At 44.0% G+C, this 576716-nt stretch overlaps 1 protein-coding gene across 2 annotated transcripts; it reads right to left on the bottom strand.

Moving 5' to 3' along the window:
* Window positions 1-146252: 146252 nt before the first annotated feature.
* On the bottom strand, window positions 146253-510344 carry CYYR1 (cysteine and tyrosine rich 1). Of its 2 annotated transcripts, none has more exons than XM_069636375.1 (4): window positions 509904-510344; window positions 435967-436069; window positions 189300-189457; window positions 146253-147872 (listed from the first exon to the last, which is right to left on the bottom strand). In XM_069636375.1, exons 1-4 carry the CDS (start codon window positions 509974-509976, stop codon window positions 147751-147753), a joined length of 456 nt encoding a protein of 151 aa, XP_069492476.1. In that variant the 5' UTR covers window positions 509977-510344; the 3' UTR covers window positions 146253-147750. The 2 variants fall into 2 exon arrangements, with proteins under 2 accessions (XP_069492476.1, XP_069492477.1); XM_069636376.1 differs by having other exon boundaries at window positions 435967-436066.
* Window positions 510345-576716: the final 66372 nt, after the last annotated feature.

Below are 576716 nucleotides of genomic sequence, written 5' to 3'. Positions count from 1 at the left end.
GCCAAAAGCAGCAAAGACCTGTTAAGGCTGGAAAGGGCCTAGGGCCTGAACCCCTACTCAAGCAACCAAGCTCAACCTTTACCTGGCTTTTGATTCCATAGATGGGGATCCTTCCACCCTTTGACAAGACATTCACAGCAGAGATTCAGTTACCTCAGAGGACCAAGGAACATTGCTTTTTTGGGTCTGTAAACTGTCAGTTGGTTACCCATAGCCCCATTCTAGCCCAACACATTACTTACACTTACCTGCTTCTTCTCAGCCAACCGTCTAACCCTTCCCTTTCTGCTCATCTACATACCCTCCCTTTCTTGGGCTGCACCCTTTCTTCATTGACTTTACTTGCCTACCTCTTCTATCCTCTATCATGCATCTTGATTTCTCTCAATTTCTCCTTTTACATATTTTCTCATTTTGATATGCTATTATTCAACTCCTCCCTCCTACTCCTCCCACTTTGCTGGCTCTGCATTGATCCCCTGGTCCTCTGAACCACTTCTTACCTTACCCAACCCTTCTCCTTGAGTCACTTCTTGCCAACATCCTGGTGGATTTTAACCTTCCCAGGACATCTACAGCACCTGCCTTAAACATAAATCCCTCCCATATGACCACTCCCTCGACTCCCTCCATGAACAGCCTACCCACTCTGGCGGGAACTCTTTCGACGTTGTCTGTCTTTATATAATTCACTCTCCTCATCCGACCTCTCCACTGACCCCTTTCCATCTGATCACTCCATTGTTTACTTTAACAATTTAGTCCCTTCACGTTCTACTTCTCATCCCGCCTCTTCAAAGAGAAATGTCTTACAGGACACTCTTGCCCGTTACCTTGATGATGTGAGAACCCATCTCCTGCCTTTTTACCCTATCGATTCATGACTCTTCCATTAACCATGGCTTCTTTGAATTTCGCTATGCACTATGATTCCATTTGACCAACACTATCCTGCTTGCACATATACAGGCTCTCATCACCCTCCTCTGACTTGGATTACCTCTGAAAGTCATGTACCAGGACCTACAACTCTGGTGCAAATTACGGACTCCTAGCCTACAAAAATTCCCCTGCTGTCCTAACCTCTTCACGAACTTGCACACACACCTAATCGTCTCCCTTTTTTTAATCACCCCTGCAAACATGTATCTACCCTCCAATCTTTGCTCACACCTCCCATGCCAATAACTGTCACGTCCTCCCTTTCTGCAAATTACTTTGCACACTATGTTTTTTCTCTAAAATGTCTAGAATATGTGACTCTCACAGCCCTCCCCTCTCCAATTCTCCTTCTGTCCACCACTTCTCCCCCTACCTCTTCTACGATCAAGTACATCTCTCCTATGGACTTACTACCCATTCTTCGCATTGGCAGCCCATCTTATACTCCTCTCAACCATTTTGCTCCCCAAATGGCCTAAGACTTAGTCTTAATCACTTGCCCATATCTGTGAGCTCTTTACTTCCTTTTTCTCCCTCCTGCCTCCTTCAAATCTGCAACTGCCTTACCCCAATTGAAGAAACCCTCAGCTGACCCAAATGTGCCAGCAAACTATCGCCCAGTTTCTCCCCTTGCCGATTATTCAAAAGTCCTTCAGCGGGTGGTCTTCGACCCAATCATTAAGTACCTTGAGGATAGTGGCCTTGGCGATCCTCTTCAATTTTGATTCCGTAGTAAACTCTCCACTGAGACTGCCCTCTTGTATGTCACCAACTTTCCCTCTAATGCTCACTTCTCCAAACTCTCTTCTACACTCATCCATTTGGCCTGTTTTGACACTTTTGACCTTGTCGACCACTTCTCTCTCCTCACTTTCCATGACCATGGGTTTTGCCAATGTGCTCTTGTCTGAACCGCCTCCTACCTGGAAGGCCTGTCCTTACAATCTTGGGGAGGTCGTAATCCAATGACCCCACCCCTCTCGTAATGGGAATTGGACCTTTAACCTCTCCTCTTCACCCTCTATATCCCTGCCCTAGGAAAACCTATCTCATCCTCTGACTTTCACTGTCACCTTTTTCCAGATGACACGCAATATTTTTCTCCTTTCCGTCCTTCACCCGAACCATCTTGAAAACGATTACAAACTGTTTCTCTGCAATACATCACTGTATTGCTCTCAGCTGCCTCATGCTCAACTCAAAAATGGAAGTCATCTTTCTCCCAGCTTCCAATGCATTCCTTTTCTCCCCTCTCCAATCCCCCCTGACCTTCTTACTTCCTCACCCATAGCTCGCAATCTTTGATTATGACCTACGACTACAACAATTCATCACTACCACTGCCTCTGCTTCTCTTGTCAATCTCCTCAACATTCAGAAAATGTGCCCTTTTCTTACTAACTACTTTACAAAAACTCTAATGTCCACTCTTGTGCTCAGCAAACTGGACTACTGCTTAAGCCTACTCCTTGACCTTCCTCTCTACTCCTTCTTCCCTCTAGACAAAGTCCTCAAATTTGCTACCCACACTTTCTACAACCTATCCAGATCCTCCCTGACTTCAACCTACCAACAACATGGTCGTTGGCTCTACATGCACTGCACACTTTCCAAACAAAACGTAGTATTTTCACTGTTTCAATATGATTGTTATATCTGGATGTCAAAAAATGTTTTCACTGCAGTCAGAATTCACAAAAACCAATTGCAGAAATTCAATCAATATGTTCAAATTGTTTTACTGGTGGTGATTTTGAATATTTCACAAAATAATTAGAATAAACTTATTTTCATTGTTTACATGAGTTTTATTTTCACTCAGTAAATAAATTCAGTGTAACAGTTCAACATAACACTCTTAGAGAATTCAAAAACAATATATTTACTAATGAGCTCGACGCGCTTCGAGAGATTATACTCTCTTCTTCAGGAGCAACAAATAATTTTTGAATGATATAGCACTAAATATTTTCAACAATTCTTCATTACAAGATTGCAAAATTAAACAATTAAATGTACACAAAAGAAGTTCCTACTGGTAATAGGAACTCCCATCCCCTGCACGCGTTATCAAATGGAAAAAATTCCAATCAAATTTCTAAATAATATTGTCTTTAGATTGATGATTTCAATGTTATTTTAAGAGAAATAAAGACACATTTACAAACCAGTACATCTAAACTTTGTATAGTAATAATAAAGTATTTCACACAGTCTATACACAAATGAGTTCAATTTACTCAAAGTCGTTATAATTCAAAAGAAAGAAAGAATAATGCTTTTTTATACAAACGCGTGTTTCAATAAACATCACAATATTGAATGTCATCTTTCGAGCTCTACGAGTTTCGAGAGTCCACTTGTGGGATGTATCAACCCACTCATCCAAGCCCTGCAACATCACTGTGCATTGCTGTCAGCAGAAACATCATAATGGCCACTGGAAAGCATGCTGCTCGCCAGAAATCACCAGAAAATGCACAGTGAGAACCTGAAAAATAGACTGCCATCCACTTTTGCCTATCTTAGTGAGCACAGGAAATCACTGCCTAAAACCACCAGTGGGCTACCCACAAAGTAGCCTGAAACCACTTGGAAATAGCAATGCTGATTGCAAAAGAAACAGAGCTAGTTTCAAAAATCAGTTTTCTTGGGAGTCAAAGTGCTAAAATCATGGCTCACAAACCACCCTAAAAGATCCAACCTCTTTGTTGGATGTTCCACATCATTTACTGCAAGAATCCACACAAATACAATGTCAGAAAAAAATCATATGTTCTCAGAACAAAATCCTATTTTAAGGATACTGACGGAAAGACAGCTGTCAAAAATGGGTGTTGTACCGTTGCTCACCTCTACCAGAAAGCCGGCATTTTAAAACTATTTTGGCTAAAGTTGAACATGGGACCCCAAACTATGCCAAAGAAGAGAATTCCATCAAAATGCCATATAGAGTGCCACACAGTGATTTCATTGTTGAAAAAGACTTGATTTAAAGATATGTTGCTTATTGTAAGTTTATAAATGTATTTTTTTTACAAGGAACCATATTGCAATTGACTAGAAGGTAATCTGATTTAGTTAAAACTTCAAGAGGCCTTCTTTGCATGAGAACCCTTCACACCTTGGGCCTTCCCACCAACAGGAGAGGATATCGCATTGACATGTAAATCAGGAGAGGAGGAGATTTTCTCTGCAGCCCGGAGCAAGGAACAATGGGGGCTTTGGGATAAATAGGAATATGCTGATTTGGGTGTAACTGGTCAACAACTGCTCTGGGAGAGGCAGGACATGTGACCTCTGAGGCAGCCAGATCCTGGAGGCGAAGACAAACCATTGTGGATTCAGAAAGCCCAGCAAATATATGTTTTATAAAATTGCTTATAACAAAGTGTACCAAGCTGACAAAAATGTAAAACTTTGAGACGGTTAAAATGAAAAATTCACTCACAATTTAAGACTAAGCTGGACTCTGTGCGATGTTCTGAGACTAAACCCCAGGATTTATTCATATTGTAGATACAGTGTTTATGCTAGAAACATAAAAACTTACAGTAATATGCTCAGAGAAGGCGTGTATGCCTGTGTAAAATTTGGTGCAGAACCAATATTGGGAAACCCACCAAAAACCCAAATAAGTGGTCATTTCTGAACCCAAGCTTGTAGGAACATGGGACTTGAACAGAGACATGCCTTAATTAATCTGTGATGTGTATATGTATTATGAACACCTTGTGTATCTCGGAAATATGTTTTTGGGGAAAAATAGATTTTCTATGGAAAAGCAAAGGGGAGGGATTTCAGTTAAGCCATCCACACAGCATCACTCTGACTCATTCTGACACCCTGATCCTTTCTCCAGTCAGGGAATTCTCTAACCTATCAAATCCTTAGAGGGTTGAGCATAGAGAATAAGCCTACCCACCCACTTTGGAAACACATAAATAAGGACTGCTAGGACAGATGAAAAAACACAATCTTTTCCACTACTCACCGATTCCTGTGAAGCACCCTGCCAGACCAGATCCAGACAATATCCAGACAGAGATTTCAGACTCCAGATCTAGATCCAGAGACCAGAACTTAGAATCCAGACTCCAGAACTTTGAAGCAGAAAAGCCCAATACCAAAAGCTGAGCTACTCTCAGCAGGCCTGCAGAATCTAGCAACCTGATTCTCACCTTCAACAGCCGGGCTGTGCTGTTTGCTTCTAGCTAAGAACCCTGTGCTAGAACCCAGATCCAGACCCAGAAAGCAGAGCTGTGTCCGGAACTCATCAAATCCAGTCCGAGGGACCGAGTAGACCAGAGGCCGTGCTGTGAGCAGAACCCAGTGACTAAGACCTGTCCGGTGGCGAGTGAAGTCAAACCCTTGACCAGATCTTTGACGAGGCGCATTCCATTCCAAAGCCTAGGAGTGAGTATCTAGTCTAGAACTGTCCTTAACAAAGCTCTTATTTTAAAGTAATCCTCTTCCATCCATTTATCCATTTCAACCTGTTCAGAACTGCATTATAGAATCTTTTGTCCATCCGGTTGATTTCAAACCTGTAAAGCGCATCTGTCGTTTCTGAAATCTTGATTCTATTTCTGAAAAATCTACCTTCACTAGAAGCAAACTTTAACTGTCATTTTAAAGCTAATATCCTCAGCTTTCCAACAAACCCAAAAGGATATTCCAATTCATTATAGTTTTTCCGTAATCGCGATTTACGCACGAGGAAAAAGTGCCGCGAATTGCAATTTAGCTCAATTTCAACACATGTCAGAATAGCTGTTTCTTGTTTGCAACTGCTGAATTTCGTTTTCAATTTGATAATCATTCATGAATCATTGCTAGTGTTGACCTGAACCAATCTAAAGTAATTCTCACTAGTGCTGAATCTCCTTTAGTGAATTAAAATCAATTGAGCATATTTTCACTTTCACTGCAATCACATTCAAAAGTATTTTTGCCTGTTTTAAAATCATACCTGTTTCTCTAAGCTTGCTGGGGGAACTGGAATTGAACTGCCTTCTTGATTGTATTCCAGAAACCTGTGTGCCCTCATTTCCATCTCTTCATATTGCACAGGGGGGGAGTGAGTAGTCACAGGGGAAAAAGTGACCATATTATCTTTTGATTGAAATCATATCGAGTCTATTTCTGTGTTGCCTTCGTTCCCATTATTGCATTTCCTTGAATCATATAAAGTATTCTCTGCTACAGTATCCTTCCTATTCATACTCCTAAGTGTGCTATTTAGATATTATTTTGTTCATAAAAGTGTGATATATATATATATATATATATATATATATATATATATATATATATATATATATATATAGTTCAATTCCTCAAATAAACCTTTTAATTTGCAAAACAAACCTACTCCTTGGCTCAGTGAGGTTGGGGGGATCCAAAGAGAGGGGCATTATATAAGGGTTCATCATCCAGATTTAAAGAACTTTGACATAAAAATATATAAATAAGGGCTTCTATTGGGCATCCCAGACTAGGCATTGACTTAGTTGGAGTGCTGCATTGAAGTCACTTACACACTACTCTCTTCTTCAGGAGCAAAGTTCATTAAAAAAATGTTCCAAAATTAATTACATCAAGTAACTTTTTACAAATAAATTGAATCAACCAATTGAATAAAAAAAAAACACTCCTAGTGAGAGTTGCAATTTTGTTATGAGTTCATGGGGCATCTGGGTTCCTTTGTGTTCTATCTGTGTGATGATTGCATCATCTCTCAAGTGTACGGAAAGATCTTCTCCACATTTTTCCATTTGATAAGGTGTGCAGGGGACGGGAGTTCCTATTACCAATAGGAACTTTTTTTGTGTACATTTAATTGTTTAATTTTGCAATGTTGTAATGAAAAATTGTTGAAAATATTTAGTGCTGTATCATTCAAAAATGATTTGTTGCGCCTGAAGAAGAGAGTATAATCTCTCAAAACGTGTTGAGCTCATTAGTAAATATATTGTTTTTGAATTCTCTAAGAGTGTTAAGTTGAACTGTTACACTGAATTTATTTACTGAGTGAAAAAACTCATGTAAACAATGAAAATAAGTTCATTCTAATTATTTTGTGAAATATTCAAAATCACCACCAGTAAAACAATTTGAACATATTGATTGAATTCCTGCAATTGGTTTTTGTGAATTCTGACTGCAGTGAAAACATTTTTTGACATCTAGGTATAACAATCATATTGAAACAGTGAAAATACTAAGTTTTGTTTGGAAAGTTAGCTTTCCACTATTGAATGGTATGCAGGGGACGGGAGTTCCTATTACCAATAGGAACTTCGTATCTCCTATATTTTAGTTGACTTATTGATACCAGAGTCAGTTCTTTTTCTCCCCGGCACCCTAGAAAATCTGATCAGTATAAAAGCCAGTGGAGCTGTGAATTCAGTAACGTATTGACTTTATACACAGAACATATATAAGAAAGGGTGTGCTTTCTCTCCTTATTCTTTTTTTGGCTCTACATGCACAACGTCTCTCTTTTCAAGTTACTTCTCCTAGTCTACAAAGCTATTGACATTCTTGCTCCTCATTACCTGTCTGATTGTATCGCCATTTAATCACCATTTAATTCCCTCCGATCCTCCTCTGCACTCAACCTCACCAGCCCACACCCTCCCTGTGCCGCCTCCCACTTCGGATCTTTCTCCCCACTCGCCCCGCTCCACTGGAACCCAGTGCCCATAACAATTAATGCCAGCCAAACTGTGGATCTCATCAAAGCTCAGCTTAAACTTCACTTATTTTCTAAAGAGGGAGCTCCTCATGCCCTCGCTCCATCCTCGCTCCCTGACCTCACCACTGCCTCCAGTGATGCTTAATAATGTAATTGTGTATATTTAACCAGTACTTTTCTTTAGTTTGAAGCGCCTGCTCCCTTAGGTTAATATTAACTTTGTAAGTCACCTGTTTTCTTACATCCATTTTGTTTCTGCTTATTTTGCCCCTGCTGTATGTCTTACCTTTTTTTTTACACCATCATAAGCTGCTTCACTCCTTGTTCTCCTCTTTATGCTATTGCACAGGCCCCCTTCCTGGGGATGCTTCTGCCATTTGTAAACATGTTATTGTAAGTCATTTCTGATCGAAAATGACATCCATGCTCTTTAAATAAATACAAATACATAGGTATACTTTTTGTGAAATGCAGGAGATATTCCTTTTGAAGAAAGATTCTGTAACTCTGGTTTCTGTAGAAAATAAAAAGACTTAGGTTTGTGAAAATAGTAACAAATGTATAATAGATACATGCATTTGTATGCATTTGTATGCCTCTAATTTCTTTCTTTGATTGTTAGGGGGCATTCCTGCACATTACAACGCATATGTTCAATGCATAAATGAGAAGCACCTTGTAATGTACAGGATTGACAAAGTGTAGAATGCCATATTGCCCTTTAGAGCAGCCACCCACATTTGTGCTTGAATATGGTTGTTTGTTGCCTTATTACGTCTTGCTTCCATCCTTTCTCCCTGAAATGCATAAGGAACTACTAGCAGTTGGTGTCTTCATGTTTTATGGGGCCACTTATTTTTTCCACTTTTTAGGATCATGTGAAACTATGATTACATTATTTTTGAACTTTAAAAAAGGTATTGGAGCACTTAATGTATCTTAGGTGCAAATAAGTATAGGTTAGTTTCTGGGGCCGCATTACTGGTCAAGTAATGGGTCTGGGGCCTTTATTAATGCTGTTGCCTCACTTAAGTGCGCAACATGGGTACTAGGTCATTGTCCGAGTGGTAATGTGCCCTCATTATGGGGTGTATTCCTTAAATAGCAAGAGGGTTGATAATATAATGTTATAGAAATTTATTATGCAAAGTTCTTAAATAGTTTTAAAATTAAATATTGAATAAAGCACTCATCATATGTTATTAGGCTATTTATGAGTTGTTTGATGACCAAGAGGAGTGAGGCTAAAGGCTGAATTGGTGTATAAAGTCACAGAAGTGGCGAATTGAAATACTTGTTTTATGAATGGTACGGGGCATTTCAATAGTTAGAGTCAAACACTGTCATGACTGTTATTCGCATCTGAGGCAATGCCAATCATGATGTCTTCTTTGCAGGCAGAATCTCACAATCCAAGCTTATGTTCTGAGCAAGCTGATGTCATTTCTACCCGTCCCCTTTGTTTCCCAAACCTGCTCCCCAATCTCCCTGTCCATGATTTTCCTCCCCTACTCACTAATGGTTGAGGTGGCGAAGCTGGACTGCTCCCCACAAGACCCGCAGGACACATTAGAAATGGAAGTGGGGTTTGGCACAGTGCTCTGACTTACCCAACATGACCACCATAGAAATCTGGGTGTTTGGAAGAACAGGTTGTGGTGAGCAGGCAAATCATTCTTTAAACAAACTGGTCTCAGTACCCTGAGATGTAAACCCATGGTTGTACTAGCAATAATCACCTGTCCTGCAGGCTTCTATGGCTGTTAATGGTGCTGGGACCCAGAGTTATGATCCTCACTGTGCTGGGGCCTGTAACTTGGGCACTCGGCCATTACCAGGAAGTGAAGCCCATAGGACAAGTGATCATTGCTTTGATACCGGATTTATAGGTTAATGTAATGCAAGAACTGTTAGACTTGATGGCATCTAAGAATTGGTATTCACTTTATAAAGCATTTCTACAAAATGTTATGTGCAGATGGCTTCTTACGCTAATGTGCTGAGTATCAATAGTGTACAAAATAATCATTCTCTGTAAAGATGGGCTCTATGAAATATTGAGACAGATTTTTTTTTCTTTTTTGGAGGAGCTTATATTATATTTCATGGTGACATTTGTGGAAAGTGGCGTGCAGAGAACTGTTATATTAAGGGTAGGAAGTGGCTTCAGGAGGATTCTAGCACTGGGGTTGCTAGGGGACTTGGTATAAGCAGCTGGCAGCTTGCCTTTGAATTTATGGTTAGGTGGAGGCGGGATGTGGAGTACGTCGATAGACTGTGTCCATTGAGCGTGCTGAAGAGTGTAATTGATTGGTTATACATAACAAGGAGAAGGAGAAAATATAAGTGAAATGCAGTCTGTAACTGAAGTGAGGCAGTAGGGTAGAATATGAAATTGTGTTAATAGTGAGGGAATGGACGTAGTAGATAAATTGTCTGATTAGTGAGGTAGTTTAATGAGAGAACATGTGTGGGTAATCAGGACTGGGAGAAGTAAGGTCCAATGCATTCCTTTTCTCCCCTCTCCAATCCCCCCTGACCTTCTTACTTCCTCACCCATAGCTCGCAATCTTTGATTATGACCTACGACTACAACAATTCATCACTACCACTGCCTCTGCTTCTCTTGTCAATCTCCTCAACATTCAGAAAATGTGCCCTTTTCTTACTAACTACTTTACAAAAACTCTAATGTCCACTCTTGTGCTCAGCAAACTGGACTACTGCTTAAGCCTACTCCTTGACCTTCCTCTCTACTCCTTCTTCCCTCTAGACAAAGTCCTCAAATTTGCTACCCACACTTTCTACAACCTATCCAGATCCTCCCTGACTTCAACCTACCAACAACATGGTGGTTGGCTCTACATGCACTGCACACTTTCCAAACAAAACATAGTATTTTCACTGTTTCAATATGATTGTTATATCTGGATGTCAAAAAATGTTTTCACTGCAGTCAGAATTCACAAAAACCAATTGCAGAAATTCAATCAATATGTTCAAATTGTTTTACTGGTGGTGATTTTGAATATTTCACAAAATAATTAGAATAAACTTATTTTCATTGTTTACATGAGTTTTATTTTCACTCAGTAAATAAATTCAGTGTAACAGTTCAACATAACACTCTTAGAGAATTCAAAAACAATATATTTACTAATGAGCTCGACGCGCTTCGAGAGATTATACTCTCTTCTTCAGGAGCAACAAATAATTTTTGAATGATATAGCACTAAATATTTTCAACAATTCTTCATTACAAGATTGCAAAATTAAACAATTAAATGTACACAAAAGAAGTTCCTACTGGTAATAGGAACTCCCATCCCCTGCACGCGTTATCAAATGGAAAAAATTCCAATCAAATTTCTAAATAATATTGTCTTTAGATTGATGATTTCAATGTTATTTTAAGAGAAATAAAGACACATTTACAAACCAGTACATCTAAACTTTGTATAGTAATAATAAAGTATTTCACACAGTCTATACACAAATGAGTTCAATTTACTCAAAGTCGTTATAATTCAAAAGAAAGAAAGAATAATGCTTTTTTATACAAACGCGTGTTTCAATAAACATCACAATATTGAATGTCATCTTTCGAGCTCTACGAGTTTCGAGAGTCCACTTGTGGGATGTATCAACCCACTCATCCAAGCCCTGCAACATCACTGTGCATTGCTGTCAGCAGAAACATCATAATGGCCACTGGAAAGCATGCTGCTCGCCAAAAATCACCAGAAAATGCACAGTGAGAACCTGAAAAATAGACTGCCATCCACTTTTGCCTATCTTAGTGAGCACAGGAAATCACTGCCTAAAACCACCAGTGGGCTACCCACAAAGTAGCCTGAAACCACTTGGAAATAGCAATGCTGATTGCAAAAGAAACAGAGCTAGTTTCAAAAATCAGTTTTCTTGGGAGTCAAAGTGCTAAAATCATGGCTCACAAACCACCCTAAAAGATCCAACCTCTTTGTTGGATGTTCCACATCATTTACTGCAAGAATCCACACAAATACAATGTCAGAAAAAAATCATATGTTCTCAGAACAAAATCCTATTTTAAGGATACTGACGGAAAGACTGCTGTCAAAAATGGGTGTTGTACCGTTGCTCACCTCTACCAGAAAGCCGGAATTTTAAAACTATTTTGGCTAAAGTTGAACATGGGACCCCAAACTATGCCAAAGAAGAGAATTCCATCAAAATGCCATATAGAGTGCCACACAGTGATTTCATTGTTGAAAAAGACTTGATTTAAAGATATGTTGCTTATTGTAAGTTTATAAATGTATTTTTTTTACAAGGAACCATATTGCAATTGACTAGAAGGTAATCTGATTTAGTTAAAACTTCAAGAGGCCTTCTTTGCATGAGAACCCTTCACACCTTGGGCCTTCCCACCAACAGGAGAGGATATCGCATTGACATGTAAATCAGGAGAGGAGGAGATTTTCTCTGCAGCCCGGAGCAAGGAACAATGGGGGCTTTGGGATAAATAGGAATATGCTGATTTGGGTGTAACTGGTCAACAACTGCTCTGGGAGAGGCAGGACATGTGACCTCTGAGGCAGCCAGATCCTGGAGGCGAAGACAAACCATTGTGGATTCAGAAAGCCCAGCAAATATATGTTTTATAAAATTGCTTATAACAAAGTGTACCAAGCTGACAAAAATGTAAAACTTTGAGACGGTTAAAATGAAAAATTCACTCACAATTTAAGACTAAGCTGGACTCTGTGCGATGTTCTGAGACTAAACCCCAGGATTTATTCATATTGTAGATACAGTGTTTATGCTAGAAACATAAAAACTTACAGTAATATGCTCAGAGAAGGCGTGTATGCCTGTGTAAAATTTGGTGCAGAACCAATATTGGGAAACCCACCAAAAACCCAAATAAGTGGTCATTTCTGAACCCAAGCTTGTAGGAACATGGGACTTGAACAGAGACATGCCTTAATTAATCTGTGATGTGTATATGTATTATGAACACCTTGTGTATCTCGGAAATATGTTTTTGGGGAAAAATAGATTTTCTATGGAAAAGCAAAGGGGAGGGATTTCAGTTAAGCCATCCACACAGCATCACTCTGACTCATTCTGACACCCTGATCCTTTCTCCAGTCAGGGAATTCTCTAACCTATTAAATCCTTAGAGGGTTGAGCATAGAGAATAAGCCTACCCACCCACTTTGGAAACACATAAATAAGGACTGCTAGGACAGATGAAAAAACACAATCTTTTCCACTACTCACCGATTCCTGTGAAGCACCCTGCCAGACCAGATCCAGACAATATCCAGACAGAGATTTCAGACTCCAGATCTAGATCCAGAGACCAGAACTTAGAATCCAGACTCCAGAACTTTGAAGCAGAAAAGCCCAATACCAAAAGCTGAGCTACTCTCAGCAGGCCTGCAGAATCTAGCAACCTGATTCTCACCTTCAACAGCCGGGCTGTGCTGTTTGCTTCTAGCTAAGAACCCTGTGCTAGAACCCAGATCCAGACCCAGAAAGCAGAGTTGTGTCCGGAACCCATCAGATCCAGTCCGAGGGACCGAGTAGACCAGAGGCCGTGCTGTGAGCAGAACCCAGTGACTAAGACCTGTCCGGTGGCGAGTGAAGTCAAACCCTTGACCAGATCTTTGACGAGGCGCATTCCATTCCAAAGCCTAGGAGTGAGTATCTAGTCTAGAACTGTCCTTAACCAAGCTCTTATTTTAAAGTAATCCTCTTCCATCCATTTATCCATTTCAACCTGTTCAGAACTGCATTATAGAATCTTTTGTCCATCCGGTTGATTTCAAACCTGTAAAGCGCATCTGTCGTTTCTGAAATCTTGATTCTATTTCTGAAAAATCTACCTTCACTAGAAGCAAACTTTAACTGTCACTTTAAAGCTAATATCCTCAGCTTTCCAACAAACCCAAAAGGATATTCCAATTCATTATAGTTTTTCCGTAATCGCGATTTACGCACGAGGAAAAAGTGCCGCGAATTGCAATTTAGCTCAATTTCAACACATGTCAGAATAGCTGTTTCTTGTTTGCAACTGCTGAATTTCGTTTTCAATTTGATAATCATTCATGAATCATTGCTAGTGTTGACCTGAACCAATCTAAAGTAATTCTCACTAGTGCTGAATCTCCTTTAGTGAATTAAAATCAATTGAGCATATTTTCACTTTCACTGCAATCACATTCAAAAGTATTTTTGCCTGTTTTAAAATCATACCTGTTTCTCTAAGCTTGCTGGGGGAACTGGAATTGAACTGCCTTCTTGATTGTATTCCAGAAACCTGTGTGCCCTCATTTCCATCTCTTCATATTGCACAGGGGGGGGGAGTGAGTAGTCACAGGGGAAAAAGTGACCATATTATCTTTTGATTGAAATCATATCGAGTCTATTTCTGTGTTGCCTTCGTTCCCATTATTGCATTTCCTTGAATCATATAAAGTATTCTCTGCTACAGTATCCTTCCTATTCATACTCCTAAGTGTGCTATTTAGATATTATTTTGTTCATAAAAGTGTGATATATATATATATATATATATATATATATATATATATATATATATATATATATATATATATATATATATAGTTCAATTCCTCAAATAAACCTTTTAATTTGCAAAACAAACCTACTCCTTGGCTCAGTGAGGTTGGGGGGATCCAAAGAGAGGGGCATTATATAAGGGTTCATCATCCAGATTTAAAGAACTTTGACATAAAAATATATAAATAAGGGCTTCTATTGGGCATCCCAGACTAGGCATTGACTTAGTTGGAGTGCTGCATTGAAGTCACTTACACACTACTCTCTTCTTCAGGAGCAAAGTTCATTAAAAAAATGTTCCAAAATTAATTACATCAAGTAACTTTTTACAAATAAATTGAATCAACCAATTGAATAAAAAAAAAACACTCCTAGTGAGAGTTGCAATTTTGTTATGAGTTCATGGGGCATCTGGGTTCCTTTGTGTTCTATCTGTGTGATGATTGCATCATCTCTCAAGTGTACGGAAAGATCTTCTCCACATTTTTCCATTTGATAAGGTGTGCAGGGGACGGGAGTTCCTATTACCAATAGGAACTTTTTTTGTGTACATTTAATTGTTTAATTTTGCAATGTTGTAATGAAAAATTGTTGAAAATATTTAGTGCTGTATCATTCAAAAATGATTTGTTGCGCCTGAAGAAGAGAGTATAATCTCTCAAAACGTGTTGAGCTCATTAGTAAATATATTGTTTTTGAATTCTCTAAGAGTGTTAAGTTGAACTGTTACACTGAATTTATTTACTGAGTGAAAAAACTCATGTAAACAATGAAAATAAGTTCATTCTAATTATTTTGTGAAATATTCAAAATCACCACCAGTAAAACAATTTGAACATATTGATTGAATTCCTGCAATTGGTTTTTGTGAATTCTGACTGCAGTGAAAACATTTTTTGACATCTAGGTATAACAATCATATTGAAACAGTGAAAATACTAAGTTTTGTTTGGAAAGTTAGCTTTCCACTATTGAATGGTATGCAGGGGACGGGAGTTCCTATTACCAATAGGAACTTCGTATCTCCTATATTTTAGTTGACTTATTGATACCAGAGTCAGTTCTTTTTCTCCCCGGCACCCTAGAAAATCTGATCAGTATAAAAGCCAGTGGAGCTGTGAATTCAGTAACGTATTGACTTTATACACAGAACATATATAAGAAAGGGTGTGCTTTCTCTCCTTATTCTTTTTTTGGCTCTACATGCACAACGTCTCTCTTTTCAAGTTACTTCTCCTAGTCTACAAAGCTATTGACATTCTTGCTCCTCATTACCTGTCTGATTGTATCGCCATTTAATCACCATTTAATTCCCTCCGATCCTCCTCTGCACTCAACCTCACCAGCCCACACCCTCCCTGTGCCGCCTCCCACTTCGGATCTTTCTCCCCACTCGCCCCGCTCCACTGGAACCCAGTGCCCATAACAATTAATGCCAGCCAAACTGTGGATCTCATCAAAGCTCAGCTTAAACTTCACTTATTTTCTAAAGAGGGAGCTCCTCATGCCCTCGCTCCATCCTCGCTCCCTGACCTCACCACTGCCTCCAGTGATGCTTAATAATGTAATTGTGTATATTTAACCAGTACTTTTCTTTAGTTTGAAGCGCCTGCTCCCTTAGGTTAATATTAACTTTGTAAGTCACCTGTTTTCTTACATCCATTTTGTTTCTGCTTATTTTGCCCCTGCTGTATGTCTTACCTTTTTTTTTACACCATCATAAGCTGCTTCACTCCTTGTTCTCCTCTTTATGCTATTGCACAGGCCCCCTTCCTGGGGATGCTTCTGCCATTTGTAAACATGTTATTGTAAGTCATTTCTGATCGAAAATGACATCCATGCTCTTTAAATAAATACAAATACATAGGTATACTTTTTGTGAAATGCAGGAGATATTCCTTTTGAAGAAAGATTCTGTAACTCTGGTTTCTGTAGAAAATAAAAAGACTTAGGTTTGTGAAAATAGTAACAAATGTATAATAGATACATGCATTTGTATGCATTTGTATGCCTCTAATTTCTTTCTTTGATTGTTAGGGGGCATTCCTGCACATTACAACGCATATGTTCAATGCATAAATGAGAAGCACCTTGTAATGTACAGGATTGACAAAGTGTAGAATGCCATATTGCCCTTTAGAGCAGCCACCCACATTTGTGCTTGAATATGGTTGTTTGTTGCCTTATTACGTCTTGCTTCCATCCTTTCTCCCTGAAATGCATAAGGAACTACTAGCAGTTGGTGTCTTCATGTTTTATGGGGCCACTTATTTTTTCCACTTTTTAGGATCATGTGAAACTATGATTACATTATTTTTGAACTTTAAAAAAGGTATTGGAGCACTTAATGTATCTTAGGTGCAAATAAGTATAGGTTAGTTTCTGGGGCCGCATTACTGGTCAAGTAATGGGTCTGGGGCCTTTATTAATGCTGTTGCCTCACTTAAGTGCGCAACATGGGTACTAGGTCATTGTCCGAGTGGTAATGTGCCCTCATTATGGGGTGTATTCCTTAAATAGCAAGAGGGTTGATAATATAATGTTATAGAAATTTATTATGCAAAGTTCTTAAATAGTTTTAAAATTAAATATTGAATAAAGCACTCATCATATGTTATTAGGCTATTTATGAGTTGTTTGATGACCAAGAGGAGTGAGGCTAAAGGCTGAATTGGTGTATAAAGTCACAGAAGTGGCGAATTGAAATACTTGTTTTATGAATGGTACGGGGCATTTCAATAGTTAGAGTCAAACACTGTCATGACTGTTATTCGCATCTGAGGCAATGCCAATCATGATGTCTTCTTTGCAGGCAGAATCTCACAATCCAAGCTTATGTTCTGAGCAAGCTGATGTCATTTCTACCCGTCCCCTTTGTTTCCCAAACCTGCTCCCCAATCTCCCTGTCCATGATTTTCCTCCCCTACTCACTAACGGTTGAGGTGGCGAAGCTGGACTGCTCCCCACAAGACCCGCAGGACACATTAGAAATGGAAGTGGGGTTTGGACAGTGCTCTGACTTACCCAACATGACCACCATAGAAATCTGGGTGTTTGGAAGAACAGGTTGTGGTGAGCAGGCAAATCATTCTTTAAACAAACTGGTCTCAGTACCCTGAGATGTAAACCCATGGTTGTACTAGCAATAATCACCTGTCCTGCAGGCTTCTATGGCTGTTAATGGTGCTGGGACCCAGAGTTATGATCCTCACTGTGCTGGGGCCTGTAACTTGGGCACTCGGCCATTACCAGGAAGTGAAGCCCATAGGACAAGTGATCATTGCTTTGATACCGGATTTATAGGTTAATGTAATGCAAGAACTGTTAGACTTGATGGCATCTAAGAATTGGTATTCACTTTATAAAGCATTTCTACAAAATGTTATGTGCAGATGGCTTCTTACGCTAATGTGCTGAGTATCAATAGTGTACAAAATAATCATTCTCTGTAAAGATGGGCTCTATGAAATATTGAGACAGATTTTTTTTTCTTTTTTGGAGGAGCTTATATTATATTTCATGGTGACATTTGTGGAAAGTGGCGTGCAGAGAACTGTTATATTAAGGGTAGGAAGTGGCTTCAGGAGGATTCTAGCACTGGGGTTGCTAGGGGACTTGGTATAAGCAGCTGGCAGCTTGCCTTTGAATTTATGGTTAGGTGGAGGCGGGATGTGGAGTACGTCGATAGACTGTGTCCATTGAGCGTGCTGAAGAGTGTAATTGATTGGTTATACATAACAAGGAGAAGGAGAAAATATAAGTGAAATGCAGTGTGTAACTGAAGTGAGGCAGTAGGGTAGAATATGAAATTGTGTTAATAGTGAGGGAATGGACGTAGTAGATAAATTGTCTGATTAGTGAGGTAGTTTAATGAGAGAACATGTGTGGGTAATCAGGACTGGGAGAAGTAGGGTGCTCGCAAGTTGAATGGTGGCTTCATAGGAGCAAGTAAAGCTATGTTATGAAGATTGCACGAGAATACACATTACACAGATTTACTTTCTGAAGAAAGATTATTCTGTGATATTGGTTTAAGTGGAAATTAAAAAGACATGTTATTAAGTTTGTAAAAATTGTAACGATTGTTACAATAGATGCATGCTTTTTTAGCTCAGTTTTCTGTTGAATATTAGGGGCATTTCTGCACATTAAAAAAAATGTAATATGTACAAATGAGATGCAATGTAGAATGTACAGAAATTACATATATTCTTTGGTCTTGATTTGCATAGTTGTGTTAGGATGTGCAAAAGTATGACTTAGTTTGACTATCAATGTTCTAACTGTAGCAGTAGCAAGTTACAAAAATGCTATTGTTGCTATTCTATTGCATTTTCAAAGAGATTGAAGGGTTGGGATGCACGTATGTTCTATGTTCAGATTGTTCTGTTTATATCATTAGCAAATATTGAAATTGCTAGTTCGTGGTTGAAATAATGCCAACATATGTAAACCATCTTCGCATTGTATAGTTTACAAATGATTGACATTGGGCCTCATTATAAGGATGCCAGTACTGTAGTTCCCAGACCGCCATACTACGAGCTGTGCTCGCAGGCTCCTGTCAGCCCGCCAGGTCTGGCCTGGCAGGCAGAGCGGCACTCGTGAGTGCAGCATGTCGGATGCACCGGCACGGGCAATGTCGGAATTACCCGGTAATTCCTCATTGACGGGTGCCGAACAAAATGCAACTCCGGCGGCAGCCGTGCATGTTTTACAGGCACGGCGACCGCTAGGGTTATAATGAGGCCCATTGTATTAGAATTTCAGGTGGGTGAGGTTTTGAATGTGAAAATGTAGTCTGTACTATAATTTCTTTTTGTATTTATTCGACAGTGCAACACATATGTGCAAAACATATGTTTATTTTTGCACTGTATATTGTTAATTGCATTATCTGAACATTTCTTTACATAGGTAGGGTATTCCCTTTAGTCACAGGGAGAGGTAGGTCTTATATAGTACACAAATGTGTCCGACTCCTTCTTCAGACCCACCACACTGCATTGAAACATTCCCAGAGACATCTACCAATCACATCCACAAACCCTCCACCTAACCTTTGCACCTCAGCTCAACAGTTCAGATGTACTTTTCAACTCAGACAGGCTCTGAATCACAGTATAAATGCACTCTATCACTAGCTTGTTTTAAAACTTTTGCAGATTCCTCCTTCAAAATCTACAGCCGATCACGTCTAAGACATCCTTCAACAAAGTAAAGACATATGATAAAACAATATAGTAAATACACTTAAAATAATATTGTAAAACTGTACATTTTTATTGTATGCATAATTCATCTTTCAAACTATACATTGTGATTCCAAAACAGCACTTTCTTAAAAGTACAAATAAAAGACAATTAGTGAATTAGTAATATCTAATAGAGCATTTAAAACCTCTTATGCTTACTTTGTGTGACTGCTACATGTGTTATTATAGGGCAGCAATAGCCGCCCTATTGTTAAGGTGAGTCAGACTCACATAGGAACCCCTCAAGATTCTATCATTAATAACTTTTGATTCGAGTAACAGATTTAACTGAAATTTTGAATGTGATTTAAAGCCTCCCCCGTCACCCTCCTATACTGCAAAGTTCCATAAAGATCTGCTAAGAAATAAGAATGTTATTAAGCGCAAAAAGAAATGTTGCATCAAAGTGCGGCCTTATCATCATTCATTTTACTATAGACAAACAAAGTTAATTTTTGCCAAACTGCACAGCCCAAACTGCTGGACGGATTTGGACCAGGTCCGAAACAACTTGGGCACGAAGCATTAACTCTCGAACGAATATGTGATTTGGGGTTATTCCATGCAGAAATTATTTAAATATTTGATGGAGAAGGGTGCCCCTTCTCAAAAATAGATAGCTATATCTTGGGAAATTACCCAAAACCAAGTGTTTTCAGATTTGAAATGACCACCATCTTGTTTTTCTCTCAATGCGAGAGATATCCGTGGTTATAGCCGAGGATATAGGAAAATGAAACGCAGGATTAAAGCTGTTTGTAGGTCAAAAATCATGCAAATGCCATCATGCTAGAGGTGGGAGGTTGGGAAGTGGTTATAGGGCAGTGAGTGAAATTTGGGAGTTGAATGGGATCTAGGGGCTGAATTTGCAACACACAGCTTTTTGTAGCCTCGGCTTTAGCCTCAAATAGCCGACATCTCATAGCAAACTGTGACACAGAAACAGCGTGTGTTGTGTGGGGAAGGGAGAGGGCAGGGGAGGATTCGGAGGCCACCTCGGGAGTTTGGGGACTTGGCACAGATGAGGGGGGCACTTGGTGATTTCCTGGGGACAGGAAAGCATTTTTTTCAACCGTATTGCCGATATTCACGGCTATATCCTGGGCTATGAAGAACTACTTATACTGGCAAGTAAGAGTAGTATGCCCGTGAGACTCTGCCGCCTGATTATACGCAGCCCCGAACATATGCAGAGGCCCGGCTGAGCCAAGAGGCTGCAGTGGCTACAGATGTCACAGTTGAAGCTCCCTTCCACCATTGCTCATTTTTTTCAGAGTGCTACCCCTCCCCGTCCCCAGTGTTGTTCTGTTTTCTTTTACCTTGGAACAACACACCCCACTTCTACCGCCCTACTCCCCCCCTAGCCTATCCTTTGTTCTATGATTCAAATAAAAACCATAATGTCCTAAGCCATTTTGGGATATATCCTCAGCTCGTAGCCTCCACCTATCCTATCACTATACGGTGCTGTCACCCCTGTATCCAGGGGTTGTGCATCATGTCCGTGCCAACCTACCTATATTGACTCTGCATTGTACTATGTTGCCAACCTTAAGATGGGTTTGTCTTTCATGTCTGTGCCACTTAACCTAAACTGACTCAGCTTTGAATAACGTTGCAAACCTTTATTATGGGCTGTGTATCATGTCTGTGCTACTCAACCGATAATGACTGCACTGCATAATGTTGTCACCCTTTAATATTGGTTGTGTATCATGCCTGTGCCACCAAACCTAGAATGACCATGCATTGGATAATGTTGTCACCCTTTAAGATGGGGTTATGTATGATGTCTGTGCCACCTACACTGTCCCTAGGCATTGTATGCTACCGCCACCCCTCCTACTGGATCAGGCATATTGTATATCTCTGCCAGCACTTATTGTCACTAAGTCTGTTTCTCACAAGCTCTTATGTGACCTAGTAAGCCTTCTTAACAGCGCCACGATGCCCGAGGGCAGTTGTGCGCTTTACAAATGAAAATAAATAAAAAAATATATATACATTTTGGGTGTGTCTGTGTTTTATTTCTTTTTGAAAGTTAATTTTATAGGCATAGAGACTTCAGTTGTAAAAAATCACTGGCACAGTAGGTATTTGGGAGTCTTATCTATTGTTGCTGTGTGTTTTCAGACTTAAGTACATGTGAGAGTGTGGAGAAAAACAGAAGAAAATAGTTTTAAAAAATGTTTACAAAAAGTAACCACCCTGCCCGAGTTTTAGATGCCACATACACTGTAGTTTAGTCTGTGTATTATAACTCATACTATTATATCTTGTGCCTAATAAATTATTCCTTACCTAGTTTACTGTCATGCATTATTCTCTGCTTTGTTTAACTTCAAATCTACTTTACATTACTACATGAGCTGTGTTTTACTGTTTTGACTTTTTGGTTCTATTGTATTTTAAAATCTGAAGTGAGCCCAACCCCCCATTTAACTTGCAATTTATAACCCCAGTTATAATAAAAGTCAATGGGCCTCATTATAAGTTTGCCAGTCCGGGAACTACAGTACCGGTAAGCTTGCCAGTACCGTAGTTCCCGGACCGGCAAACTACGAGTTGTGCTTGCGTGTACCTTTCTGCCCGCCAGGTCGGACCTGGCAGGCAGAGCAGCACCCGTAAGCACAGATGTCAGATGCACCGGCATTGTTTATAACTGTGCCGGTGCATCCCGCTTCCCCATTCCCATTGAGCCCTATGGGGCTCAAATGGGAATGGGGAAGAATATTTTCCGGCGGCCAGGAATGGGCAAATAACGGGTTCGGCAATGTCGTAACGTGCCAGTTATTGCCCATTCCTGGGTGCCGTAAAATAAATAATACCGGCGGCAGCTGTGCCTGTATTAAAGGCACGGCTACCGCCAGACTCCTAACAAGGCCCAATGAACTGTAGCCGCGGGTATAATACAATCATTTGTTTTAATTCTTTTATCGTATTTGTGTGATAAGGACTGAACAATTTTGAAAAAACGTGTAACCAACACAATCCCCGCAATCCAAACCATTTATTTGTAAAATCAATTAAACCAAGGTCCATTTTAATATTTAGTTTCTCAGAAAAAGCCAGTAACCAAAACAGCCACCATCTCTGATCAGACACACAGTTTTCAAACCAGCCATGATATCTGCAGTCTTTCTCTGTTTTCAGGAAAATGTATCCTAGTTTGAATTTCTAGTAGTTTGTATGAGCAGGGTATGTATGATGTGTGTGTTTTGGAGTTTGTAATTGGTTGATGGTACTGCTTTAATTATCCGTGGCTATTCAGCAGCCAATCAGTGTGCAGCATTGATACCCACGGGTAGATGTGGACCTCTGTGCAGCCGCGGCTAAATTAGGGTAAATGGAACGTGTGTTCGTGGACTTGTGGTAGCCACAGCTTTATGACATTTTGGGTGGAGTAGCACCATAGATGCATTGAGTTTTTTGGGGATTGGGAGAGACCAGGGGAGTGGAGGAGGAGCATAGGGAGTGGAGGGGTCTGATATGTGTGTTAGGACACTTGTTTGGAGCTTGGGGGAGTGGAAATACTTTTTTTTAATTTGTAAATTTTGCATATAGCCGTGGGTAACAGCAAATGTCTGCAAAGGACTTTTATATTACTGCGTCTGTAAAAAGCACATGCGTTGGTGCATCAACAATTTCCATAATCTTATTGGTTGTACCCGAAGGCTTGGTTATATTTACAGCCGGGTCTATAAATATACATTATCGGTTCAATAATCATATTGTTATGTGGATAATACAGCTCAGAAATGCATTTGTGTGTGTAATGTGATGTGCTTAGGTGTTCTCTCATTTCATTTGAACTTTTGAAGGCCGGTTTATTTTGATTTTGGGCTTGCCTAAAAATGTACGTCTGGTCACGAATACAAAGCAAGATCTGCACCCGTGTCTAATAGCCTCGGCTATAAACGATGCTGGGTGCGAAAAAAATTGATTTATGTGAGTTTTATTGTTTGTTATTGGTTGTTGTTTTTTTTTTATTAAAATGATTTAGTTTGATAACAAACCTTTCATTATTCATTATTTACATATTGCACTCTTTGTCATTTAGAGAATAAAAGGAAACAAAAAAGAAAACAAAAAAGAAAAAAAGACAAAATAAGAAATAACACATCAAATCACAGTAAAACAAGAAAAGTCATCTAATACTATTTAAATTTCAGAGGATCACAGGAGGTAAACCTAAGTCTGTGTATCAAGTCTTTGAGGTCATTTGTGTATAGTTCCAGCCATTTAAGATGCAATGTTCAGTTTCATTATAGTTTCCCAATATTGTATAACTCTGATGGTGATGATCTTATTTGTCCCTAATAAAATATATGTCCATTGTTCTGTTGCTTCCATTTCTCTTTCTTCTTGTGGTAGTATATTTGCAAATGTATCTCGTATTTCTTTCAACGCTTCACATTCCATAATTACATGTCTAAGAGTTTCTTTCGTCTCTTGCTGTTTACAGTATCGGCATCCAGCATCTTCTGGGCCTATTTGTTTAGTATGTAGGAGATATTCTCTAGTGGGCAGGACATTTAATCGCAGCCTTAAGAACATGTCTCTGCTGTATCGATCTGGGACTAGGGCTAGGTATAAGGGAAGTTTGTTTATCGCCCTTGTTTCTGTCTCAGGATGTATGTTCAAGTGATATTACTTGATGTTCGTATCCAATCATTTTGTTGGAGCTTCAGTTTAGCCTTGGTTGGTCATTTAACTAGTAGTTCTGTAGTCATTTCTATGCTCTTCATTAATTGATAACCTCCTTTTACCCATATAGTTGTTGTAGTATCATTTAAGAAGAATGTTTTTTTCGCACAGGATGTCAATTGCTGGTATTTTGTCCATTCGTAAGGTTTTTCTATATATATTTAGCTTTTTCCAAGTAACTGTTGTTTCCAATGATATTAGTGCTAATTCATATCTTATTTGCTGCATAGGATATATCGCCGGTAAAGATAACGTTTTTCACCATAAAACAGCTTCTAATTGGATCCAAATTTTTGAAGAGATGTTCAGTATGTTCAGTAGTGTCTCACTTCCATATGTCAAAATTGGAACAACCTTTTGTCCATAAAAGGTAATCAGTGGTCTAATTGAAAATTTTCCATATTTCTGTGAATTATGCATCCCTGACGTGCTAATGATATTGCTTTTATTTTTAGATATTCTACATACTTTGTTTCTCTTTCCGATTGGTTGATCCATATCCCCAAATATTTTACTGTGTTTATAGAAGTGATCTTTTCTCCTTTTATGGTTATCGCCAGAGTTCTTTTCTTTTTAGAGGGTGGCTGATATGTTAATGACATTACTTCTGTTTTTTTGTGTTCATTCTAAGAGAATTTGATTCTCTGTATGATACAAACGCTGAAACTCGTTTTGTCTAATAAAACAATATCATCTGCAAATATCATACATGGAATTTTTGTAAGATTCAATCTTGGTGGGTCACCTATCGTAGCAACAACTGTCATTTTGAAATCTGATATATATAGTATAAATAGTGTGGCTGCAATTGGGCATCCTTGTTTTAAACCATTGTATGTTTTTATTTTCATTGACGTAGCTCCCTGTTTTGATAAGCGCACTTTTACATACGTCTGAGAATATATCGATATTATGGGGTTTAGTATATCTTTTGGGCATTGCCATTGTTTCAGTTTAGACCATCATTTCTGTCGGTTAACTGAATCAAAGGCTTGTTGGAGATCCACAAATATTGCGAAAGCTGAGTTCGTGGTCTGTATGCTTCATGTTTTAACATATTCAGCAATGTCAAATTTATAGTTGTCGCAACGTGTCTTGTAAATCCTGTTTGTCGATAGTGAAATAGTTCATCGCAGATGCCCACCTGGTCAAGTTCTTTTATAGTGTTGCTGCAATTAATTTGCCCAACGGGTCCAATAATACAATGGGCCGGTAATTAGCAGGAACAGTTCTATTTCCTTGTTTGTAAATATGAATTATTGTTCCTGTTTTCCAAGTCTTAGGGACTTTCACATACTTGCTTGCTATTTTAAATAGAGTCAAAGAAATGTTTGTCCACTGTTCTGGATTTCTTTTTTTTTAAATTGTTTATTTATTTATAGAGAGTCACATCGGAGCAGAGCTCAGAGCAGTTGGTGCATCGGAGTAACAGACATTGTATAGATACTTATTTACACATTTTACAATAAACATAGCCAGTTAGGGTGGTGTCAAGTGAGTAGTATCGTCTTCAGGTAGCAAGTTACATAGATAGAGTCGGAACAGGGCCCATATGTCTTTGGGTCGGCCGGCCGATTACACTGTTATGACAAATTGTTCCTCGCATTCATTTACCATCGATAAGTCCTTGAGGAAGTCTTCCCTTTTGGGTGCCCCAGTGGACTACCAGCATTTCAGAATACACTGTTTTGCAATGACGCATGCAATGTTAAACAATCGTCTGGTGGTTTCAGCCACCTTACCAATGTCCCCAAACAAGTATTTTAGTGGAGAGGGTGTCCCCGGGATCATAGTAATGTCTTCCAAAATTTCCGCTACCTCCCCCCAGAATTTTGCTACCAAGGGACATGCCCAGTACATGTGGTATGCAGCTGCATTTGGTGCGTCACACTTTAGGCATTTCCCCGTGCAGCAGTCCACAAATTTGGCTAGTTTGAAGGGGTATAGTGGAGTTGGTTGAGCACCTTGAATTGAATTAATCTCAAACCAGAATTCATGATACATTTCTAGTGAGCTAACAACATCGGCGCCAAATAGTTTCACCCAGCTCAACTCCCAGGACCCGTTCCCAGACATCTTTGATGGTATTACGTGACTCTGAATGTGACTGGACCAGGTTGTACAATAATGAAACCCCTTTTCTTTGTCCTCCAATTGCCATCATGGCACTTATATACTCGTGAGTAGGAGGCTTCAGAGGGAATGTCAGTCATTTGGAGGCAAATGCGGTCTTCATTCGGTGGAACTGCTATCGTTTGAGGTGTCCCCCACCCACTGTCTCAACGAAATCTCCCAGTTCGCAGAATGTACCCCCCCGGAAACATATCACGCATTTTGAATTGTTTGTTCGGGTCCCATGCCCTCTGCAATGCCTTGTCAAATGTGGGTGTAATGGCGGGGAAATTCCATGACAGTATTTCCGTGTCGTAGGGGGTTGTCAGCACAATTCTGTTGTATATCTGAACCATGCACGTGTGGTGGTGCTTATGGGATCAAATTCGCAGGAGTCTTTGTGTCTAGGATCAAAGATGACAGACCGCATATCAAACGGGGAGGCTGCATATTTCTCCAGAGGGATATGTGTGGCCGTATCGGTGGGGTCAAAGCAATGTTTTGCGAATTGTGCCTGTGACGCTAAATAATATAACTCAAAGTTGGGCGCTGAGATCCCACCTTTCGAGAATGGCTCCACCATTTTGGACCATTTCAGCCTGGCTGCTTTACCACCCCATACAAAGGAAGTGGCTAATGTCTGAAGTTTCACAAAAAAAGGCTCTTCCAGGCCAGACTGGAATGTTGCAAAAGCAATACAATAGTTTGGGGGAGAACCACCATCTTGAGAAGGGCTAACCGTCCGTAAAAAGAGATAGGAAGCTTAGACCACAGTTGTAATTTGATGGAGAGAGTCTAGTAGTTCCCCATAGTTTTTGGAGTACAATGAATTTTTATCCCTAGATGTCATTATTCCTAAATAACGTACGTGTGTAGGGGACCATTTAAACCCATTTACGCCGGATAAGTCTCAGGTGTTGAGGGTAAATGGGAACAGTTTGGATTTCAAAACATTAATCTTGTACCCATAATACTCGGAAAATACATTTATGTCTACCATGATAGGCCCAAGATTTTCTTTCGGGTTCCGGATATATAACAAGGTGTCATCAGCGTAGAGGGAAATTATCTGCGGGGCTCCAGTCATCCCGAGCCCTATATGCGTATGTCTTTTTTGCACGAATTCCGCCATCGGCTCTATAGTGAGTGCAAACAGAATATGGGAGAATGGACATCCTTGCTGGGTGCCCCTGTTTAATAGGAAAGGAGACGACATAGTATGGTTAGTTAGAACTCTCCCTCCTGGGTTTGTATAGAGTAAGCAGACACATTTCTGCATATAGCGCCGCTATGGCCGCAGTTGCCTTCGGGTTTATTTGTGCCATTACTCCAAAGAGACGTTGTAGGTTTAAGGCTGTGGACCTTTTGGAACGAAGCCAGCCTGGTCAGGGTGTACCAAGATGGGCATGTGTGGCAGGAGTCTGGTCGCAAGGATTTTCGCAAATATTTCTGCATCTTTGTTGATAAGGGAAAGGGGTCTGTAAGAGGCCATATCCTGTGCAGGGTGACAAGGCTTGAGGAGAATCGTTCTCACTGCCTTGCGCATAGATTCGGGTAATATTCCCCGATCTATAGCTTCCTCCCAAACTCTCAATAACACTGGGGCTAGTTTGTCTTGAACTTCCTTGTATAGTTCGGCTCCCAGACCATCCAATCCTGGGGCCCTGCCAGAGGTTAGAGCTTTAATTGCATTGACGATTTACTCCAATATGATGGGAGTATCTAGTGCCATGCGTGTGTCGGGAGTAATGGTCGGGAGGTCCAGTTCATGTAGGTAATTAGTTATCTCCTCTTTTGACTTACTGTCACGGTTGGAATAGCAGGATTTATAAAATTCAGCGAATGTGTCATTAATGTCTTGATCTCGGTTCACCATCACCCCACTAAGTGTCTGGATATTTGTGATGGGGTTATGGTGGCTTTCAGCTTTAAGCATCTGAGCCAAAAACTTACCAGCTTTATTTCTTTCCCCATATCTACGAGCCCGGGTTGGGGTGGCCATGAACTGGATTTCTTGATTGGCGAGTTTGTTGAAGTCACTCAGTGTTGCGTGTATATCGGAGAGGGACTCTTTACTGTGTGTAGTGCTGTATTCGATTTCAAGCAATTCCAGCTTTGCTTTCGCTATACGCAGCTCCCTCCTTACAGATTTCAACAACCCGGTAGATTTGGTCATAATGGCACCCCGCACCCATACCTTGAACAACACCCATAGCGTGGCATGGTTGTCAACTGAACCCTCATTTAATTTAAAGAATTCATCTATTTCAATGTAAAGTGTTTGGCATTTAAGGGGGTCCCTAAGTATGGTGGGGGCATCCTCCAATGTTTAGATTGTGGTGCAGCATTTCTTAAGGTTAAGGTTACTGATATTGTGGAGTGATCTGAAAGACACAGGGGATACATCTCGCAGTTAGACACTGCATCTGAAAGGGCCGAGCTAATGAGCAAGTAGTCAATACATGACTCTGAATCGTGTACAGTGAGTAGTAAGTAAACTTTTATTCCTGTGGGTGTAGTTACCGCCATATATCACTTATAGACATTTGTTGCATTATCTGTTGTAGGGTGATTGCAGCTCTTGGGGGAGTGCAGGGGGGAGCCGAGGATAGGTCAACGGACAAGTCGAGGATCGTATTGAAGTCCTCCACCCATATCACTAACGCATCATCGGCTATGATCAGCATGTCATGTATAGCACTATAAAATTCAGGGTTGTCTATGTTAGGTCCATAGGTATTGACTATCACAGTGTGTTGTCCCGCCACCTCCCTCCAGACCAATGCACCTTGGGCATCCATCTTACTGTCCCGGAACCAGAATCCAGTTTTGGGTGGATCAATGTGAGCACTCCCCTAGACTGGGTCGAGTACTCTGTGTAGTACCTTAGTGGTCCCCATCGTGAAAGAAAACTAGTGCAAACCTGTCTAAGAGCATGTGTCTCCTGTAAAAGGAGAATCTTGGGATTGTGTCTAGCTACATAAGCAGTGGTTTTCCGGGCCTTAATAGGTTTATTAAGGCCTGGACATTCCAGGAGAGGAGCTTGATAATCATTCCTCCATCAACCTGCGTCATAATCTTCTGTTATCTCCGGTCTGTTCTCCGAGCACCAGAGCATGTTTGCTATATCAGCTGTGTCATATGCAACATAACTCTCTGATTTTAAACATTTAACATTCCCAACAGTTCTCGGGCCAGTGTTGAGGGCAACCTTGCTTCGTACCCTATCCCCACCCGCACCATCAAACCCAACATGATGATGAACCCTTCTCATTAACTCGTGGAACTTTCCAGAGGTGTGTGCGTTGCGGCTGGGACCAACGATACCGAACCCCGCTCATCCAGCAACTACCAATAAACATGAGTCGGTGCCACCCAGACACCCATAGTAAGCTTGTCAAAGGATATTGTAGTACTTTCATTCAGTTGTCTGGACCTCTCCTGTCCTCGACCGGGTGCAGGAGGTCATTCTGGTCAGGTTTCCTATCTATGGCGGAAGTGGAATAGAGGCTTCTATATAGTCCATGACCGTTGTTGGATGTTCAAAAAAATCTGCGCAACCACCATGCTGTATACGCAGTTTTGTCGGGAATATCAGAGGAGACCGGGTCATACGATCTCCTTTGCATCTGCATTCCTACAGTGAAGTCAGGTATATGTAAATGTTGTCAGCGCCATGGCGGACTGTGTTCCCATCTCTCTTGCCAGACGAAGAGCCGTATCTCTGTCCCTGTAGTTTAGTAGTTTGGCGATAATGGTGTGAGAGGGGCCCCTTTTTAGGCATGGGGCCAATGTGCGGTGCGCTCTCTCTACCAAAAAGTGTTACAAGAAGGAGTTTTCACCAAACAGAGCTTTCAGCAGCAATTCGACATGCGGTTCCATGGGACCCTTACAGAAGGATTTGGCAAGTCCCACTATGCGGATGTTGTTGCGGCGGGACCTGGATTCCAAGTTGTCACACTTGCCACATAGTTTGGTCATTTCGCCCTTCAGGAGAGTTATATCATGAGTGTTCTGGTCAATGGAATCTTCGTTGGTACCAATTCTGTTCTCCGCCTCTGTGATCCTTGCGCTTTCGTTATGTACTTGAGCGAGCAAGTGGTAGCAACGATATCATTCAATTTGACCTTGACTGCCATAAAGCCATTTTGAACTGTGGTAAGGAGGTGGTCAAATTTGGTGTTGTCGGGTGAAATCGCGGAGGATTCGGCCACTGGCATTGGCATACTGGCCGGGGTTTGGGTGCTTGTGTAGGAATCCATCGGTCCGGTTTTCTTCGTCTCCCCTTTAGCATCGCCCAGAGATACGTTATCTTCACCAGGGTTGAGTCTAAGCGTGTGTACTCAGCGTGGCCTCGGATGAATTAGATGGACCTATATGTCAGTAGATTTCGCTTAAGTAGTGGTGTATGTGGCCTCTGTCTTTGCAAGTTCAGGACTTCTGTATGATCAATTCAAAGGTTGCTTTGCTTCGCTCATATACTAGGAGCTTCTCGCTTAGGATTGTGTTGAATGTTCCGATTAGTTTGAGTTCGCTTGCTGACGTGACTTCCAAGCAGTTTGAAACATGAAGAGCCCTCTGGTCCTGTACAATGGACTGTATTCTCCCACGTATTTCTACATTTTTTTCTTCCTCGTGGGAAAAAAACACCTTCCACCACGGGCGCAGGCACCTGACACCAGAGCAATGGCCGCCTAATTTGCGGAGCATACAGCAGGCCAGACTATTAGGATTAAGTGAGTTGAGTGTTTTAATGACCCATATGTTTCCGTAGCGATCACCGCTGTTAGCAGGATTCAGGGAAGGGGGCAAGTTCAGGTCGCTGCAGAGGGGAACATCAGGATTAGGCTGGTTACAGGGGCTACGTTATTTGCTGGGGTGAGCCACTCCAGACTGGACAGCCCCCCTCGAATGTCGCCCGGTGTCGGGGACCGTCAATCCGGCCTGGTGGGATTTGCGCCTATTAGTCACCCAAGCGCTGCCTCCTCGTTTGGGTCGGGCCGGGGGGTGATGTTAAATATTGTGGTGGGGGCAGTGAGTGAGCTGGCCAGTGAGAAGGGCACTATCTCGTTAGTTGTTGCCGGTGCAGCTAATGGCATCTGGTTATCGCAAGCCCCGAAGTGTGGTTCGTGCTCCAAGTGCGTTGCCCGTACCTCCGACCCTCTGCCCGTCATCCTCAATCTGTCGCGGGTCTTCTCTTCGGATTAATGTTCAGCGCCGTCCCACAGGGCCAGTGTTCAGATGTAGCAGATTCCAGAGCGGGGTTTCAGGATACGGACATCGCAGGCCTGAGGCAGCCCCACCGCAGCCCTCAGCAGATGCTCCGATTTGGCCCCGCATCGAGACCAGTGTTTAGGCCCACTGCGTGTCCGCTGTCCGTCCTCCTCCATGTCTGCCCAAGGCGCTCAGGGCACTCCTCAGGTTGCAGTGCACGCCCCAGTGCCAGCAAGTGTCAGGCAGTCAAGACGCCCGCGGGATAGTGGACAATGCCCCCGATGTGCACCAGGTGGGAAGGCTGGCGCCACCCCCTCCGCGGCCCAGCTGAGTCACTGAGGCAGCAGCCGCCCGTGGCCACAGCATGGATCTCGTCCTCAGGCCTCCTCCTGGTCTTGGTACGCTGTACATTATCTGCTCGTTATTACGGGAAAGCTGCTCCGATTTTGGTTGAGATTTTTCCAGGAGGTCCTCTAAGGTTTGGACGACACACACATGTTGCGTGGGTGTCTTGGGTAGCTCCGAAGAAGGATATTAGGTAAACAGGATTTTCGCCAGAGAGGAGCTCTGCAATTAGGTGGCCATCTTGCGCGCATGCAACAGCTCCCCCGTTCTGGGTTTCTTTTAAGTATTGCGTTGCTTACTCCATCAGGACCCGGAGTCTTTGAGCCGTTTAGACGATTTATTTGTTCCAATATGTGATTCTTTTCCCAATGTAAGTCCCAGTGCTCCGTTGATATTCTTTCGATGTTTTCTGTATAAATGGTCTGATTTAGACTACATATTTGAAAAATGCTCAATCAATGCGTGTTCCATTACTCCGGATATCATATTGGTTTCAGATTCTTCATTCCGATTAAGTAATATGCACAAATCTCTGGTGTTCCTTTGATTTAATGCCATAAGCATTTTCTCAGCGTCAGTTTGTATAGTTTGAGCTCGATTGTTTCTTACCCAATTTCTATAGTATTGTTTTAGTTGCCGTATTTTCTTAAATCGTTGTTCTGATTTCAAATTATTCACAATTTTAAAGTTCTTTCTTAATTCCTTTTTCTTCTCTACAATCTGTGGATTATATGCATGGTAATGTCGCTTTTTTCCTTCTTGTATGTCTTTTTTCTTGTTTCTGTATGGTATCACTAGCCATGGATACTCTAGTTATTCTTTATTAGTTATGTTTGTGTCAAGCAATGTTGACTTTAGCTCTTCGATTTGGGAATCTAAGATCCGAAGTCTATGAGAGGCATTCACCAGGGCTAATGGTTGCAGTTGTATTTGTGTTAGTTTGTGCGTCAACTTCCATTGCATGGTCACTTTATAATGATCACTTCGTATCATTGGTATTATGTCTATTTTTTCATTTTTTTACGACATTGACTCTGGGATACATATGTAATCAAAGAGAGCAGTTTTCCCATTTCCTACCCATGTTGATTTAATTTCTTTATTGTGTGTGTATGGGATGTTTGCCTCTGTCATCTTCCGATTTATCATTTCTGGATTCCAAATTTTCACTTTCAGAGTGAGTTTTCCATCTTCAATTATTGGTTGTTGTTACTTTTCTATTTCTGTAGCTGTCTGTAATAGGTTGTGGTGAAAATGTGTCATTCATTTCATTTTAGTAGTTTTATTTGTATATAGTCCTCTTTTTTTGGTATTCATTTTGGAAAGTATAAAAGCCACCATTTTCTGCCATTTCATCCTTTTGGTTGCAGAACTCTCCCTGTGTACATGGCAGGAGTGTGGGTGATGTGAAAGTAAGTGTTATTAAAGATTTGCAGGTTTGAAGGTTTATTTTCAGTGTTGTGTGTGTTAGTTATATTAATTACTGCTATCAGATGGAGTTTATTATAATTGTTTTCATCTCCTACGATTCTGTGGCAAGCATTTTTTAATGTATTTTTTAACGTTCACTAACATGGACCCACAAAATTGGATTTGTCAATCAATGGCACTTATATGTTGGCATTTCGTTTTTGTATTGAGGTTAGTGAGGTTGAAGGTCTATTTGATTGTATTTTTTGTAATTTTAATGCAGTTTCAGCTATGCAGTACCTTTAGCTGTTTTGAGTTTTTTGTGAGGTAGTACAATTGATGTTGTTTTTAAGTTCATTTTAGTCATTTTTTTATTCTTGTAATGTGTTGTAGCTGTATCGCTCTCATCATCCCAATGGATTTGCACCAGATGTTGGACAGTTACCTTCCATGAAAGATCAACCTATTTCAAAACATAGTGGCACTGCTTGAGATGGGAGCAGCACATTTGTAAACAGTTTTGGAAAAGCGTTGTTTTTGAACCTCTGTGGCATTTTTGATGATTCTTGAAATTTAGTGCTGCAGGTGTTGCATGTCCCTGGTTGTTAGTGGCAGCACTTTTAATGTGTGGATTTTGATTCTGCACAACTACTGCTCACACCTAGCTTTTTTATTTTTTGTAATACAAGTTGGATTTTTTTTCCATTGATTACTATGTGGGAAGAGAACAACAGTGTTGTATGCACAATGTTGTATCTTACATAGTGCATGTGATGCACTGCATACAAGATAAGAGGGTAATAAAATATGTGTATTTAATTGTGTTTCTTAAAGTATGTGTGTTGTTTAACTGATTATGTTTTCTTTTCTTCAGATAGAAGGATATATATATTTTTTAAACATAGATGGATAACCGCAGCTACAGTGCAGCCCAATGGACCGTTGCATATTGGAGACGCGGTTAACAGCAGCAACGACTGGGGAGGGTGGTAGCTGTGGTTCGTTGGTCCATACCCGCAGCTATAAGCCGCAATGTGGAAAAAAGTAAGCTGTGTGTACCCAAAAGAGTCCTTTCTAGGAACGATTTATTATGTATATATTTATACAAAATCTATGTGACTTGCCCCCCAAGGTTTCATGTTGTAACCGCGGCTGGAAAAGTCAATGACCTCTAGACGCAGCTATGAGTGAGGAGTTATTATGCACTTTACATAAGTCTTTTTACGTACTCTTTTCACTGTCTCCTTTGTTATTCATATTCTACGCTCAATCACAGTAAGAAAAGCATACAATCCTATAACCGCGGCTATATAACCGCGGCTACTGAAAATGGAGCAGCATTGGTATGTTTATGATCGTGTTTAGGAGTAGCAATGACTGGGGGGTGTTTGTTCGCGGCCATACCAGACCCACCCAAAGGTAGCCACGGTTATGGAAATATTTTGGATTTTGGGAAAAATAATTAAATGTGGGCGGTGTTGAGTGTAGTGTTTGTAAGCGGTTATTGTAATATTGAAATACTTTTTATTCATTAATACATATAACTGTACATACTTGAAAAAGGTCAATTTGTAACCAAAGTTTGTTAAAAACACGTTTATTTGGCGGGGGTGTGGTTGTGGGTTTTCTTTTTTTTAGTTGGAACACATGATACATCTTCTTTAGCACAAATGTCTGGATTTTTACTGTCCATGATTTGTCTTATATTTTCAATGTGCTTTCTGATTGATCATACTTTTTTTGAAAATAATAGTTGTTTTAATTCTTTTAATGAATCCATGATTCGTTTCATAGGTAGTTCCTGTGGTGCTTCTTGTTTTATTCTTTGTGATACTTGGATAAATTCTTCATCTGTTTGAAAATATTTGAAATATTTTGAAACATTTGAAGATAGAATACACTTTAAAAACATTTGTTTTGGTAGTATAGACACTTGATAGTAAGTAGATAAAGTGCATTTGTTTGGTGATTGATATTTGTTCCTTAAAATATTGTTGGTCTCATTTTACATAAATAAAAAGAATGAACTTACAAAATCTTCTGATTGTTTTTCTTCAGTGTGTTCCTTTTTAATTTCTTCCTCTGTAGGATAATTGTCCTCCAGCCATTGTATGTAGTTTACCATTTTAGTTGAGTACAGAGAAATACTACTTGTCACTTCAGAATTTGGAATAAGCAATGGAGGAAGAGTACATGAGGAGAGAAGGTGCAATGTTTGTATTTACATTCTTATTGGTTGTTCATTGTCTGTGGGGTGGGTGACTGCCAATTGGATGTCACGTACCTTAGATGCTGTTGAATTGTTGAACCTATCAGAGAATGTATTTTTTGAGTGATGTTTTATATGCCAATAAAACTGTAGATTATATTGTATTGAGAGTTTTTCTACATAGAACATTTTTGTTGCTTGAGAGTAAGGTATAGTTGTAGGCGATTGTGCTATTGTTGGTGTTATATGTATTGTTTGATTGGATATTTCAAACATGAAGCCAATTTCAGAAGGAGAAGATCTTCATTGTTCAGAAGACTCTGGGAATTTGAGAATTTTGAGAATGGGGTTAATAGTGATGGTGCGGACATAGGTGATGGGTTGTCAAAGCATTGGCTTACACAGTTTTTTTGGTTCTATAATATTGTTAACATGGAGTGTTTGAAATGAAAGGTTTATGTTGAAATTGTGGAGAACTATTTTTAACAGGTGGATAGGTTTCTTTTCTCTTCGGGAAAAGAAAATGAATTAATCATCTGAAGAGAGCACAGAGAAATGTTCCAAGATTTTTGTGAAGTGCAATAGAGGTAAAGAATATTTCTCTAATTAAAAATATATTTTTGGGATATATATTGGTAAAAGAACCCAAAGGCTCTTTTAAGAGCCACCCAGAGAACTTTTTAAGTATATTGGAAAAGGAAAATACCTTTGATGCCTTATTAATAAAAAATATCTGTGGTTACAACAGCATCCAATGAATCATCATGCCCTGTGAGACGGATTATAGTCACAGGTACCCATAAACCAATGTGACATGTATTTTTGGTGGGTATCGGCGCGTCTATGACTATCACCTTATCCACAGGTAAAACGGTACCAATTCTTGTGCATTGATCATGATAGTTCATGAATTTTACAGTACACAATTCTATGGGCCTCATTCCGAGTATGGCGGTAAGGGATACCGGTCACCGTTAACGAGACCGGTGCCGGTAATCCCTTACCGCCACATTCCGAGTTCCCTTTGCGCCCTCGTCCCTAACGCCTGCTTTTAGCAGGCGTTAGGAACGAGGGCGCAAAGGGGCTTTTAAGCCAATAACGGTGACCGTAAAGTACGGTCACCGTTATTTGCAATTTCCCCATTCCCATTGAGCCCTATGGGGGCTCATTTGGGAATGGGGAAGAGCCCTGGGGAATGGGAAATTACCGCCCTGGTCAACTCGGAATAGGACGGTAATTTCCCATTCCACCAGGGCGGTGCCGGTACGGGTCCGGCGCCGACAAAGGCGCTAATAGCGCCATTGGTTAGCGCCAGACTCGGAATGAGGCCCTATGTGTGTTCCTGATTCTATGCCCTCATGTGTGCCTTTATGGTGTTTTAATTGTTACACATTGTCAATATGTCTTTTTGAATCAGTATAAATGTTACAGGTAGCCGCGGCTACTGGTGGTTGACTCAATCAGCAGCTATGAATGCTCTAATTGTACGTTTTAATTTCCCGGTGGGCTTTGGTAGCCGCAGGTATGAAGCCACTCATTGTACCCACGCTTATACCTGTATTTTGGTGCAGTGATCCTATTATTTTATGGATGTTTTAGCACAGATTTTTACATCTGTTTCTGTGTGGATGTTCTCTTCTCAAGGCATGTGTGATTTAAATTTGAAACCTTTGCAATATGTGATTTCCAGCACAATATGCACGTGTACCCGCGTCTATAGGGGGGACCTCGATGTGTAACCGGTGTTATAGCCGCGGCTATGTAATTTGCAAAATTAAGAAAAAAATGTGATTTAGTTGCTGTTGATGATGTTCTACACAGTATTCTTCAGAAAGATTGTGTTGGGGTTTATTGACTGTTATAGGCTGCAATAAAAATGTTTTGAGCATTTTACTTGTTTGTTTTCTACAGTCCTCTTTTTGTGATATTGATTTCTGAAAGTTATGAAAGTGACCTTTTTGTGAACCTTTGGCATTTTGATTCCAGAACTCAGAGTTTGCACATGTTCTGTGTTTGGCTATTGTGAAGACCTATTCATTATTTGGAGCAGCTGAAGGTGAGTGATTGATTGTTTTTCTATATTTTATATATGCTATGAATTATTGTATTTTTAATATAAATTCAGTATGTTTAGGTGTAAGTTCATATGTATTGATTGGAAGGTAGCGTTTCCATATTTGAGTTCAGTATTTTTAGGAGAGTAATGAAGCAGTCTCACATGTTATTCTATGGTTATGTGTGACAAAAAATATATCTGCAATTAAAGGTTGTTTCTCACTGCCATTGGAAGATGTGATATGAATGGGGTTGCATCAGAAATCTTAGTGTGAACCAAGCAGCATAACTGTATGACAAATATTGCCGCTGTGTATGTGCTTTGTAGTTAGATATTAAGTTGTTTTCTGTGTACCTATATTGATGATTTACTACTGTGTTAGTATTGAATGTGTCTTTAAATTTGAGAAGTTTTATGAGGCAGTGCACCTGGTTTGACAATTTTCTTTTGCTTATTTGTGGAGATTTGTGGATTCTGCTAGCTTATTGTGAAAGTTCATTTGAAAAGTTAAGTTTGGAGTTAACATTTCTTCTCTTGAGAAGTGGTATGGGAATTGTACTGTGATGTTATGGCTAGAGTATGCCAGGTATCATTAACATTTTTTGGTATTTACCAGGTAAATAGTTTGTGAGAAATTATGAAGCAAATGAAGAAGAGGAATTCATAGTGGCCAAGTGAGAAGGGTCTTAGAGTTTCCATTTAAGCTTTTATGCAATAATGTTTAAAATGTGTTTGTCTGTTTCTATATAGGTATGAGCTTGTAAATGACATGGTTTATGCATACATTTCTCTTAATACATTTATGCTTTATGATGAATTGTTAGGTTAACAAAGAAATTGCTACTGTGGTGTATACAATCAACTCACTATTAATTTAGGTTTATCATTCAAAAAATGTACTGTGCCAAACACAGACATATCACAACCCGAGAAACTTGCCCACCTAGTGAAACTCTACTTTTCTAAACTTAATTATGCTCTATGAGTTGCTGAATATCATCCCACATTACTCAAGCACTTTAGAGGAGAGATCTCCATGGGGCATTTTTTATACTGCAGTATTTCCACTCCCATTTAATTGTTGGTAGTAATTTAGCAATAGTAATTAGCAACCACACTTGGCAGTTTCACAATTTACTTGGAAATGGTGTACTTTGGAAGGGTGGAAACATATTTGGGTTTCATGCTATGTAATCTCATATGTTGTTATGCAATGCACTGACATAGCGAGATGTAAAACGAATAGGGGTGCATAGTAACTTGTATAATTAAATAAGCTGCATACATCTAACCTTGATGCAGTGTTTGTGCTTTGAAGTTGGATAGCAAGCTCTTCACTATGATCCCATATTTGTAACTACTTTTGTGTTAGATTTGTGGACTATTTTGAATGTGGCTTTAAATATGAAAAGTGTTATGATGGACGGCAGCTGATAAATGCTAACTTGGTTTTGATGTTCATTTATTTGTGGTAATTTAGGAATTCTGCCATGTTACAGGGAAACTTCATTTCAATTGATAAGTTTCCAGTGAACATTTCTTCTCTTTAGAAGTGGTTTGGGAATTGTACTCTGAAGTATTGGTTACAGTATATCCGGTATTACTGAAGAAATGTTCAGTGGGGTGGGGGCAAATTGATGTGGTTCGCTAGGGTAGCTTTCTGGGGCTGCCCAAGGTACTTGGTCATTCAAGCCCTAGTGAGAGTGGGGACGGGCAGTGGAGGGAGGACATACATGCTGATATTTTGTTGAGTAGCAGTAGTTGTGATTAGTTTGTAGGTGAAATTCAGGATAGCGGTTTAGGCTATTGGGTCTATAAGGTTTGAATAGGTGCAAACAGGTGCGGTGCTTGACTTTGCATGCTCTTTGATGAAGATGCCTATGGAGGACTGATTAAATGGGTGGTGGGAGAAGCAAGGGTGTCGGAGGGCCCACTTATGTGACTAGCTGTATGCTCAATGCTGTGTGCATGAAGTTGGCCTACTGTTCTTAAGTAGAGGCTTGTAAGGCATAAAAACTGGAGCTGGGTGGAACAACTAGGTGGCAGTGCATTATCCTGCAGCTCTCTTCTTTTCTCATCTTCCTCATGAATTGAGGATATAGCATAGAATGTTTTTTTACTGTTTGTTTGTATATATGTATGAGCTTGCAAATGGAATATTTTATGCATACATTTCTCTTAATATGTGCATGCTTTATCATTAATTGTTAGGTTAAGAAAGAAATGTGCACTGTGGGGTATAAGATTAGCTCATTTTTCATTTCAACTTATTATTCAAATAATGTACTGTGCCAACCACAAATATATCACAACCCGACCAAGTTAATGTCCACCTAGTGAAACTCTACTTTTCTCATCTTATGTACACTATATGGGTTGATGAATAAGATCCCACATTACTCAAGCACTTAGAGGAGAGGTCTACATGGGGCATTATTTTATACTGCAGTATTTCCACTCCATTCTAATTGTTGGTAATAGTTTAGCAATAATAATCAGCAAAAATATCTGGCAGTTTCACAATTTGTTTGGAAATGATGAACTTTGGAAGGGCAGGAATGTATTTGGGTTTCATGCTATGTAATGTTGTATGTTGTTACATAATGCACTGACACAGGGAGGTGTAAAATGAATAGGGGTGTGTAGTAATTTGCATAATTAAACAAGCATCATACCTCCACCTTTGTAAAGTATTGCTGCTGTGCTTGGATAGCAAGCACTATGATCCCATATTTGCAAGTACTATTGTCTTAGATTTGTGTATGATTTCAAATGTGGCCTTAAATATGACAAATCGTGTGATGTGTGTAGCTGATAAATGCTAACTTGGTTTTGATGTTTGCAAATGTTATTTTTTTACCCCAGGTAATTAATGGATTTCGTCATGTTACAGGGAAAGTTAATTTCAATTGGTAAGTTTCCAGTGAACATTTCTTCTCTTTAGAAGTGGTTTGGGATTTGTACACTGAAGTTATGGTTACAGTATGTCAGTTATTACTGAAGAAATGTTTAGTGGGATGGGGGCAAGGGTATTATAGATGTGGTTTGCTAGGGCAGGTTTTTGGTGCTGTCCAGGGTACTTGGCCATTCAAACTGTAGTGAGAGTGGGAATGGGTAGTGGCGGGAGGATATAGAGGCTGATATATTTTGTTGAGTAGCAGTAATAGTGATTAGTTTTTATGTGAAATAAAGGATAGTGGGTCAGGCCATGGGCCCTATGATGCTTGAATAGGTGCAAACAGGTGAAGTGCTTGCCTTTGATGTTCTTTGATGAGGATGCCTAAGGAGGAGTGATTAAATGGGTGGTGGGAGGAACAAGGGTGTGGCAGGGCCCAGTTATGTTACCAGCAGTATACTGAATGCTGTCTGCATGGAGTTGAGCTACAGTTAAATAGAGGTGTGACAACTAGTTGGGTAGAGTAACTAAGTGACATTGCATTATCTTGCAGCTCTTCTCGTACCACCTGCTTCATGAATTAAGGACACATTAGAGATGCATGAATGGTAGGTTGGTACATCAAAGCAAAGATGTGTAACAGATTATCGTGCAACACTTTTATCAACGTGAATTAAGACATTATGTTTATTTATGACATGTTTACTGTGCTTAGGTCTAAGATGCCCAGTTTGCACATTTAGTTTATAGTGGTCAATTAATGCAAAGAGAGAAGAGCATGTGCCCTTCTTTCAAATTTCTCATGAAGGAATGGGTTTTGTTTAGTAGGCGGACATATTTTTTGTACATTAGCCTCACACGATTGGAGAAAGTGTGTGAAAGATTGCATGTAGTGTAAATAAAACGAGCAAAGTAGAGTTTGAATGGATGGTAACTGCGTTTCCCAGTTCATGATGCATTTGTGGTTGGAACAGTCCATTATCAAGATGGTAAGACTGCGTGACACCTGAGGTAATTGTATAAGTGAGTGACCATTTGTTGAAGAGCCGTAGAAATCATGATAAGGGATGCATAACTATAGCATAACACATGCTACTGTTTGAACCCTCTCAAGAAAGCAATGAAATTAAATATGGAAACCCCTACTTTACAAGTAATACCTATAAAGTTTATTCAATTACAAACCTAAATATAATGAATACATGTTATATAAAGAAGAATTCATGTTATGCACTGAAATTATAAAAAACACGACTGACCGTCGCCATCCTAATTCTTTTTTTACAGCTTTTTGAGATGCCCTCAAGAAAGTAACAAAACATGCCATAAGAAAGATACGTGTGCAGGGAAGTGAATTTTTGAAGTATAACATTTTTAAAAGTGTTCTTAAATCTGTAGATACAAATAATGTAGATAATACAACAGTACCTGTTATTGATGGCAACTTTTGTGACGTGTTTGGTGGAGAGTGGAAACACACTTCTCATACAGAAATACTGTTTAATGAGGAAAGTTGCATTCAAGGAAATAATGATACCCTAGCTACTGATGAGAGTGGACGTAGCTATGAAGTCTGAAATGGTGCGATTTCTGAAAAGGAAGAAATCCTAAGGTCTGATAATACCAACATGGAAAGTGTAGGTCGGTCTAGAATAAAACCTAAAAAGCATTGGGAGGTATGGATGTGCAATTTTTTTTAGCAATATTGATACATGCTCTTGTAAAGTTTTAAAGACATTTTTGCAAGTTGTGCACAAAAATGATAATGTTCAAAGACAGATCAAGATGCGACAGAGAATAGATGACTGTACAGTTGATGAAAAAACAGGACTTCTGGGTCACTCTCTAGCTTGACTTGATAAAAGTATATGTAAGAGTCGGTTTCATCATATACAGATGCTGGATGCACATCATACTAAAATGAGATACATTCTAATCAAACTATATGAGTGCAAAACATCAAGTATGTCTCATGCACTTTTCAATCAAACACTTCTGACTGGAACTGTGGAAAGTTTAGTTTCTTCAATGTAAATAATAAATATGCATTTAAAAGAGTATGTACATAGGTGAAACACTTACACAAAGTGAAAATGATGATCTATACTTTCAAAGGATCTGATTATTCAACAGTATAAAAGAACATTGCAATGTTTGAGTTGTCTTCTACTAAAAGACCTGACATTGTTTTTATATCTTGTCAACACACTTTTTTATAAGTCTCAAGTGCAACTTGTGTACATTGAGGAGAACATTAAACACAGTGTACAAGATGTTTGGAAATAACTTTATTTGTATTTGTTTGTAGAAGAACAATTTGACACAAGTGAGGCACTTTATGTTTGTAGATACTGTTGGGTTTTATAATTAAAGAAGTATTCCTTCTAGAAGTGTCTTGAATGACATGGTGGTGGCCGATAACCCTGTTGTGCTTCAGAAATAAAAAATGTTTTAGTGATAACATTGCAAACTGTTCATCCTTTCCAGGTTGGTAGATTGCAAACAAATATGTCAAATATGCCTAAATAACATTAGTGCAAGTTGTGAGAGGCAAAGTTGTGTATTTACCTCTCAATTTGGAAGAAAATGTGACTACACTAGGAGTGAAGCATGACATTGCAGATTCTTTGTTTGTTTTATTAAATGGTGTTGCCACTAAATAGAATATTAGTTGGCAATAGCTCATAGATATTGGAAAGGTGAAAAATGCATTGGTGTTTCTATTGGAGCACAATGATTTATACAAAGGCAGTCTGAATGTACCAGAATTGTCTATGCTTGATGTTGAGTCAAGAGAAAAAAGCAGTGAAGGTCAGTTCCAATGTCTATCTTTTGGAGAAGGTTTGTATGGACATTACACTATTCAACCTCTACACTCACCTGATGTCATGGGTGACAGTTTAGAATTGTATCAAATGAAAGCAACAAAAGGTGAACCAATCAGTGTCTGGGAAAAGACATTAGAAGTTTGTTGTTTCCCTATGCTTTTTCCTATTGGTACAGGATGTAGATTGGGTGATCAGAAGCATGAAATCTCTTCTTCAGAATAACGTTGTACAAGAATGTATTCTGAAGATTTCAGATTACGCACCAATGTTGAATATATTTTTCACTTATTGTATGAAAGTGAATTTTCAACATTATGTTATGCTGTTGCTCATACACTTCAGACCAGAACTAGATTTCAAAATCTTTCTGCATGTGAGATGCTGCAACAGTTGAAAGAAAAAAATAGAGGATAAACTTACCAATATTCTTGCTACAATGAGAGTAACCAAGAAATATTGGTATGGTAGATGCTCCAAGGTTAGATGCATGATCAGAAACTTGGGGCCCCCCAACTTGGTTTGTGACTAAGTTGGCGGAGTAGGGTTGCGATGATCCTGCAGAGTGGATCTGTGAAAGTAATCCAATGAAAGAAGACATAGAACACATGACACAAGGGGAATTGTGTTCCATGGACCCTACGCAGTTCTTTAATTCATCGCAGATTGTTAGCTACGTTACACTTTACATGTAACAAAGAAAATGGTCCATTGAGGATTGATGATTTCTTTTGGAAGAAAGCGTACCAAGCACGTGGGGCTCCACAAATACATATGCTGTTGTGGATTAAAGTTGATCCTCAGTTTGGTAAAGAAAGTCATGGCTGTGTGATGGAGTTCATAGAAAAATATGTGAATGTTGATCTATGGAACAAAGTGGAACGGTTTCAAAGGTACTCATGTAGAAAGTACTGTCAGGGAAAATACACAAGCAAAGACAAGTACTACACAGTGCATATCTGGCTTTCCAAGGCATGTGACACCAGTTGGTTCTGTAAATAGTTTGATGTCATCTGTTTGACACCATGTTATGGGTAAATCACCAAGAAATACATAGTTAAAAAGAAATAAGGACTGCCAATTCATTAATGGTTAGAATCTTGTCCTTGATTAGCTTTGGGGTAATGTGTAATTGGGTACTTCGCTATTTTTGTTTTCGGGGGACCAGTACAGTTGCGGGAAGAGTGCAAAACATGTACAAAAATGGAGATGAACTGGTTACCCCGCCCTGCATCCACTTGATTGGGTTGTTCACCACCAAATAACGTGTGTTGTGGATTTTTTAATTTCTCACTGTATATCAACAAACAGATTCCTTACAGAAATAGTTTATTCAATACTTGGAAAACAAATAAAAACAACACCTTGTAGTAATAATATATATGTATAGAATGTTCAACTTCTTATCATCCAATTAAAGGTTTTTCTGAGAGGTGTTAGTACGTGACTTGAGTTCTTATATAACATGTCCAATGGTTTGTGAAATTCTTCATACAGAACAAAAATCAGGCTATACAGTCATGTTCTTCACAAAACACTTATTTTTAGATAGTGATATTGGGAAACAAAATAATGTACAATTCACAGAGTCAATTTTTTACACAACAAGGAGCACCTTAAACTATGGTCTCCAGGTAGATGAGGCTCTTTAGTTAGGCCTCATAGATGGTCTACATATGTTTCGCCCTTATGTCTATTAGGCGTTATCTCTAACGCTTTTTGTCTATATTTTGTTGGGCCTTCTTCAGTACAAAAGAATTACCATTACACCTTGAAGTAAACAAACAGATCACTGTAATTAAAACCGATGAAGATTGATATAGATCATCTTTGTTTTTTCAGATTTATCTCATGGTGGAGAACACCAACCTGATTTTCAATACATTCGGGTACGGGCTCATGTATCAAGCTAACTTCTTCTGTCTTGACTGAGCAGATATCTTGAAGCAGATATCTTACTATTATCTGCCAATTAAAAACATATTTTTTCTGCCTCATATGTTCAGAAGCTTTTTGTTCTGTACTAACCTGATTTTGCAGGTTGTATTCTAGCCAGAATCTGTGTTCTCATTCTTCACCAGTGTTTTTCTTTTTTCTTTTTATCCCCTTGTATCATATGTCTGAAAACAAAAATGCGCGTTTGTTAGACATGTCTCTATATGTTTTATTTACAGACTGTGTGTTGCTCTTTTATATCTTTATGGTAGCACATTTCTCAGCACGTGTGGTTCAGCTGTTCAGTAAATTGATCTAGGGACTGATATTTCTCCTCAGTATCTCTATATTTTTTTGACCTGGACGCACAACGGGTATGGAAGATATTGCTTCCAGGTTTGACATGTTTCCATTCTTTCCTTAACACGGCCTCTATTTGCTCGAGCTATATTCTTTTTTTAACTTTGTTTATTGAATAGTCATGTTAACAATCACATTTCACATTAGTATAAGTTTACAGTGTGCATTGTTTACTATTTTTAATCATATCTAGGTACATTTTGATGTCATGGCATCTAGAATCAGGAGCGGTCAACATCAGATGTCATGTTACATAGATTCCCTCTGAACCGGGCCCACATATCTTTTGGACGGCAGGTTTCAGGTACAGACAGTATAAATTGTTCTTTACATTCATTCACATATGTTAACTCTCGGAGGAAATCGTCTATTTTTGGTGCATTCTTCGATTTCCAGTACTTCAAAATACATTTCTTGGCTACAATGCATGCAACATTAATGAGTCTTCTTGTGGTCTATGCTTCTTTGCTAATATCTCTGGATGTTTAAGGGGGGACAGAGAAGATGGGATGAGTGTTATATCTTTCAGCCACGGTGCCCCGGAAAGAAACGATCAGGGGACACATCTAGTACACATGAAAAGCATCTGCTTGAAGGCTGCCACATTTCACACATTCACCCCTACATCCTTCCATAAATGTGGAGATTCGGCAGGGGTATAGTGCAACTGATTTAGGATTTTAAACTGTATTAGGCGTAATCCGCCATTTAGGGATACAGTTTTTGTCAATTGGCAGTATTTCCGCCATTGTACATCCCGTATAGTCGTTCCCACATTTATTTCCTAAGTTTCTTTAATCAAGTTTTTAGAAGGGACACATGATTGTTTCAGCCCTTATAGTCTGGATACTCCCATCCTCATGTCGTCTTTGGACAAAATGGCTTGTATACATTTGTGCGTATCTAGATCCTTCGGGAATGTCGGCCATTTCTTACTAAATGCAGCCCTCAAGCAATGGTATTGTAGCAGTTTTAACTGTCCCCCTCCAATAGTGCCTACAAAACCAGCTTGGGTAACAGATTCCCATCAGGGTACATGTCTCCTATTTTTAGGTGCTTCTCAGGATCCCAAGTTTTCTGCAGTGTCTCATCATATGTGGGAGAAATACCGGGAAAGCACCATAATGGGGCTTCTCGATCATAGGGTGTCTCTAGAAAGATTTTCCCAAAATTGTTTGACCATGCATTAACAGTGGTGGTAACCGGATCATAGGCACGGGTGTCTTTGTGTCGTGTATCGAATATGACAGATTGTAGCTCAGTAGAGGATGCAGCCGATCTCTCTAACGGAGCATATGTGGCTGTGTCCTCCGGGTCATACCAATGTTTAGCAAATTGGGCCTGCAATGCTAGGTAATAGAGCTCAAAGTCGGGTGCAGAGAGACCTCCGCTCGTGTGCGGCTCTGTCAGTTTATGCCACTTCATCCTTGCCACCCCGGGTCCCCACACGAACGCTGTGACCAAAGAATGGAGTTTGGTCAAAAAGGGTCTACCTGGCCAAAGGCGTATATTGCAGAAAAAGTATAATAGTTCCGGGAGGACTACCATTTTCAGGATTGCCATTCGTCGCTAGAGGGAGATTGGGAGTTTTGCCCACATCTGTAATGTCGCTGTTACGAGCTGCATATAGTTTTCGTAGTTATCTGCGTATAATGTTTGTCATTCTCTTGACACAAAAATGCCCAGATAGCGAACTCGGACATGTGCCCATTTGAACTTACTGATATTTGATGGGCCTACGGTGGTCTGAGACCCTAGATGTTGCTCCGGGTCTCAGACGTACAGAGAAGTGTCGTCAGCATAGAGTGATATTGTCAATGGAGACCCTCTTATACTAATCCCTCTATGTCGATGTATCAGTCGGACAAAGGCAGCCATGGTCTATGGTAAGGGCGAAGAATATTGCGGAAAAAGGACATCCTTGCCTGGTACCTCTGCCAAGGAGAAATACTGCTGATAAGGTTCAGTTTGTGAGGACACTTGCTCCCGGGGTATTGTATAGGAGTCGGACACAGCTTAGGAAGGGCCTACCCCAAAGCAGCGTAGAACCGAGAATAGATATTTCCAGGATACCGAGTCAAATGCCTTTTTGGGGACTAGGGCTGCTAAAACTGCTTTCGCCTCTGGGTTTACCTGAGCCATCGCTTCGCACAAACGGCAGAGGTTTAGGGCAGTGGATCGCATGGGGATAACCCATACTTGTCTGGGTGCACTAAGTGGGGCATGTTGGGGAGGAGTCTAGTTGCAAGGATCTTAGCGAATATTTTTGCATCCGTATTGATTAGGGATAGGGGTCTATAGGAGGCCATAGCATATGGGGGGACGGTGAGGTTTTAATAAGACTGTGATAATAGTTTCCTGCATCATCTCTGGGAGAGTGCCCAGCTCCAGAGCTTCCTCTCCTACCCCCAGTAGGATCGGGACCAATTGCTGATGGTATTCTTTGTATAGTTCAATACGCAGGCCATCGGATTGGATCTAGGCGCCTTCCCAGATGCCAGTGCTTTGATGGCACTAACAATTTCTTCCTGAGTAATGGGTTGTTTTAGAGTGAGTTTGACCTCAGGCGATATCACAGGGAGACCCAGTTTATTCAGATAGTTCATCTGTCATGACTTCATCCTGTTTAGAGTATAATGCAGAGTAGAATTGTGTAAACCCTTTAGTCATGTCTTTCTCTTGGGTCACCATGGCACCGTTTATAGCTTTTATCCCAGCAATGGGATTGTGATAATTTTCGGCTTTTAACATGTTGGCTAACGACATGCCCACTTTATCCCCTTCATCATATCTACGTGCCCTTACTGGGGTAGTCATGTATAACACCTCCCTTTCTGCCATTTTGTGGAATTCGCCCATTAATTTGTTAATGTGTGCTAGGGTCTCCTTCTCTTGTGTAGTACTATAGTAGTTTTCTTGGTATCTGAGCTGGGATTCAACTTCACTAAATTCTTTTCTAACGTTCTTGAGTAGTCCTGTGGTTTTGTCCATAAGGATATCTCTAATCCAGACCTCAAAGGTCTCTCAGTGTACTGATTGGGTACCCACTATTGATGGCAATGAACTCCACATTTCTATGTATAGGGCTTCGGTCACATTGGGGTCTCTAAGGATCGCAAAGGACATCCTCCATCTTTGTGCGGTTAAGGCGGAGTCTTGCAATTCAAGGCTTAAAACGATTGGGGAGTGATCAGATAATGTGTGTGGAAGGATAACACAGCTCTGTTTCATGTTGTCAATAATCTATACCGGATTCCTAATCGCGTACTATAGAGTAATACGTATATTCCTTGTCATGTGGATGGAGGTTCCTCCATACATTTATTAGGGGCAGTTGTGACAGTATCTGGTGTAATGTAATCGCTGATTCCATGAGTAACCGGGCGGCATCAGAGGATCTGTCCATAACTGTGTCCAGTAAAGTATCCCATCCCCAGATCACCCCGATCTCATCCAGTGGAAGAAGTATGTCTAGAATCGCTTGGTAAAACTCTGGGTCATCGATAGTGGGCCCATAGGTGTTCACCAGTACCACTTGGTGTCCCGCTATGTCACCCCATACCAGTACATATCGTCCCAGGGGGTCAATCTTGCTTTTCCTATAGCGGAAGCCTAGTGAGGAATGAACAAGTGTGAGTGGCCTGCGTAGAGTATTCAGTGTAGTACCGTAGTCGACCCCAACCAGCTAGAAAGTCAGCATTAACTTTCTTTAGAACATCGGTTTCCTGTAGTATGAGTACCTGTGGACCATGTCGTGACACATATGCCCCCACCTTCTTGGCTTTGCTCAGGTTGTTAAGTCCCCGGACATTCCAGGTTAGTGATCTGACCTTTAGCCCTTTGCCCATTGGACTGTTGATTGCCATTTACATTTACCGTGTCTACTGATTATAGCAAGTGTACACATGTTTTCCATACCATTCACTGTAACATGACCATTATTTTCAAAACTTCCCCAACTTCCCTTACCCCCCTCCTCTTCCCTTCCCGTCCCTTGCATTTATCAAGTATTAGTTTCTTAACCCTTATGACACTCCCCCGCAGACGATAAACCCAAGCTAGATAATGTTTCCCCCATAACTTTTGGAACGTTCCCGAGGTGCGTATGCTGCAGCATCTATGTCTGCCACAAATGATAGCCACTGCCCGGGTTTAAACTGGCACTTTCTGTATCGGTGCCACCTTATCCACCTATTTCCGTAAACACAAAGGATATAGCAGCACAAGTCATTCAGTCTGCAGGATCTCTTCTATCATCGTTGTTACGTGGACTCCTGTTCTGGTAATCCTTGCGGTCGCGATGTGGTAGTGGAATAGAGGATTCAACATAATCCTTAGCTCCTGAGGGGTTTTCAAAAAAATGTGCTCTGCCTCCATGCTGTATGGGCAATTTAGCTGGGAAGATCAGCGCATATGGGATATGGCGCAAGCAAAGCTGTCTCTTCACCTGTTCGTAGGATCTCCTCTGGGCCTGGACCCCCGCAGCAAAGTCAGGATATATGTGGATGTTGCTCTCCTTGTTGTTCAGAGTTTCCATCTCTCTGGTCAATTTCAGGATCAAGTCTCTGTCCCTGTAGTTCAGGAGCCTGGCTATGATGGTGCGGGGGGAGCCCCTGGTTTGGGTGCCATGGTGCGATAGGCTCTTTCCGCCATGAAATGATCCAAAAAGGAGGTTGTACCAAACATGGATTTTAGGAGTGTTTCAACAAAGGTTTCCATTCGGCCTTTGAATGCGAAGTCCCGATTTCGACTATAGTATGTTGTTCCTTCTGGATCTGGATTCTAGATCCTTGCATTTGCCCCGCATCTTGGAGCATTCTTCCTTTAAGTAAATTATGTCTCGACATTACTGGCCTACTGTATCTTCAGTCCCGCTTATTCTGGCTTCAGTTTCTGTGCTCCAGCCACTTTCCTTGTCTAAATTTGCCTTGAGTGACCCAATGGTGGTCACTATATCGTCCAATTTGACATTCACGGATAAAAATCCTGTCTGTATAGTTGTTAGTAGATGGTCTTCTCTGGGATCCCCCTTAGTTGTGGATGGGGCTTCACCAGCCTGGGGTGTCACTGTATTTGCAGTCGAAGTCTGGGAATTTGTAAACAAATATATTGGACCCTTTTTCTTTCCACCTGCACCATTTGTCATTGTTGTCGAGATAATCCGGGATTAGCTCCCTGTGGAGGGTCTGGTGTGGGTAGCAGGATTTGAAGGGGTCTAGTGTGGTTCGAGAGACCCAGGTGTCCGACAGGTAGGATATTGGTACTCTGGATCTGGTTGTGCAATGATCGCAACAGTGTGCAAGTTACACTCTCACCCCAGATCTGGTGTCACGTGGACTGGCTAGTAGCCAGGATGCTCAGCTCCACTCAGCGTGAATAATTCCAGTCACATTTGGAAATGCTCTCCACGCTATAGATTAGCCTCCTTTAGGATCCACTGGGATCAGTATTTGTCTTGGCAGGGAGACTTGCTTTGAGTTTCAGACCAGGTTGTGTTTTTGCCCCTAAGCACCAGTGTTTGCTTTTAGTTCCAGAATTTGTTGTATAGATCTGCTTTGGCTGAGATTTCCAATGTTGGTATCTCAGGGGGGGTCTATTCACAGGCACCTCGCGATGCGAAGCAGGCGTGCAGAGCACCGGGCCGGTTGGACTGGTTTTGTGAGGAAGCGAGGACCCAGTTTTGTGTGGCTTTGGCAGTGTTAATTATGCTGTTATTCGTTTAGGCTGTATAAGGTGTTTTCATAATGCCTGCCTGCCAGACCGCTGCGTATTATTTGCTGTGTACGTTAGAGTGGATTGTGTTCTCCCACGTGGAGAAGGAGCTGCTTTGAATACGTTAGTTCCAATATTCACATTTTTGAAACGTTACATGCCAGGATGCCGATCTGGTGGGCTCATGGGCCTGTCCCAGCATTTTACTGCACGTGCCGGGGCCACCTGGGTTCGCACGGTTGCCAAACATCTTCCTGGTCTGACTGTGTCTTTTCCACTTCTTCCCCTAGCCGCCATGATGTTTGTACTGGTCACACTCATGGTCTTCTCTGGGATCCCCCTTAGTTGTGGATGGGGCTTCACCAGCCTGGGGTGTCACTGTATTTGCAGTCGAAGTCTGGGAATTTGTAAACAAATATATTGGACCCTTTTTCTTTCCACCTGCACCATTTGTCATTGTTGTCGAGATAATCCGGGATTAGCTCCCTGTGGAGGGTCTGGTGTGGGTAGCAGGATTTGAAGGGGTCTAGTGTGGTTCGAGAGACCCAGGTGTCCGACAGGTAGGATATTGGTACTCTGGATCTGGTTGTGCAATGATCGCAACAGTGTGCAAGTTACACTCTCACCCCAGATCTGGTGTCACGTGGACTGGCTAGTAGCCAGGATGCTCAGCTCCACTCAGCGTGAATAATTCCAGTCACATTTGGAAATGCTCTCCACGCTATAGATTAGCCTCCTTTAGGATCCACTGGGATCAGTATTTGTCTTGGCAGGGAGACTTGCTTTGAGTTTCAGACCAGGTTGTGTTTTTGCCCCTAAGCACCAGTGTTTGCTTTTAGTTCCAGAATTTGTTGTATAGATCTGCTTCGGCTGAGATTTCCAATGTTGGTATCTCAGGGGGGGTCTATTCACAGGCACCTCGCGATGCGAAGCAGGCGTGCAGAGCACCGGGCCGGTTGGACTGGTTTTGTGAGGAAGCGAGGACCCAGTTTTGTGTGGCTTTGGCAGTGTTAATTATGCTGTTATTCGTTTAGGCTGTATAAGGTGTTTTCATAATGCCTGCCTGCCAGACCGCTGCGTATTATTTGCTGTGTACGTTAGAGTGGATTGTGTTCTCCCACGTGGAGAAGGAGCTGCTTTGAATACGTTAGTTCCAATATTCACATTTTTGAAACGTTACATGCCAGGATGCCGATCTGGTGGGCTCATGGGCCTGTCCCAGCATTTTACTGCACGTGCCGGGGCCACCTGGGTTCGCACGGTTGCCAAACATCTTCCTGGTCTGACTGTGTCTTTTCCACTTCTTCCCCTAGCCGCCATGATGTTTGTACTGGTCACACTCAAATGGGCCTGTCAAATGTCTCTGGCTCAAATCGCTGTGAGCGTGCAGGGCACTAGGTCCACTCGAATGACCTCATGAGAGAATGAGGGACCAGCTCTGCGTAGCTTTGGCAGTGCCTATGTTGTTGCTTTTATTCAGGCCTTATATGGTGATCTTGCCGTATTTGCTCACCAGTGCGTTGCATATTCTTTGCTGCTTGTATTAGGGTGGAATGTGTTCTCCCGTGTTAAGAGGGTGCTGCCTCCAATATGTAGGTGCCACTATGTATCCTTACACTCCTCAGTCCTGTTAACTAGTTTGTTTGCAGTTTTTGTGGCCTTGTAGGCAAGGATGCAGCACAGGCAGGTTTGCGGTCTTGCACAGCGCATTACAGCACATGCTGGGGCTACCCTGGACGAGGCGGTCACCAAGCATCCCTCTTATCTATCCGTGCCTCCTTCACTTTCCCCCCCAGCAGTCAGGAGGATTGTATTGGTCGTGTTCAGATGGGACTGCTAAATGTTTCCGATTACGGTCTGGTAATCCTGGCAGCCAATTCAGATATCCTAGATCAATTGTGTTTTATCCCTCTGCCATCGCAGTAGAAATGTTCGTGTCCGGCCCTAAGTGCCTACCGCAACTCCGGCACTACGTGTTCAGCAGGGGTGCAAGTGAAAGGGCTGTGCTGTGATCATGGACCCAAATGGAGCCGTACCAGGCGATCCAGTCTCTCCCCTGCAGGTCTGTTCAGTACTTACTACGATTTAGGCCGAAACCGAGTGTGGAGGAGCCACTCAAGGAGGCGGGCACTGAGGATCTGCAGGACTCCCTGCCGGTCCAGCAAATGTAGTGTGGGCCTCAGTGTAGTCCTCTGTAAGCGCGGCTCCTCGGGCCGCCCCTTCGTGCCCTCTCTCTACTGCGGATGCTCAGAGCAGTGTCCCAGTATGTCCGTTCCACGGGCCGCGCTCCTCCGTGTGTGGGCAGTGGGGGTTGCTGCTCTGATGTATCTACTGGTCAGGATCACTTCACTGCGGCTCTTCAGTCTTAGGTGTCCGGCTGTCCTACTGCAGTGTTAGGGTTTCAAACGACCGTATCATCGCGTGTATCAGCTCTGTGAAGGGGGAAGGCAAATAGAAGGTAAGTCTTGGAGCTGGCGAGTCGCCGCAGTTAGCCTCTCCCTCTCTGTGGTCTCTCCTCAGGCAGTATGTCCCATCACATGGATGTCATGGGTGGACCGTCTGTTCTGTAGTTGCGGCCTATCTTGTGTTGCGAATTTCTCCAGAGAATCCTTGTGGTTTTCCCTCAAAGTAAGGCAGATTGGGCCCCAGTTCTTCCTGCACAAGTATTTTTGCTTGCTGAAGTGGAGGGCGGTTCTGATGCGGATGAGTTATTGTTCAGGATTTAGTCTCAGGTAGAGCTAGTCAATCAGGCAGCCATTTCACAGCTGCGCACCAGAGCCCCCCGCTCAATCTATATTCTAAAAGCTGCAATGGAAATATGCATTTTTATGATAACGTTCTCTATTGAAGTTAAGGCTTACCTCAAACGGTTTTCAAATGTCGCCCAACTTCAGATGTATAACAACAATGCCATTTCTCTTATAAAATATTAGATCGAGCTGCCTATGTCTAAATTCAAAAACACTTGGAAGATAATGACCTACTAGGCCTTCCGCGGTCCGGTTTCAGACCAAGACATGGCACCGAAACTGCTCTCCTAGACCTAAAAATCCAGATGGATGAAACCAAAGACAAGGGCATGTTGGCCATCCCCCTTCTATTAGACTTATCAGCAGTGTTTGATCTTGTCAACCATCAGATTGTGAAACGAAGTGTGTACCTTTACTATTTTATAGTAACCACAAAATTTCAGGAGAAATAGATCAATACAACTACTTGGCCTATCCTCTTGAGTTGTTTAGAAAAAGCGAAACATGTGTTGCCTAATTTTATCAATCACTAAATGAATCAACCACTAGGTATATATTACCGCAAACTCAAACAAAGCATTTAGACAATTTGTAGAGAAATGAAAAAATGCAAGCAATACATAAAATATGTTTATGTATAAAGTGAACAGCTAGAACATGTAAGTACAAAAAATGCAAAATATAAAGCTGTTGTGAATGGTTATTTACATTCAAAAAAAGGGACAGTCTACATATTGTGAAACAAGTTGAAAACAATTAACATGTGCAGTCAACATCTTGTGAAATGATCAAGACCGATATCTCTAAAGAGATGATGCTTCAGATTTGATACGAAGTTGGGAAAAAAATTATAGGTGCATGTGTAGTTTTGCTAGTAAATTCTTTGCATCATGCGTTCCCGTATTTAGTGCTAAAAGAGTTATTTAGCTGAAAGTTATTTCATTAGAAAGTCAATGAATGATGCAGGGTCTTTTGATGCAAGATATCCGATCTTAGCCATCAGATTGTGACCAAACACCTTACCTCAGCTGCAGCCTTCTCACCGAATGCCACCAGCTGGATCCAATCTTTTCTATCAAATAAAACAATGGGGGTCTTTGCACCTGCAGCATCCGCTCCCTAGTACCTATCCACAGTGGAGTCCCGCAGGGATCATGCGTATCGCCTATGCTTTATAACATTTTTACTAACCTACTCTTTGATCGTCTTGATAACATGGGTGTCATCTACACTAACTATGCTGATGACATCCAGGTCCTCATCACACTCTCTGGATGCTATGATAAAAGACTCCAACATGATAAACGGTATCTCCCTAGAGATTCAAGCCTGGATGACCACCCACTGCCTTTGTCTAAACAACGGTAAAACAGCTCTTCTGATCATCGGCTCACAAGCTCATCTTAACAATTTAGATAAATGCTACAAGGCTTTTAACATTGATGGGAATACCATCAAATTTGCTAGCGAGGTCAAAACGCTAGCGGTATATCTAGATTCTACTCTATCTCTCAAAATACAAGTCAACTCCACAGCTTCAACCACAGCCTATACCAACAAACTTAAACATTCTTGCAAACCCTTCTTATCAACTAACAGTCGCATCACGTTAGCCAGAGCACTGATCCTCTCAAAGATGGATTATTGCAACACCCTATTGCTTGGCTCCTCGGCACAGAACTTAAATAGACTACAAGTAATCCAGAAGTAGATCGGCACTGAATATCCCATGCTCTACCCATATCTCGTCCATCAGACGGGGCGCACTCTGGCTACCCGTACGTGACAGAATCACACTCTGTTCAATAGTCATCACACATAAATGCCTCCCAAATACGGCCCCAAAATACCTAATAGACAAATTCTCAAGAAATCAGTCAGATAGACCCACTAGATCCTTCTATCTCACCCCCTCAACATCCCGAAACACAATCTGAAAACTGCATGTTGGAACTCACTCCCTCCAGCCATTAGAGCCTAACCTTCCTTCTGGGCCTTCAGGGCCAAAGTAAAAGACTGGCTCTTCACTCAGCACTCAATCTAACACAGCTGTCAGCAATGTTCCCACCTTCGCCTACTTAGTTCATTGTAAATATCTGTATAGAATCGTCTCTCACTGTCTGACTATGCTTATCCTGACTTCTACTGTAACCAAAGTCGGCTGCCCATAAGAGTCCTATAATTTCTCTTGGCGAATATTCTGTTGCTAGATTGTGCACCTAGAATAATGATTGTACTGTAAACATGACACACTGTAATATTATATACTGTCATTATATAACATGATGTATATTGTAATTATGTAATTCCTTGCACTGTAACTTGGTAAAAGGTTCTGTACTCAAGCAAAAGTGCCCAGATACTCTTGGGTTAGGTGCGCTATACAAGTAAATAAACTAAACTAATTCTTGCGACATCCAATCGGGTGTTTATTTTCTCAGTGTATTACTTAAGCAGCTCGATTTGTGCATTCACTGTTTTTTTAAAAACAGGCCACGTTCATACCAAGACGTGTGCTATGTCTTATTCGTTTTAGCAGCTATACAGTGCTTTTCATTGCTCACTACATATAATAGGGTGTATGCAGGCGTGCGTCATGTTGTGGGAGGATGTTTTTGTTGGTCTTTTCTTTCAATGAGGATCTTCACTAGTTTAAAAACACAATCAAGTGCTTAGTATGTTTGGTCAATGCCATGCACATATTTGGAAACCTAATGCTCTTACAGAGTGCAGTGCTTGAGAATGTTTCATGATTTTTATATAACTGATGTCCAATCGTCACATATTTTGCGGGCACATATTTCAACTTGTAATTTGCATTGTAGATCTGATGCCGAAGTGGTATCATAATTTACATTGGTTACATGAACAGGCCCCACTCTACAGAGGAGTTCAGTTCGTTCTTCACTGTATCTAAATTACAGATCCAGTGTTGTTCACATTTTCTGAGGGAAAGATCTCAGTTACAACCTCTTTTTGGTAGTTTCATTACCTGAATAGTGAACCAAAAGATGTCCATAGGTTTGTGGTGTTATTGTGTAAAGTGTGCTACTAGATGTTTATTTTCCACTTTATTTTTGACACACGCTCTGTGTTCACAGATACATTATCTGACCCGCCGTTTTGTTTTGCCAATGTAAATCAAGTTACATGGGCACTTGATACCGTAGATTGCCCATTAGGTCATACGGCTTCTGAAGCTATTTAGTTGCCACTATTTTCCTTTCAATTCTATAGATTTTATATCTTTTGTTAGAGGGCAAACTGAGCACTTACTGCACCTGAAGTGACCTATAGCCGGTCACTTGAGCTGCTCAAGTAAAACATGGAGAAAATAAACACCTGATCGGACGGCGCAAGAATTAGGGCAACATCCAAAAACCATTTGAGGTAAAACTTAACTCAATGGAGAACAATACCATAAAAATGCATATTTCCATTGCAGCTTTTAGAATATAGTTCAGGCAAATATAGGCCTTGTTAAGGAAAGAATGTAAACATGTAAAATCTGGAAGCATCTTCTTCCATATGTGTTGTGCATCCAGGTCAACAAAATATAGAGATACCGAGGAGAAATATCAGTCAGTAGATCAATTTAAGATTAACTAAACAGTTGAACCAGAAGTGCTGGGAAATGTGTCACGATAATGACATAAAGGAACAACACGCGGTCTGTAAAACAAACATATAGAAACATGGCTAACAAACGCATATTTTTGTTTTCAGACGTATGGCACAGGGGGATAAAAAGAAAAAAGACAAACGCTGGTGAAGATGAGAACAAAGATTCTGGCTAGAATACAACCTGTAAAACCAGTTTAGTACCTAAATTAAATACACAATTAGAGAACAAAAAGCTTCTGAACATACGAGGCAGTAAAAAATATGTTTTTTAATTGGCATATAATAGTAAGAAGACATCTGCAGAGTCAAGACAGAAGAAGTTAGCCTTGACACATGAGTCCGAATCTGAATGTATTGAAAATCAGGTGAGTGTTCACTACCATGAGCTAACACTCAAAAACAAGGATAATATATATCAAACTTTATCAGTTTTAATTACAGTGATCTGTTTGTTTACTTTATAGTGTAAAGGTACAGAGAAATCCAAGGGGGTCCAGTGATTGAGTCACAAATAAAAATAAATGATTTCGTCAAGAAGAAGGCCCAACAAATTATAGTCAAAAAGCGTTAGAGATAACGCCTAATAGACATAAGGGCTCATTTACCTGGAGACCATAGTTTAAGGTGCTCCTTGTTGTGTATAAAATCAACTCTGTGACTTGTACATGATTTTGTTTCCCAATATCACTATCTAATAATAAGAAGTGATTTGTGAAGAACATGACTGTATAGCCTGTTTTTTGTTCTGTATGATGAATTTCACAAACCATTGGACACGTTATATAAGATCTCAAGCCACGTACTCAGAAAAACCTTTAATTGGATAAGAAGTTGAACATTTTATATATTTTATAACTACAAGTTGCTGTTTCTATTTGTTTTCTAAGTAGTGATTAAACTACTTTTGTAAGGAATCTGTTTGCAGATATATAGTGAGACATTAAAAAATCCACATCATTAATTGGTGGTGAACAACCCAATGAAGTGGATGCAGGAAGGGGTAACCAGTCCATCTTCATTTTTGTACATTGCTCAGCTTTGGAATGCAAATACTGATGTACAGTATATTTCTGATGATACAACAGCTGTTGCTCGTTATGTTACATCATACATGACAAAAGCTGAAGAGAGCAATGCAGCTGAGGTACGGGCAGATTTATTAGCAGAAAAAAGTCTTAGTCAAAAACGTGTAAGCTTTGGTCTGAAGATGCTCTCACGAAGAGAGTGTGGTAGCTACAAAGTTGCAGATCAGCTAACTAGTTTGCCTCTGTATGGATCAGTAGCATTATAGGATCTCGGTTTATATGAAGTAGCAGAACGCTACTCATATGGAAATATTGAAGCTAACAGTGACAGAGGACTGTTTAAAGTACATAGATTGACTGGTTGTCCAGTGAGACATGAGGGGGCAAACTGCAGAGAAAAAGGAATTATTTCATGTTTGTCTTTTGTAGTTGTTCTTACCATAGTGTGAAGAGAGCGATTTGCTTTGAAGTTTTGAAACTTTTGAAGAATCATTTTTTGCTAAAAAAGCTTAATTACGTATCCAAAAGTTGAGCAGCACTTGGAGTTACTTCAGAAAGAACCACGGCAAGAAGAACATTTGCCAGCTGAATTGGCAAAAGAGACTCCTTAGGGAAGTAAATATTCTGTAGCAGGAAGTCAAACTGTGCTTGGTGAGCCAATTATTAAAACTGATGTTGAATTTACCATGGATGAAGTAGAATGTGAAATGCAATAAACTAAAGTTGCAGATGTGAATTGTGATGAAATAGTTAGTAAACCTAATGTAGAGCAAAAAGAAGTTTATGATGAAATAAAGATAGCTCCTTACATGGTATGCAGCATGACAAGCATACATGTTCTCGTGTGCAATACAAACCTGTATTGTTGTATGTTAGTGGATAAGCAGGAACAGGTAAATCTTTTTGAATTCATGCAATAAGAGCTATGATCCAAAATGTAATGGATTGCACTTTGTCATGTATTGTAACTGCTCAAACCGGTTTAGCAGCATTCACTGTAGGAGGTGTTCCTTTACATCGACTGTTGATGCTACCAGTGGAGCATGAAAACAAACTAGAGTTACAAAAACCTGTATCAAGTTCAGCACAAGAAGTAGGAAAAGAGCTTAGAAAATTAAATACCTTAATTGTAGATGAAGTATGTTGTCTAACTTGATCCTAGCTTTCATTCACTTGCAAATGCAAGCGGTTTTGAAGACTGACTACGATGTTTTGTTTGGAGTTAAACATGTGCATGTTTTTGGAGACTTGTTACAATGAACTCCTGTGAAAGGTCATCCAGTTTTCAAAAGTCTGCAAACTAAGGATAGTCAAAAAAGTATATGAAGTATTGGTCATTTTAACCTTTGGAATTGTTTTGAATTCCAGGAACTTACCATTAGTATGAGGCAATCTTCAGACTTAGAGTATGCAGAAATGCTTAATGAGATTTGTATAGGTGTTCTTGAGGAGAATGTGAAAGCAGTCTGTCTGATGTCATGTTGACTCTTAAGGAAAGAAGCATTTATTGTGTTGCTTTGATGTGCACACTTGCAGAGTATAACAAGTTTAACTCTACAATGCTACTGTTAGAGAAGCATAATATGAGTAATGTTAAAGAGGAATTTGCATGTAGGAATTGGTCTAGTCAATGGAGCGATGGGAGCATGATTGCATTTCACACTTTTACTCACAGTACAAATTTTGAACATGTTGAAGTGAAGTTTGAACGTGTACCAGAAACCCATTTGATTTCTCTGACCTCGGCATGTTTCATGCTTTTTAAGGATACCTTTGTGAAAAAGAGTGCAGTTTCCATTGTGCTCTGCATATGCAATAACTGTTCATAAATCACAAGGGTTGAGCTTAGAAGCAGCATTTACTGACATTGGTCATACAGTGTTTAAAGAAGTAATGTCATGTGTAGCTTTGTCACATGTGAAAAATATAAAAGTTTTATTTTTCATAAACTTTGATTGAAGAAAAGTGACAGCTGACATTCCTTGCATTGAAGAATATAATAGGCTACGTGTACTGTATGCTCCTCACCTGAACCTTATACCTGTACCTGCTAAGTTCTTAGCCAGGAAACATAAGGAGTCAGTGAAACTACATTCAAATCAAATCATTCCTATTAACACTAAAATACAACAGAGACTACCAGAGTTGGAGAGTTGTTCAAGTATAACATACTCTCATTGCAGATTTAGTAATGAAACAGCAGTTGAATCCTATTGTAATATAGCTTTGGGTATGTTATTTCAAATGACTCCATTGAGGCAAGAAGTAGTTTCCACAGCAGACAAACAGCTATGTGTGGAACTTTCATTTCTTAAAATATCTAAAATGTCAATGCGAAATGCAGTAGCTTTCACAAGTGGAAATCAACAATGTTCTCAAAATATACAGGAAGATGTCAAGAATTTTTAAAGACTGTCTTTGATTTATTAGTGCAGGAAAGTGTTAATGTACATAGGTTTATAGGAATTAGTTAAAAGTGGAATCGTATATGTCCACAATGTAAGAAAGATTACACTACTCAAGATCTTTCTGAAAGATTTGTTATATGTTCCTTTCCCTGATCCAAAAAGTGTAAATTTGTCTTGGGTGATCCATCTAAAGCATTCCATGACATGCAATGCAGTGACTGTGGTTTTAATTTCCAATCAACACTGCAAAATCTAGTTTTTAATATGTATGTATTGATTATGTTTTAAAGATACATGTAAATGGTAGGAAAATGATTGCCAGAGCCTTGAGATCATACCAATGATACATAAGACGCTATATAAATGCAAAATAACATAACATAACATCAGTAATGAATTGTGTAAATAATAGAATATACAGTTGGCACAGCCAAAGGCTATAGCCACTGGCTAGTATTGCGTTGAAGACCATGGTTAGTTTATATAATATAAAGTGGGCACAGCCAAAGGCTGGTTAATGTTGTATAATACACAGTGGGCATGTCCAAAGTCATCGCTTATGGCATGTTAGAATTTTAAAATATACAATGGACATGGCCAAAACATGTACAAAATGCTTGTGGTCAAAGGCCATTGCTAGGGAGGCCCATTTATATATTCCAATATATTGTGGGCACAGCCAAAGATTGTGGCCACTGGCCAGTATTGTGCCAAAGCCCATGGCTGATTAGTGTATATAATATACAATGAACACAACTGAAAGCTGTAGCCACTGGTGAAGGCCAAAGTCCATGGTTGGTGGACCTTTAGTGTTTTAAAATATACAGTGCACATGGGTGAAGACTGGCCAGTGTCCATGACTGAAGGCCACGATTAATACCGATGAATGTGTTAAAATATATTTGTCCATGCACACTGACCATGGCTGAAGGTCATCCTTTATGCCAGTTACTATTGTAATGCAATTAGTGATGTGATCAGTGATGTCATCATTGTGGTCATAGGTTGCGCCACAGAGGGTGCTTAGTTAAGGTAGCTTTGGCTAAATTTCAGGGGTTTTGTTGCATTAGGTTATCACCTTAATGTCCCTGAAACTAAAGTTGTTTCCTTGAATTACAATTCTTTTAAATAATATTTTTATTTATTTATAGTTTTGTTAAATTAAACTCTTACAATTTACATCATGAAATTCACATCTCTATTAAATGTTTATACAAATACATACAATCACTAAAATCTATCAACAAAGAAACGTAATATTAAAATATAAAAAATATATTAAAATATTTAAAATATTCATCTTTTCGTTTTTTCATTTCATTGTACTATTTAATTTAATAATTTCACCACATTTCAAAAAAGCATTATGCCATTTTTCCAGAATGTATAAAGTGCGATGTGCAATGCTACTGAGTCAGTATTCAAACAATATTGCCAAAATTCAACAATATTAATCATCTTGTGGTGATGAACAAATCAAGCATATCATGACATATATATGGAACCCAGACTAGGACACTCGGTAAGGACATGTTATTTCATGTTTCTACATTGCAGTTACTTTTGCACATGCAACAGAATCATCTTTCTCTAGATAATTTCCATTTTGCTCCCCATAATGCTCTTACAGGGAGTGGATTCATTTGTAAAAGTAAGCGAAATCTGCAGACAACTGGATCAGGGCACTTTAGTAAATAAGTTTGAACACAGAAGTAGGTATGTAAAATTCCTTCTATTTATGTGTAATTCTGAAGGTTACTCATATGTTTAAAATATTTTACCCAATTCCACTTCTGCAGTCTTCTTTTAAATGCACCTTTCAGAGTGCTGTAGTTCCAACAACGGGCCATATCAATCGATCAACATATTTCAATGTATAATTAATTTACTATACCTTTATATGGGTCAGTATATATGTTATTATGCAGGGAGGTGACAATACTTGGAGCATCTGGCATTTAGGATGGGTAAATGCTTTCAATGATCGTAGTCCCCTCTGCATTCATTGTGTGGCTTTGAGTGAAAGCAGCCACAGTTCAACCCTTACATATTGGATCAAGCAAGTTAGAGGGAGCTGTAATATAGTACGCCAAAATAAACCTTCAATTCTATCTAGCCATCTTAGATCTCTAATAGCTAGTGCTTCGAGGCCATATGATATTACTGGAATAAACCATTGTCTCTAGAGCATTACTATCCCCATGAAGGTGTATGCCGCAAAACTTGATGCAAATATATGCACTAACATGGTAATTTGTTTAGCACGACCGATCATAAATTCAATGAATTGTTGACAATTCACGTTACAATGCATTTCGATGCCCAGGTATTTGTAATTATCGATATAATTGATCGTGCCCCAACTGGTCTCCATTTTATGTGTGGGCGTTTTCTTAGCAGAAACTAGTATTATTTAATTTATCTTAAGTATGTGTTCATTTACAAACTCACCCAATTCTTCTAATGTTTCTTTCATTCCTCTAGAAGTATGATAATGACCAAATCATCTGCATATAGCATAGCAGTTTGTAGGAATTGTATTGGGGGCTCTGAATAGCTGGGGGGCTTTGAATTACAGGGGTTTATTAGTTTAGCATGCACAAGTAGCTGATGTGGCTGTAGTGTAAGTCGAAGACATAAGCAAGGCATATACTGCCAATGCAACAGGCACACGCATGATGAAAACGGCACAGGTTTCAGAAATGCAAAGCACATGTTTAAAATTGTTTTATTTCAGGATATTTCAATTGACTGAATTGCAATCAACCTAATAACTAATAAACATTAACATACTAATCCAGTCCCAGTAACAGGTAACATGTCCCTTAACAACATTTAGTGCAAATTAGTCCAAGTGGAAAGCCCTGGAAAGTTTTGGAAAATGCATAATGCAGTTTAGAATGGTGTTTTTAAACATGCAGTATGAGCTTGTGTGGCAAGCTGAACTATGTGAAGATCCGTTACTGAAGACAAGCTATTGTGCCAGCAGGAAATGCAGGAAGATATGATCTTCTTGCTCTGCAACAATAAATCACGTGGGTTTCAGTGGTATGATCTGGTCAAGGGGGAGGATTTCCCTTGAGTGGTAGGAAGAAGTAATAAAAAGGCTTGGAGTGGGTGTAGCTAGGTCAGACATCCTCGAGTGCTGGGATGAGACAAGCTGGCAGGCAGACAGACTCCACTGCTGAGGGCCGTTTGATGTGCTTATCTACGCGAGTGCTTATTTACGTGACCACAGAGCAGACCAGGTGAGCAGACTGAGGGGGGGATTCCCATGTCCAGCTGAGCCAGGAATATCGCCAGCATATGTGGGTAAATAAATGTCAAAAGTGAGGGGGTTGGCTTGCCTGTCGGTCCGTTAGTCAGAGAAATAGGTCATGTCATTTAGGTGCTGTCAATGTTAAAAGTGCATGCAATTTTGAATTCACATGAATGCCTTTGCGGTTTTGTTCTCTTTTTTCTCAAAGTAGAATTCTTGCCAAGTTCTTTGCTTTCAAGGTCGGATTGGTACGACTCGTCACAGCTCATTCTATTTTTGAAACGTGCCATTGCTCATTACATTACATTTGCACTGAAAATTCTGTCCTATGCATAACTGTTGCCATGTGTAAATTGTAAGTTTATCTGTTACGATAAAACAAAACATTCTAAAATCACTTGGCATTCTGGTACATTTTTGCAGAAGTTAGTCATTTTATTTGATCTGCACACAGACAAGTGCACGATAATAAATGTTTCCAAGTGAAGTATCTGCTGTGAACTCACTAGCTAGAAAGTGAATGAGTGTGCAGTATTTCAATTTGCCCGTTTACAATTGTGAAGATCAGCCAAAAGGGTATATTGGTGGCATCGTACAGAAGATCCCACAAGGAAATCCAAACAATGAACTCAATACCATAGAGTCCATCAGTGAGTCCAGTCTGCCCTGCTTACCTGCTGTGGATGAGCCTTGTGTACACTGTCTCTTTAACTTGCAAGGACATCTTACAAAAAGAACGTGTGGTGCGCAGCGCCGGCGCGTATAATATGTCAGTGAGTCCAGTCTGCCCCAGTCAGCCCCGCGCAGTCATGCAGAAGGACTTGTCAGCCGAAGCCCTGTCAACTGTTATCATGATCGCTGGCTGCTGTGAAGCGAAAGTAATGCCCGATGAAGCCGGACCGCTTACTCAGCAGAAATTGCTGCGCCGTCACTTGGATTCTGAAATACGTGGGGGTGAGTTGCTTGCGGGGGTCAGTGATGTGACAGAACACAAGTTGGTGCTGGCTAGTCAAGGTTGTGGTCTCTCGACTGCTGTGGACCCCCCTTCAGTACCTCTACTTTCCTCACTGTTTGCTTTATCTCCTCTTAACCTGCCAGTCCCTCCTGCCCCTCTAAAAGTGAGAGCATTGGACACAGTGCAGCCTCTCCGACATGAAAATGGCAATGTATCACAAACTGCCGATGTGAACTTGAAATTTGACATTACTGATATGGAACATTTGGAACTAGGTGACCTGAATGTGGGTAACGAGTGCAATGAGGGCAATAAGGGAACAACAAACTGCAACGTCGAACTGAAGGATAACGTTTTGTCAACAAGGAATGTTTTCAAAGACGATGGGGAAGACGGCATCACTGATGGGGGCTGCCACAATGGAGCACACATGAACGACTTACCGAAAGCAGACACCATGACAGCAAAGATCGCTCCAACGTCCTCAATGAGCGAGTCACAAGATGTCGATACTGATCATAATGACCAAGGTCATGAGACTGCTGAAACCATTCAAATTAAAGGCAGTGTAAAAGATAGATTTGGGTCATCGCTCGAGGAAAGTAGATGCGAGGTGGAGCCTTAAAAGAGCAATACATTGACGAGTGTTAACGATGTTGCTGACACATCGTGGCCCAATAACAGGCAATTCACTCAAGCAGCATTCCAGAGGGGGAAAGATGGATTGCACTTAATGCCCCCCCTCTCGTTAATACCTTGACCTGGCCTTGAGAGATGCACGCTTGGCTGAGCACCTGACGATGGACTTCTTACATTTAAGAGAGAGGTTAAAAGCCAGTTGCAAAATCCCTGCAGCTGCCGAAGGTTGCGCCCCCTCTGGCTGCCCCTCGCTATTAATGGGTGCGACTAGTTCAGAGCCACTAGTGACTAATGGAAGGAGGCTAGAGACAACCAGGCATTATAAGGACTGAGGAGCACCCCGCAATATGAGAAAATAACCCAGTCATCAAAAACTGGCAGATGCATGCCGCTACAATCCAAATGCACCAATGATCATTCAAGCGTAATAACAAAGAAGATTTCCACTGTAAAATCTCATTAGAGACAAAAAGCAAAGGTAAGCTTGCTGCTAAGTCACAACATACGAAAGACCCCTCCACTAACTCAAACTGTTTAGTGACCCTGGTGACAGAGTCTTCAAAAAAACCTGTGGAAGTTGCGTTAAATGCTAAGAATGTTGCTACTCCATCAAAAAATCTTAACGATGACATTGCAAGTCTTTTCTCCTTTTGCAGCAAGACATCTAATCAAGCAGCATTGTGTGGTTCTAAACATGGTGATAAGGGACACCCTCAAATTCTACCTCTGTTAGAGGCAACAAATAAAACCGCTACTTTTGAAATGTGTTCAACATTGAATACGCTTGCATCTACCCAAGTTGTAAATAAGAGGACGTTTGCTCAAAATAATGTTGCAGCTAATGAAATAAAGGGAAAGAAAGATGTGGGAACGAAAAACAAATTCAACGGCTCGAAAATCTTCATTAGAAATTTAACATCCCCCCCACCGTTAGCATTATTCGAGCGGGAACGTCCAAAAAATAAACACGAAAATAGTAAGCTGCTTCAGAGAACGTGACTTTACAACATACCAGAAGTGACTCACAATGTCAAAAAAAGGCTGCGAGTGGATTTTGAGGATTTGGAAGGAAGCCAGACAAATACATCAGTCAATCTGGCAAACCTTTCAATTTATTCAATAGATGATGAAGAATGGAATAACTCTGTTGAAGAGATAGCACAGGGTGCAGAGCACACTGGTGCGATCAAGGAGGGGATCTCCAAGTGAATTAAGGATGAGGTGGCAAACCCTACTTCCATAAAGAATGGTCAGGATATCGCAATCATACAGTGGGAATATTCAATGGCCAGACCTCGCCAGTAAAACAAAGGAAAGTTCTGAGGGAACACAATGAAGCTTTGGAGATTGATCCCACCCTGAAATTGAATCCAAAATTTACTGTGGCTCAAGTCCAAAGGCAAGGAGTGAAGTAAGACCTGAAGATCAGATAAACAACAATCACCCAGAAAACTACAATTAGAGATTGTATTATGGGAAAGAATGAGGTGAATCTGAAAAGATGAAACATAATGAAACTCCTCCACTTTGTGCCTTGATTAAGAACTATAACATCTGAAGATATCGACATAGTGGAGTATGTGACGGAATCTTGATCTGATTGGGTAATCTTACATGTGCACTCACAATTGATTGAAAATAATTTAGAAACTATTAGTAATGAACTATTAACTTTTGGATATGAGTTAACTAGTCATAATGAGTTTGATACCATGCAAGTTGCGAAAGAACTGACCCCATGTTGATAAATGGTGGAGGATTGACTGCAAATGAAGAAAGGAGAGTTAATCTCAAGTAAAGGCACGAAGGAAGAGTGGGCAGTTGCAATGCCCACGGACACCATAACGACAAATTTCAAAGAGGGATGGACTTGAAGGGAAAACGATAGGGGCAATACTAGCAAACAGCCCCCACACAAAAGAAGAACAAGTTACTGTCTTACTTGGTAACGTTCTTTCGATGGGATGTTCCGACGACGTATTCCACATCTATGACAGGTAATCACCACAGCTGTGCTGCTTCAGCAAATTTTCGGTGTGTACGTCCTGTGTCAATGACGTCAATACGCTGTCCTCGAGGGCCTCCGTCGAGCCAACGTCACCGGATGTTATAAGTAGGACGCACGACGCCCATGGCCTCAGTTGCAGTTTTTTCCCCAGAAAGTGTGGCACCAATCTTCTGCCAGTATGACTACACAAAGCCTTGCGGAAACATAAGCTGCAATGCATAAGAAATTTTGTAGAGGGGAAGGCTGGGAGGGTACGATGTGGAATATGTCGTTGGAACATCCCATCGAAAGAACGTTACCAGGTAAGTAAGTAACTCGTTCTTCGAGGGGAATGGTTCCTCCTACGTATTCCACATCTATGACAGACTTCCAAAGCAGTACCAACGTATGGAGGTGGGAAAAGAATTTAGAATTTAGAATTTAAGAATGTCCAATTAAATTGCAGAATAAAGGACCGCCTTGCCAAAGGTCAAATCTTGCTCATGGATAGAAACCAGGGAGCAGTGCTGTACAAAAATATGGACAGAGGCCCATGTGGCTGCTTCACAAATGTTACGAATGGGAACACCCCTCTGCAGAGCAGGAGAGGCAGCCACACATCTGGTAGAATGGGCCCGTAAACCCACTTGAGGGTCCTTACCCGCCAGGTGGTAACATTCAGAAATTGTCAAGATAATCCATCTAGACAAAGTCTGCTTAGTACCAGCTTGACCCAAACGCCTTCCAGCGTATCCTACAAAGAGCTGGTCGTCCACTCTGACCCGGGACATGCGTGAGATATAGAAACTTAAAGCTCTCCTAGGATCCAACCTATGGAGCCTCTCCTCTTCCTTACCAGGATGTGGAGGAGGATAGAACGCCGGAGGAATGACCTTCTGGCTTAAATGAAATTCTGACACAACCTTTGGAAGAAAAGAAGGACAAACCCTAAGGACAACCCTGTCCTTTTCAAACACTGTGAAGGGTGGCTTAGCAGATAGTGCCTGCAACTCACTCACTCTGCGAGCAGAAGCAACCGCAACTAAAAATACAGTTTTAAAGGTCAACAGTCTCAAAGGACAAGAATGTAAAGGCTCAAATGGAGCACCCATTCGGAATTTTAAAACCAGGTTCAAATCCCAACCGGGCACCTGGAAAGGTGACGGTGGGAACACATTAGTGAGCCCTTTCAGAAACTGAGAAGTTAAAGGAATCTTAAAATAAGAACACTCCTCAGTCGAGCGCTTAAATATGGACAGTGCCGCCAGGTAACCTTTAATGGTACCCACTTGCAGGCCCTTGTGGGCTAATGAAAGCAAAAAAGACAGAACCACAGGAATGGCACATGAAAAAGGATCCACATTCTGAACCCTGCACTAGTCGCAGAACTTTCTCCAATGGCAACGGTACAGGGACATTGTTGCAGGCCTTCTGGCCGAAAGCAACACCTCCATCATGTCTTCAGGGAGGTCCCAATCCTTAAACCTCAACCTTTCAGAAGCCAAGCATGAAGGTTGAGAGACTTGACCTCTGGATGGAGATCCTGACCCCCCCCCCTCCCGTGAGAGCAGATTGGCTCTCTAGGGAAGACGGCATGGAGGGCAGATGGACATGTCGAGAAGGTCCGGGTACCACGGTCTCTGTGCCCATGCCGGAGCAATGAGGATCATTCGGGAACCGAACCTCCGTAACCTCCTCAGCATTTGCGTAATGACGGGGACGGGAGGAAACGCGTACAGCAGTGGGAAGGACCACTCCACTACGAACGCATCCCCTAAGGCTCCTCTTGGAGGAAATTCCCACAAGCAGAATCTTTTGCACTTCCAGTTGACACTGGTGGCAAAGAGAACCACTTGTGGGGTCCCCCAAAGGGCAAAGATCTCCAGGAGACTCTCCTGAGCCAGCTCCTGCCTCATTTTCGTCTCCGGCCACATGAACTGTGGAGATCAAAATGTCCTGCTGGATGGCCCAGAACCAGAGCTGTATCGCCTCTCTGCACAGAGGGAGAGACCCTGCCCACCCCTTTTTGTTGATGTAGTGCATGGCCACTGTATTGTCCATCAGAATCAGGACATTCTTCCCTCGCACAGATGGCAGAAAGCCTTCAGAACTAGCCTGATGGCCCTCAGCTCCAACAGATTGATTTGGAGTCTGGACTCCGACAGAGACCAACGACCGCCGACTGTCAACTCGTTGGCATGAGCTCCCCATCCCGTGAGGGATGCATCCGTCACGATAGTCACCTCCGGCCAGGGTAGCCAAAATGGAGCCCCCTTCATCAGATTGCCTTTGACGGCCCACCACAAAAGATCCTGGGTGACCGAGGGTGGCACCTTAACGGGATCTGACATCCTGCTGGACATCCTGCTGGAGGACTGCGACCACTGCATCTTGAGAGCCCACTGCAGAGATCTCATCCGCAGCCTGGCCTCTGGCACCAGTAGAATCCAGGATGCCATGAGGCCTAGCAACCTCAAGAACTCGAACGCCGGGAGACTCTGGGCATGTTGAAACTTGTGCACCATCTGCAGAATGTGATGAGCCCTCACCTGGGGAGGCGAACACTGCACCAGGGATGTGTCGAGCACTACTCCGATGTACTGGAGCCGCTGGGTTGGTGTCAAGTGGGTCTTCTTTAAATTGAGGGGGAAGCCCAGCTTGTGAAGGGAGTGGCAAGTGACAGATAGATGATCCAGAGTTTTCTCGGGAGAACGCGTCCTGATCAACCAATCGTCCAGGTAGGGGTAGACGTGAATCTCCCCCCCCCCCCATTTCCTGAGATACGCTGCCACCACCACCAACATCAGCTTGGTGAAGACCCTCGGGGCAGAGGTCAATTCGAATGACAGGACCCGAAACTGAAAATGCGAGTCGCCAACCGTGAACCTCAAGTACTTCCTGTGCTTTGGATGAATTGGCACATGAAAGTAAGCGTCCCTGAGGTCGAGAGACACCAACCAGTCCTGAAGTTGAAGGGCCTGGAGGACTTGGGAGAGAGTAACCATCTTGAACTTGTCCTTCCTGAGGAGCTTGTTCAAACCACGCAAGTCCATGATGGGTCAAAATCCCCTGGTTTTTTTTCGGGATCAAAAAATATGGGGAATACCATCCCTTGTTCCTCTCCGCTACAGGCACCAGTTCTATGGCGCCTTTCTCCAGCAGGGATTTGATTTCCTGCGCAAGGAGCAGATCCAGACTCTTCAAAGAGAGATTGCCTGGTGGATTGTCAGGAGGCCTCTGCCGGAAAGGAAGACAGTAGCCGTGGGCTATGATCTCCAGAACCCACACATCTCAAGTAATGGCACGCCACTCTACAAGATGCTGCGCCAGCCTTCCCCCAACCGGCGAACCATGGGACATGGCCTCATGACTGAGCTGAAGCGGCTGCGGCAGTGCCTGAGGGCAAAGAGGCAACTGCTCGAGCGGCCTTGGCACCTCGAGTACCTTGTTTTCCACCTCTGGTACTCCTACGTTGGTCCCTTTGACTTGCAGCTCCCCTCGATCTACCAAAGGTAGAGTAGTATCGAATGGAACCTCCCCTCCATAGCTGTCCCCTAGGACAAAAAGGCAGAGGTTGGCAGACTACAGTGCTCAATGACTTCGCTGCAGCCTTCGAGGTCTGCAACCTCTCAAGGCTCTTGTCAGCCTTGCTGCCAAAAAGATGGTCACCATCAAAGGGCATGTTGAGAAGCCAGGCTTGTACATCTGGAGAAAACCCCGATTTCCGCAACCATGCAAATCTGCGCATCACAGTGCTCGCCGCCATGGACCGGCTGACAGTCTGCAACGTCCAGACCCGACTGAATGGATTCACACATGGCATTCTTGACATCCTGTACAAGGGCAAGAAAGCCATCCCGTTCCTCCCTTCGGGAATATGTTGAGCCGCCAAAGAAACACAATTCCACAGAGTGTGAGTGAAATGTGCTGAGGCACACACGGAGTTGGCTGCCTTCAAAGCCATACCACCTGAAGAAAAGACTTTCTTCGCCCAACCATCAAAATGTTTGTCGTCCCTATCAGGAGTGATGGTAGGGTACGACGCCTGCTTTGCTGGGGCCGTAGCCGCCTGCACCACCAAACTCTCTGGAGTAGGGTGCATGGACAAGTAGCCGGGGCCGCCACTGGCTAGGCGATACTTTTTTGCCAACGACTTATCTACTGCCAGGAGACTCTCCAGAGCAGTCCAAGCCGCCGCCACCATTCTTTGTAAGGCCATATGGAATAGCAGTACCGGGTCAGTTGGTGGACCTTGGTCCACGATATCCATCAAGTCATCCTGCAGAAAATGCACTGGTGGTGCAGACCACCCCAAGTACTCCGTCAACCTCGACATGAGCCGCCGGTATGAAGACTCAGCGTGCGTGCCAGGCTTAGGCCTACCGAACTCAACCTCCGGAGAGGTGTCCAGACCACTGGCGTCATGCAAAGACTGACGCAGGTCTTCCATCTGGCTATGACCAGACAAGAGGTGGTCAGGAACATCATCAGGAACCAAACCTTCCTCAGACCCTTCCTCCACCTCAGAAATATAATCCAGAGGCTGGAACAAATCCCTGGAAGAGGGCACAGAAAAAGGCTCGGATACAGGCCTCACTGACGTCTTCAGGGCCTTCCACCGATGCATGGGGTACCTCCGGTAAAGCCTCCACAAAAGGCGTCGACGGAATCGGCATCGACGTCGAGCGTGGTGCCCATGGCTTCGACACAGGCCTCAAGGGCGGTGCCCCGAGCGTGTCCTTCGACGGCCTCGGCACCAATGGCATCGACGTCTTCTTATAAGACCTCACAGGTTCCGCTGTTCTCGAGGGCGTCGAGGACCGGGACCTGAAGCGGCCATGGCTAGTGTGATCCACCTTGTCCAATCGGGACCTCGAAGGCTCCCAAAGATCACGCCGACCACCCAAGCCCAAAGGTCTGAGAGCGGTGGCCCTAGCACGTTCCCTGTCGGCTTCTTTCGAAGACGCAAATGGAACGGAGCCCTGCGATTGGAAAATCGCCATCATCTCCGTATGAAATGCATCCCATTCCAGAGGAGAAGAATACTTGTTGGGACAAGCAACCCGCCAACGGGCGGAGGAATGGCGGGAACCACTCAGGGACCAAGACCCCTGGACTTACGCCGACGACGCGGAGAGTCGCCTCTCGAATCATCGGTCGAAAGCCCAGCGGATTTTGACTTTCGGGGTTTGGAACCTACAGATAGTTTCTTCTTCTGCTCCCGCAAGGCCTCCAACGTTAACGACTGGCAATCGTCACAGTCATCCGTGGCGTGGTCCTCACCGAGGCACGAGAGGCAAACGTTGTGTGGGTCCGTAAGCGACATCTTGGAACCGCAGTCCCGATACTTCTTGAATCCCAACCGCGGGGTAGAAGAAGATGAAGACATATCTTCACAAAAACCAAGTTCGTAGAACCGATAGTAATTATCACAAGAACCGAGAAACGAGGCACGCCGAGATCTCTCTCCGAAGCGAACACGTTCGCGGAAAAAACGGAACTGAGGCTACTGACGTCGTGCGTCCTACTTATAACATCCGGTGACGTCGGCTCGACGGAGGCCCTCGAGAACAGCGTATCGACGTCATCGACGCAGATGCCGAAAATGTTCCAAAAGCAGCACAGCTGTGGTGATTACCCGTCATAGTTGTAGAATACGTCGGAGGAACCATTCCCCTCAAATGAATGTTCCTTAATATCCTGGACACGAGGTTTTATGCACTTATTTCATGAGGAAGGGTTAAAAAAAAGAAAAATCACTCAATAATATGCCTTCAAGAGACCTGGCTATGTGAGATTCGCGTGTGTAATGGCTACACAATTCTCCTTAATGCAGGTGGGAAGAATAAGACCGGTCGTCCCTTCTCAGGCCTTCTAACCATGATAAAAAAACAGTGTGAATCGGAAAATAATTAAAATATCAAATCCAAATGTATTTGTTCAGGGAACGATAATACAGACTGTCTACCAAAATAACATCAAAATAGAACATCTCTTGATAGTCAACACCTATTGGAACCCTGCAATTATATCATCTGGGAGGTTTATCTCATCAGTAATGATGTGATGGATGACTGTATCCTGGAATGTAACAATCCTTATTTCATTGTGTGTGGAAATTTGATACAAATGGGTTAATAAAGAGATGAAGGTTAATCATATTTATCAAATAAATTAGCGTGGCAAACATTGGGCGCAGGAACTGGCCATTAGGAATTGCGAAATGCTAAATGGCCAGACTAGAGGAGACATTCCAGCAGGCCACACATGGCACAGAAATGGGAGTCATAAAACGCTTGATTATATCTGGTCATCTAGAAACCTCACACACATAATTAAGAACTTAAAAATAATCAAGATGGAAAATAACGATTGTGATGCTGTAAATTTGATTTAGATGACAGAAATGAAACTAGTTGGAGAACGCTATGTGTGTGACGTTGGAATCAAACAAGGCTTAATCACCTGAGAATAAACCAGAAAGAGATTGTGGATTTGACAAGGAAATTCATATCCTTTAATCAACCAGAACTGGGATTCCTAAATTATGTTCCGCTATTATCACAGTTTAAAACAACAAAAACTGGTTTTAGAATTACCACAAGAGATACTACTACCATAAAATACCACTCATTACCACCATAATAAAATAACACAAAGTTAGATTAGAACCCCAAAATAGATCACATATTTGGTGCGTTGGCCACTGGGAAACTTTAAAACAGTTACTGGGCGTGGCAGTGCATTATAGGCATAGCCATTCTGTGCAATTATTTGAATTAGTGATGTGAAGTGGTGCAGTACTGTGTGCTCATTTGACTCACGTAATAGTATCACCATGTCCCAAATTGAGGCTGATTTTCTGAACTGGCAAACTATCTTGAGGCAACGCTTTTTGCCCATGCAGTTTGGTCTTCAGAAAATGTGACTATATGGACAGGTATGGACAGAAATAGAGAAATAGGCAGTTGATGATATCTTGGAGGAAGGGAGCATTGTGCAAGTATGCCTCATGAATCTGTTCAGAGCATCAGACCACCAGGAGAAAAATTGCATCATCAGATTATGTGCAAAGTTATGGTTTTTATTACAAAGATCTTTAAAAATGCAGGGAAATGACAATGAAGTTATTAGCAAGTTACAGTGCAGCTTGGATTATGCATGTGATCAAGTGCAACAGCAAAAAGCAGAACTAGAACAGAGGGGGGATAGACACAGAATTGTAATCTAAATGCAGCAATATGGCTATTCAATTGGCTTAGAAAGAGAAACAATTTAATGAGAGTGAGCAAGAATGAATGCACTTAAAAGGATTTTAGATGTAATAAGACAAGACAAAGATGCTGACATTTTGGATATACAAACCCTTTGAGAGCATAACATGGAAAAAGACAAAGAATTTCATGCTGTAGAACAGGAGATTCTCAAATTGATGGAAGGATAATGCGGTTGACCGGTATCAAGCGTAAATAAGTGAGTTGAAAACAATAGTCAATAAGATCAGGGATGAGAATTCTGATCTCTGTCATGAGGCAGAATTACTTCATGGACAGTGCAAGGATCTAGAATAGGAAATATTTAGTATAAAATCTCAGGAAAGGGGACAAGGGACTGTATTCAATGGAATTGAAATTAATCACAGCTCTGTCCAAGGGAACAATGCACCAACAGATGTTCCTGTTGCCCGATCTGGCTATAGCCCAGTGGTGGGGTATGAATGACCAACAAATCATTATAATCATTCCTGCCCACAAGAGAATAGAAATGAGCGACAAAAGGATGCACACCAGAATGTACCATGTAGTCCTAGCAAAATCATGAAGTCTATCAATACTTTGATTAAACCATTAAAAAAGGAGATGATTGTTGCATAGAAGACCCTTTACGATATATTTAAAACCCTCCAGATGCCTAGGGAACAATATAGACAGTACTTTCAGTTAACGCTTGATTCAGTAGCTGCTAGTGTCATTCAGGGTCTCAATGAACTGGAGCATATGTCATGGGCGTACTTTGAGAAAGAGTTTAGACATCAGTTTTCACCTTATCAGTTCCTGCAAGATTTAAAAAGAGCCTTTTCATGCTTTGATGTGGCCTTTAACCCCAACTCTGTAGAATTTAAGACTATACTTTTATGGGCTCCAAAAAGAAATTAGTTAATTCATGAATTTGACAGGGAAAAACACTAGAATGATAATATAACAGGGGAGCAAACTATATGAAGTGAGAGGAAGGGCCTAAGAGTAAGGAAACAAAACCAAAATCTAAAGAACCCGTGCCAGTAATAATGGAGGTAAAATCTGTAAAAATGCTGCTTGAATCAGCTCAAACCCATGCGAGAAACAACATGACACCTAATCAAAGGGGTATGCCTCCACAAAGACATCACCCCAAACTCCTATGTTCTAATCAGTTGATCCCAGCATTAAGTAGTCTTACATTAGCCCTAGATATCTGGGTTATTCCCCCACCCAAGTGGGATTTCGCCCCAATATATCAGGTCTAAATAGTAATCAAAATCAAATGTACAATGGCCCATACCAGACTCTAGGGACTCAGAGTAGATTTGATTCTAATACAATGGTGTGGGCCAACAAGAAAGACCAAGATATGTGGATAGATTAATTGAAAATGGAAATCAGCATAGGGTACAATTCCCACCCAATGAAAGACAAAACATGAGCTATGTCCCTCGCAATTCAATCAAGCGCCACCACCAGTCGACCATGGCCAAAGGATGGGCACTCCGTGATCTCCATCTCCTATGTTCAGAGGTAACAAATAGAAATCAATCTCCCGAGAGGTACCAGAATAGGCCTAACCAGGGTGAATGCAACCAGTACTGGCCCAGGCCACAAAGAGAGCAATCCAGAGACATGGACAGATTTCAATGCTTACAGGCCCAAGTCAAAATGTTATCTGAACAGATAGGAAAGTTATGCGCAGTTCAAAAACAACAGACAAGAAGGTGCGTTCTGACAGTGACTATTTAATATGATAAACACACAGAAGCCCATGAATCACCTTTGAATAACAGTTCTGAATTGCCTACTGATTCAAAAATAAGAAAACAAAAGAATAAAGTGAAACAGAGCAAATACACACATGCAAAAAGGTAGTGTGGTTCAATTTAGAGTTGAACCAGGCTATTGAAGTGAGTGAAAATGAACAACAAAGAGGAAAATGAACAGGAAAAACCAAAAGAACATAGAAACAAATTTAAAAAGAGCATCCAATGTGAAAATAAAACACAAGACTAAGGGCCTCATTACACGGAAGGCAGTAAGGGTTAACCCTTACCGCATGATTACGAGGTCCCTTTGCGGATTGGTACTTTAACGCCTGCTTTTTTGCAGGCGTTAAAAACCAGCCCGCAAAGGGACCAGGGTGCTAATTACGGTACCGCAATTAGCACCTTCCCCATTCCCAGTATGCCCTATGGGGCAAAAATGGGAATGGGGAAGGGCAATGGGGGAAGGGGGAATTACCATCCTGCCAACCTTGGAATAGGGCGGTAATTCCCCTTTCCTCCAAGGCGGTGCTGCTATTTTACCGGCATGGACCAAGGTGCTAATAGCACCTTGGTCCACCGCCTACCGTGTAATGAGGCCCTAAGAGTTAGGATCAACAGTTAGATATCCTCATTTTATAACCAGAATACTGTTGAGCTCAATACAGAGAAAACAGTAGCTCAAAAGGAGGCCGCAGGTCAGTCGCCTGAGGAGTATTTTGAAGCACAAACATTCCAAGAGACAGAAAGGACATGCACCATGCAAAACACAATCAAGTGTCGTGTGCAAGAAGTTGACAGGCTGCCATGTGACATTTGTGAAAATGTTCAGTCATGTCAAAAAGTTGCAGTGTGAAAACTAGTGGTCCCAAGACAGAGGGGCAGTCAGCGGCTACACTCCATATGGGTTCTGAGCACAGGAGAGTAGACAAAGAAATTCAAAAAACAAGTGGGCAATAAGGAGGGAAAAATGTCATTTCATATGCCCATTTGTCTAGTAAAGAGTAGAAAAGAGCTAACAGAAATTGAGTCCTGAAATCAGCAAGAATTCACAATTTTTATGTGTGCTAGAGGAGGTTGAAGACAGATACTATTGTAGAGGTGGCGCCAAGTACCCGCACCCATGCCGCCCATATGTTGGGAGCCAGAGTGTAAGACACGTGCAGTACCGGTGAAGATACCTATACCAACAATAATCTTGGAAGTAAGATTCCCATTGAGGAAGCCATACAAGCATTCATGACAATATGATGGCCATTTGAATGAAATACCGGAGAAAGTGTGAAAACAGAGCAAAAGAGAAGCCTGGTGACGTCATACAGAGCAGAACTGAGGCACTCAGAAGATGAGGCTGAAGAGTATAGACATTCGATAGAAACAAAGGAGGCAGTGTTAAAGAAGAGCAACATTTCGGGCTCGAGATGAAGATGCTCATGCTACAGAAATAATGAAGAAGATATCAAGTGATTTTACAAGTGTACCGAAGCAGTAACGCAAGTTGACAAAGTATTCTTAAAGGCTTGCTATGTAGTGAATAGTTTGCAGTGATGCGCCAAACGTATATTCATAGGAAACATATGAACTATGGATGATTCCACAACGCACTTTAGCAGAGCTAGATCCTGTGAAAAGGAAGGTTTTCACTATGTCACAGTTAGAAATTTGAAAACATAACCATGCAGGTGAACCAAGCAAGGGCTTGGCTGGCTCAACACCAAGAAGTCAAGGTCACCTTGAGCCTCAATGTTTGCACAGTGGTTACAGAACGTGTGAAAAGAACAAAACTCCTGTCTTAGGTGAGGAGTGAGAACATTGAAGACGTCAGAGGTTCATCATTTAATAGTATTTTAAATGCAAAAAGACTCTAAAACATGGTCTACCGTCACGTGGTTGGATGAAAATAGATACTGAGTTGAGCTGTATCGAAACCAAGAGACAGAGTATGCCTATACTCCCTCTTATTCTCAGGCGCAAAGAACATTTCCAAGGCCAATGTTCAAAGGGCTAATTGACAGGCAGACTGCAAGAGTGATGATTGAGGACAGGCTAATTGGTGGGAAGCTATGCTTATGACTAGCCCCACAAGCACGTGGATGTTAGCCTGCATGCTGCTTTATAGTTTGTATAACCAATGGGATGTTGTGTATTTGATGACGTTCGTAGTGACCTGCACTAGAGGAGGGATTAGTTGCCCCACCTGATGATAAAGACCCAACCACCTTACCCGACAAGTATGGAACGCATACCTAGATGTTCCCTTTAATCCTATGACATCCCAAGTAGGTTTTTGTATTTTGCAACGTAGATTGACGTCAATGATGATGAGTTTTTAGTATATAAGCTATGTTTTTTATGAAATGCATTGAGTCCTTACTGTTCACATACGCTGTCCCAGACTAGACGGATTGTAAAGGTCAGTAAGGAGAAACATCAGATACTTCTGAACTTCAGCCAATTATGTAGGCATCATGATCCTCCATGACTCCATCAAGCCATGAAAACGGAAATGCTCCGAATGAGGCCTCATTTTTGAAGTACTCAACAATTCATAAACTGCCTTGGTCTCCCGCGTGAAGTACCACCAACCGGAAGGTTTTATTTTTGTTGCACAGGGCTCTGTGCATGGCACTGCTTATACACCGTACCTCCATAGATATAGCGTCCTGAAGACAGGGTTCGGTAACCCACTGAGCACATGAGTAATCCATCTACAGTGTTGTTGCAGTCTCCCAGAAACACATCAGAGTGTTGACGCCTTATGTGAAACCATTGTGTTACATCTGATTCAGTTTGTGTATATGAAAGTTTCATGCCATATCTGTCTCAAGCGAGCTGATCTCCCACATTATAAACATTGCTCTATTTGTGGTTGAAATAAAATCAGTCACCTCTGCTACTAACCCTTCACTGGTGTTTCAATGAAATGTACCTTCATCTATAAAGCCATAAATAGTGGAGCTTTTTGTCTTCTCTAAACGCAACAGAGAATCAAACCTACTGTTCCTGTGTTGACAGGCTTTTTAATATTGCTGTGATATTAATTAAAATATGTGTTCTACATTGGTTCTGGTCAGTGATTTACACAAATGGAATATACTGAACCGTTTTGTGGCTTACGTGTAAAGCTACTTATATAAAAGTGGTGCAGGAGGAGACTGGGTAGCTAGTGGTGGAAGTGTCCGTTTTGTTCGGATATTACTCCGCTTACACACTTGTGTAGACAGCTGCCAAAACATGCACCCAAGCTCAAGCAGTACAGTGCAGAATAGGTTAAGGGCACGGCAGATAAGATGTTCATGCCATGGCCACAAGGGGGATCAGTGTCTAAAGCAGTTTTGCAACACACAACAACATACTTGCATGCAGCATACACAGGGAAAAAGTAAGAAAAAAGGTTAGCTAGTTTAGAGCTTTGGAAGATGTACCAGGAGGAACGGGAAGACCCACCTCCTGAAGACTGAATGCTTAACTAGTGTAAAGAGGGGGGTGTTGAGCCTTCTGCTCCCTCTACCACGCCTGAAGTAAATGGCGATAGTCCGAAGGATGGAGGATTATATCCCTTACGAGAGCTTAAGGCAGCGACAGGGTATAGTAACCCGACATATAAGTTGCCTGCATGTAGCAGTGATGAGGGTCGTTAAGAGACTCCAGAAACAGATGTGATCCCAAAAGTGCCATGGGAAAAGGAGAGAAGTGACCAACCAGGTATGTCTCTAGATATAGAGAGAAATAAAGAGATGGAAAGGAGAGAAAGACAAAGCTGACGAGGTAGCACTCATACAGAACGAATGGATGAGTGGTCAGATATTGCTCAAACTTGATGGAAAGAGCCTTGAGGCAGTATGACAAAAGAAAGCTCAGGACGTACAAAATAAAAAAGATAAAGAGAGAAACGACTGAAAGAAAATGAGGCCAAAAGAAAGAGTAGACAAAGACGAGAACAACTGTATCAAGGTGAACAGTTAAGAAAAGAGGAAAGAGCAGAAGAGCAAAGAAAGTATGATAACAGGCAGACAGCAATCGAAGAACGGGATAAGTTAGAAAAGAAAAGAGGAAGAGGAGGAACAGAAATTAAAAGATAAAAGAATGCAAAGACACAGAGATGAAGAAGTGCGTAGGGCAAATGAGAGAAGAGAGGTGAAAAGACAGGATGAGGAAAGTGTCAGGAAGGAAGCAACAAAACACATTGAGAAAGAGTTTATGGAACCAAGTCCAGTAGTAGCATGTTAGGACATAGAAGAATTTTTCCCGACACATGAACCAATGCCTGGATCATCTATAGCAGTTCTAGAGAATAATTTTGATATAAGAAGCATTGGAGAAAAAAAAAGAAGGTTTATCATGAAATGAGAACGAAACGTGAATAAAAAAAATTAAAGGAAATAACTATTGATTTGAAGGTGCTCAGACACGAGGCAAGGAGGTAGGTTTGTTTAGCCTTCAGCACAGAGCCTTGTCTTTGGACAAACAAACGTTAAACAGAGATGAGAAAGAGTGAAGCCACACTAGTTGGGGACAAGATATGTCGGACAAAGACCTTCTATGGGGAGGAGGAAGTTAATGCATGTGGTCCTGAGTGATTTTCTCTGACAGACAGTGAAGTAAGATGGTTAGATCTGGACCTACCTAAACTGAGGATGCCAGATCCCATGGTGCCGCCAGATCGACCTAAAGGGCGATCCCATAGTGTGAGGGAGAATCGCCACCTTATGTGCAGACTAGATCAATGCCGAGGAAGAAGGATGCAGAGACTGTCCAGTAGACAGATAAATAGTACATTGGACTGTGGTTCTTTCAAAGCACTCTTTGTAACTGCTAAGCAAGGAGTGAAAAAGCTATTGTTTTGCACCACATGAGTTTGCTTAACATTGGACTGTGAAGCAGTGAGGTCCAGAAGGAGAAAAATGGCAAATCTTGAGTTCATCTTCGACGACTGGAAAAGGGAGAAGTTCCCAGATTCCTTTATCACAGAGTTTCTCTTTGGATGCACCCATGGTAGTGCCTAATGGCAACATTCATCGGATCATTCTTGCTGTTTTCCTCTTCATTCTTCGTGCATATCCTGCACAGGTTGGGAGAACTGTTGACATTCACGTGTTCCTGAAAGATCCTAAAAATCGTCCAATCGTGAGGAGACTGCTCAAAGCTATAATTGAGCAAATCCTCCAGTTACCCGAGTATAGTACAGAAAGTACAGATGGTCAAATCTGACGAAGATGCGCACAAACTGCTTGGAATGGTCTTTTATTTCTTGATTTAAGAGCATCCTTATCTTGTTGGATGATAAACCAATACTTGTGTATTTCTGAGGGATCCCAGGAATTGACCCGTGATAAATTGGCTGATAAGTAAAACTTGTGAGTAGATTTGCTTGCTGCCTGAATATCGCATTGAAAGTACGGATGGTGCTGTCGAGTGATGACATTCACAATCTACTGGCTTTGATATTTTACTATTTGCTTGAAAATCATTCTCATCTTGTTTGGCGCAAAGATAACACTTTTGTATTCATTTGTAATCCTGTCAATCGTCCTGCAATCAGCCAGCTGCTTGTGGATCAGATTAAACTGTTGCCAGAATATTTTGTGATATATTGTAATAGTTTTTTTCCTTCCTTAAAAGTAGTCACAGGCAATATGGGCAACATTCATAGTAACAACAATGTAGCAAACAACGAGAGAGCACCATGACATGCAAGAAGCTATTTCTGTATAGAATTGACATACTGGTACATAATATATACATGTTTCTTGTTCATTGTTATTCTTATCTCACTCACGATACAAACTGTCTATTATGTTGATCCAAAGAGAGCAGTAGTTCCTGTATATCTTCCTATGCAGCAGGAAGTTACAGTTATGGCGATTTTAAGACCGCCAAGGCCATATGTGATTGTTCCTACACCCGTAGCACATGTAACAACACCGATTTCAATGGCAAGTGTCCCTATGATTCCCCCAGTAAGAAGGAATTATGCTGATATACTTCATGAGATGATCATAAGAGCACATGAGGCAAGGAAGAGACCCAAACGAAGTGCTAGGGAGTGTGATTACAATTTGAACGACTACCTAGATAGTACAGCACAATTGGGTAACAATATGTGGTACCAGCATATGCAAGAAGTGGGCAAACAAACCTCTGAGGAGGCATGCTATGTATGTTCACTCCTGCCTTATAGTACGGGAAAGTCTAAGATATTCATAGCCATTGAAATAGATGTGCAGACAGCAGACTGTCTATCCCACATTGCACTTTGCCTAACAAGAGGTCAGTTCATGGGCCGAACGGCTTCTTTAGTATGGGCAACAGAACGGACAGATCCAGATGAAGATGATTATGTTCAACACACAATGACAAGAGCAAGAACCCACACTAGAAATCATTTGATAAGATACGAACAGCCTGGAGTAAAAGGGGCTGGTATCAGATGGGAAGTGAACAGAAGACTTGAGAGTCCAGGAAAATCTGCAGAAGAAATTTGAAGATGGAATAACAGAGGGAATCAGTACTTTCTCCATATGGAGGGGAATGAGTGGTTATCTGCAGAGCATGGGTAGTAATTGGCTGCTACAAACCAACCATTGACATTGTGGAATATGGATGCAAACCTTTATGGCCTAGACTTACTAAACTACTGACATGGGTCGAAGACAAAGGAGGTCCATTGCAGATAGTGCCTCTGGATAATGCAAAGCTGCGTTTCAGAAGCAATGGCACAAGAAAACTTTGAGATAATCAGAATTGTGGTCGAATCTTTGACTTGCCAGGAATGAGCATTAGAAGAGCAGTGATAATGGATAACTACTGGGCTTGTGGATCCACAGAGCTTATATGAAGCTGCCCAGAGATTGAGGACTATGTTCTATAATGAATGTCCATGTTGCAGCATTGGTGATTCCTAAAAGTGACCTGAACATTGGCGAGTTTCCAAAAGCAGACGCTCAACTCAGAAAAAGGAGATCTGCTGAGCTACTGAATCGAATGATGAGAGAGAACTATTTCTCAGGAAAGTCAATAAAAACCTTTGATTCTATCCCATATGAGCACAGATTATTTAGTAAGACATCATCGATATTCACGATAATCTTCATTCCCCGGATCCAGATGGATACAACTACTAAGTTGTTACAAGTAACCAGATGGGAATTTTTGCAGACGATTACCACGACGAAAGGGATTCAATGCTATCAAGGAGGAGCTGAGAGCCATACAATACATCCTGGACATGATCACAGCTATGGATGGAGGTGTTTGTGCCAAAATTGGAGAATCATGTTGCACATTTATACATTCTCATGACGAGAATGGCACCTCGACTGAGGCCATAACAATGCTGACGAAGTTACACGTCCAGATGATATACGAAGTGGAAGACATTGCTGATGACAGTGGTTTGGATCAATCTTCTCGTGGGTTCCACAATGGATGGCAGATATGTTCAAATTCCTTGGAGCCCTGATATTAATGGTATTGCTTGGATTTTGTGTGATCATGATCATCATCACACAATGCAAGAAGACTGAAAATAAGGCAGTAGGAATGAAGATCATGATGGATTTCGAATCCGGATGGACGACTAAAGAGTTAACAGATGAAGAAACCAGAGACTATCAGAAGGCCAGTATTCATGCACCTGAGGGAACGAAGTTCCTGTACCCAAAGAACCACAAAAAGTATGTGGGGAAAGGGATCTACTGCAGTCCAAGTGGACACTGCATGCTTATATCCTGGAATAAAGATGAGCATGTGAAAACAGCAGGATGTCTGAAAGGAGTCATAAAAATATGGGTCCCAAAGAAGCATTTCTTCAGACGAGGATGTCTAGATGTGAAGATTGATGAGTGTGGTTGATTAAATCGCCCAGAGGTGGCAGTGTAGAGGTGGAGCCAAGTACCCCTACCCAAAGCTCACCCCCCATGAGTGTGAGACACATGCAGTACCGGAGAAAATACCTATACCAAAAAGAATCTTGGAAGTAAGATTCCCATTAAGGAAGCCATATATGCAATCATGACAATATGATGGCCATTTGAATGAAATCCCAGAGGAAGTGTGAAAACAGAGCAAAAGAGAAGCCTGGTGATGTCATACAGAGCAAAGCTGACACACTCAGAAAAAGAGGCTGAAGAGTATGGACATTCTATAGAAACAAAGGAAGAGGTGTTAAAGATGAGCAACATTTTGGGCTCAAGATGAAGATGCTCATGCTACAGAAATAATGAAGAAGATATAAGTCATTTTACAAGTGTACAGATGCAGTAACGCAAGTAGACAAAGTATTCTTAAAGGCTAGCTATGTAGTGAATAGATTGCGGCAATGCGCCAAACGTATGTGAATAGAAATGTATGGATTATGAATGATTCCAAAATGCATTTTAGCAGAGCTAGATCCAGTTAAAAGAAAGGCTTTCAGTGTGTTGCAGTTGGAAAAGCAATCAACATTCAGAGGTGAATTGAAGAAAGGCTTGGTTGGCCCAGCACCAGGAAGTCAATGCTACTGTGAACCTGAATGTTCGTGCAGGAGCTACAGAACATGTGAAAAGAAAAAAAAGACTCCTGTCTTAGATGATGCGTGAAAACGTCAGAGATTCATCATTTATTAGTATTTTAAATGCAGAAAGACTCTAAAACATGGTCTACAGTCATGTGGTTGGATGAAAACAGATACTGAGTTGAACTTTATCGAAACCAAGAGACAGAGTATGCCTATACTCCCTCTTCTCAGGCGCAGAGAACTTTTTCAAGGACAATGTTCAAAGGGCTAATTGACTGGCAGACTGCAAGAGTGATGATTGACGACAGGCTAATTGGAGGGAAGCTATGGTTATGACCAGCCCACCAGCACCTGGATGTTAGCCTGCAAGCTGCTTGCGTAGGTGGGATATTACAGAGGGGTTCAAGGGTACCAACCAATTATAGAGGTACACCTAGTAGAGAGCCCTATAATATGTATAACCAATGGGACGTCGTGTATTTGAGGATGTTCGTAGTGACCTGCACTAGAGGAGGGCTTAGTTGCCCCACCTGATGAGACCCAATCACCTTCCCTGACAAGTATCTAACGTATACCTAGATGTTCCCTGTAATTCTATCACATCCCCAAATAGGTTTTTGTAGTTTGCAACGCAGATTGACGTCAATGATGACAAGTTTTTAGTATATAAGCTATGTTTTTTATGTAATGCATTGAGTGAGAAGATCGAGCATGTTCGTTGATGTTCGTATTACTCCCCATTTTAGATAATTGATATTACAACAGACGCACTTTCCCAACTTCCTGAGTCAGCTTGATTATTGATGTTTGAGTATATTCTGCATCCCCATCTATCTCAAAGTATTGTTACCTCGTCTTAAAAGGCTTGTGTAGGCACTCACATTCACTATGCTCTTATTTCTATTGAAGAAAAATGCAATGCATTTGCAATGATTGATATGGGTGCCCAAGCCACGATAATGTCAAAAGAACTAGTGAAAAGTATCAATGAAGGGAGATCCCCACAAAACCACATAAAGGTAAGACAAAACAACGGACATGCGCACAATTTTAATGAAGATGAAATACATATCGAAGGTGTCACTGAGGTTGACAAAGATAGGGGAGCATTGGATGAGACAGGATGTGTTGATCACATCTGTCAATGAAATAACCTTTTTCATAGGCACAAATTGCCCAAAGAGTTTGCCGCCCCTCATTGATGGGGTAAATGGAGCATTGTGGTCCTTAGCCAAAAAACCATTGAGGCCTAAGAAAATAATGGCAACAAACAGAATGCTATGCCGTTGCTAAATCAGAAAGTGCGGTGGAAGTATATCTTCAGAATGGCTGTGTGCCTAGCATCACTGTCATTCTCATGTGTCAGGATGAAATGCAGGGAGAAAAAGAGAAACAGTATTTTGGAGATTTATTTGGACCCCAAGAAAAATGGCAGTAAAGAAAAGCACATTTCAACCCTTTCAGAAATACACATGGGAGATGGGCAGCCATGGATTCCTATCCATGTGAATGGGCATCCTGGAATGATAGAAGACACGTTAGCACTTGAACATGAAAGAAGTTTCATTAATGAAAGGGTACTCCAGAAATAATTGACAGGGGGGGAGGGGGAGTCCTAACATTCAGAATAAAGAATCAACACATATTTGGCCTAGATGATCCAGAGTTGGGGCAAATAATTGTTTGAAAATGCATGTTAAAGATTACAATTGGTCCTAAGAGTATTCATCACAATGTGTGAATCGTGAGCTGGACACAAAACACATTTTATTTGGGGGATGACATAATGCACAGGCTGTGTATGCTATTAGATTTTCTAAATCACACGGTTTGGTCCAGGTTAGGTGGGGCCGCGCCAGATTGAAGATAAAAGACAAGCTTACCATTGCATGCAGATGGATGAAAAAGGATGTTACTATTCCCACATTCACCATACAAGTTACAATAGCGTTAAAGTACAGAAAGGGACAACAGATAAAAGATTGACGCATTTGTATGCCTAAATGAATCCACGAGGCAGCAAGGGCTAGAATGCAAATATACACCACTGATGGAGATTGGGATGGACCCATTCAAATCCTGGTGGACAATAAAGGGTGCCAAGACATTAATTTAGAATAGAATTCAGCAATAGAAATCGCAATACAAAAATCTTACTACACTGCAGATTTCAGTAATACAGTGATTGGGAACATCCCTGAAAGCTATGTGATTGCACAGGGTGAGTTGCCAGAATTCTAAGTCTAAAGAAATCTTTAAAGTTCAGTCTGTGTACCCTTATGAGCCGAGTGAAATAGTGTGCTGTCATCAAGATAATTGCATTCTATTCGAATTAGGTGAATCTTAAAGAGAAAAGCAGCATGTTGAAATGGAGGTCAATATTCCAAAATATTTAAGTGTGTCGACTCTCCAAAGAGATACAGCCACATGGTTAGAGGAAAGTACAGAGGTTCCTCCTTTAGAGGACTTCCAAGAGTGCTCTAAAATAGTAGAGGAGCAAATTCTAGCTGCAGATGCATGCACAAATGAAGAAAAAGACCAATTCAGAAAAATAATTATGGAAGTCAAACAGGTTTTTGCCTAACATGCATATGATTGTGGGTTAACAGATTTGCATGTTGCCACATTACCAGAAGGACATAGCAGGGATCCAGTATTTGTTCTACAATATAGGTTACTGCTGGCATGTTTGGAATCACTAGCTGAGATAATCAAAACTTTAGAATCCATAGGAATCATTAGGCCTATTTATAGCACACTGAATACCCCTATATTGAGTGTGTTTAAAACCAAATGGCCAATGGCGTTTGTGTGCAGATCACGAGAATTAAAAAAAATGGTGCCTGTTTCAAGGTGGCCCCTTCCATTTATTGATCAGGGTCTCGCACAGGTTCACAGGTCAAAAGGTATTTACCACATTAGACCTCACAGCTTGATAATGGTGTATACCACTGGCTCAAGATACTCAAAATGGGTTTGCATTTTCTTTTAACAAATCACAATATGCGTGTTCGCTGACACCTTTTGGGTATGTCAATAGTGGGAGTGAGTTTGGGATGTTCCTGAGCAAGGCACTTCCGGATGCAGCTGAAATGGCCACAATAGTTTATATGGATGATGTGCTTAAAAATTAAATTCTGAAAAGCCATTTCAATGAGATCAGATATGTGCTTAGTCAGCCACAGAAGGCTGGGGCAAAAGTATCACTACAGAAAGCACAATGGTGTTAAAAAAAAGGTGAACTTCCTAGGCCATGAAGGGACCAAGAATGGGTTAAACACAGAAAAGAAGAAAGTGAAGGCTATACATAAACTGAAAGATCCCACTAATCTGAAAGGGTTAAAGGATTTATATAGGATGACAGGTTACAACAGGAAATATATTGAGAATGATGCAGAAATTACACAACCTTTAACGAGATTACTGAAGCAAGGTATTATTGATCAGGCACTTAACATGACAACCCAGGCTGATAGCCTGGTGTCAGCATCAGCCTACTATATAGAGCTGCTCTCACAAATTGATTATTGTAGCTCCCTTTTGGCAGGAGTAGGAAAAAGAGAACTTTGTAAACGTCAAATACTACAAAAAAGCACTATCATAGCAATTATCGGCATGCAGAAATATGGGCATGTTTCGGAGGTACGCAGAAGTCTTTATTGGCTTCCTGTTGCTGCCAGGTTACTTATTACTTATAAAGCCTTGGTTGGGCTGTACCCTGCATACATAGCTTGCAGACTAAAAAACAAACCTGAAGTTAGGTCCCTTCATTCTAATAATGCAAAAATGCTGCAGATACTGAAGGTTTCTCTTGAACTGGTAAACAGGGAGGCATTGTGGGTTACTGCACCCACTAAATGGAATGCTTTGCCTTTAGAGCTAAAAAAAAAAGTCCTTCCTTGGAGTGTTTTAAGAAACAGCTTAAGACACATCTTTTCACATTACGTCCAGATTTAGGCCGCCTTTGCGCTTCTTCTGTCTTCTTCTTTCTGTCGGTGGCTGTATGCCTCTCGGCCACTCTGGCTGTGCCTTACAAATAAGTAAAGTAACGGGTGTACCCTGGAAATGGGAAAAGGAACAAAGTGAGGAGTGGCCAGGATAAAAGAGGGTCTATGAAGGCACTATGTTTGGCATATCCAATAAAGAACCAGGATCACTTTGTAGTAATAGGATTCACTGATCAATGCATGTCAGCTGTGTTATACCAAAAAACATGATATGAATAATAAAACTATTGCATATGACAGCAAAGCATTGTCAGAAGTAGAGACCAAATTTAGTGATTGCAAGCAAGCACTTCTGACCACTGTCTGTGCATTGCAACATTTCCGCCCCGTAATTCAGGGGGAAAGGGTAATTATTGAAACAAATCACAAACCTCTGCAGTTTCTGCAAAGTAAGGGAATCAGATCAGGGAATTTGGCCCAGTCAAAAATTACTTCCTGGTCATTAGCGCTTCAGAGATTTCCTGTGGAAGTGAAATATGGACAAAATAAAAACAGCCTAGTTGCCCAAGGACTAGCAGACTTGCATGAGTGTGCAGCCGTGTGTGCAACTGATGATACAGAGCTAGAAAAAAGTTTGGCTGAATTTGAGCAATCCCCACACAAAGCATTCAATGAAGAAATATGTAGGGATTTACCAACTGTGTATGTAGATGGATGCACATACCATTTAGAAAATAATGCAGAAAAGGAGCTTGTAACTTGAACAGGAAATCTATGGTTCAAAGGTAACAACATTCCAAGGGTAAGCATGAGGATAGGTCCCAGAAGTATTCAAGTGGCAGAATTGGCCGCTATTTACAAGGCAATCTGTAGAGCAGTAGAAAATAAACTCAAATAAATAGCTCTAGTAACTGACTCTGATTATGCGCAACATAGCTTTGTAGAATATTTACCTGGCTGAAAGTGAAAAGGCATGCTCACCTATAACAAAAAAACACTTAAACATGTCCAGATGATTCAAGGCACAGATACCCTGGTGTCAGAAAATGATTTGATAATACATTGGAGGAAAATACATGGTCATTGGAAAACGCAAGGTGAGGACAAAGAGGAGAATGACAAGGCAGATCAATTAGCCTAGATTGGAGTTGTAATGGGGGTGTTTCCTATTGAACACCTTCTTGGTGAAATATAGGTAGATGCAATAATGCGCTCCAAAAGCAGTTGAGCAGCCTGTGGCGCAAAAGGAATATCTTATTCTAGGCCTATTTTATAACCATTTGTTAAATGCAGTACAAAATCCTTTGACTGAAGAGGACTGAAAGGGAAAGAGGAGTTGAGAGTATTACTAAAAAACAAAAAAAGAGAATTAGGTTACAAGACAGGCTGATGATTAGAGAATTTGTTAAAGGTCAAATACAATGGGTAGTGCCCTTGTCATTTTGGGGTTGAAGTTGCATCACGCCCAACATGCCATAACTGCAGGACACAGAGGTTCACAAAAAACTTTGGACATTTTAAAAGATTATGCTTATTGGCCACACATGTCCCAAGATATTGAACTCTACACCAGAGGGTGTTTAGTATGTGCAAAGTTTCAACCTGCATCATGTACTCAGAGCACCATTGATGAAAAGGGGTTGACCCTCCCATGATCTGCTTTGCAAATCGACTATATCGGGCCTGTAAGAAGGTCCGCAAGGGAAAACAGGTACATGCTGACAGTAACTTGACTGATGTCCAAATAGATGGGGTGCATTCCAGCTCTGGATTGCAGTGCGCAAAACAGCATCCCCTTTACATGTGAATCACATTTTTTCAAGATTTGGTTTACCTCAACTAATAGAGCCAGGCAAGTAATTTCACTAGTGCATTAATGAACAAGATGCAGCAAATTTTGGGTGTGAAGAGAAAACTACATTTCTTACCGGCCCTCCTTTTCAGGGGGAGTGTAAAAGGTCAATAGTTGACATGTTTAAAAAAATGTGTAGCTGAAGCAGGGTCTAGTTGGGATTTGAGGCTTCCATTGGTACTAATGGCTAACAGGTCGACGTCCGCTAAATCAACAAATTTCATCCCCCATGAAATATTGACAGGAAGGAAAATGGTTTTGACACAACACTTACTTTACAAAACAAATGAACAAGTCCTTGTGAATGCATCCACAATTCATGAGTATGTGGAAGAGTTGACGAAACTTACAACATGCGTTTTCATTTGTGCATTGAAATTTGGAAAAGACTGCTGACCGTGCAAAAACATTAACTGTGAAAGAATATGAAATAGGAGATCACTCATTTAAATTCAACGTCGGGAAGGGGAAACACAAACACTCTAAATACCTTGCAGCGTGGCAAGGGCCATATAAAATGACAGATAAGGTTTCACCTGTGGTCTACAGAATTGCTAAAAAGGAGGGTGAAATGACAGTGGAACAGTTTGTCCATGTCAGATTAAGCCTTTTCACCCAAAACATTAAGTGAAGAGGCTTGAGCAAATTGAAACTAACAGAGTAAAAAAAAAAGAATATATAGAGTTGCAATAGCAAATTATTAGGTGTAAATAGTGCTAGTGCACAAAAGTGCAAAGGGGGTCTTATCTGAAAATGCCTTGTGCGTGTTGTTATGTTGTATATTTATTGTAAAAAAATTCTTGGTTGCATGGCATGTTATTTCTATAATGTGTATTTGTGTACATAATCAAATATGATTTCAGATGCTCCAGTGGAAAAGGAAATAAAAGGTTTATTGTTCTTGGTACTTAATGTGTCTTTTCTTTTTAATTTAGAAAAATAATTGTTTTCCTCGTCAGCACCGGATCTTTGGAGAGCTGGACCCTTGGAGGATACCCCTGGATTGGAGTCCCATGGAAACCCCCCTGGACCAAAGAAGGGGGTAAAGATGATCACAAAAGAAATGTGAAGATGAGGACCTAAAAGACACAGAGGACGACCCCCAAGGAGGTCCCATGGAGTTCTGGAATGGAGGAGTTGCACCAACAACGGTTTCCTGTGTGATTGTATAACCAACTCTTACTTCTTCATGAACTGATTTTATTTTTTATTTTCTAGTTTTTGCATTTGATTGAATGACACAGTCGTATGTTGTCTGAAATGTTAGTGATTTCATTTTTGCTTAAATTCTTTTTTGGGGGGAATCACCAATTAAAAAAAATATTGAGACCCAAAGGTGATTGAGTAAAAAAAAGATAAGGTCTCATTCAAAAGATTTGAACGGGTCACCATTATAAAAAAAAAAGTGATAAAAGATCCGGATAAAGGTGACCAAGATGAAAAAATTAAACAACGATTTTTTGTTTGTTTATTCCTTTTCAAAGATATTGTTGTTTATTCTTCCGATTAAGAGTTGTAATTATTTTATTCAAGAATGGAAATATGTTCAGAATGTTCTCATACCTGGATTTCAGTGTATGTATTGATTATTTTGAAGTATAGTAGAAAATTTGATTGAAAGCAGCACATCCGCTTTAGAACATTTTACTTTCATTTTAGTGTTTTCCTACAGTGATTTCAGGTTGTATCCCAGCAGTAAAAAAAAAAAAGGAGGGAGTGTAGGAGTTGTAGCTATTGGCTCTGAATAGCTGTGGGGCTTTGAATTACAGGGGTTTATTAATTTAGCATGCACATGTCGTCTAAGTCTCAAACAGAAATTCAGATATATACAAGGCATATGTTGCCAATGCAACACGTGGGCGCATGATGGAAATTGCAGAGTTCAGAAATGCAAAGTGCATGCTTAAAATTGTTTTATTTCAGGATATTTCGATTGACTGAATTGTACTCAACCTAATAAGTAATATACATTAGCATACTAATCCAATCCCAGTACCAGGCAACCTGTCCCGTAACAAAATTAAGGGCAAATTAGTCTATGTGGAAATGGCCTGGAAAGTGTTGGAAAATGCATAATGCCGTTTAGAATGGTGTTTTTAAACGAGCAGCATATGCTTGTGTGGCAAGCTGGAATATGCGAAAATCTACTACTGAAGACAAGCTACTGTGTCAGCAGGAAATGCAGGAACATATGTATCTTTTAGCTCTCCAACAATATATCACATGGGTTTCAGTGGTATGATCTGGTCAATGCGAAGGATTTCCCTCGAGTGGCAGGAAGAAGTAATAAAAAGGATTGGAGTGGGTGTAGCTAGGTCCGACATCCTCGAGTGCTGGGCTGAGATGAGCTGGCAGGGAGGCCGAGTCCAGTGCGGAGAGCCGTTTGATGTGCTTATCTACGCAAGTGCTCATCTATTCAACCACAGAGCAGACCAGGCGAGCAAACTGAAGGGGATTCCCATGTCCAGCTGAGCCAGGAATATTGCCAGCATTTATGGGTAAATATATGTCAAAAGTGAGGGGGTTTGATTGCCTGTCAGTCAGAGAAATAGGTCATGTCATTTTAGGTGCTGTCAGTGTTAAAAGTGCATTCAATTTTGAATTTACATGAATGCCTGCGTTTTGTTCTCTTTTTATCTCAAAGTATAATTATTGCCAAGTTCTTTGCTTTCAGTGTCAGATTGGTAAGACTCGTCACAGATCATTCTATTTTTTAAATGTGCTATTGATCATTGTAATACACTCGCACTGAAAAATCTGTCCTATGCCTAACTGTTGCCATGTGTAAATTGCAAGTATATCTGTTACGATAAAAACAAAACATTCTAAAATCACTTGGTATTCTGGTAAATCTTTGCGGCAGTCGGTCATTTTATCTGATCTGCACACACAGACAAGTGTGCAATAATAAATGTTTCCAAGTGAAGTATCTGCTGTGAACTCTCTAGCTAGAAAGTGAATGAGCGTGCAGTATTTCAATTTGCCTTTTTACAATTGTGAAGATCAGCCAAAAGGGCATATTGGTGGCATCGTACATAAAATCCCACAAGGAAATCCAAACAGTTGGCCTACAGTGTATCAAGTCCAGTAACCTGTTGTGGTAAGTGGCCCTGGTCAGAATATTGCCTAACAACTGTTTTTAAGTGAGTCTTACCACTGTAAAAAGAGATACCCCAATGAATTACCACAAGAGATACTACCACCAAAAAATACCACTCTTTACCACCATAATAAAATACCACAAAGTTAGATATAACCCCAAAATGTATCCCACAAGTTACACACATTACCTCAAATTTGGGCAGCAATTAGCTTTCATTTCAAACCTAGTGAGAAGGTCTGCTAAATATAGCTTGAACAGGAGGGCCGCTAAAAGGCATCCCTGTTTCACTCCTTTTTTTAAGTTAATAGGTCTAGTTAGAAGTCCTTCATTGTCCAAGCGAATTTAATCCACAGGATATGCCTGTCAATGTTGTCAAAAACGGCACTGAAATATACATAGCTAACACATATAGAAGGTTTATTTTTTGTTTGTACTCTCAATATTATGGCATCTAGCAGTCCAATGTCATAGATGGTACAGGGGCCTGACCCAAATCCTGTTTGAAAGGGATGGAGTAAGTTATTTTGTTTTGTCCAGCTTTGAAGGTGGTCCAGTACTATAGCTGAGAAACTTTTTCCTGTGGCATCCAGTAATGACAGGAGGCGGTAGCTTTCCGGAAGAAGTCTATCGCCGGTTTTATACACTGGAACCAAGAAAGAGGTTTTCCATGACAGTGGTATGTTTCTTTCCTTGCACACCTTCATAAATAGCACATGTAATATAACTGCCCAGGTGTCTGGATCTTGTTTAATCACAATGGTTGCAAGACCATTTGGCCCAGGAGCGCGAGCATTTTTGGCTTTAGTTATAATACTCCTGATAATATTCACAGAGAATTTCAAAGGCCATTCTGTTTGTTTAACCTCAAATTGGGCTGTAATGTATCTTCATGCATCTTCGATTCAATGTGGTTCACTTCTCCTCACCAATCAGATGTATTATTGGGTGAGAAGTTCCACAGGCTCTATTTGAGAGTTTCCAGATGGAGATTGTATTGTTTTCCTTAAGGGCTCCCATCATATCTTGCCACTTGGCATTTATATTCTGACTCTGCCTTCTTTTGGACCAATTTCTATATTGATTGGTTACTTTTTTCCATTCTTTTATGTATTCATCAGGGGAACAGACATAACGCTTTATTTCCCGCAACCTTTTGCGAAGCAGTCTCTTGGCATGAAGGATTTCAATATCAAAGCCATCATTTTTCTTTTTGCCTGTAACGGTGAAGGGGGCTGATTTTGACTCAACTATATGTGAAGTTAATTTACAGATTAATGTTTCTATGTCATCACTTTTTAGTAGTTGAAACACAGAGTCATCTGCCAATTGTCGCATTTCATGGCACATTTTTTTTATGCTGATAGTTGACCATTTAATGCGGGACCAACTGCTATTAGGAGTCACATTAATCGGGCCTCCATCGTTCACCAGGCACATTGGTAGATTCAGGTGGATATGACCTAAAGAATGATCACTATATGGGGTAGACATGACTTTAAAGTCGGTTTTATGTTGTAATAGCGGCAAGTTACCACATATAAAGTCCAACGTTGCTACCGTCATACAGTTGGACCATGTGGGTTTGCCGGGGGTATTACTAATTGTCCTACCATTTAATGACCATAAGCCCAGGTGATAATGATCCAAGGTCTATAAAACGATTAGCAGATGGAGTTGTGTAACAAAAAAGGAAAGTATTTTTATTAGGAATAAAGGAGCACGCACAAGCTACTTGTTATGGTCATTTAATGGTCATGAAACTAGTAACAATAAACTTTGGAACTGTGTGTGTCGGAAGTGGCCTCAGTAGGAATCACAAGCGAGAGGAGAGAGGAGCGGCTTGACACTCTTACCCGCGTTGACCCACGTAGGTGAGGTCCTTTCCTCTGACGTTGGTCCTGGGAGCCCTGCGAGTCCTGCGAGTGAGGCGAGATGAGGCGAGAAGCGGACGAGAAGCCGTGAGAAAGCCGAGGGAAAGCCGACTCACGGCACTGTACTCTGGTACCGCGGCACTGCGGCTTTACTACACGGCGGTGGTATGGCAATGCTACCCCCCCTGCCGCCTACCCGGTCGCGCTGTGTGTACCGTCTGCCATCCGCGGTGCCTCCCGTGAGAGGAATCTCCCCCAGGAACGGACATCCGACCGCAGAGGCAGAGCAGCTCCGGTCAGGGTAAGCTTGCATACGTGTAATTAGCACTCCCTCGGTTCCCGCTTCTCTGTGGGTGGTATCCCCAAGCAGGAGGCAGGCGAGCAGGGTGCGGTTGGGGGCAATTGCCTTGGAGTGCCATGGAAGTGAGGCAATTGAGCTCAGGAGGAGTGTAACACTCCCCAGCCTGGCTTATTGAGTTGATGGTGGCCCCACTTGTACGGCGCATAGCAACTGATTTGATCCTGAGCAGACCCTGTGGAAAAGGGGGTATCCCTGCTATACGTGAGCCCTTGAACCCGTGAGCACATCCCGGAGACTGTGGGCTTTGGCCTTTGATCTGGGTCTGTAGCTCACCGGACACATATATTTGTGTTTGGGGGTGCTGGAAAAACGGTGGCACATGGGAATAACTATTTTGCCCTACTAATCCTTGCATCCAATAATATGTTGGCTTTGGTTGCCCCTCACTATCTGGATTAAGAAATTATTGAACGAAAGTGAGCTCCATCGTAGACATGCAGCGAGGGAGAAGAGCTCCCCTCTCCAATTATAATCTACGAAAAACCAAGCTGCAACCTGTAAAGGAAACTAAGGAGACCTATAAGAAAGGGGGCAAATCCAATAAGAAATCTAAATATGCTCAACCGGTGGCGCAGGGGGCGATCACTGAATTCTTCCCCGTAAATCCCCCTCCCGATACTAATTCCACAATAATCGAGGAAACTGCAGTACCGGTACATAGTGATGGTATGTACTTAAATACTACCAATTTCGATGATATAGATAACAATTCCCTTCTGGACCTCTGTCTAATCATACAGAGAGGGATGCAGACACAAACACCCCAGACGATTTCCAGTGGCATAACGCCTCTGAAGGAAAATAACAAACATTGATGTGTGGGTGCTTAATGTGGTGGGGAGCAGTGGCCGCTTATCTGCCTCCCCTAATCTTGCGATGGCGTTGGAGGATGAGCCGGACAATGAGATGGAAGAAAACATTGGAGCACAGCCAAGCTCTACTCAGATAACTGAGCTTCAATCGTCGGTGGCTGCCCTCCAATTTGCCCTTAAGATACTCCTACAGATGTCGGGGCGTATCCTGGCAAACACCAATTCCATAACTATGGCCTTAGATCTGAAGGATCTCTCTCAAGAAGAAGCAGAAGTTAATCTATCCAATGCATTACAAGTAGCTGAGGAGACGGAAGAGCAGGAAACCGCGGTGGAGGGGGGCGCAGCGCAATCCATATGCAACAGTACCATTGTAACTGAGGAAGCCCCCGTGGAGGCAGACGAACAAGAGCTGGAGCAAAGCCCTCGGGCCCCCCTTTCACAGAAACAACGCAGATTGGCAAAGAAGGCACATAAAAATAAACTAGCTGCAACGTGTGCCCAACCTCCTACAGCAGGGCCCACATTGGCACCGGAAACTCGATCAAAAAAAGCCAGGAAAAGAATGATGAGAGCAGCCTCACGAGCGGCAATGACAAAAGGCCCTCTGACAGACTGGCTGATATCTGAAGAGAAGTCCAATGAAATGGACTTAGATGAAGCCTTAGAGATGGACCCAGAGCCTGAACTGGAATCCTGTATGCTAGTGCAGCCTGAGCAGCCTCCCGGGATACGGGAGACGGAAGAACCCGCTGAGTACATACCGCCTGAGCAGATGAATATAGCAAGCGACATAAATATGAATCGCATTTGTTTCATCAAGAATTTGTACCCTAGTAATAAAAATCCCTGGTTGTCACATTCTGAGCTACTAGCAAGACTATCATATACCGCAACTCCGAGTTTGAAAATCTGAGGATTTCTTATTCATTGAACCCTTATCATTGTTGCAGCGTTCCTGTCTTGACTGGTCCCTTGTTCCTGGTTCCTAGTTTTTGTGCCCAGTTTCTAAGACAGCGCGTCCTGCAACAGGCGAACGTGGACATCAAGAGCTAGTGGAGGGCTCGTTTCGGCATATCCACGCTTCCTGGAGGAGGCAGAGCCGGGAGTGTCACGTGACCTTGCACGTGACTCAGCTGAGTGCAGAAAACAGCGAGCCCACCACCCTTGTGGCGCTAAGCCCGACAGGTGCAAAGTGCGCATACTGTTTTGTGGCTGTTTGGTGTGCTGGGACCCACCATTAAGGCTGATTCTGTGGAGGGAGGCAGGAGAGTGTCGCCCGTGTTCCCTGGGAGCCTTAGGAGAGGGTGTAAGATGATGCCAGGAAGACCTTGAATCCCGCAGACCCGAGCGCAACTAAGGAAAGCCGAGCGAGATGAAATCACGATGGCCGGAAGAAAGACGCCGCAAGCCCACGGGAGAGCGGTAAGTGTGTTGGCTGACAGCGCAGCAAAGCCTTGCCATGATCTTAAGGGTCTGAGTTTGTCACCATCCAAACCTTTTGAGCAGAGAGTTAATGGCGTCAATATCACAAACACTACGACCATATTAGGATCTTTAGACCCAGCACCAAAAACAGCTGAGTGTGTGATTGACTGCCTAGAGGCAACCCAGCGCCCTCCATGCCCTAGCCCCTGCGATATATTGGAGCAACTGGACGTGCAACAGGACATGCAGTTCCGAGAAAGAGAAGCGGCCAAAGGGGGGGAGTTTGCGATATGCCCAATTAGAGAAAGAGAGGAGCAGTCTGAGTATCAGACCCCAAGCGAGGTCCTGGAGGTGCAAAGTAGCACAAGAGATAGCCTCTGTGACCTCGCCCGAGTCAACGTGAGTGCCCGTGACATGGAGAAAAAGGGGAATCCCCCATTGACAGAGAGGGCTAACAACTTAAATAGAGTGGTCACACACTCTAATGGCCCCCTAATTAAAGAGAAAAGCATGTCAAATCCAAATCCTGACCGAGCGAATCCGCGCAGAGAAATCTGCTCGTTGAAGATACTAGCATGGAAGAATGTCGAGGAGATAATTAAAAAAGATATGGAGAAAGTAAAAAGCATCTCAGTGTTAAATAGGTCAGGCCCTCCTAATCTGGCATCAATGAGGCTCCAAAAGCGATGGGAAACTTCTAAAGAAAGCCCCATAAAGGAACTACCACCTGCTAAAAGTAAATTGGTCAAAAATCTGGAGACGAGAGACAAACCGTGGCAACCCGTAATGAGGACCAGTCAACAAGAACAAGAGCAATGGTTACCAGACAAAATGAGTGACGTAATGTCGGAGGACGAGGAAGGCATGATAAGTCGGAGACCGAGCGATTCAATCAAAGAGAGAAACCCACACGAAGAAGAAATCTGGAAGCCAGCAGTGGAAGTCTCCTTCATGGTCAATCAAGAGAAAGACCCCCGACAACAGCCCCGACGAAGCTCCATAGCCATAGCAGATCAGTTGATCAGAGATTTAACCCGATTAAATGCTAAAATGGCGGTCCCAAGTGTGAGCCGCCAACAAAATATCCAACAGCAAAGAAACACCTCTAACCAAACAGCTCTTGAAGAGTGCGGTAAGGATACCGGAAGAATGGAGGACTCAAATTTGCGTCTAGGACAGACAGAGAAACGAAGGACTGAAGTACATTCAAGGCATTATTCCCATATATATAGCTCGGACTCCGACCTCCATCAATCGCAAAAACATAAAAAGGGAAAAAGAGACATAGAAAATCACAACGTAAATGCTTCAGCAAATACATTAAGGAATATCAGAAGGTCCGGGTCGGGGTCGTCCATTACATCTACAAGAAACACTGAGACCGAAACAGAAAAAGAGGAAGTCGAACAGATCAAACATAACAAGACCAAACTATCGCAAAGGAAAACAAGGGCCAAGACTCTAACATCGAAAGCCATGATCGAAAAAGTGGTGAATGAATTACGACCAACTATGATGTCGGCAACGACAATAGCAACACCGCCGCTAATAAAGCTCTATGAGCAATTAAATGAAACGTGCAAAGATCAGAACACACTGATCGCGCTGTTAAATACGAAAATAATAAAAATGGAAGGTGACATTTTGGAAATGACCCTACAAAATAAAATGTCATCTCGTGGATACGAATACGCGACAAACACACTGAAAGATGCCCTGCAAAATAACGCAGAGGATAAGCGGTTATTTGCAGAGGTAGCCAAACATGCGATACTAACCTTGAACAAAGAGCAGGTGAAAATGCACGTACAATTCAAAAGATCCGATCAGTGCCCGGATCATTACGAAACGATACTGGTAGAACAAGAGCCCCAAACCCAGCTAGCCGCACCGAAAGAGTCCCCCCCAATAAAGCAATTGAGAGTGGAGGATAGAAATGAGGTTGGAGCAAATAAAAAATCAATCCCAAGGAATCACGACGTGATTAACACAGAGCAAGAAGGGAAAGAACAAGATGACCAGCACAAAGACAAAGTGCAAGAGCCAAAGTCCACACGACCCGGAACCAAAGAGGAGGAGAACAGAGGGTCATCTGTTGTAGTCTCTGGTAAAGATAAAAAAAGTGAGGAGACACGATTAAGCGAGCCGGAGGAAATAGTTGCCCCTTCAACTTCCGAAAATACCAGTAATGTGAGCGATAGAATGGACGACAAAACTGAGGATACACGAACAAGGAAGTTAGTGGCACAGGAGGCTCCACTATCCACTGAAAATATCAATAATGAGTGTGAAGACAATAGGATGAAAGACGTGATACCAACACAGACAACACTTGGAAATAAGAGCCCAGATAAAGATTGGTATGAGATATTTGAAAAACAACCAGCAACCAATCCAAAGAATAGCGGAAATGGGATAATAAATGGCAATAATAAACAAGGGAAATGTAAAAGGAAAACAAAAAACCTGTCAGCCCCTAAGAACAAAAATGACAAAAACACAGCAAACTTTTTTAGAAATATTAAGGCCCTAAACGTGACAATAAATAAAACAGAGTTGATTAAAGAGGATGCTAAAAAACACGCGGTTAGTGATCCAAATACTGGACAAAATCAAAATAAGCAACAAGAAATGCCTCAGCAAAACGGTACTGACTTAATAGAACTTGATCAAGTTGAGGACGATGAAGATCTGATGAACGTGTCAGTATATAGCACTCATGATGACACAGAAGATGAGTCGAGAAGTGTGATAGAGGTGTCCCACAAAAAGAAGGATGGGGGCAGACATAAGGATCCTACGAGAGAGAGGGTGCCAGAGAGGACAAACGATGAACCGAAGAACAGGAGAGTGATACGCCTGATCTGTCCATCGGAAAAGATGGAGGGCGCGCTGGTTGGAACAAGTGTGGATGATACCTTGGCAAAAAAGCCATTTTACACCATGGAAGAAAAATTAAAAATCAGTTTACTGAAAAACAAACTAGCCCAGGAGAAACATAGGAAGCAGATTAATTTAGAAGTAAAAGCTGGCTCAAATCAACCAGAAGTGGAACCATCAACAGATAGAATGCCAAAGCTCACTAAAATAGTGAAAGAAAAGAGTGAAACAAGTGAGAGATTCAAAGAGGATTCGAGAATCCAAAATAATCAGGAGAAGTATAAGCCAAAGGAGGGCCAACCAAAATTCAGGGTCTTGATTGAAAAGATTGAACAAAATAAGAATGATAAGTCGCCAAATAGGAATACAATACTACAACTGTTCCAATCAATACCGGTATTGCGAGCTATCCGAAGCATCGAATTAAGCAGAGTCGAAATGATAAAAGAATATGGTCGAGTAAGTACCTTGGTACACATCGACTCAAGGAAGATCACTGTTTTGATTATGATGTGTGAAAGACAAATAATGGATGCAGGATACCAAATCTATGAGGTAGATAATCTACTAGCACCAAATCAGTGCTCACAGAAGGAAAATCAACAGCAGCTGGCTGATCAGCACGAAAGAAAGGGGAGTGTGGATAAAGGCACTGAAGCCGGTGAAGAGTGCAGAGAAACGAGGGAGAAGATAGACGACCCAAAAGGCCTAAAAATCGAAATAACAGTGCAGAACATACCTGCCACGGATGATCTAAACCAGCAAGCTCCGAATGGAAATAGCCCGAAACCGGAAAAAGAAGCAAATGAATGGGCATGGATAGCTAAAGCCATAAATAACCAACCACGAAGTTAATGCCAAAGGGACAAAAACACCATAACATGGGCAACTTGGAATACCAGAGGATTCGCACATCTTGCCAACAGTTCCAATGAAATGCTGAGGAATTGCGATATCGTATGTCTCCAAGAGACATGGCTAGCCAGTTGCCCGTGTATAGAAGGTTTTGAGGTGGCAATGAATCCGGCCATAATAAAAAAAAAGGGAAGACCCATGTCTGGTCAACTAATCTTGGTGAGTCACAAGAGCGGGTTTGTGATAAAGGAGTCCATGAATTTGTCAAACTACATACAATATGCAAAGATCGAGGCCAAAGAGTTTGAGGATCCACAAAAAAACATAAGAATACATATTTTCAACATCTATTGGAACAATCAAGAGGCTAAACAAGAGAATTTAATGGACGACCTGTTGGATGCCATTGATCACTTGAAATCAATAGAGAGGGATGCCAAGATGGTGATATGCGGAGACTTGAATTTGAAATTAATAGAAATTGTTAACAAACCCAAATTGGAAAAAGAACGATCAGTAAAGGAAAGGAGGAAAGAAAAAATGTGGCTCGAAGAGATGGAAGATCGCGCTATGATAATGATGAATGGGAACACATTGGGCGATGTACCGGCAGTAGAGACATGGGAGAGAGGTACTCAGAGATCAATCATAGATTATTTTTTCGTGACAGAAAACATCGCTGCAGAAATGTCCTCCATGAAAGTGATAAAATCGACACAGAGTGACCACAACCTTGTCTCAGTGATGTGGAGCCAACCCACACATAAGAAAATCCTACAGAAGCATCAACAATATGAAGTGGAACCCGGAAGAACAAGGCTGAGAATGACGGCTACCGATATAGAATCACTGGTAGAGGTCATAAACCCTGATTCATGCCATCTGAAGACACCAACAACAGAGTACAGTGAATTTATGGAAATCTATAGGGTGAAAGTTAAAGGTCAGGGGAAACTACAGTATAAAAAGCATGCACACGACAAAGAAATAGCTGAAAAAAAAAGAACCCTAAGGAAAAACTGTAGAAAGCTAAAGCAAACAAATGACACGAAATACAAGCAAAAGATAAGTCTGTTAAAAAACAACTACAGGTCATGGGTGAGGTTGCATAGGGCCAAATTAGAGCAAAATGACGCGGAAGCCATGCTGAAGTCGCTGAGGCAGCGAAATTCCAGAGGATTCTGGTCTTTGCTAAATGAAGTAGAAAATCCCCAGAAAGCAATAATGAAGAACATGGTGACGGAAAGTGAATGGGAGAAGCACTACACATCCCTGTTCGAGAAACAACTTAAAACAGAAACACCGGTTTTCCCGAAAATACAACCATGGGATCTAAGCTTCAAACGCATAGATATATCAACCTGTATTAAAAAATGTAGTGATTCAAGAGCAACAGGGCCAGATGGCCTATCAAACCTGATGCTGAAACAAAACATCGATGAATGGTCCGCGTTTTGCGAAAGACTATTTCAAAACATCATACAAGAGGTTAGAATCCCTGCATCATGGAAAGAAGGCATCATAGTGCCGATATTTAAGAAAGGATGTCGCCTGAAACCAACAAACTACAGGCCAATTGCCCTGCTAGACGTACTTGGGAAGATCTTTGCAACTATGCTCTTACAGAAACTGAATACATGGCTAAAAGAAAGTAAGTCAATTGACGTCCGACAAGCAGGCTTTGTTAAAGGCGTGGGATGTAACCTAAATCTGCTAATATTGAACCTAGTAAAAATGGAAGCAATTAGATCGGGCCAGAAAGTGTATCTAGCTCTGATTGATCTGGCTCATGCGTTCGATGGGGTAGACAGAGAAACGCTATGGCAAAACCTGAAAGATCGTGGCTGCCCATTGAGCCTTATCCTGGCTATAAAAGAATTATATTCGCAAACATCTGTAAAAATTCGATTGGACGACCAGGGAAATCACTCAAAATCAATACCAACGGCCAGAGGGATCAAACAGGGCTGTCCACTGGGCGCTACCCTATTTAACTTCTACATATCAGAAGTGGGTAGGGTGTTTGAGGAAGTGCGAAGCACGCCCCCCACGATAAACGGAAATAAAGTTAGTTGGCTCCTGTATGCAGATGATATGGTAATTTTAGATCTTACACCAATAGGCCTTCAACGCAAATTAACAGCACTTAAAGAATATACAATAAAAATGGGCTTGGAGGTCAATGCAGAGAAATCAGAGATCCTGACCCTAGAAAATCTAAAGGGTACCTCATCAAGAAAACGTCAATTCCAATGGTCACTCGGAAATGGAAAACTCAAAAAAGTAAAATGCAGCAGATACCTAGGGGTGTATATAAACTCAAGCCTGCGAGATGAACCTATGGTAGTTAAGACCCTGAGTAAATGTAAACAGCTGACAGCACAAGCCCGGGCAATCCATAACAAATATGGAAAATTCTCATATAAGCCAGTGATCAATTTCTATAAAAGCAAGGTAATCCCAGCACTAATATTCGGAGCGGAATGTTTGTTCGGATGTTCCAGTGAGATCTGGGCAAGATGTGAGGGGCACTTTTGGAAAAAGATTCTGCAAATACCCCAAAGTTACCCGACCGCTTGTGTAATCTATGAAGTTGGTGTAGCAACGTTAGATGCGAAGATCACATGGAACATGCTAAACCTGTATAGGAAAACAATTGAAAATTGTGTCCCCCAATTCGAAATCTTGGCAGAACGGAACAGTATACAGCCCCACTCGATCCTCCAGCAATGGAGAGTAAACTGTAAAAGGATTCTGAAAGAGATAGAAGTAGACGTGAAACAGCTGGTCAACAACCCAAATGGAGTGAAAAAAAAACTAATGGATCTTGACTGGATTAAAACAATAGAAAAAAGAAATTCACACAAACGTATGAAGAACCATCCTGGAGAAGCAAAAGGGAGAATGCAGCTAACCCAATACCTTGAATTGTTCCCATGTAAAGTCCTAAGGAGGGCATATCTGCGATTCAGATTGAATCTATATGAAACTAAAGAAGCACAAATCTATAACAGGAAATGGCCAAACGAAGATACAACATGCCGTTTCTGTCGAATAGAGTCAGAATCACTAAAACATCTGATACTTTATTGCAGCGAACTTGGAATTAAGAACAAAATACCTGGCAACGGAAAGAAAATTAGTCTCCACGTATAGTGAGGAAGAATGGTGGGGAAGGCTACACTGCAGTAACAACAAAAAACTGGCGGTGGCACTCACATTGTTCTTGAAACAAATAGAAATCATGTGGGGAAAAATGGAGGAACAAACACAGACATAATTCGTATACAAAAGAACCACTGAGTAGGGATTCTCCAAGAGACTGAGGCGCCGATCAAATGTTTGATAAACGAGACATTGAGAAATGAGGACGAGGTATTATAAATAGAGGAATTCTAAGGGAAAAATGTGAGCCTTGGACAGAGCCGAGGAGGCAATTGGACATTGTATATTCTATAGTGTATAAGTTTTGATATAAAAAGATTTTCTAAAGTTTGTATAAACTAAATGAAAATAAAAAAAAAAAAAAAGAACCCTTATCAGGCCCTAACCCCAATGTCTCTGCCCTACACTGCACCTTTCTGACGACGGCACACCTGATCAGAAAATATAAAGAAGAACTGAGAAAAGTGGACATAGAAATTGATGTGGATCCGCAGGAGAAGGACCTCTCTGATGATTCAGAGGGCACTGTTACACCTATTCCTCCGGCAAATGAGTCTAAATCTGGGATAGGGGAAAATCCCGCCTTGGCCGAAATACAGCAAATACTTAAGACATTGGTGGAATCCCTCCCGCAACCGTTACAGAAACATTGATGCTTCTCATTACTTACCTGGAACTGCAGAGGCTTCGCCCATCTTCTGAGGTCGGAGGGCTCTGCAGATTTATTGTCTCAACATAGTTGCATATGTCTCCAAGAGACATGGTCACTGGATCCCCTATTGCTAGATGGTTTTGTCATACATCAATCATTTGCTAAACGGGGTAGTAAGGGCCACCCTTATGGTGGCTTACTTACGGGGGTAGTTAATACGACTAAGTCTTGAAAAATTCAGTGTAAAGCTGAGGATCAGCTCTTGGCAGTAGAGGTTGAATATCATGATGAAAGTGGCCTAGGTAGACTTCTTGTAGTTAATCTCTACAACCCTCCAGGAGCAGTGGCAAGAGACACATTACAGGAGGCAATACAGGATCTACTGTCTTCCTGGTTGCTCAGACCAGGTAACAGTGCTGTTGCTGTTATGGGGGATTTTAATTGCCATATGACAGATGAGGCACGTATATCCTCCAATCCTGATTTTAGCGCAAGCTGTATTATGACACATGGAAAGAGGGAAAAAGAAGGATTAGGTTGGCTGCAACTATTTGAATCTTGGGATCTTGCGATGGTCAATGGTCGTACAGTGGGAGATAGGCCAGGGAAATACACCTGGTCTAACGAATCATCATTTAGCACACTAGATTATTTCTTCTTGTGCCCCGAGATGCAGACTAGAGTAGTTGATATGTCTGTTAAGCCCAACGTATGGAGCGACCATGCGTCGCTGCAGTGTACACTCCGCTTTCCGATCCTTCCTACTCCTTCTTTGAATATAGGCAGTATTCAACCCAACCGCACAGGATCAAGAATAGTGTGGTCTGAGAAACACATAAGATTAGCCACTGATGTGATTTTAATCGTATGACGGTAGATGAAATAGAAGACTGGATATTGGGATTCTCAGGTCAGCATGCCACGGCCAAAAAGGGACATATGCTAAAAAACTGGGGGCACCACACTCCCCTACAATAGGGAAATTAGGGATACTAAGAAGACTAAGACCTGAGATCCGAGGCCTGAAATCTCAGAACCTACACGGAGCCCTTTACTGTGAGAAATTAAGAAAAATCAAAAATCGACAGAGCTGATATCAAGAATTTGAAAAATAATAGAAACAACAGAAATCAGCGGCTTGTACAAACTGTCTGCTCTAGAAATTCCCGCAGCATATGGACACTCTCTAATGAGAACAGAGACAAGGTCAAAGGTCCACTAATGAACCCAATAAGTGAGGAGATATGGGCAAAATTCCTACTGGACTGAAACTCAGGGGAGGGAGAGATTAGGAGTAGTTTTGCGGAGAAGGCACCTATCCATCCGCCTTTCGATGTCTCAGCAGAGGCAATTTTGAACAAAATAGTTGCCCTTAAGTCATCCAGAGCTCCTGGCCCTAATGGGTTGGCTAATGTAGTGATAAAGCACCAACCGTTATTTTGGGCCGACCTGTTCTCCCTACTGTTCCAAAAGATCCTAGCTCAGGGGATAATCCCTCACTCCTGGCAAACTGCCATTCTTATCCCTGTATTTGAAAAAGGCAGTCGCACTGATCCCAATAATTATAGGCTTTTATCCATGCTTGACATCACAGGAAAACTTTTTGCCTCGCTACTACTCAGTGAGATGCAAAAATGGGTAGAAAACACCAAAATTCTTAGTAGATTCCAATGTGGTTTTAGGTGAGATTTTTCACTTCACATAACCTATTGGTCATGGACATCTTACGCACACGGGCGCTTAGTAGGGGGCAGCCTCCACTGTATGCCCTTTATATCGACTTTAAGGCTGCCTTCGACTCCATCCCTCGAACGAGGTTATGGACTAAGCTCAAAATATTGGGATGCCCTTCAGGGCTACTATACTACCTTAGACTGCTCCACCAAAATACCTCGGCATGCCTCCGATTAAACCAGGAAGGCATTAGGACCAGAAGCGTGATCAAAATAGGGGGGTAAAGCAGGGTTGCGTCACAGCACCTCTTATCTACAATCTGTATGTGTACGACATCCCTGCAGTATTAGCCGAGGCCGATAATTGCCCTCCCAAAACTGGTGAAGCCCCATGTGTGGTATTAGCGTACGTGGATGATCTGGTTGTGTTTGATAACACCATAGGCAGCCTTAGGCGTTCTGCTTCTATTTTATGGGACTATGCCAGGATTAATGGTCTGACCATTAATCCAGTAAGACAAAGGTGCTCAGATTCACCAGAAAAAGAGTATCCCGAGTGAATCGGATAGTGCATAAAAACCTCATACTGTATGCGCCATCCTATCGTTATCTAGGAGTGGAAATTGAGCCTCAGGGCAATTATCTGCTCTGTAGACAGGACCGCATTACTAGGGTAATGCAAGTCATTGCATTAATTTCCTCTTTCACCAATAAGCAGGGTGGCTTCACTCTTTGGGGTACCCGCCATTTGTATACTCATGTCCTTGCCCCCATGATCATCTATGGTCTTGAGTCGCTGCTTACATTGGACCTAGCGTGGCTTCAAGTGATGGAGGGCAAGACTTGAATTGGGCCTTCCGTCATTGAAAGTGATGGTACTGAAAAGAAGAGCAGGGTTGTTCCTTAAGATGTTAAATGGCTCTTCCAATTCCTTATTGACCGTGATCTATCAGGAATTGACTAAAAATTGTACCACCTAGCCCCTACATAAAGATATGACTACATTTCTGACAGACATTGGTTGGACACACAGAGGGACTACTGTCACTAAGGAAACCCTAAATGCACTTGAAAAAAAAGTGGACCTTTGGGATTGGCTTGAGAATTTTGCTCACCTAAGCAGCCTTAAGACCTATCATTTTGTGAAATACAGACTGTATAATTACATGAAACCTCAAGCCTACCTATACCTCTCTCCCACTAGAAGGCTTAGACGCTTCATCATCTTGTTCCGATTGGAACAATTGCCTACCCTATATTTGACAGGAGCCTGGGAGAACATCCCTGGGGAAGAACTAACATGCCACCTCTGTAAATCACTAGAATGTCTAGAGACAGCCAGACATCTTCTCACAGAATGCCAAACATTGAATGATACAATCCTACATTATATGGATGAATTTGTGCATGATCCTCCAACTATATCTGAAATGTCATTCTGGTGTACTGCACCAACACCTGCAACATGCACCTATTCATTGCATTATATAATGTATGACAACAAGTGGAACTAGGCCTGGCTCTCAGACTAGATCCATCTTAATACTGGGGATGCTAAGACTCTGATTGAGCACTCCATGTGCTATAGGAAGGTGCTTTTGATTAATTATACTCATTTTTACTCAGGTTACAAATTGTTTTAGGCAAAAACTTTTACATATGACTATGTGTAAATATTATAAGGAAAGTTGTGTAATTCTTCCTTCCTTTTAATTGTGTTTCTTTTTTTTTCCTTTCTCTTTTAGTACTTAATGTTGATGTATACTTTTGAATATTCATGATTTGATATTACTGTTTATAAATTGTAATATGTGTAAAGTTTGAATTTTTTATTCAATCTATATCACATTAAAGAATAAATAAATAAATGACCATAAGTCCCATTCAGTCGTGAATTCTTTCCATTCAATTCCCTTATAATTAATTTTAGGATTTGTCAATGTGTTAGGAGGACACTATCTAAATATTGCCTTTACTATTAGTGAGACACTAAATAATGCACTTTGGAGTAAAGGGCTATATAAATTAAATAAAACACAAATACAAATTAAGATCTCCTCCCAATAAGATCATATTATTATTGGGGTTCATGGCCCAATTAGTAACTGTTGTATCTATGAAGTTAAATATCTAGCTGGTCCAATTTCTGTTGGGATGGTCATATATATTGAAGATTAAGAAGTTTGGGGTGTCAAGTGAATGTTCGGTTTTGATCTCTATTGCTAGTACATTGTCATTAATATGTGCTGACTTTATTGGTTTAAATTGGAATTCATGGCTTACCCCTATGACCAATCTGCCATATGGATGGTCTTTCAAACCTTTTTTTGCTTTTACTTGATGTACGACATGGCTATCATCATCAATCAACCAGGTCTCTTGCAACATAAAGACTGGATATTTCACTAGTGATTCAAGGGATGGGCCTTTTTTTAATAAAACGTGAATGGCCTCTTGTGTTCCAAGATGCTATTATGAATTCTCCTTTTTGGTTTGCTTCCTTTTGTTGCACTAAGTTCTTCAACCACTGCCCTCCCATTTGATCATGAAGGCCTTCAGTTTTCGACTTACCATTAATAATTGGTTCCTTCTTCTTTATTACGCAGCAGTGTTCACAGCAAGTAGTTGGTGTAGGTTCTTTCTATTTCTTTATCTAAGTCGTAGCCCAAGAAATCCAATGATTCGCCTTAATTCCTAATCAGGTTGGCAGTAGATGGTAATACACAATGAATGTGAGAAATTGCTTCAAACGCTCTCTTCGTTGGTTCAATGAATTAAAAGTCACAGGATTTCAAAATACATAGTGATGGTATTTTCGGAAATAGATATACTAAAGTAGTTCTATTTATGTATTTTTGGGATCAGGTTTCAACCTTTTCACTGATAACTACTACGTGGGCATCTAAAATGCGTTCCAGGTCTTTTTTAGGCTATGAAATGGCATTTATAACACGCCTATACACAAGTGTTTCAAGGGACGACAAGGCAAGTGAAGGGGAACAGAGGAAGGCAGAGACAACGATCTTACTAGGTCAGGTGACATTGAGATTGTGCAAGTGCAGGGGAAGGGGGAAAGGGGAAGAGTGCAGGGGGAACGGGGAGGGGGCAATGCAGTACATGGGATTGACAGTAAAAATAAATAGAATAAATGAAAGCAATATGTAAAAAGTGCGGCCAGCTGGTGGCAAGTGCTGGTAGGGGACTGTAGGGATACAAAAACCAGTCACCAGGTTCAGGGGTTGCCAGGGAGGCAGTGCAGGTGTGCAAATGGCAGGGGAAGGGACCTGGGCCTGAGATCATAGGGTGGCCAGGTGACCAGTGCAGGTTAACTTTCAGCCAGGATCTCAGCAGGGGAAGAGGAGGAGAGAAAGCAGAAAAAAAGAGGAATGTTTTGAGGTTCTTCTGGAACCAGAGATGGTTCTCCTCAAGTTTCAGGGAGGCAGTTCCAGAGGGAGGCCACAGCCGAAGAAAGATCTACCACCAACTCGTTGCTTGGATAAGCGACTGACCCTGAGGGGGTTGGAGGCGGATGAACAAAGAGCTTGAGAAGGGAGATATTTAGGAAGCTAGAGTTGAAGGCCCCAGGCCCCAGAAGGCCTTGTGGACAATGCAGAGGGTTTTGAGCGTAATTCTCGCAGTCATATCATTCCCACCATCTGAGATGGCTTTGGGGATGGCATTGGGCTGAGTGCAAGGTTTCACCGAATATCGAGTTGGGGCTTGATTCGTTCATAGATGCTTTAGATTGGTTTACTTGTTGTGGGAGCGATTCTTGGGAACATTGTTGCTGGTTTTGCTCTCTTGCGTTAGCCAGCTGATTAATGTTCCCATCTTCTGCTGTCTGCATTTCTTTTTTCGGTTCTCTTTTTTTCCTTAATCTTTTGGTTTTTCTGTGGGAGTAGGAGGCAGAAACAATAGTGGAGTTTAACGGTAGGATCTGCTAATCTAAATCTGAGTCAGCAGGGGTTTGTTTCTCTTTGCGGTGTTCTTGAAAGTTACGTAATTTCTCATATCTCCTTTGATTGTGAGTCGGATATGTGAGGGGGGAGCCTGTTTGATTGTGAATACTTATTGGCTATTCAGCTTTATCTTGGGTATTGATTATAATTAGTCTCAAATCTGCTATTAATGGGCCATCGCCTGATTTCCTTAAAACTTTGCTACTGTTGATATTGCATTTAAGTTGATCACGGAGACTCTCAAGTAGCTCTCCATGTTTCTGGGTATCCATGTAGATGCGATCACAGAGCTTTAGCAGAATTTCGATGGCAAAGTTGAGAAGACCATTTGGTGGTTGTGACCCCGTTGTTGTGGAGGTTTCTTCTCTAAAATGGTGAATATTTGTGAGGGATGTCTTGCACACCACTTTCTCTTGATTCAATGCCTGCCATTTCAGCATGGGAGTGGTGGATAATTGTTGGCGGCTGTCAACCGTGCCAGTTTCATTTATTTGGGGAGCAGAAAATACTGACACTGGTTCTTTTACCATGCTTTTCTCATAGGTCATTCTTGACGAGCCGTAAAGGCGGCAGCCCAGATCAAGAAGAGAGCTTTCATTGATCTCTCTGAGGGAAGCAGCCAATAATAAGCTTATGTTATTTCTCAGATGAATTTCAGCTACCAGTCAATTTTTCATCTGATTGAGCATTCACTGCTTTTGGTTTGCTTCCTTTTTTCAAGTATGCTGTGATGTGGCGAGTGGATGAATGCTCTTGGGGAGTTTTAATAACAGGGGGTGGGGGGCAATGAGGGTACTTTTCCTGGCATCGTCTAAAAGTCAGAGAGACTTACATTTGTCCCGCTATGCCCTCTCTCGCCGGGGACTGCTGCAGACCGCTTTAACACTGCTTCACACGTGGTGAATTATATATATCCGTGTACAATTGCCAAATTGCTCGATTAGCAAGCCACATGAGAAAAATAAAGCTCCTTTTTCCTGATCTACAGTGCACTGTCACAGAACTACAAAAGACCCAAACTACAAAATATCTTCCTTCTCAAGCTCTTTGCTCATCCGCCTCCAACTCCCTCAGGGTCAGTTGCTTCTCCAAGCAATGAGTTGGTGGTAGATCTCTTTCTACAGCTGGTGCCTCCCTCTGGAACAGCCTCCCTGCCTCCCTTAAACTTGAGGAGAACCATCTCTGGTTCCAGTAGCACCTCAAAACCTCTCTCTTTGCTTCTGTTTTTTCTCTGCTACTTTGCTGACCTCCTGGCAGGTCTTTCCCCCGCCAGTGTCACACACGTGCACTGCCCACCTGGCAACCCCCACACTTGGGGACGGTTTCTGTAACCCTACAGTCCCCCTACCAGCCCCTGACACCTAATTCCCATACTTACCCATGCACTTGCCACATGCTGGCCGTTTACTTAGTTATTGTAATCTCTCTTCCCCATGTACTGCACTGTCCCTGCCCCCTTCCCTCTCACTTGCGCGATGTGAGTGACACCTGGCCTAGTAGGATCGTTGTCCGTCCTCCCTGTGTTCCCCTCCCTTGCCTCGTTGCGCCTTGAAACACTTGGATATAGGCGCGTTATAAATGCCATATCATACCCTCATACTACCATATAATTTATCAGTTTGCTTACAATAGGAGTTGAAATATTTTAAAAAGGCTGCACTCCAAAACATGATTCACTGAAGCACACACCCGAACTATACAAAAAACACGTATTATACACTTATTTCAAATCTGTATTTTAAATTTCCGAGAAACAGAGTACAGAATATATATACCCAACAAGGGAACTTCCTTTATTTCTTACTATTTATTTTATTTTTATTTATTGATAAAGTGCCATAGCCCGCAGGCATCAGGGCGCTATCCAAAGGGGAACGCAAAAACCATGAAACAGAAACAGCAACAATGAATTAAAAATTAAGGTTCCTTCTAAATATAGTGAGATTTTCTTCCTGGTTGAGTGGCTCCGGAAAGGGCGTTCCAAGGCATAGATGCTTTAACAGAGAAGGAGATGACATTCCCTCTTGCTCTTCTCGCCCGAGGAACCACAAGAAGGTTTTCTGTTCTAGGGCGCAATGATCTGGTCGGCACATGCCTAGCTAGCATTTATGTACGGTATGTTGGGGCTTTGCCACAGGCATTTATGAGTTAGTTTGAGGATCTTAAACTGGATTCTTTCTGAGACGGGCAGCAGTGGAGTTCTCTCCTACAGCTGGAGACATGTTCTTTCCTGGGGATGATACAAATTATTCTAACCGCATTGTTTTGAATGATCTGAAGTCTGTGTATACTCTCCTTGCTTGTCCCCCCCGATTCCCCAAGGAGGCCATTACAGTAATACTCTGCTTAATTCAAGGAATGTTCAATGAGAGATTTGAATCTGCTCGTGCACGACAAAGCCAAACTCATAATGAGCCATGCCTCTGTCCGGAATACAATAGCCGAACAGTAGCCCATACAGAAGTTCTTTGCAAGCTCGTTTCTTCAGGGTTGTTGAATTGAACCACAAAACACTGGCAACCCACACAGAATATCACTTTATACCCCTGATGAAGACGTGGTCAAACAATACTATTACGTCAAAACCGGTTGGTCGTGTTAGAGTCTTGGTAATGCAACAATATTGGATAACAACTCAGAGGCACTCCAAGACAGAATACATGTGGAAAAAAAGAAATACACATTTATTGTGGATTATGGATTTTAGTAGATTAAATGTTTTGAGGACATATCTTGAAACTGTACATTGTGTCATCATGTTTGTGGAATCGTTCTGGCTGAGTGTAGTAGAGTAGTTCACATGCTGAATGAGTGGTCACTTTTCCTTTTCTTGTCCTTCATCTTTGTGTGTGGTCATTGTGTATTTTTTACTTGTAATTAATTGTGTTTTTCTAGATTAATTGATGATTATCTTTTCATTCCATGATTTTGTATCAATTTAAATAAATATTTTTGATACCTTTGTAATAATAATTATGTCCTCTGGTGCCTCCTCTCAGTAATTCAATAAATGTTGATTCTCCACTCCAGAGAGTTGAGATCCCCTGCCTTTTCAGTATAAGAGCCCCCAACAAACACCAGATATGGAAATCGTACATTCTAATGTTAATTTAGTCACAATAGAAAATGCCCAAAAATCAATCTTGCAAAAACAATTCCCTCGTAGATTCCTCAAACGGAAGTCCCGTTCCTCACTTGTGACTTAACAATGAAAATCGGTTTTCAGAGCAATAATTTACAGCACATTGAAAATAAAATGAAAACAATGTCGATAGTTTATGCAACTTTTGTGCCACTGAATGGTGTCACACTACTGGCACAGAACCATAACATATGGCCAAGAACAAACAAATCCAATTACGATAAATCCATATGGTTGAGGCTATGAAATAGTAGGAGAAACTGTTAGCAAAAAGAAATGAACCCCCCAAATCTTGTCAAATATTCCACAAATTCTTCCTCATGTCCAGACAGTTCACTCAGTCTACAAATGGTAGAGCAGGTGAACATTGAATGTGAGTGAACAGTCATTTCAATTGTAAAAGAAAAAAGAACAATCAAAACTCTACAAAACATGGACTCCTGTCCAGTGCACACCTACAACGGACTACAATGACATTCTTTATGCTGCATTTGAGGAGCATCCTGTCAAAGCACTTTCCATTGCATAAAAATGTTAGCAACACACCATTCTACAACGCACACTTGTTCATAAAATGTACAGTGGAAAACATCCAGCTCTAGAATTACAACAACTCAATGCCATTCTACTAACTGGAACACCACAAGTAGTCCTGCAACAAATAAATGAAATACAAAATAAATATTTTGGTACTGAACAGGAACTAGAAACACACAACTAACTTGGGAGGTTGCGATCAAAGGTACTTAACCAGTACCCTTCTTTCCAACACAACACATAAAAAGAAAGAGCAAAGTTTCAAACTACATGTGTGTGCTGAAATTCCAGACGAAGTATCTGTCAGTTGCTGTAGACCATTCTACAAGCAAAGTACAAATAGAATAGCTATGTAGAATCACAGTGGTTCCAACTGGTCTTTTATTTAACAGCAGAATAAAATCCACCACATAACAGGCCGCCTATTAAACATATATTGCAGTCATAAGCTTGATGACAACCAAATGCCATATTGAGCTATGACATTTTTTTAACTTCTAAATACTTTCCTATAAATCAATCTACATGAGATTATTAGAATTGAAACCTTATACATACTCCATGTTATTATTCAATTACAGCCCATAACTGCCAAATTGCCTCCATCAGAATTGCTTAAAGGCATTTGTTGCAAGGTAGTATATTTGCCATTAGACTTGTAGGATGTTTTAAATGGATATTAATTCACTGGAACATTACACCCATCCCAAATCAGGCACACACAACTTTGATAAAGTTATTTCTGTGACCTCAGGTCCTCCAATTTAACAGTATTGATTCCCTACAGTCTCCCTTCTTTTTCAGGATAAGAAACGCACAGGGTTGCACAGATGGTCTTTTTATAAATACAATAGAAATAATGTAATCAGTTTAAAGATAAACAAGTTATGCATTCATGAAATTCTAGTGCCAATGATGAAAAATGATCAATACACTAGCCATTTCAGTTTTCAATGCTACAGTTATAGAAAGACTTTTGTAATACACACATCACCATATATATCTATACATTTAATGCACCCTAAGCATACATGCCCCGTGGAAAAATGCACACGAGTCCAAGATGAATCTTTCTCTTGGTAAAAAGCTAAATAATTCCAAACATCCCAGGATACCTAATTCTCTCCATTTCCCCCTTTGATAGAAAATAGATAGTCATCTTGCTCAATAGACCTGTCAGAATTTCAGTATTCTAGAAAACTCAATTGCAACAAGCTACTGTACCCTTTTGCATGCACATTGCGTGAAGAAGGGAAATTGTATGTTCAACATGTATGTGGGCTAAATTCCCTTCAGTGGTTTAATTGCAGTGTAAAATTGTATTTTTCTCACTTTCAATGAGCAATTTAAAATGCAGGAAAATGTGTAGTGAATAATCACCCACTCCCTTTGTCTTGAGCAACTCTGCATTAGTAAGAGCATTCAGCTTGATGGCGTAACCAGGAAGTGACTTCAATTACTTGATTTCTCTAGGTATAAACACAGCAAGATGTCCTTTGCTTTACTATGCTTCTACATTGCACAGACAAGAAGTCAAGGGATCTCACCACATACAGACCATATTTCATCAAATCTATAATGCCAGAAGCACATACACTTCTGAAAATGTACTTTATTTTAAGGGGTCATGATATAATATATTCCCCTTTTAGAGTACCACCAGGACTATTTCCCCTTTCTATTATACACACACAAGAATTTCTTTTCACGGTCTCAGACAGGTGGGGATCCTCTTAAGGACTGATTCAATTCTCCCACTTCTGGGAACAGCAAGATGGGATCAGCTTTCCTCCACAGCAGGTCTGCTGTCCCTTTCACTGAAGGTGGCCTAGGACTTCAATATCTGGTAGGCCTCCCTGCCAGTGCTCTGCTATATTCCATCAATGGGTTCAAAAGGAGAGCAATCTATTCTATCTCCTTCCTGTTATCAATTCTTTATCTCCTTCTTCCTTGCCATCAGCCAGTGAATGAGCAAGCATCTGTCCAGAATCTTAAGGGTTTGGACTTTTATAGAGCAGAAACCACTCCCATTTGAGGTGTTTATAATTTCTCTAATCTAATTGGTAAATGTATGTGATTGGACAGTTTGTTTGTTTGTTTGTTTTTATTATTTATAATGCACGAGCGTACCCGAGGGTATCAGGCGCAGCCTTTACAAGGAATTTCTAAGCTTGGTTACAGTACAAAGAATATGCAAATACAGGAATAACGTACGTACAGCAAGGTTATATACAAGTCAGCAGTGGGGCCAGTAGGCCAATATGCATAATACAAGAATAGAGTACAACAAAATTATAGACAAATGGGCAGTAGGCCAGCAGACCGTTATAGAAGGGTAAGCAGAAGGTACACGTGGTTACAGTTTGTGCGAGTAGCGCTGGGCACATCATAGTCTTAGTGGGTCTCCGATTTCAACCAGGGGATTACCAGGGAGCGGATGTTCTGATAGGTCATGTCTGCTCTGAGGTTTGGAGGCAAAGAGTTCCACAGCTTGGCAGCTTTTACCGGGAAGCTATTGCCCCCTATGGTGGCCCGTTTATAGTAGGGAACAGAAAGACAGTTTTTGTATGCAATTCTGGTGGGTCTTAATGAGGACTGTCTGTGGAATCTGTTAATCAGGTAGATTGGGCCGGCATTATTAAGGGACTTATATGTATGTGATGTCGTGTTTAATAGAATTTTGTCTCTAGTGGAGAGCCAATTGTTCTGTTGGCTGAGGCCTGTAATGTGTTCTCTTCTGGAGATGCCCAGTGCTGCTCTAAGGGCATTATTCTGTAGGGTTTGCAGTTTACTAGTGGTGGCCTTGGTAGAACCCAGGTAGAGGGCATTGCAGTAGTCAAGGCGAGACAATATGAGAGCTCTGACGAGTGTCAAGCAGCTAGAGTCCGACAGGAAGGGTTTGGCTGTACGGATTAATTTGCATGTATAGGCAGTGGAGGATGCAAGGGATCTCACTTGTCTTTTAAGGGAAAAATTGGAGTCTAGATAGAATCCCAAAGTTATGACCTCTTGTCCCACTTTGATGTTGTTTCCGTCAATCATGAAGGAATTGTAAGCCGGGCCAAGTTTCTTTATGCTGAGTGTAGTGCCTAAGATGATGAGTTCTGTTTTATCATCTTTCAGGCATAGTCCATGAGTGGCCATCCATGCCTGGATGATGATATACACCCTATTTAACAAGGCCAAATCCTTTCCATAATCTCCAGAAAGCGGAAGGAGGATCCGAGTATCATCTGCATAGTTGGTGTAGGTGATACCGAGATGATCCAAATCATCGAAAAGGGGCTTGGTAAATATGTTGTATAGTGTGGGGGAGAAACAAGAGCCCTGAGTTACACCGCATGTGATGGGTATATGGTCAGCTGCAGCCGTAGGAGAGAAGACCCTCATGGTCCTGCTGTTAAGGAAAGATGTGATCCACGTGATGGCCTCTGTGGAAAAGTGAGCTGAAGTGTGGAGGTGTGAACATAGGACAAAGTGATCGACCAGATCGAATGCTGCAGATAAGTCTAGGAGAAGAAGTAGGGCAGCTTGCCCATTATCTCCGAGTGTATCGATCTGCGCTTTCAAGTCAATGAGAGCGGTTTCGGTCCCGTGTTGGGGACGGAACCCAGATTGTCTAGACCCTAGGAGGTTGTATTCCTCCAAGTGCTTCTGTATTTGTACATAGGCAACCTTGTCTAAAATTATTTGTAGAAAGGGAACAGTTGTTATGGGTCGGTAGTTTGTGGGTATGGCTGGGTCGAGAGTGGGTTTTTTCAGTAATGGGAGTACCCAAGATTGTTTTAGGTTGGTAGGGCTAGATCCAGTGGCGAAGGAGGCATTAATCAATTTTGTAATGAAAGGGGAGAGGTCACGGGCAGCATCTTTAATGATCTGTGCTTGGCACAGATCTCCCTTGCAATTGGACGGTTTCAGAGATAAAATAATTTTTTCAACTTCCAATGTGTTGACTTTAGAGAACTGGAAGCGGGCTAAGTCAGTGGGCATAGGCTTATCAGGGATTTTTGAGTTGAGGGTGTCATTCAATGAGGCTCTTTTGCTGGAGATTTTATTTTGAAGAGTCACAATCTTATTTGCTGAGGCACTTTGAATTTCTGAGCACCAGTTTTTATCTTTAGTGCAAGAGTCAGGAGGTGCTATGGGGGTTTCTATTTCTTTGATGATTGAAAAGAGTTCTTTCATGTTGGATTTAGCTTGGGATATGCGAGAGTCAAATGAGGCTTGTTCGGCCAGGTAGATTTCTTTTTTGTATAGTGCAGCTAGTTTGGAAAGTTTAAGTTTGTTTGAGACTGAGGGGGACTTTTTCCAAATGGCCTCACAGTTTCTTTTTTTCTGTCTTAAGTTTTTAAGGAATGGTGTGTACCATTTATTGAGGTGCATTTTCGGTTTACTGGATCTCAGTTTAAGGGGGGCGATACGGTCCAGTGAGGTGGCCATAATCTTGTTATATTCTGCAACCAGGGACTCAGGCTCCAAGTTGTCAGGCAGTGTGTTGAGAGTTGGGAGTAGGTTAGGGATGAGTCTTTCTGCTGTCATGTTTTTATTGTTTCTGGTCAGAGTGGGTGGGGCCTTAATGCTAGGAGGGGCTGGAGGTCTGTCAGTAGAGAGCGTGAATGATACCAGGTAGTGGTCCGTCCTAGCTAGAGGTGGGATATTTGTAATATTCTCTAGGCAGTTGTAGTCGGCCACCCAGTCAAGAGTTCTGCCTTTCGCGTGTGTTGGCGACGTGCATCTTTGCACGAATCCTAGTTCAGTGAGAGTATTAGCTATGTTGCTAGCGGGATAGTCTTTCAAGTCGTTGTAGCCCAAGTTAAAGTCTCCTAGGGTAAGTACTTGGGTGGAAGTTTTAAGGTTGCTCGATAGAATAGCGTTAAGGTCTTCATCGAATGTGCCGATGGGGCCTGGCGGGCAGTAGATCAGGTAGATGTTAAGCGTTTGAGTGTTAGTGAGTGGTAATTTGACTGCTAATGTTTCACAGGCGAGGGTGTCGATAGAGGTAGCTAGTCTCATGGTAAGACTGCACTTGTGGATGATGGCGACGTCACCTCCTCTAGAATTAGGGCGGTCTTGTCTCAAAAATAGAATAGTCATCTGGGACTGCCAGCATGAGCATGGGGCCTGCTGCTGGGTGTAACCATGTCTCGGTGATGGCGAGGAAGTCGAGGTCTTCGGTAAGGATTAGGTCTGCAATTTCTGTAGCATGGGCTACTAATGATCTGGCGTTAATCAGGGCTCCCTTAATTTTAGGACTGACTAAGTTTTTAGGGGTAATGGCTGAGTTTTTTGAAGAAGTAGTGTGGCGCTTGTCCTGTGTGGGTGCAGGAATGCCCGGATTGAGGGAGTTATGAGGGGATGTGGAGTGGGGTTTTTGTAATGGGTTACTAATTTGTATGGGAGGATTGAGTCGGGGTGTTGACGTTCTAGAATTTTGTGTAACGGGCAGTGAGCGGGCAAGTGGCTCATAGATTTTGGCTAGTCGGGCTCTAAGTCCTAAGTTCCTTTCTATGGTAGAGCGCAGGTGACTAGAAGGTAGCAATATCTGAGGGACGTTTACATCTAGGTATGGTGCTAGGTCATTAAGCCTAAGTAGGGCTGGCATATTGGGTAGTTGTGGCGCCATCTTGGTCAGGGGTACAGTGATGAGGCTGTGCAGGAAATAGGCCAACATGATGGTAGGAAGCTAAATGGTGCGGTCAAGGGTGTTATGACGCCCTAGAGTAGTACCTGAATTTAGGTGACCACAAGTGGTTATGATAGACTACATGTCACCTAGGTGAGGGTAGTTGATAAGGCTCAGAAGCCGGAAGTAGCCTAGGTTTGAAATGTAGGGACGGACTTACTTAAAGTGCAATGAGTAACACCTAGGCGGTAGGGTAGGTGAGGCCGGGTGGACACAGTGCCTGGATGAGCAACTAGGTAAAAATGTGGTGGGTTGGCTAAGGATACATTAAGTGACACCTAGATTAGGTAGGTGGATCGGTGAGTTTCGAAAACAACTAGTTTCGAAATATAATTATTAGTCTAAGATGCAAGGGTAAGCAGCTAAATTCAGGATCAAAAGTGCATGGATAAAGCAGCTAAAATCAAGATGAGGTAGTTTGGCAAAATACAAGGGTGAGCACCTAACTTTGAAGTAAAAAATGCATGGATAAAGCAGCTACAATCAAGATGAGGTAGTTTGGCAGAATACAAGGGTGAGCACCTAACTTTGTAGCTGCTTTATCCATGCATTTTTTACTTCAATCAAGATGAGGTAGTTTGGCAGAATACATGGGTGAGCACCTAACTTCGAAATCAAAAATGCATGGATGAGCAACTAGATTACATTTACACCTGGTATGAGTGAGGTGTGCTTTTTAGACCTGATAGGTGTGTAAAGCCGCAGTTTACATGTAAAAGGTAAACTAATCCGTAGCAGGATGCTGTGGCAGAACGTAACGCGCTATAGTAATTTGCAGGTTACATAAGGCGGCAATCGTACACAGCTGTAGGATAGCTTCGAGTGGAGAGACGGTTGCGATCATGCGGCTGAGCAACGATGTAATGCTTGTGCCTAATGTTGGGCAAAGTGGCAGCATAACATAAAAGGGCGTATGTGTTACAATACTTAGGAAGATTGACGCTTAGCAGGAGCAACGACAACACAAGGTGGATTGCAAATGTTACCTTGATAAGAAGCCGGGGGAAACAGACGGCAGCCACGACACAAACAGGTGTTATCCTTGTCCTGTGGTCCTTGGTGCTGGTGGGCCGGCTTCGCCTGCCGGTGGCCAATGGGTGGCCTAATATGCACGGTGGCCAATCAGGGGATCGGAGCTGGTATTATGCCTTTGTTAGGCTCTGGTGGCAAGCATCATGGATCGGGCGGCCATGTTTGAGCGCCTAAGATACCGCGTGTATGTTAATGGTGATTGTAGGTTAAATTCGAAAATTCGGATGAATGCAAGCCGTGGAACAGTGTTCCGAAAGTGACATCACATTACACCTACCCATCCCTGGCCATTGGGCATGTTAAGGGGAAAGTCTGATGGGAGTAACTTCTAAACCTAATTTTCATCCCATTTGATCTTAGATATTTCTTGCATTATATATTGTACTTTCTGAAACAGTATATGCCACACATGACCATTTCACTAATCGGCTCACTCAATTTGTCCATCTCAAAGTAACAGGCTTGCCAATATGAACGCAAGAATATATGAAATGCTGGCGTGTGCTGGTTATGCAACACAAAATTCTTATTCAGCTAATTCACAATGAAAATGACATCAGGACGAATTTGTTTTTGGTCCGATGATAAATATTTTCAAGCTGAACGTTTAAAAAAAATTAGCTCTGTGATTATTTTGTTTCAAAGTTATCACCAGAAATATGAATCCAGTGCGTTTTCCCCACACTTTCTTTCTTTATACCATATACAATACAATATTACATAGCAGTCTTTGGTTTTACTGCCTGGTAACCAAAACATCTTGTGCAAGTTTATTTTGTAGTTAAGCTGGCAGGGCTTTTTATTTCCTTTAGTCCCGCCCCCTGAGAGTGATCCCAGGACCTAGCTGGTCTTTCCAGGAATCAGACTCCATCCTTCAGGAAAGGCCTCAGTGATTGAAATATCAGATTGGATGAGAAAGAGCCACTGGTCGACCTGAATTCCTTGTAATTAAGATTTCAAGCCTAAAACACAAACAGATGCAAGCTGTAAAGTTAACACTCAGACTTAATTGTAGGAAGTGCCTTCCATGGACCTAGTTCAAAAGAGAATCATTATCCTTATTGCTCAGCTTCAAACGAATTTAATTTCCTTGATAATGCAAGGCATCTCAGTTACCATCTTGTTGTTTTGTTGGGGGTTGTTGATGGAAATGCCATATTGTCTCTAGGCCCACAGCTGGTGTTTGATTCAGACATGTAGCATTTACAAGTATTGCAATGCAAAACAAAACGGAACACTATAACATTGTATTTGCTGATCAAAGTTGCAAGATGTCCTTAAGATTGGATATGAAGAATTGTTTGGAGAAAAATGGTGTTTTGTGATCTCCTACAGTTAACACCAGTCAAAGGCCAACCCAAATTAAAAACATTATGTTACAAAGAATTATGTACCAAACTCGGAGGAATATGGAATGTTAATTCATGGCATCACTTTCACTACAGAGAACTTGTACCAAATATGTTTCATTCAGCAGACACAACATATGCTCAAATTCTAAATAGCATAAGAATTTCTACTTTCCAATTGTTCTCCCGAATACTCATTTGACTCTTATTTGTTGCATCCAACCAACACTGCCCACTCATTTTGGACACACTTTGTATGTCCTGGAAACCTCCAGGACATATACGAACATTGCTCAACCGCTTCAAGGCACAATGATGGGTTTCTGTCACTAAAATACTGAACCAGCTTCATGATTATATCGAAAGGCACCTTAAGAGAGTGGGGGTCAAATTGACCTTGAAATCTCAGTTAACAAAAGGAGTCGTTGAAGTGACATTAGACTGGAAACATTAATGTTCTGGAGGATCACAGCAGGAAAATTGTAAAGTGTGTCCAAAATGAGTGGGCAGTGTTGGTTGGATGCAACAAATAAGAGTCAAATGAGTATTAGGGAGAACAATTGGAAAGTAGACATTGTTATGCTATTTAGAATTTGAGCATATGTTGTGTCTGCTGAATGAAACATATTTGGTACAAGTTCTCTGTAGTGAAAGTGATGCCATGAATTAACATTCCATATTCCTCCGAGTTTGGTACATAATTCTTTGTAACATAATGTTTTTAATATAGTGAACATACCATATAATTTAATAAAGTGAACGTACCATCCACCCAAACTTGTGCAATCATCTGAGATCATAAGCCCTTTCGTGTGCGTTTTTCCTTTTTTTTTTCTTTCTTTGTGAGACTCTGTAGCGGGGCATAGTCTAGGACTGTATTCCGCAGATCTTGAGTTATTTTGGGCTGGCACCCTATAATGCATATAGCAGATATTGCTTACCACTAATAGCCTATGTGGCTTGCATCTGCTTAGAATCACAGGCTTTGCGCAAGCTGCCATCTAGAAGTTGGTGTAACCATTACATATTTGTTTGGGAATTTGAAAAAGTGGATGTCGACAGGGACATACCTGTAACACTATGCCTTTCCTATGTGCATGGGCACCCTCCTACATGTACGGTTACCCATGATCCTTCACATGTAGACGCCCTCAAATTTATTGTTTTCTGACATGTGAAATATGTGGTCTCGCTGTACTTCATGTATTTTTTTATTTTCTCCATTTGCTCCCGTGACGAGAGGATGGGTGGGCACATGTGATACTAAGAAGATACAAGTCACAAAAAACAATTACTAGTAATTAATACGGGCCTTCTGGGGCTTTTGAAGCTGCTTAGAGTTGCATGCTTTGCATAGATTAATACAGCTGTCTGGGGCCGGGGACCACACTATCTGCAACTCTCACATACTAAATTCCCCCCTCTAAGCCCCTGCACTCCTCTGGCACCAACTCTGTGTGTAAAGCATTTTGCTAAACAGAGGGCAGGAGGTCGATTGCTTTCCTCTGTGGGCTCCCTTCTTTGGAACAGCCTCCCCTCCCTCTTCGTCTTGATCAAAGATCGGGGTTGAAAGCCAGCGATCCAAATGTTCGAGGGAGAAAAGACAGAAGATTATTTTTCTGAAATAATCTTCAGTCTTTTCTCCTTTGAAAAATTACAACTTGGCCCCGCCCCCACCCACACCCTAACACTCATACTCTCCGTGTGTCCCTGCGACAATGGTTTCCTTTCACTTCCGTGATCGGGAACCGCTTTTTTTGTTTTTGGGATGGCTCTTATTTTTTTGGGGCTTTTTCGGGATTGGCTGCATGGGACACCCCTGCAACCTCTGCTCAAAATATAGCGAGCAAGGGTGCAGGGCACACCCCTGCAGCTCCCAGCACCGAATGCGTGATCTGGTCGACCTTTTTCAGCCGTTCGGAACTTTCAAATGGACGAAATTCGGCCATATATATTTTCAAACATTTTGGATGTTTCCTTGAACAGGACTTTCTTGACTTTACTCTTTACCTTCTCCTCCTCCCCCACCTCCCCAATCGCCTCTGCTAATCTCACAGTTGCTTGTTTGGTATGCAGGGCCCTTATGCATCCTCGGGGCCCTGACCTCCCACACCGATTCGCCCCAGCTTCTATCTATCCTCCGCACTTGTCTCTGCTCATCCTCTTCCCTGGAGGCTCGCATTTACCCTACATTGCACTTCACCTGTTGCTCATCCATGAGCACTACAGCATGTATTCAATATTTCTTTATGTATTTAACTGTATTGTTGAATTGTTTCACATCCCCTTGTCCCCTCCGTTGCCCGTTGGGCGCTTTGAAACAGTATTTACTTTCTAGATAAGCACCTAACAATCAAACGATGAATAAATAAAACATTCTGTGAAGGCAGAGGTTAAGCTGAAGGAGTATATGTAAATTAATGTCTTAAATTGCTTGACCTACTTGAGGGTCTGCTCTTATGTTTCCAAACAATGTTGTGTGAAAGTATGTTCTGAACTCTATGCATCTGCCTTGCAAATGTTATGCTATGATATGAGGATGTATACCACACACTGCTGCCTTTTGCATGGTCTCCAGGTGCTGGCATAGCTCTGTAAGACAAGTGGGTGGGGTAGGTTAGTAAGGGAAAGAGCGATACAAGTTGCACTCTACTGTTGATGCTTGCAGAACCAGGAGAAACTGCCATCTGGTTGTGTCCGCTTTCTGGGTGTGTTTTAATGTGTGTACTGGGCTTGTTGTGTCCCAAGTGCAGTGTCTGGCTTGTGTGTAACCGTTTGGTCTTTTGGCTTGGTTAACGGTGGGTGTGTGGTTTGTGGTGTTTTTTGTGTGTCATTTTGCTGGCCCCTTTTGGTCATGAGAGGTATGCGGGTGTGAAAAAGAGGGTGGTTAGCTGGTTTCTGTTTGGCTCTGTGTGTGTGTGGTTGCTTTATTGTTGGTTCTTCGATCCATATTGTCTCATGTTTGCTTTGGTCCCAAAGTATAGTTTGTGGGGGTGCACATTTTTTATTTTGTTCCAGTGAGTTGAATAGCCAGGTTTTCAGTCATTTTCTGAAAAGTTAGGTGGTCTTGAATCGTTCCTATTTCATTTGATACAGAGTTATATAGTTTGGCTATCAACTAGGAGAGTGCAGTTTATCTGAATGTCCTTTTCTCATAGTGTTTTGTTTCTATTTGGATGTCATTGCTCGATTTTATTTTTCTTCCTGGTTGTTAGCAGTTGATTTTAGCTTGGAGAAATTTGACTGATTGTCTATGCAATGATTTGTGGGCAATGCAGAGGGCTTTAAAGTTAATGTTTTTTTAAACTGGTAGCCACTCTAGCCTCCTCAGGGCTGGGGTGATGTGGTCTCTTCTATTTAGACTCTGGACTAGTCTTGCTGCAGTATTTGGGATGCATTGCAGTTTTTTTGAGAGGCGTTCTGGCATTCCAAGGTAGAGTTTGTTTGCACAGTCTAGTCTCAATAGTACCAAGGAAATGATTACAAGGGTTCTGTGTGGGAAGTTTAGGTAGGGGAGTATCCCTCTTTTTAGTTGAGGTAGAAGCATTTCTTTTGAAATTGAAATGACTTGTGGTTCTAGAGAAAGTCTGCAGTCCATGACGATTGCCATTTCTTTTTATTTATTTTTTATCACTGACAAGGTCTATGTTTTGGTTCCCATGCAGAGTGGCCAGCTCAGGTATGTCTGTTGCATGGTCTTCTGGAGGGGAGATCATTATTTCTGTTTTGGTCAGATTTAGCTTGAGATTGTTTGGGTCTTGGGCACAGGTTATCTTGAAGATGAGTTTGGTATTGTCAGTGTAGTTGTAGGAGGTCAGTCCATGGGTTTGAATGAGTTTCATTAGGGGGAGACATGTAGATGTTGAAGAGGAGCAAGGAGATGCTTGATACTTGTGGTACGCCACAGGTGATGTGTTTTTAGTGTGATGTGTTTTATTTGGGAGGAAAGATTTCAACCATTGCAGTTCAGAGTCTTTTATGCCGCATTCCTCCAGTTTCTGTATTAGTGTTGTGTGTCTGATTGTGTCGAAGGTGGCTGATATGTCTAGTAGTATGAGGGCTGATTGGGTGCTGTTGTATTCGGTTATTTTTAGGTCATCTCATATGGAGAGAAGTGTAGATTTTTGTTCCTCTCATAGGTCTGAAGCCGACTTTCAAGTGGTTGAGTATTCCTTTGCTTTCTACATGGTTGAGTAGTACTTTGTAGATGTTGGTTCTCAAGGACCTTCGCTGGATAAGGTAAATTTGATATAGGCCTGTAGTTGGTAGGGTCTTACATTTCCTATTTTGTTTTTTTTAGGAGGGGCTTGATGTATGCAGATTTGAACATTTTAGGTACTATTCCCATGTTTAGGAATAGGTTCATTAGTAGTCAGAAGTATGAGGCTGGAGTTCTGTGGTTGTGGAGTTTTTTGAAGATGCACAGTGAGCATGGGTCACTGGGGGATCTGGTGCGGTTGGAGACTTTTATTAGTTTGTTGTAAATGTCTTCACTTATAGGTTCTAAATGATCGAGTGTTGTGGTGGCACTTGTTTTCTGGTGATATGTTTTTGTTAGGGCGGCTTGCATCGATTCGTTTTATTGCTTCTATTTTTGTTCTTAGATGGGTTGAGATGTTACAAAGGGATTCTGATGGTACGACGCATTTGTTGCACAAGGTTAGGGTTTTTAATTTCCTTGATTTTGAATAATTCTTTTTGTGGGTTTGTTGCCGATTGGATTCTGGTAGTGTAATATGCTTTTTGGCTTTCACGACTGCTAATTTGTAAATTCGGATTTGTCATTGTATTTGTTTTTGTCCAATTGGTTTTTGTGATTATTTGTCCAGTTTTTGTTTTTTTAGTTCCCTCAGTTCTTCCGTGAACCATCTTGCCACACTTTTGTTTGGGGTGAGTTTGAAGAGTTTAAGGTGTTAATTGGTCTAGGGCGCCTGCGATCCAGGTTTCAAGTTTCTCTTCTACTGAGTTCAGAGTTGTTCTGTTTAGCTGGAAGGTGATTGGTTTGGTTCATTCAACCCGCTCTGTTAGCGTTTCCAGGTCAATACTCTTCCAGTTTCTTTTGTCTGTCACAGGGTGTTTTACGTGTGTGGGCATCATGCAGTTTGGGATTTTGACAGTGAATGGGATCATATGGTGATCGCTCCATATGAGTGGTACCGGTGGGACAGTGGTCGAGAGTCCATCTCTGCAGAAGATTAAATCTAAGGTGTGTCCAGCACTGTGGGTGGGGCTGTTTACTATTTGTTTGAAGTGGAATGTTTTCAGTAGGGCACTAAGGGAGTTTGCTGTGGTTTAATTTCCTGTTTCGAACCAAATGTTGAAGTCCCCCAGAACAATTATGTGGTTATAAGTGGAGAGGTTGCCAATGGTGGCAAAGTTGGGATTGTAGGATGATGGTCTGTAGATCAGGAGGAACAGTGGGCTAGATTGGTTGTTGAGCTTGATTAGGAGTGATTTGCAATCTTATACGTCGGTTGAGGAAAGGGGTGTGGAGTAGATGTGGTTTTTGTGAGGAAAAGCACGTCAGTGCTTAGGCTGTCGTACATTTCTGTTTTGTCCTTGGACATGGATCTTACATTGAGTAGACTGCTGTACCGAGTGTGCATTTTTCCTTGTTCTTTTCGAGACTTGGTTGGGGTGGTGCATATTGGATTTTTGGTTCTCTTGGGTAAGGCGGTTATTTGCCAATTGTGTAGTTGGGGCCTCTATCCCTTCGTTGAGGTGTTCAATTAATTTGAGTGATGGGTTTCTTTGTTCTGGTTCATAGTAGTCGGGTGCATGGGTGTTGCTACGTCTGGAAAAGATCCAGGGCTACACTATTGTTGGGGATGTCGGGACCCGGGACTAGCAGGCCTTTTGGTTGTAACCCCTCTGCTTTTATTTGGGGCTACAACCAAGAGACCTGGGGCTATAGCCACCTTAGGCCCACCTAGCAACGCCTCTGGCCGGGTGTTTGGTTGTCCATGTGGTCTTTTTACGAGTCTCCGGTTATGTAAGGGGAGTGGCAGGTTAGGGATTCTAGTTTAGCTCCAATTCTTGTTGGGGTTTTTCCAAAAATGTCTTTGGAGTTGCTGGGTTCTGTGTGTTGTGGTGTGCAGTTTAGTAGTCTGATTGGGTCCACGCTAACATTCATTGGGTCCCTAGTTGTGGGTTTTGTTTTCTGTTGTGGTAAGATTGTAGGTGGAGAGGTAGCGGGAGATGTAATTAGGCTGTTGGCTGATATGGAGGTTGCAGGATACCAAAACCCTAGCCCTTGCAGACCAAAGTCACTGGTCTCCCTTAATGTGGAGATAGCGGAGAGGGATATCTTAATTATTTGCTACATTTAATTTCAACATCGGTCACATTTACATTACCATTCTAGGATTTTTGTGAGACCTATTAATTTACAGAAAATGTGCTTTCACGATTTGTTGGTAGAAACTACAGTTCTGAAAGGGTGATTCTTAAGTCTGTGGTTAGTGCCAGATGTAGCATGAGGCCTTCTATGTTCGTTCCCATCCATCGTACAGCTGGAACCCCTTATGCACCCTTATTTATTCCATGTTTTAAAGGACAAACTCCTTAGCCTCAGATTTGTGAACTTGTTTGGCAGGGACTATAGGCATGACCCAAATGGCTGCGGCAGAAGTGGCTTGATCACTTGAGGGTTGGATCACTGAGGACTAAGTAGGATGTGTCAAAGCATTAACAGTACCTGCGTTGGAAGATCCAGATATTGCTGAGGCATTTGCAGCTTTGTAAGAGGCGTTGTACTGTCCCCCACAGGAGTTGTCCCTAGTGGATGGGCCGGGAATCCTTGATTCTGTGGTTTCCCCCAGTCTTACAGCACAGCAGGCACTAGGGGTTGGAACCAGACATCACAGAAGACAAAACTGCTGCATCGCTCTCGCAGTTGCAGTCTGGCAAAACCCCCAGTACAATGGTATCCCGGTGCAGGTATGGAAGCGGAGAGACCTGGTTATCGGACCCATGCATCGCCTCTTCGCACAATGCAAGCAGGAAGGCATCTCTATTCAGACCTCAGGAAAGCCTGCATAGTGATCCTCCCCAAACCCAGGAAGCCAACTAAATACTGTGCTTCTTACAGGTTATCACTGATTAACAGAGGCGCCAAGGTCCTGGCGCGAGCCCTGGGGTAATAGACTCTTAATACACCCAGAACAGTGCAAGTAAATGCCCTCCAGATCAACATACATGAATCTCTGCAGTTTTCTCTAAACCAGGCCTCGCTAATACCGGATCTGCTGGCACTCGTGGCTGTGGACTTTGAGAAGGCCTTTGATTCGATCTGCGGGGCTGCCCTCTAGGAGATTATGGGCCTCATTACACGTTGTGCGGTAAGGGATTAACGTTACCGGTAAGGGAATACCTGTATCATTAAATACCCATGCCAATTATGACCCGGGTTACCACTATTAGCGGCACCACTAAGTACGGTGCCACTAATAGCGGCTAGTTTGCGGGGGCGCGACCCTTCATCCCGTAAATAGCGGCATGGCGCTAATAGCACACCATCACAAGCCATGCGGACATGTGAACAACAGCATGCTAAAGCCCCAAAAACCCCTTACCGGCATGGCGCTAATACCGGCATTGCGAACCACCCGTTAAGAGAACTGAGCAGTGTTCCCACCTGCCACAGGTGGACACAATCAGCAGAGGTGGAGGAAATGGCGACTGTGGCAGCACAAAAGGAGCACACCACACCCCTTCACACACCCCTTCCCACACCAAAATGGTTCCAATACTAGCAGCATTACATGGGCTGGAGGACATGATTGCAGTGCAGCAGCAACAACAGGCAGCACAGAGGAGATGCAGGAGGAGGAGGAGGGCAAGACAGGCACAGCATGCACCACCAGGGCACCTAGTAATACCACAGAGGCTGCCACCAATCCCCAGGATCCGAGCCAATCCATTTAACCTAAACCCTGAGCAGATACACACCCTGTACCGTCTGGACCGAGATACCATCACCAGCATTGTGGACATGATACATGACGACATTGTGAGCCTCATAGACATCAGAACTGCCATCCTCCCCTCTACTGAAGGTGGTGTCTGAGCTCCACTTCCTGGCCACAGGCACCTACCAGCATACAGTGGGGCAGATGCATGGCATCTCACAACCAGTGTTCTCACACACGCTGAACCAGGTTCTCGATGCCCTCCTGAAGCATGCACGTGAACACATATTCCTGCCACGGACTGCCCAGGAGATCGCAAACACCAAAGTTGGCTTCTATTCACTGGCAGGCATCCCAAGTTGCATCGGGGCCATCGACTGTACCCATGTAGAATTGGTGGTCCCACATCACAATTAAGTAGTCTACCGAAACAGAAAGCAATTCCACTCTATCAATGTCCAAATGGTATGTGACGCAAACAAGATAATCACACATTGTTGTGCCCGATTTCCCGGATCAACCCATGATTCAATGGTCCTGCGGAACTCAACCATACCACGCTACATGGAGTGACAAGCCGGACAATGTTTGTGGCTACTTGTTGAGTAGCAGGGCAAGCACATGGCAGTGTGATTGGGGCCGGGGGGAGAGATACATACTACAACTGGGTGTGATTGGGGAGGGGGAGAGATGCATACTACAACTGGGTGTTGACAGTCGTCCGTACAACAAATGGACATACAGATGTACGCCAGTGTCCATCAGGGAAGGCCACAATGTACTTGAGAAGTACCCACATGCAATTTGAAGCTGCACAACATTGAGAACAATCCAGGTTTCCAAATATTACACATCCATCCACATTGCACATCATGCCACACGACATAATACACAAATCAGCAACATGGCATCAAGATAGTAATACAGACTTAGCGCAGCACAACATCAATAAAGCAATGCGCCCTTGAATGCATGAAAAGGGATCACCCCTAGCCATAGCACTGAACCACACACCTATGGCACCACTGAAGTGATGCCTCACAGCATGGCATCATCGATGTCAGAATGGCAGTTGACTAGCAGTGTGGTACCAAATTTGCCTGGCCCCAGGGACACCTAAAACCTGGCCTCACCCAGGACATGTCAATTACTGTCAGAGGCATGAATCGGGCATGTCCACTTGCAGGGTCGAGCTCACCTTTGCACATTGCAGCCACACAGATCGTCTGCATGCATGCTGGTAATCGTGGATTTCAATCACAATGCAAAGTCGATTTGTGTGATATGTACAGGCCGCACTTGAGGTGAACAGTAACAGGTCCCCATTCTTCCCCCATACAGGTGATGCTGGCTATTCCCTGAAGAGGTGGCTCCTTACCCCTGTACGGAACCCACAGTACAGGCACGAAGAAGACTACAATTGTGCACATACCCGTACCCGCGTCGTGATTGAGCAGACATTTGGCCTTTTGAAGACACGGTCCAGGTGCTTAAGCAGGTCAGGTGGGGCTCTCCTATACAGCCATGAGAAGGTGGCCAAGATCACCATGGCATGTATCATGCTGCACAATATGTGCATCAGACGGAATGTGCCACTGCCCCATGACGTTGAAATGCAACCACCTGATGAGGAGGATGATGGTGATGAGGACAGAGGTGACGGGGATGCTGGTCATGCAAGAGGCGATGCCCAGGAGGGACGCGATGTGCGACAGCATCTGATCAACCAAATATTCTGAGACACATGGTTTAACTCTGTAGGATGGATATGGGTATTAGTGCACTGGTGTCTGTGGTGAAGCGCACAATGGACCCTGTCACCAATAAAGTACACATACACAATGACGAAGTCCAAGCCTGTGTTTTAACTAGTCACCAGTGTATTGAGGTATAATGAGATGAAAAAGTGCATGTCCCCAACTATCCCACCACCCTTTCCCCCACCCCCCCCCCACAACACTCCCGAAATACCCTTTCCCCCCTCCCCCACAACACTCCCGAAACTGCCTTTCCCCTCTCCCCCCCACAACAACCCCATGTGTGCCTTGCTCAATGTTGGTGTCCTGCTGCACACGTGCCAGCTAGACCCTGCTGTCCCCAATGCCTATTGCCACCACCACCATTGGGAGGTTGGGATGATGTGCGCCTCATGGTGCGGATGGAGCGGCGGAGGGGGCTTGTCTGCCTTGAACTCGCAGATGAGGAGGCTGGCTGTCCCTGTGGTGGTGGTGGTGGGAACTGGCGGTCCATTGCGTCCGCTATGCGCGCGAGTACCGGCCTCAGTTGGCCAATCTCCATGCACAGCCTGTTGGTACAGGCTTCCATCGACCTCCCTCGACTGCCTAGCAGTCTCCGTGATGTCACCCCTGAGACGGGGGTGTGCATTTGCATGGTGTACTCTATAGGGTCCTCCACATCTGACCGCGGCGCTGTGGCTGCTGCCTCACCAGTAGAACTTGTGGCAGCAGAGGGTGCGCCCTCCGTGGGTGTAACCTGTGGTGGGGGGGTTAACATCAGTGGGTGTGGTGATTGTTGCTGGCGTAGACTGCGGTATTGTTGCAGTGGCGCTCTTGAGGGGTTTACCCCTCTGCAGGGGCTCACTCCTCCCTGTGCCCCTTGATGTGGTGGGGGTGTCCCCTGTCTCCTGTGCCCTGGGTTTTTTCTTGGCAGGGGGGAGCCCCCGAGTCGCAGTGGCAGGTTCTTCGCTGTCTGTATGTGAGCCTGTGGGGGACAAAGAGGGGGATGGCATTGGTGATGGTTCAACGTGCTTCATGCAGATTCAGTTGATCATGCTGTTCTGTGCATTGGGACTTCATTGGTGGGAATTCAGGTGATGGGGCTGTTGAGTGGGTCATCCATGCATGGGTCTTTGTGGAACTTGTCTGTGGTGATGCGTGCATGTGTGTGTGTGTGTGTGTGTGTGTGTGTGTTGTGTGACACGCACATGGGCAGGGTGGTGTGCATTTATGATTGTGGCCGCATCCATGAGGTGAATCTGGGCTCACATTTGGGGGGTGCCTCAACATTCAAAGTGCATGCACTGTACCAGGGCACTAATCAGGGTAACCTAGACAAGCTCCAGATCATACAAAATAACGCCATCAGGGCAGCCCTCAACATCCCCAGATCCGCACACATTTCGGATACCAGGAAGAGCCTTCATTGGTTGTCAGTCACCCAAAGGATCTCACTAAAATCGCTCGCCCTAACATACAAATGTATGAATAACCTGGCCCCCACTTATCTCTCCTCTCGATTCTCGCTGTACACCCCAGCTCGCTCACTTAGATCTACTCTTAACCAGAGCTTACTGATACCGAGATACAAGCTCCAAACAGCTGGTGGATCTAGCTTCCCAGTCCTGGCAGCTAAAGTGTGGAACACTGTCCCCTTGACTATCAGAAACCTCCCCTCCCTCAACCTATTCAAACACAGAGCCAAATGTTGGCTAGTCTCCTCCAATGCCAGAGCTACACTCTGAAATGTGACGCGATAACCTTTGTCTGGTTGTAATCAACAAATCATGTATCGTTGTACTACCTACCTATGCCTTCTTTGCTATATTTATTAATTGTCATGTAATCACTGTATGCAACTTATGTAACCATTGCTTTCAAGATATGCGCCGGGTAGCCTCCGGGCCTGGTTTGCGCTATACAAATAAAACAAATACAAATACAAATGCATTGTTTCATGTGTACACTCACCTCCATCTGATGTAGTGGCCACACCATGCCCCCGACTCCCTCGATTGATTCGACGCCAATCGTGCTGGCGCAGGTCTCCTCCCACTCCTTCAATTTAATTGGTGAATTAGCGCCACCTCCTGTGGCCATGGCCAGCTGGTGGTTCGCAGACAATATGCTGCGGACCCAGAGGCGGAGATCATCCCACTGCTTCCTGCACTCCCCGACGGTGCGCGTGGTGGTGCCCACCGCACTCACTTTCAGGGCGACCTCTGCCCAGGTGGCCTTTTTCTGGATCAGAGTCTCCCGCCGCATGTCGTTGGCAAATACCACATCAGAGTTTTCTGGAAGGGTCTATGTCAGCATTATGAGTTCCTTGTTAGTAAACCTCTTTGCGCTGGCGGTCGGTGTTTTTTTTTTTTATGACCTTTGCCATGGTGAGGGGACCCTTGTGGCTTTGGGATGGCACAGTTGTCGAAACAGGTCCAGGGGGCATAGGATGGCAATGGATTGTGTTTTTAAATATGGCCGCCGTGCTCTTTCCCATTCCTGTGCGATGACGCGATTTCCGCCATTTAACGGTGACCACTAATAGCGGTGACCTCTATTTGCGTGCTGCAGGAGGTCGGAAAGGGCCATCAGCGCTTTCGTCGGTGCCGCTAAGGTTTTTTTGGGGTCTTTAACGGCATGGCGGTAGGGTCATTACCGGCATGGCGCTATGCTGCGTCCACGTACTTGTAATGGGACGCAATTAGTGGCCTTTTGCCTAGGCGGACACGTGATTAGCGCCATGCCAGTAATTGCCGTTTTTTAACGCGTACCGTGTAATGAGGCCATATGTGCCTTATGGTGTTTGGGGAAAATGTTCTGTCCTCTGTTTTCTTGCGCTACAGTTCTCCTGAGGCAGTTGTTAGGGTCAATGGAATACCTCCCAAGACGACCTCCCTTGGGTAGGGGACAAGGCGGGTTGCCCTCTTTCTCCACTGCTGTTTCCTCTGTCTGGCCATAGAGCCACTTGAGATTAGATACAGGACGGATCCGGACTGGGCAGGTTTTAAATGGCCTTTGGGAGGGAGTGGGGTGGGACCAGGTTTTGCTGTATGTGTATAATCTCTTGATTTACATAAGTAACCCTGCAATTCCCTGTCCCGCCTTGTCCAGAATACTGGAGGAGTACCAAGGGTTAAGCAGGCTCAAAGTAAACTTGCAACATTCTGTTCTTTTTCCACTAGACGGGGGGAATGGAGCTGCCCCCCAGGAAAGCCCTTTTCCAATCGGGGTTGCTGGTTTCACACATCTGGGCATTCATGCAAGTCTGAACCCCTCAATTTCTTCTGGCTTAATCCTCACCTGGTGATGGACAAATTTGCTGCAGACCCAGTACATTGGCAATCTTTCCCGCTGGCTCTGCTTGGTAAGGCGGCTCTTTCCAAAATGTTGACACTCAAAGTTTCTCTATGTGCCAACACCCCCCTCCCTGTTCACAAGGCAGTCTTTACCACGATTGAAGGTAAACTGCATGGGTTGTTGTGTTGGGGGTGGTGGGGTGGGGAAAGCCATGCTTTGCTCCCAAAACTCTCAACCCTCGATTTGGGAAGTGGCTATAGGCCTGCCCATTCTTCAACGATACTACTGGACTGCACAACTGGATGCGAGAGTCGCCACCCAAGAAAATGCTATATAGGGGCAGGAAAGGGATATCCTTACCATCGATGCTGCGACACACTGGACAGATATGGTTCCGACGCACACCGATATTTAGGATGGGGAGGGCGACCAACCCTTACGGAATAACTTTGCATTTCTATAATACTTCTGGGTATTTCTTACCAATAGGATCTTTCATGCATTTGTGGAGTACAGTAATGTAGGAGAATACAGTCTTTAAGGGGCTGCATGGTATCTCCCTGCTTCCGGAGGGCACTAAGTAGGTTGGCTCAGTACAGTGCCTGTTAGTGATGACAACTACTTCTCAACCAAAACAAAATCATTTTCGATTTTATGGAAACCCTCATATGATCCTTGAACACGTGACTCCCTTTTCATATTCGAATCAAAATAATGTGCTTTTAGTTTTCCCTAAGGTATTCAATGCCCCACTACCAAGGCACCTTTTGAGAATGGATATGCTTTAAATTAATATTTTTGATAGATTACAGTTTAAGATGTGCAAAAATCGAAATCTGCAGCTGTAGCGAACTTCATAGCAGCACAAAAAAACGTGTGATGTCCTGCCTACACAACCATACTTAAACATGGTGAGGGCATTTCAAGTGGGGGGGGGAACCCTGCTTGGATGATTTCTATTACAATGAGCAGATGACAGTCTTCCATAAACAGAAAAGCAAGCATGCATTTTCAGATATATGCCCAAAATGGAGAGCACGAGGACATTTGTTGTAACAAACTTTTTTTTTTTTTATTGTAAAAGGAAGTCGCAAAACATAAAAACATAACATCTGGTTGAATAACTCCATTATTTCTTCATTTATATAGCGTTAAAAGGCTGCTAAAAAAAAAAATGCCACAAGCTGTGCTTTACGACCAGAACAATACATTACCATTTGTGTTTGAAACCTAATCTCTGGCCGTCGTGACAGTCGGCAGAGAGTGCAGTCGATCGCCAGGTAAAAGACAAGTATCAATTAAACATTTCCACATGACAATTTAAAAAAAGCTATCCTTCAACAACCCTACACTTTCTTTAGTAAAATAAATAGATAATTAATTTCGTATACCAACTTTTCTTTGCACACACGAGAATCCACGGTGGTCAATCAGACAAATAATCTTTAACAAAACCAATAGCAGTAATACATGGAACGTTTACAGCACAATAAAAACAATGTTTCAATTACACTTTCCTGTTTAGTCCAAGATGATTGTAAAACACTGGCGGAAAAATAGCATCTCACTGCTGGTCTTCATATTGTCTAACAGTTTTCAGTGCCAAGTAGAAGCATTTTATTTCTTAACTCCATTTGAATTTGTGAGGGATTTGCGAATTTTGAATGCATCTTCTTCAATAAAATCCTCTTCCAGAGTTGTCATTTTCAGAACAAAGGAAGAGCTACAAAAACAAAAATACTGGAATAATATGACATCTGAATTTCAGAGATACCAGCACAGGCTTTCCCCCCTTAGTCACACACAGAAAAAGGATGAAAAAAGAACAATGGGCCATGAAACCGGATTTCCAGCTCTTACATGCCAGCGGTGTTGAAGGGCACTTTACTGTGGATGTGATCAAGGCGTTGCAAATTCTGAGCATTCAAAGGGACTTGGAAAATCCCCTTTATGTTTTCACTAGATTGCTTCAAAGTGGGCTGAACAAGCATGCCAGGTTCAAGACATCTGCTCTTCCATGTGAAGGGAATCGCAGGGCAGCAACAGTCTTATAGGAAAGCATGCAGAAAAATGCAAGAATGTCACTAGGGATGTTACTAAAGCTACTTAAAGGAAGTGTGAAGGCAAAGCACATGACAGTTTAAAAACATATGGAAGGGTTTCAAAAATATACAATAGAGGGGTGCGGTCGATGCAGCGATTGCATCGATGCAGGAGGGTCTTCATGACAGTTCTCTTTAGCACTTGTTCTCCGATACACACATACATTCCTGTGGCAATGTGTGAAAAGCCACCCACAACACCCCCTGCCATTTGTTGGGATTCTGGAATTTGTCGTTTTTTCTTTCCCATTTTGAATTGAATTTAGAAATTTTTGAAAATCACAGAATTCCAAGCAAAAACAGGAGTAAATGGATGGCATGGCCACAAGATATTCGAGAGCTCTGGACATATTGTATAGCCCACACAGATGAGAAAAAAAAGTAACTGGCCCCAGTGAAAGGAAGAGCAGAACCAATGGTCAAATCCAAAGGCCATCCGAGTTGAGTGAACGGGGTGCTGGTCGAGCGCACATCTCCCCCAGCTTCACATTGAGACTGCAATTGATTTTTAAAAAGCTCCAGTCTCATAGCTAGAAGGTACAACATCCCTCCTGTAAAGAAGAAAGGAGCCACAAGAGAGGTACATTTCCTCTGCATCGCTACATAATGCGGTCGTCAAAGAAACCTACACATTTTCTCAATTGGTCCACGAACCTCTTAAGCATCTAATTTATCTCATAGCTCCAACAGGGAAAGCTGAAATTCCTAGGGACCGAGCAAATACATCCAAGGTAAGCTAGCAGGAGAAACTGCTGTAGCCAGGGGCGAGGAAGGGGTGGGCGGGGGGAGGGCAGTACAGTTTGTGCATAGAACATGGTTAACAGTGCACGTTTCTTTTAAGATACAAATTGTGCTTGTGGGGTGTGGCTGCATACATGGTCACATTAGAATGGGATATTCTCGCTTAACCCTATTGGAAAATATAAAAGAAATCTGGGTTATCCGACTCAATCAGCCATGACATAAAAATATATAGTTTAAATGAACTTTATATTAACAAATACCACAACACTGAATCCGTTTTTCATTTATTTGTGTAAAGGTTTTTGTGTTGCAAGCTACGCATCTAGTTTAGCCCTGCTCTGTATCCAAATATAGGTGTGCAGCATGTTTCTCTCCCGAGTTTCAAAACGTTGCAGCTTAAATCCGGCGTCAGTGTAGATCGTGAACTATCATTGGTAAACAATGGTTTCAAAAGGAGGCTTCAAACAGCTGGAATTTCCACGAGAATGTCCTCATGGCCCTTGGCCTGTATGAAGTGAGCAGGACTTTGAGCTGAATTTCACGTTTCGGAACTTAAAATGGATACAATTGAGGTATTGGTGGACTCGGGCGATATGCCCCGAGGTGGCGGGCTGACCCTGTAGGTAACGGCCTGCTGCACAAGTTAAGGGACGAGGGCAGCGAGGATCCCTTAACGAGAGTGGCAGGCCGTTAGCTACAGGGTCGGCCTGCCACAGAGGGGCATCTCGCCATTGGCACCGATGTATATCACTACACGGGTGCTAATGGCGTCTTTTTTGTTTTTGAAAGAAAATAAACTGTCCTTGCTTGCACGTCCCGGTGCCGGCAATGCTGCTGTTCCTGAAGTCCGTTTTTTATGTTGATGACTGTCATCAACATGAAGACTGACTTTGCAGATAGCAGTACTGAGCAGCACCAGGCTGCACAACAAAAGTAGGTTGATTTTTTTTCTATTAAAAAATAAATAAAATTAAATTTAAAAAAAGACACCATTAGCATGTGTAGGGAGCTACGCAGGTGCTAAGGTGAAGGTGGGGAAGGGAAGCCCCCCGATCCCAATGAAAATGCTCAGAACGCAGGCTTTCCGTGTTCTGAGCATTCTCATTGGTTGACGGCTCCTCACACGGTGCCAATGAAAAATATATTCACTGCCATTTGGCATTGTATTCTATAGAGTGGATTTAAAAATGGTATTGTTACGGCACAGACTGCTAAGTTGGATAGACCAAACATGTTGAACTTTAGGTACCTAAATGATATACAAATATTGTAATATACTAATGAATTAATAGTTCATACTGCATGCTTTAGCTAACAGGATCGAGTATCTGTCTGCAAGGCTATCTTGGCAATGTCTTACGATAGCAGCCTCAGAGAACAAGCTAGGACTCAGAGTCGCCAATCAGAACTAGAGAACAAAATTAACCTTTATCAGTACGAAGGAAGGCGACAGTATGACTGCAACACGCATAAAACAAATATTACATGGGATCTAGACAATGGGTAGAAGAAAGTGAAGGTCCACACATTTAAAAATCTGTCTGTGCTCTTGTGGTCGAAGGCCCGGTTTACCCTGGCAGGGATTATGGTCTCCAAGCGGTGGCAGTGGTTATGAAAGACGTGTAAGGAGGTTAACACAGAAAAGCAAGTTTTCAGAAAATCCTAAGTGAAGGTAGCCGCAGCATGCTAAGATACAATTGCAATAAGGGTTTAAAAAGCATCTAGCCGATGGAAAGGAGGCATTGAAGTCTACAAGCCGCATTGAGATAAATTAGGACACATCCCGCGGTCCCAGATCTGCAATCCTTTCAAATATGGGCCAATATGCATTGGTGAGTTTACCTTCACAGTGATCTATATCCATTAGCACATGTGCAGTCATGATGGGCATCAACTAAGTAGGGCTAAAAAAAGAAAACCGCAAATTTGTGAATCCAGGACACTAGACCAATCAGAGATGAGAACGAGAATTCACATTCCCAAGAGATTTATCCTTTGTGCACGGATTGTATAGACGTTTCAGTGGATCCATGTGCAGAGCCACTGTGACCCTCTGTTTTTCAGCAAGCAAAAGGAATGACTTCCATGCTCTCCCTTGCATCATGGAGCATACACTCGCAGCATTCCATCTCATGTGTATCTTTTCCTAATGAATCCGGAGACCCACAGCATAGAATGTTTGGAAGCACATGCGTGAAAGATGAATACCAAAGGGGCAGGTTATTCTGTGATGTGGCAATTGCTGCGGTTGAATACATTTGGCACTGCGTCCTACGGTCTGTGCACTTCATTGGTCACCAATTAATACATGAGTGGACTTCAAGACCCTCTGTGCTCTTCTAAGATAGACCCTGATAGACTACAAGAAACAGATTAAACATATGCACAAGCAGTTTACATCATCCAGCAAACAACGTGTTGCTCGTAGTCCCAAGATTTACTGTACTAAAAAATACTTTGTAAAAAAGTAGAAAAGACGGATGTGCATTAATAGATAACCAGTAGTTAAGAAAAGAAGAAAAAGAGATCCTATACGTTTTCCTTGATTTCTAATGTGTATACAAATTATTACTGCAACGATATAAAACCAAAATGCATCTAACCAGTTAGCAATAATTCACCAAGAAGTGCCATGAGCCAGCTGCAAGCCTGTAAGGTTACGCAGCCTACAAGGCATTAAGTCTCCCAATGTGCCTGAAGTGTGCGGTTATTTTATTGCAGTGGTTTTTTATTGGAATAGCAGTGCAGTTTTAAACTTTACGTTTTCACTCATGGATCCCTGTGTGGCTAGATGAAAAATTCTGGACTTATTTCAGTAAAAGTGGGTATATGTATGGTGATTGGGCAAACTGTAGGACGAATTTACAATGAAATTCACAAATTCTGGTGTCTTACTTGGCTACCCTCCGAGCATGGAGTTACCGATTTACTGTATCCATTCGAACCATGGATGCATAATATCAGCACAAACCAATCTACAAAAAGGCAGAGCAGGAGTTACAGAATTAACAACCAGAGCAATGACAAGTAGTTGGTCAGCAGTTAGCGCCAACGAAAAGATGCAAAACAGTGCAAATGACAGAGTGAAAGGAGAAAAACACACACGTGATTATAAGAGATAAGGAAACCCAAGGTGGTGCCATGGGCATACAAATCACAGAAAAGGAAGTGGAAAGTGAAATTAGGTCAAATGATATCAAGCACCTTAATTTGCCTCATAAGAGAGAATCCAGTGTCAAGAGCTGGACATCTTAAATGGGTGTGGCCTGTTCTGGCTGATTCGAGCACAGATACACAGCAACTGGTTGTGCATCACAGATTCTCAGCTGCATGTAGAGATCACAGGGATGGGTCCCTTTCCAGGTTCTCCTTCCCAAGTGTCTTTGCAGCAAATCCTAGTGGTCGCTCAGTGGTGCATTCCACCTGCACAGCAGAGAGAAATGTAAAGACAACACCTTCTTTAAATTCCCTTGCTTGTGGGTAAAGCTATGCCCCACACCCACAAAGCCAAGCCCGAAAACCATTTGAGAGGCCAAATAAAGCCTCACAAATGGATTTGGATGGGGGCAGAGTCCGGTTTCTGGTGGTGTAGTCTCTCCTCGGAAACAGAGAATTAGGACCGTTCATCGCTTAGCAGAATTGTACCAGTTCTATAGTCATTTGGGGCTGGAAGGTGGCGTGTCCACGGCTCAGCATGTAGGCTGCTGATAACATATGTTGACTCCCATGATGTGACTGTTTTCTCTGCATCCATCCACGTAAGTCAAAATACTGACCAAGATCTGTGTGATTCAAGTAGGGCACCAAAAACTGATGAACTCAGGGGCCTCCACTTTTCATAAAAGACCTGTTCACTGCTTAGCGCAAATGAGCCACTGTGATATATTTTGGCAGTCAGATATGAGACATTTGAATCAATGCAGGATTTACCAGCACACGAACCAAGCAGAAAGTGAACCACTAACCTTTTTCAAAGACTAACAAATTACACAAATAGGACTCTGAAAAACAGACATGAATTACAAAGCAAATGAAGTCTCCTCCGAATCTCACCACGCCATAGTTTTGGCTTGAGGGATTTGCCTTGGAAACAAAATAGTAAGATGAAAGGAAGAGCTGCTACATATCAGATGTTTGTGAACATCCATTACTCTTCAATTTAGTTCCATTTGATTCAAATTTCCCCCGGACTCCAGGCTTCTGAATATCCACCATCAATTGTGTTTTTTGCATAACTAACCACTACAATTCAGCATTACGACTGAATAAGTATCCACTGGCTTAGTAGGAAGGCAGCCAGGACAAGCCACCGCTGTGTGATGTCCCGCATCTAATGGGTCCCAGGTGAATTACTATATGTGGTAGTCATGCGGAACCATCGCTTCTGAAACAGCCAGTCTTGGCACACAAGGCTTCCACCAAAGAAGGAGGCAGTTAACTTCCATTGAGCTCCATTGACTTGTGGTTGAGCAGTATGAGAAATTGGCATGGAGCAGTGCGTTTTTACATCAACCTGCCAACACAGCAAGGTAATTGGCAGCCGATCTGAAAGCTGGGAAAAACGCACATCAAACCTCACACAGCATCATCTTTTTCCAAATAGCAACCCCACCTGTTTGCCAAGCACATCTTTATGCAATCATTTGGATTATCTTGTATTGACTTTTTCTCTGTAAATGAAACCACGATCTCTTTATCGTATGCAATCTAAAGAAGTTAATAAAACATCAGACAAATAAAATTAATTTAGAAATAGCTTTGCGGGCGAGGGTTTCTGTGGTAGGTACTGCACATTAAGTTATGCAAAAAACCTAAACAAATTGATCCATTGGATCCTTTTTGTCCTCTTTAGTTAAATTTCATTAGTCAATTTTCAGAAGCACAGATTGCAGGGAAACATCCTATGGCGGTGCTTCAGAAAGGCCTAGATCCATTCGGACACTTAAGCATGGTTGCGTTTCAAATTCAAGAACCCTTTTTTAAAGTACATGGCAGTGCTGCTACCAATTTAGCACCGTTTTCTATAATACGTTAAACCTAATTCACATTTTGCAACGGTTTAAAAAAGCTAAAAAGAAATATAACAAATTCCTAATTACTCCATTTTGGGCTTCAATTCATTAAGAGATTTAAATCTTTTGAAAGTTAAAATGATGTTGAAGAAAAGATCCTATCCAGGTTAAAAATAAGGAAAAATATGTATTTCTCAACCTCGTTTAAACTACTTTTGATGTAACCCACCTGGGTCTTTGGCGTGCACATGCATGGCACTTGCCTGCACGACTATATTATTCTAGGACAAATCAGTTACTTCTGAAATTAACTGAGACAGGCCCGTGTACCTCTTATTTCTAAATCCCACAATACTAAATCAAAGGATACCCTTTCTCCTCCTTTTACCTTCACCAAACAGAATATACAGCTACACCATGGACTTCATTGGAGACTGCAGCACACACAAACAGGGAAGATCATTAGCCTTTTAGCTCAGATGGAAGTTGCAGGATACCCGAAAGTAATGTTTAATAACAAGACCCTGGCCCTCGCAGATCGCAATCACTGTTCGCTTTAATGTGGAGGTAGCAGAGAATTAGATCTTACACGGGCCACATTTACATTACCCTTCCAGGATTTTTGTGAGACACGTTTAATTTACAGAAGATGTGTTTTCACACTTTGTCGGTAGAAACTATAACTCTTAGGTCTGTGGTCAGTGCCAGATCTAGCATGAACCCTTTTATGTTTGTTCCTATCCATTGTACAGCTGGATCCTCTTATGCACGCTTATTTATTCCATGTTTTAAGAGGCCAAACTCCCTTAGCCTCGGATTTGTAAACTTCTTTGGTTGGGACTATTGGCATGAGCAAAATTGCTGCTGCAGAAGTACCTTGAGCACTTGAGGTTTGGTTCCCAGAGGATCACTGTGGACTAAGTAGGAGGATGTGTGAAAGCGTCAACAGTACCTGCCTTGCTGCACTGGATTACTCTTCCAGTCTCACTCAAACCTAAGTTGCAAAGGAGAGGTCTCTCCTTCCCCATATATACCCATTCTTCTTGAATGGGTATATATGGGGAAAAGTCATCTGTACAGTATTACAAATCAAGAAGCTGAAATAGAAGATGCATGGGAAGCTTTGTGCAGTGACACTGCAAACCGAATGCCCTGCAGGTGTTTGTGTACCATATTCATCGGATGGCACAGACAAGGGCCAAACTGAAGCATTCCACAGAGCGTTGCTCTGTTGTACAACAGTGTGAGTAAACAGTCTCATACACATCAAGCTTCAGAACTTCTAAGGAGGGTAAAGTCATCTGTTAGGAAGTGTGACTCGATTAAAGCAAAGGATGTGAGCTACTTTGGAAGGGTGAAGTCAATTCAATGCAGTGGGAATTGAAGAGTGTGTATGCTACCGGTATGCCAACCTTTATGCAGAGCTAGCCAACAAGAGTAACTGTCACAGCATATTAGGATTCTTCTTGGTAAATGGGTAATAAGGGTAAATGGGCACCTGCCTAGTGACAGGAGATCACAAACAACTCAACATGAGTGCAGCAAAGCAAACACACACTTGACAAATAATTCGCATAAAAAGTAGACCAGGGTTGAATTTGACTTCTGCTCTTTGAGGTAAACGTTACTGTGTCGTGGCGCCAGAGCATTCCGATGGGGGTAGAGATTGTGAATAACCAAACAAACGTTAGCACATGAATTAGTACAGATACAAACTTGGGAATAAGGAATTGTGGGAGCAAAGAAGATTTAAGGGTAGGGCTATCAGACCTCTCCCATCAATACCAGAGCACTTAAGGAAGATTTATTTGCATCTTTCTACAACATGGATACTAATGTAGCGGACCCCTTCTTAAAAAATGGCTCCTTCACGAATATACTATTGCTGACAATTCCAGGAAGTGCTTAGAGCTCCTAAACTCTGACATTCTACTGCTTTTGGACTGCAAACAAATATAATATATAAAAGATCTAGGGGAAGGGAAGAGGAAACCTCAAACGAGCAAACCCCCTCTTCCCCCCCCAACAGCATCATTTCACTAAATCAGCCTCTTAAAGGTTGCCAAAGAAAGGAAGTTCCAACATGGGCAGCATTTTTCCTAGCGATGGAATGTCCTTTTTAAAAGGGAGAAAAAATAATGTACAGCCCATTCAGAGTACATATAGATTTGCCAAAGAAAGAAAAACACTAATGGGTTAAATAGCTTTGTAAAAGTAGCTACGAAAAGCAGGCTAAAAACTCCTTCACATTAAAACAATTCATTGCAATAATGAAAGGTATGGTGATGGGCATATGTGTTTGTATAACTTTACACAGTATGCGTCTTGGAGAGATTTTTTCAAAAACATTTCACAGGTGCAATCGGTATCAAGAGAACGTGCAATCGTTTTTCATATGTTGACATTTATACCTATCGAAAGAAAATGGTTAAACTGGCATTTGGAGCATGTGACAACACTGCTCTGGGCATCAGCAGACCATCGTTATTACTTTGCTTGTGAAAAAGGGATAATCCCTTTCAAATATACGCTCCAAGCAAAGTCTGACAAAAGTCAACAAACACCTCATAGAAGAAGCAGGACACAATCAAATATAATCTTTAAAGTAATGAGAGTGGAGCGAAATGAGTAGACAAAGAAAACCAGCTAGGACGACATTGGCAAATTGAGCGCGATTCCTATTTTTGCATCAGAAACTATTGCTTTGGTCAACTGAAAGAACATATAAAAATGGATTTAGAAAATGGCTGAGAGTTAAAATTATATTTACACTGCATTTGTTGAAGCTGTGCCATTAGATGGTGGAGTATGTTCTTTTCACATACAGGCATAACAAGAAAAACAACCAGCATCTTTAAACACCGTAAATTCAAGACCTTCAAATGATTTGCCTCTTTTATGACCAAGGCAAGATTCTAGTCGTCAAGTGGTCCCCAGTTCAGGTTCTAGAGAATTTCAAAAAGAACGTTCTTTGAAAAAAGCTGAAGTCATTGCAGGTTGCTGGGCCAACTTACACAAAGTGATGGCCAAATCATGTAGTCTATTGATTGAAATGTTTCTTGTAGAACACGGCACGTTGTGGAGAATCAACTTCATGGGGTACCAATCTACCTGAGAAAATCAGCTGAATCCAGTTGTAAACAGAAGCACCTGTAATGTATTTTTCAAGTTTCAAGAATACTAGCGCGTGCACCTCCTTGCACTAGTCCACTGGCGAACTGATTGCCAAATTCAAAGGCACATTGTTTATTTTCTTGAATACCCCGGGTATGGAGGGGGTGGAGAATAGTGCACAGCTGTTTGTGGCGTTGGTGTGTAAGGTGGGGGTAGGTCCATCTCATACTCATAGCTGTATGGTGGGGGAGACCCTGTAAAAACAAATTCAAAAACATGTAACTGTTAGCATCTTATTTTTTCCAGATTGGCTCAAATACATTAAAATCACTATTATGATGATGTGAGTGCAGAGTTATAACTGAAGAATGAGAACCTAAGATTTAGTAGTAGAAAAATCACCAATTCCAAATATACAAGAATTGTAAGTAAATTACAATCCATGGGATATGCATGCTACCAATGAGTGGTGAATTCCTTCTGGCCTCTAAAAAACCATTCACAAAAGGTGGTTAGAATTGGCATCTTCAGTAAACATGTAGCGTTTTTGACACGAAGAAAGGGGACGAACACTGCAGTGACCGCAGTGGAGCATGCTGGTAGGATCAAGAACAAAGGCGTGAGCCCTTAAGACAAACTGTACTATAATCAAGAAACTACTATGAAAGTCTCAAGGACAAAGTACCCCAGCAACACATCTTCAAACTCGAGCACGTAGACAACACATGTGAATACATGTCCAACAAACAAAGAAGAACAACGCTTCATTCAGCATTAGCATAACAATAAATAACAATACATTCATTCCATAAAAAATAATTCTACAGTTTTAAAATCAATCACGATCAAAATGCATCAACATGTTTTTAAAGGTCTAACATACCTTCTAAAACCCTTTCTTACAAATGTTCAAACATCTAATATAAAACTCAAATCATTAAAATTCAGAAATAAGCACATGCCATTCTTGGTATCCCCGATACCGTTTATAAAAATGTTTTCTGAGAAGATGCCTTCTAAGTAAATCCATCAAGGGGCAAATCAGCAAAAAAGTGAAAGGTTCTATTCATTCCCTAACCCACAGAAGCACTCTTTATGACCCCTGAGCCAATTCATTCATGCTGTCAAAGGTAAACTGTTGAAACAAATCATTAAAATTATCCTCTTGTGCAATGGTGATCTAAACATACTTATTAGACTGTTCTCCATAATGTTTTTGCAGGCAGCTCGGAAGAATGACATTGAAGGTAGGGTACATATCCGCTTCGACTGCAAATATGATCAAGAACAATGCCCCATTTCCTTAGCAGCCAAACAAGAGTGAAACCTTCTATTAGATGCAGCATGTTCACTTTTTTGTGAGGACCAATTCCCAATTACAGAGTAATCATCATGGAGTCAGGAAAATAGACACAAGAAACAAACAGTATTTTCAGCATCTACTTTCTTGGATTGGTCAGTGACCGCACACTAGAAGGCATAGCACAAACAATGGGGGACTTTGAAGGAAGGTCCTTCCTGATTCGTACTATTGATACAGTGTGCCACACACACACACACACACCTTTCCCCTCGTCCAACAACCTTAGACAATATGGCATACTTCAATTTCAAAACTTTACCCAAAGATGCAGAATTCGCTCCACCAGCAACCTCATCTCTCTGAAACAATTACACCTCCAACTCCGGACAGCCAGGCAGAAAACCAGATCCCACAAAACGGCAATTCTCTAAAAACCATTAGATCTCTAATCGCAAAGCCCCCTTCATGGCCACAAAAATTATAAAAACAGCCAGATACAAGAAAAAACAAACTTTTCCAGACTGCCATGCATCTCCTATCGCATCATAACATCAAGGAATCTTTGCAATACAATAGCGGCATCATGAACGTTTTACAAGCAGCATGATGTTACAACTCAGATTACCAACAACCCTTCCATCCCAACTCTAAACATTCCCCACAGAATCCATCACAGACTCTGTTCCACGGTCTGCACCCATCCTAATCTCCAGACAACTCCAATCCAGTGGTTCATTTCAAGGAAAACAAGGTTTCCTACTTCTCATTCAATGTGATGATGCAGCTCTTGCAAGGGCAGGCCCCATTCACATTGTGACTCAGATTCCAGTGGGGAACCTCAAAACTCCATGTGCCAAAAACACGTTTTAAATACAGGAACATAGCCTCAAGGGAGCTGGAAGCAATGCATAGCCAGACCAACTTTCACACTGACAAAAAGCAAGGTTTGTTTCGCATGCACACGTGAAACATTCTAACTTAGACAATGGGTTTGTAACTTTGTATCATTTGGCAGCATTGCTAGAGGAAGTAGAGGATGGTGAGTGAATGCCCTGTAAAAGCAATGTATCAAACTCATTGTCAGGAGAAGGAATGGAAACAATAGCATGTTGCTCATGCAAAAGGAAAATCTGCTAAAGATTCTTTACCTACTTTGGTGAGCATAACAGGTGATACAATATTATAGGTTGTGCGCTACAAACACCTGATCGACGATAAAAGTATAGTTTACCATCCCCCAGCTTACCAGAAGGTTTATACATAAACCACATGCTGGGCTCAGAGAGGGATCCATAGGCAGGCAGGGACAGGTGAGGGCAGTGAAAGCATATATGCAGCAAAAGTTATTCTGAAAAGAAAAAATGATGGCCGACAATGATACAACCTTAAACCAGCCTCCTGAGAAATCACGTACCTTGAGTACATGGACCAATCAGGAAAACGCCTGTCTCACACAACCTTGTTACTGGCTATTACCCTGAAATACACTAGAACGGAGGAGAAGCCACCAGATAAAAGGCTGCCAGCTCAGTCATACTTCGTCAAACTCTGGAAGAGCCTTAATGACCAGGTCTATAAAGAGTCAAGAAAAAAATACAACTACAGTGGAGCGCTTCGAGGAGCAGGCCTGGGTTACGGCAAGTAAAAAGCATGGAAGAGTGAGAAGCCATATATCCGGTAAAAAGATTTAGAGAAAGTGCCAACTTGGAGAGTGTCAAGGGGTACCATCTGAGAAGTGGAAGGAGTGAAACAGATGGAAGTTTCAAAGTCTTCAGAAAGGGGAGTAAACAGGGTATCACCTTGGACAAAGTAAAGGGTACTATAGGGAAAACCAGATAGCGTGAGATTACACTAGAGACTAACAGTATTGGGAAAGCGCAAGAAGAAGATTGTGTGAGGCAAAGGAGGAAAAGCGATCACTGATGAGACTTGGATTGAGGGACTTTTCAAGAGAGGGACAATAAGGAGCATCATTAAGGCTTCTGGAAAACCCTTCCTCGAAATACACATGCTTGAAAACTACTGTATTATTACGGACTTCTGTTGACTGCCAGGATCCAGAGTAAGAGCCATCTTGGAGGGTGAAACAAGAGGTAGAGGGTTGAAGAATAGGAGACAATCTTCCAAGGGAGTACTGAAAAAAACAGAGCTAGGATTGGGGAGCAAGAAAGGTTGGAGTAGAACAGAGGGAGAAGAGTAGCACAACAGAATAAGAAGTGAGGTATTTCCACTTGGAGGGGTGACCCAGTGAGGAGAGACAGAAAATACTGACTAGTGAGAATATTGAGAAAGTGGCAGTAGAGGATAATGTAGCTTTGAAGGATAAGGAAGAAGGGGGAAATCATTGGAGAGGCTTACTTAAAGAGGGCATGCATCAACAAAAGGGGAAGAGCTGTGGTGAACAGAAGACAAAAGGATGATATTAAGTGCTAAAGTATATGAATTGCGTGGATCCTATATTTTGGAATTTGGCTAACCAAAGGACTGTTCTAAGGGGAATGTACAGGTACACCTGGTCTGGAATGTTGAAGTTCTAGAGAAAGGCGGTTGTAGGTGGATGCGAAGAGATGAAGGCTACTTTTTGGGGCCACTTACCCACGTACTTATCCTGACATGCTTTAAATAAATCCAGAAGAAAATGACCTGGCTGGTGTGGGCTCTATCATTTTAAACTGGCGACGATCACCCTGGGCCCGTGGTGAGCAGATATAGGGAGAATTTCTTAAACTGTCTTCTGGATACACACAGACTCCTGTGGTGGTGTGATTGGCTAGGATTGGGGCCAATGCGGACACCTCATGTCTGCATGGCAGGGACACTAGCAAGCAGAAAGGGTACACACAGGAAGAGGGTACTCGTGCACGGCCGCGTTCTCCTAGCTCTGCAGTGATGGCAGATTGTGTGAAAAGGGATGGTGGCCTAATAACCGGAGATGAGGGCTTCCCAATCATACAACCGTGTTAAGCAATCTGTCACTTCACAGCAATATAAGGGTGTTTCCTCGCCGGTGTGGCTAGAGGAGTAGTTTTCCCAAATGAAGGAGCCTCAGTGAGTAGTGACTATGCTCTGTAAAGGAGCCTAAAATCTGTTGTAGGACTTTTGTAAGGAACCCGGGGCAGTCATTTTAAGAACAGTTTTCCTTGCAACATTGAAAAACGATGCAACAGTAGTATTTCCAATATTTTTTATATAACACTCTGTCGAAGAGCTGAACCCGCTACTCCAGATAACCTAATTTGTAGCTGGATTTTATTTTTAGGTAGTTTAATAATTTTCCTGTAGATGGTTTGCAGATCCATTGCTTAAAAAACCAGAAGTCAAAAACGTCCTCCAGTACCCTGGTATTATCTGGTGTTCTACATGCTGGGTTAACCTAGAACTCCGAGATCCATAACATTGAACATATTCTTACCCCTTGGAACAAACCTTCAGGCAAATCGGAATATCATTTTGGACTTACTGTTAATGCGGAGGCATTCCATAACCGAACACTGCTTAAGAGCTTTGAGATGGATTATTCTATTCCCATGTACCGTAGTTCTAGAAAGATAATAGTAGGAGCCCTCTGTGGTAACATCAGTAATCTTTTAGCAATTTATTTTCTTATCTTGATCTGTTGTCGGAAAAGTCAATTTTTTAGATCCATGCAGGCACTCAGGAATTGCTTGAGCATGTTTGTCATAGTAGGACACATGGATTTCCCGCCAAACCTTTCTGCAAAAGAGCTTCTAGCTCCGGCTTGCATGGCCTTTGTTAATGTACTTTTCTTTAGCTGTGCACCTCACTACTAGAACTAACACCTAAAATGTCAAACTGGTTTACTTGGTCCAAAGGCACTCTGTTGCACCTTATGTATATGCTAGGGGCTTTTCCAACACTGCCTGACATGACTTTTGTCTTCTTCTATTCAAGAAGCCTTTACTGCATTATAGTGTCAAAATCTGATCTACCACGGAGACTCCCTTTCTAAAGCCTTTGTGAAGGGTCAGAAATGAGAGGTAGACTCAAAGTGGTAATATTCTCAACATCAGACATCATAATTCAAACAAAAGGGTTTGATGAAGGCATCTCTGTCCATCCCTTATCCTAAAGAGCGTTTCCCTACCTAGGAAACTAACCTAAACATCAGTCTGTGTCAAGTCGTCAACACCTATAAACTGTCCTTGTGTCCAAAACATACTAATCTGACCCGCACACTAGAAATGATCACCAAAGGGTGCAAGAACACATCTTAAACTTTTAATTGTATTGATTATGAACACTTTTTGCCAAGTATATCAATCCAACAGAAGAACTCCTTGATCCAGGTGGTGGTGGTGGTGGTTTCCCTTCCCCTGGATTTAGGGAGGATGGCAAATGTGTTTCTTCCAAACAACAATGAGGATAGCAAAAGTGTCTCTTTCAAACAATAATTCCTTCAGGATGGCAGAAGTGTCTTTGGTATATTCCTTTACCATGTGCTTTGTAAAATAAGTAAGTTTCCTTATACAACTTTGATGCACCTCCTTGTATAGTCCCCTGCCAGGTATCTTACTACCAAATGTTCAGTGCCTGATGTATTGCTTTTACCAGAACTTCAATGTCTTAATATAACACAGTTGTATCACTTCACTGTGTTTGTATTTGCTTGAGGTATGACTTGTTTCAACTTTCCACTCATTGATATCCCATATATGGGGACTTGTTCAAGTTCTGCCGCTGTGCTCATTTCTTTAACATTTGTTTGCTTAGGGTTATACTTGCTCCAACATTCCCCATATTGACATCTCATATATGGAGACTTGTTCAAGTTCAGCTTTTATACTTCCTTTGCTCAGTTTTCAAATATTCTTAGCTGATTGGTTGGCTTGCATGCCTGTCTGTATGCCCCGGAGTCCCCTATGGCTTTGGGTGGACTCAACAGTGTTCCATAGCATTCCCAACCCATGACACATCGTTGGTATGAAGATTCCTCCCTGGGACAGTCTGTTGCTCTGCAGACCATCCTTTGGCTCTTACCGCAGCTTCCAGCTCACTCGCCAGCTTCTCTCCGCGACCAAAGACTGCTGCCTTTCAGTGTGATCACGTCTCTGGTAGCGCAGTTCCTGTTGCTAGTGTTCAGACGGTCCTTCAGCGATACCTGCAGTGTCTCTCCTGGTCTCGCACCACGTCAGTAAGTAGCTTGGATAATTGTGAGCCGCTTTCTGGACTTGTCTGCCTTCTCGGTCTCCTCCGGTGCGGTCCTTTCACATACCCTTTCCCTATCCTGCTCTCTCTGCAGTTCAAGTGCAGACAGCATTTTTAAATGTCCCACGCATTCATGATCCTTCAAAATGGTTAGTTCACGCATTCCGATTTGAGTTTCCCTCGATCTGCATCAAATCCTCACTCCTCTTCCTCATCCTCATCTCAGTACTTGGCGGCCTTAAGGGAGTTCACATAAGGTCTAGGATTTCAACAGTGATATATTGTTCAGAAATTTCACTTAAGAAAACATAAGAAACAGTTAATGTTAGGTTTGTGTTATATGTGTGTGAAGTATGAATGGTAGAGTTGAATAGTCATAGTATGCCATCAGAATTCTTTAGGCATCACAGGTGTTTCTTCATATGAGAGGGGGAAATACTGTGTCTTTTTCAATGGAGTGATCACTTCCGGCGGTCATCCCCTCTCACATGATCCTCCCAGGGTCTACACAGGGTCTGATCTACACAAGTGAATCCAGATCAGTCCTCTCTAGTAGCATCCCTGGGTCGGGTAACAGGCAATGAAGCTTGGTGAATCTTACCCAAGATTTCAGGTCTATAGTGTTTTAGTAATCCATGCACTCAAGATATCTGTATCCATGAACGCAACCTCAGCACAATATTAAAGAACACACTTAACAAGATAAACTACTAATGCAATGAACAAAAAAATAAAAATCTATTTACTTGATTTCTATTGCCTGTGGGCCCTGCTGCTGTTCAATGTGTCTTCCAGTCAGCTGTGAGATTGCCGAGAGGCACAATCCACCATGCCATCCGCAAGCGATTATCGTCAGACCTAGGTCTTTTTTTCAAATCCCCAATATGCTGTCGGACGGAAGTCACAAACTGGCATCAACTTCATCATGACAACATTTAAGTATGGATTGAGGGCTCAGCAAGACCACAGAAATTCAAAGGATTGCAATCTACGTTTGTTTTCTCATACCGTTTGCCAGATCCCTACTATCCTTATGGTTCCGTTTGAGCAAAGCCTTACAATGAGTGCACAGGTATTTCGTTGGGGATTTGTATGTAAAGGATTGCATTATTATGTCATGAATTGACCTGGAATCACTGCTCAAATGCCATTGTCTCGACATGCTTAGAGTACAGTAATGTGCTATATGCAGTGCTGCAACTATGCTTACCTCTACAATGCTGCAGATAGTACAGACCACGGATGCTAGAAAGCTGCTCAGTGGTTTCTACTTCTAGCATACTTCCCGTCGCTCACCTTTACCAGGCCAAGCATCCTGGCCTTCTGGAGTCTTCTATATGAAGTACAAGCTGACAATGAGGACTTTTAAAGCTTTGTAGTACACAGAGCCAATCTACAGATGGGAATGGTGTGCAGAGGGCAATTGGTATTTTACCAAAGCCTAGGGACCTTGAGAGGCCTGGAAAACTCTAGGCCCAGCAACGAGAGCCACAAAGAAGCTGCTCTAGCACCACAAGCAATTTCCTTTGACAAAATAGATCATATTGTTAACAGGATTATTATACCCATCGAAGCTAGAGAGCAATGGGAGGAAGAGAGAGGACCACAACAGCCCAGCAGGGAGTTGCAAGGGATACGGAGAATACAGACATGGGCTGACGAGCAAGAAACAGTTGCATTAGAATTGGGGGTCAATAGAGACAGAGGAAGGATAAAAGCAGTTGCGAGGCTACAGGGAGCATCTTAAGAGGTCAGTGGAAAAAGAAAATGGGGCAGTTAACATATTGATGGATGAGCATATAACGCTGCCTTTAAGCTGAGAGATCTTGAGGAGGACAGAGATGACAGTCATACCAGCTGGGTAGAGAGGGATGCAAGACAAAAAGAGGGAGGAGAATGAGAAAGCGTGAACAGAAGGCACATGCAGATTTTCAATAGAACCGGACATGGAGAGGGGTTAAATGGTCAGATCTAGAAGACCAGAAGAAGAAAATGCTGCCAGAACTGATACCATATTCTCAACGGCCACCAGTATGGTTGTGCAGTGCAGGGGATATATCCTTGCCTTATACTGCCAGGTAGAAGATGAACTTGAGACCAGCCCCACCTGGAAGACGCAAAGTGTAGGGGGGGGGGGGTATGATTTTGGGCCAGAGTTTAAACAATTCCTGCTATTAGAGAAAGGGGGAGGACAACCACAATATATTCTGTGGCTACAGATGGACAAGGAACATTTAAAAAATAAATGACCTAGTTTGAGAACGGGTGCAGGAAAATAGATTCATGAGAGAAAGAATGACGGCAGGAATGACATTAGCAGTAGGTGACATTAAAGGCCTATTGGCAGCTATTCTAGGAGAGAGAGCTGATGACATTTGGAGACGAGCAGGGTATACGAGTGTAATCACACAGAACATGACACATGATAGAGCACCATTTAATAATTGCAAGGCTGACATATGGAGAGCACTTCGAGTACAGTACCCCAAATCATCAGATATGGGTGCGATTAGGACTAGGAAAATGGGTGAGGACGAAGATCCTGTTGCCTTTATTCAAGAACGTTGGTGTCTTGAGACGAGAGAACCGTGGGATAAAACAGTGAAATTATTTTGCCATATTTTATGTCAGGGACTGCCTGAGCCAGTGCAATTGCAGATGAAGAAACGGGTATGGATGGAAGCAAAGCCATTGCCAGAAATACAGTTGACGATTGTACATCATTGTCGACTGTTACACGAGAAAAATCAGAAGCTCAGAATATAAAGCAGGAGGAAGCAAAGTTAGTTAAGAATGAATTGTCAAAATTCTCCATAGAGGCAACAGTATTGACAAGTGGTGAAAGTGTGCATACAATGGATCAGACTGTGTATAACATTTGGTCAAGAGTTAGAGGGAATGCACCCAGAGGGTGAGGAGTATTTAATGGAAGTCAGCCACAATAATTCTGGAATTGGCAGAAAATGGGACATATAGTCCAAACATATAGTCCAAACATGTAGTAGCAGAGGAGGAAACATGGAACAAATCTGGCAAGGTCCAAGAAGGAGGGATGAGTTATTCTCCGCAATACAATACAGAATCACAGGAATATTATGCCTAAGATCACACGCAGTATCAAGCAAGTGCTCCACAAATACAGCAAGCGCATCCGTTCCCACAGCAAATTCAGTCACCACAATGGCAACCACAGCAAGCACTCATGCAGATACAACAGGCACAACAGGCACAACAATCACAGTATACACCAGTGTAACAAGCAATGGTGCCACAATGGAAGCCAAATGCAGGAGCTCCACAGACTTCCACACCCAGGATAGTGAGTGTGACAGTAATGGAGGGAATCATTTTATGTTCACAGGGATGAATTTATATCCACAATAGGAATGCCCACAGACCAACGTGATGTGTTCAGTACTATCTGTGAGACCAGACCCACAAGAGGAACCAAGGGTCAGTGTGACGATATTAGGCAAGACATTTTTGTGCCTTGTGGACACGGGAGCAACTTGTTCCTGTGTTTGAGAGGGAATAAGGTGTGTTCTGGTTGCAGCTAGCCTCTGCTCTGGGTCCACCCCCCCCCCCCACAATGAACCTGTAGTGGTCTCTCTGAGGCTTGCTGCTGAAGGTGTTGAGCTTGGGAACTAGGGAGCAGAGATCGTCACACTGCCCAACTCAGGGTTTGGCGGGTGCCAACTAAACTGCTGCCGGCAGCTGTGTCCAGCAATAGTTTGCCCTCCTTGGGAGCATCTGGCTTCAACGTCCAGGCCCCATCCTGAGCTTCACTCTCTTCCAGCTTCATGCTCCACCAAAAGACCATTAAACAAGTGTTCCAGATATCATGTTAATTTTTCAAAGCCCTTTCAATGCTGCTCTTCCTCATCTCCGGAGCTTTCGCTATCATGTCTGCTACACTCTTGACTTCAATTATATACATTCCAAATATACATACAAATAGATTTTTTAAAAAAATCACTGTTCCAATTATTTATCCATTCTATTAAAAGACGCATTTACAAAATCTAATTAATCCTGTGTGGGCATGGATCTGGTAGTCACAATAATGTAATTGACCAGGTTGACATACTGATGAGTGCAATCCAAGATCATCATCATACCACACTAGTTCTAGGCCACATGGATACTTTTTTTGTGCCAACTACTTACAACTCTCAATGAACGAATTTGTGATCTCGTTTTTGAAAAACCTGAAGCAGGCAGACTCCTTGGTTCCAAATACACACCCACTTCAAAGATGCTCCAGAGCCAAATCGACCACACCAAGATCACCAACAGGTGCGAATGGCCACAAAATTACTGCCAGGTTATTGGAATTAACCGGTTGCACTGCTGCCATTTTGAGGGCAGCTACAGACCGTGCAATTAGCGCATACAAACATTTCAGAAGAGGAACTGAACCACATGGGTTTCAACCCTCCTAGAAAAGTGCTCTATCACGCTAGCAGTCTAGTGGATTTTGAGAGGCCTGCTACATAAAATCAGTGGCTGGAATGTTTTCAAACCACCACCAGCTCTGCACGGCTTCACAGTCGACTCAATCACAGATCCTTGGTGCCAAAGAGACGGAAGTGATTTCACTGCAATGTACATATAGTCGCAAGCACCATTTTCACAAAACGAAGTAAAGAAATAGCCAATTACCTTGGGAGGTCTTACTTTACAGAGAAATGCAAGAGTCTGATCAATCTGTGAGACTAATCATTGTTACCATAAGAAAGAACATTAGTGAGGGGAGGTACTTTGTTATTCAGGTGCTTAGATGATAATCAAGAGATTGTGGAACTCTAAGCAGACTGTCGATTCAAAGGAAGACTACACTGCAGAGAACAGAAATGGATGCAATTCTGTTTTTCTCCCTTCTGAATGACCCTATCATCATCTATGGAGGAAGTTATACATGGACCAACTTCTAGAACTGCTACAAAACGGGTTTGATTGTGTCCCAGCTCAACGTGAGTTCTAGTTCTTGAATTTCAGTATGCCATTCTCCACAGATTCCTCACAGTTTTGCATTAGGGACACTCACCATGGAAGATGGTCCCAGAAATGTGAGATTTTAAACAGGCTCAGTTCATCTCCCTTTCTCTTCCAAGAAAAAGACAACATGAGCACAGAAGGCGATGGGTCTCATTTACTGTATAATGAATAAGGGCAGTCTTCTCCCGAGTGGACTTAGTTGGTTCATATGTTATTTTCAAGATGGTCTTTTAAACAATAACGCATATATAATTAATGATTACTTTTACATGGCATCACATTCTATGAATACTTTTACTGCCAAATTTCAACCTTTTGTTCCTTCATGAATTGAGAACTAAAGAGAACTGTACATGCTAAACATTAAAGAAGATGAATCACAATTTCCCCCAAATAAGTAAGCTTCATGAAACTTGCGTGTGTAATTAGATAGAAAGTTGAAAGTCAAATGAGTATGTAAGCGATATTCAATCAACACTACAGCTAAGTCAATGCCTAGTCTGGGATGCTGAGGAAAACCCTTATTGATGTATTTTTATATCCAGTTCAGTACTCTGGATGACAACCCTTGTATAACACCCCCCTCTTAGAATCCCCCTGACCCCACTGAGCCAAGAAGTAGGTTTGTTTTGCAAATTAAAAGGTTTATTTGGACAATTCAACAATATATATCAATCACACTTTATAAATCAATTGATAACTGATATCACACTTCAGAATATGAGCAGTAGTCCGCAAGAGGTAACTTATGAATAGGAACAGAAGAATAAGGTGGGAAAGAATGCTTTATATGGTTCAAGGAAACGCAAGGTGGAATAAAATGCAGTACAGAAATAACTTGTTATGATTTTAGCAAAAGGTAATATGATCACTTTTTCTTTCGACAATTCACTCCCCCCCCTATGCAATACAAGAAATGGAAGGAGAGCACACAGTCTTCAAGAATCCCAACAAATCACACTTTCTAATGCAATACACAGTTCCAGTTCTCCCAGCAAGCTTAGAGAAAACAGGGATGAGTTTTAAACACAGGCAAATTCCTTTAATGTGGTTTGCAAGGAAGTGAAAAGGTGCTAAAATTGCTTTTAATTACCTCTAGAGGTTCAGGATAGGTGATGGCTACTTTATATTAGTTCAGGCTCACTTTAACAATACTCTATGAATGATTAGCAGATTGCAAACAATTTTTAGCAAAGAGAAGCAAAAAGCTGCCGATTTCTACAGATGAAGAAATCGGGCCAAATCGCGGTAAATTTAGCGAGTGCGTGTCTCGTGATTACGGGAAAAGTATCGGAGTAGGAAGTCGGTTCTAGGTCCGTTGGTAAGCCTAGATTCTAAGCTTTCAGATGAAAGTTCCTAGCCCAAACGGTTCCAGAGATACGGACGATTACATAAAGGTAGTTTTTCGGATTTAAAGTAAACTCAAAATGACAGGTGACAGCTTGCAGCTGCAGAATTGACAGGTGACAGTTCTGCAGCTTTAAAAATGACAGATGACACGATTTCTAGGAGGCAGTTCTATTTAGGTTAAAATAGTTTGGATTAGATTATTTTAACTAAGATTTTGGTTCTGCACAGTTCTGCTAGGTACTCACAATATAAATTTGAACTAGGCCTCATCACGGATCTGGTCAACACGTCCGGCTGCGGTTCTGTCTGCTCGGCGGATCAATCAGGCACCGGTTCTGCTCACAGCGATCTGGGTCAGTTCTGCTCTGCTGGTCTAGCCTCTCTGGATTCTGGATGTAACACTGCTTTCTGGGTACTGCTACAGGTTCTTGCAAAAATTCTCAGCAAAACGTCAAACAGCTCGCCCGGCTGTTGAATAGTTTGGTTAGTTTTGAGGCCTGCTGAAGAGGATTCAGCTGTGGATTCAGGCCTCTCTGCTACAAATTCTGGAGTTAATTTCTGCTACAGGTTCTGGAGATTGATGGATTTGAAGTCTGGATCTCTGGATGTGAATTCGTTGGTCAGCATGCTCCGTAGCAAATGGAATTGAATGTCTCTACCTGTCCCAGCAGTCTCTTTTTGTGTGTTTTGGAAAGTGGGTGTGTGCGTTGTGTGCGTTGGTCATAACTAAAACTGCCCCTCTCACTTATCATTGGCCAATTCCTCCTCTCTCCCTTGATTGGGGGAAGGAAATGGGAGTCAGAGTAATGCTGTAGGTTTTATGGTCAGAGGAACCTCCCCTTGTCAGATTGCACACAAATCTATTTCTGACCCAAATACATATTTATCTATGTTCCATTTTTCTAATATTATAGGTCCAGTTAACATATTTTCTGTAGCACCAAACCATCCGATCCCTGTCTTTGTACGATGTCGTGTCCACTGATGACAGAATTCTCCCCTTTTCATCCAGATAACGACCTCTAAACCTTTCCAGATTTTACACAAATGTGCACCAGGGATATGGGCTACAGATGATAAAGTGTCAGATTTTTAACATGCATACATTTGGAGTGAGACCCTATTTTCTGCTAGCAACCCCCCAGAATACACCACAGGGTCCTAACACCTCTTAAAATGTTCACAGAAAAATCACAAAAATAATGATATTACTTATATAATTCTGACAAGTCCGCACTATGAGTTATCCATCTTTTTAAATGTATGCTCTGGTCAAAAAGGGGTGTGGCTTCCCACATCACAGGGTGGAATAACTGGTTTATCCACTTCCCCCAAGCAAGCTTGTTCACAGAGGCACAGCTGCCCCCCAGTTTCTCCCAAGATGAAGCTATTTTACGATGCCCCCAATACAACATTTTCCCGAGTCAAGGGAGTTGCATTGTTCTGTCCCTTCCAGTTCCCAGGTGCTCCACCCCTAATCTAATCAGAGAGGTGTCAATTCCTTTTGGCAAGGGGAAGAGTGGCTGTTGATCCAGTTTCAACTCCTGTCGGGGGTAGTTGTCAGGCAGAACTCAGTTTCATTAAGCCAGGTTTCAGCTAAATGTCACTTTTTGTTCCCAGTTTTCTACATTCAAATCAACTGACAATTTTTACCTATACATTAAATAATTACTTCAAGTCATTTCAGAATATAGTTTTACATTGTATCCACCTCTTAGCAAGTCTTTCCTTGGTCTGGTTTTGTTTCATTTGTTCAGTTTTACACAAAAGTCTGGTGGTTTTAAAACGCCGGCTTTCTGATAGTGGCGAGTACTGGTACTGCAACCATTTTTGGGATTAAGAAAATGAATTCCCCACAGTTCTGAGTTGCTTTTTGGCAATCAGCATTGCCATTCCCAATGGTTTCAGGCTACTGTGTGTGTAGCCCAATGGTGGTTTTAGGCAGTGCCCTCCTGTGCTCACAACATAGGCAAAAATGGGTGGCAGCCTATTCTTCATGTTTTCCCTGTGCACTCTCTGGGGAGTTCTGGCCATCATGATGTTTTCCATGCCAGTACTGCACAGTTTTATGGTAGGGCTTGGATGCATGGGTAAAAACATCCCACAAGCAGTACTTTTATTTAGAATATAGTTTTTTAAAATAATAACAAGACTCTTCGGTTTCACTTATTTTGGGGTGATCTGGAGAAATTCTTCTTAGTTCATGGGGGCTTCAAGACTATTAAGCATCAACTGTGTGACAGCATCCAGCTCATGGATGAAAGCAAACAGCTTTCTTTTGACAACGTTAAACTTAAACCTACTAGGCTGTGGAACTGTTCCCACTAGCTGGCCTGATGGGCAGGGCCACACCCACAATACATAACAAATCTATGCCTCGTTGCTGCCCTTTCCTATTAATTTTGTCATCAAGGAATGCCAGTGAATTCCTACATAATATGCTTTCCCTATTGCAATGCAGCATACTCTGGAAGACCAGGGTATTCAATCAGCTGCCGTCAATGTCTCCAACTCTTAGCTACTTGGCTATTAAATCTATGTAAACAAGCGCATACAAACGGCACCAATTCAATTGAACTGGCTTTTGTTTTGGAAAAGAATCAGAGATGTACCCTGGGAAACACAAAGTTGACATTAACTGTAGCAGGCATGAGGAAAACACTTAATTAGGAATTATCTGTATATGTACAGTGATTAGGGATATGGCTGGGATGAACCACAGCTTCTGAGGGCTTGTGGGCTTTAGAAGAATCAAAAAAGAAATCCCTTCCCTCATTCAATCCATTGAATCATCCATCGCCCAGAGCCTGGGTAAATGTGGAGCTAAGATGGACTGTACGCCTAGCATTCCAGAGGTCAGCTCCCCTGAATCTGCACGATAGCTTCTCTATGGCTCTTTCCCCATGGCCTCACTTGTGATGAGGGAGCACAGGAGTTGCAGCACGTCTTCCACATTACTTAATTGGACCTCCTTCACATGGTTAATATTTTAGTGGAAGATCCATTGTCCTGAGTGGCATATAAGGTAGTGTACTACTCTTGGAAAGCAGTGTTTATGACTGCATCCAGTGTACACCATCTACACCTGTGGAAATTGATATAATATTGTGACCCCAATAGCATTGTTTAAATGTATGTTGGCCTACGCCAAGCTGTCTAAAGAATATTATGAACATAGGTTCCGCGGCAAGGTCTTGACCTTAATGTATTGTGTAAGCCGCCATCTTGGATCTAGCCGCCATTTTAGGTATTCTTGCAGTGTGGAAATCACCCTGAATCACAAAATGGAGGCCGAATGACATTTCGAGTAAGACTTCGGCTATGGTGACCTCCGCACACGTGAATGAATAACATGTCCGCAGGCTGTTAGGGTCATGAACTAAGACCCTGTCCTCTGTTTAACCTAGGTGTAAATATGTAACTGTATCAGCGGAACCGATCTAATATATGGAGATTGCATGTTCGACCTGGCTACGAACCCTAGCCATGGTTCCAGAAATGGTTAACTTGTAAGAGGGCTGGCCAATGCAGTACTAAATGTATAAAAACCCAAGCATCCCGATGATCGGTCTCTCCCACTTTCAGTGCGAACCTAACGTTGAAGGTTCGCATGTTAGTCAGAGGGCCGAATAGCTATTCGCATGTCAATTGACTTTGGTAACTTTGTAACTTTGAAATAAAGCGCTTTGTATGTCCTTTGTAACCTGTGTTGGTGTGTTTCCTTTTGGGCTTCCCGGCCTCATATCAATTTCTCTGTTTCCACAGTTGGCGCCCGAATAGGGACCCTCAAGATTGATGCCGGATCATTGAAGGTTGACGCAGACTATCGAACTGGGATCGGACGGTGTGATTTTGCGGGCCCGACCGATCGAGACGCGATACCTCGGCAGCGCTGCACGATCCGATCCTTGGACGATAGTCGTGTGGTCTGACACGGCATCTTGACGAGGGTCCAATTCCGAGGCGGGCAGATTTGCCGAAACCACCGAACGCAGGTAAAATTTGTTAGTTGAAGTCCTTTGTAAACCGTACGGTCCTCCTTAGGTTTGGTCAGGTGTAGTCGTGACCCGGCTCTTAATTTAACCCTGACAATTTGAATTTGGCGTATTGTATCTGCAGACACAATTATTGGACCAGGTAACACCAATTATTTGAGAAATGCCTGGGAAATTGTCTAGCTGTTTTAGGGCTCTATTCCGCAGCGATCGACAATCTTTGGAATTTAGCCGTCCGGCACCACAGGAGGGGTCGCCGGCGTGTACTATGTACTGTAAGTATGGCATTGGTAGTATTGTATTTAATGACATTTGGCACAGACAGACCAGAAATGCCTCCGAATTTCAGTGGCCAATCAATGGTAGTTTTTAGATCCCCCGTATCGAATACTTAGAGTCGATTTTGCTTAAGAAAAAGGCTAGGCCAGCAGCCTTTGATGTGTTACAAAACTGGAAAAAGGAAGCATTACAGCAGCTTAAAAGTAGGGATAAACATGCACGACGTCATAAAACGAATGCCGAAAAGGCATTGTTATATGACAAGGAAAAACGATTAGATGAAACCCAGAAAATGGACAGAGCTTTTTCGCTCGGAGTCCAGAAAATTTACCCTTCTAAAGATTTCCATGTTTCCGAGGAGTTTATTGAGAAAATATTAAACGAACGGAGGCCTGATTCTTCAGCGCCACCTCCGTATGCTCCTGTTGTGGGCGCTCTTCCCATTCCTGCTATTGCTCCTATCGTTATTCCTACTCCTCTTACACAGCCTACTACCCCTAGTTCCTTAGTTGTCGCTCCTCCGTCTATTTCGTCTGTTACATTACCTCTTTCCCCTGCACCCATGTTAGGTTCACCTACACTTTCGATTTCGGGGAGTCCTGTGTTTATTAAATCAGATCCTGGTGCAGGGTCGAGGATAGTGACTCGTAGTACTGTTCCTGCAGGCAGGAAACAGGAACTATTTGCTTGGGCTAAACATTGCATGGAAAAAGGTGATCAAACTGATGTATTTTCAACATTATCTAATTTGCGCGATTTTCCCGAGAAAAACGTTTTTATTGAAGGACTGGGGATTCAATTATGTATAATGTGGGGTAGATTGCAGACTTCGGATCTCCCACAAGGGGTGAGAGATCTGAATGCCTTGGCACTCTCGAGGGATACAGAGCAGAAAGTATATGGGCATGTCGATAGGTTGTTTGAGTTTAGAAGGGATTTTGAAAGGTTACAAAACGAGGATGATGAGGACAATAGGATATATGTGCAGAAACGGTTCCTTTCGTGCCGAAGATCAGCACCTGAGGAAGTACGGATTTGTACCAGAGATGCGATTCGGTGGATCTCGGATCCATCGATACCGCCAGATGAGGTATATGACACATATAGTCAATACACGGTAGAGATGCAAAGGAAGGTGATCCAAATGATGGTACAGCATTTACAGGAGGAATGTATAAGGAAAAAGGTTGGTTGCCCCACAGAGTTATTAGGTATTTGTAAAAGAGCTTTTTCGCCCGACACTTCTACAGCTGCTTTAGCGCTCGATTTGGCCTTATTACTTAGTAAGCGGTCGGAGGTCCCTATATCTCAGTTGCCTATGAGAGAGGTCCCTCCGACCCTTGTCCCAAAAGTAGAAATCCCCGCCAACGCGGCGGCTGGTACTCCCGCGGTGGATATCCCTGCACATTACGTATCACAGTTTGTTCATGTCCCGTTCTCTCGACAGGAAGTGAACACGATTAGACAATCAGTCCCTGATATCAGGAAGAACCCGACAGGGTTTTACAAAGAAATAGAATCCGTTTTGCAGTCTTCTGTGTTCACCTTAAGTGACATGGATTTATTGTTTCCAGTGCTTTTACCTGTTGATGTATGGAAACAGGTACGAACAATAGATGATGTGCCGGGGTTAGGGGATACATGGGTAAATTTGACTAGAATAGATGGGGAACGACCAGCTGGTGAGAAACCACCCCAGGTTATACTCACTTTACCCGATAGAATAGTTGCCAAATTAAAAACTATAATCCCAGAAAAAAGGATTATTTGGGACAAGCTTACGGCCTGCGTCCAAGGGAAAACTGAAGGTACTACCGAATTCTTTAATAGATTCGAACAGGTGTTCTCCGACTTCAGTGGACAGGATTTAGGTACAGAGTCGGGGAAGAGGTTGTTTGTGGACAAATTTGTGCGTGGATTGTTGCCCGACATCCAGTCACAAATTATGTCCTTAGAGAGCGCTTGGCAGGCAAAATCTCAGTCAGAGGTTTTGCATATGGCTCAGTGTTATGAGAATCGGGTTAATAACGAAAAAGAGAAAATCGAAAAAAGAAGGGGTGACCTAAAGACTAAGGTATTGTTGCAGCAAATTGTCAGGCACCCCAGAGGAGGTACGACACAAACTAGAGGTCAGTACATTCCAAGAGGAAATACTCCTCTAAATTCTATACCGTGGGTAATAATAAGCAGCGCTCAGATACCTGAGGGTTCGTAGCGCTATATAAATGCCAAATTATTATTATTATTATTATTATAAATATTAATCAGTGTGCTTATTGCCGCCAGGAAGGTCACTGGCGAGCACAGTGCCCTGCCCTCCGTCAGAGGTCAGGAGGCACATTCGGAGGTATGGGTAGGCGACCACGGGGCCGCCCTGGAGCAGGGGGCCCTGATAGGGGTCAGCTTTTACAAGATCCACAGCAACCTTTTTCACGGGAAAATCAGACCCCGAGTATGGACTCGAGAAATATATTTGATCACCCTTCCGCCGCCTATCTTTCTGAGGAACTTCCCTTTGATGAAGTTCTGCCTTATTAGGATTGCCCGAAGCAGCGTTTGGAACCTTTACCTATTCCCGTCATTCAGAAGGGCCCCTATGTTGAATTATTGGTGGGGAATAGGAAACATCAGTTCTTGATCGACACTGGAGCACAGAAGTGCTCCATCGACCATTCTCGGGTTCCAAACATCCCCCTGTCAGGGCAAACGAATGTTTCTATAGGGTTCTCTGGTATACCAACTGTTTGTCCGGTCTCTGCACCGGTACCCATTTCTTTGGGCCCTTTTACAGACCAGTGCCCTTTTCTTCTTACTTCAAACTGTGGAGAAAATTTGCTGGGGTTAAATTTGTTGAAGAAATTGAACGCAGTGATTCATTGTTCCCCTGACGGAATAAGATTAACAGTTTCACCACAGCAACCTTTTAACTCCCAATACTTGACCCGACCTCTACCTCCCGAATTTGACATTGTCCCAGAATATTTGTGGGCAATAGACGACAATGATGTCGGGATATTGCACATTGACCCTGTTAAGATAGTATTGCAACATGGGGTTAAACTACCGCGCATTCCGCAATATAAAATTTCAGTTGAGGGCGAGCGCGCTTTGAAATGCATTGTCTCCGATTTTGTACATCGTGGAGTGATCGAAGAGATTACAGGTAGCTTATGTAATAGTCCGATCTTGCCGGTATATAAGAAAGGCGACAATGCAATTCCGTACCGGTTTATAATAGATCTTCGTGCTATTAACCGGGTAGTGGCCCCATAATTTCCAATCGTGCCGGATGTAACAACAATCTTAACAATGATCCCTGCTACGGCTACGCACTTTAGTGTCGTAGATTTGAAAAACGCCTTCTTTAGTATTCCGATACACAAGGAGAGCAGGTATTTGTTTGCGTTCACCTTGGGGGGACGCTCATTTACATTCACAAGGGCACCTCAAGGGTATACTGAAAGTCCTAGTATCTATAGTAGAGCCTTAAAAGAGCAGCTCGACACCCTTGAACTGCCACCTACTTGCACGCTGCTTCAATATGTAGACGATTTGCTCCTAGCTGCAGACTCTGAGAAAGCTTGTAAAGAAGGCACTATATTGTTGCTTGTTCATTTAGCTGAACATGGACACAAAGCTTCACTTAAGAAATTTCAATATTGTTGCCAGGAGGTTGCCTATTTAGGCTACCTCCTGTCAAAGGAGGGGAGAAGATTGACACCTGAACGAATAAAACACATTTCTGGCATGTCTGTCCCAAAAACACAGAAGGAAGTCAGAGCCCTGATAGGGATGGCGTCCTACTGTAGACTGTGGATCCCGAACTTTGCCCTAGTGGTAAAACCGATGTTGGCTTTGACGAAGAAGGGCATTTCTCTGCCACTGCCATGGGAATCGGAACATCAACGATCATTTGAGCTTCTCAAAGCCGCGCTGTGTTCAGCACCGGTTCTGGGTACACCAAATTATGATAAGGCCTTTGTGTTGTTTGTGCATGAATGTAATGGATGTGCTTTGTCTGTGTTAACGCAGGAACATGGAGGGAAGAATAGGCCGTGCGGCTATTATTCCTCCGCCCTCGATCCTGTCGCATGCGCTTTGCCGCGATGTCTGCACGCTGTTGCTGCTGCTGCTGCGTCTGTAAAACAGAGTGAGGGGATGGTCCTAGGCCACGATTTGATTCTGATGGTACCTCACTCTGTTGATATTCTATTGAATAAAACTCAAACACAACACCTTACTTCTGCCCGGTTGACCAGGTATGAATTAGTTCTATTTGCTCCTCATATCCAAATTAAAAGGTGTCGTGTTCTCAATCCGGCTGAACTTTTGCCTCTCCCGCAAACTTCTGCTTGCGGCGATGATGGATCACATGACTGCCTGTACGCCACCGAACAAGAAACAAAGGGCAGAATAGACCTTTCAGATACTCCTTTGGAGAATGCGGAAGGGGAGCTGTTTTGTGATGGCTCCTGCTTTAAACTTCCGAATGGCACATCTACAGCTGCTTATGCAGTTACTACTTTGAATAAGATTGTAGAAACTAAAAGGATTCCGCATAACTCCGCGCAGGCCGCAGAGATTATAGCGTTGACCCGTGCTTGTGAACTCTCCCAAGGGCATAGAGTTAACATTTATACGGATAGTCAGTACGCCTTTGGGGTGGCTCACAACTTCGGAAAACTGTGGTCGGAAAGAGGGTTTCTGACCTCACATGGGACCAAGATTCAGCATGGCCCCTTAATAGTACAACTACTCTCAGCACTCTCACTCCCTGAACAACTAGCAATCATGAAATGTGCAGCACATCGGAAGGTCATAGACGATGTGGGCAAGGGAAATGCTTTTGCAGATTTGATAGCTAGACAAACAGCCACAGACCTTAGCACAGACATGTATACCTCGAGGGAAGTGAGAGATGGTTGTATAATAGATGAAGGCATTGGGTCTGTGCGAGATATTCAGACTGATGCCTCTGTTGAAGAATCTAGGAAATGGGCTGAAGGCATGGGGAAATTGGATGACGAAGGGTGTTGGGTGGACGCATCTGACGGGAAATGGTTGCTTCCTGATTCTTATGTATTAGCAATGGTCACAATGGCACATGGCCCGACACATGTGTGTGCCCAGCAAATTGCGAAGATATTACAGCAGGTTTGGGTGAATGACAAAATTCTGGAAACTGCAAAAAGACATGTTAGAAATTGTATGATTTGCCTACAACACAATGTGGGTAAAGGGACAGTGACTCCAAGGGGAAGTTTCGGGCCCCCCTCTGTCCCCTTTGAAACCATTCACCTTGATTTCATTGAAATGGAACGTTGTAATAACTTGAAATATGTTCTTGTTATCATTTGTGCTTTTAGCAAATGGGTCGAGGCTTTCCCTGCCAAAGATGCTACCGCCATGACCACCGCAAAGATCTTGGTGAAAGAATATTTTCCTCGATTTGGGCTCCCGAGGATAATCTGGTCGGATAACGGCCCGCATTTCATCGCAGCTGTAATATTGCAAATATGTGTTGCCTTAGGGATTGAGAAACGTTTTCATTCAGCTAGGCACCCTCAAAGTGCGGGGTTGGTAGAAAGACACAACGGTATTTTGAAAAACAAACTTGCGAAAACATGTGCCGACACTAAATTAAAATGGCCAGATGCTTTACCCATTGTATTGTTAGCTATGCGCACCACACCCCAGACTAGAACTGGGCTTTCTCCATTCGAGGTAGTAATGGGAAGGCCTGCTAATATTTGGGGCCTCCCTAAACCTAAAGCCCTGAGGGATGTGGAGAATGTATTGCTTGTAGATTATTGTAATCAATTGACTAAAAACCTGTATTTCATCTACCACCAGGTGAATGCCGCCTTACCTGTACGGTTTACGGGCCCAGGACACGATATATTGCCCGGCAGCTGGATCCTGGTAAAGGCCTACGAAAGGTCTTCCTGTCTCGCGCCTCGCTGGCGGGGACCCTACCAGGTTTTATTGGTCACCAGGACGGCAGTGCGGGTGGCAGGAAAGAAGAACTGGGTACATGCAACGCATGTGAAGAAGATCCCTCACCCGACGCCACACGTTACAGAAGAAACAGAACCCCTTGCTGATGCTACGATCTCTGATCTCAGAGTAGCAGGCAGCGCTGTGAGTGCGTCAGAGAAGTTCTCTGAGCCCGAGGAGCTCGGGGAGCCGTCCATCTCGTCTCCACACTCTCTTGATCGATCACTTCCGGAAACTCTTGTTTCAAGTTCTGCGACTTCCGTCGCCACCGACGTGACGCTCCCCTCAGGGAGCGACGATACTTTGCTTTTGGATTCAGCAAACCTGGGTACCATCAGGTACAACCTTCGACCACGCGCTGCACGAGTATAGTGCATTTGAAAGGAAGAAGGAGTGATCGAAATACTATTGTCTTTCCTTTTTGGAACAAAGGGAAATAAGGGTTCTGTTGGCTAGGGTTGGGAAGGACTAAGAAGTCGCGCGGCCGAAGTGCCGCCAGCAACGAACATTGGGGCCGACGATCGGGATAACCATGATGCCTGCCGCCTTCACCGCTGCTCCTCGTATCGAACTATTAGATAAGGGGGTGACCAAATCGAACAATGGACAATGTGCCTGGGCCCTGAAAACGTACTGTTGTGTTCTTGTTTTGATTACTGTTAGTTTTGCAACTGCTGCCGTGGGACTTTGGTACTTTGAAGAAATTTATCCTTTGAAGCCTCTGTTACCGACCGAAATTGTACCAACTGTTTTGACTCCCTCTGTACACCTTCATACTCTGTCCCCTAGGGACTCTCGGGATAGACAGAAATATCATAATAACACTTTGATGATAGTAATGAATGCTACACATGCTATTCTTAATAGGAGTAATTGTTGGATTTGCACTCACTTACCACAGCATGGGAACAAGGGACTGGGATGGTATATACATCCCCTACCTTTAACGACTTCCTGCTATGCCTCTCTTAGAGCACTCTTCTTTGGCCGGTGGAATGATAGCATCTCAGGGAACTTCGATGGCACTAATTTGAAAAACGTGAATTGACTCCCCTGGGATGCTCGCTTTTCGCAAATAGGAGTAGACCTAATATCGCTTCTATTAGGCCGTCTGATAAACTTTCTTTTCCTTTTCAAAATCTAGTTTCTTTCAAGATGGCTCCGATAGGCAATAAGGATGTCATGCCTCCTTCTTATTCTGTAAATCACAATCCTGATTCTGTCCCTTTCTGTGTACAAAGAAATGGCACTAGGCCAATGGGAGATTTTGAGCCTTGTGTACATATTGTAAATTTGACTGGGGAAAATAGGCCTTTGTATGTAGGGGGACCCGTTTATTTTGTTTGTGGTAGTTTAGCTTTTCCCTGGTTGCCCAAGGATTGGCAGGGGACTTGTTATTTGGGGATATTGTTACCAGGTGTGTTTATAGCCAGTACCTTAGAGGTATCTAAGGCTCGCCCGCGACGGGATAAGGATGGAGATACCCCTGGACAAGTATTCGGGGATATAGCCAAATCAGTAGTCCCCTTCTGGGGACAAATAGCAAATTCAGAAAACATTAGGGGATTGGCGAGGGTATTGGAGAAAACGATCAACCGGACCACGGACATACTTTACAATATGACCTTAGAGCAAAAGGCGATAAGATTGGTAGCACTTCAAAATCGAATGGCATTAGATGTCATTTTAGCTGAACGAGGCGGAGTATGTAAATTAGTGGGGTCCGCTTGCTGTGTTTTCGTACCAGATTCTTCATCAACAATATTTAAAGCAATTCAGAATTTACACACTCTTAGTTCTGAAGTCCATATCCCTGTAGGAGACTGGAGCCTTAGTACTTGGTTTTGGGATTCTCTACGATCTTGGGGGTGGAAGGTGCTTTCTGTTATTTTAGGTATTTTAGGGACTCTGTTATTTCTTTGCTGCTGTTTTCAATGCCTCCCGAGTATATGCGGAATGATAGGGGGATGTTGTGCCCAAGTTATGAGCGCAATAGGGCGTAGAATATATACCCCGAAGACAGCATCTAAAGAATTCATGTTGCGATAAGTTCTTATGAACAACTTTATGGCTATTGATATTTCAGACAATGATGCGGAACCTATGAATGATAATGCCTTCAAGTATTTTCAAAAGTATTAGGAAATAATGTTTTAGCACTTGGCATAGGCCAAAAGGAGGGTCTGTGGAAATTGATATAATATTGTGACCCCAATCGCATTGTTTAAATGTATGTTGGCCTACGCCAAGCTGTCTAAAGAATATTATGAACATAGGTTCCGCGGCAAGGTCTTGACCTTAATGTATTGTGTAAGCCGCCATCTTGGATCTAGCCGCCATTTTAGGTATTCTTGCAGTGTGGAAGTCACCCTGAATCACAAAATGGAGGCCGAATGACATTTCGAGTAAGACTTCGGCTATGGTGACCTCCGCACACGTGAATGAATAATATGTCCGCAGGCTACCTGTTAGGGTCATGAACTAAGACCCTGTCCTCTGTTTAACCTAGGTGTAAATATGTAACTGTATCAGCGGAACCGAATATATGGAGATTGCATGTTCGACCTGGCTACGAACCCTAGCCATGGTTCCAGAAATGGTTAACTTGTAAGAGGGCTGGCCAATGCAGTACTAAATGTATAAAAACCCAAGCATCCCGATGATCGGTCTCTCCCACTTTCAGTGCGAACCTAACGTTGAAGGTTCGCATGTTAGTCAGAGGGCCGAATAGCTATTCGCATGTCAATTGACTTTGGTAACTTTGTAACTTTGAAATAAAGCGCTTTGTATGTCCTTTGTAACCAGTGTTGGTGTGTTTCCTTTTGGGCTTCCCGGCCTCATATCAATTTCTCTGTTTCCACACACCCTTGTTCAACCACACAGCATATGCTTTCTTGGCCCAAAATCTCTCTAACCATTCATGCATCACTTGTGTGACCATATAAATACCCCCATCAACAGCCTGTCAAAATGTGCAAACCTTAGTCTGAATGCCATACAGCATCTTCCCATTCTTCCCATTTGGTGAAGCATCATAATTTGTCTCTGGTGCCTTGATCTAATGCTCCGACTTCGTAAAGTCAAATTGCAATGTTTTAAGGACACCTGTAACCCATAGATATGGAGTTAGACATAAACCCCCCACAATATTTAATGGAACAAATTCCACAATTAATTGAAATAAAAGGAAGTGACATGAAGTGTGGTTGAAACTGCAGCAGCTCCTGCACAACTGTAGCTTAATGTCTGCATCCCTCAAATGAATTCCCAAACCTCCAGTGACATGGTCAGGCAGGGTGCAACGGAGTATAAAAATAGCCCACAATTTCTCCAAGGTCAATCCTGTGGGTGGGAGAGGGAGGTGGTGAAGTATCATTCAGACCCGGGGAAGGGCACTCAGCCAATCAGGTGGCTAGAACAGCAGGCGAGAATATACATTTTCCGCCCGCTGTTTCCGGCCACCTGAGGCCCTTGCCCTGGTTTCCCCATATTGTTTTATGGAGGATGTCATCAGCGATCTGCACTACCCAGGCATGAAGCCAGCAGCAGCAAAAAAGACTATGAATAAAAGGTGCGCTCCTTTAAATCAGGAGAGGGCTCTTCTGATGGCTATCCTGACCACTACAGCACAGCAGTGATTTCGACCCAGGAGAGGATTCTCTGACTGAAGAAAAGACGGGCTGGTTGATTTCGCCCCCCCAGGCTCAAGGGAAGAAGACTCCTGACTGGATCTTCTCTTAGTCGTTGAAGGGGTAGATAGCTCAGGACTGCAGCAGGGCTTCACCGGGACTCGGGGTTGCAGCAGCCGTCTTCTCCGTTTCTCTTTGGTTCCTTGTAGTTCCAGAGGCGACTGCCTTCTAGCTCAAGAGTCCTGCCTTTTATGCCAAAATCCCCCATTCACACAGCCTGGCTGTCAATCACTCTGCAGGGGTGTTGTACAGCCCAGACAACCACCTCAGCCAATAAATACAAAGTGCGACTTGGGTCTCCAAGGAGACCCTGTGCAGGGGGTGACTACACCCCCTCCCTCACATTCAGCCCACCATCCAGACGCCAAAGGAGGGCTTCTGGTCAGAAGCCTGCCGAAGGTCGGTGAACAAAGGAGGCAAACCTTGTTTGCCGCGCAAAGAAAGACCCAAGAAGGATGTTAAAAAAAAGAAATGGCGATTAAACCCAACCGGAGCCGAAATAAAAAGTATTTGGGCTAGCGGGTTTAAAGTTCTAGGCTACTAAAATAGCCTAAGAAAATACCACGATATGTAATAGAAGGACGGTAGGAAAATAAGCTAGATACCACTACCACCAGCCAAGTCTTAATGTTAAGGGAGTGAAACAATGTTCCAAGATGTACAGATAAAAAGGGCTAAGAATTAACCCTTTCCAATACTCCATATAAGATGGGGTGTACTGGATCTGTTGTTAAATGACTATGTAAAGTTAATGGCAACTTTACCCTTTTCTGGGGGACAGTAGTCAGCCCCAGAAATGGATTCGGTGGGAAGTCGAGACGACAACCCTGTGTCACTGCACTGAAGGTGCTGTGTAACACACCAAGTGTGGGGCTACTGAAGTGGTGTACTCCAGAGTCCACAATCGCAAAAACAGATGAAATACACAAGGCAAAACACAGGTAAGAGCGGGGGAAAAGCTCACACTCTTACCAAGTGGAAAAAATAAACTCCAGAAATCCAGCAAAGCTGCTGAGGGACTCACTAGGTAAGGGAAATTAGCCATAGAATGCAAATTCTCCCTAACAGGTGTGAATGGCTTTCACCCTGTTGTGGGGGGCGGACATGACTGCTATCGGCCCCCAGCCCTACCCAGGTTCAGGCTGGCGGCAGGAACTGGCCATGTCTGCCCCCCTCCCCCACAGTGGGGGCGATAGCCATATGAAACGATGAGCAATAGGTAAACTCACTATCAGATCAGTTTGCCTCCACTTATCAAGCAGACCTTTTGGAATTTGGATCATCATTTGTGCAGTTTGTTTTTGAACTGTCAAGACCATGATTACACATCTAATTAAAGCCTCCTGGCATTGGGATAACCAGAGGGCTATTGCCGTCAAAGTATTTATGTAAGCCTGCATAGAAGGTCAGGTTTATCAATGTTGGGTTCACAAGAATTAATCAGAACTACCTTCTGCTACAAAAGCATATCTGCAACAATGACATATCAACCCAATGCGTCAGCTAATGACCAGTCATGATGGAATTTAAGTTATTGGTGGATCATTTTAACATCCGTTTTCAACTGAGAAGTTTGTCAAATATCTATATTTCCCACAGTTAACAATATTTCTGTGTACATTCGATAAAACATGAACCAATTCAGGCATAATATTTGTTGTACCATGTCAATTTAGTTTTGTACAGCTTTCTAGCTTTGAAACATTTATACCCTTCACATTCCCACAGACATGGGTAAGTCCAACCCACAATTTACCACCACCCTTTGGCTGCAACCTAAAATTTCTTAAGAAGTACAAATGAGCTGCAGATATAACTTTTCACAATTAATTGTAAACCATTTAGAACTTTATTATCATATGTTACGACCCCCCTTCACCATGGTACCCAAAGTTCCACTGCAGGAACTCTTTAAATCCAATGAAAATTCCCAACTCAAACACTTTGGCAACACAACCAGAGTGCCATCCAGTAGCCCAGGGCTTGGCACAACCTGAATGCTACCACCTTTTCACAGATTGAATTTTGACATCTTGGGCTACATGCCCTACGCATAAAAGTACAGTCTCATCCCAGTCTTGTTCACTTTTGTCACGGGCCTGCCTGCGTGCCATATTCTGTTCCCAACTCGGGTTCAATCAGTCTTGGGTATTTGCTGAATTGCTGGCATTGACCCAGTAATCCATAAGCTCTTGGAGAAAACGTGGAGTAGTCCAATAAATCTTTCAAGAGGCCTCTAACAGAGTAGGCAATATTGCTCTGAGGCATCCTCCGAAACACCCCCAATGCAAATATTTTGTCTGGAGAGCGACTCAAGATCTTCCCATTTCTGTTCCTTAGCCATGTTGGTCACTCTGCCCATTAATGTTGAGACCTCATATTCCACTGCACTCTTGTCTCAACCTTGGTTATTGTGTCCAACGTGGTCTTCAGTAAACTCACACTGGCTGTACGGTAATCCGGTGAAGCAAAACCCTCCTTCATCCTGGTTGATTGGTTGAAGATCTGCATCTTGGCTGTTTATGTTACAAGTCACCGCTGTAGAGATTGCAGATCTTGCTTCCTCCGTGCCCACCACGCTTCCATTTAGGCATGTTCTTGGCAAAGTCATTCAGAAATCCTCGGTTTCTCCCCCCATTTGTCACGGTGGGGACTCTAGGTATTACAAACCAAAACTGCGTGGAGGTCAAAAGGATTTGTGGAGGTCTCAGTCAATGCCCACACAAAGATGTCAGTCTGGTACTAGGGATGCATGCTCAGGCTTCAGAAGACCGGTTGCTGGAATGACCCCAGCAGGGGAGTCAGATTTTCAGCCCGTTACCCTTGGTAGATCTACTGTATCCATGAGTGGAGAAAATCTTGGTACAGGCGAAAGGTGATGCTTGTACCATACATAAACAGCAGGGGGCTTTGGGAGGGGGGGGGGCAGTAGGCTGCGGGGAGGGTGGTCAACAGTTCACAAGGCTGTTTGGCAGCAGAATTCTTGGGGCATCCACCAACACGTCCCCCAGGCGTACAGAGAGTCTAATCCATGTTCAACTCCACCAGTGCGAATCCAGCTACAGCAAGCCCCACCACTCACTCAGGTCCCTCCAAGTAACGTCTGGAGAAAAAGACTATTCCAGTGCAATCACCTCCCAGCTGCAGAATATTGCTCTCACACTACTGCCATACTCCAGGTGCACATCTACATAGCTTTCCAGTGTTGGGCATACTGACTGATGTCTATAACAGGCACCCACTTTCAATTCAGTACATCACTTCACGCAACAGATCTTCAGTCAGCGGGAGGGTACGGACAGAATGGGTCCAAGGGAAAGAAGCTACAAAATAGTGCAATCCTTCATAGCTGAGGTGGGCATAAGTTTGGAAATAGCTTCTGCCAACTCCAGCACTATTCTGCTGTCTGCATCAAACTCAGCAGTGAAGAATGAGATTCTAAAATCCAAGAAATTAAAGAATTCATTCTAACTCTTGCAAGCTCACTTAGTAGGCTTCATCTTGAGAAATGGTGCTGCAGTGAAATTCTGAGGGTAATGCTGGGGTTCATGAAGCCTTAAATGGGTACCAGCAAAGTTTCCTTCAGCCAATGCTGGCTGGGTTAACCGCTTTTTTACGTGGCTCTGCCAGTAGCCATAGAAGTGCATACAAGATATAGATTGTCTTGTTTGTTTATTTATGCATTTATAAAGCGCTCAAAGCCCAAAGGCAACTAGGCAACTTGGTATTGAGCATGGGAAATCTGCAGTATTATTTCACTCATTTCTTTCTTTTCTTTAAATGTAGGAGGGGGGGAGACACTTTAGAAAGCTACAATTCACAGAGTTTGATGGTTTTGCCACAAGTTAGAAATAAGAATCCTAGTATTTTTGCAGAGTATTTTGGATGCCAAATCGCATGGGGCTGATTGACAAGAGTAAAGGTCAGATTAAGAGATGGTATAATCTCAACATTTATGCTAAAATGAGAGCTATTCGAGTACTGAGGAGCCACTAACATGCTCTTTCTTTTTGTGAACACATTTGCAGCTTCCCAATTTTGTGGAGACCAGCACATTGGCATGGCAAAGGATCTACTCTTTTGATAAACAGAAGACTGTCTCAAGGCATCCTTACCAGTACTGGAATTCTGAAGTGAGCACTGCTATCATACCAGATGCCAAACTGATCTTATTCCTGAAATCCCGAATTAGAGGTGCTGGAGTCAGTTTCAACACGATGCAATAACGGAAATATATATGACCATTAAAATAAAGCAGAGACAGAATACAAGCATAGGATTCTTGGCGCTCTCAATGGTTACATTAAACAACAATGGTTTATATATAACGTCATACCCTAATCTTGGTTACCAAAACCTATGGGGGCTGGGGATTGGTTAAGGGGATTGACTACATATACATTCTATAGGGGTTACATTTCTAATTGGGTAAAACTTGTCTGATGGCCCCACCCGAGACAACCTCTAAAATCGATGAAGGTAAAAAGACAATCTCTATGAGCTATTGGTTGGCATAATATGTAATGGGCGGCCTAACATCAGGGGTTTCGATTGTCTGGCTTTCTGCTGACCAACCTCGGGCAATTGACAGGTCGTCAAGACACAAGCCAGACAGAGATAGGGGAAGAGGTCCACGGCTGCTTTCCTTTCAATTAAAGAAGATACCATCCCTCATTTCTAAGCCAGAGTGATCTCTTTGCATCTGACCTTGTGTGGCGGCTGTTGTCTGGGGGTATGTGTAGAGAGTAAGGCAGGTGTCCCATCTGTGTTTGTTGCTTATGAATAGACAGTTTTCTTCAATTATAGGTCACGTGTGATGGGACTGTGTTTGGAATTATTTGACCCTGCATTTATTAGGATTTTAACTAATATTAATGCAGAGTTATGGTTTCCTTTACCACTGGGGACACCATTGAGTTATTCTTCATGGAGTCTTTTGGCTTATAGTTGTCCTGCAACTGGCAAACAAAGACTTGTTGTATTCTTAAATAATCTGAGAATAAATGGCTTGCATCTTGGGAATCGTTATCTCGTGTTTTCTCTTGGCCGTTCCTGTCCTCCCTTATTCATGGTAACCTTGGCTTGGGTTGCTAGCTACTGTATGAGCTCTTCACGGATCTGTATTTCTGTAGTTTCAGCATTTTGTGTTCTCTTGAAGCCTTGAGGCTTTTGTCTATCTGAAAGCGTGATGCAGTTTCCATTTTGGAAAAGATAGCTGCTCATTCCTCTTGCCTTTCTACGTTAGTGAGCTATTTTAGCATTGTATAAACTGAAAGACACGCATATGTTGGTATTCTTCATGTCTTGTGGTTGCTATGTTAGTATTCTTCATATATAAGTGCATTTTTTAGCTAGCGTGTGTGCTCATCATATTAAGTGCACATTTGCTTTGTGTTTAATGCATGCACATGCATTGTTGCAGCGTTAGTTTTATTACTCTTGCCATTTTTAGCTTCGATTGTCCATATCTTGCTCAACCTGCCTGGGATGTGTGAGATACGGTTGCCTAAGTGAGTAATGTTTCTCACCTGTGTTGTATTGGGCCGGGGGAGGGGCAGTAGCTGTGGATGACATATTTGTGTGTCTTCCAACAGCACTGCGAGTCTGGGACCTGCACCCATATGAGAGCCAGAGAATCGGAGGGTCTGGGATCCTGTGAGAAAGAGGCAGTCCAGAAGGAAATATATGCTCAGGAGAGTAAACCACGCTATTGTGATACAGGATTGCAAGTCCAGGACTCACCCATATGAAGGTCTAAGAATATGGTGACACACATGCAAGAGAGTATGGGGTCAGAGACCGAACGAGATAAAAGCAGGTCGTGAACAGTGACTATCCGTTATAACTTCCTGGGGTGTGTTTGGCAGGGGAGTGAGCCAGACATAACCTCTGAGCAGAGAAGGGGCGTTCAGGGATTTGTTTCAAGTAGAACCAGAAAGAAACCAAGTTAAATGAGCTAATCCATAAATCACTGGAATAATACATTAGGAGAGAAGAACAAGTTACTCTCTTACCTGGTAACGTTCTTTCGATGGGATGGTCCGACGACGTATTCCATATCTATGACAGGTAATCACCACATCTGTGCTGCTTCGGAAAATTTTCGGCGTCTGCATCCGTAGCCTCAGTTGTAATTTTTTCCCAGAACGTGTGGCACTAATCTTCTGCCAGTATGACCACAGAAAGCCTTGCGGAAACGTAAGCTGCAATAGCATAAGAAATTCTGTAGCGGGGCAGGCAGGGAGGGAGCGATATGGAATACGTAGTAGGACCATCCCATCGAAAGAACGTTACCAGGTAAGAGAGTAACTTGTTTTTCGAGGGGATTGGGTCCTCCGACGTATTCCATATCTATGACAGACTCCCAAAGCAGTACCAACGTAAGGAGGAGGGAAAAAGAATTTAGAATATAGAAATTTAGAATGCCCAATCAAATTGCAGAGTAAAGGACCGCCTTGCCAAAGGCCAGATCCTGCCCATGGATAGAATCCAGTGGCTGCTTCACAGATGTTATGAATAGGAACACCCCTCTGCAGGGCAGTAGTGGCAGCCATACCCCTAGTAGAATTGGCCCGTAAACCTACTGGAGGATCCTTACCCGCCAGGCGGTAACATTCAGAAATTGCCAAGATAATCCATCTAGGCAAAGTCTGCTTAGTAACAGCTTGTCCCAAAAGCCGTAACCAATAAAGAGCTGATCGTCCACTCTGACCCGGGACATGCGTGAAATGTAGAAACTTAAAGCTCTCCTAGGATCCCGCCAATGGAGCCTCTCCTCTTCGTTACCAGGATGTGGAGGAGAATAAAATGCTGGAAGAATAACCTTCTGGCTTAAATGAAATTCCAACATGACCTTCGGAAGAAAGGAAGGACGAACTCTAAGGACAACTCTGTCCTTATGAAACACAGTGAAGGGTGGCTTAACTGAAAGTACCTGTAACTCACACACTCTGCGAGCGGAAGTGACCGCAACTAAAAATACAGTTTTAAGGGTTAACAGTCTCAAACGACAAGAATGTAAAGGCTGAAATGGAGCACCCATTAGAAATTTGAGAACAACCGGGCACCTGGAAAGGTGACAGGTGACAGAGGGAACACATTAGTGAGCCCTTTCAGAAACTGAGAAATTAAAGGAATTTGAAAGTAAGAACACTCTTCAGACGAGCACTTAAAGATAGACAGCGCCGCCAGGTAACTTTTAATGGTACCCACTTGCAGGCCCTTGTGGGCCAAGGAAAGCAAAAAAGACAGAACCACAGGAATGTCACATGAAAAAGGAACAACATTCTTTACCCTGCACCAGTCCCAGAACTTTCTCCAGCGGTAAAGGGACGTTGTTGCAGGCCGCCTGGCTGAAAGCAACACCTCCATCACGTCTTCAGGAAGGTCCCATCCTTATACCTCAACCGTTCAGAAGCCAAGCATGAAGGGTGAGGGATTTGACCTCTGGATGGAGAACCTGACCCCGTCCCGTGGGGGCAGATCGTCTCGGTAGGGAAGACGGCATGGAGGGCAGATGGACAAGTCGAGAAGGTCCGGGTACCACGTCCTCCGGGACCAAGCTGGAGCAATGAGGATCATCCGGGAAACAAATCTCCGTAGCCTCCGCAACACTTGCGTAATGACGGGGACTGGAGGAAACGCACACAGCAGTGGGAAGGACCACTCCACTTTGAACGCGTCCCCTAAGGCTCCTCTTGGAGGAAATTCCCGCGAGCAGAACCTTTCGCACTTCCGGTTGACACTGGTGGCGAAGAGATCCACTTGTGGGGTCCCCCAAAGGTCGAAGATCTCCAGGAGAATCTCCTCAGCCAGCTCCCACTTGTGAGAGATCGTGCTCTGCCTGCTCAGAGCGTCCGCCATCTTGTTTTGATCTCCAGCCAGATGAACTGCCGAGATCGAAATTTCCTGCTGGATGGCCCAGAACCAGAGCTGCATCGCCTCTCTGCACAGAGGAAGTAACCCTGCCCCCACCCCCTTTTTGTTGAGGTAGTGCATGGCCACTGTGTTGTCCGTCAGAATCAGGACATTCTTTCCTCGCACAATCGGCAGAAAAGCCTTCAGGGCTAGCCTGACGGCCCTCAGCTCCAACAAATTGATATGGAGTCTGGACTCCGACAGAGACCAACCACTGACTGTCCGCTCGTTGGCATGAGCTCCCCATCCCGTGAGGGATGCGTCCGTCACGATAGTCACCACCGTCCAGGGAAGCCAAAATGGAGCCCCTTTCATCAGATTGCCTTCCACGGCCCACCACAGAAGATCCTGGGCGACCGAGGGCAGCACCTGAACAGGGTCCGACATCCTGCCGGAGGACTGTGACCATTGCATCTTGAAAGCCCACTGCAAAGATCTCCTCCGCAGTCGAGCCTCTGGCACCAGAAGAATGCAGGAAGCCATGAGGCCGAGCAACCTCAAGAACTCGAATGCCGGGAGCGTCTGGACAAGTTGAAACCTGTGCACCATCTGCTGAATGTGAAGAGCCCTCACCTGGGGAGGGAAACACTGCCCCAGGGATGTGTCGAGCACTGCTCCGATGTACTGGAGCCGCTGTGTTGGCGTCAAGTGGGACTAGTTGAGGAGAAGCCCAGCTTGTGAAGGGAGTGGCAGGTGAAGGACAGATGATCCAGGACCTGCTCGGGTGACCGCGCCCTGATCAACCAATCGTCCAAGTAGGGGTAGACGTGAATCCCCCCTTTCCTGAGATACGCTGCCACCACCACCATGAGCTTGGTAAAGACCCTCGGGGCAGAGGTCAATCCGAACGGCAGGACCCAAAACTGAAAGTGCAAGTTGCCAACCGCAAACCTCAGGAATTTCTTGTGCTTTGGATGGATTGGCACTTGAAAATAAGGGTCCTTGAGGTCAAGAGACACCAACCAGTCCTGAAGTTGCTGAGGAGTTTGTTCAAACCGCGCAAGTCCATGATGGGTCTCAATCCCCATTCTTTCTTCGAAATCAAAAAATAAGGGGAACACCATCCCTTGTTCCTCTCCGCTACAGGTACCAGTTCTATGGCGCCTTTCTCCAGCAAGGATTGAAGTTCCTGTACAAGGAGCGGATCCGGACTCTTCAAAGAGATTCCCTGGTGGATTGTCGGGAGGCCTCTGCCAGAAAGGAAGACAGTAGCCATAGGCTATGATCTCCAGGACCCACACATCTGAAGTAATTGCATGCCATTTTACAAGATGCTGTGCCAGCCTTCCCCCAACAGGCGAACCATGGGACATGGCCTCATGACTGAGCTGAAGCGGCTGCGGCATTGCCTGAGGGTAAAGAGGCAACTGCCCGATCGGCCTTGGCACCTCGAGTACCTTGTTTTCCACCTCTGGCACTCCTACGGTGGCCCCTTTGACTTGCAGCTCCTCTCGATATACACGAAAAGGCGGAGGTTGGCGAACTGCAGCGCTCAACGACTTCGCTGCAGCTTTTGAGGTCTGCAAACTCTCAAGGCTCTCGTCAACCTTGCTGCCAAAAAGATGTTCACCATCAAAGGGCATGTTGAGGAGCCGGGCTTGCACATCAGGAGCAAACCCCGACTTCCGCAACCACACAAACCTGCGTATTACGGTGCTCGCCGCCATGGACCGGCTGACACAATCCGCCATGTCCAGACCCGACTGAACAGACTCACACTTGGCATCCTTGCCATCCTGCACCATGGCAAAAAAACCATCCCGTTCCTCCCCTTCGGGAATATGATCAGCCGCTAACGAAATACAGTTCCACAGAATGTGCGTGAAACGCGACAAGGCACACATGGAGTTTCTTCTCCCAGCCATCAAAACGCTTGTCGTCCCTATCAGGAGGGACGGTAGGATACGCCGCCTGCTTCGCTGGGGCCGTAGCTGCCTGCACCACCAAACTCTCCGGAGTGGGGTGCGTGGTCAAGTAGCAGGAGTCGCTACTGGCTGGACAGTATTTTCAGCGCAAAGACTTGCTCACTGCCGGGAGACTCTAATGGGCAGTCCAAGCCGCTGCCACCCTTCTGTGCAAGGCCATATGGAATGGCAGTACCGGGTCAGTTGGTGGACCTTGGTCGAGGATATCCGTCAGGTCATCCTGCAGAAAATCCACTAGTGGCGCAGACCACCCCAAGTATTCCGTGACCCTCGACATAAGGCGCCGATATGAGGACTCGGCATGGGTGCCAGGCTCAGGCCTACAGAACTTCACCTCCGGAGAGGTGTGCAGACCACTGGCGTCGTGCAACGACTGACTGAGTTCTTCCATCTGGCTATGACCAGAGAAAAGCTTGTTTGGTACTGTATCAGGAACCAACCCTTCCTCAGAATCCTCATCCACCTCAGAAATATAATCCAGAGGCTGGCATGTGGGCAGAGAATAAGGGATAAAGACATTCTTAGCCTTGGCCAGAGCCTTTCTACGGGGTTCCACCGTGCTATGGGGTACCTCCGACAAAACAGCCTCGAAAGGTGTCGAGGGCATCGATAGAATCGCGTCGAGTGTGGTGCCGACAGCTTCGACACAGTCCTCATGGCCGGAGCCCCAAGCATGTCCTTCATCAGCCTGGGCGCTGACGACTTCCTCGGAGGCAGAGCCTCGGGAGAGTCCCTCGACGACCTCGGCGCCAAAGGCGTCGATGTCTTCTACTTCGAAGACTTCACAGGCTCCGACGGTCTCGAGGGCGTCGAGGACCGGGACCTGGAGCGGGCATGACTAGAACGATTCCCCTTGTCCGAGCGGGACCTCTCCCGCAAATCGTGCCGATCACCCCAGCCCGAAGGCGTCCGAGTGGCGTTTCTAGCACGGTCACGGCTGGCTCCCCTCGGAGGCATGGACGACCGGAGCCCTGCAATTCAAAAATAAACATCTTACGTAAGGAAGCCCAGTCCTCAGGGGTCGAATGCTTGGTGGGACAAGCAACCCGCCGACGGGCGGCGTCCTCAGACGAGGACCGGGGAGGCGACCGATGACTGCGCTTCTGCGAGTGCCTTGAAGAGGCAGAGGAATGGCGCGACCTACTCTGGGACCGAGACCTGATGGACCGACGACGACAATGCAGAGAGTCGCCCCTCGAATCGTCAGTCGAAATCCCAGAGTACCTCAGTTTACGAGGCTTGGTCACCTTACCAACAGAAAGCTTCTTCTTATGCTCCCGCAAGGCCTTCGATGTAATCGACTGGCAGTCTACACAATCATCCGTGTCGTGGTCCTCACCGAGGCACCAGAGGCAGGCGTCGTGCGAGTGTCAACGACATCTTGGACCCGCAGACCCGACACTTCTTAAAACCCGGCCGCGGGGTGGAAGAAGACGAAGACATCATGAAATCTTCACAAACAAACAGGTTCGAAGAACCAAAAGAACAGTAACTCAGAAGAACCGAGGCGCGCCGAGATCTCCGAAGTGAACACGTTCGCAGAACAAAATGGAACTGAGGCTACGGGCGTCGTGTGTCCTACTTATAACATCCGGTGACGTCGGCTTGACAGAGGCAGGTTATTTTGCCAACCCTTTTACTGGTTAATACAAGTTTATAACCAACACCATGCTTTGTGTCCGAGCCTTACTTCTGCACCCTTACAATAGGTAATCTCTGTCTAACTACATCTAGACTCCAATGTGATCACAAGACCACTTCACGTAATCCAGCACTAGGCTCTATTGTTGCCCTTGCTGCTGATGTCATACTTCCTTGTGGCTTCTCGCCCCCTCCAACTCCGCCTGCCCCCAACCACTGGCTCCCACAAACATCACACTCACAATAGCTCTGAAGTAAGTAGACACTCTGGCTGCAAGAAGCGATTTCCTTCAACTCACTAGGCCTCTTCCAGGACCCCACACTAGCAGACTCCACCAATGTTGCTCTAACATGAGTCTCCAACCCCTTCCTGTTGTGGGGATAATCACTGTCCAGCCAAATCTTGGCTCTGCTGGAATAACTAACCATGCAGTTCATATTTCATCACAATATTAGGTCACTCCCCAAAGGTTCTTTTCACCAGGAGTCTTAAATTAAGGGTAGGATAAGACAAAGTGGGGTACTGTTTAACAGTGCTAGGGCCTGGTAAAAGCAAAACACCCTGCTTTCCTTGCCCCAGACATGCATGTACATCGCACGTTAATACACACACACCATCTCCAATGCACAAGTCCTCAAAAATCACACTCACAGCTCCAGCACCCAAACACTCATGAAGGCTCATCCTAATTGACACATTCTGCAGAACTCCATGCTAAGGACGATCTCATCACCACAGAACCTGGATTCACCCTTCATAACAAACACCCCCTCCCTCCACATAGTTGATGTCCTTTGGCCCCCCCAGCAACAGCATCCAGCACATTAATCACATAAAGAAGTCCGAAGGAGGTCTCAAAGTCATTCACAGGACAACATGTATATGTACCCTCAAGGATCATTCATCAATCAAAACAACCCACGCACTGAAAACTAAAATACAAGTCATCTGACCCCAGGTGTTCAAAAAATAATGGTCATGAAACAAGTCATCTGACTGAAAGAAAAGATAGAGAAAACCCAATTGACAGGAAGAGGTCTCAACCCTGTAAACCCTTAGCTAAGTCCACAGGATGCTCCATACAACAACCAAAGAACGTAACTCTACAGCACAAATAGAAGCTTCTAAGACGAGGAGTCTGCTTAAGGCTGTCCAACACTGCATCGGTACCATCACCTGGCAGTACACAAATTAAATTCCATCAACTAGTTCTTGACAGACAATAACAACAAGTTAATTTGCCATCCAATGGACTACTGTCTACTCTGCCATGCATGAAAACTGCTAGAATTCAGGTCCATAACACTGGAAGAACTCACAAACATCCCCTCAGTCATCAAGGCCATCTCCAATGAAGACTACCTTGTTCAAGCCTCAATTTTGAAGATCGTAGGATCTGCAACATTATCAATATCAAACTCACTCAGGTGATCTTACCTGAGGCGCTGAAAACTGGCCACATCGTACACTTGCTAAAGACATGCAATAAACTATAATGACCCAGAAAACTACTGCCTCTCTACCCTTCATTGGAACCATCAGGAAGGAAGCCACCCCGATTCTAAATAAAACGATAATTCAACCCAATGCACTTCCAGATTAGCAGTCTGTTTTTTCTAATTCCAGGCAGACCACAGCAACACTCCTTGTTGGATCTCTCTGATCCATGTGTCACGGGTGACTACACACCACTGCTCAGCACCTTTTCCACTCTAAAGGAAATCAAGGTCTACGTTTGCTGGTTTGAGTCATACACCATTAATAAAAACCATCTCATCTATTTGGAAACCAGCATATCCAACAACATTGAGATTACCATCAAGTGCCACAAGGATTCATACGATCGTCAGTGATCTTTAGCCTCTACATGAGTCACTTGGGGCACTCCTTGGTGACGTGGCCACCAGAATCCAATACTATTCTTCTGATACACAGCTTTACCTGACTGATAATAGGGGGTCATCTCAATTCCCCCAAACACCATCAGTCCCCCCTCTTCCTAGCCTGGATGACCAGGGCTTGCCTGAAAATCAAACCCAAGGAAAACTGAGTTTGGCCTTCTTGCAGGCACTAGCAAATGTACCCATGTCCAGAAATGACTAATAAAGATGCAAATCTATAGATGCATCCTTCAACTAAAACCCAGCACAAAGTCCTTCATGAATGACCACTTCCTATAAACAGATAGAAAAGACAGACATTGTTGTACCAGTTCTTTCCTCTGCAGAATAAAGCCCTTCATTCATTCACCCCACTCTAATTTAGAATTGTCGTCTAAGCCCTGGGGCTCTCCCACCTGGATGGTGGTAGCATCCCACTTGCAGGTCTTTCGGCCAAAAACATGGCCCTGCTGAAAGCTGTCCAGCGTACCACCCCCCATCACAGAACTGAACACTTTTGACCACAGCACCCAAAGAATTTCACCGTTTGCCGCTCCAAGCCTACATCTCCTTCAAGATGGCCTGCAAAACGTACAAAGCGCAAAATCTACTACCCGCTCATATTGGTGAGGAGATCATGAAGGGCGAGTACAAAACTACCTTGCTAGTGAGTAAGAGGATGTTTGAAACCTTTACTCGTGATTTACTGCAACCGAGCATTGTTTGCAGTAAACAGCAAATACAAATTTCACTGTGCATGGCTGGCCTTTGGATGAGATAATAGCATCAAAAATTAAGTGCGCTTATGGTGACATGCACCACTTCATAGAAAGCACTGATGGAAAATATTTAGTCAGCCGTCACCATGGAGCAAGTGCATTTTTTCTTAGGCAGAGTATGTCATCTAAGGAACTCACCCAGCAGGTCGAGTGGGATTTTTAAGAATTTGCAAGGCCACTTCATCTTACCTCACTATCTCAGGATACCAAAACTACAAAGAGCCAAGAAATACCCAAACTGGAATCCAAGAAGTGCAAGAAGACTAGAAAGCAAGCTTTTTCCTGCTACACTGCCAAACTCTGGAACAAACGCCAGGCTGGCTCCCATATGCCTGCACTTCAGGAAAGAGCTGCTGACCTTACTCTTCACGGAATACCAAACCAAGGAATTCGGATAGTACACCTAGGACACTTGCTTCCCTAACTCACATTCCTCCTTATCTTCTATGCATCCCTACTACTCAAAGTGCTCCAATGCTTACTTTCTAGGTTGGCGCTATATGAATGACAAACATTCATTCTTACAATCTTAAAATTAATCTGCTTGCAATTGAATACTGGTGAACGTCTACCAATCATTCCAAATTGTAAACAAGAAAGGAATGCAAGACTAAACTAGTAACAGAATACTTCAACTTGATGCATTTTATTGAGAAACTCTGGCAACATGCAGTTTCATACTTTCACTGCAATACGTATATTATGGATTTTCAAAGACATGCTATGATCCTCCGAGCATGGTAGATGCTTATTTTCCTCACCAGGGTACCCACTAATGGCATTTATGTGCGTTGTTCGGATGACCCCCACTCTGGTGCCACGCGGGTTTTTCATGCACATGCAAATGCAGATTGCGAGTCCTGCAATCACTCCCATGATGAACACGATTCCAAACACAATGCCAGCTATCGCCGTCCCCCTGGAACACATGAAAAAACAGACATTGATTACCAGCAGAGAAACACCAGGTCAGTGTGCGCTAATTCATCTCAACATTCTCCAACACTGAGAACTCTCAATTACATTGCGTGTGAGATTATGCAAAAACATGGTAGAGCGCAGTAAGCATTCAGCAAGCAACAATCGAGGTAGACTGAGTCTCATGCAATTACTAATCGGAATAGTAAAACCTGTCTAATTATACCTCTAACAAAATTGATGTCACAGGGCAAAAAACAAGGCTGCAGGGATTCTGCTCACAGGATCGCGCAATTACCTAAATCGGACAGGGGTGATTTTCCACGTGATCATTCTTCTTGGCAAACCTAATACAACACTCATACTTTTTTCCCAATAAACACACTACACTACTCATGCTGCAGAGATTGCGACGTACAGAACAGTTAGATAATTATAGGTTTTTATTTCTATCCCTCCGCACAGAAAATAATACTCTTAATATGTGCAAATAATCATGTTTATTTTGTTTAATCTTCCTCCATTTTACTTGCAGTTGTTAGCTCTTTATGGAGTTTCAAAAGGGAGATGAAGAATTTGGACTAGCCGTAAGAGAGACAAAGCCATAATACCGAACAGTAGCACAGAGAAAGGACACAGAATGCTGGCCATCAACACAAAGTTACATTCTAGTCTGGGCGACACCTGGCCTCACTCTATAGCTTCAGTCTTTTGAGGTGGTTTCCGTGTACGCCTTCAGCCCCTGAGGGGCACACGGGCAGAGATTGGAAAAGCGAAAGCTCAGGTTTTGAATGAGAGGGAGGAAGAGGCGCAAGTACACGGATTGTGGAAGTTGTGGCATGGTTGAAAGGTAGGGAGCACTTGGAGGTGAAGACCAAGACAATGGGAAGAAGGTGGGTTACAAGAGGAACAGATTGAGAGATCCAGGATAGCATTGCAATTACCACGTGGGGAGGTAGGGCAAACATCTTTAAACAGATTCCTGTGGTAGTTAGTAAAAAGATCAGATATAGGGTTGGACTTTTTTTTGGGATGCAAAGAGTGAATAGATTTAAAATTCCCAATAACTGGAGAGCTACAGGAATCACTACTTTGATTTGCAATGCTTGGTTTCTAGGTTTGAGCAGAATGCAGCAGAACAGAACCTTTGACCTTAATGTTCATACTAGTTCTCCTTTTAGTTGCAGTCACTGCAACATTAAACCGTGCACAATTGTACTTTTGAAAGCAAAGGCGACTGCTATCAGGGTGCCCAAAATCTCTTGCATGGCCCGATTCGATTGGGCCAGCCCTCATCTGCTCTTAAAGTCAATACTTTTAGGCTGTGTGTTACCTAGGTCAACTGGTCAAATCCGTGGCTAGTTAATGTTCCCATCAATTGAACATCGTGAAGAAGACATGTTTCCTCACCGGAAGCACAGTTAATTCCATTATAACATCTTGGCAGCGAGTTCTATCCTGGTATGCTATGCTCAGGCTGTAAAGGATCAAGAATATGGAGGCTCCGAAGATCTTTCAATTTGGTCCACAAGAGCATATCATTAGTCACGCAATCCTTTGATGGCCAACATGTAGCTGGAGAATGATGCAAGCTAAGGTTATACTCCTTTATGTCCAAAAGTATTGTGGGACGAGAACAGAAGAGCCTTTTAGATTTGGGCTCCAGCTCTCTGGGCCACTACTCTTCCCAATTAGGTTTACAGAGGGTTTCATCTTCCTTCCATATTTCTGCGGAACCGGTTCACACTCTGGTTGTATGGTTAGATTCCACCGCATCTTTTTACAGGTCAACCCTGTGTTAAAGGATGTATCCAAGTAATTAGGAATACACCCTCCCCCCGACCCTTGCTCTCTGAACCTGCCAATGTGTTGGTCCTGAAAAGGCACCTTGCCATTGCCAGCGTTCACTACCAAATTGTGGTTAACCATTTCCACAACCCCTTTCCCCCACACCTATTGAGCCCATTTCACTGTCTGAATTTCTTCCCCCCTTGTTCTACTTCTTTCCCTTCCATTTAACTATCCTCCTTCACAAGCCCTCCACCCACCACTCCACTTTGGTACTTCCCTCCATTTTTTCATTGTCTTTCTTTTAATGGGGAAGAGTCAATTCCATCTCAGGGGAGGAGTTAATTCCATCATGATCCCCCTCCTGTTTTACCCTTTGCGCCTCTAACCCTTACTTAATTTTGATGTTTTTTTCCCCCATCTGCCTTCTGTGGGTGGTTTTTAACACTTTTTCTTGTGACCAACTTTACTGTTCAAGTAAGAACATTCTTGAACAATGAAGTTTTGGCCAGTGAAGAAATCATGTGCACTTGTTCTCAGAGGACAGGGCTGCGGTGAGTGGAGTGTCAAAGCAGAGATGATCCAGGATAACTGAATACCATCAACTTTGACTCATCTCAAGAACATGCCCCTAGCACAGCATTGTTTATTTTGGCCGTTCTCTTCCAGGCTCCGACACTATTGCAGCAGTGTAGATCGAACTGCCTGCCCATTTGCTGGCCAAAATGGAGACAGACCAAAATGTAGCCATCGGCTGGATTTACATTCAATTGACAGACCACACACGTCCTTTGGCTGAGCCATAGCCAACAAACCTGAGATTACAAGGACACTGGAGTGGAGCTCCATTTTTTGCAAAGCTTACAAACTGCCTGGACCAAAGAATCTTGCTTTCTTAGCCATCACTTACAGCCAGTAGAGGAAATGCACTCTGGATACTGGCACCTGCCATTCGCCTTGAATAAAAAAAGATTGAAGCAAAGCACCACAAGCTTTTGGTATCTCAGCCTGGCATGCCCTTGCTGTGGATATGACTCGCCTCTTCCTAAAGAATTTAATTTGGTACGGATATGAACATGCCAACATGTTAAATAATATTTTACTTTGCTTTTACATGACTATGTACATGGAATGGCTATCATTTAATAACATATTAGATAGTATGTACTTTGCAAGGTTTGTGCCTGCTCGTTTTATCTTCTGCACGTAGGAGATCTGATCTGCACATTGAAGATGTTCAGAATAAGCTCGGAATACAGTCTTTATAACTAACATTTTACAGAGACATGCACATATACCGAAACTTTTCCAACAAAACATTACGAAAAGGTATCTGGGGGTGGGGTAAAGAGTTCAATCTTGTGAGGAAACGGCTGGGGTGAGTTTTTAGGGGTGGGAAAATGAGGGATTGGCGGGGGACAGCCACCCCAAATAAAAACATGTTTATCGTTGTAAAATGTTCGGTATAAGTGCATTCTACATAAAATGTGTTGTTATAAAGACATGCAACCAATGAGCTCCACGTAATTCATTTCAATGAATCAAACTTCTTTAGAAAGCTTCTAAAAACCTGTGTAACACATCCAAATACATGTCTGCGGCTACCGACTCAATTACCTGTACCATGAGACCCTGCAAAGAAAATGCTTGGTTTTCAATGCCACGTAAAGAAATGCAATTATCCAAAACTGGTGAAAGGTCCCACTGTCTGACCTTCTTTCGGAGATGCATCCTATTCAGTTATGTATTATACAACAGCCTTGCAGTTTCACAATGTGGATATCAAGACGGGGGAAAGGAATGGGTCTCTCCTGTGCCTGAACATTAAGCCAGACAGCTTACACTTCAATCTTCCTGGGGGCTATATTCTTCCAACAGTGACATTTCATGGATATTAATATCAGCAACATACATATATTGATGCTGCTTTCTTTACACAAAGTAATAAGCACAGATGGATTAAGGGGCCACCATGGAACTCCCATCTCCCGATTAAAACGAAAGACACACCTAGACATCCACGCAGTGCTTTGCAGAGTAAATAATTCATGAATAATAAACAGAAAACGTGCCAGCTTTACTGCAGGTTAAAAAGGATCATGCAAAAAGAAAGTGCATGAGGAATTCTTTAAAAAGGACTTCAATTTCACTTTCATGCATTTTATTGGCGATAATAGAGGCATTCTGGGTAATATATTGGGGGTGGGGTGACTACCGATTTAAAAACGGCAGGGGTGGAGGACAGGGTGGGTTATATTAAACTGCGGGAGTGGGCAGAGCCTACAATGACTTCTTATGACGTCCTTAGCACTTAATTGTGGAGGAGACAGTTGAATAATGTTTAAATCTAGTTTGAAAAAAGAGCGATTCCAGTTCCTGGCTGGAAATCATTCCCGAGTGGTATCATTCCCCCTGTGCCAAATATGAGCCAAGAACCAGGCAGGGGTATAGACAGAATTTATTTATTTAAAGTATATGTTAAATTAGTAATTTTCTCGACTGGATACACAGCCACCTTCTCTGTGGCACCAAACAGAACTTCAACATTAAACAGGTAAATAGTGCTTGATAAAATTGAACAACAAAGCCCTTTTTTGATTTTTTAAAAACAAGTCATACATTACATGTACAATGTTTGACACATGGGGTTTCTCTGCACACTTGCAAAATGCTTGCAGTTTTGAAAACACATTTTGTAAAAATGCATGTGGCAAATAGTACTCTTCTGTTTAAAGGCCAGGTCTAGGCAGTGGGGACGGTTTAGGAATTTCATTTGGGGCCAAGGGCACACCTTTGTTTGAATACAACGTTTAAGGAGTGGTGACAGCTCAGAGTGTTTTGTGGTAAAGCACCTTTTAAAAGCAAGTTTAGGCAAGGGGTATTGGTTGGGAATTTCTCTTTAGAGACGAGGACCTTTTTGTTTTAAAGGCAAGATTTGGGAAAGGTGACTATTACAAATTTTGTTTTTGTGGCCAGGACACCCCAATTACTATGTGACTATAACAGTATTCCCACTAGGAGAAAGGGTGGAAGTTTCAAACTCTTTAAAGCCCCCTGCCCTTGCGTCAATCTATTTGGGAGTTAAATAAATTAATATAGAGTCAAATATGCTAAGGGTCTATACAATTTGGCCTCCACACACTATTAATGGAAGAATATTAAGGCAAGCAGATTACACCCACTCTCAGACTTAATTTTGTTTTGGGCTTGTTACTTACATGGGATTTCTCTGCTGGGTTTGGTGCACAGGAAAGAGCCAGGTTACAGGACCCTCTGGGATCTGGTCCTTATGCTTTGGTCAAAAGTAGGCACCGGCTTCTCTCTTTTTAGCTCCCCTCAGCTTTAGGCTTCTCCACTGGCGGTCATCCCAGGCAAGGTTAAATCTCCAGTCAGCTTTCTTTCAGATAATTTTTAGGCAGCCGTCCTGACAAGGTTTAGTTGAGCCCCCTTCCCTCAGTTTTCTCCACCAGGTGATATTAGGCAAGTGTCCCTGGAAGATTCTAGCTCCAGTCTTCTGATGGGTTTTTTAGGTAGCTCCACTGATGGCCAAGTTCTGCTGTCCTCATCACCCTTTCTCCATAGAGCAAGTCCTTTTTAAAATGTCTAAGCCACACCTCCAATTATTACAATTAGAAGGTGCCAGTTTATTGGTGCCAACTTTCTCATTGGAGGATCATTCTCTATTCTTCATCCCAAGAGCCCACCCCTCCCTGCGGATAGGCTAGGGGAGTTCTGCGATTGAAGTGAAGTGGAGAGGAACACCTCTTTGTCATTTACACATTATTTTTTAGTGGTTAGCTTTTTACCAAAAAACTCCCTACATGGCAACATTTTGTAATCTACCAATAAATGCCATGATATACAGATATTAATATTTCCCTCCTCATGACAGATCAGTAGAGGTTATTTTTATTTCGACACGCTATAACACTGGCGTGCTATGGTTTTTGGCCCTTTACACATAATATAAAATGTAATATCTGATACCTTATTTAACTATTCTACTTTAACAAGCCAATAGCTCTCCAAGTTTCAAGTTGCCAACATTTTCGGGGCAGTTAGAAGCACTTTTTTTGATGTAACTAAAAAAACTTAAAATTGCATCAGAATAAAAGTCACTTTAATACCATTGCCTGAAAAGTGGATTTAAAATGAGATCTGTCACAACTCTGTGAATCTCTCGGCCGCAAAATTATTAAATAAGCTAATATTTGCAATTAAAGTGAATGACCAAATTATTAAGATATATAATACTAGCAGATGTGCCCCTGCTTTGCATGGTAATTCCTACTTCAGTCTTAGTTTGAAGTATATTCAATGAACAAATATAGATTATGTTGCATGGTTGTTTGCATTACCCGAATAACAACGCATGGAGGTGGCCAGGAGTCATTTCTTATGGGGATTTTGATTTGTCATTGCAGGCCATTCCGACTACAACAGTGTTTGAGAATTGTATTGTATGGAGAGTTTCATTCGTACTGTCTGGCCCCCTTTGCCTACTGCCATCATTGATATACTATTATCCCGAAACCAATGCTTTGTAGTCATTATTGCTAATCTTACCTGTAGAAGCTAGGGTGAACAAATTGTCTTTGTTTTGAACTCTGGAGCAAGCCACATAAAGCAGACCATGGGAAAAGCATGAATCCCGCAAACCGACTCCAGCTACTTTTGAGTTGGAGCGTTGAGATTGCACAGCAACATCATTGGTGTCCCAATCTACAGCCAAGGCAGTAGCAACCTCAATATAAGTGCCATACATGTAGAGCTGAAGCATGCAAGCTTTGGGTGCCGATACCATATGTTTACAGCTGAAACATGTAAGCTTTGTACTGTTGAGATGGCATACATTCATCAGCTTCCATGGGAAATGTTTTTGTAATAATCGTGAGAGATTTGCCACGATGTGGCGGACAACATCATTGTGGACACTATTGAAGAGATGTGCACCGTTTTCTTTCACCAACATTACTACAAAAGCACTGTTTACTGCCACCCACATGACTTTGAAAGTGAGTGCCACTAATGTCAGCTAGAAAGCGGATAGTGTGGGAAGTTTAGGAAAAATGAAATGCTGAAGTTTACATAGAACTAAAGCAGACATAGGGTGCAAAGAGCCATATGGCATGGCTAAGCATTGCAGACCGCTTATATAAAAAAAGTCGACATTTTTTATTTTATACTTTTTTACATGGTTGACACAATGAAACCTACCCATGAAACCGACCCAGATGCAAATTTCAGGTTTGTAGCATGTTGGGAAGTATGTGGAATATTTCGAATAGACACAAATATATCCACAAATTTCCCTTTTATTTAGATTTAGTTTCACATCAGAGTTCCCATTTGTTGGTTTCATTACTTTTGAAATGCTCCCCCAAGCTCTGCGACCTAATTGTTGGTTCAGACTGCAATAAACCCACCAGCCTTTCTTCTCTTGAGGGTTGATGGACTGAGGAGATTTGTATCATGCACCAGAGGGTCTCTGACATCAGGAGGCCGTGCTGGCATCTCACATTTTGTTCCTGTAATCTTAAATTGACCACAATTTTGATTTAAGACTTTGCATTTTCAAGCATGTTCACCCACCCCTGGCATGTCTGTGTTAAGCTGGTCTGTCATACATACTTGGTGTGCCTCAGCCTCACAGAGATTTCCCTTTCAGATAAGGAGCCAGGCAGGCACTTGAGAATCTGCCCAACAACAAGAAGCATTTGTCTGTTTTAAGGAGATCCACGTGTTGCATCTGAAACAAAATAGCCTGTTTTTACTATGGCTTCTTTCCTGCAGCTCTTTTTATCATATATGTGGCGAACTGAAAGTAAAAGGGCTGCTGTTCATTTTGATCACTCACAAATGCATTTTTTATTTCCAGGATGGTCACCTGAAATGCAAGATTCTAACAGTTTTGTATGTTCCAAGCGAGGCCCATTTGAAATCAGAGGCCTTTCAGTTATGTCATTCTGGTGGTCATTAAACCACACACATGAGGGAGGGTGAGCAGCTGTTAACGGAGAGTCTTAAGAACAAGGATTGCAGAGGGAAGAACATTTGCCTATGGCAATATATTCCCACTACAGGCACATTGTCATTTGGTGGATGACTTCTGCGGTGGGTTTCTAAGTGTAGCTTGGTATTGTTGGCTCACTGAAGTATGGCTAGTTCCATTTCATGTAGATTTTGCCGCCATAGGGTCCATGTACAAAATTAAAAACACAGGAGGATGGGTGGGCTCCCTGGTATGCTCTGAATTGGATAGACAGGGAAGCAAACTAGGATCAGTATCTGGACAATGTGGCAAATGTGCTTCCTTCAGGTCATTGCAGGAAGAGAATAAGGACCTTCGATTGGATCAATCACGTCAGGACAAACCTGGGAGTGGAGTCTTTCTAGAACCAGAATTCTACAGTTATACATAAATTCCCTTATCACTATAAAAAAAGGCAGCAGGCGAAAATGAATCTAACACCATCATCCTGCTTGGCATGATGTAATTTACAATGACAAATAGACATCACTGCTATTCCTTGCCCCTTTTAGTAGCATTACAAATACTCTACAGGGAAGTGAAGATAAAGTGTAAAATAGCAATAATAAGCAGTTAAGGCACACTGCCTTTATTGTAAATGCCTGTGAATTGCCTGCTACATAGAATAATGTTATGACTAGTCTGCCATGGAGTAAGATTGAGTTCCTTGAAAACAAAGCCTCAAAGTCTTTAGTTCTCAACAAGAGGCACCAAGTTCTAATTTCTCGATCGCTAATAGAGTAACGTCTAACTTATCATCCACTCAATGTGTGGGCTGCATGACAAGTTGATGCTTCAAAAAAGGGAAAGTATCGGTTTGGTAAGTATTTTCTATAAGAAACTCAAGATGTTGATTGTACTTTGCGCTGGCCGCATGCACCAGCCTTATGGCTAACCCTGCACACATCATCGAAGTTTAGCCAGCAGAGATTAGGCATGGTTAATTTTCTTCCATTGTCAAACGAGCCACAAACTTCTGGGTGATTTGCAGGCATGCCAACGCTGTTGTTGCAAAACTAACAGGCACTGGATTCAAGAACAGGCAACACTAGGTCATGAGTGCCTACTTTAGCATTTTCTAATGTGTAACATTAACAATATATTAAATACCATTGACATCGTATGGTCAGCATTAATCTATTCTTCTTCATGAACAGGGTGTTTTCCTTCAATGCCACGAAAAACATTTTTTTTTGCTCAAAACTGGCCTTTGCCAACAAACTCTCAAACTAATGCCCATACTGTTATTCTATTCTGGCTGACTGTCAACCTACCAGTACAAAGTGAAGTAAAGCATGTAATGCAAAACATTTACCGGAAAACTATGATGAAATGAGCATTCACACAATCACTGAGGTCAAAAACATAATTGCAATGCATTAATCACACAACTGTCACAAAAAAAAAAACAAAAAAAAAAAAAAGAGTTGGGTTGAGAGAGAAAAAAAAATAATTGTCAGACTAAGTCAAGACTTGAAAAAAAGAACATTTGGTACCCAAAAGACATTTATTTCAGAACCCACAACAATGGTCCCTTATTCTGTTTGGTTTTGGGGGCCAACTTACATATTTAAAAGTAGTTCATTGCTATTATTCAAGGTGCCCCTGAGGACTATTTCAAATGTCTTCTTATGACACAACTCCTTTAGGTGGGAGCCTTTACGTTTTTCTTACTGATGCAGTGCTTTTAAAGTTTCTTATGCATTGCACCGGTCAGGTCGTCCTACCCGGATCAATTTGCCACAAAGCTTCTTCTGGATCCAAGGTCCTGCCCTGGGTGTAGTGAGGAGCCAACTTCTGACCTTTGTGGTCAGGCGATCCGTCAAACATGCCAACTCTTTGCAAAGAAGGATAAAATCTTTAGTCAAAATGGGGGGAGGTAGCAGTGGGTGCTGAAGAACCCACATTTAAAAAAAAGGGGGGTAATTGGAGGAAGAAGGAACACATTGTCAAGAAAGACCCATTTCAGGCCATTCGTCATTCTGACTTCCAATTTAAACATACTGATTGCAATACATTTTAATGCATTTACCAGCGTTCGATTTAATCTTGCCTACTGTTTTTTGTCCATGTACCCAACTGCACTGAAACAGAAGCAATATTGTTTTGAATTACAAGACATTACAAAATCATTTCTTGCCACCATGCCGAGCTCCCCAAGCCTGGTCATGGAGTGCACTGGTTGCCGCTTCTAATGAATTCTGCCTCTGGCAGTGGTGTGCTAGACAGATAACCTAACAGATGAGAATCCCTGGAAATGATCGCAGAAATATTAACACTGACCCCCGAGGCAGCATTCGTTACGCTGAAAAGAAAGACTATAAAACATTTAAGAACACGAGGGACGCGCTTTGCAATATGCAGATCCAGGAGACACAGCACACTGCTTTTATCAGCTTGTACCAGAGGCCAGAGACAATGCTGCCTAAATTTTCTTCAAAGGGAAAATGTGGCGAACATTAGAAGATACAACAGCTTTGCTCAGAAATGCTATTTTCGAAGGATAGTAGAAAATGGCATTTTTCTCTTTTGCATTCAAACTATTTTTAGACCCAATATATTTGTACATTCTTGATGCACTTGGCTTTTGACAACCGATGGTTAGATAGCCCTTCAGATCTTTATTTCCAGTGTTTAATATAGTCCAAGTTCAACATGCAGCTGGGTAGGAGCCGAAATCCAGTTTAAGGTTACATTTTACATTGGAAGAGGTTTAGCTCGAATTATCATCAACACCCACCAAAAGCATTACAATGACGCACATGCAGGCATGTTATGTGCACTGGTTCGGATGATAGTACCATAAAGCTTTTTGGTTGGGGGTAGGGTGTTAAAAGAAATCCAACATGCACCCAAGATTGTTTTTTCTATATTGAACGGGCAGCCAGGGGGCGAGGGTGCAGGCTGAGAGGGATTGAGGCACTTGAGGAGAAGGTCAACGGGTGGCACGGAGCACCTGGGCTGAACCAAGTGAAGAGGGTGTTTCGGATGAACTGCAGCGATTGTGGAACAGGCAGCAATTATTGAAATCACTGAGTTGAGGGTAGTGGCAGAGACGTACCGTGTGGGTCTGCCTGAGCCATTTAATCTTCCGAGGGCTGTAAAAGGAGAACACATGAAGTAGGCAATATTGTATAGGACAATTTAGTATTGGGAACTAGCGCCTGGCACACACACTCCTGGCTGCGTCTTACTTACCCTCTGATGTAAGAAGTTTATTTTACTTATTGGATATTTCTAAGGCGCCTATACAACAAATGGTGTTTCAAGGTGCCACAAGACAAATAAGAGGTGAGGAGGGGTGGGGGACAAGGTAGAGAGATAACAATAACGGTCATACTAGGCCTTGATGCATTCGGTTTGTGCAAGTTCAGTAACAAGAAGTGCGAGGGGGGCAGGGAGTGCAGGTTTGCATGCATGTGAAGAGCTAGGGTGGGAAGGGGAAGTGCAGGTTAAAGAGGAGAGAGTGCAAGTGAAAGAGGGGTGGAGGAGGGGGGGAAAAGAGGGCCACTTGGGCTAGGCAAGTGCAAGGGAAGCATGGGGTGGGCCCACATGCTAAGTGTGAAGGGGGGGCTGGTACTCAGTAGAACTCAAAGAGAACCAGGCAGCTAGTCACTGAAGCAGATAGGGGTGTTAGCAAGATAGGAGGAGAGGGAAGGAGGAAGAGAAAAGGAGGGTCTTCAGGAGCTTCCGGAACTTGCGTAGATCTGGCTCGAGCCTGAAAGGGGCTGAGAGATGGTTCCAGAGGGAGGCTCTTGCAGAGGGGAGAGAGATCTACACCCCCCCCAGCCACCTCCCCCCAGCTTCAAGAAGTGTCTGATATGCAGAGTTAGGACTAGAAAAACAAATGGCTCTAGTAGGGAGTTATGTAAGGAGAGGGAGTTGGATGTAGCAGGGTCCCAGGCCCCAGAAAGCCTTGTGGATGATGCAGAGGGTCTTCAACTTGATTGTAGCAGAAACCGGGACCCAGTGGAGATATTTTAGGGCTGGAGAGATGCTGTACCTGGGCTTGAGATGAAGGATATGTCTTGCAGTCCTGTTCTGCATTAGTTGAAGGGGCGAAGGGAGGACATAGGAAGATTGAGAAGGAGGCTGTTGCAGCAGTCCAGCCTGGAGAGGACAAGAGCTCTGGAGACATTGAGTTGCTGGGGGAAGGTGAGGAAAGGCGGCTGAGAGTGGGCCTTCTTGGCAAGCCTGTGATGTGAGGAGCGAAGAAGAGCAGCCAAAAGGTGACACCAAGGTTTTTTGCCTTCCTAGAGGGAGAGGGAAGGGGACCCATTGAGGGTGGCTAGAGCGAAGGAGAGTGCTGTTCTACCAATGAGAAGGATCTCATTCTTACTGGCATTAAGGCAAAGATGTTTTTGTTTTTTAAACAATTTTTATTGGTTTTTATTTTGTAACATAGTAAGTTACAGACTTACATATCCATTTACATTATACTCTGCATCAAATTGTGTCTGCCTGTTCCCCTTACCCCCCCCCCCATATCATCTGTTTCCAAGATCCAACTCTATATTACTCTGTTACTGGTCTCGACAGGCTGCCTCTTGCCAAACTACTGGTCTCTGCGTTCATCCATTTCTGGAGGTCAGCCCACCATACCCGTATTTCTGGCCCCTTGAGTGCTTTCCACCCCAGCGCTATTCGGCGATTTGCCAGTATGTATGCCAAATCCTTTAACTTACTCACATGTCTCGCCCTCTTTGGACTTGCAAAGCCCACCAGCAGACAGGCCCTGGGAGATCCAGTAACTAGGGTGATGCCCGCCCGTGCTAACGCTTGTGCTATCTCATCCCAGTATTGTCTAATCTTTGTGCAGGCCCACAACATATGAAACATATCTGCATTAATTAATCCACATTTTGAACAGGATTGTACTGCTGCTTTACTGAACTTGGCTATTTTGTTCTGGGTCAGATATGCCCTGTGGGTCACGTACAATTTAATCAACTGTAATCTTGCATTTCTTTTTTATGATAAGCCATTGCCCTTCCCCACATTTCATCTGTTAATTGTTCCTGCAATTCTGCTTCCCAACTGCACCTGGTCTGCTCTAGCACGTTTCCCAGCCTTGACATCAATAACTGGTATATTCGTAACACTTCATGTCCTCCCTCTGAAATATCATAAAGCGTCTCTATCGTCTCATCAACCTGTAAATCAGCCTTAGCATCCGGCTATCTCTGCCAAAGATTAATAAGGAGGCTTGTGTGTGTAAGGTGTTGTCCCTGATGTATCCTCCGCCAGTTCCATGACATTTTTGGGTATGCCTTCACTTACCACATCTCCCACCATCACCACTCCCATAGGATCCCAATGCTTTCTCACATTTAGTCTCAATTGTCTGTCTTCTTCCCTCAGTGTGACAAGTGAAATCTGGGAGCGTGGGGGGTGGGGGGGAATACGGTGTTGTCTTCCCCAGCAGCTTGCAAGCCCTATGCCACATTACCCTCCAGAGCCTCAGCAACAAAGGCAGGCGGAAGTCTCGAGTTTCGATTGTCCATATCACCCCTTTCATAAAGAATGGGGTGCTCGCTTTCTGTAGCAACTGTGACTCCTATGTCTGCTTGTCGGACAGCCATTTGGTCAAGAACTGCAGCTGGCTAGAGACAGAATATACTTCGAAATTGGGCACTTAATTTCTGAAGCTTCCTCAGTGCAACCTGCGCCTCGAATTATGCCACAGGAAGCTCCAACATATCCCATCCAGTCTCTTGAAAAAGGCTTTCGGGATGTTAGACAGGACATTAGAAAGCAACGGAGGAGTCTCGGGAGCACCACCATCTTCAACAATGCTGCCCACCCCATTAATGACAACGGCAACCTGGCCCAGAAAGACAGAGTTCTCAATTCTGTATACCACCTTCACCGTGTTCCATGTGCGCTCTATCTTAGGATCATGGAAAATGTCAACACCCAAGTAAATAAACGTGTCTACTGCCCACCAAATCACTAGAACCGGCGTGTGCTTGAGTTTCCCAAAATATCCCCTCAGGGGGAACAAACTCATTATGCCTAATAGGGCCTCATAGCGCTCCAACACATCCAGGATGTATTGCAGATTGGTGTTGGGATGCTGCAAGTACATGAACATGTCATCCACGTACAGTGAGATCAGATGCTGCCCCCCCCCCCCCTGGTGTAGCTATACCAGCCTCTAAATATTCCTCCCAAAGATAGACTGCCAATAGCTCCAATGCCAATATGAAAAGCATAAGGACCATGGACAACCCTGCCTTGAGCCCTTGCTTAACTGCCATTGTTCCAAAATCAGTGAACCTGTTTTGACCCTCGCTATTGGTTCGTTATATAGTAGCCTCACCCATTTGATATATGTGGGTCCCATACCAAACCTTTCCAACACTGCTATCAGCCAAGACCATCTGACAGAGTCTAATGCCTTGACTGCATCGAGTGAAGCCACTGCCAATTGCTGTGCGTTTCCTTGGGTATAATGTATTATGTGGTGTAACCTCCTTAGGGTGTTTGTGATATTTCTATGTGGAACATATTGTCATTATTACAAGACAACATCCCAGCTCTAAATAAGAAAACAGACATGCCTTTTTTAACCAAACGCCTTGCACCATTTTGCTGGGGACAGAAAACTTTACAATTGTCCCATACTGCCCTAGGTAGCATATCAGAAAAAAAAAAAAACTTTGCACTTGGAAGAACTACCATCACTTCCTGAACCAATTTTTCAAGAGCACTCAAAGTAGGAGCACTGATGTATCCCAAATGGACAGCACCCCAATGCAGTACCACTACATCTGGACTGTTCCACAAGGAGAAACTCTTACAAACTCTAACCATAGCCTGCATATTGGAACCAGACAGAGTTTACCACAAAACCTCCACTTCTTCAAAACCAACATTGGCAGCCATATCATACCTCTCTAAAACATTTACAAACAGATCTCCAACTACCAACACCCTCTCTTTCTTCACCTCTGCTATCTTCACTACACACAGCCACTCTTTCTACAAAGAACAACTTCAACACCTGATTTCCACAGTCCCCCTTCCATGCCAGGCATGCCGAGAAGCCCGATTCCTTCTTTTCAAAGACATGCTTTTACACAGAGAACAATTTTCTCTATCTCTAGCATACACAATCACCATTCATAAATCACAAGGTCTTACCCTAGATCAAGCAGTGATAGCTATTGGCAGCACAGTGTTTCAAGAAGGCATGAGCTATGTAGCACTGTCATGCCTATGTACACTTGAAGGACTATTTCTAGTCAATTTTGATGCAAGTAAAGTAAACGCTGATATTCCTTGCATTGTAGAATACAATAGACTAAGTGCACCCCATCTCAAAACCTACCCAGTTCCTCAAAAAGCAAAACTTTGTAAAAGAAAACTAGTTCACATTCAAATTATACAGGATCTCAAAACAATACCACCAAAGAAAGCAGCTGGTAAGTCATCAATTACCACAACCAAAGAAGGATACACTGCACAAACAAAAACAACTACCTCTTAAAAGAAAAAACATGCACTTCCACCAAAAGACTCAGACACTGAACTGTCTGGTCCATTCAAGTGTTCCAATACATTTACTTAAATGGGACAGACCAATTATGTTTGCAAATGTTAGTCCTTCACAGAAATGCAACCTCCAAGCCTGACAACACTTAGTGTTTCTGGAATAAGACAGGAATTGGACTACGGTGCTGGAATGGTCAGATTCACTATAAACACACAAGATCCACAAGAATTTCTAATGTACTTACTACAAGTACTGGAAAACAAAAACATACCTATATATGAAATCTTCCAGATTTCATACATGTGGAAACATACATGCACTCTCTGCAGCCATGTGGCACAGGAGAAAGTCCCTAATGAATGTGTTGTGTATGTATCCATATCAAACTGTGAATCCATTCCATTTCAGCAGCTTGTGCAAAATGCAAACCATGGCATATTATGTACTACTTGCAATTCCGATAATTGTTCCACCTTACAAATACAATCACATAGTGAACACGTAATAGTAATTCTTTTGCGTTACAATGCAGATGGTACCAAAAAGAACTGCAAACTGACTGGGTTCACACATGGACAATATCACTTGGCAAGAAAATCTTCACAACAGTAGGCATAATCTACCATGCAGGAGCCACAACCAATGCAGGTCACTACACTGCATACATAAAAAATAAATGTGGATGGTTCGAATTTAATGATACATCCATTACTCTAAACAGAGATTACCAGCAAATCTTGTAAACGCTTACTCAATGAGCATCTACAAAATGTCCTCCATAACTATTAAATCCATAAACTAATAGAATAAAGCAACAGCTATCCAACAGTGAAAGTATACATTCATCAACAAGAGAAAACCTGCTTGAAAACATACCCTTCAGAAGTGAAAAACTGAACAGTTGAATATGCCAACTGGTATCCAACAACAATATACATTTTTCTAAGGAAACCCTGCAACACTTATTACGTATAAAAAGACCCTCAACAACTTCAAAACTATCATCAGTTAGAGTATGCCAACAGGTATCGAACTGCCCCAAAATTCTGGAACAACCAAACAGATCTATGAAAACTGCTAAAATGCAACAAGAATTAAACAATTAGTAATAATAAATTGTGATTTAGTCCAAATATTAGAACTTTACACAAAACATTACAGTGTTCCAGAAAAGGTAATAAAACAGAATAAAAACACATCTTTCATAATTATACAAAGTTACAAAAGTACAAAACTTCATATTTCTTCACACTGAAGAATACATGTAAAATATTACATATATAAAATAGGAATCTCTAATATCTCTAATACAATTACACTGGTGTACACATCTAAAAAGCACATCAGTGCGTCCCATGTAAATCAATTTCAACAACAGTAAAACAGGTCTAGTCGATTCAGCCAAACTAAATTAAGTTGGTGCCAATAATTTTCTAACCTGAATCCACACTCTGTACAGGGCAAGTTGGGAAGATATTGTATACGAGTTAAGACAGTAGACCCAAAAGGAATCTCCAACGATATTCTCATAACTATGGACAAGTTTTCCCAATAAATTCATATATAGTGGACCCAATTTGGGGCAAGAGGTAAGAACATGTCTGGCAGTTTCCAGGGTGCTTGGATTCTTACAGATACGGCAGGTCCTATCATTTAAAACTAAGCCCTGTAGGGCACCCGTAATAGCGAGGACCTGAAGTTGGTTTGTTCGAAGCCTTAGCAGGAAATCTCTTACTGCCGGATCAGGGCATAGTAATAGATAGGGCTGCGTTCTCCTGTACCTGTGTATTGCATTAACCACAGCGTCATACCCTTTCAATCTTTGAAGGTGAGAGTAGTTTTCACACCAGTCCCAGTGATTTAGTTTACGCATAAAAGAAGTTTTCAAATGAATAAATGGTCGCATTTTCTTTTCTGCGTGAATCCAACCAATCAAGGAAAAGTGATTCATTCAACGTTATCTCCCCGCTTAACCTTCTCGACATCATAGTTATTTCCCACTATCGCAAGCAGTTTATATTTCGGTGCAGAAACAGGAGTTAGACCTAGCTCAAGTCTCGGGTATTGCATGGAGCATGATGGCCCCAGACCTAACACTGCTCCCCAATATTGACCTAGGATATTGAGCCAGTTTAAACTGGCTCAGTAAACAATTAGAATATACCAACTGGTATCTAACTGCAACAATAGTACCACCACTTTCAAACCAAAAACCATACAAGTATTCAATTCCTCCTACTGAAATCAACCACCGATAAAGATTGTACCATAACGTAGAATGTTTTTTTTTTTTTAAATCCTGCATGGATTTTCTTTCCACAAACACAAAGATTATACGAACAAACACAGGAACTGAGCAAATTACAAGTACAAACGAGTGAACAAAGTACAGAAATGTCTACTATGCAATGCAATAACTCATTACAAACTAACTACCCTAACATGTGATCTTTTCTTTTATCACGGAGAATGAAAAATCAATGTCTGCTACACTTTCCCATACCATGCAAAAAACTGCATACAGCCTCAAAAATGCAAACAGTAAGTATACAGTAATGGACCTAGGAATCATGCAGGACTAAGGGCCCAACAGGAGCCAAGATTGTCCACTGGACAGCACCTAAAGCAGGACCAGGGCCCCACAGGGGGCTAGAGACTTTTGACAATTGCCTTGATAAAGATCCACGGGTCGAAACACGTGTCGACTGACAAACAAGGCACACAATTGCCTTTAAGTGTAAACAACGCATATCAATTAAATGTGCAAAACAGCTCCTGTGATCTTGCAACACCAGAACAATTTATTAGTCTTCAAAAACAGAGCCCAGCACAGGCTGTTTCCACACCTAGAGCCAACCACGATTCTATCAGTAAGTTTGGGTCACAACCACCGCAACATAACACACCCATGCAAGCAAACACCTGCCCACTGACCACAACCCAAAATGTTTGCTTGCATGGGTGCGTTATGCTGCAGTGGTTGTGGCCAGGCCCTAGAGTCTTGGATGCATGGCCTAGTCTTGGGTGCATGGATTTTGGCTCTAGGCCCTGACCACAACCACTGCAGCATAACACACCCTTGCAAGCAAACTCCTGCCCACTGACCACAACCCAAAAACGTAACAACCACCTCAAGACCTATCCACTTCACATACTAAAACAGTAATTACAGCCAATGCATAAACTCTTTAATACATGCCCTCTTCACCCAATACTCTACTAAATACCCAAACCAATTCATCATAGCATAATAAAATACACAACAGTCTGGTCAGTGTTTAGTATGCTGTATTGACCGCGGACACCACGATCACAGCACAGCCTTCTTCCACTTAAACAAATACAGCATTTGACCCATCTATCACTCCCCCACCCTCTCCAGCCACTCTTCCACACCAACACACGCCCCAAAATTAGATATCTGCTCTGTTCCACACCGCTCTGTCGGCGGATATCCGTGGATCCAACATGGCGGGTGCATCAAGAAAATGAGACGCACCTCATGTTTCACCCAACCAATCAGCGAACATGTGTGTCCGCAGACATGACAGCGCCTTCCTAGTCAATCGGAGTCATCTCTGCAGAGCGAACATGGAACGAGTCCACGGACCGGACCCAGATATCACTTTTTTTTTAACCTACTTTTTGGTCTTTTTAAAAATACCTACTGGATGGATTTCCACCAAATTTTAAAAAGCACGCTTTCGGGAGCAAGCGACCGTTCCTGCCACAATTGTGGTGAAAATCCCTCCAGCGGTTTGGGCTGTAGGCATGAGCACATTTTTTATCCATTCAGTCTATGAAAAAAAAAATAATTGGGACCCCTGCTATAACTTTGCCCCCCCCTAGAAGAAACCTCACCAAACTTGGCAAAAAGATTCAGAGCGGGCCATATACTTTTTTTTTGCAATGTTTGGTGAGCATTCGTCCAGGGGGACCAAAGTTATTAGCCGCCCAAAAAAGTGCTCTTCCTATGGGTTTAGCAACTTATCCATAACTACACTGCCGCAAGCGCGGGCCGTGTAATAAAAAAAACAGCCATACCACAGAGATAGTTTTGTTAAGTTAGGCTCCTGTCTAATGTGATAGATGCAAAGATCGGAGCCTGCAGTTAAAGGATTATAATCTAGGCAGTGATAATTGCTTTTTTAATCTTTCCAAAAGGTGCCCAATGAATACCTGAGGTTGGGTAATATCGCCATGGATAGATAAGGTGTTACCTGAAAGTTCTACACATTACTGAACTATGGCCCTGACACTTCTGACCTTTATTGAGAGCAATGACTGATGGCTTTTCCCAGCTGAAAGATATAAAGCCACCGCTACAGTTTTATAGAATAGAAGTAATGCTCCAGGTTTCTGGGTATTTATTTTTGCACCATTTCCGTCGGTATTTATCAATATTTATTTGTTGCTCATTTTAGCTGTATTTTATCCTCATTTATTTTTTGATATCTAATAGTATTTTCCACATTTACATGAAATAAAACACATTAGCACTTGAATGCCTGTAATGGTAGGCTGCTAGAGCTGGACTCTTGCACAAGTCAAAGGCCGACTATCTGCATCCATTTAAATAAATTAAAAAGGAATGAAATCTCTTTTTCAACCACTCGATGTTAGTTTACACGGCCATTGACCAGCAATGCACCACTGAAAAAGACCCAACCAAGAGAAATGCATTTCTGTTTTACAAATAAATACTGAAAGGAAAGTGAGTGATTTCCGTCTGTATTTATTTATGTGAAAAAACAAATATATTTAAGGGAACTGCCTCTATATGCAAATTATCCGATACCTAAAAGGTTGTACATTAAATTTCTCTAACAAAGACATTATTTCAGAGAAGAGCAGCTTGTTCCCTGCAATGACGGACCGTCAGTGTTCAGAGCACTTGTTTCAGTAGCTCGACTTCACAATGAATGATTGCTGGACTACTCAGCAACTGGAGGTCAAGGAAGATCATTTCCCCTAAATATCCCTCATTAAAGATTCCCAGCGTTAGCCTACATCACAGAAGGTATGCTATGCCATGACATTGTGGTATTTTAACAGAATCACTTCCAGGTGCACACAAAGTTTCGCGCCTTGAAACAGTTGTGTATAGGCGCATTATAAATGCCATATTATAAAGTTTTCATATAATGGAAAATAAGGTACAGTGGACATAAAAAGATGTGCCCATGATCACACCATTTGCTCAAGTGCTGAAGCCGGGATTTGAGCCCAGCATTTCTTGGTGGTCGTAGCAATAGTATCACAATCTCTGCTATAGATCTACGTACTACACATTTTGCATAACTACAAAAACGCTACAAAACATTAGGTGGTTTAGTTCAACAAAGTTGACTTGTAAAGTTCTGAATTTGTATAAGAACTCCTTATAGTGAACTTGGTCCGGCCAACCAAGTATTGTACAATTAAGGATCTCTGGAGGGGGCAAAAGTATATGATGAAGGAGAAAGTAGCGCTAAAATTGTTCAACAATCGCTTAAAAAAAGAAAAGGAACAGTGGGGGAAGGAGCCACGAGAGAGGAGCCATGGGGTAGTGAGAGGAGCCGTGGGGTTAGCGAGAGGGTCAGTTTCTAGGCAGTGCATTGCAGTAGGTACAGTAAATTTAGGTGAGGGCAGGAATGGGGGTCAGCTATCATTAATCACAATACTTGGAGGCAGGTTCCTAGAAGGAAACATTAACAGTGCTTTGCAGTAAAGCAAAATGAAAGGAGATCACCACGAAAATTGTTGAACTTGGGTTGGCTTCTGCATAAGCGCAAGAACATGCAGAAATACAACGTATTTTAAGGAGATCTGCAGCAAATGAGAGCCAGGCACTGAAACAACAAAGCCTGTTCTCCAAGATGCCCGATGCTTCCAGGAAAGAGATCTATGTACAGGAGTGACAATGTCCACAAGTATGCAATGCAGTTTAAGTGCATGGATTTAAAACACATTGGTGTCACCCTTGGCATAAATATAAAAGTCGATGGTGGGGGGGGGTGGGCTAATAGCAATTCTATGTTGATATCTAAAATTAGAGATGTTTTTGTTTAACAAGCTGGCAAACTTCGTGGAAGTGGTCTATTCCAAAAGGAGGAGGTGGTAAATTGAATTAGCAACACAGTGCACTCAGAGGTAGAAGGCAGGCACAGTGTCCATTCAGTGGCAGGTTTGAAAACACAAGGTTAATTAGGGAGTACAGAGCTTATTGGCATGCTGCTGTTAAAATGTGGTTTTCAGATGTGTGTAGGTAAATCACTTGTTCATGAGTGGTGCCGCCGAAAATGACGAAATACTGAAGGATTCCATTTTGACACCATATGCACTCTTCGATCTCTCTGAGCCTGTCCATACATCTCCCTACCCTCGTTCTGCCAACCTATTCTGCTGCCCAGTTGACCGCATAGTCCAAACTTCCGAGCCATTCTCTTGCTGACCCCCTCCAGTATGGATTCTGGTCCAAGCACTCCACTGTGTTAACAATTTTCTTACCACCTCGCACTACTTTCATTTTCCTCGATATCTTTCTTCTAGAATTCCCCTGCCATTGACACCGGATCACCCCTCCCAAACACTATCCTGGGCTTCAAGGACACGGTACTGTCCTTGAAGTGTTGTCTCATCTTTCCATCTCATGGCACTCTGGCACCTCTTCCCCTCCTCCCTGATACCAGTTCATGTGAGCATTAAATGCCCATCCTAGCCCCACTCCTCCTCACGCTATATCGCTCATCCCTAGACAAACTCACTTTCCCTTCAACCATCACCTCCCTGCTGACGGTACTCTGGCGTATGGGAAGGAATGGAACATCAATCGCCGAACACATAACCGACCGCATAGTCACCCACCCACTGCAGGTTGGTTCTTTGCTGCCTGAAGCTCAACTCTTCAATAACCAAAGCCATTTTTCCTCCTTTCCTCCAACTCTAATCTCACCCTCCCATCACCCGGCTCTCCCCGCGACCACCGCACCAATGGCATGCAACCCTGGAGTTCTTTTTGACAGCAACCCGAAACTCTTTCAGTTTATCAGAGCCATTGCGTCCCTAGCCAGACAAATATTAGAAAAATCAGTCGACAACGCTCACATCTAACACCCCTGCATCTGTAAATAATATTGACAGGCAGCATTCAAATATACCTCAGCACCTTGAACAGTAGAGAAAACAGTGCAGAGCAGTGACTGCATTCTAGATGTACTTGCAAAGCTGGTCACATGTGCATGTAGTTGTAAAAGCAAGCAGGTGACAAGTGCAGACTAATAGTTTGGCTTGCTTTGTAAACCCGTTCACTTCCCTCCTTAGATAGAATATACATGAAAGGTCATGTTTGATGGCATGATTGAGACACAATAAATAGATGCAATGTAAGACAGCTGCACAGGGGGTTTGGCGGTATAAATAATGTGCCCACAGTGATCAAAAAAAAATTGTTATTCATTTTATCGATACACCAACACAGAGCCCCGAGACAGGCAGTGCTTCACCATATACAGACAGGAAGAAGAAAGAGGAGAGAACATAAGGCAAGACATCTTACAGCGCCAATAAGGGACACAGTGAGAGAAACTGCAGCTTTCCAGAACATGCTTATTGCAGTCAACAAGTACTGTACATATGGGGCCCACACGTCAGGGCATCGAGCGATAGAGCGTGCAGCGGCACAGTGAGCACATAAGCTGACTCCGTATCGTGACAATACACCACCTCCCGCAAACACACTTGCATACTGAGTGGGGGGGTGGGGGTCCCCTTCACCAGGACAAGACTACCTTCTTATGGGCCACCACCAGAACCAGTTCGGCTACACGCCTAATCATGTGCGGCAGCCCCCTTGTACACGCAAGGAGCGACAAAGGATCGGGATCGATTTGCTCCCCCAACAATAAGTGAAATCTTGGCCAACATATCCCCCCCACCCCCCCAATACCGGCACACCTCTGGTAACTCCCATGCCAAATGAAGGAACCTGGCCGAGCCAAGGCCGCATCTGGCAATGGTGTCTGGGGCAGTAGCAAAGTGCCTGTGGAGTTTAGCGGAGGTATGATAAACCTGGTGCAAAAAATGTAAATGAATCGGCTTGAATTTAGAGTTCAAGGACACTTTCCGAGTTTGTCTCAATACATATTCCCAATCCTCGCCACGGGCAATGTCCCTGCCCACAGGCCTCTTCCAGCACATATTCGACGCTGTCCCATCGATACCAAGCGGCCCTCCACTGTGACCGTATTAGCCCATGTAAGGTTGCCCACATGGGGGGCTGTCTGGGAAATGAGGGGAACGCCCCTTTAAAGACATTCCGTGCCCGGAAATATAAAAAGATAACCAGAAAGGAGGTCCCACCCCTGTCTCTCACCTGTTGCATAGACATGAATGTACCATCTACAAAAAAGGTCACCGAAGGAGGCGAGCCCCAGTTTATCCACCCATTTTAGGTAGACTCCTCCCGGGTGATCGCCATGCTGGCAACATGCCTGACTGGAAGCAGCAGTGAGTACAAAGCGCCAATCCCCAACCTATAAGCCACCTTCTGCAGGTTGCAGGAGCCACTTTCACAATGTTTGAGAACCCACCCAACCCCCAACCCCGCCCCCCAAGGATCCAGAAACATTGAAGATGAGGGCGGCCAATGCCCTCTCCACTTGGACATGAGGGCAGACAAGGTGAGTAGAATACCAGTGTGACAAATAGGGAGCCTTTGCTGCCCGTGTAGTAGCGCTCCAGGTCCGGTAATGCCTAGACCCCCCTTCTCATAAGGTTGAGTGAGTGTGGAGAAAGCCACTCAGGCCCGCTCCCCCACCGAGAGCAAGTTCGAAATGATGCCCCGCAACCATAGGAAAAAGCCAGAGGGCAGAAACAGTGGAACATTGAGAAACAGGGAGAGGAACTTTGGGAGAATTATCATTTTGACAATATAGATTTGCACCAACAGCGTAAGAGGGAGCCCCTGCCACTGCGTCATAAGCTCCTGTAGGGAGCCGATAGCCCTGCCAGAGGTATCACGAAACAGAGTCTGGGTTATGCAAGATCTCTAAATATTGAGCGCCAGTCGGCTCCGACGCGAGCCCAAACTGATCCTCAAACACTGCCGTCCCGTCCGTTTACAGTGGTTGATTTTCAGTCCAGAGAAAACTCTACGGGGACAAATTCTGCATGGGTCCCCCAGGAACAATGCCAAGTCATCCAATCTATGAGGGCCCAGCTTCAGCACCCGTTGGAGATTCCTTTCATGCAGACCGGCCGCCAGAGGTTCCATGGGAAGCGCAAAAAGGAGTGGAGACAACAGGCACCCCTCGCCCCGCAATTCAAAACAATACTCTTGGACCGATGGCACTGAACCACTATCCTAGCCGTCAGTCCTGTGTATAGCAGTAACACCATGCAAACAAAACGAGGCCCGAGTCCGAGCTTCCAGAGAACAGCAAAGAGATGGGGCGGTTCGACAGAGTTGAATGACTTCACAGCATCCAACAGCACCGCAATCACCTGCAACTACAGCGCAATTGCAGACATGATCCTGAAGAAACAGCTCAGTCCGAAATGTGCCAAAGGTGATTAATGTCACAGTAGCACACTAGAGTCTATGGAAAACAATGGTACAACAAACCCAATGTCAATGTGCCCAATTGTGACCAGTGGAACATTAAATGGGCACTGTGATGGGCATTGTGGTGCTCAATGGCAAACTGGAGTCAGATTTGATGGGAGGGCAGATACTCAATAGTACCATATAGAAATCCTAAAGGCCCAAGTTAATTAATGCTGGTGTGTTCAATTTTCAGGGATAATAGATCTGCATTTGATGGGCAGGGCTGGTTTTAAAGTGTATTATAACCCTTTTTAGAATGTTCCGTGCTGCACAGACAACCGGGATGGAAATATTCCCGGTACTAATATCTGGCAGTGTCTAGAATGTCTACCTCGGTTTGGTGGTTGCAGCGAACATTCTCAGTTTCTGCTCCTCCGTTGCTCAACCTTGTCCTCTAAAGCATTCTCTGCACAGCTCTACCCATGGACTCATCAGCCGATGTCTTGCTTTAAGTCTGGAGGCCATGTTGCAGTTTTCAGCTTTCAGCATGCCCTTCTCTCTGGCCTCTCCTTCCCGCTGATAGGTAATCTGGGTCAGTCTCCACTTGCAGCTCAACCTCCTCTTGCAAACAACTCTGTTCTCTATTCCTCTGCCTCCCGGCTTGCCACCATCTCTCCGGTCCTCCCCTTGCATACACCTGCTGCTGGCACATATCATGGCTGTAGTCACATACTTAACAGTTGCCACCATGCAAGGTGAAATGGAAGCAACCCAAAATCTGCCTGTAAAAATAGTCCAAGGAGGCCAAATAAGCACTGCACCTCTTTGCAAGGGAAAACAAGGTTTATTACATGTAAAAACATTCTCAGACGTTCCGTAGAACCGAACTGACACGAAGCTGGTCACATTCGACAAGGTGACATCTTTTATAGCGGGAAACCGCAGTGTCTCTTCCTGGAGCCGGTCTCATCTTGTGGACTACCTTTCTACAGAGCCCTGTAATTCATCCTGGTAGAAGTATCTACCTACATTTTTGTGGATCGTTTGTCTTGACGTTTTTCCTGAAGGATTATTTTACTCTAACATTTACGTTCTTGCCCTTTGGATCTTTGGATTTATTTGGATTGTGGAAGTTGCTCGCTTTATTTCTGCTTGTCCCTGGATATTTGGGATTTCTCTTCAGTCACACAACACTGCAGTTGGTGGTTTAGTTTATTGGTGCCCTTTTCTAAATTAATATTGTTTTGTTGTCTGCAGATTCCTGGGGACGGTGCAGAGGCAAAACTATCCCAAGCCCCCACCACCTAAGAGGACCCAAAGTAGTCCAAAGATTGTTTTTGAATCTTTTGGTCTTCCGTGGTCAATTGAGGTTTGTGGGGAAAGGGGCGGCCCTTCATCATTCTTGACAAGAGTAGAGGCAAGGGCAGTGTTAGGAGTGCAGAATTCAGAGAACAGAGACCAGGAGAGATCAGTTGGAGGGTGGAAACAGGAGAAGGGAGAGAGGGAGAGAGAACATTAAGGCCAGGGGACAGTGTGGCAAGTGGGAGAGACTGGTGATCGAGAAGTTAAAGAGGCTGCCATCAAGAGAAGGGCACCAGGTCAACCAGACTACCTGCTAGGCCCCATAGGAAGTGCCTGAATGAGCCTGATAAGGCTATGGCCCTTAGGCTACCGTAGGGATAGGGAGATAATCAATATTAGAACAAGAGGTAGTGGAATAGGGAGCGTTTGCCCCTATTTCTTATAATAAAAGTTTAAACTTATTGGTGGCTGTCGGGGGATTCATTAAGCAGCTTGCCACAAGAGGGAGAAGAATAACATACACATCAGGACACAGCCCACCCGGAGATCACCGGGCAGGGCAGACAGAACAAGCACCACAGCAGAGCCGCCGAGCGAGCTAGACGATGGGAATGAAGCAGAAGAATGGACATTGGGAACAAGCACTGGACAACCGGAACCTGGAGCAGAGTAGATCGAGAAAAGAATAGTCTCAGCACCCATGCAAGGCGAGGTTATGATACGCCGCGCGGCTGCTAGTGTAATGACGGATTGTAATGACGGATTAGGATCACTGCTATGGAAGCAAGCAATTCCAATTCTTTGTGCGCAGCATGCCATATCCAACAGATGGGTTGTTCCACTCTTGACCCCTTGCAATACTTTGATCAGAGGCACGTTTGGAAGGGCTGGTGCTGGGTTACGTTACAAAATGGAAAAAGGGCAAATTGAACTCCACTGGAACAGGAAGCGAGAAACCCAAGACATTTACAAGCAATCATTCGTGTCGAGACAACATCAGGAACTGAAAAAAAAACATGCAGTGTGAACAGAAGCCACATATTGTGCCTTATGAGACGATCCAAGTATCAGATGTTAGGTTTACAACACCGCAGAGCGAGGCATGGCAACTGCCTGAAAGCGGCAATTTCATTAAATGGCTTATTTCTGAAACAGCAGGACTGAAAAACAGGATAGGAAGCAATGGTAGGGGAGCAGTGTAAATACCCTTCATTATTGTGTTACTTTCCCTAAAATGCTAATGGTGCATTAGCAAATCTATTCCAGCAATGCTGCCTTTGCATTGCATTGAGCCTGATCAACATCATAATAAGAATTAAGTATTCATGGCTGATTACCAAGGTAATGTCCCAGCATTGCAATAACACATTGAACAGTTACCAAAAGCATAATCTTTCCTGGCATTCTGAAACCTGAATAATCACATGGCACATTTCTAGAAATGCGCATACATTACAGCCTGGCGGTACTTTGCTCCAGTCAAATAATGGTCACGCTCCATGGGTGCCGCTCAGCATACCTAGGGCCTGATCACATCCCGCAGTATGCATTAATTATGTCCCTACTCAAGCAAAGGAACAAGGTTACATTCTGAAATTGTTTATCATTTCCCGTGGAACACGAGCCGGCACCTCCAGAAACTGCTTATGCACTCCACTCCACATAAAGCTTTGGTTCTCAAACTTGTAATAAAGGCAATATGAATATATGCTATATATTACCAAAACCCATCCAATTGGCCGGTTGAGGAAAGTGCGGATCCCCTCACCCTGTAGATATCACCCCTGATGTGAGTTGTATCTCTTTGTTGAACACTGCTGTGACCTCATGCATGTGCTCTTGTAAAGGGGGGGCTCACACTTAAGATTGTCATCACTTCCTGCACCTGCTGAATTTCATGGGGTTTGTTTTCATAAATTAGTTTATATGTGGCCAATCAGCCCCTTACTACAAAATACCTGTGCCCCGCCGGCCACGGCCAGCTCCTCACTAGTAAATATCTAGGTGACACAGACAATGGCCTAAACAAATTCGGGGCTGTGGGCCATAATCTTGTAGCCGGTCTCTTCCAGTTGTAAATGACCTATGTCCCACTGCACCGGGCCAATCCCCACTCTCCCCCTTTTATTCCATGCAGTATTTTATCCCAGAGAATTGTCATGGATATTTTACCCATTTTACTGCACATGTGCAACCCTCTATCTTTCTAGGTATACATACCTCCCCCAACTCACTGTAAAATCCTTGCTCTTTCCCGTGGCGCACGCTTTATTCCTATTGCATCTTGATGTTCCTGAAAGATTCCCGTGGTCATACAAAAACGGTCAGCCTCAAAACGGGCTCTCCAACCCTTCCCAAAGTGCCCACCTACATTTGGTCCTGTTTCACCCTCTGCACTCCTAACCCTGAAGTGACGCCACGTAAACAATGGCGACTTTTCAGCGCAAAAATGCAATGCATCATGGTAGATATATAGACACCATTTTTTTAACTCTTCTTCAATTCTTTTTTTAAACTACTAGACGGTTCTACACCAATATAAAAATCGGCGAAAATTTGTGCCCGACTTTTCTTATTTGGTGCAAATCCATCCAGCGGTTTTTGGTGTATGTGTGTTCTATGGGTAAATGAATATTATCAGGCCCAAAACAACTTCTTTTCTTAATACTTTTGAAAGCATTTCATGATTTTCCCCTCATATTTTCCAATTTGGATGTGCCTGTGTCAGACTTTTTGAATGTGATCCAGATAAGTTCAGCGAATTAAAAGTTATTAGCAAAAGAATGTGCAAAAGTCAATGCAATTGGGTTCATCTTAATTTAAAGGCAGCAACTACTGATATATGCGCATGCACGCACACTATATAAAGAGTAACAAAGTTTTGTGGAGAAAAAGTCTTGAAAAAACCCTTTCACCTGAAATGTGAACGTAGCTCAATGTGTTTGAGCAAAGTCTCACAGCACAGCGCCACCCAGTAGCCATTGCTGGAAGTGCAACTCAAGTTCAGAGCCTGATGAGCAATGCACTGTGGGTAGACAAACAGCTCAACCGCCAATATACACACACACACACACACTAATTACGTGGCATCAATATCACTTTTTGTGTGCTTTGGAATTGTTTTGTGGCAGGGCAGGTCCCAGTGCAGTCGTGCACACCTGACCTTATTTGACATGTGCAGATTTACCTGAACTTCTATTTTCCGTTTGTTTTTCTCTTTATTAGTACGGGTATAAACGCTGCTCAAATTAAAAACGTTGATATAGATAATAAAGTAGCACCAGGAGATATATTTCTGACTCAGCATCAAGTTGGTACACGTTTTCCAATTGAATGCAGACAGGAAAGAGGAAATGGCGCACAATGCTAAGGGAACGATCATTCAGAGCTTAGGGAATCATCAGAACCTGGACAGGCAATCACTACGAAGCTGTGGTAGTTTCTGAGAGCAGGAAAACTCAGTCTGTAGGAAGCATCGTCGACCAGGAACCCCGACTCGTCGCCACCATTGACAGAGCAAGAAACCCACACTTCAAGCCAATACATTTGACATCTGCCTAGTGAAGAATATGGCACATTTAGTGACAATGGGACGGGATCCCGGTGGAAAGAACATAGAGTGCCATAAAAGAAAATCCCAAGGAAGCACAAAGGAGGGGAGGGGGGGGGGCAACGGTATGGCTCTAGACTCTAGAGGGAGAGGAACAGAAATGGAGGGAAACAGGGAGGAGGACACGGGATGGGCATAAGGGAGAAGGAGCACACGTGAAGGAAACAGTGGAAGCATAGCAGGGGGCATGGCAAGGGGGTGGCATGGGGACACAGGAAAGGAGAAGAGGCACAGGAGGCAAGGTGCATATGTACCGTACCCAGTAGCGTCACCAGGAATCAAATTTAGGAGGGGCACAGAGGGGGCCAAAGACAAAAGTAGGTGGGGCACAGACAAATGTAGAGGGAGAACATGGCCACTGCTCATTTTAGGTGGGGGGGCGCAAGGGGGTGACACAGGGATTCACAGGGGGGGCCCCCGACCCCTTCACCCCCCCCTAGCGACACCACTGAGTCCGTACCAGGTTACCTGCTACCATGATCACATGCCAAGATGTGGGCTTGTAGGGTATGGTACTGGCATCATGCCATGCTACAGCAATCAAAGGTCCATGTGTGGCCTCATATGTACGATCATTATATTCTTGTGGGGGAGACCTCATGCTTATCATGAGCCTTCGTAGGTAATCAGCAAAGGTTCAGCAGCATATGCCAACTGCATACCCAATTACAGCTACCATAGACCTAGAGGCATAATGGGGCCGTGTCCTGCCATTACATATGGGTTTAGCCTCATGCTCAAGTATAGCCGTTACAGGTACAGTTATGGGCTCCTAAGGTCATGGTCTGGAATCCTGCCCTGCCTTTAAATACACCGGAGAGACTTCATGTCCTGCCAAAGCTTGCTGTCCTTTCACATGCCCGTCCCCAGGGCTGGGCTCTCTCAAGGATATATCCCAAATCTAACAGATGACCATCCACAGGCACAGAGTAACAGAAACCCATGCCTCACTAGGCTTTCACTGGATCACCCACATAGCAAACAAACCGCATCCAGCAAGACATTCATATTCATTCACATTTAAATGGTCACCCTCAAAGAACATGCAAACTGCCACCAGGGCAGATGGGCACATAACCATCCTCACCCCGGACCAAGAGACATGTTCATTAGGGCAACCTGAAATCAATTGTGAAAAACAGGAGTGGGATAAGTTCCTGAGAAATCACAACAACCGTTAGCATGGGGCAGACATACTAAAGTATATCGCCCCCGAGTGGACGAAGAATGTCAGTTTACCATTTACAAAAAAAAAAAAAAACACAACAAAGATGACATTTGAAATCTCAAAGATGATTTCCATTTGCAACACGAATCATTACACAATTCAATAAATGCAGTACAACAAGAATCCTCCATAAATAGATACGTGACAGCATGTAGTTATCCAAATGAACAGTACACCACTCAACACTGTACTCCACTTATAGCTTCATAACTCATTCTAGGTTACTGGTATTCCCCACTAGTTTTTTTCTTAACAACTTTATTTATATTTGTACACAGGTTATGCACGCACATTTATACCATTCGATTAATCAAGCATAAATACATATACAGGTCAATTCTCTTCAGTGTTCAGGTTTTCGAGGTGTGCCAGTTCCGGCAGATATTGTTTATATCGGGACCAAATGTTTCTTGGTCTACATGGGGCCATAACTGAGTCTATGTAAAGTTCTTCAGTATCGTTAACCCACACCATATCTCTGTTCCAGTCTTCTAATGTGGGTGATTGCGCAATCTTCCATCTCATTAAAATGACCCTTTTCGCTATTAGCAGGCTTAGATTCAATAGTTTCCGTCACGTCGGGTTCATTTTCCCTTCTGCCCCCAACATGCAGATCCGTGGTGTCTATTTCACCGGTTGGTCTGCCATCTTATCCAGTGCTCCACAAACCTCTGACCAGTATGGTCTCAACTTAGAACAGTCCCATAGCATGTGAAATATGTTTGCGTTCTCAGAGTTACATCTCGGACCAGCCGAGGTGGGATATATTTGCTTGAGCCTGTACGGTGTGTAATGTGTCCTATATTCCCCACTCTAGTTACCTTCACCTACGAAAGTGCAGGCAATGGGCTGGATGAAACAATGCAAGTGACCCATGGGGAAGCGGGGAGGCTCCAAGTGGTGTGAGGGTACCCTTAGTATTGCATCAGCATAGCCATTAGTTTTAGCTCAGGTGGGTTGGGTTAGTGGCAGTTTTAATTTTGACACTGTTACTTTAGCACTATTAGTTTTGACTCAGGTGTTGCTTTACCTCCATTATTAGTTTTAGCTAGTTTAGCACCAACAACAAGATGTAGCAAAGGATATTGGCACAGATATTTGGGATGTACATTTTTATTTTTAAAGTATTTTATTGGCATTTATAGAATACAGCAACAATTTGCTTCTCAATTTGCGTATTCTATCAGGATACATGGCTGTAGTTAAACAATAGTACCTTGAAACCAAAGTAAACAAAACAAACAGACTTACATCATGGTATTGTAGTGTAGAGAACACCTCTGTTCGTATAAAGGAGTAAAGCTGTGTTTGGAAACCGTGTTGCCTTCTGGGGTCAGGGGTATGGCTGGCTAGGATTCCCTGTCAGATCAACTTAGGTCTCTGCAGTTTGGGCTTCTCGAGTGCAGGCATGGTTTTTTCATGGGGGCTTGTCGTCCGAGGGGTGGAACATGGCCCATGCGAGTGCTTCGCGGGCCCCGCTTCATATCCAGCACTGGCCACCCCATCGCCCCATACCTTTGTTTCTGCATTAGACCAATGTTACAGTTCGCTGTGCCATCTGGAGTATTGTGGACCTCCTGCTTTCTTCCACACCATAGTAATAGATTGTTGGGCTAATACATATACCATATCCATGAATTTAATTATGTGCCTGACTTTGCTGATTCTTGGGTAGACCCCCAGCAGGCATTCTTCAGGTGTCCATTCGTACCTGATCACCCCAGCTTTCCTACAGGCCAGCTCTATTTTAGCCCAGAATTGCTGCACTTTCGGACACTACCAGAACATATGCATTATTCCTGCTCCCTCTGACCCACACCAAGGGCAGCTTGGTTTGCCTTAGTGTTGAATTTGGCTTTTCTAACTGGGGTCATGTAGGTTCTGTACAGGACATTTAGTTGTATTAATCTATACCAGGCATTTCTTGATACCTCTCGGGGAAATGCTAGCATTTCTTGATACCTCTCGGGGAAACACTAGAATTCTTTCCCATTCCTTCTCAATAATGGCAACTCCTATATCCGATTCCCACCATTGCTTTAGTTTATTACTCTTGGGGTTGGGTCTTTCTGCCAGCGAACTGTAGAGTCTAGACATTGGTCCACATCCGTCACCCAGGTTATGCAACAGCGCTAACAGTGGGTCCTCCTCTGGTTCCCTGGGCCATTCCTTCCAGTGCCTCTTTGCCATCCTCCTAATCCTTTGGTACCATAGGAACTGTCCCTTGGGTAGTCCTTCCTTTTCTCCCATGGATTCAAACTCTCTGAAGACCCCTTCCTCGTATGTGTCCCCCCAGGTGTAAATACCATATTCCTGCCATAATCTTACTGTTGTCAGGTTTGCCTTGGTTACACAGACCATAGCTGTGATTGGGGTCTCAGGTGAGTAGGGGTGTTCACACCCAGTTAAACTTCGAGCCCTGACCTAGACCCTCCTCCCTAATGATACTATCATTGGAGTGTTACTTGGGCATTTGAGCGGGACCCAGAATATTTCCTTTAAGCGTATAGGTGATACAATCGGCTTAGTCAGTCTCGTTTCCAAGGTAGCCTCATCTGCCAGCCACTTGGCCACGAAACGGTGTGGTGCTGCTAGGTAGTATCTCTCCAGGTCGGGTAGTTGGACTCCACCTTCCTTACAGGTTAGTGTGAGTAGTCAGAGTTAGTTTATGTCTGGTGGGGCCCCAAAGGAGTTCTCTTAGCAATTTCTCCAATAGGCGGAAAAAGGAGGTTGGAACATAACAGTGTACATTGTGGAAAAAATATAAAAACCATGTAAAGACCATCATCTTTATAATAGCGACCCTGTCCATCACTGATCGTGGAAGCCTTGCCCAAAACTTAATGGACTTTGAGTCTCTATCGCCCACACAGTGTTCCCTTCATGTGTTAATGCAGGTGTGTGCCAGTCACTGACCCCAAGGTACCTGAACGAGTGTAGTTGCCATTGGATTGCCACAACCGGGAGTTCACTTTCCGTTTAGTTCCGTAGCCCTGCTAGTGGAAATATGCTGGACTTTCCCTGCTAAAGGAGATCCCTGACACCTTTCCGCAATTCTCCAGTATATCTAAGATCGTTGGCACATTAAGATGAGGGTCCCGCAGGTATAGCAGCATGTCATCTCCGTATAAGGACACAATATGCTGCATTCCGCCCTCATCGATACCCGCGTCAAAGTATTGTTTCTGTAAGTATATGGCTATAGCTTCCATCCCCAGTATATAGAGCATTGGGGACAGTGGGCAGCCTTGTCTGGTGCTCCTCTGGATATCCCAGGTGCCGATACTATCCTGCCAGTTTTTACTCTCACAACTGGTGATTCATATAATATCTTGATCCAGGAATAAAATATTTGGCCAGCCCAAAATGCTTCAGGGTGGCTATCAGCCATTCCCAATAGATGGAATCAAACGCCTTTATGGCATCTAAGGATACCACAACATAGTGTTCTTGTGAATCTAATGTTTGTGCGATTATATGTTGCCGTCTGCGCAAGTTTATCGCTGTGTTCCGCCATGGTATAAACCCGGCTTGATCCTCATGCACTATGGAATCAATAACTTTCGATAATCATTTGGCCAGAATGGTTGTTAGTATCTTTATATCGTAATTTAGCATTGTCAGCTGCCTGTACGAGCCAGAGTCATCTGTGGGTTTCGCAGGTTTGGGTAGTGTTTCTCTCATGCTCCTGGGTAGTACTTTTGTATCATATGCTTCCTTAAAGACCTCGTGCAGGATCGGGGACAACTCAGAGGAGTATGCCTTGTAAAACTCTGGGGGTAGCCCATCGCTCCCAGGGGTCTTGTAAGTGAAGCGATCACATCGCTAGCCACTTGCATCTTCCATGTTAACTCCTCATTGAGCATTTCCCATTGGGCATTGTCCAGGCGTGGCAGACCAATTTCGTCTAGTGTGTCCGAGATATCTTCTTGGGGTGTTATCGTGTCATGGCGATGCAATCGAGAGTAGAAATCGCTAAAAACATAATTCATTGACGATTGCATTGTGTGTACCAAGCCAGAAACATCTTTTATTTCGGTAATTGAGTGCCTAGGACTCTTTTTTGCACAGCCACGAAATAACCTACTGGGTTTGTCTCCCTTTGAGTGTTCCCTAGTGGTTTTAGCTATCTAGTCAAACTTTGACAGTCTGGACCAGGCATTTTGGCACTCATTTCACACTGCTGCTAGCTCTAATTCTGACTCTTTGGATTTGCAGGCTGTAGCATCCATCAGTTTGATCTTCCTCTCACCTTCTAGTTCATTGAGCAGTGTCTTCCTAATGCCCCCTGCTTTAGCAATAGCTTGCCCTCGGATGACAACTTTCAGAGCTTCCCAGACTGTGTCCCATCCTTTCACACTCCCTACGTTGTTGTCCCGGTACTTCTCCATACTGGTCTGAAGGACCTCCCATCGGTCAATGCATCAGCTGGCATGCGCCATAGGGTTATGGGCGGCCTGGGGCCCCTCATTTTCCATTCCATTAAAAAGGGGCGAGTGATCGGATATCGACCTGCCCAGGTATGAGGCGGACTCCACCTGTGGAACGTGCGCCCTATTTATTAGCAGATAATCTATCCTTGTCTATAGCCCATGGGGGGACGAGAAGTATGAGTACTCTCTGCTCTCTTGGTGTCACTCCCTCTACACTTCCGCTAAATCTAAGTTTCCTATCACCTCATTGAGCGATGAGGCGACCAGCCTCGCTCCCTGTGCTGGGGGGGGGGGCTGGATCTGTCTAGGGCTATGTCGCAGACACAATTGAAGTCACCTCCCCAGATAAAGAGGCAGTCACGGTACAGAGACAGCTTGGCTCCTAGTGTAGATAGATATGCTGAGGTTCCACAGTTCAGGAGATAGGAGTTGACTATGCAGACCTCCAACTATTCGATGTTCCCTCCAAATTTCAGGTACCTCCCCTCTGCATCTATCTCCATATTTGTCAACCGGAACGGCACTGCATCGTTGATCCGTGTGTATACTCCTCTAGTGTATTTAGAGTATGCCGAGCCATATCCCTGCCCGCCCCAGTATTCTGAGATTTTGTTGGTGCTATCAATGGTTTATAGTGACTTTTCCGAACGTCACATTTTTCGAAATGCCATTTTTTCGCCACCAAAATGCCGGACAATATTTTTTTGAAATATTTTTTTTTTTTTTTTTAAATGGGGGTAGCTGCCCAACTCCCCGTTTTTTTATTGACACTTTTTAATAACGAAACTAAAATAAAACATAAAATTTAAAAAAACATTCTGAATTTGACTGGATACCGCTATCAATAGTGAGGTGTGTATCTTGTAACAAGGCAATAGAGATTTGTTTCCTTTTAAGGAAGGATTTGACCCTGTTCCTGCGCATGTAGGTGCCCAGCCCTCTGACATTCCAAGTCAGCACTTTTATATCAGCAGCCATTTTTATCCAGCTCAACTCCCTCCGCTGCCCATTCTTCGTTTCAAGGTGCACATCATCCTCATGTAGTGCCAGCCCCCGGCCCTCGTATTGAGTTGTTTAGATGTGTTACTCCCCCCACCCCCCTATGTGTGCTTTGTGTAAACTTACAACAGACAGCCGTTGGATTTATGCTGATTGATTCATCTAACCCAACACACCCCCATCTTCTTCTGGGGACAGCAAGACCCAAAGATAATAGGAGTCTGCCGTAGTTTCAGAACGGCTTTTGGCGCCCTTTAAGGTTGCCTCACAACCAACAGCATGGAAATACATCAGCAAGCAGCAGTGGCTTTTGGATGCTGCTGCTATTTTCAAGCCCAAAAGCCTGTAACAGTGGTTCTTGTTTTGTCTTTATCAGAGGACATACAGCTGGAGCAGTGCCACAGCTATCAAGGTACCAAACATGAAGCATTGTAGGTAATGGCTCTGACCCCAATAACCACCACTACAGATTGTGATGGTGGCTGCAACAGTTTAAGTGTGAAGTATTGTCTTGCAAGTAACCGTGGGGTGGGGCAGCCATATGTTGGATGATTTATTATAACATCTAAAAGGTATGTGTATCATATACAGTGAATGTGTATTATATAGTTTAAATGCCATATTGTTGAAGAAAATATGGAAAAACTATCACGTTTTAATTCCCCGTTTCTAGGTAAGGTAGAGAAGACCATGCATTTCATTTGTAGGTTTTCACGTGGCATTTAAGCGCCTAATATACACATTCAAATACAGCAGTGTTTGTTTCACCAAGCCCTAGAAGGTTGAAAGGCTAACCACCTGCTGTGATTTAACCTACCTGGGGATCGTTCGCATTCTGATAGCTGTAGATGGTCTGTTAGTGCTCAAGCATTTGTGATGATAGATACCAGGCTAAAGCATCCATTCAAGGGTTTGCTGGCATGGCCTTCCAGCTGCGGCAGGAGTTATTTTGTCAGAAAACTTTAAGAAAAATGCCTACAAAGCAATGACACTCCTTCTCAATAATAAAGTCTGGTTCTACAGCTGCTGGCAACCTCTTTATACCACCTTGCAACAGCAGTTTATGCACCTTCGGTTTGTAGAGGGCATGCTTGACAGTCAATGACGATCCTTTACTTCCACCGAGCACAGTGAACATAAACATTGTGGACAATTTGATGGCCGAGGGGGGCCAGAATGCAGAGGTTGAAAAAGCCTTTACTCAAAACTCCCACCACTGCAATCTAAGCATTTGCTACATCGTGCAGAACTTGTTCAAAAAGGGCAAGAGTAACATATCTATAATGCTAATTATATAGTGTTATTTAACCACCCCCCTGGGATAAATAACCATGCCCGCCAGATGTATCCATCCAAAACTAGTTTCTGTATAGAGGCTTTTGAAGACGCGACCAGTAAGCCCTACGGATATCTCCTGGTTGATTTAAAAACAACCACTGTAGAGGATTAGAGATTGGGCACCAATATATTCCTGCCGGGGTTACCCGCTGTGTATATTCCTAAAAAGACATTGAAAAGTCAATATTAAATCAAATTACAGCGTCAGTAGCTGGTTGGGCTTTCACCACGTCGACACTCATATGGAGAAACATTGAGCTGCTCAAAATGCTTGTATACGCCACCCCACAACAACACAAGGTCATTTTAGCCACGGCCTGGTGGCTGCTATTTCAGAGATTACTCAAAACACTTTAAAGGGGTACGTACACCCAACACACTGTCAAATAAGTGTGTTGAAAAAGAAGAACGTCAAGAAGCTCATCAATAAGCGAATATCGCTAAGGGCTCAAAGAAAAGCCTTCTCACAGGCTGGCAGATTTATAGGATCTTTGATAGGCATAGCCCTACCGCTATTTACCAGCTTGCCCGAGGCGCAGTGATGGAGCACTCCCATTAAATATATTTGGTGGACAAGCAGCAGTTAGACAGTCAGATGACCCCCCCCCCACACCCTTGCCGGATTGGCATATAGGGAAGGTTGCCACTATGTGTCTCGACTCAAAATGAAGGATGTTTTAAACAGACCCGATTTACCGGCACATTATAAAGCGGCTTTATATATGGATATTTTGCATAAATATTTAAACCACACCCCCGGCACAGCGATGCAGAGGAAAACATGCCACCTGAGCAGTGTGAAGGCTCCACCAGGGCCAGATCCGGTAGTGGCGTACGTGGTGAATACTCTATAAACCTAACACAAAACTATTGATACATAAGATGGAACTTGCAAAGGATGTGGCTGGCAGGAGCGATGGGGAAGAGTCTAGTTACAGAGGCAGGGTTGTAAGAGGTTCAAACCTGCATGATTTAGTATGGGTTGTTACAGTTTATGGTCGCTGATTTTAAATATCTGACAGCCATTGTTGGCAACATCACCCAACGCCTTCTGGAGGGGCTAAGAACTGGTGCCCCTGTTTCTCCTAGTCAACACAGCCCTCTAGACACCCCTATGAACAGCCATGGTTCCCCCAGTCCCAAAGAGGCATGGAATAGTAGCTGGTATAAGGAATCTTTACTCACCCCCTCACAAATCTACAACACCCCCATAAGCCATACCGCTGAATCGTCTAGGCATCACCAGAGACGCAACCCCACCCTATATGGTTATCCAATTAAAGCACTTCCCCCATCATGGTCTGAATGTATACGTTTCTTTTTTCTGTACTGGCATGTTTGTTGTATAACTTTAATTCTCTCTGTATTAAGTAGGTCTTATTTTTGCAAATATAAAATGTTTATTTTCAAATCGTAAAACCGTCTGGTTGTTTATTACGTTGCATAATCTATTATGTATAATGACACACAACGCTTGGTGAATTTGACATTTTTTTTTATTATTGATACATGTATCACTAGATCAACGACCCACATTTACATTTTTGACACACTGAACATTTTGGGAGATCTATACACATTAGGTAACATCTTGTTATCGAATCTAGCCACCATTTGATCATTTTGTTTGCAGCTGTTCGAATACATTTTCAAAAACAGCCGACAAGGACCTCCACTCAGACATTTGACTGATAAATATATAGTGGTGACACAGGTCATGGCTTTAGAGTCTTGAATTGGCAAAGTGGCATAACGGAAATACTTTGCAAAGCTTTTCGCAAAGTCCTTTAAAACTATTGGGTGTTGCAGGATTCCTGGGTAGGTGCTTGGGACATGTATCACTGGCAAACTCCCTGTGAAATGGTTTTCCACTGTGTACTTTTGCGCAAAAGTCCTTTTACCTGTAGAGTATCCATTAATTATCCAAAAGTATGTTTCTTTGTGGGTTGATCTCTTGAACGATATCGAAAATGCTCTACACTATCAGCAAGTGCGTGGCAGTTAGGTTTCTTTCAAACTTTATTTCAGCGCATAGATTTCTGCTCCACAGCAGGTTGAAATGACCGCTGATGTACTGTCGGGTCTTAAATCAAAGGCTGGCGCATCACGCATGTGCTTCTCCATGACAGTCACGAGGCCCAAGTATTCCCTGATTATGTTTGTAACTCCAAAGTGAAGAGTGCATGCTTTGGCAGGGGTCAGGACACTGTCCTAATGCAGAACTGCATAATTCATGTTGCAGTGTTTGAAGTCAAAGGGACATGTTGATCAATAGTTTATCCTGGAAGAAAGGGTCAGCGTGTAGACAGCCTAGTAAATCGAATACTCTACTGGTTCTGGTGTGAAGGGTTCTCTTCGCGAACTCCTTGTTATCACCGCCCAGAGCGCTGTTGTCGAAATGTCCCGCATTATCGCGATACAAGAGGCCTGCCAAGAGCATCTTATCCAGGACATTGTGGCCATAATTTAGTAGGCTCTTTATATAGGTAATGTAGGTGTACATATCATTTGATCACCCAACGTCACGTCCCCTTGGTTGAACATGTTGGCTATCGGGTAGGCGATCGTGGCCACTCGTGTTGTAGCCGCAATGTCGGTCCCATCCGCCATTGTTATTTTACAGGTTAGATGCAGCAGTGTGTCGTTCAAATCTTATTTATTTATTTTGTTTGTAAAGCGCACATACAACCCGTAGGCATTGAGGCGCTGTTGCAGGTACAAAGTACTAGAGAAGCTAGTGTGGAGCAGGCATAGTCACATACAGATACAAAGTGAAGTTGGTATGGCCTAATGGCAGGTATAATGTAAACATTCAGAATCATGACCACTGCCAATACTCCTACAGCATAAAACCTTAGGCTAGTATTGAACAGGCATACTTGCATACAGATAAGACAGGTGTAAGATGATGGCAGTTATCAAACAAACATATAAAAACGTGATCGCCTGGCCTTTGGTGGGGAGTTCATGTTTAGGTGAAGAGCTGAGTTTCTAATTCTTTGCGTAATATCCAGTAGGATTTCTCAGCCCTCAAGGTGGGTGGGAGGTCATTCCAGAGCTTAGCAGCAAGGTAAGGGAAGCTGGAACCTCCGGCTTTGCAGCTTTTCACTTTGGGAACTCTAAGCTTGTCGGTGTAAGGGGTACTAGTGGGTCTTGAAGAGTGTGCTTTGGCAATCCTTTTGGAAAGGTATGGTAGTGCAGTGTTGGACAGGCACTTGTGGGAAATAGATAGTGTTTTGAAAATGATCCATTTCTGAATGGGGAGCCAGTGTTGGTCTCTTCTAGCACTCGAAATTTGTTCACTTTTCTGGTTGTTCAGGGCTGCTCTGAGGAGGTTATTCTGGATGACGAAGTTTAGAAATGTTTTTGGAAGATGTGGGATTGAATAGGACATTGCAATGGTGTAACTTCGAGTCAATGATAGCACAGGCAATTGTTAGGCAGTTATTTTTAGAAAGGAAGGGTATGGCGGTTCCCAGTCAATTGGTCGAAAACATTTGGTCGACAGGACAACTGGTCGACACCATTTGGTCGAATGCCAAATGGTCGAATTTTTTTTTTTACCCCTTTTTTGGGGGGGCCCCCCCAACCCCCTTTTTTTTCTTTTTTATTTTTTTTCCCCCACACGAAAACCCACAAAACACATATATAAAAAAAAAAAAATTCGACCATTTGGCATTCGACCAAATGGTGTCGACCAAATTGCAGTCGACCAGTTTGCTGTCGACCAGTTTGCTGTGGACCAGTTTGCTGTCGACCAGTTTGCTGTCGACCAATTGACTGGACACCGGGTATGGCTGCATCAAGGACCTTCGTAGCATATGCTGCCAAGGAGGCAATGGCATTAACTTATCTGGTCATGGTGAGTGACGCGTCGAAGTAGACCCCTAAGGTCTTTACAGTGTTAGACAGGAATTCAGCAACTGTCTATCATGAAGGCAGAATATTGATTGCACAGGTTCTGTAGGGCACTTGGTGGGCCAAGAATCAGGATTTCTGATTTGTCACTGTTGAGACAGAGGTGGTTGGCAGCCATCCAAGTCTGAATTGTGGAGATAGAGTTCAAGGTGTAGGAATCATCTCAGTATTTACCCGAGAGTGGGATCAAGATTTGCGTGTCCTCGACATAGTTAGTGTATGCTATGCTGAGAGAATCTAGGATGTGGAAAAGGGGCCGGGTGAAGATGCTGTAAAGCGTAGGGACGATGCAGGATCCTTGTGGCACCCCACAGGTGATGGGCGAGGGAGAGGCATTGGCGATCTCAGAGAAAACCCTTACATTCAAGAAAGATGCTATCCAGGCAGTGGCTGACCGTGAGAAATGAGCACGAGTGGTGAGGTGTTGGCAGAGGATCTGGTGGTTGACCTGGTCAAAAGCCGCAGATAGGTCAAGGAGGAGGAGCAGGGCCAACATGCCTTTGCCCCTGATCTCATCTAATTGATTTTTTAAATTGTGCAGGGCAGATTATGTGCCATGCCTAGGATGGAAACCGGATTGATGCATCCCTAGGATGTGCTTGTCCTCCAAGAACTGCTGAACTTTTAGGTAGGTAGCTCGGTCCATTTCTCCTAAAAATTCTGGGACAGTGGTGATTGGCCTGTAGTTTGAGGCAATGGCTGGGTCCAGGGAGGTTTTTTTCAGAAGAAGGAGTACCCAAGCTTCCTTGAGGCTGGCTGGAACAGTACTCTGAGTGAAGAAAATGTTTGATGGCGGCGATGATGGGGGTTAGTATGTCTGCGCAGTCATTGACAAGGGGTGCAGGGCATGAATTGCCTTTGCATTTCGAGAGTTTTAGGCTATTAATGAGTTTGGTGACACTGGTTTGGAATAGGTCTCTAAAGACGGACTGAATGGTGGTGGGGGGTCAGTTGTTGCTAGCGGTCATGGTTACAATATTGAATGTCGCTTGTTGAGATAGGATTGTCTTATTCAGGGTGTCAATTTTGCCTAGGAGTGCCTCTTGGATAGTAGAGCACCAAGTATTGTCTTCAGTGATGGCTGAGGGGGGTAGGTGGGGAATGCAGGGGATTCAAATTCTCTGTACATGGAGAAAATGTCTTTTGCATCTGACTTGGCATTGCTGATTCTAGTGTTGAAGGAGTTGCTTACCTGCAATTAAGGCTAGTTTGTATTCTTTGTAGGCGTTGATGAAATTCTGGTTTGAAGAGACAGTGGGTTCTTTTAGCCAAGTTAACTGTGCTTGTCTTGTCAGGGTGCGTAGATCTAGCAGGTATGGGGTAAACCAAGAATTTGAATGTCTGTCCAGCTTTGCTTTGTGAAGTACTAGAGGGGTTAGGGTGTTAACTGCTTTAGATAGGATAGAGGTGTAGGTATCCACTAGTGCGATAGTGTCAGTGGTGAAGGGAGCCTGAAGGCGGGCAGTATTGATCAGGGGTAGGATGTCTGGTGAGCTTCTGTGAGCTTCTTGTGAGATCCGGAGGAAGTGGGTTAGGTGGTGCTATAGGCTTGTTTGGCTGTGTGAGAGAGAAATGAATGATATGGTGGTTGGACCATGGACATGGTGTATTGGCGCTTGTGGAGATGTGGCAGTTGTGGTCTGAGGTCCAGTGTTCGGCCTTTGTGTGTGGGATTGGTGATGCACTGGGTGAGACCCAGTGTGTTGAGTGCATTTAGATCATTAGGTTGTTGGAGGCCCAGGTTGAAGTATCCCAGCAGGATATTTGATGAGGCTTTGAGGTTAATCTGGAGAATATGCAGTATGTTTTGCTCAAAGTTTGGAGATGGGCCAGGAAGGCGACAGATGAGGTGCATGGTGATCATGCATGTAGGGGATGGTGAGATTTTGACAGAGAGAAGATCAGTATTCCCATCAATCGATGTGTGAACTTGTCTAGAGGAATGGATTCTCTTGCAATCTTAGCGACTCCACCTCTCCTAGAGATTGGTCTGTCATTCCTTAGGATGATCTATCCTGTGTTGACGGTTAAGGCTAGAGCAGGGCCAGATGCTTTGTGAAGCCAGCTCTCTGTGATGGCTAGTGTATCAAGGTTGTTGTTGGTGATGAGGTCATGTATATTGAGTGCATGGGCAGGAAGGGATAGAGCGTCGATCAAGGCGCATGTTAGGAAGGGCTGGGGGTCTCTGTGCATGGTGGCCCATGGTTGATCAGGTGTAGGGGATTGATTCTAGGTAGGGCGATAGAGCCACCAGGGGCAAGACTTCCAGTTAGAAACTGTTATCGATGCTTGTCTGGGTTAGGGGTACGGTAAAGAGATTAAGCTCAGATTTCACACATCAGTGACCTTGTAAAGCACACTTCTTCTTAGTCGGCTGTCTGCGTCAGGTTTTTTAACTGTTTTTGTTGGTCGGTTTCGGGGGCCACGCAGCAGGGATGTTGACCTCTTCCTCTTAACGCTCCTGCATGGTTCATAAAGGAGTCCTGATCCGTACTGACCCTCCTTTTTCTGTTTGGCGAGACGCTCAGTAACCACCATTGTCACGCTTCCCATGTAATCTTTTGCAATATTGGTGGCAGCCATTTTCATGTGCCGTTTAGCCATTGCAAAGCCACAACAAGGCAAGGGCATTTGCATCTAAAAAGAATTTTAAAGATACTGCTGAGCCCTGCACCATACATTATGGCGTTTCTGCGAAAATAGTCTGATCGTGGCAACTGGCCTGGTTCATGTAAAATTCCATATAGACCCAAGGGTCTCCATAGTTCTTCACCACAGCGATTATGCAAGCGCAGCTAGACTTTTCTGTTTTTAAATGATCCAAGATGCCCAGAGTCGTCTCTTATCTGTATGTTGATGGCGACAATCTTATCTGTATGTTGATGCTGTCGAAAGGTTTTTACACACGTGGACGTAATCGGCCTGGTTGTATTTAATGTTCACAATATTGTTTTTGTTCACTTTAGTTCTAAGCAGCTGAGTGTAGCTATCACCCACCCTTTGATACTCCATGATCACACTGTAAAGCAGAAAGCTATCAAAAACCTGGTAGTATGGGTGCAGGTATTGTCCCACGGTTCTTTGCTTCCAATGTGTTGCATGCTTCCCAATATGTTACACAGTCTTCTCATTGTTGAAGACCCAACAGATGCATCCGGCCCCAGTAAAAAAACATTTTCTAAAAGTTACACTGGTGTGGGTCCAGGTGTAGCATTGTATCGCTGTACTCCGGCATGATCGATACCGTTTTGTTGATGACTGACAAGTTCCTGTCTATTTGGATAATGCCCCTGGGGGAACCCGCCTGACCAGAGCCTGGGAGGATTTGTTGGTTGTATGATAAACGTGGCTTCCCCTGGGGCTAAAGTATACCACGATTGGATGTATTGAACTTCAGTGAGCGCAACCGTCAAATGGCCCCTGCAAATTCACAGTTTTGACCAGCTTCACCGTGAAGTTGGGTATTTTGTTCCCCGGGAATGTCTTAGCTGAATCGTTGCTGAGGTGCACAATATAAAAGGGTGCCGACTACATGCCCCCCTGGTACACACACGTGGCGTGGCCTCTAGGGATCCGGCGGCCCGTCAACTGTTACATTTGTCCGGCTACCAGAGCCATTTGCCTAGATATTGTTTCCTGGCTCAAAAACCTTCTCTTTAGGACTTTTTCGATTATATCAACTCGCTGTTGGTCTTTAATGACTTTCTGGATCTTCTTCCTGTAAAAAACACCTTGAACACCCTCCCCCAAATTATCAATTAATGTGTATATACTCCTCCCTTTGAGTCACTCCATCTATGATAAAGACCTTGTCGCTGTAGTTCTGCTCATATATCTTGCGTTCACAGATCCGTACAAGATTTCCACCCCCCCCTTTATATGGGGCATAAGTGTTGTCTTTTTAAAAAGTATTTTGCTGTACAGTTTTTTCCAGACCTCCAGGGAATTCTGCTGCATTACACCAGCAGGGGTGCTTTTAATAGATTTATGAAACACCTCCACATATCTACGGGTGTTTTTAGCCATAAGAAATTGGTAGGGCCACGTTTTAAATGTTCCTATAAAACATTCTACAATAGAGGCTTCAACTTCGAAGTGTGTTACAAAGTGATGCACCCTGTGTTGCTTTACACGATTCTGTAGCGGCTTATTTAAAAAAATCCTTACCACCGTCAGTCTCTTTTTTAGCAGGGACTCCTCCTTTGTTAAATATGCATTTCAAGGCGGTCACCACGCTGTGACCCATCTTTTTCTTTAAAGTCTCAACACAGTCGTATTTTCATAGAACATCGATGACAGCTAGAATATAGCGGAAACCATCATTGTCTTCGTAGAACTGGCTCAAATCCATAATACTGCTTACCATGGTTGTCAAATGACCGTGTATCTGACGTTGACTGTTTAAAATGTTTTCAGACTGGCTTGTGTAGCGTATAGGTGTCCTCCCCTGAACACCACGCCTTGACCGCTCCCCGTGACAAATTCTCACCACTGGTTCGCAGTTTATGGCACAGGCTGTCAACATTTAACACATGTATTTTTATTCAAAATGTATTTGCATTAAAATACTATAACAATTGGTCCTGCTACAGGCTCTGTAGTACATGCGATTACTGACAAGACACGTTGCATGCCACCGAAGCAAACATATCGACATTCCATTAGGCGTTCAATTAGATCTACTTTACCCCCATCCACTTGGGAACTGTTTTCTCAACTATGTTTCTACCAACCATCGGACACATGCGTCTAAACTGCTTCGTTTTCAAAAGGGGGAGTATTCATCGATATTACTCATAATGTTGTAGACATGCATTGTTTAGCCCCTACGCCAATCCTCATCTGTGACAGCAGCTGCGTCAACCGCAGAAGATCTGCTTGTCAATTAGGGCTCAACACGCAACATAGGTTTTTACACAGCGATTTATCCATGCAAGATATTTCCAAACATTTGTGAGCATCCTGCCGGGGATCATCAGTTTTATGTAAATAGCACCATCAGTAAAAGTGTTGTTTTAAACACGCCCCAACAACCATCTCTCGGGAGGATAGCTCAGGGTCAACATGCTAGTCTTGGAAGCAAGACGAGGTGGAGCAACACAGGTTCGATCCCAGGGTCCGCACTTCGAAACCTCTGGGTATTAAGAGTGTCATAAATATCCAAATATAACAACTAAGTGTAAACCCCTGGGTAGCCCGAATATCAACGTGGGAGAGAGCCGTCTTGTCTGCATCGGTCTCCATTAGCAAGATACAATCCTTACACAGACTTTTATTCCCCCAGGCTTTCAATTAATTTTGAACAGCATGCACAATGAATAATAACATTGTCTTTAACGCCATCATACTCCTTTAGCAAAACGCTGTCAATACATAGGCTGTGTTAACAGGATCCACCGGGTTTTCAAGTTGGTTTGAACAGCAAACACATTAACTATTGATAGTCTCTGGTACAGCTTGGCGCTCATCACCACTGCACACATGACCCTGTTTTTCATCACGTCCCCAGGGTGCGGGATGCAGAACCCTATATTCACAGTCCATGTCTTTGGAGCCCACATTGGTAGTGGCTGGTTGCTCCAAAACCACATTGTTGTCCCAAAACTCTTTGGGTTCATAGTCGGCCATTAAATCCTGACCATCTTCCATCCCATTATACATCATAAAACAATCATAATAACTATCATCATAACCCCCAGTGGTTCCAGTGGATGTTTTTCCCCTCGTCATAACTTTAGCTGTTCATATTCATGGTTTCCTGAATAGCCCCTCTAAAGCTGGAAAAGCGCACAAAGGCTATAAATCCGGGTTGTAAGCCCCTCACTCCGCACCATCATAGCCCTAGGGATGTCGGCTTGGATCAAAATTTATATCAAATATTTTTGGGATTTTTAAAATATAAACATTGGGGCGGGGGGCTTATGAAATGTACACCAACTTTATATCAAAATATAAAATGTATATAAAGTTTATATAAAAATTATTGGGGTTCAATAAAACTTTGGGGGCTTTTTCAATTTGATATCAAATTTATATCCACTTCCCATCACCCACGGGTGGAACCCCTCTGCGACATCACTGCATCACTCGAAAAAAACCTAGATTCACAGTCCCAGTCTACATAGCTCACTTCGCTCTTGGCTCTCGAACAAGCAACATCGTAGACCGCTGCAAACATCTTTATACAGATTTTATATCAAATGTATATTCACTAATATAAAATGTATACCCACTTCATATCAAATATACATTTGATATAAAATAGAACCAACAAAAAGTTTATATTTTTGCAAACAATGACTCTGTTCCTTGGCTAGTATACTGATCTTATATTGTGGTATCCTTGTCGCTTGATTAGAGATTCACTGGTGCGTTTGCCCAACAGTAATCGTATATACAAATTTGATCTCTAGATTTCATGCGCCAAAGAATAAATAAAGGATATTTTTGTTTAGATTTCTATGTTCTTTTTTTAAAACTTAGTCCATTCTGTTCATACAAAAACTTCAAACCTTAGTTTATTCTGTTCATCCAAGAACCTCTACATGTGTTTCACCACTGAATGTGGATCTTCAGGAGGTAAAAGGTACTCTATTTATTGATCAATTGTTTTATGGCTATGGCTGCGTTTTCTAAGGGATCACCAGCAGAATTACATTTTTGAACCCGCTTTAAAATGTGGCATATTTTCTAATTCTTTTTGCCAGGAGAAGGCGGCGATACGTCTTTTACGCTGGGGCCGTGAGCCTCCTGAAGATCCACATGCAGTGGTAAAACACATGTAGGGGTTTTTGGATGAACATATTGCATTAAGGTTTTTAGAATAGAAGAAAATAAAGAAGTCTAAACAAAAATATATCCTTTATTCTTTGGCATATGGAATCTAGAAATCAAATTTGTATATATACGATTACTGTTGGGAAAACATTTTCTCAACATTTTAAGATGGCTTATAATTTTATTGCCATTTGATAAATGTGGACAAAAGTTTTAAGAACGATTATAGACCCAACCTTCAATGTTTGTGTAAAGACTGAATGGATTTTGTCAAGGGGGGCTAAGTTATATGACTATTATATTATAGTTGTATTATATTATATGACTATGTATATTTTGACACTTTTGAAAAAATAAAACATGGGTGGATTTCAAGCAAACTCATGAAAGGAGAATTGGCAAGGACCTTACAGCATGGTTTTGCAAATGTGCCTGCGTTTTATTTTTTGACAAGTGTCATAATGTAGGTAGAAAAAGAGTGAAATACCTTTGGTGACTGAGGTATAGCCTATGGCCATGGGCAGTGGCCAGATTGTCCGGGTCCTGGTATAAGGTCATGATGCAGACAATCTGGCTAGTGGCCATGACTGCGGGGGACAAAAATTGGTGTTAAAGTGGCCATGTCCACCTGGGACCGGCTATGTGGTAACGTTATTTGAAAGTAGGATAGGTTTGAAAGGGAAATAGAATGTGCTCATGGTGAGCACATTCTGCAGAACCCTATGGTAATATGATCATAGGGTTCTGCAGGCTGCCATGGAAAGGGTAGAGGGGGTCTGTACGGAACCCCGCCTTCTATTTCCATGGTGGCCATCTTGGAAAAGGACTTTCCTTCCTACAGCGGGATGCTACACGCATCCCGCTGTAGGAAGAAAAATCTATTTCTTTAGCACCCCAGGTTCCAGCTTTTGGAACCACGGGTGCTAATGACCTTTATTCCCCATTACAGGGGCTGCAATGGAGGATAATGGTCCGGAACTCTTGTTAGTTATTTATTTAGAACGCACCGAAGCTCGCAGTCATCAAGGAGCACACAGACGCACTTCACTTGTGCCGATAACTTGGGCTGACGGGCCGTTATCCCCTATTCCAGTCCCTGGAATGGGGGGATGAATGTAGCATTATTGCCATTAGCATAACACAAAATGCTAATGTAAATGTTGGAAAAACATATTGAGTCTATGTACTTTACTGAAAAATTTAGAGTAGATGGAGTCTATAAGATTTTCTTTTGTTTTATTTTTTTACTGTGAAAGGTAGTTCCTAAAGGAACCTTTGTTTTGTTGCTTTAAAAAAAAAACAAAAAAAAAAAAGAAAAATTCGCAGGAGAGGTTAGAACGTAAGGTGTGGAGGGAAATTAGGGAAGAGGCACCAACGACTAATAAGGAGGGTTATGTGGACAGGGGAAGACGTTGCACGTGTGTTACTTTTAAGGTAGTGGGCAGTGCTTCTCATGCTCCTTGATTACACCTTCAAACGCACATCGAAATTGCTTCCCTGTGCAGAGTGGTGTGTTGAAGTATATACAGAGGACTGTTGTCTTCCAAAGATATAGATCAACTGCCTCTTTTATTGCTTGCAAGGTAGCTGGTGGGATTTTGTGTCCCAGAAAAGTAGGCTGTGTGGTTACAGTATTGGTTGAGGAAGATGATGTTGAGGAAGACCGCCTACTACTTGCTAAGAAAGGAACAATCTTTCTGAGAGCATTGCAGTAGTTGGATTTGGTGTGGCGGCGCATGGAGGGGTCCCGTAGGAGTAATGTCCAGGTAGTCTGCGACCGCCTACAAAGTTGCACTCAGTGCATTTTTATTTTGTAGCTTTAGCCTTTGGTACATTCCCAACAGTGGTAAAGAACTGCCACACCCTTGATTCTCTCTGGTGCTAGAGGTAGGCACTTCCTCTACCTCATCTTCTCAGTCCTCTTCAATGTCTTTAGAAATACTGTGCCTTTCTTGTTGTGTGGGCCCTCCAGCTGGTGGTGGTGGTGGCTCTTGGGGAGGAGGGATGGCAATAGCTGATGCCATTTTTAAGATAAATAGCAGTTTTGCTAATATTCTTCCAGGTATGTGCTTTGTACTAGATTGTTAATGGATAATGAGTAAGACTAGGTGTAGGAGCTGTGCAAGGGTACATCCTGAGCTTGAAAGTTCCTAGATCAGTAGAAAATGCAATTCCAAACTGTCCTCGAAGCAAGGACCCGAACGCAAAGTGGAAACGCGTTAATGGACACATCATGCCGTGCATCAGCGCATGGTCATGTGGCACTGTCTGGTATATCCACAATGACATCAGATGTTCGCAGACGTCGACGTAAGCAAAAACAGTGGAAAAAATATGGAAGTGTTAAAAATTACACTAGAAGGTGGGAAACTGCAGAGTTTTAAGGTGAAACGTAAATTGGACAAAAATGTTACTATATTGGGGTAAGTATGATATTAGTATGTTGGAGAAAATAGCATGCACTTGTAAAATCCCATGGAGTTCTCCGAGGAAAACTTTGTTAAACAGACGTTATGGTTAAGTTGCACCAATAAAAACCTATACAATTCATTGAAAGAAATGTGTAAAAGGGACTTTATGGTTAAGTTGTAGTAATAAAAACCTATGAAATTCATTGAAAAAAACTTAGGGACATCATGGTTAATTTTTTTTTAAAAAGAAAGCAGCCGCCCCTCTCCAGAAAGAACATTGCACGATAACCTGTTCTGTGGTTTTTTCCCGCAGCCATTGCTTTTTGCTCACTGTACCTTTCACAGATGGGGAATACCCATTTGCATATCAGTCTTTGTCCCGACCACATGGGCAGTCCAGTACCATAATGCTATGGCAATTCTCTTTTGAACAAGAGTACCTACAGCAACCCCATACACGTGTCAATGACATTTGTGATGTCATCTTTGATGTCCTGAGTGTTAGTCTTAGCAGTGCACGCTGGTGGGGCGAGTTATGGTTGCCTAGCTTAACATAACTGGTGAATTTGAGGTTTTTTGGTTTTACTTGTAACCATAACGTCCCTTTAACAAGGTTTTTTCATTGAATTTCATAGGTTTTTATTAGTGCAACCTAACCATAACTATATATATATATATATATATATATATATATATATATATATATATATATATATATATATATATTTGTGAAATAGCAACTCTAGTTAAGATTACATTGACAATCCTATCCAATATATCTTAGTCCGAACATATGTCCCCACTGCTAAGTTTCAAGGCAAAAACAGTTTTCGGTGTCACACTCGCAAACAGTTATGTCCACAGTCAAGACTGTGCCAGTGCTTATCGCCAACACTACAAAACAATAATTCACTGAATTTCTGCAGACATTCCGAGACTTCATCAGAATCTGCAGCTCTCACGGGACCACATCAAGGTAGGAACCTTTGATCATGTGGTAATGTTGCATTTTATTTGAGAAATATTCCAAACAGGAAGCATCTGTAGGATATAGAATACACATTTTACTAGTAACATCCCAAATAAGTAGGCACACCCTGCTCAAAATAAGATCCAAACACAAGGTGTCCATAGTTTCACAGTAAACGGTGTTGGAGGATGTAAAATTGGCCTTTTCGATAGCAACACCACCTTGGAAGTGCTTGGGATTTATGAACCATGGCAACATCCTAGCGAAAAGGATTGTAGCAGAAAAGGAAGAATCAACATATCAGGGCAGGGGAAGTAACCCAGGGCGATGGTTACCGCATGTAGTTCACAGTCAGCCCCCCCCCTCTCCCCCACTCTTATGAAATCACTAAATTCGTACAGTGTCCGCTCTGTGTGTGGTGCTTTGTGCCCATCACAGGTCCAACAAAAGATCTTAGCTACACTTTGTTGGTAGCTGAGGGCATGAAACGTGGACGGAAGACTGTGTACAGTCTCTTCATTACGCAGATTTAGCACACATAGACGGCCCAATTAGAGACGCCAAACCACTGGTGAATCCCATTAAGCTGGGAAAACGGCACTGCTTAATAGAGCATGAACCAATGAAAGCCTCAGGCTCCTTTGCAAGAATGAAACTAAACTCAGAAAAAGCATTGCTTGCATATGCGTACCAATAGAGCAAAATGGTAAGATGCACTGAAAGCTGGTTTCTGGCTAAGGGATCCATTTATTTGGTGTACAACCCAAAATCCATTAAATCAACATTGGTGGGAAATTCTAAGTCTCGCTAATAGGAAGCTACCGTTTCAGTTATTTTGGTCCATCAAGGCAGACCGCAAATTGGTTGCCACCATAGAAATGTCAATGGTTGCAGTTCTCCGGTAGTGGCACAACTATTCAACACAGTTTTCCTCCCTACCAATATATTTCATATGCTCGCAGCTCAGTGCCACCCAGAACACGCCAAATGTGTCCAAGGTTATAACTGATGCAATATGGCTTTGCAGTAGTAACGTGAGGTCTTCATCTGGACATCTTTTTGTAATTAATACTTAGTAGTCCACTAGGTGTCTACAAGCATTTTCCAGCTTTGCTCACAAAAGGCCAGGAAGCATGGGCAGTGGCGGCACGCCAGCAAGCATGGGCAGTGGCGGCACGCATTTGCAACGAAACATGGCAAACTAATATTGCAACAGAAAGCAATGATGAGAGAACACAGGGCCATAAAAACAGACATGGCCACAGTCTTGGCCCACTACCCATGTGAAACAAAGGGCAAACGCCTCAGCAATACACTCCTTCCAAGAACGTATCAAATGATTCCCAAACCCTGAAATACACCAAGAGGCGTTACGTGCTGTAGAGATATCGCAAGACTTCCGAGTCTCGCAAGATCTCGCTACGGAGGCGAGAGCGGCTCCCGCGTGCGAGCGCCAGAAGTGGCAGCAGAGGGCACGGAGCAATATCAGCTCCCGTGTGTTCCTCTTATGAACTGACCACCATTTACCTTTCAAGCCCAAAAGACTTATGAGGCAGAGTGCAGAGTTGTGGGGCCTGCTGCCCCAGTTACATTGCAGAGTTATTGTTGCCTGAAAGAAGCTGATGTTAAGTACAGAATAAAGAAGTGTCGTCAGCAAACCTTCAGTCTACTGTGCCTTATTATACAACACGTGCCCAAAGTTGCACCCATCACATAGGACATCGATGGTGTTGGGGCTGCTGCATACAACGGAAAATGCAGGTTACAAGCAGGTTTCGGATGCAGAGAGCATAGACATGGGCCATGACCTTTTTGAAGTATGCAACAGGTATGTTACTGTGGTTGGTGTGTACAGTCCGCCAAGGGGACTGGATGCACCATGCTCTGAGGGATACATGGGGAAGGGAACTGCATTTGGGGAATGGATATGTTTCAGGTGCCTTTGCAGCCTTCTCTCTTACTCTGAACACCCAAAGGTGGTGAGCATGCAACCGCTAAAGGGATGCTAAACAAATGGTGCAACCTCTGATGCATCTGGAGAGAGGGCACTCCAAAAGTACCAGAGTTCTTAAAGTGTAAACAAAGCCCACGAAATAACAATGTGTAAAGGTGTCATAGGTGTCATACAAAGGTGTAAAGGTTACCCAATTCAAGTGTGTGCATCTTCCTCCCAAACCAATAAGGTTATGATCAATGATATCTCATTATCAATTTTGAGGAAGACTCGATGTGTTAAGCTTTATAATAACATAATGAGAGCAGCTGAATATGAACGTCTTTTTGGTATTATTGCCAATGCCATTCATTTGGGACACAAGAATTGTTTGATGGGAATATTGCAGTTGACTGGGAATTCGTTCCTTCAATCCATTGATTTGGATGCTCCCGTTTATAACGAGTACTCTTGTTTTAACTCTAAAGTGAAAAGAAAAGCTGCTGCATGGGATATGAAACCTATTGAATTATCCAAGTACAAAAAAAAAATATCTTTTATATGCCAGGCACAGTTTTAACATAGGAAAACCATGTGACTACATATTGAAGTATGGAAACTATGATGTCAAGATTTATGATGTTTCTCAGTTTTAACATTTTTCCCTGTAATAGTGCATACAGGGGGTTGGAAGTCTATATCGTATGAATTTAGGAAATGTCGCTTCTGTGAGAAGGAGGTAGAAACAGTGAGGCATTTATTCACTAAGTGCCCTAAACTTAGCAGCTACTAATATAGGGGTATTTTGGTATAGATTGGTGCAACCTATTTTATATGGCAGAAAATATCTTTTAGCAATATTTTGATATGATAATGTAAGCATTTGTATGGTTTATAGGATATATGATAGGTCATTTATAACGCACCTGTACTAGAGTAATTCGTGACAACACAAGGTGGGGGGTGGTGGGCGATGAAGAGTCAGAGGGAAGACAAGACAAACAATCTTACTAGGCCTTGTGTTATTCAGATCGTGAAAGTGCGAAAACGACAAGGGGAAGGGAGTGTGGAGGGTAGAAGTGCAAGGGAGAGGGACAGGGGAACAGGGCAGCAGGGCAGCATGCTCTGAGTAAGTGCCGCACATGGCAGCGCGGCTCTAGGTAAGGGGATGGAGGCAAGGGACTGTAGAGGTTACAGTCCCTAAGTGCTTAGATGCCTGGAGGCAGTGCTGGGGCGATCAGGTGCAAGCCTGGTACCCAGTGTGATGGAGGATAGCCAAGCAACCAGTCGGTGCGGCATACAGGTATGTCAGGTAAGGTCAGCAGGGGAGGGAGACCGAGAAAGCAGAGAAGAGGAACGTTTGACGCTGCTTCCGGAAATTCAGGTGGTCCAGCTCAAGTTTGAGAGGGGCCGGAAAGCCATTCCAGGGAGGAACCTGCAGAGGAGAGAGAGATCTATACCCCACTCTCCGACTGGATAAACGTCTGACCCTTAGAGTGTTGGAGGTAGCTGAACGAAAGGCTTGAGAAGGAAGGTATTTGGGAAGAGTGTTGGATGTAGTGTGGGCCCCGGCACCAGAAAGCCTTGTGCACAATACAAAGGGTCTTAAACTGGATCCTCGCAGCCACCGGTAGCCAGTGGAGAGAGTTCAGGGCTTGAGAGATATGGTCCCTGGGCTTGAGGCCAAGCATAAATCTTGCAGTCCTGTTCTGGATTTGTTGCAGAGGGCAGAGAGTAGCGGAAGGCAGAAAGAGATTGTTGCAGCAGTCCAGCTTAGAGAGGAAGGTGAGAAAGGCAACAGTACCTTTGAGGAGGTGCAGCTGCTAGTGGCACTTCTTGGCAACGTCCGAGATGTGAGGAGAGAGAGTGGAGTTGAAGAGGACACCAAGGTTTTTTGCCTCACAGGAAGGCAAAGGAAGAGGGCCCAAGGAGGGCGGCCAGAGTGAGAGGGGGAAAGCGGGAGCATGAGTCCCAATGAGAAGGATCTCCGTCTTACTGGCACTAGGGCAGAGATCGTTGGCGGCGCACCAATCCTGAATCGCGGATAGACAGGAATGAGCGAGAGAGGGGGAAGCGGCTGAGGGGCACATGAAGGAGAGCTGAGTGTCATCCGCATAACACTGAAAGTTAGAGAAGTTAGAGATCATGTGGCCCAAAGGGGAAAATTAGAGGTTGAAAACCCAGGGTGAGGATAGAGCCTTGGGGAACACCACGGGTGGAGAGAGAGAGAGGTGGCAGAGAGAAAGGAACCAAGTTGGACCTGGGATTGGCAGTCTGAGAGGAAGGCGGTCACCTACTCCAGGGCCCGATCTGTGATGCCCAGGTTCTCACGGGGTAGATTGATCAGGATGGTGTGATTGAACATGTCTAATGGCAGAGGAAAGATCAAGGAGGACGAGGACAGAAGGAATGCTGGAATCAAGGTTAGAGGGTAGATTATCATGGGTGTTTAGGAGAGCCGTTTCCATGTCTCTGGAAGCTCTGCAGCCAGGCTGATGGTAATGGAGACAACCAATAGATTCATTCAGTGTGGAGAGTAAGCCTGGAGATGGCCAGCTTTTCCAGGAGTTAGTCCAGGTAAGGGGTGATCGAAATCGGGCGATAGTTTGCCCGACAGGAAGGATCTACAGACTGCTTCTTGAGGGGGGAGTGCATAAGGGAGTGCTTTAGGACAGAGGGGGAAGTTGCAGTGCTGAAGGAGTGATAACAAATCAGCCAAGGACCGAATGAGGGTGTCAATATGGTCCTTAATGGTTCTGGAGGAGCAAGGGAGCACCTGTTTGGACGACATCTTCATACATCTGACTTGTCTAGAAACCTTATCAGGTGTCAGAGAGAAAGAGGAAAAAGGAGGAGAGGGAAAGTTGCCCAAAGGGGACGGGGGGGGGGGGTCGAGAGAGGAAGAGGAGATAAAGGACAGGATATCCTGAGTCTTAGTGGTGAAGTGAGATGCTAGAGCTCTACAGAGGGCATGGGAGGGAACAGGAGAGGTAGAGACTGCAGCAGGATTGACTAATTCCTTGCATACTTTAAAGAGTTTGGCCATGCTGTTTGAAGCCGCAGAGATGCAGGCTTGAATGTGGGCCCTCTTCTTGGACAGGACAGAGTGTCTGTATTGCCTTTGGAGTAGGCAGCAGGCCAGTTTGTCAGAGGATGCGCCCAAAGCCCTCCACTTCCTCTCAGTCACCTTGTACTTGCATTTCAGGAAGATGAGGGTGGAGTCACACCAAGAGTTGCACTTGGAGGTAGGCTTCAGCGGGGTTATCATGCGAGGGGCAATGATGTCCAGAGTGTTGGAGATAAGCTCTGACACAGCCCTCTCGAATAGGCATCTTTTGAGTCAGCCGCAGGAGATGGAGAAGCAGAGAAAGTCCAGGCAAAGGCATCCACACGCTTCATGGGCCGAATGACAGCAAAGGTCGTTGACAGTGCTGGGGTGGGCTTTGCCAGAGGGATAGAGAGTTTAAGGTGAGAGGAAAGTGGTCAGTCCAAGAGAGGAGTGGTGAGAGGGTTATGTCTGAGGAGATGAGAACATCCAGAGTACGTCCAGCAAAGTGTGTCGGACCAGAGGGAAGAATGAAGAAAGAGCGTGTCGCAGAGGTTGCGGAAAAGCCCAAAGGAGGGGATGCTTCTATGGATGCTTTTAAAGGATTAGAAGCATCCTTGTGGCTGTTGAGGTCTCTGAGGAGGAGACGGTGAGATGTACAGGAAGGAGAGATGATGAGATGTCAATACACTCCGAGAGGAAGAGGGCAACCTGGCCAGGTGGCCTGTAGATAGTGGCCACAGTCAGAGAGAAGACAGGAGAGATAGAGAGCCTGCAGACTAGGTATTCAAAGGAGCAGCAAGTCTACCAGTCAGTTGTTTCTGGGCTAGGAGAGTATCTTGTAGCTTCTAGGGAGGAAAGTGTCAAACCTTGCGACAGAGCTGACCGTGAACCATGTCTCGGTAAGAGAGGCCAACCAGGTCAAGTTCTTTGAAGAAGTGGCAGATGTCAGAGGAGTGTTTGGCAGCAGAGCGAGAGAAGCGATGTGAAGCAGGTTACCACATTTGAATGACTTCTGGGGGCGGGGTACAGGCTTGAGGCACACCTCGCGGAAATGGAAGAGGGGCCAGAGAGTATGGAGAGTTGGAAGCAGAAGGTGGGAGAAGAGCCAGCAGGGTGCTAGTAGGAGTTTTGGGAGAAGGAAGGCACTTAACTTGAAAGTTGTTAAATTTTATTGTAGTGGTGATTGTGATATGATGTATTAATGTAGAACACTGTTTTTGCTTTGAGGACTTCCATGAGGAAGGATATGGCAGGAGAAACCAGTGTGGAAGCACCTTTAGGGGCTGGTTGATTCCGAGTGAGTAGTTTTACAATGATTGTAATCCGTTTTTGGCGGGCTTTATGCACTCTTTTGGAGTGGTGTGAGTGTTTCTTCTTATATATATATATATATATATATATATATTTTTTTTTTTTTAAATAATTTAATCATTTATGTATCTATATTTTTGGGTGAGCATTGTGTGCTAATGTGGTGCCTGTCTAGTGTTTCTTTTGGCTTCTGAGCCCGTTTCTGTTACTAGGCTAAATCCAAAGGGTGCAGTCCTTTGTTTATGTCTGGCCTTTTCACAGACTCACCCTCCCCTCAAACCCGTCCACCTCCCCTGATTGGTGCGTCCACCTGGTCATAACAGACCTTCCCAGGGCAGCCCCCTGCCCGGCAGCCCCCTCGGCTAAGGGCCCTGAGGCAAAGGGCGGCTCCTAGAGTAGCGGCTCCAAGGCGTGTCTACAGGTGTCCGCAGGGGAAGCAAAGTAAGCCAGCAGCCAACAGACAGCAACAAAACTAATTGTGGCATGGGTGGGGTGTAGAGCAATTACTCTACTCCAGAAAGCCCTCACCACTCTACCTCACCTCTCCATAACGTAACTGCCATAGAATTACGCCATGCATTCAGAGAGATTTGTGACCACAAGCCTAATTCCATTCTTGGCCTGACTGTAAATGTTGCATTGCATTACGCACTAACACACTAGTCAATGTTAACTAGTGCCACACCTATACAGAAATTAGCCTGCGTCATCTTTAGACAGGGTTAACAATGTTAGTTTGCGCCACTTAGATGAAATTCTTAACTTTAGCTTGAGTCACATCTAGACGGGATTATGAATATTAGCATGTGCCACAACTGGATGAAACTGTGAATGATGGTAAGTGCGACACTTGATTGGAATCGTGATCACTAGCCTGCCTCACATCTAGACAGAATATTGAAAATTAGCAACGATGGAATAGTGAATGATCGCAAACATCAGACAGACATAACTGCAAGGACAGCAATGCCAACTAACCAATCAACTAACAATTTCATCCCTCTGCATGCACTTCTCAAACTCTAACCAAACACAACCACAAGCCTAATACGCAGCATTCCACACTAACTTCACTACACTGCAACAACAAAACAAAGCCCACATAGACTTGCACAACAGCACACGACGACTACCGACCGTAAAACACCCCAAGCCCAGCCGACGGACCCACCAGGCTGAGGCTGCCATCAGCACATCACTGCTCTCTCTCTTTCCAGCTTATTCCCACTAACTCACCCCCCTCCCTCTTTCAGAGCTGCCAAAGCGCCAGGGGGCCACTCCTGTGGTGATAGTGCGTGGTACAAATATCCTTTAACATTAACATTAGGTTTTAACCAAGGCACAATAAGAAAATAGAAAGTTAAAAAGTGATATTTATAAAGTGCATGCACAATCAAAAATAGGATATCTTTGCAAAGGCATAAAGTCTATAAAGCCAAGCAGCATTATATGAATCAGGAAAAGCATATGACGACAAGGGGCCTGCGCTCCATTTTCAGAATTCACCCATTTACTACCATTCATTGTGTGTGGGGGATGTGCAATGGATTTAATGGTGTTGCTTCCCCCCCCCCTGCCCTCCTCCCCATTCACCCTACTGCCTCTCCGGTGGACACCACCAAATCCCTTGCCCATATTCCCCCTGCTAACATTATCCATGGTACACCCCTGGAATCCCACACTAATTACAACTTGCTGATGGGCCTTTATTATAAACGCCTGACAAAGAACCTTGAATTGTATGATTAACAGGAGGCCTGTGTAGGTTGTCAAAAACAGGAGTGATATGATATATGATAGTTTATTTATATAGCGCCTATACACAATGTTTCAAAATACTTCACGACAAGGGAGGGAACAAGTGAAAATGCAAACCATTCTTACAGGCGATGAACAACAAGAAAGTGAAATTAACTACCATACTCGGCATAGCAAAATTTCAGAGCAAGTGCTAAAACAGACAGGAAGGAAATTGGAACAGACAGGCGACTACCGTACTAGGCCTGACGACATTTCTGGTAGAGCCGGAGAATTACACGAGGTGAGGGAGAGAGGCACAAAAACAAGCGACTATCATACTAGGCCCGATGACATTTCAGATAGTGCTGGAGGGGGCAGGGGGATAAGTAAAGGGTGGGGACAAACATTTGTTACCATTATACTGGATCCAGGGACAATTCTGATAGAGTACATGCACAGAAAAAGTAGGGGGGTAGAGGGGGAAGTGAGAGGAGAAGACAAACAGTGAAAAGAGTAGAGAAGCAGAGGGGATGGCAAAAAAACATTAAAACTGCAATGTTCAAGCAGTGGGTCTGCATCACTGTTTGTATCTGAGGCTGGTCCTGGTATGGGCATTGTGGAAGAAGTGCATACATTCAATTGAGCATGGAGGTGAATAGCAGTATTTTCAATGAGCTGGAGTTGCCTCGAGCTATATTCAGGAAGGTCAATAGAGTGTAAATCACTGAGGTTGAGCTTGGAGTAAACACCAGCATTGATAGCAGAAAGGCAACAAGCCCAAGAAAAAGACAAATATTTACTAAATTAGTCGAAGTCAGAAAAATTAAGAAGATGCCATCTGTTATAATTGCAGGGTAAAAGAAAGAGTAGGATCCAATTTGGCCACTCCTCCCCCCACGTTACTGACCAGATTGACAGGTTTCAGCAAGCACCATTTAGTGAAGGCCAAAATGTGTGGGCGCTTAAGACTTCAATCTTGTCACTGTTAAGCTTGATACAGTTTTGCCTCATCTAGGTTGCAATGGGTGCCATGCAACTGGAATTTCCTCGCGACGTCTTCTCGCTCCCTATTTAGGTGGTGGAGGAGTTGTGTGACGTCAGCGTAGGTGAAAAATACTGAAGTCAAATGCTTAAATAATCTCAGCAAGAGGGATTACATACTGAAAAGAAGGTTAGGAAAGAAGAACGAGTGGATCAACAAAAAGAAGGGATGAAAGTAAGAGAAATAGGGTGTCAATGAGCTTACCAAGTCAAGTGCACAGTCATTAATTTCAAAGAGGTGGAAGCAGTCAATGAAGATGGTAGACACATGACAATACGTGCTCCAATAACACCGTCCATAATTGGGGAGAACAATAGGGGTTCAATACCACGGACAACCATACATATTCTGAATCTTGTGAAAGAGGATGAGAGTTTATCACAGAGTGACAGTGGCTGGGGTGGCTACTTTTGAAACAGAGGCTGGTACATTTTTTTTTACAGAAGTGGAAACATTCATTTCGCTTATTTGGAACATGATTTATACAGGAGGAAATATAATAAGCTTTTGTGGTTTTCAAAACATACTAGTAAATGCACAATTGAGCTTCGTATCTGCATTTGACTTCCTAGTCAGAGTGCCATTTATGCTTCATGTTTGTTGTGGTAGATTTGATGCTTTGAAGCTCAGGCGTAAAATAATTTTGCTAGTGCATTTTGGTTATCAATTGCGTGTTGAACAGGGATAATTTGGTGAAGGGCTACGCTATCCAATCATCAACCGTCATAGGAAATATTCCTCCTCTTCAAGTGTCATGCTAGTTATCAGTACTCCTCACAAGTTCAGATCTAAAGCTTTCTGCATTTGTATGTTGTGAAGCGACCTCTCCTCGGCTAAAGGGTGGGTGCCCCAAAAGGTTAGCAAATGAAACTCCTAGGCCTAGGCCATTTGGACTGATGCCCGTTAAAAGCACCTTAAGCAAGGTTGGCCCATTCATCAGTCCTGACAAGGAAGTAACAGAATGTGAGGGAGCATTAGAACTAAAGGAAAAAATAAAAATCGCTGTGGAGTGGACTAGTTGCACCCGGGGAAGGGAGCTCAGCCAATCAGGTGGCTGGAACAGTGGGCAAGAATACACATTCTCTGCACGCAGTTTCCAGTCACCCGAGGCCCTTTCCAGGGTGGCACCATCTTTTTTTACTTTTAATGTAGGGAGGCAACATGAATCATGTGGTGAGCCAACTGGGAGACCCTCCCTGTTGCCTCCCCAACCCCCCAAACAAACCATCCCAGATGGAAAAAACATCCCAGATATACCCCAGGTGTGTGAATGTCTTTCACCCCCGTGTTGGTGTCCGGACATGGCTGGTAAATGGCCCCCAGCCCTCACTTCCCTAGGGCCTACCTAGGCTCAGGCTGGCGGGCAGTTACTAGCCATGTCCCCCCGCTGAGGTGGGGGTATAAGCCATATACGAACAAGGTTTCAGGAGTGTCAGTTGCTGGTTGATGAACTTGTGGGAGGCTGATACATGGGTATTCCCTCAAATGAGCTTGAATAATCTACTTCAAAAGGCACTTGCGGTGGTCGACTTACTTTACAATATTGGCAACGTGTACCCATGCCACCCAAGCCTGTGATAATACCCTTTCTGATGTCTGAGGAATACCCCTGCCACTCTGCCTTGAAGGAGGTGCCTCTACCCACAGTGGGAGAACTCAGTGCCGGAGTACTTTGTCAGTGAGCAGTCCAAGTGAAGGGGAGGGAGGCTGCAGGTGCAAAATTGAACAGACTTCAATGCTCCTTGAGCCTGCACTTACAAGTATAATGTCAACAATCCGACTGAGCAAGGATTACCAGGGTGCTGCCCTAAAGAGGCATTTTCACTTTAGAGAAGAGGACCCAAAAGGCATCCGGAACTTGTTTTTACCTAGCTCCCCCACACCTCCATGGCAGAAAAAGACGACCATGGAAAAAAGCAAGTCGGTAAACTGCTGTTAGATTGCCTATGCCCCGAGATCTCTGGGTACCCTGTTTGTCTGAAGAAATAGCTTGTGGATACTGTATGGGAGGAAAGGTCCTTGAGACCCCCCTCCCCTCCATTCAACCCACGTGCAGATTATGGTTTGTCCACCGGCCACCCATGCGCCGCTGGCCAGGCATGTGGGATGGCTGCGGGACGACCCATATATATGCACACATAGATCAGAATGCTGATCCCAGACTCCATTTTGTACCACAACCAGACTCCATTTTGTATATGGTACCACAGGGCTCAGACAAAGGTTGCATGCAAAGCTGCAGCTCTCCCCTCGAGATCGCGCACAGCGAGCCAGTCATCTCCTCACCCTCCTCCCCTCTGCATCCCTGCAGAAGGCCTGTTCCCACGGGAGACTAGGCGCGAACAAGCTGCATGACAAACACTATCTTTCACCTTCCACAGTTCATCACTGACCTTTGAATGACCAGGCAAAGGCCTGGGTTTGAGGAAAACAATTCGTCTCCACAAACATGTCCCGTCCCTCCCGGCAGAGCCCACATTTATGGCATTTATTGAGATTAACACCTCAACCTTGCTCACCTTTTTGAAGCAACAGATATAGATCCTACACCTGTATGCCACCCTGGTTCACCCATACTGCTAATCCCTCTGTGAAGGTTATAAATCATCTCAAGTAGTGTGTGTCTAGTAAGGGGCTAAATTCAGAAAACTAAACAAGAAGGTCCTCACCTATTTTTACTGCACACAAAGCTATTGGTTATATGTCTAGACCCCATATTGTTGAAAGAATCTTGTTCTTCGCAAAACACTCACTAATGTATGATATGCCAATTTACTTGGTCGATGTAATGCAAGGTACACAATCCACATGCTCACTAGTCTTCCAAATATGCTTATGTTCACAAATATGCTCAACTTGCATATTGCTCCAAATGTCTATAATACAAGGTGGTGAAACCACAAGACTGTCGTAGATAGAATTTACTGTGTAACATGGTGCTCATGATAAACGTAAACGTGTGACCTATATTGTGATCATAGCTCGTATATTATTTGATGTACCTGTAACCACACTGGCCTAATCCTACCTCATGTTTTAAAGATTTGTATTTAACCCCACAAAGTAAACCAGCTAGAGGCCACAGCACCCTCTCTCCCTTCTTCTGCAGCGTTGCATACTCAGCCCCTGCTATCCCCCCCACCCCCTCAGGCTGGGCTGACTGCTAAAGGACCTCGTTTTACTAATGCTGTTAAGTTACAAATGTACCCCCTCACCCTTCTGCTGAGCCCGCACCAAGTATCCACCGCCCCCTAAGCCTCCCGACACACAATGCCACAATAAAACTTGCTCTGTATCTCCATACTCCAGTTAAAGAAATATGGGCAGTAAGCGCCTCATCCTACTGCCTTTTTGATGTACCAGCTATGTGCCCTCTGACCAGATAGTATCCCAGTTCACCCCAAACCCGACTGACCATGGTGGTAGTATATTTACTCTTGCACCAATATACTATAAAAATGTCCCCCACTAGATCTAACAAAACAGAATGATAGAGGTATCCCTGCCATGTGCCCCCCTGATAAGGCACCTGAACCCATGAAGCAATAATGTATAGTGTTTTTTATGAGATAAGAGCACCTAGAGTGTTGTGTTATTTTTCTTGTGATGTTAGCTTAACAACTTGTAGGATTTACAGGGCATTATGAAGTATAGTTGACACTGAATGAGCATGTGTGGCCACAAGGGCAATTTTAGTGCAGCCAAGATGTATTAATTCAGACTTCTCCTGATCCGATACCCCCCCCCCCGATGAGCCCAGCTGACCTCCAAGCATCACTGTGACACCACGCGGAGCCTCGCCAATCCTGAAGCTTCAACCCTATACATTCTATACTGCTTTTCCCCCTTTGCCAATCTCATCGATTCATCTAATCTCCATCTCCCACGTTATCAGTGACGTGGTTTTGTAACAAAATGTAGATGTTTTCTGATGTTTGGCAGAGCGCCATCAGAGTTTGCAGAGTTCTCGGCTTGCCCTATTTTGGTTTTGGATATACTTACTTTTTATCTTCACCCGCACTTGGTCTTGGTCTCATTCCCTCCTGGAGGTGTGTCCATTATTAACTCTCATTGGGGAGTTTGGTGTTGTACTTTTGGGGGCGCTCACTTTCAAGACTATAAAAACAACCTCAAGACCCAGGCACAAAAGAATTGGGATTCTTTCTAGGCATGGTGGAGTTTTACTAAGAATGTGTAAAAATGCTTGCAGATAAGGTAAGAGGAGAGAGAGTTGATTGTCTGGGTCAAGAAACGTGCAAAAGAATTTGAGGCCCTTAGGGAAGAGATCGATTTGTCCATTCCCTTAGCACAGTTTAATATGACATGTACATAACAGCAGACACCAGCAAAAAAGGCACGGGCCATGCTAGCTCAGTTTCAAAAGGGGTTATAGCTGTAGAAATTGTGTACACTGGAGTGTTAAAGGGTCACTTGAAAGGTTCTGAACATGTGTGGGAGGGCGTGCTTCATCCAGAGGAAGACTCTCAAACCTTCCATAGCGGAATTCGATTAGAAGAGATATGGAAGTGTTTCTAGGCACACAGCAAGTAGGGATGCCCAAAAGCAATGCCATGATTCAAAGTTGACCACCTCCCGGAAAGAGAATCGTTTGCACGACTGTCAATATTGCCTACTCATTGCACTGCTCATTAAGCAAGACGCAGACAACAGATTTAAAGTTCAAACAAAAAGTCTTTATTAACTCAATGTCAGGAGGGTGTAAAAAATAACTTGCCCTATACTAAGGTGGGATTTCCCTACCTAAATAAACTCAGGATAGTCTGAGTCAGTAAATTCAACAAAAGCGTCTCCAAAACATATACTTGTCCTCACAACTAAAGCTAAACAATGTGTATGGATGTCAGCAACCAACATAATAGTGTTCAAACTAAATAAAGTTCTGAGCTTCTCCCAGCTCCAGCTTCTTCTTAGCTCCTTTCCCCCCAGCTGAAACAGTTCAAACAAAATTGTCTTGGGGTTCATCACCTCTACCCCCACCCCCTGAACGTTCAACACAGTTCCACAAGCTGGTCTCGGGGTTAACTTCCCAAAGTTCAACACAGGTCTGTAAGGTTTCAAATTCACAGTTAAATCCACTTGTTTGGTTTGCCCTTTATTTCGATCACTTGAACATCTCTTAAGCCACCAACCTCAGTCTCTTGACTCCTCTTGGTTCACTCCAAGGAAGGGTTCTTCTGTCTAGGTGCAGTTGTCGGACCACACGGCCAACCCATTACAGGTCGCGCAACCAATAACCCTTGGCACTTGACAACAGTTCATACTTTCTCATAGGAAACCTCTGTTGTCAAGGAAGTCCTGTCTGCAACTGTGTTAGAAGTCCACTTATTCTTCTGATGCACTTTAATGGCCTCTTGCCTTTATCAACATGTGACTCTCACATACTTTCCTTTGTGATATTTCTTCAGGTTACCACCTTGCTTTCACACTATCCAATAGTGTTTTACTTTGAGCACTTGGTTTGCAAATGCTGTTTCTTTAACTTTGTTTCATTCACGAATGCTCTTCACATTGCTTCATTCATCCGATATTCTCATATCTTTTCTATAATTCAGCATTCAAATGTTTTCATGCTTATCACATTGTTTGGTATTCAATAGTTCATCTTTGGTCTTTTGACCCATACATTATTATTTAGAATTTATTTCATGCTTGGCAAATTGTTCAGTATGCAATAGTTTACTTTTACAGTCTCCAGAACCATTTATCTTGTATTTGATTGTTCGGCCTTCGCAGTCACCCACACCATGCCCCTGGAGTGCCGCGGCCAGAGTGAACCATCCCAGTCATTCACTGGTCCCTGGCCACTCCTCTAGGACATTGGTCTTGTTCGCTAGTTCTCTCTCGCTCCTGCGGGTGCACTGGTGTTTTTCATGGGTTCTCGCTCTCTCCTCTTTTACTCCTGAGGGGGCTTCGGCGAGCGTGTGTCTCTGCGTGTCTCTCTGCGTGTCTCTCTGCGTGTCTCTCTGCGTGTCTCTCTGCGTGTCTCTCTGCGTGTCTCTCTGCGTGTCTCTCTGCGTCTCTCTCTCTCTCTCTCTCTCTCTCTCTCTCTCTCTCTCTCTCTCTCTCTCTCTCTCTCTCTCTCTCTTCTTTAATGCAGCAGTCGGCGGCGTCTCAGTGTTCTCCATCTCTTTTTCTTATTTCTGTATCTAGGAGTTATTCTGGTATTATCCCTGGAAGAGGGCAAAGGGTAGCAATATCCATAAATGCTGCTAGGATTGATGGTTCATCATGGAATGGAAATTGGGGATACCGGGTCTCACTGGTCACTTTCTCATTTCACTCCAAGGACCCTCCACCCAGGTGATCCTCCCTCGCAAATCCACCCAGAGGTTGGAATCCAAAAGAGATTGCCCTTCCTGGCCACCTGAGAGGAAGCCCCATGGGGAGTAGCTTGGAGGACGCCCTTGGGTTCTAGAGTAATCAAATATTGCTGGAAGCCAATTCTGAGAATCCCCCAGTGCTTCATGTTAAAAGCTGTAAACTACTCCTCGCCACAGATCAATACCTCACTTGAGGGAAGGCAATTAAAAAGAACCTTGAGTTGCAAGTTAATGTTCCTGGAGATTTGGTTAGAGGTAGGGGAGGTTCCTTCTTTGGTTGGAATTTGATTAGTTAGTACATTTGGGTTTTGATGGCAGACTCTTACTGAAATTCTTAGGTGGATAGTGGAGATTTCTAAATGTTTGGAAGAGGCATGTCGATAGCTGGTCTAGCTTCTACTTTTGGAGGGGCGTAATGGAACAAGTTACTTATCTGTAACTGCTTTTCTCCAGGATGGGTTTGGCATGGATTAACATTCTCACGAATATTCCCAGTCAGGCTGGGAATCCTCGGTAAAGAAAAACTCAGTTTCGTTTCTGAACTGTCTTTCTACTCATAACCACTCACTGGTTTCTGGGTCATATTGCCCCCAGCCAATGACTGCCCTCAACCTAAGCCCCTCCTCTGGCAGCCATCTTCAGATTTGGTAGCACGCAAAGTGGCAGTAGGACCAAGAGAAGAGCCGCAGAGGGGTTGGCGGGAGGGCTTGCATGTGAAACCGTGCCAGACCCATGCTGGAGAACAACAGTTACAGGTAAGTAACTTGTTCCTTCTCCAGCATGGGGTCTGGCATGGATTCACATGCTCGTGAATACAAGAACACATAGCAGTACACACATGCACAACCACAAGAGGTGGTAAGCCTCAACATTAAGCATCTCTTACCTCCTCACCAGGCTCACCTTCAAGCAAACAGGTTGCGCAGCACTGCCTGGCCGACTCTAGACTCCGCCCTGGAATCTCGGTCAACGCAGGAGAATCTCGTGAAGGTGTGTGTCGACCCAGACAGGAACGCTGTGGTAGCAGCAATCGCTCTGGTTGAATGGGCTCTTGGACAGTCGGGCAACGGTCGGTTTGCCAACCGGTGACAGTGCATGATGCAGCCGGAGAGCCTTCTGGAAATGGAAGCCTTTGAGAGGGCCGTCCCTTGGTTCACAGGTCCAAAGTTCAGAAACAGCTGTGATGTCTTCCGAAGACTCTTCGTGCAGTCCACGTAGAACTTCAGCGCTCTAGCCACATCCAGCGAGTGCAAAGTCCTCTCAGCCGGTGACTAAGGCGATGGGAAGAAAACTGGTAACACCAAGGGCTCGTTGAGGTGGAAGTCCGACGGCACCTTGGGCATAAAGGAGGGGTGGGTCCTCAGCACTACCCTCGTCTCGTGGAATGTCAGATATGGAGGTTTACAGGAGAGGCCCTGGATCTCTCCCAAACATCGTGCGGAGGTGATGGCCACAAGAAACGCTGTCTTCCACGATAGGAACTTCAACGGTGCCGAAAGCAGAGACTCGAATGGCGGACCCATGAGTCTGGTCAGAACCACGTTGAGCTCCCACGCCGGGGGCGGAGGCTTGATCGGCAGGAATGAGCTGAAAAGTCCTTTCATGAACTCCTTCACCAGGCGATGAGACCACAGAGATGACCACCGCAGAGTTCTGGTGTAGCGGGAGATCACCGCCAGATGGATTTTGATGGAGGCGTGCGCCAGCCCTGCCTTGGCCAGCAACAAGTACAGCAGAACTTGGGGGCCGTAATCCGCAGAGGGTTGATCTTCTGTGCACGGCACCAGACAGAGAACCTCTTCCATTTGTGTCCATAGCACTTAAGAGCCGAGGATGCCCTGGCCTTTGAAAGAATCTTCTTGCAGTTCACCGGGATATCGTACCCCCCAAACTCTAGTGCTGCAGGAGCCAGGCCTGCAGGTTCAGCGATCCCGGGTCGTGGTGGAGGATGGCACCTCTTTCCCTGGTGAAAAGATCTGCATGCGTCGGCAGTTTTACTTGGGGGGGGGGGGGGGGGGGGTACGGGGGGGGAGAAGCTGACATGTCCAGAAGGTCCAGGAACCAGATCTGCCTCGGCCACGCCGGTTCAACGAGGATTATCCTGCACCGGGACCTTCTGAGTTGACTGATGAGTCGCAGCAGCAATGTCAACGGCGGGAACGCATACAGAACAGGCCGTCCCAGGGGAATGAATGCGTCGTCCATGCTCCCCGGCTGAGGAAACTTGCTGGCGAACCTCTGGCACTTGGTGTTCATCGCCGTCGTGAATAGTTTGATCTGGGGATTGCCCCATCGTCGGAACAGGAGATCCACTTGATCCTGCCGAAGCTCCCACTCGTGGCAAGAGCACAGCTCCCTGCTGAGTGAATCAGTGATGGTGTTCTTTATTCCTGCCAGATGGAAGGGTACCAGGAATATCCTGTGGGCAACGGCCCAGTGCCACAGATTCTGTGCTTCCTTGGATAGGGCTGGGGATCTTGTGCCTCCCTGCTTCCCGATGTAGAACCTTGTGGTGGTGTTGTCAGTGAAGACCCTCACCACCTTGCCCTTGAGGGACGGGAGGAACGACCTAAGGGCCCAGAACACAGCTCAGAGCTCCACGACATTGATGTGTAATGACCTCTCCTCCGGGAGCCAAAGGCCCCTTGCATGGAGATCTCTGGTGTGCGCTCCCCATCCTTCCAGGGAGGTGTCTGTCATCACAGTTTCCTGGTGTGCCGAGGTCTGAAAGTCCATACCCACCTATAGATGCGTGCGGTTGCCACACCACTGGATCGCTTGGCAGAAAGTCTAATTGAGGGAGATATTGTCTTTGAAGCTGCCCACTGCTTGCATCCAACGGGCGTCGAGGAACTCCTGCAGTGGCTGCATCCGCAGCCTGCACAGACACACGAGGTAGATGCACGATGACATCATGCCTAGCAGGGACTTGATGGACCTCACCCTGGCCACTTCCAGGGTCAACAGCCGTTGTACATTGCCCAGGATGGCTTTCGTCCTCTCCTCTGACGGTGAAGCAAGCTGTGCCACTGTGTCGGGTCTGGCTCCCAGGAACAGGGCATCCTGCAACGGTACCAAGTGGGACTTTGCGAAGTTGATCAAGAATCCCAGTTCTGTGAGCAGGTGGACTGTCTTCGCTGTGTGATCGATGGTGAGTTCTCTTGACTTTGCTCGGATGAGCCAATCGTACAGATAGGTGTATACGTGGATCCCCTGCAGGTGCAGCCACACGGCCACCGGTGCCAGGCACTTGGTGAAGAACCTTGGAGCCGACTTCAACCTGAAGGGTAGGGCCTTGAACTGGTAGTGCCGCCCTGGGACCACAAACCATAAGAACGTTCACTGTCCTTTTCATATGGTGATGTGGAAGTAAGCATTCTCCAAGTCCAGCGACAACAGGATTTGTCCCAGAGCGTGTTGAAGGGTGACCATCCGGAACTTCTGGGACTTGATGCATTTGTTGAGGTGGTGAAGGTCTAGAACGGGCCACCAGCCGCCGGTCTTCTTTCGGACAAGGAAGTACCACGAGTATACTCCAGAGCCCCAGAGCCTCTTTGGGATGGGTTCTATCGCGCCCTTTCTCAGCATTGCTAGTACCTCCAGAAGCAGCTGTGGCACGTGGTTTTCCTTCCTGGCCACAGGTGGGAAACAGGGACACTTTCTTTGGAACTCCAGCGAGTGCCTGTTGGCCAGGGCGTCCAGCACCCAGAGGTCAGTGGAGATGGCCTCCCATACGCTGATGAATTTCGCCAGCCTGCCTCCCACCGGGGTGCTTGGGTGGCGGCCCAACTTCACGACCGGTTCAGTCTTGTTTTGCAGAGGCGTTGCCACCTTGGCCTCCCTGGCGGCGACAATGAGGTCCTCCTGTCTTGTTGTGGCCTCTGTAGGCTTCCTGCGACGAGGAGCGGGCTGCCTGGTGGTACGACGAGGCACTGCCGCCAAATCCTTTGGAGGCACCTTGTGACTTGCCTCCGCAGGTCCGAAAGGACAGCCGTCGCTGATGGAGAGAACCCAAGGCATGGGCCGTCTCAGAGTCTGCCTTGATGGCCTGCAGTGACTCGTCCACTGCCTTGCCGAACAGGTTGTTCCCATCGACATACGTCCTGACGGAAATCAGTGGCCCTGAGCCAACTGCGCCAGCAAACGCCATTGCCCATCTGGCGAAAACCGGTGTTGGTGAAGTCCGTGGCCACCGTGATGGCGTGGTCCGATGTCACCGCACCTTCCTGCAGGATTTCAAGGGCTTCTGCCCTCTTGTCATCTGGGAGGAAGTCCAGGATGGGAGCGATCTTGTGATGGTCGTCGCTGCTGACGAGATGACCCGTCGTCCCATGGCATCCAGCTTCTTCCCTTCGCCGTCCAGTGGGGAGGTGGAAGTTGATGCCGTTGCCCCTGCCGATTTCTTCTTGGCTGCCGCAGAGACCACCGAATCCGGTGGACGGCTGTGCCCTGAGGCACATAGGAGCGGAGTCCGGGACCCGGTACTTCTTCTCGTACCAGTCCCTCTTCGCTGGAGCCATGGACAGGTTCTTCAGAAGGGCCAGTCCTTCGTCCCAGATGTCGTCCAGTAAGGGGACTGAGAGGACAGTGTTCCTCTTGGCCTCTCGTCGTTGGTAGAGGAACCCTTCCTTCTGCTCTTCGGGGCATAGCTGGTATAGCTCTGATGCCCTGGCGATCATGGTGTGAAAGAATTTCATCAGAGGTGTGGGGGGCGGGAGGCCCGGGCAGGGTGTGATGGGAGATCTGTCACATCATCACCACCGTCGTCGTCCGTCCCAGTCGTCGCTGTCTCCATCCCAGTCTTGTCCCTCGGAGGAGGGGATGGGGTGAAGGCTGGAAGGGACGTAGAGGATGCACTCGCCTCCGCTTGTTCGGTGGGCTCCCCGACAGTCCAGGCGCCGCTGTATCGTCCGCTGGTGGTAAGGGCAACCTTGTCCTCATCTCCGTACACAGGGTCTCCAAAGCTATCAAGATTGCCCCCGAATTGTCTTGTGGCATCGGTTGCGACCGGAGCGGAGGCTGGGGCGCGGGTTCCTCCGCTTCCTCGACGGTCCAGAGTTCCTCGTCTGCCCCACCGTTGCTCTCTGCATCCACCTCGTTGGGATCCCTCCCGTAGGCTCTGGCCTCCTCCTCGAACTTCTTGTCTAGGATCTTTTTGACGCCAGCCAGCTCATCCTCGGAGGTGGTAACTGTGTCAGTTACGGCGACTGTGCCCCTCCTCTTTCTTATGCTGGGGGTTTCACAGAGGTCTTATCGATAGACTGGAAAGACGTTTCCCTCCTGGGTGGCAGGGAAACTCTAGGCCCTTAGAAGACTGCTTGCACTTCCTCTCACCTGCTGCTGGGCTCTTCTCCTCCAGCCAGTTAGTGAGCCGAATACGCACAGTCCTTCTCCACGTGCGATTTGTCATCGTGAAGGCAGTAGATGCACTAGGAATGCTCATCTTCCTTGAAGACATTCTGTAATCCACATCCAGGGTAGATCCTAAACAGCTTTGATCCAACAGGCGTTGTGTCTCCTTTGTCCTGGGCCAGGACCACGCGGGGTAGGCCTCAAAGATCTTCCGGAATCCTCCAAGAAGTGAAAATTCAATGAAAATTCACCCTTGAGGGGCGTAGAAAATTCCAAATCGTGTCCCCGTTGCTCGGAAGTAGAATCGGTGGAGCTTGAGGCTCGATTGGCCGAACAAAAATAAGAGTAAACTCTTCGAAAAAACGCAATACGCAGTAAAAGCTCGAGAGCTACAGCACGAGGACAACCAACAATTTAACGTGCGGTACAAATCTGAAGATGGCTGCCAGAGGAGGGGCTTAGGTTGAGGGCAGTCATTAGCTTGGGGCAGTATGACCCAGAGACCAGTGATTGGTTAGGAGTAGAAAGACAATTCAGAAACAAAACTTTAACTGATTTTTTCTTCACCGAGGATTCCCAGCCTGACAACGGGGAATATTCATGAGCATGTGAATCCATGCCAGACCCCATGCTGGAGAACTAGCTTGCACTGCTATAAGAACTCTGGCATCGCAGAAAAAAGCAGAGACTTGACTCAAATAAAATATTAGGCTTAATGTTCTTTGCAGATTAAACAAGAAAAGCATAGCTAAACATATGAGCCATGCAGAGACTATGGGCACAACTCAAGAGACGTTGCCTGCATGGTCTATGGATAAGCAGAGGTTCTTCAGCTGGTTAATTGGATTCTTGAAGCATGGGGAAGGGGGTTTACACATGTGTCCCATCTGATTCCCACACTGCACCCAAGCAGGAAAACCCAATTGGTATAAGGTCTTTCTTTCCTCTGTATACTGAACCTCTCCATCGATCTCCACTGGATGCATTTTTGGGGGAGCATGACCTTTAACTCTTCTGTAGATTGAGGTATTCCCCCCACTTCAAGAAAAACTACTCAAAGGAAGTGATTTAGCTCACATTCTAAACCTTCCACCATGAATTCAGAGGGTTCTACAGCACCCCCACTGCCTCTAGTTCCATCGCCACTGACTCTGCAAGTGTAATGCGGATGTTTATTGCACTGCACTTGCATCATGTAAAGAACCACTCAGAGGGGAGTAGTGCAGGGAGCATTGTCCAGGAGGCAGGGGGAGGGGGAGCAGATGGGTGGGGGGTGGATAAGGAACGGGGCAATGTAAGGAACAGAATGACGTGGAGTGGAAACACTTGGGATGGGTGGGATAAAACCACACGGTAAATACAGCCAGAGTAAAGATCTGGACCATAATATCTCAATTTGTGACTCAGTCATCAAGTTGGTTCCACTTTTTCCATACATACGAGTATGGGAATTAACTAGGTTGTGTATCTGGGACATGGTGGGATCATGTGCCAGCAGCATTTCATTTGTCTTCTATCTTTATTTATTCGTGGTATATATCCCGGGCCTGTTAGGTTAACATGTGTTGGGACATTTGACTTTTCACTGGCTGCTGGAGTAGAACTGTCGGTCTTCACAGTGGACCAAAGATGTGTTTCTTGCGGTAGACCTGCTCCACATAAAGGTGGAGCTAAACTGTATTATACTTGCTGCGATACTCTGACCATGGATTATATTAGTGTTGTTTCTGGCCTGCCGAGAAGCCAGCATCAGGGGCGACCATTTGAAGAGGACGGGACTGAGTGCTGGGCAATATTGCAGCAGTTAAACATCCTTCGTCACATGAGACCATGTATTTGATTTTAAATCGCATCACATGAAATATAGACTCAAGCAGAGTTCTATGTCAAATAAGTGTGACTTGGAGGTTATGTGGGGGCAGGGACGTGTTTATTATAGTACCAAGCCACCACCACATCATTAATGATATTGTGAGGCTGTCTTCTTATAAAAGCTTTAATGGCTATGTTCCATAATTAATTTCTGAAAATTCTTAATTTCCCTTTTCATTTTAATTTCAGTTACATTTTCGCTTATTTAAAAGGGGAGCACCACAGAAATACTAACTATGCCCCCACACCTCCCTCCAGTTTCCCCAGTCGTATGCATCACCAAGATTACCCCTCTGCAACCTCCCCACTCTAGGTCTTGGTTAGCACACTTCAGCCTCTCACCCCCTTACATGTGGCATGTGTTTCGCCTTGCTCATTGCCTCGCCATCAGTGGTTCTCTATCCTCTTTACTTCCCCACCCCCAAACCTTATAATTCGTCTTTTTTCCCTCCCTGTTCAGTGGCACCGTTCACCTAACCTCTCATACTCCTCTTCCATCACCACTTCTCGTTTTGCAACTCCCCACCCAGTTTATCCCCAGTTTTTGCCCCTTCCTCTTGTGTGGTGTCCCGTCTGCTCTGCACCAGGGTGTTGGCTCTTTTGCCAGCGAGTCAAATCCAGGGACGTCATTTAGGGGTTGCCAGAGGTCACAACTGCGACCTCCGAGGTCTCCCTTCTGACCTCTGTGGTCTGCCATGCGACCTTAAAAAGAAATTTTTTTTTTTTTTTTGGTAATGCAAGCTCGTGGGCTGTGGCCAGCACCATGTGGCTCTTTACTTCTGGAGTGGCTGGATTTCTTGTTCAGGCCCCTTAAAAAAAAAAAAAGAAAAATAAGAACAGGAGTGCCAGAAGTCTAATACTTTCAGCACTGACCCTAAATAAGAAATAATAGGAATACCAAATGTGTCTTTCTGGAATTCTACACAAAAATAGCTGGACTCATTAAAGGTTTATTTCAGGCACACTTCAGGGGGTGAGTCACTGATTTAGTCTATTCTTAAACGCCTCAGCTCAGCCTTTCATCCTTCTGAGGTCGATAAATGAGTACCACCACAGGTTGGGTGATATTGGGTGTATATTATTTCTATATAAATCGCTTACGCGTAAGTGCCATTTAATAACATCATTATCATTTGGTCATTCACAGTAATTTGGTAATATGTGCCTATACACACTGATCTTAACGATACATATGGCGATCCATTGTTGTATGAAATGTACATCACATTATAATGATATCGCAACCTTATTTTTCGTAGTGTACAATGCTATGTGATGCCACTTCCTGTTTTGTCAACGGTGAAAGGTAGTGTTCCATTGCTTCCCACGTTATCACTTTGGGGTGGGGACAAATGACATTTCCTGTGATGTCATCAGGGGTCAAGGGTTGTGTGAGGTCACTTCCGATAACCCTGGCATTTTTGTGAAATGACGTCGCTGGTCAAATCCTTAAATTAATAAGAAATGGACATAGTGGGAAGAGAGGGAATGGACCTCAGATTAGCGCGTTTTTTCTTTATTGGATTGTTTTTCTTAACATTATGAAATATTCGGTTTCGAAAAATAGCAAAACAAATAATGAAAAATAGGGAAAGTGCACAATAATTCACTCGAAATTTTCATATTACCAGTGTGAGTGTTTGACTAAACTACAGCTTGTGAAAACCTAATAGCTGTCATCCTTAACCCTTCCAAGTTTATGTTCCATTGACCAAAGCAGCTTCTATTTGCTTTCTTAAAAAAATAATTTAAAAAGGACACACAAATGTCCTTAATTGGTTGCATACTATGCACAGATGCCCGGGTGGTGCAGTGCTTGGGCTACTCCCACTTCATCTATAACCATCAAGCTAAAAATGGGGCTGCTATTGCAGTGTAACCCCCCTTCCTCTAGGGTGTATCCTTTTCAAATATCACACCTTTAGTTAAAAACCTCTCAGACTTGCAGTGAGCTTTTCCCCACGCAGGGCTGGTAAGTGGGGCAAACATAAACGGAGGACAATTGCAGGTGAGCAAGGTGCTGAACAATATTACCGAATTTGAAATACACAGACACAAACTAAGTTATTGACTGTGATTACTTAAATGCGATCTCATGTTGCAGGTGTACCTTGGACACGCATATTTGGCAATGCCAATACGGCTGCAGGAGCTGCAACATTAGCTTCTTTTTATAGGTTTGTGGAGGAGTTGTTTGGTGCCAAGGTGTTGTGTGTCAGAGATGGAAATAGGTGTGACTAATGTGTGTGTGCTGTAAAAAGAATGATTTCATGTCTGATGTTGAATACAAAAGTCATGAAAGCGCTCAATGCATCCCATTCAATCAAAACAGGCATTAACAAAGCCCATAGTTTGTGTGAACATACACAACATTTTAAGTGCCAAACAGGCACAAGTAGGTTTTAGAGGAGGGGGAGGGGAGTTGAGGGTGTATGAAAAGTGGACAATGGCACTGCATTACTGGGCCGATAGGAGGAGGTGGGTGAAGGGAGGTGAGGTTGAATAACTATTCTAACTAAGGATATTTTTGCTCATTAGTATTCTCGTCTGTGCAAAAAAAGATTGGCCAACCCGCAGGCCTTACCTAGATATGTGTCTCCAAGTTGTCAGGTTTCCTATGGCTTTGGTCTTCTCTGGTACACCAACACTATGCTCCCACGACAACTGCCCTCTCACCTCCCATCGTATTACCAGACATCTGACCAATCCAGGGCCTACTCCACTTATCACTGCTCTGACCCCTTCTTCCAGCTTCCGGTAATGCCCACTCCCAACATCGCTGCGTAGTCTTCCTAGAGTGTAGCGTCCCCACCGTCATAGCCTACCATCTGACCTATGGTACTCTGACCTATCACTTCTCTGCCATGTGCGAGTCTCGCTCTCTGGGTCTCTCCAGCCCCTTCACTTTAGGTGCATTTCTCACACAAGACAGCTCACCTCTCCTAATTAGTACAACAGGAATGCAGCACTGCATGCTGATTTTCCTGGGGTACTACTGGCTAAAAACCCCTCAGTGGGGGATTCACTTTGAAGGTTACACACCAGCAAAGCCCCCAGTCTCTGGGTTTAATTATCAGTATGTGGGGTTTTGTAAAAAGCCAGTACCCTTGAGCAGTAAAGCTGGGGGTATAGGCAGTAATGTCGGGTGTGCCTATTTCAGCCAGTCATCCCGTTGATGGTGGTAAAAGTAGGTGAGGTGTACAATAATGCACAGGAACATTTAATAATGCATACTGACGAACACACAGATACAAATTAAATTAGGAGATTTCATGGGAAACCCCTTAATGACAGGCAGTACATCCAAAAGGCTTGCAGATCTTGAGGAAGAGTATCATATGCCAGCCATGTGTCATGTATACACTGCTCAGACTTTCATCTTCTGAGCACAATAACAGCAGTAATGAGAAATTATGTGGGTAATGACTGAGAATACTTTATTTGGTTTAAAAACCATAAAGTAACAATATATAAAACCAAACATACAAAAATCCCATTTCAAAACAAAATTAAGAAAAAGAATAAAAGATTCATGTTTTCCAATAAAAAAAAAATAATTTCAGCAAATTCATTCCCATTTAAAGGGGAAGCGCGCTCAGAAATGTTATTGTCTCAATCGATCGGGCATGTATTTTTAAGCATACTGTAATCAATGTAAAAAAAAGAAAATCCTATGCATCTTAACTTAGTTTTCCTCACATTTACACATGCGAAAACAACGGGTTGGACGCCGGCATCTTGTGCTAATCTTAAACGTTGACACATCGCCCTAAATTCAAGTGCCCTCGCGGCAAGAATATAGATCTCCCCGCCCCTCAAACTCACATCACTAGATGCTTACGCCCCTTTTCACTACACCAATGCACTTCTCATGTCAACGTCCTATGTGCGCAATTTATTGACGTGTCTCCATGGAAATGCCAAAGACGCCTCATTCCTCGAAAATACTGTAAACAAAACTTTTCTGATCACACAACATTGGAGTTTTTTTCCTTCGTGTCAGTGTATTGTGTTTCGAGCCTTTGTGACTTGATTCTGCTCTGTTCAGCTTTCTTCCTAATTAAACACCCTGTGAACAGGTACTTACAATATCTGAACTGACTGAACTCAGTTGCTTTTTATTTAAACATTTCTTATATTATGTGCAAATGTCTTTGCCAAACCATATTTAAATTGTACTTTTACAAGGCTTATTTTTTACATGTGTGAATGCGGAATTTCATAATGTGTGCCTATTGTTCATGTGTTTGCACTATGGGTTACTTGTATACCAACAAACATTCTTATTTTTCTGACTTGATTTTGTAGTTATTCAATAATCAGGAACTATGGCAAACATACAGCCATAGCAGTACAAGCCCAAATATTCAGAAGAGGAATTAATTAAAAGCAAAAGAAACAGAAACAATGTGGAATCAGATGAGAGTCGATATGATCAATCACCAGAGCCTGAACCCAGCCGCATCGAAGACGTTTCCACCTATTGTACCTGCAATGTTTGCAAGGTTATGCCAATCGAGGTGGCTAACTGCTGCTGCCGAGAAAACTCTGTATGCTTGGCCTAAATAGCCGGAGAAAACACACCTTAGCTATGCTTTACCGAGCTGCATGAACTCAGGGAAGCCAGCCACACAATACCAGGGATGCGGATGATGGTCCTTATGCACGAACCTCGAGCAAAAAATGTGCCCTCGTAATCCAAGTAACGAGTATGTTTACTCTAGATCTGATGTATGTTTGACAACTGAGACAGCTACCATTTGATGCTGTTTTCCTACATCATTGCAACTTCCATCGATCACTGACAAAGGTTCTTTTTCTATAATTTGAATACATCTCAAATACCAATGTAAAACCAGAGTATTCATCACTAGATAACGTCTGAATAATTACATTTCTTTCACTTTGAACTAAAAACAATATTTCCTTAGGTCCCAAGTTGTTCTTGCTTCAATTCGCGTTCACTAATATTTTGATATTTCAAATCACAAGTAATTTTTTCTGAAAGCTAGTTTAAGGGTAACAATGCCATCGAATATATGGGGCATTTCAAACTAAATGAGTACAGTTATGTGATTCATTCTAGTAAAATACTTCTGTTTCTCTTTCACAGGTGGTACATGCTTGTGGCCTATTGTCGTTTACATGGTGGATTCATGGAAGGCTTGGATTCCACATTCGTCAAGTAATACCTGCCTTTGTCGTTCGAGTCATTCGAGATAAATTCCCCAGTGACAACGGAGAGTACAAGGGATCTTTACATACAGTACCGCAACAATACAAGTTTGTTCCATTTACATTACCAAAATAAATTAAAAAAAATAGTTAATATGAATAGTTGTTTGAATATTTCAGTAAGTCAACAACACGTTCAACCACCTAGGAGGTTCATGAAAGAAGTTTGGTGGCGTTTTGCGATCGTCTCACGCCCATCCATCCCCCTTGAGTATCAATGGCAGTTCGCATCTATGAACGTGTGCTCCTGAGGGGGCTGGGTGGATGGAGACGCTCAAGGTGCCAAACACCATGCACACCTCAAAGGGGTCTACCGCACTGCGACCATTGTACACATGGCCTCCCCAGACCCAGTGTCTCCAGATTCCTCTTTGAAGACCTAGCAATCAACATATGTATCTATCCCTTGAACATTGTTCCGGGCCTATTGCGCTCGCCTCACGCCCATCCATCCATCCAGTATTAAATGGCAGTTTGTACCTATGACCGTGCGCTCCCAAGGGGGCTGGGTGAATGGGTATGAGGATGTCAAACATTTGTCATCGAGGCTTCGTGGGTGTCAACGAAAACATCACACATTCACATACGCACCCACTGTTCTAAGCCTTTATTAACACCTTGATAGTTCACTAGGGAACAGCTCTGCAATCCACAAGGTATATTGCCATCAATGTACTTGTTACCACACTCCAAAACTACCCTCAAATGCTCCCTCATAAATGCTCGCTCCCTAGGAGCTCATACTATTGAAGTACATGACCTCATCGTAGAATCAAAACTGGATATTCCAGTCATCACCGAAACATGGCTTCATCAAGCCTCTGGCCCACACCTCACCATAGCCATTCCCCCCGACTATACCATTCTTAGAATGGATAGGACCCACTCACATGGAGGTGGAGTGGCCATCATTGCAAAGTCTAAACTCCATCAAAGATCATGCCAAATTGAAAGCCTAAAAGGATACAAACTTCTGCTAGCCAAACTCCCCATAAATGGAAAAACAATGATCAATGTAATAGTCATCTACAGAGCCCCCGACTCCCATAATCAGCCAGAGACAGACATCCCACTATTATTGGCACCTCTCATCAAACTTAACACCAAATGTATCCTCTTGGGAGACTTGAACTTGTGATTCAATGATAGCCAGGATCATAAAGCGGAAGCTTTACACACCTCCATGAAGGACATGAGTTTCACCCAGCTAGTGAACTCCCCCACCCACTCAAAAGGAAGAACCCTGGATTGGATTATTTTGCTCAACACAGATATCTCCAACTTTATAACCCCGTAGACTGGTCAGACCATCATAATATGTTCACCAACTCTGTTGCTCCCCTTGCAACCAATTCAATACTCCCTAATACCTATGAAGCCAGAAACCTCCGCAAACTTACTCCTGAAACCCTAGAAACACTGCTTTCCGAAGCACTAAATACACTCTCCATCCCCGATGACAAACCCAACTCACTAGGAGACGCATACCACAACTGCCTCACGTCAACCATTAATGTTGTAGCCCTACTCATTACTAAAACCAAGCACTCAGAAAAACGTTTGTGCTTCTGGTTCATTGAGGAAATGGTCGCTCAAGAGAATCAAACGGGCCCATGAACATATTTTTAGAAAACTTCCATCGCCAGAAACTGAAACAGCCTACCAGGAAGCTAACAGAAATTACAAAAAAGCCATCATCACACACAAAGCAAACACCTTTAGCACTGGGATCAGTAATGCTGCATCCAACTCAAAAGAACTCTTCACAAGACTAAAAGAATTGGAAAATCCAACACCAATTATTAACTGCACCAACTCTAGTAAAGATTGGTGTACCACTATCCAAGACACTCTTGCTGCCAAGATCAACCTCCTTCAAAACAAAATCCAAACTAAAAAACTCCTCCTAGCAGATACATATGCCTCTGACACTCGCCCTCCTACCATTAATGGCAACACCAAACCAACCTTCCAGTTCACCCCAGATTCACAAGATCTAGTGTTCAACACCATCTCCAAGCTTAAAGCATCCAATTGCAAGGGAGACTCCGTCACGGCTAAAGTAGTCAAATCTTGCGCCCCTGCACTGACACTTGTCATAACGAAATTTGTAAATGCCTCCTTTGATAAAAACATGGTGCCAGCTAGCATCAAGTAAGCCTGGGTTACCCCCTTGCTCAAAAAGCCCAACCTTGACCCCACTGTGCCCACAAACTATAGACCTATAACAATGGTCCCATTCTTATGTTAATGTTAAAGGATATTTGTACCGCGCACTATCACCACCGAAGTGGTCCCCTGGCCCTCTGGCGACTCCGAAAAAGGGAATGGGGTGCGAGTTAGTGGGAATAAGCTGGAAAAGTGCAAGAGAGCAGTGACGTGCTGTTGGCAGCCTCAGCCCGGTGGATCTGTTGACTGGGCTTGGGGTGTTTTACGGTCGGGTAGTCGTGTGTTGTTGTGCGAGTCTATGTGTGGTTTGTTTTGTTGTTGCAGTGTAGTGAAGTTTGTGTGGATTGTTGTCTTGTAGGCTTGTGGTTGTGTTTGGTTAGAGTTTGAGCGGTGTATGCAGAGGGGTGAAATTGTTAGTGGGTCGGTTAATTAGCATTGCTGTCCTTGCAGTTATGTCTAGGTGTGATGCTTGCTATCATTCACTGTTCCATCTGAGTGTGGCACTTGCATCTAGATGAGATATTGAAGAATAGCGAGGCAGGCTAGTGATCACAATGCCCTCTAAGTATGGCACTTGGTAACATTCACAGTTTCATTTAAGTGTGGCACATGCTAACATTCACAACCCTATCTAGATGTGACACAGGCCAATCTTCACAGTTCTCTCTAGGTGTGGCACTAGTTAACACCATGAATAGATTTATGCTGGTGGTCACAGATCGCTCTAAGTATGCATGGTGTAAGTCTATAGCAGTCTATGTTATGGAAAGGTAAGGTAGAGTGGCAGGGGCTTTCTGGAGTAGATTAATTAATCTACACCCCACCCATGCCACACTTACAGTTTTTGTTGGTGTCTGTTGACTGGTGGCTTCACTGGCTTCCCCTGCAGACATGTCTTGGAGCTGCCAATGTAGGAGCCGCCCTTTGCCATGGGGTCCTTAGCCACAGGGTTGCCAGGCAGAGGGCTGCCCTGGGAAGGTCAGTTATGACCAGGTGGACGCACCAATCAGGAGAGGTGGGTAGGTTGGAGGGGGGAGGGTGGGACTGGGAAAAGGCCAGGCTCAAACAAAGGACTACAGCCCACAGACTGCACCCTTTGGATGCAGCCCAGCACAGAAAAAACAGGTTTAGAAGCCAAAAGAAACACTGGACTGATACAAGATTAGAACATAGTGCTCACCCAAAAAATGATTAATTAAATAATAATAAAAAAATGTTTGGGGAAAAAACACACACACACACCACTCCGAAAGAGTGCATAAAGCAGGCCAAAAACGGATCACAATCATTGTGAAACTACTCACTCAGAATCAACCAGCCCCTAAAGGTGCTTCCACAATGGTTTTCCTGCCACATCCTTCCACATGGCAGTCCACAAAGCAAATTATTATTAAAATTCCTTGATAAAATAGCCTACAATCAAGTCCAATCATTCTTGGAACAGAACCAACTCCTTGGCACCAGACAATCTGACATCCGCACTAACCATAGCATGGAAACAGCTCTTTTGGACCTCAAAATCCAAATGGACGCCATCAGAGATTCAGGACAGCTCTGTATCCTCCAACTTCTCCAAGGACGCCACCACATGGATCAAATCATTCTTGGCAGAGCAAACCTCCAGAGTCTGCACAGGCAAAGAAGCTGCAGACCCCATTTCAGTCCCCATAGGTGTCCCACAAGGATCCTTTCCATCTCCCACTCTCTACAACACATACAGGAAGCTCCTCTTCTCAGCATTGAACGATATGGTCATCTACACCAACTTTGTAGATGACATCCAGATCCTCATCACACTCACAGGGAACTACACACAAGACACATCCACCATAACCAAAATCTAGTCCATAATCCAAAACTGGATGGCCCTAAACAGCCTCTGTCTTAATGACAACAAGACAGGTTCTCATTGTGGGCTCACAAGCCACAATAAATGCCCTTCAGCCAGACTATGCCACCATCAACATAGATGGCACCATCATCCCAGTATTCAAACATGTAAAAACACTAGGAGTATATCTAGACTCAAACCTCTCCTTGACCAAACACATCAGCACACTCTCTTCCTCCACGTCCTACACTTCTAAGCTTATCTCACTTAGCCGCCGATTCCTGACCCCCTCCAACTGCATCACGCTAGCCAGGGCCTGGATTCACTCGACTACTGCAACATACTATTTCTAGGCACTACGGCCACCAACCTCAAACTGCAGCTGATACAAAACAAAGCCCTCAGGGATGCCCTTGGAATAAGAAAATCTGATCACATCTAAAACCAGAATAGAACACCATTGGCTCCCTATCAAAGACAGAATCTTATTCAAACCGTTGTGCACCACTTTCAAATGCCTACATGAAAATGCTCCCATCTACTTAAACTACGTAATAACAAAAAAAGCTAGCACGAGATCCCGAAGATCTAATAACCACTCACTACTCGTAATACCCCACTTTAAAAAGACTAGAGCAGGAGGCACTAGTTTTCAGTACTTGTCCCCCACACACTGGAACACTTTGCCGCTCCCCATCAAAAATGGGACAACCCTTAATGGGTTAAAAAAACGGCTATTAATAACATAGCCATCACAACCTGATGTAAATATATCTTCCCTCTGTATATATGCTTGTGTCATGAACATATGTCTTCTGTACTATTTTATGTATTTGTCTTGCCAATCTCTATTGGCCGATGTAATGTATGCATTTTCAAGCTGTCTGTAACCTCACTGTGATACCCGAGGGTCTGGGCGAGCAACAAATGCAATAAAATAAATACCGGGCTTGCTCAATCCGCTCATCTGTGCGTCCAAGTAAGGGTTGGTCAACTATTTCGTTCTGTGGTTTCATCGATCGCTGCTCAGAAAGTTTGTATTGCTTTATGTACACCGTATTCTCATTTTAATTAATCTCAAAGAGTTCACCATTATGGAACGTTTTATGTATTTATCATCTCTGGAATTCGCACATTTCATTGAAGAGCATTGTATCAGAATGTAATGTTTCATAGTCCATGTTTTCAAAGCATGTTTTCTTTTGGTGGCTCTAAGTTTATTGAATGGACTAGTAATATGTTACAATTTGTGGTATAACAATGAGTTCTAACTAATTTGATCGTGGTGATAATTAGACAAGGTTACAGAAGTTATTTTTAAAATTGAAAACAAAGTTTACAAACAAAGCTATGTGATCGTTGCTTTGCTCACAGTGATACTTTATTAATTTTAATAATGATTTACATTCCTTTAACAGATTTTACGGACATTTCAAGACGGTCTTCATGTGTCATTTTAATTGCCCTACTTACTGCAAGCCATGCCAAAACTACTGGCATAGTACTGCATGTATTCCCAAATGATGTCTTTGAAGATGTGAGGGGTAATCAATTCTGCGCCTGCAGCATGCACTTCAGACGATATGTATGAAGCATCCCACTACACTAAGAAGCGTCATCCCAGACGCCTTTGCAAATTACTTCCCAATGCAGCTCCAAATAAATTTCAGCACACGCTGGCTACGGTGAGTAGTGGAAGAAGAATTTGTTATGTTAGTTGGTATATAAAAAGAGTGCTCTCTATACATATGTCTTCTAAATGATCTCGCAATCTAATGAATTAGTGTGGGGAAAAGGTAATATAATGACCGTTTCACTTTTTGTGGAATATTTACGTTGATGTTATATTACACAAGTTACGCTCATGACTCAAAAGCACTGTACTTAAAATGTTCACTTTAGACTACTTTGTCTATCCCCACTTTCGCTTAATTTTTTAAAATGTGTTGGTTAACATGTCTTTCTTTTTGTAGATCTCAGCGATGTAAGTACAGACCTCCAGCAATGAGGAAACCACAGACACTTCGATTATCCCAATGGTGAGGCCAAGCCACATGCACGTAGTAATGTTTTTGAGCGTTGGATGTGGTCAAATGTAGAATACTAATATAGCTTTTCAATTGGACTCTTTTCTGATTATATACATAAAATAAAAAGGACCAAGATTCATCATCTATCACTATTCAGGAGTCAACAGCAACATCACTCGCCTATCAAGTAATTATTTTTATACTAATCCTTTATATGTGACTGAACAATGCCTACATGTGGCCTACTCTGAAATTAAACATTGAAGATTATGTATAATATTAGTTATTGACACAAAGTGTGTATGAGTGTCTCTCAATATGCTCCATCGTCTGCATTTGATGTTTTCTTTTTAATTTTGCTTTTACATCTGTATTAAAACAATTACTATGTTATAGGGGGATGCTGGAATTTCAACGACAATCCCCTCCTCATTCGAAACTGGTCCGGAGTACGAGGCATGTGTAGTTAGAATTTGCATCAACAAACAGGAGTTACAGGGGATACCAGGCTTATCGCTACGCTATGATCTGGCCTGTACAAAACCAATACATATACTTTAACCTGGAAGATCATAGAGTTAGTGATTCTGTGTTGGTGAGCTCACGTGTGCATCTGCCTATAAAGCATTTATATCATACCTGCACATCAAGGAGGGCTATATGTCCATATGTATGTGAGGTGAAAAAAATCAATTCAACTCACTGGACACAATGAAATATTTAGCATTTTATTCATATGTAGAAAAGATATAAAAATCATTTAATCTATACTAAAATTCAACAGCAGTGCCAATCACGATACATTTCCAAATTGAATAGGTGAATAAATAACCTGTCTGATTGGACACAGCGGAATCATAACATCCCAAAACACATACTCCAGCCATACTACATTCATACTCTGTCAAACAACCTCACATCTCAAATTAATATTCTAATTTTAACATTTGTATCCAAAAAGGTAAAACAAATATCTAAAATACAATCCCTAATCTTCATCAATAAGAATAGCGAAATATTAACAAATCAGCAACCGCAAGATTTATAATTCAATATTGCTATTGCGATATATTCTAATCAACAATGTCATAAACAGCATTGGATTCCCCAACCCAACATGTTTCTTTCTGTACTCTAATCACTGTGCAGAAATTCTTCAGGGGCAAATAGGTCCAGCATATTCAACGGGATGTATGTAGCAATATAGACCTGTAGCCAACAGGACCTCACAGCTCGTGAACGGTTCCAGTAGACAGCGGTACGTCTCTCTTTCATATGGGAAAATGGCACGCAACCCAATAGGTTTCACATTTGGACGGTCACTGTCGGACCCCACATGCTAAAAGGCCAAGTCTGCCAGGCTGATATGTGTCGGCCCACCGCCTAAATAGCGGACATCATCAATATGGGTCGGATACCTCCGTGTCTCAAATGCGGGAAGTAAATGTTGCGCTCGATGTCCAGCAATGGTACTCGCAAGGGGGCTGGTCTCACTGTGTGCAGCGCATCGCGTTCCTCGTCGAAGGCAATGTTCGTGTCAGCCCAGAATTACATTGGTAGTTGTGGATCTACTTTGTTTGGTTTGAAATGAACATAAGTGTTATATTTTTCAAACAATGTACCATACGGTTAGAAAAGTGCAAATAATTATATCAAGATCCTTGTATTTATCACCCATAGCATGCAACAATGAAAGTAAAGCCTCCCCAAAGACATACTATGAAACTGAAATGCATGTAACCTTTCACTGTATCAAAGTTTCCTGTTTTTGTTAACAAGAGTAATCTTCCTACCCAAAGCAGAATACATTAAAAAGAAAACATAGCACAAACTAAATGGGGAGGTGACATTTTAATCACTATAATCACTATGTTTTGCAGGATGATATCACATCAACTCCATGTGACATCTCGGAAGGTTATCAGGTGAAATGTAAACCATATAAGTTGAAAGTCACATATTTCAAGTGTTCGACCTTATTACCGGTGGACAATTATTTAGAACAACGTTGTCGAGAAGTACTTTGTGAGATCAAAGATTGTACAATTAAATGTGCTTGACATTTTGTTTTTCAATGAATGTTATGTCCAAAGAATGTACCACTGAAGCGGTGAAATTGAAGATACACATAGACCAGAGGTATGCATAACAATCTGAAATATAATGTATCCACATATTTAATTGGCATTGTAATTTTTAATATGTGGAAATGTTTTACATACGCAAAGTAAGTTCTATTTGTAGATATGTACATAGGCTTCTTATAGTGGAAAAGAAAAAGAAATTTGCTGAATTTATACATTGTAAAAATGCTTTTTTCAGCTTGGTCTTGTGCTCTGCACATCGAAGTCCACCGTTTTAAAGCAAACAAAGAACAAGGGAAAAGAACAAACTGTTTATTTTTTTTTAGAAGTTTTTTAGCAGATATTTTGCTGATATTACATTTTTAGTTGGTAAATCGTATATCCTGTATGTGTGCTATAAATTGAGCATGTCTTTTTTTCAATCTGTAAGAGGCCCTGGAGGAAGAGGATCATAACGACTCAGACAACTAAAGAAACTAATGATGTTGCTTGCCAAACGGATATCACTATTGAGCAACGACGTTTTGAAGCACAGCATGGTCCAGTCAAGATTCAGAGTCATGATGCAGATGTCCAGTGGCCAAAATATGAATGTAATGTGACCAGCGAGCCATGGAAAGTAACCACCGATCACTGTTACATTGCAAAATGTCACCTGGATGAAACTGAAGACAGAAGATTTATCGGAATTGATTGTAGACTCGTTAACTCAATCTACATCCTCTAAAAAAATTTAGACTAAACATTCAATTACCCCCATTTCTCCAATACATGCAGCGATATCACAGCTGAATAATTAAGCATGTTCGCAGTTCATTGACGAATCTGCTCATGATCTCGACTTCGGTATTCCTACTTTGGGGGATCTGTCCACCACCATCGAATCGCAAACCACAGTACTGCAGGACGATTAGCTAATAAAGTAGCATAAATACATTGTATTTGTCTGCTGCCTGCTAGAGATTATACACATGATTAAATGTGATCATAAATTACATAGGAGGATATGTGGGGAGCCATTGATGAACTTTATTTGTGTAGTCAAAGGCACCAACCTGAAAAGCCAAGCCAGATATGTCCATCACCAACACATTTTCATGGTCGGCACAATCTATGCTTGAAAAAGTGCCTGCTGGAAATGCACTTTGTTCATCTACTTTTCTGTTCATTGGATCAGTATTTAGACACATTTCAAGTATCTGTCATTTGTGGGACTCTAGTTCCTTGCTAAAACACAGTACTACAACTATCTGAAGGTTTTCTTGTTCCCAGCTATTAGCCAGGCCTGGAAACACAGACAAATATCAATGGACAATACACTCGCTAGAAAAACGGTCATGAATGCTTGCGACGGTGACTGTCCAGGATTTCCCACTAAATACTGTCCTTACAAAATTCAAGACATGGAAAGTAAAAAGAAAATAATGAGTTTGGTCATCAAGCAGGTGTCTGGATGTACATTGTCTGTTGCCATGGATACATATGGTTTCTTTAAATCAAATGAACTTCTGTAATCCAAGGGAATGCAAATAGATCCGATAGCCACTGACAGGCAAGTTGGAATAGCAAAGGCCATGCAAGAGCAGTTCCCACACAGCATCAATTTGATGCATGACACATTGCAAAATCAATTTCTAAAACATTACAGCTGCTGGTAGAAAAAAGGGCTCAGGAAACATTTTAAAGTGGTCCTTTGGTGGAGCTGAAAAACTTGTAATGGATCTGTAGAAATTCTACTTGAAAAGTGGCGTTCGTTGATGCACCATTGTTCCAACATACACTCTTGGAGAGAAAACAAACATTTCCACAAATGTGGACATGGACCTTTGACGAAGGAGCAGGAGCGTAAGAAGAAGTGGTTGGTATCAGGTTCCCCTCACACAGCACTGGAGAAAATTGTGTACGACAACCGCTTTCAAGAGACCTGAAAGGACACACCTAATTCTGCCACACTGGAGATTTGGAGGGGTTACATAATATGTGCCTAAAGTACATGCCAAAAAGGTTGCATTTTGGCATAGACGCTATGGAGGTCAGAACAAGACTTGCTGTACTTGTGCACAACGAGAACGTTGGGCGGGAACAAGCAAGAACTGCAGGACGATTCGGGATGCTTTGCTTCGTTCTGTAAATGCCATGTGGAAACAAACAGTGGAAACAAAATTTTGAATTTGTGAAAGATTTGACATGGACTGTGGTGGCCATGCATACGCATGGAATGGCTCCAGATTTTGTTTCCAGGTCCCAGAATATGCCACGCAAAAAAAGTGGCTTGTCCTCCAAAACGTGAACTTTTTGAGAGATTGACTTCCAGATTTAAATGATTTGTAGCTGTCTTCTTACATTTTTCACAAGCAAGTTTCAATATGCTACCCAATGTTTGGCCACCTTCGATTATAAAGAAATAATGTAATGGTACAACACTTGCACTGTTAATGTTCAATAATGTATTTTTATCGATGTAATTGTGTTGAATTTGCATAAATGGTTTCAATACACCTTTCCTTTCTTTATATTGCTTCCCCTCTGTCCTTGTATATATATTAAAACCAAACAAAGTCAATGTGATTATTTGAAGTACGTGCCTTTATTTCAAAATCATGGCAAAGTCTTTTGGGATTGAAATTCTGGATACCTATGTTTTTCGAGTCTCTAAATATTTTTAAAAAGTCTCTGTACATTTTTCATGACAACAAACCCAAAAATCATCTGTAAAATATGTGATCACATCTTTGAATATTTACAATACAACAGAAGCAAAATGTAATATTGACATTGATCTAATTTATCGTGAATACAGAATAATTGCTGCCCGGCCTGCCCCTCGCTGACACAAACAATGCTGCTTCCAGGCAGACTGTCACAGAAATCCTCTTTTTCGCTCCCTCTCTGGACTTCTGGACCTCCCACATGGCCTCTGTCCTCTCCTGTTTCTCTTCGACACCCATTAATATTAGCAGCAGGTGGAAAGTACTCTGCTTTATTAGAATGGGCCCCTCTGGTTGACCCTCACCCCCTGCAGCCCATGTAATCCCTGGCACTTGTGCTCATGGCCTTCTGTTAACAGTTGCCTAGTCCCTGTTGCAGTCTCCCCGGTCTCCACCCTCCCTTCACCTGCACACTTCTCTTTACACTGCACTTTCCGTCCAACACTAGCACTCTGCATTTAACCAACTGGCACCGACACCTACATCTCTTCCTCACACTTCTTAATGCACTTGCACGATCTAAATTTCAAATGACCTAGTAGGTAGGACCACTATTGTTATCTTTCTCCCTTGTTCCAAACTGCCCCCCAACCCTGTCAGTCTTGTGGCGCCTTGAAACACCATCTTGCCCCGGTTCAGTTCACATGTACATGGTAGATCACTTTTATTTACCATTCATATTATGCAATACATGAGAAGATGTTGTGGTCATGCACTTTATGGTAATTGTATCTATGGGGACCACCCACGAACAACTGAGCTAAAGACACTCCGTGCACTTGACAATTATTGTACAGACATATGGCCCAGTGCTCTAAACTTTGATGCATATTTCCAATCAGGGAAGCATAGGTAACCGCGTGGAATATTATCCGTGGATATGGCAAATCAGAGGGAATAAAATATATGTTTTTTTTTTAAATAATCTGTATGAAGTGGAGGTGCCTTCCTCTTAGAGTAAACGTTTTCTGAATGGGCCATGGAAAGTGGTGAAAAGGATGGCATCCCAGATGCGCCCATTCCTTTACTTTACTCTCCCTTCACCCCCTCCAGCTAATCCAGATTAGGTCTGCAAGAATTCGCCTTGCCCTCAAGCCCAGGTACTGCATCTGTCCAACCTTAAAATCTCTGCACTGCTGCCTGTTGGCTGCAAGGGTTGAATTCAAGACCCTCTTCATCATCCACAAGGTCCTCTTCCGCTATCTCATCAGCCATCTTTCGCTTCAATGCTAATCACCACACTGCCACTGTGACCAGTCGCCTGGTCATATACCAGGACCTCTCCACGCCACTTCACTGCCCTGCCCTGCAGTCCCCTGCTTGATGGCTCACATACCACCCCTGAGAGTCACCTGTTCTAGCAGTGAGCCCGAGGTTCTCTTCCTTGGCTCCCCCTTAGCACTTCCCTCCCGGTCCCTCCTCTAGCACTTGTCCACTCCCTCTGCTATTCCTTCTATCCCCTTCACCAGCACTTCTCCACAATGAACTGGCAAATGCCACAAGGTCCAATAGGACGACAGCATATCATTGTTTTGCCATTGTTATTATTTTCCATGTTTTGTTCCCATCTAGCATTGTGGTGCTTTGAAACACAATCCTGTTTAAAGCCCCTTACAAATGCTCAAAATGAAATACAAATTAGAAATATACCACATTGAATTCCTGGCTGGCAGAAATAGTCACTTGAAGTGCACCAAAAGGCTAGAGACACAATAGGTATGAGTATATACAGTTTTAAAGCCTCACCTCGTGGTGCGTGTGGATACTTGACCTGAGGATAAATACATGGGCGACCTACGTAGTGTGAGCAAGCAATCTCACCCAGTATCGCCCGATGGTACGCAGGCATGCTTCACGTGCGCAAGTGAGCATGACCAGACATGCAGGAGTACAATTTATGGCAGAAATATAGGTATCAAACAAACAAATCAAGGGTGGAACAGGGACTTAGTAGTAATGAAGGTTGGTAGGTCTATAGGCGACTAGGCATATGGGTATGCTTTGGGCCATGAAAGCGTGCGGGACGGGCGAGAAGGGGGTATGGATCTCCTATTCTTACAGCACAGAGATGCCCCAGAGGTAACCGCAATACATAATGTTCTGGTGTGTTATTGCTCTCCTGTTGAGGCACATATTGTAAATCGCGGTTTTTAACTGTGCTAGTTTTCTAAATCACACGTCAGTAGCAAGGTCTTATGCTGTCCATCTTTTTTTGTGGTACTCTTTCTCCAAACCTTAACCTACCCCACTCTGGCTTAGATCGCTGAATACAGCAATGCATTGTTATTTGTACTTGAATGAATAGCACTAACTGTTCGAAGGACAATATGTTGAATAGTCACAAAGAATTGATAACATTGACTATATTGAAAGTGGACATACGAAACTTCAGTTTCTATTTCTGGGATCTGTTGTCCGGAGCAGCTTTTCTGCTTGACATCAAGTGAATCGAACACCCTGAGGTTATGTAAGCGTACTTTTACATAATATTTGAACGATTGAAAATGGCATGCGTGCTGTGCGCTTGATGACTAAATATGTGACGGAATAATGTACTTTTTGATGAAAAGAATGCACAAGAATATTTATACCAAATGATATAACTGCGTGAGTGTTGCACTTGCAATTTGTTGCGCCTTTCGCAATCATATATTCTGTGCAGAGTTGTGGGTTGTTAGGTGGCCTATATTTTGGTGATGACTCCTCCAACACCTGCACCCACAACCTGTGTTCAGGCTAATGATGTCTACTCCGCTTTGTCCAGTGGCATATCCCGGTATGCAGCCACCATTGCATCCCTGTGCCCCATTAAGGCAGGGGCAGAACCTTTTCCCTGCGCCCTTGGGCTCCCTGGGCCCCAGGGGTTATCTGTTCGCCCACTACCCTTTCTACTTGAATTATAATGCCCTCTGTCTGTGGTTCAATCTAAGATGTTCCCATCTCCGCCCTTAGTTTCAGGCAGGGACCGCTATGGCAAACTGGTGCACCTGGGTCTCCCTCCCATTCGGTAGTCAGACTACTTTTGTGCACTTCACTGCACGTTGTGGTGCGACCTACTCCCCCGGCTTGATATCTATTTGTTCATTCCATGTGGTGTGGCTGTTGCTCATTCGTTTTCGTCCGGTACTTAATTATAACATAACGTGTTAGCCAACATATTTTAATGTGTATATTCGATTATACAATGGCTGCTGAAATATATTCTTTTATTCTCTCAATTACATAGCTATAGTCTACCGTTCTGCGCATTACATAGATTCCAGCTCCTGTCTGATGGATTCTTCAATCAACATTGGAAGATAATCATCAACGGTGCTTCTTTGATAACCATTATGTGGGACTATCGCCAGGGACCAATCTGTCCTTCAGTGGTAGCAGCAATAAGGAGCAACCTGTCAACGTTTATAATGTGAAAACATGCTGATGTCAAGGTGTTGTGTTTGAAAGTGAAATGGCTTCTCGTCTTCTGACTAATGGAACACCATGTGGGTTCAACGGAGATTGGCGATTTAACATAAGGAACGTAGAAGAAAGGAAACACGGATTAAATCGATGGATGAATGCAATCAGCGCTTCATGAAGAACTTCTATAAAACATTTGAACCATGCGATGTTCGCTAGCTGATAACTTTTACTGGCTAAAAAAATATACATGTATTCATGGACAATCTTCTATTTTGAGTGGTATGTGAAAAATAAATACTTGTTACATTGCAGTCTATTGTTTTCTTCAAAATAAATGTTTTCTTCTCCTATTTGTGAAAAGAAAGAACTGTTTCACACTGTGAAAGGATATGTGTGTTCATCTTCCTGGTTCTGCGTTAGGTAACGTCATGGCGTGCGTGAGGACATGGTACGTTTTGCTAAGCTGGCCACAAATTTCATGAAAATAGGTGCAGCATATCGTTTGAACAAGAGAGGTCAGTTTCAGGGGCAGGCAATCTATATTCTTGCCGCAAGGGCACTTGAAGTTAAGGCGATGTATCAACAGATAAGATTGCCACAAGATGGCAGCGCCCAACCCGTTGGTTTCGCATGTGTAAATGTGAGGAAAACGAAGGTAAGATAGAGGGATTTTTTTTTTTTTTTTTAAATCGATTACGGTATGCTTAAAAATACATGCCGGATAGATTGGGACAACAACATTTCTGAGCAAACTTCCCCTTTAAGAATATTCTTAAAAAAAGACAAAAAAATACAAATCTTCATATTTCATAAAAAGGAGATCTTGCTCACAAGCCTCAATAAAACCCCCATGTACTAGGCAGCCATTCCACCTTGCAATGTGCTCACTATGTAGAGACCTTTTTACTACCATGGTCCTTAGCCTTTTCTAATAATTTCAATCTGAGCAACCAGGCCCTGTGACGGTAGTGGTCTACTGCAGATACTATATGGTGCTCAGCGGAAATTCTACATTTCAAGGCTTCAATAGTAGATCATAGACTGGCAACTCTAAACAATGGTTTTAGGCATCTACTTCTCAAGACCTTTAGTTGAACACAAATAAACAGAAAATGAGTAATAGTTAAAATACCTATGCCACAAAGGACATGTGCCCGGCACCACGTTTTGGTAATGAGCGCTAAATGTAGCGTTCCCATCCTAAACCGGGTACGCAGGGATCTCTTGATATGGCGGTTATATATAGTCTAGATAACATTCATAGCCAAAATCTGATTTTCCCTACAAATAATCTGGGCCCAGATTAAAGGGGTCTTGCTGCCTTTTTATAGTCATTTTATTTTTCCTTCTAATCACTGCATTCTTAAGTCTAAGTGGAGCCGATTTATCTAGTATATCAGGTGTGTCTCACAGTGCAACTTCGTTTAGCCATATTAGCTGCTTCTTGACATGAGCTACTGTGAAGAATCCTACGGATCACTTACTGAAACCCTGCCGAAAGTCTTCTCCCAGGTGGCCAGGGGAAGACAGACGCTTCCTGATCCCAACCCTTGGGGTGGTGTACTATGGGAGAATCACCTGGGAGGAGACTGGGTCCAGGGCGTGAGGAGATTCTGTGGGATGAGACAGTATTTTTCCTCTGGCAGGAAGACTCTTCGTGTACCTAAAGGGGTAATGGCTTATTGTCATTTAAATGTTTCTAAACCTTACATTAAATCTAAGGTTGTGAACCCTAAGGTTATACAATGTGAGCACATTTTATTAAAACAAAGATCGGTCTGGTATCCCAAACTAAAACACCTTCCTCAATCCCAAGGGTGCAATGTAAAGGAGAATTGAAATGGTGTCTTCACTAAACCATCGTCCTCTGCAATAGTTAGTTCTCATAGCCACTCTATTAAAAACGTTAAGGGAATTACATCTAACCTCGTAAGTAATGCAGAAGTGGAAAAACTTAACTTTATTGAAAGAAACTACAAGTCCCAGAATACTGAGATGAGGAAGAGGGCTGAAAAGGCATACAAATATAGAAGTCTGGCAATTAGGTCTAGTAGTCATTGCAGCAGTCAGGCAATCAATGCTCATGGCCCACACCAGAAACCATTACTGAACTTGGGAGGCATAAAAGGCACCCTCAGGAAGGAAGGAATAGAAGGAGCTGTAACGTGAACTGGAGTGCAGGCTGTAGCAGTAGAAGCAAACAGAAGTCACAAGTCTGGCAAACCACACAGAAGTGGGAGAAAAAGAGGAATGTGGAAACAACAGATTTCACTTGCAAGTTCTGAGAGAGTATTTTCCTCCCAAACTCTGAAGTGCACAGGTTATTCAGCGGAAGACGTGCAGGAGAATCAGTTTTCCCCATATGAGCCTGATTGCAGTGGTCGCTGAGCTGCAGGCGTACAGGAGACAAAGGCAAGAAGCAAGAGGCAATCTGAGGGTCTCGGGAGCAGAAGGAACTCCCAGTACGAGTGCTCTGATCGGAGACACCTGTTCAAGAGAAAGGTGTGGGTCCCCAGCTAACCAGAAGCAGTAGAAGTGACGTGGAAGTCTGGAAAGCAGTGCAACCCACAAAGCAAGTGTCCAAGAACCTGGCGTGTGAAGCACAGCATTCTAACACTTTGCGCGAGCCTTGTCGGCTTTATGAGAGTGGAAGTTGTTTGTTGCATTGACAATATTATTAACAATGGAAAAATAGCACTTGAGAAGCTAAAGTTGCTTAAATCCATTTTTGAATGATTTAAAGACTTTTGGTATTTAACAGAGTGGTTGCGTGTCCCCAATTAAGACGAGGGAATGTTCTCTAAGCCATTACTGAATACTTAATCTTGACAATATTCGAGTTACAAGTTACAAAGTGTGAAAACTCCATCAAAAAGGGGTCATGTGTGCCTAATTGCGATTCCCAACGGAGGTCAGAGTTCTATCCTTTGCTCTTACACGTGAATAAAATTCTCTATTAATCTTTAAACCTACTATAAAGAGGTTGCGTGTGCCTAATTATGTTTTCACCTGAAAGACTGAATCTTGTACTGTATCTAGACTTGATATTCTTTTCATTTCTACGAAGGGAGTCTGAACTATTGAAGAGAAGAAAAAGCATTACCCGAGCCATAGTGAAACCAACCTTTCCAAGAATTAAAGAGCCATCCAACTGCACTGTGAAGTTCTTATCACTCAAGTGGCAGCATTACCTGAAGTAGGGAGAGTGACACCAAGGCTTCTGGGTAATTTGTTGGGCTGTTAACTGGCACAAAGGTGTGAGTAACGCTGGGGAGGGGGATGAATTACTTCTGAAGAATATTCTGAAGTAGACACAACCTATGGTACCAAAGACTGCAGAAATCAGAGACAAGTGTGTCTTGTGGGCAGAACCAGGTTGTTATTGTGGCAGACAGACAGGAGAGGCAAAGAGGCTACCCTTTTTGTGAAAGCGCTACAAAGGAAGAATGCCTTGCATACCAGAAGAGGTTGAAGTGCATCTTGTTGAAGCCTGTCTAACAATTCAAAGTACTGAGCTGTGGTAGTAGTACTCAACTGTGGTGGTATACTAAGTTGTCAGAAGGTATAACATTGAAGTGGTCTGAACCAGTAATGTACTGAAGTGTGGTTGTTAAAGTGGAAGCAGCAGCACAAAGAAAACATCCTGACAAATATACCAATGTAAATTTGTAAGTAAAGAAGTCCTAAAGAATTGTGCATTGTTGACATTGGGGAATATTACACCTTCTTTTGAACTGTAGCAAAAAGAGACAATTTATCATCAGGATTACCATTGGTGTCATTTATTTTCCGGAAGTTGGAAGCAGTGGTTTCATCCAGGAACAAAGATTTGTTAAGAGTCGATTTTTGTTTGATGAACATTTTCTTTGACTTGGAAATATCAAGAACTTATTCAAAACCTCTTTTCTTTTGCTTAACATTTTGAGTCGACTCTGATTCTTGGGGAAGGGACATTACCCAGGACAGGAGGTGGTCATTCAGATATTGTGTTAGAATTGTTTATTATATTGAGTTGCCATATATTTTCTTTGTAGGTTTGTCATTTATTTTGAGGGCCAGTTATCCAATGCTAGAGAATGTACCCTTAGCTTATAGACTAGGCAGGGAATTCCTCAGTAGAGTAGGGCAAGCAAGGCTTTGTTTTCTTAAGCACAATGGCATATTTTGATTAAACCCACAAGCAGTTGTCCGCCTCGCATTACTGACCCCTCACACTACCCATGGGATACATTTATCCCCTCCAGGTTCAGGATATGTTTTAATGTATCTCAATACTTTCCCAAGCTGTCGATAATCCACAATCTAACCCAATAGCAAACTGGCTTTAAGGCAAGTAAGCCACCTATTGGGGGAGATGTCAAACTCCAGGTGTAATAATGGTTGGCGAGCATTGGTAAGAGTACATTTAAATTAAAAAGATTTTTTTCAATTGTACCAAAAAAGGAGGCTGGAATTAAATGCTTTATATATAACTCAAGGGCAGGGGAAATATCCCCACTCCCAGTCATTGAAAGAAAGGTGGCAAACAGGCCATCTATCTGGAGTAGGCTATCCAGAGGTAGAGGAGCATAGCTGCCAAGGAGTCTTAAAGAGCTAATGTGGTTCCTCGTTTCCCTGCATCCTGTTTAAAGTTTTATGCTAAAGAAGTTTAAGAAAGTTGTTATTCTCAGTTGGAAGTTACCACTGAAGCACTTTTCTGTTCTATTTGATGAAGTAGACAGGTAGGCGAGTATAGCCATATGGCAAAAAGTCATTGGGCCTCATTATGAGGTCCGAGGTAGCCATGCCGTTTATACCGGCATGACTACCCCCAAGCTCGGGTCAAGCTCCGGGTCCCACGAAAGGGGAATTACTGGGCCATTCCGACATCAGCGGGTCCAGTAATTCCCCTTGCGCAGGACCTGGAGCCGGTACGTCCCCATTCCCATTTGAGCCCCTGTAGGGCTCAAATGGGGAAGATGGTAGCAGCGGTACCGTTCATAACGGTACCGTTGCTACCATCATCTTCTGCTTGCGGGTGCCGCTCTGCACGCCTGGTCAGACCAGGCGTGCAGAACGGCACCCGCGAGCAGTACTTGTAATGTGGCAGCATGGTAAAAACGGCACCGGTAGCACTACCGGATCCGTTGTTGCCTTACCGCCTGGTAAAGGAATAAACCAGGTAGTAGTTGATGCAAATGCTGAACTGTGATTCTAACAGAAACAACTCATGTTAATTTGTGACCATCAAAGAAAATTTGTCAAAGCTTGTCGAGGAAGCGTGAGAATTCTTTTTGAAACCAAAGTTGTGGTAAACCATCCTGACATTTGTTATTTATCTAAATTAATGTAAAGGCAAAATATGTTCTTATTTCAGTGGGAGTTGGAATGGACCATTTCTTTGAGAGACCAAAAGTTGTGACAAATTATCCTGGCTAAGACTATTATGGTGGTTATCTTGGAGAAGAGAAATGTGAGAGAGTTTTTACTCCAGGAGGAGTTGGAATTTACTATTACTTGTGATACCTCACTGAAGCAACAGCAACAGAGCTTTATGTGATCCAGTACAAATCCATAAGAACTGTATTGCAACTTAGTTTCAAACCAGATTTATTTGTTTCTTTTGAACTTTCGAGAAAACCCTTGTTCAGATCTGGGCAAGGGAAACTCAACCAGGTTATTAGAAGAGACATTGATAATATTGTAAATCCGATCATATATGTTATATATTATTGTTGAATTGCCATATATAATGAAATCTGACCAACCCCAGCCATTTGGCCTGCAAAAAAAATAATTAAATAAATCAGTATAGGCGATTTTGGCAGATTGACAATTTTGTGATTTTTCAAAAATAGGAAGTTATAACACAATAAAACACACACAAGGATATAGTAGATGCCCACATGCATGTCATCTACAAACCCAGGCAACACCGGGTGTACATCAATAAACCCGAGTGATGAAACAAAAAACTCATCCCCTGCATCTGACTCCGATTGGGGCACTAAACCGACTAGATAAAAAACAATCGTATACTGAACGTCCTCACTACAACATATAGTAAACTAGCAGTACCACCCGGCGTTGCCTGCGTCTGTAGCTGACATGCACATTGGGTCCAGCTAGAGCCTTGTGTAGGTTGTGTGTCATAGCTTCCTATTATTGATAAATGGCAAAATCAGCATTCTCCCGAAATCACCTTTACTGAGAAAGGGCCAGACCCAGCTCCAACCCTGTGCAGGGCTAATGGGTGGCGTTGGTCAGATCTCACTATTGCCAGTACACCCCAGACTGGTATGCTGACCTTGGGCCAAGGTTTGCACCCACCAACTGTTATGGGGTTGGAGCCAACCCCAAACGGCTTTCCTGAAGATTGCTGAGGCATGAAAGAGCTCTAGGAGGAGAGCATCTTTGAACTGCTTGAGTTTACCACAGCTGGGAGCCAGAGTAGCGCCTCTACCACCCCTCTTGTTTTGTTTGAACATCTACCTGGAGACTGGGGCTCCAGCGGGGCTGCACCTGGGCTACTCCTGCCTAACCTTGGAGGACCATACTGATGGTAACTCCCTCCCCCTCCCCACTTAGGGCTAACATTGACCACCATTGGTAACTACAGTTACCAGAATTCCCTGCAGCCACTGCCTGGTACATCCCAGAGGGACTCAACCCTGCACACCTGCATTCAATCAGCCTCCCTGAAGATTGCTGAGGCATGAAATCGCACTAGGAGGAGAACATCTTCAGACTGTTTGAGCTTACTGCAGCTGGGACAGAGTAGCGCCCCTACCACCCCTCTTGTTTTGTTTGTATTACACGGCCCGCAGTAGCGGCCATGTATTTATGGTTAAGTTGCTAAATCCATAGGAAGACTTTTTTTTGGGTGGCTTATAACTTCACTCCCCCCTGGACGAATCCTCACCAAACTTTGTATATGGCCCGTTCTGGATGTTTTTGCAAAGTTTAGTGAGGTTCCGTCAAAGGGGGTCCCAAACATTTTTTTTTTATTTTTTTTATTTTTACATAGAGTGAATGGAGAAAATCTTTGCTCATACCTACAGCCCAAATAGCTGGACAGATTTTCACCAAATTTATGGCAGGAGAGGCAGCTTGGTCCTGAAAGTGTGCTTTTGTATATTTGGTGGAAATCCGCCCAGTAGCTCTTTTAAAACGACCAAAAAGTAGGTAAAAAAAAAAACAAAAACAAAAAAAGGTGCGATATCTGGGTTTCCCTGTTCGGTCTGTGGACAGGGCTCCGATTGGCTTAGAAGGCAACGTTGTGTCCGCGTACATCGGACACGCCCACTGATTGGATGGTGAAAAGCGTGAAGTGCGTCAGATTTTTGGAAACGCTCGCCATCTTTGATTCACAGCCAGCAGGTGTCCGCGGACATCGCAGTAAAAACACTAAAAAACACAACATTGCACTTGACAAACTTATCAAATCTCTGGGAAAGTGAGGAGTGATGAGGACGGGATAGGATCTGGCTGCAAGAAGCAAAAACAGGTGGTTTTCACCGTAAAAGTCTGCAAATATTCCTGTGAAATTTGCGGGAACCTCTGCATTTCAGGGTTGGTGAAAAGCAGTTCTTGGATGGCTTATAACTTTGGCGCCACTTAATGCAACTGCATGAGATTTTGCAATTATATTCCTGACCTGAACCCGAATGAGTTTGCAAAGTTTGGTGGGATTCTGTCAAGAGGGGGCAAAATTAGAGGGGGGTCCCAAAATAATGTGCCATTTGACAAATCTACACAAAGGTTTGCACAAAGGCTCTAGATATAAATATTTTTGCAAAGTCTCGTGGGATTCGGTCAAGAGGGGGCAAAATTAGAAGGGGGAATCCAAAAATATTGTAAAGGCTTATAAATGTGGTGCAATTTGACGAATCTACACAAACGTTTGTAAAAAGATTTTAGATATAGATATAAATGTTTTTGTAAAGTCTGAATGGATTTTGTCAAGTGGGGGCTAAGTTATGACTATTGTATGAGCATACATTTGACACTTTTGAAAAAATAAAACATGGGTGGATTTCAAGCAAACTCATGTAAGGAGAATTGGCAAGGATCTGAAAGCATGCTTTTGCAAATGTGCCTGTGTTTTATTTTTTGACAAGTGTCATAATGTAGGTACAAAAAAAATAGTGATTTACCTCTGGTGACTGAGGTAAAGCCTGTGGCCATGGGCAATGGCCACATTGTCTGGGTCATGGAATAAGGTAATGATTCGGACAATCTGGCTACTGGCCAGGACCACGAGGGACAACACATGGGGTTAGTATGTTCTCCTGGGACCGGCTTTGTGGTAAAGTTATTCGAAAGTGGGGTAGCTTTGAAAGAGAAGAAAAATGTGCTTGTGGTAATATGGTCATAGGGCACTCTTCGCCTTCTGCAGGCTGCCATGGAAAGTGAAGAGGGGCACTGTATGGAACCCCACCTTCCCTTCCCATGGTGGCCATCTTGGAAAAGGATTTTCCTTCCTACACTGCTGAAAAAAAAAAATGTTATTTAGCACCCCGGGTCCTGCTTTAGGAACCTGGGGTGCTAATGGCCTTCATCCCCCATTGCAGGGGCTGGAATGGGGGGGGGGGGTAATGGTCCAGAGACCTTGTTTCCTCCCTTGCTTCGTTTGGGCTGATAACTTGGGCTGCTGGGCTGATATCCACTGTTCTAGTCCCTGGAACAGGGATGAACGCCACACTATTCCCATTAGCATAACACAACATGTTAATGGGAATGTTGGAAAATCTTATTGACTATGTTCTTTACTGAGAAATGTAAAGTAGATGGAGACTTTGTTCTATTTAACTGTGAAAGGTGGTTCCTAAAGGAACCTTTTTTGTTGTTTTTTGATGTTTTTTTTTTTTGGGCAGGAGAGCTTAGAACAAAAGGTGGGGATGAAAAAGAGTGAAGACGCACCAAGCACTAACATGGAGGGGCAGGTGGACAGGGGAAGATGTTGCACATGACACACTTCTAAGGAAGGGGGCAGTGTTTCTCATGCTCCTCAATTACCGCTTCAAAAGCACTTTGAAATTGCTTCCCTTTGCAGAATGATGTGTTGTAGTATATAGCGAGGATTGTTGTTTTAAAAAAATATGGATCAACAGCATCTTTTATTGCTTGCAAGGAAGCTGGTAGGATTTTGTCCCATAGAAGTAGGCTGTGTGGTTACAGTATTGGTTGTGGAAGATGAGGTGGAGGAAGATAACCTACTTGCAAAGAAAAGAACAACCTTTGAGAGATTGCGGTAATTGGATTTGGCATGGCAGCACATGGAGGTGGTCCCGTAGGAGTGCTGTCCGGGGAATCTGCAACTGAGTACACTCTGTGCATTTCACTTTGGAAGCTTTGGCACATTCCCAACAGTGGTAAAGAACTACCAAACCTATGATTCTCTCTGGGTGCTAGAGGTAGGCACTTCCTCTACCTCATCTTCTTGGTCCTCTTCATGGTCTTTGGAAGTACTGTGTTTTTTTTTGTTGTGAAGGTCCTCCAGCTGGTGGTGGCGGTGGTGGTGGCTCTTGGGGAGGAGGAATGGCAATAGGTGATGCCATTTTAAGATAAATAGCTAAAATTCTTCCAAGTATGTACTCTGTACTAGATTGTTAATGGATAATAAGTAAGAATAGGTGTAGGAGCTTTGCAAGAGAAATGTTTAAGTTGAAAGTTCCTAGATCAGAAGAAAATGCGTTCCGAACTGTCCGCAAAGCACGGATCTGAAGTGCAGATGCATTCTCGGACACGTCATCATGCCGCGCACCAGCGTATGATCACGTGGCACTGTCTGGAATGTCCAGGATGAAGTCAGATGTTCGTGGACGTCTACGGATGCAAAATCAGTTGAAAAAGTTGCAAAAAATATACAGAAATGTTAAAAATGATGCTAGAAGGTGGGAAATGGCAGAGTGTTAAGGTGGAACTTTGTAAATTGCACACAAATGTTGCTATATTGGCTAAGTATGATATTAGTAAGTTGTAGGAAAACAGCATGCACTGGTAAAAACCCATGAAATTCACTGAAAAAACGTTAAAAAAGTGACGTTTTGGTTAAAAGTAAAACTGAAAAACCTCAGAAACTCGTTAGTTATGGTAAACCAAGCAACCATAACTCGTGCCACCACCATGCACTTCATGACATCAATGATGACCTCACATGTGAATTTAATTTTGATGAAGTCCCTTCAAGGGGTTGTGTTTATAATGTTGATAACAAGATGTCAGGGGTGATCGGGAGACCTATAATGAACTACTTAATGTATTAAAGAATGTACTCCTCTAAACAACATTGTATTGGAGTGTCGTTAATATAGGAACCTTATCATATATAAACAGACAATGGCTTCAGCATGCACCATAGAAGTGCAATATTTATGATCTTGTAATTTGGGAAAGTACAATAATGAATGCTACCTTATGCAAGTTTTGAATACTGTTAAAAATGTAATAACCAGCTAACAATTCAAGACTTACTACACTTGTGCTAGTACATATGAAGAACCACAATGCATACAAATCAGAGGCACATACAGGGAAACTAAAGTAAGGAGGAAAGAAACAGCATCATCAGAAAATGTTTAACAATAAAGTTTATCTTCATGTATACAAATGAATTGTGTGTTTGAGGCCTGCTTATTTCCCCATGTATGTGCACCAATAGGTGTGACTAAACCCTAAGGAATGTACTTTAAGAACATATGACAAGGTTAACGTCTAGATATATAGCACCTTTTCAATTTAAATATGCTCACCGTCAGTGACTCGCCTATATACACGTCAGTGAACAAAAACAAGTGGCCCAGGTATGTGATGTCATCAATGACATTTGTGATGTCATCTTTGATGTCCTGGGTGTTAGTCTTAGCAGTGCACAGGGGTGCCGTGAGTTATGGTTGCTTAGTTTCCCTTAATTGGCAAATTGCTGAGGTTTTTCGGTTTTATTTATAACCATAACGTCACTTTAACAAAGTTTTTTCAATATATATTGTACTGCAGTAAGAAAAAGAAATCCCTCCTTTATTACATATGGCAGCATTTTATATGGGCCTTGAGAATCAAACCATAGTGAAAGCACCAAAGGGACAACTCCTAGCCTGTCATCAAGTGTATTGGAGTGTTGTGGGCTTTATAACGAGGCAAGTGGCAATACATATTTTGAAGGTAAAACTAATAAAACAGCCTCAAATTGAAAAAAATAGAATTCCTATTAATATCTCTATATTTGAATAAAGTCTGAATACCAAGATAAAAATGAGCATTTAATAACCTGAAAGAGCAAAGTGCGAAAGAGGCATAGACAGCTAATTTCCTTCACAGAACCCCCCCAAAAAGTATGCAGCCAGTTCTTTAAGAATGTACCTGAGGTCATGAAATTAATATTTTGGCATTTCATAATTTTAATATGCCTACATCATGATCGAAAATAAGATCATTTTTCTAATAAGACATCAAGCCGCTTGTTTTCAGGAGAATGTATCCATTTCCTATTTTAATTGTGGGGTTGGGTAAAACTATGTGCAAAACGAAGAGGCGGATGGTAGATACATTTGAGAATTTTATTCGGATCCTTTCAGAAAGCCATTAGACGTCTTTTCTACTGCTAGCAATCCTGCCCAGTAATGAATACTACTAGCAATAACCAGAATAAGAACAGCACAGAAACATCTGCTCCCTGGCCGTTTTCTAGCCCTTTATACATGAGGGTGCCCGCAGTAATCGTTTGTAGTGTGAAAGGTTAATTAAATAAACAGGCATTTCAAGGTTTTGCCCATTTAGTTGCCTACCAAAACGACAATCATTAATGCTCGTGCATTAACCAATATCCCATGTAATAAAACGACCTCCCAAATTTAGAAATCGATAGAACATCGAGTAAACAATTTGGAAAATCCACTGTGTAGCGACTCTAGAATAGTGTCAGACCTGGGTCCTAGAGGCAGGCCCAGCAAACGTAGGCAGCGTCCCTGTGGCACTAGCCACAAAACAAACAGCCTTTCCCGAGCGATACCACAGCGCTCGAGAAAGAGCCTGCATGCCAGTCTTGTATGCAATCAGAGGCATCCCAAGGAGGGGGCAGGGGGGCGGGGGTGGAGATATCTGTGGGGGCTATAGCCCTGGCTCTTTTGGTTGTAGCCCCGGTCCCGACAGTCCCAACATTAGCAGAGACCCCGATCTTTTCCAGACCTAGCAACACCCCTGCTGCTGAGCCTTCAGCCATAGTGTGTTAAGAGGTTAAGCAATTACAGAGTAATGATGAAGACAGCATGTTTGTTCCATTGTAGTAATGCAACCAGTTTATAATGCTGTATGTAAATAGTTCAAGTTATTAATACATTAGTTCAGGCAAAGCATATATGCAAGTCACCATTGTGACTTCATGTCATTCCAGTATGGGTTCTAGAGATGAAAGATTCTGAAGGCAGTTGGTTTTGGTTCTCCGTGGCAGAGCCTGCCACCGTATGTTTATACTTAATAAACATGTTACCTAAAGTTACGTGTGGCGGCGCTTTATCATAACATTGGCGACGAGGATGATTGATGGGCCCCGTGCGCGTCGTGTGCTGCAAACTGCGCTGTGAATCCTGGACTTTATGGGCTTTTCCCTTCGCGGCGGTGGCAGGCTTGGATAAAAGGCGGAAGGGAAAGTCAGCGCACACAGCAGAACAAAGGCAAGTGGATTACGCAGCGTTATCTGGCAGCTCTTAAACTGTTTGTTTAATGATCACGCATTCGTGATATTGTCGACAAGAAAGACGAGCTGGGAGCGTCAGCAAGGCCTAACCCTAAAGTAAACAGGCCATTGTGACGTGTGTTTCCTGGCAACCAGCGCTCGGCTGTCTCAGGAAACTAAAGCAAATGAACAGAATTCATCGCGCTGCGTCTATGAAGCGAGTTACAGGCCATCCTTAGTTTGCTTAATACATTACATAGTCGAGCCTGTTCAAGATACATTCACACAGGAAATTAAAGCCACGGCAGCACAGTTAACAGATCGCCTGCAACAAGTTGGAATTCTAAGCAAATATTGACTGGTTACAACTTGCATTTGACTGTCTCTTACATCTGGCAGTAAGACCATCATGGCCACATCAATTCCACCTCCCAGAACATTTTTGGAGGAGCCTGGTCGGCCCTTCCTCACATGGGACAAATGGAAGGACGCCTTTGAAAATTATTTAGTGTCTATAGGAGGTGACAGGTTTTCCCCAGCACGAAAAAAAGCTCTATTAATACACAACTTGGGTGTTGAGGGACGCAGAATTCTGGATGGATTAGCTGGCAGTCAAACATTGGATGATAATGATGCTGACATTTATGACCAAACAGTGAAGAAGTTACGGGATCATTTTGAACCGCGAAAAAACATAAGCTTCGAAAGGCACAAGTTTTTCCAAAGAGTGCAAGAACAGAATGAATCAGTGGAGTCATATGTAGCGTGTCTCAGGTCACTGAGTTATTCGTGCGAATTTGAACAGTTGGCGGATTCTTTAATAAGGGATGAACTACTTAGATGCACCAATAACCCGAAAATTCAAGAAAAGCTCCTAGCGAAGGACATGAAGTTGGAGGAGGCACTGGATATGGCAAGAAGTATAGAGCGAACGTCTCATTACGTGAAAGAACTTAAAGATGATAAACAAATTACCACGGCCATGTCAGTTTGCTCAGTTGACCAGAAGAAGAGAAGTAACTCCCTGACACCAAGAAGAGGGAACTGGAGTGCGAAGGGTTCCTGTTTTAGATGTGGAAATTTTAGACATAGTGCAAACTTTCCATCATGTCCGGCTAGATATGCGGAATGTTTCAGGTGTAAAGGAAAAGGACATTTCGCCAATCTTTGCAAAGCTGGCTCAGTAAACCTGATAGAATCAACGGCGGACGCAAGATCTAACCATGAAGAGGAAGTCAAGAGAAATTATAATATTCATGAGATCTCGGCTAATCAGGAACCAAACACAAAGTTTGTTTTTGAGATTTCCACCATTCAAGGTGATGGAAATGGTCCAAGTGATATATTCCGTGTGGATGGATGTGACGTAGAGATGAAGGTTGACACATGTTTTCCTTGGACAATAGTATCTAGAGACACTCTAGTAAACGTATTACAGAAAGAAGAAAAATTGATTAGATCCACGAATGTCAAAGCATGTGGATATGCAGAATCTGCCATTGACATCATGGGGGAGTTTCCAGCCAAGATCGCCTACAAAGGAAAAGTTTGTCAAGCCAACATAATTGTGTCCAGAAGAGGTTCGTCCTTATTAGGATGGGAGGAGCAAAAGAATCTTGGTGTGAGGATTCAAGCTAGTGCATCAAATCCCATATCCATAGCGGAAGTAGGAGACATTTGGTCAAGGAATTTTCCTGAAGTATTTTCGGAGGAACTTGGGAAACTAAAAAACTTTGAACACCACATCAAACTCAAAAAAGGGGCACAACCTATTCAACACAAGGTGAGGCAAGTTCCATTGAGAATGAAGAGTCAATTAACTGGAGAACTCAAGGACTTGATGAGAAAAGGTGTGATAGAACCAGTAGTTGCCACGGAGTGGTTATCACCAATTGTGTTGGTGGCCAAGTCGAATGGAAATTTAAGGCTGTGTGTCGACCTGCGCAGTCTCAACCAAAACATTGTAGTTGAGAAGCATCCCCTTCCTAACATTCCTGAGACATTGTCCACTTTAGGTGAACCAAAGTTTTTTTCCATTATAGACCTATCAGCAGCGTATCATCAAGTTCCGCTATCAGAGAGTTCGCAGCATCTTACGGCATTCATCACACCAGATGGCATTTTCCAATTCAAAAGAATGCCATTTGGATTAGCTTCTGCGGCGTCTGTGTTTCAAAGGATTATGGAAGAGGTACTTAGGGGTTTAAAAAGTGTGACAGTATTCCAGGATGATATTCTGGTGTTTGCTGATACGGAGGCAGAACATGATGATCATCTCAGAGCTGTGTTGAATAGACTCAAGAGAGCTGGTCTAACTGTACAGAGGAGTAAATGTAGAATTGCTGTTCAGGAAGTAGACTACCTGGGTCATAGAATATCAAAAGATGGTATTTCTCCTAAGAAATCGCTGGTAGATAGTATAAGTAAGGCGCCCCAACCTTGTGACAAAGATCAGCTAAGGTCGTTTATGGGATTAGCAGAATACTATCATAAGTTTGTTAACAACTTTGCCACCATTTCTACACCGTTGAGAGATTTACTTAAGAAGAATGTAAAATTTGAATGGTCAAGTGACTGTTAGGCAGCTTTTGAGAGAATCAAGGAGAGTATCATTGGAGCTCCCTCTCTAGGAGGATTTGTGGTGGGAAGGAAGACAATATTAGAAGTGGATGCAAGCAACCAAGGTTTGGGGGCGGTGTTGACACAATATGACTCTGATAAAGTAGAACACATAATTGCATTTGCATCAAGACCACTGAGGGGAGCTGAGATCAATTACTCAGTGATTGAGAGGGAGGCTTTGGCGGTGTTTTGGGCTGTGGCTCATTTTAAATTCTTCTTGTGGGGGCAAACATTTCTGGTCAAAACTGATCATAAGCCCTTAGTTCAATTACTGGGTGGTGTTGAATGGTCTAAAAGCTCGCCCAGAGTGTCAAGGTGGATGGTGGACTTGTTAGCCTATGACTTTAAGATTGTGCATGTGGCAGGCAAAAACAATATAGTTGCGGATTGCTTATCTAGACTACCAGCTGAGGAGAAAGAGGTTGAGGGAGTGCACTATGAGCAGAGGGTGGTAATTGCTGAAGTGGAAAATAATGCCATAAGCAAGGAAGAGTGGGAGTCTGCTAGCAAAGAAGACATGGTATTGCAACAGGTCAAGTTTTGGACCAAGGTAGGGTGGCCTCGCAAGACAGAGGTGGAAAAAAGTTTTGAATGCTATTATAATATAAAGGATGAACTCAGCATGTCAGAAGATGGGATTCATCTTAGAAAAGGTTTGAAGGTCATACCACCTGGTGGTATCAGGCCTACACTGGTAAATTTAGCTCATCAAGGACATTTGGGTATGGCTGGCACAAAGAGACAGATTAGAGAGTCCTATTGGTGGCCGGGAATTGATGGGGAAGTTGACAGGTGTGTTAGAGATTGTTATGATTGTATGAGGAGTGATAAAACCAAGGTTGTAAGAGTTGCACCCATGAAACCAGTAAGTGTTCCCAATGAGCCTTGGAAGAAGGTGGCGGTAGACTTAATAGGCCCTTTACAAGACTTGGGGGAGGACCTCAAATACCTAATAGTTATGGTAGATTATCACACCAAGTGGATTGAGTATAGGGCTATTAGAGAAGCTACAACCGAACAGATGATTGCATTCTTTGAAGATATCTTTTACAAGGAAGGATTTCCAACAGAATTGATATCGGACAATGGTGTCCAATTCACTTCATGTAAAATGATGGAGTTTTTCAGGAAGTATGGGATAAGACATTATAGAACGGCCCTTTATCACCCTAGGGCTAATGGACTTGTAGAAAGAGCGAACAGGTTTATAAAGGGAGGGTTACAACTGGCCATGGCTGCAAGGTTAGAAACTTCTAAGAGATATGATTTGGGGCTACTGTATCACACCGCATACTGTAACCAAGATTTCTCCCTTTATGTCCCTTAAAGGGAGGCAACCTGGCTCTCAATTGTGTCCAGGGTGGTTGAATTTGGATAAGTCAGTCAACATTGATAGAAGTAAGATTGTGACATTAATTAAGGAGGCTCAAAATGGTTATGAAAACAGGTTCAATTCTGACAAGAAATGTAAGAGGTTGGATGTGAAGGAAGGTGAGTGGGTGTATGTAAGGAATCCCAGATTGTCACCTAAGTGCACTGTTAGCAAGTTCTTAGGGCCAAAAAGAATAGCTAAGGTAAGAAACAATGTAGTGATTTTAGAAGGAGGAGAATGTTGGTCAATGTCAAGTTTAGTAAAGAGTAATTTCAACGAAGGTCTTCCAGAGTGTGAGAGTCAGGATAGTATTATAGAAAGAACACAGGATTCAGAGAACAGCAGTGTTGAGCCAGAGAATAGTGATGAAGGTACGAGGAGAACAAGGAGCAGACCTTCATGGTTAAGAGATTATGTTGAGTAAAACTTTGTGTTTGAAGGAGGGAGATGTGTTAAGAGGTTAAGCAATTACAGAGTAATGATGAAGACAGCATGTTTGTTCCATTGTAGTAATGCAACCAGTTTATAATGCTGTATGTAAATAGTTCAAGTTATTAATACATTAGTTCAGGCAAAGCATATATGCAAGTCACCATTGTGACTTCATGTCATTCCAGTATGGGTTCTAGAGATGAAAGATTCTGAAGGCAGTTGGTTTTGGTTCTCCGTGGCAGAGCCTGCCACCGTATGTTTATACTTAATAAACATGTTACCTAAAGTTACGTGTGGCGGCGCTTTATCATAACATAGTGGCAGCTGGGCTTTTCCACAATGTCATTGTTAGCCCAGATGTGCGGGTATTTCTTCAGAAGGGGGTAGGGCTGCAGACCATGCTCGGACTGGCGAATAGGGCGATGGCCTAAGAACCATTTTGGGTTGCCCAGTTTGATGAATTATTGCACTATTTTTAGTCAATACTACTAACCAAATGTGCTTTAAAATGCACTTTGCATTACATTTTTACCAACAACGTACCCTTGAGTAGTACTTGCACAATCTTTCCAAAAAGTAACACATTCCAATTCGTGATTGTGGGCCACTTTTTCCATCGGTGCCTGTGACCATTTTATGCCCCAGTCTCACCCTACTCCATACTGCCGGTTCAATTTTGTATTTGAACGCCTGCGCAAAGGTGTTCCCACTCGGGATCTGCTATGCCACTCACAAAAAACACCCTAGGGACAATAGACCAGGGCCAGATTCCCCGTGCTTTTAAGTACAACCAGGGGTGTTGCTAGGTCTGGAAAAGACCCGGGGCTAAGCTGATGTTGGAACTGTTGGGACTGGGGGCTAGCTAGTCTTTTGGCTGTAGCTCCTGAGATTCTATCCGGGGCTACAACCAAAAGATCAGGGGCTATAGCCTCCTTAGCCCCCCCTAGCAACGCCCCTGAGTACAGCCTTTGTAAGTGTGCAAGTACAAACCATGCGCACAGGCAATAAGGATTTGTTACGTTGCATCAGTCAAGGCCTGCACAGTTTGCATTAGTGGGGGCGTGTAACCACTGCGGTGTCGTGAAGTCATTGTCCAGCATCACGTGGAGCGGGAGGGAGCCAGCTGGCACAGGAAAAGGGGCAGGCGGATAGGGAAGGGTTTAGCATTACGTGGAAAAAGGCAACAAGTAAAGTCACGTTTGCGTTAACCCGTTGTGTCGACACTTATTTCATGGGAGAATAGGAAACTGGCGACGAAGGAGCAGCGGACCCACTCATGTGGGTGCTGTGACAGCGTGACGCTGAGGCCCTTATTAAAGATTCAGCACGACGAGTCAGTAAGATCGCTGGGGGGCAGTGCACACGCATAGTCATGTGTGTGGAAGCAAGGAAGGTCTGGAGCCAGGGAAGGCGGCCTGCAGACCGAAGCACACCAGCAGACATGCTGGGGAGTCCGCTGGTGGGAGCACATGCACCTCTGGAAGGGTGCTGAAGGTAAAAGAAGCAGAGTTCCTACAGCAGCAAGTTAAAATGGGGCATGGAGGATACACCTCTGCCAACAGGACATTGGGAAAGGCAAAGGGGTATCGTGGGCTGCAAGCTCAACCAGGCACTGTCCAGTCCTTGCAGAAACACCCAGCTGAAGAAATAAGCGGACACATAACCAAAGTAGAAGGCAAAGGGCACCCACTATGACAACAGCCACAGCCGGATGCTGAGACCCTCACGGTGCCCGACACACCACAAGGAAACCAGCCATTGCAACTACAGGAAAATGTAGCCATGCAGCTGCCCAGCTATCGACTTCACGCAGACCAGCAACTTGGGACCCAGATGGACCAGGTGGGCCAGTGATTTTGATGTGTACATCGGGGCCATAGGCTCATTGGATGATGACAAAACACACAGCTTACAATCGCTGGCCATAGGGCCCAACATGAGAGACATTGTGGACGAGTTCCCGACATATGCCACAGATTCATACACTGGTCTGCGGTTGGCACTCGTGGAATATTTCACCTAGCACACCAATGTGGACTATGAGCACTATGTCTTTCACACAACAAATCAGAACAAGGATGAGACCATGAACACTTTCGTGATGCGGTCACGTGTCCGCATGAAGCACTGATTTCAACAACTACTCAAACGATCGGATCCCAGATCATCCAGGGATGCGAGTACTCGATGTTTCATAACAACTGCTCCAGAAACCTTGGTCGTTGGACAAAATACTGCAACTGACCCCATCAGACACAGCGTTGGAAATGCAGGTTGAGGCTATGAACAACATTAAGTTGTCTGCACCACCATCAGAGTCCATCAACAAGGTAGTGTCATTCCCAGCGCACCACAGCAACCCTTTCTGTTCTAGACGTGGGTATGAGTTCCTGCACGAGCACACATGCCCTGCCCTGGGACAGCAATGTGCGGCATGTAGGGGTGAGAACCATTTTAAGGCTGTGTGCTGCATGTCCTGCAGTCAAGCACATGGGAAAGGAGTGAGTTCCACAATGCCATGGACAAAGGAAAGGACAAGCTTGCACCAGATGAGTGACGATATCTTATGAACAACCACAAAAATGGCGCAAAGGAAGGAAGAGCGGCGACAGTATGAGAGGACCATGCCAGAGTGGCGTTTTCGCTGCTCGTCCATTTCTCAACCTCGGAGGGGACACAAACGATATGTTCGCTACTTGGTGGAGTAATCAGCATCGAACTTCATCTACAGAGGAACCAGAAAGAAGGTGGCTCCAGGCATTCATCCACATAGGAACCAAGGAAAAAGGGGTACCTATAAGCTTTGGGAAATGCCACAGTCAACAAGCAGAGCCCCATCCGGTTCCTAAGGTGAGCATGCTGCTCGCTGAGGCCCTAGTAGATACAGGGGTGACTGTCAATGTCATCAGCAAAGAGGTCTAAAGCAAAACTGCACGCATCCCCAAACTCAAGCCGGCAGAAGTAAACATCTACCCTTTGGGTTGAAGACATCACTGCCATGCAAAGGATACTTCATGTCTCAGAGCAAAAACAAGGGACTATCCAAGACGTTACCAATTAATGTACTGGAGGAAGTGGCAGAAAGTGGCTGCATCCTGAATATCAAGGCAGCCCTGGACATGGAAGTGATCCATGACCTATATCGACTTATGGCACACAAATACATACACAAATAGACTCCACTATGAGAATGGAGTAACTTTTCCCCACACTTTTCAAAGGACTTGGGAAATTGAAGGATAGACAAATAAATCTGCACATAGATCTGGAGTTACGTTCTGTGGCACAGCATTACAGGGGAATACCTGTGAACATTTAACTGCAAGTGCAGACGTTGTCCAAATTACTTGAACAGGACTTTGAGCCGGTAAGAGGACCCACCTCATGGGTCTCTCCCATAGTCCTGGTCCCTAGGAAAGGATCAGACGACATCAGGATTGGAGCATCCAGAGACCTAATGAGGCGATCATGACAGATATCGGGCCCTGCAGATCACCGATAGGATTCATCTTCTTAATGGGGATCAAATCTTCTCCAAGCTGGACTTAAATGATGGATACCAGCTAGAGATGTGTGAAGAATCCTGATACATAACTTTTGTCACGCACCTGGGACTTTTCAGGCACAAGCACCTCAGTTTCAGGGTATCCCCAGCCACAGATCTTCCAGGCTGAGATTTATAACGTCAAACACATTCCCAACTGCCTGAACTATAGTGATGATATACTAGTGTTTGGGAAAGATCAGTACCAGCACAACAATACATTGACGAGGGTGTGCATGGCACTAGAAGCTGCCCACCTCACACTCAATAAGGAGAACTCAGAACTCGAAAAGCAACTCATATTTTTTGGGCACGTGTTCCCAGTCCAGGGTAGAACTCCAGAACTGGAAAAAGTGGCAGGGATCACCACTACTCTGCCCACCAATGTATCAGATCTATGCTCTTTCTTGGGGTTAGCAAAGTTACTGTACCCACTACATACAGAATTTTGCTTCAGTGAGCGAACCCCTCTCAGCACTCTCAAAAAAGAAAGCTCCATTTGTGTTGTCTGAGGCCTGCCAGGAGGCTTTCGAGATAATTTGTCAGTGCATATTGGCATCAGTCAACATGGCTTACTTCAACACTTCCAGAGACACCAAAGCTCACCTCTGACAGGGAGTGGGTGTCATTTTTGCCCAAATAGACCCAGAATCGCCTGACAAATGGCACATTGTTTCATACGTCAGCAGGAGTCTCTCCAAGACAGAACATGCCTACTCTCAGGCTGAGAAGATAGGGTTGGCCGTGGCCCTGTGAACACTTCCACTATTCCTCTAAGGAAAGCCGTTCGCCACTGTAAAGGACCACCAGGTCCTTTCTGTTCATTTACGGCAACCTCCAGGCCAAAATGCCCCCCAGGATTGAGCTCTGTTTACAAGACTATCATTTTCACATTATACATCGGGCCGGGAAAAGAAGAAAATCCTTCAGACTTGATATCTCACCATCCGTCACCTTGCCGGAAACGGGTCTGACAATTGCAGACCAGTACATTAACTAAGTGGTCCAGGCAGCAGCCCCAGAAGTGGTTGAAATCACCTGAAAACCCTTATGAAGGGGATGGAGAGGAGTATGGCTGTGTCATCTAGGACCCTGACCCCCTCCCCAACCCCCAGCAGGCCCCAGTCCGCAGAGGGTCCAGGGGAGTCCACATGGCCGACCCCAGAGGGCCAGGAACAGACCTCAGACTCATTGAAGAAATGGAGTAAAAGTTGGCGGGTTGTTTTAAAAGGGTTGTTGGTTTGTGAAGTCATTGTCCAGCATCACATGAAGAGGGAGGTAGCCAGATGGCATGGGAAGCAGGGCGGGCAGATAGGGAGGGGTTTCAGTGTTACGCGGAAAATGCAATGAGTTAAGTCCTGTTTCCAAGAATTTGGGAGAATAGGAAAACCATGTGCAGTTTTCATAAGGGCACATTTTGATAATGAGGACGATGAGGATTGATGGTTCGAGCATAATAGGACAGGTTTAAAACTCTTAGAAATTCTCTTACATTCCTCGGCCCAATCCGTGAATGCACAACAATGACCTTATTTCAACAAAACGGTCAGGACCAAAAATTCAGAGTTAAATTGGAGAAACCAAAACCTGCCGATATGTGGACAGATCTTTCCAGCCGATTATGGCCTCAAGTGACAAGCCATGTTCCTATCGAATTACAGAAGTTTAGAGACCCCCTTGGTAGGATATGGCTTGATGCCACTGAACCTCTGCACCATATAATAAACAAGGAATTACTTTGGCCTTATACATTTAATATCGATAGCAGTGAGACTTTCCAAATGTAGGATTCTTTTTAACTGAGATTTCGAAGTCTGGAGGAAGGGCAGGCCCCCTGCGCTGTCGCTGTGTTAATGAGCGTTTCATTTCTTCCTGCAGCCTGACACATGGTTTGCTTGGGAACCAAAACTCCAAAGTTCCCGGCGGTAAGGGTATGCTGGTGGGTAAGCAACCTTGTTAGTAGCAACACACTGAGCAGATTCTGTGCCAGGACAATGGGTTTCTTCAACCACAAATAAAAATCAAGCTGTTGTACACAACTGTGGTCATCCTTGACGTCCTACTAGCAACAGCAACCAGGGTCATTACCAATTTCTAGCGCTGCTACAAACAAGGTTACTTACCCACCAGCATTATTTTCAACTGAGTCACACAAATCAAAATGTCCACAAAGGCTTCTATCCAAGGTTTGGTTATTGATAATATTAGTTATAGCCTAGGGACTTAAACTGGTCAAAAGTCTAACTTGGAAATTAAAATCAGTCCACGTAAAAGACAAACATTTCTTTGAAGAACAGACTACCATAACACTTGTTTTAAGGATGTTCATTACCAGATTGGTTACCGACATGTAAACAGCCCAAGCAGCAAGGGACCTTTGTAACACGATGAGGGTTTGATCCAGGATGATGAGGTTCTCTGCATATGCCAACCATTGTAAAGCTACTGCACACAATTTCGGGATGAATGATTGAAATATAGTGATTAAATATAGTTGGAGCCAGGACTCCACCGTGCCTCCACCCCATCTCCACCCCTCAAAAGTAGAGACTTTCAGACATGCACCCCTTTCCAAAGTGAGGTATTGGTATACAAATTCCAAGAAGGTTATGTTCGGACTAATAGGTATGGTTCAAATGATTAAATAATGTGTGCCACAGTTTGCCTCTGCTTACGCTTCCAAAGGCCATAGACAAATGTATAAATGGGCCGGTTACCCCTCCTGGAAAGAGTATATAGCAAATATAAGATGGGAATCAAGTAAGAGGTTTTCCACAATGCTGGGAATTCTTTTAGCAGCAAGGTTCGCGTGAATATCAAATGCAGGATTTTAGCCCACATTAACAGATTTCCTTTTAAGCTTATATGGGAAAGGCCATCCGGACCAGCTGCTCTAGTTTTTTGCTTTGTTAATTATGAAATGATCTTTTCATTGGTAAATGTCAGATTCCAATGATTATTACCCTAATTCATAATAATCAATTGCATTCAATGTCATAGACATTGGTATATTTGATAATTCCCCTGTGAGGCAAGGAAGGTGAGACCGTTATGCAATATCCTTAGGGGTAGAGTCAAGTGGGACCTCACCAAGAGACACTCCACCTCCCCCAGGGGACAACTACCACCGTTCCTGTGAGGGACCTCCCTGGAGGACCATCCAAAATAACATCTTCAAACCTTTCTGGTAAAAATATTTGTGAAGAAAAAAAAAACAGTATGTGTTATTGCCAACAAGAAATAGAAGAGTTCCCTTTAAGTGCCCATATCACTGGAACGAAGAAGAGGAAGTATGGAGGAGAAGAGAATCCACAAGAGACAGTGAAGAAGGAACACAGGCATACGCAAGGGAAGCCTGATGGCTGTGCAAGTCCAAAAAGGAAAGGATCCTGGAGAAGCATAGAGCGACCCCATGCGTTTCAAAAGTGTTCAAGCATTAACACCTGGGAAGCGAAGCAGAGGGAAGATGCACCGCATTCTGAAATCGTGGGAGAGCGAGAAGTACCCGATGTGCTACAGTAAGTAGCGAGAGAGCCTGCATGGGTGGAGCTGGATGCCTCGCATCCTAGGAGAGAGAGCGGGAAAGAGCTTGGGAGTGACGCGTGACCACGGGAGGTTTGCGGTGGACCAAGAGTACTTAGAACACCACAAAACCATTCTGCCATGCCAGACAAGGGACCAGCCAGTATACTATATACCATCCAGCCATCCAAGAAAACTCAAAGGACGAGGAGCTGGTGTAAAGCCATGAGATGCAGAGTTGGAGTGAGTGCAAGTCGACCCTCAATAACCAAAAACCTTGGTGACATTAACGCTGCGAATGGACGATAATAGCAATAACAGGAGACCCGTGGAAGTGAATGAAAATCATTATTGGAATGCTCATGCGCGTCACTGTCAAGGGAAAGATACTATAAGAATATCAGAAGGGAGAGTGAATGAGAAGCAGCATTGGAATACTGATACTCATCTCGATCAAGAGAAAGGTCTTGTAAAACCAGTACAAATGTAAGAAGAAAATGAGAAGCATTGTGGGAGTGACCCAATTCGTGCCAGTCTATACTCAGAAGGCCTAATCCAAATACAGGATCAAGTTATAAAAAGGAAAACCGACAACAAGGTTAACTTAGTAAATATATATAAAGGCAAAGAGCAGCAAGAAAATAAAACCTATGAACTGTTCAAAAGAATAAGAAAGGGCCCAGAAGGAAACAATAGTTGTTGGTTAAGTTTACCAGAGAAAGAGGAAAGAATCCCTCTTGGTAGAGGAAAACAAGAGAAGAGCCAAAACCTCAAACCAACAGTGAATGAACTGTGCAAACTGATAAAAGTAGTTACAAGAGACTAAAGATCATTTTTTGAAAAGCAGTTGGGAGCAAACCAACAGATTCCAGGAGAAGGGAGATATTCTTCTGACTGAGTTAAGATAGTAGTAGGGTCAGATAGGCTTAGAATTGGACAGTTTCATTTCTAGACCTTCATTGATGATTGACAAACACCCTACCAGTGAAATGTGTAAGCATATGGTAGTCCCTCCATACAGATTCAGAGATAGAATTTTCAGACGAGGGCAACCATATAATTAATAATATGCCAAAAAAAGTGAGACTGTTTTCGCAAGACAATAGCCACATGGCTTTGCTGTTTCACTAATTCGGTTTTAACCCCTTCTGCTCAGTTCTCAGCGACATTGAGAGCAGTGTCCCCAAGATTAAAAGCCGCCTTCTTAACTCACGTTTATGACACAAAACCTCCTTAAAACACATTTTTTAACCAAGGAGGGAATCTGACTATTGGTTCCAGAACTCTGTTTTAGATCATAAAAAACTAGACTAACAGTATTGCGAAATTCCTCAGGCGAAAACAGACTGTAAAACTGACTGCTTGGAAAAATATCTAAAAAAATGCATCACTTTATCATTAAAGATTTTAGACCAAAAAAAAAAAAACACATTTCCTGCTTTAATCATAAAAATGCCAGATGGGCCAATCAACAGATCTTCGAAAGACCACTCCAGGGAAAATTAAACTGTAGCCAGACCACTTACAGTGAAGTCCACAGTAGCCATTACAATGCTTTTTTTTTATAGCGGTCAGGAAGCAAAAAAGCATTCTATGGTTGAGGAAAAATGTCCCCTATTTCATGTGGGCTTGGCAGGAATATTCCCACGAATATTCCCATTACATTTTAAACAAAGTCCAAACATCCATTAAGTTCATCCAGTTGGCTCCTCCAAGTGTTTCCCACTCACCTTACTACAAGGAACATTTGATGCAATAATGTCAAATTGACCACCAATACAACAGCAGTTCAAATCGCCCTCGATCAACAATGCTTCAGCTTGTGGGAACCATGCACTTAAAATATTCAATAGCTCCCATTAAATTCTGAAGCAAGATTCCAATACACGTTAATTAAAACTTAACACCTTCACACAGCACCAATAACCTCTTGCAAAACATTTTTAAACTAACAGCCAGTATACCAAGAAAGTCCTCAGAGAAAATTAAAGAATCACAAATATTCTTTTTTATGGCCAGAAACAGTCTGCCTGCCAGTCTATCGTTGCTTCTCGTGGCTGTACAAAAGATGTGTACCCATCCGAGAATAGGTTCTCCCTTGAACAGACCAACATAATGATGTGAAAATCATTAAACTTACAGTCTGGATTGACCTTAAATACATTGGAAGAACCAGTCTAATTCCAAGGGAACCTGAACTAGAATATCATTAAAGATTCTGTTGTACAGCTATCACTTTGGGATGATCTGATAGCAGCATGGATGGCAGCCATGACCACTCTGTATGAACAGAATTGCATAGCACATTATATTCAACGATACACACAAGTCTCTTTTTTGAGCCTCTCGAGTGAAAATAACCTTAAGAGAGTCAAGGAATTGCTGAGATTTGATACTATTCCTCCCCTCACTCAAGCAGGAACAAATAAATGGTAAAACATAGCCAAAATAATGGCTGCTTCATTCTCAACCTATCAGTGACCACTTTGGACTTCAGTAAAATCAACACTAGGTCAATTCGCTCATCATTGACAAACTGCACAAGGTCTAGATCCCTGGAGTTAATTGTCCGCAAACATAGGATAACGTGTAACAATGTAGGAATGTTTTATCTGTTCGACAGATTTTGACTTCGGATTGAAGCATAAACTCCAAAGCCAAGGTGCACGTAGGATTTGAGCATGACTGGTAATGGGCCCGCAGGCCACCAGAATTCATTTTTTGGGTGAAACTCACGATGACACGTTGGCATCATTGGATGGTCCATCCATGATCATTTGCAATTGTCATTGACAAAATCGAGACTCACTTTTGATCTCAGTCGAGACTGGGTTTGCAATAATTTCAGCCACTGGTACTTGTACATTGTCAGTAGCTTGGCTATGCACACTCCATAGGCTCAGATCCACTTCTTCAGAATCCAGTTCAACTGATAAAGAAGGCCCGATATCACCCTCCCGAGCTGAGGTACAGGTTCAGATGAACCCATTATTTTGGATTTTATATTAAGAGTTCTTCTTATTTTTCTTCACTGGACTGAGCGCTGAGTAATTTCGTAAAATAAATGTCCTTGTTTCTCTATACCCCACAGAGGGAAGATACTTTTCATTTTTAGATTATTTCCTAAATAGGAGGAGTTGTACAGTTTTCTTTTTGCAGGGTTTGACAAGACTCGGCTGTGGCATTTTCTTATCCTTAAGATTGCTCACGGGAGCCAGAAACATCTTAGTCAGTACATATTCATACAGTATTTACATTTGATGACTCCAACCCACTTTGGGACAAGGAACATTACGCAATTATCTGTGAAGTGTCTGGAACAGCAGAGGTTAAAGAGCTTTCGTAATAAGGTTCTTACTCCTTGAACTTGAAATGAGTAGGCACTCCACAAAATGGCTTTTTGATCTCAAAGCCCATCCCCGATATTATTGTAAAGTCTTACGAGGGAATTTAGAACAAAAGTAAGAGTGCCAATAGAGGTGGACACCAAATGTTATTCTAACTGAGGGGGAAGCCGAAAAAGATGGGAGATGAAAGATTGTCGTCAGATCTTCTACCCTGCTGAAAGTCTGCATAAGCTTCCATAAGATGGTCGAAAAATAAAGGCACTGTGCCCATATTAGTTGCATTGAAAAAATATCCTGTCAAGGAAGTTGTGTCATTCATCCTATGCACAACAGATGGCCCTGTAGATTACTAAAAGAACCAGGATTTATCGGGCTAGGACTTGCAGCCGCCGGCTCCACCTCTACTACCTCACTAGCAATAGTTCACCCCCTGCAAGACATTTTTTCAAAAGTCTAATTCTTTCAGATGAAATATGGTGGTTTGCCAGGTTTAGAGATGCCAAATTTTGCGACGAGGGGGGGTTAGGCAGGTGAAATTTCCTGCTCATCTTTTGAGGCTACCTGAGCACATGCAGAGCAATTCTCCACAGGAGAAGGAGGCATCAGGTGGCTCCGGAGAACAAACATAATCAGGTTTACAACATTAAAAGGGGCAGTAGCTTAGTGGGGCGGGGGACACACAAATAAAGTGCACGCAGCAACATGGTCTACTCCTTCCTGCTTCCTTCCTTCCATGATGAAGGCTAAACCCCAAAAGCTGAGTAGCCATGCCCCTCCGAAATGTAGGGGGCAAATATATGGCACGGAAACAGCACCAAAACAGAAGGTAAGAGGGGCATAATAGGAAGACTGTTACTGCCAACTCATAGGGCACTTCTCTCAAGCAGGGTTATCCTAGAATCAATACCTGCATCTTTGGAGGAAGTCCAACCATCCTAGTTACATTGTTAATGATAAAGTAATTTGGTACCTGGGAATTCAAGGACTTGTGACCAAGTGACCTGGTTCTTCAATGTCACTTCTTGCATTCATTTAGGAGAGAAGAAATAATCTCCTTAATCCCTAGTTTTAAATTCCATCATCATGTATGCACAAGCCCTAAACAGCATTAACCCTGTGCTCGCCACGGGACATTTCACTTTATGCAAAACAGTCTCTGCAGTCCAAGTGTGGTATGAGCCCTCTCCACTGACTAGGATCAATGATTGAGCCCTCAGGCCATTCTGGCACCCCGTTTTTAGAATACAGAGTTCATCGACCCAACAAATACAAATGGTGCAGACATAATGTGGTAAGGTCTGTGAGGAGCACAAACTGACTAGAATCTTCTAACACATTTCTTTCACATATCTTCCAAGACTACACTCTTATGAGTAAGAATGGCCTCTGTTAACCATAGCAGCATATCTGGTACAGAATGCTCCCAATTTATAATTGCAAACACTGGTAGCCACAAACAATTTTCTTGACAAATAGACGGTGAAAAATTGATGTCCATTTTAAAAACCTGGGATTAATGCATTAATTTCACTAAACTTCATATAATCAGTGCAAACCTGAACACTACGAAGGAATCTACTTTTAACCAACATTTTTTTCATGTAGGTTTTCATTCTCCTCCAACACTCAAAAGCCTTTTTTCCTACCTTGGTAAATGTATACAACATGCTGCATCCATGAAACAAACATTCAATCTGGAATTAAGGCCTGAATGAATCAGTTCAAATGTGGAAACCCCATGATCAAAAGTCAAGACACAAAATGAATGCGGATTTTTCAAAACGTTCCCATGCTAAGTGAACAGAGCACTTGAGAGCCTCTTCTTTCTATCTACACAGCCAACAGTTTTGCAAATATGGAAGCCATTTATTTTCACCATTTGGACAGACACAATGAAATAATGGCGTTTCAAACAGACTTCTCTGCATTAGATAATTTTACTTACAGTACTAAAACAGCATGGTTTCTATAGCATGGTAAGATTTTAATTGCTCATTTCCTTGTCCCAGATTCCAATTATTCCCCAGTGCATTAAGCTGTACGGAAATAAAATTCAAATTTTTGCTGATACATTCTTTTAAACATCAGTGGTAGCCAAAAGGGTATTATTCAAAACATTTAGCTTATTAACTTAATTTTTCAATTAGCATCCTAATGGTTAAGCACCACGCATCAATCCATTAACAAAAATGAGCAACTTTTAATGCACGAAGAGGGTATATTTTGGGCATTATCAGCATACAACACTCATTACAAGTTTGGCGGTATTTCGGTGGTAAATCCGCAGAAATACCAACAAACGTAATTACTGTTACTGCCACTTGGTCCCGTGAATTTACAAGTGGTGGTAGGCGGTGCGTTCCCCATTTGTCTGAGTCCATAGTATTTCGCCAGGTTTTTTTTGCGCCAAGGTGGAGGATTCACCTGCAGCATTTGGCTGGAGGTAAATCGTCACCCTACCACCAAAGTTGTAGTAGTGGTATGGCGGTGTGGTCATTATTATTATTTATTTCATATTACTTGCAGCTCGCCCATAGTCTCATTATGTAAAGCAGCGGTAATGCAGTAGTAACAGAGTTATCGCTGCATTACTTTCGTTTTTTTTCCTGCACCACCATAGTGATGAAGCACCAAGCTCCCTACACATGCTTGGTCGTAGTTATAAACTGAAAGATGCAAGTGATGCATGCATTTGTGGCAAACTATAGTTTTGGTCACTTAGGACTCCATTCCCACAGCCTCACCAGCTGCCCCGACTATCGTGCTCCTGCCAATCCTGCTTCCTATACTTACTGCCATTTCCCTCCTGCTCCCATGGTCTGCCTGCAGACCACACACTTCCCTCTACTTCTCTGGCAAACCTCCCAATGTCCCCCTACGAGCCTCTCGCTCTCCCCTCATGCACCACTCAGGCCGCTCCTCTCTCCAGTATCCCACCCACTCCAACCGCATCTACCCTAGCCACATCCCTGCACATACTCCAGTAAATAACTCTTCTGCTTGTGCCCCCTACATGCTGATCTCAGTCTCTGGAATGACCAATCCTTTTGCAAAAAATCCTCCTGTTTTAGTTATTTTGATTATCACCACCCCAAGTGATGGCCATCACCGTAAACAATGGATTTCCCCACAATTCCACCACCCTGGCATCACTTCACACTGACTTTGCGCCTTTCTCTTGCCCCCTTCATCTCTTAAAATAAAAATTGGTAAGCTGATGCCCATGCCACCATAATGGACCTCAACAATAGGTCTAAAGTGCAACAGCTCTACTGGACTCCACTGCGACAACTCACTAGTCAGTCTACATAACCTTTCAACACACACTGAAATCAACTCTCTGATCTCATATTCCTATCTTCCACCCTGCTCTCCTCCCAAAACTGACCAGTCCCCTCTGACCACTCTCTCATTGGAGGAGCAAGGATAGCTCAGTGGCAACACCTTTGTCTTGGAAGCAAGACAACTCAGCGCAACACAGGTTTGAATCCCGATTCTACCCTTAGAAACCACTCGCTGGTGTTAAGAGTGTAATAAATAATTTTAAAATAAATTGACTTAATCTCTGTTCCGCCACCTTTATCCTTTCCCCCTCCCTTATCACCAAACCAATTCCATCCTAAGTCCATGGACCCTTACATTGACCAATTCAGCATCTTGCTCCAAGCTCGCTCTCCTTCACTTGCTCACTCCACTAATGTTGCATTTACCAAACTCATCTCTGCACTTTCCAACCCCTAAATGATCACTAGCCTGCCCATTCATGTACTCCCCTTCTGCCTCCAATGGGGCGGATAGCACAGAGGCTACATGTTGGTCTTGGAAGCAAGACAATGCACAGCATCACAGGTTCAAAACCTGGTGCCACGCTTCAAGGCTGGTTTCTGGCATGAAGCAGAATATAAAAGCTCAATTTACTCCCCCACCTCACCCTCAACATTCTGCCTAATAAGGACCCACACAAATGAATGCTTACATAATTGTTGCAAATACCGATCCCTCCTCTCCTTGCTGCCTATTAGGACTCTCTACTGACACAGACCACTGCTCTTGACAGACAAATCCTACTACACTGATCTCCACCCATCATTCGCCCAAATTGAACCTTCTTCATTTAGGAATTTGCGCATGTCACCTCTCGCCTTATTTAACATCTCTCAACGGTTATCACAAAACAGTCTCAGTATTAGCTTTCCTAAAGAAAGCATATGCTGACTCATACACCGCTCATTCTACAGACGGGTTTCACTTTCCCAGCCACTCTAAAATCCTCAAGGGGGTGATTGCAACCACATAGTAACTTGAACATGGATACTCAACTGTTGACCACCTCCCTTCGGGATTCCGGTCCAAACACTCTACTAAGACTGTTTTTATCTACGTCGCCAATTATCCTTTAACTGCCCTCTACTCATCTCCTCCATTTTTATCCCTTTACACCTTTCCTATGTATTTGACATTGTCGATCAGCCATCCCTCATTAAACGCTTCGCGTTTTGGCTTTAAGTACACTGTATTCAACTTGGCGTCTTCCTATGGAACGGACCACATCTCCCCATCATCCTCCCGGATACCCATTGCAGTGGGAGTCCCGCAAGGATCAGTGCTAGGCCCACTTCTTTTCACCCTATACACCACACTCAGCAAACTCATTTCCTCCTTTGGCTTTAACTATCACCGCTATATTGACAATATTCTGATATTCGTCTATCCAGCAATCTCTGAATGCATAGCCAAAGTCCTAACCACAATCCACCCCTCTATGCATACCCATGCTCAAATCTGTAGACAGATTTGAACTTTTTGTCTGACACCAAAGACAACCCCACTCTTTCCCCGTCCCCATGTCTCTCACCTGACTACCTTTCCTCTCCACCCATGGCTGAAACCTGGGGGTGTTCTTTGACAGTGACTGGACTTCTTCCATTTCATCACAGACACTGCCACCGCACCCAGTTAATCTCTTATTCATCATGAAAATCCCCCCGCACCTCATACACCACTCAACTAAAACAGATCTCTACTGCTGGGGTCAGAACAATAGACTAGTGTTCAGGCCTACTTCTTGGTTTCTTGGTTTCTCCCCTAAACAAAGTCATCTAATTTACGATACAAATCCTTTTCAAAATACTCAGATCCTCATCCACCTCTACCTGCCATCGCCATGCTGGAAGGCTCCCCATGCAAAATGGACATCATTAAATTCCTGCTATGCTTCTATAAATTCATCCATGTTCTTAAACCACCATACATAACTTCACTGATTGCGTCACACTGTCCTCTCGCTATCATTTTCTATACTTCTCATTTCTTCACAACCCATCAATCCCTTGCTCCTCCTCCCACTTTTGCGTTTTTTCCCTACTTGCCACACGAACCCATAACCCCCCGCCCCCAGCCAACAAAGTAATCTCTCGAATGCAACTATTAAAACGGTATATCAGACTTCAGCAACTAGTGGTGGAAGCCCAAAACCCTTTCACCCTCCTATCCAAATGAACAACCCAACACACCCATCCTGCCCTCAGCACTGCCATGCAATTTGTGAAGGTGCATATTCTGTACTCAGGCTGTCAATTTTAGGTCTTCAATTTCCTGTTATTGGTATACGTTCCCATGTATATACGAGAAAGGGTGCCCACATAAGGCTGAAGTTGCAAAGGACCACTTGCCGAAGACTGCCCTCCGCAAGGCTGCTCTCTACCTCTCCACTGGTCTACTTTGCGGTCCTACACACCCTGTTCCCTCCCAACCTGTCAAAACTGCCCCTGAAAGCAATTAGCTGTCTCCAGTCTGCCTGGCCCTGCAAGTCTTCATCGTCTATTGACAGAAGCGCTATGCACTATTTGGTCTACAACCAGTAAACTGGGTTTATAGTGATTGCATCGAATGCCCTAGCATCTAAAAAAAAGCAACGAAAAAAAAAAAACATTGAATGCATTTTTTTTTTTAATGGGGGCCCCTCACCCCCGTTTTTTTACCCATTAAACCCTATTATAATTAAAATAAAACCTTTACCTTTGAAAAAAAATGCATTCAATGCTTTGTATTCGATGCAATGACTGGATACCGTAAACTGTTTCCACATCAGATCTTTCACCATCCGATGTATGTCGTCACTCAATGCTCCAATGTAAAGGCACATTACCCTACGATTCCCTCCGCTCCTGGTCATTGCCTACTTGACTAGTAATTCTTGTTTGAAAAGAGGGGCACCTTGTTATTCAATAAATAAATATACAAACACTCACAAATATTGTATCCAATATGGTTCATGTAGGCACCTACATTAGCACCGTTGAGTATCATCAGTTAACACTATGAAATGAAATTCACATTCATGGTCCTAGAAATTCCTAGATATAAACTTTCATAAAGTAGGGCTATTTCGACTACTGCAGCCAAAACTGACAAAACAAAACTGCTTTAGTTATTTTGTTATCTTAATTATATTTAATGTTAAAATGTTCACCTGGGGGCCTCTTGGCATTATGGCAGAGAAAACAGCAGAAACATGCGAATAAGGGGATATTAAAATAGCTACTTCTTGAAGGCATAGCTGAAGGACTAATGATTGCTAGTAAGAAACAAGGTCAGGTGTTGCAGAAGTAGGAGGGGGGGTGGTGTCAGTGGGGGAAGAGGTGGAAACCGGAAAGGGGTGCCTCCCTACCGTATGTGATAAGTCGGGACTAGCAAAAATCCAGCAGCAGCAGATCTCCGGCCCTGGGAGGTGGCAAGACTTGAGCTTCAACATCAGAAAGAACACCATGATTTTGCAAGGTCCAATGGATAAAACAAAGTACCATGAAATGTATACGCCCTAGAATCACAACCAGCGCAGTGGGCGTAGAAAACTAGAGCTAGGATCTCAACATTCCAACGATGACACTGGCAGTGTCGCTGTACACAATCTACAATAGTTTGATAAGATGGAGTGGACACCTGAAAATTTAAAAGGTTTCATTAGTCCAGCCAAGATGAGATTATACTGAAAAGAATAAGTAATGCACACACTTTACCATAAATTAGAAACAACACTTGCACTATTGTAGATAATTGGACTTTACAAAGGATGCTGGTAGTGGAATATTATATATTTTCCCAAACATCTATGCAAAACCAGTGAAACTCTGGGAGAGTTACGATTTCTTGTTGCGTGAGCATTCCAAACTAAGTGCATACATCGCAACCACGACATTCTTGAAGCACCCATCAAGGTTAATCTTCTGGCTAAGCAATTATAGGATCCTTTAAAAACCAATGAGACTGAAAGAATAAAACTGCACAACCATTCACCATGCTGGGCAAAGTATTACTGCTTTAGTCTTAGTAAAAAAAAAACACCCAAGCCCACCTGGAAAAGACAAAAAGTAACTCTTCAAAGTACATCAACATTTCTAGTCACGCCCATGATACAGTCACCTGCAGATGACACACAGAACATTTATGTCGCTTCACACACTGCTCTCCCAAAAACAGAATGAAAAAAAAAACAACTTGTGAAAGAGTAGTCCCCATCTCTGAATGGAGATTTCAGCCGCTGTTTTATACAGCGAATCTTAATATGCCTTTGTACTGCTTATGTCAAAGTATTTACTAGAACCATTATTTCTTAGATTGCGTTTTTGATCGTGTCTTTGTTGTATTTATGTGGCATCTGTATTGCATGCAAAAAGTTGGTTTACAGTTTTGAATAACCACAGGAAAGCAGGGTTGTGACTCCGAAATGAAGGTAGCCGAAGTATATACATGTTTTAATGCACCCTGCTCCACAATTGGAAAGCTTACATCTTACGGTCAACTGGATAGCGGTGCTTCAATGCCTGGGCGAGGTCATCATTTTAATAAGGGACTTTTTAATCACTGGAGCTGCAAGCTGAGGCTAGCATTTCCAGTGAGAAAAAAGAGACTATGTCTAAATGTCACTCAATAAAATTGAATCACTTTGAGCTCATGAAAGGATAGCTTTGGTCAAACAAAAGCGGTGAATGCGGTACAGATATAACTAAAACACGAGGAAGCTTTAGAGTGAACATTAAGAAAAAGAAACTTGGGTGCCTAGTAAGTTCCATTTTAGGTGGAGAAGAATCCAAGAGAAAAAAAAAATCAAACCAGCAACACTATATTGACAGTACAACAACTCACCTTGTAGGTTACCATCAGGTGGACTTGAACACCAAGTTGCTAATACAAAAGCTGGAATATTTTGTCTGGAATTCCATCACTTTCTAAATGACCCATACATAGGACAGTCTGAGGGTTTTAGAGTGGATGCCTGAAAGTCAAGAGGTATGCACTGACACAACTCTTACTTCATTTTTCCCTTCCAGGCTTCAGTTTTCTCTCCAATTGCTTGCCACCAGTTTTCACTTGGCAGCACAATTTATCAACCAGATGGGGCATCAACAGCAGTATTTTTAGGGGGCTGGTGGCATTGAACCTCAGTGTCAAACTCATGTGCCTACTGGTCATTTCTTGTGTCTTAAGCGCCAGCTCATTATCAAGGCTAGGGGGAAAAGCAGAGACTGGGGCACTATGGGAACAGAAGGCTAAAGATGAACTCTCTCGCCAGCCCTTCATTTCATCCATTCCATAAAAATGCTGACCAAAACGTGGCCATAAATATACTCAAACAATAGGAAAGCGTGGCCAAGCCTTCCCTCCCCATGCTTCTTCCTGCATAGCTCCATAGATATGTTTGCATTGTTGACACCGGCAGAGCAGTGCCACCGGGAATGCTCCATTATTATTACTGCTTGATCTGAAGAATTAAAGGTAACGACGCATCCTTTAAATTGTAGGTCAATTCTAGGTCAAAAGAAGCACGGCTCACAAAAGTGGAGTTAAAGTATCTTTTTAGCTGCCTAAAAATACCCCATTGGGAATTCAAAGGACCTTACTCCTTAAAAATCATTTTACTCCCACATCACCTGGTTACCTGGAGCCTGATCCTTCACCTTTCACCCTTAAAAGGTTCAATGACTTCATCCGAGCATATCCTGCATCATACAAACAACGGTAAACTTTATATTGGTAAATACGCACAGTTCCATGCGCCACTGTGTTTGCATGTTTGTGTAACTAGCTTGCACACAGACTGCATAGTTTACGGGGACAGTGGGGTGGCTTTTGTACCTTAATCATGAAGATTGGCAGGATCACAAGAATATGATTCAAAAGCAGATAATAGAAATCATAGTTTGCACCCCAGCAGGTTTATATTCTAGAACAGAAAAGAGTAGACATAGAAGCAAACACATCTCGGCTTTTACTCACTTTAGGAGACTCACAACAAATAAATTGGTTGAACTACCAGGGGCGAGACCCTAGAGCAACATTTGCTCCGTCACTGTAGAAGGCAAAGGATCTGGCAGTATAATGTCCTAAATGGTTTGGCGGTCGAATCCTCACAATCTACATGCTTAATTCAGATGGGCTACAGACGGAGCAGTAAAACTAGAACTTGATTTTATTACAAGGCACATTTTCTTTTTTTAAACCTATGCTTTTTATTCCCTCCGGAGTTTACAATCTCCTCTTAGACATACCTAAGCCATGCAATTGTATTACCAGATTATTTCATTAAACCGGACCTTTTCATCCCTCGTGCTCTCTACATGTTTTTTTCCTATCACTAATGTCTCTTCTTCAATCCCGGTAGCTGGGAATTTTCTTTCTGTATAGACCACCACACCTGTCCCGCTCCAATTCTATAACAGAATTTATGCTAAAAAGAGATGCAGCAGTCAGTAACAGACAAGGGGCCTCATTACAACCTTGCCGGTCTGGAAACAACGGTGCTGGTAAGCTTACAACTCTGCTGGGCTGGTGCCCTCCCGACCAGCAGGTGTGACCTGCCAGGCGAACCAGCACCCACCCACAGAGTTTCATGGAAGTACTGGTAGCGTGGTTACCGGTGCCGGTGTTTCCGTGGTCCCCATTTCCATATGGGACTCTATGGCAATGGGGAACAACATTTTACTGGCGCCTGACTTTCCGCCGCCGGGGTTGTAATACCCCAGTGTTACAAGCAAGTCAGGCGCGGGTATCTGTTTACGGGGTCCAGCTGTTACCTGCCCATTTTACCTGCACGGGGAAGCTCAGTATCATATTTTCTCCGTACATAGAGGGTCCACCTTCAGCTCCCTTATAACAGTTAAGTTTGTAAACAATGTCCAATAAATGCAGCTAAAGAAATGGCCGACACATTAAAAAGACATAGTAAACGAATTGACCAAAATGCGAAAGCTTAGTGTCCTGGCAGTAAGAATAGAGTAAAAATAAGACTGCTAATTTTACTAGGCAATGCAGTAAAGTTAGATTTGTAGCTCTTAAATTGATTCCAGTGTATTAAATATGATTGAGACATGAACATTTTAAGTGTTCAAACGCCCTGAACTTGAATATCTAACCACATTTGCTCTCAGAAGTCTCGGGAAAAGTGTGTATTGCCCAAAGGAAAGCATCTGGTCCATATGGCATCACATGTACATTTTAGATTATATTTCGGCACAAACATTCCAACTCCCGATTCGATGGTTTATAGCACATTTGCACCGATGTTTAGAGAGAATAATTTTTTGTACATGGGCTTCATCTCTCATTACCTCTCAATCTCAATCCTCATGATTTCCAACCAAGAAGATCCTCTCATCCGATTTATCTTTAGCTATCAAAAAGGGATGGCAGGGCATCCTTTGAATATTACTAAATCACTAAAGGTTACTTTGATCGATGGGCTGCATATCAGGGGTCAGCAGGTATACAGACAGTGGCTTCCCCTACACATAAAAATGGATTTCAGGTATCAAGTAGAAAAGATTTCGAAAGTTTACAAACGTTTGCACAAGAGGTCACTGCCTCCACAGCCCAGGGTAGTTAGTAAAACACAAATGTTAATTCAATGGCAAACCAAGGATTCTTCAAATGCTTCCAGCCAACTGCATCCTCTTTTTGACGGAGGCGTCCTGCTGAATGAATGAGTCAATGTGTCAAATGATTTGCATATGCTTCACCCTCTAGTTTTTTCTGTAGAAGAGCACGGTCTCCCCTGAGGTTATACAATGAACAGAAGTGTGAGGCCGAACACAAAAATACCTTACCCCACACTGGTACACAATCCATAGACATGAGGCACTTGGAAGGACACAGGCCATCATCTTTCAAAACAGATTGTTATTTGCCCGGCTTGGCAACACATTTAAGCAATACCTCCTCTACTCTCTGCCCTCTGCAACTAGTCCCCAACAGGACTGTGAGGCGTGTCCTTGGCCTCAAGCCCAGGGACCTTATCTCTCCAGCACTGAAATCTCTCCACTGGATCCCGGTGGCTGCAAGGATCAAGTTCAAGACCCTCTGCATCGTCCACAAGGCTTTCTGGGCCCAGGGCCCACACTACATCCAACTCTCTTCCAAAACACCTTCCTTCTTGTGCCGTTGGCTCAGCCACCTCAAACTCTTGGAGGGTCAGGTGCTTCTCCAGGTAGGTGTCCCTCGTCTGCAGGTGCCTCCCACTGGAATGGCCTCCCTGTCCCTCACAAACTTGAACCAGATCAAATGAAGTTCCGGATGCAAACCTTACCTTTTCGCCTCTTTCTCCCTCTCTCTGCCCTGCCGACCTCCCGTCTGCCATGCTGACTGGATACCTGGCTACCCTCAGTCTCCCTGGGACCAGGCTCCTCCAGGACCATGCGCCCCTGCACTGCCTCCGGATCTAGCGCGCTCTTAAGGGCTGTACCTGTAACCTTACATTCCCCGCCTCCTTGCACTTACCCCGAGCCGCGCTGCCCTGGCTGCATGTACTCGGAGCAATGCTGCCCTGATTGCACTTTCCCCTCCCCTCTCCCTGGCACCCCGCCCCCTTGCACTTTTGTTTTGTTCTCCTTCTGTCTTCCCTCCATTGTTTTGTCGCGCCTAGAAACTTCTGTACAGGCGCGTTATAAATGAATCATATCATAGTCTCCAGTTTAGCTTAAGGGTAGGCGAGGTTTTACTCAGACACATACTTGGCTGTGAAAATCAATTCTAATCTCTTCAATGTCTTCCGAGTCATGCTGCTATCATGTACATAAACATATCATTTCTAGGACATTAGGTTAAGGTAAGAGCATAACCTTACGATAATCAGACCTGTCCTAAAAGGTGCAGCACATGCCAAACTTCTAGACTACATATTACAAAGGATAATAAGCAACCCCGGATCAGTTTGTTCTTTGGTCATTGTTAAAGAGGTAAAGTGGAATCCCAAAAGACTTAATGCGAGACATCCACATTAGATATAGCTACTCTGAACAGGGACGAGAGCACAAAAACAAGCATTGCCAACGCCAAATGCTTCGACTTCTATATAGGCGTCAGAGTGTCATTCACTCTTTGACAGCTGTTAGTCTCCAATACTTACATGAGGTTGAAGTGGGAAGCGCAAACTGCTCCAACAGCTCTAGTGCAGGGCAACATTTTATGCTGCACAGTACTCCCTGATGGGCACTGTCTCAAACTATGCAGACTTCTGTGCTATGTAAATCTTTATGCAACTTTGTGCACACAAATGATGCACACATTAAAACGTATTGCAGACTCTCATTGGCCTAGTTGATCTCCTTATCCACCTAAACATAAAAACAATTGGCAATTGGTGGCTATATCATCAATAAGCCAAAACTAAACATGGAAAGCTTATTAAATGGAATAAAAGCAGTGGCATTAGAAAGAACACAATGATGACCAAGCATTCCCATCTCCGACCCATGTCTGCTGCACTTTTCACTTCAGACATTAAATTCCTCAATCTATGGAACGTGCTGGATTGGTAGGGTTGCATACGGTAATGGTCCTCATTGGTCATCTTGTAAGTCATCAAATTAATGTCATTTGGAAACATACTGAAGTCAACTGGAAAACCATCTCTGAACTTGCCCCTCAAAATTCGCTTGGAAGTTGGGAAATCTGAGCAAGATGCCAAATCTGCTTAAATTGATTTAGTCTGCAGAAATGTCAGCATACCTCTCTAAAATGTAAATATACTATTTATTCTGGCGGTAGGTCATATGTTCACACTTATTATGGATTGGAATGTACAACAAGCATGCCAGATACACAGTGCAAGGCTTGTTTGGCTCAGCAGCCAAGAGTACCAGCTCTTGTCGAATTCAGCAGGGCCCAACCCTGCACCCACATTGCTGTGGCAAAGCACCGCATAGTAGTGCTGGAAACGCATATGTTAACTCGAATAGACGGGGAGAACCAGTCCCCATGGCACTTGTGCTGGAAACTGTACCCCAGCCACCCTCCCCACCAAAACCCCAGTATATGTTGCTCCCCTTTGTAAATCAGGAACATTGCATTTTAATGAATCAAGCATATCCTGCCCCAAAGTCTTAATTTCTCTCCCATCTTTGTCTCGTGTTCATAACTTAATATTCGCCTAACCTCAATGACCTCAAAATCCTCAATTTCCTTTACAATCCTCAATTTCTTGCAATTCATCTTCATTTTTAACAAAGCCTCAAACAGCGGTGGAAAATGTAGGACGACAATCAACCACTAAAAAAGCACAATCGTAAGTTTAAGCAAGGTTACCTTCTGAAACATTGACGACAATCAACCACTAAAAAAGCACAATCGTAAGTTTAAGCAAGGTTACCTTCTGAAACATTGACATGCAAAGAACCGGACATCACCCTGCGATCTTACACTGCCATCTCTCACACCGTTAGGAGGTAGTGTATTCTGTGTGATAGACACACACCAGGTTTATCAGACAAGTTGCTATAAGAAACTGGGCAGGCCCAAGTAGAGCTACCAGGCCAAACCCTGGGAATTATCCAGGGAAATCTGACAGATAAAGCTTACAGCACTAGAAACCTTCATTTCACAATAACATGTAGATCTGTAACGCTCGTTACTCAGAAATCCACAAGACGCACTGCGCGGCTCTTTGTACAATACCGCACATTGAACATGCCTAGCATTTTAATGAAAAACATGAAGCTTAATCACACGAACAACCAATCCAAGGCCAGCCTGAAGGCATCTCATTACTGAAGACATACTGCTCTCCCCGAGTCCTAAGGAAATGGAAACAGAAGGAAGACAGTAATTGTACACGCGCGGTCTCTTGCTTTTGCTAGCCCAGAACAGAAAGCGTGCAGACTGCACAGGGAGCAAACAGACCAGCACATTCCAATTAAACAGAGGTCCACCCAACACAGGCAGCACGCCAACGCTATTGCATTAAGTGCCTTAACGCTGGGTCGAAAAGCATCAACTCGATTGCTGTTTGCATTCTGAAATACGCACACCACAGTATCGCTATTGTGATAGCTTTTTACGAATGCATTTCACTCCGCAATAAATATGATTTTAATACTCCAGACAGTGTGCTTCATTAGGTTATAAAAGTTAATTCTGCAAATTAAATTGTCCTTCTGCTGAAGTGGCTTAACTGTGCAGATCAGTGGAATGCCTTGTGAATTAATCATTTATGAACTGAGCCCGTAGTAGCTGCATAAGAAAAAGGTTTGAAACATCATGCCTGATGCACTTGTCTCCTTATTAAGCTCTTCTCCACAGGCATAATAATCGTGATTACTTTTCATTTTACAGGGTTTAATGTTCCCGTTAAACGCTGCATCATCACACTTTACTAATTCAGGACGAGCAGAAAAGAAAAGAAAAAAAAATCACATAAAAGCAACATTGGGGCGGTAGATAGGGAAGTCACAATTTGAAAGTATGTAGGTGAAACTAAGGATATATGGTTATTTAATTGGGGTCAAATAATGAGGGGACAGGTGTGATTGATGGAAAGAGGATTGCGAGGAAGGATTGGAGGGCTGAGGGTGAACGTTTTTATTGAGTGAGATGAGATGAGATGAGATGGCAGTGGAGTGGAAGGCCGTCAGTAAAGAAGTGGCACACTTGCTCTGCTGGATCTAGTTAGAATCAGAGGGGCAGAGCCAGTGCCAATTTAGGGTGGGCCATTGTGATGTCTCAAGTGAAGCGGTCATGGGGAACCACGTGATTAGGGAGGGAGCCTGCGGGCATGGGGTGCGGGGCGGGCGGAAAGGAAGGAGTAAGGAAGTGATGAGTTAGTGAATGGTGGAGCGATAGATTAAAAAAGGTGCCTGTTCCTGAGCTCCATGTTCGCGCCTAATTTGTGCTACATTGGGTCGCCGTGTGGGTGGACAGCAAACTGGAGAGAAAGGCGGTCGGCCCACTCCTGCCATACTGTGCTGCATGTTGTGGTCCATCATGTAACAAACCGCGAGCGCTGCACGCATGGAGAACGCCTCTCCCGGAAACACCAGCCTCGAGATCCTGCTGTTCTGCGGAGTGTGAAGTTTGGTCCTTGCGGGTTGTCAGCGAGGGTCCGCGGCTTCTGCGAGGGAGTTGGCTGTGTTACAGTGTTGCTCTGGGAAAAGAAGGTGAGCAAGCAAGGTACAATGCCGCTCAGCACAGGGAATGTTGTGAAGCGCCCGCTGCACCCAGGTGGTGAGAAGAAGGCACGTACAACAGTGCAGGAGCCCCAGCCATTTCCTAGGTGGTGAAAACAAACATTTAGTATAAAAAGGATCCCAGGACAAAAACATCCTAAAATGGTGAAGAAGTTATTATATCTCCCAAGTCACTCTGTACCACTGAATAGTAATGCGGTACACAAGCTGCCATTGCCACAAAGAAACTAGAAAAACCTCCACAAGGATAGTAAAAGTGCATGTGCAGGAAAGGCATGCGACATCCACATTCACTCAAGACCACTGAGTGCCATTGTGATATACAAGCCATCCCAGCCACAAAGAAGCTAGTGAGAGCTCCACTGCCCTCAGCTGGGCTTTGCACTAATACACCATGTCACCATGTCAGATTCAGAAAACCTGTCTGTGCCTGGCAAGCCACCTGGGGCTCTGCCCTCGAGACTTCAAGACAATCTCACCATGCAACAAACCACAAATTTTGATCTGTCCGAGACCAGCAACCTGGGGCCCAGGTGGAGAGTGGACAAGGGACTTTGTAGTATATATCAGGGCCTTAGGTCCACTTTAGGATGGAAAAAAAGCACAGCCTTCTGACAGTGGCCATTGATCCCAATGTACGTGACAGTGGATGAGTTCCCGGCAGGATAAACTGACTCCTATGCAAGGTTTAGAGCCCCCATTACAAAATATTTCATGCCACACACCAATGTGGATTACAAACATCACATACTCCACATGACCAAACAAACCAAAGGGGAAATCAATGGATGTGTTTGTAATATGCCTCTGCATTCGCATCAAACATTGTAACTTTAATAATTACTCTAACAAGGAGGCAATGCAGTCCCAAATCATTGCGGGATGTGACTGCTGATTTCATGAAATGATTGCTTCAAAAACCACATTCGCTGGAAGAAATCCTGCACCTAACAAGATTAGTTGTGGCGCTAGCCCTGCAGGTGGAGGCCATGAGCAAAATAAAATATCTCCAATGAGCAGTCGGTCATCAACACAATGGAGACTACACCACTGTATAAAAGCAAAGGAGACCCTTTGTGTTACGATTGTGGATAAGTGTTTCCCCAGTATCACAGACAAGGTCCTTTTGCTAAATGGGGCCACTGTATTTTCCAAGCTGGATTTAAATAAAGGCTACCACCAGCTGGAATTGAGTGAATAGGCCAGGTACATAACAACTTTCGTCACTCACCTAGGACTTTACAGATATAAGAGACTCAGCTTTGAGGCATGTCAGCTGCAGAAATGTTCCAAGCCACGATCCACTACATCATCAAGCATAATCCAACCTGCCACTATTACAGCAAAGATATACTGGTATTCGGGAACGATCAAGAACATAACACGCTGGCAAGGATATGCATGGTGTTGGAAGCGACCCATCACACCGTCAACAGGGAAAAATGCAAATTCAGAAAAAGCACTCTTTGATTCTTCCAACAAGTGTTCTCAGCCGAGGGCACGACCTTGGACCTGGAGAAGGTAGCGGAGATCAACAGTGCAAAACACCCGGCCAATGTGTCAAACCTGTGATCATTCTAGGGGCTTGCCAGCTACTGCACCCAATATATTCAAGACTTTGCGTCGATGAGCGAACCGATGAGTCCTCATGAAACAGCAAGTACCCTTTGTGTGGTCCGAGCCCTGCCAGCAAGCCTTTGAAACAAATCGACAGCGCATTGCATTTGCTGAGAACATGGCGTATTTCAAAAACGCAAGGGAGACAACTCGTTGTCAATGCCAGTCCCATGGGACTGGGCGCAGTCTTAACATAAATCGACTCCGCTGATTAAGGAAAATGATACATTTTCTCATACGCCAGCAGGAGCCTTTCAAGAATTGAAAAAACCTATTTCAGAGGCAGAGAAAGAGGGACTGGCCGTAGTCTAGGCCTGCAAATCACTTGTTCCTTTATGGTAAGCCGGTCACAGGTCACTGACCACCAGGCACTGTTATTCATCTATGGAAACCCACAAGCAAAAATGCCTCCCAGAATCGCCTCCCAGGATCATCCATCGACCAGGACAGGAAGAAAACCCTGCAGACTTTCTGTCCCGTCACCCGATTGCATCAGCTGCCTCGTGTCCTTCGGTTGAAGATCAATATATACACCACATTGCACAGGCGGCTGCACCAAAGGGCGTTGACCTATCACACATTGTGCAGTAGACGATTGATGAAGCCATCCAGGTCATCATCAGGTGCATCTAATCAGGGTGTTGGAAACAGGCCAAACTGGCGGGGGAAGGCACCAGGCTGAAGTAAAGCAAGACATTGGAAGTCTGACATTGGTCAAGGAGGGTATCTAGTCAATTCATCTAAACCCATTCCATCTAATACCATTCCATCGAAACGTTTCCTTCTAAAAAATGTCCATCTAATGCATTTTTTTTATTTTTTTTGGAGGGTCCCCACACCCCAAACTCTTTTTACCCTTTAACATGCACCTGAACAAGAAAAGAAGTTAAAAAAAAAGAAAAAAAATGCATTAGATGGACATTTTTTTAGATGGAAACATTTTGATGGAATGGCATTAGATGCAATGGTTTTACATAAAATGACCATAAATCGTCAAGGAGCAACTGACATGGTCAGAAGCCGGCATATTACTGAAAGGAACCAAGATTGTCATTCCCCAGACTCTACAAAGAAGGATACTAGAGTTGGCACATGCAGGCCACCGAGGGATAGTGTCCATGAAAAGAATGGATGTGCTCCTTAAGAACTGCCCCTGATGTGCTGTCATCAAACCTCACACGAGACCTGAACCTCTGCTCATGACAGACCTGTCAGAGAAAGGGTGGGACAAGATAGTCATGAACTTCTTTGATACCATTGAAGGAGGGAAATACATATCAGTAGCTATGGATGAGTACTCCCTGGACATCCAACTGGTAAGCTTGACAGCTTTGTATTACACCATACTGGCGCTGGATAGGATGGTCACCACTTATGGGGTACCGGGAGTAGTCAAATCAGATAATGGACTGCTTTTCACAGGGGAAGGACTTCAAGACATTCGCTGAATACATGGGTTTCAAGCACTGGTGGATCGCACATTTGTGGCCACAAGCCAATGGGACGGGGCAACGTTTCATGCACATCAAGCAAAACATTCAGATTGCCTATCTGACTGCAGAGCCAGTTGAGAAGATATGAACTACTGCAAGATTATCAGAACACCCCACACAGCACTACAGGGAAAGAACCATTGGAGGTATTGTTTGGCGGCAATATCCGGACAAGGCTACCCCATGTCCCGGTCCCCGAAGAAGCCTATGCAGAAGACCAGGAAATGTATGAGCAGGATACTCAGGCCAAGGAGAACATGAAGAGATGTGCTGATCCCACACGTAAGGGCTGTGAAAGTGACCTACTGCCAGGGGACTTTGTGATAGTACAACAACCCCGGACTCACAAGCACACAGCAGCTTTCGACAGTGCCCTGCTGGATGTTACCAAAGTAAAGGGGTCCCTCGTCACTGCAAAGTGCGAAAGAAGAAATGGGACTCAAAATTCTTTGCACTTCAAGAAGATGCCGGGGACCATCACGTTAAGAATCCGAAGAAGAGGAGTCTGATCCGGAGTGGTGGGATGCCTCATACGAAGGTGATGGGGAAGACTCAAGAGAAGAGTTGGTTGCCTCCCCTGGTGGACCGGGTCCCGACCGAGGCGAGCCGAGTGGCCTGGCAGGCCTCTGAGTGTGAGAAATAGACCAGACTAATTGAGGAAATGGACTGAGAAATGACTGTTTAAAAAAAAAAAAAAGGGGGAGGTTGTGATGTTGCAAGTGAAGTTTCCATGGGGAAATCACATAATTAGGGCGGTAGCCTGCAAGCAAGGGGTGCAGGGTGGGTGGAAAGGGAGGAGCAAGGAAGTGACGATTAGTGAATGGTGGAGCGATATATATTAAAGATGCAAGTTCCTGAGCTCCGTATCCATGCCCAATTTATTTTACATTGAGTTGCCACCATTTCATTTTTCGGACATCGCTTTTGTAGGGATGCACCTTCAGACCACTGCCATTCCTAGATATTTTAGACTGAAATTCGTATTCGCTTATGGAAATGAGCATGGGACGGTGTAGGGGCGAGGGGGATGGTAAGGGTGTGGAAAATTGACGGGAGTGAGGAATCATACAGGGGAAGTTATCCAGTGATGTTGCAATTGAGCTACATAGGATGGACGTAGTAAACATATAAACGCGACAGTCATAACCTGAACTAACAGTGTTTAAGAGTAGGCCTGAATCCTTGCAGGCCGTGTTTCAATATAAACATAAAACAAAGCCTTATCCTTCGCCTCACCCGTGCATCCCGATTTCCAGGCGCGGCAAAGGAACACATATGCCTCCACATCAGTTAGGCCTTTTAAATAATTAGGCAGGAATGTGTGCAGCTGAAGAGAAGAAGGGAGAGAAGGCAGACATCTTAGGATGCCAAAACATGAACCAATATTTAAAGACACTAGCGCCGCTCCCAGACCGATGGTCACTATTTGAAATACCAGATGTGCAGGCAAATGGGCTCTAAATCCTTTGTGAACTGGATTGATTAATGGGACACTAGGTTCACCCTTGGGCAGGGGAACTGATAAAGGGGAAAGCGAAGAACAACATGATCAATGTGTTGTGCCAAGAAGAGCCAAGAATGATGCCCATAAAGTGGGGAGGGCATGATGGGGGTGCTGACGTGTCCGAGATGTGAAAAGAGCTGCTTTGTCCGCAAGGACATGGCTGACTCAGAAGTTGCCCACTGAGGTCATGTTGATAACCAGGTGCATGTCACATGGTTAGGATCGGAGGCAGGATGGGGTTAGTTGATGTCCACCATGGAATGCTGAAAAGCAATTGGTTAACAAGGATGTTAGTCTCGTGTGGTGAAGAGGAGCGAGAAAACGGGAACCTACTGAGAATGGGCCATATGTAACTATTAGCATGTATGTAGGTGGCAGCCAATGAGGGTGGGGGATTAACACTATCATCGAGTGCATCATGAGTGACAATTTGTGTGTTTATAACCTGAATTTAGCATGAAAGACACCAGAGAGCTCTTTGGCAGTGGATTTGTAATACCCTAGCACATTTTTCTTTTGTACACAAAATAAAACGCTCGTCTTTCTCAAAAAAGGCTGCACCTAGCTTTTTTCCCTAGCAGGTTGCATTTTCTTCATCTGATCACTGGGAGTTGCCCTACATTTTTGGTGACCCCGATATGATCCCAGTGACCCATGCGAAGACTGAGGATTCCGGGCTACACATCCAGAGGGGCTGCGCCCAGCTGCAGCGACCAGTCACCCTTGCGCACAACCTTTGAGAGGTTTACAGGAGCCATGTTATCACAATTCCTTTATTTTCTTTGGAGCAGTGATCTGTCCCCGGATTGTGGTTGATGGGACCCCATGATGCAGGACCTTGGGTGAACACGCAGATATAAGTGCACCCATTTTGGAGAGAAATAAGTGAGGTATGAAGGGTGAATAGGAGTGTTGGGAAGTGTAGATGAGAGTGGGTATGTATGGGTGACGAAAAGAGTTTGGTTTGATGAAGTAGAGAACCACGTGGTATATACATTTTTATTACGGTTTTTATATTATGGTTTGTGGAGTGACAGGATCCTTTCCTTACCTTTGTTAATAGGAGAGAAGACAGCACTGTATAATGGAAGAAAAGAGGATATGGATGGAGGCTCCACCTATTTAGTGATCCTAGGATCTCTCTGTCCGGTATATTTGGGGGGGGGGGGGCTGAGAACAAAAAAGTGATTGTGGTACTTTAGGATCTCCTCACCCGATACAATGTGGGTGTTCACAAGAAAAAGTAGATTTTATAGTGATTTTATTGTTGGTGATTTTTTGTGTTGTGGTTAGTAGTGTTCGAGATACGATTGATGTAGGTGTGTTCGAGATACGAGTGATGGAGGTGTGAAGTAGAACGGGTGTAGGATGCATGTGTGTTTGTGTGTGGGGCAAAGAGTGGTGAGTGTGGGGTATAAGAAGGTGGTATGGGGAGGGATACGGGTTGTTGCGGCGGGACAAGGGTATTGAAATTATTGTAATAATACTGATGGGGAAGGGTTGCTATCATGGAACCAACATCCTAATTGGATTAAATGTGCAAGGCCCTTCCGCTGAATCGAGATACGATTCTTAAGTACCAGAGGGAATGTGTGCGGGAACAAAGGGATGGATGTTTAAGCAATACTTGAAGCATGTGTCACCTGTGAAATAACAATTCAGTACAGACATCTAGTTTGTCCCATGCTGCTAATAGGGACTGCTATATTATTCACTTCTGTAGATTTTGCTCAAATTGTGGACAAGTAATCAACACAATGTGGGATACGCATCACCCTGAAATGCAAAGCTGTATTGCCGCAAGTAAAATATCCTCTATCGAAGGCAGCAGAGGAGGGGATTTACTATACTTTTATGGCCCTTTTACATCAAGGCATCATAGTAGCTTCAAACTCACCCTGTAACACAGCTGTTTATCTGGTGAAGAAATCAAAAGGTGCTAGTTGGAGGATGATTACTGACATTGTACAGGAAGAGTTCCCAGTGGTTTCCAAACCCTGCTACAATACTGCACAATATACCCGTTGAAGCCACCCTGTAGTGGACTTGAGAAATACTTTTCTCAGTACCCTTGCATCCTGATTCGCAGGATCTCACCGTGTTTATGTTTAGCAGGAACCGATTTCAACATACTAGGCTTCCTCAAGGGTACTGAGAGTCAGAGCATTTTTAATAGGGTGCTACATGAAGATTTGGGTAACATTGCTGTCCCTGTCCCTAGTACCATCATTCAATATGTGGATGATTTGTTGGTATGTAGCAGTACGGAACACCAATGCACGGAGGACTCTATAGGTGGATTGAACAAAATTACAATATTGTCAACAAGAGGTTGTATTTGGGACAGTTGATTTCAGTGAATGGTAAAAGTAACTCCAGAATGTGCGGCAGCAGTGACCGCCACACCCCAGCCAGTGACAGTAAAGGATATGCAGACATTTCTCGGGTTATGTAATTACTGTAGAGCATGGATTTTTAATATAATTAATAGTATAATCTGGACAGATAAAATGATTACCAAGTTTCAGGAGCTTAAATATGTTTTTTCTACCACCCCAGTATTGGCTACTCCTGATTATATGCAACAGATTTATCTCGTTTCCAGATGACTGCCATCCTGAGACAATGCAGCACAATGGGGCATACACCTTTGGCCCATTACAGTGGCATGTTAGATTCTGTCTTGAAAGTTCCAGTGCGAAAAAGCGTTGGCTCCGGCTGCCTTCACTATTCAGATGTCTGACTATTGTCATCGGATGTTCATTAACATTGTATGTGGAACTTGCAGGTTTTGCAATACTAGAGAGGTCCAAATCTAGCCTGATTACACAAAGGGCTTCTGCATATGAAGTAGTACTCTCAAGTCCGACCAGTCACATTCATCGTTCTAAAACACTGAATCCAGCTAACTTTTTGACTGAACCCATTACTTATGATGACGAGGTGCATGACTGTCACATATGTAGGTCCAGAGGATAATATTCCTAAGGCATGTGACTATGTTTTAGATGACGTGTACTTCGTTGATGCTTCAAATATTGATCATGAGTGAGGTCATAGACATACTGGCCATATTGAGCACAAGTAGCAGAAATAATTGCCCTTATTGAAGCGCTTGAGGCAGCACAGGGGTGCCAATTAAAAATATATTTGGAGTTGGCGTACGTCATGACAACTGTTCATTCAGGGCTGTCAAGATGGATGAGACAAGGGTTTTGTAGAGCAGATGGATGCCCTGTACAGCATGGAGCTTTTTAGTCAAACTGATTGCTGCGGTTGCTGCAATAGTAACGTATGCCATTGACACAAGTGGTGAAGTCTTTGTCTCCCTCAGGAATGAAGCAGCAGACACTGGGGCAAAGCAGGCTGCTTATTTGCCAGTACCAGAGATCCCCGAGCATCAAGCGTTTGTGAACATACAGTTAAATGTTACATACACAGCCCTCCCGGTTACAGAAATTACTGAAATGCAAGGTCATGTCCTGCAAAGGGAAAAATTGGTGTGGCAAAAGAGAGGGTGTGCGCAATCGCCGACTGACATGGTGTCAAGACAGAGGAGTACAGAGAAGGTTGCAATGCCTCAAGCATTAGCTTTGGTGGTGTTCGGCCAGCTCCATTAACCCACCCATGTATCTAAATAAAATATTGCAGCACATTTTCAGCAAGATCGGTATGTGCCTAATATTCAGGAATGGTTATCCCTATTCACGTACAACTGTGTAGTGTGTCAGACCTATAGTACGGGACAGACTTTGAAGACTTTAAAAGGTACTCTTTCCCAACCAATTGAGTTGTAATTACTTTTGTTACTTAATAGTGGTTGCTTGTCCCTTCTCCCGTTGGAGTGAGGCCTGTCCGTCTGCACATCCTGATGCCAAATTGGTCGCCAAATGTTTGGTGAGAAGTGTTTCCCAATGGGGAGTCCGTAACAAGATAATTAGGACAGAAAAACAATCGGACCGACGACAAATCATATAATAGACCTACGAGGATCCATAACAACCTTATGGTATGATATATATTTTTTATATCTGAATTAGTTAATGATAATGATAGTTATGAAGATGTAATAAATCTCTTTCACCCTAAACGAGGAAGACGTGCAACGCTAAATAAGGGATTACATTTTTTTGTTATCAGGACTAACATCAGATCAAGCGCAAGAAAGGTGAGACAATACCTATCACCATTAGCCTACCAATTTGCTTTAATGAACACCCTCCTATTCTAATAGAACAGCTCTGGGCACTGTCGAACATATCTAATAAGTGACTATAAACAACTAATGGGCACACTATATGGTTACTAATAAACACACAAAATGGTGCTTCACCAAACAATGGATGCAACTTAACTTTCAAGCTACAACACACTAAATATAAGATAATCTGACATTACAATTAATCGCTATTGGCAGTGTGCAAGTGAGGTGCAATGCACAATTATATTATGTAGGAAATGTTAATCATATGTTTAAGATGCTAAACAAGTGCGTCTGTTCTGTTTCTTTCGCATCTGTGTCACGCGCTAGCAATGCATTTTTGATGGGTATGTGACAAACTCAATGCTTTCTTTCATACTATAATTGTATTCTGTAACTGTGCAAAATATACAAATATGCATTTTGTGTTACTGATCTATATTGATTGCATGTCATTGATAGTTGTCCAGATTGTATGGTTGCAGTTGCAACAAAGTAAATTTTACTAATGTTATTGCAACTCTTGTCAGCCTTGAAAACAACCATGGGTCGAAACACGTGTCAGCTGATTTCCACAAGAATAAATCACCTGTGAATCTAATTACAAGTCTACTAATTGAATGCCCAATTATACTGAACTGCTGTAAAACTAAGGAAGACAGAGCACGATTCACTATATTCCAAATGTAATTCATAGTTGGTATATGCTGTGTCGATGGAGTCAAGAATGTCAAAGAGTGGTCGGGTGATGATGTTAGAGAGTGGGGGAGATGCAGGAGCCCTGTTGGACTCCGCACAGTATGGTGGCTGGATCTGGCCATGCTTGGTCTGGAAAAACTCATGGTTCTACCTTCTAGGAAGGAGGTCATCCAGGTGGTTGCTTTGGGCGAGAAGTGGGCAGACGTGGAGAGATGGCACATAGGGTTTTATGGTGTACCGGGTCAAAAGCAGCAGATTGGTCCAAAAGGACGAGTACAGCTGGGTTGCCTGTATCTTTAATTTCATCCAACTAGTTTTTCAGATCCAGTAGGGCTGTTTCCGTTCCATGGTCCTGGACGAAATCCAGATTGGCGTAGGCCAAGGATACTGTGTGATTCAAGGAATTGTTGCACCTGTAAGTATGCTGCTTTATCATGGATTTTAGCAGGAAGGGGACAGTTATGGGCCTGTGGTTGCTGGGGGATGTCGCGACCAGAGAGTTTATTTTTTTTAAAGAAGTGGGCGCAGCCATGCTTCCTTAAGGCAAGAAGGGAGGTGCCTAGAGGCAAAGGAGGCATTTATGAGGGCAGTGAGGAATGGCGCTAGGGTGGCTGCACAGTCCTTGATGATTGGGGCCAGGCAGACATCACCTTTGCAGTTGGATGGTTTGTTATTTTTCAAGAGTGCAAGAACTAAAAGTTCAGCGATGTCCTTAAAGGTGAATGGTGGGACATCTTGCTTAGCTATGTTCAAAGTGGCTGGGTCTTTCATTGGGTGTAGAGGTGTGGTGAGGTGGTTCTGGTTGGTCAGTAAACTATAATAGGTCTATTTTGTTGAACATGGCAGTTTGTATATTAAAACACCAGGTTCCAACCTTGATGAGAGCCTGTAGGGGTGGAATTGGGGCTTCAATTTCCCTGAAAATGGTAAATATTTCTTTGGACCCTGAGCTGGCATTGGCAATCTTTTCATTGAAAGAGTTGCCTTTAGCTAGTATATTTGCTTTCTTGTATTGTTTGGCTACCCTTTTGAATTCTAGCTTTGATGACTCTTGAGAGTTTGTTTGCCATGTGGTCAGGGCAGCTCGTTTCTTGTTGCGGAGTGCTAGTAGCTCAGGGCTGAAGCAGGAATTGACGCATCTTGTGGGTTTGGCCTTCTGAGCAGCTAGCGGGGCTATGGCATCGACTACCTGTTTTACAGTGGAGTTTTAGATGTCAGCCAGTACAATAGGATTTTTTGAGGAGGGGGAGGGTGGGGGGTTAGCGCCAGGAGTGGTTTTCTTTACTTCGCTTTCTAGAACTCCTGGCAGTAGAGATGTTGCTGTGGGCTCCGTCTTAATCTGTGGGGGGATGGAGAAGAGAATGAGTTGGTGGTCCGTCCATGGACATGGGACATTGGAGTCAATTGATGGTGGGCAGTTATGGTCTGCTATCCAGACCAGGATGCAGCCTTTGATGGGTGTAGGGTTTGTGATAGATTGTCTAAAGCCCATGGTATCTAGTGCTTTGGCTTGTAGGTCATTAGGATCGTTGAACCCCAAGTTCAAGTCACCTAGTAGAATGGCCTTAGACGAGATTTTTATATTGTCGGATAGGATGTGAAGGAAATTCTGGTGGAAATCCCCTATGGGGCCTGGGTAGGAGAGCATACCTGTATGGCAAGTTGTTGTTGCAGAAGGCCTGGTAAGGGAGTAAACCAGGTAGTGGTTAATGCAAGTGCTGAATTGTAGTTCTAACAAAGACAACTCATGTTAATTGTGACATTGAAAGAAGAATTGTTTAAATCTGCTGTGGAGGAGTTTCAATTCTTCAGAAATCAAAGTTGTGGCAAATCATCCTGACAAAGACAATTGTTGTTTATTTGATGAAGACACATGAGAAACTTGTTCATGCTCCAGGAGGAGTTGGAACATGTCATTTATTTTGGTATATTATTGAGACAACAGAACTCTGTTATTGTTATAAAGTTTAACATCCTCAAAAACTGTGTTGGAACTTTGTGGCAAATCAGGATTATCTTATTTTCTTTTGAACTGTGGAGCAAAACATTGCTCAGATCTAGGGAAGGGGAATTCACCCAGGTTCCAGAAAGACGGTGATCATATTGTGAAATTGATGCTATAAATAGCATTTACTTATTGCTTTATTGAATGTACAAGTGTGAGGGCAGATATCCTTTTGTTAGAGTGTTTCCTTTAGTTTATTTTAGGCATGGAAATCCTCATCAGGGTAGGGATAGTGACGTTTATATCCAACATTTTTATTTAAAAAAAAAACACTTGTTTACAAAACTGGTCTGCCTCACATTTCAGACCCCTCACAATATAAAGACTTTTCGGTCTGAGGAAAAGGGTAGACAGGCAACAGACTCTGCAACAATTTTCCAATTCAAATTGATATGCTTCAAAATGTAAGGAGTGGGGCCTCAAATTGTCACCTAGGACCTTAACACGGGGCTAGTGGGACAGAACCATCATCAGTACCTTCATAATCTTCTTGGGTGGAACAACATCATTGCACCAGCATTCTTGATCCTTTCCATTGGGGCGAAACGGTTAAGTCGAGTGCTCACAATAGATCGGGTCAACGTGGAGATGATTCAACTCAGTCCAGCAATGCAGTGGGGTCCAATAGCAGTGAACAGCTCGAAGCAACAGAATGAACAGGTAGACTAGGAACAAATCAGCAGCTCAAGTCGGTCAATTTGGTTCAATTAGATCCAGGGGATGATCTGGGGTTCTGCAGCAGGAAACCATATTAAAGACATCTGTAGTGCAGGCAAGCAATTGTTGAGTCAGAGGCTCGAGGTGAATTGAATAAACTGAGTGTCAAAGCAAGCTCAAGGGGTCCCATGAGGTGGTTTAAAAACAACTCCAAATCAGCTGCGTCAATTCGAAAATGGATTGAGGTGGGAAACTAAGCCAAGAGCTGTTCATTAGCTTCATGGTTGCTGGGGACCATGCCAGGGTCCCGAGGACACAGCAAATTCTTTGTCTACCCTTTCAAGTCAGGAAGGTTGCCAGAGAACACTTTCAGGTATTATCTACTCAGTGGGCTGAATTGGGATTTCCAGTGTTCAGGCAGCAGCAGACCATGTCCAAATAGCAGGTCACCCCCAAACGGATGTCTGGGATGGCTGAGTGGAGGGTCTTGCTCCCTCCTTCGAGTCTTTAACTTTACCTTCATGACAAAAGACATTGGACAGACTGTATTCCAATTAAATTCCAGGGAAAAACTTCACCTAATATCAAAAGATAATTCATGTAAAATGGGGGTGGTGCAACCCCTTGTACAGTCAATTTTCCACAGAGGACTGGTCCATTTCAAGCCTTCTGTAAGGGTCCAATATTCGCTGCTGTGACAGGATTCTTTTCCTGATGACAACCCCACACTGCTTTGTGACACAAATCTGGACTATTCGTCACTTCTCCCCAGAGAGCTGCCACGCCTCGAAGGCTAGGGAGGTGAGCTCGCTTAGGAAGACCTTTGCCTGGGTTCTGGTCACGTGTAACCTCACTCTCAGTGACTCCACTTTGGGGAACAAGACTCCATTCCTACAAGGAACTCCCTGTTGAGGACACATTATCTGCCTACATGGGAATCAGGAAGACTTAACCCAGTTCTGGATTCCCCAAATAGCTATTTTTTTTATCTCGTTGTCTTCAGGTAATGCTGGATCTCATTTGAACTCCACAGTCAAATAAAAATGACACACCCCTTTTGTTTGTGATGATGTACATAAAACCATGAGGAACCCTCAATGTAAGAGAATTCTACGCAGAGGGGAGCCTGTAACGGGAAGATGTCTGGAGGGGCAGAGCCACCATAGACCACAGTGCCAGCGGTAGCGTGGAAAGCAAACTAATCAATCGCAAGACGACCAGAAGGCTAGCGTCTGGACCAGCGAAGAAGCAAATATATAGAAGAAAATGGGGACAGTAAAGCAACCATCTCACCTGGTGGTGCGACCACACAGAAGCCATGGAACAGTTAATGGACGTCGAGACCAACCTGCAGCGTAGAGACCCTTCCTGAGCTCCACATGAGAAGTGCATTAGATGCCGAGCAGCGAAAATTAAGAGCACGCCTCCAAAGAGGTAATACTGCTGAGAGGGGCGAACAGTGATATTTGAGGCTGGGAAAGCCACAAGGTTTACAGGAGCCAAGAAAACTCAAACGGGCAGACAACCCAGGAGGAAGGACTTTGGGGAGCCCAGGAAACACCAAACACAATGAACAGAAATGAAGAGTGAGTGTGAGAGACAGAGAAAACCTGGAGGGTTCCAATCCTGAGGTACAAAGCAAGAATATTGTCAAGTACCAAATCAGAAATGGTGGAATTGTATTAAGAAAACTTTTCTACCTGGAAAGAGGGAACCATATAGAAGAATTGACATACAGATCCTGCAGAAAGGATGTCAACTGTGTTAAGAGAAACTGATGAATTTTAAAAACCTATTGAAAATATCTAAGGTATTGGGCCAGGCAGAAGCCAAAGAAACAGGGTATTGCTACAGCATCCTTTTTTCTGTTAAATTTTTTCTTAATTGTTAGGAAATTGTTAACCAATAGGATTTGGACTAAGCACTATTCCTTTTTTTCGACTGACAAGCACCCTTACATTTTAGTTTGTTAGGCAGGCAACTCCCCTCATAGCAGTAGGGTTTGATAGGCATTTTATTTTTTATTTAAAATAAACATCCTTAACCCAACACATCTTAGTCCAACTCCTCCTTTTTCTGGTTTGCCACATTTGCAAGAAGTGGGGAGTGGGCACACAAAATGTAAGTGGGGTGACGATTCATGGGCTCTTGTCACTTGGTCCCTGTGAGGCTAGGGAGGTGGGCCAACTACACAACAGAAGTGTGGACCTTACAGGGGAGACTCCCCTCATGGGGACAAGGACTCCTGTTCCCTGATGGCACTCCCTAACCCAGTTGGGTTTGAGACCATGAATTCCTTGTGGTCCTCCAAGAACCAACCTGAAAGCACTACTGTTTGTTACTGCCATATTTCCTCTTATCCTTGCATCAAGACTGAATACTACCAAGATGAGAACAAAGAGTGATAATAAGTCATCTCCCAAAAGTACCAAGAAGATGAAGGTTGGAGTGATGTGAACTACTCCTTTTCCAAGTCTAGACAGTACTGACAAAGTGAAGAATACTCCATTGATACAAATTAAGAACTATGGCGCTCCACTGGGGAGGACCCAGCTACAGGGCATATAAACCAAGAAGGGACTGAATGATGAGAACCCGGCATGAAGCCTGTAAGCCCTGCAAGATTGAAACCTGGGAACGGGGAAGTGAGCAGGAGAAGCTGGTCCTCGGCCAGGAGGACAGCCTGGAACAGTTGCAGAGCACTCAGTTCGACAGAGAACCGACCTATGCAGAAGCTGGAGAGGGGCCGACTGTCGTGACCTCGTGGAGGTGGACTGTGCAGACAGACGTGAAGAGCGTTTAACAAGAGTGAGTCCAACAACCCGGGAAGAACCGGTGATGTGCCCACACCAGAAACAAGGCAACAAGTGCTACGAGATACCCAGTAGGGGTTTGGGCAAGAGTGAACAGCGCTTCAGGGGTAATCTCCCTGGTCACAGTTGTTACAAGAAAGATGCCAAGAGTGAAGAGTGCCTCAGGAGCAATTTCCCTCGTCCCAATAACTACAAGAGAGATATCCAGGATTAAGATTGCTACGGGAGTAGCCTCCCCCACCAGAGGGTTTGTGGAAACCGAGGCAAAAGACAAGGACATTATGGCAGTGATCTCCCTTGTTGCAGTAGACAAGAAGAGCAGGAAAGTCCAGGAATATATGGACCACCAAAAAAGATTAACTGTTGGACATTTAACCAAGCACCCCAGCTAGGGGCCATTTAGCGATGCCAGCACATCTGAGAGCTTCATCCAAGGGGCATTTCTCTTCCTTTCTGGGCCTATCCAGGCCAGGAAGGCCCAGGATGGCCTTCTGCTCCACCACTCAGGTTTGAGCACAGCTTTACATCTGCACAAATTATCTTCCTTATATGTAAGTAACGTGACTCCATCTTGTGAATACATACTGGTAACCGATTGTGTCTGCATTACCCTTACTCACTTACCAAGTTTCACCTAAGCTGGTAGAGAGGGCCTGTATTTGTACCTTTCCACCTTTACAACCACTTCTCATCTTTGCCCAAATCTTCTGGAACCATATCGGTTTCGTCTCTCAGTATATTGCTATACGCCTAATATGTCTGTAAAGCACTCAATATTTGCTTAGCCAATTGCTAAACCTGCAACTAGCTTTACTCTGTCTCTTTGCTTTATCATTCATGTTTGCCTGTATATTTGATGTAGCCCCCTGTACCATTAAATGAGGCTTTGCCAGTATGTGCAGGTATACTGATTTTGTCCTTTTTGCAGGTTGTACATCCTTAGTAGCCCTGCGCGGTTCATGTAACCTATCATATCTGCAAACTACCTATTTGACCTGCAGCCACGTGCTGCTTATGTAACCTATCATGTCGACATATTTCTTGTAGATCCCTGCACCATGAGGTGAGGCAGCCCGAAGTTGTATTTTACCTATTTGACCCTGCACATTTGTTGGAGCCCCTTGCACCATGAGGTGAGGCAGCCCAATGTTGCATTTTACTATTTGTCCCTGCATATTTGTGAAGCCCCCCTCACCATGAAGGGAGGCATTCCAATCTTGCATTTTACCTACTTGTACCTGCATACTTGCTGTAGCACCCCATACCAAGGGGCGCAGTTCGGTCCAAGTACGATTTCAACACCTTCCGCGTATTGCAACTGTTATGCTTTGTCTCTTACTGTTAAACTGGTAAGACAGTTACATTACCCTGTATGCGTTTGCTGAGATTTTTGCCTGTTGGGGTTTTTTTTTTTATTTTAGTGCTTAATCCCTTCCACCTTCCAGACCCCCTGCTCTTTTGCTGGACTTTAGAAGTTTTTAATTTTAATTTTAATCGTGGCGAGAACGAGACCTTTTGCTTGCTCTCTCATGTGTTTTGACCTGATCTGGATTATACGGTTCCTCTGTTTTTGGAGTCTGACAAACTCCAAAGGCATCTACTATTTGTATGGTGACGCACATCACCTTCAGTGCAGCATCACTGAGAAATCCTTTAGGATTTCTAATAAAGTTTGAATACCTTTTCTTGTGAGGACTACTGTTCCCAAGAAAAGTGAAGTGAAATCGACTTTATTTACCATTTCTCTTTGTGGGTCCATTCACACCATCATATGTGGAGTGCTGGGGGCTTACCTAGTAGCCCCTTATTCTACATTGTCATGTAAAAAATTATATATGTTACCCTCATTACTTTAAATGGCTGGTGGCAGTGGTTTAATTTTCCTACCATTGTGCATTTCTACTGCAGACTGAATCCTCAGCTGCAGTATAGCACCCATGGGGGACCATTTTGTCAAAATGGCCCCAGTCGTTTTTCGCCATTTTTTATTTGCGAGGTCTTTCTTGGGTTTTACTCTGTTTCGAGGCCGAGTTGAACCCTTTGTTCATTATGCCTTTGGCAGGCTTCAGCCCTGAAGCCCGACTCTGTCTCCAGTGTGTCTGGAAAGGCAGGATGTGAGAGGTTCCCGAAACTCCCCTGTCATTTGTCTCTAGGAGTGCATGACTGCAACCAGTCCTGATTGGCTAGCTGGCTGTCTTTTCAGTACAGACACCCTGCTGTGTGATTGACAGCCTTGGCTGTGCATGACTGGGAGAAACACCCGACGAAGAAACCCTAAACGAAGCTTGCTGCATCCTCCTGGACCTTTAAATTGCCTGGTGAAGCCCTGCTACTGTGCTAAACTTTTTTCTGATCGACAAGAGAAGCTCCGGAAGGGACGACTTCTTCCCTTGGTTTAGTGGGACCAACTAACCCCAAGACTAACTCCACTGGACCATCTTCTGTGATTGGCTGTACTACTTCGCTGATGCAAGAAGCCAGTGGCAGGGGTTGAGAAATCTGTAGTCCAGTGCAACATCTGCAATCTGGCCAGAAGCTCCAGGAGTCTCCCAAGGACCTAGAAGCAGGATGACCAGAGCTTGAGCCCCCGCACCAGAGTACAGGACCCAAGGAGTGAAGGAAGCCCAAATGGTATCCGAGATCCACAGTGGTGCAGTTTACCGAGTGCTGAAACCGCAAAGTGCTGCTGATCCGAAAAGACTCCCTAGTTGCAGACAACCTCTAAATTGCTGCCGCAGGAGCCCTCCAGACATTCTCCCTCTTGTCCCCATGACCGAGGCTCAGGAACCCAGGGTCTGCACCGCTGCAACAGGACAGAATCCAGCTGACCACTCTTCTTCCAACCAGAGGTACTGTTTAGACCTGGGGTATTTACCTCAGTGTCTTTTTGAGCTGTGCTTTTCTCAGTTGAGACTTGCAGTGACTTGCCCTTAGAGCTGATTCCAACTCTGCTTTTCACCGGCTTAACAGCTTGTAAACCTACAAGTGATTTCTACTAAACTCTCTAACTTTGTGCAAGGCTTTTTTCTTTTTATCTAAGAAGTGACTCGGCTCCATATACTGTGCTCCAATTGACTTTGGCTGTCCCGGCTCCCTGCAGACTCTTCTAGTACATTGACTTTGAAATTTCTGTCCCTCACAGGTGTTAACTTGTTTTAGACTGTTATTGCTGGGAAAGGCTTGCCTAGACTTCATTGGAAGATTTAAGTATACTCACATGCCCCGAGAACCTGTTTAACCTTTTTCTTCCTCTAACCTTTCTTTCTGCAACCTCAGAATCTGCAAAGTATATAAGTAGTGATATAGAAGTGCCATTACTGTCCTTGTAAATTAAAGTCACCTCCGGTTGTAGGAAGTGTGTGAAAAGCATATCTAAAGAGTATCCAATAACTTGTGCAGATTCCGGAAAGGTATTTTAAAGTATATTTGATGGTTACCTACCTTTCCCTTTTTAAAGAACGGTTATTTAAAAATGTATGTGAATAACTATTAATAACTGAAAACTTAAGTGTTACTTGGATACTTGTATTTAAAGATTTCATTTGTGCAGCGCTACTTTCTCACATTTACCCCTCTTGAGATAGTCTGGTTGCTCAGTCACACTACCAACTTGTGTAGTACAGACCTATACCAAAGGGTGGGTTACCTAATACCAAGCAGAAAAGTGTTGTGTAGTCTCACACAGTGTTACTACATCAATTCTTACCTAAAATTGCCGAAAATGTTTGGGCAAAAGAAAATATAGGGAGGGGATATAAGAGGTAGGTGGCTGTGGCATAGCGACTAGATAATAGCAAAGAGGGGTTTCGGGGGCAGCCTCCCAAATATATATATATATATATATATTTTTTTTTTAACTGAGTTTTTTCGGTAAGATATTTCGGCAAAAAACCTGGCAATGTAATAATCTACTTTGCACTTAATGTAACTAGCGCCATGATACCCGAGGGTCTAGGGTCCTGCTATAAATGCTAAAATAAATAAAGAAGTCCCTTGGAGGAATTACAAGGGCTTATCAGAACTGTCACAAGAGACTATCAGAAATCAGCCCTTAAGGCTGAACTGGTTGGACCAGGAGTAGGGCGTCATTCTCCTGGCTTCATCCAGTTTGCTGAATACATTTGATTAGTGGTAGGGTCAGAGTAGGATAGTTTGACAGAGGACTGATTTTTTAGTTTGACAACCACCCGATGACTGGCACTGAGTTAGAATTCAGTTAGGTATAGTAAGCCTTCTAGTTCTAGAGAAAGATAGGTCATTTTCTTATTATTTGAATAAAACCTCGAGTATGCAAAGCCACCCCTTTGTCCGACTCCTTCTTACGTACCACATAAGTCTAAGAAATCGCAACATCGTGGGACCCAGTTGCCTGCAACTACTCACAGGCTATTCTCTCCTCCCTCTCACCTGCATTGAAAGGACTCCAGCAATTTCCACCCTGGAGTGTGCTCTACATTTCCATGCAGGATTAACGTTTGAAGTACTGCTTCCTAATTGACCCCCCCCACGGGTGTATATCCTGTCCTCCTGGGAGAATAATAATTTTCAGAGAGAACAAAGGTGAGTTTTTAGGGTTGGCCCGAACTTATTTGTTTGGGTGGAAAACAGCCCCAATCACCTTACGCAGCAAAAGGACCTGATAACCGAATGAGTCCCTAGAAACCAGTAAGACAAAATGATACCAAAATGTTTTTCCAAGCATAATTGTATATTCCCATAGACCGCTATAGCAAACCAGATATGGCTTACATTTATTAAACTGCCAGCAGTGCTAGGGAATACTACATTTTACATAATTTGATTCAGGGTCGCCCACAGTTAAGGTCGCCACCTGGCTGTTGCACCCTTGATTTTCAGCAGGCTATTTGCACGAATGTATGGGTTACTCTATCTGCCATGTTGCCAAACGACAAGGCAGCTGCTGAGGGAGTCAATAGAAAGTCCCAGCAGGGATAAATATTTGCACTATACTTTTCAGCACAGATTATTAAAGTGAGGTCTGATTAGCAGATCTCACTGTCTGAGATAATTAGCAGCATCATTGTGTATGAAACATCTAAAAGTTCAGTCTAATACGCAGTCACAGATGGCATTCTGTGGCAACCTCCACGAGTGTGTGTGTGTGTGAAAAGTGAATTTCTATTTTATAGGGGGGGGCTTTTCTTGGTATTTAGTACAGCGTATGTGTGGTGAGGAATGTGGGCTGTGCCCAGTGATGGGGTGTGGTGTAGAAGGGGATAAGTACGACTAGGGGCAGTGACGGAAGGAGGGTACACAATCAGGATTAGAGTGAATGGGAGTTGTGGGGCAGGGTGACTATATGTATGTTAAGATAGAAAATCAGGGGGGTTAAGCATTGGCATAGATGCCTTTTTGAAAAACGAATGCACAGACATTAGAGCAGAGTATGCTTACAGGCCACCCTTCATTTGCTCAAGTGTCACACGCGCACACTTTTTATTTAGTCTCGTGGGACATTTGTGCAAATCTCATTTGTGCAGGCACACAGGGGCCATGTGGCAGCACATCTTTTGTGAACTTGGTCAATAATATTTTGAAATATTTATTTAAAAAAAAAAAAAATTCTAGTCAAGGAATTGTCATTTCAGTTTTGGTTCAAATGAAGCTTGACCAGCAGAAAAATCCCTTCCATACAAGAATATTTTCCCGGAAGCAAACACCACCAGCGAACAGGGAAAGGTGCTAGCAACATGTTCTATTGGATTCCCGATACATCTCGACAGTAAACGATTGATGATCCAGGAATGAATAAAGCACACACTGCAAAAGCGCTCATAATTCTAGCAAAGTGCTTTAAATCATATCCCACAAAATACCGCAAGCCATTTTACCATCACAGTAAAAATAAATTCACATTAGGTTTTCGAGATTACAAAATTTCGGGATTATGCCGTCACACATATTGCTTCACGCATCAACCTGTGTGCACAGTTAAGGAAACAGCTTTCACCTTTCCTTGTCCAGTTATAATCTCTCGCCGAAAAACTGGCTTAAAAAATAAATTGTTCCCAATTCTGTAATCGTAACAATAGTCTAGTCAGAGCATTTTCCAACAACATACTATGAGAAGGAGAGTGGAAGACTCATTAATCCGACGATATGCTTCCTTGATGGCTGCCATAGACTGATTCAAAGGGATGATGCATTCTCTGGTGCATGTCCTGGGAGACAGAGAGCCAGGATCCGGAAGTCAGATCATGTAGCCATTATTCCCCCCCCCCCCCGTGTTTCCCCTCCATCCTTGTTCACTTTTCTGTGCCATATCCCGACTTTCATACAACTTCCCTTTGCCACTAATGTTTTTCTTAAAAGGGAGCCGTCAGAACTGTGGGTTTCACAATAGATAATTCCAAGTTGTGACTGTGCAGGTTCCCACCCCCCCACAAATCCCCCCCCCCCTGCTGCGAGTAACCTTGCCTAGCTGTCTTTGATCAGCTCACCTGGATGGTGGTGTGGTTAACACTTCCCCACTCTCGGTGGGGCAATGTTGGGTAGCCTGGGAGGTGGAGGCAAGACCCACAAGATCGCTGACGTAGGACCCCTAAAGTAGTGGGAATTGACTGCCCAAAGCCCCATTTCCCTTTGAATTCCAAAAGATGCAAATATCCCAGGCTAAACTCCCAACTCCCACAAGACACCATTCTAGTGTAAAGACGACCCATAGCGGAGCTACAAGGGAAGGAAACGTCATGGTTGAAGTTGAAAAGATAAAAGGCAGCTATTAACATGCGACAAGTCCTTCCATGCGTTTATGCACTAAGTCTTCCATATGTACTAATCCGCACAAGTTCCAGATGTTGATACCTTTTATTGGACAAACTGAAAAATATATGCAGAGATGGAACAAAATAATAGTGTATGAAATCCCACAGCCATCTGCATCAGCTGGTGTAGGGTGAAATGATTTGCAAAGGGAAAAAGGAAAATGTCATTGGCTGGTGGAACAAAATGAATGGAATGTGGGCCTGGAATTGCTTTCTTATCTAAAAGACTGTAAACACTCCTGGAAGTAGGAGACACATGGTATTGAAAAAAGTACACATTCCAAGAGTTGTATTTAACAGAAAAAGGGAGAAAAAAAATACTTTTCACGTGACCATAAAGTTGGGGGCAAGCAGAAGGCCTGCTAGTTTCTTAAAATGACTGATGTTATTTTAAAAGGCGTACTGAAGTGAGTTTTGCAAAATGGGGCGAGTTTGTATTTTAATCACAGAGTCTAAAAAAGTGTTTTGCAGCCTCCAAGTAGCTTTGAGCGGTTTAGTGATTCCAATGTAGGCTTCCTGGCGTTTATACAATTTGGCTTTACAAAAATGTGCTTTAAGGTTTAACTCATGCAGTCTCCAATGTTACCTCACTAAACTTGAAACTTCACAATGGTTCCTGGCTTGAATGCGGTGTGGAAAATTAAAAGAAAGTTAACATTTTTTTGGACGGTGTAGTGTCCGCTGTCCTCTCAGCTTGTCTTATGCTCAGTGAGGCTTTCCAAACATTTGAGATTAGATGCCCAAGATTTCCTTTGTCAGTGCCCTGTGCCCCTCACACATTAGGGATCTAGAGCAGTATGGCAGCTGTTGGTGAGAAACGGTGCTTGAGGGTAGTCTTGACTTTCTGGATGTGATTGCATTGCTGGACCTGGGCTCAAAGTTGGCCAAAGTGTGTCAAGAGTCCAATATCGATGCTATCATAAGTTAAGCATCTTCAGGTTTAATTCAGTTTTTTTTATTTGTAGAGCGCACCAAGCCCAGGGGCATCTGGGCGCTTAATCTTGCAGGTTACAAAATATTACATACATTTAATATTCTTTTTACAGAGGGTACATAACAGCAGTTAGGCTACATACAGTGAGTTTACGTATTTACAAGAAATTAGACAGTAGAAGGTTAATTACAACAATAAGTTAGTGTCAATGTGAAGTGGTTAAATGCGGAATCATTGGGGTGCTACAGTCTTGATCCTGTAGCCATAGCTTTGCATTCTTTCTAAACTGATAGCAGGGTTCAGATCTTAATAATATGGGGAAGAGCGTTCCAGCTTTTGGCAGCCAACACTGGGAACCCAACTCCTCCTGCTCTTTGTAGATTGAACCTGGGCATTTTGAGGCACTGAGTCAGAGCGGTTCTGGTGGGTCGTGCTGGTATGTTGCGTGAGATACTATTGGATAGATATTTAGGGGCCAGATTGGCGAGACACGTGTCAGTGACAAGGTTTTTAGTGTTATTCTTTGCTTGATGGATAGCCATTTCAGATTGCGCCTGGGTACGAAAATATGTTGAGAGCTGGGTATGTTCATTGCTTCTCAAATGGCATCGTTTTAGGTGACTTGCATTTTCTTGAGGTTCTGATGGGTTGTTCCTATCAGAACTCCAGGTGCTTGAGTTCCCCCGTCCTGTGTGTGGTATTTAAGAGGCCACCCAGTAAAACCATCACTGATAGATCCTGCAATGAATGCCCCCTCATCCCCCCCATCCCGGTGTTTGTTTAGCAGTTCGAGATGGTGCATCTATGAACCTACATCAAATTGTGCAACTTGTGTCATTTTAAAACTGGACTAGCAAGGCATCTTATATCTAATAATTATAATAATAATAATAATAATAGAAATGCACAAGTTCCTAGGAATGGAAACGAGAGGAAAAGGCTACAGACCCCTTGACGTCGAGAAGGAAGAATCTTTGTCTCATTGCTCCAGCTCCAAGGAAGAGGATGGTGTAGCAGATGCCATTAGGCTTTGGATGCAGGAAGATGCCCTGATAAGGGGAGAACTGCCTATTCTACAGCCCATATCTGAGGGGCCCTGCAAGGACCAAAAACTGAGCTAAGTCCGAAAGCCAGACCACCAGTGACACCCAGAGGTGATTAAGGGGACATGACTCAGTCTGTCCCCAGTAGAGTGGGGGGTGAATACTGGTACCAAAGGCCCATCAGAGGCCAACTATGAATTCTGAAACCTAAGGACTACAAGGGGCCTACTGCGACTCCTGAACCAAACACCTATGATGGAGGCCTGCTGTGAAGCCAAAAAACTTGTGTCTGGCAAAATCATTTTGAGAAGCTTGAAATAACAGGTCCAGGAGAGGGACAAAAGTTTGTTTTTGTATTAGAATAGTGATGGACTTGAATAATATAACGGGATTTAAGAACGGTTTGCTTTGGCTATTCCTTGCAATGTTCATGTTATTAGTAGAGGGAAGTCGGGAGGCCACAAGACCAGCTTCTATTACTTTTTTTTGGCCCCATAGTCTAAACCTTTTTCTGGTAGCTTAGGGTGTCCAAGAGGGGACAGGGGGTTAGGTATTACTTCCAGTTAAGATATTTAGAGAAATCGAACCACTTATTTTGTTAGCCCATACCAACACTGTTGGTTGTTTATAACAAAAAATGTAGTTCTCTAAAGTTTACCCTAGCTCTTTTAGGTATTGTCTAATCCCACTGACATTACAAGAAAGAGGTGCTAAACCAGAATTCTAGGTCCGACATGTTTCACTGCCTAGAGTCCCTCCAATGGTTCAGGGAAAAATCCAGGAAAGGATTGCGATTAAGGTTATTATTCACAGTAAATCAGATTAGTGGCCCCAAAATGTTAGGGTGAAACTCCGGTAACCAGTTAATAATGGAGGTGGTTAACAGCCTGACTGGAAGGCTCTGTGGTAAAGGGTATTTAATAACTCTGAATTTGTGGTGGTACGGTTCCAGAATCACTTATGGTCGAACAGTATTAGCAGTAATCGACCCCGATTGAAGAATATATGTTCTCCTGTTCTTTTCGGTAGTCTGGTGAGATAAGAGGAGGAGGATGGATGGTACCAGACTTTCCTTATCATTTGGTAGTGCTAGATTCTGTTGCTGAAGCACTCTTGGGCATTGATAGCAGAAGACAAACAGGTAAGAAAAAGCATCAAATTAAATTTGCTGTTGCACAATAAGGCAGTGGAGGGTCTCCAACACTACTCCTACTTGATGTAAGGAACTCATGGTGACAACAGTAAAGACAGACACACGTGATCACAGTTCAAGGGTGTTTATTAAACTGTAAATGCAGAGTGGAAAAATGCCTAACCTGAATCTAAGATGGGAGCAAGTGTCGACCATCAAATGAAAAATAAGGCAGTCCTTGTGGCATCTTGTCAAAGTAAAAAGCATATACTAAAATAAACTATTGCCAATTCCTTACAACTAATTACAGAAAGTGTGGGATAGGATATTAAAAGTTAAGAAAAGTGTTGACAAATAACAAGTACGGATGTGAATGCCTCGAAGTCTCCCTTCCCCATGTTTTTAGCACGGGACAAGGTAGGACTTTGGAGCACATCACACGCTCAAGCTTCCCAGCACGAGCTAACAGTTCTATATCAGCTACCAGGTTCTTGGATGGTTAAGTCTCTTGGTAATGAAGACTCTTGCCTTCGAGGTCTGATGGTCTCACAAACACAAAGTTCTCTTCTATGAACACTTGGTCCGTATTCAACAAATTAACAAGACAGTTCCTTTTTCAGTGAACTTTGGGTGATAACTTTCCACCCCTGCATCTCCCTCAGCTGGGCTCGGACATCTGATGACAAGGGGGGCACTTTCCTTTCGCTTGTCTTGCAATGCTTCTTGCTTTCACAAATCGTCACCAACCATTTCCTCACGGGACCTTTAAACTTCACCCCTTTTCATTAGCATCCCTCTACCGGGTTCACTCTTGCCAATCTTCTTGAAACAGTACATGTACTAATTTTCCATCATGCAGGATTCATATCCATTCGCTTTCACAATTCTCTATCGGTCAAAGACTTACGATGGTACAGAGGATTTTACAAGACCCCCGTATGACCACTTTGACCGTTCTTCACCTCCTCCCAAGGTCTTCAGGTTACGGTAGTCTGATCGGCCAGAGTTTCCTGCATGAGCACCCACATTGTGCCGGACACCTCTGTATCTGGTTTTCCCCCTCCTTTGTTAATAGCATCCTTTTGCTTTTCAAAGTTCAACTTAGCCTCCAGCTACTTTTTAGTCAACACAGTTCGGTTTCTTATTGACACTCCCCTCGACTCACCGGCTGTGATAAACTGCTTGGCTTTCTTTTGTCTTGGAGTCAAGGTTGGTACCACAAAGACGTCTCTCCTCAGCTTGGCAATCTGCAGAGGAGGGTCTTGTGTATTGTTGACATCTGGTACAATACACGCTGGCTATTGTTGGAAGACTTATTCCCTCTGCAGAGGTTTCACAGGCCTTTGTCTGAAAGGGCAAGGTTGACCCTCTCCTTGTCACCCTCTTGGTCTGAGCTGTCTTTCTCCTCATCTTGAATTGCTGTGCTGAGTTAGCTCATACCTCGTGCAGTCTGCCTTACTCATCATGTGCTCCACCTTTTATCCCTGTGGGGAAGGGAAAGGGCCGTCAAGTGTGTGTGATTCTGGCCAGTTGCCGGACTTTGCCTGACCCTGATACTAGGACACGTCAGGTAAACGGCTATAGTGTTAGTCCGTTGTCCTTCGTGTTGTGCGAAAGTGTTCATGTAAGAAAGGGGGGGCAGTGCTTAGGAATATCCTATGTGGTAGGATGGGGAAAAGGTGTTTAAAGAAGGGGGAAACCGCATCTCACCCATCGGTGTCCCACTCCCCAAGGACCCCCATCCAGGTTATCCTCCCGCATTGATCCACCCCCAGGAACTGGAGCCACAACCAATGGCCGTATCCTGGACACTTGGATGAGAGATCCCCAGGGACTAGACAGCGAGACACCTTCAGGTTTCACAGTGATTGCATGTGTTTAGATCCAGAATTAGGTGGGCCACCCTGTTTTGGAGGCTGGATTTCCAAAAGGGGTCCTTCTTGGGGATTCATTGTACATAATCCTGCAGTGATTTAATTTGGAAACTTGTAAGGCCTAGGCATCCTGGACGTTTTCATGGAGGACAGTCTCTGGGAGCATTTTTATTTGAATATTGCATTGGAGATGGCAGCTACTCGTCAGTGAATTAATTTGTGGCCTGAAAGATGGCTCACCCTTGAAAACGTAACTCATTTTCAACAGTTCCGACCAGCATGACGGTACAAGTTACTTGCCTGTAACTCTTGTTCTCCAGCACGGGTCTTGCATAGAGTCACGTGCTCATAAATATTCCCTGCCAGGCTAGGAATGCTTGGTAAAAATCAAAGCAGTTTAGCTTTAAGCTAAAAACTGCTCGTCTCCTACATAGCCTATCAGTGTCATTTTGGGCCATACTGCCCCAACCGATGACACTTGTCCTAAGCTCCACCTCCGGTGTCCATTTTCAGATTCTTTCGCACACGTAAAGTAAAGGCTCACAGAATCAATAAACGTACCCCTGGAACAGACACGCCTCAACCAAACAGGTTGCATAGCACTGCTTGGCTGACCCGGGACACCTCACTAGAATTCCTGTCGACAGTAGAATCTTGTGAATGTGTGAGAAGACCTCCACATAGAAGCCCTGCAAATGTTGAGCAGGGGAACACCAGAGAGAAACGCGGTTGTCGCTGCAATGAGTCTGGTGGAATGGGCTCTTAAACAGCTTGGAAGCTGTCTGTTGGGTAGACGATGGCAATGCATGATACAGCTGGAAAGCCATCTGGAGATGGAAGCCTTAGACAGGGCATTCCCATGTCCCACAGGTTCAAAATGTATGAAAAGTTGAGAAGTCTTTTGAAAGTCCTTTGTACATGCAACGTAAAACTTTAGGGAACACGCAATGTCCACTGAATGCAATGCCCTTTCAGCAGGCGAAGACTGATTGCAAAGAAAACTGGTAGAACCAAAGGCCCATTCGGATTAAAGTCAGACGGAAACTTCAGCATGAAGGAAGGACGAGTTTGCAGAACTACCTTAGTGGAATGGAAGGACAAATATGGAGGCTTACAGGAGACAGCCTGTATCTCTCCCATCCACTTTGTCGAGGTGATAGTCATGACAGAGGCCTGATGCATAGGTTCAAACGGAGGCCGCACCAGTTGCGACAGCACCACATTAAACTCCCACGCCAAGGGCAGGAGCCTTCAATGGAGGAAAAGGTCTGAAGATGCCCTTGAGGAACACCTTAACAAGCCTGCGAGACCACAGGGAGAGCTTGCCTGCAGCATGGGTGTACCGGGATATGGCGACCAGGTGGCTCTCGAAAGACGCGTGGGTAAGACCAGCCTTGGCCAGCAAGAGCAGGTAAGGGAGGAGCTGCAGTCCCGGCACACGCAGCAGAGAAATCTCCCATGGTCAACACCACATGGTAAAGCTGGTCTTTGAAGCAAGCATAGAGGAGGTCCTAGCCTTCGCTAGACTTTTCTTGCATTCCAAAGGCAGAGAGTAGTGTTCAATTTCTAGGGCTGCAGGATGCAGGCCGTGAGTCTCAGGTGCTGTGTCATGGTCCAGGATTGACCCTCCTTCTCTGGAGAGGAGGTCCAGAAGTGGAAACAGTTTGATGGGTGGGACCACCAATAGATTGAGAGGGTCTGATTACCAGATCAACCTGGGCCATGCTTGTGTAATGAGAATCGTTTTGCAGTGGCAACATCTTAGTGTGTTGATCACTCATAGCAACAGCAGAAGTGGTGGAAAAGCATGCAGGAAGAGGTCCTCCCAAGGGAATGAGAAGGTGTCCCCCAGACTCCTTGGCTAAGGATACATACTGCCAAACGTAACACTTGGCTTGACCCTACTTGTTGAAGAAACGAGACACGTGCTGGCTTTAGGTCCCATTCGCGGCAGGACCATAGCTCCCGGCTAAGAGTCTGCGATGGTGTTTCGGAAGCCTACCAGGTGAAATGGGACAAGCAACATGCATTGAGCAATAGCCCAGCACCACAGATTGTGTGCCTCCAAGGAGAGTGCAGGAAAGTACGTCCTGCACCGCTTCCTGATGTAACACATGGTGGAGGTGTTGTCCGTGAAGACCGGCACCACTTCCCCCCTGGAGGAGAGGCTGGAAAGAAAGGCCCAGAAGATGTCCGTACCAGGACGGTGACTTGCATCTTTTCCCCTTGTGTGAGAATGTCTTGTGTGGGCCCACCAACCCTCTAGGGTGGTGGCAGTCACGACTGTCACTTGATACATAAGGACCTGAAAAGAAGTGTCCTGCAAAAGATGAAGGCACACTGACCACTATTGCAGGGCTTGACTGAATGCCTGATTGAGGGTGATCTGGTCGGTCCATATGCCTGTGACTTGCTGACATCCAGAAATTCTTGAAGGGGCCTCATCTGTAGTGAACAAAAAAAAACGGGACTAGATGGATGCAGGAGGACATCATCCGCAGCAGGGTCTTGATGGACCGGATTGCAAAAGGAAGCCGTCGATAGCCTTTGGACCTTTGCCAGGATAGCCTTCACCCTCTCTTCCAAGAAGGTTGCTAGGCACGAATGTGCATGGAGTTGGGCATCCAGGAATAGTGCATTCTGAGATGGCACTACACAGAACTCCTGATAGTTTATCGGGAATCCTAGCAAAGTCAGGATCTGGATGGTGTCCAGGTTGTGCCGGATTGCCAGCATGTGAGTGGGCTTGGATGAGCCAATTGTCTGGGTAAGGATAGACGAGGATTCAATTGCAATGCAGGTGTGCAGCTACCGGGGCCAAGCATTTGGTTAATACCCCAAGGGCCGATTTCAGCCTGAAGAACAGGGCCTTGAACAGGTAATGTCACCCCTGAACGACAAAACAAAGGAACTTCAGAGTTTATGATGAATGTGGACATGGAAGTAAGCATTGTCCAAGTCTAGGGTCACCAAGAAATCTCCTTCCTCCAGCTGGCCGAGCATGTGTTGCAACCGGACCATCCTGAACTTTTTGGATTTGAGGAACTTGAGGTGCTGCAAGTCTAGGATTGGTCACCGCCCTAACTTCTTCCTTACACTTCTTCCTTACCAGATGGTATCTGGAGTACACTCCAGAGCCCTGGAGGCACCGAGGGGCTAGTTCTATTGCCTGTATGCCAAGTATGGCTTGAACCTCCTTTGGTAGCTGTGCCACATGTAGTTCTTGTCACGTGACATGAGGAATGTGAGATCATTTGCCCTGGAATTCTAAAGCGTGCCCCTGTTGAAGGACATCTAGCACCCATTTGTTTGCTGTCAGCTGGGGGTAAACACCAGAAAAATGACCCTTTTCGGTGCAATTACCACCGGTGGTATTACTGCACGGTAATTGTGCCAAAAATTGAATGGGTACTAACAGTTAGCGCCCAACCTGTGATCCAGCGGAATATACCGCCGGACGGGTGGGCGCTAATGAAGTTGGACGGTATCCCAGCCAGGAAACCACACATCTCGTGATCAGGCCCCTTGTCTGGAGGAACCATAGATGAAGAAGGGGGGCTGGAAGACCTCTTCATAGCGGAGGCCGAGACCACAGAATCCGGGGAGGGCTGGTACCGGATGCATCTAGGGACCGACTCTAGAACCCAGTACTACTTCTCCAACCGGTCTCTTAACAGGAGTGGTATTATCAGTCTTCATGACAGCCAGGCCATATGTCATCCAACAGGGGAACTGAGATGATGGTCTTCTTGGAAAACTCAGGCCGCTCCAAAAGGAAACATTCCTTTTTCCTTTCTCTCTGGCACTAGGTTAAACAGCTTGGCACCGTAGATGATATGGAGTGGAACGACCTGATCTCGTCCGGCGTAGAGGCCCTGGAGGGCACATCGATATCAGGGGGTTCCCCATCCATGGGAATTTAATCATCCAACTCGTCCATGTGTGTGCCGGTTGTAGCGGTATCCGTGTCAGTGTCCATCTGAGCTGCTTCCTTCACCTTCCTCCACCACAGGGAGCAGCGATGCCGGAAATAGCCGAGGAGTAACGGGGACCTTATGAGGCGGCTTCAGCTGTGCCCGAGAAGGCCTCAGAGGGCTCTTTGATGGAACATGGGTGGGAGCAGTAGGCAGTCACTGCTGTATTTTAGCCACCAGTGTATGCAGGGTGGCTACGATTTCCAAGTGCATATCCCTCGGTGCAGGTGCAAGAGCTGGGCCCTATCGAGGACTAAATGGCCATGCAGACTGATGGGCTGTGACCTTTGATTAGGTATTGGAAAAATGTGGTCTGGTTTACCCTGAACCCATTCCTGATCAGAGTAAAACCCTGCTGGCAGGGCTTCCTCAGAACTGGTGTAGATTGTTGGAGACCTCCTGGGGGACCTCAGTGGTGCTAGAGTGAGTAGTGGTGCAGCCTTGGTGGGTCTAGGCAGAACATTCTGAGCTGCAGGCATGTCCTTCACCAAACCAGAGCAGTTAGGGAAAGAGGCGACGACTAGAGCCTGTGGTACAGGCAGAGGTGCTGTCTTTGACAGGACTGCCGTCAGAACTGTTGGAGATCTAGGCAGCAAGGAAACCATGGGTGTGGTAATTGTCAGAGGTGATGGTCACGGGCAACCCCTTCTGTGCTGCAGCCGTCGAAGGAAGAACAATCTTCATAGATGGAGTGATGTTCCTGGTGGATGAAGTAGTCATTGAGGCTCGTGCCAACGATGGAGTCGATGATGATGGAGCTGGTGACGGGTCATTGGACAAACTGCCCTTTGACTAGGGCGTGTGTCTGACCACGGATGCCGGCGAATTCCCAGTGAAACGTCAACAAAGCCTGAAATTGCGATCGGCCTCTCTCTGAACTGGGCCCCACAGCCATGGCGATCGCTGACGACCAAGATGTTTGAGTGTGTGACTTTGCCTTCTTTCAGATCTTCATCAAAGAAGCATCCTTAAAGGACCTCAACCTCTTTATCTGAGGGAGCATGCTCTTTGGACCTCTGACCCTGCAAGAGACATGACTATGCCTGGAGGCCACATCGTTTTCTTCCATCCACACCACCAACCTCCGATAGTAGTTCTTCTGTGTCTTTGAGGAAAAAGATTGGCAAATCAGACATCAGTCTGCATCACGGTAGGGATGAAGGCAGTAAATGCACCCAAGTTGCTGATCCTCAAAGATCTTTCAGATCACGGTTTTCACAGGACCTGAAGTGTTTTTTTTCTCTCCGGCATCCGCCATGGTGTCAAAGTGAAGGCCCACACCTGGGCCGGTGGTGCCACAAGTTGGAGATCCAACGATGGTTAGAGGATCTCCTCCGGGAACGGGTCTGCGCTGCTGGTAGTCACAGCATGAAAGAAGATTCAATTAATTTTCGCAAAAAAAGCCCAAAACAGCAAAATAATTATTGGTTTTCAAAGCACGAAACACCAAGACTCAAACACGAGAAACGTGTGGTAAAAATCTGAAGATGGCCATCAGGGGTGGCGGTTAGGAAGACAAGTGCCATTGGCTGATTTAGTATGACCCAAAGTGACACTAATAGGCTACAGAGAAGACTAGCAGTTTTCAGCTTCAAGCTAAACTGCTTTAAATTTACTGAGGATTTCCAGCCTGAAGACTGAATATTCATGAGCATGGGGAATCCATACAAGATCCCAGGCTGGAGAATGGTCACTATTTGACTACGTATGCACATTCTGCGCCTTTTCCAAGGGTCTACAATGCTTGAATGGCTAAGACCTGTGATTGGGATTGGGACCCTAACCACAATTGTTCTATGAAAGGGGACCTAACCGTAAGGCAAGGTGTAGAATCCTGTGTAAGAATATCCAAGATCCTCGGTACAATCAAGCTCCATTTGGTAACAGAGAATCAGTTTTCCTACATTCAGGAGTGCGAACAGGGCCAGCATTTACCTTCCCAGTTTCATAGGGAGTAGATGGGAGTAAATCTAAATGGTTGTTCCACTACCATGCCTACCAGCCCCAAACAAGGATGCGACCATGTTGCCGGAAGAGACATTCATCTAGAACAAGGACACCAAACAACTGATAGAGCCAGAAATATGTATTTGAAAAGTCTAAACTGGCAGAACCTTTGGGTCACAAGAGCATGCATGCCTCGTTTGCCACACCAAGATAATTTGTCACATCAGATGTCACCTCCTCAGGGTACCCATTTTATGGAGTGTCTCCATGCTTATTTAATGCTGTGAGCAACTTGCACCTTTTTTGTCTCTCCAACACAGAACATGTGCCTTCTTCAAACCAAGGGTCTGCTTTCTATCTCAGCATTCTGGGACAACATTTCATTAGCCTCTTTATTGCTCTCCTGCTCACCAGGACTCTCCAGTAAACTCTGACATCAGTGGACCACAACAGCAATAATGCTGAATGTATCTGGAGTCTAAATGCTCTGTAAAACATATCAGTCTATAGTACCTAACAAAAGCTAGCATTTGAGAGCGTAGTGCCTAACTCAGAAGGTCAACCATAATGTATCCACCTGAAAATCTTAAAGCTGGGAGCAGAAATCAAAGGTGCATCATCCACATCACTGTGCTGCATTTGGCTTCAACATTTGGTGCAATTCTGATTGCTACTTTAATTACAAGGGCAAATGCACCCCAAAGCCACATGGCGGCTAGAATGCATGGCCACCTTCCCTCACCATTGATGCAAATATCATGATTTACATTATACCCCAATTGCCAGAGTCTAAACTCCTCCCAGAGGTGATGCCCACATAGGGCAGTAGCAGGTTTTGTGGCAGAGAATAGTGATAGGCCAGACTCATGCCTATGGGGAGAATTGGATTTCAGTGCATAGCCCAAGGGAAACCACTACCTTGGACAGTTGTGCCATTGAACAGCAATATTGTTGTGGGCCTACCTCAGAACATCTAGGAACCAATTCTTATTACCCTTGTGTAAATGATGAACATTAGATTAATATCACCAATAACATAAGCATTTACACTTTCAATATTGTGCATGTATGTGTATATATTCTCTTGTAGACAATGAGCATTAAAATAGTATAACAAAACAATAAGCAGTCCCTAACAATAGCACTAGTCTGAGCACCCTACTCTTCTCCCATTCGCTTTTAGGACTGTAAAGCCTACAAAAGAAATTAACAATGTGTATCGCCACCTAACTATGACAGTAAAACTTAAATATTCTCACAGCAGAATTGGTGAGGCTGTAGCCAGGTGATGTTCTACCAATTACTCTAAATCCATTCAATTGAAATGGATTAAAAAAAAAAGTCAATTTCTTCTAAGGGCAATTACCTAAAACCAATGTAAAGCCATACATTTAAAACAAGTTAAAACGATTGAAATCCACCTCCTGTGTTGGTCCCTTTAATCCACTAGTGCACATCTGGGCAGTTAGCCTGGCAGGGGATGTGCAAGGGTGAGAAAAGTGTTTTTTAAAATGCTCTTTAGCATCTTTAGCAAGACTTTCTGCACACTAAACCCAGTGTATTTCCACTAGAACAATAGCCGACCTGATAGCAATACATCATAGCCACCCCCACTGGCTATACAGGAGCAGGATAAAGAAAAATATGTTGGTTAAAAGGCTTTATTAAAACGTGCCCATTTTTTTTTATTTTTTACTTAGGAAGCAGATTCACTGTCCTCAGGGATAACACAATATATATATATATGTTAGTTAAGTTGTGCAGATTTAACACAATAAAAAACTTGAAATTCAGCAGATGTGGGAAGTCGTGACCAGCTTAACTTCGTGCACATCCAGTTGATGTCCCCTAATGCCATTTTGTATGCCACTGTGAATCCCTTTTCTTATAATATGTATGTGTTTATGGGCTTTGCAACGGGAACTCACCAAGTTAAGCTGAAAAAATGAACGGGGACTAGGCTTATCCGCAAGGGTTAGGGGGGGGGGTTTGTGGCGGGGAGGCAGGGGGCTCAGAGGGAGGTTTGCATGCCAAACTTTTTTGTGCACAATTTCAGCCAAAATCCGGCATTCCAGTCAAACATTATTAGCAATTCATTTCTCAGGTTTCCTAGGCATCTCGATACTCAACTTAACTGCAGTGACTGAAAATATACATATCATAATAGCTGCTGCCATGAAAGACAGGAAGCTATGTGTCCACGCTCTTCTTTGGAACATCATAAAACCGCAAATCTATTTACGTACCAGCTAATCGTGACTTGGCGACACCATGGTCTTCCATCCTGGTTCTTATCTTATGAACCAGCCATCTCTTCCTTTTCCATATGCATTCCATTGATTGTTTACGAATCGCCAGGAATCTATTAAACAGTATGAAGTCATCTGGGTTTCCTCACCAAAACTGAGCCAGCACACAGAAAAGCTCAGGCCACCCACAATCAAAACCTAAATCAGGCAGCTGGTACTTCTCATTGACTTTCCCCTTTTCAAAAAAAGTACAATGCACATGTCCTGATGGTGATCTCAATGCCTAATCTAGTATTCCTTCACAGACAAACCCTAAACAACCATAGCCAATAGGCGGACTGCTTCATAGGACTGACAATGTGAAAAAGTATTTATAAATGCAGTTGACTTTTCAAAATGGCTGAAAATCAATATTAAACTTGCCATGCATCTTTATAATGTGGAAATGCAATTGCTTTACAAAATGCATTATGTTCACGATTCAAGGCCATGTACACGATTAAATAAAAAAAAGTGTTATAATTGAAGTTCCTCAGGCAGCAGTTAAATTATATTTATGGATACTCTGTGCTATATTAAAAAAATATGATTTGCTTTGTGAACACGAATGCAGGTGCATTGGTGAATGCATTGCTAACAATTAAAATGGGTCACATTTCCCAAATATATGAACAATCTAAATAAATAATGGAGTGAAAAGATCAAGTTACAACCTAGCTCAGAGCGCACGATTTCTTATTTGCAAATGGCTGCACATTTAGAGGCCTGCTTAATGTCTTGAATGTTGAAAAAAAGGAATTGTAAATCCATTCCTGCACATTTGTACTGTTTAGGTTTGATTCCATGAAAACCTAGTTTTGAAAACAAAATACAGATAAAGCCACGCACAACTCTATGCACTCTTCAATAATATTGCAGAGAAATATTAAAATAACATTCTGAATTAGCGTGTGCCAGGCAAAGCCTGTGTATGTGTGAAATTCATGACTTTTCAGGCTTAAGCCTGTGAATGAAAGAATGTTACATTAAATAGAATTTTCAAAATACCAACATTGTGTGGCTGTGATTGCAACGAATTAAACTCAATCAAATGTAGATTACACAATTCCAGAGGAATAGCATGCGTTAGCTTGTAATCTGCTCAAACCCTGCTTGCATGGAATACCATCACCCATGTTGAACTAGCTCAGCGTCAGTACCATCACCTGCCTAGGAGGAGGGCTCCAGCTGCAGACTTTCAATTGCTGCTTGATTTGGATTTATAAGCGCTTCAAAAATCGCCCTCAAGCAAGCAGACTTGAAACCTCAACCGGAGGTTGCAGGACAGCTTAAGTTTAGGTTTCCTGAAAGTTACTTTCTGAACATATTCTGTGAGGTGGGGGCACTCAGACACAAAGTGGTTTCTGGCGGGCCAGAGGAACAGGACCACTTAAAGTAGTTGAAGACAAAGCTTACGCTGGTAGAGCCCCATTTCTCTTGATCATCCTGGCATCTTCTACCACCCCTGTTGTGTAACGAGTAGTCCTACAACATCTTCAGAAAAAAGTTTAAAACCCACATATTCAATTAATGTGCCCCCTTTTTACATGTGTCCTCTGTATTCTGCAACTGTTGCATCCATGCAAAAAGCATCTAGATGCCCAGGAGCTTTGCACGCTCATATAAACCTTGACTCTATGTAACTATAACCTGTAACTGTATATTGCTTTATATCTGTTGCAACTTGTAACTGTGACAAACATGCGCCCGTGAGCCTTCGGGCAAGGTGCGCAATACAAATACAAATACAAATAAATACAAATAAATGTTTAAATAAAGATGGCATCACTGATGGGATATGCGATAGCTAAAATGACTCATAACCCCTTTGATCAAACCCAACACCAAATGTATCCTACTAGGTGATATCAACCTGGGATACAATGACCAAACCGACACCAAAGCCACAGCTTTTAACAAAGCATTCTTAGAAATGCAATTTAAACAAATTGTAAATGCCCCAACTCATCTTAAAGGACGAATCCTCGACTGGATCTTAACATTAAATACCAAGGTCCACCTAAAAGACATCATGGAACTATCTTGGACCGATCACTCCCTAATTACATTCGACATCACCACAGAGATTGACCCCTTGCCTCCCATCCCACCCACGCTACCTACTATGATGAGAAACTCTAGGAAACTGACAGCCGAAAAATGAATGCCACTGCTAAATAAATGACTAAATACTAAACCTCTGCCCATGCACAACCCAGAAGTCATCGCTCTACATTATTATTATTGATGAAATGGCACCCCGCAGAGCTAAAAGGCCTAAACTCAAGCCTAGTAATACCTGGTTCAATGATGTCCTCATTGAACTCGGGAGAAAAAAAAAAAAGAGCCCTAGAACACTGGACTAAAAAAAACCCACCACTGAACTCAAAAAAGAACTACAAATAGTCGCTAAAACATCCAGAACTGAAGTGTACACATAGAATGCTAATTCACTCAATACACGTATTACAAATGCTTCCTCTAATGGCAAAGAGCTATTCACCATTATTATGGAAATGTAAACACCTATTCATCCACCAAGTACAGTCGTAGTAAACAAAGCTTGGTGCTCCACTATTCAAGATGCCCTAGCCTCCAAAATCAGCACATTACAAAATAAAATTGAAGCCCAAAACAAAAAATAATTAAAAAAAATAAAATAAAAAATAAAACACACACACTAGGCCCCCTCGCCAAATTTACCACAGCATCACCCATAGCCAATATACCAGACTTCCAATTTACACCAGTGACCACAGAACAAGTACAAAACAAACAATAGCCACACTCAAACCCTAATTGTAAAAGTGACAATTTCCCTGCTAAACTAGTCGAGGATTGTGTGCCATCCCTAGTACCCACTATTACTCATTTCATAAACGCCTCATTCAATTCAAACACCATACCCTCCAGTATCAAGGAAGCATGGGCCACCCCCTCCTCAAAAAACCCCCACTAGATGCCACCACCCCCACTAATTATATACCCATCACCACGGTCCCCTTCCTTCTGAAAATTACAGACAAAATTGCTTACACCCAAGTCCAAGCCCACCTTGAAGACAACAAACTACTAGTTGAGACAATCAGGCTTCTGCCCTTGTCACAGTACTGAAACAGCGCTGCTGGATCTAAAAACCAAATGGACGCGGTTAGGGAAATCAGGAAACCTTATTCTGCTCTTACTTGATCTGTCTGCAGCATTTGATTTAGTAGACCACAGCAAACTATGCCAAACCCTTGCAAACAACTTTCATTTATCCAAGGAAGTGACTACTTGGATCAAATCCTTTCTTTCAGACCGCACCTCAAGAGTAGCCATAGGAGATACAGCAGCTGACCACATCTCAGTCCCCTTGGGTGACCCCCAAGGATCCGGTCTCTCCCCCACACTATACAATGCCTATACCAAATTGCTCTTTGCAGCACTAGACACAATGGGAGTAATTTACACAAACTTTGCCGATGACACACAAATACTTATCCCTCCCTCAGGCAACCTAGAATAGGACACGATCTGTGTGAATAAAATATACGTCATCATCCAAAACTGGATGGCAGCAAATCGCTTATCCCTGAATGGAGAAAAAACCGAGATCCTCATAGTAGGCTCTCCTGCTCGATTAGCCAAACTTCAGCCACTATACACCTCCATAGTCATCGACAAAACACCTACCCCAATATCAAATCAAGTGAAAACCCTAGGAGTCTATTTGGACTCGAGTCTCGCAATGTGCAAACACATCAGCGCCCTTGCTTCAAACTACAGCCCACACCACTAAACTTATCACACTAAGTCGCCCCTTCTTCACGCAACAAAATTGCATCACACCAGCAAGAGCCCTTATTTTAACTAAATTATATTACTGTAACACAATCCTAGGCACTGCCCAAAAAAAAAAAAAAAATAATAAATAAAAATGCAGTTACTCCAGAACAACAAAGCAATATGATCAGCCCTAGGCATAAGCAAAAGGGACCATATATTGCACTACAGGAGAGAGGCACAGTGGCTACCCATCCAAGCCAGGATACCTCAACAACTGCTTAAAGCGCAAAAGTACAGCCAGATGCCTTAGATCCAATGCAAACTTACAGCTACATGTCCCACGTTTCAACACAAGCACAGGCAACTCTAGTTTCATCGTTGCAGCCCCTAGAATTTGGAACTCACTCCCTGCCAACATCAGCGACAAACCCATGCTGAATAAATTTAAGAAACTTCTCAAAACCTGGCTCTTTAATAAATACTGAGCACCATGGTCCCGGTCTCAAAATAACTATGCATTACTTATGTAAATATTGTATATGTAACTGTTGCAATTTCTGTATATGTAACAACTAAGATGAAGTATTCATATTGTATGCAACCATCAGGTTTTTTTCCCTGTATCTACGCCGTGATACCCTTGGGTTTGGGGATACAACAAATGCAATAAATAAAATAAAACTCCCAGTCCAAGCGCACTCCAACATGCAGCGATGAACACTGCATGAGACCCTAACACGATATGCAAAGGGTTGGAGCACCTGGCATAAAGAGAATCTGCTGTGCCAAACCGTGACACCGTAAAAGTGAAACCCAACTATTTGAGAAGACCGAGTATTTAAAGAATTAAACCCCCACAGACTCAGCTCGGAAAACGCAACAGACCTGTGAAAAAACGTGCATATCAAATGAAATGGTGAGCAACATCCGTTTTCCAATGAAGCATATCAGCGCTCAGTTGGCGGAAAAATTAGTGCAACAAAAATTAGAATTGTGATAAACTTAAGACTGCTAATAAAACATTTTAATTTGTAGTACTTCAAATTTATCTTTGCCAATTCTAGTAAAGGAAATTTGCAAGGCCTTTAACTTCATTTGACATTAAGTGGTTGTTTACAGGAAATGTTGAGGGAATTGAGGGTCAGTAGGACATTTTAAGCCAGATAGGACCAGTCAAGTGGTCCAAAAATGAAGTAGGACTAAATAAACATCACCAGAGGCTTTAGGTTCTCGAACAAAATATTAGACATCTAGTGCAAATATTTGGACAGTAGAATTGGTCACAAAAGGAACACTGATTTTTAGGTGTAATTTTGGATTCTGCCTAGGGATTTACATACAAGACCAGCAATACGGCTCCTCAGTCATTGATTACCGTATTGTGGACTGTTTTCTTCGGGAAGGTTATCAATATTTGCATTTCTGATTCAACAGAGAGTGATCACTATCCTCTTGAGTTCATTTTCCACAGGCCAGGGGTAGGCATCACAAAGAAAATGGTTTATTAAATCTTATCCAACTGTGATATGCAGACATCTCAATGTCTGTCCGATATACGAGATTGGGTAATTATACATTGTTTTTCCCCACCAATAAAGGTGAAAAGCAGGGATGTCAGTTGGCCCCAATGTATTCCTTTCAGACATTTACTCTAGTACCTCTTAGGAAATTAAATCTACCCTCTCTAAAAGGGTCTTTTTTATAGCATCCTTCATTATGCCGATGACACCACTTTTTTGGACATAACCCCGTCAAGTCGCCAACAGGGCCTGCTATACACAAATGACTAGTTTGAAATAAATAGAATATAAACAATAATGATGGTGTTCGGGAAAAGGGTGAAACCTTGTAGCTAGTTTTTAAATGAATGTAAATATTAGGAGGTAGTCTAATTTTATTTGAGCCTACTCTTCTCAAATGACAGCCCTTGGGTCAATCATTTTAAGAAGACAGCTGAAAGGGCATCATTTCGGATTAAAGTGCTTTTTACATTCTTATTTCAAGCTTGTGGCATTCAGATTGGACAAGTGCCTGGAGGTATATAAAGGCAAAGGTCTGTTCCATGATTTTTTTATGGCACCCAAATCTGGGGTGGTTTGAACTGTCATGCCCTGGAGGGGTTGATAACTGCAGGCCTCCCTCCAGGTAAACCTGGTAGCACCTTATGAGCTAAATTGGGGATGTTCAACTTGAAGGTGTCGGATCATTTAAGATTTTTAACGTATTTTTAAAAAGGACATCTGAGATGTTTTACTGATATAAAGCGAATTTCAGTTTAAGTGTGATTGCAGCCTCCCCTACTAAAGATAAATACTTGTGGTATGGGGGTTATAGGGCAGTGTCCATTTGGATAGGGGGTTGGGATACAAATAAGTTTGGCACATTAAGTTAACTCAAAATAGATCTTTAAACCAGAGCTTGTCCGATGGGGAGAGAGACAGATGTCCAAAATATACATAAGCTGTCCTCTTTAGCTTTATACGCAGACTTATGTACACATAGGATGGCAAGGAGAAATCTGAAATTAATAAACAAATAAATAGGAAGATCCCAGAAAGCAGAAGGCTGATGCTAATGGTACGTTTAAATTTACCTACTCCTCAATAAGTGAAGGTGGGCAGGAGGAAGCACAAAGTGTGCCTGCAAAATGGGAGTAGAAGATTTGGTTCATTTTCTGTTAATCTATTGTTGTTTCTATGTTTTGTGTAAGTGTGGACATGCATGGAAGCTGTGTTTGATATCAATTGTAATGATCAGGGTTTTATATATAGCTTCCTGAATACGTTAAAGCTGCTTTTTTATTTTTGACTTGTTCTATGTGAATTTTCTGAAATATGATATATGTTTTTAAATGTTGCAAACTTAATAGAGAAATATGATTAAAACATTTTGATTAATACTGGTCATTACATGGTAGGCTTTAAAGATCATTTCACTGGGGCTTTGGAGGTTATCTCTCAAGAATAACTTTGGCATGTAATGGCAAATAGTGCATTTCAAAGCACCTGCGGCCCGTTACATTGGTAAAAAAGTGGTTAGGAATACAAATATTTTTCTGAAGCATTTGGATCATCTTTTCTCCACACAAAACTTAGTGCCAAACATTGTTCAAAACTTTGTGCATTTGATGACCACTTCATAGAGGGGTGTGGTGGTGTTAACTAGCTATTTGGACTAATTCATTGGCTTTTTAATTTAAACTTATAAACAGTAACTTAATTGGATTTGAATATAGCACAAATTAGTTATGAAAAATGTGGCATGCATTTGCCTTCTCTGCTCGTTATCTACATGCCAGAGGAGAAGACTATTAAACAATGACAATTATTCGCTTGGACACTATTAATAAATATAGGAACCCCTAAAAGTAATATTTCTGATAAATGTAGTGCATCAAACACAAACCTCACATGTACAAAATCGAGGGCATGCAAATTATTTAATAAAAGTTGGGTATGCATGCCACTTATATGTTCATTATACTCCTACTAGCTGTACAAAGGAACAGAATATGACAATTTGCTCCAGAAGACAAACATGGTTCAGTTATTTTGCTCATTAATACATTTGTCAGTTGGCAAAGTATCTGAGGATTACGGGGTTTGAACAATGAGACTGCTAGAATATTAAAGACCATTTGCTGAAAATAATTTGTACAGTGGCAACAAACTCAAATCTTGCATGTAAAAAAAGAAGCCAAATGGAACTAGAGTATGCTCATTGGCCAACATTATCACACAGTCCAGGACTCTGTCCTGGATATACTGCTACTGAGGTCTCACTTCTTCAGCATCTCCTTCTAGGCCTCCACACCATGGCCCAGAGCAACTGGCGAGCAATAAGGAACAAGTTACTTACCTGTAACTGTTCTCCAGCATGGGTCTGGCATGGATTCACATGCTCTTGAATCTTCCCCGTCGTCAGGCTGGGAATCCTCGGTCAGTATCAGTTTTGTTTCTGATCGGTCTTTCTTAGTAGTAACCAATCACTGGTCTCTGGGTCATACTGCCCCCAGCCAATGACTGCCCTCTCCCTAAGCCCCATCCCTGGCAGCCATCCTCAGATTTGGTAGCACATAAAGTGGCAGTATGACCAAGTGAAGAGCCGCAGAGGGATAGGAGGGAGGGTTTGCATGTGAATCCATGCCAGACCCATGCTGGAGAACAACAGTTACAGGTAAGTAACTTTTTCCTTCTCCAGCATGGGGTCTGGCATGGATTCACATGCTCATGAATATAAGAATAGATAGCAGTACACACATGCACAACCACGGGAGGTGGCAAAGGCTCAATATTAAGCATCACAAACTCAACATTAAGCAACTCTTACCTCCTCACCAGGCCCACCTTCAGGTGAACAGGTTGCGCAGCACTGCTTGGCCGACTCTGGACTCCTCCCTGGAATCCCGGTCGACGCAGTAGAATCTCGTGAAGGTGTGCGTCGACCTATACGTAGCAGACCTGCAGATGTCCAGCAGGGGCACACAAGAACGCCGTGGTAGCAGCGATCGCTCTGGTCGAATGGGCTCTCGGACGGCCGGGCAACGGTCGGTTTGCCAACCAGTGACAGTGCATAATGCAGCCGGAGAGCCATCTGGAAATGGAAGCCTTCGAGAGGACCTTCCCTTGGTTCACAGTTCCAAAGTTCACAAACAGCTGTGACATCTTCTGAAAACTCTTTGTGCGGTCCACGTAAAAGTTCAGCGCTCTAGCTACATCCAGCGAGTGCAAAGTCCTCTCAGCCGGCGATGAAGGCGACGGGAAGAAAACTGGTAACACCAAGGGCTCATTGAGATGGAAGTCCGACGGCACCTTGGGCATAAAGGAGGGGTGCGTCCTCAGCACCACCCTCGTCTCATGAAAAGTCAAGTATGGAGGCATGCAGGATAGGGCCTGGATCTCTCCCACTCGTCGTGCGGAGGTGATGGCCACAAGAAATGCTGTCTTCCACAAAAGGAACTTCAACGGTGCCGAATGCAGAGGCTCTAATGGTGGCCCCATGAGCCAGGTCAGCACCACGTTCAGCTCCCATGCTTGGGCCGGAGCCTTCACCGGCGGGAACGAACGGAACAGTCCTTTCATAAATTCCTTCACTAGGCGATGAGACCACAGGGATGGCCGTCCTGTAGTTCTGGTGTATCTTGATGAAAGCATGCGCTAGTCCCGCCTTGGGCAGCGACAGTAGGTACGGTTTCGCCTGAGGAGCCGTAATCCGTAGAGGGTTAATCTTCTGTGCACGGCACCAGACAGAGAACCTCTTCCACTTGTGTCTGTAGCACTTGAGAATTGAGGACGCCCTGGCCTTTGCAAGAACCTCCTTGCAGTCCGCTGGGATATCGTACCCTCCAAACTCTAGTGCTGCAGGAGCCAGGCCTCCAAGTTCAGCGACTCCGGGTTGTGATGCAGGATGGCGCCTCCCTCTCTGGAGAGAAGAGCTGCGTCCGTCGACAATTTGACTGGTGGGGACGCTGACAAGTCCAAAAGGTCTGGGAACCAGATCTGTCTCTGCCACGCCGGTGCGACGAGGATCATCCTGCACCGGGACCTCTTGAGTTGGTTGACAAGTCGGAGCAGCAACGGCAACGGAGGGAACGCATACAGGAACAGGCCATCCCAGGGGAACGAGAAAGCATCGCCCATGCTCCTAGGCTGGGGAAACCTGCTGGTGAACCTCTGGCACTTGGAGTTCACTGCAGTTGCGAATAGGTCGATCTGGGGTTTGCCCCATCGCTGGAAGATTAGATCCACTTGATCCTGGCGTAGTTCCCACTCGTGGCACGAGCGCAGCTCCCTGCAGAGTGAGTCGGCAATGGTGTTTTTTATCCCTGCTAGATGAAAGGGCACCAGAAACATCCCCTGGGCAACGGCCCAATGCCACAGATCCTGGGCTTCCTTGGATAGGGCTGGAGATCTGGTTCCTCCCTGCTTCCGGATGTAGAACATCGTGGTGGTGTTGTCCGTGAAGATCCTCACCACCTTGTCCTTGAGGGACGGGAGGAACGACCTGAGGGCCCAGAACACTGCTCGGGGCTCCAGTATGTGGATGTGGAGCGGCCTCTCCTCTGGGAGCCAAAGGCCTCTCGTGTGAAGATCTCCGGTGTGCGCTCCCCACCCCCTCCAGGGAGGCATCCATCGTCACTGTCACCTGGTGTGCTGGGGTCTGAAAGTCCTTGCCCACGCGAGATGCACGCGGGTGCCCCACCACCGGATTGCTTGGCGGAAAACCTCGTTGAGCGAGATCCTGTCCTCGAAGCTACCCGCCCTTGCATCCAACGGGCATCAAGGAACTCCTGTAGGGGACGCATCCGAAGCCTGCACAGGCGCACCAGATATATGCAGGACGACATCATCCCGAGGAGGGACTTGATGGACCTCACCCTGGCCACGTCCGTGGCCAGCAGACGCTGCACCTTGGCCAGGATGGCCTTCGTCCTTTCCTCTGACGTCGGGACCAATTGCGCTACTGTGTCGAGCTTGGCTCCCAGAAACAGTGCGACCTGCGAAGGGACCAGGTGGGATTTGGGGAAGTTGGAGAACCCCAGGTCCGTGAGCAGCCGGACGGTCTTCGCTGTGTGTTCGACGGCGAGTTCCCTTGTCCTTGCTCGGATGAGCCAATCGTCCAGGTAGGGGTAGACGTGGATCCCCTGCAGGTGCAGCCGTGCCGCCACCGGTGCTAGGCACTTGGTGAATACCCTGGGCGCCGACTTCAATCCGAATGGGAGGGCCTTGAACTGGTAGTGCCGTCCTTGGACTACGAACATGAGAAACTTTCGGTGTCCTTTTAGAATGGGGATGTGAAAGTAAGCATCCTCCAAATCCAACTACGATAGGAAGTCGCCTTCCTCCAGCTGGCCCAGCACGTGCTGGAGGGTAACCATCCGGAACTTCTGCGCCTTATGTATTTGTTTAGTCGACGCAGGTCCAGGATGGGACGCCATCCTCCTGTCTTCTTTCTAATGAGGAAGTATCTTGAGTATACTCCGGAGCCCCGGAGCCTCCTTTGGACGAGCTCGATGGTGCCTTTCTTGAGCATCGCCCTTACCTCCAACAGCAGTTGGGGGACATGGTTTTCCTTCCTGGCCACGGGAGGAATGCTGGGACACTTCTTTAGAAATGAGAGTGTGCCCGTGGGCCAGGGCATCCAGCACCCAACGGTCGGTGGAGATGGACTCCCACGTGCTGACGAACTTCGTCAGCCGGCTTCCCACCGGGGTGCTCCGGTGGGGGAAGACGCAATGGCCGGTTCAAGCTTGCTTGGCAGCGGCCTTGCTGCCTTGGCCTTCCAGGCAACGACGGCGAGATCCACCCGACTTGCCTTGTCTCCTGTAGGCTTCCTGCGACGAGGAGCGGGCCTCCTGACGGTATGTCGAGTAGCCGCCGCCGAATCCTTTGGAGGCACCTTGCTTGCCTCCGGAGTTCCGAAAGGGTGGCCGTCGTTGCTGCAGAACTCCCAAAGCCTGAGCCGTCTCCGTTTCGGTCTTGATGGCCTGCAGGGACTCATCCACTGTCTTCTCAAACAATTTGTTCCCGTCGAAGGGCATGTCCAAAACCTTGGCTTGCACATCTTGGCAGAAATCTGTCGCCTTGAGCCACCCCCGCCGTCAAAGGCAAACCCTGTTGCCCAACTGGCAGAAACTGGTGTCGGCAATGTCCATGGCTACCGTTATGGTGTGGTCCGATGCCACCTCACCTTCCTGTAGGATTGCCAGGGCCTCTGCCCTCTTGTCGTCCGGTAGGAAGTCCAACAGGGGGGCGATTTGTACCACAACTCCGTCGTAGCGGGCCACAATAGATAGGGCATTGGCCGCCTTGATCGTCGTCACCGCCGACGAGATGACTCGTTGTCCCTTGGCGTCCAGTTTCTTTCCCTCGCTGTCCGGTGGGAAGTAGAAGTTGAGGCCGATGCACCCCCTGCTTTCTTCTTGGCTGCCGCCGAGATCATCGAATGCGGGGTCGGTTGTGCCCCAAGGCACAAGGGGTCAGCCTTGGGGACCCGGTACTTCTTCTCGTACCGGTCCTTCTTGGCAGGTGTCGTGGATGGGTTCTTCAGAAGAAGAAGTCCCTCGTCCTAGATGTCAACCAGCAACGGCACAGCGAGAACCGTCTTCCTTTTGGCCTTGCCCGTTGGTAGAGGAATCCTTCCTTTTGTTCTTCGGGGCAGAGCTGGAAAAGCTCGGATGGCCTGGCAATCATGGCGTGGAAGGAGCCAATTTCGTTGGGCGGGGAGGCCCGATGAGGTGGTGATGGGAGGTCCATCCCGTCATCACCACCATCGTCATTCGTCCCCGTCGTGGCCGAATCTGTTCCCGTGTCATCCCCAGGGATAGGGGAAGGAGAAGGAGGCAACGGCTGAAAAGGCCGCGAGGGCTGGAAGGGTGGGGGTGGATGAACTCTCCTCCTCTTGTTTGGAGGGCTTCCCGACGGGCCTGGTTTCGCTGGGTCGTCGTTTGGGGGTAGGGGCAATCTCGTCCTTATCACCGTGCAAAAGGTTTGGATTGCCATCAACATGGCCACCGAGTTGTCTTGTGGCTCGGGTTGTGAAGGGTGCGATGGTTGCTCCTCCTCCACGGAAGCCTCATCGGCGCCACCGTCACTTTCTTCGTCCCCCTCGTCGGGATTCCTCCCGTGGGACGGGGCCTCCCCAAACTTCCTGTTGAGGCCCTCCACGAGGGAGGGTCACCGCCTCGCTCCCCCTCAGCTGGTTCCTTCGAGATCGACCGGGGCCGCTCCAAAAGCTTAGCCGGGTTTTCAGACTCTCTTCCCCGAGCCAGAGCGTTGGCTCGTAGTTGATGGCGCCGGTGAAGGTGCGCCCTGCCTGGCAGCCGAGGAGCCCGACCGTTCGGCGCTCCCGGTGCTTGCTGACTCACAGTGCTTTGCCTGCTGTTGGGCCCCCGTCGTCAGCACGCCCTCACAGGACTTAGAAGACCGCTCTGACTTCTTCTCACCTGCTGGGCTCTTTCCTTCCAGCCAGTTGACGAGACGGGTCCCATGATCCCTCATAGTCCGATCCGACATGCTCATGCAAAACGCACTGTCCTTCTCCACGTGCGTTTTGTCTCCATGAAGGCAGTAGAGGCATCTCGAATGCTCGTCCTCCTCGAACACATTCTGTAATCCGCATCCAGGGCAGTTCCTAAACAGTTTGGATCCGGGTGTCGAGCTTCCTTTCTCCTGGGCCATGTCCACGAGGTAGGCTTCAGAAACTTCTGGAATCCTCGGAGAAGCGTAACTCGATGAAAACTTCGCCCTTGAGGGGCGTAGAAAATCCCGAAACGGGTCCCCGTTGATCAAAAGTAGAAATGGTGGAGCTTGAGGCCGAAAAAAAAATGAGATAAATCCCTTGAAAAAAAAAAAAAGAAACGCAAAACGCAGTAAAAGCTTGAGAGCTATAGCACGAGGACTCCCAACACTTGAACGTGCGGTACAAATCTGGGGATGCCTGCCAGGAGCGGGGTTTAGGGAGAGGGCAGTCATTGGCTGGGGGCAGTATGACCCGGAGACCAGTGATTGGTTACTACTGAGAAAGACAGATCAGAAACTAAACTGATACTGATTTTTTCTTTACCGGGGATTCCCAGCCTGACGACGGGGAATATTCATGAGCATGTGAATCCATGCCAGACCCCATGATGGAGAATTTAGTTTACAGCGAGCAACATGACAGAAAGAATCTGGGTTGCCAGGCCAATTCCATGTATTCAGAAGAAGAGCTGGTAGGAAGCCTTGAAGAGATCCTACTGAATACGTTGTTTAAAAGAGCTGCGAAAGAATACTTGGAAGCTTTACATGGCCCATCAGTTTAAGACGTCCTGACTTGGTGAAATGAAAACTATTCAAGAAATCTAAAAGGGTGCAGCTATGATGCAGCTGCCCACGAATCCTATTATGTGGAACAGAAGGCAGACAGTCTGGTAATGCGAGTATAAGAACAGGAATTAACTGGATAAAAACAAGTGTGCGTGCCAGGTTATGTTTGTTTGTTAGTGGGAGTTAAACCACGGACAGATGCCATATGGATGGTCTCCAGGTACTTTGGAGGATCAGATGGGGGTGGTGATAGGATAGCAGGGAGTGCGGGGGTGCAGGATAAATGTGCTGTGCTGATGCCTGCACACCCAGAAAGAGCATGAGCCTGCATGCCAGACTGTTTCGAAGTGCCCAGGCGGAAGCGTGAGGAGGCATGTGTGTTCAGAGGGAGAACTTGTGTGCCAGTGGTGCTCACATGCATTGGAATGTTGATGTTCTTAGGTGCATAATGTCCATTGGGAAAGTTATTCAATTGCTGTGTGTGCGAGTGGCTTAAATGGTATGCATATAGTTTCTGAGTAGACGTTGAGAATGTTAGTGGGGACGTTTAGTGGAGAGATCAGTAGGCAACTTAGAGCATCAATCTTGTGTGGCCATCGTGACGTCAGAAGTGGTGCCTTTTGAGTGGCCTCTCTGTAGCGGTGCCCTTAAGGTAAGGTACTTGCAAGGAGATAACTTGAGGTACTGTTGTGGGGGCTGGTATCTCAGGCAGAGGACAGTGGACAGTGTTCAGCAACTGGCCGTGGATGAGTGGAAGACCTAGGGATCATGCAGCAGTGATATGATAGGTTATTTTTAATGTGCTTAAAACCCAGAGGTTTCCAAGCACGCCCCTGGGCTATCCTGAATGAGAACAGATCCAGAGAAGAGGTCAGAGGAGCGAGTCCACAGAGAGCAGATACCGGGTGGGGCTGCTAAGAACAACTCAGCATGCTACAAGTTAATGGGAGATACCTAGGAGACAGTCAAATTACACTGTGCATCACTTTAGGCAAGCATGCAGCAAAATCAAAGTGGGACGCAAGAGGGCAAAATCCAAAAGGGGGAAGTTACAGCAGGGCAGCCAGGAGTTACAGTGGGAGGAATGGAAGTAAATCCCAGCCAGAAGAATCACATTAGCTAAGAACAGACTGGTTACCTCCAAATCGTGTTGTCTTATAGGGGTGATAATTGAGACAAGATTCTTCAAGAAATGGCCGAGTAATTAAGTGCAAGGATGCATTTTTTTTTCACATGCATGATTCAAATAATTGTTCAGGCCACCTTACTCGCAAAGATGACTGTGCGCTTGTTGGGCTGTGCACCAGTGCCCTGGCATAGATTAGCATCAGAAGTGTGCTCCCTACTATAAATATAGAATTGGTTTCCCACACCCACATGGATGTTGTGAGCTCATTTCACAGTGGCAGACAAATAACGAAATGCAGAAGAAAAGAAAAAAAAACATTCCATTCCTGTTTGGGGGATAGAGCTAGTGGATCAGGTAACACTGCTGCAGTCGCTTTTTAGGTTTGACTGTTAGGTGGCGCTAAAACACCACCTATATTATTGTAAAATAAGTAGCAAATAGTTAATTTAAAAAACACATTGGGTCAGTAACATTGCACACAACTACAAGCTACACATACCCACAATAACCTGCCAGGACACGCCCCGTCCAACGATAATAAATTATCCCCATCAGGTATTCAGCTGCACCAAGGAGATGGGTCCATGCAATATAATTAAAACAAGCATTGACAATGCTAACAGTTTTGGCTTTGGCGTAGACTTGGGAAATGCACTTTCCAGGCATTTCCGTAATGGTACTAACTGGCCATTAATGGTAGCAGCTTGAAAAGGGTGCAGTACCAGGGCATCTAGGAAGCAGTTCCTGGCAAGTGTCCAAGCAATACCTTCACAATCCAAAACAGTTCTCTTTGCTAATGTTTGTTTTTAACAGGACTTCAGTTGAGAACCTGCATACTGCTTATAAATCAAGTGGCTAATGGCAGACCTGGTTAAGACATTGTTATTACATCAGTAGCACATTTACAGCACCAATTAAAGCATTAGCTCTCAGAAGACTGCTTTGTAAAAACTGACACTGCAAAGTACAATTTTAAGGGTTGGTAAAGTTACCTCAAAGAGATCGCAGGAGGGTGTGTTTTGGTCAGGGAGGGGCAGGAAGTGGGTGGAAAAGGCCACGTGGATTAGCATGGCCATGGGCAGTCAATGGGTGGGTAAAAAAACCTAACACCTACAAGCACCGTGTCCTTCTTCATATGCCGTCTTTCCCCTAGCTGTACTCCAATGCATTAGTTTCATCTTATAGGTGGCACAACAGTTTGGGCTTGTGTAGGCATGGGAAAGGCACTTGCCAGGCACAGTCATAGTGGTATAGTATAACCTGGCCACTGATGGTAGCATGTGCACAAATGTGCTAGTACCTGGCCATCTAATGGCAGTGCCTAGCAAATGCCTAATACTTCTACATAAGCCAAAAAGGTTGGCTTTGCCAATGCTTGTTTTTAACAGGACCTCATTGAAGGACACACAGAGTACTTATAAATTGAGTGGCTGAAGGCAAGCTAAGACATTCCTATTACACCAGTAGCGGGTTTACAACTCCAATTAAGTCATTAGCTCTCAGAAGACTGCTTTGAAAAAACACTGGCAGGCACTTCAAAGGCAAGACTCAATTAAAGCGAGTTCAAAGAGGTCCCACGAGGAAGTGTTTGGGTGGGGAGGGGCAGGGACATGGTGGGACTGGCCATAGAGATTAGAACGGCCATGGCCAGTCACTGGGTGGGCAAATAACCACACGCCTACAAGCTGTGTCCCTCCTTATATGCCATTTCTCCCTAGCTGTGTTCTAATGCAATCCTTCAGGCTTATAGGTGGCGCAAGCAACACCCAATAGACCAAATTAAAAAGCAAAACAAGTGTTTGACCCCACACAAATACAGAGCTCTGCCTCAATAGAAATGGCTGATTGGGGGACGACCATAATGACAGCCCTACAGGAATACAGGCAAGGTGGATACGTTTGTTAAATCAGAGCACTCTAGTATTTTTTCTTTTTGTTTTTTAAACGTTTGTATTATTTTTCACACATAAAGAAGAAAACACAATGGCCAGGCAGTAAAGTAGTGTACAATTCATCAGGGCAATCATAGTAAGAGAAAGCAGGCGTACTGCATTGCATTTTCGAACAACATCAGAAGGCAATACACGAGCTTAAAAAATAAAAAAATAAATGAAAAAAAAGACATTTTAGTTCAAAGGGACTCTGATGCAGGTGACTGTGGCTCTGCCTCTGCCGGGCATCGGTGGAAAGACGACCACTGGCGCACATGCTGGCCATCGAACCAGTACCCAGTAGTTGACCATCACCATGCCCCAGAGACAGCTGGCAACACATGGATACCTGAAAATTGGTCATGTTACATGTAATCTCATCAATGGTTGCAATGTCATGCATGTCGGAATGAGCAGGACTGGGGGTGGGGTGGTGCGGGGAGGACGGCACGAGTTAGGATTACATACCTTACCAAAACCGGTGAATTTCTATGCTTTTTAAAAAAAAACGCATACTGCAACAATACCGTCCCTTTAACAACGTTTTCTTTCCAGTGAATTTCACTGGCAACTTAACCGTAATGGTTTTGCGTCCAAGACCAGTGGCCCAATTCCATGGGTGAGGGCCTCCAGCCAGGCCCCAGACCCCACCTAGCTACCCAGAGTAGCCGATGGAATCCGCCAATGGCTCTGTGGGCTACTGGGCAAGGCTGCTGAGGCATGTCCCAGGCACCATCAAGCCACCAATGGACACTAACGAAGCTGGAAGTGTGTTAAACTCGCACAATGTTCTTGAATATTACAGTAACAGTAGCTTTTTTGCCATTTCCGGAGAATATTACACCCCCCCCGGAACCACCCAACCCCAGGTAAGTTAAAGGAAGTGGGTTTGGGGAGGTGGGGAGGGGGTTAGTCCCAGAGGGGTCTAATACTCTTTAGAATTGACAAAAAACCAGGGTCGGACTGGGCCATAAAATTGTCTCGGGCACCAATGAAAAAGTGGCCCACCGTTGCAAATGGCTATTCGTTCCTTTTGTGACATTGTTTCAATAGTAACCAAGGGGGGGGGGGGTTGTTGATCAAGTGTGATGCAAATTGTGCATTTTAAAGAATATTTATTCAGCAACACTGGTCAAAACTAACTAGCTGCAGAGTGAATTGACTCAAACTAGCCCAAGTTGGCCAAAAAAAGTGTCCCGCTTTGACCAAAAACATTGGCTCACACTAGCATGTTGTGCTTTTGGTTCGGACATGGGCCTATTGCCCTATAGGCCAGTCCGAGCCTGCAAACAACTGTAATTTGCCACACATTTTGTAGACCCAGAAAATGCCCACTTTGAACAATGCTGTGTGCTCCAAAGAATGTTTACATGTTGAACTACGCCACCTGTTTCTCAGAGAAAAGAGCAAACAGGGCCATCAGGATGCAAGTCCGCAAACTGAACTGATGGATCATTCGTTTTTTATTGGCCATTTGCAAACAAACCTCTGGTTGGATTTCCACCAAACTTGCTAAAGCACACTTTCGGGACCAGGCCGCCACGCCTTGTGCAAATTCGACGATGTCACCAGACCTATAACTTGGCCCCCATTGATTAAACTGCACGCAATTTTCCCAACAAAGAGTTGTCTCTATACAGGTAGGGTGAACGGGTGAACGGTGCTAAAGTCATAACCTGGGCATTTGTCCATTAGCTATGCCGTTTGTATCCAACATTACTCATTTTGATAGCCCCTTTCGTTTCCCCTCCAGTAAGGTGCTTCATGAGACATTTCTTTTGTTTTGGCATAACAAGGCCGAAGATTTATTTTTACATATACATAACCACTGCAAACAGGTATTAAAAATTAGATCCAAAAGGTGTGGCGACTGCTCCTCGTCCTGCTTCCCCCCTTTACCTCCATGTTGATTGCAGGCACAACTCCCCCAAGGCCTTAGAGCCTGAGAAACTGCCTGCCCCTGCAGGTCTTTGCGGACTGGGGGAGCGCCGTTTGTTGGGGGGGGAAGTTGAGCCCCAATTGCTACCGCCAGACAACCCCGCCTTTTAGGCTCCCAGGAGGCGCCGTCTAGAATGGGCGAAGCCCCTTCCGGTTTAGCAATGGCTCATTCGGAGTCTTTGTCTTATCATAGGTTGCCACAACCCGCCACGCCAAAGGTGGGTTACCGCCCACCGTGGCTCCCTCCTTTCCCGGCTTATAATTCCAGTAATTTTGTGCAGATATTCCAGAAAAACAAATCCATTCCTTGCTCCGACAAATGCACTCCATCCTTCAAGTAGTACTCCCTGTTTTTCAGATTGATCAACCCATGTCGGATATGCTGAAAGCCTCTCCCTTTGCAAAACTTAGCCATGGCCCAATTCAACTTCCTTCTTGAATTCTCCACGGCTGCCTGACTCTCAGCTCCCCTCCATTCGTGTCTCGAGATGATTTCTGACCATACGATTTCAGATTCTCCCATTACCGCCGATAGCTCCTGTAAGGAAGACATCTTTCCTTGAGCAAGATCCCCCCTCCCCAGATCAGCCAAGTCATTGCCCCCGAGGTGTACCACCAACACATCGGGTCTCCGATGTTCTTTCAGGAGTCTGCGCATGTGCCCCTGTAGCTGTGCCCATTTCATACCCGGCACTCCATGCCACTGGACCTTGTATTCCCCTGCGGTCAACAACTCCTGCTTGGCTGTCCAGCTTGCCCTGGCCCTTGACACAAAGGAATGGCCCACCACCCAGGCGGACCGTCGCCTTCCCTTCTTTGATGCTACTGCGAGGAGATAGGAGGGAGGAACCGTTAGACTTACATTTTTTCAGGCCTGACATACCGCTTAAAACAACCGGACCTCCAGCCCCCAATCTGCTTGATTGCCTCTGCTCCCAGGCCCATCCCTGCTGCCGATGTGGCTGCCCCTATCCTGAAGGAATGCGTCCCATAAACTCCTTTCGAGAACCCTGCCTCCGCCAGCGTCATGTCCAACACCTTTTTAAACTGAAACAGACTCAACGCTGAACCATCGTTATGTACTAGAAAAGGAGCTACGTCCCCCGTGTGAATTCTACAACTCAAATACTTGCTTACGCATCCTACTGGACAAACCGGACTGTCCCGGGTACCCCCTAACACAATGCTTCTGCCTTTCCCAGTCTGATCGGTCTTGGATCTCCTCAGAAATACGTATAAACGCTCTCCTTGTACCCCTATATCACAGTTCCTAAGGTAACTTGAACCTTTACCCTTCTTGTTGGCAGGCACCAGCTCGCTCACCCTCAAGGCCCCAAAAAATGCCAGTGAGAAGGCCGCTGCGAACAATGCTTTTTCATACTCATCCCTACACACCACCACCAAGCTCCTGATTAATTCGTGCAACTTCACCACATCTATGGGCCGCCTCTCGTCGGGTTTAACTGTCGCCTGCTTGGCCCAGCCCCTCATTGCCATAACAATGTAATGTTCTTTGGTAGGATCAGGCTTGCCCCCCAATTTATAAAAATGTGCCACAGCTGCTAGGTGATAAGCCACCCAAGACCTGGACCTTCCTTGTTGCCAACACCATCCCACAAAGGCCCGCACTGGCCTTTCTTTCTCACTCTCGGGCAAGATGTTGCTTTGAAAGGCCATGAATTGCTTCCAAAACCCTTTATATCTTCGCATTGTGCCTGGTGCGAGTGCCGATCAATGCGCTCAGATCTCCCCAACCAATCCCCACCATTGAGCCTGGAAGGGGGTCACCCTTATGCTTGCCTCTGGGTGATGTTCCCGAAACCTTCCCCACTGTAAACGAGAAAGAGAATCAGCGGCCACATTCTTAACCCCGGGTATATGTCGTACCCTGACCTCTGCGTTCAGCTGCAGCAAGCACTTTGTAATCTCCCCGAGTAACCGCAGTGCCCTACAGTTCTTGAATGTTCCTTGATTGATAATTTGCACCACTGCTAAGTTGTCAGACCAAACCATCACCTTTTTGTCTCGCACTTGCTCAGGCCAGAGCTTGAATGCCACCACTATCGGGAACAACTCCAGAACCGTAATGTCCCTGGTGATCCCCTCCGCCCGCCATTCAGCCGGCCACGCCTGCCCGCACCAACCCTTACCCAGGATGGCACCAAAACCTAGTGCCCCTGACAAGTCGGTAACCAGTTTTGGGCCATTCACCGACCCCAGCGATTCTTTCCATACCAACACCCCGTTAAAACGATCCAAGAAAGTCTCCCACATTCTCAGGTCCTCTTTAACCTCCTTCCCCAGGCGCACGTGCTGGCCCGCATGCTTCAAGCCCACTGTTTTCAACTCTATGCTTCTAGCGAACACTTTACCTGCCGGGATCACTTTGCCTGCAAACTTCAAGCTGCCCGCTAGGGACTGGAGGTCCTTCAGCGTGGCTTTCTCCTTGCCCAACATCCCTGAAATTACCTCCTTCAACTTCCGCACTTTCTCACCCGGGAGCCTGCACACACCTGCCACTGAGTCAATTTCGATCCCCAAAAATACCAGGCTCGTGACCGGACCCACCGTTTTACCTTTAGCCAGTGGGACCCCAAACTCCCCCATCAACTCCTGAAATACCCCCATGAGCTCCTTGCAATCATGCGTTCCTTTTCTCCCAATAAACATGAAATCGTCGAGGAGTGAAGCATACCCCCGACCTTGGTTCTTTGCCTTACTGAGAATTCCAGGAACCGGATGAACTTCTCAAAATAAGCACATGAAATTGCACACCCCATCGGTAAACATTTGTCATAGAAGTACTCTTGCAACACCTTAAACCAGCAAATGGTGGCTATCCCTGTGAATTGGCAGCAAACGGAAAGCCGACTCTATGTCAGCCTTCCCCATGAGGGCCCCCTCGCCTAAGGATTTTACCACTTCCACCGCCTCTTCAAACGATGCGTACTGAACCCTGCAGTGCTCTTCAGCAATGCCATCATTAACTGACTCACCCTCAGGAAAAGACAGGTGTTGTATCAATCTGTACTGCCCCAACTCCTTCTTAGGTACCAGCCCCAATGGGGACACTACCAAGTTTTCCAGTGGAGGTGTGCTAAAGGGACCTGCCACCCTCCCCATCTGCAATTCTTTTCGCACTTTCACTGCCAAGACGTCAGGCATTGACAAATCTGACTTCAAATTGCAAGCCTCCCTCGGTCCTGTTTGTCCGTTGAACGGAATCTTAAAACCCCACCTGAAACCTTCCCACAACAACTTTGCATCACCCTTGTCACCATATGCATTCAGAAAAGGAATCATAGCCTGTAAGCGTATTGGCGTTGGCAGTTGCGTTTTAATCATGCTTGCCTTTTTCCTTGCTTTTTGAGCTGCCCTTCGCCTTGCCATCTCGATTGGCAGAGCTATGCCTCCCTGTGCTCGCGCCTTTTGAGTGCTTGAACCTGCATGCATTTCCATAGGTGCACTTCCCTTCTGCAAACAACCAACATTCCGGTAACTCCCCTTGGTAGTTGGACCGGTTATTCCAAGAAGAGTTCCCTCGAAAGGACCCTCTACCCCTTGGGTAGAACCCCTTGCCCCTGCCCTGGGCTGCTCTTTCGCTTGTGACAGCCTCATCTACTGGCCTGGATGGAACCATTTTTGTGTCTATGCGTCCTCCCACATCCACTTCATCCCAGGTCATTGCTGGCCATACCTGCATTTTGAGTCTAAAACCCTTATCATAATTGCTCCATGTATCTCCCCCATGCTTCAAGTACTGCTCATGAATATACTGTTCGTACGCCATCAAAGCCACGCCATCCTGAGGGAATTTCTCTAACATAATAGTGGCATATACCCGGAAAGCCCTTAACCAGGTATGGATATTGAACTCAATTTTTGGCTTCTCCCTCTCCCTCTTCTCTTTTTCCCTTGGCTCGCTGAACCCCTGTCCATCCCCAACAACTCCATAATATCCATAAACTCCTTTCTCCATACCCGTTCTTTGTATGCCAGCGGGATGTGCCACGCCAATGCATTAATTGCCACTCTGGCTGGTGCAAAACCCGGCATAGGTCTACCATATATTGTATTATTGCCAGCCCGCTCTTGCCCTTGCACCTGTGAAAGTGCCCGTGTGCCCCACCACGGTGTTCCCCCTATCTGGGGGGTGTAGGCGGTGCTCGCCCCTTGGGTCGCCATCTGCCCCAGGTCCCCCCCGACCAATGGCTGACCCGCGCCTACCCCGGGCTGAATCCCCACTTGGCCCCCTTGTCCCGAGACCACCCTTCCCCCTTGCGTCCCCTTACACACTAGATTCAAAGCATGATCATTATTAACAGGTATTTGTCAATTTATACCAGCCCCCCATGCTTCCATGCATTCCCTGAACATACCTTTCACTGTCTCCAAGGTGGTTGGACCCTCAGCTGCTACCGCCGGTGTGGCTACAGGTGCGCCTCGAGGACCTCCCGTTGGCCTTGGAGCCTCAGCAGGAACAGGTGCCGGTGTGGCTTCAACCTCCTGCACCCTCCCCTTTCCCTTCGGGTTGGTTTTTCCGTTTCTGTGCCACCGCCGCCTGCTGTTGGCTGTCCCTTGCTCTCTTGGTCATCACTCTTTTCCTCTTGCAGACCGGCTCGACCGCTTCCTCCAGCTCCTCAATGTCCTGTACTTCTCCCTCTTGGGAGTGTACTTCTACCCATGTTTCTTCCATGGGTGTTGGTGGAAACAGCAGCGGGGAATCCGACCGCTGGCTACGCCCTGCGACCTCTGCTCCCACCTGGGCTGCCATGTACTGCATCCAACTGGTGCCATATCTGTCCCCAGCCCTCCTTGCCATCATCAGAAAGGCCTCCAAATCGTCCTTCTGCTGCTCTTCCTGGCTTTTACCCTGTATTTCCATTATCAATATAGTCCAGTGCACCTCTGGCTATAGCCAATGTCCTTGCTCCTGCAACTTGCACCCTTTTGTTCTTCTCTGTTCCGGATCTGTTCTTTACCTCCGAGTGCCCGACACAGTTAGCCCTAGTCAAGCTGCAGTTCCACTTAAATAGCTCGTGGAGCTCTGCTGTTGATCAGCCGACCGGAGCTTCTCCTCCTCTCAGCTCCTGCCGCCTTCCACCCCCGTTCCTGTCCCCGTAACAACTTTGCCTTTTGTTTCTGGGATGGGCGGGGAGCAGCGCCGCGCTCCGTTCTCCGCTCCGCGGCTTCACTCTGAGCCCAGCAGACACCCCGCTGCCTCCACGCCGTGCTCTGGTCTCCCGATCAGCTGCTCGGCTTCGCTCTGGGCCCCAGCAAACACCCCGGTACCTTCTCGCCGCGCTTCCGGTGTCCCGCTCAGCTGACCTGCCTGCCGCAGACGTCCCGATGCCTCCTCACCGCGTTCCACGGGCTGCAAAGGCCGTGCTTCCTTCTTCCTTCCGGGCCCGCGCCGCCCCCGTGATCAGCTGACTGCGTGTCCTCTTCCTTCTGCTGGTCTTTCTTCTTGCTTGCCGGTGCTTCGCTCCGTGAACGGCTCTTCGCCGTTACCGCTTGTCCGCCCGCCGTCTCCAGAAGTCCTCGACCCGTGTACTTGCTTCCGCTGCGCCACTCTGCTGGTTGTCAAGAAAACGAAGTCCTCCACTTTCGGCGGGTGCCCGGCTGCTGGAAGAGCTGCAAGTGCTCCTGAGCCGGGCGCCTGCCATACCTATGCCCCAAGCCCCGCCTCCTTCCTTTGTTGCCCTTCGCGGGCTTTCCTGGGCTGTTGGCGCCCTTTCCTTTGGCTCCTTTGCCGCCCTCTCCCCTGCCCCTGTGGGGGGAGGGGCGAGAGAGCGTAAAGGAGGAAGGCCCCTGCCATCGGGGTGCCTCCTCCATTCGCTGTGCTCCCCGTTCGTCACCTTCAAACTGCCCAAAAGTGCTCTTCCTATTAAGGGAGAAACTTAACAGCTAATCGCCATCGCTGACCTTGTAGTATAAACGCACACACACTTAATATGCACCGACCCTCTACCCTACCATGGCACAATTCGAGGTATTGGGGGGGGTGTCACCAAGCAGCAGGTTAGCGGGAGTGAAGAGATTTTCAAGAGACCAATAAAAGGTGGGGCAAGAGTGATAAGAACACGAGAACCATCTGCGCAGTGTACCGCCTTGCCGTCGCACACCTGCCCCTTTCTCGGTGTGCAGTAAATCCTTGCCGCTACACTCTGAAGCCGTGTTCAAAATACTGAGTTGCAGGCAGACAAAAGTTAAACACACAGCTGTTCAACAGCAATTACATAATACCAGGCACATTCTTTGCGCCATGCTCTTCTCTCCCTGCTCTGCCTCCCCTCCTCCTCCTCCTCCCCCTCCCCCCGTTACCTTATATTTCCAGGGAACGGTAATCGCATTTCCAGGTTTTAATACGTAGCTTGAGTTATTTGAAAGTCTACTTGCGGTCGGGCAGGTGAAATACAGGAGTATAAAAGGTGCCATTTTCTCATGAGGTTTTGTTTATTTCAGGTCAGAATATATTCTGCAGAGACTACCAGGATCAGCGGCTTCTCCTCTGATCAAAATGTCATTTAATTCGGTCAAAGTTAAGTGATGTGGATGTCTCCGATATGGTTATTCCAACTACTATTTTTTGAAACTGGAAAAAAAACCTACGCCTTTTGGGTCAAAGAAAATGGTCAAGCATGACATGGCTTGTAATTGTTTCGATGTGATGCTGCAGGCTTGCACTGTCTGCTTGCCGAATCTCAGGCGCAGAACGTACTCCGGTGTGCGCCAGTTCTCTGGACAAGTCCCAGCACAGCTGAGCACACCTGCGCACCGCAGTCCCCCGACACCGTGTGCTGCCATCACAAGCATCCATGCTAATTTCACGCTGTTCTGCCACCGAGCCAGCCTGGCCCTCTGCGGATCAGAGTCGTCCTTTGTCTTGTAATTTATTTTGTCAGTACGTGGTTTCTTCAGAAATTGAGTGATATTGACACATATTCCCAAATTTCATTGGAACGACTCCACTCCCATTAAGGAAAAATGCATTTCCACAGATGACTAATTGCAATGTTTCCAGCCAGCGGGGAGATTTCCTGGCATGGCTCTCTCCTAGCCTCAGGGCACAGGGCCAAAACTCATTTAAGGCACACAATCAACCCCATTATAATTGCTCAGTACATCTTGTATTATTATTTAATTAATGAATAGATAGATTCAGATAAACACAGGGATCCTCTGTAATGTTTGTGTAGTGCACCAAGTAAAAAAAATTGTTTTTACTTGGTGCACTACACAAACATTACTTTATTCAGTCGTTTGTATAGCGCACAAAACCCAGAGGCATCTAGACGCTCGATGAACATTACATGTTCATTAAACGATTACACTTTCACCGCAATGAGTTTCGTTGCATGGTGCCTCAATCAAGTTATGTAACACGCAATTACTGCAGGGGTCAAGTCCTAAAAATAAAAATGGGAGGGGGCAGGGGGGGGACTCATCAACAAACGCAATGGGATGTGACGTCGCCATAAATTAGCATATCAAGGTGAAATATGCACATTTCATTAAATTGGCTTTGCATCACCACCCAAATTGCACAGGACGAATGACATTTGCTTTTCATAAAATCAACACACATGCACACAACCAAGAGAGGATCTTTTCTTCTAATAGTGTTTTTGAAAGCATTAAAAGGTGTGCATGTTTTAAACTCCAAGAACCAATTCAAATGTTTTCCCTGGAACATGCAGTACCGAAATGGGACATTTCATCTTTAGTTGTTTGTTATTTTTCATCAGGTGGTGAAGTATCAGGCCTGCAAACCTAACGAATACGGTTCGATCCCCGAGTTCGGCTTTAATTAATAAATTCAAGGAAAACTTTCAATGTTTCTCATTTTAGCTGGGGGGACGGAGTCCACCCTCTGAAAAAAAAGTGGGGGGACTCCGTCCACCTGCATGTACCCTCCACTTTAGCCCTGAATTACTGTATTTTCACAGGGGCAGGCTGATAAACAGAGCAAGGTGGCAATTGCTCCCAGGGCTGTCGCTACCTGGGTCAGAGATACAATATTCAAATTAAATAAAAAAAGAAAAAAAGATAATCCTTCACTATCCAGGTTTGCGCCCTGACACCCAATATGGATGTGCCGCCACTGCATTGACCCCTTCTTCATCAACCTGTAACACTGCTGCAGTCTGGCCTTGTGCTCATGAGCCCCGAAATCCATGTGGCTTTAAATACTGAACAGGCTTAAGCTCTCTGAAAACCACCAGCATAAGCATTGAGGCACTCAAAATGGCCCCACTCCTGAGACAAAAACAGCTTGAAAAGCGGCAGTCACAATTAACACAGATGTCACAAGCATGTGGCCGTCCATGTCCTACCCAACAGAACGGATTTGTACAGGACGTGGGCATCAAACAACAAGTTCTTAAGTGTGACCAGTCTGTTCTCGAATGCCCAGCAACACGAACATCTAGTAGTTTTGTAACCCGAGAGACACCTGCATTCCTTAAAACTGCAGAGACTACATTTCTAGCACCCATCTTCCACCTCAAACTAATTTAAAATTCAACAAGTACCCACTTCCACCCTATACCCTCACGTTGACCAACATGGCAACCTTGTATTTGTATTTTATTTATTTGTATAGCGCACCAGGCCCAGGGGCAACCAGGCGCATCACTTAGTTACAACATCGGAAAAAACAGACAGAACCATAATTACAAAGTTTACAAGTATAATACAGAATTTACAGGTATGATAATAGCAATGAGAGGACAAGTAGATTATATATACATGTACAAATTAAGCAGAGAACCCAGAGCTAAATGTCCTGGGCAGGTAGTCAGGTTTTCGTAAGGTGTTTGAATCTCGGGAATGAGGGTTCTGCTCTAAGCTAATTAGGAAGCGTGTTCCAGAGTTTAGCTGCCAAGATGGGGAAGCTAATTCCACCTGATCTTTGGAGATTGAAACATGGAACCTTCCCACAGTTATGCTCAGAGTGGCTGAGGTGTCCCCTCTGGATGTCATCCAGCATGAAATGGCCCCTTAAAACACATCACCAAACCTTCCTTAATGCGGAGACACGTACTTGCAGCAGAGGGTGACTTCTGTCACGCACTCCTACTTAGGCATGTATGTATTGATGTATGTCTGCAAGTGGTTTCCATAGAGCAAACCTAGTTCGAAAGCAACACAGCGATATTCAATTAATGGAGTGAAACATATGGGGAGTAGGATCACCATGTCAGGATATGGTGAAGTGTTCCTCGAAGAGCAGGGTCTTCAGATCTTACAAAAGAATCACAGGTAGGAGGGAGTCAGCCTGATGTCACTCGGAAAGTAATTGAAGTGCCAGGAAACCCAGCAGGAGAATGCTGGTCTTCTGCTTGCACTTCTTGGATTTCAGTCCGATGATATCTTGGCTACTGGTGTTGTGTTGACCTCCTCAGATGGTTATCTTTTCATCCAAGTATGATGGTGTCTTGGACATTACAGCTTCGTAGGGAATATAGGCTTTCTTGAAGTTGATGTAAGCATGGAGGGGAACCAGTGTTTTTCCTTGAGTTGGGGAAAGGTGGTTCAATGTTCTCGTTCTTGTGAGGAGGCATGCTGGGAAGCTTTCAGAGGAGCCAGAGTAATGATTGGAACACCAGCAGGAGGGCACTGTGCCCATCCAGGTTGGGCAGGACCTTGTTGACGTTTTGAAGAGAGGATGAAGGGATGAAGAGCACAAAAGTGCGAAACTTAGCAACAGAAACCTTGCTCTCCTCTTGCCACTCCACCCACTTGCCACCTCACACCGCCCCCAGTTTTGAACAAAACTCACAATATCAAGAGCCCATGAAAATTGTAGACGTCCTATAAAAGACACAATTACATAACCTAACACAGGGGTCTGCAGCCTTTGGAACTCCAGATGCTTGGAACTCGAGATGTTTTGAACTACAACTCCCATCTGCCTTGGTCAGCATAGCCAATGGTGAAAGATCATGGGAGCTGTAGTTTACAACATCTGGAGAGCCACAGGTTGCAGACCCCCTGACATAGATTACGTCAGGGTTGAATTATTGCTGGAGGCCATTTAGCTCTTGGATAGGGCCTAATGAAGACTGGTTAGCTCGATACCAGCATCTACCGGAAGCTACTTTTGGCTTCCCAAGCCAACTGGTGCCATGCAAGCATACCTACCAGACATAAACTATATGCATCTGGGAATTTGTATTACTATACCTCTAGAAAGTCATGTAAAGCCTTAATAGTTACATGCACTTGCCACAAAGATATATTTGGGAGTTAGATTTGCTGCACGCTATGTATCAGCACCCCATTCTGCAGCAGTAGAGAGAAAGACTGAGTGAGGAAGGCCACATCACAGATAGCGAGGTGAGGTGGCAGCAGCACAGATTAATGCAGTAACAGATGTAGTGGCAGAGTTCTCATTCAGAGGCAAAGCTATTTAAATTACTAAATGGGAGGAAGCAGCAAGATGGAAAAACGGATGGAAAAGAAACATAAAAGGAAAAGCAATTGAAAGAAATTAAAATGTGAAGCAACATGGAAAGACAGAGGATTCAATGGGAACAATCGAGGAATAGAGTACAAGACACAGCAATGTAGCAACATGGCAAAATAAAGTGCTTAAAGGCATGACATGCTTCGGAGCATGCCAAGGTTTGCGGAAAAAACAAGTTCTTCCATCGTTCAGGCACTACAGTCACGAGACTAGACTTTAATAGCTCCTGGGCCACAAGGGAAACCTTCCAACCAGAGTAAATCCTGGAGAGCCAGTAGCTAATTCCGCTCCTGCTCCAAGAATGACAATTTTGACCCCCGTAACTTATGGGACAAAAGTGCCCAGACAAGATTATTGTGGTGCGCTCCCAATTTGGCCATAATATGCAGTCCACTTTGTCCCACAGCTCTTGGCCTTAATCTATAGTTAAGGATAAGTTTGCATTCATACATTTCCATTTTTCTTTTACAGCACATAATGAGAAACGGAATCATCTCGATTCAGTGATGCTCGTTTTGGCAACAGCTTCTACCGTGACTTGTATGTGTAGTCTAAGAGACGGCAATGGCTGTACAGTGCAGTCCAGCGGCTGCTCTAAAAGAAGGCATCACCAGAAGCACTTACCAAAAGGAGTACACAGGCCTCATTGGCTACTAGCGGTGCAGTGAGTCTAGTTCAACCCCTGCAATCAAGGGGCAACACTCCTTACAGTCCACCTAACAAGATACCTAGGTTCAATGGACGAGATCCAACTGGACTTTACCATAGCTAATAAAACAGACTGTCAAGGAGCATTTTCAGTACAATTCCTAGATCATTGGAATACAACACGTAATGAAATGTCGAAGGAATATAGGTTTACTTTAATAGTTGTTTATATTTTATGGAGAAATCGATTAGTTTTAATACTGCACACCAACAATTACACCCGGTAATCTGGGACAAGAAACAGGACTTCATCAAAATATTGTTTTTTTTTTCATTATTAGAATAAAGTTGGTCCCCTAACTTACAAAGCTGGAGAAGTCACATTTAAAGTACTACAAATGAATTCAAACTACAATGAGAATGAGCACACTGCGGCCCGCCTAATCCTGTCTCAGTAACATTTTAATTTAACATAAAATATCCAGTTTATATATCCAGTTTACTTTACATATTCGCACAAACATCCATCCATGCATAGAACACAACTATGAGCGACCACTATAGAAAGTGTACTCCAGTGTTTTACTAACAATTGGCCACTAGAATTTCAAAACAAGCAGTTGAAAAATATGAATGGAGCGGGCAAACAGTTCAAACCGTAAAGTTGAAACGCTGGTTTCCAATGTTCAAGGATTCTGTGCATATTCAAAGTTAAGTTCCAATTAAATATTTAGCGGAGTCTAATCTGTGGGGGCTCATTATTAACAGCAGCAAAGTTACAAGTTTAACATGACAAGAGCATGGTTTAGTAATCAATTCTTCATTAAATAAGGCCTCCTAGAACAGATGCACTTTATTTCTAAAACGTAATGCTTTCCAAGGTTAAAGGTTAATGAACCTCTTCAGGCACTTATTTGGGCAATGCACTTAACTTGCTGGCTATCCATTAATGAACGCAATGGTGGTTTTTCATATTAGCACAGGGAAATAGCTGTGCATTTGCTTATCAGGGCAACATACGTGCATTTAGACATGTTGTAGTATGGAATCAAGACACATCAACTCCAATACAAACAGCTGATCCAGGTGGTAACTGGAAGTCTAAACATTCTTGCTTTACTGAGAGTTGAATAAAGGGATGTTTAGCACGAGAAAAATGTTTAAATTTACACATGTTTTAATTATAGTAGCAAAATGTTTAGGGACATATAATCATCTTTCAATTATCATTTATACTAAACATTGTGTGCATCCTTTCCTTCTAGAACACTACATGTGCAGTTTATCGGTTTGCCTTTAAAATTGCCACGGACATATAAGAGCACATTCAAATGGCATTTTTAATTCAATAAAAACAGAAAGCACATAGCAAACAAATAAATGCAGGTTCACATTTAGGAAACTGTCAACCCCCACACCTCCCCCCCCCCCGTCCCCCGCCACTCATATTTCAATATGCATTCTTTTAAAAAAAAAACATCCTACATCTATGATAAAAAAGGTTTCCAGACTTATAAACTGGAGAGTTGTTCGACATGCATAATAGCACCCTCTGCATGTCATCATCTTGATGACAGAAATCTAAATATTGTCCTAGTAATACTTTCCAGGGAGTCCATCAAAACCTTTGACCCAATACATTGCACAGCAAATGGGGCATGACATATTTAGCTTTGATATTTATTGGATTATGCAATATTAGTACCCGGTGAGGGCTCAATCAGAATGAAAGAGCCTTTCTGATTGGCCCTCGCCGAGTCATTACCAGGCCGGGAATCCCTCCGTCGGGATTCCACAGCCTTTGTCCCCGGCGGGGGTGTGTGACAGCCCCTCACCCAATGAGGAGGCTCGAAGCGGGGCCATCCCCGCTCCGAGCCTCCCCGCGGCCGAGAGGCTGCCTTCGCCCCTTGCCGGGGACTCGGGTAAGTCTTATTTTTTTTTTTTTTATTCCCTTCCTCCCTCCCACCCGCCCCCCCCAACTTACCTTCTTGTTCCTGCGTCCACGGCGGGGGACGAAGGAAGCCTCCAGCCATGTGGATACTCAGAGCGGGGCCATCCCCGCTCTGCGCCTCCACACGACTGGGGCCCCCTTCGTCCCCCACTGGGGACGCAGGTACTTTTTTTTTCCCCCTCTTCCCCAGTCCCACTACTGCCCTCCCAACCCCACTTACCTTCTTTTTGATCCTTTTTCGGGAGCGGAGGCGCGGGGAACACTTGTGTTCCCCGCGCCTCCGCTCCCGATGGCTGCCATGGAAAGGGAAAACGGACTCGGTTTTCCCTTTCCATGGCGGCCATTTTCTTGGTCGTTTCTTTTTTTTGTCCCAAAACGCTGCAGCGTTTCAGGACAGAAAAAAAAAATGCTTTTAGTGCCCCGGTCATGCACATAATGCAGGCCGGGGTACTAATAGCAATATGACCCTCACGGCGGCGGCATTACCGACTCAGGTAATGCCCCGGGCCCTTCGGTAAGGCCCTCGCTTCGCTCAGGGCTTATACCTATGGGCCCTGGGACATTACCCGAGTCAGTAATGCCCCCGCTGCTCAGGTCATATTGCTTAAATAAAACCACCATAGTGTTGTCAACAGTGGGAAGAAATTATGCCATCTCTATTGCCGCTTGCAAACAATGACTTGGGTAGACTGAGAAGGATAGTGGACTGCAAATTTAAAACCAAGCATTGGCAAAGCCAATAGTTGCCTTTATAAAGACAGTGAATCACCATTTTGCAGTTATTACCATGCCATTATGCGCAGGTAGTTCTACTTTTTGGCAGGGGTTGGCATCATATGCCCACTTACTTGCATCAACACCAGGTGATTGTTAATTCCTGGCGAGATGGGTCAAAGGGCTGGAGGGGGACAAGGGTACGAGTTTATTTCACTACCACACTAGTCCCATTCAGTGCCTAAAGGGGCTCATGCCGACACCCTCCTAGTTAACATTTACGTGAAAAGGTAGACCACTGACAGACTGTGGAATCACCAACTGTAGTTTGACTCCTACACAGATATCACTGCAACCATCAGTTCAGCCAGGTCAATTCACCACTGCAGCGAAACTATCTGAGGCCAGAAGCCAGAATGAGCAAAACACAGCCTCCAAGGAAACGGTTAAAACCAGAAAATGTTACTAGGGTCAAAGTGCCACATTAACAAAATGGGAATGTTATCCCAGGAGGATAGCTCAGCAGCAACAGGTTTGCCTTGGAAACAAGACGACACCAACCAACCAACACAGGTTCGATCCCCAGGTCCACGCTTAGAAAACTGTGCATTAAGTGCGTTATAAATACACAACCAAGACATATTCCTGTAACGGCGCCTCGATGCCCCCGGTCTGTGTGAGCGCTTTAAAAATGCAAAAAATAAATAAATAATGCTCTTTCCGGTACTACCACCGTCATCTACAAGGCAAGCAATAAGACCCAACCAACCACAATGGATTGCGCATGACCATGATATGAAACACGTGGTTGTTCTGCTTGCAGCCTCAAAGAGAATTTTGGCTTGCTGCGAATGCTAGACAAATCGAAAAACGAACCAACATTTTAATGTAATCACAGCATAAATAGCCTTTTAATGGATAGGAGTTACTTTACACCCGTTTTATCTCATCTGTAATTTATGCTTTACAGAAAACGCTGCCACAGGCCTGCGAGTAACATTTTAGTTTTCTGTGCAAAACCCAAGACAAATACCTTGCTTTAACAGCAGATGAGCGGAAATTCCAAATGTGTGACAATGAATTGGAAATCTCAAGGCACTAAATCCACTTTAAGCACGGATTTTTCATTCAAGTACCTCTGATTTTAGATTAATCAGAGTCAGGAACATCTTTCCTGCACCACAGTTGCTTGAATTAAGCTCTTCAAAACAGTCTGTCAATTTCTAATACAAGAATTTGACCAAAATTGAAATGGTAGAATGGGAAGCTGGGATAAGATCAAGCATTTTGTCAAGTGACATATCATGTCCTTCATCAGCTGTGCCTGCGTTGGCGTCAATGGGTGTCATGGAAGCTCCACACGCGTCCGCTTCAATGCAGTATGTGACTAGCACCGGTTTGCAAAGTCAAATCTGGGTGTGTTTTGAAACGTCAATCTGGGTGTGTTTTGAAAAGTCAATCTGGGTGTGTTTTGAAAAGTCAATCTGGGTGTGTTTTGAAGTCAATTTGGGCGAGTTTTTCATTGTGCTTGGCCCTCAATTGTAACCTACTAGCCCAGTGACTGTACCATACCACTGCATTTGCTTATTTCTCCCACTGCCCTCTCTCTATACCTGCCCATGGCGCTTTCTGTTTCTCCCATCTACTCAAACTGATTTACTATCAACTATCCTTCCCTTCTCACTAAGTCTGGAAAAAAGAAATTTAAAAAGGATAACTTGGCCTCCAACCCAGGTCTCCCCGTTGCCGATACCTATTCCAGCGCTTCTGCCAGACAAACCCTCACCGACATTCTTTTTGTCATTCCTTCACCAGATCTCTGGACTCCCCCATATGATCTCTGTGCTCTGTCCTGTCTCTTCCTCTCCCATTAATGGTGGCACCCGCTGGGAAGTTCGTATGGATTCCTTTGACTCCTCCAGAGTCATCATTAAGGTCTACTTGATTCTTCTACCCTGCTCCCTACTCACGCCCCTCAAGCCTACTTCTGCAGGAGTCTGTCCTGATACATTCTGGTTTGACCATCACCGTCTTGTGGCCAATGCTGGATTTGACTTTTATGGACTTCATTCATTCACGGTGCGTCACCCTTTCTCAACTCTCATGCTGGACTTCCTTTGCATCTTTTACTCATGGTGGCCCTGAATCATGCTGTTCCCATCTTCGTCTTGTATCCTGGCTTGCAACATTATGTGTTACTACGGACTTCTGCAATTGTATTCACTCTCCCCTCTTGCTTCTCCACTCTTGACTGCTAACTCTCTGTTCTCTCCTCCTTAACATTCTCCCCTTACCCATCTCCTCCCCTTACTTTCTTCTATGCACTTACTCTATCAGAATTGTCCCTGGACCTAGTATGATAGCAACCTTGTCGGTCTCCTCCCGCCTCCAGCACTATCTGAAATGTCGTCAGGCCTAGTATGATAGTCGCTTGTTTTGTTCCTCCCCTACCTTTCTGCACCCCTCTCCCTCACCTTTTGTTTTTCTCCGGCTCTACCAGAAATGTTGTCAGGCCTAATATGGTAGTCGCCTGTCCATTTCCTTTTCCTTCCAACTCTACCCCTCCCTTCCTTATCTATGTCTTAGCTCTTGCACTATCTGAAATGTCGTCAGGCCGAGTACGATAGTTAATTTCACATCCTTACTGTTCATGGCCTGTAAGAATGTCATTGTTTTTTCCCCTTGTTCCCTCCCTTGTCTTGAAGTGCTTTGAAACACATTGTGTATGGGCGCTATATAAATAAACTATCATACCTGAATGGCACGGTCATGGTGCAAGGTCCTCGGGCCAATCTCCTTCTCTTTGATAGGAAGTTCCCTCGCCTCATCAACTTCCTCTCATCTCCAGCTGTTCCCTACTCCCCTCCCTTGGCTACCTTGTCCGTTTCTCCTTTATCTTCCCCATCTCATGCTCCCTCCACTCCTCCGCAGGGTGTAACTCTGATTTGTACCCCTCCCCGAAGGTCTTTAAGGCTGGCAACCTTCTGCATCTTGCCACTCTCAACTCCCACTCTGCTGTCAAACATTACACTGACATCTGCCACCTCTTAGAAGAACTTGACCTTGATGTCCTTGGTCTTACCGAGACATGGTTCACTGACAGCTCTGTCACAAGCTTTGACACTCTCCTCCCTTACAGCTACAAGATCCTCTCCGCCCCCCAGATCCACCTGGCCCTGTGAGGGTGTAGCCTTGATCTTCCCAGAGTGGATTCCTGCCTCGATCATCCCCACTCAGACTTACTCCTCTTTCGAATGCCTTGTCCGTAGGCTCCGTCTCTCTCCTAGTCACTATTACTGTTGCTACTCTTTACCGCCCCCCTGGTCAAATCACCTCTTTTCTCCGAGTGGGCAGACCTCTCCTCTGCCCTCCTGGCTTCTACTTCTCAACTCCTCCTCCTTGGTGACCTCAACATCCATCTTGATTCTCCCTGTTACTCATCTGCACTCTTTTGCGACCTCTGCGATTCACTCTCCCACTCCATCCTCCCCTCCGGCTCAACTCACTCTGCTGGACACACACTTGATGTCCTGATCTCCTCCGGCCCCCCTGGCCCCCCTCCCCCCCCCCCCCATCTACTCCCCTTACCACTCCTCTCTCCTGGAGTGATCACTGCCTCCTCTCCTCTCATTTTTCCATCTCCTCCCCGCAAGCCAAGCCCACCGCAAGATTGCCACCCACCTTCTCGGACATCAGGCCCATGAATCGTGTGTCAATCAAGGCTTTCGCTGCCAGCTTCTCACGCCCTCCTTCACCCCGGAATGACTCACACGGTCTCTGCTCTACTCTATCTCTGCCACTCTTGATGCTCCTGCCCCTGTCATGAGGATCCGTTTGAAGCCCAAAGTCAAGTGCAATTCTTGGTATGACTCTGACCTAGCTACACTTAAACATAAGTGTAGGGCGGCCGAGAGGAAATGGAGGGCTTCTTGCTCATCCTCTGACAAAGTGGATTGCCGCCTGCTCCAAAGGCAATACCGACTCTCTGTATGCACCAAGAAACAAGTCCACATTCAAGCTTGTCTCTCTACCGCATCTAACAACTTGGCCAAACTCTTTAAAATCTCCAAGGAGCTGGCCAACCCTGCTGCAGTATCCACCCCTCCTCTCGTCTCTCAGGCTCTTTTCAATGCACTCGCCGCACACTTTGTCTCAAAAAACCCAGGACATTTTGTCCACTCTTTCCTCCTCTCCCACTCCTCACCCCTCTCCTCCTCTGCTTGCTGACCCCCACCCTCAGCTAACACCCCTCCCTCTTTCTCCTCCTTTCATCTAGGTTGCTAGACAAGTCAAAATCTATGAAGGCTTCATCAAAACAGGTCCATCCCTGTTCCTCTAAAACCATTAAGGACCACATCGATACCCTTGATCCGGCCCTTGCCGATTTCTGCAACCTCTCCTTTGCTTCTGCGTCTTTCCCCTCCCTTGTGCATCCTCTCCTCAAGAAACCCACAGCTGATCCTTCTTGCCCGGCTAAGTATCGCCCAATTTCCATAACTCCCTTTTTGGGTAAGCTCCTGGAAAGCTTGCCATCTCTCAGTTTAACCTTCATTCTGACTCAGTTGGCTCTCTCCACGACCACCAATCTGGCTTCAGATCTGCCAGAAGCACGGAAACTGCTCTCCTGAACATCCTTGAAGACCTGCTCTCCAACCTTGATTCTAACATTCCCTCTGGCCGCATCCTACTTGATCTCTCCTCTGCTTTCGACACAGTCAACCATACCACCCTGCTCAATCGTCTGTGACAACCTGGGTTTCACTGATCACGCTCTGGCCTGGCTGACCTCTTTTCTCCGATTGACCCTCCCAGGTACAACTTGGGTCCTTCCTATCTTCTATCGCCCTCTCTACTTGTGGTGTTCCCCACGGGTCTAACCTCTCACCCTGGCTTTTCAACCAATACCTGGCAACTCTCGCCTACTGCATTTCTATCTTTTGCTCAAATTTCCAGTGCTCTGCTGATGACACCCAACTCATTTTCAGGCTTCCTTCAGCCACCTCCTCTCCTTCCCTCATCTCCGACTGTCTCATCGCCATTCAAAATTGGTGTGCCACCAACGATCTGTTTAAATGCCAACAAGACTGAGATCCTCCTCATTGGTACACCCTCTCCATCCTTTCCCCCTCATTCTAGGGCTGGCATCCTTGGCCCTCCTCCTGCAAAGCTAAGAACCTCGGGGTCATCTTTGACCTAACACACATCTCTGATGTCTCTAAAAGTCAAACTTCTTACTGCACCTCCTTAGAGGTACTCTTCCTTTCCCCACCTTCCCTCAGAAGCTCACTGTCTCCCAAGCTCTGATTCTCTCTAGATTGGACTACTGTAACAGCCTCTTTCTAAATCTACCTGCCTCCACTCTCCCCCCCCCCCTTTGCAACTAATCCAGAACAGGACAGCAAGACTTGTCTTTGGCCTCAAACCCTGGGATCATATCTCTCCAGCTCTGAAATGCCATCATTGGTTCCCAGTGGATGCAAGGATTACATTTAAAACCCTTTGCATTGTCCACAAGGCTTTCTTGGGCCTGGGTCCAAAATACCTTCAGCTATCCCTCCGCAAATACCTCCCCTCTCGAGCCCTTCACTCCTCTACCTCCAACTCCCTCAGGGTCAGTCGTTTTTCTAAAGAAATGAGCTGGAGGTAGATCTCTGTCTTCGGCTGGGGCCTCCCTTTGGAACTGCCTCCCTGAAATTTGAGGAGAACCATCTATGGTTCCGGAAGCTCATAAAGACCTTCCTCTTCGCTTCTGCCTTTGCCCCGCTTCTGCTCTGCTGATCTGCCCTCTCCCTCGGCACTGTGCACCTGGCCACCCTCTGTCCTTAGGGCCCAGGTACCTGCTCACCCTGCCATCCTCCTGCACTGCCTCTGGGCCACCCCTTGCACTGGTGCCTGTATCTGTACCCATACAGTTCCCTACTCACTTTTCTTCTGCACTTATCGGATACACTTCACCTGACTAACCTAGCACCTTTGCCTCTCACAGGCTGCACTAACACCCTATTTAATTATTTATTTACTTCCATTTATTTTGTTCTCTCCTATGCTCTGCACTTTCCCCCTTTTTCCCTTCCCCAAGCACTTGCACGTTCTCAATGTCACTGGACCTAGTAAGATCGTTGTTTTTGCTTCTCCCCTGTTCCCCTCCCTTCGCCTGGTCGCGCTCTGAAACACCTGTGTACGAGCGAAATATAAATAAAATATCATATCATACCGATGAATGCAGAAGTACGGAACATTGAAGACGCAGAGCACAACACTGCGAATTGCTTCTCAACGTACCCACAATGGGTGTCTGACCTGCTCCTTGTTTTTTTTACCTCTGTTATCTGGATCTCCTTTATGCTTGCTGAATCTGCTTCTTGGAGCACAACTTACTGGATTGGAGTTTGGTTACTGCAATTCTGCGCATTCCCAGGTTTGCTTGATGGACTGTATGTGTGAATTGGATTGGTTTGGTGTTTGGAATCTTCTTTGCTAGTGATTCTGGATATACTCCTTGACATTCCTCTTGCTTCCAGTGACTTGGGCGTCTTCTTGGCCTACTTATACATGGACGCGGTAGCGTCCATGTAGTTATGGTTAAGTTGGTGTTTCCATTGGAAGAGCATTTTTTGGGTGATTTATAACTTCGCTTCCTCTGGAAGAATCCTCACCAAATTTTGCAAAAAAAGTATATGGCCCACACAGTTTGGAGAGGTTTGGTCCAGGGGGGAGGGCAAAGTTATAGGGGGGGTCCCAAACGTTTGTTTTTTCCCATAGAAATAATGGGGAAAAAAAAACTTTGCGCACGCCTACAGCCCAAACCGCTGGACGGATTTACACCAAATTGCGGCAGGAGCGGGGGCTTGGTCCCAAAAGCGTGCGTTTGCAAATTTGGTGTAAATCCGTCCAGTAGTTCTTTTAAAAATGACCAAAATGTAAGGCAAAAAAAATTAGTGATATCTCCATTCGCTCCGCGGACGGACTTCCCGGTTAACTCCGCGGACAGTGCCCTGATTGGCCGAGCGGCTTGCGTGATGTCCGCGGACATGCAACATGTTCGCCGATTGGATGGCGTGGTGCGTGAAGCGCGTCAGATTTTCTGTGGCGCCCGCCATCTTGCATTCGCGGACGACCGTGGAGAGCGCAGTGAAACTTGGATTAAAAATTGTATTTAGTGGAGTGTGTTGGTGTGTAAGAGTGTCTGGGGAAGGTGGGGGGAGTCTGAGATAGGTTCAATGTTCTGTGTTTTTTTTATTTTATTTTTTTATGTGCTAGACACTATTGTTGTGTTCGATTTGTCTGCGGACAACACGGCTGTTCTGAAATGTTCTATATAAACTAAATGGTGGGGTGTTCCGAGGACGGAGTATGTGTCCGTTTTGTTCGCAAGCAAGCTAAAATTGAGCTAAGAACACTCGCAGTGTCCTTAAACAAAATGGGGGTGTCCTGAGGACGCTGTCCGTATTGTACTCTGGCAAGTTGAATGTGTTCTAAGAACACTAGCGGTGTCCTGAAATGCTCTGATTACTTACCGGTAATCTTCATTACACCTAGTCCTACTCTTCCTCATCACAGTACTGACGATCCTCCTCACCCTCCCTGCGGGGAAGGTCCCATGCTCCGGCTTGGTAATATGAAACTGAGTTATGTGGATGTGGGGGAGGAGTTATAGGAATTTAAAGAAATAGAAGAAGGTCCTGTGTCGGAGGCAGGGGCCTCATGAAGTAAGTACTGGGACGAGGAAGAGTGGACGTGGAGGTAATGTTTGCAATTAAACAAAATGGGGGTGGTCTGAGAACGCTGTTCGTATTGTTCATTGTCAAGTTGAAAGTGTTCCAAGAACCCTCCTTATGTCCGTTGACATTACAATTTCCTATGGCCCTTACCCGACTTTTTGTCCACTAAACAAACGATAAATCAGGCTGCTGTGCACCGACATTATGCGATAATCCTATCACTTGCTCCATCGACCTGGCTGACCTGCTTTTGCGACACTAAATCATATCTCCCGCCCCTAAACCTGACATTATCAAAGCATTCATATTCCCCCGTCTCTCTACGGGACGTTACAGGGTGCATAGGCAAACGCGCCCAGTCGTCTCCAGTCCTACGCGACTTTACACAGAATCCAACACAGATCATCTCACAACACAGCGCGCCACAATTCGGAATATGAAACTGATTTAAAAGCAAAACAGCAAGATTGTACATTTCGTAAAGTACTTTTATTTGACATTAAGTGTTTAGAGAATATTCAGCGATTTGCATTTGTCTTTGCTGTCGATCCGCAAGAGTTCATCTTGAGTCACGCGCTGTTCCTTTGCGGTACACAGGGTGTTGGTTTATGATGAAAGAAGCACTATGGTCGCACTGATAATCGGAAGGCTGTTCCAACAACGAGGTATTAGACCACCATAATGGTTGGTATGTTGCTTCTAGCCGCTAGTACCACGTAAGGGCATATTGGTACTTGGCGATTGTCCCATAAGATGATGAGGGTCATGAAGTTGTTTAAGTAGCTGCACCTGGCAGTTGAATCCGTCGGCCGGGGTCTGAAAATCGTGGCATTGACAGTAGGGAAGGATGTACCCGTTTTAAAAACATAAATTAGTCTCACGAGCCGATCTTCATTAAAAATATTAATTTTATTTATTAGGGCGTGAAACTATTTGCTAGCGAGGATAGTGGAACGGAGTATGTTAACTTATTCCCACTAACCCACCCTCTCTCCTGTGACCTTTTCAGAGCCGTCTGAGCGCCAGGGGACCACTTCGGCAGTGATAGTGCATGGTACAAAACAATATGCCACATTGAACGAACAAGTACAACTTAACCGGGCTTAACGCCATGCTATTGTTATTATATTCCGGTATAAAATAATCTAAAGGGTTACTTACATTATATTGGCATTTTCCATTGTCTACGCGTAATGCAGTCCCTAAATACGACTACGTCTTTGCCAACGATCTTTCTCATAGTGATATAATATATAAAAGTGGTTTAGTTTCAGAAATTTCATCCTTATCGTCTCACATTTTTGCACCCCTCCTTCAAAAGAAGTCTTTTGGCACGATCCCTGTCTGTCAAGGTAAAAAAACAATAGAACCTTATAGTGCGAGTTGTGGGCCACTCCGGCCCGCGAGCAAAAAATGGAAGCAGCTGACCTTCACTGTGAACGAGCATAAATTCTTACTTTGCAACATTCAGTGTAAAGCCATCCCTGAGAAATAGCTTTTTACACTCCATCTTTGTATACTGTCTGTGTGCTAATGAAAAGTTTGTTAAAGGGAGTTTATGGTTAACTTATGCAACTAAAAACCTATGAAATTCAGTGAAAAAAAACTTTGTTAAAAGGGACGTTATGGTTCCAAGTAAAACCGAAAACCCCCTGAAATTCGCCAGTTATGGTAAGCTAAGCAACCATAACTCGCGCCACCACCGTGCACTGCTAAACCTAACACCCAGGACATCAAAGATGACATCATAAATGTCATTGATGACATCACTGATGACATCACATGTGCATTTACCTTTCATGAAAAGTCTGTACAAGGGATTCTTAGTGTAATGTTAATAAAAAAAGTGTCAAGGATTATTGGAATAAATATCAAGTGCTAATCAGTGCATTAAGCTATGCATTGATAAAAATAGCATTCCATTATTAACTTCAATCCAGTATACTAAGGTACTCATGTAGAAACATAGGCATTGTGTGCAGCATACATGATGGAGGTGCAATAATCATTTCACTATTCAACACGGCAGGCTTATGAAAACTGTTTTCATAGTACAGTTTTGCGCACAGTGAAACTTGTGATAAGTAGGTAATAAAACCCACTTACTACATAATTGCATTATTATAGCCAAATCACAAAGAGACAATACCAGATACAAATATGAATATATACAAGGGAATTGAAGAAAAAGAAACAGCAATAGTAGCAGAAAGTGTTCATAACCTAACTGATTACCTTTATGCAAAGAAATGATTGCTCTGTTTCAAAGCCGTTACTTACCCTATCTATATATATCACATGATGTGTCTGGATCCGAAGGAAAATAGTGTGAGTACAACATATAGAAATATGAGCATATACAGGGAAAGTACAGTAATAAAAAAAAACATCAAAACTATCAGTAAGTGCTGATAACTCTACTGATCATTTTAATGCACAAAAAGGATTGCTGTCTTTCAAGGTTGTGTCTTCCCCTATGTATATGTTTTATATGATATGACTGGACCATAAGGGAATTATAGTAAGAACATACTTGAAGGATAAGTCTACAAATATAGTACATTTACAATGTTTAGTTCCTGACTGTTACTGAAGAAAATCATGTGGCCTAGATATGTCAGGAAAGGAAAAAAGGGGGTGTCAGACATGTGATGTCATCAATGACATTTGTGATGTCATCTTTGATGTCCTGGGTGTTAGGCTTAGAAGTGCACGGTGGTGGCGCGAGTTATGGTTGCTTAGCTTACCATAACTGGCGAATTTCAGGGGTTTTTCGGTTTTACTTGGAACCATAACGTCCCTTTAACAAAGTTTTTTCACTGAAATATAATATATATATTCTTCTTTCCACTTGTATCTGGATTTATATGCTACTTGACGGTTGGTACCTGGTTGCTCTATATAAGGCTCTCCCCTTTGTCTAGTGGTGTCCTCATGCCAGCATGATTAGTCTCCTGCAGCCTTTGTCGACTTGCTGCAGGGTTGTGTCCAGTTTGAATACTGTGCGGTGCTCTGACGGTCTCTATTGAAGTACCCCGGTAGGCCCAAGACTGGACAGGAAGGAGACCAGGTAAATCAGCAAATCTTGCAAGTGTGGTGCAAGCAGAAGCGATTGTAGTCACTTGTTTAATTGTTGTGTGCCGATTTGCAGGTTACTGCTTGCTGTCCAGGTTTCCCTTTCTGCCTGATCTGTTGGTTTAACTGTTAATTTCTAGTGTAACTATTCATTTCTACTGATATACCAGGAGAAATGTCCTTGCTCTACTGGAGGGCCTTGTATTGGTTTGGTGCACTGAGACACCACACGTGGATACTAACCGTTGATCACATTACTGCAGGGCACAGGAACCCTCGCCAGAAGATGTCCTTGGAGTCGGTGCTTCCGAAAACGCAGCACTAGCAAAGCCAGACTCAGACCAGTTTACTGACCACTGGAGTCAGTTTGAAGTCAGTAGTCCTGGGAGCAAAGAGCTGGCTGAGAGAGGGGTCTGCCATCATAGTTTCTGCTAGTGCTCTGCACCAGTTGCCGTCTGCCTCCACCCTGCCCCCCAATTTCCTGCAGGACAATTCACTCTGTAGGAAGTCAAAAGGCAAAGGGCAAAGGGCACTTGTTGCAACCACCTGTACTGGACCCCTCATACCAAGTTTGCTTTGGACCAAACCCCTGTGACATTTTGCCTTTATCAGGAGGGGAAACACTCTTTAATTCATATTTAGAATCTCAAGACAAAGATAATGACTCACTGGACCTCTCTTGGGAATACAGCCTATTCTCAAGTCTTCTGCCAGAGAAGTGAAGACAGAAGGCAGCGATCAGCTCTGCCCCTACTCCCCCACCAAACGATCCCCAGGGAAATGTGGGCGTGAACTGTTTGAGCAAGGTGCCTCTGTTGCACTGGAACCAGGATCCTGCTCACTGGAGAAGGAGCCTATATAAGTGCCAAACACCTTCCTGGAGTGAAAATGCAGAGCTGAAGTACTCATCTCATCCTGGAGACCCTGAATTGGGACTCCCAGTAGCCCAGTACTAGAAGCAGCTTCGATCCTCTTATCACTTTGAGACTTCTGTGAGCCAGCTCGACTGCACTCTATACACTTCAAGCCACCACAGGATCCACTGTGCCGATTTTGGAACTCTGCATACCTTTGCTTGCTACACTTCAATAGGTCGAGCCGTCCTGTATTATTTGCTTCGATTGCTCCATGGAGTTGAGCAGATGATATGGTTAAACAGATTTGCACCGACTCTACTTGCTGAAAGCAAACAAATCACCTACCTCGAATGCAGACTTCAACCAACAGAAGTATCGTCTCGCTGCTGACTCAACCGGCAAACCAATTGACAGTCGTGAATGCGGACTCAAAACAAAAAGGGAGCCCACACATTGTAACCGACTCTACGCCGACTTGATAAGTGTGAGCGCTTGACTTAAAACATCTTTACACCATCTCGAACACAACAAAAATCACCCAAAGGCAAGAACTTGTTAAAGAATCTGTCCACAAGGTCCATTTAAAAGGTTCATAGTGGCTCTTAAGCCCCCCTTCTATTCCTTCCAATGACAGATCCCTGAACAATTGACATGGTTGCTAAGTCTCTTGCCTTAACACCTTGCTTATCAACGTAGAGTACCCTCTCTAACCACATTTCTGCACTCTCTGCATTTCTTTTAGTGTGTTGGGATGTTCATGTTTTTTAGCACAAATTGTCTCACTAAAATTTTTTTTTTCTAGAACCTCGATTGGACATTGATCCATTGTACTAAAGCGGTTTGTTTTACTTCCGTCATCAGCTCACACTTCTTTTGAAGATCTAGTGTGCTCTCGGCAACGTTACCTGCCTTGCTCTGCCCCATCATGATTTGGATCTCTGCTGGTAGTGTTTGGCTGAGTAGGCGGTTTAGCCACCACTCATCCCTACAGTCCTGCAGAACAGTAGGCATTTCGTCACAGTGCTTTTCCAAAATGTGCCTTTTTCACACTTCAAATTATGATGTGTAAAAGGGCAATGCAAGTTTTCCAAGAACAGGAAGGCAGAACAAGGTTTATTTCAGTCTTATAATTGCGAAAACCCACATCACAAAAGGAACAGAAAAAACGAACTGAAAACAGTTTTACTCATTTCATTATTCACATGAAAGAAATATAGGAAGCAGCACACGTGTGATATAATGGGAGAATGTTACACATTGACGTGTTGTCACGTGCGCAGACAGGCAGAACCCAGCGTCGCAGTTCACCCTAATATCGCATTAATCGGCTGCAGCCTTGGTGAAGGATTCCACTAGAAAGAGGCTCTATGGAGTCCTGCAACTTTGACCTGACTGGTTTCTGAGGTGTCCTCAAGTTTTGTGTGTAGGTACTCAGCGCTCAAAAATGAGAGGCATTTTGCATATTTAGTAAACATGATTCAAATTATATTTTATGTGCGTGCAAGCATCCGTTTTGACAATTTCGCGACTTCCTTTTCGTTTGCTCTCTTTGACGGAGATTTCCTGTGGCGTTTGAACCGTTCGCTTCAATGAGTCCGTTCAGAAAAGCCCCCCACACCCCTCATTTTGACATAAAACGCACGGTCAGGCCCCACTTTGCATGACAGTCGAAAGGGACATTTCCATTGTAATCCTCTGTTTGCATGTGTAAAACAGGGCTGAAAATTCTCATACATTTGACTACTTCTGCCTTCCCTTGCAATAGACAACAGCAAAAGGGCTCATTGGCATTCACTGCAAAACAAAAAAGATTTGTTTTTTATAAGCAAAAGTTCATCAGAAATGTAAATGTTTTATTTGTCTCTCGTCTCTTGACGTGGAGAGTAGATCACTCTAACTCCGATTAGATTACCGTTAGGCCTGCCCCAATCAGCACGAATACGAACATGACTTTATTCCAAGATGGCTGCATCCGATAGCTCATATCGGTTATGTGAATTCTTGAAGGAAATAAAAGGGTCTGCTCTAAAAAAGAATTGACCGCTCCGCAGCAAGCCGTAAGGAAAAATTATCGGCCTTTTCGTATGAAAAAAATATAAACAAACAACCCCACTCTCTCTGTCATCATCGTAGTTTAAGGCCCCCTGAAACCAGCCCATAAAACCTGGATCGCGAATAAGGATGAGCACTAAGTCAATAGTTTAAGAATCAATAAACTGTATTTGAGGACATGTCACTAAGCCGAACATGCAAGCAAAGCCTTTACGATATTACTTCTGGTTCTTAACCTCTTACACTATCCTGCAAGAAAGCTCGATCGTTCCAGATGTATGGTGCTGGTCAGAATATTCTGCTGGGTCATCGCATCTATGGATCAGAACAGAGAAAATGGATTAAGAGTACATGCATGCCGTGTTCTTGGCAGTGCCTTCTTTCAGACAAGAGGTGAACTTATATTGCCCAAGATTGTTGTCCAGTTCCATCGAGATGCCTTTCCATTCTCTGTATATTTTCATGCAAAACTTCAGACAGGGGCCCACTCTAGGATCCTGGGACTCACAATAAATGTGTTCTTGTTTTTTTAATACAAAATACTTTATTTGGACACTTTACTATTTCAACATCACGGGAAGAACAAATTACCTTTCTGTTAAGTTTTTTCTGATGGATGTTCGTTCTTCTCACAGAATCCTTGACTTTGATATCCATCTACAAGCGCAGCTGCTCTTCTGAAAGGCTTCTGCCTCCAGGGGGTGCAGCGCAGCTCTGCCCAATGCCTCAAGGCGACCTGCGCCGGACAGGACATTGGGGCCATTATATATAGAGGCGGCCCACCCTGTGACCCTAGTTCCACACTTTTTCCATACCACTCTGACACTGAGGGATGCAGAACCAGGGTGTACTAGCTATCCACTGTTGGGTGTCCTGACCCACGTTTGAGCTATCATGCTGCAACATTTGGTGCTGTGGGCTTAGAAAATCCAAGATGGCCAAAAAGCCCACAAGTGCGCCAGAATCCAGGAGAACCACGCAGTTTGTGCGCACACCAAAATGGTTACCTAACTTGCCACCCACCAGTGTAAAGAAAGATCTTTGTTAACAAAATCCACTGTTACTGATGTCAAAAAGTTGCTGAAATCGTGACTCATTGGACCACTTTAAAGATTCAACCCTTTTGTGGGGTTCCACATAACCATCTTACTGTAAGGAGCCCCATCAAAACAATGTTAAGCAAGGATTATTTACTACCATGTAAGAACCATTCCTGTTTGGAATGCATTAATCCAAGAAAGATCCCAAAATTGCATGCAGTACCAACAAAATCCTCAAGGCGGCGCTAGCGGTCTAAACCCTGACAGGAGAACTGAGTGCAGTTGCTGACAAAGGGATTTGACTCAGCTGACTTCAAAGGCTGCATTTTAATTAAAAATTAGCCACCTGCTGTTCCCAGAGGCCTGAAGCCTGGGAAACCCTCTCACCTCCAGAGATTCACGCCAGGAGTTAGAATCTCACATGACCTCTTGATTGATAGAAGGCAGACTGGCTGGGAGCCTCCTGGAGACCACACAATAGGCTCTTGCAATTGAATAGGATATGTTGATTTTGACTGTTTCCTGTCAACAAAGGCCTGCCTGCCAGAAGACACATGTGACTGACCCACCCAAGTCTTGGAGGCGGACTCCAACACTCTGAGAACTGAATTGAAAGCAAAATATATATTTTACAGAAACACTGAAAACTCTTTGTAATCAAATGACAGAAATGTATTACTTTGAGAGCCTTAATTTAAAAAATGTACCTTCAATTCAAGCCCAAACTCCAATTTGTGTGATGTTCTGGGGCAAAACCCTGCTATTTATGTATACTACAGACTCTGTGTTTAAGCTAGAAACATGTTAATTTACTGGAGTATGTATGGACAGGCCGTGTACATGTGTACAAATCTGAAGAAAAATCTGATTTTGCAAAACCACTAAAAAGCACAAAATATTGCCATTTCTGAATGCAAGCCCCCAGGAAGAGCAGAGTTTGAACAGGGGTTACCATCAGTAAATGCATGATGGGTGCATGTAATTTCAAACCACTGTGTATCTATGAAGTGTGCATTTTGATCAAATATAGATTTTGTGGGCAAACTGACCAGGGGAGGATCCTCTGACCCATAAAACCTACAGCATCACTCGGACTCACAGTTCCTTCCCCAATCATGGGAGAGGGGAGAATTGGGCCAATGGGCAGTTGAGAGAGGGGCTGGCTAGTGATGCTGCACACACACCCACTTTCAAAACACATAAAAGCAGACAGTCAGGACAGATAGGGACATTCAATTCCATTTGCTGCAACGCGCTCTGCCGGACCACACAACATCCAGAAGATACCAGATTCAACACTTAGACTTTAAAACTCCAAAGAACTTGATTCAGAACTCAAAGCAAGGGCCTAAACCCACAAACTGAGAACTCTTCTCAGTGGGCCTCAGCATCCAGCAAACCTAACAGCGATAGCAGCATCCAGGAGCCGTGCAGATCAGCGCTGGGTCCAGAGAAAGCTGTGCAGAAAGATCCAGAAGCAGTGCTGTACCCAGAGAAAGCAAAGCAGTATCCAGAGGCAGAGCAGAGCTGACCCAGACCGCTGTTCGCAGAGACCGTCCGTGGCGAGTGAAGAAAACCTGACCAGATCCGTGGCGAGGCCCATTCTATTTCTAAATATATTGTGAGTACCTAGCAGAACTGTGCAGAACCAATCTCTTAGTTAAAATAATTTCATTCAATCTATTTTAATCTAACCAGAACGGTCTCCTAACTGTCACCTGTCATTTCTAGTTGCTAGCTGTAACTTGTCACTTTGAATTTTTAAAATCTCAAATCTGAAAAACGACCTTTACCATATCGCTCATATCTCCGTGACCGTTTGTCTTAGAGACTTGCAGTAACTTTCCTCTGAAAGCTGGGAATCTTGGCTTTTCAGCGAACCTATAACCGCATTTCTACTCCCTATACTTTTGCCGCAATCGCGAAAAACGCACTCGCGAATTTTACCGCGATTTGCAAATTTCTCCACGTGTGAAAACAGCAGCTTCCTTGCTTTCATTTGCCAAAAATTCGTTTAACCTGCCAATCATTCCTAGAAAAAAGCTAAAGTAAGCCTGAACTAATTTAAACCAACTAATCCTCAACCTGAACCTCCAGAGGGAATTAGAATCATTTTAGCACATTTTCCAATATATCGCTATCGCATATAAAAGCATTTTGGGCCTGTGTTTCAAACTTCTGTAGTCTAAGCTTGCTGGGGTGAACTGAATTACATTTGATTGCATTTCTGAGAACTGTGTGCTTTCCTTCCATTTCCTTGCATTGCATAAAGGGGGGAGGGGATTGCCAGAGAAAAGTGATTACATTGTTTTGTTGAAATCATATTGAGTATTTTCTGTATTGCATTTTCATTCAACATTACATCCATCTGAACTTATATAAAGCATTCTCTACCACCTTATTCTTCTGTTCCTATTCACAAGTGTGCTAGTGCCAGACTATCCATTATTGATTACTGCTCAGATTAAGTGTGATATTCAAGTATTAATTTATCATAAAGTGTGATATATATATATATATATAGTTTAAATTCTCCAATAAACCTTTTAACTTGCAAAACAGAACTACTTCTTGGCTCAGTGGGGTCAGGGGGATTCCAAGAGAGGGGTGTTATATAGGGGTAGTCATCCAGAACGCATGAACTGGACATAAAGATATATCAATAAGGGTTTCCATTCAGTATCCCAGACTAGGCATTGACTTAGTTGTAGTGTTGAATTGAATCCTCTTACACCACTAACAGGAGCAGGAGGGAGGGCAATGAGGAATCTGTGGGAGGTACATGTATCAGAATGAAAGTTACAAAGGGGCAAATAATCTAATTCTTTCCTCATTTGTGTTGGACTCACAAAGCAGCACATGTACCTGGAGGAGGGAGGATAGCAAGGACACCCCCTAAACCAGAAAGCTCTTAAAAAGAACCCAGCCAAAGCAAGCGTCCCGATCGGACAAGCAATCCAAGCAGTAATGTTTAGCAAATGTGTGCTAAGAAGCCAACGTAGCTGCCTGGCAAATGTCCACATCAGGGACTCCACTTAGCAGAGCTGAAGTGGCAGCAAGCCAGCCCCCTGGTTGAATGTGCCCCGAGACGCAAGCACATCCTTACCAGCCATATCACAGCATTCTGACATAAAGAGTATGATCCACCTCGATAGAGTCCATTTGGTTGCAGCTCTGCCATCACGAGCACCAGCATAACCAACGAAAAGAGGATCCTCCATCCTGGTCTTCTAGTCTGAGAGTTGTAGCAGCTGAGAACACCAGCTGAAGGAATCGTTCCTCTGCCTTGGAATGGTGAGACAGAAGGAAAAAAAAAATATGGGTCTTTTGAGACAGATGGAAATCAGTGTCCACCTTCTGAAGGAAAAACAGCCTCACTCTCAAGGTCACTTTCTCCTCGTAGAAAACTAAGTAAGGCAGTTTAATTGATAATGCCTGGAGTTCGCTCACCCATCTAGCAGCACTGATGGCAAACAGAAAAAATTGCCTTAAGGGTGAGAAATGTTTACAAAAAAGAATGAAGGGAGCATCCATAAGAAATGTTAACACCAAATTCAAATATCACGCCGGAACAACAAATTGGCGAGGGGAAAACTGATAACACAGACCCCATAGAAATTGAGCCACGGTCAGGATCATGAAAAACAGCTTTGCTCTGCGGTTCTCTTGAAAAAGGAAATGGCAGCAAGGCACCCCTTCTCGGTGCCAATCTGCTGCACATCTGGGCCAAAGAAAGCTTAAAATCCATCCAGAACAGAGGATGTGGGACAGGTAAAAGGGTCCAGATCTCTCTCTCGGCACCAAGACAAAAACTCATGCCACCGGCATGCCTACATTAATTTGGCAAAAACAAAGAGGTGATGGCTGGAAGGTTTAGAATTAATCTTAACCACTGGCAATGCTCTGGGCAACCCTCCAGACCACCGTTCTTCGCCTGCCAAGCCATTACAGAAGGGAAAGACCATATGCAAATCAGGCTTGGCCCCACCCCAAAAGGGGCAGTCCAGCCCGAACTGCTAGGCCACATCCCTTCTGCACGAGACCACAAGCATCCCCAAACATGTTTCGCCCTTGTTGGGGCTCATCAGTGAGGAGTAGCTTGGGTCTCTAGGCCCAGCAGGCACGGGACCCACGTCTGGGCATACCCGTCCCACTCGGGGTGACATAGCAAAAACAAAGAGGTGATGGCTGGAAGGTTTAGAATTAATCTTAACCACTGGCAATGCACTGACCCAAGCTACTCCTCACTGATGACGCCCAACAAGGCTGAAACATGTCTGGGGATGCTTGTGGTCTCGTGCAGAAGGGATGTGACCTAGCAGTTCAGGCAGGACTACCCCTTTGGGGGTGGGGCCAAGCCTGATTTGCATATGGTCTTTCCCCTTCTGTAATGGCTTGGCAGGCAAAGAACGATGGTCTGGAGGGTTGCCCAGAGCAATGCCAGAGGTTAAGATTCATTCTAAACCTTCCAGCCATCACCTCTTTTGTTTTGCTCTTGTCACCCCGAGTGGGACGGGTATGCCCAGACGTGGGTCCCGTGCCTGCTGGGCCTAGAGACCCAAGCTACTCCTCACTGATGACGCCCAACAAGGCTGAAACATGTCTGGGGATGCTTGTGGTCTCGTGCAGAAGGGATGTGACCTAGCAGTTCAGGCAGGACTACCCCTTTGGGGGTGGGGCCAAGCCTGATTTGCATATGGTCTTTCCCCTTCTGTAATGGCTTGGCAGGCAAAGAACGATGGTCTGCAGGGTTGCCCAGAGCAATGCCAGAGGTTAAGATTCATTCTAAACCTTCCAGCCATCACCTCTTTTGTTTTACATTAATTTGGCGACAGGTCTCCTAGCAGAGAGGAGTACATCCAAGATGCCCTCTGACACATCTTACTCCTTATACCTCAAGATTTAAGCAGCCAAACATGAAGGTTCAGCTGTGTTTGGATGTAGGATTCATCCCTTTGATTGGGGAGGTGGTTTGCCCTTTATGGTAGGTGCCAGGGACGGCAGATGGCCATGTCCTGCAAATCTGGGTACCATGTTGTTCGTGCCCAATTCACAGCAATCAAGATCGTTGTGGACCCGAACAGGTGTGAAATCCCGAGAACCATCGGTACGACCAGGAACATACAGAGCAGGTCGAAGTCTCACTCAACCGTCAAAGCATCCCCCAGAGCTCCCTGTAAAGGAAAGTCCCTGGAGCAGAAACATTTGCACTTTCTGTTCACACTGATTGGAATGAGGTTCACTTCAGGGCCCCCCCCCCCACCCCAACAGAAGAGCACCTCATATCCAGAACTTCCTGACAGAGCTCCCATTTGTGGGATGTCGAATACATGCTCAAAGCATCCGCTAACAGTCTCCGTGCTGGTCAGATGAGCTGGCGTTCGAGACACATGGTTCTCCCGAGCCTAAAACCACAATTGCATTGCTTCTCTGTACAGAGGCAATGAGCCGACACCAACCAGTATGTTGAGGTAGTGCGTAGCTACTGTGTTGTTCATGAGAGTCAACACAGTCTTGCCTTGTACACGTACTGAAGAGAGGAAAGTGACCAGGGCTAGCCTGCTCACTCAACTCTAGCAAATTTATGTGCTCTGCCTTTCCAATGGAGATCAAAGGTCCCTCACCATCAGGTCTTTGAAGTGCTGGGGTGCTCACCTCTGAGACGCGTCTGTTACAAGGGTCAGTTAGGAGCAAGGTTGCCAAACAATACACCTTTCAGCAAGTAGTCTATTCGGAATCACAATTCCAGGTTCCTGGACACTTTCACCGAGACCCCAAGAAGGTCCAAGACCCTGAAACGAGGAACCAGGCTGGGTTGCCAACTATGCCCCCTAGTGTACAACTAGGCCTTAATGCCACTTGCAATATTACGGAGGTCAGACCCGACATGGTCGAGGTTCCACTGGCCAATGGCACATGAAGATAAAGTGTCATAATACGAAGATGACACTAATGTTATTTTTGGGTGACCCGATGCATTCCTGCTTGACACGATTTGGTGACTTCAGGAATACACAACATTTAGTGCACTCAGGGAGAACTGGCACAAGTCTCTGTTCTTCCCGATACAGAGGTGAAATCTGGCAATTCCACTTTAATGCCCCAATCATATGTTACATAATGGATTCAAGTATCTTGGAATACACATAGGCACAGATTACTCGTGGTTTCTTTCATGTAATCTACATTCCATCTCTGAACATTTGTGCAAGATGTGAAAAATTTAAAGTAGCTCCCATTAACAATGCTGTGGAGAGCCGCTGTATTGAAAATGCTGATGTTACCTAAGTACACATACATTCTTCAAAACGCTCCTCACATGGTGCCTAAATCAGAGTTTGATAAGGTGGATATGGCTCTCAGAACTTTTATGGAGAGGATTCCTACCTCGAATCACCTTGACTATGCTGCAACACTTGGTGTGGGGAGGGCGGGGGGGGGCAATCGAACCACCTAATGTTCAATGCTACTACTGGGCAAGTTAATGGTGGTGGTTAATGATTGGCTCCTTGGTGACCCCCTTACTGCCTCATATTAAGGGAGAAATAGCATGGATGAAAGTTGTTACACAGATTCAGCTACTCTACGGGGTGGGGGGAGGCGGATGGAGACTTTGCTCTTCCCAGCGTAACACAACATATTGTAAGGACATGGAAGGATGTGACCATAAGTATTGGGTGGGGGGAGGGGGGTGTGGCTAACCGCCATGTAGGAGAGACGTGTTCGGTGCAGCTCCGCGCGATACGTTTAACGATCCGCCGCCAACTACTGCTTTATACGACTGCAAACATCTGAAAACCGCACACAAGCTGTGCGAAAGCCTGATCCGCCTGCTGTCGAAGTTTGAAAGCCCTACGTCCCTCCGTTGGCCCGCAACGTCGAAAAGAAAAGAACGCCATGCGGACACAGAAAATGGCGGCCATTGTGAGTCCCGGCCCGACGCTGTAAGCAGAGCGCTGCGACCGACCCTGAAGGAGCTCGCCGAGGACCTGGGCGCCCGACCAACGGTGATCTGAAGAGGGCTGCCTGCACCCGCGGGGCCCGGACCTGCACGCCCGAGCCCCAGGCCGTCGGAGGGGGAGTCGGAACTGCCTCGGAGGAAATCGGACTGGGGCGGCAGCGGTGGCCTCCGCTGAGATCCGCACTCCCGCAACCACAAAGGAAAGCGGTAAGGAGTCGGAGGGGGGGAGGGGGGGGAGCGCCTTTACTACAATCCCACTGGACCCGAGGCAGGGGCCTCGAAGCCGATCTGTACCCAGCTACCCTGCCAAGCAGCTGAGGTGCCCACACTCCGCCGACATTGCCCACAACCCTTTGGCACCCTGAGCAAGGCCTGAGGACAACCAGCGCACAACCACGTCCACCGGGAGACAGGCCCCTTGGAGCGTGAAAGCTTCCCTCCACTCTAGCCGGCAGATCCGACCCCGACGGCCACAGACTGCACAGTGCCCGCCGAGGACTGGAGGGCCTCGCGGCGGGGACATGACCACCAAGGGCGCCCGAAGCAAACATCGCCAAACCACCATGGAGTCCTTTGCGGCCGCCGGAGCGGCTGGGCCCGAGGCGGCTCCCGTCCCTGGGGAGGCGCCGGACGCCGAGACGCCTGAGCCGGCCAACTCCCAGCTACTAGAGGCCATCATGACACTTCAGAAGACCATGGAGAACAAAATAGACGCGGTCGCCATTGACCTGAACTTACTGCGGCAGGATGTGCACTCCATCGCCGGCAGAACGGAAGCCCTGGAGATCCAAGTTCGAGACAACACTGAATCCAAAACACAGCTTTTAAAGGAAGTGGACATTTTGGCGCAAAAGGTGAAGAACCTGGAAGACAGGGCCGATGAGGCCGAAGGACGGGCCCGCAGAAATAACATTAGAATCATCGGCCTGCCCGAGGGCATCGAGGGCAACGACCCCACTAATTACATCGAGGACCTCCTCATACACGAAATTGGAGCTGGAAAACTGTCATAGGGCTTCACCATAGAGAGAGCCCACCGCTCCCTGGCCAGGAGGCCCCCTCCGGGGAACCCACCCAGACCTATAATAGCCAAAGTCCTCAACTACAAGGACAGGGAAACCATCTTGGCCTTCTCCAGAATGGGTGGCTCTATACAGAGGGACGCTGCAAAGATCGCAATATACCCAGATTACACCCTGCAGGTTCAAAGGAGTAGGGCCCAGTTCCACCACACCAAAGCTAGACTCAAGAACGCGGGCCTGCGCTATTTACTCCTCTACCCGGCTAGACTGAAAGTCCTGCGCAACAACAAGGCACACTTATTCGACACCCCCGCAGAGGCCTGCGAATGGATGGACAGAGAACAGATCCCAGACATTGAACCGAAGCAACGCAGACCCTAGCCGCCCGCAGCGATTGTCCCTTCCTCACTTCTCATGGACAGCACCCATCAATCACACAGCAACACGCCAGCATTGGCGGTGACACTGATGGTACCGGAGCGATGCCAGACACGGCGTACCTCTTGATAATATCCCCGGAGGCAACCCCTCCCCTACCCCCAGGCTAATTTGGGTGAGTTCACCCGCCCGTAGGGCACCGGAAGACCCAGGTCCGATGGGGCAGAAACGGGGAGGTCAGAGCAAGGGTAACCTCGCTAGACGTGTTGTGTTTAAAGTTAAGTGAGATGTTATTATTCATGGGGGTCAGAACCCCAAGTTGGGATTTCAGTTTAAGTTCTCCACACGCCAGACCAGGACCACGCGCAACGGAATTGCCACCAGGCTGACCAGGTTCGCTAAACACCTCAACCTCAGGCTGCCCACAGCCCCACGACCACATCCAGACCATGGCTGAGAAGATCAGAGTCATGTCCTGGAACGTCAGGGGACTAAATAGCTACATCAAACAGCGCCGCATCCACGCCTACATGAAACGCCACAGAGTCGGAATCGCCCTCCTTCAGGAGACCCACCTAAGCGCCCCCAAGCTAGCAGCTCTGGCTAAAGTCTGGAGAGGTACCCTGGTGGGCTCCTCGTACTCCACATACTCCAGAGGAGTCTTGATATGGATTGCCCCCTCCGTCCCGGTCTCGCTGACCCACACCAAAACAGACAATGAAGGCAGAATGGCCCCGGTACAGGGCACCATAGAAGGGCGTGACATGCGCCTGATCTGCACCTACGCCCCGAATCATGATGCAACTGTCTTCTTTCGCTCGCTGTACACCCGGCTGTCCCCGAGTAACGAATGCATAACAATATGGGGAGGCGATAACAACTGCACCTTAGACCCTCGCATAGACAGATCGAATGGTAAGCATGGTGACCCCTCCCCACCCGCCAGAATACTGAACGCCCTCATGCAGCAATACGCCCTGAAAGACCTGTGGAGAGCACAAAACCCCGAAACCAGAGGCTCCTCCTTCTACTCCCCCCCACATAAGGTTCACACCAGAATAGACTGTTCGTTAGTGCAGAGCATGCGGCCAGATTTGAGGACACGCAGTACCTGGCCAGAGTGCTATCGGACCACTCCCCCCTGATGACCTCATGGGCGATCGCAGCCCCTAGACCCCCCATCCCGACATGGAAGCTAAGAAGTGAAGCGCTACTTGACAAAGCCTTTAACGAACAAATCAGGGAGGGCACTACACACTACTGGCAAACCAACATTGCTAGCGTCCAACACATAATTACAGCATGGGAAGCCTATAAAGTGGTAACAAGGGGGGAAATGATAGCCGCCGCTGGAGGGGCCCTAAAACTCATCACGTCCCAACTAGCGCACACCGAAGCCGAACTCCAAGCCCTCGAAGCAACACCATCCCCTGACCCTGCCCATACGCACAAATTGATCGAACTCAAACAAACATGCCTGACACACTGGGAGACACTGGGGAAACTAAGCTATACCAAATACACTGAAAGGAACCACGCCCTAGGCGATAAACCCGGGAAACTACTTGCGTGGCTTTACAAGCGGGAAACCCCCAGGCACCCCATCTGCTCTATCCGTAACATAGATGGCCTGACCCTACACACGCAAGTGGGGCTCAATGCAGCGTTAATGGAATATTAATCGAACCCTCTACTCCGATCCCGCCCCCAGATTCCGCAATTGAAGATGTCCTGGACATCATCAGGCTCCCTTGCCTGGACGACCACCTGGCAGATCCCCTCGGAGGCCCCGTCACCCTAGACGAGGTCACGGCCACCATCAGGTCACTGCCCACTGGGAAAACGCCAGGACCAGACGGCCTCCCAGGTGAATTTTACAAAGCCTACGAGGACATACTAGCCCCCTTATTGTCCAAAGTATACAACGAGGCGTACGAAAAAGGCCACCTCCCCGACTCCATGGCTGAAGCCACCATCATCCCCTTACTCAAACCCGACAAAGATAGCACTGACTGTGGCTCGTATCGTCCCTTGTCCATGCTAAACATAGATAACAAAATCCTCACAGCACTACTGGCCAGAAGGCTTCAAGCAGCCATCCCACACCTCATAACACCAGGATCAGACGGGTTACATGCAGGGCCGTTCCATCTCAGAGAACCTGCGCAGGCTGCATCACGTCATACACAGCACAAACAGCATACTCGGCAAATACGCAGTTGTGTCCCTCGACGCCTATAAAGCCTTTGATTCGGTCTGATGGAAATGGCTCTATGCCGCCCTATCCAAGATGGGGATCGGTCCGGCTTTCATGAATTGGGTCAAACTCATCTACACCAATCCCACCGCCAGAGTGCGAACCAATAACACCTTTTCAGAAAAATGGAGCCTGGCCAGAGGCACCCGGCAAGGGTGCCCCCTATCCCCTCTGCCCTACATCTTAGCGATTGAACCAGTGGCAGCATACCTCAGGCAGGAGTACGGAGACGGGGGTATAATGATAAATGGAGTGAACCACCTCGTTTCCATGTATGCGGACGACATGCTCCTCTACCTAAAAGATCCCGAACACATCCTCCCCTACATTCTTGAAACCCTAGATGGGTTCCACAGATGCACCGGGATCCAGATCAATCACAGTAAGTCTTGCCTATTCCCCCTGGCTGCCCTTAGCGAGACCAAGAAAGAACACCTCCCCCCTCTAGCCCTCAAATGGGAACCCACCACATTCAAATACCTGGGCGTCATGATCCACCGCGACCCCGCAGCCGAACACGCACTAAACACCGGCAGGGCAAAGGAGGGCCTGGCTAAATCAATTGACTTCTGGTGCAAGCTGCCCCTCTCGATGGCTGGCAGGGAGGGACTCCTTAAAATGGTGGCACTCCCACGCCTCCTACACTTCTTCACCAATGTCCCTTACAACATCCCGCAACATTTCTTTAGAGACTTGAACAAACTTTGTAGGAAACTTCTATGGCGAGAAGGAAGGCACAGAGTTGCCCTAGACATAACAGAGACCGTACGATAAAGGGGGCCTAAAAACCCCCAACTTTGAGCTCTACTATATAGCAGCCCAGCTCAAGCACGTGATCCAGTGGATGGCTGATGACGCCTCAACGGACACACGCCTCTTACAGCCCCCAAACGCACCCTGGCTGCTCAGGGACCTTCTCTGGATCAAACCAGCGCCAAAAACGCATAATACACACCTAATCCACCTGGGCACCCAGATCTGGAATTGGGCCTGCAAATCGGTCATGCTGACCGACCCTTACTCCTCACAAATCCCAATAGCTGCCATCATGTCCACCAGACCAGAGGACCGAAAGGCGATCCGGAACATATGGGAACCCTCCGGTGTCGCCACCCTGGGCGACCTGGTGGATGACCAGGGCACCCACACATTTCCTGAGCTGCACGAGCTGACAGGGATCCCGCTGGGTCAGTTCCTTCTGCACGGGGCGATGTTGGAAAAGCTTAAGAAGCGATGGCCAGATGCTGAATCCCTCTGCGCCGGGCACAAGGCCATTGAAAACTTGCTGAGCGTCGCAGAAGGGGGGCACAAAACCTCGAGGCTCTACGAGATCCTAATTGACAACACCACACATAACGAACTCAAATGTAAAGGCAAATGGGAATCTGAACTAAACACGCAGTTTGGAGACACGGAATGGGAAACCATAACACATTACCACAAAAGAGTTTCCAGGAATGCCCGATTCCAGCTCATTCAATTCTACATCATCCACAGGGCCTACCTTACCCCAGCTGTCATCTCAAGATTCAGCGGCACCGGTGTAGTGACGTGCCCCAAGTGCCAAGAACCCGCAGCTTCACTGACCCACATGTTCTGGGCCTTCCCGGCCATACAGACCTTCTGGTCCCAAATCCAAGCCAGGGTAGCAGAAGAGGACATAAGACTGGACGTACAGTCCCCCAGGGCCTGCTTCTTGGGCTCATACCCGAGAGGCAAAAAGAACAAGCCCCTTAACAGACTCAAGGACTTAATGTACATCCTGGCAAAAAGGCGCATCGCCATGGCCTGGAAGCGCCCCAGAGCCCCTAGACTCATAACATGGTGGGAAGACCTCCGTAGATGGACTGCGGCCGAAACCGGGGCCTGGGAGCTGGCGCACCGACAACAAAAAATTGGCGACTCCGAGGACCTTTTACAATGGATAGCCCTCACAGCAGCTCTGTTCCGCCCTAAAGAGGACAGCTCCTCAGGTGAGGACCCGGACAACCCAGGCTCACCTTAGCGCAAACAGTAGACTGCTCAACGTCCCGGTCTGGGTTTGCATTGGGGGGAGGGAGTTACTATTGACACAACTGATTACTATGTTGATGATGCTGGTTGTATTGTTTTTTGAAAATCAATAAATAGATTTAAAAAAACAAAAACAAAAAAAGTATTGGGTGGGGTAACAAACTCACACTGGCCCGGCCACTGTGGTACAACACAATATTACCCGAGGTTAAGAAGATAGGGACATTTACAGTATGTGTAACTGGGAGGCTGCTATCCAGTTGAGTTAGGTACCCGTTTATTGGTAAATGTTAACTCAACTCTGAATACAATATAGTTACTCTTGAAGGGTTCAATCACAGCCCTTTAGCAAATAGTCTAGGCCCAAGGACACACAAAAGTACAATGTAATGGAACTTGTGCGCTCCTTATCTCCTCTCCCTCTAAAGAATTAAGTCTAAAAAATTCAATTTCCAGGAACCAATTTATGCTTGTTGTCTGGATGTATTATCATAAACACTCAGCTTCACACAGGTTTCGACCTAAACAAGGTCTTCCTTTGGGAAATTACTTGAAGTTGCAGTTTTAAGTCTTCTATATCATTGAATGGCTCCGACCTCACGTTTCCTGTGACAAATTCTGACCAGATCAATCCATCCTCTTCACAGCATAAATGATGAAATCCTGGATCAGTTATACAAATCACCCAATTTCTTCCTTTCAAGATTGCGTCTCATATATCCCCCAAATGCGTCCAATCACACAGAGCCCTCATGGGGCAAATGAGAGGAATTTGGGTGATTTGAATAACTGATCCAGGATTTAACCATTTATGCTGTAAATAGGATGGATAGACATTTCAATACTTATTAGAACACACCCTAGAGGTGGTGACAGTTAAAATGTTAAGAAATTTTGTTGGTGGAAGTTAAATGCTTTATTTCCACATGTTATCAATGAAGCAATGTCATGGCAAGTGTGCATGTGAAGTTTGCGACCAATCACGTTAAGATTGTGGACACACCTTAGGCGGCTGAACCTAGTGAGAATTGGCATTATACCCAATACTGAGCACAGGTAAGACCACATACTCGACAAGAGGCTGAATCTAAAGGTGGCGACTCTAGAAAACATGCTTGAACTAGAATAATCAAATTCCCAAAGTCCTCGGCAGAGTTTGATGTATTCAAAACTATAAAAAGTTGACATTTTGTCAAGTGAATGCCTTTGGATTTCAAGATTTACCAGGCATAGGTTTGAAAATGTTATTCAGTTATGATGCGACTGCAAAGGCCATGGGCATTTATTTGTGTTACAGCCCAGTGGAAGGAGGAGAGTGGAATGTTGTGGAAAGGTTAATGGAGACAAGAATCAAAGATTTTGTTTAGATAAAACTTCAAATCGATGCATGAATGTAATATACGAGACAAAACCCATCTCTACCGCCCCAGCATTAAGAATGCAACATGCTCGTTCTGAATGTATTAGTAACGGATTGGGCATGAAGCAGGAAAGGGTGCAAACCTGTCTAGCTTACCAGGTTTCCTTCTCTCAAGGAGCATGCGCACTTTGTCAGCGGCCTATCAAATTTGTGACTGTACTATTTTTTGTATAGCCTTGAAGGAGCAGGCTAGGATTAAAGATAATATTCACCGTTGATAGAATATGCTATTTGAGTGCGATGCAATAACACTTCCGTTTATCATTGTACGGATGCTTACCTTAACCTGTGAATTACAGAATAAAAAGTGACTAGCCATGTAAAATAACTATTAGTATTACAATTGTGTCTCTAATGACAGCATACCTCATTGTTCACAAGAATATATGAATTGGGCAAATACTGGAGGGCAGGTGTCTGCAACCTGTGTCTCACCAGATGTTTTATGCACCAATTGCCATCAGGCCTAAAGAGAATAGTAATTGTGGTGGGCTATTCAGACTATCCTATTCAGACTATTCTATTCAGACTATTCGGGCCCATTGCCTACATTTATCTGCTAGGCTTTAGGCATACAACCCATGAACAGAGTGACAAATGCAGAGTAAAAAAAGTTTGAACTAGAATATAATGTGAATACCTGGAGGATAGCTCAGGGGCTACGTGTCTGACTTGGAAGTAACACTACACAGATTCGAATCCCGGTCCGCACTTAGAGACTGGTCTCCAATATCAAGCGCTTTATAAAAGACGAATTACTTAACTAATACCCAAGGACTCCTTGTAAAAGCACAAGGCCGGAGTGACTTGAAAACCATTTTTTACAGATTTATGGTAAACGTGAGAAAAGAAATAGAAAAAAACGTTTAATTAGAACTGTATACTGCTTACATGTTATAAACCATGAAAAGTCTATGTACGGATAATGGCATCCACTTTATACAGTTTGCAAGGAAAGGCTTCCAAGTCACTCCTTGCCCAGCCACAAGTTTCATCTACTCACTAAACACGCATGCAACTTGGGTTACCAGAGTTAGGATGGAACACAAACTGAATAAATGTCAGTTTCACTTTGATGAGATCATAGAAACTTCAGCTTGCGTTGTATTGAGGTCTATATGATCATAAATGTATGAAAGCCTGTTCGATTCCGAGGGAAGGAATACATTTATGTTGCAGAGCGCCTCGAATCGCTTTGCGTTGGTCTCCTAAAAAGATCTCAGGGTTTGATTCACACATCAAAACACGCCCCCACCCCCACCCACATTAGAGAAATGCTAGCGTGTAAAGAAACCCTTGCAGTTCTCTTCGCGTGCTAAATAAAGAGAGACAGAATATGAAAAACTGAAAGACAGAGAAGTCTTTCAATAATCAAACCACAGACCGGACCAAGAGCCCAAACACATCTGCTGCAAAAAAATACTGTCAGTCAGACACAGCACCAACAACAAGGCTCGGCCTGATGCTGGACCTTCAGGATCAATAAGTACCAGTCATCAGATCTAATATAACAGAACTGGATGCAACTGCACACTGAAAAGGTGTCTTCCAGTAAGCAATTGCAGACTCAACAAGACACAGGCATGAACATAAACCTGCATCGCTTCAACTAAAGCCCTGGGCCACAAAAAGGGAGATACAGTAACCTTGACAGTTATCAGGAACAGGGACTCCCTCCAATCCGCACAGACACTCAAACATAAAACTATGCGAATTCTCTCTGCTGCACCAACAAACAATAGAATGCAGCTATACCCCTCGATTAATTCGGCCTAGCTGCACACATACTTGCACACCTCCATGAACGCATCACCATTCCTTAGAACGCAACTATACCCCACTAAAAACCGGCCTAGCTTCACACAATCCCATTCACAAGCACCTCCGCCGCCAGAATGCAGCCACCCAAGTCCAATTGGCCTGCCTGCACACATGCTACTCACACAACCACAGCACCACGCCTAATACTAGAATGCAGCTACACACCACACAATCCACCCTGGCTGCACACATACTAAGAGCACCCAGGCTCTACTTCCTACCCTACTCATCCACTTAGCTGGACTACGGTCCCTGAGGACGTTCAACCCACAGCGCTTTGAAATCATACCAATGGTAAAGGCGCTATACATATTCCCAATAACATAACGTGACTTAGAAAATGCAGATCTACAAACTCAGAATCAAGCCTACAAAATATTAGTTGTGGTATATGGACATAGCTTGCCTGTCTTTCTTACTTCCTGGACCCGAAATCTCATGCCACAAAGGCTTTAGGAACAAAGCAGCACATTTGCGGGGGTTAATACTCATTGCAGTTTGTGCAGTGAATGGCAATCTGCAGTAACGTCTGGTTGCAGGACTGCTAATGTACATGGAGGTCAGCTTACAGAGGCTGCTAATGTGCAGGCGTCTTGTTTGGGTGCTAATGCGCACAGTTTACTGTACACAGGAATTGCTAATGTACAGTGATTGCTAATATGCAGGGCTAGCTTTTGGCATGGACAGCGAATGCAGGGCTGCTGCTGCTAAAGTGCATTTGACAAATTGCATGGTACTCAAATGGACTTAGCTATGCGTTTGAAGAACTGCTAATTTGCAAACCTGTCAGCTTGCAAGAGCTGCTAATGCCTATTGCAGCCAGTTTGCAGAGGTCGCCAATATCCAGGGCTACCAGTGAAGTGGGAGGATTCTAACATGGCTGCCTGCCCTCAGGAAGTGCTAATATGCATTCTGCATGTTTGCAGTGGCCATCAATGTGAAGGGCTGCCAGTTTCAAGGCACTGCAAACTGGACTGTTCCCCCAGGGGTGCTAATGTGCCATGTTGCCTATTTAGTGCTGCCAAGATGCAGAGTGTCCAACAGGGTTACTCATTGTCTTGGGAGGATAGCTCAGGGGAAAAACGCTCACATTGGAATCAAGACGACACCGAACAGCTCAGTTTCGATCCCCTGGTCCGCGCTTAGAAACCTCCTGGTATTAAGCGCGTTATAAATAACCAATAAATCATAATGCTCTACGTGCAAGCTTCTCTGGGCCGGCTTGAAGTATTCTGGCCAACCACGGCATGCCTGCATAGTGTATGGCTTAATTTACACAGTGGTACCGTCGTAGAGCTTTCTTGGTACACCAAATACAGAGGTGACGAGGCGAGCACAGAGGCGATCAAGACAGTGGAGTAAGAAACCCGATGCAGAGAAGTAGGCGATATGGACCGGTCAGTTAATGCCTTTTGACGTGGACGGGCGCTAGCAAAACGGGATGAATGGAGCAGGAGCTGAATGCAACTTCTGGGTGTCGAGAATATTCTTACTACCAGGTGGCGTTACTCACATGAGCCATGAGCTAGAAAAGCAAATTCTCATAAACGTATCCGCATCAAGGTGCATGTTTAATGGGAACGAGAAAAAATAAAAAAAATGTAAAAAAACGACCAAAAAGTTCTGAAGCTCCTGAAACCTGCACTTTACAGACTTTGGCACACACCCAAAGGTAAATGCACTACACTCCCCCCACTTTGTTGCTATTTTGCCCTTTCCTTCACCTTATTTCTGACTGCATGTATTGGTTTCTCTTGACAATTATTCAGTCTCTCACTGCATCTGTGTTGCAGTTTCGATCTTTCTTGCTATTTTGCATATATGCTTCCATAGCATATATGCAAAATAGTGACTGCTGCTTCTCTGCTGCCAGCTTGTTCTCATGCCCAACTGTTGCCATCTAGTTCCTTGGTAAAAGATGCAGGGTAGCTTTTAAAAGTTACTTACCTGAATTGAGGTTTTCGCTTTTGACTAAGAAAATGCATTGGTGGTAACTGATGGGCCAGCATGGCAGGAGCAGGCTAACCGTGTATAGGCGCGTTACAAATATCATATCATAACCGTGGAGTAAGTCTGGTTTGCTTAATTGCTTGATCGGATCTCCCAATGTGTGGTCAATGGGATAAAGACTCCTCAGACACCAATCAGACAATGCCACTGCAGTCTAGAGGCGACCTTGTGCATTGAGCGACGTTCACTACATCACAGTAAGTGACAGTAGCTTCAGAGTATTTTAAATAAAAAAATCCGCCATTACTCAACTAAACAGTACTCACTTTATTGGGATTGGGGTCAGAATCCCGTGACCAAAATGTTCGAGGGAGAAAAAAACTGAAGATTATTTTTCCGATAATAACCTTCAGTTTTTTCTCCCCTGAACATTTCCGACTTGGTCCCTGCCCCCCACCCCTATACCCACCCACACCCGCACACCCACCCGCCTACTTACCTTACAGCAAAGCGTGCCGCCGACTTGCCTGTTCCCATTCACTTCTGTGATCGGGAACCGGTGCCGCAGGGTCCTTTCCTTTTTTTATTTTTTGGGATTGGCTGCTGGGGACACCCCCTGCAATACCCGCTCAAAATATAGTGAACAAGTGCGCAGGGGACACCCCTGCAGCCCTTCCCACCGGATGGGGGATTCGGTCAAACTTTTCGGCAGTTCAGAATTTTCGAACGGCCAAAAATTCAGCCAAATCTCCCATTCGCCCTGCTTTTTGGCTGGCTTTTTGGAGGTTTCCCTTTATGGACCACTTAAGAATTCAAGAATTTAAAACCATGCATGCATGTTGCACCAAGATGTCTGGAGACGTAGATGCATATGAATGTGCCTGTACCTGGCCATATGGGATGAACTAAAAAGGCAGAAGTAAATCTAGTTCTGCCACACTGTACAGGCAAAGAGACTGCTGCATAGGTACATTCTAAAGCCCAGTGAAGCTGGTATTACGGACAACCCACTGCATGCTTTTTTTGACCTAGCATCACTACCTCATTCACACTCGTTTCTCAAAAACCCACAATTTTTAGCATGTCACTTTGTATTCCTGTACGCAACTGCAGTCTACATCGATCTGAACGTAATATGATGTGAGCAGAAAAGGACAGCGATCCGGCTTTATCCAGAGCCTTGCGTCAGGTACAGCACTATTCTCTGCAGCAAAACCTGCCACATCCGCAGGTGTGCATTGGGACTACCTCCGAGGTAGAGGTTAAGCTCTAGCATACAGAATATGATAAACATCATGACAGACCCAGGAAGATGGTGCTCAATGAGAAAAGAGAAGGAGCAGAGAGAGTGTGGACATGAAGAGAAAAGGAGAGGAAGCGTAGATAAATTTGAGACAGTGAGCAGGGATAGAAAGAAAATAGATGGAGACAGGTCAGTAGCAGATTGGATGAGAGGATATTCATGGGATCGAGTTAGTAAAGAGTGGTATGCAGAAATGAAGGGAAGACAAGAGGGGGGGAGAAGAGAGAAAAGAGGGGGTAAAAGACGGGCGAGGGAGAAGGAGAGGAAAGGTGAGGGAGAGAGACCAACAAGAACACTGAGGGATTGGGAACATAGATAGCGTTTTGAGGCTGAAAATGCAAGAGTTCAAGGAATGTCACAGATAGAACCTGGAGAGAATAGAGTGAATGGTGGTAGCTTCAAGAGCAAGGGCAGAAATGCACTGTGAATTCGGAGAGGAGGCAGTTCCAAGCTCGGAATGCAGGAATAGAGCTGTATACAGAGAGGTGAATGGGTGCGACACAGTGGAAATATCCTATGGCCTCTAATGTCCATTTCGTTGTCCTCCAATACTCGGTCTCAGTTTACTGGCTGCCACAAGAGCCAATCTGCAGCACCAACTGAGTGCTGCTCGTCAGGCTCTGGTGCGGTGCTCCTCGGGCACTGAACTGATCCCAGGGATGACAGTATTTTCGGTGCCACAGGATCCATTATTCACGCCCCATCAAGCGCTTTACAAATTAAGGTTTAGTGGCCTACCAAATCAGGGCTTTCTGCTGTGTCTGCTGCCGTCCAGTGGACAGCCAAAGAAAGTGTAACATTAAGACTCAAGTAACACTAGTCAACAGAATCACATGGTATGCAAACGCTATACGACCTTCCTGAAACAGCTTCACCATAGAAGTTAGAGTGAATGTAGCAAGCACTGGGGATCATGGGAGTTGTAGTCCAACACCTCTGGAGAGTGGCTGTCTGCCAACCCCTAATGTTGGGTAACATTCTGTCCTGGTGGTACCTGTCAGATGAGAAGATGTACGCTAGTAGGAAGAAAATTGCCATTGTAATTTGATTAAGAGGAGTAGCAATCCTCCAATGAAATTATATCGTGCATTTATTAAGCTGTATCAGCAACCTGTGGTGTCTAAGAGAAAAAGTATTGATATTTCACATGGTCCCTTCTAAATCCTTTTCATTAAAAGTGACAAGCTATATTGCAAGTATATGGTGACCTAAGCTGTTAGCTATGCCGTAGCCCTCCCCTTAGGAATGGAAATGCAATTAAATATTTCCCTTACAATTCCTGGTATGGACATGTGATAGTAATAAGAATTATATATTTGAATGTTGCAAGAATATTCTGATCCAGAGAGATCCTTTGTTTGTGTTACTGCATGCATGACCATTATTAAACCATGCACATGTATTCATAAAATCGTACATTTTATATATGCATCTGATAAATCCTACATTTTATATAAGCATTTGATCTATGTTCTGCTGTGAATTCAAATTTCAGATTTTTTAAAGTAGACAACGGATTCTCAAACTAGAGCCAATAATGCATTTCCCCATTGCCCAATTTAAATGCATTTTTCAGTGGTTAATTAAACTTCACTGGAATTACTACTAATCCCTAGCAAAATGGGTAAGAAACATGTTCTGTTATGAACTAAAGGCCCTTTCGATAGGGCACTTTAATGGAGCAGACACATTCTGCATGAGGCATTCTTGCTTTGCTGTGTGGGAGGTCAGAGTTTCCGGCGTCTTTGAAGTTGCCTTTGCTGACTAATGCATTCATCAATCTCTTAGCAGGTTGTCCTTCCTGATAAACTTAAAAAAAATAGGTTGAAGAAAATCCTATGTTTTGGAATTCATTGTGACTAATTTGGTTTTTCGCACAGAGGACTTTGGGTCCTGGGTCCACACTGTTATGCCATTAGCCTTTTTAATGCCTTGGTCAGAGCGATGGATAATGGGGTCCATTTTAAAGAAAGCCAATTCTGGCAGAAACGCGAGGGGCATGGGACCTTGAGCATGGTGTTAAAACAGAAGATAGTTGTAAATGGCAAGACAAATTCCATTAATTGATAATTGCACAACAGAGGCAAAGTCTTGCTTTCTGTGGGGGAAAAGTGGTAGAGGAAAACAAAAAAACAAAACATGTATTCTATCAAGACGAAGCTTCCGATGGAACTGTAGACGCTAGGTGTCAGAGATAGGGACGTTAGTTAGGAGCCTGGTCACCATTGAAAACTGACATTTACGTGTGCATCTCCCATTTACTGCAGGACAAGCTTACTAATGGGCAGAGGGAAGGGAAGACCAAAGGGAAGGATTTTTCTTTTTTTTCACACATTCATAATTTTATAAGACAGACATGCATTTTACACATTGCACAGTCCAAACGTTAAGACCGACCAGGGGAGGTAATTCGAACATAAATACATTTACACGCGTGGCGCATATCATTTGCATAGTGTCCTCATCCCTCCATGGTGCCCCTGTGGCATTACCCCTCCCCTTGCTCTGTCCGGGATAAATAGCAGCGTAGCGGACCCCAGATGTCTTTTGGTCAGCATGATGCTACACCCATCGCTATGTATCCTTCCTCCCTTTCATTGACATTCATTGGTTCCTTAACCCATTCAGTGGCCAGTTTAGATTTCCAATATTTCAGTATGCATTTCTTTGCAACAATAAATGCAATATTAAAGAATCAACAGTTATCAAGGCCTTCCCAATCTCTCCCACAGATACTTCGGTGGAGACAACTCTTGGGGAATATCTACTACTTCATACAACATCTGTGCAACTTCCTGCGAAAACTGTTTGACCATTGGGCAATCCCAGAACATGTGGTATGCATCTTCCCCCCACCTTGTCACATTTTCCACATTCATCCATAACATCCGGGGAGAACCTAGATAGCCTAGCCAGTGTGTAATACAATTGGTTCAGTATTTTAAAATTGTATTAGTCAGAGCCTAGGATTCATCAAGACCTCTCTGGTCAGGAGTCAGTATTTGTGCCACGTAGTATCTTGTATCCCTGCACCCAGATCTCGCTCCTATTTAGCCTGTGCCATAGTCCTAGGTGCCTGGTGAGTCTGAACGAACCTGTGAAGGCTGGAAACCAGACTCCTAGTGTCCCCTCCCCCTCGCACCTGCGACTATTGCATTTACACAAGCATGTTTATCTGGCTACCGCTCCTCACCATCATCCAATAATATTGCAGCATTTTAATGGGGCTGCTTTGCCGTAAACTCTTCAAGTGTAACAAACCTCCCTTTCCGGGTACAGATCCCCCAGGGTCAACTGCTTGGGAGTGGGAGGGTCCCAGTTCACCTGCAAATCAACATCATATGTGGAGGGAAGCCCAGGGAAATTTCACAGGGGAATAGCCCCACAATATGGGTCTGTCAGCTCTGTTCTCCGGAATATCCTCAACCATGCATTCACCATGGTGCAGATCGGATCAAAAGGTACAAGAGTCCACATAGCGATCCTTGAAGATTACTGCCTCGAGGTCAGTGGGTGATATAGATCCAGGTGTATTGCCCCAGAATCTGATGAGTACCAGTGGCCAGCAAACTGTGCTTGCGCCACCATGTAATACAGTTCAAAATCCGGTGCAGCTAGCCCTCCCTTGCTCGTAGGGTTCCACCAACTTCCCCCAGCCCATCCTAGCAACCCCTGTTGCCCACACTAATTCCACCGCCAAGGATAAAAGCTTAGTGAAAAAAAAAAGACCAGGCCATATTGGGATATTGCTGAATTAATGGAATAGGTCCGGGCCCACAATCATTTTCCGAATAGACATCCGCCCTTACTTTGAAACGGAAAGGCCAGTGCACATCTGCAACTTAGTGGCCAGAGGGTTCAAATAGGCTTCATCCGCATATAGCAAATGGTACGTACTCGAGACCATAATACCCAGGTATTTGAACCGGTGCAGGAGAAGGAGATTTTAAAACACAGCTATGTAAGACTGTATACCATGAAGAAAAGTTCCTATTAATTCTCCAGTTTATGGAATAGGGTAGCGGGCTGTACGGCTGGGAAGGTGCTATGGCAAACCACTGCGCAGAGGCAGCATTAGGGCAGAAAATGGGTGAGGCAGAGGACTTTGGTGGTTTGAGATAAAAGAAGTGGAGGTTATATGGAGTGGAAAGAGAGGAACCATTAACAGGGACAATAACTTACGATGGTGTATAGTAATTGCATCGAATGCCAAAGCATCGAATGCCTTAGCATCTAAAAAAAGCTACACAAAAAAAAGAAAAAGAAAAAAAAAAAAAAAAGCATTGAATGCATTTTTTTAAAATGTTTAATGGCGGGGGTCCCCCAAATCCCATTTATTTACCCCTATAAGCCCATTATACTTAAAAGAAAACCTTTACCTATGCATTTATTTCGATGCTTTTGGCATTCAATGCTTTCTATTCGATGCAATGACTGGATACCACTTAACGATAAGTTTCAAGTTTGGCAGGGAAGATTCTAGGATGGGTTTGCTAGGGATTAGGTTATTGATGGATGATTGGTTGTGGCCTCTTTAGGAATTCCGAATCTGATGTATCAAGCATCGGAAGGAGGTATTCTGGGGCCAGCTGGATATGGGAAAAGGTGAGTGTGCAGAGAGGCAACATGCTGCTATACAAACAATGTAAAAGGCCATGGACATGAAGGTCACAAGAATGTATATGAATGAGAATACTGCATATTTCAGGAGGAAGGGGGTTCCCCAACATTGATATGGATGGCAATTACCTAGCCACGGGGATGGACACAGAGTATTCTTGGCGAGTAGGCAGATGCAACATTGGGAGAAAAGGAAAATGCATTATCACTAGGCTAGGAGACATTTCTCAGGTCTGTTCTTAAGTGGGCAAGCTGGTCGGGGGGCAAGGGGGTGTCTCTACAGATCCAAGAAAATAAACAAGGGGCCATTGCCCAGAAAATATAGGTCCCTAGGAGGCAAGATATAGGACTGAGGTCTGGTCAAGCTGCCAAGAGAGTACAGGGGGTAATGTGTGGATGGGAGGCAAACAGGTAAACAAATGTTATCTGGAGTTTGCTGGGATGGAACCAAGATCATTTAGGGTGGTTTGGTTTATGACCGAGGAGATGCAGGAATCTTATACCCATACTGAATACTTCTGGTTTGCTTCCGCAGTATCTACTCTTAAAATAAATAAAAGTAATATAAATTTAGGCCATACCAATATACTCTACAAATATAGCCAACTGACTTTTACCCATTGATTGGGTTACCGGAGATGAACTTGAGGTAGAATGGGTGGGGAAATCAATGCCTGAACAGAACACTGTAGAAAGCATTCTGTCCAAGACTCATTTATGTATGATAACTGTGAGGAGGCTCAGTCGGTGTGGTGTAGCCGAGATGTCAGAAAGTAGGCCGTACACAAAATCTGCAAGAAGAGGGGAGCGATTGTTGCCCTGGAGGAGAAGATGGGCAAAACGGACTAGATTTTGGGTACCCTCTGGTATCATAAGACAGGAAGTTGATGCTGCAAGTGTCACACATGGCATACAGAATCACGCCAGGCTAGGGACGGTTGTCAGGCAGCGCCCTCCCCCTTCCCGTTACTGACTGGAATGTAGGACTCTGGTTTAACAATTAAATCAAGGCATACATTAGTTTTCAAAAATTGATTAGCAGAGTTTGCTAATTAAATTATTTTTGATTAGCAATTTTGTACTAATATTGTTAATGTCACCAGAAGTTATCTGTACCCAAGACATGAACAACAATACAGCAGTTTTGCGTGCTGCTGAAATGAGACGTTAGTGAATCATGCCTTGCAAATTCATTAAACTTCAACTAGACCTCGAGGTCGGGTAACTTAGTTTACCTTTTCAACCTAAGAGAAATGCACTCGACCCATAGCAATGGATGACAACAAATTTAAAATGTGATTTCTTTAAAATGGTGCATGTGCCCACAAACCCACTTTATGTTTGGAACACTGCTGCCACCCAGAGGCCAGCCATGCACGTGAAACCTTTATTTGCTATTATTCTGCAAAGTAAATGTTAAATACAAGTTTCAAACATCTCTTGCAAATGCTACTTGCCCTTTATAAAACATCTACTTGACTAAGCAAGTGGGCGAAAAGACTTGCAAGCCATAGATGTGTCTGTAAAATGTAAAAGGTTCGCTGCATGAAAGGATACAAATAAATAGATATGATAAAAAAGGCTCTGAAAAAAGTATGGCCAGCTGTCTCCTGCAGTTGGTAATATACAATACAATCATAAAGCAAAGTGTATTCTGCAGGCCAACTACAGTGTTTGGTATTGCAGTAGATCTGTAGAGCTACAGACTGGATGGAACTATTGATCACTATTTTGCGGAAGCATCTAGTTCGCTTTATCTATTCATTATGTGAGTGGTAAGAAAGAGACTAAGCAGAGTGGATTGCATAGCAGGAAGAGTACTGGTCAAAAATAGGTGGAATATTGTAGTTTGTGGTCATCTCACTTTCAGGGTACCTGGTATAAAACAACAAAGTGATAATTCAGAAAACAAGGAATATGGGTTTGCTCACGATTTGAGCACCAGTTGCAAGATGTATGCAACCTGCAGGTTACAGAACTAGGTTTGCCATAAAAAATAAAAAAAAATAATCATGTACATTTTTAAAAGTGTTCCCTTGTCAAAATAATACATCTTTTTCAACAAAATGAAATACAGTGGACACTATGAAATTTAGATACACCAACCTAAACTTTACTGTAACGCATGGAGATGATGCAATGTGTTACATAATGCATAATTACAATATTGATACAGTAACAACTTACATTTTAGGAATGGAATTGCATGACATTTTTTATATAACTATAAAGTAGACACATCTTGGTCTTTTCCAGACAGGATATAGAAAGCTTAATAAACGTATCATCTTGATTACTTCTGGTTTGCAATTATTTGAAAAAGAAAAATTAATTATTGCCTAGCACTCCCACACATGCCTTAGGCACCTAAGAGTGGAGGAGAGGATTACTGCTGCACTTTCTCTCCATAAGCACTTGAAGTGAACAGAGAAAAGAGGGCGAAGAGAACACCACGGGCAAGAGAGATATGCAGGGTGAGCTGTGCGTTCATCCAAGAGGGCAACTTAAATAGCTAATTTTGCTACACAAGTGTCCACTTGATTAGCAAACCTACAGATGTGCATAGCAAATTGTAATGTGACACTGCTTATTTTATGCCCTGTAAATATAGGCAATATAGGTTTCCTTTGGACTGTTGAGCCCCTAAAAGCAGTCAGCATTTTGGGTAAGGTAGCCAATGGGCAGGACAACGATTGTCCAAAAGGGAAATCGCAGTGTTGGGTAGGAAAGTGATCAAAACAAGTCCGGAGTTAGACGTGCTGAGAGAAAGGTGACACGCTTTGCTGCCTAAAACACAGTTGGGCTGAGGACAAGAGCCCAGAAACTGTAAAAATGCTTTGAGATCTGTAGGCCGTGACTGAAAAGGTGCCCGTTCGCAAATAAGAAATTACCATGCTTCAGCGCTTAGCTGCACAGGCAGAGTTTGCAGTAGGATGAGGCAATTCATGGGATTAATGTCACACTAGGCTACACTACCCTGAAGCGTTAAGAGTTATGAGTAGGTAAAATACTTATGGGAGATAATCACCACCACACAGGAATATGAGGTAAAAATATACAAAAAGAGAAATTATTCCTGCTGGGAGATTTTTTGGTACACAGTCAAGAGAAGTTACATACATTCACATGAATGAAGCATGTTAGACCAACAAGTCAAAGTAAAAAGAAAGAATCCTATTGCAGTCCTACATTTACAGGGGGTACAGACTGGAGTTAATTTAAACATATACACTTCTTTCTAGCACAAAATATTTTAAACTAAATAAACAGATTTCAATAAAGATATTAATTCAACATCCATATATAAATTAAGAAAGTAAGGCCACTCCCCAGACTAATACAGAAAGGTGTTATGAGAATGGAAAAGTAGGTGTATGAAATGAACTGGTGGGATACAAGTTAATTCCGCTAAAGTCTTCCACATGCACTCTCATGCTTGCATTGTAACCACAGCATAGCATAACCTCTAAGCTCAATGTTTATTACCAATGTGAAATGTACTCGGTAACTCGGTTTACATCTGTAAACACATTCCTATGCTTGTGTTCATGACTAAGTCTGCTGTAACAGCGCCACGATGCCCCAGGGCAGTTCTGTGCGCTTTATAAATGCAAATAAATAAAAAATAAATAAATAAACAAATAAATGGCTGGGCTAGTGACTTACGTGTGGAGGAGAGGTTTACTAAAAATAAAGCACACATTTATCAACTGTTCACAGGTAACCACTGCAAAAGGTCAGCTGTATGGTAAAGCAAGTAGAATACTGAAAACCTCTTCCCGGGATACCCAAAATACTCTTTGAAAAAGTGCAATACTTACGAAAGGACATTCCCAATATATGCGTAGTACGAGCAGCAGTATGGTGGCGTCCCAACACAGCAATAGGATTTGCAGTCCTGCCCACATTGAGCCAGGCAATCTTCTAGAAATACAACCAAAAAAAGATAGATTAAAAATACTGCATCAATAAGTTGATTGCTGTGGTCAGAAAACTTCTGTGCTCATTCCCATAACTGGACGAATGCAATCTCCTTCGAAACTCAAAGTCTTGGTTTTTGAAAGTTTCTCAAGGGAACTCAAAAAACGTATTGCCCGTTCTGAGCACTAAAGTATTTGTTGTTGGTAATTGAGACCATGCAACTGAGGAATACCGTTTGATGCAGCCTTGTGAGACCACTACACTCATCAGCAAGGTTACATTCACACATGATGTCACTTCTCCAGACTGTTGGAAAACAAAACACTCCCTGTGGAAGTGGGAGGCAGGCCAAAATGGGGGAGGCTGTGTGGGAGACCCCAGTCCGGGCCACAGTTTTGAACCAGGGAGTCAACAGACCCGGTGGGGAAGTGTATGCAGACAGGCATGTGGCACTGAAAAGTGGGAACACAATAAGGCACCAAAGTCTTTGTAGAAACTTGGAACAGATTTATTACAGGAAGAGGAGTAAACACATAATCCTGCACCCCCCCGTCAGCACACCACCGCCAGCAACCAAAGAGAGCCCCAGTCCCCTCTCAACAGGCTTATAAGGCAGTTGCGACTGCCCACACCAGGGCCAGCCCCATCACAGGAACACATGTTTGGCTGTTGCCAGGGACATACGTTTTTGTGAGGTTTCCATGGGAGATGTGGGAAATGGGATGCAGGGTTTACCCATTCCCATAATAGGGGTAACTAAATTCTGTGCGATTGCCAGGTCAGGGGAGTTGTAATTATAGAGTGCAGGGCACAGAGATGACTAAACCCAATGGCAGAAACACAATACACACACACACACATACACACACACACACTGAAGAACATGCATGCACTAAATAAACAGTTAAGCAAATACACAGTCACATGCAGTGCAAGGTGGAAAATACATTTGGGAAAAATGAGTCACACAATACATTGGTAAAATGAAAACCAACATTAAACGACAAGTGACAAATGGATACTGTCATTTCCACATACCTCTACCAAGGATAGAAATGAAATTTGATATAAAAATAAATAAAATTGGCCAACAGCCAATTTCTTTGAAGAACAATCTGGACAAGTCTTGGCAAAACAATTACATATCAGACCCCTGGTGTTCTATGTTTGGCCGCCATCCTTTGGTAGTTGTCCTACAACACAACCAGGTATAAAAAATAAAAAAACAGAGCAATTCTGATCAATTCCAACCTCTCGTCTTTCCCTCAAAGTGAAGGCCATTAGGGCTATTGTTACAGCACATATAGGTTTTGACAATAGTATGTACCTGGGTCTTATTATCATTAACAAGGCTGCTGAGAGTACAGACTGCTGCTGCTCGAATGCTTATGGTGAAATAGTTATTCCAACCCAGCCAGCTTAGCCTCATTACTTTTTCTAGTCAAAAAGGGAATGCTTTTTAGATTCATATGCGTAGTGCATAGTAGCAAATCCCATTTTATTTTAATTGTGTAACAAGCTATTTTTTTTTCCACCATTATTTATTGTTTTTTGGCACAACAAGTTATACAGGTTCTTTGAATGTTACATACTCTATAGTCTTGTTAAGCTTTTAAGAGAGGAAAACCGCATTAGATGTAACTGAGATTAGCCAATCATGCGTTTTCTACCCAAACAAGATGAAAACAAAATTGTTAACAACTGAGGAGGTGGGAGGGGGACAAGGAGCTGTGTACACATTAGGAACAGAAGACTGTTCATTTCAGCCAAGGCATAGTTCCAAAGGTTCGGTGAGACTCCGACAGGATTTGGGACGGATTCTTCGGCGGAGGCTCTTTGGGATGGGGGAGTCTGGTCAGGGCGGTTTTTTAAGTGGCTCAGGGGTGTGGAAGAACCCAAGCGTGCCTTGGGCATAGTTTCTGCTTCGTTCTTTTCAGTACTGGGTTTCCATCCAGCGCAGGGCTGGTGGTTGTCTTGCCACCCCGGGGAATTGTTGCACGTAGTCCAGGAAGGGGGCCCATATGCGTTCAAATTTGGGCTTGTTGCCTAGTCTGATGGCTGTCACTTTCTCGCCTGCCACTATATCCCAGCATTTGGACCACCACATTTGCGTGGATGGGCCCTCTGGGTTTTTCCAGACTCTGGCGATGGCAATCTTGGCGGCTGTGAGGAGATGGGAGCAGAGTTCTGCCAGGCAGCCCATTAGGGGGAATTGGCCGTCTCCCGTCGCCCCCAGCAGCAAGATTCCTGGGTCCCAGGGGATGGTGAGCCCAGTGATTGCTTTGATCTGTTCCAAAATATTCTTCCAGAATAGGGTGGCTTTCGGGCAAGCCCAGAGAAGGTGGAACAGAGTTCCCCGGTCTGAGCACCCCCGCCAGCACTGCGCAGGGATAGCCGGGTTACACTTATTTAGGATTACGGGGGTTCGGTACCATCTGTAGCATACTTTAAATGCGCTTTGTCACACATTGAGCTTCTTTGTGCGTGGGACCAAATGTGGTGCCATTCCTCTGGTTCAATGGGTCTTCCGATGTCCTCTTCCCATTTCAGCATATATGGTTCTTTTTTAGTGGGGTCTGCTCTGTCTAACAACTTGTAAAGTACTGAGATTTTCCCTCTAGGGGGGGGGAGGGGGTTCCCGAGAGGGTAAGTACTAATGCCGTTAGTTCTCTACTACCCTGATTCCTGACCTGAGGATTCGACAGCCAATGCCTCAGTTGAATGTAGCGAAACCTTTCAGTCTCCGGAATTTTGAACTTTACTTTACACTCCTCGAAGTTTAGAGGGAGGCCATTCTCGAAGAAGTCTGCCATAGTCTCTAAGCCCCCAGCTCTCGATTCCGTGAACTGATTTGGTGAGACTCCCGGGGAGAAGTCTGGGTTGTCCCAGATTGGTGTAAGGGTACCCATTGTGCCTCTACATTTCTACCGGCGGGCTGCTCTTTTCCAACCAGCGATCGTGTTCCTTGTTGCTGGTAGGGGGCCCAGGTCTTGGGTCCTTTTAGGATCTTTGAGGTGAGGCAGAGTTTCTAACGGGGCACTGCTCCAATCTTCCTCCAGTTGCAGCCATCGGGGGCGGTTGACGTGGAGCTTCCAGGCGAAGGCTGGGGCTAGCTGGGCTGCGAGACAATACCTCGCTACATCTGGGACCCCCAGGCCACCTAGGGCGGCACTTCGGAGCATGATGTGTTTCGGGATGCGGGACGAGGTTGAAAATCTCTCCTTGCAGCTTTCACAGGGCTTTGTAACTAGCTATTTTACCAAGGGTCCACTCAGATCTGCGTAAAGTTGCTTACTTACAGAACCAACATTTTTAAAAAAGAAATCTGTGGCCTTCCCATACCTTCTAACTAGGGAAGAGAATAATCAACCTCTAGAACAGAGATCCAGTACCCAATTGATCCATTTCTGAAAACACCCGAAAGCCAATCTTATTTAGGAAACCCATGTAACATTGTAAACTAGGTCTCCTCGCATTATGGTTTGTGCATGTGCCCATGGCCGACTTCTTTTCTACTGCTATGGCACCATGACGACTTAGTGGTGATATGGTGTGCTTTATGAATAAAAAAGTTTAATAAAAATAAATAAACCATCCTAAACGTAAACAAAGTGCTTACATAATAAAAGAGACCAGCCCCTGCCCTCCAGCACCCCGAAGCAGGCAGAAAAAGAACTCACTGTATTATTAACATACATTTCCGGTTTGCAATGCAACATGAAACCCCAAATTGCACCAATGCAGCCAAGGCTTCAAAACTACTACATAACTTTTAGTAATGGAATTCACAACAAAGTAATGTAGCGGTTACGTATGGTAATCAAAATTACGGAGCAACCTCTCCCTCTTTCCAGTACTCACTAATGAGTCTTCTGACATTCCATGAACACCTGCATCGGTTACCTACACTTATCCCTCCTGGATGCCACTGGCTCCTCCCTTTCTACCCAAGCACCTGTGGATAAAAAAAAAAAAAAAGGGCAGACCAACACATTTGGAGACACTCCCCTATGGGAATAATTGGGGGGCCAAAATCGTGAAGGACACATGTACCTTAACAAGGACAGGGGTCCGGTATAATGTTGAGATGGGGAATCCCTTTTGGTTTGTTATGTTTAATTGTGGGATTATATTCAAACTCCAAAATGCAGATATTACTTAACCAGATTGTCACCTTGTCTTGTAAAATGTCAACTTTGAGGAGTGGAGCTGGGTTGCGTTCTTGCGCCCTGCCCTTCTCGATACGAGGACAAGAATATTTCAATCCTGCTGCATTCGCTACGCTCAAAATCCATTACATGAAACCCGTTTGGCTTGCCTATGCAGCTGATTTTTTTAAATCTTTGATTCTACACAGATCTGTTACACAATCATAAGGTAAACCATAAGAAAACTAACATTATGCACTGTACAATCAAGAGGGGGAAAAAAAAAATAAAATAAAAAAACTTTAAATTGGTAAGCAGAGCAGGACTGCCTCGAGAAGGTCAAAAGCTTCATCTACTTGGGTTTCCCCAGGTTTTCTATTCAGCACTTAGTGCACATTAAGGAATTGGTAATGGCCAGAGGCAGGGCACTCTAATCAGTTAATCCGGGTAGATGTAAAGTACGGTACAATTTCACTTCTTCCTTGTGTGAGCTTCTTTGTTGGGAAGATAGTGCCAAATCTTGTATGGCTTTGAAACTCTTCCTTTCGGCCTTTTTACCTGTTATTAAAAGGGATGTTGTGGAGAAAGCTTCTGCGGGTCTCGAAAGGCATTTTTTGGCGCTGGGTAGGTATACATTGGGATTATACTCACTCAAATGTCGCACCCTTTGGAAATATCATATCCTTTTATTACAATATTTTATTTCCAGTGAATGAACTGTCCCTTTTTGCGGATTTAAATGCAATACTCAGGGGTGAAAAATGTGTATGTGCATACTCAGATTTCCATAATTTACTCCTTCCTGGTATTAGGTTTTCAGTCAATGATCTGGTCAGTAACTTGCTTAAGGTAAAACAGGCCCTTTTTGATAATGATTGGGCCTATACCATTAATTCCCTGCATTAATACGAGTCCCTAAAACAACTCAAATTTGATTATAAACCAGCAGTGTACTCGCAGCATATTTTTTGATTTATCCCGACCGGACTGTCCGACAAGACTTTGCAAGATTTAGGTGAAAGGGGAGTGCTGGTACGATAAAGCAAGATACTTAATAACTTGGCCACCTGCTGCTTTTGTAACGCAGATAATCCGGTTGAGGTCCATGAGCATTTAGTAATTGTATGCCCAGCCCTTCAAGAGAAATTAGAACTTTAGGCTTTTTTTTTTTTTATTTATTTTTTAAAGCTTTTAGCCTTTGGTGCTCACAAATCTTTTTGCATGTTTGTCTTGCTGGCAGACCACCTCCCTTGTGTTGGTCACAGGTTTTTTTTTTTTTTTTAATTCATTGAAATTGGATTGACAACAGGAGATTCGTTTGTTTTTCTGCTTATTAAGGACCTGTATGAAAGTGTTTATTTTATGCCGAATTGGAACATTTTAACACGATTGGCCTTTTTAAAATGTTTATATGACATTTTTATTGCAATGGTTTTTTAGATTAATTCAAGAATTTTACATTTTGTCTTAAAATTCATAAATTTTGAATGTTAAGAAAACTATTTGTATCAATTGTGTCTATTCTTATTGTGAGAAATTGTTTTTTTTTTGTTTGGTTAAAGGTTATTGTATAACCATATAACTTGATAAAACAATAAAACTAACAAAAACAAATAAGAAAAATGTCGATTACCATATGTAATCCATGTATTGATGCCACGGGGAGCCCAAGAGCCCCAAATAGTAAAGCAGATTCAGGCAGACAACCTGGTTGTGTTGGAAAACGCTGCGGTTTTAAAACCGCAGCGTTTTCCAACACAATAACGTTGTATTTATGTTTGCGGTCGCTTCAAAAGCGACCGCAAACATAAATGCAACGTTTTTAAAGCTGCGGCTCCTCCAGCCCGGAAAACTTAGAAAAAAAACCCCAGCTAGTGCTTATTTTTTGTAAAAAAAATAAATAGCACTTACCAAGATTTAGCTGCAGCTTTCCTGCTCTGGTCTCCGGTCCGCGTCCTCCAAGTCCCGGCACTAATGAAGGGAAAGCCACCCAGCAGTAGACTTTGTTTACTACAGCTGGCTGGCTTTTCCTTCATTAGTGCCGCAAAAGCCAGCACAGGAGGGCCTCCATTTCACAAAATGGCTGCGCCCCTGTGCTTGCTTTTTCGAATTTTGAGCTTGAATAGCTCAAAATTTTACATAGGAAGTTTTAAAACGGAGGATGCTAGTATTTTTTTTTATGTGGCCTATCTATTTTGAAATAACATTTTTTTACTAGACCATCCCTTTAAGGCTCACCCGTGGAAGAAATCGCTGCAATGTCCAATCGTGTGATTTGGACTCTTCGCATGTAGGATCATACAATAGCCTCCCATTATTTGGCTAGGAGGATAGCTAAGGGGCAACATGCTCTTCTTGAAAGCAAGGCAACGCCAAGCAACATGGGTTCAATAGCCAGTCCCACACTTGGAGGTTGGATTCTGGTATAAAGAGGAATATAAAATCCCAATTTAATCTTTGCCAGAAAAGCAGTAGAATAAAACTATTCTATTTCCTAATGGGTAGGGACAAAAATGATGGCTTTTTTTTTTTAGGAATATATTTTCCATATTTGCTCCCATTTCTTAGTAGCAGTGTCCATATTGATCCTGAAATGAGGATGGGATTTTCATTCCAGATGATGCTACTCATCTACTACCCTGCAAGCATAATTGTCTGAGATCAACTTCCAATCCTAGGCAAATAGTGAAGCCAGTTTTCCTCCTCTACTCTGGGAAATAAGGGAGAGACAACTTGGTGGTACTGGAACCAGAGTAGGATTCTATGTTGCAAAGGAATCTCCTCCTCTCCCCTGCTGATGCCCAGCACCACTGGGTATTCTAGTGTTCTCAAATACCCTCTGTGTTTCTTGTTAGTGCCTGTACAGAACTGTCTTACTCTGAAGAGGGTGAGAAATGCACAGTCCAATGATTTTTTTTAAAGTGTCAACATCCGACCAGAAGAATGCTTATCCCTTGAATTGCATATGTAATACCACGTTCTCCCGGAATGAATCATTTTTCCAGTCACAGATGATTACAGAAGGAGACTACAGATTAACTTTTCCTTAAAGCTGCCACCATAACGGATCCCATAGCGGTGTTCGATAGAAAATGAACTTGCGTCTCCAATGTTGCCAAGTTCACACCACAATAGTCTGCCTACTCAAGCGGAGTAAAATAGAGTAAATGTTTTGGAAATCTTTCAAAAAGGATTGGGCCATATACACCAGATATAACCCAGACCATTCAGACAAGAACTTGGGACCAGGACATTTTTCAGGTCGACCAATTCTCTGCCCAATATATTTTGTGCTGTATGTAAACAACACTGGGAGCTTTCTGACAGGAATAGAGTTGTAGCGACAGCCAGTCAATGACACCCTTCTCACTAGCTGTGTTGGGGATGGGGGAGGGAAGAGAGAAATCAGTCTGGTAGCTCCAAACTATCCCAAAACATGTGCAACTACTACAGGTCACCTTTCCTTTAAGGTGTACCACCCCTTGGCATCTGCATCCTCCTCATCAGGTACCTGGGAAATCTTTTATCTTTCCACCTTCAATGTTGGGGCCTCTTTCTGAAAATCCTCCTTGGATTATAATTCCAGCTAATTGGGGAACCAAGCAATGGTAAATCTCCCTCTGGTTGATGGGCAATAAATCACTATAGTATTGATCTAGGTCACCACTACTTTACTCATGGAACTAAAGAAGAGGTCTGGCACTGGAGAAAGATAGCCTAGGCCTCTACTCGCTTGAGGCTCTGTCCTCCTGGTGCCTGCAATGAAAACCTGTGCCCCTGTGCAAGGCTAATCTTGCATCCCTGTGCCTGAAATCACTTCTCTCCGAACCAGGCTGAGATACAACTCCTTCAATCAACAGAGCAGCGCCTCCATCTTCAAGACCTAGAATGGGAATTCCCACTCCCGCCTCAGAACTTCCTGATCACTGTCTATCCAGGCTGGAGAGTGAAAACTGGGGACACAAGCACAGCAAACGTTTAGCAGCACTTATCTGATGAAGCTCTAAAAACACTGCCCCTTCAGGAGCAGGAACTGAAGCTGGTTTATAGACCCTAGGTTGGGCTTTAGAAATCAATTGTCAATATAAGCAATGGGCGGTAAATTATACGAGCAACCACACACAGGCACCACATGCACTAAACGTGCACCATGTGAACCAAGAATAGAGCCCAACCACAGCGCACACCACGTCAATAAAAATAGACCTCTGCCTAAGGACAAAGCCACACCAACTGGCCCAAGATGTCATTAAAAAGAACCCAGATCAAACCACGCCTCAAGCCAAGGCACTCGCAGCCCTTATGATTTCAAGCTGCCCAAACTAGCCCATGCAGGCCTGCAATCAGATTCTAGAAACCCTGACTTGACTCCACCCCTTGATCCTTCCCAGACCCATGCCCATCTGGGCCCAACTTGTCATAGTCTTATCAAGAGAAGCAGTGGAAGGCATCCACTCCAACCAACCATCGGGAACCACTTTACCAGTCGGTCTATGGACTTAAAATGTACCAGATACGGCCTATCGTGTCAGGCCTAGCAATGCAGTATTGCACATTGAATAAAACAAGTACCAACAGGTGGAACTAACCATGTTTTCCTCTTTTCCTCCATCTCTTCCCTACTGCCAAAACCACTATATCATTGTCAAAATAATATGTACCCCAGACTGTTCCTGTACAATGTCAAATCACAAACTATCTGTATACACTAATGTCACATTAGATCACCACTTGTAAGTGATTTCAACCCAGCTCTCCATCTAAGTCAATGCCTAGTATGGTAATGCCCAATTGAAACCCTTATTTATATATTTTTATGTCAAAAGTTTTTATTTCTGGATGATGTACCCTTATAGAACGCCCCTCTCTTTGAATCCCCCCGGTCTCACTGAACCAAGAAGAAGGTTGTTTTGCAAAGTTAAGATTTATTTGATGAATTGAACAATATATATATATATATATATATATATATATATATATATATCACACTTTTATGAATAATATCTAAATATCACACTTATTAATATTCCTACAATGATCAGCAATGGGTAATATGACAATAATCAACAATATCTTTAATCAATTAGGAATAGGAAGAATAACATAGCAGAGAATAACTGAGTGGGTTCAATGAAATGCAAGATATGAAATTAATGCAACACAGAAATAAAACCTGATCTCAATTCAATCAAAGACAAGGTAATCACTCTTTCTCCCCCGAGATGCAATTTGAAGAGATGGAATGAGGGCACACAGGTTTCAGGAATAACAATCACTAATTGGAAGTTCAGTCCCAATTCTCCCAGCAAGCTTAGAGAGTACAGGAATGATTTTTAAAAACAGGTCAAATGCTTTTAAACGTAATTTGAAATTAATAGGAAAAATGCTAAAAATTACTTTAATTCGCTAAATAGAATTCAGAACTAGTGAGAGTCGCTTTGGATAGGTTCAGGTAAACACTAGAAATGATTGTGGAATGATTGGCAGATGGAAAACGAAATTCAGAAGTTGAAAGCAAGAAATAGCTCTTTTTACATGTGGTGAAATTGAGCCAAATGTAAATCGCGGCTAACTTTTCAGTGCACGAAAAACGCGATAACAGAAAAACTATACAGATTTTACAAATGGGAGATTGCACTTTTGAATTACAAACAGGTTCTTTACACTAAGAGTCTATGAAGCCGCCAGCTACACGCCAGTGCACCCACCAGACCAGTGGCACCACCCGTTGGTTGGACCTGTCGAGATGCTTGCCTTTCTTCAAATATATATTGCGCAAAGATGATTTATCACTACCATTATGATAGAATTATATGGATGAGAGAAGGATTCATGATGGACAAAAGAGTCTACAATGCAGTTCTGGATATGTTGGAATGGGTGGATAGGATTACTTAAGCCTAAGAGATGACTATGGACAGTTCTATGCTAAATACTCACAACTATGGTTTGGAATGGGCCCGTCAAAGATCTGGTCAAGGGTTTGGCTGGTATTTGCTCGCCACCGGACAGGTCTCAGGCCCTTTGTTCTGCTCTCAGCAAGGCACTCTGGTCTGCACGGCCTCTGGGACTAGATCTGATGGCTGGTTCTGGGTACAGCTCTGCTCTACTGGTCTGGATCTCTGGGTTCTGGCAAGGGTTCGTGGCCAGAATCAGCAAAACAGCTCAGCCAGGCTGTTGAATTGGTTAGGCCCCGTGGAAGTTTAGAGTTAAACTCAGGTTGCAAGATTATAAAGGCCCGCTGAGAAGGGTTCAGCTTTTTGGGTTGGCCTTTTGCTTCAGGGTTCTGGAGTCTGGATCTGGATAATTCTGGAGTCTGGATATGGGTTCTGGAGTCTGTCAAACTGGATATTAAATTATGCCTCCTATTGTAAACTATTATATGTATATTGGCCTACGCCAAGTCGCATAAAACTGTTCGCGAATACCTCTCTACGGCAAGGTCTTGACCTTAGAAATTGATGTAAGCCACCATCTTGAATCAAACTGCCATTTTAGGTTCTCTTGCTGTGTAAAAGTCACCCTGTACATCAAAACGGTGGACGATGCCATTCCGAACCGAACCTGGTCGACATGACCTCTGTACAGCGAATGTAGAACTTGCCTGCAAGCCACTTGTTAGGGTCGTGAACTGAGACTTTGTCCTCCGGTTGACCTACATGTAAATGGATTACTTGTATCAACGGAACTGATCTATGCACATACTAATGAATAAATTAGAATTGACCTGGCAGAGACCCTAGACCAGTAATACATTCATGGAATAGTTAACCCACGAAGGGGTTGGACAACAGGCTGAAGAAATGTATAAAAGTCTGAATGTCCCAATGTACAGTCTCTCACTGAATACATCGAACCCCGTTGAAGTTCGTTGTGTTGCACTGAGGGCCGATAGCTATCTGACCTGTCATTGACTTTGTCATTGCTTGACCTTAAAATAAAGTACTTTGTATGTTCCTTTGTAACCGGTGTTTGGTGTGTTTCCTTTGGGTTTCCCGGCCTCATATTATTTTCCTCTTTTCACATCTGGATCTTCCTGCAGGGTGCTTCACCAGTCGATCAATTGATGAGTGCATGTGTGTGCGTTTCAGGGTCCTCAACTGTCCCTATTTATTCATTTTCCAAAGGGGTGGGGAGGCCGATTATATTATGCCCAACCCTCTAAGAATCTGATAGGTCAGAGCATTCCCTCTCCCCTGATTTGAGAGGGAAACAGTGTGTCATGATGTGTCATGTTTATGGCCCAGGGAGAAAACCTCCCCTTTGTTTCTGTACAGTACATCTTATTTTTCACATAAAACCTTTTTCCAATATACACAACTTGTTAATATTACATATTTACATTAGAGATTAATTAAGGCACGACGAGTCTGTCAAAGTCCCACTGTTTTTCGCGCTTTTGGGAGGTTACTCAATGTCAGTTCTGTACCAATTTTTTTTTACATGCATGCACATACCATCTGGGCATATCCCTGTACATTTTCATATTCCTAGCATAATCACAATAGCTAGAATATGAACATTTTCGTGGTTTAGTCTCTGAATATCGCACAGATTCCAGATTAGTTTTAAACTGTGAGCCATCTTTTCATTTTAATAACTTCTAAATTACATATTTTTATCAGGTCAGTACAATTTTCTACAAGTCTTTTCCTTAAACAGTTTCTTCAGTTTCAAATCCACATTTTCAGTCTGGCCCACCTCCAAGGCTTGGCTGAGCCAGAGAGTAACTTGAGCTTCTTCCTGCCAGGGATGGTTTCTATTGATGCCCCAAATTAGCATTTTCATTCAGTTCAAGGGAGTCCTGTGTCTTCACTCAGAGCAACAGGCCAGAGTGCTCCTCCCTTTTCCTTTCACATCTGCCTGTCAGATCGTCAGCAGAGCACAGGGGAAAATATTCCTTTGTTTAGGGAGAAGGTGTGGAATGTGTTTGAAGCTCAGTGTGGGAAACCTCTTTAAAGTTTAGCTGAATCAGGTTACTTTACAGTAAATTGTAACATTGTTCTTGGTGGAAATTAAAGTTACAAATTTAAAATAAGCAACAGATCTTCCATTCCAGTCTTTTTAAAATGTAGTTTTGAATTGTATCCACCCCTATTGCTTTTGATAGGAGTTCTTTTCCCTACTTAGATCTTAATGTAGATTTACATGTGACAGGTTTAGAAATCGCCAGCTTCTGATAGAGGTGAGAAGCGGTACTGCACCCATTTTTGACATTTCTTTCAAGCAAGCATCTTTAAATGTAGATTTTCTTCTGATAAATGTACTTGTGCTGACATTGTATTTATGTGGATTCTTGAAGTAGAATGATGCTTAACACCCAACAAGGAGGTTGGATCTTTTGTGTGGTTGTTGAACCATGATTTTTGCTAATTGAACAACCAATAAAAACAGATTTCCAAACAGCTCTGTGTTTCTTTTGCAATCAGCATTGCTTTTTCAAGTAGTTTCAGGCTACTCTGCGAGTAGCCCAATGGTGGGTTTTGGCAGTGGTCTCCTGTGTTACCACCGACATAGGCAAAAGTGGATTGGCGGCCTATTTTTCAGCTTTTTCCTGTGCACCTCTGGGTGATTTTAGCGTGCATAATGCTTTCCAGCGGCCATTCTGATGTTCCTGATGCAAGCAGCACACAGGAATGTTGCAGAGCCTGGACTAGTGGGTTAAAACATCCCACACACTGTTGCACAAATTGACAATATTGGAATGATCAGCCTTGATAAAGACCAGGAGAGGTCGAAACATGTGTCGGCTGACCAGATGAATCGCCCATCAATAAATGATTTACAAGCAATGATAAGGAATAACCTTTCCCCTTCGTTTCATTAATGAGATATCTGAAACCAAAAATTACGACTTCCGGTTAAGACTTGCGTTACTGGTACTATTGGGGTTTGAGAGGTTTTCAAATCTGACTGCATACAGTGCCAATTGGCATCAGGAATTAATTGGATCATTTATGAAATGTGATTACAAACAACTATGAATTAAGCAGGTGTAAGAAAATTGCAAACAACCAAGTGATGGGTGGAAGGTTCTGAATAAATCTAAACCACTGCCAATGCTCTGGGCAACCTTCCACACCACTGTTTTTTTAGCCCGTCTGCGCCATTGCAAAAGGGGTCCAGCCATATGCAAATCAGTCAGTCAGTTACTGCCATCAATGGTAGCAGCCCACCCCAAACTACTAGGCCAGGTTCTAGAGATCTGTTGGAGATCATAGCTACTGTGTTTGGGAAAAGCTATGTTGTGGCTTCTTGCTTTGTCAGTGTAAAAAGACATTTGAATCGTGTGCATATACCGTGGCCGTGTAGTTATGGTTAAGTTGCTGTTTCCATAGGAAGAGCACTTTTTGGGCGGCTTATAACTCCGCACCCCCTGGACAAATGCACACCAAACTGCAAAAAAAGTATATGGGCCACTGTGAATATTTTTGCAATGTTTGGTGAGGTTTGGTCCAGGGGGGGAAAAGATATATGGGGGATCCCAAAGCGTCTTTTTCCCCCCCCCAAACACTGAATGGGGAAAAACTTTGCGCACGCCTACAGCCGAAACAGCTGGACGGATTTTCACCAAATTTGCGGCAAGAGCTTGGTCCCAAAAGCGTGCTTTTGTAATTTGGTGCCAATCTGTCCAGTAGTTTTCTTTAAAACAACCAAAAAGTGTGTCTGAAAAATGTTTGTGATATCTATGCCCGCTCTGCGGACAAGATACCGATTGGCTAATCCGTAGCGTCATGTCCGCGGACATGTAATGCATTCACTGATTGGATGTTGAACAGTGTGAAGTGCGTCAGATTCTTTTGCTGCGCCCGCCATCTTTCATTCGTGTTTTGGTGTACGCGGACATCGCCGCTAACACAAAAAACAACACACCATTGCACTTGTTAAACTTATGAAATACTGTTTCAGAAGGTGAGGGTTAATGAGGCTGGGATGAGATGTGGCAGCAGGAAGTCAAAAAGTGGCGTTTTCTTGTCACCAAAGTTATACGGTAAATTGGAAGTTGCTGCTCAATATAGTGTCCATTAAATACAGACGAAGATTTACTGTGTCTGTGTTACAATGTATTCAAAATAATATTGCAGTCAGACTGGCGTCCTAGAGTTTGAAATCTGAGGCAGCCACCTGCACTGTGATGGAAACAGCGGGTCTGCAAGTGTATGGGAGTAGCAGTTCTCATGAATGCATTCAGATATGTTTTTGCAAAGTCAGAATGTATTTTCATTATGAGTGAAGGTCATTTGCTTTGTTTTTTTGGTTGCAAGCTCAGTAGGCCCACACATCCGACTGAACCCATAAGGGTCAATTGTTTTTTGACCTTGAGCGAAAGGGAAAATTCAGTAAGAATGCAGGGAGTGAAAGTTTGGAAAAAATACCATTTGATAAGGTTATGTCTTCAAAACGTTTGTAAGACACGTGTAATATCAGTTCAAGAAGATTCTTTGGTGTAAGTACATTGCTGTCTGAGTTTAACGAAGACAATGGAGACGGTAAATATCGTGCAAGTTTACTTTTGATGACTACACCGGAACAAGTTTTAATTTTTTATTACCTGAACAATAATTTTGGCAATGTAACTGAGGTACTATCTTTCTGTGTAGTCGACTTTTTTTTTTTTAACTTATGGAGAGTGCAGGTTCTCGGCATTTGTAGGCTATCACAAGATTCACCCGTGTTCAACGCTAATATTTCTTTAAAATGTCATGTATGACCACATCGATTTGTGTATCAGTTTCCACTTTTTTAGTCTTTTTTTTTTAAATTGTTTGGTAAAGGTTGGGTATTGATATGTATTTTCTGTTACGTTTTTCGAACAGCTACATTCTGCCGTACTGTGATTGCCATGGATTCCAGATGCCAAGTCATGGCTTCTTTGCATGCCAGATGCACGTACTTGTGACTGGCTGCCCAACCATCACCGTTTTGTGGGACGACCGGCCCGGACTCATATGTCCATACGCTACAGTAGCCATTAGGAGTAACATAACATCTTTTATGGTGGTGTAGGCCGAAGTTCATGCCGACGTCTTGGAAATCACTGTGCGACCGAAGCGGTTTCCTTATCGAAAACAAATACTTGGTGTATGCAAAAAGAACAACATGTGCCTCACGATTAACATTTTCGATGACGACCGAAGAAACAAAGTTACTATTTGATTGAAAATGGGAAAAGTCTGATGGTCTCAGACAGTTTATTGTGAAATAAAAGTACTTTACAAATTCTAAAATGTTAATATTTTCTTTTAAAAACCAGTGTATTATTTCAAAATGTAACGTGCTACGTTGTACGTCGCTGTGTGTTCATTTTTCAGGTTCTGCATCATGGCACGTAGGTGCTTATGGAGAGGAACGTCATCCAAAAAAGGTGTACAATAACATTAGGGTTGGTTATGTGAGGAGATGTGGGAGTGTTTTCGTATTACACGTGTCGTAATGTAGTTAAAAAATGAAGCGGTATACGTTTATTGACTGAGGGGTAGGCTGCAGCCATGGGGAGTGGGCAGAATGTCAGGGTCATTGTATAAGGTCATGATCCACACAATGTGGCTACTGGCCATGACCAGAAGGGAGAAAAGATAGAATTACAGTGGCCATGTCCACCTGGGACTGGCTTTGTGGTAAAGTTGATCGACATTAGGATACATTTGAAAGGGAGGAAAAAAGTGCTTGTGGTAGTATGTTAACAGGGTTTTCTTTTTGCAGGCTGCCATGGAAAGCGAAGAGGGGCCATGTATGGAACAACTGCCTTCCTTTTCTATGGTAGCCATCTCGTAAAAGGATTGTTTTCTAATCCGGGATGCCACAGGCGTCCCGGGTTAGAACGAAAAATCCTCTTTTTTAGTAGCACACATTACTGCTTTGCAAATCTAGATTGTTAATGGCATTCATCCCCCATTGTAGGGGTGGAAGGGGTCGGGGGGGGTAATGATCCAGAGATCGTGTTATGCACCTTCGCTTCGATTGACCCGATAACTTGGCTTGCTGGCCCTTTATTCACCGTTCCAGTCCCTGGAACTGAGGACAAACGCTACAATATTCCCATAAGCATAACACAAACTGCAAATGGAAATGTTGAAAAATCTTATTGCGTCTATGTCCTTTACTGAGAAATATAAAGTAGATTGAGTGTATGCAATTTAAAAAAAATATATTTTTAAACTGTGAAAGGTTGTTCTTAAAGGAACATTTACTTTGTTTACAGATGGCTTTTTTTTTTGGAAAGACAGCTAAAAAGGAAAGTTGCGGACGGAAACGAGCAGAGAGGCACCAAACAGTAAAAGGAGGGGGGGGGGGTAGGTGGACGGGGGAAAACGTGTGTGTGTTATTTGTAAGGTAGGGACAGTGTTTCTCATGCTCCTTCATTACAGCAGTGGTGCTGTTTCTTGGGGAGGAGGGATGGCCTTAGCTCATGTCGTTTTCAGATAAATAGTACTACATTGTAATGGCGGATTACAAATAGGTGTTGGAGCTGTGCAAGGGAAATGTTGAAGGTGGAAGTTCCTACATCAGTAAAAAATGTATTTCCACACTGTCCACGAGGCATAGATCTTATTGTTAAGTGTGTATGGATTCTCGGACATGTCACCGTGCTGTGCGCCAGCATATGGTCATGTGGCCTTCTCCACAAGGTGCGCAATGAAGTCAGCTGCTAGTTTACATTATGGTTTCGTGCCACTGCTAGAAACCGATGAACTTTAGTAAAAAACTTAAATAAAACCGAAAAACCCTTGAAATTCACCAGTTATGGTAAGCTAAGCAACCATAACTCACGCCTAACACTAACACCCAGGACATCAAAGATGCCATCACAAATGTCATTGATGACATCACTGATGACATCACATGTCTGGCTCCCCCTTTTTCCTTTACGGACATATCTCGGCTACATGGTTTTCTTCAGTAACAGTCAGGAACTAAAAATTGCAAAGGTACTATATTTATACACTTATCCTTCAAGTATGTTCTTACAGTAATACCCTCAGGGTCCAGTCACATCATATGAAATAAATACATTAGAGAAGACAGACTTGAAAGACAGCAATCCTTTCTGTGCATGAAGATAATCAGAAGGGTTATCAGCACTTTCTGATAGTTGTTTTTTTTTTTTTTATTACTGTACTTTCCCTGTATATGCTCATAATTGTATACATTGTACTCACACTACTTTCCTTAGGGTCCAGTCACATCATGTGATACATATACATAGGGAAAGTAGCACCTTTGCAACAGAGCAATCATTTCTCTGCATAAAGATAATCAGTCACGTTATGAACACTTTCTGGTACTACGATTTGTTTTTTTTTTTTTTTTTTTTTTTTTTTTTTTTTAAAGGTGCGCCTTACTTCCCTTTCATTATCCCACAGACAAATAAGGTCAATTTTTGCCAAAGCACACAGTCTAAACCGCTGGACGGATTTGGACCAGGTCCGACTTAACAACTTGGGCACGAAGCGTTGACTCACATGCCATGCATGGTTTGGGGTTATTCCGTGCTGTGGCTACTTCAAAATTTGACAGAGAAGGGAGTGCCCCCTTCAACAATTATAGTTATGCCTTCCATGGTGCATTGCAGGATCATGGTTTTCAGAAATGAAACAACCGCCATCTTGTTTTTCTCTTGATACAAGAGATATTCGAGGCCATAGCCGAGGTTATGTGAAAATGAAAAGCAGTAAAAAGCTATTTGCAGGTCATGAAACCTACAAATGCTTTCAGGGTAGATGGGGGGGGGGGGTGGGATGGCTATAAAGCACTGAGTGACATTTGGGTGCTGGATTTTGCAACATGAAGCTTTCTGCAGCCTCGGCTATAGCAGCAAATAGCCGACATCTGAAAGTAAACTGCGTCAAAGAAGCAGCGTGTGTTCTGGGGCCAAAGGGAGAGGGCAGAGGAGGTGAGGAGGCAGTTTGGGGAGTGGGGGAAGTTGGCACAGATGAGGCGGGGGCACTTGGTGATGGCCTGGGGGCAGTAAAGCACTTTTTCTTTCCAGCCGTTTTGACAATATTCGCAGCTTTATCTGAGGTTACAAAGGACTACAGATAACCGTGGGTATGTGTAGTTCAGTACCCGCGGTTACATTTTTTCAAATGTATTATTATAGATATTCTCTATACGGAACAAGTTGTTCTCCAGCATGGGTCTGGCATTGATGCACCTGCTCATGAATATTCCCCGTCGTCAGGCTGAGAATCCTCAGTAAACGAAAAAAAATCAGTTTGTTTCATTTCTGAACTGTCTTTCTCCTAACAACCAATCACTGAGCTCTGGGTCATGTCCCAAGTCAATGACTGCCCTCTACCTAAACCCCTGCTCAGGCAGCCATCTTCAGATTTGGTAGCACGTAAAATGGCAGTAGGACCAAGAGAAGAGCCCCAGAGGGGTAGGCGGGAGGGTTCGCATGTGAATCCATGCTGGAGAACAACAGTTACAGGTAAGTAACTTGTTCCTTTCTCCAGCATGGGGTCTGGCATGGATTCACATGCTCATGAATGAAGAATAGATAGCAATACACACATTCACAACCAAAGGAAGGTGGCAAGGCTCAACATAAGCATCTTTTACCTCCTCACCAGGCTCACCTTCAAGCAAACAGGTTGCGCAGCACTGCCTGGCCGACTCTGTACTCCTCCCCGGAATCCCGATTGAAGCAGTAGAACTTTGTGAAGGTGTGAGTCAACCTCCACGTAGCAGCCCTGCAGATGTCCAGCAGGGGCACACCAGACAGGAATGCCGTTGTAGCAGAGATCGCCCTGATGGAATGGGCTCTCGGACGGCCAGGCAGCATTCTGTTTTCCAACTGGTGACAGTGGGTGATACAGCCAGAGAGCCACCTGGAAATGGAAGCCTTGGAGAGGGCCTGCCCATGGTTCACAGGACCAAAGTTCACAAAAAGCTTAGACGTTTTCCGGAAACTCTTTGTGCGGGCCACATAAAACTTTAGCACTCTAGCCACATCCAGTGAGTGCAAAGTCCTTTCAGCCGGTGACGAAGGCGTCGGAAATAAATGCAGGCAACACCAAGGGCTTGTTTAGATGAAAGTCCAATGGCACCTTGGGCAGTGCATCTGCAGCACCACACTCGTCTCATGGAAAGTCAAGTAAGGTGGTTTACAGGAGAGGGCCTGGATCTCACCCACTCGTCGTGCAGAGGTGATGGCCACGAGAAAAGCTATTTTCCAGGACAGAAACTTGAGTGGAACAGAATTCGTAGGCTGGAATGGGGGTCCCATAAGCCTAATAAGTACCCCATTGAGCTCCACGCCGGGGCCGAATCCTTCACTGGCGGGTACGAGCGGAATAGTTCTTTGACAAATTCCTTGAACAACCGGTGCAACCACAAGGAGGGTCGTGCTGGGGATCTCATGTAGCGGGAGATAGCCACCAGATGAACCTTGATGGAGGCATGAGCCAGCCTTGATTTGGCCAATGACAGCAAATATGGAGGTACTCGACGAGCCGTGACCCTCAGAGGGTTGATCTTCTGGGAACAGCACCAAATAGCAAATGTCTTCCACTTGAGTCTGTAGCATTTCAAAGTAGACAATGCTCTAGCCTTGGCGAGAACTTCCTTGCAGTCCGCCGGGAGATCGAAGCCACCAAATTCTAGAGCTGCAGGAGCCAGGCCTTCAGGTTCAGAGACCATGGATCGTGGTGAAGAATAGCACCTCCTTCCCTGGCGAGAAGGTCCGTGAACACTGGCAGCCTGACTGGTGTGGACACCGACATGCTGAGAAGGTCTGGGTACCAGATCTGCCTCGGCCACACCGGTGCAATGAGGATCATCCGGCACCGGCTGAGTTGACTGATGACTAAGTAACAACGGCAATGGAGGGAACGCATACAGAAAGAGGCCAGCCCACGGGAACGAGATTGTGTCCCCCCCATGCTCCCCTGCTGGGGGAACCTGCTGGCAAAACCCTGGCACTTGGTGTTCGACGCCTCCGCAAACAAGTTGATCTGGCGATTGCCCCATTTGAGGAAAAGATTCTCCACTAGGTCCTGCCGAAGTTGCCATGGCAAGAGCGAAGCTCCCTGCTAAGAGAGTCGGTGACTCTGTTCTTTACTCCTGCCAGATGAAACGGGATGAGGAACATCCCCTGGGCGATGGCCCAGTGCATAAGTCGTGCACCTCTTTGGAGAGTGCTGGGGATCTGGTGCTCCCTGTATTCTAATGTAAAACAGTGATATGGTCTGTGAAGACCTGCATCATCTTGCCCTTGAGGGACGGCAGGAATTACTTGAGGCCCCAAAACACCGCCCATAGCTCCAGAACCTTGATGTGCAACGGCTTCACCTCTGGCATCCACAGAACTCTGGCGTGAAGACTTCTGGTGTGGGCTCCCCATCCTTCCAGATAAGCGTCCGTCGTGACTGTCTCCTGGTGTGGAGGGGCCTGGAAATCTGGGCCTCAGGTCAGGTGAGAGCGCATGCCCCACCACTTTATCGCCCGGTGGAATCCCTCGTCGAGCATGATCCTGTCCTGGAATCTTCCAGACACCTGAATCCAACGGGCGTCAAGGAACTCCTGCAGTGGGTGCATCCGTAACCTGCAGAGTCGAATGAGGTAAATGCATAACGACATCATGCTGAGCAGAGACTTGATTGTCCTCACCATTAGCGATCTTCAGAGCTAGCAGCCGTTGCTCCTTGCCCAGGATGGCCGCAATTCTCTACTCCGACGGTGATGCCAGGCATGACACTGTTGAGCAGAAATTCCAGAACAGCGCGTCCTGCAATGAAGCAGGACTTTGCATAATCCACAGAGAACCCCCGATCCACCAGTAGGCGGACAGTCCGTGCCGCGTGGTCGAAGGCGATGTCCGTTGAGCGGGCCCGGATGAGCCAGAGTACAGATAGACATGGATCCTTTGTAGTCGTAGATGGGTCGCCACAGGCGCCAGGCACTTGGTGAAGACTCTGGGTGCCGACTTCAGCCCGAAGGGAAGGGCCTTGAATTGTTAGTGCTTCCCCTGAATGACCAAGCGCAGGAACTTGCAGTGTCCTTTGTTAATGGGGATGTGGAAGTATGCATCCTCCAGATCCGACGACGACAGAAAGTCTCCCTCGTCCAGCTGTCCGAGCACGTGTTGAAGAGCGACCATTCAGAACTTCTGGGACTTTTTGTACGTCATCGCAGGTCGAGAATGGGCCTCCAACCCCAGTCTCCTTTCACACAAGGAAGTAGCTTGAATACACCGGAGCCCCAGATTTGCCTTGGAACTATCGCCCCTTTTTTTTTTTTTAGCATGGCCCGAACCTCCAGCAGCAGCTGAAGGACTTGGTTTTCCTGCCGGGCCAGCGGTGGTATTTGGGAACACTTCCATTGAAACTTTAGAGTGTGTCCATGGGCGAGACCATCCAGCACCCAACGTTCAGTGGAGATGGTCTTCCACACGCTGATGAAATTTGCCAGCTGGCCTCCCACTGGGGTGCACGGGTGCGGGCCCGACGTCCCGGCAGGTTCATTCTTCCTCCGAGTTAGACGGGCCGCTTTGGGGTCCCTGGGGACAACTGCATCCTCCTCCGAAGGCACTGGAGCGGCCCCTGTTGGTCTCTTGGGCCAAGGAGCAGGAGGCGGAGCCCCCGCCATAACCCTTCGAGGATCAGGGAGAATTGCTTCCCGAGGACCAAAAGGATGGCCGTCGCTGCTGTAGCGTGCCCCGGGAACATGCCGTCTGTGTCCACATTGATGGCCTGTAGAGACGCATCCACGACCTTTCCAAAAAGATTGTCTCCATCAAAGGGCATGTCCAAAACCCTATTCTGGACCTCCGGTCTAAAGTTGGTGGCCTTGAGCCAGCCATGGCGGCATAGGCAAAAGCCACTGCCCATCTGGTGGAAACCCACGTCTGCGATGTCCATGGCTACTGTGATGGAATGGTCCAAAGCCACCTAGTCCTCTTGCAGAAACTCCAATGCCTCTGCCCTCTTATCGTCGGGGAGGAAGTCCAGCAGAGGTGCAAGCTTGAACCACAGCTCCCGGTCATAGCACGCTACGACAGAGAGGGTTGGTGGCCTTTATGGTCATCACTGCAGAGTAGATGACTCACCTTCCCATCGCATCCTACTTCTTCCCCTCATTGCCCAGTGCGGCGGATGCTGCCGAAGATGCAGAGCCCGATGACTTCTTGGTCGCGGAAACCATCACCCTGTACTTCTCTAAACAGTCCCACTTCACCAGGATCGTAGAAGGGTTCTTCATGAGCGCCAGTCCTTCATCCCAAATGTAATCCAAGAGCTGGACTGAAAAGATGGTCTTCCTCTTCGCCTCGCGACGCTGGCATAAGAAGCCTTTCTTCTTCTCTTCTGGCGCGAGCTGAAAGCACTCCGATGCTCTTGAGATCATCGCGTGGAAGGATCCCATCTCGTTCAGCGGAGGGAATCTGGGCGGAGGCGATGAGGTCCCCCAACCCGTCATCGTCATCCATGCCCGTTGTTGCTGTGTCCGATTCCATCTCACCTGTCAGGGGTGGCGGAGAGGGAGGCCACGGGTGGCAAGGAGGCTGCGGTTGCCTGAAATGTCATATTCCTATGTGTGAAGTACACCATAGGCCCATGTCGTAGAAAGGCACAAATTGACTTCTTCACAATGTACCGCACTTTCCCCATTTGCGGACCAAATTAAAAATAACGCAGACACATCGGTGTCTGGCTAATGCGATAGAAAGTTATGCAGGAGATTGGAAACAGACGCATGATCTGGGCAAGTGCCTGCTCCATCACAAACGGCACTGAAACTCATGTACCATGCTGTACAATTTTCCAGCCACAATCAACAACAATAATAATAATAATGTCGGCATGATTGAGCGTCACCAAAGTGTCACACAGAGAAACCAAAAGTCACTTAATTGAAGGTACTCCACAGCACTACACAGCCACATGATACAATCCAAAATGAGCAGCCACTGCACAGTGTTTTCCATTCACAATCAATGTTTTTTTAACTCCCCAAAACCCGCACGCTGTGGCTCATGAAATACAGCCATAAACGCACCCTCTGCATTTCAACAACTACACTGTGTACCACAGTCTGTGCGTACACACCACACCCAGAAACCTTATTGACCAATCCTGTAGCCTCTACAGACCCATTTCTATGGCCGTCATCTGCAAAAGGGGCATATCTAACACGTGCCACCCTGCAACTATAGCGATGTCTGCAGACTTTTCGTGCTGTGCACGAGCGGTGGTGGGGGAATAACTTTCAACCAGGGTAGGGGGCGTCGTTAGTTGTGGTGGCTCTGAAAAGAGCCTTTTATTAAAAGGTGCTTCCATAGAAACAGTTTTTTATAAGTATTATTGTGTTTTGTATGTCAGCTCACATTCTTACAATAGGGTTTTCAGTGCAGCCTGTAGATTGTGAAACAAAATGTCATTGCCACTGGTTGACAAAGACATGCCATTTGCTTTGAAAACGTGTATATATCGTGAACCAATGTTCTCATTCTCACAGGAGAACATCCCAGCAGCACTCAAGAAGTCACACATGCTTCTGTTGATGAGACCCCTTCCGACCTCTGGCTGGCGACAGGAATGATTGGAATAGTCCCATACTATTCATGAGAAAAGCACCTTGGCAGTGGGAGAAATGCGCTGCGCTGCTTTCACCATCATCTTCAGTTGACGGTACACACGGGAACAAGGCATGGGACCCAAAAAGAAGGCTCCAAAGAGCACAACATGTACAGTTGAGGAAGTGGCCATGCGTCGACATTCTACAAGCATTCCGCCGAAGCAGCACTCTTCGACACTGCACCACCAAGCCTCCACTCCCTCCAAATCAAAATTTCCACAAAAGCCTTTTTGGAGGGCATACAGGAACAGATCATCCACAAAGACATCACCCATGACAAAAACGGTGCGCCTAGCAATGTTTGCCAGCAGCACTACACAAAGTAATGAAAAAAACCTTTGCCTTCCTTTCCTGTGACGCACACCCTGAGCACCTGATTGGACATTCCCCACAGTCCCATTTCCATTGGCCAGCATGGTGAGAAGCGCAGATTGTGGCACGTACGCTTCCCAAAGAACTTCAAGGGCCACACCCTAGTAAAGCAGGAGTCCTCATTCCCTGTGCACTATTTCTTGTCCATCACTACCTCATTAGGGACTGTTAAATAGACACACGCATCCACCAATGGCTTTCAAGACATTAGCATCGTACAATGTCACTTCTGTACAACACTTCATATGTACAGTTGCAAATTAAGCCTCCAAGTGGCGTTTCATTGTAAAGCACGTCCAGTAGAAGGTTCTGTAAAATAATGTAAAATTTGTCCAGGTGAGCACCCATCACCACAAACTGGAGGGATCAATATTATTTCTGCGAAATGTGTACAACTCCATTATAAGCACCTGTGCGCATGGTATGTGCCACTCAGCGTCCATTACGTTTGAAAAAAATTGTACACTGCCATGAAGTGACACATAAATTGCATATGCTTGCAACGTTTCCATTTACCCATATCACCCATTGTTATGTCGCAATAGGAACTCATCTTTCCTTCCGACAATAGTACACAAACATTTTTCGCCACTAACCCATGTCTTACAGAAAATGTAAACATGTGGCTTCAAAACCAGCACTGAATGTATATTAGCAACATAAAGCAAGTTTTCGAATACCTCACTGTCTCCACAGCTGTGGTTCTCTGTAGGCTACACTATTGCAACGCCTCGGTCGAAAATTTGGCTCCTTTCACTCTACACCCTTTGCAACTCATCCAGGAGAGGACGGTGCACCTTGTCCTTGGCCTCAATCCCAGGGATAGTATCTCTCCGGGACTGAAATGTCTGCACTGGCTCCCAGTTCCTGCAAGCAATAAGGTGAAAACCCTCTTCATAATGCACAAGGCCTTCTGGGTCCTGGGGCTTCAATACCTGCAACTGTCACTTCATAAATATGTGTGTGCACACAAGCTCTTCCCTCATCCGCCTCCAACTCCTACAGGGTCACTCGCATCTGCAAGCAACCACTTGTTGATAGATCTCGTTCTTTGGCTGGGGCCTTCCTGAGCAATAGCCTCCCTGAAACTTGAGGAGAACCTCCCCACCATCCTCCTGGGCTGGTTTAATGCACACTGGTGTACAATGGGAGCCAATGGCAGCAGGGTCATATGCTTCAATCCCTCCTACTCGGTCTTGCGATTTTCAAACCCTCTGCTTATCCCATGTCCAATTACTGAGTCTCACTGCGGAAAATCAAGCACATTTCAAAGCCTTATTAGGAATCTCCTGACTCAAACAGGCTGAGAGCTTTTGACAAGCCAGCTATATCAGGCAGTCCTCCCATGGAACTGCCAGTGACCTAGCCCTATGTGCCTTTCAGAATCAACAGCCCGTTAGGAAAGATAGTTCAGTGGATCAATAACCCTGCTGCAGAGATCATTGTGTAAACGCTGTGGGATACATTGACCCACTCGGCTGAATTCCCATCCATAACCAAGCTGCACTTCAGCAGTTAACAGCAAAATGGCTGCACTGGCTCATTTTGAGCATCATTGCCCCGCATCAAAACTACGTTTGCAGCTACAAAATGATGGCTGCACTGTCTTGCCAAGCATCCATTGGGCAAGTTGGAACAGGGGGCACACCGAGAAAGGCTGCCAGTGTGTGTTCTTGTGTGCACCAAAGAAGCGAATTGAAAATCAGCGCTGCTCTACTGCTTGCTAAAAAGTTCCCATTGAAAAGGGAATATTTTACATTGAAAAAGATGCTGCCCTGATGCTCTTCATCGGTTCAACATCACACTGCTTTTATCAGGGAGACCCTGCCCTGCCCATCCATATTCAGATTGTGCTCCAGCAGAAGAGAGCATTATCTCTGAATGACAGGCTGTGTCAGACCAGATCGGGGAAATCAACAGAAACTTTACTCTCAGCCGCATGGAAAATGCTTGACTTTTGGGCTACAAAATGTCAAAAATCAATGATTCAAAAGAAACCTTACCTCTATGGGCATATGTCAATTTCAGTGGACCTGTCTATTCAACAGACTGCTGCATAAAAGAAAACTGACTAGGGCTGCAAAACAATGTTGGGAATTCAGATGGAAGAGAAAACCTTTTGAAAAGGGACATCCCAGCAGACTTCACCACGTGTTAAAATGTGCTTTTGCAAATAAGAAACATACCGGTTTTAAAAGTGTGATGTTGAATAAGGCCCTGTGCTTGCCTAGCAATGTAAACAGGTTTTTGCTGGGAAACATATGGGATGTCTTATTTCAACAAGCTTGTTTTTGATTCCGAACAGAATAAAATAAAGAAAATGTATTGGCTGTACTGGAAAATTTTCCAAACAGGGTTTCTACCATGGCTCAAGGGACAGTTGGGGGCTGACAACAAGAGTGGCCTTCCCCTAACAGGAGCCACAAGGGATGTCTGGGACACCCACATGTTAATTGTGTCCTTTGAAACTCTGAATAGACCAAGAGAAAGAAATATCACATGCTTGTCAGACTTCTGTCTGTGCTCCAGGTTGACACAATAGATTCTGGTATGCCTCAACTTCAAAGGCAACTCCAGAGCAGCCTTGTAAGCTATACCCTTATTTGGAAGGCAATGCTGGCCATCTGGCTCCAAAGGCTGTTTTATTAATACATTTCAAGACTTTTAATCTCTGAAATTGGACAACGCAGTAATGCGAAAGTTTCACAATCTAGATGCAATTTTGGTGGCTTTAATTTAAGACGTGGCAGACTTCACTGCATATTGGGGACATAAATGGCAGATAATTGGATATTCTGAGGAAAGTTTATATTATGCCACTTTGAAATTCAATACTTGCATGCCTTATGATAATATATACACATGTATAAAGTTATAGAATTTTAGGAAAAATAATTTAATTGAAAATTACAAAAAATTAGACGAACAAAACAAAGTCCTAGAAACGTGAGAATTGGGCGGCCATGCTCTGTGTGAAATATGTAACCTGCCTATATAATTTACCAGAATGCCACAACTGTACAAGTGTGTGATTTATGTTAAGATTGATTTTTGACAAAAAGGACTGTGGGATGGCTTTGTATATCATAAAACACAACCCCTTAAACTGAGTCCCCTGCTGGAGGAGGCGATCAGCATAGGCTGACCTATCCGGTTCTTGGGGGTAGGTCTAGCTTAGTTCTGCCCAACAATAAACCCAGTGATGTCACCCACTTTATATAAGGGGTGTGAGCTCATAGGGACAGGACACACTCTCTCCTGAATTTCCAGTGTCTGCATAGCCAGACATTCCAGATCCATCTTTGCAAGATTCCAGACTCTACTGCCAGGCCAAAGCATAGCTGACCCTATCCCAGCAAGGCCATTGATCCAGAAACCCCACTAAAAACCCCCAACAACAAGGGGGAAAAGCTGTGGTACCTTTAGGGAGTATACTGTGACCAGACCGGCTTTTTGCCCACTACCTGCATGCCCACTGTACCCTTGCCATCCAGAGACCAGACTTTCCCAGCTGCTTGCTGTTAGGAGAGCCGCCATCCTGGGACCAGAGCCCTTTGAGTCCAGAACCCAGTTGGCTGCCCCAAATCCCAAACTCCAGCGCAGATTGTGAGTATTTCACCATCCCATAGCAACACATAGCATATCCCATCTTGACTCTTTGTCTTTGTCCTCCTCTCTAAGGAATCCTATCCATATTCTGGTAACTTGTGTAAGACTGTTAGAATTCTTTGTGCATCCTGTCTTGATTTCCTAGTGTTCGCGCCATCCTTTCATTCATACATCTTGTAACTCCTTAGCAATATTTTGATTAAATAAATTAATTCTCCCTAAGAAGAGAGGCACACTACGTGAAGGGTTACAACTGCAGCGTAACTTTTCTATTCACGGGTTGTGTTCCCCTTTTCTAGCTATTAAATCCAAGGTAAGTGAAATTTGTCTTTTTCTTTACCAACCGATTTTCTTTTTTTAACTACTTTATTTTCCTAAAACCAAGTCTCCTTTCACCCTGAAAATCTCATCCAGTTCTTTAGCTAGAGCAACTCTTTCACTTCTATATGAACCCTTTGATGAGCATCTATACCCCAGCCTAAAAACTGCATTCCGATTCTGTTTATTTCACCAGTTTTTTTTAAAAAACCGTTTTGACATTTAAAACTGAAAAAAGTGTAAAATGCAACTTTTCCACGTGTGATTTGACTGCACTGGGTTTTCACTTTCAAATTGCTTTTGAACGGTATTTCTTTTGTGATACCTTGCCTTATAGTTGCTAGTGATTTCCCTGATACTGTGATAAAACATATCATTATTTCACCACACATATAATTAATTCTTTGTCAAATTCCGAGTGTCATTTTATGCAATTGCCTCTTATTTTGTGATGGAAGGTCGGATTTTGATTCGGTTTGCTGCCTAATATCCCTGACTCCTTGCTGCTCCTTTCTCTCCACTCAAAATTCGATTCATTGGGGTTTGAGGTAACATTGCATGGGGAAACGCTAACTCGGGTGCTAACTTCCCGAATAGACTAAGTGTTCTGATTCATTTGTGCTTTGGATATGTTCTTGTAGAAGGTTACCCAAGTGTTTTTCAGTGGTTTTCATTGTAATTATCACCCCCTTGGTGATTGCTGCCCAATATAAAAATTGTGTGATTTCCTTTGAAATTAAAATAAAAATGTTATTACCACCCACCAGCCTGGCTCATGGTCCATTGTGCCCCGGGGCATTTGTAAAAGGGGGTGCGAGATGGGTTGGTATCGGCACAATTCGAATGAGTAGAAAATAAAGAAAAAGTATTCTCATTGAGCGCTACATCCTAGGCTAAAACCCAGGGTCCTGGTCCGGTGTGTGACGCCCGATTGGAATCCTTCACACCGGTTATTTCAAATCCTGTTGATAGGCGAGTTAATGCATCTGCATCAGAGGTATGCCTTTAAGATACAATTGCAACAGAGCTGACTTTGCTTTCAACATCAAAAAAAGACTACTAAATGTTCAGTGATTCAGAACACACATTTCATCAGGAATGCTATACTTGTAATGGCTAAGAACAAACATCACAGCAGGGCTGCTATACCAGTAATGGCTCAGAAGTAGAACACACACATCTTATCTGGGCTGCTATACTTGTAAGGGCTCAGAACAGACACATTCCATCAGGGCTGCTATACCTGCAATGGCTCACAAGAAGCACATCCCACGATGGCTGGCTATACTTGTAATGGCTCAGAACACACATCTCATCTAGGTGCTTATAAATTGTAATGGCAAATAGTGCTGGTAAAGCATCTGCATTCAAGCAAGTGCTGCATCTGGTGAGACAAACCTCTAACTCTATAATTCCCAGCCTAACGGCCAAAAGGTTTGCACACATCTAAAATAGGAGCACTCAATGGTAAAGCTGCTTTAGATTTGTTAATGGAAAGGGCATTTTCAGACAAAAAGGAGAGGAAGAGCAACTCTAAACCCAAGCAATACAGGAGAACAGAAGGGGGTTGGAGGGGAGGCCCGAGAGAACATAGAACATTTTAGACAATTCAAAACAGGAATTGAGCAATAGGAAAAGAGAGACGAATGAGCTACATAAGAGAGCAACAAAGAAAGTGAGAAGGGAAACATGTACACACACACACACACACACACACACACACAAATAGCAGTGAGAAATAGAAGCAGAGCATAAGAGACATATAGAAACGATAAAATAAGAAAAAAAACAGAACAGATGGGGAGAGCACGGAATAGAAAATCCAGACTAGAGAAAGGCAGGCCAATAACATGGGTGGCAGGGCAAGGAAGATTATCAATAGGAGTAGCAACCACAACAGAAAAAATGAAAAAGCAGATATAGCCAGAGTAATGAAACGCTGCCTTCGTCTGTTGGAGCGTTGTCTTCCACCAGCTGTCACGAATGAACGTGAACATCAACCTTGCTCCACTGCTACTGCAGGGCAGTTGCTTGAGATACGAGTATCACATCAAAAAGGAACCTTACTGCACTATGATTTTGGCATGGAGCATTCTGAAAGGGGCAGGAGGGTTCTGATCGTAGGCCTCCCTTTCAGAAACAGATACCAGAATGATTTAAAAAAAAAAAGAAAATGTAAAAGCATGTCCACAGATAGCATTTCGTCATATTGGGCAAGCAAATGTGAAGGCAGAAATACACTGTCCAAATAAAGCATTACACCAACTAAAACTAACACCATCACACCCCAAATTAAACTGTTACTTACACTATCCTATTACTTCACAACACATTTTAATTATATCACAGATCTTCCATACTAAGAGTTAAAGTGAGTGTTTTGAAGTAGTGGGGCAATGTGTTTTAACACTTAACTTGTAGTGTAGAGAATGAAAGAAGTGATGGATGAGAGATAGACTGATGGAAGGTTGGAGGTAGGGACAAGATGAGGGAAGGGTGCTCTGTATGATGTTACAAACAACTGCTTCTAAAATGCAATGCAAGCAACACAGAAAAAACATTGATAAGCACATGTGCGGATGACATTCACAAACTCTGACAGAAGATGGAAAAAACAACCAATTTAACATTTGGCGTGGATGCACACATACAAACACTATAGGGCCACAATAAACATACTACTAGGATGCCTAGAACAGCAATGAATTGTGCATTTGTAGATGAGGCATGCCCAAAACATGCATCATTCCAATTTGTGGATGGCAAATGCTTAGGGACACACCATCACGATACAGGAAGGTCAGAACTAAAATATTATGCATACAAAACATCATGCCTCTTATGCGAGTGTGCAGAACAACCTCTGGGCAGGCAAACACCATCACAACACTATAAGGCAGTGACTAACACAAAGCATGTTGGACAGGAATACTGTTCATGTGAGCATTTGTGGATAACGCACACAAAAACAGATACTACGCACAAAAGATAGGAACCACACGCTTAATGGCATGATGGAACCAATGCGCACAACACAAAAGCAATAGGCACATACATTTCATAAAAAGAATTGTTGGGGTGGTCAGGGAACCTGCCGATGATATAGAGGAGTTCAAGCTGCACACGCCCTATGCGTAACTGTTGCGTGAGGAAATTGGCACGCTGTTGCAATTTCATATGTACCCAGTATAGTTAAATGTGAAAGGGATTACTTGGTGTTCAAGTTGATGCATATTAGAGCTGCACGTGTGTAGAAAGATCAAATGCAAAATCTGCTGAATTAAATATAAGCAAGATTCTGAAATTGGGTGCGACGAAGCACCTAGAAGCTGGGCGATGAAATGTTTCATAATGCGCATGCGAGGGAGGGGTGCCCGTCATTAAGGAGTCACTGTGGAGGAGAGACAACTGTTCTTAAACATACATGCACACTGAGATACACACATAGGGAATTTATAAACCTCCATGTGCTGTGCTTTCTTTATACATTTATTAAAACTCTGCAGCTAGGAGTTCACAGGAGGAATTCTGAGTGTCTGGGAATAACTACTTTTGCAGGCTTGGAGGTCGAAGGTGAAGCAATGATTAACCACACAGATGGTCGGCCAACAAAACCAGTCAGGGCATTTATAGCTTGGCAGTCGCAGAGAGCAGATGTAATCTCTTAAGTACATGGAAATTTGCAGAAGGGTCTGGCTATTTGCTTTGGCCAGTAATAAACAGAGTGAAGTGACTGTCGAGGTCAGAGGGACCGATACCCATTCTATTCTCAGGATGTGCCGTGCATGTTGCAATGGTAGTTATTCAGAGATGCCAGTAAAGTTGGGGTGGATGAAATTGCCAGTTCAAAAGGGAACCTGTTTATTCTGCTTTCCTCATGACGTTTAAAGTATCCATGCAAATCATGTGCAATTACATTTAGGGTTAAGAGGTTTCAGGCCAGTTGTGACCTGTAATGAATTATGTTTGTATATGAATGCGTAACCATGTGCTGATGTCATGACCTAGCAAGGACGAATCCCGAAGAGGGGTGTGCTAGAAATAGAATCAGAAGACGGTAGTCACGATTACAATGGCCAATGAGAATGGATGAATTGGAGAAAGATGGGATGTCTTTGTATAGGTTTTGTCCAATCACATGTGGGGGTGGAATATACAGGAGGGTTTCAACTGTTGCAAAAATGCATATAATGGGTCAATTTATGTTCAGCTAGACTAGGTCTAGTTTGACTCTATGGCATCATCTAGCCCCTTCCCAGATGATTGTACAATAGCTTTATGTACAAATGTGTACTCATGCCTTAAGTGGTGGGCCTGCTTTGGGTTAAGGTGATTAAAAGGCCCACCGCACATTTTGTGTCCCTGGGTGAGCCGCAGGCTTTCAGAGATGTTGGGGGTCTCCTGCCCACAAAACACAGCTGCAGAACCTCTCTGTGGGGACCAGTCTTCCATGCACGGTGCAAAAGAGTTTTACAGGTGCCATATTGGTCAAAAGCCTGTCTGTTCCCCAGCAGCGTGTCACTGTGGTCCAGCTGTGCAGGGCGACTTGACAGAGAACCACCTCGGAGTGCTTGTGGGATGTATTTACCCATGCATCCGAGCCCTAACTCAAAACTGTGCAGTACTGACATGGAAAACATCATGATGGCCAGAGCTTCCCAGAAAATGCACAGGGAAATGCATGAAGAATAGGCTGCCACTCATTTTTGCCGATGTTATGGGCACAGAAGGAAACTGCCTAAAACCACCATTGGACTACCCACACAGTAGTCTGAAACCATTGGGAGTGGCAATGCTGATTGCCAAAAGCAAACCCATAACTGTTGGGAATTCATTTTCTTAAATCCCAAAAAGGGGTGCAGTACCAGTACTCCCCACTATCAGAAAGCCGGCGTTTTAAAACTACCAGATTTTACTTTTTTGTAGAAAACTGAATAAATGAACCCAAAACAGGCCAAAGAAAGACTTACTGAGAGGTGGATCCAATGTAAAGGTATATTCTGAAGTGACTTGAAGGTTTATAACAAGACTGGCTGAGCTGTGGATTTCAGCAGTTTAAGTAAATTTGGACTGAAAGACACTACAAATCTAAATGTTTAAAAAAAATGGAGTGACCTACTTTGAGTGTCACATAGGTTGCAATTGTTTAAATGTCATAGTTTTAAACTTAGAATCAGCATTCTATCTGCATATGTGAAAATGTTTAGTTTCATTTGAATGCAGAAACTGGGTAACAAAAAGTGACATTTTATCTGAAACCTGGCTTAAGGAACTGAATTCTGCCTGGCAACTACCCCCATCAGGAGTGAAACTTGAGTCACAGCTGTGTTCCCAGGCCTAGCTGCCCTTTTGCTGCTCACACCAAAAGGGATATGACACTTCCCTGATTGAATTACCTGGGCTCTGCAGGAAATTGAACAAAGCCCTGTCTTGACTCAGGCAAATGTTTTATGGCGGGAGTCGTAAATGGAGATTTCTCCTGGAAGCACAGGGGAGGGGCACTGCCTGTGAGAGCAAGCTGGCTTGGCAGAACTGGAAAAACCAGAAATTCAACCTTGTGCTGGAGGAAAACCACACCCCTTTGGGGCCAGAACATAACTCTAAAAAGATGAATAACTCATAGAGCGGACATGTGAAAATTGTATAAATGACACCATAATTCTTGTGATTTTTCTGCCCACATTTTAAGAGGTTTTTAGAACCGGTGGCATGTTCAGGGGGGTTTTAGCGGAAAAGAGGATATTACTCAAAATGTGTGCATGTGAAAAATCTGACACTTCATCAACTAATGTCCATACTCCTTGCGCACGTGTGTAAATTTGGGTCAATGTCCGGAATTGCAAAATCAGTTAAAAAGTGAAATATGTGCCATTTCTGAATGCAAGCCCTCAGGAAGAGCAGATTTGGACAGGGTATACCTCCTGTAATGCATGATGGGTGCATATGATTTTAAAACAATATGTACCTCTGCAAATATGTTTTTTTTTATCAAATATAGATTATGTGCAATTTGACAGGGGAGTGTCCTCTCTGCAAGCCATAAAATGACATCGCTCTGACTCACAGTTCCTTCCCCAATCAGGGGAGAAATGAAAGCTTGGCCAATGATAAGTGGAGAGGGGTAGGGTCTAGTGATGCTCGCACACACCCATTTTAAAAACACATAAAAGCAGAGAGACAGGACAGATAGGGACTTTCAAATCCATTTGCAGCTGGAAGCTCTGCCGGGAAAATCCATACTTTACCTCCATCAATCTCCAGAGAAAGCGGTGCAGAAAGATCCAGACTTTAAATCCCTCAATCTTCAGAATCCAGAGAGAGAGCAGACCCAGATCACTGAAGTGCAGAGACCAGAGTCCCGTCTAAAACCTGACCAGATCCATGGCGAGGCCCATTTCACTCAAGAATATAGTGTGAGTACCTAGAAAACTGTGCAGAACCAATCTCCTAGTTAAAATAATATAATTCAATCTAGTTTAATCTAAGTAGAACTGTCTCCTAACTGTCACCTGTCATTTGCAAAGCTGTCACCTGTCATTTTCTAGTTGCAAGCTGCACTTGTCTTTTTGAACTTTAAAATTTCAAATCTGAAAAACGACCTTTATTTAATCACTCATATCTCGTGACCGTTTGTGCTAGAGACTTGCAGTAACTTTCATCTGGAAGCTGAGATCCTAGGCTTTCCAAGGACCCCAAAACGATATTGCTAGCCCTTGTAGTTCCTCTGTAATCGCCCCAGACGCATTCGCGGATTTTGCCGCGATTTGCAAATTTCTTCATGTGTAAAAATCTGCTGCTGCTTGCCTTCCATTTGCCAGAAATTCGTTTAACCTGCTAATCATCCCTGAATCATTGCTAGTGTGAGCCTGGACTAATATTAACTTGATTTCACTCACCCTGAACCTCTAGAGGGAATTAAAAGCATTTTAGCATATTTTTTTTTTCTTCATTTCCAGCACATTTAAAAGCATTTGGGCCTGTGTTTTCAACTTCTGTAGTCTAAGTTGCTGGGGTTAACTGAATCACATTTAATTGCATTTCTGAGAATTGTGTGCCTTCCTTCCATTTCCTTGCATTGCATAAAGGGGGGGTGAATTGTACAAGAAAGTGATTACATTGTCTTTGCTGAAATCCTATCAAGTTATTTTCTTTACTGCATTTCATTCCACATTGCATCCATTTGAAACCATAAAAGTATTGTTGCTATCTTATCCATTTCATGTCAACTCCTTAGCGATTATAAAGAGGTGTGCTAGTGCCAGATTCTCCGTTAATCTTTATCATACCAGATTAAGGGTGATATCCAATTATTAATTTATTATAAAGCGTGATATAATATATATTGTTTAAGTTATCAAATAAACCTTTAAACTTGCAAAACAGAACTACTTCTTGGCTCAGTGGGGTCAGGGGGATTCCAAGGGAGGGGTGTTATATAGGGGTAGTCATCCAGAACGCTTGAACTGGACATAAAGATATATCAATAAGGGTTTTCATTCAGTATTCTAGACTAGGCGTTGACTTGGCTGTAGTGCTGAATTGAATCCTCTTACATGCTTCAGGTTCATTCGAGTGCACTTTGGGGTGTATAGCAAGATGGGAAGAAAAAAAAAAAAAAAAAGAGGGGTTTGGTAAGTGCAAAATCGGAGTGTATGTGTGGAGTTAAATCGAGACTACACGGACACAAAAGGGGCTTGCTTTATAGGAGCGAGAACTGTTTTATGTTTTAAGTCCTCTGTATACATTTTTTTTTATTAGTTATTTTGAAGTGTGAGGTGCTACTCAACATGTGCATTGTGACGTGTGTCCCTATACCCTTCAATTTGTTTGTCTAGTTGGCTGGTGCCCTCACCTAGAGGGGAGGTGGCATTTTATGTTAAGTCCAACCGTACTGAAGTATACCCTTGGCACCCATCATTCTATGAGGACTGTGCGGAAGTGGATTTATGCATTAGAGAAACATACCGCTGGTGTCATGTAGTCCATAGGGGACATGAAAAGCGGTTCACGGCTCCGATGGTGGCGGGGTGGGGGGTTCCGACGAGCATTGGAAGAGAGTGGTGTATCTAGGAGTTCAGTTGGCTTCAAATGCTCACAACGGATCAGGTTTAAATAATTGCAGGCCGCAGGTAGGGGTGGAGGGCTGCGGATTATGTATCCCAATACAAATTGGATTCTAGCCAAAAAAATGAAGTTGGACGATGATCCCACCACACACATCTAGGTAATTCAGGAGATGTGGAGGGCAGAGGCACGATAAATGATGGAAAATAATGTGGCAATGTTTACTACATGCTAAAGAAGGGACTCCCCAAGGAAGTCCAGCATGATTTAGATGCATTGGTAGATATGGAGGCCAAGAGTTGGCCAGAGATTCAGGCACGCATTGTACATTTTGTAAAAGGAGGCAACAGAAGGAAAAGGAAAGTATAGAACAGGTACAAAAGGCAGAGGCCAAGCTTGTTAAAAAAAAAGCTAGCGAAAATCCGTTTTGAAGGGGCAGTCATTACCAGCTCCATGGAGGGACAGCACAGACAATCGGGACAACAAAGACCTGGCCAATTTGGTATGACACAGGGGTGGATGGACAGGTATGCCCCCGTTCCAAGGCAAATGAGAGGGTTTCCTAGGCATCGGGGAGGATTTTCACAGGGAAGTGGTTCATTTGGCGGGTTCAGCGGAATGGGTCCACAGTTTAATTGGCCAATGGGAAAGAACTATGGAGGGTTGTATGGGATTCAGCATTTGTCTTGTGGAAGGATGGAACATGTGTCACGAGATTGCCGAGACATGTCACAGTATTTTAATGTGGGAGCTCAGCAAATGCTATCCCCGACCCCGATATATGCCCGAGGCTCTGTGCAATCACAGCAGGTACGGGTTGACCATAACCCAGCGAATGGGGCTGCACAGACCATAAGATCCCACCAACCATGTCAGCAGAGGCACCGGTACAGACATGGGAGATAAATCCTTTACCCAAAGGAACAGTTACTCATTACAGTGAAGCAAGTATTTTTGGGAGCAAGTCCTTTTCCGCTGCCCATTGTTAACATGTACCAAGAGTAGGACAGCCCACAGGGATCTCCGATTTGTCCAGTCCTGTCCATTACCACTGATCTGGAAGAAGAACCCCGGATAGATGTGCAGGTAGGTGATCAAACATTCTCATGCATGGTCGATACGAGGGCCACAAAATCTTGCATTAAGGAGGAGAGTTCCCCTTGTCGGGCAAAATGATGGACACAGGTTTTCTCTGGGGCTATCTTGTCAGTTCCTTATACTGAATATCTATGTATCAAGGTAGGTACATAACATTAATCTGCTCCTTTGGTGTAATGTACAGATACCCCGGCAAATCTTTTGAGCAGAGACCTCTGGGGTAAACTTCAAATGCCAATTGCTTTCACGGAGCAAGGTATAGTATGCTCTACACCAGGCTGGCATCCGGTAAGAGGAGCAGCACGTTGCATGTATACTGTAGTGGCAGCACAATAAGGCATGTGCCTGTACATCCAACTTTGTTTCTTGTGGTATTGGGTCCCGGAAAATCAAGAGCAGACATGATCACACACAGTTATGTTTACAACTGGGCGGGTTGTACAGGTGGTAGTGCCTGCGTGTGTGTGGAATGACGTAGAGGTGAATGTGAGAGGCAACAGATTAAAGAGGACTGTCGAAGACCAAAACATTTAACAATACTATGATGGTCGATTTTATTTTGACAACGATGGAAGAGAAGATGTTCAATTATTTGCTGCCTTATTTTCCGTCACACTTCGAGAAACATATTGAAGAGTTATTGCCTCACAAAAAGAGGAACGTAGGGATCTCAGACAAATGTAGCCATGTGTGTGATCCAAATGTGAAGGAACAAAAAGTCATTTTACATGAAGCAATCGGAAAGATCTGTAATGAAATTGGTATCTGTTAGTCAAGTAAATAACAAGTGCGCAGATTAAAACAATCGAAGAAATCGTTCAAGTATCACCATTCTATACTATATCAAAAAGACAGTGGAAGGATGATGGCATCTTTGAAAGGTAATAATTCATATAGTTTCTGGGAATTAATCAACCAGACCGGGGTTAAACAACATCAGTTGCTAACCAATCCTATTGCAGAGAAGGACTGGTTGCTTAATGTCTTGAAAATCTATAAAAATCCAGGGTCTTTGGGAGAAACGACTGTTGCTGCTGGGTGCGATTGGAACATTGACATATCAATTATTAATATTGTGAGGACTATTGGGAAAGCAAAGTCTTATTTTCAACAATATTCAACAAGCAACAGTATCAACAACATAGGTCATTGAATCGCAAAATACTCAATAGCGGAAAGCAAATACAGTAGAGTTTCACACCATAAACCTGTATCCCACCATATCAAACTTTAAGACTAACCTTAAACCAAACCAGATGCACCAAATAACAGACAAACAAGACTACACAAAACAACCACTTAAACAACACAAATCCCCCCCACCCATATGTATAATACCTGAAAGTAGATCATTTCACTGTAGCATCATCCATAAAGATCAGTAAAGCTCTCCCAAATTTCATCATAAAGGTCTTCCTTGTTTTGTTTACTAAACATTGTTTTTTTCATCAAAAGCTGGTTTCTCCAATAATTAACAAATTTATTATTGAAACAAAACTCCGATCTATGGGCCAAAATCCTACATATTCAGTTCACCAACATTGTAAACTCTAAATGTATTCCTTTTTCATGGCAAATATCTCACGTTATACCTATCTTTAAGGGAGGCTCTAGATTGTGTCCCTTAACTATAGGCCTATCGCCATAAAGGATGTGGATTCTAAAATATTTACAGCCATCTTACTATAATCACATAGAGGCTTGATGTTCCACCAATTATATATTGGACGATCGTCAAATGTGATTCAAAAGGCAAATGGGCACTGTGGGGGACTTTTGCTTAGTTGCCTACAGAGGCTTCTTTTGGCAATCGTATCCCCCTTCGGTGTTTGCGGCGTCGATGGACCCGTCCATGGTGTTCAACACGGTTAATAGACTCATTCTGTGGAGGAAATTGGAGGAGTATGGAATTCCCCAAGTGTCTCCTGAGCATTAATATTCACTTACATAGAGGATCTCAAATGCAAGTCAGACTGAACGCGAAAGGCCTAATGTCGAGTAGCCTCCCAAGACAACGGCTTATGCCAAGGCTGCATACTGGCTCCTACTTTATTTAATCTTTTTAATCTATACATGGCCGATGCTGGAAGAGCTCTAGATCATACTTCCCTTGTTTCCCTCGAAATCGGGACACTAAAAATTAGTTAGGCAGTGTATGCTAATGATTTTGTGTTGGTGGATTGTACTCCCTTTGGTTTACAGATGAGTAATGCTTTTGGGCAGGATATGGCAGCGCATGATCTAAAAATTAACCCTTCCAAAAAGGTATATCGAAATTTTTCTAAAGGTGGCCAGTCTAAAAGAAAGCTCTGTTAGAAATGGAAAAAGAAGGTGTAAAGACTGAAGGGGGTAGCGGTACTCCTGCTCTCTATATGGCAGAGTAGAGGCACAGAGCACCCCAGCCAAGATTCTCTATATGGTAAAACATGGGTGAGCAATCAAGGCTTAGCTCTCAGGAGGTGATGTGGGCTGGCTCTTAAGTACAGTGTAGTCCCCAAGCACCCACAAAGGAATGTCCACATACTATGTTAGAATAAAAATAAGTTTCAAGGATATGTACACAATAACAGACTTTGTACTCTGGCAATACCAGAATGCAAAATATATACAGGTCTACGTGGTACCACTCTTAACTATTGATTCCTTTGAAATGCGTCCACGGCCAACAGCCCCAAATAACATACAAATCAGATTTGTAAGATGAATCAACGATAGACCACAGAAAGAATGAAAGTTAAATCAAGCAGTGGCAGAACCGTCTCCAGTCTACCTAGAGAAAGTTCTGTGCGAGGATACCACCCCACCTGGGCAACCTGTAAATAAAGCATATTGACAAGCCCAGTCCAGATATGCGTAATATAGTCTCGATTCCTTCTAAAGGTTCTACGCCCCAATGTACCTGGTCTTGTAGAGTTCTTCGATGAGTCCTCGGCGGGCTCTTCTTGGGTGAACTCCCTTTAAAAAAGGCAGGAGCCATGGGTCGTCGAGATTCCAAGTGAAGAAAAGGTGATTGCTGTTGTCGTGGAAGCAGCTTCGATCCTCGCGGTGCTCGTTGACAAAAGCTTGTGAACGTCCTGTGACGATGAGGCGTGCAGTATACCCAGTCGACGATAGTTGCCGTAAAGTGTCAATGAAGAACTTTTGCCCAACAAGGGCATCGGGTCGTCGGCGATCGGGACATGACCCCGGCTGGCTGTCAGATCTTCGTCGGTGTCTTTGAGGTCTTCGGGTGGCAGGAAACCCACTGGCGGATTCTCCTCCGTCGTTGACGACCTTGACTTTCTCCAGCCGGACAAAGCGGTTGACGATGATTAACAAGGGAGTTCTTGAATTAAATGTCTTAGGCAAAGGTGGAGCGTAGCAGCTCCGGTCGTTGAGCAGCACAACATCAAGTTGTCCCAGTGTCTGGGCAACACACTTCGACAGGCCTCCAGAGATTATAGCAAACCTGCGAACCCTGGTCAATGACAATGGACGGATGTCCGGCATCACTTTGGATTACGCTGTGGTCCCCTTCTCTGGTTGGCAGCTTTTTGTAGGTCTGACTTCCAGGGAGCTTTGGCAAAGATCAGCTGGGGCACGAGGGTCCCTCGTAGCTCGGGAAGAGGTCTCCTAGCCAGGTCCTCTCTTGGATCCATTTCTTGAACGGACAGCAGCATTCAGATTGCATTGAAGGGAACAGCGGTTCACCTTCTTCCGGCTCAGCTTCGAGAGTAAGCATCAAGGATTGACTTCAGCTTCTAAAAGATTTCCATCAGTGAGAGGTCACCAGATCTCCCATTCAATCTGCTGAGTCACACTCAGGCAACCAATCATTCAGAAGGGCATTCATGCAGGCAGGCAGCCAATCAGGCTCTCAGTGCATTCAGGCCATTCTTCTCCATCTAGACATTCACAACACGTAATGTGGATTCGGACATTCACCCAGCCATTCAGCACTCCACACTGCAGTTATACTAGTTTCAGGCAGGACTGTCTCCGTTATTGTGTCAAACACCAGATACTAGACAACCATAACATGAAATGCGTATTCGTCACACACTCTATTCACCCAGGTCCCACCCCACGGGCGTACCCGCAACATACAGTCATTGGGAAGGCTCCAGCCAGTCTGGCTTGGACTTCCTCACAATACCATATGCAACTTCCACCCAACAGCCAATCAGGGGAAGGGACAGAGTCAGGGATTCCTGGTACTTCTGGAAAACAAGGTAACATGCGATAGAAAGCAAGAGGCCACAGGGGCCATCTTCTCTCCCATCAGGAATCAACGGATTCCATTGGTAGGGGCTGGGTATCCCAAAATGGAGAATACTCGGAACACCTGTCAAATTCAGCATGGAGCTGCCACCAGCCCATACCCTGCTCTGTGGACCTCACACACGTACCCAAAAACATACACTAGGGGTACTGGGTTGTACCCCCACCCATAGGTGCCATTAGGGTATCCCAAGGGTCTGTTCACCAAACCAGAAAGAGGAAAAGCGCACCGCCAGGAGTCCCACATGAACTCCTGCATGGAAAACAATACAGAACACACCTGATAAAAGGACTGTAGGACAGTCCCCCCCCCCCCCCCCCCAATGCATTTCCAGCATCACAGAAGGTACCTTCTGTTGAAAACAATATGCAGTACCTAGGTTATCCCATTTTAGCAAACCACCCTCAGATATTTTATCACAACTACTTAAAAGTCAAAGTGGTCATGTTGGCTAGGCAACTGAGGCAGATAGACAGAAAATGAGGCAACTTCTCAATGATACCTTCCAGGAATTTTACAGATCGATGGTGCTGCCTAGATTATGTTACTGCTTACAGTTCTTTCCTAATTGGGTCTTTCCTGAATTGAAGAAAGTAGAAAGCCTGATCTGGAGATCGGTTCCATTTCATTTGCCAAAATGCGTACCAATACAAATAATAAGATATGAAATGGGTCTTCAATCAATGTCTAGTATAATTTAAATGTCCTTATTAAAGAAGTGTGAAATAAGCCTGAAGGGGAATTTCTATAGTCTGTTTGGGGACGATGCAATGGAAGGATTTCTGAAAGATCTGCGCTCGGGTGGATTATTGGTCCTTCACAATCTGGGGTCGTCTTTGAAAATTCTTATATCTAATCCCCTGAAGGTAAAAAAAAAAAAAAAAAAAAAAAAGATCAAAAGTAAGGATTGGCCTGCCAATAAGCAGGAAGCCTTGGATTTTCAACGATACTCCCAAGCTATGTCGCTTCAAAGATAATTTGTCCCCATGGAACAATACCTACATCGATACCCTAGTAAGGGGGTGAGAAACAATATTATGCGCTTTCACTTCAATGCAATGAAGACAAATGAAATTTGTGAGGAAGCATGGGAAATGAAGCATTTCTGTAGGTATTGCCTGATCAATTCTGAGGTAGAATCTCTATTTCACTTAATGTAATTTCGAGTACTGAAGAACTGGACACATAAGCAGTATTTTAAGGTCTTTTGTTAGCAACCCGAAATAGGTCATGAGGCACTTGTTCTGGTTATCCATGTTACATGGGGACTACATGCCTTTAAAGTTAAGTGTGTTGTCATTTCTAAAGAAGGTTTGAGAGTTGGAGGGAATTACGTAAAAGTCTTACAAAGCATTAAATCTACCGAAGTTTGGACTGGTCGGTTCGCTCTTTTATGGTCACGTATGTATATTGTAAACGATTTGGGATTGTTCTGTTTGTCTTACTTTTTGTTATCCCCATTTTAAAGAATCAACCATGAAATTGTAAACTGAGTTAGATTGAAATTAGTAATGTATAATGTATTCTTTTAATGTAAATTGCTATTTTTATAAACCATATACATTTGTTTAATAAAAAAGAAAAGAAAAATATGTTCACAAGCAGCATCCGCGAGGTCTCCCCTCCAACATCAGAACAGAGTTCTACTGCCTGAACGTATTCCCCCAGCTCTCTTGAGGACCACCAAGCATGAACACATGTTTTACTCAGTCCCATAATTAGTCCCCCAGATGTTCTACCCTTAGGGCCTCTACTGGCTATAGATTGATACAGATGGAACCCCTCAACATTTAGGGGACTGGAGAGCCAAGTCTCTTGTAGCAAGAAAACATCAAAATGATCTGACCTGCAAAGACCCACCTGCCGCTGTGAGATGACTAAACCCCCTTGTATTCCTAATTCCAATCCTTGGGGGGGGGGGGGGGGGGGGTCAATTCCCTCTCGTATTTATATCCCCGTAATGGACTCATGGGGCGGCGTCACCCAAAATTAGGTGATAGATCAGGTGACACCTGGTAGGACTGCCAAACTATTTGCTGATCTGTACACAGCGTGACATCTTGCCTTTCTTTCCGCATGCTGTGGGCACCCCCAGCCCCCCTGTAGGCGCCATGGTACTGGGTACTTCGTTGCAATTCTCGGCAGACGGTAAGCCTCAGGACTAGGGAAAACAAAGCATGCACACATAGCAAAGATACAACTGAGGCAGAGGCAAAACTCACCAAAACCCAGTTAGATCGACTGCCCCATTCCGGGGGCTCAAATTGCAGCATATCCATGGTGGTGATAGCGGAGAGCCAAGGTACCGTAGCCCAGAGCCAGAGAAGAGTCGTTCTATTTAAAAACAGGCTGAGATCAGAGGGCTGCATCTTCTCCAGCTTCACTGAAGAACCCGGTCTTATTGGGCCTTGCACTATAACTATAGACTGCATAGAGCTGGATAGATGTGTACAGGTATCGCCAGTCATGCTCAACTGAAGTGTGGGGGCTGCAATGCCAAGTTTTTGCACCCAATTGGTTAGTTAGGGCCTCGGTCGATGATGGGCTAACTGAGGTACCTGTGTTAAAGCGTTCCCAATACCCGAGAAGAAACCTGAAATCCTGGTTTGGGAACTTGGCTGGCCACCCCCATTAGGTTCTCGATCCCTTTGACCCTTTTTGTTTTAGGTGCATCCTTTGCCGTTTCGCTTCTAAGCATAAGGATGCGGGCATGCTGCCCCCTCAGCGAGACATCGCTACGGAGTCCCAGCCTCTGATTCATTTTAGGCTTCATTGTACCAATTGTGTAAGCAACTGGCAGGATACAGAGTCAAAAAAGGGGTAGGGTGGGATGTCTTATTGCAACTTGGAGTGATTCCAGTCAATGGCATAATGGCATAAAAGACTGTTTATGATTTTCCCCCGCCACACACTGCAGCACAGACAGCAGCATCCGCACCCACCTCTCTGCGTGCCGCAAACGAGGCGAGGAAGGAGATCCAGTAGAAGAGTGGCTGAAAATTCAGAAGGAGGCAAGGCGGAGGCCGTAATATAAACCTCCACTCCAAACAATGTGAATAAGGGTGTTAATGCTGGTATAGCCACCACTCACTAGGTAGACCAAACTCTGCTACCCTGTAGCCTAGAAATGCGAACTGCTACACAAAGACCACACAGCACACGTGTGCCACACCAGGTTGTGGCTTTTGAAGAAGGTTCAGCCTCCAGGCAGTCACCACTGAAGAGAGACTCTGGTCTAATATGATCTGTAAACACTGCAAACTGCTACATACAGCCCGCACCCACTGTTGTATCATAACATTGGCATACCATTACGTTAGACCAGAAAAGTAATCGCATAGTCAAATGATATGTATAGTATGTTGGCCAGAAGCAAATCGCATCATGTTCCAAACATCTCAATACAAGAATCATCAGTGTAACCAAAGGGCGTCTATTTTGTGAAATGTCAGCCATTTGCTTTTTTTGCTTTTTCTGTTAAATGCTTTGCAAACATATTCTATGCTTTAGAATCGCACACAGTGCAAGGCCATGGCTTGATCTCTGAAATGCTAACACAGACAGGAATGTCAAATGATGCAGATATACATTGTTTTCCTCTCTCACTAAGTCCTTGAAGTCGAGCAGAAGCCGCATTATCAGTTAATCCAGATGCCGATTTGTCTTGCAAGCTCTGTTGTAAAAGGCAATTAAACATGAATTATATTCTCCTAGCGGTGCTCCTTCGTGGAGAAAGGTATTCTCTTCTTCAGAACTATCCCTTAGCTTATGAGCCGAAACACACAGATAACGTAGTATGGAATGTTTCTCTAATCAGAACAAGATATCCTTACTGAGCCAGAGCCTCATAACAGAAAGCTGTCTCTGCTGCCTTTGCTAGAATAACTATGTTTAGACTGAATGAAGACTTGTCAATCACCGAACCCTAGCCTGTATGACATGTATGAGGGCGGGTCGAATTGCCTTTACGAAAAGATACTGTTAATGTACATATATTGCTGCTTGAGCGCCGTTCGCACTCTCTTGCATCTCACGGTGTTTGGGAAAACACGTCATGAGGCGTCGAGACCCAGTCGGTCAACTGAGAAACTTTGATGCTCCATCGCATACGTTGAAGTAAGGCAAAAACAAGTCGAGGACGAAGCTGTCGGACCGGGATTGGAAGGTGTTCGGGGTGCCCCTGTAGAAGTGATGAGACTCCTCCGCATATCTGTACACAGCCGTTCCCTGATCGACGAGCAGCGCCCAGAGAGCATCAAGGTGAGGGGCCTGGAAACGAGGCAGATTGAGCCAGACATGCAGTCACGATGATTCTTGGTTGCTTCTGTATACGGGGGTGAATTGCTTCCTGAGTGACGAATTGATTGATCAGGTGAGTCATGCCCCGATTCTTAAATGTCCCGATATTGGTTGAGTGTTGCTCTTGCAAGAACGCCCAGGGTAAGAATTAACCATGCCTGGGAAATTGTCTTCCTGCTTAGTGAGTTTTTTTTTGCTGCCCTAGACAATCTTTGGAAACTGGCCAGGTCGCGCCACCCAAAGGGTTGCCGGCACATGAAATGTACATAAAGTATGCAATAGGGGCAATAGTGTTTAATGCGGTTTGGCATAGTTAGACCAGACTTGTATCAGACCTTCAGTGGCCTAATAATGGGAGTTTTGAATTAGCACGTAAAAGCACCTAGAATCAGTATTGCTACGCAAAAAGGCCAGACCTGCAGCGTTCAATGTTATAAGAGACTGGAGGAAGGAAGCTAATCTACGTCTGAGAAGTAGAGAGAAACACGCACGTAGACATAAAATAAATGTAGAGAAAACACTAGAGCATTTTCAGCATCAGCAGACAGAAGCCATTAGGAACATGGATAGGGCTTTCCAATTAGATGTACAGAAAATATATCCTTCACAAGATTTGCATGCATCAGATAAGCTAATAAGCAAAATATTAAATGAGCGAAGAAATGAACATCAAAGTACTGACCCAGTTGCACCTCTTCCCTATGTACCTCCTAATCCCGTGATTTCATCCGCACCTGCAGTAAGCAGTTACTCTCCCCCTGTGCCTGTGACATAATTTCCTTCAGAGCATGAGTTAGCCGCTTTAGCAGGCAGCTCTACAGAGATGGGGCCTGCGCAAGGAAGTATTAGACAGACTCGTAGTACGATTAGCAAAGGAAGGAAAGAGGAACTGAAAGAATAGGCCGAAACCTATATTGATGAGGACAATGAAGTGGCTGTGCAAAGTTCCCTATCTGATCATAGAGGCCTTGGTGAACAACATGTATTGTTAGAATGTATGGGGAATTAACTGGTGAAAATATGGAGTGATTTGACTGATACAGTGGTAACGCAAGAGTTGCGCGATTTGGTTGTTCTTTCGAAATTGCGAGATAATGCTGCGAAAGTACGAGAACATGTAGGCCGAATATTTATGTTTAAGCAAGAACTTGATCGATTGCATAAAGAAGTATTGAAAAAAGATAAACCACATATGTCGTACTTTCAGAAAAGTTTTTTACCGCCGTTGAAACCCGTTAATGAAGAGATGCGAATTTGTACACGAGATGCGCTTAGATGGATTACGGATGCCGCCATTTCTCCAATTGAAGTGCATGATACGTTTAATCAGTATACACCAGAAATGCAAAGAAAGGTGTTACAAGTTATGGTGGAGTATTTACAGGATGAATGTATGAAGAACAAGATATGTTGTCCCGCTGATTTAATGAAAATTTATAAAAGAGTATTTTCGCCTGAAACAACTGTTTTTTCACTTGATCTAGCTTTGTTGCTTAATAGAAATGAATGTAGAAACCACTGGTTTGCAATTAACCATGAGGGAGGTGCCTTCCACGTTTGTCCCAAAAGTAGAAGTTGCTGCCGATGGAGTGATTCCAGCGCGAACAATGTAAGCCCATTATATCGCACAGTTTGTACATGTCCCTTTTTCTAGGCAAGAAGTAAATACTATAAAACAGACGCTCCCTGATATTAGGAAAAACCCAGCAGGATTTTATAAGGAAATTTAATCTGTTTTAAATTCATCTGTTTTTATATTGATTTACTGTTTCCCGTGATTCTTCCTGTAGATGTATGGAAAAAGGTTAGAACTATAAATGACGCGCCGATATTAGGCGATACCTGGGAGAATTTGATTAAAATGGATAGTGAGAGAAAGGCTGGAGAAAAGCCACCGCAAGTAATGTTGGCCTTGCCATCAAGAATAGTAGAGAAATTGAAAACTTAATGCCTGAAAAGAGAATAGTTTGGGATAAACTGACTGCTTGTTTACAAGGCAAAGAGGAAGGAGCTACTGATTATTTTAATCAGTTTGAAGAAGTATTGGCAGATTTTAGTGGTCGAGATCTAAGTACCGTACCCAGGAAAAGATTGTCTGTTCATAAGTTTGTGCGAGGGTTGTTACCGAAAATTCAAACTTTAATAATGACATATGAAAGTGCATGGCAAGCGAAATCACAAAGTGAAGTATTGCATATGGCCCAATATTATGAGAACAGAGTAAATTCAGAAAAGGACAAGGAACTAAGGGATAAAGGAGATTTGAAAACAAGAGTGCTGTTACAGCAAGTGGCGAACAATAATAGAGGTGGTGGGAACGCACCATCTAGAGTCCAATTTGCATTAACGTCCAATATGCAAGGGGGACCAATAGGGATCAATCAATGTGCCTATTGTAGACAAGAAGGCCATTGGCTAGCACAGTGCCTGCAGATACAGAATAGAAATGGGACTATTCCGAGGAGACAGAATAGAGGTCGTCCAGGAATACTAGGGCAGAAACGAAACCAAAAGGGGTCACAATTTCAGGATAATCAGAATCAACAATATGAATGATGGTGGAAATGTTTTTGATAATCAGTCCAATACATATTACTCTAGCGATTTTACATCAGTCAATGTACTGTTCTACTTGGACAGCCCGAAACAGGGGTTGGGATCAGTACCTATTCCCGCAGACCAGAAAGGGCCCTACGTACAAATGAAGATCGGGAAGAGCGAGCACCCATTTTTAGTGGACACGGGTGCACAAAAATGTTCAATTGACCATCAGCAGGTTCCAGACATACCACTATCAGGGCATAGAAATGTCTCAATAGGGTTCTCAGTTATGCCAGTGATTAGTCCAGTTTCACAACCAGTACCTAACAATAGGTCCATTTACAGAGTCTTGCCCATTTCTTTTGATGAAAAATTGCGGCGAAAATTTGTTGGGATTGAATTTGTTGAAAAAAATTGAATGCAGTCATTTTTGTTCTCCTGATGGAGTGTATTTGATGATTTCGCCACAAAAGACTCCCGTTTCACAATTTGTATCTATGCCACTACCGACTGAATTGAGTAAAGTACCGGCTTGTATATGGGCAGTGAACGACAACGATGTTGCTTGTTTGAAAGCACAACCAGTAAAAATTGCTTTGAAAGAAGGAATTACATTGCCACATATTCTGCAATAACATTTTGGCAGAGGGAGAAAGAGCGTTGAAATGCATTGTATCAGATTTAATTACAAGGAACGTAACTGAAGAAACTGCTGGTAGTATTTGCAATAGTCCGATTCTTCCGGTTTACAAAAAAAGGAGGTAATGAAATACCTTATTGTTTTATATTTGATTTACGCAGAGTAAATAACGTGGTTGACCCGTAATTTCCATTAGTCCCAGATGGGACTACAATTTTCACTACGATTCCAGCTTCTGCGTCGTATTTTAGTGTAATAGATTTTGTATCCCAGTGCATCCAGATAGAAATACTATCGCGTTCATTCACAAGTATTTCAGAGCATGACAAGGCAAAGGAGAGGAGCAGGGGAGAACAAAACAGCGATCTTACTAGGCACAGTGACATTAAGAACGCGCAAGTGCATGGGAGGGTGGGGGGAGCACATAGGGGGGGGGAGGTGGAAAGGGCGAAGCAGAGCAGAAACAAATAAATAAAAATAAATAATAAAGGCAACAAACAGCGGCAGATATTGGTTTGCTTTTACACTAGGAGGACATTCGTTTACATTCACACGTATTACACAGGGTTACACTGAAAGTCCAACTATTTATAGTAGAGCATTGAAGAACAACTTGACATGCTTGAATTACCAACAGGGTGCGTATTGTTACAATACATCGATGACTTGCTCATAGCAGCAGACACAGAAGATATTTGTAAAGAAAGCACTGTTGCATTATTGACACATTTAGCAGCACAAGGACATAAGGCTTCACTAAAGAAATTCCAGTATTGTCGAAAGGAAGTGGCCTATTTGGGCTACCTCCTTTCGAAGGCGGGAAGAAGATTGACACCAGAGAGAATAGAAAGCATCTCCGATATGCCTATCCCAAACATGCAGAAAGAAGTCAGGGCTTTAATTGGCATGGCTTCATATTGTAGGCAGTGGATCGCTAACTTTTCGATGATTGTGAAACCAAAAGTGACATTGACAAAGAAGGATGTTCCTTTACCTTTGCCATGGAATATGGATTGTCAAGAAGCATTTGACCTGCTCAAAGCTGCATTATGTTCTGCTCCAGTTTTGGGCACGCCAAATTACGACAAGAGTTAAGTTATTTGTGCATGAAAACAATGGATGTGCTTTGGCTGTTTTGACTCAGGAACACAGGGGGATAAATAGACCATGCGGCTACTTCTGTTCCACGTTAGATCCTGTTGCATGTGCTTTGCCACGTTGCTTGCGAGCTGTTGCTGCAGCTGCTGCAGCTGCTGCATCAGTAAAACAAACAGAGGGAATGGTATTAGGTCACGCTTTAACCATAATGGTACCTCATTCAGTGGCTGTTCTTTTAAATAGAACACAGATGCAACATTTCACATCAGCCAGATTAACAAGGTATGAAATTGTCTTGTTTTGCACCGCATATTCAAATTAAGAGATGTTGCGCTTTAAATCAGGCCGAGGTAATGCCTCCACCCAGTGAAAAATGGGGTGAAAACCAATTTTCACATGATTGCTTAATGGTTACTGAACAAGAGACAAAAGGAAGAATTGATCTTACTGACACTCCACAGAAAGAGCCAGATGGAGAAGTGTTTTGGGACGGTTCTTGTTTTAAATTACCAGATGGCACATCAACTGCTGCATACACCATCACAACACTGAAAACTATTATAGAGAGCAAGCGAATCCCATATAACTCAGCACAAGCTGCGGAAATAATAGCATTAACAAGAGCATGTGAAATTTCTGCAAACCTCAATGTAAACATATATACTGACAGTCAGTATGCCTTTGGGGTGGTACACAATTTTGTTCGATTATGGGCTGAAAGGGATTTCCCTGACATCACATGGAACCAAAATCCAACATGGCACTTTGATAGTGAGACTGTTGTCAGCACTTGCGCTTCCTAAGCGATTAGCAATAATGAAATGTGAAAAAAGTAACATGTACTGTAGGAAAGGGAAACGCATTTGCAGACAAAATTGCGAAACAAACTGCCACTGATTTGCACACAAAAATGTATGTCGAAAAAAATAGGAGTGTCCTGCATGATAGAAAATGGAACTGAAACAGTTAAAGAAATACAAACAGAAACTACTCTAGATGAAATAAAAATTGCCTGAGGGTCCAGCAGAATTAGATTTTGAGGGTTGTTGGGTGGGCAAACAAAATAACTGATGGATGTTGCCAAATGCCTATGTAATGTCAATGGTCACTATGGCTCACAGTCCGACGCACAAATGTGCTAGAAAAATGATTCAGCACCTGGATTCTGCATGGCAGAATTTGTACATCAGAAAAACTGCTGAAAGAATTGCATGACTGGTTTACAACATAACATTGGGAAGGGAACAGTGACACCAGTAGGAAGTTTTGACCCACCGTCTATGCCATTTGAAGTCATCCATTTTGATTACATAGAAATGGAGAGGTGCCAAAACTATAAGTATGTCCTCGTAGTAGTTTGCACATTCAGCAAATGGGAAAGATTGTACAGCTTTGCCCACAGCTCAATCCATGCTAAAAAGAGTATTTTCCCCGATTTGGACTACTCCGTGTCATATGGTCAGATAATGGCCTGCATTTTATTGTGTCCATGATATTGCAAATTTGTGCAGGTCTCCAAATTGATAAGCGATTCCATTCAGCCAGACGCCCGATGAGTGCCGGTTTGGTAGAACGCCAAAACGGTATGTAGAAAAACAAGCTCAGTAAAATTTGCACAACTGTTGACTCAAACATGCGTTTGATTCATCAGCAGATGCTGGAGGCTATTCCTGTCAGATATACAGGCCCAGGACATTGTCTGCAGCCCAGTGATTGGACTGGGTGAAACATATTGAAAGAAAGTCTTCACTTGCAACACGCTGGACGGGACCTTTCCAGGTGCTACTAGCCATGCAGACTGCAGTCCGAGTGAATAAACGGAAGCACTGGATCCACGCAACACACACAAAAATAGTTACGTTTCCTTTGCCACATAAGAAAGAGATTGATGATCCGGATGTCGAAAGCAAGACAGCTGTGCCTGATCACAAAGATAACATCGCTGAATCCCCGTCAGAAGTGCTTCCTAAGCCCGAGAAAGGGCCTGGGAAGATTGCTAAAAATCAAAAGGCCAAAGTTGCCTCAACATTGCTCATCATCACTCATTGCATCACGAATTGGCACCGATCCTGCATCCGGAAATGAGAGTGCCTTGTTCATCGCTCATGCTGTACCTGGAGCCGTAAGGTACAATCTACGTTCACGAATCTGGAAGTGATCAGCATTTGTTTTGCCTTTGTTTCTGTCTCACAGATGAGCTCGGAACGGAGGCCTAGGGAAAAGGAGCGTATGAGCTGTATCAGTTGAGAGCTCTGACACACGGTTTCCCGGTGCTACCATTGAAAGTGAGGGTCATTTACAACCTGGCACGGACAAGCGGGGGCAAAATGATACCGACACTATAAAATTGCTACTTGCTCCTGCCTTTTGGAGCTCTGTGAAAGTCAACATTACCTTGCGGTCATCTGTAAGCAGGCTAAGCTGGATTAGCCTGAACTTTTGTTGCTAACGTGTGTTGCTGTGGAGAATCCAAAGAACACTGAAAAACCTTTGCTGAAATAAACATAGACGATGCCTATATTTTCTCCTGCTCCTGCCTGCACCAATGTTGTTGTTGATGTAAAGATTGACATTAAGCCTACTCCAAGAAAGGTTTGGTTTAGAAAGAATAATATTCTGTTGATTATGATACCGCTTTGCATTTTAATTATACTGATCCCAATGTTTTGGTATCTGGAAACTCTGCATCCCTTAAACTCTCTGTCTGCTACCAATGCTCCTACAATGAGCAGCCCGGTACATGTGCTCTCATATACTCTTCCATCACAAGAAGTGAAACATCGAAAAGGATATGACAATAACACATTACTGCCGATTATAAATATGACCCATACTATCCTGAATAGGTCCAATTTTTTGGGTTTGTTCCCATTTACCCCAGCATGGAGAAAGAGGAATGGGTTGGTATGTACATTCTTTACCGCTTAATACTGCCTGTTATGCATCATTAAGAGCGCTATTTTTCGGCAAATGGAATGACAGTGTCACTGGACAATTTGATGGAACGAATATAAATGTAATAGTAATCAGTAGTGTCACATCCAATACCGCCCATATTACATTACCTTTGAACTAAGCACAATGATTGACAATGGTGACGAGTATGACACCTTCAAACATTCATTTAGTAACAGTTTGCAATTTTGTGAGCCCACAGACACAAGTCTTTGTTTTAAAGAACACAATGCTTTGGTTTCTGCGAGCAAGCTGTGCGCAGGGGAGAGACACATTCCAGGCCTTGCTATCTCCAAGTTTCTATTTGTGTACTGGGGTCAACTTGCTCTCCAGGGATCTACAGGGCTCAGGAAAGGGGGGCCGCAAAGAAGAGCATAATTCAAGTCATTTAATGTTCGCTTCTAGCATTTCTACTGTGTTCGAGACCAACTGGCACCTGTGGACTGATTAGGATGCCTCGCTGCTCTCTTCCAAGGATAGTGCGCGGGAGGAGACCGGGCATTTCTGTCTGGGTTGCTACGTTATGTTTCAACATGTCTTTCGCGGCCTTGCGTTATGCACTAGTAAAGCAGAATAATATTTCAGCAAAGCAGTTTAACAGAAGGCAAAAAGCAAACATTAGAGAAAACAAAATGGCGATTCAGTCACTATAAAATGGCCGCACTTTAGTCAAGCTTATGGCTATATATTTCTAATTCTAAATACATGAGACCGTTGGTCTTCGTCCAATATAGTACATAGCCTTATGAGTCCACTTTTTCTAGATTGACAAAAATGGCTCCGGTAGGAAACAAAGATGCTGTTCCTCCCTCATATACTATTAATCATAGTTCACATTATGTCCCATTTTGCTTACGGAAAAAGGGTTCCCACCCAGTGGGAACTTTTACTAGATGTAGTAATACTGCTGTGCTTGAACAAGAAGGAAAACAATAAAAGAAGGAAAAAACAATAAAATAATAAAACACACACAATATATATATATATATATATATATATATATATATATATATATATATATATATATATAAGGTTCTGTTTATTTATGGATGGCTAGAATGTGGGAAGGGACCTGTTATTTAGGGATACTTTTACCTGGTGTATTTCTTGCCAAAACGTCTGAAATAGCAAGAATATCTAGATCTCGACCACAAGGAGATACTGCTGTGCAGATTGCTGGAGATATAGCGAAATCATTTATACCATTTTGGGGACAAGCAATAAATTCATGGAATATAAGAAAACTGTCCAAGGTGTTAGAAAAAACGATAAATGGAACCACTGATATACTCTATAATATGACATGGAACAAAAAGCAGTTAGACTGGTTGCACTGCAAAATAGAAAGGTGCTTGATATTATTTTGGCTGATCACGGAGGAGTATGCAAATTGGTGGGATCAGCATGCTGTGTATTTGTAAGTGATTCCTCCCCTACGATATTTGAAGCAATTAAAAAATTGCATATCCTAAGCTCTGAAATTCATGTCCCCACAGGTGGTTGGAATCTGAATATAAAAGTTCATGGTTTTGGGAACTGCTACGATCATGGGGATGGAAACTAATTGCAATCTTGGTTATGATATTTGGAATCCTCATATTCTGCTGTAGTTGCATACAATGCCCGCCAGTCCTCTGCTCCCAAATCACAAATGAGTGTGTACATGCAATCAGTACGAAAACTCCTCTGCACATGATAAGTGATGTTACACAACACGAAACCGAAATATTGCAATTTATGGCAATTCATATTTCTGATGATGATTATAGCGATACGAGTAGTTTGGAATTGGACATGTGGTCTGATGAAGACGTGATGTATAGATGATGCTATTGGCTTCAGGCCAAAAGGAGTGTTTGTTAGACCAGACAAGTAATTCCATAGTCGAATGATAAGTATAGTATGTTGGCCAGAAGCAAATCGCATCATGTTCCAAGCATCGCAATCCAAGAATCGTCAGTGTAACCAAAGGGCGTCCATTTTGTGAAATGTCGGCCATTTGCTTTTTCTGTTAAACGCTCTGCAAACATATTCTATGCTTTAGAATCACACACAGTACAAGGCCAGGGCTTGAACTCTGAAATGCTAACAGACCGGAATGGCAAACTGTGCAGAAATAAATTGTTTTCCTCTCTCACCAAGTCCTTGAAGTCAAGCAGAAGCCGCATTATCAGTTAGTCCAGGTGCCGGTTTGTCGTGCAAGCACTGTTGTAAAAGGCAATTATACATGAATAATATTCTCCTAGCGGTGCCCCTTCGCAGAGAAGGGTAGTCTCTGCTTCAGAACTATCTGACCCTTAGCTCAGGAGCCATAACACTCAGATAACATAGTATGGAATGTTTCTCTGCTCAGAACAAGATATCCTTACCGAGCCAGAGCTCCATGTTCCTCATAACAGAAAGCGGTCTGCTGCCTTTGCTAGAATAACTATGTTTAGACTGAATGAAGACTTGTCATAATTGTCAATCACGAACCCTAGCCTGTATGACATGTATGAGGGCGTGTCGAATTGCCTTTACGAAAAAGATACTGTTAATGTATATATATTTCTGCTTGAGCGCTGTTCGCGCTCTCTCGCATCTCAGTGTTTGGGAACACATGTCGTGAAGCGTTGAGACCCAGTCGGCCGACTGAGAAACTTTGAATAAAACCAGACTTGTTTGGAAAATGAACCTCGCGTTCGATGTGCCATTTTAGTATATGGTTATTGTGCCTTAGTTTCCATATGCAGTCTTTATGGCCTAGCAATTAGGTAGTACTAACTCCACGAAAGGAGTACTTTCACTAAACATCAAAAAGACAATTCTGCTATTGAACCTCAAAACACACAATACAATTCATGTTTGCTTTACTATGCAATTGGCTAGGGTTTTGTGTTTTCAACATTTAAATATACACTGGATAGACGAAATGGCAAACCTTGGAGACATAATGAAAGGTGTATTCTGTCACAGTGCAGAAAGCTGCTGCATGGTAATGATTGCCAGAGTTTTTGCACATGTCGGCTGGAAGTCACATACATTGTACTCCCTTGTAAAGGAGAAATTTAATTTTTACTCTTGAAATCACATTTACACTCAAGGTTTAAAAATAGGGAGTAAAATACTCCCACTTCAAAATCTTATCCGGAGCACTGATGTAAACAATACCATGGATCATTCTAAACGTTTGTCTTTGTGCAATGGCTGCCATCTTTACCTGGACAGACAAAGACGGACATAAGCCAGCAGGTCACAGACAACAGAAAAAAGGTACCCATAGTAGTCCAATAGGCATGGAACGCTTCCATGTGTACAGTGTGGCACGTGTACATCATAATCACAAACCACAAACCTCTGATCCCAATCCTGCAAGGAGCAAGCCCAAGATCACCACCACATATTGACTAGTCGCGGATGCTCCACACTAACAACTTCTCTGATATTATGCCACAGACTTTGTCAAAGCATGCTAGAGAAGCCACGGCAAACAAAATCTGACAAGCTGAACGAATAGAGGAACACGTACGAAAGAGCATAGAACAGGCTATGCCTAAAGCAATCACACCATTAGCGATTTTTGAGAAAACCAGATATAGTGAATGCCTGCAAGTATCCCACAGGTCTATCAAGACAGGAACATTTAATAACATCCTACAAGAGAATGCACACAGAACATGTCAGATCAGAGGTGGCAATAGCAGGCAGCCATGGAGTAGATGCCGATAGTTCCTTTGTTATACCATGCCCTGATACAAGAATAGCTGCACACAGCCTCCAGGTTAGGGCTGAATTGTCTTAACACCTACTATCTAGAGCACTTGAAATGTGTTTGAACGGTGATAAAATGGGGTGTCAGATTGTTCTAGGTTACACTACTTTACATGCTGAACTGATTGGAATCCTATCAGAATGGCCTATTCTTTCTCAACAGGTTTCTAGAATGATTTTAGATTTTCAGATTGGTTCATTATGTGACTGGTGCACTTATCTCTCTAAAACCGAGCATTTATGGTACATTAACAAAACCAAACTAAAAAATATTTCTAGGACTCTGAACTGTGAAGTACCTAGATTTCAGACAAGCCTGAAATCGCAGTTTTAACCATGTAAACAAAAGGTTGTGATCCTGGGGAAATTATTTAATCCCAGTGTGCCTCGTCAGGCAAAATTGGAGGGACCCTAGAAGTATTTGTTTGTAGTATAAGCCATTGCCCCAAAAAAGGCTTACTCATGGTTTACAAATGTTGGTACTCAAGTCACCATTCACATTCAACATGCAAATAAGCATTTGTTGTTTCCAGATGTGCGGGTTGTTCTCTGGAATTTGGTTACATTTCCATTTGCTGGTGCACCCAGCTCTTCACTCTCGAACTCCCTCCATACAATTAAAGATAAATGTTGTAAAAGTTAAAAAGAAAAACCTTTCATGCTTGAATACTTCATATCGCAACAAAATGTCCCTTAACATGCAGCAGTATATTTCTGGGGGGTGAGTCTATACAAGAGGACAGCTCCCCCCCCTAACTAATCCTCTGCTCTTCTGGGAGGGATTACAGCTTTCAGGCAGACTGTTGAAAAGTGCTTAAGGGGAGAAAGAGGAGAGCCGTGGAAATCGTTTAGCCCTTACAGGGCAAAGGAGGCTTCATCCTTGGTTCTCCACAGTCAGGCCGAGATGACCGGGTTGGGATGCAAAAACCGAGATTAGGGTTGAACTCAAATGGTGGAAAAGATTTAAAAGGTGCTTGGCAAGCAGGTGGGAGAGAAAGGGGGGGGCACAGGTGGATGAAAAAAGAGAGAACAGATTGTAAGTCAAGTTTGTAGATCTTTCCACACTGCTTTTCTGTATCCCTCTTTTTGTCTCGGCTCATACTGTTGGCTCAATTGATGCATATTCTGTGGCTAGTGCAAATGGAATCTTGGCAAGCAAGAAATGGTGCATTTTATGGGTAAAATTGAGCTGCAAAGAACAATTTGCCCCTGCACAGGGGGCGAAAATTCAAGTTGCGGGCTAGTAGCCAGCCATAAAAAGGTCACTTGCGCTCTCAATTATATACATGCACACAGAACGGTATGCAGTGATAAAATAGCGGCAAAAATGTCACCTGTACAAAGAAATTGCGGCAAAAATGCTGTGGTTTGACCCATACCCCATTACACCATTTAAGGGAAGCGGGGTGTCGGCAGCCTTCAGAGTCAACAGTGACATTGAGATCATCCTAGATCGAGATCCGAGTGTTTTCTGTTCTAGGTCGCGGTCCTGAATGTGTAGGGTCGAGGAGACTGTTGGATTCAATAAAGGAGTTGAGCTGGGCGTATGCTGTTCAATCAATGAGTTTCACGAGAAATCTGGTGTTGGAGATCGGCCTGTAATTCTTGGGGTGAAGGGATGCCTTTTTTAGAAGTGGCTTGACATGCACTATTTTGAAGGCTTCAGGGAAGATGCCAGAGGTGAGGAAGACGTTTAGTATGGCTCTCGCATGTTCTCCTGCACAGGTAGAGGAGAATATTTCTTTCAGGACAGAGGCGGGGCAGGGGTCGAGGGGCAACCCGGAGGGTTTGCAGACTTATAGTAGGTCAAGGATCTAGTCTCTGGAGATGGGTTTGTAGGAGGGTAAAGTGGGAGTCGGGGCAATGAGATCAGGAGGGTTGGTGAAGGGAAGGGGGAGAGCAAGGACAGTTTGGTGTTGCCATCCTGTCAAGTGCAGTGTAGTAGAAATGTAGCGAGAGGGAGTCGCAGAGTGATTTTGTGGGGGTGGATTGGGTAGAGGTGCACATAGGTTTCATGAATTCTAATATGATCATGTGGAGTTCTTTGCTGAGGATGCCACCGTTGAGAATTTGTTTATTGTAATAAGCTTTTTTGGCCCTTCAGATTTTGGATTTGTAGTTACGGTGGTGCAGGACGAACATGGATCTGCTGAGATCGTTTAAGATGCTCGCCATTTGCATTCCAGAGTTATTTTGTTTTTGGCATTTTTAGGGTGGGGCATGAACCATTTGGGTGTGAGAGAAATGAGTGAGTTTTTAAGCCAGGAGTTGAAGGAATTGATGGTTAAGGGTCTATCACAGGGCAGCGTTGCAGGGGAATGGAGAAGCAGGGCTTCGGCTAGGTCGGGAAGGATCTGGACTTTAGTGGTTGGTCCAGATGAGCGGTTTGGGACAGAATATATTAAGCAGGTCATGGGAGCTGAAAATTGCATCATGGGTGTGCCTACCTGAGTGGGTTGGACCAGTAGTATGTTGGGAGAGGTTGAGCGCATCGAGACGGTCAACCAGCGGATGAGTCGTGGGGTTGTTGGGCATATCCGACCAGATATTGGAGTCTCCAAGGAGTGTAAGAGAAGGGTGTTTTACCCTGAATGGTAGCTATTGAGTCACAGAGGTGGTTGATGAAATGTCTGTCATAGCCTCAGGGTCTGTAGAGGAGTAGGAAGCTGTGGGTGAAGGTCAATGGTAGCAAGAGTTTTACCAGAAGGGAGTCACAGGAGGCATTGCATGTCTCGGATTCAATGAGAGAGACAGAGAAATGGGTTTGAAGAGGATTGCCTCTCCATCACCTCTGGAGGGTCTATCGTGGGTGATAAGTGAGTAGCCAGGGGAGGGGGAAGGCTGTGTGTGTGTGACTGGGCCAAAGTCATTGGAGAACCAGGTTTTGGTGATAAAAATGAGTTTGGGATTGCCAGAGAATAGTAGTTCAAAGATGCTGTGTACGTTTCTTGCTAAGGAACGGGCATTAAAAAGGATGCATGTGACTTTGAGGGGAGGTGGTTTTTGTGATGCGCATCACAGTGGGAGCTTGGCAGACATGGGTGCCAGATGGGGTAGGATTATTGAGGGTGGTTGAGACTGGTTGAGGTGGGGCAGTAGGGGGGGTGGGCTGGATGCCTGTGGACTTTGAGAGTCAGGTGAGAGGGTTACGTCGATGGGGGTGGGTGGGAAGAGTAGGCAGGTTGAGATAGATATGTGAGACGAGGGGTGGGTCATTTCAGTTGTGGGGGTTATGGCGGGTTGTTTTTGGATTGAGTCGGGGGTTTAGGTGTACTGGGTGAGACGTCAAGAGCAAGGGGTGGAAACTGGTAGAGGGGAGTGTCTGGGGGTAGGGGAGGGAGAGGCTGGGAGGTTGGACTGAAGCAGAAGTGGTGAGATGTGGAGTGTCGAGGGAGAGGACCAGTCATTTGTTCAGCTTTTTGGGGGTTTTGGTGCCATAGGGGTGTGAGAGGGTGGGAGGTTCAGAGGCAGAGGGAGATGTGGCTACTCTTCTAGCAAGGGCGAGACGAGCTACTTTCAGAGTAGGGAAGGGATATGAAGGGGGGGGGGTCTATTGGCAGGGGTTGAGCAGGGGTTAAGGGGGACTGAGAGGGCAGCATGGGAGGTAGGTTGTGAGGGTGGTGAGTTACCGAGTAGTCCAAGGAGGAAGGAGGAGGCCGGATGGGGAGTTCCTCAGTGGGCACAAGTATGGTGTGGTAGTGGAGGTGGATTTGCGCTGTTTGGAGCACCAGAGGGCTCCTCTGGCAGGGGTATAAGGATGTTCTCAATAGAGGTCAGAGGGGAAAGTGGATGTTGATGTGTTGGAGTGAGGGATGAGCATTTGAGGAGGGAGTTTTTTTGGTGCACCAGAGTGCTCCACTGATCTTAGAGTTGGATGAGGGATGATGGTAGGAGGTTGAGTGGGCGGCATCCGGGGGTATTGTTGTATGGGGGGGGAGAGGGGAGTCGTGGTTTGCGACCAGATGAGGGTTAAAGGGGGGGGGGGTCACGAAGATGGCTGCTAGAGTGCGGGTCATGCGCCGCAGGGGTGAGTTATGGGGGTATGGTAAAGGGAGGCCAGGGATCAGGACGGGTTGGAGTGGAAGTCTTTGTTGTACTGGGATCTCCATCGCGGGGGGAAGTTAATGGCAGCACCTAGAGTTCGATGTACATGTAACAGTAGATGTAGTGCGTCTAGAGTCTGGACACCAGGACAGTGGGAGACGGCCAAAGTGGGGCAACAGTAGAATGGAAGTCTAGATGCAGTAGCGGTGACTAGACTTGGGACACCTGGATAGAGGGAGAAAGGGCCCAACACATGGGAATTCTAAAGTGGCACTCTATAGATGGGGCACAATGAAAAATTAAACACATTTTGAAGACATGCAACCTAGGTCTAAAAGAATGTTTTTTTTTTTTTTTTTTTTTTTAAAAACGTTCTCCTAGAGGAGGACGCAGGCCAGTATTTGCAGTACTATCACAAGGTGGGATTTTCTAGTTGTGAGTCAGTGCACTATTAACAATTTCTAAGTGTGCAGCGCAGGCAAATAAATCACAGTACTAGCTCAGTGAGCACTTTAGATGAGAATCAATGTAGCAAGAACCGTTTCTAATTGTGCGGCACAGGTCAGTAAATCACAGTACTATTTATGTAGTTCACACAAGAAAAGTATTTAAACCTCATGAGAAATTTAAAATATTTCTCTGCAGTACTGCACTGACGGTGCCGTGTGTCACCATACAAAAAGTAGATGCCTATGGAGTTTGTCAGACTCCAAAAACAAAGGGAACACATAATCCAATTCAGGTCAAAACACATGAGTGAGAAAAAGGGCTCACTCACTCCAGGGTTAAAATTAGCCCAGAAGCAGAGCTGGGGGTTAAGGTTGAAGGGAATTAGCACATAAATTAGAATTTTCCCTAACCCCAGTCCAGCAAAACGTTCTGGGGTTGACAAAAGTCAGGAAGATTTATAATTGCTATGAAAATCTTAACAGACACTCAATGACGAAACAGACACTACTGAATACACTTTGCATCCTGAGAGAAACATGGAAACCCACCAAAAAGACCACCATAAGACGAAACCAAGAAAAAAACAAAGCACTGTTAGAAAAATACACTGCAATCTAATCAACGCAAGATCGATGTCCAAACATGCTACAAAGATCTATGACGGTGGACTAAGTCATGCATTGCTCCCCACGTTAGCATTTCTGACGATTGTATCTGCTTAGACTCGCATGCTGTGCATGCAGTCCGACATCCAGTGGCATCGCGGAGCACCTCATCCCTCCAGCCGCGCATCCCTTCATCAAAGATCTAAAGTGGCATTTATCTAGGCATGCAGGACTACCTCACAACAAAAACACAGAGGCTGAACTACTATTGTGATTCAACCAGTGGGAACAGATCCGACCAGTTCTCGCAGCACTACACAGACTACCAATCAAAACAAAATGGATCCAGTGGCAGACCCTCTGCATTGCTCACAGATCCCTTGATGGTCAAGGAGCAGAATACCTCCAAAACAAAAATCTCACTATCAAACAACCAGAGAACTAAAATCAAGAAAGATATACCAGTGGAAACCAAAAGATTTTTATATAAAGACATGGAGGCTCAACCTTTTACACTATGGGGGCCAAACATAGGACTGCGCTGCAAAGGAAAATGGATGCACCACAGAACGACCTGAAATTCAGGAAAAGTCTAAAAACCTGGCTCTTCCAAAACTAATTAACAGAATGTTTTACCTACACCCATAAATCAGCAGAAAATACACTCTCAATAGTTGAGCTTTCATCCGCACACCCCCCCCCCCCCCAAGGGAAAACCATACCAGCTCCTGATCGCCTAGCAAGAACACAAGGCATGGCACTCAGGAAAATTTAAGGACCAGAAAACATTTGATCAACCCTAAGAAAACGCTTTCCTGTCTCCCGGAATATGTAACCCTCAACACAGGACATCATGCATCAACCATTTAAGCCAAAATCCGCTCACCATTCTGCAACCAACAGCAAGATCAATAACTTTAAATCAAGACGGAAAGCCCAAGAATATGCCCCACCTTTTGACTAACTCTTGATTTCTCGTCACTAAACTCACCACGTGAAAACCAATCACTCTCACATAGCTTTACAAGATAAAGACACACACACCAGACTTCCTATCACCACAAATGTACACCTCTAACTACACCGGACATTTTCACTCCCTGACCAACACACACTCGCACTGTAAGCACAAGGCCACCCCATTTGGACACAAAGCTCTTAATCCCTCCTGCATTTCAGAACTAGCAGAATTTACACGCAGGCTGCGGTCAGGATACCGCCGATCTGCAACCACAACACAAAGCACTGCAATTTTGCCTCTCCTCCCAACTATGTTGCCCAACCACTCTCTTCCAGATTGGTCAGAGCACCCAGAGACCATGCAAACAGCAGCAGTGCACATTGCAAATCCTAATATAAAGTGTTCAAAATGTGCCCTCAGAAGTATCCATTGGCTAGTGATAATAGAGTAAGAAATGGTGTGCTACGTGCATGCGTAAAGTTGAGGTGATGTGTCCTTTTTATGGCTGGCTAGTGGCTTGTAGCTTGAACACAACAGAACAGAACTCCAAAAGTAAAAAAAGAAAGACCACTTTAAAAAAACATGAAGCAATTTGCACCCAAACGTCATCACTGTCTGCACCCTCTACGGTCCGCACCCACACCTCCCCCACCTGGGCCCTCCATCAGTCTTGCTCATGGATGCCCTTTGCCTTAAATATGCCATTGTCCCAGACACAGGCTGATGTGTGAACCATTCTGAATATACAGAGCGAAATGTACAAATTAGAGGAAGGAAGCTACCGCAAAGGGTTGCCTGCACCCTGCCAGGAAACTGGAAACCATCTTGAGCACACAGATTGGCTCCCAGAGACACACTGCCTTCCTTGTATTTGACCCTCCCCTGGGCATCCTCAGCTAAGGGCCAAATGCAGCAAAAGAGCCACTCCCTATTGCGGCCTACCTGGGCTGGAAAATGCTTAAGGCCAGAACTCCTGATCATGCCAGTCCATCACCACACTCCTGATTTCACGCACATGGATCCTTCTACCCAGTGACTCTCCATTCATCACTGACCTGCCGTTACCTCAAAGGACCAAGGGACATCCATTTTATGGACCCACTATCTTTTGGCCACCTATAGCCCCATTCTAGCTCAACTCAATTATATATGCTCCTTCCTAGCCAACCCTTCCCCTTCATCTGTCTACTCTCTCCCTCTTAGCCTATACCCTTCCTCCACTGTCTGCAATGGCTCATTTCTTTTATCTTCCATTACTTTGCTCACTTATTTTATTCACGCATCTCGCCCGCTTCTCTCATAGCCTGCCACCACAACACTCAAAATGAGAACGGGGGGTGGGGCAGATACTCTTCTGCGCATACCTCTGCGCTAATTGTGCCAGGATACTGCCCAACATTGCTAGCGTTACTGCAACTCAGTCCGGCTCAATTTGCGCCGGATCCGGAGTTGCGGTGGGGAGGTCAATCCCCATTGCCATTGGGTCCAATGGGTGCACTATTAGGGTCAGAGCGCAAATTGCACATTTTTACAGCCCAACTCGAGACTGGGCAGAGCAGTAAATGCCGCGGTAATAGCATTACTGCCACATTTTACCGGACCGCCCATATCGTGATGAGGCCCATGTCCACTACTTTTCATGAGAATCTGTGGTTCTCTCACAGCCCTTTCTTCCCCACCCTCCTATCTACTACCACGCATGCCTAGCCCTTCTATTCACAACTACTTCTCTCCTACCCAATTACCACCCATCCTTTGCAGAACCAATGTAGCTGTTCTCCCATCGATCAATGTTCTCCATCAAGCAGTCAAAGACTTAGTCCAAATCACTCTGCCTCATCTTCGCTTGTGCAGGTGGTCTAGAAGCAGAACACCAAGTACATTCAGGATAATGTCTTTGGAGAGCCACTTTAATCTGGCTTACGTAGTTAACATTCCACGGAGTGCGCACTCATGCAGGTCTCCAACTTCCCCTCAACTTTTATGCCTCACAAAAAGCGGAATGGAACTGCTGGACAAAGCAAGTGTTGCTTCTGCAAATTGCCTAACAGGACAAAAGTGTTTAGCATAATAGAGGATTTCTCCCGATATGAAGTTTGACTGCTCAACCATACATTCATGCAAACCCTCAAAGTGGTCCAAATAGCCTGGGACCGACAAGACAAGCTTCTAATGCAGGCTGATTTTTGCAAAACATAGCAATGCCACACTTTTATATACTGCTGTACAGGAAACGTAACCAGTCACGCCAACAATTCCGAAACATCCTTTTTTACTGATGTCATATGGAAATTGAACAGTAGAGCCCAGAAACATGCAAGGAAACCTCTGCTCCACACAGGAGACATTAGGCCTCATTACAGATCCAGCGGTAAATGTGCCGGTATTACTGGCGGGTTGCCACCAGACCAATAAATATTTACTGGTGCCTGACTTGCCGCTAACACCGGGGTATTACAACCCTGCGGTCTGGAAAGTCAGGCGCCGGTAAATAGTAATTCCCTATTCCAATAGAGTCCCATAGGACTCTATGGGAATGGGGAACACGGAAGTACCGGCACCGTGATTAACGGTGCTGGTGCTTCCACGATGGTCCGCCTACCATGGCCGCTGTGTCCAGCAGGGTCAGACCAGCCAGGCACAGCAGCTCCAGAAGGCAGGCCTGTAGTATGCCGGTCCAGAAACCATGGTGCTGCTAAGCTTACCGGCACTGTCATTTCCGGACCGGCATGCTTGTAATGAGGCCATTGTCTCAGTAAAACAAGTCTGCCTCCCCTCACCCTCATGGAATACAATTTTCCCTTTTGACTTACCTCCACTTATAGTGTTAAGAAACCATGGTAATAGACAATGGCCCTGCTAGACACGCTACCAGGAACACCTCAAATGATTATCGGGAGATCTATGGGAAAAGCCACAGGGCAACCAGTACCAAAATGGCACTGCATCCAGTGAAGATATTTAGCCTTCAACCCATACATGAATCAAATATGGTTGAGAAACACCAAGCCTCTGGCCAGACCCAGAAACAGCTAATGTTATCGAATATAATTCTAGAACAGACTGCTGTCCGAACCAATGGTGCAGACTGTGTGGGCTGGTGGTATTCAGCTGCAGCAGGGAAAATCCAGAGAGTGCAAAGACAGCACCTAAAGACAATGAATGATTGATTACAGTGGTAGAGGAGCTCCGGGTAGGAATGAGTCTGAATTTAGCAAATAGGCCAGAAAAGGCATTAATTAGTTTTCAGAAATGGATTAGCAGAGTTTGCTAATATAACTTTCTTACCAAAAAAACCTATTTGATTGGCAATGTTTTTAACTAATATTTTTAATGTCACCAGCGTTTTTTTTTTTTTTATACCCAATACATAAAATGAGCAACAATACAGCAATGTTGTGTACCTTTGAAGGCAGACATTAGTGAGAGGAGTGTGCCAAACAAACCATAGCTACATAAACGAACACAAATATATAGGATAAAAAGGCTGTAAAAGCAGTTTTCAGTTCAAGGGTCTGTGCAGCGCGGTGAAATGGGTGTTGCACAGGGCTGTGTGCTTGCCCCATCATTTACTGTCCAAGTTCAGAGGTTTCATCAATCAAAAAGTTCACAATGTTAAAGGAAAGTCATAGATGGAGAGTTAAGTGCATAGTATGTTGTTATGATAGGCGGGGTAATTGACAATTTCAGGTGGACAAGAAGGCTCCTGCGCATCATTGATAACCGTTTTCAGGTGGACAAGAAGGCTCCTGCGCATCATTGATAACCGTTTTCAATATAGCGTTACATACAACTTAAGAGGAGGGCAGAACCGGTAACAGGCCGCAAGCCTGAGCCAGGAGGCCTAAGTACAGTATTCAAGTCCTGTGCACTTATGAACGCAGTATTAAATCTCTATTAGTACTCAGAGCTGGGCGCTGATACTTTACTTTTAAGGGAACGTGGTATTGTGGAATTCATGCTGCATGTCCACGACTGGAACCAACTATTTCCAGCCCTGGAGATGGGCCAGTAGGTGCGCATATGAAAGGGCGGGGGTGTGGCATTCCAGTGGAGACTCACCTGGGGCACCGCCTCCAAAGATAGGGTCAAGGCTGGGCAAAGGAGCAGCAGACCAACAAGAAATGTTGGTAGCCGGTGATGGATTCCGCTTCTATTCCTGGCCTTGTGGTTGTCCAGCACTCTGCCCAGGCATGAATACATAATGCAATCATAATTGTACCGCAAAGAGCAACTGGAAACTAACTCAGTGTATGTTATTGTAGTAGTAGGTCTGTAGATTTCAGACTGGATGGAACTATTGAACGATACTTTGCGTAAATATCTAGTTAGCTTTTCTGCATTCATCATGTAAGAGACTAAGCAGAGTGGATATCGGAGCAGGCAGATAATTAGAGAACTGGCACAACAAAGTGGAATATTGTAGTTTTCTGACATCTGTTCCTTCCAGGGAATGCCATTAACACATCAGTGTGACATTCCCACCCGTCATCACACGGGGCTACCTCAAGCTGGGCACTTGTAATGTAGTCTCTAAGGCCCATTTTATTTTGGTTAAAACACTGTATTCCAATGTCTTTATGTAGGGTGTCGATTTAAAAAGGGTGGCACACAATCATGCAGGACCCAGTCACTGTAGCATGCAGTATTCAGAACATTCACAGGATTGCAACTTTTCATACAATGAAATGTGTTTACAAGTCAGACATATTTGGTGGAGAAAACCGTCCGGCTTTGATATGGGGTTTAGGAGACTTTTTGGGAAACAGATTTATGGTGAAAATGCAACAGCATCAATTATTTGTTCAGTGGATTATCTTCAACTCCTACTCCTCTAAAAAAATAAAATATATATTTTAAAAAAATGAAATTGACAAAGTTACAAAAGTAAAACTGTTTTCTAAAACTGAAAACCACAACTTGGGGTAATGTACTGAAAATATAGCTTTTGTGTGAGAATGGAACATCATCCATCGCAATAGGACACCTTACTTTTTCACACAGGCATATTAGAGTCATCTCAGGTTAGCCCATGTGATGTTCTGTGAAGCCTGGTTTATAGGCTGCCATTGGATTATTTTCTGGTACATGAAGCCCAATGTTACATTGAAAAAATAAAACTGCAAATCCTGTACAAGCACATAGGATGATGCGAGCTAAAAACCAGAACTGGATAAACATCATTTTTTTCACTACGTCAACAAAGCATGCAACACTAAAATTTCCAGTGCGCTCACTTGCAAACCTTGCAACTAGGAAACTTAGCCACAGAGCTAGGCTTCTAGGTTTAATCAGACTGTGATCCTGTTCAAATCACTCTAGCCAAATGCATTTTATTTTCTTTGGCTGCCGAAATTGATATCACCTAGAAGTGATTATGTGAGGTGAGAAGCTACATGGTTTAATAGACTACGGAGTTTGTCTCATGTATAATGCATGTATCATTTATGTAGTCCCCATCACATGCTGAATTGCCCATTAACTTGGTAATTGCTCGAGGCATCTTCACATGTGAGCAATGGCACCCTTCCAACAGAAACAGTACAATACATTGGCAATGGCACCCTTCTAACAGTACTAAAATATTCGGTTGGCAAGGGAGATTTCCTCGGCCATGAGTGTGGAAGAAGTCCGTTAGCCAGATGTAATCTTAACAATCCGCATCAGCCAAACGGTCTCTCTAATGCACAGTTCATGAGTGAGCTCGTGGTGGAGAAGAAGCGTATTTTAGGCATGGGGGATGCCTGCCTGATCCTAAGGCTGGCTACCTTTTTATTTTATTGGACATTTGTATGGCGCCTACTCACAGGTGTTTCCAGGTGCTACAAGACAAGATGGGTGGAAGGTGGGGGTGGAGGGGAGACAGGGACATGGGAATCAAAAAAGAAAGCAAAAACGGTTATATTGAACTTGTGACAATCCTACCGTGGAAGTGCATGGCAAGGTGGTAAGTGCAAGAGTGTGGTTAACCCCCCACCTACCCCAAGAGTGAGGGAGGGCAAGTGCGGCTTATGCCAGGGGAAGTGGGGGGAGCGAGTGTGGTGGACAGGGAGGACCAACTTTGGCTAGTTTGGGAAGGGAGTCCGAGAGCAAGTGCTGGCAAAGGATGCTGGGGGGGGGACTGGCAGAGTGTGGCCTGGCCCCTGTATGACTCTGAAGGGACCAGGCCCCAGTCGCAGTGACAGATAGGGAGGGGGGAGAGCGAATGAGGAGGAGAAAAGGAAAGTCTTGAGAAGAGGTTCCAGGCCCCAGACAGCCTTGTGGATGATGCAAAGTGTCTTGAATTTGATCCTTGCGGTCACTGGGAGCCAGTGGAGAGATTGTAGGGCATGACAGTTGCAATCCCTGGGTTTGAGGCCAAGGATAAGTCTTGCAGTCCTATTCTGGATTAGCAAAAGTGGGTGAAAGGAGAAAGAGGGAGATTGAGGAAGAGGCTGTGTTGGGGAGAATTCTCAGAAAGGTGCTAATTCCCTCCACCTTAGAGACCCCCAGCAACTTTGCAGGATTTTGAGGACTTGATTTTTTTACCTGGAGAGAGCAAGACCCTTTTTCCCCCACTCTCTCATGTATTCTAATATGATTTTCAACTTTGTATTTCTTATGTTATGGAGCCTGACAAACTCAATAGGCATAATCTTTTACATTGTGTCACACAGCACCTTCAGTGCAGGGGCACAGGGAAGTCTTTCAGATTTCCCAAAGGTTTAAATATCTTCTCTGAGATAAACTACCGTTTGACAGCAGTAATGTGAAATTGACTTTACTTACATTTGTAACTTTCTAGACCAAGCCCACACTATTTTACAGTAGGGTGCTGGAGGGGTTACCTACTATCCCCTTTGTCTAGCTTCTCATGTAACAATTTTATGTTTCCCTTTCCTCACTGAATGGCTGGTGCCAGTGGTTTAGTTTTAACTACAGTGGTGTGCATTTACCGCAGACAGTTTGCAGCTGCAGTAAAGCACCCAAGGGTGCTATTTTTGTCAAAATGGCCCTGGTCTTTTTTCGCCATTTCTTTGTGGAAAGGTCCTTCTTGAGATTTACTCTGCCTGCCAAACCAGGTTTGGTTCCATTGTTCACTTTGCCTTTGGCGGGATCCACGAATGAAGCCTCTGGCTCCAGGGCATCTGGGGTAGGCAGGAAGTAAGGGAGGTGCCCAAAACTCCCTGTGCTTAGTCTCCTAGGAGACCCACATGCACTCTATAGTGATTGGCCCGCTGACTGTCCGGCAAGGACAGCCACCCTGCTGGGTGATTGACAGCTAGGCTGGAATGAATGGGAGAGAACTAAATAAAAGGCAAGTCTTTTGGCTTGGAAGGCAGAGTCGATCACTGGATGAAGGAACCGAAGAACTTGAAGAGGACGCCTGCTGCAACTCCTGGACCGTTGGTTTGCCCGGTGAAGCCCTGCTGCTGTGCTGAAACTCCAAATTTGTATCAACAGAAGCCCCTCCAAGGAGAACTTCTACCTTTGAGTTGTTGGGACCAATCAACTCCAAAGTAAGCCACCTGGACATACATCTCAGAGCTGGTTGAATTTCCACAGAGTTGCTGCTGGAAACCATACAGCCAGGGAGAGGAACGCCAGATTGTGTGTGTTGCTTTAAGCTGGCCTAGAGCTTCAGGAAGATCCTGCGGATGCCCAGGAAGCAGGACTGACTGGGCCTGAGCCCCCTCAACAGAGGGGGTTACCGCAGAAGCAAGGAAAGTCCATCTCGGAATTGCAGTGTTGCTATATGCGGTAGATGCGAGGAGCTGAAACAGCCACTGATTTGAAGATTGCCGGTTGCGAGTGGTGACCGTCCCATTGCAGTGCAGGAGTCCCCACAAGTCCTCCCTCTTGTCCCCACGACTGAGGCCCAGGAACAGCGAGATCTGCACAGGAACAGAAGTCATCTGCTGCACTTTTTCTTCAATTCAAAAGATACTGTAAAAGTCGGAGAGAACTTACCTCTTGCTGTAGAGTTGCTTGCATCTTCTACTACTCAGAAGTCTAACGGCTTGTGGCCCTACATTTGATTATTCTTTTCGTCAAAGACTTCTAAAACATTGTGCAAAGACTTTTCTATTTACCTACCAGAAATGCTTCATCCTATACAAGACTTTTGCCCATTCACTTTGGCCTAGCCTGTTATACTTAATGACTCTGCTCTAGGGGTCCAAAAGTACTTGCCTGCTTAAGAATATGTGTTGTCTCTTGTTGTTCTAATAACCTTTTCCCAATTTATAACGGTATTCTAAATGCCAACAGTAAGATATTAATGTCCCCAGCTCCCTAGCTATTGAAGTCACCGGAGAGTGTAAGTTGTGTCTGTGAGCCATCCCAAAAGGGTCTTTACTGATTTAGAAACTAAGAGTGTACACTATTGAAGTGTATGTGTGTGTGTGTGTTACTATTATATTGCTCCCTTCTGAAGAAGGCTTATTCTTACTGATAAATAAATTAATAATTGTTTGTTCAAGAAACCTTGAGTGTAAGTGTTTATTTGAATACTTGTCACTGTGAATCTCTGGTCAACTCCCCTACAGCTCACATTTGACCCCTCTTGAGATAAGCCTGGCTGCTCAACACATTACCAAAACTGTGTAGTACAAGCTTATACCAAAGGTTGGGTTTCCTAGACCTATAGTCAGGGTTGTTTGTAGTGTTACCAGAGGGTACTGCATACAATCTTTGCCTAGCAGGCTGTTGAAGTAGTCAAGCCTAGCGAGAACCAGGGCTCTGGAGACATTGGGCTTCGGGGGGGGATGAGGAAAGGTAGAATGCCCCCAAGGAGATGCAGCTGAAAGTTGGACTTCTTGGCAAGGTCCATGATGTGTAGAGTGAAAGAGACAGGAGGCAAAGATGATGCCAAGGTTTTTTGCCTCACAAGTGAGTGCGGGGAGGGGACCTAGGGAATCTGGCCAGAGAGTGGGGGGGAAACAAGGAACAGGCATCCTAATGAGAAGGATTTCTGTCTTACTGGCATTAAAGCAGAGATCATTGCCAGAGCACCATGCCTGAATAGCAGTCAGGTATGAGGGAGGCAGCTTGAAAGAGAGCTGTGTGTCATCGGTGTAACACTGTAAATGAGAGGAGAAAGTGGGGTCAGGTGGGCCAGAGGGGTAAGGTAGATGTTGAAGAACCAAGGTGATAGGATAGAGCACTGAGGGACCCCACAGATAGATAGTGACGCGAGGACAGAAAAGGGCTCATTTGCATTTGGGAAGGTCGGTACCTACTACACATTTACCTTTTCTCTCCAATTCCAACATCCAGGATATGTGGGAGCCACCTGCAACAGCCACATTTGCCTGCTGCAGGAATGGGTAAAGCTCTCCTAGGGCTGACGCCCACTAGCATATCAGTTCTGCTTGCCCGTCCTTTCCCAGACAGGGAATGCTACTCATTGAATCAGTTTTGGATGGATTATTTGCTAGCCCGTCCAGAATACAAACTTGTGATCCTCATCTTGCACACATTTTTCTGCAGCAGTTGCATCAACCAGCTGAGGTAACTCGCACATTTTCAAATCATCAACAAGATCTAGGTCACCATACAAAACTGCCTACCACAATCTATGTCTAAATGATGAAAAAACTGAGCTACGTATTGTCGGCTCTGCCATCTGTCTCAGTCAGCTTTCACCTCCATTAATGGCTCCTCCATCCCAGTCCTCAAACAAGTTACAGCACTGGGGTGCGCATCTGGATTCGGAACTCAACATGACCAAGCACATTAACACTCTAGCCTCCTCTACAGCCTACACCTCGAAACTCATTTCCCTGAGCAGACAATTCCTGACCACCTCGTACTGTCCAACTCTAGCAAGAGCTATTATCATCAGCAAACTTGACTATTGCAATGTTCTGGTCATGGTCACGTTGTCCGCCAACCTGTCTAAATTGCAACTCCTCCGTAACAAAGCTCTATGCGCTTCTTTGGGTCTGCACCGCTGGGACCATATCTCGGCTGCCAGGCGCGATTGCTCACTGGCTCCCAATTAAAGCTTGCATGTATCGAGTGCAAAACTTTGACATTAGCATATTTGTGTATCTACAACACTGTACCTTCTTACTTAAAAGCATCTCTCTAAAACAACACACACGTGCCCTCCACTCTGCTGACAGCATAATACTTGCCATTCCGAGGGCTGGAGGGGTACGCTTTGCGGTCACCGCTCCCTCTCTTTGGAACACGCTACCCGCAGGCATCAGAGATGTAACGTCCTACACCATCTTCAAGAAGCTGTTGAAAACTTGGCTCTTATGAATAATGACACTTTCCCTCTTTTCTTCCCTCACCTCGCCCTCTCTTAGTGCCATCATCTGACCTGGACTATGTTCTGAACTGTATATTCTGTACAAACACTGATACCCCTGGGTTTGGGCGTTGCATAAATAAGTTAAATAAATGTAACTGGGATGCATATAACACATCCTTCCATTTGGGAAGTCTGTGTGCCCTACAAAAGTGATGGTTGCAAGTCTAAGAATGAATGCTGCACAACTATCATTGCCCTGGGCATCATTTTCTAGCAAATCTGCGCTATAACAAAAGGGGACCAACCGGTGGCAAACCAGTCTTACTTTGCCCAGAGGAATGCTAGTGGTTACTCTACGCTGCGATTACTTTAAAATCTCCAATCCTTGTAGCTTTGCTAGAAAGCCGATTGTGCTTTAAATAAATAAAAAAGGGGCGGGTATCCAGAATGTGCGTCACCCACAGGCAGATGCTGTGATGTCACTTCCCATAACATATCTGCGTCAAAGACTACGCCATAAGAGTAGCTCCCACCCTTGTAAACTTAAATGTGCCTCCGCTCCCACCCCAGATAACTCGCTAAAATTCAGTTCTAACACATACAGGATAAACTGCGGTTCAGGGCATGCAACGGCTTCTGTAAATGTCTGTTTGTATCTGGATTATTTGCATTGATACATGTTCAGTGGAGACTGACGGAAGCAGCACGTGTGGCACGAACAACCCTCACCGCGCACTGCAATCATAATCACAAGCAGCTCTGCAACAGCCAGCCTAGCAATCAAATGAATTCTTCCCGGTACTGACCTGCTGTGGAGACAAACAGCAACAGGAGCTTTAGAAGGGACACCCCGTGGCAGTTTGGCTTCGTTATGTCCATTCAAACTTGGAGGTCCAAACTTGATCGGCCCGCTTGAGCCGTTGAAATGCGAGGCTTACTTCCCCCAGCGAAATGCGAGGCTTACGTCCCGCAGCAGCTCCCCCGCACCAAGTCTACACTGAAGCGGCTCTCTCCAATGCTAAACCACTAGTCCAACGTTGCGCCCCGAGAGCAGGCAGCTCATCACCCACTTACACCAGCCAGAAGTCAGGCTCGTATTTATAGCTGAAATCGCAAGAGCGCACGCCCTGTTCCTCCCCCAAACTCCAAACTTAAGTTTCCTGCAAGTCTACAGACACAAAAAGCCCCTTTCCTTTGTTTGGGAGCACACTACAATCCCGGCCCGGCTTTTCCTCCTGCTTACAGCTGCTTCCTTGCGCTCTCAAATTTCAGCCCGGTGGGTGGCATTGGGGATTTTAAAGGCACAGAGCCCTTTTCTAGAGGGTTTACCTCAGCATTGGCTGGGAGGACTTACTTTTCTCTACTATTACTTGTTCAAATATAAAACCAGATTAGCAGTTACTATGATGAAAAAAACATAGTAATGCTGACCTCTTGATTTCTAATTGACTGGAGGAAGTAAATAACCTGCGCGCCGTCGACATTATTCTTTTTCTACAACATCTGTTTACCATGTGATACATTAAATGACTTCTGAGGCCTCTGCCATTTGGTTGCACGTTTTATGATGAAATCATTTAAAATAATCAGCCACGGACTGTTTATCCCTCTTAGTTCACCCCTAAACATTAAAAAAACCATGCGCATGAAAAAGTAAAAAAAGAAATCGTAGAACAGGAATTTTATTTTGGAAATGTAAAACACCCTGTTAAAACATAGCAAGCCTAATCTTTTCTGGTCGATTGCCGAAATATTCCGTGCTAGACAAGATAGTGAAACACTAGTAATCTCCACAGTTGGCTGCAGTTCTGGCTTGTTTTTTTATTAACAGCAGTTTCATGATGGGGTGTGTAGTCCCACTTTGTCCATAAGTGAGGACGACAAATACCAGCATGCAAAGTGCTAATGCCTCTAAAAGAAAGATGACACCAGGCTAGATCCATCTTGTCATTCATTTGGCACAATCTGCCTTCCCTTTGTGTCCCAGTTCGAAATTTGACAGAAATCTACAACTCCTCCCATCTCATTCCATCCTATCCCATCTTTAGTTTTAGATGTATGTAAATATGTGAAGAAGCTGGGGATTTCATTGGTAGAGCCGACTCATAGGGTCTGCTTTCGTTATAAGAGCCAAACACGAGCTGTCACTGAAAAAGAACCATAGCTGAATCCCTGCCTCCACTCCTCACAACACAAAAGCCATTCCTGGCACCATGTGTACCCACCCATCTCACAACATAATAACCTCACTTGGCATACTGCCGCCACACCAGTATGCATTATATAAACGGTTAATACTTATTTATGGAGAAAACTAGAGATTATAAACCCACATGAATTAGACTTTCCCTTCAGACAGTGACGGAAAACCGTTCAGCCCACTTTCACTGCTACAATTTCCCTGAAAGACCACTTTAGTCTCAAAGGTGGCCTTTCGTGGAATTGCGCATGCGTTTATTGCACATAGAGTGAGTGGGCTGAACATGGAGGTGGCGCGTACTGTAAGGTAAGGAGGAGGTTTGGTGTGGTGTGTGTACGTGCCTGTATGCGTGCGTGCATTTGTGTGTGTGTGTGTATTTATGTCGTGATTCAAAAGCGGTCGGGATGGCAGTGGTAGGGGTGTCCCCTGCAGAGCAGATGACTGGAAATTGGCCTGCGGGAAGGAGGACAGGGGAGGGTACAGGGATTGCAAGGGTGTCCCCTGCATCAGTAACAGACAGGGAAGGGGATGCGGAAAGGGAAAGATGGTTCCCAGCAGCGCAGAAATGGATTAATTCGGCCTGCGGGGCAAACAGCATAGAACCCAAACAACCCACAGTGATGAAAAGTGGTTAGCTCAGAATAACATAAACTATCAAATGTAGAAGGTGTGGATTGAAGCACTAGTTTCCTGGTTCCACAGTTTCAAATTTAGACAGCATGTGTCTTTTGTTGGTCAGATAAAAGTGTTCTTCACAAGACATACAATTGAAAAACATGTGGTCCTTCAGAGTTGGGTGGTAAGCACAGACTTTCCCGGGAATGCTCATACAGCATACTGTAGAGGAGGTCCCAAGCATAGCCCACACTCCAACCGTCCATTTTGAAGTACCAGGAACGTTCACACCAAAATATTTGACGTATGATGAGCAAATAAACCAGCAGAGAGCCGCAGTGGGGCTCTGTCCAGTACCTATCAGAAGAACAACACCTATTGAAGTACCGATACCAAGGAGACCATGGACAGTAAGGTACCCATTGAGAAAACCATATCAACAAATGAAGCGAAATGAAGATCGTATAAATACAGGCCCTGAAGAAACCAAAAAGATTGTAATGGAAGACGAATGGTGACATCACGAGAACCCGGACTGACTCATATACAGAAGATATGATGACCAGAGAATGATATAAAGGGATGAAACGCCATGGGCTAGGGATATCGTGAACCTAAAGTGAAAGGACAATGTCAAATCTAAGAAGCTCAAGCTATGAGCATGATGAAGATATTTGACCAGTTTACGCATGCACATATGCTTGGAACCGCAAGAAAGCTAAGAAAATCGTGCAGCTTGCTACGCTTAGTAGACAGATAGTGCGGCAAGCGCCACCTATACATATCTACCTCAAAGAAGGCATGTTATATAAGTATATTTCCACTTTGCACAAGAAGCAGAATCAACCCAAAGGTTACTGAAGGCCACACGAGGAGAGCTTCATATTTAGCAAAATCAAGAATAAGCGGCAGAAACGGAACTCAGCAGAGGCAAATCGTGCCAGGAAACCCAAGGTCGTATCAGTCAAAATGGATGAACAGTAGCTACAATTAATTGAAGCAAAGAACAGAATATCCTGCTCTGAAAGGTCAAGATAAGAAACCAAAGGCAGGTGGTGGGTGAAACAAAAATCAAATGCACGAATTACATGAAGAAGTGGCAAATTCATGGTGTCTGAATCACTTGACCAGCCGAACAAGCAGAAGTAAGACTTTCACACCTACTCATGGCAGCAGGCCATGCGAAGATATCAGAACATTTCCAGACAGCAGACGCAGTCTCGAGGCCAACCACAGTGAAATAATTGACACAATCTAGGGTCCTATAGTTAGTAGAACCAATAGGACGTTGTACTTCTAGTGACATCTATAGTAGCCATTTTGAAGGTAGGGCTTAGATGCCCCACCTGACAGTGTTTGCCCAATCCCTTTACTCCGTTACCATATATAGCTATAGTACCTATATTAAAGTTACCTTTCCTGAACCAATAAAATTGCATGCCAATGTTTAAGTGTTACATGTCAATGATGACGAGTTTTCAGTATAAATGTTATGTTTTTATTAAGTTCGTTGGAGTTGTGAAGCGAGAGAGAAGATCACGCATCCGCTGATATTCATGAGACTCCCTGTTTTTTGTACTTGTCATTAAACGGACTCCCTTTGCCAAACCGTTGAGTTGTCAGTATTGATTTGGTGTTGGATGATTAATCTGCACCCCCATCCATCTCACAGGTGCTGCTATCTTGTCTTAAAGTGCTTCTGGGCAAACCCTGACTCTATGGGCCTGTTGAGGGGCCCGGAACACACTTGGTAGCAGAGGTAGGATGGTTATCAATTATCGATTAGATAAGACACCCATTGACCATCGACATAACGTATCTGTAAGTCCTCGGCAATATTACGAATTCTTTTTCCATTCGGCTGAGTAGACCGTGAAGCTCCCCATAGACAGTGGTTAGAGTAAAAAGTAGAATCTGCAGACAGAGGTCTGAAGGGACCTGTGTTTCCCCACATAACCCCTTCCCACTCCTATGGGCAGCTGAGTGGGCAAACGGCAGGGGAGGCGGTGACGAAGGTGGTGATCCCAAACATCCAGAGAGGAAGCATGCAAACAGTGAGTGAAAAAGACTAAGGGGGTAATTCATGGATTATTTGCGCCGAAAAAACGGGATTTGTGCGCTATACTGCCCGCAAATCCCCATTTGTTAAACAGGAATTTGCGAGCAGAATGGCGCACAAATCCCGTTTTTTCGGCGCAAATATTCCATGAATTACCCCCTAAATGTTTTGGCAAAAGTGCATGCCTTAGAACAAGTGAGGAAAAGGTAATGGAGGGAGGCAGGAAAACAAAATATCGTCAGAGGTGGAGTAGAATGTATATATATATGTTCAGTAAAAAAAAACTTTGTTAAAGGGAAGTTATGGTTAACTACTAAAAACCTATGAAATTCACTCAAAAAAACTTTGTTAATGGGACGTTATGCTTCCAAGTAAAACCGAAAAACCCTTGAAATTCGCCAGTTATGGTAAGCTAAGCAACCATAACTCGACACCACCATCGTGCACTGCTAAGACTAACACCCAGGACATGAAAGATGACATCACAAATGTCATTGATGACATCACTGATGACATCACATGTCTGGCTCCCCCTTTTTTCCTTTACTGTCATATCTATGCCACATGGTTTTCTTCAGTAACAGTCAGGATCTAAAAATTGAAAACATACTATATTTGTAGACTTATCCTTCAAGTATGTTCTTACAGTAATTCCCTTAGGGTCCAGTCACATCATATGAAACATATACATAGGGGAAGACACAGGTTTGAAAGACAGCAACCCTTTCTGTACATGAAGATAATCAGTAGGGTTATCAGCACTTTCTGATAGTTCTGTTGTTTTTTTATTACTGTACTTTCCCTGTATATGCTCATATTTGTATACATTGTACTCACACTACTTTCCTCAGGGTTCAACAAATCATGTAATAGATATGCATAGGGTAAGTAGCAGCTTTGAAACAGAGTAATTATTTCTCTGCATAAAGGTAATCGGTTAGGTTATGAACACTTTCTGCTACTACTGCTGCTTTTTTTCTTACTTCAATTTCCCTGTATATACTCATATTTATATGTGTTGTTCTCTCTTTGTGTTTTGCCTGTAATAATGCAAGTATGTATTAAGTGGGTTTTATTAGCTACTTGTTACGAGTTTCACAGTATGTAAGAAAGCAGTTATCATTTCACTATTGAAAATGGCAATATTATGAATATTGCACCTTCATCATGTATGCTGCACACACTGCATATGTTTCTGCACGAGTAGCTTAGTATACTGGATAGAACTTCATAATAGAATGCTATTTATATCAATGCATTGCTTAATGCACTGAGTAGCACATTATATTTATTCCAATTATCCTTGACACTTTTTGGTAAACATTAAAATAAGAATCCCTTCTACAGAGGTTTCATAAAAATAAATACACATGTGATGTCATCAGTGATGTCATGAATGACATTTGTGATGTCATCTTCCATGTCCTGGGTGTTAGTTTTAGCAGTGCACAATGGTGGTGTGAGTTATGGCTGCTTAGCTTACCATAACCGGCAAATTTGGAGGGTTTTTCGGTTTTACTTGGAACCATAACGTCCCGTTAACAAAGTTTTTTTTTGTGAATTTCATAAGTTTTTAGTAGTGCAACTTAACCATAAAGTTCCTTTAACAGAGTTTTTTTTACTGAATTTGATAGATTTTTAGTAGCGCAATTTAACCATAACGTCCCTTTAACAAAATTATTTTACTGAATTTCATAGGTTTCTAGTAGTGGCATGTAACCATAATGTAAACGAACATCTGACTTCATTGCACACCTTCCGAAGAATGCCACATGACCATATGCTGGCGCACAGCATGGTGACGTGTTTGAAAACCCGTACACACTTCACAATAAGATCTGTGCCTCGTGGACAGTGTGGAAGTACATTTGGTACTGCTGTAGGAACTTGCAACTTCAACATTTCCCTTGCACAATTCCAACACCTATTCGTACTCAGCCATTAACAATCTAGTACACAGTACATACTTGTAACAAAACTGCTATTTATCTCAAAATGATATTAGCTCAGGCCATCCCTCCTCCCCAAGAAACAGCACCACTGCTGTAATGAAGGAGCATGAGAAACACTGCCCCTAGCTTACAAATAAAACACGCACAACATTTTCCCCCGTCCACCTACCCCTCCATATTACTGTTTGGTGCCTCTTTCCTCAGTTCCATCCACAACTTTCGTTCTTAGCTGTCCTCCCAAAAAAAAGCCATCCATAAACAAAATAAATGTTCCTTTATGATCCACTTTTCACAGTTAAAAAATGGAACTAAAAAAAAATTCATAGACTCCATCTACTTAATATTTCGTAGTAAAGTACATAGACGCAATAAGATTTTCCAACATTTCCATTTGCAGTTTGTGTTATGCTAATGGGAATATTGTAGAGTTCATCCTCCGTTCCAGGGACTGGAACGGTGTTTAAAGGGCCTGCAGGCCAAGTTATCAGCCCAATCGAAGCGAGAGTGCATAACGAGTTCTCTGAATCAATGGGGGTTGAATGCCATTAACAATCTAGATTTCCAAAGTAGTAACCCGTGCTACTAAAAAAGATGATTTTTTTGTCCTAAACGGGACGCCTCTGGCATCCAGGTTTAGGAAACAAAGTCATTTTCCAAAATGGCCACGATAGAAAGGGAAGGCGGGTGTTCCATACAGGACCCTTCTTCGCTTTCCATTGCAGCCTGCAAAAAGCAAAAAGGAAACCCTGTGACCATAGTACCATGAGCACATTTTTCTTCCCTTTCAAATGTATCCTAATGTGGAACAACTTTACCACAAAGCCAGTCCCAGGTGGACATGGCCACTTTAATCCTATGTCCCTTCTGGTAATGGACGGTAGTCACATTGTCCGGATCATGACCTTATACCATGACCCCGACATTCTGCCCACTGCCCATGGCTATAGCCTACCCCTCAGTGACTGAAGCTATACCGCTATTTTTTTAACTACATTATGTCAAATACGAAAACACTGCCACATTTCCAACACCATGCTTTTTGGTCATTGCCAATCAGCCTTATGCAAATTTACTGTAAATCCACCCAGGTTTTTTTTTCTCAAAACTGTCAAAAGAATACACAAATTATTTGTCGTATTAGGTGTGCACAAAATCCCAACAAACTTTGTAAACTCATTCGCAATCACGTCAGAAATATTCCAAACATCAGCATTAATCTTCGCCTCCCCACACATTAGTTCATAAATTTCACAAGTGCAACGGTCAGAAAATATAATTATCCCGAGGGTTCGACCATGTATTTATTTTACAAACGTTGATCTATCGCAAACATTTTCAGTGCACCGTACCTCATTTTTCCTCTTTTAGAAACATACGAAATCTGACAGCAGAGCCCGTCCATCTTGTGCTAATCATGTCGATTGCTGCATCTGGCTAAGATAAATTGCCCTGACATCACTAAATCATATGGCCCGCCCCTGACCCTCACATAACCAACCCTAGTGATATTCAACACCTTTCTTGGTAACGTTCCTCTCCAGCGTAGCCAAATACGCCCATAAGCACCTACGTGCCGTGATGCAGAACCTGAAAATGAACACACATTGATTTACAACATAGCACATCACAATTTGAAATAATAAACCAGTTTTTAAAAGAAAATAGAAACACTTTACAATTTGTAAAGTACTTTTATTTCACAATAAAGTGTCTGAGAACATCGGACTATTCTCATATGCAAGCAAATTGCAAAATTGTTTCTGCGCTCGTGATGGAAAATGTTAATCGTGAGGCATACGTTGTTCTTTTCCCATACACAAAGTATTTGTTTTCGATAAAGGAAGCGCTTCCGTCGCACAGTGAATTCCAGGGCGTCGGCATGAACTTGGGCCTAGACCACCATAAAAGATGTTATGTTACTCCTAAGTGCCAGTGCAGCGTAGGGACACATGGGCCCTGCACGATCGTCCCAAAAAATAGTCACAGTGATCCAGGCGTTTACGAGTACGTGCACCTGCAGGTGAAAAAATCCATCACTTGGCCTCTGGAATCCATGGCAATCACAGTAAGGCAGCATGTAACTATTTGGAAAACATAACAGAAAATACGTATCAATACCAGGCCTTTATTACAATACATCTATTGATTTCTTAATTCGGCATACAGTTTAAACTAACGATTACTACACACAGCAAACAATTTAAAAAAAGACAAAAAGAACGTGGAAACTGATATACAAATCGATGTGGTCATACATGACATTTTAAAGAAATATTAGCGTTGAACATGGGTGAATCTAGTGATAGTCTACAAACGCAGAGAATTTGCACTCTCCATAACTACAAAAAAATGACAACTACACAGAAAGATAGTACTTCAGTAACATTACCAAAATTAATGTTCATGTAATAAAAAATTAAATCTTGTTTCTGTGTAGAGTCGTCAAAAGCAAACTTACTTGATATTGACCGTCTCCATTCTCTTCGTGAAACTTAGACAGCAATGTGCTTGCACCAAAGAATCTTCATGAACTGATATTACATGTGCCTTACAAACGTTTAGAATGCATAACCTTATCAAATGTTCCTTTTTGCAAACTTTCACTCCCTGCATTCTTACTGAATTTTGCCTTTCGTTCAAGGCCAAAAAACAATTGAGCCTCATGGGTTCAGTCGGATGCGTAGGTCTCCTAAACTCGCAACCAAAAAAGCAAAGCTAGTGACCTTCACTCAGAATCTAAATACATTCTCACTTTGCAACAACATGTGTCAACGCATTCATGAGAACTGGTACTCCCATACACTTACAGAACCGCTGTTTCCATCACACACTGCAGGTGGCTCCCTTAGATATCAAATTATAGGGCGGCAGTCTGGCTGCAATATTATTTTAAATACATTGTAACACAGACACAGTAATTCTTCGCCTATACTTTACGGACATTAAATTGAGCAACAACTTCAAATCTACCGTATGACTTTTGTGACAAAAAAACACCACTTTTTTACTTCCTGCTGCCACATCCCATCCCAGCCACATCAAGCCCCACCTTCTGAGACATTATTTGATAAGTTTAACAAGTGCAATGTTGTGTTGTTTTATGTATTTTAGCGGCGATGTCCGCGTACACCAAAACACGAATGAAAGATGGCGGGCGCATCGAAACAATCTGACGCACTTCACGCTCTTCAACATCCAATTCATCGAACGCGACACATGTCCGCGAACATGGCGCTGCCGATTAGCCAATCGGTATCCTGTCCGCGGAGCGAAAAGGGAAGTGTGACCGCAGAGCAGACATAGATATCACACTTTTTTTTAAACATACTTTTTGGTCGTTTTAAAGAAAACTACTGGATGGATTGTCACCAAATTAACAAAAGCACAATTTCAGGACCAAGCTCCTGCCGCAAATTTGGTGAAAATCCGTCCAGCGTTTGGGCTGTAGGCGTGCGCAAACTTTTTCCCCCATTCAGTCTATGGGAAAAAAAGACGTTTTGGGTCCCCCCCTATAACCTTTCCCCCCTGGACCAAACATCCCCAAACCTTGCAAAGAAATCCAGAGTGGCACATATACTCCTCTTGCAAAGTTTGGTGAGGATTCGTCCAGGGGGAGCATAGTTATAAGCCGCCCAAAAAGTGCTCTTCCTATGGAAACAGCAACTTAACCATAACTACACAGCCACTACTGTGGCTGTGTAATGGGGAAGGAAGTAGGGACTCAAAGGGTGGCTAAAGTTGCAAAAGAGGATACTGAGGAGAACACCCGAGAAGAGAGAGGATACCGGGGGGACACCTAAGAAGAGATAGGATTCGCCTAATTCCTACACTTTAATATAGCGCCTAGAAGAAACTTGCATCCATAGTCCTGAATAAAAGAGGAACAAATACGTCACCAAAGTGGTTAAAGATGCTTGTGAAAGGGATGATTTTAAACTCCATGTCGGGGTAATATTAGAGGCGTAGGTCTGTGTAACCAGCTGGAGTTTATCTAGTCTGTGAACGTCTGTCTTACGTGTTATTTGTTGTGACTTCATAGGACAACATTTTTCCTTCGAATGGAACTGTCATAAAAATTATGCAATTGGATACTTGAAATATTGTAGAATACAACCTGATGTTTATTGAGTAAAATAGAAGAAATAACATTTTTGGGAAAAGCGGGATTGGAGCTTGCGATGACTGGTGCTCGCTCATACTGTTGAAAGTGTTTAAATAACGAAAGACATAACAAGTGCCATATAAAGAGGAAGCAAACTGATTTAAATATGGAAGGTATTACTCGATTAGTACATCTGTGCAAACAGTTGCCAAAACATGCACCTAAGCTGAAAAAGTACAGTGCAGAATGGGTTAAAGGAACCACAAACAAAATGTTTATGTCATGGCCACAGGGTGGATCGTTATCTAAAGCAGTCCTGCAACACATGATGGCATACTTGCATGCCACATACACGGGCAAAAGTTAGACAAACGCCTAGCTAGTCTAGAGTTGTGGAAAATGTACCAACAGGATAAAGAGGAGGAGCCGCCATTAGATTGGATACTTAACGTATGCACAGAAGGGGGTTAGAGAGGCCCTCAGCTCCACCCGCCCCATCTGAAATGAAAATCGAAGACAGTAAGGACGAAGGGCTATACCCGTTAAGAGAACTTAAAGCAGCCACAGGGTATAGCAACCCGGCATATGAGTTACCTACGCAAAGTAGTGATGAAAATCTAGACAAGGATAAAGATAGAGATATTACCTCCAAAGTCCCGAGGGACAAGGAAAGATGCGAGAACGAGAGAAAAGATCAGACACAAGCAAGTACATCTCTCGACACGGAGAGAGAAGGCAAACGATGGAAAGGAAATGTGGATAGAACTGATGACAAAGCATTCACACAAAATGAATGGATGGGAGGGCAGATTTTATTGAAACTCGATGGTAAAGGCATAGATGACGTGAAACAAAAATAGAAGCCAGATGATTTACAGAGAAAAGAGAAAGAAGAAGAAAAAGGATTGAGAGATGAAAGAATAAGGAAAAAAGATAGGCAGAGACGAGAACAGTTATATCGCAAAGAGCAAGAAAGGCAACGCGATCATAAACAGAGAGCAGCCTATGATCAAGACAGACAGGAGCAGCGAAGGATAGAGGAAGAACAAAGGATACAGAGAAAAGAATAAAAAGACAAAGGGATGAGGAAATCTGAATGGCAAATGAACGTAGAGACGCAAAGAAAGAGGAAGAGGATAGGGTCAGAGAAGAAGCAAGGAAGCACAGAGAATTTGATGACGATGTAGAACGTAAGCAAAGACAGAGAGCACGCAATCTTGAATATCTGGAAAGGGAGGTTAAAAAACCTGAGCTAGTAGTAGACTGGGAAGATATATATTATGCCAAGGGCTGCCATATCCAGTACAGAAACAGCTCAAGAAATTGGTAGGAATTGAGGCCAATCTGTGTTCTGAAATACAGTTCACCATCGCACACTATTGCAGGCTACTGCAAGAAAAGAATCGCAAAAAAGAGGCTGCACGAAAGGGTGAAGAGGCAAAATTAGTGCAGAAGAAATTGTCAAAGTATGCCCTTGAAGGGGCAATGATAACTAGCACAGACGGGTTGAGCATACAACAAGCCAATAATCCACAGCAAAATAATCAGGGCAACACTGGGCTTTACCCCAGAGGAAGAGGATTCAGAGGAAGAGGATGGCAGAGTAATCAGGGAAGTTGCCAGAGTAATCAAGGAGGCTTTCAAAACGTGCAAAATGGTAATAAAGATATATCAAATGGGCAAATAATCAGACCACCGCCACTATGTTGGTTGTGTGGGATGACAGGGCATCTAGCACGCACATGCAGAAGTCAAGGCATGATGCAAAACGACCAACGAACAAGAGCAGATATGGTGAATCCACCTGTGTTTTTGCAGCAGGGAGGAAATGGAGTTGCACAGAATCATGCGGTGCAACAACAAACGCCAGGAGCACTGCAAAGCTTGAAATCTCAGAACTTTTTGAGTTTTCCACAAGGACAGTCTCAACAGTCGCCAATGCGACTGTCACAGACAGTAAGTGCAGGACAGGCTGTGAACCCTGGAATTAGGAGTAACACTGGTGATGGGGGTGGTCCATTCGCACAAAGTGGGACAAAATTATATATGGACTAGGACAGCTCACTGGGAACCCTGATGTGTTCTATCCTATCAGTGACTCCAGACCCTCACCAGGAACCAAGGGTGGATGTTGTTATAGGGGATAAAGAATATTCCTTCTTACTTGACACAGGTACAACACGTTCGTGCATACGTGAAGGCAAGTTTTGCTTGTCCGGCGATTCTATAAATACTCAGAGTTTCACAGGAGCTACAAGTCATGTTCCTTTTACAGACACACTTCCAGTCTCTATAGGAGAATGTGATATGAATGTACCTCTATTATATTTGTGACAAACCCCAGTAAACATCTTGGGTTGAGATCTAATGACGAAGTTAAACATAACAATCTCATTCACGGAGGAGGGCATAGTATGTTCAACTCCAGGAATGCACTATTTGAATGAATGCAAAAATGATTAGAGAATACGCAGGACACACAGCTATGAGGGCTGTACCATTAGAGCCCAAAATATTCATGTATGGAATACGTGTGCTAGTGGCAGGGCTGGCAGGCCTTGCTGAGAAAACCATGAGGACCCCAGATGAATTTCTATTTAGGCCAATAATACCTATGCACAAGGAACAGGGACAAGTATTTCCCTTGGTGATACACACAGACCCCATACGAGGGCAAATGGCTTTGATTGATGGTTGTGATGATGAAGGCCGACAATGGTGCACAGTAATCGCCATTGAAGAAGGGTACAAATTGACTGACGTCACTGATGACGATCTGTTTCATGAGCAAGCAGACAGGGGAGAAACAGCAGTTGAGGTAAGCCTCACTTTTTGGGTGAAAATTATCAAAATTGAAGTCCCTCAAAGAATTATGTTGGCACAGAACCGTCCTGAATATTTTGAGGAAGACAGGGCCCAGGTGCCTGTCTCAGTGTGGACCACAGGCCCCTATGACGTAGGCTTATTGAAAGGAGTCAGAGAACTGAAAATTTAACTAAATACAGGAGCAATTCTCCCAAAAGCACGACAATATCCCATGTCCATGGAGACAGATGAAGGAATTTTTAAGACAATTTCAGCTATAATGGAGCAGGGCATCTTAGAGACATCAGAGTCATCATGCAATACTGAAGTTTACCCAATCAAAAAATCAAAGGGAGGGTCTTGCCGTTTAATCCAGGATCTACGCCCAATAAATGATATTGTTGAAGCCGAGTTCCCTTTAGTCCCTAACCCGGCTACAATCCTATGTAATATACCTGTTGAGGCCAAATATTTTGCGGTGATTGACTTGAAAAATGCCTTTTTCTCAATCACATTGCACCGAGGCTCGCAAGATCTGATGTCATTTACGTTCAGGCAATTGCGTCTGAAAAGCACGAGGCTACCCCAGGGGTAGTGTGAGTCTCCTTCTATTTTCAACAGAGTCCTGCAGATGGACCTAAGCAATATTGCATTAGAAAGTGTTGTCTTACAATATGTGGATGACATCTTAATTTGCAGCACGACAGAAGAGAGATGCAGACACCATTCTGTTCAGCTATTAACTATATTGGCTGAAAAAGGATATAAGGTTGACAAAGAGAAGTTACAATATTGTCAACAAGAAGTGTTATACATAGGCCAGCTGATCTCACATGAGGGGAAAAGAGTTACCCCAGAAAGGGCTAAAGCCATACTGAACACAGTTAAGCCACACACGATAAAACAGATGCAGAGCTTTTTCGGCCTTTACAATTATGTCAGGGCATGGGTCTTCGACTACAGCTCATATACCAAGCCTTTGCTACAGGCCCTAAAGAAGGCACAAGTGACGAAAGAAAAGATTGAATGGTCTGAGACCATGGAGGAAGCATTTGCTGAACTCAAGAGAGCCATATGCACGGCACCAGTTTTAGGGATTCCCAATTACGCAGAGTACTTTTACCTATTTTTACACACGAATGGCAGTGTTATGACAGCACTATTCACACAGAGAACCACATTGGGGTACAAACACCTGGCATATCATAGTTGTAATTTGGACCCAGTGATGAGAGGTAATTTCCCTTGCGAACAAAGTTTAGCTGCCGCAGCGTTTGCCATCGAGAAGGCTACAACCATTGTAATGGGATGCTAAATGACGCTGTACGTCGCACACTCGCTATTTGCTATTCTAGAGAAACCGAAGGGCACACTGACATCTCAGAGAGCTTCTGCCTATGGAGTGATCATATTGAATCCATCGATTAAGATAGTCGGATGCAAAATAGTGAACCCAGCTATGTTCATAGCAGAACCAGTCACTTAAGGAGAGGCAATACATGACAGGGCAAATTATGAAGAATGTTATGATGAAATTTCCAGAGTAAAGGAAAATGCATTGGCAGAAGGAGAAATTGACTTTGTTGACGGTTCCTCAAGAATCGATCAAAACGATGGACAAAGATATACAGGCGCTGCTGTGATGAAGCACACAACAAATGGAGAATTTCAAGTGCTTCTTAGTGCACGATTACCATCTCATTATTCAGCACATGCTGCAGAATTATTAGCGTTGATACTCGTGATTGAGATTCACGCAAACCAGGAAGCAATGGTATACAGTGACTCCACCTATGTGACATCAACAGTGCACGCAGGCATAGCGTGCTGGAAAAGGACGGGCTACCTCCGAGCAGACGGCACGCCAGTGCAGCATACAGCCTTATTGTACAGGCTCATCAAGGCACTACAGCTCCAGGTGGGAATAGCGGTCGTGAAATGTGCCGCCCACACGAAGGGGACAGATTTGATCTCACGTGGAAATCAAGCAGCAGACACAGAAGCCAAGTGTATGGCATCCAAGAGCGAGACAATCATGGATGTAGAAGTTACAAATGTAAATGGAAAAATGATCGTTGCACGGAGTGAACCTGAAAGCTACAATAATAAGGGACAAACAGAGTTAATGGAACTGCAAGGGGAGGCACCACAGGAGGAGAAAAACCTTTGGAAGCAGCGAGGGTGTTCTTTAAACCCCTCTGAAAGCTTGCGGCGACAAGACAGCACTGGTAAACCAGTAATGCCTATAGCCCTGTTAAAAATAGGGCTGCAACAGTTACACTATCCAGCACACATGACAAAAAGAGAATCTAGTGGCAACACTCGCTGAAGACCGAACTTAGCAGAGCACGTTGCATTTTTTATGACGAACTGTATAATGTGTCAACAGTTCACGGCTGGGGATACACTAAAAGTAATTAGAGGAGTCATCCCAAGGCCCAATGGATCTTTTCAGCACTTGCATGTTGATTATGTCGATATGATTCAAGTATGTAATGGGTACAGGTATCTAATTGTTGTGGTGTGTCCATTCTCTAGATAGATAGAAGCAGGTCCATGTACGCACCCAGACTCTACCTGTGCAGCCAAATTTCTAGTGAGAGAGGTATTTCCCAGGTGGGGAGTATGTGAAGTCCTGAGATCAGATAACAGGAATCACTTTGTAAATTAAGTTTTTGAACAGATTGTTGCTTGGTATAAAGCACAAATTCTCATCGGCGTATCACCCGCAAGGTAACGGGATATATGTGAGAAGCTCAACGGCTTAAGGAAAGGATAGCCAAGTTGAAGCTTACTCTAAGAAAGGGATGGTAACACTGTCTTGCTTTGGCACTGTATGCACTCAGGAACCATCCCGTTCTGACCATCATTTTACGCTGCATGAAATAGCCACAGGAAGAAGAATGCGCACTCCCCTGACACCCTGAGACTAGAGCTAAATGTGATGCCCAGCCAACAAGAGAAATCTTAGGGTCTGAAATGCAAAATTACTTGAATTGCTTGACATCTTGTCTTACTGTAACTTCAGGCTAGCTGCAGCGACGACGAAAAGGGTGCCAGGCAGCACGGAACACAGAAGGAGATACTACTGCAGACACAGTTCAAGGTCTACGTGTTCCATCAATCTTCCCTGGAGATACCGTCCTGGTGAAGAATCACACAAGGAAAAAGTGGGACGAGCCAAGGTTTAACGGTCCCTTTACAGTGGAAGACTGCACTCCCTCTAAAGTGAAACTGCAAGGAAGAAGAGCTTGGATCTTTTTGGTTGACAACAAGCCATACATCGGAGAAGGCCCCCTGCCTGCACCCCACCGTGAAGGGACTACGGACGACAGGGAAGAACCACAGCACATGCAGACGTGATCCATGATGAGGAAGACTGACGCATGTCCAGCAGCAAAGCAAAGACAAGGAACTTTTGTCCCAAACTTCAGCAAGGGCAGGAGAAATGTCCCTGTCACCAGAAGACAGAAGATTGGCGAGTAACGTTTTCTTTCACTTAATCTAGGATTTTCCAGAGCTTGTGGGAAGACCTGTCGATGTTGACGTCCTCACATTCATCACAGACCCAGCTAATTCTACACAGATGGGCATGCTCTTGCATGGTATTGTGATACAAGTCGAACTTTCTAACCATCAGCAGAAGTATCTGAGAAGGTTTTAAACTTTACGCCTAGGGACTGATCGAGGGAGTAGTGCAAGATTTTTCACTTTTTGTTATATTGACAAGGACACAGCATGTCTTAGGGAAAGAAGCAGATCAGAGGCACAGATTGGGAACTCGTATATTTTGAACATGCACACTAAAGAGACTTGCTGAATTATTGCCTGATTTGACACTTCCCATAGCCTAGCAAGAGAACTGTATCTAGAGATAACTGACAATCCATTGTACAGACAAAGGGGGACAACTGTTTTAGTACCTGCAACTCACAAGCAGAACCAGCAGAATCCACAGATAATATTGTTTAAAAATGTATTAATTGTTAGCATCTTTCAACGGATGATCGAGATGGGGATCCAGAGCAGTAATCTTGTCCTCCCCCAGGAGGAGAGACGTCCGTACCTTTCTGGCAGTAAATGCTGCAGATTGAACTACAGGGGCATTATGTATTTATGTATTATTTTCATCTTTGTTTTACTGTCACTGACGATCAGAACTGCATTTTCTATTGGTGCACAAAGCGTTCTAATCCCAGTGCACCCACCTAATGATGCACACATGAAGCCCATGAAGGCACCCAGACCTTACATAGTAATTCCAGTCCCTAGAAGATCTGATAATGGAGTGAGTGAACTTGAGATGGATGTAATTAGCAATGACACACACACACCTATGGTAACAAGAAAATCAAGAAGCCGGAAACAGGGTCGGCAGAGTGTGAATATAAGAAGATAACTGACAACCACATGCATGCAAACATTGAATGCACACACACCAGGCCTACTGTCAATAACTACAGCACCCCAGGCCAAAGAAGAAAGGAAGGTTGGGCAGCCAACAATGAGAAGCTACCCTACCAATACAGTGACAAGACAAGTGGGAAAACATGAACCTGTAAAGAGAAAAGAGGAGTTGGAGAAGAAACTGCCAGAAATAACATTAATGAACACCTCTGATACGACACTGATGGAGACGAAGACAAGCTCAAAGAAAATCTCATGAGCACAGCTGATAGCAGAATCGATATGGGCATTTCTAACCAGAAGGAAAAAGATGCAAGAGGACAAGGAAAGAACTGCCAGACTTTTATCTACTCAAATGGTACAGATGAGGAGGCCTGCACCATGGACCAGGATACCTGAGAATCCTCCAGCACGAAGTAGCCATACAGATGCATTCAGGGATGTAGTTATAGAAAACTACATGAAAACATTAAGAATCAAGAGAAGCAATCAAAGAGGAGTTAAGGGCAACCCGACTGATGATTCTCCAGAACATATATGTACTTGACATGATCACAGCTATGGATGGAGGTGTTTGTGCAAAAATTGGAGAAGCATGTTGCACATTTATACCATCTCACGATGAAGAAAATGGGACTCTAACAGAAGCCATAGGTATGCTGACGAAACTGCAGAATCAGATGATTGATGAAACTGACGAAGCAGACAACGACAGTTGGTTTGGATCACTATTCTCATGGGTTCCACAATGGATGGCAGATGCATACATATTACTAGGAGCCCTGCTAGTAATGATATTCTAGGATTCTGTGTTATCAAGATAATAATCTCTCAGTGCAGAAAACTGCGAAAAAAACCATAGGAATGAAGATCATGATTGATGTCGAGCCAGGATGGAAGCCCAAATACCTGACTGATGAGGAAATAAGAGTCTTTCATGCACCTGAAGGAATAAAGTTTTGATATCCCAAGAAGCATAGAAATTATGTGGGAAGATGGGTTTACCACAGCCCAAATGGACAATACAATATCAAATGATGACGTGGAAAAGGACGAACATGTGAGAACAGCAGGAAGCTTAAAAGGAGTAATAAAGATATGGACCCCAAAGAGACATTTCTTCAGACCATTGTGTATAGACCCATGAGATGAAGAAATAATGGACCCAGCGATGAAGTGAAGGTGAATACAGAGGAACCAAAGAAGATGGATCCAAAGAAAGAGGCCGAAAGTGGTCGATTAAATCACCCAGAGGGGGAGTGTAGAGGAGGTCCCAAGTATAGCCTGCACTCCACCGAAATATGTGACTTATGATGAGCAAATAAACCAGCAGAGAGCTGCAGTGGGGCTCTGTCCAGTACCTATCAGAAGAAGAGCACCTATTGAAGTAGTGATACCAAGGAAACCATGGACAGTAAGGTACCCATTGGGAAAACCATATCAAGAAATGAAACAAAATGAAGATCGTCTAAGTGCAGTCCCTGAAGAAACCAAAAAGGTCTTAATGGAAGATGAATAGTGACATCACGAGAACCCGGACTGACTCATATACAGAAGATATGACGACCAGAGAATGACATAAAGGGACGAAACGCCATGGGCTAGGGATATCGTGAACCTAAAGTGAAAGGACGATGTCAAATGTACGAAGCTCAAGCAATGAGCATGATGAAGATATTCGACCAGTTTACACATGTACATATGCTTGGAACCGCAAGAAAGCTAAGAAAATCGTGCGGCTTGCTATGCTTAGTAGACAGATAGTGCGTCAAGTTCCACCAATACATATCTACCTCAAAAAAGGCACGTTATATAAGTATATTTCCACTTTGCACAAGAAGCAGAATCAACCCAAAGGTTACTGACGGCCACATGAGGAGAGCTTCATATTTAGAAAAATCAAGAATAAGCGGCAGAAACTAAACTCAGCAGAGGCAAATTGTGCCGGGAAACTCAAGGTCATATCTGTCAAAATGGACAAACAGTAGCTACAATTATTTGAAGCAAAGAACAGAATATCCTGCTCTGAAAGTTCAACATAAGAAACCGAAGGCAGGTGGTGGGTGAAACGAAAATCAAATACATGAACTGCATGAAGAAGAGGCAAATTCACAGTGTCTGAATCACGTGACCAGCCGAGCAAGCAGAATTAAGACTTTCACACCTATGCATGGCAGCAGGCCAGGCGAAGATATCAGAACTTTTCCAGACAGGAGACGCAGTCTCGAGGCCAACCACAGTGAAATAATTGACACATGGCCACTAAAGTGATGATTGATTGTAAGAATAATTGGAGGAAGGCCGGGGGAGCTAAGGGGCACCCTTCACCTGGCCGACCATTCTGTGTGCTGCTAAGCAATGTAGAAAAGTATGAGTGGTGTTGGTGCCAACCCAATCACAGTGGACCAAGCAATCTAGGGTCCTATAGTTAGTAGAACCAATAGAACGTTGTACTTCTAGTGACGTCTACAGTAGCCATTTTGAAGGTAGGGCTTAGATGCCCCACCTGACAGTGTTTTCCCAATCCCTTTACTCCATTACCATATACAGATATAGTACCTATATTAAAGTTACCTTTCCTGAACCAATAAAATTGCATGCCAACTTTTAAGTGTTACACATTAATGATGATGAGTTTTCAGTATAACTGTTATGTTTTTTATGAAGTTCGTTGGAGTTGTGAAGCGAGAGAGAAGAACACACATCCGCTGATATTTCTGAGACTCCCCGTTTTTTGTACTTGTCATTAAACTGACTCCCTTTGAGAAACCGTTGAATTGTCAGTATTGATTTGGTGTTGGAGAATTAATCTGCACCCCCATCCATCTCACAGATGCTGCTATCTTGTCTTAAAGTGCTTCTAGGCAAACCCCGACTATACGGGCCGGGTCGGGGTCCTGGAGCACAATACCCATTGGGAACGGTCCTTTTTGCATTTGCCATGTTTAACCTGTCATCAGTGCTGATGGAAATGGATGTCAGAAAATGACCATCGGGTACTTTTGATATGTTCACTGTCATAGAGAAATAAGCGAAGGCATTGCCCGGGCACAATGCCCTCTAGTCTGGGCTGCCAGCCTTGGCCTGCTGGCATTTTGGTATGTGTAATCTTTCCAGGGCATGCACCATGCCCAGTGTGCATTGTTGGCATGTGCATTGTGTCCAGGAGGTTGCTTAAGGTTAATCCGTCAGCACAGAATCCACTTGCAATAGCCGCAGGTTATGCCTTGTGGGCACTGTTGTATTTGCACAATAACTGTGAAATGGCAGAAGAACATGCTCTAGGTATTGCGTAGCTATGTGCAGCAATCACTCTTGTTATGTACACTGCCCCAGGCAGGATGAAGATAGCAACAGTGGCCAGAGCGAATGGCCAATGGCCATTCCCAGTGGGCACTTTCGTTTTCACAATGTGATTATGGAATGGCCAAAAGACATTCCTCATGCACAGTGCCCATTGGGCATGGCCACAAACCATGATCATTGGCATGGTTGGCCTGTGCATTGGGATGTGCATTCTGCCAAGAGCACAAGAGCGTGCTTTTTGCCGTGACCAGTGAGCAGTTCCGATATTCTTACTGTTCCCGAGGAAAATCTGAATGCCATACTCCAGGCACAGTTTTCACTGCAGACATGTCCAGGGCAAAGTACAGGGAGCACTATGCCCAGTTAAGGAAACACTGACTGACAGGCATGGATACACATTCCTTCTGTCATAATAACCTTACTAATTCAGCAGTAACTGTTTAGTTTTCATCATCATCATCAAAGTTTATTCAGATAAAAATCCATAAACCCAAAGTAAAAACAAGACATCAATACATCAGTAATAATCAACAAACTACATAAAATCAGGGTATATGCAGATTTTAAAAGCAGTAGAAAAAGGTTAAAGGGAAAAATACAGGTTAAAACTTGTCCTCAAGCATCTTTTTGCTTTGAAACCACGATTTTCTCAAACATTCCAAGCAGCCCCCATGAAACTGGTATTGCTTCTGTACGCAGCAAAAAGATCAAAGCAGGATGGGCTTCAGTACAATTTGTAACTTTGAGCAACAGGACAATAGTCTTCTTTCTGATGTCATGGTAGAGAGGACAAAATGAAACAAATTGCAACAAATCTTCTTTTGCAGTGCTGCACCCCGGGCAAACTTTGGACTGCTCATCACTCGATCAGTTGTTAGTGGTGGCTGTGAGCCATAATAGGCTGAATCGGGCCTTATTCAATGCCCAGCGGTCTGTTATTTTGTTACTGTGCAAAAGATAAGATTGAATGCCATCTGGGCCTGAAATCAACAGATAGTTCCTATTTGATTAAATCATAAGCCCAGTTGTTTCCCTATTAGACATAACTATGGAAAACAAATCTGCTTATATTTTTTAGATCCATCCAGAGTCAAAAGTGAAGAGGGGCACTGTAGACTTGGGGCATTCACTTGTACTAGGCACTGGGAGATCAAACGTAGCCAGGGTATTTTGCACCAAGATGAGCTCTGCATCAAGGCTGTAATAATCATGTGCGTTAGGTTAGCTCTTGGGTTTGGCCAAAGTGCCAACCAGTGGGAAAGTGGGGCCATGTGCCAGTCATCACCTATGTGTGGGGTTCCGAATTCAGTGTGTAGAGCATAATTCAGTGCCAAGCTGGGAAGTCCCAAAAGATTTTAAAGAAAAGTATTCTTTATTACTTCAATGGGTGAGGTTTTTTCATTACCCCACAGAACCACACCATAGTTTGTTGAAGACTTGGTCTGTGTTCTATAAACTTCCAAAATAAGTTTGATTGGCTGACCCTGGCACATGTTCTTAAAGCAAAATAACACCCCCAGGCCTGTTTCATTTTAGAGCACTGTTTCGATATGTGTAAAGCCACCTGCCAATTTTCACTGAAAGTAATGCACAGGAAGTCAATTTTTTCCACCCATGGGATGGTTTCCCCATTGCTCAGTATTTTTCACATTTTTCTCCTCCTTCCTCCCTTGTTAGAACATACCATCACTGCTGACTTTTCAGAGTTTACTGATCATTTTAAGTCAGACATAAAAGCAGTGTAGGTGCCTGTTAGATGTTGCAGAGCAATTGGGGTGTGAGCAATCAAGACCGTGCCATCTGTGTATACCAATAAAGGGATGGGCAATGCACCCATTTTAAGAAAATCGGCCATTGTCTTGACCAGTGCCTTAAATAGGCCATTATTGTAGAGAGCAAACAGCAAAGGGGCTACAATGCAACCTGGCGTACTCCCGAGGCCCCCTCAAAATAACCCATGCATGGACCCTCCTCCCCGAATCTCACACATGCTCTAGTATCCTTGTGGATAATCTGTAGTACCTTTACCAATTCAACACCCCATGGACCTGAGCACCTTCTATAGTGTAGCTCTATCAACTCTATCAAAGGCTGCGCTCAGGTCCATGAATGCCAAATAAATTGGTTCACCCCTTACAAAGATGGGGTCTTTAGTTAACATGATATCAGCAATGCAATTAGAAGCCACCCCCTGCTATACACAACCCATGATGTTACAAATAACAGCCCAGGTGACCTACACATACCCACAGCTCCCATAGAGCATGAGGGAAAAAAATAAGGAAATCAATAGCACCCAAGAATGCCTATGTTGAGTTTTTGTTTTGAGAATCAAATCAAAATGTGACTCAAACAATCCATGAACATTATTTTCAACAGTTTTATGTCTTTGTGAATGCTTTAATGTAACATGTTTGCTGCATTGCATTAGATTTGTGTGGAATACTCTAAAAGGAAATGTAAATTCCAATATTAGTAGTTGTGTATCAGATATCAACATTTTCCACAGTGACCGCTGCCTATCATGGTAGATCCTTAAAAATCAGAGTCTCTTTTAACAGCCTGTAATAATGCTCCCTGGTATTTCACATAAGCCTTATTTAACAGCAACTTCTAGTAACATAATGTGGTACTGCAACTTTGCAGATTCGATGGGCCTTAATCCAGAGTGACTTCTATTTCCAGCTCTTGTGTATCAATCAAACTAGTTTTAGATGCACATCTAGAAACAAAAGACACAAACCCGAATGGTTTCTTACTATTACGAATATCCTTTTTATCAGAACATACATTCAAAGTGATTCTATATAATGAGATGATATAACATGCGAAGGAAGGCCAACCCTGCTGGTAATGGCCCACCACCCAAGATAAAGGCCTGAGCTAAGAAGGGTCCCTAAACACTGGCGGTAGTGCCTTTACCGGCATGGTTGACCTGCTGCTGGGGGTTACATCACCATTAGTCCTGCGTAGCTCATACGCAGGTGCTAAGGCTGTGCTTGCATTTAAAAAAAAAAGAAAAGAAATCTTACCTTGCTGCCTGGCACCACGCAGTATTTCAGAAGTGATTTTCCTTGTTGATGAACGTGACATCATCAACAAGGAAAATAGATTTTGAAAACACACGCCAATGTCGGGCAGGACATTTTTCCTTTTTTTAATTAAAACAGTCAGAGCACCTGTGTGTGAGGTAGATGGGTGCTAATGCTGAAGGAAGAGCATGGAAGGGAAGAGTGCACAGGCCGAGCAGTGCTCAAGCTGCTTGGAACATTGGCTTATACTAGTGTGCACAGCCTGCATTCTGAGATTCCTGATTGACTAGCACCCCCTTGCAGGGTGCTCATGCCAACTATGATGTTATCTGTGATGTCACGACTTACAATATTTGGTGCCCAGATGCCCCGCATTCACCAGTGAATGGCTTTGAATTCAAATGTAATTATTTTCTCTTTTGCCTATGGGATATTCTGCCTGTTGTTTGCATCATGTCCCCATAGAGTAGTCAGGCTTTATTAGTTCCCCGAATGGAGAACCAGAAACCCATAGATTTTCACATTTGCTCTTGTAACCTTGTTTAAAATTGTTGGGTTTATTAGAGATCTGTAATTGATGCTTCGTTATTGCGCATTTTTTTACCCTTGTTTTAACAATCGTTTCTGAGACCCGTACTTTTTCATTAAAAGTCTACACTGCCTTGACGTATCATTTCTGTCTGCACACTATGGTCTTCCTCATATAATTCCTTCATGAGCTGACTATTCCTATATTTCTCTCTGAAGAAGGTTGCACAGTAAAGTCAAAGAGTAACACATGTTGGAGGCCTACGTGACAACAACAGACTATTTGTGTTTGTTTGGTGAGGCTTTGCAAATTATATAAAATGCTTTGGAAAATGTGAAAAGATGTTTTAGGCAGTGATTGAAGTGTACGAAAAGAAGTAGTGAAACTACGTTGCTAGCTAGCCTGCCCCAGCTCCCCACAAACACCATTGTCGCGCTCCTCCCACCTGCAATCCAAACCCCCAAACAAACGTGCCTGCTGTTTAAGGGGACAATCAGTGCAGTGCACTGAAGTGTAAGTTTCAACCTCTTCCTACACTTTTATTTTAAAACTAAGCCATTCAGAAATGGTTTCTTTTTCAAATAAAAGTATAGGAACAGCAACAGCAAAACGTAATTAAAATATAGTAGAGGAGCATCACTCCTAACCTCTCTTGCCCACTTCGACCACTGCTATTAGGGCTTTTAATTAATACACTGCTTCACGGGTGACTACTTTTTAGACTTGGTATTTATTTATGGGGTATTTTTACAAATCCTTATTTCGAAGGACAGAGGATTTCTTTTGTCTGTTGTCAATAGTTTGCTGTGCACCTGTTGTCTTTTCCCAGAATCAACTCTTTGCTGTAACAACTTGTGAATTAAAGCAAATTCTGGGCAGGCCACTGAATGGTATCTTTCTAGACTTGTAGATCTCTCTCAGCTCTTCTACCCTTATTGTGGTCATGGTAATTAAAATAATTACCTCAATATGCTCCCTCTCTCTGCTCTGGTATCTTGAAGTCCTGCACTGAACTATGTTAATGTTAGGCCTTTGTTTGCGCTAATGTGTCTGCCTGAGGTCTATTAGCACATCCCATCACTGCTATCAGAAGTTAAAGAGGATTCTGTAATGACCTTTATCGAGGCTACAGTGTCACGAATGCCTTAAGAAACTCACAATCTGATAAAGGTTCAAGGAATCGATTCGCTCAGCCCTGTAGTATTGGCTTTGAGGTTGTAGATTAATTTGATTAACAGGTTGTTGTAGCTGGTCCTTCAGCCTCTTCTACGCTCACAATACCCTAATCCAGGCTTCCCTATTACCACAAATCAGGGTGAACACTAGCAATTAGTAATCTATACTAACTAAGCTAGCCTGTTAACCATGCTAGGGTCTAAAGGCCAAGGACCTACCTCTGTTACTCACTACAGGACTATTTAAGGATGCACTGCTCTGGTGCTCCCACACCATTGGTTTTAGGGATGGTTCAAGATGGTGCCCGGGTTTCTTCAGAAACTCCCCAATTCACTCTCTCCCTCTCACTCATTTCCCTGATAGTATGTCTCCTTATTCCCTACTCCTCTTTTCTATCCTTTGTCCCTCCCTCTCTCCCTATACCTTCCCTCCTACTCTCTCTCCTTCTTTTCTCATCTCCTACTCGCTCTGGTCCCCCTCCTATTCTCTGATCATCCTCTCTCTTTCCTCCCATCTCATACATGCCAACATTCTGTGACCAAAAATCTGTAGGAATCTTAAAGTTTCAAAAATAGTCAGGCGAGGAGGTAATGATAGGAATTGGGCGCGTCAGCAGCCTATTGTCATTGAATGAGCCCGCCGCCGTGGGTGCATTCAATGACAATCAGGTGCTTGCCACGCCTTCTGCCATCACGCCAGCTCGGGGGAGCCCTTGAAAGACTCGCCAGAGTTGACATAGTGGGGGGCTAATGGCGCCTTTTGTGAAAGGCACTCACGGCAGAGGGGCGCCCTTAGCCCACCGCCGTGGGCGCCTTTTACATCAAAGGCCTGCATGCTGCGCCTTCTCCCGCTACGCCAGCTCGGGGAAGTCCTTGAAAGACTCCCCCGAGTTGGCGTGGTGGGGGCTAATGGCGCCTTTTGCCAAAGGCACCCGCAGCGGAGGGGCGCTTTTAGCCCACCGCCGTGGGTGCCTTTGACATTAACAGCCTGCATGCCGCGCCTTCTCCCGCTACGCCAGCTCGGGGAAGTCCTTGAAAGACTCCCCCAAGTTGGCGTGGTGGGGGGCTAATGGCGCCTTTGACCAAAGGCACCCGCGGTGGAGGGGCACTTTTAGCCCACCGCCGTGGGTGCCTTTGACATTAAAAGCCTGCATACTGCACATTCTCCCTCTACGCCAGCTCTGGGAAGTCCTTGAAAGACTCCCCCGAGTTGGCGTGGTGGGGGGCTAATGGCACCTTTTGCCAAAGGCACCCGCGGCAGAGGGGCGCCTTTAGCCCACCGCCGTGGGTGCGTTTGACATTAAAAGCCTGCATGCCGCACATTCTCCCGGTATGCCAGCTCGGGGAAGTCCTTGAAAGACTCCCCCCGAGTTGGCGTGGTGGGGGGCTAATGGCGCCTTTTGCCAAAGGCACCCGCGGCAGAGGGGCGCTTTTAGCCCACCGCTGTGGGTGCCTTTGACATTAACAGCCTGCATGCCACGCCTTCTGCCGCTACGCCAGCTCGGGGAAGTCCTTGAAAGACTCCCCCGAGCTGGCGTGGTTGGGAGCTAATGGCGCCTTTTGCCAAAGGCACCCGCGGCGGAGGGGCGCTTTAGCCCACCGCCGTGGGTGCCTTTGACATTAAAAGCCTGCATGCCACGCATTCTCCCGGTATGCCAGCTCGGGGGAGCCCTTGAAAGACTCCCCTGAGCTGGCGTGGGCAAAAAAAAAATGTAAAAAAAAAATGCTTTTTTTTGCAAAAAAAAAATCGGTATTTGGTGTCAAAAAATCGGTAGGCGGTAGGACTGCTTCAAAAGCGGTATCCTACCGCCTAAATCGGTAGGGTTGGCAAGTATGCCATCTTCTTCCTCCTCTGTCCCTCTGGTCTTCTCATGCTCTTTTTCCACATACGAGTCTCACTTCCTTTCACCACGTATCACTTATCTTTACCTCACACCTACTACTCCACCAGTCCTGCCCCACTAGTCTTTCTACTAGGCGCGGCCACACTCTCTCTCATTTTACCTTTCACACTCTCTGCCTTTCCCTATGCTACCTCTCACACCCCACTGTAATACCACTCACTCTCACATACACTCCCTCAATCACAGCTCTCTACTAGGTAGCACTCTCTCTCACACGCAATATCTCACCTGCTCTCCTATACAATTTCTCCACAGACTCTTTAGCGCTCTGCTCCACCTTCTGTTCCCCTTCTGGTCTCTCAGTCCACCTCCAAACCTCTTGCCCTCACCGAATACCCAATGCATTCTGCGGCTTCCCCAGGTCTTTTATACCTATGTCTTCCTGCCTTTGCCCTGTATCACCTCCCCCTTCTGCGGCTTCCAGAGGTCTTTTAAAGCTATGTCTTTCTGCCTTTGCCCTGCATCACCTCCCCCTTCTGCGCCTTCCAGAGTTTTTTTTTTAGCTATGTCTTCCTGCTTTTGCCCTTTATCACCTCCCCATTGGTTGTATGCTCGACATAACTCTTGGGTGGAATCTGATACTGTCCTTTTCTCCGGGAGTGGGTTGTTGTAGTGAAATTCTAAAGGAAAAACTCTTGTCCCTGCCCCCTTCTGTTGAACGGCAATTCAAGCTCTCCACTGAATGACATGCCAACAGTTAATTTGTTTTGCAAGCTACAGTGGTTGTTGCTTCCTTTCTTGGATAGGTGCAGGGATGTTACAGTTTGGCCGGGATTCTTCTGTTTTTTCAGCAGCCTGCTAGGCTTTGTTGTTCTAGCACTGCCTGATGGTCCTTGTAGTTCTGTAAGGAAACAAAAATAACTCGGATCAGAATTGAGGAGGTATGGCATTGGGTGACTGAAAGTGGTGCCTGTCATTATATTCAAGGAAAATTCTGGGGGAATCAGACGTGGGATCCCTCAACTCCCTCACTCACCTCTGGGGTAGGACTGGCTTTGGCATAAGCCATGGTAGGCCTCCTACCCCGGGCTGGGAGAGGTGTCTGTTATCTCCTGTCAGGCTCAAGCCCTTTACCCTGTCGCATGGGGTCACCTTGTTGAACCTAAGGAAAAAGGATTTCCTTCCTTAATATTTCTTTTTCTCTTCTTTTGGTGGCTGTGGCTGAGCTATAAAGGTCAACTCTTATGAGGGGAGCAGGATAAAAAAGAATACAAAGTAACTTTGAATAAAGGAATGCCAGCACAGAAGTATCATGAACCTGTTCTTTATATCATCTTCATCAGCAAGCTTTATGTTGACATTGATCCTTGAAAGCGACACAAAATACAGCAGGTAACATCATCCGTGCAAACAATATAAAATACAGCGAGTCATAAGAGATATGTTCTAGAATAAGATACAACAGCTTAAATTCATAAAATCCATATAAAAGCAATGCTCACTCCATTTAAATTCTTACATTCTAAATCACAATTAACAAATAACCCTTTCAAAATGCAGCAGCAAGCACATAACGACCCTCTCAGTTTATGGTTAAAACAGGCAAACACCATTAGATCAAAATATGTGAATTTAAAATAAGATGTAACATACAATTAACATATGATGCAATGTTATGAACCTAAATGGACTGGATGACGTATTAACCTGCATGTGCGCAATTCTCTTTTTCCATGTGCTACTCAATTATGCTACCAGTTGGTTTTCTTTGGTGTCGTAATTTAACTGGCTACATATAGATCAAGCGCGCCGCTTACACCCCTATGTGAGAATAACGGCTTCAGCCAGCGAAGCCTAAAACCTCTATATAAAAGGAAAAAGAAAAGGAAGTGCGACACATGTTCACTAGTCGTTTTATAACAGTGACAACATTTCTCTTTGTTCCACCCTATTTTGCAGTAAAATGCCCAATCGGAAAGATTCCCTGACGCAATCTCACTAGCAACAGACGACTACTGGGGCCGAAGGGGGCCGGGAAGTTCCGCTTCGTGGACCTTGTTGCATGGCCACAGTCCAACATGCTTCTTCTGTGGAGACTCCTAAGCCCCAGCGCTCAGCCACATGTCAACGAGCAGAGCAGGCGGATGCGTTATCATGACCTGAAATGCAAGTGGTCCACCACACAATGGCAGGCATATCCCCACCAGTCTGTGACTCTTAGCTTTGCCCCGTGTGTACCTGTTTCTTCCTCTTCTCACTTCTAGCCCTTCCGTCTGCCTGATCACCTTTTAATGCTTAACCTTTTGTCCCCCTATTGCTTTCCTGTGACACTGTTTGAGTTTATTTTTTATTTATGGGCCGTCTTTATTTCTTACACGCATGCGCCACCACAACGAGGCTAGCGCATGCGCACCTGCAATACGGACATAACATCCCTTTTTTTCTTTAAACAAAAACAACAACTTACAACTGCAACACCTTCACAGGTACACCATGAACGTTACGAACATTAACTTTCTGGATAGCGTCTCTTGGGCCACGGACAGTCACCTGTTCAGTCGCCTGAATCTAGAATGTAGTCTTTGAGCCGAACAGGTATGGCGCGGCCTTGTCGCACAGGGTACCTCCTTTCCGCCGGCGAGCTGAGCGGTGGGATCCCAACTGTCGGTGGTGGATCCAAGGTAGGTCATCCTCTGGTGCCTCCGCATCTTCCACCCGCAGCATTGGCCTCTTAGGATCAACTTCAGGAAGCCGACTGTAAAATCTTTTGAAGAAGGACTGGTTGCGGGTGATGATTCCTCGTGCATTCGCCGCAGTGATCATAGATCCTTTGACGTGGGTGACTAACCGCGGTTGGGGTTCGTATGGCAGTGATAGTTTCCCCTCTGGCTTGCGGTTGCGTACCAGTACCGAGTCTCCCACCGCTATGTCCTTTTCTCGCAGTCCTCTCCGTTTGTTCTCCTTGGCATTGTGGGCTTCTTGTTTCCTTCTCACCCGGTCATTGTCTATGATCGCCGGCCCCTGACCTTCTACCTGCGGGAGGAGGCCCCTCAGACATCTCCCAAACAGAGCCTCGGCCGGAGCCACGCCGGTGGACTGATGCGGTGTCGACGTCGACCTATATTCTCGAAGAAACTCAAATAGGGTTCTCTTCAGTTCCACCCCACTGTTGGCCGCTATGCGAAATACCTTATTGAGGGTCCTCATGAGCCTTTCGGCCGCCCCATTCACCCTGGGCCACAGCGGCAACACCTTCCGATGTTGTATGCCCCGTTCTCTCAGATATTGTGCAAATTGGTTCCCAGTGAATGGTGGCCCATTGTCCGAGCAGAGGATTTCAGGGAGACCATGCGTGGCAAACATCTTTTCCAACGCAAGGATCGTGCGATCTGTGGCATGTGAGTCAACCAGTTCCACCTCCGGATACTTCGACCATTGGTCTACTGCCACTAAAAAGTACATGCCCCTCCTGGATGACCCAAAGTCAGCGTGGACTGTGCCCCACGGCTTCTCGCTTCGTTCCATGGAATTTATCGGGAGTGCTCTTTCTACGGGGCTGGCTGCCTGGCACGGCAAGCACCCTTTTATATGCCGTTCAACTAGGGCTTCCAGATCTGGGAACCAAACCTTTGTGCGCAGCCTCACCTTTGTCTTCGCCACTCCCTGGTGTCCGGTATGTGCCAGTTCTATGACTCGGGCTCTTAGCGACGAGGGTACCACAATTTGACGGCCTCTTAGTAGCAACCCATCCTCTGAAGTGGAGAGTTCATCACAGATTTTCCACAGTGCCTGAAGATCTCTCTGGGCTCTGTCCTCCCTCCTTGTATTATTCTGTAGAACACTTCTCCAATCGCCGCTCTGAATTGCAGCTCTGATGATTTTGAACACCTTGTCGTCTGCCGACTCCTGTGCCATCTGATTTCTGTCCAACGCCACCGGCATGGCAACTGCCACGACATTCTGTACAAATTCTTTGCACTCTGCCGCATCCCCCTGATCACCTTCCCTCTCCCTGTTAGGATGACGGGACAAGTAGTCTGCTGGATTGTACATCCCTGGACGTTACACCAACTTGACCCAGTATTCAATGAGGGCCTGCATCCACCGTTCTATCCTGGGAGGAGGTTTTGAGGACACACCCGCTAGGATTGGAAGAAGCGGTTTGTGATCCGTCATGACAGTTACTGGTTTCCCAAGAATGTACAACCTGAAATGTCTGCAGCCCCATAAAATGGCCAGGGCCTCTCTCTCTATCTGAGAGTAGCGACGTTCAGTCTCCGTGAGGGCTTTACTCGCATATGCGATAGGTAGCATCTCTCCTCTCACGTCTTTCTGCATCAGCACAGCTCCTAGGCACACCGGACTGGCGTCAACAACCACCTCGGACTCGGCCGCAGAATCAAAATACGCCACTGTGTCCTGATCTGACAATGACTTCTTTATTACATCGAACACATCTTGTTCCTTGGTACCCCAGACCCAAACAGTGTCATTTTTCGTGAGGGCCCAGAGGGGTTCAGAGAGGGACGCCAAACCCTTGATGAAGCGACCACAGTAATTCACCATCCCCAGAAAACTGCGGACCTCTGTCGGTGCTTGGGGGGGTGCAGCCTCGCTGATGTCTCTGACTTTGTCCGGATCCGGGGATACACCATTGCCATGAAACACAAAGCCAAAAAACCCAATGCGATCTCTGAAAAATTCGCATTTTTCCCGGTGTAGGGTAAGTCCAAGATCTTTCAGCCTCTGAAGGGTTGATTCTAGATGCTTCAGATGTTCGGCATGTGTGGTGGCAAAGACCAAGATATCGTCACTCATATTTATCACTCCCCTTAGACCCGCCAGTGCACCCCTGATGGCATTCTGAAACACCTCAGCTGCGGAAGAAATCCCAAAGCTGAGGCGCTTGAACCGGTAAAGACCCTCATGCATTGTGAACGTAGTAATGTACCTTGAGTCTGCATGCAACTCCAGCTGGTGATATCCTGCTCTTAAATCAAGTTTCGAGAATATCTTGGCACCCTGCAGTTCACTGATGATATCCTCTATAGTGGGGGTCAAGTGGCGTTCTCTCTTGATGGCCGCATTAGGCAATCGCATGTCCACGCAGATGCGAACCTTGCCCGGTTGTTTGGGCTTAGGTGCCACCACGATCGGCGAGACCCACGGAGTCGGCCCTTCCACCCTTTCAATGATATCCATATCGGTCAGTGCTTTGAGTTCTTCTTCAACCTGGGACCGAAGATGGAATGGAATTCATCTGTGTTTTAATGCTGTTGGGCGGATCGTTTCATCTATGTGGAGCCACACTGGTTCTGCTTTCAGTCGACCAATCCCTTGAAACGTATTCTCGGATTTCTCCAAAAGTGAGTCTATATCACCTTGATAAATTGCACATGTAAAATGGACCAGATCTAATGCTTCCGAGGCTGCACAACTCAACAGGGACTGCAGGCTGACGTCCGTGACGAAGAACCTTGCCTTGATTGTCTTTCCTTCCCGGGCTACAGGAGCTACAAACACCCCTTTGATTGGCAGGGGAGTGTCACCCCCGAACGTGAAAATCTTCGCCCTAAAATGGTCCAATGTAGGGGGGCCTGGGAGGGCCTCATAGTGTTCAGTAGCCAACACGCATACTGAGGCACCAGTGTCTATTAGTACCTGCGTGGGGACTCCTTGAATGTCGACTACATACATCGGTTGTCTTCGTTTTCTCGCCCCGGTCGCCAAACTTGAAATGAAAAAGACTTCTTCATCCTCTTCCTCCTCCTCTGCGATGTTGAGTCTTTGGTCATCCTGTTCCACTGCAGCGACACTTCGTTGTTTCCAATATCCACCGCTTACCCTCGCAGGTCCCCGCTGTGTGGCAACTGGGGCAGCCGCTCTGCACATCCGGGCATAGTGCCCTGGCGTGTTGCATCTTCCGCAGGTCCTCGATTTGGATGGACAGTCTTCCGAATGCGGCAAATCGTATGGCAATACTGACAGAAAACCGTATTGCCTTGGGGAGATGTCGGTTCCTGCCTCTTTTGGTTCCACCTCGACTTTGTCTGGGATTGTCTCCCAACTGCAAAAGCTTCCTCGAGCTTGCCTAGGCGTGCGGCAGCGTCCATTTTAGCTCCTCTACTCTCGGCAAGCTCGTAGATCCTTCCACTGTCCAAAATCTGTGTCAGCGACATGCCTGGCTCTCTCAAAACCTGCCTCCGCAGTTTCCCTGAGCTGCTCCCTTTGATTAGTTGGTGTTGGATCATTACATCCGCATCCATCCATCTGCACGTGGTGGCTAGCTGTCTTAAACTTGCACAGAATTGATCTAATGTCTCCATATCGTGCAGTTTTTCTCCACACAGTCAAAGTCTACGTTAGATAAGGGAATAAAATGATCCCTTAGTGCGGTTTTGACCGCATCGTAGTTTACCACTGGTAGGGTGAGAGACTCATATATGCGCAGTACCTCTGTGCCCGCCGAGTACAACAGCGTCGGCACTTTGGCATCATCATCTGTTTCTCCGGTGCCGGCGAAAAACATGTCCAGTTTTTTTATCCAGAGGAGCCATCTCGGGCCTAGTTTCGAGGGGGCCCCGAGGTGTCAAACTCTTGCATTGGTTGTAATGAACCATGTTGTCTTCTCACCTCCCTCACTGATCCAGAGGCCTCTCCTTCGTTGTCCGTCATGTTCACAGGTCGCACTGGCACCTCAGACCGTGTTGGAGGCCGCAAACCTGGCTATATTTGTGTCTGACGTAGGGAGACTGCCGAACATCCAAAACTTCAAGGATCGACTACCGCAGTGCTTAGACAGCGCACGAGCACCCTCGCGGGCCGCAACCACCTTAAACACCATAAACAAAATGGCCGCCGTCACTCGTGTGAGGATCGTGGCGCACGTGAGATGAAATACCCATAACAACACGATTGTACGTGTCGGGCGTTTTTCTCCTCGTGTCCCTGCTCGTCTCCAGTGTGATGGGGCTTCCCGTGCCTCGGGCCGCCCTGTACTAGAACCAAAGCATGAACATGCGCATGCAATGAGACTCGGACACGCACGTCTGATCGTTCCAAGGTCCCGGCGGCAACTGCCTCGCGGGCCGTCTTTATTTCTTACACGCATGCGCCACCACAACGAGGCTAGCGCATGCGCACCTGCAATACGGACATAACAGCATGATGGTGTCCCCGGCATCACTGGTACATTTCAGTATGTGGAACGTCCAATTGAGGAACATGTGATTAATCTGGAGTGGTGGCTGCAATGCCGAATGTGTGCAGTATAGTTCCCACATTCTTTTAGCATGGAGGAAATGAGTTAGAGCACAGAAAGGCTGGCTAGCCCATTGCCTGGCCAGCTACACGACTGTGTGGCCTTTGACATGCGACCTTTAATCACAGTGGCCCCCTGAAATAAGCTGCTGCACAGGAAATGCTGCATTGAAAACATGTTCAGCCTCATTACGAGTTTGGTGGTATTTCATCTGGTAATAACGCTAAGCTAATTTACCGCAATGACATGTGGTACTGATACACTAATGTCAAATGCCTTCATAATTAGAGTTGGACAGACACTAGAAATTCTCCATTTTGCAGTCCCATTGGCCTCCAAAGGGTAAATGTGGTATTACTGAATGAGTTAACACTGTACTTGTTCCTGCTTGTGTGTGGCCTTAAGAGCCTCCACACAAAAACAGGTATTTTTTTTCAAGTATGGTTTGCAAGATCGACTGTCAAAACTTGCAATATTCAGAAATACTGCATATTTTGCCATTACTGCACTACTTGCAATGTGGTGGCCACTGGCGTGTCCAGACTCTTTTGACTGGGGTGGCGCAAGTCGACCACTGATTTATGCAGGGGTGGCATCAAGTATGAGCACACACACATACATAATAAGCATAGTTTAGGATAATGGGGTGGCACCTGGGGTGGTCAATCAGATTCCAGCAGTAGCACATACCACCCCAGGCCACTCCCTGCACACGCAACTGGTGGTGGTGATCCACATGAGAAGGCTGTGTGTGAGGTTAAGCAGCCCTCCCACTCTCTGACCAAATCCTTTCAGAAGAGACACAGCACCCTGCCATCAGCACTTCAGCAGACATCCCAAATATGGATGGTCTCTGATGAACAATTCCCTTCCTCCTCCTGCGCACGCGCAGCAAGGTCATGCACACAGCAGCAGGGACAGCGTTTGGGCAACTGTGAGCATAAGGATGCTTGCTCCTCTTAAACTTTGGCCTGTCCTTGGACAGGTGAGGAGACAGACCTAGGTATTTACGAGAACTTATATCCATACTGTTTTATCAAGTCAAAGTTTAAGGGTTTTAAAACAACAACAAAAAGAGTCTAAATGGCTGTTTCAACTGCATATATAGCGATCAAATGCCCACGTAACACACGTATAAAAATAGTTGGAAAAAAAATCAGCAGCTGCCCGTGAGACACAGATCCCTAAATCCCTTGCTGGGATGATATTGTAGAAAGACAGCCTATATTTGATATATGGATCTGAAATGAAGTTGCCTGATATACAGCCGCAGAAGTGAATTTTATATTCTTATATTAAACCAGTCAATGAAACCGCTGTCACCATTCGTTCCCCCATTGCATTATTCAGAAACCTCATACACTTTGTGGAAAAAACGGCATTATAAGGAAAGACCAACAATGAGTAATGTCCCTTATTAAATGAATAACTCAAGTGTTTTTTGTGAGACCCTAATCAAGCATCCATTCTAATTCATTGCTGCAGGATTCCTCTGAATTTGGTATCAAAATAAAAGGCTGTTATATGCTTGGATGCAACTTGCCAGCAGGCTACACCACCAAACAGCATTGTTTAATTTGCTCATTTTAATCTGATGAAGACAGATTTTCTTGTCATCGTACCATACCTAGTGCCTGAAAAATGACCACAATGAATAAAGATGTTTTGAAGTATTGGGCTTTGGAAACCCACCTTGCAAACGCCGGTATAAGCATAGAGCAGATGGGTCGCAAAATGGTAAACGCCACATCCCATTCCATTACATCAGATATAGCTGAATATCACACAAAGTAAATATCGCTGTTATGTTTCAGGTATTGGTGCCAAGGAGAACAGGTCATGGAGCACTGTTTCCAGGTGCAATACATGTAGGGTGACCAGATTTCCAAAACGAAAAACCGGGACGGTCAACAACATAAAAGAGGGACTACCTCATCGCAGCCCACCAATTAACGCCCCTCCCCCCAACACGCCCCCACAACCACCATCCAACCATATTTCCAGCACTTCTCCTTTGTATAAACTGTATATGATCTCATTATTGCAGTTTTGTCTGTGCATCTTGGCACGTAAATTTTAGCTCTGATTGATAATACATGGCTTGCCGTTCAATGATTTCCACGTCAGTTTCTGTGAAACAGTCAGTAAGTGTTTTGCTTGTACCTGAAAGGTTGGGTGTTGGAGCCAAACCTCCAACTTCAAAGTTGTGTAAGCTTTGTGTGTGGTCACCCAACCATGCAAACAAAATGGAAAAACTCCCGGGACCCGCGACGGAAGGTGATTTCCCCGGACTGTCCCGGGAAAACTGGGACGTCTGGTCACCCTAAATACATGTCTGCAATTGTTGCACACGGTCTTCATCTGACATGTTCGTGCCTAAAATGACATTGCCTTTAGTTATCAACATGATCATGAGCTTCTTCATGAAACATTTAAGCAGAAAAGTCAGTGCTCACGAGTGGGAACTTGCATAGTCACATATTTATCTCTTCCCTTGGGTGTGGACTGAAAACCCTTTGATCAAGAATGGCCGAGAGTAGCTGTGTGATAGTCATTAGAAAAGTGTTTTTCCTTTGAGCACGAAATACATTCAGAGCGTAACCCCAAAGCCATTTCCCTTAAAAGGCAGATTTTCCTTATAAAGTCACACTCAAGCATAGCTGCTGAGAAGAATGTATGGATGTGCTATGCAGGAACAGATGGCATTAAATCAAGTGCCTTTGGAAGATATGGTTAATTAAAATTTTACTTAAAGAAAAATCTACTAATGTAGGTAAAAACTTTATGAACATAAGACCCACTTGCAAACATAAAGATACAAATATTGGAGACGATTTCCTTTTCCTACACTGTTGTGGCGATTTGAATATTTGAAGGCACCTTACATTATATTTGTGCTTTTAAAATCATCATGCATCAACCAATATTAACTTCCTATATCGCTTTGCCCATTCGACTGTGCAATACAGTTGGTTTGATGTATCTATATTGCTTACATTCTCTTGATCTGGGGATCAATTTTGAGATTATTCCAAAGGGTGTACTTTTCTTCTTTACACATGGTACAGCAGCGGGCGTCAACCCACCCATTATGGATGAGCCTCCACGCCAGCCCAATGGAAACCCTCAGTGCTCCCTCGGCTGCAGCAGGTAGCTGAGGGAGCACTTCTAGGCTGGCTTGAACTGTCAAAGGGAAATGGGGTTTCCCTTTGACAGTTCATACCTCAGCGCGCATGTCCAATGGGCGATGCAAGGCCACAGGGCCTTTTGCTTACCTAGCATTCCATGGGCCAATGGAGATGCAGGCCGAGCCTCCTGCACCTCCAAGCACATTCAGAGCTGCTGTGGCATACTCCATCGGGCGCCCAAGCTCCTGCACGCAGGCAGTGCACCCTGCTTCTTGTTCATGTTGCGTGGGAGCCAGAGAGCAGACGCAGGACTTGGCAGAACGGATTCTGGACCTGGGCTGCAGGTAACAAAAGAAAATATGTGAATGTGTGCGTGGTTGCATGTGTGATGAATGAGTGCATATGTGAATGAAAGACTTTATGTTGTGTGGGTGTGCATGTAAGTGATGTAGTGCATGTGTATGTGTGAGTGAGTGAATCCATATAAATGTGTAGAAAATCCAACCCTTACATGTGGGCTCCCAAATCAGAGACCCGCTCGCCAGCATAATGAGCGGACCTCTGTTTTGGGATGCAGGGTCAAGGGGTGCCCCCAAATCAAAGGCATGCTCACCAGCATGGTGAGCGGGCCTCTGATTTGGACTTCATGTTTACATGATAAGTTGTGTTACGTGGGTAGATTGGGGCATTACTGTCAAGTCTAATGAGGGATGAAAGGGTTTCAGCCCCCTCTCCCGAACCACAGAAGCCGAATAGATTGACCCTCCCACCGTGGTTGGCACGGGCGTCTGGATGTAAATACACAGATAACCATGTGGCAGCCAATGGGGGGAAGACGGAGTTAGGGAAAGGGGGTGGAATAACAAAGGGAAGGTAGGGAAGAGAGAACATGCATATATATATATATATATATATATATATATATATATATATATATATATATATATATATATATATATATATATATATATAACACAGACACCTAATACTGAAACTCCTGCCTAGCCTGTCCAACTCCTGAGTACACCTAAGTAGGGATTAGGGTTCTTAATTACCCTACACCATACCCCTGACCCTGACCATGACACATGGCCCCGTGGGCTGACATTTAACATGAGCAAACAGAAGCAAAAACATAAATTGTGACTTTCCTGTCGTGGTAGGACTGAACAACCTTGCCCCTTCCCATTAGTAAAGATTTCCACTCTTTACTGCGAGTATTGCCTCATACTCCGGGTATAACCCGTGCTACTCACACCGGTTTACCTAACATCAATAACTCATGAAGTCTCTCAAAACATAGCACATAACATAAAGCTTGCAAAATTCACATGAATACTTGGATTTACTTATCTTAGGGTCCGGGTGCCTCGAGAGTACACCCGGACATCAGGACATGCCGCAGTGAAACACTGTAGCCTCTGGGAGCTACTGCTGCGCATAGTCTGAAGGTAGCAGTATGAAGGAGTTCACCGCCGTGGTCCATAGGGGGGGGGCTGCCGCGTGACTCGCGTGGCCTCCAGAGTCTGCCAGCAAGGACCCGCATGTGCGGGCCGGCAACCCTCTCTCGCACTGTCGTGTTGCCTGCAGCCCCCCGTTCGCCTCCGTGAATGTTTCTCACCAGCTCGCCATCAGATCGTCCAACGTTCCTCACACGCCGTCAACTTCGCCCGTGCTGCACAACCTCAATTATCAGCACCTGTGCATGGGCGGTCAACGGCTAAATACTCTCCTAATGGCTTCAGCTGTCTCACGGCGCTAATTCCATAGACTACTACTCGCCCCTAAACATGCTGGGAACCGTAGTTTTCTCCTCATTTTCTAATATACTGCCTCCTTGGCTTGCCCCACACCCTATTCCTGACAATTACAGTAGCCAGTTTGGATACATTTTCTGCCTCTGGCATGGCATTTTTTGCTGGGAATTATGGTTAAAGCAAACATGATAAGAGTTATGCAGCTAGACTAGCCTACGTTGCTACAGCAAGTGTGGCTATGTTTTGTTCTGGCATTGAATGTATTGCTAGGCATCAACTTTAAAGCAAACAATGTTTGCTTATCATGTTTATCTTATCCTTGATGCCCAGTTACACATTCCATGGTAGCCAGAAAGCATTACCAGACTGTCTGCAGCAATGTTAGCCAGTCTAGCCATATAATAACACTTATCATGCATGCTTTAACCATGATGTCTAGAATAAAATGCTGTGCCAGAGTCAGAAAACATAACCAGACTGACTGCAGCAATGCACACCAGTCTATTTTGGTGTAGCCAATCTAGCCATTTCATTCTATGGCATGACATTTTTTACTGGTTACCTATGATAAAGCAAGCATGATAAGTTTTATTACATGGCTAGACTGGCCTTTCAGGACTGCTAGTCTACCCTTTTCTTACTGTGGCATTCCATTTTTATGCTAGGTATCTGTCAGAGATGTCTAGTAAAACATGTCATGCCACAGTAAGAAATGGCTAGACTGGTTACAACAAAATTACTTCGTTTTTATACTCCTCGATATTCTACCTTCTGCATCCAGCTGAATCATGATAGTTGTATTTTAATATAACTTTACTATTAACCATTTGTACAGCCCTTTTTGTCCAGATACTTCCAAAGGTATTGTCTGATGTGAAGAATCCTGTAGATACTTCACTGTAACCCTGTCTTAAGTCTCCTCCCAGGTGGCCAGGAGAAGGCAGGCGCTTCCTGATCCCAATGCTGGGGGGTGGTGTGCTGCGAGAGGATCACCTGTGTGGGGACAAGACCCAGGTAAGTGAGGAGATTTCGTGGGACGAGACACAAGATTTCTCCTCTAACAGGGAGACTTTTACCAAGGTACCGGAAGAGGTCATGGCTTACTGCCATTTTAATGTGTCTAAACCTTCTATTAAATCTATAGTGGTAAACTCTAAGGTTGTAACACCACAAAATGTTATATAAAAAGAAGGACTCTTTTTGGTTCCTACATTTCCTGCTCAATACCAAAGGTACACTTACAGCCCCTCTTTTACAATTACTAAGGGAATTAAATCTACCCTTAAAAACACTAAAGAAGTAGAAAAACCTCACTTTGATAAAGTGAACTACATGTCGCAGAATCCTATAGGGACTGAGATGAAGAAGAGGGCTCAAGAGGCATATAGATGTAGTAGTCAGGCAATTAAGCCTAACAGCCTTTGCACAGGTTAGGCTATTGAAGACAATGGCTTACACCTGAAGCCAATTGCTAAACCTGTGAGACATAGACGGCTGCAGCAGGAGAGGAGAGAAAGAAGAAGCTGGAACAGAAGTTGGAAGGATGGAAGTGGAAGCAGTAGTAGCAGAGCACGAGGCTGGCAATTCACAAGGAAGTGTGATTACAGAAAGGACACTGGAGCACGGAGACAGCAGATTTCACCTGCAAGTTCTGAGAGGTTCCTGGGTCCCAAACTCTGCATTGCCATGGCTGCACTGAGGAAGATGTGTTGAGAGTGGAGCTTTCCCCATGAACGCCTAGTAGCTGTGATTGTCGAGCTGTGACCATGCTGTATCCCGCGGCCTGTAGCAGAAGGCAAGCCAAGGGACTTAGGAGTGAATGAGACTCCCAATTAACGTGGCCAGAACCCAGACACCTATGCTGCAGAACAGTGTGGGACCCAAGAGTGCCAGAAGCAGTAGTAGCAGTTGAAGAAGTCGGGAACATGAAGCAGCCTGCAACCACAGTGTTCCTGGAGCCGGTGATTGAAGCTCGATATTCAGGTTCACTTTACAAGCCTTGTCAGTAACTGTTACCAGTTCAGAAGCAACTTGCGTGCGGTCTAAAGCGTGTATAAACTGCTTGTTATGATACAATATGATTTCGTATTCATAACGCGCCTGTACACAAGCGTTTCTAGGAGCCGCAAGACAAGGAAATGTATCATACGCATTAGTGAGAGCAATAGTGTTCACCTGAGAAGAAAAGCCTGTTAATTCCATTGTTTAACAATATTTTGTATAGTGGTCGCGTTTATCTGATAAACAGGGGAACGGTTGTTATAGCCACTCTGAAAACTTTACTTTAACTTCCACAAGTGTTACAAGAATATTCAGCATCAAAGGAAGGTTGCGTGTGACCCATTGTATTTCCTTACAAGAGTCGGAAACCGTCTCTGTGATACTGAATAAGAAATACAATCATTGGTGTCTTTTTAAAGCTAAAGATCTATGTGAAAGAGTGATTGTGTGTACTTAAATTGTGTTTTCCTTTGAAGACTGAACCTTGCAGTAGTTAAAACATGTATTAATAAAGTCCTGAAATTGTTGCATTGACTAAAAGAACAAGCATTACCCAAGCCAAGAGGTGAACCCTTTCCATATTAAAACCAGCTCTGTTAATTACTATTCATCTGGTCTACGAGGTTGTTAAAGGTCTAGTGTCCTTTGATACAAGTGTGGCATTATTACCTGAAGCTGGAAGAGTGGCAATACAGCTTAAGGGTAGTTACTGGGACCAAGAAGGTGTGAACAAAGCTGGAGAAGGGAGCTGGTTGCTTGTAAAGAGTCAAGCAGAGGTACTTAAGTGGCAGAAAGGTAGACAGAAGAGGCAAAGAGGCTGCCCTTTTCTTGAAGTATAGGAAAGAAGAGTGCCTTCCCTACCTGCAGAGGTCAAAGTGTCTTGTCTTTATATGCCTAAACAAGATTGTAGATGAAGTAGCAGAAGTACCTGAACTGTGGTGGTGTGTAAACTGTCAGTGAATGTCACAGTGAAGTTGGTTGAAGTAGTAGTATACTGTGGAACAAAGGAGTTTGTTCCCACGGTAATAGTAGTAGAAGGTTGGTTGTCAAGAGGAAGGCAACAACCCACGAAGAAGCATCCTGGCAATTATACCAAATGTACTGTAGAGGTCTTAATCAATTGTACAATTATCAAAGAAGAAGTTGTTAACTTAATCTTTGAACTGTGGCTATTAATTTTGGAAGGAGAACATCCAGGATTACCATTGGTGCTATTTCCTTGGCTGAACAGGGAAGGGGATCTTTTCGACTGAAAGCTGTAGAAGGTATCAGGTAATATTATCCTCAAAAATAATGTTGCCATAAATAAAGTCACCGGGAAACGGCATAGGTGACATTATTTATGGGGATAATTTATGGGGTAAATGGGTGTGGGGATTGCAGGGGTGTCCCCTGCTCCCTTTAAAAAAATATGGGGATTCCAGGGGTGTCCACCGCAGGTTCCATGTGATAATATCATCGCAAAAATTCTTCTTGTATGGCAACATTTTTGCAGGGATATTATCACATGGAACCCTGAAGAATTGTTACCAGTAGATTTTTGTTTGATGAACTTTTGTATTTACTATGAGCTTATAAGAACTGGTTCAAGAATTTTCTTTTCCTTTGAACATTTGGAGAACTGACTTTGAAAAACCCCGGGGAAGGGATTTCCCCCGGGAAGGGTAAGCTTATCAAAATATTGGTTAAAAACTGTTTATCCTTTTTCTGTTGTTTATGATTTCCTTTGAATGTTTTGTTGTTTAGGCCTTTAGACTAGTTTGGGAATTACCTGATAGTGTAATAATAGCAAGGATTTATTTGCAATCGATTCTTGAAAAAACACAAGCAGTTATCCGCCTCACATTACTGATCCCTCACACTGCATACCCTATAAAAAGACAGCAGTATAATCTAAAATTGCCACAAATAATGCTTAACAACATGAAATAAGTTTAAAGCCGATAGTGCATATGATCTGATATGGCATTTGTAACACACCTGTACACGAGTGCTTCTAGGCGTGACAAGACAAGGAGGGGGAAACAGAGGGAGGACAAAACAACAATCTTACTAGGCCTTGTGTCATTCAGATCTCGCAAGTGCAGGGAAGTGGAAGGGAAGAGGTGCCGAGGGGGTGTGGGGGGAGAAGTGCAGGTAACACAAAAGTGCAGTCAGCTGGTGGCTCAGTGCAGGTAAATCAGAAAGTGCAGCCAACGTGTGGCTCATAAGTGCAGAGAGAGGGGACTGTAGGGTTAGATATACAAACCATAAGTGCTGGGGGAGTCAAGAGGCAGTGCAAGGTGCAACTGGACATGCAGGGACCTGGGGCCAAGTTCAGAGGGTGGCCAGGTGACCAGTACGTGGAGCAGTCAGGACATGAGCAGGGGAGAGGTAGAGAGAAAGTGGAAGTGAAGAGGAATGTCTTGAGTTGCTTCCGGAACCAGAGCTGGTTCTGCTCAGGTCTGAGAGGGGGAGGGAGGCTGTTTCAGACGGAGGACCCAGCTGGTGATAGAGATCTGCCCCCAACTCTCTGCTACGAAAAGCGACGGACCCTCAGAGAGTTGGAGGAGGATGAGCATAGAGCTCGAGAAGGGAGATATTTAGGAAGAAAGAGTTTGTGTTTTTTCAGTCCCTGGCCCCAGAAATCCTTGTGGACAATGCAGAGGGTCTGGAACTTGATCCCTGCCACCACTGGGAGCCTATGAACAGATTTCAGAGCTGGGGAGATACAAACCATGTGGTTGAATCCAAGGACAATTCTCCCACTTCTGTTCTGGATACATTGTAAAGGTCGAAGAGTAGAGACAAGAAGACTTAGAAAGAGGCTGTTGCAGTAGTCCAGCCTAGAGAGGACCAGAGCTCTGGAGACAGTGAGCTTCTGGGAGAAAGTGAGGAAAGGAAGAATTCCTCTCAGGAGGTGCAGCTGGTAGTTTGACTTCTTAGAGACATCAAAGATGTGAGGAGAGGAGAGGGTGTAGTCGAAGATGACCCCAAGGTTCTTAGCCTCACAGGTAGGAGCAGGAAGATTTGCACAAAGTAAAAACAGTAATGCTAGGCGACAATGTCTAAAATGTAACATTCTTAGAAGCGTTTTCAGCATGCCTTGCCTGGTGTGATTGTAAATGGGATAAAAAGAAAAACAGGCAGTGCATTACTGTTTCTTGGTCTTTAACACAAAAGGGGCACATACTAATTTCCCAACGCAGAACGTCACCCCCTTAACCTACCATTATCCATAACTGAATTAATGGTGAGACAGTTAAAAAGTAAATAATGTTGCCTTCCTTTTAGCCAATGTAAGGACTAATGGCAACTGTTCATTGGTTTGTCCATTTCCAATGACTCCTTTGTTATTCAAAGATAAGAGGCAAAAAGTCTTTTCACATTAGACACTTTCCTTATCCAGATTAGACAAATATTCGAAAGAACACAAAGGTAAAAAGATGAACAGTAATGCTTTCAAACAAGAGAACAATAGAACTAAATGCGCTTGGTCACTCTTCCAGATTTTTCTATAACACTCTTGGGAAGTTTGACTTGGTTACTCTGTAGGGTACTGAAAGGTAGGTCAACATGAGCCATATGGAAACGGTTGGGGGTGTAATCTAAACCCAATTCCACGAGTTGCATTAAGAAACTGTTTGCAAAACTGATGTTCCATTCCTTCCAATGGCTTCCCTGTATCAAAGCCCCAGGCACCCATCCCATACCAGCCGCCAGAGCGCACCTTAGCCTCATAGGCCCATAACCTGAAATCCACTGGGCAAGTATGATATCTTGCTGCAGATTCAAAAATCCCTCCAATTGCCTGCTAATTTTTCCAACCTGTTTGCCAATATGTGCCGAAGGCGACAATGACTGTAGAGACCTCATACCATGGTAGTCAGAATGATTTACTAGTGCAACATGTCGTCCAGTAATTACAACATTTTAATGACATTTCACAGCTTTAGTGCAAAAGTACAGAATTGCTGATATATCAGAATTAACTTTCACATCGAACAATGTCATGTGCTTGCAATAGGAATTTGGAGTTCTCACTAACCAACGCTTGTAATATATCTATGTCACTCATAGCATATTCATATTTTACCATCATTTTTGTCTGTTAATGGAGCAAATCGCTGTTGAGAAATCCAGATTGAGAATTTTGCTCAAAAGTGATGCCAAGAGCTCTACTAATAATTTGTAAAATTCCGATGGGATTTTGTCAGGTCCAGGACCTTTATTAGATTTCATCTTTGCGATTGGAGCCTTGGGGCATTTACTTGGGTACCAATTTCTACATCTTGTGTGTTATTTGTTTGTGTACATGTTGTTTATTGGCTCTGTAACCCCTTTGTCCTCTTCATATAACCTAGAGAGGTGCTCCTACCAGGTTTCAGCTGGGACACAGTTCTCTATTTTTATCAGAATTTTCTCTTAGCAACTATTTGCCCAAATATTTGACTGTTCAGGTCAGCGGTAGCATGGACCATCTCATCCTATGCTTCGTTTTGTAGCTCTTTTTTCGTTATCTTTAACTTTTCCTCATACTTTAATTAGTGCTTTGAACAAGGGTGTGTCCTTCTGGGCTTTAATAAGTCTCTTTTCGCAAGTTTATAGTTTTTACCCAGCCATGATTTTTTCATATTGCGCCCAGGGGTTTGACTTTCACTGAGAATGCACTACCTATTGCAACTCCCCTTGTCACCTACTCTTACCCGCCAGGAAGCTAACCCTGTTACACTACTTCACTTCAGTTCATGATAATGTCAATTGGTTAATATGTACCTGTGTTACCCTTGGTATTGTTTTACGAAATCTTGATCAAATTCTGTACCTGTAACAGTGCCTCAAAGTCTACGGGTTGTATGCACGCTATACCAATGAAATACATAAATACATCCAATAGTTGTTTAAAACAAGATATTTTAGGATTTGGATCAAGAGCTTCATCATTGAAGCACATATAAAACAACCAGGTATTTCCATGCAGTAAACTATCTAAAATATTGCAGCTAATAATTCTCTTGCATCTTATTCTGCATCTTATCACAGGAGTGTTCACTTCAGGAGAATTAGAAGAGCAAGAACTAGTCCTTATAGGAGAAGGTATAACCAACGGGAGTTTCTACGGGGTATGGTCGCTCTGCTTTCTGAACTACACCGTTAATGTATCTACCCAGTGCCATTCTGTTACAGAATAAAAATCTAATCAATTATGGATCTTCCTTGTGAACCCAAGAATGGATAATTGCCCGGGGCATCAGGTTTCACCCTTCCATTTACAAACCCTAGGTTACGTTCTAATGAATACTTCTATATTGTTACACCATCTGCGCCATGCTTTGATCCCTAAAAATGTGAGTAGGGATACCATAGGCTATGTCCTTCTCCGGTTCTATGCTTACGTTTTCCATTGCATTCCCAATCAAACCAGTTAGATACTGCACAACCCACACTATAAACAACTGCAATAACCTATTTACCATATGCTCCACTTTCCCTAAAACCAAGAGGATCATATACGCTTATTTCACATAAAATAGTTGTATGATTAACAGATAGGGGGAATGCATTGATATGAATAGATGTTATTTTTTAAGACCGTTTATAAGGCAATGTTTGGTCTCCTTCTCAGCCTCTTATCAGCTGGTTAAGGGTAAGTGGTATATCCGTCAATCTTCAGCAACATTAACAGCCATGTTTCCTGCAACCTAATGATGTAATGCAAAAAAAACATTTCTTCTTGTTACTATAGTTTTTAAAACCTCTGCAGTTCCAAGGGTGGTAGTTCACATTCCCTAAGTTAGGTTGCTAGATATTTGATGGCAGGAAACCTGACAGCCAGCACCAATTATCCTTTGCGCTATATTTATTTCACTGGTATATCCTTCACCCATTCCACTGTTCTACTATTCACATGATTTTGTGAACAATGTATTTGTAAACTTTTCAACTTACAGGGAGACCCTGCCACTGAATTTGGATAAGTATGCATCATTGCAATTGTGGTAGGTTTAAGACGCTTCTATTTTTTTTGTCAAGTATATAAAGGGGCACCAACATGTTTCAAACTTTTTAAAACATTTTATAAAATACCAAAAAAGCTATGACAAATAATGTTTGTGGCCAGCAAAATCAACGAAACATTATTTTTGCAACATGGGTACGGATTTGTGGTAGCTTTTGAGCAAGCCTGAGTGCGATTATTTGTCCATATTTTGAAACAACTGAATATTGGGCGTCTGCGTCGAATAAAGCTTGTCCAAACATTATTAGTTTCAGATCAAATGTTTAAGGTGGCCCAAGCTATACAAGTCTAAATAGGGCTGGGCACAGGCAGCAGCAAGAGGTGGGTAGAGCAATTTAGGGAATAGGCATTAGTTGTAGAAGCAGAAAATGAATAGCATTAATTTGAGGAAGAGGAAAAACAAACAAATATGGGGCCTCATTCCGAGTTTGGAGGTAATCATGGCGCTATTAAAGCCATGATTACCTCCAATACCGGTACTGAGTCTGCCCTCGTTGAATGGGGATTTACCGGTCTATTCCGACTTTTGCGGGACCGGTAAGTCCCCATTGAAAAAGCCATTCCCCATTCCCATTTGAGCCCCCATAGGGCTCAATGGGAAGGGGGAAGGCGCTAATAACGGTACTGAAAATTGCAGTACCGTTATTTGCTCTAAAGTCCCTTAACGGGTCCCATCCTTAACGCCTGGTAAATCCAGGCGTTAAGGAAGGGACCCGCTAAGGGTACTCGGAATAGGGCGCAAAGGGATTACCGTCACCTGTGTCCTTACTGGTGCCGGTATCCCTTTGTGCCAAACTCAGAATGAGGCCCCATGGTTCATTTGAGGGAAATAGAAATAGAATAATCTATCTTTTTATGACTATGGCTGCTACATCCGTGTGACCAACTTGTATAACATAAAAACACTTGACATGTCTTGCCAGATTGATGAGAAGACCATTCCAGAATAGTTTGGAGGCAATTAGGAGAGTGCATTTAGTATTTATCACTAAGTGCACCATCATTTGGTGGTGGGAAAAAGTACTTGTTGCTTGCATGGACATGGGTGATTACATACAGTGGCCTGAACACAGTGAACCATCTTTTTGTGGGAAGAGAACATATTTGGTTCCCGCATACGAAAGGATTTAGAATTCTTTGGAAGTAGCATAGTGCATTTCTTGGCTGTGACGGAGTGTGTCCTCTTTTATGTGACAATCCAAAATACTTGGTGCTTGCACAAAACAAGCTATACAGTTATTTGGTGACAGGAGGCCATTATATTCAGTCGATTAACTCAGTGTACCATCTTAGTAGTAGGGAGAAGAGAATCACAGGGACCAACTTGCATTACATACAAGTAGTGTCGGAGTAAAGCGCAGTTGTACTGCAGCGGAGGTTGTTGTTGGCGGCAGATGGATCCTGTGAACACTGCGGAAGCGGAGGAGCCCTGTAATTAAAACCGTTGGTGGCACGTAGCGCCAGTGCGAAGTAACAGAGTAAAGTAGAGTTTCACTGCAATTTGCCTCAGTTGAATATACCTCTCCGTGGCCCATTGTTCGAGGCAAGTTCCATGATCTCTGGGTGTAGCAAAGGTAAAAACATCCGACCGTTTTATAATGGTATATCAATTGGTCTGTGCTCTAAGATCTGTATAAGGCTAGCTATTTGTCCTCCTTTCCGCCTTCTGGCATCTAAGGCACCGCACTGCTGTAAGACTGTTCCACTCTGTAAGCACAGGTTTACTTAATTAGCAGCCCGAATCAAAATCCTAAGTGCTAAATCTGTAGAGAGTGAATCTAACTATATTTTGGTGAAAAGGGTGACCTCACTTTTAAAGATGAAGTCCAGAGTAATCAAAAGTGCTGGAGGAAGCTAAACAGAGTACAGGACCCTCTACCCAATCAAAAATAACATCTTTTTGTGCGCACGCCATGCAAAACTATTTAGTTAAGTGGTGCAGGTGAAAATCGTCCCGGAAAAGAGAGTGTCTGACAGCACATTTACATCGGTTGTGGACTAGCAAGAAAGAGCCGGAAATGGGGGTCCTGAGAGGCTAATAGCTCACAGCAACCGGATTACAACATACCACATGACATCTCGAATAGCTCTCTACTAAATGCTTCCATACGTTTAGAGAGAGAAATATTGGACTTGGATATTCCAACTACCAATCTTAGTGCATCTCCGTGTTTATTTGCCCCCTCCCAAACCACGGGGGAATGAAGGGACTGTGAATTTACAAATGGTGACTTAATGGAGTTGGAGCAACCCTCTCAAGATAGAGATGAACACTCGTTGTTTAATGATACCTCAACAATGTGAGGTAGTACAATTGTAGCCCTCAATTTAGTGCTGTAAGCCTTGGTGAGATTATATGACAATATACATTTGGAAGAAAGGTCTCATATGACAACTTTAATAGCTATAAAGTCGAGTATTAAGGAGCTCAAGTTTCACTGTGAAGGCACCAGGAAATGTGCTACACCTAAATTATTGAGCTTGCAGACTAGCGTCAATGTACCAGTGTAGTTTGTTAATCGCAAAGCTGGGAACAGACCGTTGTGACGAAAGACCAAAGAAAAAAAAAATATACATCTGGAAAAGTATCACAGAAAAAAATGATCTCGTATGTCTCTGCAGACTTTTTTTTTCATGCAACCCAGATTAGAGAACATGGGGATAACAACCAGGTAAAGGGCACACCTCCAAAGTGATACCAACAGTGAATCCCCCGCCGTCCATCATAAATGAAGTTCTGGATTCCCTTCCTAACGAGAGGGTTGATGAATCTGAGACTGGTCTTGAGAACGATTGAGAGATGTAGTGCAAGTGTGCAAGATAAAGAGTAAGGGAGAAGAAAAAGAAAAAGGCAACAAAAGTGAAAGACATATGTCATTTTCTCTGTACTAACACCCCGGCCAAACAGCAAAATGTAAAGGATTCAATTTTAATGTTGACCAGCCTGGAGGTAAAGGATGATGCTAATGTGTGTAATACCTGTTGAGGGGTAACTATCGTGAGCGGTGGATGGGGGTCTCAGGTGCGTTTGGGAAGGGGAGATGGTGTACAAACTAGTGTTGGGGAAACAAGGGTTGAAGCTTTGTCTATTAATCAGGGCAAACATAAATTGAATTGCCTACAAATACGTCAAGGATAATGGCTATTTTTAAGAGTATTCCCTCTTTCTCTAGAATATCATCGACTGATACCAAACAGATTAAGTTACCGGATGAGGATTTAGTTAAATGACTGCATATTTCACTTTTTTTCCAGAATCAGTTGGGGTTTTGGTGTTTGCTGCTCAGGCGGATTTGCTTCAGAGAGGGTATGACACATATTTACCCAAACAAGAAGGTCATTGTTATGACTAGGGTAATGGAAAGGTTTATATGGGGGAAGAACATGATCATTCAAACCCTACTGGAGTGCAATGCAAAATCGATGTTCAGGGACGGAGGCACGTGTGTGTCATGCAAGGTCCCCCTTTGGCAGACTATGAATTGGGATGGCTTCCCGGTACCCTCCTGAGTTTTAAGGGAGCACGTCCAGGAATGTAATGCCCATGTGATGTCTGTCTTGAGTTGGAATATAAGATATTGCAACAGTTTCATGAATATTCAAATGGGGGATGAATTTTCAATCTTAAAATTAAGGCTAAACAGGGGGTGAAAGGGCGACCATCTGGTGGACTCTTAGTTGCAATACATAATATCTCCAATTGGGAATCTATGCTGTGGAAATCAAACCCTGATTCGATCTTGGCAGTGATGTAATCAAATACTAAGGATTTTGTAAATAAAAGTGGTTTACTAATCCATATCTTTATTAACCCAGCTAAGGCAAAGAAGAAGGTATAAGTTTAGAATTAGATACAATATTGCTAAAACGGTTATCTTTAAATCCCGGGTCCAAGGTTTTATGTGTAGGGGATTTTATCTGCATTTGCTGTGATCCAGCAACTCTGGAAGATGAATTATATTGTCCTTATGACTCTGCTGTTCTAGAACCACAATGTATCTTAGATAAGAAAAGTGTGAGCGCCTTAGTGTGGTCTAAATTTATTAAGAAATGGGACTTGGCTAGGATCAATGGGAAGGTTAATGGTGATCGAGAATGCCAGGCTACATGGTTTGACCCCTTTTCATACTGCACAATAAATGTTATGCTTATAACTGATACCATGATAGACATTATAGATTCATTGGTGGTACGGCATCATTTCAAAAGTGATTACTCTATGTTGGTGCTGAAACTAAAACTCCTGAAGGCAAGTGGAGGCTGTATTCCCTCCTTATGTAAACAATCTACAATCAATAATCAAGGTAACAGACTTACCTAAATGGGTTCTAATCTATGTAATTTTAATCTGAGAGTTCAGGAAGATTGAGAGTCATGGACTCAGCAGACAAAATTAACAAAATGTGTGCCATTAGAATTCTCTGTGACATTAAGAAATTGGGTTGGTTTGCTTTTTTCGAATAAGAGCTGGATGTAATGCCCTAATAATTCAACACATGGGCATTCATTTGATATTGAGATAAGGGATCGAAAGAGACTGATGCGATGGGATACTAGGAACACTAGAATTGATATAGCCCTAGAATGTGAAGAGAAGGCCAGGGAGTGCAGGAGAGTAAAACAGTAATTTAAAAATTGGCATGAATCACATAAAATACAAAGGTATATTTGAATAATCAAATGTTATGAAATTGCTAATTTCAAATGATAATCAGGGAATATTGAATGGTCACAAAGCATTCCAAAGGTCGACACAAAAAAATTGCATTAGTGAAGGGGAATGGCTGGTATATTTTTCTAAGCTGTTTCATAACCAAGCACAACCTTTGGGAGGATAGGTAGGACATATCCTGAACGCCATGGGAATTAAAATGTGATCTTGATGACTTGATATTAGCGATTGGGAAGTTAAAAAAACTCTAGAGCTATTGACTCGAGCAGCAATATTAACAAATAAAAAACATGCAACACAGCTCAAAGAAAACCACAATTTTCTGTGACAATGTATTCTTGCAGTTTGAAACTATTGCCCTCAGGCATGTCATGTGTCCTAGTGCGCCAATCATGACATTACGGTCCTATCACCTCACCAGTCCTCCTACCCACCTCCCCTTTATTCGCTGCTTGAGCAGCAGATAATTACTATTTTGATTGTCTTATGTGTGGCTGACTGACTGGCTTTCATCGTTATTTTAGAGAGCAGGGTACACGTAGTTAGGATTGCAGAGTACCTTTTTTTCTTCTTTGTTAATGGTTTGTTTACAGAAGGCAGCACGTAGATGTAGAACAATGACTGACAGGGAAGCGAAACGGTTATGCGCTTGGAACTCTTGACAGTTCCGGACATCGCAGCTTTGTCTTCCTGTGTTCAATAAGGGAGTTGGTTGATCGCTCCAGAGAGCAGACCGTCTGCTATGTAGGCATTTGGCAACAGCCGTGACTAAAGAGAACTCTGCGCCCCTTTGACAATGACACCTAGTGGCTGCAAAAACATACCACACCGACAGTGCCAATCACGGTGAGGTGACTGACAGGCAGTCCTGAGTGTATTTACAGCACTTCAGGCGGTAAGCGGTGCATGGGCACTGACTGTAGTGAACAGTGAGAGAGCACCTCACTAAGTGGAGGCAGGCCCAAGAATTCCTGAGGTTGGTACAGCACAAAAGCATTGCTCAACACAGGCCTATAATATATTTTATTGATACAGGTGGAAGCCCAAGACTAACTACTGCACGGATACAGGCCCTATGTAAGCCTGTGAGTCACCTTGCATCAGCTATCCATCTGTCTCCTGTGCATTACGCAATATGGCCTAGGCGGGAGAAGAATCCCTTGACAGCGAGTAAAGGAGAGAAGGGCCTTCAAACATTCTGCAGGACCCCTCTCTGGGACAGCTGATGGAGAAAGCAACGTGTGCAGGCCTACAGCCGTTATCCCTTAAACTGGACTTTCTCCTGGACTGGGTCATCTTTGCACAAGGCCCCACACGTGTGAGGACCAGAGCCCGCAAGAGGCAATGGCAGGAGGAACATAAGGCCAGACGTGAACCACTGTACGCATCACGCAAAGGACACACAAAGGAGAAGCATGCTGAGGGAAAGGTGTGGTCAAAGGGACAAGGTGGCATACCCTCTAGCCCAGAGAAAGACCAAGAGGGCACTGAATGGGATTCCAGCAGCACTGACAGTTCCCACCTTTCGGTGAGCTCTGCCACTCTTCAAGAAGGAGAACCGCACAAAAGGCACACTAAGAGCATCCAGAAATGCAGAGATAGTTCCCCGGACTACCCCTTTGATCCAGACATGCTACTCCATCCGAGATCCATGGTGTGGGAGCCCCTGGCAAAGGTTGCAAGGTACTTGAGAAAATGACTGCACACGCCTCTAAATAAGGAGGCACGGAGCAAATTGAAGGCAGAATGTCCCAGACCTTCTCTACCGAATAAAGTAGCGGGCACTCCAGAGGTGGACCCCCGTATGTTTACATTCTTGGTAAAGTACACCAAGGACCTGAAAAAGGGCACTGACTGCTCATGGATAGCGTGCCAGGACACGCTCCTCGATTCTGTAGGTCCATTGCCCAATGGTGGAAGAGGCCAAAGAGGGTATGCCTATTGATGTGCATATTCTGGCTGGTTGGGCACAAAGAGCGGTTTGTCCTATAAGTAACACCAACTGTGTGATAACAGCACAGGGCAGATGATCGATTTTTAGTAAAGTTCATCCTGAAACTCAGGGAGTTGGCGTCCACTGAAGCTGCTGCATCGGCTAGAGGGTTTTTGTTTGGAGAAGCTTTTGTCAAAGACATGTCCAAATTTGTTAGCACCTTCGCTGCTCTGGACAAAGGCCACACATCGTTAAAAAGAATGTTTGTGCCATTGGTATTTGCCAGGGCTGACAGAAGCAGAGGCCGCTCCGCCAGCTGCTGAGAAGGCCAGAGGCCCTGTAGAGGAAACAACTGACAAAAGCAGGAAGACAGAAGGCTGAATCCTTTGTTCCCCTCCCATGGTAGAGGCAGGGCCCCGCGCTGGCGCAGCAGCAACAGGACGCAAGCCACCCACATAGGTGAAATTACAGTCAAATGCATAGAGTGCACCAGCAAGCAATGTAATTCCCGTGATTGGTGGCAGGCTAGCGGTGCACCTAAGCGCTTGGGAGGAGCTTACCATGGTCTCTTGGTTCTAAGAGACCATGCTGGGGTTTTGTCTGGAATTTATTGAAGAGCCCAGACAAGCTGGTCCGCCACAACCTTTCGCAATGTCAGAGGAGGAACAAAGCCTCATGGACAAGCAAGTAGTAGAGCTTCTAAACAAAGGGTGAGAAGGCCAGTGCAGCAGGAGCCTGAAAGCTTCCTAAGCAATGTCTTCCTGATTAAACGGAAGCAAAAGGTCAGACCAGTGATCAATCTCAGACAATTGAACGCCTTTCTCTTGCACCAACACTTGAAGATTGAGGGAATCCATCTCTTAAGGGACGTTTTGCAGAAAGGGCACTGGCTAGCCCACATAGATTTAGGGCTGCCTATCTAGCAGTACCCATTCATGAGACACACCAGCTATTATTTAAAACACATTTTTTTATTGAGTTAGTTGAATATAATCAACCTTACAATAACAAAATATATACATCATAAATAATTTCATAAGAAAATCTTAATTGCATAAAAATCAATCAACATTAGGTACGTGTAATATAAGTTAGATGCCCTTTTCTTAGGGATGGAATCACTTAAGGGAGAGAAGAAGGAGAAGAATAAAGGAGCAAACATAACAAATAACTAATATCAACATATTTGTAACTCATGATCTTTATATATATATATACTCATGATTCGTAGTTCATTCCTGTTACATTCATAGTTCACGATTTATTAATAATTGTTTGAACACATAGTTTACAGTCAGTAATGATGAGCTTATTTACAATCAATCGATCAGGACGTGATGATGAAACGTTTTGAGAAATGCACTATACAGTGGACTCTGGTGTTAAATTGAGACTCCATAAGAAATTTACTGTGGCATATTGTATCCATGGCTTACTACAACTAAGGATGATAGTCCAACATGTGTCTTCGCTAAGATTTGAGAAATATTGGCAATGTTTCCCAAAATGTGTCTGTCTCTGGGGAATCAGGCAAGGACACTGAGTTATAAGGTGCTGTAAGGTCTCAGAGGCACCTTTTGTGGCACAAAACCGGCAAATGTTATCGCCTACAGATATTAGGCGCCGTTTCATTAAGGTCTCTCGAGTCTGCCATAAATTGAAGCGTAAACGCATAATTGCGTGTCTACAACTCGGAGTCGGGATCTCAATAAATATGGAGGCAACGTTTTTAGTTTTTTAGGTGGAAATCTATCATAATCGCCTCCTTTGTATTGTAAACATTTGTCAAGTGTATTTATCCAGTCCGCCTGACATAACTTCACTTTGGCTTTGGTCGGAATATTGAGTAAAAGTTTGAGTGTGAAATCAGCATTGTATAAGATGCAGTTAATTTTGCTTATCCAATTTGTGGCAAAACCATCCTTAGTTGAAAACATATACATGGTGAGCGTTTGCAAGGTGGATTCTACTGGGGTCAAGAGAAGACATTTCCTAAATAATGCACATAATCTCCAGTTGTAGATGGCTTGAAGAGAAACTAGGCCCAGCTCATACCTAATCCAGGCATTTGGAGTGCAACCTGGGAGGTGCAATATTCGTTTCCAGAATTTGGCTTCCCATTTGTCAAATTCAAAGACTATGGTACTTGGTAGTGTTTCTAGACCATATAATATGGCCGGGATTGCCTTCTGAATCCAGTAAATCCAGGCTGACTTAATAGAAAATGTTCCAAATTTCGCCATAAGACTGGCTTGGGCTATCGCTGTGTCGAGCTTTCTCTCAAGCCACTCCACCTGGGAATTGACATTAGTGGTGCCCTCAAAACACATAGCCAAATAGGTATAATATGGGACTGTTTGTAGTTCCACTTGATCAATTGTCCATATAAAGCGCCTCAACATTAATTTCTTCAGACAGTAAGTAACAATTTGCGTTTTTTTGGTGTTAACCTCAGATGATTCAGATGAATATATTGTTGAAAAGCTGTTAGAAGATTTTGTAGGCCAATCTGTGTTTTGGCGATCAAAACCAAGTCATCTGCGTACATTAGTGCCTTGATGGTATGTAAACCCAATTTTGGGGAATCAGATAAGGTATCACTAAAAACATCTTGAAGGTCATGTATGAAGTAGTTGAAGATGGAGGATGCTAACAGACACCCCTGTTTGAGTCCTCTTGCTGTTTTTAATGCTGTGGATAGTACGCCATCAAGCGAGAGTCTGACTCGAATGGATGTATCTGAATGTAAAGCATAAATCAGGTCAAAAAGTACCTTGGGACAGCGGTCTCTGATTAACTTTCTAAACAGTAAAACCCTGGAGATCGAGTCAAAAGCTGAATGTAAATCTACGAAAGCAAAAAAAACTGGTTGCTTCATGGCTTGACATTTGGCTTCGATTGCGTTTAGACAGATCAAATTGATATTGGTTCCCATCCCCGCAACAAAGCCTGATTGACAAGGGTCTCTTAGGTGGTTTTTTGCAGTCCAAATGCTAAATTCTTGCAGCATTATTTTTGTGAATATTTTCCCCGGTGCATCTAGTAATGCAATAGGCCTGTAGTTTCGGGCAGGGTGCGATCACCTTTCTTAAAGATCGGGATGATGATTGAAGTTTTCCACGATTCTGGTACCCTGCCCGATTGCAGTACTAGTTTGAAAATTTGGTCTAATATCACAGACCACTCAGGGATGTTTGTTTTTAGTGTCATGTTGGAGATACCATCCGGGCCAGCAGTGCGAGAGGAGCTTGCTTGGCGAATCATAGATTCAATGGAGGATGGAGAGAAGTCTAAATGCCAAACTGTAGAGTCTAAGATGGTATAATCACATTCGACAAATTCAGAGTCGGCATAGAGTGTAGAAAAGTATTCTACCCAGGTATTTTCTTTAACAGCAGACAGTTGTGCATCTGTTTGTGTCTAACCGGTATGATTATTCAAAAGTTTCCACATTTGGGCTGAGTTTTTGTTAGTCATGGCAATAGCCATTTGTTCAATATCACGCTGGTATGTAAGATATTTCCTCGACTTAATCCAGTTTTTGTAAGTATATTTAGCATGCCTTAGATCATTCTGACAGGATGCCAACCCCATCGCAATAATGGCTCTTCTTTGTTTGCGATAGGCTACACGAGCAGCCTCTATGTCGTGATCAAAGACATGCCAATGTTTGCCACGTGAATTGGGCTGTCTATTGAAAGTGTTTGTAAAGGGGAGTAATAGCTCAATGTATTGGAGTGGCGCTGCTAATCTAGCATTTTCCAATTACGGACATACCATAAGCTGTCACTGTTCTAGAGGACCAGATAACACGTGTTTTAGCAGTGTTAATCAGCACTGGTTGTAGTCTACTAGGTCTTTTGTGTGCAGCAAATTCACCTCCAATACTTAGCCACAACAGTTTATGGTCGCTATTCGAGGAAACACGCATGGATAAACTCGTCACAGAATGAAAAAGTACTGAATCAACATAAACATAATCAAGTGTGCTGCGACTGTTGTTTCTAAACCAGGTTGTATTTGCTGGTATATCACCAGAGGTGGCCCCATTTATCATCACAAAATGCCTTTCCTCCATGTACGCTGTCCATCCATGCACTTCTCTCAGATGACGATTAGAGGCCCAACAATCTAGGTTTAAGTCACCTAAAATCACTGTGTGTGTTATATTATTAGTAGTGTTAATTAAGTGCAACATCTTACTTAAGGTACCATAAAATGCTTCATCAGAAAGACCCATAGGGTTACGATACAAATTGACCAGAGCCAAGCACCATGACCCCAACCTGATACTTACCAATTGCAAGTAGGCATTTTCCGCAAACCAATCATTAATTTCCACACCCATCTTTAAGTTCACAGCCACCAATAGGCCCGATGACGGGCGACCACCTGTTGATAAAGCTGGTAAGAGGACCACATTATATCTATCCCAAATTGACACGGACATCAGCCATGTTTCCTGTAGTGCAATGATATGGAATTCAATACCAAACTCTTGAAAAGATGATTGTAAATGAGAGTGCCCTCTAGTATTCCAACTCGCGAGATTTAAAATAGGAGTGCTAGAGGGTATTTGTGGTTAATATGGCTCGTTCCCTATGTGACCATCAACTATGGTGGCAGAGTTACACGTGCTAACATAAATATTTGGTTTCAAAGATACATTGTAGCTTTTTGGAAGCACTTTCTCAGGTTCTGTAGCTAATAGGAAGCCCATGTTAAAAAGGCTCATTTTCTCTTTCCAGATTACATTAGCCACCCCTCCTGAGTATACCCATAGTCTAATAACAGAGTTGGTGAATTCTGAGATGAACTCAACTTGTGCAATGTCTTTGGAGGAAACATCGCGCAAATTTCTATTGTCGGTGAATATATTCAACACACTTCTGCGATTGAGTACATAAGAAGGGAAGTTACCATCCCTACACTTCAAGATGAAAGAGTGCCTTGAGTCTCTCTGTTGGACACCTGATTGAGGTTGGCACTCTTCAGCCCCATTGGATGGAATTTTGAGTGTATGTGGTAACTGTATGGGGAGTATGTCTGCATTATATGGGTTTCTAGGTAGCATATCACTCTCGTTTTTGTGTGCAGGAGGTTGCATGCGATGTTCTCCCTCCTCCAATCTCTCAGGAGGCTGTAGTTCTGTATGCAAGCCATCTACGTTAGTTAGAATCCTACGTTCAAGCAGATATGTATCAACCATTTGTTTAATAGATGCAGCCATATTCTGCGTGTGTTCCCCTTTAGATGGACTTATGTGAGAATCAATCGGAGCCAACGGAATGATATTCGCTAGCGGAACACTTGGGGTTGGCAGCGGAGGCGCTTTTGCTGATGTCAAGACATCAACCAGTTGGTTCAGGGGGGAATGGGGAGGAGGCAACGTCACCATAGGGTTACTTCTTTCAGAGTTGGATACATTAATGTTGGTTACTAGATCCACTATCTCAGTTGCCGGCCATAGATCCATATTGTGTATCTTCGCAATTGCTACAGGCACTGCGAGCTGTCGGAGCGGGCTTGTGCCACCAAGGGCCTTAAAGAAAGCATTCAACGTTTTCTTAGGCCCTTTAGCATTGGGCATATTTTTCATTTTTTTTAAAGACACTCTCAATCCTTTGGTTTTAGGATTTATAGTGCCCGACTTCATGCGAAAGAGTTTTTTTATTTGCTGGTCGGATCGTGTATGTGGTTTTGCCTGAAGATTAGGCCCATCTATCTCTGGTGCAACCACGACCGATGACAGATCAATATATGATGGATCTTCAATAATGTGTGGAGGTACTTCAACTACAGGGCTTTGTACTGGGCAAATGATTCCTTTAATCAATGGTAGAGATGTCACAAGGACTTCATTACAAATGCCACAATCAGTCTCTATACCCTCAATGGTCATATCATTTCCATTTGATAGGTTAGTTAAGGAACAGTTACCATGCTCTAATTGAGAGCACTTTGCACTTAGTGCTTCAAGAAGCTTGCGATTGGTGACCAGCCCATTCACAAGATCCTCCAAGAACGCAGTTTGTTTGTTAAGTTTGTGATCTAATGTGTCAAAGAGTCTAAAAAGGCTCTGTACTGATGAATTTATTGCTGCGAACGCCAATTCCAACATGGCAGTGTTAATTACCGGTGAGGTGGGTTGTTCTTTGGCAAAGGGAGGTTTATGGCAAGCTTGCGGCGTGGGATGAACAAAGGAGCGTGATGCAGAGCGTGAAAGTGATATTGAAGAGGAAACAGATTCAATCATGCTTTTACAGGCTTCTATTTCATTCATAATGGATATTGGTGATTCACACTGTGAGGCATATAATGATATAGCAGAATCACCACATGAGCCTAATCAGAAAGGAATAGGAGTTGAGGCTATTGGAGTGGGATTGGTAGTAGCAGTTCGAACAGCTTTGACAGAATTCAAAATTGTTTGGTCCGATACATGGTTGTGCATGGGGACTCGCTCACCTGGAGTTCCCTGCTCTTCGGCACGAATGCGGGGTGTCAGAGATAATCCCTTACTTATTTCCGTATTTCGAGAAGGGAAACAGGAAAAAAAAGGATTATTCAGGCTGATGTCTACTCTCTGGATGTTATGCGGAGTGAGCATGGTCACAGCGTGGGTTAAGCCAAGCGGCTGTTTTTGAGTAACTTGTGAGGCTTCGCTTAGTGTCTTGATAGACTGAGGCATGTCGGTTTTCAGAGTGTACATGTTGGACAGCTAGCACAGATGGTAGTGATAGGATTTTAGTTCAAAACTTTACAATTTTCCACAAAGTGAATTAACAATTGAGACTGAGTCTACTATGATAATAATGCAATGTACTCACAGGGTACTTGTAGCAAAACACCAAAAATAGCAAGAGCCAGGTCACACTATTTTGGGGGCTATTCTTAGAATTCCTCTGGTGATGCCAGAAGTGAGACTTTACGTGTCTTTGTTTTGGCCTAGCATCAGCACTGCAGTGAGTTGTTAGCAGGCTGCTGCACAATTGTCATGATTCATGACCCTGGTCACCATGGCCAAACCAGCCTTTCGGCTGGGGCCAGGTTACAGGCTTCCATTGTGGCCTCAAGTGCCACAAAACACGATCAGGGACTCTCTTGGAGCCAGTCCTGGCGCCTTTGCACCAGGATCATACTGTTATGTGAAGGACAACATTTGGATTGGGACTTCAGTTAACATGGAGGCACTCACATAGCTGAGTTCCAAAGAACTGAGCTATGCGGTCTAGTGTTTCGAGTGTGGCAGGGCCTGGCACTACTTTGCCTGGAACTACTTTACCAGGGCTATATAAGCCACACCCAAACAGCAGCACATGCTTTGCGTTATTCTGCATTTAACAGAGTAACGCTCACTGTGTCCGTTCTGATCTCCAGTGTTTCTTGCATCCTGCCACATGCTGAATCCTGTATCTGCAAGAAGAAGAACACCATTATTTAGCGCTTAACTGTAAGTAGCAACCTGGCTTTGGTCTTGAAGCTTCCATCTTCAAACTACCACCAGCTGCTCACCTGAATACACGCGATCCGGGGATTCTTCATCACGACGCCGCATCCATCTTCAGAACGCTGCAGCAACCTGAAAAAGACAAAGAGAGACATTATTAGTGAGCGCTCGCTCACTGCCACGCAAGGACACAGAAAACCGCTTACCAGGTGCAGTCTCTCCTTGATCTCGGAACGTCACAGCGGCCTGGAACATCATAACGACCTGCAAAGGAAGCGGCGCAGGCACAGTTTAGCAAAAAGAAAAGGCAAGTAAGCCCTGCGCACCGCGCATCCACTTACCTTGCTGGGATTCTCATCCTATACCGCACATCCACACCAAAACACTCCAACTCATCTGAGGGAAAGAAACTAGAAACATTAATAACAACAAAAAGGCAAAAGAGGAAAAGGGCAAGATAAAAGACTGTAAAACAGTAGTAACTACCTCATCAAGCAAATCGAAGTCACAGCAGGCCTAGACCCGAACACGGGGCAAACCACCAGTGAAGCAACTAGGTCACAGACGCCCACACCTCTAACGCGCCCCTCCACAGAGACACAGGATGGAGAGCACACCATACCTAATATTAAGGTGAGGAGAGAGACTAGACTTAAGGGAGGAATTCGAGGCTGAGGGAGGTGTGAATCAAGAGAGACATTTAAGGCTTATGTCCAGTTCTCCTGTATTGCAGGCGCTATCCACGTCCAACACACTATCAAGGGAGAGGGTTCAAGAGTGCTAATCTTCCACCAGGGCTGAGTGGCGTCCCCGTGGATATCAGGTGAGCATAACAGAACACGAAGCCTCATATAACTATCCACCTGGACATCATGGAAACATCAGAAAATAATCAATTAGCCCCGTTATTGGGGCAGCTACATGCCAAAGTACATTCAGCCAGGCAAGAAAATAGCGCCCTTAGGAGAGAAATTATAGTTACGAAAGATTGTACTGAGGAATTGAGTAGACAATTACTCCAATCACAGGCAGGAAAGGCCCCCTTACCTGGAAGCGTTCCGCCAGTGACAACACCAGCCATTCCGGTACAAATAACTCTTCCTGGGACAATTCCTTTAGCTCCACCAGAACGGTTTGCGGTTGATCCAAAGAAGTATGCAACTTTCATGAACCAATGTAGTCTTCATTTCTTTTGTAGACCCGGGATTTTTCCTAACAACCAGTCACGGGTTGTCTTTGTTTTATCATATCTGAGTGGCAGTGCTGCAAATTGGTCTGTACCATTAGTAACTCAGGATGATCCACTGCTACGTGGCTTTAGAGGTTTTCAGCAGGAAATGGAGAAACTGTTTGCTCGACACACCCAAGGACAAGCATTGGATAATGAACTTTTGTCCCTCCATCAAGGAAACCAAGACTTGCTATCATATATAGCAACCTTCAATAGGTTAGTTGTTGAAACGGGATGGCCTGAAGATAAAAGGACCACATTATTGCACCGGGGTCTATGGGGAGAATTAAAGGACGTCCTAGCACAAGTGGTTAATCCACCAAGAGACTGTGCAGAGCTCATCAATCTTGTTGTTTAGTTAGATCATATCCTACAGGACCGAAAAGCTGATCGGATGAGATTGGACACTTGTGCCATGTATGTCCGCTCAAAGGACAATGGCCCTCATTACAAGTCAGGCGTTAAGGGGTTAACGGTGCCGTAAAGAGCGGCAGCGCCGTTAAACCCTTAACACCTGATTACAAGTGTCCCTGTGCGGGTTGGTGTTTAACGCCTGCTTTTAGCAGGCGTTAAACATCCAACCAGCAAAGGGACTTTGGAGCTAATTACGGCACCGTAATTTACGGTGCCGTAATTAGCGCCTTCCCCACTCCCATTATGCCCTATGGGGCAAAATGGGAATGGGGAAGGGCAAATGGTGAATGGGGAATTACCGCCCCCGCCAACCTTGTGATGGGGCGGTAATTCCGCCATAGACCATGCCGGAATCCGGCATGGACCATGAATAGCACCATGGTCCGCATCCTGACTTGTAATGAGGGCCAATGTATCACGTTCAGCGGAGAACAAGGTAGAACCCATGCAAATCGGAGGGGTACGGGCTCCCTTAACTAAGGCTGAAAGAGACAAAAGAAGGCAACAGTTATTATGTCTGTACTGCGGAAAGTCAGGCCATTTCTTCAAAGAATGTCCAATAAAGCCTCAGAGGAGAACTGTTGGAGCTACAGAAAAGGAAGACCACTACAAGGACATGGGAAACTACTAAGCCCGGCAAGTGTAGAGGTCTGTTTTTCGAGCGAGTAGAATGAGCCACAGACCTCACACTTTGCATTACCTATGATTTTGATCCATCACCAACAACCATCGCAGATGCATGCCGTAGAAGCATACATAGACAGCGGGGCAGTTGGAAACTACATAGACCAAGATCTGGCAGCAGAGATAGCGCTTCCCCTATGCAAAAAGCTGGTTACTGAAAAGGTCACCACTGTTGATGGTACTGAAATAGCTTCTGGTCCAGTAACCCAATGTACAGCAGTATTAACCCTTCTGTGCCAGTATGTCAAGGATGGCACTCTATTAAGAGTGGCACAGGACACCCAGAAAGGGTTTGGGTGGTGGTGCCAAATAAAGTGGACAGACAAGAACACACACAGCGGAAAGGAAAGAGAACGAAGAGTAGGCAAGAGTAGCAAGGGAAAAGATACAGAATGAATACCCTCTTGGGGTGTATGCAGATATAGGAAAAGAGTATTCCACGAACCTTGGAAATACTCTAGCCTTCTGCACAGTTTGCTATAACAGAGGCCCACGCTGTTTGCTCATGACTTGGAACAGCAGCTATGGGTGTCTGTAATGTAGAAACGAGACAAGGGAAGGGGCAGAGGTTGACTGATGGGAACCAACAGTCAAGCTCTGTACAAAAGGGTCTACAAACAGTACAAGAGAAGATACTACAGACAAATCCAGGAAAGGAGGTGATAGCAAACTAGCAGAAGGAAATGAAGGGAAAGTCGTGTAACAGGATAGGATAGTAGAGGACAGTAAGGGACAAGGTTGAGAGCTCAGAGGAGCAGGAAAGCAATGAGTAAGCCCACAGGAGTAGGACTGTAAGGTAGAAAGCCCAGAGGAAAAGGGCTTAGGGCAGCAGAGTAAAACAGACTGCACGGCAAGGATCCCATAAGGGCCGGGCAGTAAGGAGTGAACCCTGAGGGACAGGGCCGCTGAACGTAGAAGGTAGCAGAGGACTGTAGAGGGCTGCTAGACCGAGAACCCAGCGGAAAAGGTAGGTAGTAGGCAGCGGAGCGTGATAAGCTGCAAAGTAGGAAGGCCCAGAGGACAAGGGCTGTAGGTAGCCAGAGTGAGGTAGGCTGCAGAGCAGGGAGCCCAGAGGACAAGGGCTAAGGCAGCCGGAGTGAGGCAGGCTGCAGAGCAGGGAGCCCAGAAGACAAGGGCTGAAGGCAGCCGGCGTGAGGCAGGCTGCAGAGCAGAGAGCCGAGAGGACAAGGCCTGAGGCTGGAAAGCAGCAGAGCGTGATCAGATGCAATGTAGAGAGCCCACAGGGCAAGGGCGGAGGCTGGAAGGCAGCAGAGCGTGATCGGCTGCAATGTGGAGAGCCCGGCAGGGCAAGGGCGGAGGCTGGAAGGCAGCAGAGCGTGATCAGCTGCAATGTGGAGAGCCCGGCAGGGCAAGGGCGGAAGCTGGAAGGCAGCAGAGCGTGATCGGCTGCAATGTGGAGAGCCCGACAGGGCAAGGGCGGAGGCTGGAAGGCAGCAGAGCGTGATCGGCTGCAATGTGGAGAGCCCGGCAGGGCAGTGAGGCAGGGAGCCTGGAAGGCTATGGCTGGAGGCAGCAGGGTGGAGCAAGCAACAAGGCAGGGTCCAAGCAGGAGTGAAGGTAAACAGCATACAAAATCCGTAGGAAGACGCGAAAGGTGGAGGAAGGACTCTCAGATGCAAGAGGCTGAGCCACTGCAGGCAGCAGCCTTTTATACTGCCTAGCCCAGCACAGAGGCAGGCTAATTGGTTTCACCTGGCTAAGCACACCTGCAGGCAATCGGCTACCTCCCTTTCTGTTCCTGGGCTGGTGGAAGCAGAGCAAATCCCTAGGGCTTCTGGGGGGTGTAGTTCCTCTGATGACCAATAGGAACAGCCAGGAATCGATGCTTGTAGCCAAGTGCATTATGGTATGCGTAGTTTGTTGGCAAAAATAATAAGGCACCAAAGTCTCGCAAATGGGAAATAAAGTTCCCAAAGTAAATATAGATGGATCCAAGAGTCTGTTGTAAATAAATGATAAACAAATAGTCCATATTGAGCGTAAATGGATGCGCCCATGGCGCAGGCATGACACAGTATGGACACCGAGAATCTATTGCTTTCAACCCCATGAAGGCTCCTCAGTTCCGGTTGATTTTAGGGATGCCATTGTTAGTAGCTCACAATCCTCAAATAGACTGGCGTGCAAAGAAGTTGGCCTTTTCTGACGACTGTGCTCTCACTTGCTATCACAGAGAAAAGCAGAAAACAGATTCACAGACATCTGTTCGGGGAACAGCAACAGTAGTACTGGGGGTTACAGCTACTCTACCAAGTGAATACAAAGTTTTTCAAGACGTTTTTCAGAAAGAACAAGCCAATACCCTGCCGCCGTATAGGCCTTATGATTGTCAGATCTATCTCATAACCCATGCACCACTTCCTTGTGGTCGAATCTATGCACTCACAGAACCAGAAAACCTCCATTTGAAATCTTATCTAGATCAGTACCTGGCTAATGGGTTTAACTGCCCCTCAAAATCCCCGGCAGCCAGTCCCTTATTCTTCGTACCAAAGAAGGAGGGGATCTTGAGAACTTGCATCGACTATCACGCACTGAACCAAATCACCGTAAAAAATCGCTATCCACTGCCTCTAATTCCGGAACTGCTAGATCAAGTTAAGGATGCCCAGATCTACACTAAATTGGACCTTAGGGGAGCATACAATCTTGTTCATTTTAAGGAAGGAAACAAATGGAAAATTGCGTTTCGTACCAAGTATGGCCTGTATGAATATCAGGTAATGCCCTTTGGACTTTGCAATGCTCCCGCTGCATTCCAGTATTTTATGAATGATATCTTACGGGAACTAATCGACATGTGCACTTTGGTTTATATTGATGACATCTTAGTATACTCCTCTTCAAAACAAGATCATGTCAAACATGTTTGTTCAGTTCAGGCAAAACTTCGTCAACATCAACTGTATGCTAAACTTGAAAAATGTTAATTTCATTTTACCGAAGTTGAATTCCTCGGTTTTACCCTCACTCCAAAAGGGATCAGGATGGATATGCACAAAGTAGATGCCATACTTAATTGGCCATCTCCAACTTCGTTCAA

The sequence above is a fragment of the Ambystoma mexicanum genome, chromosome 7p, assembly GCF_040938575.1.
Source record: "Ambystoma mexicanum isolate Mex_15411 chromosome 7p, UKY_AmexF1_1, whole genome shotgun sequence".
Classification (NCBI taxonomy): Eukaryota; Metazoa; Chordata; class Amphibia; order Caudata; family Ambystomatidae; genus Ambystoma; species Ambystoma mexicanum.
The sequence above is the reverse complement of the archived record's forward strand: the minus strand, read 5'-3'. Positions and strand labels throughout refer to the sequence as shown.

What these genes read in the sequence shown, in the direction of transcription:
- CYYR1 (XM_069636375.1), bottom strand. Translation starts at nt 509,976, where the DNA reads ATGGACATAACGAAGCCAAACTGCCACGGGGTGTCCCTTCTAAAGCTC. An exon ending in TATATTGGGAATGTCCTTTC is followed by an intron (nt 189,458 to 435,966) that starts GTAAGTATTGCA and finishes CATGTGTTCCAG; the next exon opens with GGGGACGGCGATAGCTGGCA. An exon ending in TGCCATTAGTGGGTACCCTG is followed by an intron (nt 147,873 to 189,299) that starts GTGAGGAAAATA and finishes TTGTTTTTACAG; the next exon opens with GGTCTCCCCCACCATACAGC.